The sequence below is a fragment of the Mytilus edulis genome, chromosome 9 (genome assembly GCF_963676685.1).
Source record: "Mytilus edulis chromosome 9, xbMytEdul2.2, whole genome shotgun sequence".
Lineage (NCBI taxonomy): Eukaryota > Metazoa > Mollusca > Bivalvia > Mytilida > Mytilidae > Mytilus > Mytilus edulis.
Genome location: NC_092352.1, coordinates 26,191,528 through 26,711,080, shown reverse-complemented (window position 1 = coordinate 26,711,080; position 519,553 = coordinate 26,191,528). Strand labels below are relative to the sequence as shown.

Genomic DNA, 519,553 nt, shown 5'->3' with positions numbered 1-519,553 from the left:
ATAAACCTTAAGATATGTTTAGGACGTCCTTACATAAGATGCGTCTGAGATACTAGCTTCGAGATACAACTTAAGAGTGTCCTAAGTCTATCCTAAGTCTATCCTAAAATTGGTCCTAGGATGTGACATAGGACGAACCTTAGGATACTTTCGAGAACACCACCCCTGGTTCTGACACTAAAAGGATTGTTGTAATGGTCTACCGCATTCAACAGTATATGTATTTCCCTGGTTCTGACACGAAAAGGATTGTTGTTATTGTCTACCGCATTCAACAGTATATATATCCCTTGTCACTTGGTGTGTCCTGTAGATGAACAAATTTCCATCTTTGAAAATTTGAAATATTAATTAATGCGTTTAGTAATATATGGGAAACAATACTACATTTACATGAATTTTCCATAAATCCAGGTTACTTTTTGTTTAAAATTAAAAGAATCGCGACAGGTTTATGATATCTTTGCTAAGATCAACCTACGACAGTTTGGAGAGGAGGTCTGGTATATTCCTAAGAGGATCATAAGACATGTCATAAGATATTCTAGTAACCGTCCAAAGTTTTATTTGACAAAAATTTTATCTCCACAATATATTAAATATTTAATATTTAACTTTTTTCACACAAGCTAATTTAATTATTGAAAATGTTAGATTCACAAAAAGAGCATGAAATGCAAGATTATGCATTTCAAGTAACCATGGCGATAATGATTATTAATTTCATTTATTTTAAAATTTCCAAACAAATTGTATATTCAAAGGCATTTTATACAAATGCATCTGTTTTTAAATTTGTTCAGTAATTGTCAACAAAGAATGTAAAGAAATTGTCTAATTTATGAAAATATTTAAAATACGTCACAGATATGAAATTTATATGACAATCATTTGAATGACTTATACTTTGTAGTCTTGTCTCCAATTATATTAAAAATGTTATGTTATAATAACAAGTATATCGCGAAAACGCGAAATCGATAAAAGGCGAAAACACGAAAACGCGAAATCGGAAAGAAAAAATATTTCGCGTTGTCGACTTCGCGTTTCGCGTTTCGCGTTTTCGACTTCGCGTTTTCGCAATATATGAAGAGCGAAAACGCGAAATGGCCTTAACCGGCCACCATAGTAAAAACTGATTAACTACTTTTGTAGCGTTACAGCAAACGACGTTCACAAAATTTTGGGTTGAAAGAAATGCACTCTTAAATTTATAAAAAAGATTTTCATTACAGCGGAATCCATTGAGCGTGTAGCGAAAGCCCGAAAGGTAATATCTTGTGTTAGCTTGCTTGTTTGCTGAACCGTGAAGTCATTATTATTTCAGGTTTACTACCCTCCTTTCGAAGTAGCATAGTCCAACAGACAGATAGCCTTGATTTTCTGTCGAACTAGTCTATTCTTAAAGAAGAATAGTTTACCTGGGAGGGTTCCGTTTGCGCCAAAAATGCGTCTTTTTGCGCCACAACTTTTTGTCTCCGATGCTACGTTTGCGCCACATGTTTTAAAATTACATGGTATCATTTTCGCCAAAAATAAAACATACGATTGGGCCAATTAGAAGAAAAAATACTTCCCTACCTTTGTTCGGACTTGGAACCGGTAGTTTCCACGGCAAATGTTTCCTTTTCTGAAACATATCTTCTTCTTACTACTGCTGCACGGGCACTTCGCAATTTAATGCAATTTAAAAGCTTGTAACTTCACTTTATTGTCGAAAAAAACACAAACATTGAAGGATGAAATGCATAAAACAGTTCATAATAATTCCTAATAATAATAAAGCCCATACGCATGGTGGGAACAAAGCACTGTGTCGTCAACATAAACTAGTATGTGGCTAAACATAATCAGCAAAAGCTTCTAGTTTCTTCTCTATTGGAATATCTTTATTAACTATTCAGCAAAGCAATAAGTTTTATTCTCTCTCTTTACATTGACGGTCTAATGCATTATAAGCCATTTCTTTTCAGATGCTCATCTTCATGGTGATATATCTCCGAACATATGATATTCATCATTAAAACATCATTGTATTTAATTCACCAGCGCCAGGTCTCGAAAGAAAAGTCTCCGAGATGAGTGACACGCCAGCAGAAGGTATTACATAGACCTGAAATGAGTGAGCTAGTTTTCCCCATATCACCCAGAGAAGATATTTCCACAGGCCTTTAGATTTCTCGAGAGAAGGTAGAATCCTCAAAAACATGAAAACGATAATTGTCCTCAAGCGAAAGATGACTGTCCCCCGAAATTTCAAGGTATGAACATTTTTTAGGGAAAGGGGAGACAACTCGATAGAGCAGCGATCTCTTCTCTCTTTTCCTGCATTAATACAGAAGGCAAAAAAAACATACTATGGATTATGACGTGAACAGTCGTTTATACAAAAAAAAATGAACCACCAAAACCTAAATGTAGTATATTTGATTAACAATTTCAAACCAAATGTCCATTATTATTATTATTATTATTATTATTTATTATTATTATTATTATTTTATTATTATTATTATTATTATTATTATTATTTACAGTATTTATATAGCGCATTATCTAATTAAAATTACCCTAAGCGCTTAACATAAAACAATCAATGCAGTTAAAAAATAAAAGGTGTTTAACATTAAAACAATCAATGCAATAAGAATAAAATAAAATTTTGAAACACATATAATAAAAAAAAAACCAAAAGGAACAGAAAAGTTAAAAAATAAAAAATCATAATTAAAAGACATATTATATTGCAACGAAAAGAACAAAGTTAAAAAGCCATTGTGAATATAAAAAGTTACATGTAATCACCGAAAGCGAGTCTAAAATAATGGGTTTTCAAATTTTTCTTAAAAAGTTCGATTGAGTGTTCAAATCTTAGATGGCTAGGAAGACTGTTCCAGAGACTCGCAGTAGCTTTGTCGAAACGTCTTTCTCCATAGATGTTGGTGCGTACACGAGGTTGTATGACTTACTTAATGTAAACCTTACTGTGCTTTGTTGGCTGAGGCAAATGTTGGGGTTTTTTTCCGAGTGCTGGAAGAAGTACTTGTTCCCTGCAGTCGACCATTTTACTATACAGATACAAAAGTATACTCATAAGTATCCTTTATCTTGTTTCTATTAGAAGCTAAGGATAAATTGAAATCATTGTTTATGTTGCAGTTTACTTTGCGGTCCCCGTTACAATATTGTCGATTTTATTTAAAATTAAAGTCGGTAAAATAAAGGTACATGTTTTCATGCGTACATCATGAAAATTGTCCGCTAAAACATTATTTTGTACATTGTAGGAAAATACAACCTGTACTCGCTGCGAAGAAGGAGAAATCTCGAATAACATTGCATTTCTCTCTCATTTAGATTAATTATTTAATAAATGAATGTTACACAATGAACGAATTTTGTATTTGTAATTTACGATGACGACTTTAAGGGGAGATGTTCACATAAGGGATAGACTACATGTGAACTGCAAGCTACGCTAAGTATCAAAAAATTTGACACGCCCGAATTTAAAACAACAATCATACACAGGATATATAGATTTTTGTCGCAGCTAAATTACCATTTTAACAATTTCACACGGTCGGTCTTTTAAATTCTCGAGTTTAAATTCAGAAACAATCACTTAAGTCTACCGACACATTATAAAGCCTATATGTTATAATAAATAGTATACTAGCTTTTGCAAAAAAGACTATTTATAAACATCCGTGTTCTTTAACGTTTTAAAAGCCCTTTAACGTTATCCTTTTGGTCCATCGCACTTAAGAGCCAGTCTGCCATAAAACCATGCAAAATCTCAAATTTCGTCCAAATTGGTAGTTATAACTTTGCAACATTAGATATATTTCCAAAATCTTTGGGTATTTAGGAGTTAAGATAAAAAAAAAATTTTGGTTAATTCACACTATTTTCCATTTAACAGCCTTATTTGCATATTTGTGAATTATAAAAAAATAATGCAAAAAAATCACCAAAATTTAGGTACTTTTTAAAGGTCTGAATAATTGATATATCTCTTAAATATAGCATTATCTTGTTATATTTTGCAAAGAATATTATAAAAAAAAAAGAAAAAATGCATTTTGACATACTTTTTACCTTTTGGCAGGTTGCCAGAAAAATTCGTGCAACAGATGTATTAGATAACTTGCATGTAGTACATGTACTCAGTAGGTGTTTTCTCTCAAGATCATATTTATTTTTTTAAACTTTTAGGTTTTTTTAAAGGTGCATATCTGTTCTAAGACAAGTAAAAAATTTTAGCCTGGCAAATAATGGGAAGTTAGTAAAAAATGCCCCCAAATATCTATAAAATGCACTATTGTAATAGTTTTCGCCCTTAATTTTTAACTAAAACTGATCAAAGTAGACTTATATTTCGGACAATAACTTTAGTTTAAGTGTATAGATCTTTATGATTTTTTTTCAGAAGGTTCAATACCACAAAAGGAAGCTTTGGAACGATTTTGGGGATGATGGTCCCTACCGTTTAGGAATTAAGGGCCCAAAAGGGGCCCAAAACAAGCATTTTATAGTTTAAGGATAATAACTTGTGTATAAGTGTTTCAATTGCTCTGATATTGTATCATAAGGTTTAAAACCACTAGTCGAAGGTTTGGATTCCTTTAAATGGGTCATGGAATCAAAGTTAGGAATAAAGGGTCAAAAAGGGGCCCAAAACAAGCATTTTTCTTATTTCAAGACGATAACTTGTGTGTAATTGTATGGATCTCTTTCAAACTGTACCACAATACTCCATATAACAAAGGGGAGGCTGGGATTTAGTTTTGGATTAATTGCCCAAAATATGTAGGAATAAGGGGCCAAAAAAGGGCCGAAAAGAAGCACATTTCTAGTTCCCAAACAATAACTTGGGTTTAAGTACATGTATATTCATAATGGATCTCTCTGTAATTGTACTACAAGGTTCTATACTAAAAAGGAAAGAATGGGATTGTTTTTAAAGGTTATTGCTGAAAGGGGGTTTCAATAAGTTTGGGGGGGGGGATTTGTTAAAAAAAATTAAGGGATTTCTTTTTTTTTTTTTTTTTTTCAAATTTCAAATTTTGAAAATTTTCAAGAAGAAATCTTCAATTGCACAGTATTGTTCAATAGATTTGTTGATCTTTGGCCACATTTATTTTGTAACAAAAACCTTTTTTTTTGTAAAAATTCAATCACAAACCAAATTCAGACAGCATCAAGCTTGAACATTGTGACCATATTTAATTTGCCCCAACTGTTCAGAGTCCAACCACTGCGGTTGTATAAAGCTGCACCCTGCGGAGCACCTGGTTTTCACATACTTTCAATTGATGACAGTCTTTTAAAAAGCTTGTTATATGAAACAGAGTAGTGAACATACTTGTACTTCAAAAAATCTTCCTCTTTGAAACTTTTGATTGGAATGCAACCAATTATAGGGCCAATCACTCTTTGAGTGTCTTGATTAGAAAGTTGTGTCTATTAGAGCGTATGTAAAAAAAAATGTGGCCATTTTTTTTTATCTACGAACACAGATTATGTTTGCATATATAATGTGCCATATAAAAGTTTTTGATTTATATCTCAGATTAAATCAAGATAAAAGAAATACATTTGAGGTAACCCTACTTCTTCAAAAATCGAAAGCTTTTCCAATAATATCTTGAATGTTCCCTCTCCAAAGAGCATCTCTTTTGTGTTTGTTGATACTTTGAGATTTTGATTTTTAGTCCCCTAACGGCTATCGTCTAAGTGGACTTAGGTTTGCACTGCGTGTCAGTCATTCTGTCTATCTGACAGTTCGGTAAATTAGACTTTTTTGTGCTTGTAGATTTTGATTTAATTTATCATGACAAGTTACAGGTCAAATTCATTATTCACGCTTTAAGCTTTTCTCTTTGTTCAGTTGAAGCCCTTTCTCTAGAATTAAATTTTTGATGAAATACTTATTCATTAGAAGACTTCTGTTCAAACGGGAATAACTCATTTTTTTAAAGACAAAATGACATTTTGAATGTTTTTTCTTTTCTTTGGTATTTAGTGATTCAATTTTGTTCCAGTCTGATAACTGTGTGCAGAGTTGTTGTCTTTGGACATAGAAAATTCACTGAGATAGTCAGAATTCAGCAAGTTTTTACATTTTGCTGGAAGATTTTGTCTCGATATTTTTATGTAGTTTACATTATGACAAATTATAGATCAAATTTTTGTTCCATTACAATGAATTTGTAACGGGTTGGGGACTATGTATTGCCATGTATTACTCGCAGAATGCTTGTTTTGACCAAAAAATGTTCAACTCTGATGTTGCAAAATTGTTTAATATTTAGTTGAAATAGACATTGATGACTTTATTATGTGAAACTTTTTTTAGATCTACCATACTTTTACTCTTTTTTGCTAATACCTTCATCATGTTCATTCATGACTAAAAACTTGTATTTAGACCATTTTGCACGTTTTTCTTTACGGTAGACCACAATAATATTACATGTATATGAACAGTAAAATTTTACCATTTTAATGACAATATAAAAAAGATGATGTGGTATGATTGCCAATGAGATAACTGTCTACAATTAAGAGACCAAAATGACATAGACATTAACAACTATAGGTTACTGTACGGCCTTCAACAATGAGGAAAGCCCATACCGCATAGTCAGCTATAAAAGGCCCCGATAAGACAATGTAAAACAATTCAAATGAGAAAACTAACGGCCTTAAGTATATAAAAAATGAACGAAAAACAAATATGTTACACATAAACAAACGACTTCCACTGAATTACAGGCTCCTGACTTGGGACAGACACATACATAAATAATGTGGCGGGGTTAAACATGTAAGCGGTATCCAAACTCTCCCCCTAACCAGGGACAGTGGTATAACAGTAAATCATAAGAACGAACTATAAAAATCAGTTGAAAATGGCTTAACTCATTCGATGGACAAAAATGCAAGTGGACGTGGTAGGGTAATTGTATGTCTGCTCAACAGTTTAACCATTTATCTGTGTATATTTGTTTTTATACAACCGCAAAAATTGAAAAAATTTGGTCCTATATTGGTATGACGTTGTCGTTGTCATCATCGTCGTCATCCAAAGACATTTGGTTTTCGCACTATAACTTTAGTATAAGTATATAGAAATCTATGAAATTTAAATACAAGGTTTATGACCATAAAAGAAAGGTTGGGATTGATTTTGGGAGTTTTGGTCCCAACAGTTTAGGAATTAGGGGCCAAAAAGGGTCCAAAATTAAACTGTTTGCTTTCATAAAAAAATGAATTATTGGGGTTCTTTGATATGCCAAATTTAACAGTGAATTTAGATATTAATTTTTGGTCCTGTTTTCAAATTGGTTTACATCAAGGTCCAAAGGGTCCAAAATTAAACTTAGTTTGATTTTTACAAAAATTTAATTCTTGGGGTTCTTTGATATGCTGAATCTAAAAATGTACTAAGATTTTTTATTATGGGCCCAGTTTTCAAGTTGGTCCAAATCGGGGTCCAAAATTAAATTTTGTTTGATTTCAACAAAATTGAATATATGGGGTTCTTCAATATGCTGAATCTAACCATGTATTTAGTTTTTTAATATTTGGGACCAAAAATCTGGTAATTCTAACTCTTTTATGTAGTTAGAATTCACCAATAAGTAGTTTGTATGTATTAAACTTGCTGGAAAAGATATTTTTAAAATTTTACTTTGACAAGGAATTTTGACCCCCCTGCGGTATATTGAACCCCCTATTCTAGGCCTTTAATTTCAGAAATTCTGGCAATTTAAACTTTTTTATGTTGTTAGAATACACCAATAAGTAGTTTGTATGTATTAAACTTGTTGGAAAAGATATTTTGAAAATTTTACTTTGCCAAGGTATTTGGACCCCCCTGCGGTATATTGAACCCCCTACTCTAGGCCTTTAATTTCTGAAATTCTGGCAATTTGAACTCTTTTATGTAGTAAGAATACACCAATAAGTAGTTTGTATGTATTAAACTTGTTGGAAAAGATATTTTGAAAATTTTACTTTGCCATGGTATTTTGACCCCCTGCAGTATATTGAACCCCCAACTCTAGGCCTTTAATTTCAGAAATTCTGGCAATTTGAACTTTTTTATGTAGTTAGAACACACCAATAAGTAGTTTGTATGTATTAAACTTGCTGGAAAAGATATTTTTAAAATTTTACTTTGCCATGGTATTTTGACCCCCCTGCTGTATATTGAACCCCCTACTCTAGGCCTTTAATTTCAGAAATTCTGGCAATTTGAACTCTTTTATGTAGTAAGAATACAACAACAAGTAGTTTGTATGTATTAAACTTGCTGGAAAAGATATTTTGAAAATTTTACTTTGCCATGGTATTTTGACCCCCCTGCGGTATATTGAACCCCCTACTATAGACCTTGAATTTCAAAAATTCAAGCTATTCTAAATCCTTAACATAGTTATATTACTCCAATAAGTAGTTTGTATGTATTTAACCTGCTGGAAAAGATATTTTTAAAATTTTACTTAGCCATGGTATTTTGACCCCCCTGCGGTATATTGAACCCCCTACTATAGACCTTGAATTTCAAAAATTCAAGCTATTCTAACTCCTTAACATAGTTTTAATACTCCAATAAGTGGTTTGTATGTGTTAAACATGCTGGAAAAGATATTTTGAAAATTTTGCTTAGCCATGGTATTTTGACCCCCCTGCGGTATATTGAACCCCCTACTCTAGGTCTTTAATTTCAGAAATTCTGGCAATTTGAACTCTTTTATGTAGTTAGAACACACCAATGAATAGTTTGTATGTATTAAACTTGCTGGAAAAGATATCTTTAAAATTTTACTTTGCCATGGTATTTTGACCCCCCCTGGGGTATATTGAACCCCCTATTCTAGGCCTTTAATTTCAGAAATTCTGGCAATTCGAACTCTTTTATGTAGTTAGAATACACAAATAAGTAGTTTATATGTATTAAACTTGCTGGAAAAGATATTTTGAAAATTTTACTTTGCCATGGTATTTTGACCCCCCTGCGGTATACTGAACCCCATAATCTAGGCCTTTAATTTCCAAAAATCTGGTAATTCTAACTCTTTTATGTAGTTAGAATTCACCAATAAGTAGTTTGTATGTATTTAACTTGCTGGAAAAGATATTTTTAAAATTTTACTTTGACATGGAATTTTGACCCCCCTGCGGTATATTGAACCCCCTATTCTAGGCCTTTTATTTCAGAAATTCTGGCAATTTAAACTTTTTTATGTAGTTAGAATACACCAATAAGTAGTTTGTATGTATTAAACTTGTTGGAAAAGATATTTTGAAAATTTTACTTTGCCAAGGTATTTGGACCCCCCTGCGGTATATTGAACCCCCTACTCTAGGTCTTTAATTTCTGAAATTCTGGCAATTTGAACTCTTTTATGTAGTAAGAATACACCAATAAGTAGTTTGTATGTATTAAACTTGCTGGAAAAGATATTTTGAAAATTTTACTTTGCCATGGTATTTTGACCCCCTGCAGTATATTGAACCCCCAACTCTAGGCCTTTAATTTCAGAAATTCTGGCAATTTGAACTTTTTTATGTAGTTAGAACACACCAATAAGTAGTTTGTATGTATTAAACTTGCTGGAAAAGATATTTTTAAAATTTTACTTTGCCATGGTATTTTGACCCCCCTGCTGTATATTGAACCCCCTACTCTAGGCCTTTAATTTCAGAAATTCTGGCAATTTGAACTTTTTTATGTAGTTAGAATACACAAATAAGTAGTTTGTATGTAATAAACTTGCTGGAAAAGATATTTTGAAAATTTTACTTTGCCATGGTATTTTGACCCCCCTGCGGTATATTGAACCCCCTACTATAGACCTTGAATTTCAAAAATTCAAGCTATTCTAAATCCTTAACATAGTTATATTACTCCAATAAGTAGTTTGTATGTATTTAACCTGCTGGAAAAGATATTTTTAAAATTTTACTTAGCCATGGTATTTTGACCCCCCTGTGGTATATTGAACCCCCTACTATAGACCTTGAATTTCAAAAATTCAAGCTATTCTAACTCCTTAACATAGTTTTAATACTCCAATAAGTGGTTTGTATGTGTTAAACATGCTGGAAAAGATATTTTGAAAATTTTGCTTAGCCATGGTATTTTGACCCCCCTGCGGTATATTGAACCCCCTACTCTAGGCCTTTAATTTCAGAAATTCTGGCAATTTGAACTCTTTTATGTAGTAAGAATACAACAACAAGTAGTTTGTATGTATTAAACTTGCTGGAAAAGATATTTTGAAAATTTTACTTTGCCATGGTATTTTGACCCCCCTGCGGTATATTGAACCCCTTACTCTAGACCTTTAATTCAAAATATTCTGGCAATTCTAACTTTTTTATATAGTTAAAATACACAAATAAGCAGTTTGTATGTATTAAACTTGCTGGAAAAGTTATTTTGAAAATTTTGCTTTGCCATGGTATTTTGACCCCCCCCCTGCAGTATATTGAACCCCTACTCTAGGCCTTTAATTTTAGAAATTCTGGCAATTCGAACTTTTTTATGTAGTTAGAATACACAAATAAGTAGTTTGTATGTATTAAACTTGCTGGAAAAGATATTTTGAAAATTTTACTTTGCCATAGTATTTTGACCCCCTCCCCCTTTTTTTACCATGGAAAATCAAAACTACCCTTATTTATATATATACATATGTTATAACTACAAATAATTAAAACATTCAAGCTACATATGGTCTAGTTATAATGTGTCAATAAGTATTTTGAATGACATTTTGTTGGTAAAGACTTCAGAGCACTTATACCAAGCAAAGATATTTCTTTTAATTAAGCATGGAAAATGTACCTCCCCTTCTTGTATGAATGATTTTTTAATCTATGATAAGCTTTAGAATAATGTAAAATGTTCTAATATTCATCTAGGATGAAAAAAACGGGGGTTCAATTTACCATGGGGGTTCAATTTTCCATACAGGGGGGGTTCAATTTACCATAGCGGTATTTTGACCCCGGGGTCAATTTACCATGGGGTTCAAAATACCATATGACACCGGTTATCAAATTGGTCCAAATTGAGGTCTTAAGGGTCTAAAATAGAAAATTATTTGATTTCATTAAAAAATTGAATTCTTGGGGTTCTATGATATGCTGAATATAACCATGCATTTAGATTTTGGATATTGGACCATAATAGGTAAATGTTTAATTAAATTTTTTAAATTTTTTAAGTTTAAGTTCTTAGACCACACTCTTGTTGTCAACTGTTTAATTCCAAACCAAATTCAGAGCTATATCAAGCTTAAATGTTCTGTCCATACTTGCCCCAAATGTTCAGGGTTCAATCTCTGTGGTCGTATAAAGCTGCGCCCTGCGGAGTATCTGGTTATTACATGTGGTTATGAAATAAATTTTATTGCATTTGAAATATTTGTGTTTGTCTCAGCTGGTAGTAATAGGCCAGCTATATTTTACATGTCTTATTCCCAAGCCTCAAATTGCTAGAGATTACATTCTAGGAGGAAACTTGACATTACTGTTATATCAACTGTTCTCCCAAAATTGACATAGGGATAACTAACTGGTTCATGTCAGCGTCACAAACTTTCAGTTGCAGTTTTATCAGGAACTTTTAGGAGTAGTCTCTTTATAATGTTATATTTGGCATAAAGCTGTATCATAATATAGAAAATATAGCACTTTTCTAGGTAAGAGGCACAATTCTATGAAATTCACAAAACTATTAAACCTTCCTCTTTTCTGGAAATAAATTACATGAATGTACAAGGCTTTCACATTTATGATTCATTATCAAATACAACATGTTTTAAAAATTTAAGACTGAACTCAATTGTGGCCACTTTGAATTTAGACAAAAAGCCTCTAAAAACTAGACTATTATAAAATGCTAAATTTGTGAAGAACTCATGGTGATATTACCTGATGAGTGTGCATAGTATTGTAAATAAAACAGCCCATTTATAAGCTACTAAAGTTATTTTCTTTTGAATAGGTTAATATTTTAAACATATTGTAAAAATGCTCAGTTTAGGGGCAAAAAATGCAAAAAAGCGGTCTCCCCAGGTTTACTCCTTTAGTAAATTTTTAATTTAAACTTAGTTGAACTTGGTTTATTCAATTAATATAACCAGTTAACATTAGTTCAGTCATTATTTTTTTTATATTTTGACTATCACATACTTTTGAAAAGTTTCTATTGAAACAGATCAAAAAAAAAAAAATCGGCAAAATGGCCATCACGCCTATCTTTAATTATTATTTTATCGTAAAAAGGTATCATTTGCCGAGCACCATTTTCTAGCATTTTGTAGATGAATATATAAGCTTCATGAAATATTACATTTTATTGAAAATAAAACATGATCTTACAAGATTCAAGCCTTTAAAAATATACAAATTTTGCTGAATCGGCACTTTTTCAAAACCATGCAATTTCAACCTGTCAGTAGGGGTATTTAGAAATCTCACAACTTTTTGAATTATCATAATTTCCTTTCATTTCAAGTTGTTTGTTAAGATATATGTCATCATTAAGCTAAATTTTTTCTGTAAAACAAAAAAAAATCAGGTCAAAATACCCTTAAATAGGCTTAAAATGGCCATTTGTCAGTACAGAAATGGACAATTTTCGAATGTTCGGCATACACAAATAATAGCTGAATATTTTTTCTAAATATTTTGCACAAATAGTTATTACATATAAGGTATCTTTCTGTACTAAAAATCTGTAGTACTGGAAATCTGCTTTTAATATTCAATACTATTTTGTTACTTTAAAATTATTGTAATATTTTGGTACCTGTATTTTACCGTACTTAATTTATACTTGAAATTTAGTTACTACAGATTTTAGGTTACTACCGTTACATTTTCAGCAGTTTGAACGTTTTTCCATTTCAAATCTCTTTAAATCATAATTTTCAAACATGGAATATTGTATTATTTCTGTACCAAAATATTTAGTACAAATCAAGTACTGTAAGTACCTAAATATTACAATAATTTTAAAGTAAAGAAATAGTACTGAATATTAAAAAGTAAATTTCCAGTAATATATATTTTTAGAAATAGTACCTATCCAAAAGTAGCTGTGTAGACAACCGCACTTTGGCGTGACCATCGCACTTTAGTGTGACCATCGCACTTTATTGTCCTACATATATACAGGATTTTTTCTCTCTCTCTCCATTGGACAGCAAAGCGCTACATATAGCTTTACCTGCGTTATAAACATATATAGTGGGTTTTTTCTGCTGAAAACAAAAGCAAAGACTTAAAAAAAAACGTCTTTACATAACTCTCTAAGAAAAGGAGAACAAGGTTATTTATGAGTAAACTTATAAATAGGATTGCTTATAATCTATAGATTTACTAATGACTACACTACTAAGTCGCTGAACAATGTATGCTATTGGAATGAATCATTAAGTGGCTAAAACTATAATTGCAAAAGCTTGTACATAGCGCATTGTCTATTGATGTACTTTAAATTGCCGCAGCGAAATTTGTACATTTGTAGTAGATATAAATTGCATTGGTAGCCGGATCATCCTGATTTTTTTAAACGACTTGTTCGTTATTTTGTCTCTTTCAAATGTCTTTCAATCCGCAATTCCTAGTGCTGCTTACTATTTTTTTTATAATAAGTCATTTTAGCCGCGTCGGACGATGTCCAAAAAAAGCCTTATAACCATGTAGTCCGGGTATGTCGAAAGAATTGGCTGGCGATGAGGAGGGGAACAGTGTGTACTTATTTTGTGTTATCAACTCTTCCAACAGTTTTCAACCAAAAGCCTGACACTTCACGGAAACCTTGTATTCATGCTGAAATAGTGCATCTGGTATTATATAAAGATTTGAGGATTTTTCCCCCCTTATTCCAGAATTTGGAACTAAGCAACTTTTTCCAGAAAAATGTACAAACGACGATTTTGTGTGATTAATTCTTACTATAGGTTGCATTTCTGTAAATATTGACAATGCAATTTCCCATAGGAACTCCTTTTGCTGCTAAAACTGTACCACTTTTACTATGAAGTTTTGAAAAAAATCTTATCCTAGAATTAAAAGTTCATATGCACTACAATTTTTTCAAATGTCAAAATATAGGCATATTTTCAACATTTTTATGATCTGAACTTTTCAGTGTTTAAACTAACACTAATTTTCTTAACTACCCCTACCTCGAATGAAGAGTTACCACAAATTTCAATGTAAACAATATGCACATGTATATGCACTGGTAACATTCCCAAGTTATGTCTCTATTAGATGGAACATAGAGAGCATAACTGGGAACCAGTATGTAAACAAAATTAATTTTCTATGAATATTCTTAATTTCCCCAAAAGAGGCTATCGTTTGAGAAACAGCTGTGTTTACAAAGTGAGACCTATCACAGTGTGGGAACGGAACTGTACGGTTTTCTAGTATTTTGGTCATTCGGGAGACTGTCAAGCGGGGCTCCGACATTCGAAAAATAACAAGTCGCTTGATGGAAACTTTGACGAACTCTAATGTTACTTTATAACGTTTCTGCTGCAAGTTGTGGTAATCAAAACTTTCTATATGTAAATATAAACCAATACAACAATAAAAACGACATATGCATCCAAACGTTTTCTTTAGAATAGTGGGGCTCCGAGTAAATCGATCAAAACTGTCACGGAGCAGCGATCAAAAATGTTAAATAAACATCGAAAAACCCATCGTTACTACCAGAATTTTTACATGTACCTTTTCTGATTTATAGTCTTACCTGTCTGAAAGTTTAAAAGTCATTGTTCCAGTCGAAACCAAAATATATTCATTCTCTCAATGTCGTATATTTTAATTGACTGTACAATCGCTTGCAAGCTTACTGTACAATCGCTCGGAGCTGTCCTGTACAATCACTTGGAGCTTTTCTAAGCCCAATTCATTAAATACATTACATATGCGTTTAATTGGTTGTTCCTTGTCTGTTCTATTGTATTTGAAATGAAAATAACACGGATTCAGTCATTTTGCCGATTAATAAAGATAGTTAACAATCTATCCCGGACACATTTCTGAAGGTGTCTATATCAGAGAGAAAATCAACATTCGAATAATTAGCATACAAGACAAATTAAAAGGACAGTACAAATGTCAAGAAATCACTAAAAAAAATAGTGCTCGTAAAAAATCAATAATCAAAAAGATGACTAGGTGCTCCGTAAGGGTAATAATATTTTGAAGTTTACTTAATTTATTTATCCCAACAGTTTAAATATATATATATATATATATATATATATATATATATATATATATATATATATATATATATATATATATATATATATATATATATATATATATATATATATAATAATACAACAAAGGATGTTTCAGCAGAGCTTTCCTGATCAACTTAAATACAAAATTTTGGTCAACAAAAACTGAAAGGAAGTAGAAATATCTTAATTGGCTTGATTTGTTTGACGTGAAATAAATTATTAAAAATATTCTATATAAAAACTTGCTTAGCACTGATTTTTTTCGGATGCAGTTTAAATTAATGACACAAATGTCATTAAAATTATTTTGTATCATCATATTTTCGTTATATATAGCTTGTAATTAAAACATATTGTATTTGAAATATATGTAACAGAAATTACGATTGCAGTAATACACAAAGGGATTCAGAATAATGTTGTTGTCATATCAATCTCATTTGTTAAAAGAGAAAAAGAAATGACTGTTTTTAAATGGTTAAACCATGTCATTATGATATGTGTTCCAGTTGTGTTCCAAATCGGAGATAAAGATGCATTATTGGCCAAAAAGCGAATTGATATTTTAATGGAACATAAAAATTTCTAGTTTGGTTTTAACACGAGTCCCGGTTTTTCGGAGGACTGAGCGCTCACAAACATATTTAACCCCGCCACTATTTTTATGTGTCTTTCCCAAGTCAGGAGCCTGTTGTTCAGTAGTTGCCGTTTATGTTCATATCTGTCATATATGTTTTTCCGCAAGTATTTTGTTATGAATAAGGCCGTCAGTTTTTGAAATTTAATTGTTTTTTTTATTAAATATGTTTAATGTCGGTACCTTTTATACCCGACAATAACTGCTTACATCCACTTCATTTAAACTTTGTGGATAGTTGTCTCATTGGTAATTATACCACATCTCCTTATTTTCATATTGAAATAGAAATATTTTTATTTTTATCCATCTGATAAGATAAGCCTTTTTCAACTGATTTGCCTATAGTTCGTTCTTATATTGTACTGATACACCACTGTCCCAGGTTAAGGGGGGGGGGGGGATCCCGCTAACATGTTTAAACCAGCCACATTATGTATGTATGTGCTTGTCCGAAGTCAGGAGCCTATAATTCAGTGGTTGTCGTTTGTTTATGTGTTACATATTTGTTTTTCTTTCATTTTTGTACATAAAATTAGGTAGTTAGTTTTCTCGTTTGAATTGTTTTACATTGTCATTTCGGGGCCTTGTGTAGCTGAATGTGCGGTATGGACTTTCCTCGTTGTTGAAGGCCGTACGGTGACCTTAAGTTGTTAATGTCTGTGTCATTTGGTCTCTTGTGGACAGTTGTATCATTGGCCACCATACCACATCTTCTTTTTTTATATTTGATAAAATGTTTTTCGAACTCAAATTAACTGTGTGATACTTCTTTTTATTATGAAGAAATTCATAAAATATAAGGATTATGTGTTTTCTTTGTCATTTAAATAAAAACTCACACCCTTATCATTGATACATCATGTGGAGCAGGATCTGCTAGCCTAACCCTTCCGGAGCACCTGAGATCACCCCTAGTTTTTGGTGGGGTTCGTGTTGTTTAATTGTTCTTTAGTTTTCTATGTTGTGTCATGTGTACTATATTGTGTGTCTGTTTGTCCTTTTCACTTTTAGCAATGGCGTTGTCAGTTTATTTTCGATTTACGAGTTTGACTGTCCCTCTGGTATTTTTCGTCCCTCTTTTATCATTAAGAGAGCTTTGTACCTCCAGTAGAAAAGCTAGGTTTAATTCACTTTTTTCTACATAGGAGAATTCCTGTATCAAGTCAGGACCATGACAGGTGTTGTCAGGCAATTATACCACATCTTCTTATTCTTATATCATGTTTATTGACTTATACGTGTACACTTATTATTCCTTTATCGAGTTAGAATATCCCGATCCTCTGCTGAAACATTCTTTGTTGCATTGTTAATAAAAAATTATACGTATTTATTATTTTTTTAAACTGTTGGGATACATAAATTAAGAAAACTTCAAAATATTATTACCCTTCCGGAGCACCTAGTCATCTTTTTGATTATTCATTTTTCTACGAGCACTCTTTTTTTAAGTGATTTTATAACATTTGTTTTGTCCTTTTATTTTGTCTTGTATGCTTATTATTCGAATGTTGATTATTTCTCTGATATACCCACCTTCAGAAATGTGTCCGGGATAGATTGTTAACCAGCTTTATTAATCGGCAAAATGACTGAATCCGTGTTATTTTCATTTCAAATACAATAGAACAGACAAGGAACAACAAATGAAACGCATATGTAATGTATTTAATGAATTAGGCTAAGGAAGGGCTCCAAGTGATTGTACAGGACAGCTCCGAGCGATTGTACTGTAAACTTGCAAGCGATTGTACAGTCAATTAAAATATACGACATTGAGAGAATGAATATATTTTGGTTTCGACTGGGACAATGACTTTTAAACTTTCAGACAAGTGAGACTATTAATCAGAAAAGGTACATGGGAAAATTCTGGTAGTAACGATGGGTTTTTCGATGTTTATTTAACATTTTTGATCGCTGCTCCGTAACAGTTTTGATCGATTTACTCGGAGCCCCACTATTCTAAAGAAAACGTTTGGATGCATATGTCGTTTTTATTGTTGTATTGGTTTATATTTACATATAGAAAGTTTTGATTACCACAACTTGCAGCAGAAACGTTATAAAGTAACATTAGAGTTCGTCAAAGTTTCCATCAAGCGACTTGTTATTTTTCGAATGTCGGAGCCCCGCTTGACAGTCTCCCGAATGACCAAAATACTAGAAAACCGTACAGTTCCGTTCCCACACTGTGCCTATAGTATTTACTATTAAACCTAGATCGTTAAAAATTGACTGAGTGATTGTGTAACGGTTTATTTCTTTCTCTGTGATATTTTATCATCTGAGGGTAATTTTTCACGGTAATTTTTTTCCAAGCATGGTATTTCACAGGTAGATTTTTTCCAGAGGACTGAAAATCTATCTGTGTTATGCGGATAGTTTGTACAGTCGGTAATTATGAGCAATTTATATTTAAAAGATATTAAAATATAATACATTTCTGAATTTATTTCATAGTGAAATTTTTCCTTGAATCTTATTTTTTATATATTCATTTATATAAAAAGATGACTTACAACTTGATTTGATAAGACAGATAATATTTCACAGGTAAATACTATCCAGCTGTTAAACATGCTTTGGTTCCAATATATTGTTATGCTATGATTAATCTGATTTCCATATAATCAACAACTACATCTCTGTCCCCAGACAAAATTATTTATATAGTTAAAAATATCATCATAATCAAATTCTTTTATTACTGTTAACAGTAGTAATGCAACTATATTTCTACCTTACTTTTTAATTTATATTTGTACTGATATCTGAAAACAACTCACTTTTACATTATTTAATCATGATATTATTTTCACAATTACGATCCTTTATAATTACTTCTGGTTTACTTCCCTATATTTCATAATAATTTTCTTTTTAAAAGGATGATATTGACTTGAATATTTCATGTGATAATTTGTGAAATTATTTCCCATTATAATACATTTTTTTTAACAATTCCGCTTTAATTCAAATACACTATTATTATTTCATAGTATTTTTAAAGGATAAGTTTTTTCTAACAAGAGTGCACACGCTGAAATGTCTCGCCTTCTATACTAATCATTGATATTATATTGATAGTCCTAAGTATAAAGCTAAGCTTTATTACAACTGTCACATAAACTTAACATTAACCAAGATAACTAAACAAAGACCAATGAACCTTGAAAAAGAGGTCCAGGTCAGATGAACCACGCCAGGCAGACAGGTACAGCTAACAATGCTTCTATACAACATATATAGTTGACACATTACTTATAGTTTAAGAAAAATAGACCAAAACACAAAAACTTAACACTGTGCAAAGGAAAAAATAACCCAGGGAAATGTTTTCCTCCGGATAAAAAAATAACAACAACTACTGTGACATTTTTTCCTCCGAATCAAACTTCACCCGGATATAATTTTGCTTTACAATTGTACATATATTAAAGTTGTGCCGCTGTTATGGATTGTTTGTGGAGTTTTTGTGCCATCATTCCAGACTTTTGAAGTTAGTTATTTATTTAGTAAATTTTCAAAAGATGATTCTTGTTTTTCTACAAGTTCTATGACCGTAAATTTGAAGATTTTGGACACGTAAATATAAAGTAAGAAGATGTAGTATGATTGCCAATTAGAAAACTCTCCTCAAGACCAAATGACGTTGAAGTTATAACAATTACAGGTTGTTTTTCGTCGATTGTAAGTGGTATATTTACAAATATACATCTTTTTTCAAGTAGTCCATTCAATTATATTTCAGAGATGAAAAAAAAGATATATATTAATTTTGTGACATAACCTATTTATTTTGTAACTTGATCTCAGTGAAGCTTGTTATAGTAACCGCGAGCTTTCTTTAATACGTTATACAAAGTATATACTATATATGTTATTTATTTGTTACTTATGATATCGTTATTTTAGAGCAAACTGGTGTTCTTTTACTGGTTGTTTTTGTTTGTTCTTTTATGTACGTTTTGTTAATTAATGATCGAGGTTTTAAAAAGTGGGAGGTTTGAGATATAAAAAAAATAGTTGAACTAAGTCACGTTTCCATGTGCCTGTTTTATGTCAAACACCTTGTCAATAGCTATCGTATGTTATATCTATTAAAAAGGATATTCACTATTTGTAGAAATGTGTTTAAATGCCAAATCTCTGGTTGACTCTGTTAAATTTACTCACAATTTTTAGAGATTCGGGACGATATTGGAGCATAACATTAATGTTTTGAAAAGACGAGAGTTTTTTTTTTGGTTGAAAACATGTACGTTTCCTTAATTGCTGTTTTGACTATTATATTGTCGTCGGATTGCTGTCTCATTGGCGTATATCCAACATCTCCTTTTATTCATAACACAATACTAAACAAAACTTTATAAATCACTTGAAAAATGAGTAAGCAAGTAAAGCGGAATAACTCTAGCTAAATATGATAAAAAAAAATCAGCTTACCGGTGTACTCGAAATTTCGGAAAATCAGTCCTGATAAATCTTACATAAATGAACTGTTTGCGGTTATCGTTTTCTGTTTGATGGTTTGACTTTATGTGTGCTATTTTGGTTAATAAAACTGGAAACTCAGACTATTTGTTTTGTTTTTGTTTGGTATTCAGAGTTGACATTTTACATAAATTAAGGTCAGGATTTTTGTATACGAGTTTCGTATGTTTAACCGTGAATATCCTGGAAGGATTTGATGAGACAGAAATAAAAGAACTGAGTTCTAATTTACTCTACGTTGCAAATAGTTTATCTATGAAAGTCAAGGATTTGTATAGTAAGACTTACTATACAAATCCTTTTCAAAGTGCAAGGGCAAAAACTATTTAAAACACTTGTTTTTCGTTCTAATATCTTGTATAAATAATGGCTTTACAGCAAATGCAATGTGATTTTTATTCAAATTGATATTTACAAGGGACATAACTCTGAAAATATTTTTTCAGAACTTATTTTCAAAACTGTTAAAGAAGAACCGACCGTGCGAGCGCTTTATAACATCCAAGGTCGCATAAAAACATAAGTAAATCATTTCTGATATAAACCATTGATATAAGTTTCATAAAATTTATGAGAGCGCTAACAATTTTCCGTATGATCAATATTTCCAAGGACCATACCTCTTTTATATGTAATTGATCGGCACTGATTTTCAAACTCGGAAAGGCATTGATGATATAAACCCATAAAATAAATTTCATAAAAAATCTGGCCACACTTGTACATTTTAATATTTCAAAGATGCAAAACTCTTAAAAATAACTGATCGGTACCGATTTGCGACTCCGTCCAATACATTGCTGAAATTAACCTATGATATAAGTTTCTTAAGAATCTGGCCAGAATTAAACAAAAGAGCGCTAACAAAACCGTTTTCCATATTATTAATGTTTCTAAGGGGCATAACTCTTGTAACACAATTGATTAGGACTGATTTCCGACCTCGTCATACTCAATATAGACATTGCTAATATAATCCTATGATAAAAAAAATTATAAAAACTGGCAAGAATTGAACAAATGAGAGCGCTAACAAGACAGGACGGTCGGGTGGACCAACGGACATACAGACGGTACGACACCCAGTATTTCAATGTCACCCGCAACGCGGCGCAGGTGATATTTAACACAAATTCGAGGCATCATCCGGCATTCTGTTTCTGTGTTGTGGGGCATGCTATCTTAATAATTTGGTTAATTTTGGAACACCGTTCGTTTTTAAGAAAACTAGTAAAAGAAAAATAATTACATCGAAAAAAACTTGTTTCTGTATATATGCCTTTATAAACAAAGATTGTTTCGATTAATGTTTATCCCATAATAATAAAAAAAAAAACAACAAACATTCCCATAGAAAAGATAAACGATTGGTTCCCATGTAATGGTTTCTATCTTGATATGTTTTTAGTATTTGTCTATTTTTTAAGTCGTAGCTAGTGTACCATGTCCACATTGTAAATCTGGTGCAAATTCGAATACCGCTATTTTCTGCTTCTTTCTGCTTCTCGACGAGCAGAGGAATCATGAGTTATCGCGCTTTGTCTGACTTAAATACGAACGTGTTTTGTAAATTACTATTTCTAAATGCACTGTGACTTCTATTCTGAATCTTGTGTAATTTTAAGCGCACCCCGTCCCCCCCCCCCCCCTTAGGAAAAGTTCTGGATCCGCCACTGTGTGCATATATGTTTTGATGCACAAATCAAGCAAAAACCAAGCAATCATAAACCCGCTGCATTATTTTGCAACTGTCTTTTGCAGTGCAGTCAGAAACCTTGTTCAGTGGTTGTTGTTTGTTGATGTGGTTCATTAATGAATGGTTCATTAATGAATGTTTCTCTTTTCTCGTTTTTTTTTTAATGTAGATTAGACCATTTGTTTTCCTGTTTGAATTGTATTTCAAAATAGTCATTTTGGGATCCTTTATTGCTTGCTTTTCGGTATGAGCAAAGGCTCTATGTTGAAAGAGGTACTTTGACCTTAAATAGTTTAAAGTTGTAATCAACAATATCATTTAATTATACCCCCGCTTTGAAAAAAAGGGGGATATACTGTTTTACCTCTGTCTGTCCTTCCGTCAGTCCGTCAGTCCATCAGTCCGTCAGTCCGTCAGTCTGTCAGTCAGTCAGTCCGTCCGTCCCATGTCCCTGTTTACCGAACGCTTGTATCATTTTTACACCTGATAGCCACACATTTGGACGGGGGTATCATCAGTGAGCAAAAGCTCACAATTTCACTTGTTTTCTATATATTTCATTTCTAAGTTGTTTTATTTCTTTATTTCTTTAATTACATATGTGATTGCATTTTGTAATTTACCTCTTGTTTCACATGTCAATGTGAAGGAGTGTTTTAAAATAAAGCATATTGTATTGTATTGTACTATTTAGAAAATAATCAGATTGCATAAAAAAAAACAATTGCCCATAATAATAGCCGCTTGAAACAAAACAAAAATTGCGAGAAGTCTAAAATACTTTTAAAAATGACATGTTAGTTTATACCGCAACCTAGGTACCGAACATTTATATTTTGTGGAGGCATGGGGTTTTATTTACGTGACTTTTGGTGACTTCACTTGCTATGTGTTCTAGGTCTTTTACCGATTTCTTTATGCACGGGATAATGTTGATCTGAAAAGTCAAAATAGTCATATGTATGTGTTTGTCACTATTCAAATCATATACCCCAGTATGGGTCATGAGGAATAAAAACTTGGGGGAAACTTGGACTTTGGTTCTAGTTCGTTGTATATCATATTTGTCTTTCGTTTGTTTGTCTGCACATATTCCGGATCATTCGTTTTTTCATTTGAATTGTTTTGTATTTCTCATGTCTGGGATTTTTTATAGCCACATATCGGTATGGTTTTTGCTCGTTGTTGAAGCCGTACGGTGACTTAAATTAACTTACTTCTCTGATGGTTAGTTGGGCCACTGGATGTTAATCAACCATCCAACCAACCAAATAATCCAACAATCAAACAACCAATTAAATGAATTTATAACTAATCAAATTATCAATGCTCCCTGATTTGTTTATTTTTTTTTTATGGATCTAACACAATTCCAACTTCCAACTGCCATTATCATTTGTCTATTTATTTGTCAATTCACTCAGTCCTGCATCTAACTTCAACCTTATAAGCAAGCTGTTTTGCATCCAACTTCAACTTTATAAGCACATTGTTTTGCATCTAACTTCAACTTTATAAGCACGATGTTTTCACCGGCTTGTGTCTAGTGAAACCGAAAGACATTTCGATTACCTTATATATGTACTTTAAAATTAAAACAGGTGCTTGCAAAAAAGGTTATTTCAGAGTAAGTAACTATGTACTTAGTGAAAATAAATAAAAGGTTTAACTTTCAAATTTTCAATATTGCAGTTTAATGATTTTTATTTCTTTTGCTTTACCGTGAGAAAGAGAGAAGATTTTAAAGTATAATCCTTTGTAAATTATCTTTTGACATATAACATATAATCTGAATTTCAATTGAGGCAATTTTGAACGGGAATTAATTCAAGTCTGTTCAATTGCAGGGTAAGTGTTTCTTTTACTTAGCATAGCTGGGAAAACTTTTTTTATATCTTTTCAACCGTTCTTTCTCCGCATCTGAAATCAACTTTTTTCTTTGTGTGCTTTGTCATATAGCATTGAAGGGTCCAGCATTAGAAGGAGGGGATGGATTTGTCCAAAATGGTGAAAATACCACTGAGAGAAGCAGGCGATATTTTGTTGTTGATTTTTTTAGATGGTCTTCTGCTATATGCTGCGTGCATGAAGCAGCAAATATAAAAAGATAAGTCTGGTTTGACCGACCCTGTGATTGAACACAATTATCCCCACACTCGACAAGAGATGATTAACCAGTCAAGAAGAAAAAAAACGTATATACAAATAAATATACATCCATAAATACTTGATAGATTTTGGTGCCATTTTAACACCATTATTGTTCACTTATTTCATCTGGAAACCAAACTTTGTATCTATCTGATGAGTTGAGCCCTTTTGAACTGAACAATATGATATGAAAAAGAAGATGTAGTATGATTTATAATGAGACAACACTTCATTATTACCAAATTACACAGAAATAAACAGCTATAGGTCATTGTACGGTCTTCAACAACGAGCAAAGCCCATACCGCATAGTCAGCTATAAAAGGCCCCGAAATCATAATTGTAAAACAATATACCGACCGTGCAAGGGCTGTATAGCCAGTCAAGGTCAAAGCTTCCATTTGTGTTACAATTCAAACGAGATAACAACGTTAATGTACAAAAAATGAACGAAAAACAAATATGTAACTACATACAGAATGTGGTGGCATAAACAAGTTAGCGGGATCACAAATTAACCTCCCCCTAATATTGGACAGTGGTGTAACTTTGTTGTGCTGTAACACCACTGTCCAAGGTTAGGGGATAGGGGATGACGCTATCAAACGCGCCACATTATTTATGTGTCCAAGTCAGGAGCCTGTTTAGTTCAGTGGTTGTCGTTGGTTTATGTCTATTACATTTGATTTTTCAATAATTGTTTTGTTATAAGTTACGCAGTTAGTTTTATCAATTACCAATAAATTATTTCTTTTTTTTTTATGTCGGGGCCTTTTATAGCCGACTATACAGTATTTTTTCCATTGTTGAAGACCGTTCAATTGGCTCTAATTGCTTACATCCACTTCTTTTGAACTGTGTTGGGTAGTTGTCTCATTGGCAATCATCTCACATCTCCTTTAGTCTCCTTATGTGTATGCCTCGTTCACACGTAACTTTAATTCGAATGCGAATCGAATTCGCTAATCGCGTTCACACACTTTTTTTTTCTTTAATTCGAATTAATTCAAATTGGCTAATTCGAATAAACTAATTCGCATTAGAAATACGTTTTTGTTAATCCGAATTAAAAGTTAACAGTAAAGCGAATTTGACGCGCATTCCAATTCGAATTAGGAGATAACTGTATTGTATTTTAAGCTCCGACGGCATCAATTGGGGATTTGATGGTCGCAAATTCAGTTTACTGGCGACGCGTTAGCGGAGACAGTAAACGGGTATTTGCGACCACCAAATCCACAATTGATGCCGTCGGAGCTTAAAATACAATATTGTTATCTCCATTCTAATGAAACTGTCAGAAAACAACATTAAAACATGTATTTAAAATCTGTCATATGCCGTCTGCGCTTGCGCGTACCTCCGATAGCATCAATTGTCAATTGATGCCATGTAAATAAGTGACGTTATCCAATCAAAATGAACGTTGCAAATATTGTTGCATTAGAATTAGAATTGACGTTAGGACGTTAAACGTTTCGAATGCGAATTAAACTAATTCGAATTAGTTAATGCGAATCGAATTCGAATTACGTGTGAACTCAGCATTATATTAGTATTAATATTATAGTTTATTTGGAGATAATAATGACGTATGGCATATATATTACTGAATACCAAATGTCTCCTCTAAAACCCTGATTTCTCAATTTTAAAAGGATTTTCTGAAATATATTTTCATGTGCTTTAGACCATCAATAACCTACCATCAAATGAACGCAAAACAAATAACAAACAGAACCTTGGCCTTTTCAATCTTCAGCGTTTTTGTTTATAGTATAGGTATACAAAATGTAGTTATGTTACTAAACGTGTTCCTATAAAAACTGGATTACATCGGCTTAGGAAATGTTATTACAGTATTTTACAAGGGAATAAAAATAGCTGGGAGTTACATTCAGCATAAATCGTGTTCTTATTTTATGGGATTCATAAATTTTAAAAACTGGGAAATGAAAAATATGGGTTCTTTTTTGTATGTGTGGGATGTAGCTTATGTGTTAGCGGCAATACTCATTAATTTAGGCATTATAAAGCTTAAAAATCCTCGGCTAATAACGCTTTTGTCGAAGATCATTTCAGTCAATAAGTTAACGCTGAGAACAAAATTACTAGTGATTGTAATTAATGCAAAATGGGAGATAGAAGAAACTTATTCGAAGAAAAATCACACTCGATTGGTGGAGCTGGTTTTAGCAAGTCAAAATAGACAAATGATAAATACCCCAGGCCATATTGGTTTTTATTCTTACTTTTGAATCTTGATTGAAAACAAGGTGCATATATATATATATATCATAATTATATCTTTATTTTCAATAAACTATAAAAATAATATTTTGACAAGAATAAAACTTAAAGAATCCTAATACTTACTATTAGTAAACTAAAGTAAAGAAGAATGGTGAGGTAAATTTCAAAATTTATGTTTTCATAGAGGAACTGTATGGTATTTTGAAAAATGCACATACATAAATAGGTCGTGGCACCAGAAACCGTATGATTGAACAACTCAATAATCAAATTTTGGCATACGCGAACAATGCATTCCCGCTTTCTCGTTCGGAACTGTATTTTTTAGAGCTAAACTGTTTGGCAAAATTAGATCTACAATTGTTATGGACTCTTTATAGTAGTTATTGCCCTTCCAATGGATGAAGTTAACAATCCTTAATCTCCTATATAGCTACCCGTAGATCACAATTTTAGCTGATTTCATTTTGCCTTTTATATAGAACTATACTATGGGTGGACAAAAACTCAGTCCAACAAAAAACTACCAGCAAGACATGATTTTGGCACTCCAAGTTTCCATTCATCCAAAAAATATCTTGATGTATGAATATAGTGTTAAATGTTATGCAAAAATGTCAGCTGGGTGTCACTGAGCATTACAATCTTCTCGGAGCCTCTGGTTTTTATATTGGCCAGTCAGTTCATAAAAGGGATAAGAGAAAATATTTTTATTTAGAATTACAAAATAAATGTAATTTTGTTTTAGGTTCAATGACAAAATTATACGACATTAAAATAAATATTAACTTTTATCGTCATCTTTTACAAAATCAATTAACATCTATAACGAGTTCATGTTTTGTTTCTGTTGTTTTACAAAAAAATAATTCTTATACACGATTTTGATATTATTTGAATCTTCATATACTCCGTATATATACATTTGATTACAAACATTTTACAATTTTTTTACTAACATATTTTGTATCTCTTCAGTACCATCCGTGTTAAGTGACAATGGTTTTCCAATATAACAGTAATGTACATACAATCAAAACATCAAATGGCAGCAACATTCATGGCGCGACAACGTTCCTTACCCAGCACATACAATCGAACTGGTTTTCTTTGATTGGGTGGTTGCTGCACATCATTGTGTTTCAATCTTATCCTCGGAAGACTAAGAATATTACCTTTATTCTTCGTTTTAGGTTCAATAACAATGTTGTTTTCAAATCCGTTTCCATTAACTTCAAGATCGGCTTCAAAAACTCTTGGCATCGAGCAATTATTGAAAAATGTTTTAGCATTGCCTGAAACATTTTCGAATAGACTTGTTTTTGAGAAAGAGTGTCTCATACAACACTCACAGTTTTGGACTCTTGGATGGATTATTAATGATGAAGATCTGGGTTTCAGATATTTATCGGCAGATCCACATGTCCGACAAATAGAGTTAGAATTGTTTCTTCCGTGAGATTTATCTTTTCCTTTATGACTTGCCTTAGACCGCCGACCAAGTGTGTCGTCTCTTTCAGCTAACGTGATCCTTTCTGTAAAGCATAGAAATTTACTTTCAGGTGGCTTAGCTTCCTGTTCTCCATCAGTATCCTCTCTAGAATTGTCCCCATTCACATCATAGTTACCCGTTCTAAATCTCATAGAATGTCTCTGAAGCCATCGCATGGTTTCAACCTGTGTTAAATCCCTCTTTGCATTATTCGATCGTTTCTTTTTGCTATGTCGGAAAACATTAACATCTGATTCTGTGTTTGCATGTTCCAGGGTCACGTACAACGGCGGAAACAGCTTGGTTTTGCAATAAACTTTATCGTTTGGTACATGGCGCACAGTTTTAGTTTTTGAGTTCTTCATTTTCTGTCACGCCAACAATCCTAAAACTATTGTTACTAACGTATAAAATGCCGACGTCATAATAGCATCCAGTGCCATATTTCTCACGTCTCTACTTCTACAAGTAACTGTTTAGTCATTTGAGTTTTCGTGTATTAAATAAGTTTATTTAAAAGTTTATTCTTTACAATAAGAGACGAGCTTTATTCTTCTCATATCTGTAAAACATCTAACACATCATTGTCAGTCATTACTTTAAACTTGTACATAATCAACAACAAAACAACATTGGGTTTTTAAAGTAACTATTTTGAAATCGCCATCCTCTAAAACGTTTGAATTGTACACAGCTATCTTCATATAAAATCTGGGTGACATGTTGTCAATACTTATGTTTTTGTCTGTATTTAGTTCACGAACATTTTATTTCATTATTGTGTGTGTGTCGGAAGGGGTTTGTTATAATAACTGTTTAAATGGCTATATAAAAGTTAGGAGGTCGTGTACAACTATCAACGATAGGTTCATTTACCAACGACAAAAGTGAGACAATTCAGAAGAGTAAAATAACGGTAGATAGTTGTACATGTCTCATTGGTAGTCATCATTTTCTGTGCATTACTTATTAAACAAAAATATCGGAGTTATTTCCCTTTATGAAGCATAGTTTGAAAATGTCGTTCCAATCAAACATTTTGCTTTATAGTTTGAATTTTTATTTTAGAATAAGATAAAACACATTTCTTGAATTTTCTTCATATAAATGAAAGTTCTCACCATTTCCTTTCTATGTCAAAATTTGCGATCCTAGATGGCGAATTCAAAAGCTTACAGCATATAACGTAAAGAGCAAATGACAGACAGCAACCAAAAACAACCGCCAGGACAACGTAAACGAAATTGGAAGGAGATAAGAACAATGTTTCAGTGAATTAAAATATTGGAATTGTTCATCAAAATCTAGGTTTTTTAATTCCTTCATTATAGGTATGGCCACTGAGGTGTATGTTAAACTATGGTTAATTACAAAAGCCATTCCCATCAAAAGTAAAATGTAAAATGCATATTGACATACTCCACATTTTAGGTGGGCTGTAAAATAAAAGGCCCGACAGTCTGAGCGGGCAAATTTAAGAAAACAACAATTAGAAAAGAACAAGAATGTGTCCATAGTACACGGATGCCCCACTCGCAGTATCATTTTCCATGTTCAGTGGACCGTGAAATTGGGGTCAAAATTTTAATTTAGCATTTAAATTAGAAAGATCATATTATAGGGAACATGTGTACTCAGTTTCAAGTTGATTGCACTTCAACTTCATCAAAAACTACCTTGACCAAAAACTTTAACATGAACTTCACACCATCATTTTCTATGTTCAGTGGACCGTGAAATTTGGGTGAAAATTTTAATTTGGCACTAACATTAGAAAGATCATATCATGGGGAACATGTGTACTAACTTTAAAGTTGATTGGACTTCAACTTCATCAAAAACTACCTTGACCAAAAACTTTAACCTGAATCCGGACGAACGGACGTACAGACGGACGAACGGATGTACAGACCAGAAAACATAATGCCTCTCTACTATCGAAGGTTATCGTAGGTGGTGCATACAAACTCATTGAAGAAGAAATCTGAACGGAATAACCGCTAACTACGCATTCATATATATAGCTTAAAAGTCCAAGCAGAGCGAACATGAGATATGAACTTTTCGCTTTGAAAATTGACGAAGATGTTGCAAACTTGATGAGAATGAAGACACCATCAAGTACACGTAGGAGGCTTTGGCATTGAAATGACTGGCTGTATCAGACAAAACAAGATACCATGATAATGTTTAACGTTCCTTTCGTACATCTGTCCACAGTTCAACATACATGCAGAATTCATGTTTTGGTCACAATTAAGAATTGAGGAATTTTGAAACCACCTTCTGTTGAAGTTTCATACATCCTTTATCATAATCTTAGATTCACTTATCATGTATAAATGCATTATTTTATGTATTTGATATTGAATATTCACTAAGATAAATGATTTTTTTTTTTAAGTATTCATTTAAAATAAAACTATATGTGCATTTAAAACACGTACACCTCATACAGTTTGTTCCTCTTTATCCTCCTTTCTCAGATATGGCAATTTAAGACAAAATAACATGATAAAAAGGAACCGTTATTCTTAGTCAACGGAAGTCCAAGAAAGACAAATACTTTTAAGCTCACCTGGCCTTTTATATCATCATGCTTTGGTTTGGTGATGGGTTTTTTTGCTTGCCTCTATATGTATAATCTTGTGATTGCAATAATATTGGTCTCCGTCTGAGGTTATGAATAAAAGGAGTTGTATTATAATTGTATAGAAACTTGATGGTTGTGTGGGGTTTCTTGTCTTTTCAGTCGAAACAAGAAAGAAAAATGCCTATTTGAAAAAAATATACTTTATAAAAATTGTCTATAACGTGTCGAATTATGTATATTCATTTTTTCAAAATCCAATGGAGTTTAATCTATAAAATTTGGAACACAGTTTACGAAAGGCGATTACAATCTGCAACCAGGAATTGGAGAATTCGACTTAAGAAAAAATGAAGACTTTTTGTATTACAAAATTCCCAAAATTCGCTCAGGCTTTTATAAATATTAAAAAATTACAATCTGATTTCATGAAATAAAAAGAATCAGTAAAAAGAATTAATTTTTGTTAGAGATAAGAGAATCGTTGAAATAAAAATGAGGATTGCAATCCGTTCAAGATTTTATTTGAACACTCAGACACATTACTGTAACAGTTACACGAAGTCATCATTAATAGTATTACATGAAAAACCGTAGTTGAAAATTATAGATAATTCGTATTAATATTCAGTGTTTGTTTCTGTTATATTCGTGATAACCAAGTCTACTACTAGTATGACACTTAAACTCTAAGACATATAGGTTTAAGTTTATAGACATATAGGTTTAAGTTTATAGACATATAGGTTTAAGTTTATAGACATATAAGTTTAAGTTTATAGACATATAAGTTTAAGTTTATAGACATATAGGTTTAAGTTTATAGACATATAAGTTTAAGTTTATAGACATATAGGTTTAAGTTTATAGACATATAAGTTTAAGTTTATAGACATATAAGTTTAAGTTTATAGACATATAGGTTTAAGTTTATAGACATATAAGTTTAAGTTTATAGACATATAGGTTTAAGTTTATAGACATATAGGTTTAAGTTTATAGACATATAGGTTTAAGTTTATAGACATATAGGTTTAAGTTTATAGACATATAGGTTTAAGTTTATAGACATATAGGTTTAAGTTTATAGACATATAGGTTTAAGTTTATAGACATATAGGTTTAAGTTTATAGACATATAGGTTTAGGTTTATAGACATATAGGTTTAAGTTTATAGACATATAGGTTTAAGTTTATAGACATATAGGTTTAAGTTTATAGACATATAGGTTTAAGTTTATAGACATATAGGTTTAAGTTTATAGACTCTTTTTGACAGATGCCGAAAAAAAGGGTTTTCGTGTGTAGCCCTGTAATATGAACGCAATTTTAAAATAAAGCAGTATCTGCAAATATGAATAGAAAAACAATCATTCAAGACATTCAACATTAACTGTGTTTGAGTTATGAGATCTAATGCATACCATATTTAAGATTATTTTTAATAATGTAGATGATGTGTATGGTGTCCCGACTGGGGCTACATATTTCCATAACTTCCTCAAATATTTCTTCTTGTTTGCAATGTATTAAAATGTCTGGAAGGTAAATAAATATCTATATTTCTTTGGAGTTTTTTTTCACCTATTTGAGGTAAAACCTGTAAAAGCAAATCTGATCTTAATCTGTTGTTATTATATATAGCCTTAGGTTTTGGAATATTTTGATCGGTAATATTAAAGGTGTTTATTTTGAAAAAAGATGAAATTCCTGTTTTAAATTTATGAAAAACAGCATGAAACTGGACAGTGCACTTTTTAAGCTTTTGTAAGGTTATGTTTTATTAATTAATATTTTGGTGGAACGTTTTACTATTATAGTAAAAATAGTGACGCTTTACTTCTTACCTGGCACTTCTTTCATTGTTATGCAAATTATAATTGATGTCGTAGACAGGTATTCCTCCGCCGTCTATTGACATACACAAATAACATGGCGACTATGAAAGTACCGCTAAGTTTTGTCCTCGTGGAATATTACCTGGATTAATTCGTAAAATATTAAGAAATTGGACTAGAAAAATTTAAATTATATTCTCTGAACGAAGATCAAGAATTTTACGGGTATGTACATTTTTATTTTATCGTAAAAACTGAATGTTTATCATGCACATGACAGGATGGCATCACCGTTCAGGTAATTATCGATTTTCCAGGTGAGTCATGTCGATCCTATAGACGCCACCAAATAAAACCTAGCTTGTTAAATAGCGATTTAAGATCAAAACTTGCTTTAATACATACATATATGCAATTTATTTTTACATCCAAATGAAAACTGATCATTGAAAACTTTTCTAAAAAAAAATCCAGCTATTTGTTTATTTTGGAAATATATTTGGACGGAGATTATATTAGGACGCGGAATAACTGTTGAACCTATCTGTTCATTATAACTTTGACCATTAGAAAATATAATTGTTTTTTTTCTTTTCCTTTATTTCGGTTTTAAGTTACATTTTATCTTTAAAAAACCAATTTCTTTCATACGGTGTTTGACGCCAATGTATTAACTGGACAGATCTATAGGTAAATGACAATTTATTGTCGGTCTCTTTGATGGTTAATTACAATTACGTAACAGCCAAACATTCTTAGCACTAATTGGATTGTTGCTTTGATTGTTTGTTTGTATTTTAACTAATTGCAGGTAAAAGATAAAAGAAAACATAATTAAGAAAATAAATATTTAATGAAATATCATGCTTGGCTAAATTCTCTACCTTAAGATATTCAGGAAATCTGTTTTTTATGACACTTAGTATGAAAAAGAACAGGTGTAAAATAAGCTTCCAGAAACAGATTAATTTTCAGATTTGGTCAGTTTTTATCAGTGGTAAGAGCAATATGACCTGATGGATTTTATCACAACTCAAAGTGTCATTTTATTTACATAGAATGTAGGTAATATATAGATATTATAAGAAACAATAAGTCCTTATCACAGGTCTGTCATATAGTGTATTGTAAAAGTGTGAAATGTCACCACTTATGGTCATTGTATATCTGATGTTTATTTGTATATCAATTTAGTTGTTTAATTTATACCTGCCATATACAGATAATTGTATTATCTCCAAGTATGTCTTAATTACTCAAAATGTCACCTGTTAATGTCTAGTTAATTCTGATTTTAAAAAGATAACAATTATTGTCTAATCCTCAAAATTTGACAAAAAAAAATAATTTGTGAGTAATACACTTAACCTTCTTTCATAATATTACCAGACATATAAATTGTCTTATATGTGTCTGATAATGAGTAGACTCACAGAAAAATTCCACAAGAGAAATATTTTCAAAGTGACTAAATTGGGCATTAATATTAGTTAAATATTAAACTACAAAAAGTTTATCAGTTTTAAAAGTGGATTTAAAAAAATACAACAGTCATATTCAAATGCCAACAATTCTTATCAATGTTTGAAAGTTTTAAAGAAGATCTTATGCTTTTTAAAACTTTTGGTAAATCAAGGCCACACTATGTCAGAAAATTCAAACTTTTAGTGCAATGTTGACTCTTATGTTCTTTGCATGGGGGATCTGTCCAATGAAAAGATTTTATTTTGTAGATAAATGATCACATAAGATATTTCTATCATATTAAATACAGAGACACTGACCTGTCAGGTTTATACGTAGAGATGGTAGATTACCTACATAAATATTACTACAAGTTCTATACTATAATTGAATTAAATGACTTTACGTCTTCATAATAATTCATATTTGATATAGATTTTAAACCATTTATTTATCATCTTTTGGAACTCATTACTTTACGTTTTGTTAAAGTGCCTCTAAACTATACAAAAACCCAAATGTAAGCTGTTGACAATTAGGGTCAGGTAAATTTGGAATATTGCCAGATTTGTAAAAATTGTTTACACCTGGGCTCATCTGCCATGTTTACTTACCTACATAGGTAGTAAAAATTACAAGGTCATCAAACCTTATATGGCAAGATTATGCAAATAAACATGGAGTACACTACATTAAGGCGTAATAAAATCTAAAGTTTCCATGAAGAGTTAAAATTATGATGATAGATGTTTCACTTTATAAATACATTTGTTTTACCTTGTACCAACACTAAAACCAACAAGAGAAATGCATTGGTACAAAGTTAACATAAATTATCACAAAAGATACTTAATCTACCTTATCTTGAGCCTGTCAAAGCTGAGATTTTGAGTACAGTTTGCTCCTGGCAAGGTGTGCTTGACTCTAACCTCAAGACTATGATTGACTAAGGTGTTTGTATGACTCCAACCTCAAAAGACTATGATTGACTTTAAGGTGCGTGTTTGACTCCAACATCCAAATATTATGTTTGACTAAGGTGTGTATGACTCAAACCTCAAAAGACTTTGATTGACTAAGGTGTCTGTGACTCCAACCTCAAAAGGCTCTGATTGACTAGAATGTGTTGTTTCTCTACAGTATCTCAACTTTTTTCTAGGGAGAATAATTCTTTCCAACCATATAGCCAATTCTGAAAGGAGACCTTTTAAACTATGTTTTAAATGTAGAATTCCGTCTGACTCAATCAGACCTCTATCAATTGATTTTATAATTGTTTTGCTTAATTTTCATAAATTACAGCCGCTATTGACAAATAAGTTTCTTTTAAGCTGTAACATCTTGTTTTCTAGAACTAGAGCTATTAAGAGCATTGACATACCAAAAATAGGTTGACATGTCACATTTCTTAAGATGTTATTATAAGTTTAATCTTCTAAACAACTTCTCATTTTTCAATTTGAACACTTTCCAGGGGCGGATGCAGGAATTTTCGAAAGGGGGGGTGCTAACCCAGGGCACCCAGGGCAAAGGGGGGGTGCAAAACATATGTCCCGATACAAATGCATTGATCGGCAAAAATAAAGGGGGGGTGTGCACCCCCGGAACCCCCCCCCCCCCTGGATCCGCCACTGCTTTCTATTGTCATTTATTACAGATATATGATTTACAAATAAATCAAAAACAAATCCATTTTGGTTTAATGTCCCATAAATTTCCCTATGAAAATATGGCTTAAATATTGGCCATTTATTATAAATTGTGACTGTCTTCCTTTCTATACATCACTGTTCTAAGTATAATCAGTATTTAATTGATTGTGGGGAGTGAAGGGTGAGCTAGGAAGTGAGTCACTGCATTCATTGTGGCTTATTCTGCATTTACTCCACAGGTAAAAATAAAGGTGGAAGATTAAAAATACTTTGAACCAAATAACCCATTCTTGTTGTTTAACACCTGAGTTTATTTACATTATATGTATTGAATTAAATCGTTATCGATTTAGGTAGATAGATATGTTTTTGGAAAATTGTTCATCTATAGGTGGGTAGAAGATTAAGTTAAATTGCTTATATAGGAATAATTACTTCTGTATTCAATATCCTGGTTCCTTGTTCAAAACTGCTTTCTCTTTTGTATAAATGTGATACCCGGAAAAATATTTAGTTTAACTTTTATGTTTTTATCGTATTTAAAAAAATAATTTTGATAGTGATAGTGAAATCCAATGAGAATTTGTTAATGTTTACTTCATAAAAACATTTGAAAACTAAACTTATAGCTACATGCAAAGACATTTTGGATTAATCTGTGTTAAAAATCTTTTCTTTATTTGCACTCACTAAGGTCAGAAACTTATATCTTGATATCTCATTTGTCGAATGGACTTTTCTGATAAGTTTTAATTTCAATTTGACAACTTCATACAGTTACCAATGATAAATATTATAAAAGTATTAAAATAGAGGTCAGGTACATGGTAAGTAAATTGTCCAAACTTAGATACTAAACAATGTCCTATCAGTACTTCTCGCCTTCAGTGGGATGACCTGCCTCGTTTCACTAAGCATGGGAGGTTTTAGTAAGATAGCATAGTTGGTGTTGCCATGCGTCTTTTCTTTATACAAAATCTTACTAAATCCATGTTAAGTAGGAAGAAATGAGTTGTAAATCATTTTTAATTCAATTAAAAGTTTGATTAAGATAAAATGATGAAATTATCAGATATGATTATCTTTCAGTTAAAATATTACACGAAGTTAAAAGGGGAGATAACTCATATTTCCTAAATTTTTATCTTCAGGATTTATGGATATTTATACTAATAGTCTATAGGTCTTGAAGAGACATATTTAAAAAAAAAAAAGGTGAAAAAGATTGATTGATTGTGAGGTCAAGAAAATGAAGAAGAAATCATTTTATTGACTAATTAATGTCTCAAACATTGAAGTGGATGTTGTGAATTACAATTCTGCATGTAAATAAATAAGAACATGTTACCAGATACTTTTTTTTAAATGTTTAAAACAATTCAATGGACTGTCTGATCGGGTGCTTACTTCAGGTGTGATGGCTCCTTGGTTCTGTTTCCGGCTTGGTATATGTTGCTCTTCTGTCAGGCACCACCATTTATATTTAAGAGGCTTTTCAGCTTGGACTCAAGGTTACAAATGACATGTCTTCCTGCTGACTATCACTTGTTGAGATAGCAAGTTAAGATTCCAATTCATGTATTGAACTAGTAAAAGTAGCAATCAATTTATAATCAGTTGAATGCACTAGTTATTCTCAATATTAGATTAAAATTCTTACGCATATACTAGAATGAGGAACATTTTGCCTTTCTAATTTTATTTTAAGAAGTGAATCTTAATTCAGGTCATGATCACAAATTCCATAAAGGTTAGAAGATCATTGAAGCAGAGTAAACTTATGAATAATTTATCAAGCATCGTCCAACGTCCAATATAGGAATTTTATTGTGCAACCAATCTGTTAAAAACATGAATAAATTTAACTTATTTTTATAAAAAGGTTAATTTAAACAACTTAGGTTCCTTTTATATGATTTATTGTGTTATTATAAGCTTGATTTTTACCAAAGATACATTTTTATGTTAAAATTAAAATGTACAATTTTTCTTCATTTCAGATTTTTAAAGACTTCATGCATCATAAAAAAACTTGGACATTTTGTATAAAGTTTATAATAAACCAATATGGATAATATGGAAGGCCCCCTTCCTCCTGGAAAGCAGGGCGGTCCAAATTGGTATGACACCCTAGACCGGCATCAGAGTGTACAGTTCTCAGCAAAAGGTTTAAGAAATGCACCAGGAGAAAATAACTGCTTCTTGAATAGTGCAGTGCAGGTAAGTCCTTATATTTACAGTTACTTGGTATAATGTTTTGCTGTTACAATACTGGACAAAATAAAGAGGGAGGCTTGAGCATTCAAAAACTTGTTCAATGGTTAAAATCCTTCATATAATTGATGAATATACATTTGAGTTAGAAAAATTTGATTTTACTGATACATATACATTTTCCGATTCTTTAAAGAAAACGAAAGCCATGTGTAAGGGTATGTCACTTTCTAGGTATTGTATATACAAAACATTGGTTAAATAATTGATCCTTCCATGCACTTATGTATCAGTTTATGTATTTTTTCTGAATTTTAGAGTAAAAAGTTGAAATATATCAATCTTATTATATATGTAATAGGCCAGAGAGTGTGACTCAGAATAAAACTTATATCTCAAAATATTTTCTAAATCACCAATCATATTTATGTCCTGTTTTCCTTCTCAAAAACTCATCTACATCCTGCTGAGCTTAAAATATATTATATCTTAAAATTATCTCCCTTGTTAGAAAAGATAAATATTTTGTATATTTTACCCCCTAGATTTGTTTTAAAAGGATAACCTTGTTCTTAATCTTTTACACCAATATTGGTAATGTTTACTACACATTGGTCAAGAAGTACAAGAATGATTGACACATTAAGTCAGTATTATAGCTTATTATGAACTTGTGATGGACATTAGATTACGGTTTTTTTATGAACTTATGATGGACATTAGATTACCATTTTCTTTAATAGTTTATTTTTTATGGCATATGTTAAGTGGAGCATTTAATAAATGGTCAATTCATCTGAAAATTTCGATAGTTGATTTTGAATAGAAATAATCCTTTGACTTGGTCAATGTAGTCAGTTATTTTGTCACTTCTAACCTGTTGCTGTGTATGGAGGCAGATGTCCAAATTACATTGCCGTTAAAATGTCTGTACCTCAGACATCTAAACAAGGTCAACATGGATCGGTGCTCTTTCATATTAAAGACACGAGCAAAGGGGTGTTTTTAAAGTTCTTTTAGAGATCTTTGTCATATAAGTGTATAATTATTTCAGTTTTCAGCTGAGTTGCTGAGAACAAATGAAATGAAGTCATTGTCATATGAAAAAGTGATACCCACAGATTTGACAATAGATCCATTAACAATAACTGTTTAGCTAATTTTTTTTTGCCATGCATAAAAACAGCTTTATATTTAAAAGGGGAGAAAATGGACATCAGTTGCAAGACTTAAAAAAAGCCGGGAAAATTTTGTACTTGATGAACAAATGTTGATCAGACACCATCTTTTGTCGCTAAATTGAGACACTTTAACAAGTTTTTGCTGATACTATCTTAAAAAGTATGACAAAAGAACAAACAATGCAGTCGTTACTTTGCATAAAACATTCATGAAGCAATGGAATTCAATACAATACCTCAATTTTCATATTTTTATTGTTTATACAATTGTTTATCATTTACTTACATCAGTCCTATTGTAATAATGGGTGTATTTAAAATTCTGGAAACAAATAACGAACAAAAGATAGAATACTTCATATTTTGTAAATTAGTTTTGTTAAGAAATTCTAAATAAGTAATATAGGGTAGTAAGTATACCGGTCTTATTGACAATACAAGTATAGAATATCATACATTTTTGAAAATGGACAATTTGAGAGTTCCGACATGGCTATTTCCTTGTATATTTTATTGTTATGGATGGTTGTAAATCATAATTGGTCATAATTTGGACTAGTTAATAGGTCTTGAAACCTTGTTAACAAGACGGAAACAACAGGAAGACTCTTGTTCTGGTTATAAGGTTACCTTAATGATTTAATGAGAGGTATTATAAACGTACAGGTCTAATCACAATTATAGGATGACCCGTACTTGATAATTACCGATTTGTATGATTTGACAGAAATGACACCAACCAGAAAAATTTGTCATCCATGTTTGGTCATACCCAAATTATTTCATCAATCTGATTTTTACAATTCATTGATGTAATTTTTGAATAGGTTCTTCATTTTTGACATCTTGTTAGGATTTGATAAATTAGGGTTTAGTCATAGGTTAGTGAACTTAAAATGACAGTTGTGAAAAATCGTTTATTGATGTCCTGCCTAAAAAGGTAAAAATCGTTTTAGCCAAATAAACTAAAATTATATTTAGCCACTTCCTGAGAAATCACCTTAAAAGTAAAACTGAAAAAGGAAATGAGTTAATTATAATTTATTATATTCCGTAAACTAGGTTTTCTTCGATTTATTTGGTAGTATTTAAATATCATTTATTTTACAGTTAGGAAAATCCTATTTTCTATTTAAAGTGTCACAAAATGGACATGAGCCAACATGAAAATTGGCTACTTGTTAAAATCCAATTAGACCCAAACAAAAGTATACCTATTTGTTACCTAGAGGGTGACAGTTTTACTACAATAGGAGAATTTACACTCTATTGTTATGACTGGCTGGACCTCAAGTGCTAAGTGCTCTGTGGTTTACAAAAACTGTTACCTAAGTTGTAAAAAGGACCCAGTTAGACTCCTGGTACTTATGTGTCTAGTAATTTTAAGATGGATTGTACTTGTTTGTCTTGTACATCTACAGATAATTCTGACATGGAGAAGGAAACAAATAGATTGGAAAAAGATAGAACTATCTTAAAAACTACCTTGTTCCTGTTTTATTTTTACTTCAAAAGTGACATAGCATTTCTAAAATGATAAAAACAAACCACTTAAGCATTATAGATTCGAGGTTGTTATATCTTTGAAGATTTAAAAACCTATCTATAACAATTTTTACATAGATAAAGGAAGGTCTTTACACTAAAGATTTAGATACCAACTAACTTCATGTTCTTAATGCATGTTAAAAAATCTTACAAACTTATCATAAGACAATTTAAAGAACAGATGACTAATTAAAGTGATGCAGGAAAATGCATTTAGCCTAATTTGTTTTTTTTTACTGGTATCCCAATATTAAATCTACCAACGCTAATTTTTGTGAAGAAAGGAACATAATAAAACAATTCAATGGAATATAATCAGGCAACTTTGTTCCTGCATAATCTCTGTTAGATACTTTGTGTTTATGTTTTAATTTATTGTTTTAATAAGAAACTTTGATTTTTGCAATGGCTTTAATGTCTTTCCACCATAAAGCCAATGCTTCAAACTATTAATGTTATCATAAGGAAAGAGAATAAAGTATCCTGACACTACAAAATACCAGGGAAGGTAGTCTATAAGCATAGCTAAGGAGATGTGAATACATTTTGTACTATTAATGCATCAAATAATAAAATGCCCCCTTTGTTTTCTTTAAGATCAAAAAGTTGAATAAGTAAACCTAAAAATTTAGAAGTTTAATAAAAAGTGTAGTAAATAAAGGTTGTCTTTTGTATAAATCCTTTGCTAACCAAGAATACAAGCCCTAATTAATAATTGACAGATGACATTTAATAAAATGATATAACAATACAGGTGTCCAGACTTGTGTGTCCCAGGATATAATCCTTGTATTGTGTAGAGTCCAGCAAATCCTTCCACAAATATTATTGTGTATTGTCAATATTGAGATTATAAATTTCTAATTTTCAAAACCTTGCTAAATGTTGGAGACTGACAACTGAAAAAGGAATTCTATAAAGAGCTTTGTTTTAAGACTTTATAAAATTATTGATAAACTCTTACTGCTATGAAAGGAGAAAATCAATTGCTGGCTTTAAATCAATGTCCCAGATAAAAAGTCAATGGACTCTTTTTAACAGAAAAGTCTCTGCCACCTGCTGTCTCTTGAGGTATACAACAGCTTGCCTCCAACCAACATCTCTACAATCTAGGCATTTGTTAACCCAGTTTACTACATTATATCAAAACTGGTATATATTGAATTAGATTTTTTCCAGATTAAATGCATATTTATTTCTCCTGAGAGCTAATTTTCTAATGCTTGTAGAGTAAAACTTTGGTTGGCCTGCTTGCTTTCTTTCATCTACTCAAGCCGACATCTACAAACAATATCTATAGGCATTATAAAAACCTGTGTATGTTATATTTTAATTTGATTGGCCGTCATCCCAATTACAATTGAACAATATACAAACAAAGCAAGCAAGCCAACCAAAGTCTTGCTCTACATATAGTAGGAAATTATCTCTTAGACTTCTCTGTATTGTGTTTTTATTCTTTCCTAGAAATATTTCTGAAACAAAATTTCCAAACTTGAGGAAGGTAACATACTCATAAAATAGAACTTTATTGAATTAGGTCAGATTTTGACAAACATTAGCATGTTTCATGTCTATCTGCAGGCAATACATTACATCACTGTTCCATCAAATTTGCACCTTATGAATAAGTTTTGCTTGGAGGCAAATTATAGGTTTTGTAAAAGTCTAAAGTGAAAATCAAGGAAACAGTTTTTGTCTTAATTTATTGATACATTGTATGATTGGCCAGACAGTTAAATTATAGTCTAGTGTCCATCATTGGGTTGACATCAAGTCATTTTATGGTCATACAGATTGGGATTGTCATTGAGGAAAGAAGTTTCTTGTATTACAAGATTAAAATAAATATTGGTGTCTGGTAATGATTACTAAATGGTATATTCATTTTATGGATACAAAATGTAGAGTTTTCTTTGACACTTGGTTAATAAAAATAAAAGTGGCGTCTCTTTTCAATTTGGTACTTGTATTCTAAATTGCTTTTGAGAAATCTTATTGAAAAGATGTTGACACAAGCCTTACAGGTACAAATGAGATTTTAGATTTTTAACCATGTTTACTTTAAGTTTAGAACCAAGCTAATCCCTTGTAGGTATTGTAGATGTAAATAAAGATTATAAACATGGAATGAGTTATCCATATTATCAATGTAATTATCTCCCTTTAATGTTTTAACATTTCAAAGCATTTTCCATTTAAGAACTGAAGTGGTCTCTATGAGGTTTTACAAATATTTTCTAATTGTTCATAATATACAAACAAATAACAAAAACATGTCAACAATCAAGATTGTGAGAAAGAAAACAAACATTTATCATCAGTTTAATGAAATATTTAATTGTTGACATGCTTAAAAATTCAACATACTACAAGTGTGTGTTATGTTTGTATGACGTAATGTGACAGGTCTGTAACAGATCCCCTGACTTAAGTTATATAAATGTTTTATTTAGGCTTGAAACCACTGTGTAAGTGGTATATTTACTTTTCAAATGACACATTTGAAGAACATTTTGGTGACAATTCATAGAAAAACATTCCATTAGTCATAGACATACAGCTTGCAGGGTGTCTTTAAAAGGCAGGTGATATATTCTATCATTTAGACCTACCATTCCTGCAAACACTAGATTAGACTCACTTACAAAAATTGAACAGAAAGCAGAACAGACAATATTTATAGGTTAATTGTGTGCATTATTATTTTTTATCATTGGAATGTCATTTTGGGGAAGATAAAATTCTGAACTCTTGCTCTCTGTATTGTATTACACAATTTTCTGATAAAAAACTTATTCCAATTAGATAAAATTATCTTAACAATGTCCTTGAGAAACTCTTGTTTCTGACACAAGAACCCATAATAATATGATATCTACTTTGTTGTCTGTTTTTTTGTTCATTATATGAACTAGTAAACTTTTAACATTTGCCCATAATATATTTTATAGCCCAGTCCCTGACTTAGGTAGGGGTCTTTATAGTGATACCCTTATTTATCTATACATCGAGTGTATTCTGTTTTTTCAAGATTATATACTTCCAATGATGGACTTTCACATGCAGGTGCATTGCTTTGCATTCTATAGTGTTGATTTAATGTTTTCCCCCTTCTACAGTCTTCTCTGTATGTTGTTCTATTTAGCATCATTTACATCAATTTTATCTATTTTTCATGCCAGAGTGACTTTTAAATTTTGCATTTACATCCATAAATAGGCAGGATGTGTTGTAAAAAAATACTCATCAATAAAACATCAAATAAGATCACACCTTTTTCTTCACCTCTAATTCCATTTAATTCTTGCAAACCCATGCAATTCATTTGTTCGCTTTCTGTAAAAATCATCATTTTATATCTATTTAAAAAGTAAATCTGTTTTTTTAATTCCATCTTCAAATGACATAATTTTTATGAAAAGATTTTGCATTATGTTGTGTCAGCTGTTTCCTGCTAAAAGTACCTTTGAAGTGCTCTGATGACCCAAACACTACTTTTTATAATAAATGAGAACATTACAAACCGGAAACTATATAACCTTGATTAAACAATACGATCATCTAAAATTATACCTGATAAAACAGGTAAAAATCAAAGTATTTCCTTTAAGGTAATCCTCTTTATACCTTGAGAGAAAATCAGTCAAGGTTGTCCATTAGGCCCTTTCATTTTCTCTCATTTATAACTGTCCATGACACCTATTTATAAACCCTTCACTGCACTCAATGATAAAAGAACTCTCCAGAAGGCAGATTTTTTTAAGACCTTTTTTTTTTTTAAAGTTGTAATCTTTCAAGCTGGGTAATAATAGCTTTGGATAAAATTACTTTATCATTGTTCCTTCATTGAGATGATCGATTGCTTCTAGTTCAGTTAAGAACTAAAGCTCAAAGTCTTCAAATTAACTTTTGTCAATGATTCCGACCTAATTGACAAATTTTAATAAATACATTATAAGTGGTTGTATAATATTGACTATATCCAATAGGAGTGGGAGGGCGGAAATAGACAGTGTATCTGTTAAAAACTGGTGAAAACAGGTGCTCTTCAGATAACAGTAACAAAATAGGTCACCTGTAGCCTAATATCAACAAATGATTTCCGGAGAGGTGTTATTTCAATCTTTTTAACAAGTTTTATGAATATTAAGTCCACAGAAATCTTAAATTACCTGTTTTAGTACTTTTATAAAACCATGTGACACAGTTTCCTAACAGAAAATGCATAAAGATTTTATACCAGTTTCATAAATCTTTGCTGTGAGGTAAGCTTGCTTTTTTGTGTTTTTTTCTGATTTGAAGGACTAGGTTTATTTATTTTTTAAAACCTCAAATGCTAATTTTAGCATGATCTTAATGTCACTGTTAGGAAATAACTATAGGTCATTACTTTTTTCAAACATAAATATACTGAAAGAAACAGTTAATGTATATTTCATGATTAGAAGTTCTCTTTATAAGTGCAGCAGCGTGTCTTGTATCTTAAGTTCAATTCTATTTTGAAAAATCACTATGGAGATCAATGTTTATTGACAAAATATTTTGCCCTCAAAGTAATTTGTAAAAACAAAGCATGATTTTGCTGAGATTTTATCCATTATAAAAACATGATAAGTATCGACTTAACGAAACATAAGAACCTGATGAGACACAGGTAGTGATCGGCTCTTCCGTGATTTTTAATTGTCTTTATAAAGTCTGACAGCATTGATTCTTCTACCTGGTCTAAATTAATTCTCACCTGTAATTAAGATAGAATACGATTGTATAAATGATCATTGACGTAATGTAGAAGCGAAATCCGATGTTCGTTCCTAGACATTATTTTAGTATAATTAATTCTAGCTATTTTCAGTTATCAGATCTATTAGAAATATAGTTATTGTCGAACTATTTCCCCAATAGATTTCAACATTGGTTGTTATAACTTATGAATATCCACAGGTCATTATACAAACACAGATGTTGATGCTGAATTGATCAATATTCAATTTTTCTACGTAAACGTAAACGCAGGTATATATTGCAAATTTCCTGACTGAGTAATACATGTAGGAGTCAGAGACAATATTCAATTTATGTCAGTGAATCAGTTGTGTGAAATAGTCCATGAATTAGGTTATGGAATTAATTTATCCTGTGTTTGATATTTTATGAATGAAATGACAGACATGTCAGACAAAACTTGCACAGAGGCTGTTATTTTCAAGGTAAAAAAACTTAACAAAGTTCTGATCTTCAGGATCTTGCATGTGTTTGTTTGTTTGTCAGGTCAAATCAAACATGATATTGACAGAATGTGCATGAAGTTTTAGTAATAATTTAAGCATGTGTATTTTTTATTTACAGGTTTTCTGGCATTTGGATGTATTCCGTCGCAGCTATCGTCGCCTAACAGGGCATTTATGCATGGGGAACTCTTGTATATTCTGTGCTTTAAAGGTAAGTTCATATATAACTTGTATTAAATGGTCATTATAAATAATTGTAGATTTTTCACAAGTATTTTTCTGTCAAATTGGTTGTGGCAGACAAAAATATTGTTGATTAATTTATACAAGCAATTGAATTGTAAAAATTGTCCTTAAAAGACTGCTGTTTCTTTTGGCACACGTCACTTCAATATAAGCTCCAGTGAGTAACTCCAAACAAAGTCAGACTGTCTAAAACTAATTTTAATCTTCCTAAATCTGCCCAATATATACCTGAGTGGGAATGACAGATAAATAAAAACCCTTTATCTGATTTAATAGTGAGTCATTTAAGTCTTTATCAAATGTCTGCCCATTTTCTACACTAATTACCTCCCTTTAAAGTACAAGCAACAAACCCGTTATTGTACTTCAAATGGAAAACTGAGAAATAAAGGAGCTTTGAGCTATACCGAATGGTCATTAGTTTGCAGTTCACTCTTATTAAAGTCTTTTTGACATAAAATAGTCCTGACTTTTTTTGTGCTTTGTCTATGACATCAAATAGATGTCAGTCGGCTATCAAAACAGATTGTGTTATTGATAATGCTGTATCTACATTTAATTATAAGTTTTTTATTTGTCAAATTTCATGTCTAAACAAAGTCATTGATCCAAATCAAATAGTACTTTTGAAACCCAAACAATTAATTTCTAGTTTAAATGTGCAAAAATTGATTCTGTTTTGATAAGTATATGTCAGAACGTGACAGATTTGTTTGATTTTTTTTCTCAAATTTATTTGATGTGTATGTTAAAAAAAATATGTTTTAACAGGTTTCTCACTAATATTGAATTTATAGCTGCATTTATTATTGGATTTAATAACAAGGCTTCTTTATAATATGAATCAATCTGCTTAACTTATTCAAGCATATTTATAAAAGGAAACGCCAGTAAGCTGAATTAAAAAGAAATTAATGCACTAAACTTGAGATATTAAATAGAAAACAGTAAAAGCATATCAACCTGGTCCACTTCCATTGCTTTGATAAGATGCCGACTAGGTGCATGTAATTTATCTTTGATATTTTGGAGACATGGGAAAATATATCTAATGTAAAATGTCTTCATTGGTCCATAAATGTCCCTTGGTAGTCTTTTTGACACCAAACTCTATAATAGAAATATAAAAATTTTAAGATATAATTAAACAAGAAAATTGTCAGGAAAGTGCCAAAAAATACAATTACCTGTCAGCACTTAAATGACCAGTTTTGGTAGTCAAAAGAAAATAGTTTACTTATCGTAATTTATGCTCTTTGATCTGTTTTATAGTCTATATAACAGTTAATTTAGAGATATTGCCTGATTTTATGAAGTGTTATGTAGGTACAGAAATTGGAAAATTAAACCTTGGTAGTTTCTCTCACTGAAAATTAACTATCGTAGCTATTGAAGTCACGATTTAATACTTAGATATGTAATAAAACCCTCCAAAGTAGCATAACCATGAAATGAGATCCATGACTGTGTATTGAAATGAATGTCTTTTTATCTGGTCATTTTAAACCTTTAATGGTCAGCTGTACATTTAAAAGGTGTAGCAGCCTGTTGATCCAGGTGTCAGACTTTTCATCCAGGGGGATGTCATTTGAATGGTCAAGTATCACTTCATACGAAAATCTGAAATTCAATCACTTTTAATTGTGATAGCACTCCTGGTGGTGACCGACCGAACATTTAAGAAATAATCATTCTGTTGTCGCAAGTCTCCTGTGAAAATCAACAAAAAAGTGTGAATGTGTTTGACCAGCATTAATAATAGAACATTTCTTCATTTGAATATGTCATATTAAACTCAATTCAGCTATTTAAATGAGACAAATCTGGCAGTTTTTCCTATAACATTATACATTGGATTCATTAATTTTTTGGGATACCAATTTTCCCCAGAAATATTAACTGTATTTTTGTGGATATTCAATGATTTATGGTTTTGAAAAGTGTGCATACAAGCGTATTAAAAATTTGTACTTCATTGAGTGTTTGAATTCGTGGTTTATATCCATCCACGAAATCCACTAAAATTGGTATCCCACGAATAATAATGAATCCACAGTATTTGTGCTTGTCTTTATTACCGCAATTCAAATCCCATTAAACCTATATATTTTTGTCATTACCCATAAAAAAATGTCTCTTGTATTGTAGGTTATTTTTACGCAGTACCAGTATAGTGACCAGTCATCACTACCGCCAGATGCATTGCGTAAAGCACTGGCTGAAACATTCATGAACAAACAACGATTTCAGCTTGGTCATATGGATGATGCAGCCGAATGCTTTGTAAGTTATGACAAAACATTTTAGTTTTAAAATTGAATCATTGCAATTGAAGACCATGCTGTGTCTGTAATATTCAATAGTTTTAATAGTCATATTGTTAGCAATTGAAACAGAAGGCCATGTGTTATTTGCTTGTCAATATTTGACTTTAGTATTTTCTAATATTCAGAATGAATACAATTCAATAAAATCATTTAGCTCTATTGAAAAACAGTTCTCAAGTTTCTAAGCTTTAGTATCTCACAGGAAAAGAACAGATCATTAATACTGTATTAATATAGGTACATTTCATCGATTCATATGCTGTTTATATAATATTAATGAAAAATTAAAAAATTGCTTTATTCATAGTATTTTATAAAAATGACTTTTGATCGTCTTTCAGGAGAACATTTTACGAAGAATCCATTTCCACGTTGCTAATGCCTATCATGAGGATTCATGTTCAGCCCCTCATTGTTTACCACACCAGAAGTTTGCCATGACTGTATTTGATCAGGTAATTCATTTCCTTTCCATAATTAAAATCTAGGTTTGGTCACACCTGACTCAGGTAAACATTATTGATTATGGTCAGACAATTATTGAAACAGGTCATTAGTGCTAACTGAAATCAATGGACTAAAATGCAAATGGTCTGACTTAATAGAAAAAGAATTGGAATATTATTCCATTGTATCAAGTTAATTGCTATAATATCAAACAATTTGTTTGCCAATTGTGATAAGAAGTTTTTGCACAAGGCCTTCAGATTCTGAATCAATTACGAATTGAATCCAAGCATAAAATTACTCATTTTACCTGCATAGCAAAATTAATTTCAACATCCTTGAATTTTTAACACATAAATAAATTCTAAATTAAATTTATTAGACTTTGTGTTGCTTTTAATCTGAGTTATAATATTTAATTAATTCTTTGACAGCTTGTTTGTATCTGCGGAGCCAGTTCTGATCCTTTGACCTTCCATGAACTTGTCCATTACATCTCAACGACCTCACTTTTGTAAGTATAACATGGAGAACTTTATCCTTAACATCAAAAAGAGTGAAATAAATGGAAAACTTAAAAAGGTGCCAAAAATAGAAAGAACTATAAGTTTTATTAAAACTACAAAGGGGACTAAAGTAAAGTTATACAATTGTATGCATACAGTTGTGTGGTAGTATATTCTTAATCTTTTATGTACAATTATTCGAATGTAATAAAATATTGTATTATCCGCATGTAAGAACTTGTGAGAATAGATCTACTTTACATGAATGCAGTTTGCATTTTGCATGATGAAAATTCTTAATATATTCTGATATTTTGTTTTCTATAAGCTTAATGCAAAAAGAAGGTGGGAGACTTTGTTTATATACATATATATGTATATGTACTTGAGTATTACAAAATTCATTCCAACAAAAAAAAAGTTTTGATAAGCAAGTAGCTTGTTTGACAAGATAGTTGAATTTGACATCCCTTTTATCAATAAGTTCCAAATAATGTTGCCATATTTAACTGTAGACAGAAAATAAGTCACATTTAGACAAATACAGTTTGACATGATCAGTATGACATGATAAAGTCGAGAGTGATTTTAACTTTCCCCGTGACAATAATCAGTGATGGATAGTTTTAATTTCATGAACAGAAAGGCTAACAAAAGATAAATAATTCTCTATGGACTTATAAGTAGATGAGTTGACTTTACTAATGATACCGTTACAGTACAAATCGGTACTTGTCTGCAGGATAGCTCAAGGTACCAATACATTATCTGACGATCACAGTTCTTATGATGATATATTGTGACTCATCTTATTTCAGACTTTTTATAAAACTTTAATTTGAGCGGCAAGGTCTTTGAATCTTTTTTAGCCATTATCAGACATTAATCTTTTTTATCAGGGCCTTTGTTAATTTCTCCTTTTTTTGTTATTGATTGAGGTTTACCGACTTTCCTATTGATAAGCCACTGTTGTTGTCCTCCTCACCGGAAATAGATTTCCACTTTGTCACTTGCATAATATTTATAAGTGTCTTTACCTGAAATCTGCAGGTATGAACTAATAAGGCACCATAGGGAGATTTTACCTGAAATTTGCAGGTATAAACTATTTAAGGCACCTTTGGGATCTTTACCTGAAGCAAGCAAGTATAAACTAATAAGGCACCATATGGAGATTTTACCTGAAAACTTCAGGTATAAACAAATAAGGCACCTTAGGGAGATTTTACCTGAAATCAGCAGGTATAAACTTGAAGCATCCACAAGGAGATTTATTGTCAAAATAATTACATATATCTATTACACAAACTATAAATATAAATAAGTTTGCATTGTTAATAGAATATGCAGTGTTGTTATAATTCATTGTTTATTTTTGAACTTCCACCTATTTAAACATTTATCATTTCAGAACCCATTGTCGTTCAATGCAAGAGACAGGAGATGTACTTCATCCAGATCGGTTTGGATTATTGTTACGAAATGCTGGCACAGCGGGAGATATTAGAGATTGCCCTGTAAGCAAATAAACATCTTAAACTATTGCCTTCATACTATGGACTTCTTGATTAAGATATTAAGAATTTTTAAAAATGTATTTAATTTTGATTTTAATGAAGATAATGGTGCATTGAACCACACCTAAAAGATTTAGAAAGTATGATTTCATTTATCAAACAGAACATTGTAATTTATTGTTTATTAAAATTATTTCCAATTTACAGGGGAACTGTGGTAAAAGAGTACAAATAAGGAGAACTTTATTGAACACTCCAGATGTTGTCAGTATTGGTCTTGTTTGGGATTCAGACAGACCTGATGAGAAACTTATCCGTGAAGTAGCTAAAAGCATTGGTACAACTATTTTGCTTCAGGATGTATGTATTCTAGTATTTTTATTTTGCTTTTTAATTATTTATTTTTTTAAAACCTCGATAGGCATATTTAACAAATTAAATATTAGAAAATATCTTTTACATGTAGATAAATAATTTTAAACTGGAAATTTGAAGACAGTTATTAACTTTCACTTTATTTTGAATTTTACACTTGGATGTCAGATTTCTATCTTTCAAAACAAAATATCAAGACTTAATTATTTTCTTTCAGATGTTCCATTCTGTTGTATGTAAAGATGCTACCAAACTTCCTAAACTGCAGTTGTCTGCCTTAGTTTGTTACTATGGTAAACATTACTCCACAATTGTATACCATACCAAGTTAAATGTGTGGATTTATTTTGATGATGCCACTGTAACTGAGGTAAATTTACTAATTGAATACCTATATTGCTTTTTTGTAAGAATCTTGTTTATAAATTCCCACCATTGTGATTGAAAATATGATTGCCAAAAATAAAACTTGATAATAAACATATGTTAACATTAGTTGGTTCTATTAGATACAACAATTATTATATTATGCAGAGTATGTACTATTTATATATGTGGTATATTTTGCTTTAAATACATAGGGGACATTTGTAATTGGGCTGTTATGTAGCTTAGATTATTAAACATTTACTTTAGCAGTTTTCATGAATATTTATACTTATCACAACTTGTTCCCATAAGCCTTTTTTCCAGTTTTAATTTCAAAATGTGAGAGTATTTTATTAATGAATTCCAAAACTTGTCAGATTTCCAAAGTTTTTGTATGACATCGGGCAAGCACTGGACACTGTCCTGTAGTGGCCATATAATCTGAATTTAATCCATTTACACTCTAAACAATATTTTCATGACTTTGACTACTTAAACGCGTGACTTAAAAGAATGAATTGTGTATATAACATGGACATTGTCCTGAAGTGACTATATAATCTAGATAAACATCTCTCAGTTGATTTCAACATATTTTTATTTTTCGTTCATTTTCATTCACCAGTGGTTAAATTGAATGAAAAGTTTTTAAGTGATTTTAATGTACAAAATTGATATGATAATTGCTTGTGGCTACAAGTAATAATTTAAATACATTTTTATAGTAATTCAATTATAACCAAAATCATATTTTAATGACTGTCTTTTTAAAAGTTTATATACATATCTGTAATCAATCCATGCATGATCCACTCCTACATAAGTAAAAAGGTCACATACTTGTGGTGTTATGTTTACATTGTTTGTCATGGTGACTGATTTTATTGTTTTATTGGAAATTTCAGATTGGTCCAAGATGGGAAAATGTGGTTGACAAATGTTCTAAAGGAAGATTTCAACCCTTATTGTTACTCTATTCCAATCACAACGCTAGTCCAATAGCTACAGAAACAGCTCCAAAGAAAAGAGTTATGGCCCCTGGTTATGCTACAACGCCTTCAAAAGGTCAGTTACGTCTTATTTGCAACTTAACAAGAAGTAACAGATATTATCTTGTCTATCGGACTGGGTAGAATTTCATAAGTTCGTAGCGTGTCAGTAAATTCTTAAGCATAATTTTGAAGCATAACTCATAACTGTCATGTAAAGCTGAAATGATACTATTGTCTAACAATATTTAAAAAATATTTTGTCTTTTGTTTAAAAGTGATCATTATCATATTTAGATTGCCTATTGTAATACAGTGTTTACAATGTACTCCTGGACTTGACCTCCGCATGTTGAGGCTAATAATCATGACTATTGAATACTTGTATATGTCTTTTCTAGAAAGGAAATTGTACAATGGGTTTCCATAATATATTTTTGGCACAGAACAATCAAATTATGTGGGCATATTTTCAAAATTTATAATTGGCTTAACTGGTAAAAACACATAATTCCTTCATTCATAATTGGATTATAGAATTAACACTTTAAGATTTGTCATGAAGTTAAAATTAACATTAGGTCATCAGTTCCTGGGTTTGCAGTATGCACTAAAGTAACACTGAATGCAAATTTAAATTGATTAGACTTTAAACTTCACAATTCTGTACCCCATATGTTTTCTCTACATCATCAAACACCTATTGGAGTTCTTTACTTTATTTTGTCACTACTTTGATGTCCTATGGGACAGATGTTGCTTCTTAAAAACTCATGTAAAAATAGTGTTCTGTTCCAGAACTTGATATGACTGTCAAAATTGACACTGGAAGATCATAAACAACAGAGGATGTCAAGAAAAAAAGATTTTGGTTAAAATTGTAGTTTTGTAGGTTCAAAGTTGTAATTCGATAAGGTTTTTGAGATAACTAGAGGTATCAGATTTCATGTACTGAACAAAGACAAATTTGTGATGACACACCATAGAAATTCGTGACAAGATTAGTACATGCTTCAGGGACCTTGATACATTTCTCAAAATTTTGACATTTATTTTGATAAATTTTTCATGATTGAATTATATTTACTTTTATGGTCTTTTTTGTTCACTTAAGCTTTTAAAGCAACTGAAAAATAAAACTAGAAGTGTCATTTGTAGGTCATATAAAATGCATGGTAAATAAAAGTTTTTAATTTGTACTTTTGGTATCCAAAACTTTTTGTATAGATATGACCATGAGGAAAACAATTAGTCATAGCTAAAGCAAAAGTTGATGACTATACATTAGGTATTAGTAGGTACATTTTTACGTTAAAACAATAAAGGTATTATTCATGCAAACAAAAAGGTGAAAAAGGTATTGATTACCTGATCTTAGTCAGGTGTTAAAAATCATCAGTCAATACAAAACAAAACAAACAACAATAAATCATGATTTTATGTCTTTATGACAAATCTGTTACTCGATAGGAAACATTGTTTCCCTAATATAACAAGTAAGATGGTCTCTTATGTGGCTTTTCAATAGCCTATTCATGCTTTTAAGTATCCATACAATATACATGCATGTGGTTTGAGGGATGGCTACATGAGATAAAAAGCTTTATGTTGTCATTGTCTTTTATAAATAGGTGTCCAAGAAAAGAAAAGACAAGAAAATGATGGACATAAACCATCCAGAAGATCTTTGACTCCTAATCCTGATAAAATTGAAATCAGCCAATCAAACGGAAGGAGAGCAATAACTCCAGGTCCAGATGAATTATCACCTGGTCTTAATGGACCCCAAAAAATGAACATTGATCACCATCGTCAGTCAAGCTTTTTAATAGCTGTCACTGGCAAGACAGATAAAAGCAGGCAGTACTCTTCAGAGTATGCTGTACCTAAAGGAATCAATCCAATCAAACAATCTGTCCCAGGGGGAGGACAATCTGACATGTCACAAAGGCAGGGGATGCTTAAACATTGTTTTTATGAACCTTCCAATGCTGAAAAGCAACAATTCCAACAGAAATCTAATCAAGATGCTGTAGATGGCTACGATTACACCTTATCATCTGGTGACCAGTATAGACGGCCAGCAATCACAGCACCCAAACCAAACAATCTTCCAATACAAGTTAACTTTGCTCGAGTAAATGACTGTCAGAGAAAAGAAAGCTTCAAGAAAGGAAAAGATAAAGTGAGAGCTGATGTCATTAGAAGTTTGGATCCTTCACGAAGGGAATCTCAGTCTTCCGATTCTGATTCACCCCAAACTCCACCACTTCTTCCACCACAGCTTCCTCCTAAAATCAGTAGAAGTCAGTCTTGTCACAACTATGATCTTGAATCAAGTCCAGCTAATGTGTCTGCAGATAATATTGACATACGACAGCATGTGGTCATGAAACCTAGACCAAGCAATTCACATGCGTATGAAAACCTAGAAAATTCTTCACATACACCTGTGCAATCAGGACTTGCTACACTTCCACGAAACAAAAAATCTAATTCTTCTGTGCAATCTCAAAATCAGCATTCTCGTCAAAATTCATTGAAGAGTAATGATGGCTATCCTCCACACAATCGTCCAACATCAGGACAAGACATGAACAATATGTATCATACAGTTGGGTATTCACAGCAGGTATCACATAGTAGGGAAAGTTCTAGTAATACTATTGTGCCTGATGATGTACACTCCAGACAAAATTCATTAGCCAGTCAGATTTCCGATAATTCACAACATTCATTGTCATCATGGCAACAGGGCAGCAATAACCAATCAGTGTCTCAATATAGAAATCAACCATCTGTTTCATCCAATCAGAGGCTTCCTGAGGATAAACCACCAAAACCTGCAAAACCAGAGAAAAAAATTAATACTGTTGCAGCACAGAAAAAGAAGAGTATGAATAGTAAAGGACAACAGCCTCCCCCATTACCTGAGAAAAAGGGTAGTCAACTGTGCAATGTTTCCCCAAATCATGATCAGGGTTATATCAACCGAAAAACGGTTGAGAATATTTTATCTTATCAGAAATTATCAAGTTTATCGCGACAAGGATCAACCAATAGTAACATGAGCTGTGCAAGCATATCAAGTAATGCAAGTACAACTAGCAATACTAGTTTTGAATCAGATAATTGTAGCTTAAGTTCAAAAGAAGGAAACATTCCTTTCGACAGATTGTCTTTGGATTCACGGCAAGATTCAGGGTATAGTGGCAGTGACAGAAATAGTTCCAGTTCAACAGGCAGCACTACATTAGATCCTTACACGCAATACTTCCTCAGTAAAAGTATGATTCCTCCTAAAACATTCAATCAGCAAGCTGTGGCAGAAAATATAAAGAAATTTATCGATCCTGGCTTTTGTGAGAACCAACGCTTTGATCAGAAGTACACTGTTGGGTACCAAACAAACAGTTTCCATGGAAACCAGCAACAGCAGAATCAGCATTATCAGAGAGGATATGAACAGTCTGGTGACAGAAAACAGTTGTATGATCCTGCCATTGTAAAGTCACATCAGTCAAAAGGTTAGAGTTTATATTATTTAGCTTGGTTAGAGGTTATATTATTCAGCTTGGTTAGAGGTTATTTTATTCAGCTTATGAATTGAAATTTGCTTCTATTGAGTCTCATAATTTTAACTATAGGTACTCAATTTCTGAAAATATAAACGACACATTTTAAAATAAATAACTACTGAGGGTACTCTGAAATTTGAGTGAAAATTTGATAGAAATCAAAACAATTTCTTCTTTATGAACATGCTTTTAAAATTAACCTATAATAGAAACACACCCTATAATTTTATTTAAAATCCTGACTGTAATTAGCCATGTTATGGAAATAAATCTATCATAACCAATAATTTACATGTATAGAATTATAATTTATGATGATAATTATTAAAAAACCAGCTGGCGTTGGCATTGTGCCATTGACAGACCACAAATTAATTGATCAAAATGATCTACATTTATTGTATGTATTTTAACTGTCATTTGATAAGTGGTGTATACCTTATAAATTATAGAACGGTATAATTTAAATACTATTAAATAGAAACAAACCAGGTCTTTTAATTGCGTCTAAAGCTTCCTTGGTCATCGATAGTATAATACGTCTTAAGCCTTTCGTATTATGTGTAGGTTGTATATTTCCAAAGGTGTCTTTGTCAAAAAGTGTTCATTGAAAAAAGTTGTTTGGTTATAAAAAGATTAGTCAATAAGAAGATTATATGAAGGAGTGTATAGGGCAACACATGTACCGTAATAAAAACTTTTAATCAAAGACTATTATAGTAAGAGAGCTATATTAAGATGATCATAACTGATAAAGTAGTACATTTTTATTGACAATATTAAATATTTATTGATCATGATATATATATTAGGTCAATGGAACTGTTTCAATCTTTCTCCTTAATTTTGATAAAGGGAAATAACCTTCTTTTTTTAGATACCATGGGATATCCTATGCACCAAAATTTGGATCCTAATAACCAAGAACGTAATCCAAAAAACTGTGATAACCAGATGTTCATACAGAGCGGACCACCTGGTTATGATGAAGGTAATATAAAACACTATTTTGATATACGACCCAGTCATCTTGTGATGAAGAACAGCAATAAAAGTGCTGTTTTTTTTATTTTGTGCATGAAGTGATTTTGTTTCCTGAAATTACACACTTATATGATTTGTTTCCATTAACAAAATTACATGTTTGATTAATACACTGGATGCTAACTAAAACTTTGATATCAAACAATACTATTGTACCTGCAAGCTTTTTCATTATTCATAAATGATTTTAAACATTAAATATATATACATTACTCATTTAAAAACAATGTTGCATCTGAAGTAAACTTTTCATCTTCTCGTTTCAGTGGTTTCTTTTAACATTGAAGAATTTGCATCTCTGTGCCACAAGTCTGAGGACCTCATGGATCAATGTATGTTGTATGAGACTGATAGTAATTGTCACCAGGCCATACAATTATGTAACTCGGCCATTGATTGTCTGAAACAAGCCATGAAGATGACCAATATTACCCACCAGTCCTTTCAATTTGCACAAATGAAACACAATTCTTGTATTCTGAAGCTACGCAGCCTGCAGAAGAAAAATATGTTTCGACAAGAATCCAATTCATCGACGAACAGCTCTGACAGCGCTAGATCTTCCCCATGTGGTTTACCCAACAGGTAAGGAGAGACAAATAGAATAATTAATTAATTTAAAAACTAAAAACATTCAAAGGTTTCTTGTCAAAAACCTGTTATGAAAATTACATCAATTGCATATAAATGTCACACTTGTCAATGAAAATACCTACTTAACAAAAACAAGGCACGGAAACAGAAAAAAAAACATTAGAGTGACATGGAGGCTATTAAAATTCATGTACATATAATTATTTTAATTGGTTTTAAAACTGCTTTACACAAAAATTTCTTATATTTCAGTTCATCAAACATTCAATACCCTCCACAACAAAGTTCACAAAATGTTGTTCACTCAAGATCAAGTTCTAGAGATTCAATTGACAGTGTGATTGAAAATAAAAACTATCGAAAAGACAAAGTCATCAATGAAATTGATGGTCAAAAGATGATACATTCTAATTCTAGTCATAGTTTAAATGAAAGGACTTGTAGTAGTAATGTCGATACTAGCAATGTTGATATGTATGCTACATTACCCAGAAAGGGTAGACAACTCGCCATGAAGAATCAAAATAGTCAGAACACCGAACTGTTCAAAAACTGTTTAAATCGACAACAAAGAACTAATTCTCCAAGTCTTCATCAACCCTCATCAAGGTCAAGTACACCATCATCGGAATGTCGTGATTCAGACTCCAGTAGTCAAGCATCAGATCAGTATCGTATGCAGATTCCATCTCATCAACAAGTTAAAATGAACAAAGCAGAAATCAGGCAATTACCACATAACAGCATGGTTCAGCGCCAAGGAAACCAGCAGTCTAACGGAGGAATGGTATCCCAGAATCAACAACACGGGAAACCGTTACCTGAGGTTTGTAGAACTAGGATAACACCAGCGTTATCTGCCAAGTCACAACCAATTGTGCCGCCCAAACCAGGAATAGTTGTTGAGCCTTCGTCTGGAGGTCAACCAACCAACCAAGGGCAAGGCATGATGGGAAAAGTGGAAAACACATCATCACCATCTGCTGTTACATGTAATAAAATTAAAAAGTCCTGCAGCGTGATGAGACATGCCAGTTTTGCTGGTCTAAGTAGTAGTGGCAATAGTGGTGTGAATGCTGCTGCCACGCTAGATCGTTATGCTTGTCAACAAAACCAGACAATAGCTAGCTCATATATACAGTCTAATATATCAGGTACTAATCTGCCCCCTTCTTCAGTACAAACAGTTGGTCTGCAAAAAAATATTTTTATACTCATTTTGTTTGTAATCAGAAGATCATCTGGGTAATGGTAACTAACTTTTTTATCAGATAAAAATTTCACAGGGCTACTAAAATTTGTTACCTTAAGAAATGAAATTTAGAATTTTAAATTGGGTTTGTAACCAACTGTTGGTATCTATTTTATTTTTAATTCCTTTTCAATACCTTCAATTGGTTAAGTTATAGTTAAGACATGTCAGATATGATATTTTTTTTAATCAGATAAATATAATTATACTTTTCATCATTTCTTCCGTATTCATTAATGCTAGAGCTTTTGTGCTTGCTACTTAAAAAGATACTTCACACATAAACACCTACTAATTTGTCATTGCTACTTCAGAATGAGGATATTTCTTAATCATTTTTATAACAACCTCTAACAAATAAGTAAGGGTTAAAATGAAGGCGAAAAAAGATAACGTTTTGAATTAATAATTATCTTTTTCTGTAAAAATCAATGTTCAAATAATACTTTGATTTCAAAATTGAGATTAGGTAAAGTTCTTTTTAGGCCAGAGTTTTTGTTCTATAGTTATCTGTTTTTTAATTTCAAAAGGCTTTCCATAAAGTGTGCACAAACTTGTTAGAACTGTTCAATTTAGCTAGCTTCCTAATCGGTTTTACCATAATTCTTTATCCAAAGCACTCAATACAAATCTTTTGTTGCAGTATAATTTTGAAGGTCATTAAATCATGTCGACATTATGTATTTTGGACCTAGTAAATTATTTAATTTTCTAATCAACAGAGTGTAGTATGACTTAGCATGTTGGAAATTTCTTAAGAAAATAATTTAGTGGGGGTAAATCTCTACTTCTTTTTCATTTTAGATTTAAATGTTCTAATCACTTTTGATCGTAGTTTAAAATAAATATTTTTGCAATGGATGATAACCCATCATTTTAATAACATCGTGTATATATACTGTCCTGGGGACGGTTTTAAAAGATCTTTACAGATGAGTAACTTCACTGTACAAACAAACGACAATGTATTCATCTCATGACCTCATTTCCACATAGAAAAAATATTTACCTTTAAGTCGGCAAACTTTATACTTACCTGTATATAATATTCTTTTTTGTATTTATCCCTCACTAAAAAAAATTATTTATAAATTTACATATTTACATAAATTCAAGTTCTTATATGTAAAAAGGGGAATCAAAAATAGATCATGTAGGAATAAAACTAATAAATACGAAAATTTGAATGTTTTTTTTTAAGCAGTAAAAGTCAATACCATAAGGAAATTTTTTTCATGAAAATAATTTAAGCAGTAAATGTGATTTCCCCTTCCAATTTTTTTTTTAATAAAAATAATTTAACCAGTAAAAGTGATTACCCTTCAGAATTTTGTTTTAATAAAATTATTTTAAAAGTAAAAGTGAATACCTTAATATATAATCTAATTTGGTTTTGCTTTATGTAACTATGATATGTCTAGTTATATTTCCTAACATTGTTTTTATTTTCTCCCTAACCAAGATAACTCTAGAGGATGTACTAACACACTTGTAAGTATCCAGTTTATGAGTTACTTCCCCTTTTTTACAATTTTTGGTCCAGCTTTGTCCACTACTTGATGTTGTGATTTTTTAGGGTTTGGGATTTGTGTTGCTTTCGGGAATGACAGGCTGGTGAAGGGGAAATAAATATTTGAAGTCACATTTAAGTTTTAGCACTTTTGTACAATTTTTTAAAATATGTAAATTCATGCAGTAGCTGAAAGTTCAACACGCAAATTGAATAATGTCAGAAAAGGTAAACATGTTTGTGAAATAAGCAAAAATGTTTCAAATATGATTTGCTAAATGACGTGATAAATTTTTGAAAGATTTGTATACCTTTTGATAAGTAATAAAATATCCATTAGATCTAAGAGGGAAACGACCCACAGGTGTTCGACCTTGATCATCGTCCCTTTGAACTTATGGTAAAAACGTAAAATAGCAGAACCTTCAAAATTAAAGGGTTATAAAATATAAAAGAGAAAATTATTTCCGAAGATATAAATAATATTTATATGATAAATAATTAATCTACTATTGTATGTGCAGTAATGAAGTTGGACTGGGAACTAAAATTTGATTTCTTTTAAATAATTGGATAATTATATAATAAAGATATAAACTTTTCTTTTTGAATCTTGTAAATCTAGAGTTAAATAACCAGATATTTTCTTTATTGATTCCTAACTCTAACCACAAACAAACGGGTTTTTTTTCTCCAATGTTACAGTATACTTTTCTTTTGACAAAGTAAAATCTCTTTTTCTTGTAAATAAACTTTTTTAATGTGTAAAATGAAACTACAAACTTGTAGTAGGAAAACAAACTTCTTTTTACCGTGACTTATAACCTCTTGTTAATTTTAAAACTGGCTGACGCCATAAAACATATAAACGTTTTTGTTCTCACAATAGATCGATTGTCTGACGTAATACTGCATCTGTAATTTGAGACTTTATCAATAGTCTGGGATGTCGCACCATTTTGCAAATAAATAAACACATAAATCTATTCTTCTTTGGTTCAAATGCATATGTATTAAATATAGTATTGCGAATGGCAGGTAATGCTTCAGTTCCTGCAATTGGTTAAAAAGCATTAAAAAGATTAATTACAAAATTGTAATTTGCAGTCTCAAAATAAGTAAATCTGAAACCATTTACCATGACCTATAGATGCTTTTGAAATTAAAAGGACATATTTAGTTTACTCAGGTAATAGTTGGTTAGGTTTTTCAAAATTGCATTGTCATCATCATATTACTTAATCTCTTAGTGTGTTACTAGTAAATAAATAATTTAAATAAATAAATATAAATATTAGAATTAAGACGGAGAGCGAAAGCTGCTTCGTCATCCAGTAAGATTTAGTGGTAGCTGCTGATGGCTGACAATTAAACAGAACTTGTTAGGTATAAAATGATCATTACATCAGTGTCTCTGTTGAAAGAAATTTTAATGACAAAAAAAAAATAAAATAATGCAAAGTCATTTCTATTTTAATTGTAGATTTCTTTGTCTTAAGGCTGCATTCACATAGATTGCTACTCCCAATGATTTAAATCAGTCATGCATTGATTAAGATCAAAGAATTAAAAAAAAGAAAGGACTTTTTTATTATCAATTAAAATAAAAGTAACAGTTGACTTATTTGGTCTGATGAAAAATCTATAATATGAACATTTTGATGTATCATCAAACCTTTAATGATACATTATGCTACATGCAATTTTCTTAGAGTGATTTTTCTGCTTCAGTTATGTAAGAAAGATTTCCAACTCTTAAGGTTTTGAAATAATACTTCAGATAAGATAAATGAGTGGATATTTTGTGTGGATGTGAAATCATATTCAATAAAATTCTGTTGTTTGTAAAACATTATGGTTCTAAACTTAACCATTATATATTAAAACAATATTTTGTGTATTCCTTGAAATTTTGTAAAAAATGTATTTTTCCTCAGAAATAAAAGCAATAAATGTGAACTTTTCAGATTCATTGCACAAGGTCAATACATATCTATGTACAAATAATATACATCAACTACTAAAACCATACCATTCCATATAATGTAATCATCATCTCACATCATTTTACTGCATTCTGGTTTTAGGACCTACTGTATACATGTATATATGAGCACAGCATATTGTTTGTATGTTGGCAAGGGGTTATCTCCCTTCACATTTGTCACAGCAGAGGGTGATGGTATCAGTGTTTGGCAGTAGTGCCTAGAGCTTCAATCTTTTTTGTCTTTATATGTTTCATAACAATTATTTAATATAATTAACATTTTCTATTTTGATATTTCTTAGATGTCATTTTATTTTCTACCTTATCATTTGTTAATAAACAATGATTTAGTCATTCACTAATGTTCAAGATTTTATATGGACTAATTTCCCACTTTGCTAACAGTAACTTGTGATTTAAGAAATTAAAAATCATTAATTTGTACATTCTTCTGTTCATTTTCAATTTATTTTGAATAACTGCAATTTGTTCAAATTATCATAAGTTAATGGAAAATAATCCTTATTTCAGAAATCGATGGAATTACCATTACAGCAGTTTAACCAACGTGTTCAAAACTTGCCAGAACAAAAGTCAGACAATGAGGATGTTCGTCCAAGTGTAAAGGCACTGGCGTCACGCTTTGATAGATCTGGTCGGGGAAAGGCAAAAGCCAATAAACAACTGCCACCGATGAACTCAAATCTGGACAATAGACACAGAAGTAAATCAGAATCAGACTTTCTAAGAATGGATTCAAAACCAAAATCGGTTTTATCGAAAAGAAAGAAATGTAAAGCAAGTCGGCCAAGGAAATCTGTGACATTTTCAGAAAATATTGCCATGGTTTCTGCCGCAGATTTATATGCAACAGACACTGATATGTGTTCAGGGTATGTGAGTGATTCAGATGAAAAATATAAATATCAGCGCGGTGCTTATTCAGACAATGAATTGGAGGATGATGACTCGAACTCAACCGAGTCTCCGGCAGATATACATCCTGGTCAGAGCTGTTGTTGTCTCTGTAATAAACATGGTTGTGCAGAAGGATCTCAATTTTGTGCAAAATGTCAGTTATATATGAGTCGGTTTCAACCAAGTGAATGCTGACATGACAATGTTGGTGTCATCAAATCAGCATTCTTTTAACTATGAAATATTTAATGAGTGACTAGAAATAAAATAGACATTTATTTTTGTTATTGGATATTGTAAATAAAAGTAATTTTATTTATTAATTCTACAAATGTGAAAGTAGAATTTTCAAGTAATATTTTGTTTCTTGAAGGCAGCTTTGCTCATAGTGCTAATTTCACCTTCTATGTACATTGAATTCAAGCAATAGATGTTTTATCTACTGTTTTTGGTAGAATTTTTCCTTTTTTTACTGCTGATAAATGTTTTTCTCTTCTTTTTGTTTTAGATATATTATTTTAGAGAGATTTTAAACAAAATTATTTTATTTTATTATATTTTATCTATGAAAAAATCAAGAAACACAGTTCAGCACTTAATGTGAACATGTTTCTAATTTATTTATGTTTCTGTGATAAATCAAGGTTTTTTTTCGGCATTAGAAGTTTGAAACAAATTATTTTTTAATTATAAATTTTTATAAATTATCATTGTAGTTTAGAATATTTTTTGTAACAGTTCTTTTTAATTCAATAATGATATAATTTCATTCGCCATTTCGGTTATCATTATCCAAGCTAAATACTGCCAGATAAGTACCATTTTTGTTGTTGTTTATTGTTTTGGATAATGTCAAATTTTTATGAGATGAAAATATTTTCATAGATTTTTATTGGCTGTCTCAATTTGTGTTGAATATTAAAGGGAGATAATCCCCATAAACTTACATAACATTTAGATCTAGTCAAACATTTCCTTATTTGTATATTTTAGGTATATTGCTGTAAAAAGGTAAATTTGGTATATAGATAATGGGATAAAGATTCCCATCCAAACAATGTTGTCTTTTTCACTTTCGTTTCGAATTTCCTCTTTAGTATTTCGGTTTCTTGGAAAGACAACTTATGAATTTAATAAAAAAGAATATGCAAATTAACTTAAGAAATATTTACTTAACACTTGTTTTGTAGTTTTAGGATGGATTCCGTCCATTTTGGGAAAAAAATAGTGGTATAGAGAATATTCAATGTTTTTTCAAATGTAAAAAATAAATATTTGAATTTCCTTTGGATTAAAATAAAGGTCATTGAAGGTCATTTTCATGGAAACATTCCAAGAATAATTTTGGACACAACTTTCAAAAATGTACATTTTATATGTGTAACTCTACTTTTTAGGAATTTTTAATAAGACGTTGATAGAATTTTTATTTTTTCATGCATTTAATGTTGTTAAAAATCATGCATTTTTTTATAAAGTTGTTTTAAATTGTTAAGGTTGTGAATTTGTTAACATGTTTTATGAAACTGCCAGTTTTTCATTTGTTACCCAATTGTGATCTCATTTTAAAAGAAATTTAAAACAAGAAATGTAAATGTTATTGATTTGTATATATAGATAGTAGACCTAGATAATCATGGTTATAAAAAACATATTCTATGTTAACATTGTTCCATTGAATACAGAGTTAAACTCTTAATCATAAATAAAATACATATCATTTGTATCAAAAATAAACAAATAATGAAATTTTCTTGTCCTATTTCATCTTTAACACAAAAAATAGAGTAAAATGTTTCAACATATGCATAGCAAACAGAAAAAGACCCAAGGGAAAATTCATCCTAGAAGATTTGAATAATTACACATATCCAAAGTCATGAGCCTGTAGTTGTCATTGGTTAAAGTCTGCCTCATTTGTTTTTTGTTTGTTAAATTAGTATAAATCAGACTGTTGGGTTTCTCTTTTGAATTATTTAAAGTTTTGTCAAGTCTGAGCTATATATGGTGATGGGCCTTTTTCTCATAGTTAAAAGCTGGTACAGTGCCCTATGGTTGTAAACAGCCAAAAAAAAGAGATATGGGATAAATGTCAATGAGACAGCAACCTAACACCACAAAACAAAAAAAGTCACCCAGGGTAACTCTAACCTTTAATCAGACACCTTAACTGCTCCTTGTACTTTCATTTTAAAAGCAAAGACTTACTTTACAATTGGAATTCCTCAAAAACTATCTCTAGAAGTCAAAAAAATGTTAAAAAAAACATAACTGCTCTGAAATACAAAATAAAATTAAGTTGTTGCTCTGAACTCGCCTTTAAGAGAGCCACTTATGCTCCTTCCTCAAGACATTGCAAGTAATATGTCAAAGAAAAAGAGACTAATGAATCTGAATGACTTATACAATAATCATGTGTCATTGAAAGAAAAGTTGAGATTCTGTTGATTCCAGTACATGATTCCGACATTGAATGTTCAACTAAAGGGAATCAAAACAGAAGTCTATGTCAGGATTCATGCTTGGTCTATGAATTCTATAGGATAACAACATAATGTGTTCAGGTTTCATGATTGGTCAATGAATGCTTCAAGATTACAACATAATGGTTGTGTTCAGGTGTAATGCTGGTCAGTGAATGAGGCAGGATTACAACATAATGGATATGTTCAGGTTTTTAGTTGGTCTATGAACGCTGTAGGATAAAAACACAATGGTTGTGTTCAGGTTTTTGCTTGGTCTTTGAATGGTTTATGTTAACAACATAATGGTTGTACTATGTACCACGATTGGTAAACGAATGCTGCAGGATAACAACATAATGGTTGCGTTCAGATTACATGATTGGTTAACGAACTCTGCAGGAAAACAACATACTGGGGGTTGTGTTCAGATTTAGTGCTTGGTATATAAATACTGCAGGATAACAACGTAATGGTTGTGGTCAGATTACAAGATTGTTTAATGAATTCTGCAGGATTACAACATAATGGCTGTATTCAGGTTTTATGATTGGGCTATGAATGCTGCAGGATAATAACTTAATGGTAGTATTCAGGTTTTTAGTTGGTCTATGAACGCTGAAGGATAAAAACATAATGGTTGTTGTCAGGCTTCATGATTTATCCTGCAGCATAACAACGTAATGGTTGTGTTCAGATACCATGATTGGTCTATGAATGCTGCTGGATAACAACGTAATGGTTGTGTTCATGTTACATGATTGGTCTATAAATGCTACAGGATAACAACATAATGGTTGTGTTCTTGATACATGATTGGTCTATGAATGCTGCAGGTTAACAACATAATGGTTGTGTTCTTGTTACATGATTGGTCTATAAATGCTGCTGGATAACAACGTAATGGTTGTGTTCTTGTTACATGATTGGTCTATGAATGCTGCTGGATAACAACGTAATGGTTGTGTTCATGTTACATGATTGGTCTATAAATGCTACAGGATAACAACGTAATGGTTGTGTTCTTGTTACATGATTGGTCTATGAATGCTGCTGGATAACAACGTAATGGTTGTGTTCATGTTACATGATTGGTCTATAAATGCTACAGGATAACAACGTAATGGTTGTGTTCTTGTTACATGATTGGTCTATGAATGCTGCTGGATAACAACGTAATGGTTGTGTTCATGTTACATGATTGGTCTATAAATGCTACAGGATCACAACGTAATGGTTGTGTTCATGTTACATGATTGGTCTATAAATGCTACAGGATAACAACATAATGGTTGTGTTCTTGTTACATGATTGGTCTATGAATGCTGCTGGATAACAACGTAATGGTTGTGTTCATGTTACATGATTGGTCTATAAATGCTACAGGATAACAACGTAATGGTAGTGTTCATGTTACATGATTGGTCTATAAATGCTACAGGATAACAACGTAATGGTTGTGTTCTTGTTACATGATTGGTCTATGAATGCTGCAAGATAACAACGTAATAGTTGTGTTCATGTTACATGATTGGTCTGTAAATGCTGCAGGTTAACAACATAATGGTTGTGTTCTTGTTACATGATTGGTCTGTAAATGCTGCAGGTTAACAACATAATGGTTGTGTTCTTGTTACATGATTGGTCTCTAAATGCTGCAGGTTAACAACATAATGGTTGTGTTAAGATACCATGATTGGTCTATGAATGCTGCAAGATAACAACGTAATGGTTGTGTTCATGTTACATGATTGGTCTCTAAGTGCTGCAGGATAACAACATAATGGTTGCGTTCAGGTAACACGATTGGTCTATAAATGCTGCAAGATAACAAGACAATGGTTGTGCTCAGGTTTTATGGTTGGTCTATGAATGCTGCAGGATAACATGATAATGGTTGCAGTCAGGTTTTATTCTTGGTCCATGAATATTGCAGGATAACAGCATAATGGTTGTGGTCAAGTTTTATGGTTGGTCTTTAAATGCTGCAGTATAACAACATAATGGTTGTGTTCCGGTTTTATGCTTGGTCTATTAATGTAACAGGATAACAACATATTGATTGTGTTTAGATATCATGCTTGAACTAAAAAACACTGAAGGATAAAACATAGTATTGGTGTTTAGGTTTTATGATTGGTCTATTAATGCTGCGGGAGAACAATATAACGGTTGTATTCATGTTTTATGATTGACATATGAATGTTACGAGATAATAATATAATGGTTATGGTCTGTTTTCATGATTGGTCTAACGAATTCTGCAGGATAACAACATAATGGTTGTGGTCAGCTTTCATGATTGGCCTATGAATGCTGAAGGGTAACAACATAATGGTTGTGGTCAGGTTCGTGATTGCCTTTGAATGCTGAAAGATATTAACATAATGGTTGTGGTCAGGTTCGTGATTGCCTATGAATGCTGAAAGATATTAACATAATGGTTGTGGTCAGGTTCGTGATTGCCTATGAATGCTGAAAGATATTAACATAATGGTTGTGTCTAGGTTTAATGATTAGTCTAACGAATGCTGCAGGATAACAACATAATGTATGTAATTAGATTTCATCATTGGTTTATGAATACTGCATGATAACAAAATCATGGTTGTGGTCAGGTTCATGATTGGTCTATAAACGCTGCACGATAACAACAAAATGGTTGTTTTTAGATTACATGATAGGTCTATGAATACTGCAGGAAAACAACGTAATGGTTGAGTTCAGGTTTCATGATTGGTTTATGAATATTGCAGGATAACAGCATTATGTGTTCAGGTTTCAGCATTGGTCAATGAATTCTACAGGATAACAACATAATGGTTGTGTTCATGATTTATGATTTGTCTTTAAATATTGCAGGATAACAACATTATAGTTGTGTTCAGGCTTCATTCTTGGTTTATGAATGCTGCAGGATAACAACATGATGGATGTGTTTAGGTTTTGTGGTTGATCTATGAATTCTGTAGGATAAAAGCATAACAGAAGTTGTCAGGTTTCATTTTTGCTTTTCGAATGCTTAATAAAAACCCAATATTTTTCTGATGTTTCAATACATCACCAATTCGAATTCGTGAGGTGCTGGAACCCCACTTCCCCTGAAGATTTTGAAGTATATCATAAAATCGAAAATCGAAGGACATGAGATAACTTTACAAGGATTTCCATGAAAATTTGAATAGAAATATGAACATACTTTTTAATAGGAATTTTATTTTATTAATCTGATCAAGAACCCATAAAAGGCATCATTTTACAACACAATATGATTGGAAAAAACAAAACAGAAAACTAATACCATACTATAACGTTATGGACAGGATCAGAGCCTAACACAACGTGTGTCTTATATAACTATTGTATTAAATTTTATAACAATAAAATATTATTCATATATTTTGTTTACATCTGGATCTTATTTCTAAACCTTTAATAATGTAATTTCCTAGGCACATGAGAGTTGGTAAATGCTCATTTGTGAACAGCCAGAAATATTTCTTATCATTAGGTAGTTCTTTAAAATCAGTACAAAAAGTGTTAACTTAATCAAATAATAATTTCCTGCATTCATTATATATATGAGACAATTTACTGTAAAATGGGATCATCTTCTATAGAATTTGGTCCATGTGATAAACAGTGATGACAAAGACGTTGAGTTCTCTCTATGTATTTTTTACTATATCTATCTTTCTCAATTCTAAGATCATGAGCACTTATTCTCATTTTACATATAGCTCTTCTTATACTAAAATCTTTAATTGATAAATAAGCCTCCTTTACAAAGTCAGTCTTGAGGTTGAAATAATTTTCTAATTTACAACTATCCTTGTGATAAGGTTTTAGAACTTTTGACCAACCAATATGTTTTAAAACTGTTACAAAGTAATTTAATGTTCAAAGGGAGATAATGCTTGTGCAAATTTGAACATCATTTGTTTAATATTCGCGATCTTCTTGCAACTTTTTAATGATTTAGGATTTTAGTAACATTTGATCATGAAAAATCTATTTCTTTGGTTAAGAACTTCGACTTTACGTATAACTGATCATAAGTCCCGAGTCGACGTTGATCACTTTTCGAATACTAGTATTTCAAGAAATGTGAGATTTCTATTTTATCTGGCTGTGCATGTTCATAATTTTCCATGGTGCAAAACTAGTACACTAGTTTATGTAGAACTGTTTAAAGTCTCAAGACAAAATGTCGACTTGGAAAAAACGCGTTACAAGCCGGAAGAACAAAAGTCATTGTTAATCTTTAATTGTATTCTCTAGTTTCATTCCTAACAGTTTTTAACTGAAATAAAAGTGTTCTCCGCCATTTTAAAGCAATAGTATATATAATTACGTTTCAGAGCTAATGCAGATGATAAAATAACTTTGGTATTATAATATGACTAACTGTTTATGTGATACTGACATTATTCTATAACTAAAATATGATAGATATTTTCGTGACAGGAAATTGAAAGTTTCTCATATTTAAGCAAATTGCTTTTAGTAATATGTTTCGTGACATATAGTCCGACCTGGGACATAATAGGTAGACTTAAAAACAAATGTAAGTGTTACTATTTATTTTCCTTAATTCTTTTAAAAATCAATGTAAAAATGTAATGCTGTAATACATTTTTTCTGTCTAGGGTTTTTGAGGGTGTTTTTTTTTTTGTTATTTGGGGATTTTTTTTTTTTTGCGTCATATTTAAAAGATGTCTTGGAAATCCCTATAGTACCATGTGTATTTTATTTATACCGGTACACGGCAACACACTGATGGATATATCGAGCGGTCTATGGTCCAATCCAGCAACAATACCAATGAAGGTAATTTAAAAAGCCTGCCTCCACTTAAAAAATCGTCATAAGCTAGAACAATTACTTTTTTGGTCACTGAACTGTGGTGTGGATAACTCTGTAGAGTAAAATAGAATAAAATAAAATGGAATATTTCATTTTCCAAATTACAGGGCATGATTGAATCAAGTACAATGATTGAAGTAATTTAGTTAACATTAAATATATATACAATATAAAATAAAGAAGCCGTTTTTAGCTCGTGCATGTGTCTACACTTTTTACATGGTAACCCCGATTTGAAAACCACTTATAAATTCCATGCAGTCGGTAATCTATCTCCCTCCCTACACAGCTACTTTTGCTTAGGTACTATTTCTGTAATAAAAAATATGTAGTCCTGGAAATTTACTTTTAATATTTAGTACTATTTCTTTACTTTAAAATTATTGTAATATTTAGGTACTTGTATTTTACTTTACTTGATTTGTACTAAATATTTTGGTACAGAAATAATACAATATTCCATGTTTGAAAATCATAATTTTAAGAGATTTGAAATAGAAAACTTTCAAAATGCTGAAAATGTGACGGTAGTAACCAAAAATCTGTAGTACCTAAATTTCAAGTACAAATTAAGTACTGTAAAATACAGGTACCTAAATATTACAATTATTTTACAACTGTGTTAACAAAATAGTACTGAATATTAAAAGTAATTTTCCAGTACTTACAGATTTTTAGTACAGAAATAGTACCTATGCAAAAGTAGCTGTGTATAAATAAATTGGCTTGAACAAGATTCATTCTAGGCTTAGAGGTATATAAAACAGAATTATAAGTACTTAAAACAATGATGTTTGTGAAAACATCTTTACAGTATGTGTGGTTAAACTGCGGATGTTGTTGTGCGTCAGCACGGCATCTGGAAATAAACTTCAAATTAACGCACTTCCCCACTTGATTTAGTATGATGAGAGTTGTGATAGCTGCTGTATTTTATTTCAGTAACAAGTGTATATAATTTATCTATCTCAGGGCTATAACACAATTGTAATCCTTTTTTACAGCCCTCTGTACAAACAATCTATAACTCATATTCACAATCACGTTTCAAAATTCATAAATATTCATCCTTCATGGGAAATTGATATTTAATATCATGTTATACCATTTAGATATGTAAGAGCAATTCTTTATAAAAGTTTCATTATAGAAGAGTTTCTGAACACATGAACATTAATATTTTTTCTGAGCTGCGGGCAATGTGTGAAATGATACAGGTCAACATAAATCGGAGGGATAATATTTTACAACATTGTCTTAAAGGGATATTATGTCTCTGAAGTACACAATAAAATATGAACTAATAAAATGATAAAATGAAACATGTTAGTATAAATTCAGCTTGAGAAAACAGTTTGGTAAGTATTAAGCATGCTAGCTAAAATTCACTTTTCCAATTTTAAAACCACAAGTGTGACTAGGGAACAGAAATATATAGCCGCTCTTGGTCATCTTCCGACCGGCATTAAAATTCTTGCCAAAGTAGGGCATCCATTTAGATGTGCGAGATGTTTAGCAAGATGTACAAGTATATGCAGTTACGTCCGATGATAATTTAGTCGTTAAATCAAGACCGTTAAATCAAATGTCTCGTGTAGAGAATGTGCCGTGGCATGCTCTCTGCACGTTCAGAATTAAAATCTTTAAGCGGAGCGTAGGTTGCCTGTTGCAAAGCCAAACTTCTATCAATATCAAATATACCCTCATTTTTTCCAGTGGCAGTCCAAATTTCGTCGACCTTCATTCCGGACGGTCTATATATCAAGGACTTTACTATTGTATTTATGGTGAATTTGTCCTCGTCTCAAACATGCATAAAATACTTGCCACTGGACTATAAGCAACCAATAATCAATCGATCAATCAAATTTTTAGTGTTTTTGGATGAATTTCATAAAATAATATAGTTACACAGGTAATGGTATAAATGGATATAGCATTGTCCGTTTACATCTGTCTGATCTTTCACCAAACAGCAAGCTATTAATGGCAAAAAAAAACCTAGTACTATAAGTAGTATAAACCATTCAAACCCATTATACATTATGCACACCTGCATGAATGATGTTATTTGGTAGATTTAAAATACCGAATGTAAGGGGTATAAAAATGACATGTTTGCATGTCCGCCTGTACACAAGCGCCTGTAGTTTCAATAAAAACACGAACAGATGATGTGCTGTCATTTCAACCGATGATTGATGTTTTTCATGCGCGGATCCAGCCATTTTCAAATCCGTAAGAGGTCCCAACACACACAACTTATATACATTGGGGAATCCAACCATGTTTCACCATACAAAAGCATTAATTGTCAAACAAAAAGGGTGGTTCCAACCCCCGGAACACACCCCCTGATCTAGGCTACGATCTTCTAGACGGCGTGCACTTAGTTTACGACAACTGTAAAATATGCTTTTAAAAGTAGTTTTATACAACCGTGTTAAACATATATTTTAAATAAGGAGTTTTTTTATGATAAAATGATGAAAGCTAGACATTACAATCCTCATTATAAAGAGGTTATCAAAATTAAATCCTTAAAGTATGAAACGAACATGGAGAAAACGGTATATGTGAAACTTGTAACATTGAATAAGCATAAAATAGAGTTCTTGACCTGAAATTTGTTCAAATTCAACGTATTTTCCTGCATTTCCATACAATACATTTGTTTTTATTCGGACTAGGACGTCATACTAACTTCACATAAAAAAAAATCAAAATTGGTCATTGTGGATGAGTTTGCAATGTTGTTCGTTACAGTGGCTGATCCAGGGGGGGGGGGGGGTGTTCCGGGGGTTTGAACCCCCCTTTTTTTGGGCCGATCAATGCATTTGAATGGGAGCATATAGTTGGAACCCCCCCTTTTACTCTGGGTTGGGACCCCCCCCCCCTTTTAAAATGGCTGGATCCGCCACTGCGTTACATGTAAGAAGTAGTAATATGGAAGGATTAATATTAGAAAATAGAAGAATCGGTAAAAAAAGTGAACTTCCAAATGTGCATAATAAGAGGTTTAAAAAAAAATGCAAAATATGATTTATTTGATAGTTCAGGCTGAACACCTGATTTTTTTTTAATTTCCAGTTATTATCTTAATATAAAGAAATGACGTTTCAACGCTATGTTCTAAATAGGGTCCAAGACATAGTCGCTTATTATTTCAATTACACTGCTCTTTATAGCATATATTTGTTTAGATTTCCTGTATGTGCATTTGCTGTGCTTTGTTGTTCGAAAAAAAGAAATATGTTGAACGTTTATTTTTTAAAGTTATGTGATAAACTAGTTGTCCATTGTTTTTGGTACGCTTTTGTTTTCTGTGGGGAAAATATGCCGACGTCGTAATTAAAGTAATTGAACGACGTGACGTTTATGGACTCAGATTTGTGCTCGCCGCCCTTTTAATTAATTTTAACCCAACCGTCACTATCGTAACTTATGACTCGACTTATGATCATCGCGACAATTTGTTTTTAAATTAGAAAAACGTGATTAGAATTTATATTTTGTTATATTACTTATATAAATATTCAAAAAAATCTGTTTAAAATCTTTTCAGGTAGTATAATTTTGAAGGTTACGCCCGTAACAGGGACCAATCAACATTGTGTAACTGTGTACGGTGTGCTCGAATTGTTCACTGTGAAATTTGATTGCATTGTGATCTCGAATTATGGAAGGGGAGATAATACTGGCTTTTTGACACGCATGTCCACAAAGCAGGTCTTTCAGAATGTAAACAGTTGGAATATTAATAGATAATCTTATATTACATGTGTAAGACACTTTGCTACGTATGAGTTTTAAGTGTGACTTTCTATATTGAATACTAAATGTAAATACATTGAGTAATACTGTACACGACGGTAAGGAATGGTGTGTAGCTCTCGTTAATATGATACTGGGTCTGTCCTGCAGGTCTGTTGATTTAGCGTTATTCTACTACGATAAAGTTATTTGTTTATTTGATAGTATTTCTGTCAATATTTTGAACGGACTAATCGGACAAACTAAATTCCCTGTTTGTGAAATTATGGGGATGATGCAAAATATTTCCAGACACCTCATGAATGGACAGCTGATTGTCTACCATGTCTACAGGTCACATATATATATATATATATATAGAGAGAGAGAGAGAGAGAGAGAGAGACAATAGCAGTGCATTGACTTGACATATCAACAATATATGGATGCAGCTTAGAAACGGAGATATGTGAGGCTTTTCTGAGCTCCCCCCCTCCGATTCAGGCCGAATCCTAATATTGTTGATAATGATATGTCAAGTCAATTCACTATTATTGTCTTTATCTACATCTACATCATACGACGATCCATCAGCACATTGATGACTATACGTCGGCGCATCGCAAACAGACACTTAATAAAATATAATAACCAATGAGTGCAATAATTCAAAAATAATTGTGTGCAAAAACAAAACAAAAATTAACACATTTACATATTTACAAACAGGTTGGGTATCTAAATATACTGACTCTGGATCAGTATTTTAAACTGATCCAGGGAGTTGAACACTGATGACGTTTTGTGGAAGTGAATTCCACAGTACAACTGTGAATGGAAAGAAGCTGTACTTGAAGTAATCTGTTCTTGTGCTAAATGTTTGGTATTGTAATGAATTAGTGAATCTGGTGTTTTTGACTGACTGTGGTAAAAGGTAAAGGTTTGGGTCTACTGCAATGAGATGGTGTGAGATTTTGTACAGCATAGTTACTCGATTGATGTTTCTGCGAGTTTCAAGTGACTTCCAATGAAGATGGTCAATCATGGAAGTGACACTACTGGTGTTGTGGTACCTGTTGGTGACGTACAATGTAGCGTGCTGCCCTTCTTTGTACTTTTTCAATGTTGTTTTTAGCTCACCTGACCTGAAAGGTCAAGTGAGCTTTTCTCATCACTTGGCGTCCGTCGTCCTGCGTCCGTCGTCCGTCGTCTGTAAACTTTTACAAAAATCTTCTCCTCTGAAACTACTGGGCCAAATTCTACCAAACTTGGCCACAATCATCCTTGGGGTATCTAGTTTAAAAAATGTGTGGCGTGACCCATCAAACCAACCAAGATGGCCGCCATGGCTAAAAATAGAACATAGGGGTAAAATGCAGTTTTTGGCTTATAACTCAAAAACCAAAGCATTTAGAGCAAATCTGACATGGGGTAAAATGGTTGATCAGGTGAAGATCTATCTGCCCTGAAATTTTCAGACGAATAGGACAACCTGTTGTTGGGTTGCTGCCTGTGAAATGGTTATTTTAAGGAAATTTTGCAGTTTTTGGTTATTATCTTGAATACTATTATAGATAGAGATAAACTGTAAACAGCAATAATGTTCAGCAAAGTAAGACCTACAAATAAGTCAACATGACCAAAATTGTCAGTTGACCCCTTAAGGAGTTATTGCCCTTTATAGTCAATTTTTAACAACTTTTTGTCATTTTTTGTAACTTTTCTAAAAATCTTCTTCTCCAAAACTACTTTGCCAAATTTAACCAAACTTGGCCACAATTATCATTGTGGTTTATAGTTGTAAAAAATGTGTCCGATGACCCAGCCTACCAAACAAAATGGCCGACATGGCTAAAATTAGAACATAGTGGTAAAATGCAGTTATTGCTTTATATCTTTGAAACTAAGACATTTAGGGCAAATCTTTCAAGATTTAAATGTCCATCAGAATAAGATATATCCCCTCACAAATTTTGAGTTGAATCGGACAACCTGTTGTTTGGTTGCTGCCCTAAAATTGGTGATTTTAAGGAAATTTTGCAGTTTTTGGTTATTATCTTGAATACTATTATAGATAGAGATAAACTGTAAACAGCAATAATGTTCAGCAAAGTAAGATCTACAAATAAGTCAGCATGATCAAAATTGTTAGAGGACCCCTTAAGGAGTTATTGCCCTTTATAGTCAATATTGAACAACTTTTCGTCATTTTTGTAACTTGTATAAAAATCTTTTCTAAAACGACTTGGCCAAATTTAACCAAACTTGGCTACAATCATAATACTAGGGTATCTATTTAAAAAAAAAGTGTCTAATGACCCCACCTACCAACGAAGATGGCCGACATCAGTAAACACATTAACAGGTGAGCGACACAGGCTCTTGAGAGCCTCTAGTTTTGTTTTTTGGGTGTGAGGTGACCAAACTGAAGAGCAGTATTCTAAATTCGAACGTACCATGGATTTGTATGCTAAACTTTTTGTTTCTTCCTGGTTTATTTTTAAGTTTCTTTTAAGAAAGCCTAAGATTTTATTTGCTTTTGCAGTAATGTTGTTGATATGTGTGTCCCAAGACATGTTGTGAGAAAGGGTGATACCGAGATATTTTGCAGTGCTGACGGATTCTAAAATGTGGCCTTTTAATACGTAGTCATGTTTGAATGGTGACTGTGATCTTGTCACAGTGAGAGAGTTGCATTTTTCTGGATGGAATTGCATACCCCAAGTTTGTTCCCATTTGGCTAGGCAGTTTAGGTCATTTTGTAGTATGGTACAATCTTGGTGGTTTGTAATGTTTCTGTATAAGATACTATCATCTACAAACAAGCGTGTTTTTGATGTTACTGCTGCAGGTAGGTCATTAATGAAGATGAGAAAAATTAGAGGACCCAAGACTGAGCCTTGGGGCACCCCACTTACCACAGGCATTTGACTAGATACCTCTCCGTCAAGGGCAACCTGTTGCTTTCTGTTATTAAGGAAGGCTGATACCCAATTCCAGGTATTTCCCCTTATGCCATAGTTATCCATCTTCCTTAATAATTTTTTGTGAGGTACCTTGTCAAATGCCTTGGAATAGTCTAAAATAATAAGATCCGTTTGTACGCCATGATGGAGGTTACTAAGTAGTTCATGACTTAAAGTTAGTAGCTGTGTTTCACAGCTGCGTTTAGATCTGAAGCCATGCTGATTATCCACAAGAATGTTATGTGTGTCCAGATGTTTCAGTATGTTACTTACAACAATGTGTTCAAGCAGTTTGCAGCAAATGCAGGTTAGGGAGACAGGTCTGTAGTTACTGGCTAGGTAGTTTTAGCCTTTTTAAAAAATAGGGATCACGTTTGCCTGTCTCAAGTCTGTTGGTACATCTCCTTTCAAGAAAGATGTATTGAAAATGAAAGCGAGATGTGGTGCAAATTCAGGTGCAAATTGTTTAAGAATGCGTGCTGGTATTTCGTCTGGCCCTGTAGCTTTTGATCGATCAAGATTTTTCAAAAGTTTTCTATGCCATTTGGTGTAACATGTATTTCGGCCATAGATGGAAAGTTGTCTGATAGAGTTGGTATTTGTTCTTTATCATTTTCAGGTGTAAAAACAGAGTGGTATTGTTTATTGAGAATTTCAGCTTTTTGTTTTGTGTCGTCTATCAGCATACCCTCAGATCTTAATGGTGCAACTCCCGAACTGTCTTTTTTGGTGGACCTAATATAATTCCAAAATTTTTTCTGTTTTTGCGAGATTTGTAAGCATTCGTCGTAACAAATGATGTTTTCCAGATATGTCCAATAAGCTTTTCTTGTCTCTTTCTAAAGCAGTTTTTTTGTTTCCCTGTACTGTTTATTAATTTTACTTTGCGAGTCTGTTTTCATTTTTTTGAATAATTTGTTCCTTTTTCTAATCAGTGACTTTATTTCTTTATTGATCCATGGTAGTTTTTGTTTGGTGTTATTTATCATTTTAGTTGGGATTGACCCTCCATGGTTAACGTTTTTAATACGTTTGTTTTGAAATTATCTTAAAGTTCGTCCATTGTAAGATTTTCTAGGTTTGTAATATCATTAAGATGTATGTTATTTAGTTTTTCTTTAATTTGTTCAGTATTTGCTTTTTTGTATAGGAAAACTTTTCTAGGTGTTCTTTTTGCTCTTCTAGGTTTTAAGTTTGATTCAATATAAACAATTTCGTGATCAGAAATTCCGGGAATGACTTCAGTTTTATTTACTAGAGAGCTGTTATTAGTAAAAAAGAGATCAAGTGTGGACTGTGATGTTTCTGTGTAATGTGTTGGTTTTGTTACGACTTGTTCCAAATAGTTGTCTTGGCATATGTCTATAAGTTGTTGACATTGTTTTGAGTTGTATGCCTTCTGTTTTATAGAGTAGTTGTTCCAATCAATTCCTCCAAGTCTTTATACTGCAATCTAGAAGAAGAAAAATATTTTCAGTTGTTGTTCAATGTGTTAATGTTGTTTAGTTGATTAATTTGGGGAAAAAAATCCCTCTTTAAAAAGTCCACCTTCAGGCGGAGAATTATACAACACAATGAAATGTACATCGACTGTTGAAACGGACACAATCGATTGTGAACAAATTTGTTTGAATGGACCAAAATATCAACGCTAAGAATAGAATAGAATAGAATATTTTTTTATTTCCCAAATTCTAAAAACTAAAACATCACATACATAACATAATCTTTAAAAAAAATAATTCAGATAGCATAACACCTTGTCACATTCAAGAAATATAGCATCACATTACCATGAATGCTTAAAGGTCTGGGTGAGAACACTGAAAATGATATACAAATGGATGAAAATTATATATATGTCTGTTAGTTACTACATTTTGAAAAAGAAAGAGTAAGGATTCGTTAATAATATGTTCAAAATTTTAACTTATATGTAGCTTGTATTTTCAAATTAAAGATTTATTTCTTCATATTCATTGAGATGGTTTTATATTTTTTTCAGTGGATAATACATGTACATGTAGTTCCTGAGATTCATGCATAGAGAAATGATTCGTTAGAGACAGTGCTTGAACAGATTGATTAATAGAGGCAGTGTTGGAGCAAGTTAATTGATAGAGGCAGTGGTTGAACAAGTGATAAGATTTAAAGAATTCTTTCATCCATAATGACCAAGCTGTTTCTACAAATATGGAAGAATTCATGACCATACTGTTTTCTAAAACAGTCTTTTGTAGCATATGGTTTCATATAATTCAGCTAGAAGTAACATAAAAAATAACCAAGATGATGTTTAAAAGATTTTGGGAGCGACTGAAGACAAATTATCTAAGAGGGTCACCACTTCATCGTGTGGGACGAACTAAAACTTTAGTTTCAGCAATTGTTTGTTTAAGTTTTCTGCTGTTTATTGCTTTTACATATCATTTTCTTAATTCAAGTCCAGTGCACCGAATCGCTAACCCACCAGAACCTGCCATAACATGCCGAATGAACAACCTTCAGAAATCTATGTTCACACCGAAGGATCACACTTCAAAAGAAAGACTTCATATAGGTGCTAGAGTTTTAGTTTTTGTGGAATCTCAATATTCTAAAGCAGCCAAACAAATAACCAGTTCTCTGCAGTATGCTCGTATTGATTATAAATTAGAAAACACAGGTCACAATTTACCTACTCTTACCCATTCCGATAAAGGACGATTTGCTGTAATTATTTTTGAAAGTCTTGAAGCTTATGTCAACATGGATAATTGGAACCGACAGTTGTTAGATAAATATTGTCAAGATTATAAAGTTGGAATGATAATTTTTGTACACTCTGCTGATGAGTACGGTATTGAAAAAGAAAAAGTACCAGGTTTGCCATTGATATTAAGATATAATGTTGCCGTTAAAGATTATCGATTAAATGCATTTACAGATATATGGCGAATAACAAAACCAGGAGAAACAGTTTTAGATAATATTGAAGAAGATGATTGGGTTGTGTTTGAGTATAATCATTCGACCTATGAACCTTTGTCTTACGCAAAACTAGCACCACCGCCATACTTAAATTCTCGTTACATACCTGACAATTCTACAGTTGTATGCGCTTTGCTAGATCGTGGAACATTAGATGGTATACAGAGAATATTTTTTGGTAATGATTTAAGTTTCTGGGTACATCAGATGATATTTATTGATGGTATATCATATTTATCACATGGCAAGCTGAGTTTTGATTTAGAACGATACATTCTAGTGGATGTTGATGACATATTTGTTGGAATAACAGGAACGAGAATGACAGCAGAAGATGTAGAGGTAAAAAAGTTTTATTTTTTAGGATGAAAACTATTAGAAATATAAAAAAAAGCTCAGCATTCATGACCATTATACTAAAGTTTATATTTTAAAATTTTGTATAAACTTTTGGGGTGCTGTATCAATGACATTTTACTCACCTTGCTTTTTCTTTTTCTTCATTTATATTTATTTTGCTTATAGAGTTCCAAGCTAAATTTAAGATTTTTGATTAGTACTGGTTAAAACTAGTGTGTTTTATTGGCTAAATACTGTGAAAGTACTTTAATTTGTGGGTATCAATTTTCGTGGTTTGAGCAATATTTACATGTTCGTGGGTTTTTAAATTCGTGGATTTAAGTTTTCTATGAAAAAAAAATTGGAAAAATTGAAGCCATTAGAAACGAAGGTTACAAATTGTCTGTCTTGAAGGAAATGCAAAGTAAACATTGACCTGTCTAAATCGTTGTGACCACACTAATTAACCTATAGATAGAGTGATAAACATATTAAACATAAACAAATGCTATATATGTATCAGAAGTCAAACCTACATGGGGATATTTCCTTGTCTTAATTTTGACAATGGTCATTTTATTTCGTTGGACACTTAAATTCGTGGATAAAGTCATCCACGAAAACCACGAAAATTGGTTCCCCACGAACAAAAGTACTTTCACAGTATATATTGTATGTATAAATAAGTGGGTGAAAATTCAGATTTGTTAGATCTCCTCGGACATTTCAGAGTCATTTTTCATTGTATTGATTTTCAAAGATTAGATTTACATCTGCACACATTTCTATCACCAACATGAAGATGAAAAATAATTAAGAATTTCTTTTTAGGCTATGGCAAAGACTCAGGAAAGACTACAAAAGGAAGTCAGTAACTTCCATTTTAATCTAGGGTTTTCTGGTTGGTTTTATCAACATGGAACTTCTTTAGAAAATGCAGGCGATCAAAAGATACTAGGTAGGTTAAACCAATGCATGGAACCAACATGGAACTCAGTATACCTTAGACTAGTGATCTCAATCAAAATATGAGGTTCTACTCATCCATCTAAATTATCATGCATTTGTATTATGTTTTATAAGAAGAAGCTCTTATTAAGACAGTACATTGCCTTTACATTTCAATAACAGGGGATGCCAATCATTATCATGATTAAGTTAATTTTACTTATACAAACACATCCCATTTGAAATCCTAAAGTCTAAATCAAGCCCTGTTCTAAATCTCTCCTGTAGATATATTAATTCAATTTATATTTTAACTTTTGTCTTAAGAGCTACCTAAAACTCTCTGGTATTTGTAATAAAGATGGTGTATGTGAAAATAAGAAAACAGGAATTTTAAGGTAGCTGTACACTGCAGAAAATAATTGATGCTTACATTCCTTGTGGTGGAGTAATGCATCTACATCTCCAGCGAGTCTTGAAAATATGACCATGTTTTTGTGTTTAAAACAATCTTTCAATTGTATTTTTGTGTTTCAGAGTACAGAAATAAGTTCTGGTGGTTTGGTCATATGTGGCGACATGAACAAGGACACAAGTTTGACCAAGCTAAATTAGAAACTTCTATGATTAAAAATTACCAATTTGCAAAAGTGAGTAACATATGTTTATTAACAAACTGCTTTTTCATTCAAAATAAAGAACAACTGTTTACTTTGATTACTCTATTTTCTAAAATTTTCTTTTGATCTTTATATATGATAAATTTATAGACTATCAACATTCTTTCAAAAACTATGATGTAGTTTGGAGAACAATCAATAATTAATAAGAAATGGTAAAGAACTGAGATGTTTATGTAAGAAAGATTATCAAAAAGACTATCAACAAAAACTATTTAGGGTTCAAACTTTAAACCATCAGTTTGTTAATGGCAAACCATTATTAATGAGTAAACAATTGAGTTTTTTTATTTTCAGGAACACGATATACCAGTGATGCATCAGTATGCTGTGGCTCCCCATCATTCTGGTGTGTACCCTGTACATGAACCACTCTACCAGGCATGGAAAAATGTGTGGGATATACGAGTAACCAGTACAGAGGAATATCCTCGACTTTATCCTTCATGGAAGAGGCGTGGATTCATTCATAAAAGGGTTATGGTTAGTAAAATGCTAAGAAAAGAATTGATATCATTAAACATGCTCCATATGAACTATTCATTGCATTTTATGGTCATGTTGATATAATATAGCTGCATTCTTCTACAAATGTTCTACAAATAGAAACACTTTATTAAACCAATCATAATCCTATTAATAGCATGTTGCTTATAGATTATTGTTTGTCATCTCAATGAGATTACTTTATTGGCTTGAGCCCGTATGGTTTGAATATTCATATTCCTTCTAAGTTTGAGGAACCTGATCTACACATTATTGCATTCAACACATTACTTCAGTCTGGATTATAAGAAATATGAAATGTAATTAATTTGATGAAAGTAAGGTAAACATCTGTGACTATTAGTATTTAATGTTTTTTTTTATGATTTTGATGTGATATAGTTTTTCTTGATTATGAATTTTACTTATATTCTATTATACTTTTCAGGTGCTACCTCGTCAAACATGTGGTCTGTTTACTAAAACATTATACATTGATACTTATCCTGGTGGTAGGAAAAAGTTAGATGACAGTATACAAGGGGGAGAACTCTTCAAAACATTCCTATACAATCCTGTAAGTAACATACAGTATACAAGGGGGAGAACTCTTCAAAACATTCCTAACAAACCTGTAAGTAACATACAGTATACAAGGGGGAGAACTCTTCCAAACATTCCTATACAATCCTGTAAGTAACATACAGTATACAAGGGGGAGAACTCTTCAAAACATTCCTAACAAACCTGTAAGTAACATACAGTATACAAGGGGGAGAACTCTTCAAAACATTCCTATACAATCCTGTAAGTAACACAGTATACAAGGGGGAGAACTCTTCAAAACATTCCTATACAATCCTGTAAGTAGCATACAGTATACAAGGGGGAGAACTCTTCTAAACATTCCTGTACAAACCTGTAAGTAACACAGTCTACAAGGGGGAGAACTCTTCAAAACATTCCTATACAATCCCGTAAGTAACACAGTCTACAAGGGGGAGAACTCTTCAAAACATTCCTAACAAACCTGTAAGTAACATACAGTATACAAGGGGGAGAACTCTTCAAAACATTCCTATACAATCCTGTAAGTAGCATACAGTATACAAGGGGGAGAACTCTTCTAAACATTCCTATACAAACCTGTAAGTAACACAGTCTACAAGGGGGAGAACTCTTCAAAACATTCCTATACAATCCTGTAAGTAACACAGTCTACAAGGGGGAGAACTCTTCAAAACATTCCTAACAAACCTGTAAGTAACATACAGTATACAAGGGGGAGAACTCTTCAAAACATTCCTATACAATCCTGTAAGTAACATACAGTCTACAAAGGGGAGAACTCTTCAAAACATTCCTATACAATCCTGTAAGTAACATACAGTATACAAGGGGGAGAACTCTTCTAAACACTCCTAACAAACCTGTAAGTAACACAGTATACAAGGGGGAGAACTCTTCAAAACATTCCTAACAAACCTGTAAGTAACACAGTATACAAGGGGGAGAACTCTTCCAAACATTCCTATACAATCCTGTAAGTAACATACAGTATAGAAGGGGGAGAACTCTTCTAAACATTCCTATACAATCCTGTAAGTAACATTCAGTATACAAGGGGGAGAACTCTTCAAAACATTCCTACACAATCCTGTAAGTAACATACAGTATACAAGGGGGAGAACTCTTCTAAACACTCCTAACAAACCTGTAAGTAACACAGTATACAAGGGGGAGAACTCTTCAAAACATTCCTAACAAACCTGTAAGTAACACAGTATACAAGGGGGAGAACTCTTCCAAACATTCCTAACAATCCTGTAAGTAACATACAGTATACAAGGGGGAGAACTCTTCTAAACACTCCTAACAAACCTGTAAGTAACATACAGTATACAAGGGGGAGAACTCTTCCAAACATTCCTAACAAACCTGTAAGTAACATACAGTATACAAGGGGGAGAACTCTTCTAAACACTCCTATACAATCCTGTAAGTAACATACAGTATACAAGGGGGAGAACTCTTCTAAACACTCCTAACAAACCTGTAAGTAACATACAGTATACAAGGGGGAGAACTCTTCAAAACATTCCTATACAATCCTGTAAGTAACATACAGTATACAAGGGGGAGAACTCTTCTAAACACTCCTAACAAACCTGTAAGTAACACAGTATACAAGGGGGAGAACTCTTCAAAACATTCCTATACAATCCTGTAAGTAACATACAGTATACAAGGGGGAGAACTCTTCCAAACATTCCTAACAAACCTGTAAGTAACACAGTATACAAGGGGGAGAACTCTTCAAAACATTCCTATACAATCCTGTAAGCTACATTATTTTTAGATACATCAGAATTTAAGAGACTCACAGAATGTCATCATAGTTCACCTGTTACTGAACTATCATTATGCCCCAAAAATATTTTTCGTTTAAGGTTTCTAATTCAACCCTTACACTTATATATAAATTTCTTCTCCATAAACTTTTGTATCAACACATCAGTTGTTGTAACTGGTAACTTATTTTATTGTGGTATGTGACAGATTTTATCAAAAATTCTGTTATTGTCAGATAAAAAATGGCAAAAATATGCAATATTTGAAACAGATTTAGTGAAGACATGATTTTCGAGGCATGAGACAAAAAAAAGTTAATGTCGTGGAAATATTTTTAAAGTATTAATATCTGTGACAATCATGAATATACCAGTGCATATTTGCATTATATTAAATACATCAAGTCCTAAATAAACAGTTATTTCTTACTTTTTTTAAATTAAATTATATGACTTTAGATTACTTTTTATTGTAGATAAACATTTACATGACTCATATGGGTAATTATGCAAATGACAGACTAGCATTGTATACATTTGAAAGTGTAATCAAATTTGTTAAATGTTGGACAAATCTGAAGCTAAAACAGGTTACACCATTAGAAATGGGCATTAAATATTTTGAGATGTATCCTGAAGACAAAGAACCAGTTTGGCAGGTAAGAACTGTGGAAATTGTGTATAACCTTGACTGGAGTCAGTGCTAGAATTAAATGATGTTGTTGCAGGTATCTAGATAAGAGTCATTGACCCTAGAGAATATTATATGGTTTTAATGCCACTGTGATTTTTTAAAGAAAAATTTGCATATGATCTGTTTTTCACCTTGTTAATTCAAATATGTAATATGAAATACTTTTTAAAGATAAATGCTTTTGCAATTTCAGACCTTTACTAAAAATTTGATTTCTTGGACATTTCTATTCATTCACCTATTTGTTTCAAAAGATAAACTCAAGCAGATGTTTGTAAAACCATTTGGAAAGTATTCTTTACATAAGGATTCTCTAAATTTGTGTTACAGTTCCTCAGAAATAAATTATTTCTATTCAATTTTCATGATTTAAGAAAGTGATGAAAAGGGTGTGGGTTTTATACATAAATGCATAATATACATTGACAGTTATGGTAAACTTCTCCAATATGTATTAAAAATAATTGAATGAACTTCACAGTTTCAGTTTTCTTCAAAGTCAGATTGGTTTTTAAGTCTGAAAGGCCTTAAAGATATATTATGATTTATAGAATTGGATACTTTTAAAAAGCATTCAATTATGTTCAGTCAATATTCTTTTATCTGTGTCATTCCTTTACATCTCTTTCCAGGATCCATGTGTATATAAAAGACATTTACAGATCTGGTCTGCTAACAAAAGCTGTGATAGACTGCCAAAATTCCTGGTTGTTGGTCCTCAGAAAACAGGTACTATTACTCATACACTTGTAATAGATGTGGTATTAGACTTTTCAGTATCAATGATCATATTCATGCAGATTTTTATGCCCCTGCTGTAGAAGAGGGGGCCTTAAGTTATACCCTTGTTGGTCTACGTCCCAAAGTTGGTTTCTGTTCTCTAACTTCAGTTTGACTCAACTAAATATTTTGAAACTGATATACAATGCTCATTATCACTAAATACGGATAAAGTTTGAATTTTGGGGCGTCACTTTAACTGTTCTAGAGTAATGCCCCTTTACAAATGAAAAAATGCTGAATTGTTTAGTTTCCGTTCTCCAACTTTAATTTCCTCAACCAAATGCTATAAAACTTATACACAATGCTCATTATCACTACAGATAAAGTTTGAATTTTGGGGCGTCACTTTAACTGTTCTAGAGTAATGCCCCTTTACAAATGAAAAAATGCTGAATTGTTTAGTTTCTGTTCTCTAACTTTAGTTTGTCTCCACTAAATGCAATGAAACTTATACACAATGCTTACAAACACAAAATACAGATCAAGTTTGAATTTTGGAAACGTCACTTAAACCTTTTTTGAGAAATGCCCCTTCACAAATAGAAACATTGCTGAATTTTTGTTTCCTTTTTCTAACTTAAGTTTGCTTTAACTAAATGCCACGCAACTTGTACACAATGCTTATTACCACAAAATACAGATCATGTTTAAATTTTGGGGTTGTCACTAAATTTTCTAGAGTTATGCCACTTTATAAATGAAAAAAAATGCTGAATATTTTGTTTCCGTTCTCTAAATTAAGTTTGCATCAACCAAAATTTATGAAACTTATACACAATACTTGCTACCACAAAACTTACATCAATTACGAATTTGGGTAGGGTCACTTTTACTGTTCTTCAGTTATGTCCCTTTATATGATATGCAATGTCCCATGGACACATTCCCCATTTATTTTTTTAGATGTTCCTGATTGTGACTTTATAGTATATTTTATGCTCAAATGTTATTCATACCCCCAACAAATGAATTTTTAGGTGGTTGTAATATATTTATGTGAAATTCACAATTGTATCCCAAAAGGTTGATAGCATTTGATATTAGAACAAATAATTTAACAAGATGAATAAATTGAAATATGCAACTTTGAACAAAACCGTTTTCAGGTCAGTTGTGCATTGAACTATACAGTTCATGCATCCACCATTCTCTGTAAATTTACGATTCTTCCATTTCTGTGGTGATAATATTGGTTAGAGAATCTTCTTTTCTGTCTTACAGTACAGCAATCTTATACACATATTTAAATCAGTTTAGTGAAGCTTTTTACATACAAAGTTAAGAATATGATGTTATACATGAACCATTATAAAAGTTACATTATATTTTGCTCGAACTCAAATTACTTCATAGATTGATGATTATTTAACTTTATCTTCTGTATTGATATTTCAATCTCCAGGTACAACAGCTTTATACAAATTCCTGCAGATACACCCAGCAATATTAGCAAACTACAACAGTCCTGATACATTTGAAGAAGTACAGTTTTTTAATGGTAATAATTACCACAAAGGCATTGATTGGTAAGTACTCTATGACATGTAAAAAGTAAAATCACAAAAAATACTGAACTTCGAGGAAAATTCAAAACGGAAAGTCCCTAATCAAATGTCAAAATCAGAAGCTCAAACACATCAAACAACTGTCATATTCCTGACTTGGTACAGGCATTTTCTTATGTAGAAAATGGTGGCTTGAGCCTGGTTTTATAGCTAGCTAAACCTCTCAATCACATCAAATTATAAATTATAAATAAATGTACTTTCTGCACACTGTAGTTTTTAATGTCACTTTTCATTATCTGATTTGGATTATTTGGAGAATATTATAAAAAGATTTTCAAATGATCTTTCTGTTGTACATATCAGTTTTATGTTAATACTTCTACTCCCCATTTAAATCCATGGTCAGTTAAACTCTAACAAATTTATAACAGAAAACTTATCTTTTTAGCATGTCTGTTCTCAATTTACTGAATAAATCTTGCTTGAAAAATAAAACCAATATTTCTTTTTCAGGTATATGGAGTTTTTCCCTGTACCTGGCAACGCTACCTCTGATTTCTTGTTTGAGAAAAGTGCTAATTATTTTGATGGGGAATTAGTTCCATATAGAGTTCATTCATTACTGCCAAAAATAAAAATTATTTGTATACTCATAGATCCTGCCAAAAGGGCATATTCATGGTATCAGGTAAGTTATGTTTAGATGTGATATTGATAAATGACTTTCTTTTTAAGACGTTAAAAGTGCAAAATGGGATTAATATTAAGCAATAGCTTACATTACATTTTTGGAAAATGACGCAGTCATTGTTCCATTACTGCCGACCTGAACTTCATTACATTTCTCTGCCTACCGCGCTTGGTTTCGTATTTACTATTTTCCATACAAACTGGAATCTGCTTGTGTTATCATTATGCATGATCATTGTGTAGTTATCAGCCAGGAACCAGTTTACACTCGGTTTCATATTTACTAACTGGTTTCTGCTTGTATTCCATTACACTCGAACAAAGTGTTGTAGTTTGACGGGAACCAGTTTAGAATTTGTAAACTACAAAACGTAATCAGTTATTGTTCATTCCGTTTTGGTGTTTCATACCGACTTAAATGGTTTGAATAAGCTTAAGACCCTTCAAACATTAATGTGATAGGTATATTAAAGACTGTTTTACAAAAGGATGGAACTGTTTTACTTTCAAAGTCGTACTATAGTGTTATCTGTCATGTACGGATTTCCACTCTCACCGGTTATTTTCTTCTTTTACACGTGCTTTTGAAACTTCCTGTTTAAACATCGCAAGTTTCAAAATTGTTATTTGAGTGAATTAAACTTATTTTTACAATCATGAAGTGTTCCAGAATCATTTTCAAGCAGTTTCTTCTTCTCTTTGATGATGGAAAATAGGTTTTCTCAAGAAAATACCGCAAACGATCGCAGAGGAATTGAAACGTACAAGTCAAGTCGGCACCTGGTTAAATTGGCATATAGGCAAATCGGCACCTATTTGACGTCAATTCGGCATCCAATAATATTTGTTATAATATTTTCTATTCAATTAATTAATAACTGTTACCAAGTACATAGTGAATATGTTGTTGTGTATTTAGGTAAACAAGGAAACCAAACTGAATATGTTGTTGTGTATAAAGGTAAACAACGAAGCCCTTACCCAACTGTTGTTTTAACAATTAGACAATTATTAAAATAAAATGGAAAACTATGAGTCCCTTTCAATAAATCAAACTTTCATGCCAAATAATTAGCAAATTTAAGGTGGTTTTTTTTCCAGTAAAGTTTAAACAGCATTAAACCAACAATCCTGTAAAATGCTCAACTGGTTAAAATAATGCATAAAAATATCCAATATCTCATGTATTAGTCCAAATAATTATGACGTCTGGCAAGGATATTTTATTTTTTTTCTGGGACGCCTTCCTACTACGTTCGTAGGAAGGCGTCTCAGAAAATAATTAACATAGCCTTGCGGTCATAGGAAGGTGTCCCAGAATAAAATTAAAAAAGCCTTGCCAGACGTAATAATTATTTGGACTACTCATATATATATCATTAAAAATACACCAAAAAAGTCATTTAGTTGAGAAAAATAAATATATACAAAATGTACATGAACACCCAAAAATGTGAAAGTTAGTATTTAACTCTTTTTGCTTAAATACTGAAAAAAATTCTGGCAACCCCTTTCTTATTTTTACTCTTTTTGCTTAAAATACTGTTAAAAACATATTTAACATGGGTGATGAATTGACTATATCAGGTGTCGATTTAACCAGGTGTGCTGATTTGTCCAGGTGCCAATTTAACCAGGTGCCGGTTTGACTAGAATTCTTTGACAAATGTTTGAAATTACCTGAGTTTCATTAGACTTTTGATAACATTAACAAAAAGATTATTTACTTAATATTTTGTGGGAGTAAGGGGTTCAGACTGTGGTATCAGGTCTGTTCGCGCCCAATACACTTTCGCACCCTACACGTTCGCACCCAAGGTCCGTTCGCACTCTACTCATTCGCGCCCAATTTTAATTCAAATTCAACTTGAATAATTGGAAAATCATGATTGTTGTTTTAAATTGCTTTGGTATAAATACTGAATGTATTTATAGCTTGGTATGAGTAAAACATTGAAGATTTTAAAGAAAAAACACAAAATATAATTGTTTTTAACAGCTTGGTCTTTTTGATCTGAAACAACATAGCAATAAAATATAGGAACCAAAATATAGCAATCCACTATTATAACCAAAACATGATAAATTTATTCAACACACAGAAAAAAACATAGTCAGAATCTCACTTCATTTTGTAACAAGCCAATGAAACAAAGTTATAGCAATACACTAACCAAAACATGATTAAGAGTTATTCAACACAAAATAATACGTTGACAAAATACCACTTTATTTAGAAAGGATTATTATTATTTTTAACAATACCCTATCCAAAACATGATTAAGATTTATTCAACACTTTATTTTGAGACAATGACAACAATTATACTTATAAGAAAACACTTGCTTACAGAATTATTAAACACAAAACCAATTAAGATTGGGTGCGAACATGTAGGGTGTGAAAGTGAAAGGGGGCGAACATGAGTAGGCGCAAACATGAATGGGCGCGAACGGACCCGGATTCAGACTATGTACCAGTGAGAAATATACAAGCCTTTCTACGGTATTTATTTGTACAATTCAGGTAGTCTTGACCTATTCATTTGTCTTTAAAAAAACAGCCAGTTGTCACCTTCACTTCACACACACACATATACAAATATCAATTATATGCTTAGGAGACATGTTGCATTGTTAAACTAATTAAGGTATGTGAAAATCAAGACTTGCATTAAAACTATCCCAATATAAGAGACAGTGGCGTCATTTTTCCTCAGAGCTTTCAGCTCTTTGATTTTAGTACAGATTTAAGTAGTGATTCTTTTGCAATATTTTTGGTTTTTAATTTTCAGTACGCCAGAAAATCACAAAATCAGTATCAAAGGTTAATACTAATACTTTCACAAAGAAACATCATCGACTTTGGTCAACTTGTGTCTAAATATTTTTTTCTAAATATATGTTTTCCATAACATGATGGGTGCCTCTCAACTCTTTACATTCAATACTGAGTGGTCAGTCCCAATTGTTCTGTTATAATTCATTTTGCAAGAATAAGCATGTTGTTTTTTACATCTTGATTACACTGTTGTGACACTTTATCTTCATATTATTTTAAAGTGAAAACAATCAACTTTGGTAAAATCCTTTCTCAGAATTTTATATTTCTTAGATAATTTAAAATCTATCATTATGTTTCTTATAACAGGAATGCAACTGTTTTAGATTTTCCCATCAAAATTGATTAAAAGAATTTATATGTACTGCATCTAGTAAATGTTTCAATTGTGAATTTTCCTTTTCTTACAGCATATGCAAGCTCATGGTGATCACATAGCAGGCAACTATACATTTCATGAGATCATCACTGCTCCAGACAGTGCTCCTAGGAAAGTGAGAGAATTACGCAATAGGTCACTCATACCAGGAATATACGTTCAGCATTTACAAAAATGGTTAGAATTTTTCCCCTCCAGACAGGTTAGTGAAATTATTTAGTTAAAGATGCAAACAATCACCATATGGTAAAAACTGACTGTAAGGATATTGATTAATTGTTATGATTTAGCAGCACTTTCCTGACATATTATTATGGTATTATTATCATGTTAATGGGTTTTACCTGAATGTATTGAGAAATATGTCCTTCAGCAGGTAAAAAAACAATCACTCACAGCAAAACTTTACTCAACCTAACCATTTTTGTATTGTTTGTGACAAAAGACATTGACAGATGACATGTATATGTACTCTCTCATAACCATGAATTTATATATTTTTATCTACTAAATGTTTTTGCCAAATATTCAATAATTGATATAAAGGGATACTTAGATGAAGTTGCAGATTGAATAAATTTTTAACAGTAAAATGGCAATGAAATTGATTGATTTAGTTTGTAAAAAAAAGAGGAATTTATTAATCAGTACGATGTATATGGTTAGATTGTAGATAAGAGTACTAATCCATGTCAATTATTTTTTTAGATTTTTATAATTGATGGAGGTCGCTTAAAAAGTAATCCAGTAGCTGTAATGCACAATGTCCAAAGATTTTTACATATAGAACCGCATTATGATTATAATGACTATTTAAGGTAGGTAGAGCAGAAGAAAATGGTTATATCCAAATGTTTTCTATTCCTGTCACAGTTTTAAAACAACTGACAAGTATGAGCTGCTAGGATAAAACTTAATTTGATTTTGGATTCTTCATGAAAAATTTATATTCAAAGATACCTTTTGAAATCATTACAGAAATGACTGTAGTTTGGTATAAGGGGAAATAATTAAATATTGCCAAATGAAACCAAATTTATTTAATTTTTTTAACAGGTTTGATTCAAAGAAAGGATTTTTCTGCCAAGTTTCATCAACCAACAAAAGTGATTGCTTGGGTCGCAGCAAAGGTCGGCATTACCCTCCAATGAACGAAACATCAGTGGAATTCTTAAAACAGTTTTACAGAAAAAATAATGTAGCATTATCCAAACTTCTAAGTAAACACAAGTATAGGATACCAGACTGGTTAGAAACAGAATTAAGTGATTGAAATATGACAAGTTTTATTGATACCATAGACCCTATGTGATTAATTTTCTGAATCTCACTGATGCATGTTGGGAAATCTGTTGTTTTCCTGTCATGAAAAATGGGAACAAATCTGTTGATAGAATTTTGTTTCATTGAAACTATCATGGCAAGGAAATACCTTAAATATTCCTTATGTTTTTGTATAGATTAATGAATTTAAAGAAATCTTATGACTAATACTTATGATCATATTAGAAAATTCTTATTGTAAATTGGAATAATTTGGTGCTGACATATTTTAGCAGTTTCATTAAGGAGGTAGTGGTGGAGTTATCAGCACTTGTTTCAAGAGTGTTTATTTATAGTAACTCCAGAAACATTCAATAGATTCTTAAATATGTTGTTGATTAATAAAGGGTCACATTCAAAAGCTGGCAAAAAGACAAACTACAATTCATAGTCATACATATACTTCATAAAGTAATTTTGTTGCTATATGAATCTTTTCAAATTTCAAGTTTGTTAGACTTGAACTATTCCCATACCAAACATAATGTTTTATGAGGTGTAAAAAATATTGTACAATTAAAATGTATGCATTTTAATTTATTTATTTTTTGTGTGTAAATGTTTTTTATGAGTGTGTTTCATTTTTTCACTTTAAAACAGGACACAAAATCAACTAAAATATGATCACATTCAAAGACCCCATTTTATGGTAGAACAAATAACGACTGTCTTCCCAAACCCTGTTTTTTTTTTTTAGAATTCAGCATTGGAGTTCCAGTTAATTTTGTATAGCCTAAGATTAATTATATTTTAGCAAGTATGCAGTTTATTCTTAACTTTTTTTGAAATGAAGATATTATTTTTGACAATTTTTTTAATACACTTATATGTATTAGCTTCTTATGGTGTTTTACACATTAAAACAAGCATTTAATGTAATTTGACAAATTTTAATTTTAGTGTTTCTTAGTTTTCATATATACTAGTATATTAAGTAGAAAAATGTGTGAACTCAATGTAGTTTTTAGATTTTTTTTTTTTTTAAATCTCATGGAATTGTTCATATTGAACCATTGCTGTGGTGCTTTTATTCCTATTATAAATTTTGCTGTGTATCTGAAAATGTATGATTGTGACTTGTATATATATATATGACAAATTTCTCTTTAGAATGATTATATTTTTCTGTGCATCATACAATTGAATATGGTGAATGCAATTTATGGATTTGTTAACAAAGAATATTGATGTCAAATACTCGATGTAAAGAATAAAGCTTTAAAAAGAATAAAATTGATATGTGATATTTAACAATGTATTTGCTTTACTTTTAAGTTTTCATTTTTTCTGGTTTGGAATTAAGAAAAAGACCTTTTTGACAAGGATAAGTTTGACATGTTTTAACTTTTAATGAACAATGGAACAGTTGAATTTTGAAGTTAATACAGGTGTGTACATTTTAACCATTACTTTTCTTTATTTTTTCCAATTTTTTACCGGTGTAGGATTTGATTTGAAATGCAATATTACGAACAAATGATTAAAAAATGTAAACCATTGAAAGGCAGCATGTTGAAAAAAATACACAATTAAGAAAATTGTATGTCATATCGTGTGTGTGTCTTTGTTTTTTGTTTATGATTACAAAATTGTTGAGCTAGAATATTGACACATCATATTGATGTGTTTAATAATTCCCTCATACAATTCAATATGCCCCCAAGTTTATTTTTTAAATATTGTTGCTTTAATATAAATCTAAATTGGTTATCATTTCTGTCTATAATTGTTTAAGAATATGGTCGACATTCTAGATATGTCGAGAAAAAAAATGCCCTTTATATATTCTATAACATACTAATGAAAAATAAAATTTATTTTAAATATTGCATTTTATAATTCCCACCTAAAAATATAGCTGACAGGAGTAATATTTTAATTGTAATTACAGTGTTATGTAGCAATGACAAGTTTTGTAAATGTTTTTTGTGAAGTAGAGACAAATTTGTAACTTGCATATAGCAATTTATTTTTCAATGCATAAGTTTAATGCACATTATTTAATTTTATATTCAAAACACTTTTTATGCCCCACCTACAATAGTTGAGGGGCATTATGTTTTCTGGTCTGTGGGTCCGATTGTTCGTTCGTTCGTCAGTCTGTTCGTTCGTTTGTTCGTCTGTCTGTTCGTCCATCCATTTGTCCCGCTTCAAGTTAAAGTTTTTGGTCAAGTTAGTTTTTGATGAAGTTGAAGTCCAATCAACTTGAAACTTAGTACACATATGATTTTTCTAATTTTAATGCCAAATTAGAGTTTTTACCTCAATTTAATGGTCCACTGAACAAAGAAAATGATAGTGCGAGTAGGGCATCAGTGTACTTGGGACACATTCTTGTTAATTTATGTATTGAAATTGTAGTATACCCTTTAGCAAAATATTCAGATCTGATCCTTTATATTCCAATTTTGTATCAAATTAAATTTTGTGAACTGATTTTTTTTGCTTTTATAATATAAATGTTAGTCTTATTTGACATAGAAATTTGTACTTATTTTTAATTTTCATTGATAAATGGAAAGAGAAATACATTAATAATTATTCTGTCTTATCTTAGGTTCACTGAAGTTAAGGAATAGAAAAGCTGGATGAAAATCTATTTTTAGAAAGATTACTGTGTAATTATTGCTTTAAAGGTGACATCACTGGACATGGTGACCACCTATTTTAGACTGATATTCAGGGTTTTTATTTATATTATTTTATTATTAAGGACTTTTCTTTTTTTTAGAACTATGCAGTTTAATAATTTTTTTACTTACAAATAAGTCAACTTTATTTTACCAATTGTTGGGGGCGAAAAAATCATTCTAGACCCTTTTAACTTCTGACTGAAGTCATTTTCACAAAAAATATAAAAAATGTAGAAATTTAAAAATATTTTATGGTTGATATAATCTACATTTTATTGTATGTGTGACATTTTAAGTGAATTATATCTCATTTTTACATGCTGAGCGTGCTGAGCGTGCTTAAAGCAAAAAATTCCAACTTTTTAAGATTTCAGTATGACTGGCTGGGATAACACACTTAGGCATTTATAAAACCATGAGACCACCAATTCAAGCATTATTTATGGTAAGATGGTATTTGTAACAAAACATTTACCTATAGTAAGGTTTCATTGGTTGTTAAGACTTTAAAAGAGTTTAGTTTAAAAAAGGATTGAAATTATAACAATTTGAAATGTGATTAACATTTTTAGATAAGTGTTGCAACCTACAGGCATTATTTATAGTACATTTTTATGATAAGTTTTGTAACTTCTAATTTACAGTGCGTTTATAATAGTTTTGTAACTTCTAAATTTCACTTGTATAGTTGATATTTTTAATGGAATGAATAGAATGATGTACATAACTGTATTTTTATACTAAAATTATCCCAGGTTGTGATATTTATACAAGTTGTTGTTATACTACAATCACGTCTCAAAATAGAGTAGAATATAAATACTAATACAATCAGTGAATAGTGATTAGGTTTAAAAACTTTAATTCTAAAATTTCAGATCCAGCTTTAAGTTTAAAAAATCAAATAGGTTTGTTTGCTTCCAATATAACATTTTTTTGTTGAAAACCTTGGTAACATTTTATATATTGACTATGGTATTGGAGAAAAAGCTAACAGAACGCATGAAAACAAATTAGCTTTGAAAAAAGTGGACAATCAGATTACATTATAAGAAAAAAAATTTAAGTCTTTATGTATGGGCTTAATTTGAAACAAAAAGAATAGAAAAGAAATTTACAGTAATTAAATGTGAAACAACAGTTACTAAAACAATGATGTCTTATTGAAATGTGTTCTTTTTATAAAACAGTTCATTTTGTCTGTCTTTTGTCTGTTCATCAATATATATCGTCTCAATAGGGCTTTGTTAGACATTCCTGTGATTTCATGTAGAGGATTGACTTATTACAATGTGATTGACTTATTACAATGTTCTCTCTCAATCTTAATCTCATAATGGTAAAGTGCCAAAAAAGGAATACTAATTGTATAGTATTTTGCTTATTTCATTCTTCAATCACATCAACTCAACATTTCTGTTTTGGTTTAAATATTATATTGATGACATCATGCTGGCTCAGTTTATGTGCTGATGTATACGGTGATGTATTTATGATAACGAAATAATCGACGTGTTTAATACGGATAATTACTGTTAACATATTCAGAACATACAATTGTTTAGACGCTGTAAAAATAGTTACATAATAAAAGCAATCAAAATACATGTTGTTATGTTTGTTGATCGCCGAATTTTAACAAGTCCCCTGCAGAGTTTGAATTTGTGTAAAATTTAATCCCTCTTGAGACACTAGCTACTACATGTATATAGCAAAATGCAGATAGATTTAGATTGACACAATTGAGCAAGTGTTACTTCCCTTTTGTGGTCATGCTGGAGAGTGTGCAAATCACTTTGTAAATCATCCAAATCCAACTAGTTATATTGATACCGATCACTAAACTCTAGAAAAAGAGTTTTTATGCCCTACCTAGGGGCATTATGTTTTGTGGTTGTGCATCTGTCTGTTTGTCTGTTCCTCTGTCTTTTCCATTACAGGTTAAAGTTTTTGGTCAAGGTAGTTTTTGATGAAATTGAAGTCTAATCAGCTTAAAACTTAGTACACATATTCACTATGATATGAACTTTCCAATCTGATTAAAGTAAATCTCATCACTCAATCATTTTTTATACGACTGCAAAAATTATTTTGGGATCATATAATGGTATGATGTCGTGTATATTTAAGACTGTCAACAACACTGTGTCTAAACCACACCGGCAAAATTTGCTCGGACTCGATGCTATCTAACATCCGGCACAATGACGGAACACCAGTAGACAAAAGAAAGGTAGGTTTCTCCTTATTGTTTTATTCTTTTTATGATATCGAAGAATATATATACATATACAACTATTTTCTATTGTGAGATGCAATATTTTCTACAACCGTTCTCTATTAACGGAGAATTAAGTCAAAATGCATGTCAAAATGACGAATTGAGTGAACCTTGCCTCGAAATTGTTTAATTTCTCGTTAAATTGTTCACATTGTACGGAAAGAAAGGTACGGGAAGATAGATATTGACACGGAGATTGCAAATTTAGTTATTATGAGCATCTCAATAATTGTAACTCTGTGTGTGGAACGAAAGAAATGGGTCATGTCAAAATCGAACTGGCCGGTTTCGTCAATGTATACAACCCGGTTTCGTCATAGATTTCAAAATGCATAACCCGGTTTGGTCAAATAAAAAAAATCATAATCGCATTACATTAGAATTGATTATTTAACTTCAGCGTCCAGAAGGAGTTTTGTGGGTCGTTCGAAAACAATTTCGCTCACCGAACAGCGGCTTATTATTTATATGAGTCTCAGATTCAAATAAATAATAAGCAAATTCATACTCTTATAGCCGACACATATATTTTAGTTTTACTTTGCATTCCGAAATTTTTTAACAGCATATTGAGATTAAAGCTCTCTAAATATGTCTTTTCTATATGAGTTATGGGAAAATATGTTGAACAATTTTAAACTTGAAATTAAAGTTTACGGTCTAAAAAATCGAAACACAATTGATATGTGATTTTCTCGCACAAAAGAATGGACACCTTTATAAGTAATCTAATCATTCCATGTATGTAATCTTTTCTACCATCGTTAAAAATAAATCTTCTTAAGGATAAACGTTGATAATAAGACAAATGTATATGCATGCATAATCGGCATAGAAAATGAATGTAGGGTTACAACTACCATGCATTAAAATAAAATGTATTTATCACTATACTGCTATGTACAAATTAGTATAATAGTCTCAGGTCATCGATACAATTCAATAATAATTATTTTGTTAACATTATTAAAAAAAAACCGAGTCTGCACTGTCGCCATTGTGTTATGATGATCGTACACTGATGTTGATCAATATATTTTGACAATATATACGGACAGACGAATTCAGTTTATTTCAAAGTGGGCGTATTTCGAACAACTTTTACATACCGCCGAGCGTAGCGAGTCGAACAATATTTTTATTATTTTTGCTTTACAAAATCTTTAAATACAGGAATCAATAAAGTTTTGGCAACCAAAGGTGGGATCGGGGCGTGCAACATATACGTCATCTAGATTCGCCACTTATCTTATAAAGTGTATACCGAATTAAAATATTGTAAGAAATGAGAAAACAGGGACACCTGGGAAATCGGATTATGTCAGTTGGATTATGTTTCTCATAATAAATGCCGAATATCAAGTTCTTTTTATCGATTTCTATACATTTTTTTTCAAATATATATAAAAGTTATATAGGAAAATGATAAGGCAGACAAATAAACAAATAAATCGACTTGGCCGATATCCTAATAAAAATTATTGACCTTTAATTACGATTTTTTTCTCCATTTCTTCGCGTTTTTACACGCCCGTCCCAATTTTGACAGGCCGTATTATTGTATACATCCGTCTAACTGTCCGTCCTTCCATCCGTCCGTTCCTCCATCTATCAGTCATTCTGTCCGTCCGTCCGTCCGTCTATCTTTCCGTCTGTCCACCATAAACATGTCGCACCGTAACTTCAGGACAGCTTATCTTATTTTCTTAAAATTTAACATGATCTGTAAACCTTTTAGTGAAAATCAAATTAAATCTTTTTGAGTTACAGAACATGTAAGTGAAACAGGAATGTGTTTTTTTTAACATGTCGCGCCACATCTCAAAAACGAAGAATTATAACTGCATCAAACTTTATACACTTCTTAGTTATATAAATACTATAAACTTCTGTTTACTTTTTGGTGATGTTTAAAATTTTGGTTTAGAGGGATTGAATTTTTTTTTGTGAAACAAAAACAAAAATAGGGGGGGGGGCATTTAAACATGAAAAATTCATACAAATTCCAAGCGACAACAACCCGACCATAGAGCAGAAAACAGCCGAAGGCCACAATGGGTCTTCAATGAAGCGAGAAACTCCCGCATCTGGTGGTGTCCTTTAGCTGGCCCCTTAATAAATATGTATACTAGTTCAGTGATAGTGGATTTCATAGTAAACTGCGAATACATGTATATTTATCATATTTAATGGATAATTTGAACTATGATACAAGTTTTGGCACAAATCGCGAATTTACTATAAAGGCTCTGTCATAGGACGAGTTAAGGTTTATTCATCATTTTTTATTATTTGTACTTTTGTTGTACTGTTTGTGTCAGCGACAACACTTTGACTCAGTCCATTTCCCGAGTCACAGGCTTGTAATTCTATGGTTGTCTTTGGTTGATTTATACCATATGTGTTTTGAACATAAAATAGGCAGGTAGTTTTTTTGTTTGAATTGTTTTACATTTATAATTTAGGGCCCTGTTATAGCTTGCTTTCATGCGGTTTGTGTGTTTTTCTCATTGTTTAAGGCATACGGTGACCTAAACTTGATTAATTCAACATCATTTTTGTGTCTAAAAGAAAGTTGTCTCATTGTCAATGTGTATGGGATAAGTGGTTACCGTCACTTCTTCTAAATAAGACCTTACCGTCACTTCTTCTAAATCAACATCTTAAGAAGCACAGTCATCCTATTAAATATTTAACAGTTCAACCTTTAGAAGTAGTAAATAAGCAGCCTGGTGAATCTCATTCCAAGTTTGTACGATCACGAAAAATAAATGAATTAAATTGGATTAAAAAATTACAGACAGTCTACCCTCTCGGTCTTAATGATAATATCATGGGAATTGGCAATATATCAAGAACCGATTCTGTTAACATTTTGGATATAGTTTCTAAAACTGTTCGTAAAAATCGTTCTCATGGACGCAGAAAAAATCGCAATCAAAGAAAATTTCGGACCAACCATACAAATATTTCGGACCTAATTTCCATTTCAAAAAACAACGGCAGACATTATCTGTTAACCAAGCTTTGTTCTTTACCTATAAATAAATTAAATAAAATTTTAGAGGATTGCAACACAATTTCATATTACAGTCCTAAGTATGAAATTGTCCAAATTATAATGGCATATTGTTATTCTAAACTGTTTCCAAAAATTGATCGCCCTGAAGATCATAAAAAACATTTTATTAAAATAAAGTATGTCAATAAAGGTTTTGATTTTGTAAATATTGCCGGTATTTTTAACGACCATTCCGTTAAAGACAAAATTCCTGGATATTTTGATAATACTGAACTCCCTCTCATTTGTTATATTTACAAGAAATCTACCCGAAAATATGTGTTTAATTATAGCCAATTGTGTAAAGATGTAAATATCACTGAAAATACACCTATGTCGTGTAATTGCAGTAATTCAGAATACACCTATGGACCAATTTCCCATGTTATAACAGGAGACCTTAACATCGTTCGCGACCGAGAGTTAAAATCATTCCTCAGTAAAGGACCTAAATATCGTCCCCCGTCAACTGTTAACTGGAATGAGTGTCGTAATATCATCAACGACTCACTCCGCGCCTACTGTTTGAAATGGGTAAAACGGGAAAAAGCTGACAAAAAATCTTTGGACTCTTTTTTTAATTCAGTAATGAAGATAGTTGATATTCGAATACAACATTTTACAGAACATTTTACCCTCAACAAAAACTATAAAAACCCTATTTCGCGTATCAAAAATAAACTAACAGAACTAGCCAAGGAATTTGTTTTTGTCCCGGCTGATAAAGCTGCTAATAATATCATTATTGTTTGACGTAAATTTTATATAGAGGTTCTGCAAAAGGAAATCACGAATTCACCAACATTCCAACTGACTTCATTTTCAGAAAACGACATCTGTAACAAACATAAACTTTTAGCTACTTCTTTACAAGCAGAACCAAACACAATGAAAGTCCCAACTATGTACTGGCTTCCGAAGCTGCACAAAAAACCTTACAAATATAGATTTATTTCATCTTCCAGCCATTGTTCAACTACTAAATTGTCTGTTTTACTTACTAGTACACTTGGTACAATAAAAAACCTGATAATAAATTGTTCAAATAAGGCCTTTGAAAATAGTGGAATTAATTACTTTTGGAGTGTCAAAAACTCGTTGGAAGTACTTGATAAATTGCATGCATATATTGGTGATTTTGAATCTGTTCAAAGTTTTGATTTTTCTACCCTATATACCACTTTGCCTCATATTCTTATTAAGAAAAAATTCACATCCCTAATTAACTGGGCATTTAAAAAGTCGGAATGCGAGTACATATGTTCAAACTCTTTTAGATCATTTTTTAGTAGCAATAAACAAAAGAACTATGTCAATTGGACATGCTTTGATACTATTTATGCACTTGAATTTTTACTTGATAACATTTTTGTTCGCTTTGGAGATTCCGTATATCGTCAAGTTATTGGAATTCCAATGGGGACTAACTGTGCACCACTTATTGCGGACCTGTTTTTGTATTGTTATGAGTTACAATTTATGACTAAAATTAGCAAAGACCCATCAAAACAACATTTGATACAAAAATTTAACAATACTTTTAGATATTTGGATGATATATTGGCTCTAAATAATGACGACTTCAGTATGTATACTAAAGAAATTTATCCTGTAGAACTTACTTTAAATAAAGCTAATGATAACAATGACCACTGCCCTTTCCTCGATCTTGATATCTATATCATAAACGGGAAGCTTAATACAAAAATTTATGATAAAAGAGATGATTTTTCATTTCCTATTGTTAATTATCCATTTTTAGATGGTGACGTTCCCTTGTCACCATCTTATGGTGTTTATATATCTCAACTTGTACGATTCGCTCGTGTATGTAACAATGTATTAGATTTTAGCGAGAGAAATTTATGTATTACTGAAAAATTATTACACCAGGGTTTTCGATATCACAAACTGGTCAAAACATTTACTAAATTTTATCACCGGTATAAGGAAATAATTCGTAAATATAACTCAACATGCAGACATCTTATACGTTCAGGTATTTCACATCCAAAATTTTATGGAAATATTCTTTATAAAGCACAAAAATGTCAGTATTCTCCTCAGAAACTAACAAAACCTTTAAATAGACTTATTAAAAGGGGATATAGTTACGATACTGTTGTCAGGTCATTAAAGATTGCATATTTTGGCTTTAACATTGATTCACTGATAGGGTCTTTGCATCGGAACTAAACACATTTATTTCTAAAAAAACAGTTGTTGGCATGACACTGGTTATGTTCTTCTCATATATTTTATGATAGTATGATACTAAACCCCTAACGGGAGGGATTGTACCTGATATTCATATGATGAAGACATAATCTTTCAATCAGTTTAATTGAGGTCTGGAGCTGGCATGTCAGTTAACTGCTAGTAGTCTGTTGTTATTTATGTATTATTGTCATTTTATTTATTTTCTTTTGTTACATCTTTTGACATCAGACTCGGACTTCTCTTGAACTGAATTTTAATGTGCGTATTGTTATTGTTTTACTTTTCTACATTGGCTAGAGGTATAGGGGGAGGGTTGAGATCTCATAAACATGTTTAACCCCGCCGCAATTTTGCGCCTGTCCCAAGTCAGGAGCCTCTGGCCTTTGTTAGTCTTGTATGATTTTAAATTTTAGTTTCTTGTGTATAATTCGGAGTTTAGTATGACGTCCATTATCACTGTACTATTATGCATATTTAAGGGGCCAGCTGAAGGACACCTACGGGTGCGGGAATTCTCGCTACATTGAAGACCCATTGGTTGCCTTCGGCTGTTGTTTGCTCTATGGTCGGGTGGTTGTCGCTTTGACATATTCACCATTTCCTTTCTCAATTTTATTTTTTACTAGATATAAATGACGGTCATGTTTTGCAAACCAACACTTTTATTCACAGTGAAAATACAATACTGTCAGATATTGTTTTCGAAAGTTATCTTGAAGTTTCAATTGAATTCGAACTGTAAAAAAGATGAATTTGAAATGTAAAAAAAAATCAATTTGAACTGTAAAAATAATGTGAAAAGCATGCCTATAGGAAAATAAATGTGCCTACCAGAAACGGGGAGAAAGTTACAAATCTCATTGCTATGTTATGGATGCTTAAGTGTGAAAACTTGCTTTAGTGCGCAAGGAACACAGTATATATAGTACCAGAAAATCTGGCAGGACTGCATGCATGATAAACTTGTGCAGAACAGTATAGACTATAGTCGGTTTGGGACTGTTCGTCAATGATTGAATGCATAGTGTATATAATTTAGTATAGTAAATTAAAATTATGGCACAATCAAAACACATACTTTTATTTTTCATCTTTACACACTTCTATTATAAACAAAATACAAAGAAAATATAATAATGTTACAAAAGTATTAGATACCAGTGCTATTGAGTATTTATATTCCATTTAAAATTAGTTTGAAGTTAAGTGAAATAAGGGATACGCCTTTCATTAGGAAAATGTGTATTATCATAATTAACTATGTCCAAAAGTGCCTGTTTAAAATAGATTTTAACACGCCAAGTTTACCTTACAATAATTACATTTGATGTATGTTTCATTATAATACTTTAGTTTGATTGGCTAACTGCACATCACGTGTTATTCCGTAAGCAATTGCATCAGTCAATAAAACTTTTCATTCATGATAACACGTGGTCCCACAATAAAGTGCACTGGTAAATAAAATACAAAAATTATAAAATTCGTATTTTCGTGATCATAGGAAAAAAAATGTAATTATAAGTATTGAATGCTTCTTTTTGTAACTTTATAGGGTTGTAAAAGCGTTGACCGTGCGCACATTTTTAGTATGAAGCGCTTCCGCGCATCATACAAAATGTACTTCGGTCAACGCTTTTACACCCCAATAAATTTACAAAAAGAAGCATTCAATTCTTAAATAAATATATATTTAAATTCTCGAAATACAATGTTCAGATCCGTGCAAAAGTTGCTTTTTATAAATTGTTTGTTAAAAAAAAAAAACCAAACCGGGTGATATATATAGACGAAACCGGGTGATTGTGTAGTAACAACATTGACGAAACCGGTTTATTTTAATTTGACATGACCCTTTTCTTTCGTTCCATACACAGAGATACAATTAATGAGATGCTCATAATAACTAAATTTGCAATCTCCGTGTCAATATCTATCTTCCCGTACCTTTCTTTCCGTACAATGTGAACAATTTAACGAGAAATTAAACAATTTCGAGGCAAGGTTCACTCAATTCGTCATTTTGACATGCATTTTGACTTAATTCTCCGTTAATAGAGAACGGTTGTAGAAAATATTGCATCTCACAATAGAAAATAGTTGTATATGTATATATATTCTTCGATATCATAAAAAGAATAAAACAATAAGGAGAAACCTACCTTTCTTTTGTCTATTGGTGTTCCGTCATTGTGCCGGATGTTAGATAGCATCGAGTCCGAGCAAATTTTGCCGGTGTGGTTTAGACACAGTGAACAATGATCAGTAAAGAAGGCGAGACATTTCAGCATGTGCACTCTTGTTCTAGTTTTAAGATAATAATTTGGGTAGAAGTATTTCGATTGCTCTGAAATTGTACCACAATGTTAAATGCCACAAGTAGAAGGTTGGGATTCTTTAAAGGGGTTATGGGGCTAACAGTTTAGGAATTAAGTGCCAAAAACAAGCATTTTTCAAGTTTCCAGATAATAACTTGTGTGTAAGTGTATGGATCTGTCTGAAATTGCCACAGACCTTTGATAGGAAAACTGACAATCCTAGTCAATTAAGATTGGAGTCCAGTACACCCGCAGGAGCGGGGTTCGAACTCACAACCTCAGTGTTGACTGGCTAGTGATTACAGTAGTTACTACTTTAATAGACCACTCAGCCACGGAGGCCCCTATAACAAAGGAAAGGGTGGGATTTTGAGTTTAGGGTTAATTGCTCCAGACATGTAGTAATTAGGGGCCAAAAAGAAGCATTTTTCTAGTTTCCAGACAATAACTTGTGTTTAAGTGTATGGATCTATCTGAAATTGTACTACAGTAGATTCGGGTTATTTGCAAAGCCTATTTGCCAGACAAAATTATGCAATAAAGTGGAGTATGCTTATATCCGAAATGCCAAATGACAGAGTCAAATAACATCGATAGAACAGATCAGTAAAAGAATAATTTTCTATGCAATAAACCGAAAGGCCACTTGTAGAGCTATGCATATAACCGGACAATTTAAAATTAGATGAATGGGAAATGGTTTTGTGCAGGAGAAAACTATGCAATTAACCGAATTATGCTATTAAGCAGTATGCAATTAAGTGGAATCGACTGTACAAGGTTTTCAAATTTCAAAATTTTTGAAAAGTTTCAAGAAGAAATCTTCAATTGTACAGCATTGCACAATAGATTTGTATGATCTTTGACCACATTTTTGTTGTGTCAGAGACCTATATTTATATGTCAAAAAGTTTTATCACAATCCAAATTGAGACAGTATTCAGCTTGACTATTGTGTCCAAATTTGTTTAGGGTTGGACATTTGTAGTCGTACCAGGCTGGGCACGGCGAAGCATTTTATTTTATGTGTGCTCCCACGCAGCAACCAAGCATTAAAAATGAGTGAGTGCAGAGATTTAATTTTAACTAGATTGTGAACTTTCTTATGTTTATGCCAAATAAGAGTTTTGACCCCACTTTCACGATCCACTGAACATAGAAAATGATAGTGTAATCCATGTACTATGGACACATTCTTTTTCTGAACTTTTTTCGTTTTCTTTCAGCATTGCATTATTCATCACTTTGATTCAGTTAGAATCCCTTATATCATACCTGTGCATGTTTCAATATGGCTACTTAAGTGTAATAAGAAATTCAACATATAGCAGCCAAGAAAATCAACTTGTTCCCTTCAAAATAGCAGCCAAGAAAATCAACTGTTGTTCCCTTCAAAATAGCAGCCAAGAAAATCAACATTTTATCCCTTCAAAATAACAGCCAAGGGAAATAACTCAAAACTAAAATTTTGTCATTCAAAACCTTTTAATTATGATCAGTTTATCATGAAAAGAAATTAGAGATAGCCATATGGTATGTATGGTTGCTTTTTGAGGCCAGTTTTTGTCAAGCCTGCAAGTCACAGAAAGCAAGACATAGGGATAGTGATCTGGCAGTGGTGTTTGCCAACTGCTTAACAGCTAATATTTCAGCAGTAAGAAGACCTGAATGCTTTATACATTTTGGCATTAAAATAAGAAAGATCATATTATAGGGAACATGTGTACCAAGTTTAAAGTTGATTGGACTTCAACTTCATCAAGAACTACCATGACCAAAAAATTTTAACCAAAACTTTTAACCTTAAGTGGGACAGACGGCCAGACAAACAAAAGAACAGACCCATGAACGGACGCACAGACCTGAAAACATAATGCCCATAAATGGGGCATAATAAAAAACAGACTAAAACACAAAAACTTAACTTAAACCTGAAGCAGTAAAGATGGATGGACAAACAACTGAAGAGACGGACAGACCAAAAAACATAATGCCCTTAGGTGGGGCATAAAAGCACCAACAAATCAGCTGATTTGAGGTATGTGCTTGGTTTTTTTTTACTTACCCTTTTCATCATATTTTCCCAATTAAGTCATATTGCCATATGAGAATGCAGCCATTCAGATTTTTTGTGGTATTTGTACCATTGTTAAAATAATCGGTTGTTCAGTAGTTGTCGTTTGTTGATGTGGTTCATAAGCTTTTCATGTTTCTTGTTTTTATATAGATTTTTTCGTTGGTTTCCAGTTTGAATGATTTAAACTAGTAATTTTTAGGGCCATTTATAGCTTGCTGTTCAGCAGGACCCAAAGCTCCATGTTGAAACCTTACTTTGACATAATGGTTTACTTTTATAAATTTTGACATGGATGGAGAGATGTCTCATTGGCACTCATACCACATCTTCTTATATCTATATCATGTGAATCTGTAAAATCTATACCATGTTCTTGTTACATTCCTGTAAGCAGAATAATGTGTTGTGTACTTAGTGTTGAAGCTGGTGTATATATCTGATATATGTGATTCACATCAGAATTATGGTATTATTTGGATATTTGAATTTTACATGATACATTGAACTCCTAAGTCTCTACATATACCAACACCTTTCACTGTAAATATTTATTGAAACACTTAAGTTTTTGTAAAGAAATAACAATTAACAAATTGAATTTTAATGAAAACCAAAACAAACATGTTTAAGCATTTTACAAAAACAAATGCCAGGGATTTTCTAGATACCAACCAAAACATAATGATGCAATAATAAGTTATAGCACTTTTAAGATTTTATACTAAAATTTGTAACATCACAACAATCGATGTCTCCATTTAATGAATAGTTAAATTAATAAAAATAATAAAAATAACAAGAAATATACATTAATTTATGTCCCTTACCCACTTAGAGAAAATTTTCTTCCAAGCTCCCTAGGAAAAACTCCATTGTAGAGCAAACTTCTCAGATTAGTATTGTATATAGAACAAAACAGAGTATTTCTTACAATGACGCTTATCACAACGAATATCAAGGATTTTTTGGTCTCCAATAATTTAACAGACCCTTTTAAAAACATTATGTTAGTTTATAAATGTTCACATTGCCATTTTACAAAATGTATTACAATGATTGGAAACTATCTGTGTAATCTACTTTTTCATGAATTATTCTTCACATTGTCACTCAGATTTATAGTGTTCACAAGATGTTAGAATTCCAAAACATAACATGCATTTTAAAACAGAATTTTTACCTCTCATCTGAATTTCTTCATAACAGTCAAAGTTGTATGGACACCAAACATTTAATTTGTATGTTGTTTTAATTTAGGAGAAAAAAGCAGACCAAGTAATGTGTTGAATTATCTTTTCAACAGATAATAGCAGAAACCGGAGAATATATAAAATGCCTTTGAAACAAAAATAATATTTTAAGGGTAAAAAAATGAATCAAAACTAGTTTTAAATACAAAATTAAATTTTACAATAATTAGCTTATTTATTAAAATGTGCATGTTTTTATGATTATATATAGATGCCAATGTTTAGAATTGTGTACATATGAAATGACCAATTTATGCTAATAAAACATTTTAGATGATGTTACAACCTCGATTTTTCGTTGCACAGAACATAGTTGTATAAGTCAATATTAAACTAGAAATCCATCCAATTTTTTCCCCCTCATTTTCTTTAAAATGATATCTTCCTGGGCTATCACATTTAAATATCATATAAACCAATAAGATTTTTCTTTCAGACACCACTACATATAATATACTCTCCAATTATAACCCATTTGCAAACTATCACCATATTTCATTCAAAGAACAGAATTTCTATTCAAGTGATCACATACTAAACACAGCAAACATTATATGTTCCTATAGTAATAGCTAAAGCTGCTACAATTGTATCAATACTTGAAAATACAGGTTTTAACTATACAGATAATGAGTTAAGCAAATTTTCCATAAATTCCCATTCTGGTATAGCAAACTTTCTTGAATATTTCACCATATACATATGTTTAAAAAAAACAAAACATTCACAAACACATATATTACATTTCTGAGACAATTCTTATGCAAGCATCTGAATGCATTATAATACCATGCTCATAATAATATTTTTCGAATGCCTTTTTTTATTGAAAGGCAAACTGAAGTAAAGTACAACAGTGTCCCAAAAATGCTTCAAATGAACCATATCAGGTAATGTGAACGTTTTAAGACAACAAAATTCTAAAAATTGTTGTTGGCTGTTTGATCTAACAAAGATTCTATCAAGTACACCAAAATGTATGTAGCATCAATGTTTTTTTTAATTTATTTCTTTTAACACATTAATGAGATAAATATGAAGGTAACAGTGATTCTGTAGTAAGACACTGGTATAATATGAATATTAATGAACTACTGATATGTAAAAATTAAATATATTAAATTCTGAAGCAAGTGAAAATTGTTAAAAAATATAAATAATGTTTAGCTAAGTTTTGTGAAAATGTCAATAATTATTATTTATTATGGATGTAGAAACTGTTTTGATTTTATTCATGCCAGTATTGTCTTAAAGAAATTGTACACTAGAGACTTATATACCATAATGGAATACATGCACTTGTGCAAATCTTAACACAGAAATATTTTATTTATCTGTTTGTAAACCACATGTGAACACAATCTTACACGTGACACAAAGAGATTATTGCAATTTTGTATACATTTCATCAATCTGAGGTTGGAAAACCTTTTTCAAGTCCTGTCTTTTGGCTTTAAATGTTGGTGTTAATAGTCCGTTCTCCACAGAAAATAATTCTGGATGAACATAAATATCTCTCACCTGAAAAAAAAAGATATTGACAAAATTAATTTATTTGGAAAGAGAAGAAACAAGAACACAAATGCCCTATCTGCACTATCATTTTCTATGTTCAGTAGACTGTGAAAATGGGGTAAAAACTCTAATTTGGCATTAAAATTAAAAAGATCATATCATACATATCATAGGAAGCATGTGTACTAAGTTTCAAGTTGATTGGACTTCATCTTCATCAAATACTACCTCCACCAAAAATGTAAACCTGAAGCGGGACAGACGGATGGACGAACGAACAAAGAGACGAACGGAAACACAGACCAGAAAACATAATGCCCATGAATGGGGCATTATAAATGGGTCATAGAAATTTACTATCCTGTGAACTAAGACTTCAAGTACTGCATAAAATTAATTTTTAACCAATACCTACTAGACACAGTGTAAATACCTACATTTTGCAATGTTTTTATTATTGCTAATAATTGACTAGTAAATCTTGCTACTCTACTTCTCTTTATAATTCTATATTCATATTTTGTAAAAAGATAGACACAAGAGATAATGGCTGATTCTTTTTCTCATTGAAGATGCATATATTATGATCTCACTTCCTATAAGTGAATAAATGACAGGGTTATCTTTGTAAAGAAAATACTTTGTGTCAAATGTAAGAACTTATAAAAAGATAAGTAAACAAACCTGTTCAAATGAATGTAATCCACCACTCTTTCCTAGTTTTGTCAGATCTGCTAATATGGCCTTCTTTATTTCCTAAAAAGATAAAAATCAATGTTTTATATAAATATTTTGTAATTAGTATATGTTTAGAGGTTATTTAACTTTTTCCTAATAATTATTAAAGAATAAACAAGAACATTTGGCCACAGCACACCATGCTAAGGGTGCTCACACTATCCCATTGCCATATGCCATATTTAGTAAGCTGCAAAATCAGAGCCATAAACCCTAATTTGGTAAATATTGTAATGTAGACGAGGCATAAAAATAGGACAGAATTCTATATTTTGTTGAAGGTGCTGTCATCCCTTTGTCTACACATTCTTGAGACTTCAAGATGGTTGGTTTATTAGTTAAAGTTATTAAATCAAATATGAGATGTAAACCATTCCGATATGCCATCAACAAGTTATATTTAAATTCTTAAAAGATCCAATGTACCATGTCACTTTTATGCAAATAATGAGCCAGGAATGAATCAACTCCTACTACAATAGAAATTGCTGACATAATTTCCAAGGACACAGTTTACCCATCAATAAAAAAGAGTCTACCACCTAGCCCAATCCTCTAATAAAATTTAGGTTGACATCTGAAAAGTCTATTGATTTTCTTCAATATCTTATATTACTAGATATACATACTGGATTTTTGACTAATTCTTCCATTGATCCTGTTATATTAAAGTTTGACTTTGCATAACTTGGTAACACTTCAGGATCTGGTACACAAACTGCTACTAAACTTGCCTGAAGAAAAGATAAAAACATAAAATGTTTTGATAATCTATTTCAAAATAAAACTTTTACCCATTTTTTTTGTTTTATTAAAAATGTGTATTTAATACACTGTAAAAGAAAGTTTTTTTGTGGCAATTATTTCATGAATTTTCAGGACATTAAGAATATTGTAGGTCAAACTGTATTGGAGAAATAAATCTCAGAAAATTTCACCAAATCAGTGACGCATGAAAAATACATCAGCATAAAAGTCTTATGACTATTATCACTTAGTATCTAACATCTGAAGTTTAACTTATGTCACTGAAACATGACTACCTGTATATGTCAGCATCATCTATCGTCTATGGAAGACTGTTATACTCCTAGACACATCAATCATCAAGAAGGTCATTAAGTATCTGATAATGGTCAGACATTCAACTGTGGTATATGTATCATGTTACCGTTATCTTATATCTCATGGTCAGTTTCTCAAGGGTGTATCTGCTTAAATAATTATATGTCTTTATATGTTTAGCATCAATGTTCTGACAAAACAGATACTTTAAAATATTGAACTTGCAGGTTCTCTGGAAGGTCATTTGGAGAGAAAAGTAAAGTCTAACATAGTATTTTTTAATTTGTAATGTGTTGTGAATGCCTTATCTACATACCTTCAAGCTATCACCATGCACAAATATTTGTGCTACCAATGTTGATCTAACGTAAATGTTTTCTATCTTCTCTGGTGCTATATATTCTCCCTATCAAATAAAGGAAACATTGAAAACACTTTATATTACATCTAATCATTAAGAATAAAAGCCCTGACAAAGTATTTCAGAAATCATTGTGAAGTTTTTATTCTGTAAACAAGGCCACTGGGTTAGGTGAGAATTGCAATAATAAGAACTCGTATTCTGATAACTGAAACATAGAACATTGTGCAGATATTTCAAAATCGCAAAAATTGCAATAATTAGTCACATTTTTTCTATTCTTGAATATCCAAAAAAATCGCACACAAAAAATTTACAGCATATCAAGGGTTATCAGAGACATATTAAAAAACTCTTGAATCTATGCTTTAGAACAGAAGAAAATTCCAAATATTTTGGTCATGAATATTACATACCTGTGCTAACTTAAATATATGTTTCTTTCTGTCAATAATTTTCAGGGTTCCATTCTGGAAAAAAGACAAGCTTATTGTCTGATACATGTAATAGTAGTTTTAGTGAATAATGAAAATACAGCACTTCAACTGTTATATAACCACATTTCAGTATAATGGTCAAAGAGACAAACTTTAATTTTCAACATTTCAGTATAATGGTCAAAGAGACAAACTTTAATTTTCAACATTTCAGTATAATGGTCAAAGAGACAAACTTTAATTTTCAGCAAAATGTAATCATTAAAGAATGTCAGTATATTTATGCTTAGAAAACAGGTTAAAAAAAAAAGAGAAAACAATAATTCATACATTTATATCTGCAACTGAACCATAAAGTTAATCTAAAGTTAAAATCTGCTTCCTACTGGACATTAAACAAACAATCTATACTGCATGAAGAATTCTATATCTATTCCTTTCAAAATCAAAATTATTTTTCAATTGATTGAAGTATTACTATACCACAATGATATATTATTAAATTAACAAACTTACCGGTAACCATTCTCCAATATCTCCTGTATGTAGCCAGCCATCCTTGTCTAAAACTTCTTTTGTTTTGACCTCATCATTAAGGTAACCAACAAAAACACTTGGACCCTGTAGGCATACCTGTTAAAGAAATTTTAAATCATCATAAATGAAAATGTCTGACAAATAATTCTTCCATTGGTGAAGCCATATAATATAAATCAATTAATTGGAACAATTTAACCATTAATGGTTCAAAATAAGATAAGACATTTGTAATGACTTTGTATATTTTGGATGTTGTTTGGAGATAGTTGGACAAAAGATTTTTCATTTATCACCACTTTCTAAAAATCCAGTCATAATTGATTGACTGATTGTTTAATGCCAATTTCAAAACTATTGTGCTATTATTTGGCAGACATTATTTTTGGGTGGAGAGAGTGGGACCTTGACCTTTGATAGGAAAACTAACAACCCTAGTCATTTAAGATTGGAGAAGAGCGCACCCGCCATGTGTGGGATAAGAACTCATGAACTCAGTGTTGACAGACTAGTAATACAATACTTAGAATAGTTAACCCATTCGACCATATAGGCCCCTCGGTCATAATGTGAGATAAATCAATGACAAACAAAGTATATTTAAATATAACAAAAACAAATTTATATCTAATTTTAAATAATTGTAATTGTCCTATTATATTGTATTACGAAATAAAAAAAATAATTTTTCCTTAAAGGGGCACTAGCAACGAGATATATAAAAAATCTAAAGTTTGACTTTTTTTGGTTCAATCAATAATGAAAGTGAAATAGTGAAATAACAATTCGCTTTTTGCAGCCAAAAGGTTCAATTTTGTCAATTTACGCTAAGAAACATTGATAATTAGTTATTCACTTGCAAGTGAATGAGTCGACCTCTTTAAATCCGTATTCATGTGAACTTCAATTTAACCCCTAGCTAGAGATTGACAACGCATGCATTGTACGTGTACTGGTTATTTAAAGAAAAAGAATGTCAACAATGAAAGTGAAACTACGGTAAATCATTTGATTACTAATTCGATGCACATACAATCATTCTTATACGGTTAAAAGCAATGAGAAAAATCTATTTTTAATCTATAAAATAAAATCAAACAGACCTATAAAAATCCAATTGCACCTATTCATATCTTTATTTATGTTAACATCGCTTATATGGTCATCTGAGATCAAATTGATAGTTAATTAGATGGCGTCTGGACTAAAATACACACGAATGAACCTATATATTATCTACCCCATGCTCTGTGAACTGTTTATTTTAGACTTTTGATAGTTTGGATAAATGTTTTACATTGTTATAAATCAAATATGAGAATTTGAGTCAAATCGGTGACTATGAATTTGACAGCTAGTGCCCCTTTAATTTTTTAATGAATTTGTAACATTTGCTACTGAAATATAACTGTTCTGATTGTCTTACCTCTCCTTTGTTCTGATCAGCAAAGTAGTTCATATCTGGTACATCATCTAGTTTGATAAGGTTACTGGGAATAGGTGGTCCAACGTTACCTAAAACAATAAAATTATAGTGGTACAATGTTACCAAACAGGTCATATATCATATCAAAATGAATACATTTAATAGTACGGAGTGTTCCAGATTTGATAAGACAATATAACTATTTTCTTTGCTAAAAATCAAAAAATGTTATTATGTAGATTTTTGTAGCATTCTGTGTGTTAAATCTATAATGTTTCATTGGTCTGGCAAGAGGGAAGGAGAGAGCATGATAAGATAAATATAAATCATTAAGCATCTATATATCTATATATCTTACAAATATTTACAATATAATAAAGCTAATTTCAAAACTGTCCAAAAGAAAATTCATTAATATACATAAAAAAATATTTATCCGATATATCCAATTTCATGGAATTGTACTGAAACTACTACTACATGCGACCTTTGAACCATCTTTCAATGCACAAGTCTTTTTGTGTTTTTAAACTGAAATATTGTATGTAATTGCACCTTTTTTTTTACAAAATGGCCAAAATAACAAAGATATTAAATTAACCTGATGATGCATCTCCTATGAACTGCATGGAACATAAAGCATGAGATTCTGTCTGTCCATAACCTTCAATTATCTGAAATAAACAACATTTAATAGTATGAGATTCTGTCTGTCCATAACCTTCAATTATCTGAAATAAACAACATTTAATAGTATGAGATTCTGTCTGTCCATAACCTTCAATTATCTAAAATAAACAACATTTGATAGTATGAGATTCTGTCTGTCCATAACCTTCAATTATCTGAAATAAACAACATTTGTCCATAACCTTCAATTATCTGAAATAAACAACATTTGATAGTAAATCTTTGTGCTTTCTTCAGAAAGCTGATAACATTAGCTTAGGTGAACCCTGTTAAACAGAATTGTATACATTGCAATGATTCTAAATGTAAGATATTGTTCTTTTAATTCACTTGTAATAACTGGAAAAAAAATCACAAGATTAAAGATAAAGATTTTTTTTTAGGAGTTGCCAAATCATATTAAAGTGATGTCAAGAACAGCTGACTAGATAGAAATAAAAACCATAAGGAATCTATATTCAAGATATGATGAATATGAAGCTGCCACGGTATAACCAAGGTTGCTGAAAGTAGCATAAAACACCAACAATTAAAGAAACCTTTAAAAACAAAATAAAAGAAGAAGCAATATAATGGACAATCAACACAAAACATAGAAATTCTATCCTAGTCCTACACTAAAAGGCACTTACCGGACAACCAACACAACATCTTAAGAATTCTAATACTGTTGCCGACAGAGGTGCTGAACCTGTAGTAATTAGCCGAACTTTTCCTCCTAAACCTTGTTGGATCTTCTTAAATACCAACTTGTCATAAATGCTGTCATTTCTTATTACATTTCTGGAAAAAATAAAGCATAAAGTTGCACAATAATATATTATAAATTTGTGTGTAAGTAGTTGTAATGTTAAAAATATTGGTTTTTTTTAAGAATAAATTCTGCATAAGACTTAAGTAAAACTTATCATAACTGTAATAGAAAAATTATTTGCTTTTTTTCTTAAAAATAAATTCAGTTTATGACGTTTTTTTCTAAAAATAAAACAACTTTCCAATCTCATCTGCAAATTTTGCAAGCAATGGAAACATGACATTGATGTATTTTAAAATGCAACCAGATGCTCCGCAGGGTGCAGCTTTATACGACCGCAGAGGTTGAACCCTGAACGGTTGGGGCAAGTATGGACACAACTTTCAAGCTGGATTCAGCTCTAAATTTGGACTGTGATTAAATAGTTGACACAGCATAGGTTTCTGACACAGAATGAATGTGGTCTAATGAACTTAAAATGTTTGTTTTGCCTTCGAGCAATTCACTATGCTGTTGAATATTAATCCTCTCAAAAAATTGAAGAAATAGCAATAACTACTCATTTAAATACATCATAAAATATTAAAATGTAAAAAAAGTGCTTGTTATCACTGAACGGTAAAGATTGTTTTAAAATGATCAGTTGGTAGTAAAAGTGAAAATATACATTGTATATTGTATAAAACAATGATTTAAGTTGATTCAACTACTATTCTGGACAAAGAAAGATAACTCCAATCAATTGAAAATTTCTTGCTATTGCACAATATTGTGCAATTAGATATTTCTTGCTATTGCGCAATACTGTGCAATTGAAAATATTTGCTATTGCACAATACTGTGCAATTGAAGATTTCTTGCTATTGCTCAATACTGTGTAATTGAAAATATCTTGCTATTGCACAATACTGTGCAATTGAAGATTTCTTGCTATTGCTGAATACTCTGCAATTGAAAATTTCTTGCTATTGCACAATACTTAATATAATAATTTTGGATCCTGATTTGGACCAACTTGAAAACTGGGCCCATAATAAAAAATCTAAGTACATGTTTAGATTCAGCATATCAAAGAAGCCCAAGAATTCAATTTTTGTTAAAATCAAGCTAAGTTTAATTTTGGACCCTTTGGACCTTTATGTTGACCAATTTGAAAACGAGACCAAAAATTAAGAATCTACATACACAGTTAGAATCGGCATATCAAAGAACACAATTATTCAATTTTTGATGAAATCAAACAAAGTTTAATTTTGGACCCCGATTTGGACCAACTTGAAAACTGGGCCAATAATCAAAAATCTAAGTACATTTTTAGATTCAGCATATCAAAGAACCCCAAGGATTCAATTTTTGTCAAAATCAAACAAAGTTTAATTATGGACCCTTTGGACCTTAATGTAGACCAATTTGTAAACAGGACCAAAAATTAAGAATCTACATACACAGTTAGATTCGGCATATCAAAGAACCCCAATTATTCAATTTTTGATGAAATCAGACAAAGTTTAATTTTGGACCCTTTGGGCCCCTTATTCCTAAACTGTTGGGACCAAAACTCCCAAAATCAATCCCAACCTTCCTTTTATGGTCATAAACCTTGTGTTTAAATTTCATAGATTTCTATTTACTTATACTAAAGTTATGGTGCAAAAACCAAAAAAAAGGCTTATTTGGGCCCCTTTTTGGCCCCTAATTCCTAAACTGTTCGGACCTCAACTCCCAAAATCAATCCCAACCTTCCTTTTGTGGTCATAAACCTTGTGTTTAAATTTCATTGATTTCTATTTACTAATACTAAAGTTATTGTGCGAAAACCAAGAATAATGCTTATTTGGGCCCTTTTTTGGCCCCTAATTCCTAAACTGTTGAAACCAAAACTCCCAAAATCAATCCCAACCTTCCTTTTGTGGTCATAAACCTTGTGTCAAAATTTCATAAATTTCCATTCACTTAAACTTAAGTTATAGTGCGAAAACCAAGAAAATGATTATTTGGGCCCTTTTTGGCCCCTAATTCCTAAAATGTTGGGATCAAAACTCCCAAAACCAATCCCAACCTTCCTTTTGTGGTCATAAACCTTGTGTTAAAATTTCATAGATTTCTATTCACTTTTACTAAAATTAGAGTGCGAAAACTAAAAGTATTCGGACGACGACGACGACGCCAACGTGATAGCAATATACGACGAAAAATTAAAATTTTTGCGGTCGTACAAAAATTATCAACTGGCTAATCTTATGTTACTGAATTGGAATTGAAGGAGATGAAGTAAAGTATGGACAGTCAGGGATTACATTAGTGCCTTTATTTTGCCCAACAGCATCATGGACATGACCTTTCATCCTAATTGTGATCAAATATTTTGTAAATTATTTAAGAATTATGTGTATTCAATTTTTGTAGTATATCAGATTCAAGATTAATGCAGTAAATAATAACTTACTTTTGAAGTTCTTTCTGTTTACTTTTCATTCCCATATCAAACATCATTTTTTTAACTGCACTTTCATTTACACCTGCTACAACCTTGAAATATAAAGACATTTTTAATTTTAAAATGTAGCAAAAACCTGTCAGTTGAAAGTTGTGATACATGTTCAAATAAGTTGCTCAAAGCAGTGTTTAAGTTTATCTTTATTACTGTTGCTGGTGTTATAATTAAATTCAGATATTTATTTTGACATTGTTAAATCAGTTATAACAAGTGAATCTGTGAGCTACAGCACACTAATGATACCCCAACCCTGCTAAAAGGTATCAGGTAAACAGGAAGTGGTTGAGTAATGAATCTGAAAAGGCATCACACGGTTAAGCTGAATCATAAAAACCCTGAAACCAAATTTCAGAAATCCTTGTTATGTAGTTCTTGAGAAAGATGCGACAAAAAATAAACATGTGACGAACGAACTGATAGATGGATGGATGGACAGTAAGAGGTAAACCGTTTGCTTCCTCTTTTTTTAAAGCAGGGGTATTAATGGACAGACATGACGGATAGACAGATGGACAAACAAAGGTAGACTTGGAACATGTCCCCTCCTAATATTATTTTTTAAAAATTTTGCCCCATTAACAATTTCACTGCTATAACTAAGAGATTACCATTATACTGACACCTGCAGAGGAAGTTCAATTAGTATACTGGCAGTTTTCAGTAAACATATAAATTAGTAAGAGAGAAATAAAAGAAAGGGAATTGTATCAAGTCTAAGATATAGGTAAAACAGTATCCACCCCCCACCCTCCCTTTTTTTTTTTTTTTTTTTTTTTTTTTAAAGTGGACGTATAATAAAGTGGTGGTGTAACAATAAACAAAATACAACAAGTGTTACCTTATCATAGAATCTATTGAGTAATCTGGGTACAGAAGGAAATAATGTTGGTGATAGTTCTTTAATATCTTCCATCAATAATTTAACATCCCCTTGGAAAAATCCTATTCTTCCACCAGACATTGTCACTGTTACCTAACAAAAGAAAAATAATCTCATATTAATGATGTGTTGCTTGCTTATTACATGTATTTCATTCTTTAATTAACCAGTATTATTAATTTGGAATAGAAACAAAATTTTCTTAGTCTAAAAAACATTCGAAATTAATATCTAGCTTTATCCTTTTACAAAAAAGATTTTCTTGCTGTACAATGAATGTGACTACTCTACAACTAATATGACTTAACTCTTTAAAGATAATGCTTTAACACTGAATATTCTACATTTCATTGAAGACCTACCTCTAACAACCTTTCATATGAATGGGCTAATGGTAGATATGATATTAAAACATCTTCTGGTCCAAGAGTAACACCACCATTTTCCTAAAATAAAAGAGCACAAATCGTTGTGTTGAGTCAAAAACACTGAAATATTAATGTTAAAATGATTATTATTTCAAGATGTACCTATTTGAAGAGAGCATGCTATTTCATTTCTTACTTTGTTTTAGAAATAGACAATAAGATAAGTCATCCAACTAACTTCTAGGTTAAAATAAGAAACCCTCAGTGTCTAATCAATTTAATCACTACAACAGATCCATCGATTGATTGATTCAACAATTTAGGTTGTATCAGCGCGGGATTTTTTAGTCCGAGGCAGCTGGTGTGACCAGAGAGAACCATCAAACATAGTTTGAAGGACCACATTGTTGCATGAGAACTCCTTTACAATAATTATCATTAAAGTTCCATTAAAAACAATAGATAACAAAGGTGCACTTATTTTCTCAAAGGTCCCCATCAAAGTCATGTTTCTTTATCAACTACACTGATGTCATAGATTCATTATGGCAGATAATATTCATGATAAAATACTCACAAGTGTGACAAATGCTGAACAAACTGTAGAAATGGTTCCTTTATGTGTTAACATTGCTCCTTTAGGTAAACCTAATAAAAATTAAAGTTATATTTCATAAAAGTCTATCAAATCAAATGAAAATTAAATTGTAAATCATTATGTAGTGCTGCATATTTAAACACTCAGTTTCTAGATCACCCATATACATTTTGAATGATCACATTGGAGAACCCAATAGTTTAACAATAATATTTACATGCTTATGCAAATGTATTCAAATATCAATAATAATTATTAGTCATAAATATTTGTTCTTACATAACCTAATTGAAAACTTCACCTTTGGCTTTGAGGACAATACTATAGATAGGTTTAATATAATGTAATTTTGAGTTTGAAAAATATGATGTTATTTTGAGTTTGAATTATTTCCCTTGGACACCATTTTGGAGGAATAAATGGATTAAATTTTCTATTTGACTAATCAAATTGAAATATGCACTAACAAGTCTGATAAAAATACTGTAAGATCAGATTGAGGAATCAAGAAAGGCCAAAAGAATTAAAAATTTTCCACAAAATAATTAAAGTTGATTTTGGCTGATTTATGAAGGTCTTCGGACACTTAAACATCCAACATGTAGACAAAGGGAAGTAACTGTTGCTTCAAAGAGTGACAATAGATATCCATTTATTGGCTCTATAAATGGCACTAAAAAAGTAACACCGTTGTCTCTCAAAAGGGGGTTGGTTCCTTCTGCCCATTCTTTTCTGGGTAGTGTTGTATTGGGTTTTTTCTCTTTTGACCAGGTTGTTGCTTGTTTTCTTTGAGTTATATTTTTCAATTGCCATCAAAATGTTTATCACAGGAAAGACAAAAACATACCACTCATCATGAGCAGAAAGTTTGTGGTAAAATGTCACTTTGAGTTGTTTACTTGAAACCTTATTAACCAGTGACATTGTTTCAATATGTTCATAAATCTAAGCATCTTTAACTTTTGTTACTGATTATCCATTCACTATTTATTTTATATATCTAAGTAAAAAAGTTTATTTACCCACCTGTAGTACCACTTGTATAACATACAACACATATATCATCGGGTTTAGCAGGCTGTAAAATAAACAAATGTTATATAATATATTTATTAGAAATTTTTATAACATGCATGTTATGGTTATGGGTGTGTCATTAGAATTTTGTATAAACACTTTGGTAATTTGAATGCACTCAAAATCATATAGGTGTCAATTTTACTAAACTAATTTTTCTTTTCGCAAAAAAAATTCTATCTTTCACATGTTCTGCTACTTACTAAAGTATAAAAAAAAGTGTCATCCTATTATAATGACAATCTATTCGAAATAAAAAGTCTACTGTGATGTTATATTAAGGTAGAGATTTTCCCGAGGAATTCAAACCAACATAACAGTTCAATTGATCTTTAATTTGGAAATAAATAAATTTAAAACGTCTATTATGACATATACAATTACCTTTGGTTCTTGCGGAGATTTTTCACCCTGTTCCTAAAAAAATAATTATTATATGATATAAAATAGTATTTACAGTATTGTTTTACAACATCCAGAGTTATTTGTTTTTTGTAATACTGTAAATTTTTCAGTTGGTAGTATAGCCTGATTTTAATGTATTGGCACATTTCTATATTTTGATTTTAGTTAAGAAAAAATAACTAAAAACTGACAAGTTCAAATGCACCATTTTAATATGGAAGTCCTTTAAAGAATTTGCTGTTCTTGGTATATCTTTGTTAGTCTCTTTTCAATTCATTCTGAACCACTCTCTTGGCAATTTAGAGTTGACATATGGTTCAAGACAATTGCCTATTTTAAAGACTGTATTATGACTTCTTGATGTCTATTTAGTTTTATTGCATCGATGGAATGCTGTCTTACTAATGTATCCATATTCTCTAAGCTTAAACATGGTTGTTTCCTACTCCTTATAAGATTATCATCAGATGGTTGCTAGTTCTAATTAACTACCAACTCTCCTGAATAACTTAATATTGCTGACAACCTCAATAATATTGTATAAAACATACTTTAAAAAACTTTCATTGATATCCAATTTTAAATCAAAAGTGTAACTAAATCTTGTCACATCTTTCAGTGTCATTTGCAATTTACTTCTATTTTCTACAAATGCTATATGAAGTAAATGGTTTTTTTTAATAAGCCTATCAATGTTGGAAACAAAGTAAGATAGTCTCTGTACATGATCAATTGAATAACATGTTAGAATTAAAATAGCTTTTGATTTTAATTGAACATCAGACCCTAAATCTCAAAATCATTTAATGCTATATGTGTAAAGCTTACCTCCAAATCACTAAATGATAAGAGTTTGATCCCTAATTGTTGTGCTTTAGTCTGCAAGTCAAGAGACATTTCTTCCATCATGACAATTGTTTTAAGGTTTGGTGTTTCCTCATATTTATCAAACATGGACTGAACTTTTTTACATGTATCACAGATAACTAGGCTTATGTTGGCTGAAATATAAAATAATATACTGAAATGACTGTTACATGTATGTTGACAATGGATGGCTGTTAAATGTCCAATAGCAAACTTGAAAATGTTTTTGTGGTATCAGTATAAACTCTGCTTTGTACTAGCCAGATTTAAAACATGCTAGTTCACAAGGAAGACATGTCACCCAACCTGGACACATAAATCTTTGATATGACTAAGCAGGTGATTGGTCCCACCACCTGCACTTGAAGCCACCAATTCAATTCTTTTATTATCATTATAAAGAATGCTGAATTTAAATTACTAAGAGATGCTATTTAAGACAGTCATTTTTAGTTTTATTCTGAGATCATGTTGCCATTTCATTGATGATAGTACTAGTATTTCTTTTCATTGATAACAAAGGGTACACACATAACTCTTAGTTTTTGTCCTTTAAGGAATTGGAATAGGTGGCTGACCTTTGATAGAAAATTAAAAAATATTACAACTTTTTTAGACCCTGAACAACATAGAGTTTGACATAATATAAAGACACTTGTGTGATGTAAAAGTCTGTAGTTTGACATCTAATTATTTTCTTATTTTTCATGCTGTTTCGTTTCTGTCTCTTTGGAATTATACTTAGCTGCTGAACCGTAGCTCTTAGGTCCTTATGTTATTTTTTGACTATTTGAAGACCATAGAGCTACAGCCTTTTCCTATTTCAAAACGTTCAGAATTGAGACCCAGGTTCAGGTCGCATTTATTTCCCAAAAATTTATTGTTTATAATCAATATAAAGCTTGTCAATATATAGAGTTCATTTCTTTAGATATTCTTCTAGGACATGACGTACCTATTTATGTTTGAATATTCATTTCCATCATTCTATTTTCTAATTATTTCCATTTGTATACATTCTCCGCCTAATTTGTTCGGCCATATTGAAACCTGGGTGGCAATTCTGAACGTTTTGAAATTGGAAAATTCTGTAGCTCTATGGTCCGCAAATAGTCAAAAAATAACATAAGGACCTAAGAGCTATGGATCCACTACTAGAATTATACCCTACATCTTTTTTTATCATAAGCTATTTCTGTTCCCGTTTGTAATTGTAAAAATATAGATGAATACATTTTTTTGTATGAAATAACTACTGACCTTGATTGACAATATATGTACATGCTTCTGGTCCTAATGTGTCATATAATGGAACCAATGCCATAGAATATGTATAACATGCTTGTTCAACAATACCATACTGAAAATAAGATAAAAAAACATACTAAGTAATTACATGCTTTTTCCACAATACCATGATTCTAAACAATCAATCACAATTTGCTTATTCTACATCCCATACTGGGATTTTAACATCTTGTTTGTGTGTAAATTTGATGTTTTCATGCAAATGTTGAAATCAAATAGGCAGTCAATGAACCATGACTGAAGGTGCAGGACAAATAAATCTCCAATGAACCATGACTGAAGGTGCAGGACAAAATAAATCTCCAATGAAAGGAGAATTGTCAATGCTAATACAATTAGATACTAAATATTAACAACTTTCTGTTTAAGGTTCATCTTAAAGTGACCTAATTATAAACTTCAACATGTGAACTATGCAAAAGTTTCAAAATGACTAGACTGAGGGCGTGTGCCAAATTATCTTGTTGAAATTAGATGTCCCATTGCTAATACAACAGCATACCAAATATCATTGACCTATCAAAAGAGAGGTTCTTGTTTTAAAAGTAGACCTACCGGTAATCACATTTGTACATTATTGATGCATGAGACTTCATTGACAGGAGACAACAAAAAAACATAAATTATCTAGTCAAATGAGAAAAGTCTTACCAATACTGCTTTCTAGTTAGTTTTATATTCACATCATTTCTTTGTAAGTGCTATATTGTAACTTGAATATTTCAGATTTACCTCAACTCTGTTTTGTGAATATAACCCTATTCTTGTAGAATTTATAGCTGCCTGGTCATTTGCAATTAATCCTGCACCAATACTTGCTGCCCTATTTAAAACCTGAAATGAATTTGATTTGTATACAGTTAGTGTGGATGTATTTTGAAATTACCGTATATATATTTGAGCATGTGGATTACTCTACATACATCTTTGAAAGAACTCAATTTATATCATTTGAGCAAAAGGTTGCCCGGCCGCCGTACATATCCAAATCAAAAACTGATTTTCTTTCGAAAATCTGGTGAAAAGTTATCACTTTTTTCAGTATTGTTACATATACTATAATTTAACCAAATTTCTAGCCAACTTATTTAATAATTCTCAGAGACAAACAAATTTCAAAAGGATTTGGTCTTTCTGAGGCTATAACCCGTATGAGGAGTTGATAATTTCAGCCATATTGACTGATTTTTAAATCTTATTATTGCTTTTACAGATTTTCTATCTAACATACTAAGTTTCCTAGAAAAACAAATAAGTTTAGGTTAATCTTATCATTTAAAGGAGGAGTAGATCAAAATTTGGGCTATGTTCACTTTTTTTTACCATTTTGTCCGGCTAATCATTTCATGAAGTAAGAAAAAACAAATTTTATATCATCTAAAAACATATATAACAATTTTTAAACAAACAACTGTAATAAATGAATAGAATTTCATTTCTTTATCTTGCAATCCATATCAATTTACTTTAATATTCCAAAATAAGTTACATCTTTCTTTTTTGTGCACCTGTTAAGCCTATAAATATACTTCTTATATTAGTTACAAAGAAATGCCAAAATGCCAAAGTCAAAAGAAAACTGATAATTCCACATCTTTCTCTCCACTGATATCATACTACAATAGTTGTTAATGACGCTGCATCAAAATAAGGACATGTTGAAAACAAAATAGTTTGATTTTTCTCCTCTATTTACATTAAAAGTCAATGTTATAAAAAGAATAACTTATCAACAAATTCAGAAATAGAAAAATATTTTCACTTTAGTTGTTTGGTCACCATGCTGACTTGTTTTCTACAGATGTAGTCTGTATGCTGAATTGTTTTGTTTAAATTTAAAAAAAAAATGCCATCATTATTAATTTGTCCTAAACTAAATGATAAACGCCCCGATTGGTCCAAAACTTGATATCCATATAGTTGAAGAACTATACTTTAATTTGTCTAAATGGTTGCTATGGTAACAAACATTTTTGCCTTTTTATTAGTATTTTTTGCATTAAAATGTATTTTACTGGCTAGTCTAGCCATATAATCATTTCTTATCCATCTAAATAAAATTTTAAAATGTAGTAAACTGAAAATTACTGAAAATAAAAATACTTATATCACAAAAATATGAAATTTTAATGTAAATAATATATGACTCACCTGTTTTAAGATGCTCTTATTGTTACAAGAAATTTATAAGATAACAAATTTTTGCTTTACTACAAACAGTCTCAACACTATAATAAACATGTAATAGATCATAAGAACTAATTCAGTTTAAGTATTCAAACAAATAAAAAGTGGTTGCTATGGTAACATCTTCGTTTCCTTAGTTTCAATTGCAGGGGAATATGCATTATTAGGACAAAAGTGCAACATAAATTTGACATTTGTAACCTAGAAAGCAGGATATTTTATTTTTGACACATTTGACAACTTAGTTTGTAATTCTTATTACCTCTGTTTCTGTCCAGGTTTGAATAATTTCAATTTATAACTAGTTTTGTGTTAGGCTATATGATTATATGATGTTTTGATAAGTTTAAGCAATTTTAAATTTTAATGTATTGTTTTCTCGTTTCAATTGTTTTACATTGTCATTTCGTGGCCTTTTATAGCTGACTATGTGGTATGGGCTTTGCTCATTGTTGAAGACCGTATGGTTACCTATAGTTGTTAATTTCTGTGTCATTTTGGTCTCTTGTGGAGAGTTGTCTCATTGGCAATCATACCACATCTTCTTTTTTATACACAAGTTTTATCTGTAGATGTACAAACTTAAACGTCTTAAACATATTTTTTCTGATAAAGGAATGGGATTTTTTGTTATGTTCCAATCAAATTCAGGTAATAAAAATACTCTTCCTTTATACAAACAACTATACTGACAACAAATTGTATATACCATGCCGCTGAATTTTAAGCAGACAAAACCCTACCAAATCATTGACTTTTGTAAGATCATTTGAATGTACACAACTGAAAAGATTGGTTGCCTCGTAATTAACATTTACTCCACATCTCCTTGTTTGTCTACTGACTAGTACTGTTCTTAATTAAAAATTATGAAAAGGTCATTTGATACTGTAATTGAAAACAATAATCCATAACTACAATTTTATAATAACTAAATTGATATTGATAACATATAAACATGCACAAAGAAACTATTCCTCATCAACTGGTTGGACAGAAGAATTCTTCCATCTCTTGTAAGCAACAACATATTCCTTTTGTGTATGCCATATCTTAAAGCATGGTTCAATGCACAAAGAAACATTACATTCTCTACATTCGTAACAAGTCTCATGACCTGGCCGTTTGCGTTTTTGTAGGTTGTTCATATTTACATTGTTCTTTTCAGCCTCATTGCAGACTTTGCATAAACGTGCAATGTTTTTTTTTTTGCCCACCCCTACAATTCTAGAAATGAAATGTCTTTCACTTAGGCGTTCTAATTTCGCATTTGAAGGCCTTCCTACTTTATCACTTTCTATTGGGTTATTAGATACAAGTTCAGTTATTAATTGTCTTCTGAACGCTTTATGTGTTATATTAGGGTGGTCAGCTTTATACAAAGTGTATGCATCTAGAACAGCAATAGCAAGAACATGGAAAATTACCTTTTTCCACCACTTAAATGATTTAACAACACTATTAATGTAAGTAATCATTTGATCAGACCGATCAACACCACCCATATATTTATTATAGTAGTTCACAACACTAGGTTTTCTTATATAATCATTTGTCTCACGGTCACGACGGCGTGTGTTGACCAAATTGGTTTTATGTATAGTCGAAAGCATAAAAACAGCCTTTCCATCAAGAAATTTGACACAATTTAAAGGACCATTACTCATTACAGAAAGATCTCCTTTATTTGTAAGTTTTTTGTCTTTCAAAAATTGTGGAATACCACGACGGTTAGACCTTACAGTGCCTGTCGCTCCTACACCTAGACCATAGAGATCCCAAAATAGTTGGGGTGATGTGTAGTAATTGTCACAATACAGATTATAACCTTTTTCATACATGCCTCGTAACATATCCATGACTAAGTCATACGTCGCGCCATTTGAGCTTGGACCGATACCCGACTTTCCTGTATACAATTTAAATTTTGAAACATAACCGTTACTGGAGTCACTGATCATGTAGGCTTTGATTCCATATTTAACTGGCTTGTCAGGACTGTAAACTCGAAATGATAGATTACCCCTCCAAGGAATCATTCCTTCATCTAATGAAATTGATTGACCAGGTGTGTAAACTGAGTGAAATCTGTTTACAATACGACCATAGAAAGTTCCAAGTTTAAAAAGTGGGTTGTAGTTTGGTTGACCTCTAGCAACATACTCATCATTGTTGGCAAGATGGAAGAAAGATGACATTAGGAGAAATCTGTCTCTTGGCATAGTTGACGGAAAGAATGGTGTTGAAGTGACAGGGTTTTTACTCCAGTAATCAGTCACGTCTGACTGTGACAGAATACCCATTGCAAAAACTACAGCAATGAAACGCTTCATTTCTGTGGCAGTAGTGTTTGTCCACTTTCTAAACCTTGAAAATCTGCTCAAGTTATTGTTTTTATCAAGATATTGCTTTGCGTATCTGTTTGTTTCCTCAGAAATGTTCTCAAAATCATTTTCATTGACATATAAATAGAAATAATCAGAAACGGACGCATTGTCTGGGAGGTCACACTTAATTCCTGGGGTTTGCGTAAAAGGTAGAAGTTCTGGATTTTTTTCACCCATAACCCAGTTATCAATATCAAACAAATCATCTCTTTCAGAAACATTGTCAATATTTAGGTCATCCTCAGCAAAGTCATTTTCAGTAAATCCTTCAAATTCTTCATTTTCACTATCAGTGTCAGCAAATAGTTCACATATATTTTCAGCAATAGATGTGCTGGCTTCTGCCATTATCAGAAAGTAAACACAGAAACGCCCCCTTTTTATTTTATTTTGCGAAAAAGAAAAGATAGAAAAAAATAGCTGCATATTTTGGATAATTCATTGGAAAAACAACAAAACTCATTCATATTTATCAATTTATTTTTCTTGAATATACCTGAAAAGCCCATAAATATGGGAAAATATCAGACGATAAATAGATTTGACAACGGATTCACATTTTGTTTCTTTGATTCACGTTTCTTTTATTTCGGAAAAGAATTCCAAGTTTTCAAAGATTTTCGAGGAATATAGGTATTAACAGCACCTAGAAAGATGGATTTGTGTTCAGGCATTATTAATTTTATGGGAAATGTGTATCCTCAAGCATGGACACTGATAGAGTTACTGAAAAAAACTATAAATTGTTGGTAACAAACTGTGCGGCAACTTTCATTTTCTCTTTCGGAACGTCTCTCAAGCGAGTAAACTTCCGGTTGATATTTCCATACAATTTATGTATTTTTACCACCAAACTTCTAAATTTGCAAAATATCAATCAAATAACAACGATAAATTAATATTCACCTTTAAGACAATATTTTATTCTTACGGTTTTAGACGAAATCTATTTATATAATACAGGAAAGGGCGGGGCATGTGCGCGGGAATTTCATATTTCACGTAAACTGTTTTATTTCATATTTTTACTTAAATAATTCCATTTTTTTCACAAAAGAACTTTTACACGTGTCAAAATATTCTTCTATTTACCCAGACATATAGTTTTGATAATCAAATGAACAAGAATTGAGCGAGGACGAAAAGGATTTCCCTAGATGTATTTTTAGATTTTTTACGTCATGCCAAAAACAATTTATTTTCCTGAAAGTAAAATTAAAGTGTATATTTGTTTATTATAAAGACTTAAAATGGTTCAAATTGAATAATGGATATAGATCTGATGGCTCATTCAAATTTAAACTCGGAGTTTTGTGATTATGCGAGGATTTGAAGGTTTTTTGAAAGGTCAGAAAATTGCCAGTGTAACCCGTCAAAAGACGGGTTCCGCACTGAGAACGACGACGTCAAACCCGTCATTTCTATTTTTGAATTCCTGTATTATGGTAGTCTATCATTCTATGACACCCTCTGAAGATCACCCACACTTTATACTTTTTTACAGTCTTATTATAAACACATCAAATTTTCACTTTGTAACCTCACACTGGTCAAAAATAGTGATTCTTACGAGGAAATTTGAGTAATCTGTATTGATTTTGACTGTTTTTGGCACACAATTGTTAACAATGAAAAGTATTTGATCAATTTTTTTTCATAAATTAAAGAATTCACAAACCAAAGAATGTTGTACGAATTATTAAAACTTAAGACTCCAAAGTCTGTATCTGTCATTTGGCAAATTGGCAATCATATTAATTTTTCACCTTTTTTCATATAAAATTTGATGGAATAATGACAGAAGGCTAGCTATAGCTTCAGATCAAGTGGCCTATTAGTGAGCTTAAATGTAGGAGAGCCATGTTGTAGTTGTTAGTGCATCTGACTACTAACACAAAGGTTCCTGGTTCGATCCTAGGTTTGGGAGAAAATTTCAGGGACTGAGTTTTCAGCTCTCCATTGACACCATTTGCGTGTATTGTCTTGAGAAACAATGATAGTCCGCCAGAAGGGGATGATAAGTGGCTGACCCGTGTTAAGAGAGAGACATATCTCTTGCACATAAAAGACACCCTTGTAGATTTTGATAAAGAGTAGGCTAATGTCGCTACAAGGCAGCACTCACACCTGCAAGGTGGAAAGGGATTTATATAAATTGCAATAACTTGTTTCCAAATTCACTATAAATAAATATGATTAAGCTAAAGCTTAAATGTACTCAACCAGTGCTGTAATTGACATATCAACTAGTATTACTTCATTGTTTTATCATGTCTTTTTTTCAATCTCTTAGAAAAGATTTTATCTTCACTCTAACATCATCAAAAACTAAGTTGTATAAATGTAATATGGGAGCCATATATACTAAAGTAGGAAAAAATTGGTTATAAGCATTCTATAAATTTCAAGGTGGGAGCCATGAAATAAGATAAATATTATGTTGGTTAATGCTATGCTACACTAAAGGTAAAAAAAATAAGTCAAGCCTCCCATAAACTTAAAATGCCCTAAATTATTCCTTAACAATATACATGTAGTTTACAACTGACTATTTTTCGAACATTCACTTATAAAAATTGAAAGATACCATAAATATATTGATTTTATATGGCATTTATTGGTTTATTACCAGACATCAAACTTATAAAAGTTTTATAAAAACAATTAATATATTTACATCATTGTATGATATCCATTTATACGGTTCTTTACTACTTGGCTTCCATCCATAGCAAGCACCATTACCTGAAAAATATAAACTTTCTCTTACTTAATTATAAACAATAATGTATATATATATTAATATATACATGTATTCCAGTAGCACCAGTAATTGTTGTTATATCATAGCATAAACATACCACCTGCTCTTAATTTATCACACAGGTGTTTTCCTTTTTTTAAATCTTAGATTAGGAAATTATCAATTTTAATTCTTCTGGCCTTGATATCTACTAGAACTCCTTATATCTCATGTTATATTTCTGATTGATTTATTGATTATTCGTTGCTTAACCACGTTAAGTGGCAAATATTTCATGCATACTCAGGACAGAAAAATTATCAATTAAAACAAAAGGCAGGTCCTTTAATAAAGGCTCTCCTGGCATTGCCTGGATGAAAGTAGTGGATATTTAAACTGCGACAGGAAAATGAGGTTATATTGAATAGAGATAGAAATTTTGTCTTGCAACAGGCCACCTACGAACCCCTTAAAGATTTGTTGCAAGGGTTCTAATTGAGCATAGAGTTTGGCACTCTCTTTAAACAAGGCATCAAATTAAGCATCACCTTGCTGACACGACATGGATTGAAAGTTGATGGCAATAGATGATACAAATATAATGATCTATCATAGCAATATTGTACCTACTTGATACTTGTGCTCCATTTCTGAATGCTTCATAAAGAGTCTGGACATTTTCATCCAGATATTCTAGAAGTTTACCATCTTTACATAATTTTGATATTCTGGCTTTGTCTTTACCCTGTAATTATAAACAAAAGCACATCTTTAATTAAGTGCAACATTTTTATAAAATCAGTTCTGATAAGATTATACTTACTGGTAATTGTTATCATTTACCAACTCAGTATTAGACATGGATAGTTAACAGTTTCTGCAACCATCAAATCATAGATTGATGCCAGGTAAAATACACCTGTTCGCTTATGTTAAGATAATACACTTTTTATAATTACTCCTAAAGAATATACAAAGTATATTGATGACACCACAAAAACTAAAAATTGTCCAAAAAAAAAACATGAAAAAAGGTCAGGGTCAGATGAAACCTGTCTGACAGACTTATAAACCTTAAAATCAGTGCATGCATCAATACAGTTGAGCAACTGCTTATAGTATCTAACATGTCTAAGAAACTGAACAAACAACAAAAATATAGCATCGACCAATGAACCATAAAAATGAATTCAAGGTCAGATCAATGTCTGCCATGTAACCCTTACACTAATTCCAAATTTCCAATCCCAAAATATTATCAGTTGCTGAAGTTCAGCTGAACCATAAGGATGCTGTTTATGGATGGACATATGACAGATGGATACTTTGTAACATAAAGCATCAGCATATATTGAATGATGTATACAGGTTTTCTACCTTCTGAAATATATATATATTTTTTGTTTACGTCATTGGAAGTGCTGCTGTCACTACTAGATAGTTAACACTGTGTCTAGCATTCACAGGCAAGACAAAAGCAGACCAAGATTGCACTGTTTAATTTCATATATTTTTAAACAGTGAAATGTCAATAAATGTTAATTCTATTTGTCATTCATTGCTTCATAAGGCCACAATTAAAAATATTTTGGTTTGCCCAAACCCTACCCAAAGGTTGAGACAGTGGGTAGGTAGGTAGGCATTTTCTTTTTTTTTTTCAAAAAGAGAAATTGAAGTATCGGGTGTTTATTAGTCTTCATGCCTATCTGATTAAAAAAAAAACTTCTTCAAATCAGGACAACAAAAGAATTTGAGTAGGCAGCTTTTTTCTGGGTAGGTAGCGTTTGGGCAAACAAACCTATTCTTTTTTATGGCCTAACAGATATTTTTTACTAAAAGTAATTATAAAAGAAATGACAGTAAAATCTGGTATTGACTTTAATCCTCCAGAACAAAGAAAATCTTCTTAACAGCAAGCCTCTTAAATCTAAAACAAATATTAAAATAACATAATTGCAACTGCATGAGTTGATTGTCTCTTTAACATCAACCAATATCAAATTATGAGAAAAATGCTCAACTGTCAACATATAAAAATATAGCGATAATATAACTTTTGCCAAGAGCTAAGAGGCATACAACACCACTTGTGTAAAGTAAAATTTAATTTTAACTATAAGAGTAACTACTTTCTATAAGAAAAACAAAAAACAAGGTCAGGGGCAAATGATATTTGATTGATGGACATACACCCTGGACAACAAAACTCCATATCAATTATTGTTTTACATGTATTCCCTAGTGAAGAACAGCTCAATCCCAAAAACCTTACACAAGTAAAAGAGCATGGACAAAATGTCACGGTCAGGTGAAAATTATTGACTAACAAGCAACCTTACACAAATTTCACCTAACTGGGGAGGAAGAAGGGATAAAGGTGATTTGAATTGTAAAGACAGAGTAACTGACAAATCTATTAAAATCCCTCCCCATTATGTCAATTTACAGATATGAAGAGTGTATTAATTATTCAGTATTTCTATTTCGAACCAGTTATTCTTGAGATGACAGTTGCTTTTAAGGGGGTTACAGGTATTTGTTATGAATTGATTACTTTTCTTTACAGTACATAACATCAATAGTAGTTAAATAGATATATACCAGATGAACTAATGTTACATTAATTCTAATATAGGTGTCTTCTTTCTATCTTTTATTCCCAAGTCAAAAGAATTTATTGATCCTCCATTTCTTTGTATCAGTATATAATAAACATATATTTTCACCATCATTCAGAAAAAAAATCTAATAAAATGTCCATGGTTACAAATTATTAGTAGCAGAAAAGTATTGTCATTATATTTTCAATTACTTTATTTTTTAAGTATATTTTCAGTTATTACATCTAAGTATAATAATGATACTTAATCCAATTTTTAACCCTTTCCTCCATGGATTTTTTTTTTAATATACTTGATTTGCATGGGATTTTTTTTCAGTTAAAAAAAAATCATCAGTTTTAAAGTGTTAATGCATTGTGAAAATCAATATTTCATGAATGAAATTCAAGTCAGATAATTCTCATGAATCTCCTTTTCATATTGGATACAATTTTTTTTTAAGTCTGATGCAGACATTTTGTAGTCAAAGCATTTCAACTGAGGTACTACACAGGTGTCAAAAGGCGTCATTATGGAGTAAAGGGGGTGGCGTCAAAAGGCGTCATTATGGAGGAAAGGGTTAAAGATGACATGAGGATTATTGCACACCTAGAAATAAGATACATGCAATACAGCTAATGGCATCCCTTTGAAACTGCTGCCATTGTCAAACTTTCTCAAAAATCTTTTTCCACAGAATCAAAACTTATTTTTAGAGTGCAATTACTTCTCAAATTACACTACTACCCTTTTACTATTTAAGACATATAAGTGCAAAAAAAATCTTTTATTTATTAATAAGTAGCAAATATACACATCTGTAATTCAGTGGTTGCCTTTTGTTGCTGTACATCATATTTGTTTTCCACATAATTTTGTACAAAAATTAGGCCATCAGTTTTCTCGTTTGAATTGTTTCATATTTGTCACTTCTTAAACTATAATAGCTGACTAGGTGGTATGGATTTTACTCAATGTAAAGGCTGTATGGTGACTTATAGTTGTTAATTTCTGTATCATTTGGTCTTTTATGGAGAGTTGTCTTATTGGCAATCATACCACATCCCTTTATTTTTAGATGTACATGTTCTATTAAATAAGCATTCCACCTTAACACACACACTTTTGGCTACCAATTGGGAAGGCCTGTTCATTTTAGTTTCAAGAGTCAATGAAGTATTTTGGGCTAAAAAGGGTGCATATGATATAATAATTGTTGCTATACCTGTTTTAAATAGATGTACTATAAAATAACTTTCTATAGGCTTTCTAAGGTACAGATTGAGTTTCTTAATGACTAAAGCTAACAGGTAAGCAGTACAAGCTCTTATAAACCTCTATTTAAAATCTAAATAAGATTATAAACCATCAAGCAAAGTAACAAATGAAGTCACAAAAGATAATCAACATATTCAACTAAAAAATTTTTTTTCTCTGTATTATTTACAGACGGAAGTGTATTAAACCTCCAATATTTAAATTTTAAGTAGTCGACAAACGATACTTTTAAAACAGAATCAATACGTATATAAAACAACTTACAAATACAATTTCCGACTGTGATTGGAATCGACTGTTACTTTTTGTAATAACTACTGAAGCTGAATGTCCCATATCCAACAATTCATTCACTAACGATGTTTAGTTCTTAATTGATTGATTAGTTTTCCAGGTAAACAGAGTATATTTGTCTACTTCATAACCATAAATAAAAAACTTCCATTTATTAGTATACTATAAAGTTTCCTTTTCCAGCCATTTATATTTTGCTTCCACAATTGACAATCATAGTATTAAATGCTAAGTTTCATTTTTTATGGTGATCGGTAGAAACAACAAAGACACAGGTAAATACAATGAAATATAAGAGAGCAGCAATCCAATAGCTATGTACCAATAGTGATATGAAACGAGTAATGTATCAATAATAGTACCAACACACTTCCAATCAATGTAAATGTTTATCACAACTTATACTTGAAGTGGGATGTATATCATGCCATTCTATTTTAGCCATTCAATACAAGTTACGTATATCTTACATCCCATGTGATAATTACAGCAACAATATTGACACTAGTTCTATTAATAAACTCAGAAATTCCACTAACATCTACATCTTTCTGTAAATAAAACATGAATCATCGCTTATGCTTCCGCCTAGTATAATCACTATTATAAGAAAAACTGGGAAGATATAGCTGCTCCCTCATTTATGCATAGTTACAACAAAGTCTAAAGTTATTAATTATTTAAAATAAACAGAACAGGCAAAGAAAATAAATAATGATGTGATTTTTTTTTTATGATTGTTTCATTTCCACAAAGATTGTGGTATTCTGAAATAGTTGCAGAATCAAGATGTCTTCCCCTTTTATAGGTATGACAAGGCCATGTTTTAACAAGGGAAATCTGAATCATCAATTGAATCAAAAAAGAAATAGGATTAGAAACTAAAGATTCAGTGAAAGTTTTCTTTAGACCTATTCTCCTGTCAACAGGGAGTTAAGGTTACAGAGTGTAACAGACAAGTAGACAAAACATTAATATAGGACTGAACAGAATTCATAATCCCTATACACAGTTGCTCCAATAAGCAAGGTGTATAATATCAGGAAAAGTGGAATTTAACTATAAAATATTTACTAAACATATGTTTTATAGAAGCATTTTGTCCATTCTTAAAACAAGAGTGCACACACTGAAATGTCTCGCCTTCTATACTAATCATTGATATTATGTTGATAGTCCTAAGTATAAAGCTAAGCTTTATTACAACTGTCACATAAACTTAACATTAACCAAGATAACTAAACAAAGACCAATGAACCTTGAAAATGAGATCAAGGTCAGATGAACCATGCCAGGCAGACATGTACAGCTAACAATGCTTCTATACAACATATATAGTTGACCTATTACTTATAGTTTAAGAAAAATAAACTAAAACACAAAAACTTAAAGTCATAAGAAACGAGTGACTGGTGAAAAATAATGTTCATCCAATTCTTGAACCAATGCATGTATGTATCATAAACTTAGTCCTCTGTGCACGATTTTATAATTTTTTACGCAAATATATCGTATAATCGTCATTTTTTTTTCTATCTGTCTGTTATGATTTAACAAATATGGCTACTCATTAAATGCCGTGTTTTGAAGCCGAAGTTTACCGATTGTCACCTTACAGTAAATAATCAAGAAAAAGCATGGGTATTTAGCACGTGTTTAACATATACAATCAGGTAATTGTTTATTTTAAAGACAGATTCATGCATATTGCTATCAATGGATTTTAACGAGGAGGGTCATGCTTAGGTCACTATGCATACGGAAAATATGTCGGCAAATTGCTTCCTGGCAGCAAGCAATTAAAAATAAGTAAACCTCTTCTAAATGTGGACAAATTAAAGAATTTTCCTCAGAAAAAAGTATATGTACATAAGTTGTATAATGAAAACTATCCATTTAGTTTTAAAAAAACATATGCATATTTTTTTTTTAATTTGAGGTTTCATATGACTTTAACACTGTGCAATGAACCGTGAAAATGAGGTCACAGTCAAATAAAACCTGCGCTACTGACATAAAGATCATAAAATATTTCCATACACCAAATATAGTTTACCTATGGTATATAGTATTAGATAAAAAGACCAAAACTCAAAAACTTAACTTTGACCACTGAACCATGAAAATGAGGTCAAGGTCACATAACATCTGCCCGCTAGATATGTACACCTTACAATCATTCCATACAACAAATATAGTAGACCTATTGCATATAGTATGAGAAAAACAGACCAAAACACAAAAATTTAACTATAACCACTGAACCATGAAAATGAGGTCAAAGTCAGATGACCACTGCCAGTTGGACATGTACACCTTACAGTCCTTCCATACACCGAATATACTAGCCCTCTTGCTTATAGTATCTGAGATATGGACTTGACCACCAAAACTTAAACCTTGTTCACTGATCCATGAAATGAGGTTGAGGTTAAGTGAAACCTGTCTGACAGACATGAGGACCTTTCAAGGTACGCACATATCAAATATAGTTATCCTATTACTTATAATAAGAGAGAATTCAACATTACAAAAAATTTGAACTTTTTTTTCAAGTGGTCACTGAACCATGAAAATGAGGTCAAGGACACTGGACATGTGACTGACGGAAACTTCGTAACATGAGGCATCTATATACAAAGTATGAAGCATCCAGGTCTTCCACCTTCTAAAATATAATGCTTTTAAGAAGTTAGCTAACGCCCCCGCCGTAGCCGCCGCCGCCGGATCACTATCCCTATGTCGAGCTTTCTGCAACAAAAGTTGCAGGCTCGACAAAAAACCCCAATAAATGCACACATAAAATTTCTGAATTTACAGTTTACGTAACAGAACCACTGCTTTAAAAATATAGATTATATTTGCATTAAACCATTGAACAAATGTATAAGGACATAATTTTATTCTCTTTTGACCCAAAGGGACATCCTAAGAGATATACATTATACATAATTCTAAAATAACTTTTTTACATGCAATATATAACAAGTAACCTCACTATAAGGTTAATCTTTCAAATTGATGAATTGATTTATTGATAAAAAAAAAGACTCATGCATTAAGAAAATCCCAGAATAAACCAGAGCCTAGCTGGTGGATGTAGCAACAAGGATTCCTACAAATTTATTCCAATTGTTCAATAGCTTCAAGAATTTACTTAGTGACTAAGAATGCACTAAACAATTTTAAACATGGATAACTGATAGTTATATCCCACACTTTAAGGCCCTACGGCTAGATAAGGTGAAACATATATGTAAACATCTTAGAATGTTATATCTTTTTATGCTCAAGGTTTTTAAATTGAAATATATGACAGTCGTAACTAAATTGAAAATGAAAACAACACTTGGAAAATTTTGTGCATCAGAAGTACTTTTCTTGGTTTACCTACGTAAGGATCACCTAAACCCCAAAATTTAAAAGCCAAGGCTGTATAAATACTTTAAAAAAATTTCAAAGTAGATAAAAGATGTAAAATGAACAATAGTCAATACAAATCTACTTACAGGAGCAATCTCAGACTGGGAACTGAACTTATCCTGGGAAATTTCTAAAGATTCTGACTGTCCCATTACTATCAACTTAAGTTGACTAATAAGGTAGATATCCTGGTATGAAATTTATGTGTAATATCAATCCTGTAATAAATCATGTGTGAACTGTGACCACTTATTTTCTTAACCCAGAAATACTGCTTTCAAGGTAAAGTAAACAACTCTTTTAAAAGTGACTACCAGTAGTAATTAAATGGTCAGTTTACCTGAGGACAAATTCACCACCAATACACATCAAGGTGATAACTAATCATACTTCACTATCTTTACTATGGGAAAAGAAGCAAGTTAAACTTTATATACAATAACATGTAGATCCCCTTATTGTAAGATACATGTATTCAGAGATTCAAAAGATATCATGGCAATCCCTGAACCATCTAATGGCTGTGACTAATGCATTTAGATTTAAAGAAGGTAATATAGTTTCTAAATGGTATGCATACCAATAGTCATGCTAGTTGCTTTTATTTGAAATGATAAAGCAGTACATGTAATAGCAATGTTGACCCAAGGATATTGAATATAATATTATATTATAACCAGAGAGAGAAATTTTTGCATATTTTTGAACATTTGAATTTTTTTATTTAAACATTTGTTACTGTTTTGCTCCACTGTTGCACAGAGGCCAGGGTTCATATTCTGATTGAAAATAAAACTAAAGGATGCAAAAACCAACAAATATTAATGGTCTAGTATTAGTGTTTCTACATAAAAATATTTATGAATCTGAGATGACTACAGCATTTGAAAATCAGAAAATTCTTTTCAATAAATATGACTTAAGGAGACAGAGCCTTACTGATGTGCATATTATATTGATTGATGATTGTTGGTTACTAAATATTATCAAGGCAATTATAACCAGATGCTCCGCAGGGTGCAGAGCTGCTTTATACGACCACAGAGGTTGAACCCTGAACAGTTGGGGCAAGTATGGACACAACATTCAAGCTGGATTCAGCTCTAAATTTGGATTGTGATGAAATACCGGTAGTTGACACAGCATAGGTTTCTGACACAGAATGAATGTGGTCTAATGAACTTAAAATACTTTTTTTGCCTTTGAGCAATTCACTATGCTGTTGAATATTAATCCTCTCAAAAAATGTTTGAAGAAATTTTCTTTTTATTTATGAAATCTGAAATGAGAAAAAATTTACCCCCCCCCCCCCCCTTTTTTTCACATCCCCTTTCTCTTTTTCCAAAACTGATCTCAATTCAAATTTCTAATGGAGTTTGCAACAATAACTACTCATTTAAATACATCATAAAATATTAAAATGTAACAGAAGGTGCTGTGCTTGTTATCACTGAATGGTAAAGATTGTTTTAATTTATCAGTTGGTAGTAAAAGTGAATATACATTGTATATTGTATAAAACAATGATTTAAGTTGATTCAACTACTACTCTGGACAAAGAAAGATAACTCCAATCAATTGAAAATTTCTTGCTATTGCACAATATTGTGCAATTAGATATTTCTTGCTATTGCACAATACTGTGCAATTGAAAATATTTGCTATTGCACAATACTGTGCAATTGAAGATTTCTTGCTATTGCGCAATACTGTGCAATTGAAAATTTCTTGCTTTTGCACAATACTGTGCAATTGAAGATTTCTTCCTATTGCTGAATACTGTGCAATTGAAACTTTCTTGCTATTGCACAATACTTAATATAATAATTTTGGATCCTCATTTGAACCAACTGGGCTCATAATCAAATTCTAAGTACTGTTTAGATTCAGCATATCAAAAAAGCCCAAAAAAAACAATTTTTATTAAAATCAAACTTAGTTTAATTTTGGACCCTTTGGACTTTAATGTAGACCAATTTGAAAACGGGACTAAAAATTAAGAATCTACATACAAAGTAAGATTTGGCATATCAAAAAACCCAAATTATTCAATTTTTGATAAAATCAAACAAAGTTAATTTGGACCCCAATTTGGACCAACTTGAAAACTGGGCCAATAATAAAAAATCTAAGTACATTTTTAGATTCAGCACATCAAAGAACCCCAAGGATTCAATTTTTGTTAAAATCAAACTAAGTTTAATTTTGGAACCTATGGACCTTAATGTAGACCAATTTGAAGACGGGACCAAAAATTAAGAATCTACATACACAGTTAGATTCAGCATATCAAAGAACCCCAATTATTCAATTTTTGAAGAAATCAAACAAAGTTCAATTTTGGACCCTTTGGGCCTCTTATTCCTAAACTGTTGGGACCAAAACTCCCAAAATCAAACCCAACCTTCCTTTAGTGGTCATAAACCTTGTGTTTAAATTTCATAGATTTCTCTTTACTTATACTACAGTTATGGTGCGAAAACCAAGAATAATGTTTATTTGGACCCCTTTTTGGCCCTCAATTCCTAAACTGTTCAGACCTCAACTCCCAAAATCAATCCAAACCTTCCTTTTGTGGTCATAAACCTTGTGTTTAAATTTCATTGATTTCTATTTACTTATACTACAATCATGGTGCGTAAACCAAGAATAATGTTTATTTGGACCCCTTTTTGGCCCCCAATTCCTAAACTGTTCAGACCTCAACTCCCAAAATCAATCCCAACCATCCTTTTTGTGGTCATAAACCTTGTGTTAAAATTTCATAGATTTCTATTCACTTTTACTAAAGTTAGAGTGCGAAAACTAAAAGTATTCGGACGCCGACGCCGCCGACGACAACAATGACGCCAACGTGATACCAATATAGGACCAAAATTTTTTTAATTTTTGCAGTCGTATAAAAATATATTGTTGAAAGGTTGGGACTTGAACCATTTTTGATATTTTAATGGTGCATAATCAGGGGATGGGGCATTATTTTTCAGAGGATTACCCTTCTTAAACAGTCAGCACGGTTAGCCACTAGTCCGATGCCCCAGACTAGTAAAATTTCATTCGGACTAGTAAGTTTTTGCAAAACTTTGTATGGCCCAATAAGAAAAATGTCAGAATATTGATCTTTGGACTAGTAGTTGAAAAAGTTTTTGGTGCAGACTGTTTTATGCAATGAAAAGGTCTTGCCTTGTCATGGCAAGCAAGAATATATATGGTTATGGGGTGGACATATCAAGGTCAAAGGTCAAAACCAGATATCGCCTTGTCATGGCAAGCAAGAATATATATGGTTATGTGGTGGACAATTCAAGGTCAAAGGTCAAAATCAGATGTCACCTTCCATGGCATGCCTTGTTTTGTCTTGATGTTTCGCACCCATGTGTCAAAGTCCAAAAGCCTGAGTCAAAGGATAAGAAGTTAAATTCTTGATAGGACAATGGAGAAAATTTAAGACTTCAAGGATATAGGCCAAGGTCACAGGAAGATAATAACAATATGCAAGATACCTCTTATGGTTATACACCTGTGTGTATAATACCAGACAGAAGTAAAATAATAAAAATAATGAACTGCAAGGAAAATTAAACATGGAAAGTCTGAAAGTCTGTAGTCAAATACTACCCTCCTTTAAGAGTAGACTAGTCCGACAGATGACCTATCTATCTGCCTTTAAGACTAGACTACCCCATAAAAAGGGTAGTTCACCTAACCTAATAATGATTTCATGGTTCAGCTAACAAGCAAGCTAACCAAAGATATTACCTTTACCTACACTCAATGGATTTTGTTGTAATGTGTTTGAGTTTTTGATTTTGCCATTGGTTCAGGGACTTCCTATTTCAATTTTCCTTGGAGTTTTGTATTTTTGTCATTTATACATGTACTTTTTGCATGTTATAAAAAATATTGAAATTAGCAAACTGCATGCTAAAAAGTTAGGAGCAAAAAGGATTTCCTTTATTGGTAAGTTAAAAGAATTTCATCTTAGAAAAAGATGATGACATTAAGACTATTCTAAGAGAGATAACTCTTGGTATATTTTCAAGTTGCAGTTTTATCATTGCAAAGTTTGACTACCAAGAGTTGGAAATTGGAATAAAGTATAAAGGTTAATTGGCCAAAAAGAGATTTACTGAGACTGATGTCTAGGGTAAACAGACAAATCTGTATATAAAGGTCATCCTCTCAGTCAAGGAAAATTGACCTTATCAGATGTGACCTTTGAAATGAGATTCAAAACGCATAGGCATTACTACAATGTGACAAGAGGGTGGCATGACAAGACAGGATTTAGTTTAATAGAGTTGACCTTGATAGCTGTTTTTATTTCAGTTCTGTTATTTCCACTTCTTTTTACTCAGTAGCATACTAGCATTATATTTTTCAAAAAGTTAAAGACTGCATTTTTAGTGAAATATTAGTACAATGTGAATCTGAAATTTAACCATCCCCATTAAATGCATGCCTAACTTCTAACTTAGGAGTTTCTGAGCATGTTAATCTTGGAAGACTGGTTGATGATTTCTAGATCTGTTTTAGGTTGTCTTGTGTTGTTTAGTTGCTTAATCATCAATGTTTACACCACTTTTATCAATTTCATACTACAGACACAACCAACCAAAGTACACCAAGATGCAAGCTCAGATAACCCTGCATCTAATGATACCTATGATGTAAAATTGAATTGACTTATTTATAAATTTTTGCTGATCTACTCTTAAGTAGCTATCTCCAATCTAGTCATATATCCTAAAGCACCTCATCAGTATACTATAAAATAGGTAACAAATATGGAATAGATTAGAGAATTGAGACAGAAAATGTGTCAAAGAAACAACTGGACCACAGAGCAGAAAACAGCCTAATGCCACCAATGGGTCTTCAAAGCAATAAGAAAATCCCACACCAGGAGGCAGCCTTCATCAAAATATAAAAGTTATATTTAAAAGCTTGGAATAGGTGAAATGACAGGATTTGCATTGCATTTCTATCCTTATTCAAGATGTCAGTGACTGTATTTAGCAAAAAAAATATAGCTTCAATGCATTTTGACTATGCAAGGCCACACTTAAAAATATTTTGGTTTGCACAAACCCTACCAAACATTGAGATAGTGGGTAGGTAGGTAGGCATTTTCTTTTTCTTTTTTTGGCAAAGAGAAATTTAAGTATCAGATGTCTATTAGTCTTCATGCTTATTTGAATAAAAAAATATATTTCAACATCAGGTTAATAAAAGATTTTGAGTAGGCAGCTATTTTCTGGGTAGGTAGCGTTTGGACAAACACACATATTCTTTTTTTATGGCCCAAATAGCACAGGTTCAGTATTAATTTTGATGTTAGCATTGATCAGTAAAGCTTGAAAATTCGACAAAAATGATAAGAGGACTAATGTTATTGATGACTGACATTTAGTAGCCACTGGCCTTTTACCAGACTTTCAGAATAATTTGATTTGTACCTTGATTATTATGGTTTGGTTGTTCAGGTCTACAGCTGACGGAACAGGATTTGGACTCTGTGTCAGATATAAATATGTTGCTGTGGAAACAGCACTCAGAGTTATGGCCCCTGCTCCAGCTAATTTTAGATAGTCCATGTCCCGTCCAGTTATCTTCTGAAATAAAAATAAAAAGACAAATGTCAAGGTAATATCCTTGTTCCAGTTATTTAGATGTAAAGTTGTACTTAATCTTATTACTACATCATGTCATGTTATAAGTAAATCGTCAAACTATAATCAGAATATATCCCAATAATACTGGATTATGTATGTAAATATTTATGTTAAATAATTAAAAACTTTATAACATTTAACAGATTTAAAGTATATATTATTTATAAATTGATTACCTGGTAAATAAATACTCATCTACATGTACATGTATATACATTTATATAAATCTTATTACCATAGATTCGTCTCCTTGTTAAGTTTAAATTTTATAATCCTAAATTGATGGTATTTACATGTTCATACCTTTTTAAATTTTAATAGTAGGTAGTTTAATAGTTACGCATACATATAGCTAATGTTTAAATGGACTGCAGTTTTCTTTTTTTACAAAAATTCATAATTGAATGTAAACAATAAAAATCTCTTAACTTATAAAAAATAATTATCAAAAGACTTGAAAATTTTCCCTATATGCTTTAACTATACAAACCATTGCCAAATTTCTTTAGAAAATTATTAACATCCCTATGTTGTTACGTATATGATCAAAATGTTACTATCAAAAGTACGCTGAAGCTTTATAAAGGTCACATGTACATGCAAGGCCAATAATCCTCAAGGTTACTAATACTACAATCATACCATTTTATGACCTTGATCTTGAACTTAAAATGATTCATGTTTTCTTTCACTTCACACCATACAATGTAAAGATAACTAAAACAAACAGCCACCTGTATAAGGTGAAACCTCTTCCATATATACATGTACTACACATAACCTTAACCTCACAGTATACAACAATAAGCAACCAGTCTAAAAACATTTATCAAACTGTAGAAACAAAAAATAATGGTTTGATAAATACAGAACTAAAATTAAATAACCTAGTGATAACAGAGAACTCAGTCCAAAGTTAACATTTAGATTTGTTTGCCTTTATGCTACAGTAAAAGGTGTCATACTACCAAATTATAGTACATCACATCCCGTTGTATACTGAAAAAGGGTAGAAATTTGTTCCCTTAAATTTGACAGTAGTAGGAAATTAATACATGAATAAATTTTATTGCAGTAAAACATTTATGAGTCATCAACATATATCTTTGGTGTTTCAAAGCACCATTCTTTTTTTTATTTGGTATTTCTCTAAAATATTTTGGAAAGTTGGTATTACATGGTTACTAAAGTTTATAAATGGGAAAGAAAGGGGTGAAAATTTGATTAGTTGGCTGCCAGTGCAATGAAATGTTATGTGAAATTTTGTATGTAGTATTGGACAGGATAAAATAGTGCTTATGCCAAGTTTTTTAAAAGTGAAAATTCAACCAAGACTAATAGCGAAAACCAATGGTGGTACAATGTATTACACCTAAAAAAGAATTATAGGGGCATAACATGTGAATGTCTTATCAACCAGACCTGAATTCAATAATCTGTATCAAGAAAAGGTTCATGACATTTTGAAAACAAATTCTGATCAATTTATTCATGATTTTTTTGCATCAAAATGCAAATAGAAATACATTTTTTTAGATAATAATCCTTTCATAACTACTGTAGCTGCTCCACTTAAAATTGATTAGTTTAATTTAGTTATTTCAAATCAGAACAGACCAAATTTTTGCTCCAGTATTACCAGTAAAAGGCATTCTACTCTCTATGAAGCTGGTTGGTGAATGTTATAAAAAAGGACAGAATAATATACAGAGGAGACATGTTGTCACTGAGATTCAGATCCTTTAAGAACTTTTATCAAATGTGTTCAATAATAGAATTGAATATTTATATCTGGCATTGTCACCTACCATCTAAATAGGGTCAAAATCAACAAGACTTTCATCCCCAACAGTATCACCTGACCCAATAAATACAAGTGTATGAATGGACTTTGTTAATGTTTTATCTACCATCAGAAATAGGTTATCATTAATTGACAGAACTTATATAACTAACAATTATATAGACTTTCACACAAAAAGAGAGATAGAAACAGTAAACATCATGCTATCCCCTTTAATATAAGGAGACTTTCAAAAGTTCTAGTGAATTTTTTTTACAATAATTGTCTAGAAATTATATAATTATGAGCTACAAAATTACATCATGTAGACAGAAATATTGCTGTAATACCCTCTAAATGTGTGGGACTAATTACAGTAAATGATTATATGTTGTGTATGTTACAATCCAGGACAGTTTAATTTGATGCATATATAACCTTTAAAACAGTCAAAGATTTTATCATATAATTAACTAGACAATAAATCTATAAATTTAGCCTTAAACGGCCTTCTGGTTGTTTATTGGTAAGTACTGATAAATTGAAAGGTTTTATCTAACCTAATTAATAGATACCCCTAATTCTCTACCTACAAATCAATAACACAGGTACAATGTACTTATAGATAGGATAGACAGGAAGTTAGCATGCATGTGAACTTTGGACCCAGACAAGTGAACCATGTAGCCGACCACAAATACACCACAGCAAAAAGCTGAAAACATTTATACTTAAAGGTAAATTAAGTATAACTTTTCAATACAATTTCCCCTTTATACTGGTCAAGGACCAATTAGGCAGTATATTACTTTATGCATTACTGACGTGTTGTGTAAATAATTCATACTGCTATTATCCTCAGATATCATACATTCATTTCTTAATAATTTGCTTTGTTTGATTCGATAAAAAAAAAGATATGCAGAGTTTTCTAAAAACATTTAAGGTGTTGGGGAAAGGAACAACACTTTGTTCCTAAATGACATCTTTGATTTTATAAATCATATTGTTTTTAGACATGGTGCATTTCAATATTAAAACATGAACACCTTTCAAAAGTATAAATAAAGTTTATAGGTTTTTTTTAAATTAAACTCTATACTCCTCTCAATACAGTGATATTTATTGTTCCGGTGACATAAAACTATGTATAAAATCAGGGAGGTAATAGGGTAAGCAAAGGAAGAAAAGCTTATGGGTGGATTCTGACTATTTGTTTGACTCTTTTGGCATGAGTTCTCTACTTACCACAAATTAACAAACTATGGTGTTAATGTTCAGATTGCCAGTAAGCAGAATTAATGAGACAAATAGCTGCTCATAATCTATAACAGTCAGATCAAGTTAGCCTTGACAGGTCTTCAGCTATGAGATCAATGGCTTAGAATTCATAACAGTCAGACCAAGTTGGCCTTAACAGGTCTTCAGCAATGAGACCAATGGCTCAGAATTTATAACATTCAGATCAAGTTTATAGCCTCGACAGGTCTTCAGCAATGAGACCAAAGGCTCAGAATTGATGACAGACAGACAGACAGACAGACAACAGACAGACAGACAGACAGACAGACAGACAGACAGACAGACAGACAGACAGACAGACAGACAGACAGACAGAAACTTGGATTATTAAATTTGTGCTTGAAACACCAAATCCAGTATTTTAATTGGTTATATTTTTGTTTAAAAGATATCTTTAGATGGAAATTTAGATTAAAAGCTAAAATCAACATATTAATATGACATAATAACAATTATAAATATTTTACAATAAGAAAGAGACAGGGGAAATAGTTATGCATCCTAAGATAAATTAAACGTTCAATGTATTTGGAATATTAATACAATATTTCTTATAAATATATTGTATAACAGTCATGATAGTATTATTAGACCAATTAATGTTCAAGGCATGCCAGTTGTGTGTTTGGAAAACTAGAAATGAAGAACATATGAAGAAGAAATCAGATTTGCATTGGTTTGACTTTAATTACAAGCTTAGAAGTGCATGTACTGCAATTATTAGTAACAGCAATCAGGGACATTCATTGCCAAACAAACTGTTTGAAAAATTTACATCTGACATTTTTAGGATATATATGATAAATCAGACAGAGAGTAAGAAATTAACATTGAGCCAGAATATGGCTTTAATTGATTGAGACAGAGAGTATCAAAATCTGAACCAGAATAATGGCAGACTCTTGTTTCCTAAAGACATGCTATAATTCCTTATCTTTTACAGTATATCTTTCTTACGAATTTACATATTTACTGTAAACTGTCAGAATACTGATTGCCATCTGCATGTAAAATTGAGAATTGAAATGGGGAATATTTAAAAGAGTCAACAACCCGACCAATGAGCAGATAATAGACAAAGGCCACCAATGGCTCTTCAACGCAGAGAGAAAATCCCACAACCAGAGGTGGTCCTCAGCTGGCCACTAAATAAAATTGTATATTAAATTTGCTTATTTCATTTCAAATTAAGACCAAACTTTGAATTTTGCTGTTATTTGATATCTCAAATGTCGAAAGATTCCTGTATTACGTGAACCAAACTTAAAAATGAATTTACAGTTTAAGCATAACATGGTGAAAATGGACGTCATACTAAACTCCAAAACATATAAATGAACTAAAATTAAAAAAGCCAGAGGCTCCTGACTTGAGACAGGTGCAAAAATGTGGCAGGGTTAAAAAAAAAAAAAGAAAAATTAAATTAAAAATCTAAGGAACTTCTTCTTCTTTTCTTCGTAAATTCCTCCGCAATGGAGCACCCGTGTCACACGGTAGTAAAATATAGTTCTTATTTTAAAAGAGGAGGAGGTGAAGGGATATATTTACAGGCCATTATTTATCTTTATTAGTAAACTTTAAAACACTAAAAAACAAAGCATTTGCTATGTTAAGAAAGTTTTTAAAAAGGATGTTGATAAAAATAAGTACGATTGGTGCTCAAGAATTTACAGTGATTATGTTTACATTAGTTTAAATAATTGCATTAATTACATGTATATGGTAACTCATAAAATTTAAAAGTGATTTATTTAAATTGGCTAAATCCTTAAAAATTGTTACAAATGGTTGAAAGAAAAAAAAGAAAAATAAAAGCTTCCACAGGTTTGTTCTTAATATATGTAACAGTGTCCTTAATCTGTGGTCCTTATCAGGCTTTAAATTATCTGATTTGTATAAAGTCTATTAGTTCCTCTTAAAATAGAACAAAAAAACCAAAAATGAAAGCATGAACGGTAAAAATTAAGAAAATTTCCATGTATCAGCAACTTTTATAAAACTATTTAACCTATGCTTATGCAAACTACAGCGTATGAAACAAGTCTCAGGAAAATGCATGTGACTTTTAAGGTGATTTTTTTATGCTGGATGCAAATATGTCAAAAGAATCAGGCTCCATTGGCCCTGATTCACATTCTGCCTAGTACCTTCACATTTTACAAGATTGTTTTTCATTGTAAGTGCGCCATAATGGTTTCTACGATGTCGGAGTTTTTGTTTAAAAGGTTGTTGATTCCACTAATTGAAATACATCATCTTGAGTGAACAGTAACTTTTCGACAAAAACATTGTGTCAATTTTACTTGACAGTGACTTTATCATATCACAATATCATGTCTATGCTCTACATGTATGTCTTTGGTCCATAGCTATGATGTACTAATTAAACCGTATAATACCATTTCAAATGAAAAAAGGAGATGTCCAATACGATCGATGCTATTTTGACATAATGTCATAAACCGTTAAACGTAAACTTTTAAAAAATACCGGACTTTTATAAGGGGTAAACGTCAACTGAAACAGCAACCTAATTTTGCTGGAGTCTATGGAATCGTTTATAAAATTGTCTACCAAATTCTACGCACCTTAGTGTTTCAATATTGACAGTTAAGATACAAGAATGGAAAGAACGTGTAGGAAAATTATTCGCCGGTTTCGTCAATGTCTGATGACTGGTAACCTTGAAATTTACGGAGCATAAACCGAAATTATTCAACAGGGATCCAGTTTAATTTGGACTTTGCCTTACTGTGATGTACAAGACGCAAAACTTTAGTTACTTATTAAAAAGAAAAAAAGAGATGTTTCATATTTTACAGTTGTAATAGTTGTGAATGAGGAAGACTTGAAGTGATGTTTCCGATTTTTTTATAAGTTGTTTGAAAATATTGTTTTTTTTTATTTCTTGCGCATGGTGCATTAATTTCCTCATACAGCCTCGAACTGGTCAAAATAAAACAAGGTGCGTGATTTTGCAAAGAAATATACATATTTTTCAGTAATGCGATGAGTTGCCATATTTCAAAATTATAAATAACTGAGGGTAACATAACTTTACACCATATGCAATACAATCGAACATAAAATCAACTGTGTTGTGCATTTACACAAAAAAAGGGGGAGGGTTGTGACGCCGGCGTTTCTAAATTATTCCAAGTTCCAGCAAATTATTGAATATCAGTGGTAATATTAAAAAATGCAAATATATTCATCAGCAGGACTGTTAGTAATGTTAGAAAGTCGATGTCCCAGAAAAAGTTGAAAAGATAATGTTTCTTATAAGTAAAATTATCTGATACTTAGTCCAAATAATTAAGACGTCTGGCAAGGCTATTTGAATTTTTTTCTGGGACGCCTTCCTACAATGTCATAACGCTGAAGCCATTTTTTACGTCTTGACTTATAGTATAGTAAAATACGGATCTGGATCGGACCGGAAACGATTTTTGTTCCGGAATTGAATAAAAACGTCTAGGGTCGGGGGCTTTGAGTCAGGGTCGGTCGGGAAACGGGAAACATACATATATTTTTTTTTGGCCTAAGGCAGGCACATGAAAATTTTGAAAAAAAACGTTTATCTATAAGTGCATACAGGTAGGGATTTCTGACAAGTACAGGGTTGAAACTTTTACGTACACAAGTCAACATAAAAGGTAAAATGGAAATGATTTTGTGTTTCCATTTTCTAGATGTTTGTCCGAGCAAGTATTCGATTAGTAAATCTTCTGACGTCAAGTTGACATCCCTAGTTACAGTGATGTCGTTAGAAGCCGGCAGCCGGCGATTTTCGCCGGTTATTGTCCTTTTCCCGCCGGCTATTTTTGCATGAGTAAAAAAAATTAATAAGATAAAAAAGATAATCAGGTTAATATTAAAAAATAATTGTTCAATGCATCAGCTTCCACGATTAAAGTCGCGATAAACAAGGATGTAAATCAGTGTTTACCTTTGACTAAATATAGTTCACGTAAATGCAGTCCGCTGATTGGTCGTCTATTTAAAGTCGGTAAGTATTGTAATGTTTGCAAGGATAAAAAGAGAGACGTTCCGATGGACATTATGACCCTGTTTGGTTTTTGCTTCAAGAGAAGGAATAAGCCAAAGATGACAATAGCATGTTATGGAAATTAATATATCAGTCAAATAAAAGAAAGTATAATATATATAATGTTGTCAAGAATCTGGAAAACAGCACCTTTTGAAGTTCACATTTCAAAGCCCACGACCACGTGGTGTCCAGAGAATGAAGGTCAATAACGAAAGTAGAATATTGTCGACCACAAATAATTTTTAAAAATATCTTTTATAGTTCAAAAGGATTTTAGTTTACTGATTACTGAACAGTTAACAAATAAGAGAAAATAAAACGACATAGCTTGACAACATGTTTGAAATACGTGTACAAGTCTTATATGAGAAAAAAGGGGGTCATTTGTCACTAAGTACGTACGCAAATAAATCGATCAAGATATTTAATAAATTCGATTATTTTTGAAATAAAATTATAATATTTCACCTATTATTTCACAGGCACTTGCCTGTGTATTATTTACATATATTCAAGAACAGACTTCCTTAGTTGTCTTACAAAAGACACCTTCCCAGAAAAAAATATAATATAGATTAGCCTTGCCAGGACTACGGATTCTCATTTAAAAAAAAAATCAATGTGATTGAAGTCAACAACAAAAATAAGAAAAAAATTAACATTTTCCCAAGCATCTAAATCACTCTCAGGTATGCTCAGAATGCAGGAATTTTAGTCTAAATTTTCAAATCTTTTTGGGGATAGCCAAGGACGTATATTATGTTAGTTATACGTCCTTGGGATAGCATACGATTTTATAAAATATAGCACCTCTGTAACAGTTTTAACTTTGAAATCGAAGCTCCAGCTGACTACTAGTCAGTGAATATTGTTTTTAATTTTGTAAAAACAAAACCAACACTTTTTTAATATAAAATTAAAACATAATGTTCTCAATGTCACAATTACAATTTTCATTTAAAACTAAATTATTCAAGTGATAATTCAAACCAGAGACAATATGTTTCTATTCAAACTAAGATTTTTGGATTCTTTCAGTTCAAAAATATTAACTAGCAGTCAACCTGCAGGAAAATGCACAAAAATGTATATTGGTCCATCAAGATGATCAATGGCGTGATCACATGTACAGAAAATTTACTCATCATGTTGCTAATTTTAGTTAATCATTTACATTATCTTCAGTAAAAAATGATGTTTTCAGAGGTCTGAATAAGGGTCTAGGACACCCCCAGAATGCAGGATTTTGCCCCATTTTAAAAAAAAATCCTGGGGCCCTTGAGCGGGCCCCAGACCCCCCGCCGTAGTAGCGCGAACGGCTTCGCCGTCCGCATGTACTTGCCGCCTATTTTAGAAATTCAGCCTGCTTCTTCAAAACTTAGTGACATCACTGCTAGTTATGACATTGTCTTGTGTTGATTTATCTAAATTGTTTTTCAGCGCAAAACTAAACTTTCAAAATGGCAGAAGAAATGGTAACTTTAGATTGGTCCAATGAAGAGGAACTTTTAAAAGAAGAGGAAGAAGAAGAAAAGAAAGCTGAAGAAGCAGCCAAGGAAGACGATAAAAAAGACATAAAGACAGAAGATGAAGTGAAGACAGAAGAAAAAAAAGATGAATCCATGGATACAAGTGAAAACAAAGATTCTGAAGAGAAAAAGGATGAATGGGTGAAAACACTGTTGACATATGGTAAATAATAATAATAATAATAAATTCTTAGTAAACACAGTTAGTTACAATTACTTATCTTCCCTGAGGCCCTCAAAAATGGTTTTAAATATCTGTCATAAATAACTTAACAACATGAGAAGCTTCAACAAGTATGAAAAATAGAATAATTATATAGGAATGAAGTGTATAATGTATGGTAATTATACCTCCCTCTTTTTCAGGTGTTGTTTACTTTTTAAAAGTTTTTGTAAGGTTCTCCTTAAGCATGAAATTTTTATGTTACATCATTGTTATTGTTATACTGCCTGACAATCAGTTCAATCACCATTAGTCATTTACTTTATTAGATTTAAAAAAATATGAATTTATTAATAAATCATCCTGTCAAAATTAAGTACATGTGTATTCTCAATTTGAAAGTTTACAAACTTCATATTGTGCTACAAAATGTAAATACATGTATTTTAATCTATTTCAGTATTGAGGGGACCTGTCAAGGTGACAAATTTACAGATCAAAGATTTGTCATCTAGGGAACTTCAGGGTGTGTTACACAAGTCATTCAATACACAAATAGATTTCCAAACAAAAAAAGGGTAAGTTGTTTTCCTTATTTCAAATAATTAATTTTTGTTTTGGCTCTGTTCTTGAAATTGATAATAACAAGAGAGAAACCTTAGAGAGCAAAAATCAACAGAAAAATAATATGGTCAAGTTTAAGATCAGCTAATTATAAAAATGAAGATGTGGTATGATTGCCAATGAGACAACTCTACACAAGAGAACAAATGATACAGAAATTAACAGTAAGAGGTAACCATATGGCCTTTAACTATGAAGAAAGCCCATACCACATAGACAGCTACAAAAAGCCCTGAAATGACAAATGTAAAAAAATATTCAAATAAGAAAACTTGTGACCTAATTAATGTACAAAAAAATGAATGAAAAACAAATAATTAACACAGCAACAAACGACAACCACTGAATTACTGGCTCATGACTTGAGACAGGCAGAATGTGTCGGGTTTAAACATGTTTGCAGCAGGGTTTCCCCTGGGTCAATTATTTTTTTCCCACCTCTTTCACCAAAACAATATATTTTTCGCCACTTTATTATTTTTTTCGCCAAGTAACATAAATATATTTTTAGTTTAAAATTTATCTTTTTTTTCTTTCTACCCCGTGAGACGTAAAACTATGCTTGAAACCGTGACGTGTGTCACTCAAACGACTTTAAAGTAGTCTCCCTAATCAATTACCTATATTAAGTAAATGAATAATTAAAGTTTTAAATCGGAGATTTTTCTTGGTTTTGAACATTTTTCGTCACAACAGCTTTCTTTTCTAATCTGTTTTCAAAAAGAGAGGAGACGTCAAAAATTTGCTTCAAACATGTGCGTCACAAAGTGGTAAATAAATTATGTGGAAGCCATTTAACCATATCATGTCAAACAATTCAATCAACACCTTTATTAATTAGTCCTTTGTTGTCGATAGCTAAAAAGTAAATAAACAAGATGGAGGAAAATAAATGTTATATATATTTCTTTCGCAAATGACGAATTTTTATCGCCACAATTATTATTTTTTCGCAAACTGCGAAAATGGCGTGCCAGCGGAAACCCTGTTGCAGGATCCCAACCCTCCCCTAACCAGGGACAGTGATGTAACTGTACAACATAAGAAGGAACTATATAAATCAAAAGCTGAAAACAGAATTAAATTATCAGATGGATACAAGTAGAATTACATCCAACAAAAGTGGAAGTAGTTGTGTACTTGTATGTCCCAAAAACAAAAGTTCACATTTATTATTATATAACTGAAATTGTCAAATAACTTTTTATAGGATTGATTGACTTAATTTATCCAATTAGAATATGAGATGTAGGAATGCTAATCTGACAGTGAGAGTGCTGAGTCTTTGGATAAAACAATTAAGGGAATATGGATAGTACATTTCTTGTAAATAGATGCCTTATACTACAAAGCATCTGTACTGCATTTGTCTTACTTTGACCTAATTTTCATGTTTAAACAGGAGACTGTATTTGGTTATATTATTATAACAACTAGAACACACCCGTGATATCGCGGGTCCGTCACTGAATTCAAGTATTTAACTATGCGCAAGCCTTATTTCAGTATTATTATTGTCATCTGATAAAGTTATGCTGATTATAAGATACACAGTTTTCTCTGCTTTCAAATCTTTCTGTTTGAACCCGTCGCACTGGAACTTATTAATTATTGGTTATATTAATTATTTGGAAAACAAAAGATCCTAAATTAGTTATAAATAAAGTTGAATTCTTTGATTCGCTGTTTTACGTCATGACGCTAACACATTGAAAACTGTACCTATACGCCTTATTTTAAGTCCAGATTTTTAGTATTCGTTTGTTATCTTGGAAAGTCTTACTGATTAAAATACTACAAGGCCAAAATAAAAAGATTGTATGTTTGCCCAAACGCGACCGACCCAAAATAAACCCGCCGACTCAAATTCTTTTTTGACGTTTTTTTGAAGAATTTTTTTTTTTCGGATTTTTTTGGGGTCCGCTCCGTCATCGTACAAAACTTAATGTTTGTCGTCTTTGCGTTTGAAAGTAACTGTGAATAAGATTAAAAGAAAGCGTATAAGAGACGCAGTTAATCGATATTCGATGTTCTAGCTCTGTTTTTATCTTCTGATTTAAAGAACGTAAAGAAGTAAAACGTGAAGTGGCACAGTTTTTTTACGCTGTAGTTGTCTGTACTACCAAACCCTTACCTATATGCTCAATGTTAATTTCATCGTGTTATCGAATATCTGATTAGAATATTCAGGTAGATTTGTTCAAAACCATGTGCAATCGAATATTTTCAATGTTATTCTGACAGGAAATGGATCCGGAAGTTGCGAATTTACAATCTTGCAAGAAGATTTTGTTTTTACTGAATAAAAAGGAATTATTTCTTGATAAATTGTTGTCTTTAACTATAATCTTCCTTTATCATGTAAATTAGATGCCCTTTTATTCAAATAGTTCAAATTTACAAGTCTCATTAGACAAGATCAGTACGTTGCTGTTTGGGAGAATTTGATAAAACTATAATTGCTCACAGAATCAGAAATATAATCTTAACTGAATGTAACTCCTTCTGAATAATTTATTGCAATATAAATATAAATCCTTTTTGACAAGAGAAATCTGACTTTTGTCAGAAATATTTTTTTCACATGTGCAAAAGTAAAAACATGTTATTGACGCCATATTGGATTTTTATACAAATTTGTGAGGAAGCCTCTAGAACCATGACCTAAAAATAAATAGTCTTCAGAAAACGTTAACTTTTTGTAATTATATTTTATCAACAATGATTATTTTCAAAAATTAAACTTGATTATTTAAAGAAATAAAATTATAACAAATACGTTTTTAGTTTGGAGATTCTACAGAACATGCTTTGATCTATTTATAGCCAAATTAGTTTACCTGTGTGATAATGTAAAATATTTTTTTTTTCAAAACATAAAAAAGACACTAAGGATGATAGATAAATAAATAAATATTTTAGGACATTTAATCTATTTTAATAGAAATAGGATTTAAAAACTGCAAACAAATTTAATCATTATATATTAAATCAGCTGATATTTTTTTTACACAAACATCGTGTTGATGGAACTGTTGAAATCACTTCATAAATCCACCAGCCCTTTCACACAGTTAGCAATTGTCAGGATTATAAACATCTCAGGATACAAATCATATTTAGACTAATTTTTTTATAGAGGTTTTAAATTCATGGCCTTTGGTTGTCTCTACAAAGGTTTGACGGGAAAATAAAGATATACTGTTATAATTTCTTTTGATATTTTCATGCAAATTCCGATAAAAAAAAAAAAAAAAAAAAAGAATTTGCCTACCTACCTACCCACACCCAGTCATCATGGGTCGGGTTTGGGCAAACTGAAATATTTTTAATTGTGGCCCAATGGGTAACAATTTGACAATGATTGATCGAATTTAGTAGTGTCAACCCTGTGATTAGTATTCGTATTGTTATCTTAGAAAGTCTTGCTGATTAAAATACTACAATGGGTAACAATTTGACAATGATTGTTCGAATTTAGTAGTGTCAACCATGTGATTATGACTCGTGTATATAGCATAATCCTAAATACACCGTTTGGTGGTGCGCCTGTCAGATGGCGAACGTACAGATAAGGTAATAGGTAACAGGTGAATATACTTTTGGTGTCGGTATCGGACTCGACATGGAACTTCTTAATTATTGACAACATTAATTACTCGGAAAACAAAAGGGCCTGGAGTGGTGTAATTTTTAATCTACACCTTTGTACTATATTAGTTATATATAAAGTTGAATTCTTTAATTCGTCGTTTTTACGTTATGACGGCTGACAAATTGGACCTCGTTATTTTAGTATTATTAGAACACACCCGCGAAATCGCGGGCATTCAGAGCGTAGTTTAAAGTACGTAAAGTGTTGTTGGAAGAATTTTGTAAAATACAGAATGACTGGAGAATTTCAGCAAAAGTATCATAAATCATAAGTTATTGGGGACAGGAAAATGTTTTTTTACCCTCCACCTTTATTTCCAAAGTTCCCAAGTTTTGTTTTTCTATCAATTTCAATATGAACATACATTTAGTATGTTATGAACATATACTACGTTCATTACTATATACATAAAGTGTATTTACTTTCAATTTTAAGTTTACTAATCGATCCATGGTGATCATTGATATAGTATACAGACCCTCTCTATTTAATAAACTCTGTGACCGCCGTGGATAGTAAACTTGAAAATGATAGCAGATAAAATTCTGAAAATACACTTTATTCGTAGTATATGTATGTTCAAAGTATACAGAAAAAACGCAAACCGCCGTGGATAGTAAACTTGAAAATGATAGCGGATAAAATTCTGAAAATACACTTTATTCGTAGTATGTGTATGTTCAAAGTATACAGAAAAAACACAAACCGGAAGACTAATCTGACTTAAAATTTCGTACAATGACGGGACAATATCCGGATGCCTTTTTTCTCGTTTTTCTCCTAAAATAACTCAATCTGAATAATCATATGAATGGATGACAAATACGACTATGCACTGCACCTATAGGACACAAAGGCGTGTTGATTAATTTATTCTGGAAAGAAGAGAAGCGACACCAAAAATGAGGTCTTCTCGTTTAATAGTATAGATAGATGTATTCATTTCTGTCAGTGTTCACCTGACCATGACCTCATTTCATGAAAAGATCTGTTTCTCGGGTACATTAACTTGAATAAGCAGTAGGTCAACTTTATTAGAAATGATTGTATTTAGATTTCATTTTCGTGCAGGTTTGATCTTGAACTATATTGAAACTATTTTAAAATAATACTTTTGTGATTTTCAGAACCATACATTTAAACTTTACACCAAATAAAGACAGATTTGCTATTGATGTGTTGAAGAGATTGGCGAGGTTTCAGCATGCCAACAAGGAAGTAAAAATACAATGTTCCCGATCTGTAGCAGCTTTACTTGGTAAGTTTTCAGTTACCATAAACAAGTTTGCAAATGGAAAAATATATTAAAAATTTAGACTTATCTATTTAAGGAATACTGATATATTATCATTTATTTTCTTCATGTAGATATAGTGTGGAAAGAAGCATTTATTAAACATGTGAAAATGAAGGGACATTTCATCAAACATGAACCATAAAAAAGAAAGCCAAAAAACTTTGAAATATAGAACAACTGAAAGTAGCAGAAAAGGCTATTATGACATTGTTTTCTTGGTTAGAAATAAAGTTGTGAAGGATTATCAATGTAAATATAAAATCAACAGAAACTGCACATTTTTGACAGCAATAATGTATAAAGTATTACATTTTAAATAATAATGTTACTGTAAATATTATTTTTCTACTATTTCCTTTGTTTCAGGATTTGAATTAAGAAGACTAGGTGTTGGCCCAGCACCACCAGGAAGTAAGTTATTCAGCTTTGAATTTTAACGGAGAAATTCAAATGACAACAAAAATTACATACAAAATTTATACTGTACCTAAAGCATACTTGATACTTGACACATTAACCAAATTATATTGGTGACATGTTTACAGTTTGTGTTTGTTTGAATGCTGGAAACTTCATTCTGGACGTACATTCTTTAAGAAAGGTGCCCACATCACTTACTTCAGCATGACAAAAATAGTGTAGGCTGGAATTACCTTTTATTTGTCATGGCTATTTATGCAATATAATCTAGTCTGATCAATACCCTTTAAAAGAATGAAAGAAAAAATCATTCTGTGTTTAAGTGAAGCCTAATGATGACCATTCATAATATGAGATCCAGGAAGTTATGCACACACAGTATGTCATGCATTTTATTATCACTCATGTACAGTACATGTGTGCCAGTTTTTTACTGCATTACATTCAACTGGATCCATGGTAAATTTTCAGTCAGAAAAATGTTAGATTATATATTAAATCATTTGTTTATACATATATGTATATAATTTTCATGAAATGACATTTCATCATTTCTATATCATCCTCTTTGTCTTTGAAATGTCTGTAAGATCAATTTACAGCTAGTGATTGGGAAGATTCATAAAGGATGTATAATTGAGATAGAACTTCTACGTGTCTTGAACATTTTATTTGAAAGTAGCCTGTCACCAGAGCAGTGGATTCTCTGATTTGAGAGATCTTAGCTATTCTTAGTTACAGTTTCTGACATAATTATCAAAGAAGTTCTGAACCTGTTTTAGTAAATTTCTGTTACATCAGTGTTTACAATTTCAATAGCCAAAACTCAGTTTCTACTCATTTGATGACTGGTTTTAGAATTGTTACCTGAAATCAAAGGACATACAATGTACATCATGATCAACATATGACTTCCCAATCACTCAGCAGTGCTAGGAACAGGTCCTAATTTTCATTGAGTTTTCAGTGAAAATATATTTGGAATGCATGTATATTACTAAAATATACATTATTCTGCTTAAATTACATGTAATATTATTAAAGGCTAGCCATTTTCTTCAAAATATTGAATGTACCCGACAGCTTAAATAAGCAGTAGATTTTGTGGGAAATGGCTAGCACTTACTAAAATTTGTTTATTTAGAGTTGGACTGACTATAAATGCTGTGGGCCAAATTACTATTGAACACCCAGCTTTGTCTCTATAAAGGAAGGTGATTGCAGAAATAAGTTCATTTGAACCCAATGAGTCATTTGATGAGATTTTTATTTTCAGCACTTCAATTTGATAAAGTATTATTTCTTTATGATATTCCACCTGAAACTACTGAAGAAGTTCTTAGAGCAATGTTTGATTGCCCAATTTGCATAATCCCTCTTGATGAAGAGGGCAATAACATGGGGTAAGTTGAAACCAGCTGCTTTTGATTTACCTGACCTTCGCTTCTTTTCAATCATGAAAAGATATTCCTCCAGAAACACATAACATTAATTTAATATGTGCTTTCTTGAGGATTAATTATGGCTTTAATGCAGAAAAGATTACTCAAAATGACTAACTTATACTGTTTCAAATTCTTTACATCAGAATTGTAGCTGACGTTTTCAGTCATTAGACTGACTTCACCCTAGAATTCTCTAATGTTCAGACCCAGCACTGGCCATCAAGTTAAGAATTCTTCAAATGCAGTTTAGATTTTGTTAACTGATATGAAGCTTGTATAATCTAGATATGACCATGAGTCCTTCATTACATCTTGTACTAAAGAAATACAAAGTACTGTTCAGACTGTTCCGTATCATCCGAGGGCAGTCTTCACACTGAACCAAAGGCCCAGCAGCCCAGGTTTGTAACATTGCTCTCGGCCTGTAAAAATCATATCTACCGGTTACATAATGTAACTAAATTTTCCAAAAATTGAGCTACAGTGCCTGTAGATTTTAAAGTTTTTTGATTCGACTGCAAGGGGTTTGAATCCTCTACAATATCAATTAACACTGAACAGTACAACAAATTTTTGATACAAGTTATTGTGGTGAATTGCATTGCAAGTGATTATTACCCTTTGCATTATGGATATTTTCACCCACACAGGACTTTAAAGTGTATTCAGATTTTATACAATAAGTTTTTCTTATTTACTTTGCTCTTGCCTAAAAGTATATCAAATTGGGTTTATATATGTTGGAAATAGGCGACAAAGTGTAGATTTATTGATTTGATATTTATCAAACATTCTAGTACTGGTAAGTATAAATTAAAGTATATTCATGAGATAAGAAAGAGGCGCAAGTAACTTTCCATACAGCCAATCACTCTAAAAATAGTAATGACCAACAGAAAAAAATAAAATATTGGTCAACCATTATGAGAAAAAAGATCTGCAAACATAATTTAACTTCAAGTATAACTGCCAGTAAAACATAAAAGATATAAGAAATAAGAAGAAACTAAGTGTGTGTGTGTTACACAAATATACCCATTAGCAACAAGAAAGAATGAGTCAAGAACTGTAATCATATGTAATAGTAAATTGGAAAAAAACACAAACTTTTGCTGTGATACATGTACATCATTATGCAACAGCAAAAAATAAGACTACTTTAATCTGCAGACACAACAATTGATTATAATTTATAGTTTGGGGGAAGGGGGTAAATCTGGAAAAGAAGAATATCGAAATTTTGATAAATATGAAATAATGAAAATTGTGCATGTGAAGAAACCAGAGAAGCTAATAATTTTTTTTGTTGTTGTGTCAAGACAACTTTAAAATTAGTATATTGATTACTTTATTTAATTTTGAATGATTTTTCTATACATGCAATGAATATTACCAGTGATAACAGTCATCATATAACACAATGAATTAGTTAAAGCAGAAGTAAATTTTTCTCTGATGATTTTAGGGCAGCATTTTTAGAATTTCGTTCAAAGAAGGCAGCTAAACAATGCCACACTGACAACACAGATATTGAGATTGGAGAAAAGAAATGCAAGTTGTATAATAGATACCTGGTTGGTGGAACAAAAGGTTGGTAGTTTTATTTTGTAAAATTGATTTATTTAAAGACAAGTAGTTTGCAATATAAAAGAGAAGAAGATATAGCCTTAATGTCAGTGAGACAGCTATTCAATGACAAACACAATAATCTAAAAGCCAGATAATATTAAGTGGGACAAATGATATAAAATGTGTGTCTTTAAATAATCAGGATTTAAAAATAACAAAGCTATGCCCATCTATATCTTTGAATGACCACAATAATTTTATGCTGACTTCCAAATTGAAGCTATTTTTGTAGGATATTTTTTTATCAAAGCTTTTTCATTGTACTTTTTGTTCAAAATTTCAGAAATCCCATTGGTGCACTTAGTAGCCATGTTGCAATCTTTATAGATTTGCAGAAGAATGTATGCAAAATTGAATTGCCTAGATTTTGTATTTTACATAGTACAGTGTAACCTGCCTAATCCAACATCCTGCTTTAACTGACACATTTTCATGGTTCCAAAATATGTCTATCTTTGCAGCAGGAAAACTGAGTATTCAAACATCCTACTTAATCTGACATTTTTTTCTGGTCCCCTAGTGTGTCTTAATTACACATGTTACAATGTTTATCAATTCCTCAGACTGAAAGGGACAGATTAGCCAAATGATAGTCTGAAACAATGATAAAACTCTTTAATTTTTGTAGACAACGAAACTTTTCTTAATTTTTGCAGATGAAGATGATGCATATGAAAAGGAAGAGAAAGAAAAGCAAAAGAAAGAACAGGATCGTAAAGCAATGGCAGGACAGAAAAAGGTTCAGAACCAACCAAGAGCTCGTGGTGGTACTGGAAAAGCTAACAACAAAAGACAGGCTATAAAACAAAAATTCAATCAAGCAAGACAAATGGGACAATTTGGAGGACGACAAGGAGGAGGAAATTATGGTGGCAGTGGAGGAAACTATGGCGGTGGTGGTGGCAACTATGGTGCCAGTGGTGGAAATTATGGTGGTGGTGGTGGTGGCATGGGCGGTGGACGTATGAGTAATATGAGCCAAGGAGACCAAGGAGTGAGTACAAGTAGCAGTTCAACTTTTATACAACAGCCAAAAAAATTTGGGTAGTAAATTCTATCCTATGTTGTCTTCGTCTGAAGATATTTGGTTTCTGGACAATAACTTTAGTTAAAGTGTATGGAAATCTATGAAATTTAAGCAGAAGGTTCAATATCTCAAAAGGGAGGTTGGGATTGTTTTTGAGGAAGATGGTCCCAGCTGTTTAGGAAAAAGGGTCCAATTTCAAGCATTTTTCTAGTTTCAGGACAATAACTTGTGAATAAGTATTTTGATTGCTCTGAAATTGTACCACAAGCTGCAATACCACAAGTGGTGGTAATTATCCAAACCATTCAGGATTTAGGGGTCAAAAAGGATCTAAAACAAGCATATTGCTATTGTTCATTGGATAGTTCAATTATTTGTTTTCTTTTGAAATGTTCTTTTCTAAATGTAAAAAAAAAAAACAGACAAAAAAATCGTCATTTTAATTGAAAGAACTACTGTTCAGCTGAAGTTTTAACTTGGGTCTGAGAAATATAAAAGTATTGCAACCAAAATTTATATTGATGCATTTTATTGTCCCCCACAGGAATGTCCTATAAAGGCCATCATTAAAAAAATTAAAAAAACACTATCTCACAGCTCATATCCTATTATAAACGATGCCATGTTTGACTTGTTTGTTATGTGTCCTAACATATTGAGAAGGAAGAGAGACAAAATATTTTTCTAATGCAAAAAAGAAAAAAAAGATAGCAATGGTCCTCTTTTGGCTCACTACCGTAGAATAAATAAACATGCCTCTTTTAATATGAATATTTGATTGCAGGTTAGTCCAAATTTGATGATGAATCAGATGATGGCTATGATGAGGATGAGTCAGGGTATGGGAGGTGAAGGTATGGGAGGAGGAGGTAGTGGTATGGGTCGAGGTATGTCACGGATGGGTAACCAGAGAGCAATGTCAGCTGGAGGAGGAGGAATGGGAGGTGGACGAATGGCATATGATGATTATGGTGATTACGGTGCATTTGACGATTATGAGAGTGGATATGGACAAGGCAGAAATATGGGTGGTATGGGAAACATGGGAGGAGGAGGAGGAGGAGGAGGAGGCATGGGTGGTAAGTATTTAATTTGTTAAACCTTGTTGTATTTTGTTTCCTCATTTATATTGCAAATAATCACTGAATACAAATTTAAAGGATAAGGCTAACTCTAATGTTTATAAGGTTAACATTTTCAGTCATTTCAAAATATGATAACGACGTTTTATGTAAAAAATACTGTGAAAATGATAGAAGTGCAGAATGTGTGTTTGGTTGGTTTTTTTGGGGGGGTTTTTTTGAAGAAAAAAAAATCTGTGGAAAGTAAAAGAATAAAGGGAGACAACTTGCATCTGGTAGGTTGTAGTAAATGGTTTTACATTATTTTCTTTGTTTATTGCCAACCTCATACTGAAAAATTTTGCATAGCAAACATTACTGTTGAAAATATGTAATTGGGTTTACATTTGTGCATAACAAAATAATAAGTTAGATACAAAATTAAAAAAAAAACAACAAAAAAAACAAAACAATTATAATCTTCAAAACACAATAATTATATCAGTCTTGTAAAACTTTCTTTTAAATATTAATCTGTTAATTAAACCAGCATTATTGTTCACACAAAAAAATTTAAAAAAAAAACATTATTTGTTTTTGAAATGGTTCAAATCAAAGGAACTGTAACATTAACTATTAATTAAGATACCAAAACAAAATATAATTAGAAAAATTAAGCCAAAAATTGTTTTTATTCTGGTATTTAATTATTTAAACTTTTGTAGGACGAAGACCACAGAGCTTAATGGTAAGTTTAATGTTAATTTTTGTTATCCCCTTCCCAATGTGACAGTGTCATGTAAATTAACTGAAAACTTAGTTAATTATAATATTACTACTACAGTTCTCTGACAGAGTACAATGTTGTAAGCAAACATTTTGCTTATCAAACAATACATTCACACTTGGGCGACTTTTGTTAAGTTTTTATTTAATATAAACGGTTATACAATGACGAAACAGCAACACAATAAAATAAGAATAAAAATTTCTCAATAATATGTCAACACTACGTCCTGAGCATACATTCATATACAAACTAAACACAATAAAATGGCTGAAGAAAAAAAACGAAAATTAAATAATAGTTTAATCTGTGTAAAGATGTTTTAGAATGTCTTGTTTATTACAGGGTAACAACAGAAGGGGATCATTTGGAAGGTATTAAAAGTGAAATATTGCCTGGTTTTACAGACATTTATCTGATATGGATGGATTATAAAGACTTTTAATAGATTATTGTCATCATGTTGTCAGCTGTGAAAATGTTATCACTTTTAATTATTTTTAAGAGTGTGGTTTATATGATAATATTTGTACATTATGCAGTTTCATTTTTTTAATAATCAATATATGAAATCATTGTTTTAAATTCAAAATTTCATGATTTATACTACACACTAAATTATTTAAATCTGAACAAATTTACATTGTTTAAGAAAATGGGTTTAACTTTTTTCAACATTTGTGTAAAATGTCTTTCATATTTCATTTCTTAAAATAATATTCATTGTTTCATCATTGTTGTGAAAGAAATTGTGTAATAAATTAATTATTATATCTATGTGTCATTTATTGGTAACAGTTGCTTGTTTTTTTTCTAGATACCTTTGTCCAGAACTGCAAGATTTGATAAAAAATATCAATAATTGATAGATTTAATGTCAAACAGCAATCAGTTTCATTGATGTTGGTTTATATAAACTACCAAATGAAACATGTTTTCCAAAAACATTTGAAGCCTACTTTATTTGTCATAGAATAAATGCCTTCTGGTATTAAGGTCAAAGAAACATTTCTTCAAATTCATTTCAACCACCAAGTAAACGTTTATTTTGCATTTCTGTGCAGTTTTAACTCATTGAAGAAGCAATCATTAACTAATTAATTGGTAAATCCACTTCTTCAAAAAAATATTTGAGGTCAATGGTTTAAAGGTAAAAAAAACATTGCCTCAATATTATTATTTTGATGAGATTGGGAAACTTCATCTCATCAGAATGATTAAATCCAATTTATTATCCTTTATTATCCTTTATTCAAATTGGAGATAAATGTTTTCTGTCATAAAACAAAACACATGACTACTCTGTTCTGTTTTACCAAATTGTTTTTTCAAAGAAGCAATATCAAATTCATAAAACAGAACTCATGACTTGCCTGTGTGTTGAATTACTAAATTATTTTCACAGAAGCATTAACAATTTCATACAACTAAATATATGACTTGCATGTGTCATGTATTGCCCCAGTGTAGCAATATATATATGAAGTTAAATAGGAATGCTATGAATGTGAAATAATTAGGATTTATGTTATCTGATAAACAACTTGTCCAGGAGGATAATGTAAAAAATACATTGTTGGCAATGAATAGTTGATGTAGATTTATTTGCAGAACATAAAAACATATTTATGATTATAACCTGGCAATGCAAATTTAAAAAAGTAATATCTATTTGCTATTTTCTTGAATTCAGCTGATAATTCATTTGAAATGCATCAATGGCTTTTAGGTTATTTCTTCAATGTGTGTGGAATATAAAAAACAACCATTGCAATAGTTCATTCATGGGTCTAAGAAGACAACCTATTGCATGGCAAAACTTGTGTCACATTGACATAAAGCAGTTCAAACTTCCTGAATATGAATGAATTATTTGTGAAGGGATATTGGGCAATTACCATTTTATCCCTTAATGTTGTAACTTTAATGCTAATCCTCATTTAAAGATATACATGCAGTAGTCTCTCTCCCAATCATAAGTATATGGCACACATACTATCTTGATGAAGATCTTAACATATCTTAAATCAAGATTTTTGTATGTTTGTTTGCCAGCTTTATACATATGTGCAGACTACAACTTAATATATTGGACGCATTAAAAACCTTCAGGATATAACTTTTACAATGTTATTGTTTTATAGCCTTTCCATTACATGGGTCTTACATTTTGTAAAAAGCAGCAACTGTTACCATATTCAACATCTAATTAACCATCTGATGAATTGTCCCTGTAAGCATGATTTTCCTATTTTTACAGTGGACCAAACGACCAGAAAGATTCAGTTGTGGACTTGTTTGAGTCAGCCCTTGATGCAGTTGATAATCAAATGTAAATACCTTAACTTAAGATTCCTCAAGAAAACAATTTGAACAGTTCTACAAGGGTTATTTTGGATTTAAATGCAAAAACTGGTCTGATACATGGTACTCAGTTGTTTCAAACTTCTTAACCCAATAATTATTGGATGAGCCATATATTACTGATAATGATGTGAAATATCACATTTATGTCTTATAGCTGATGGAAAGTACATAAAAGCTACCACTTCCAACAGCATGAACTATGAAATACTTTGATTCATGTCAAATTCTTCATTTACATGCAGGCTGAAATTTATCTGTCAATTTACTCTTAAAAGTAGATGACACAAATTGTACATTTATGTATGTCAAACATTCATCAGAAATGGCCTCAAAATTGTAATTTGGCAAGAACAGTTATAGTAGGTTCTTATTCTGATAATCATTTCAGCAAACAAAAATGCATGGGAAATTGACACTGACGGTATATATAGAAAAGGTCCTGTTTCATTACATTTGATGCTGTTTTTAAATGGGATGAATATGGCAACATATTTATCTATAAAACTACATTATACAACAGATAGTTTATTCCATGAGTTGACATTTAATTTAATTGTTTTTAATTTCTGTAAAAGAAGGTTCTGTTCACTTCTATCTACAAAGATTATTAAGGAATATATTGTCTTAGAATAATCAGGGCCTCGGTGGCCAAGTGGTCTAAGTAGTTCTACTGTAGTCACTAGCCAGTCAACACTGAAGTGGTGCATTCTACTCCAATCAAAATGGACTAGGATAGTCAGTTTTCCCACCAAAGGTTGCTGGTTTTGTATGGGCACTCAAGCATCCCCAACCAATAAAAACTGACCACTACGAAATAGCACAATAGTGTTGAAAGTAGCATTTAAACTCAATTCATCTTAGAATAATCTGACCTTTATAGGCACCAATGGATTCAACAGAGATGAATGTTCAATGATCATGACTTTTGGGAGAGAAAAAAATAATCTCTATTTCATTTTTCTCCTGCAATAATTTTGAATAGTCACTGCCCATTATATTTATAAGTTCCTCTCCATATGGAATATACAGGGCATTTTATTATAAACCGATTAGTATCATGTCAGAATAAGACTGGTTCTGAAACATATTTCATTTTATTTGTGAGATAAATAAACCAATGCCTGTATCATTTTGAATTGAAACCCTATGCAGAAATACTCAGTTATAAGGCGCAGCTATGTATGCAGAGAGAAGTTGTGATGAGGAAAATTATACACACATTTATTAATGATCAAATGAAGGAAAGATACACATGGAAAAAGGTTTATCTGACATGAAAGGGTGCATTTTTTTTTTTTTTTTAACTTTTGATTTTTTTATTTCCAACAATTACAACATATACATGATATACATACAATATAATACATATAAGATAAATACAATGTCATTTTTATAAATAAATCTTAATTGGAAATATTTTACATTTTCTATAGAAAAGATAAAGAAATAAAAAAATAAAAAAATAAAATAAAATAAAATAAAGAAATAAAGAAATAAAGAAGGAAAAATAAAAAACAAAAAACAAAAAAACAAAAACAAAACTCAAAAGGATTATCCAGTTACATCCCTATCTTTATTTTTAATATCACATAATTACATGTATGTTGAAAAAATTTTTTTTTATATTTACGAGACATATTTCTTTCGTAACAGCCATCAACACTGATCAAGTACATAACATGGCAATAATATTTTCTTTAATAAAGATTATAATTAAGTAGTCCTAAGTAATTGTAACAACAACAAAAAAGACATTAGTCAGTATACAATAATAGTTTTTCAAAAACATTCCATACATTGTCAAATTCAGTTATCTTTTTATTTTTTACAGCTATCATACTCTCTAATTTATACATATCTTTCAGTTTTATTATAACTGCTTGCAATGAGAGATTCTTTTTAAAGCATCTAGAATTATACATATATTGTTTAATATAAAGAAAAATCATGTTATATGGGTTGTTGGGAAATATCTTGGATAAGTCTCCAAAAAGAAAGTTTAATTTATTCATTGGGAGACTTATTCCACCGGAAAGGAACCAGTTATCAACATCCTGTAGAAAATCTTGTACAGTATTGCAATTCCAAAATAGGTGTTCTATAGACTCATTATCTGATTTACAAAATGTACACAAAGGATCATCAGTCAATTTTATTTTAACTAAATACTGATTTGTGGCAATAATGCAATGATTAATCCTATATTGCAGCCACTGTAATTTACTATTTTTAGTAACAGCAAAAGGCAGTCTGAAAATCTTTTTCCAGTTCAGGTTCTGTTCACCTAAAATTTTAACCCACTTAAGCTGTCCAGTAGGAATAACATTATTTCTTGTCAGTACAGAATACATATCTTTTGATCCTTTACAATGTTTTAAAAATATTTGTAGACATGATGGTATAAAAGGACAAACTAATTTGTAAGATCCTTTAGGGAAAGATTTTGATGCCTCTTTCACTGCCGAAATAACACTGTTAAATTTAAGAAAATCTGTGTTAATGTTATATTTTTGATTAAATTGGTCAAATGAAATATACAATCCATTTTGGTCAACTATATCATTTACAAATCTAATACCACTTTTGAACCAATCTTGATAAATTACTGATTTATGACCAATCTTAATATTATTGTTTAGCCATAGTGGATTTGATAAAAATGAATCATAAGTAAAATTTCTTTCTTTTTGAATAATCATTTCCCAGGATCTTAGTACATCTTTCCAAAAATGGTTGTTAACTGTCATATACAGTTGTCTAATATAATCAACACCACAACTAAACAACTTTCTTTTATCTATGTTTGACATGAAAATATTTTGCCATTTACTATCTCTCTGCAAAATCCTCCTAATCCATGTGGATTTAAGTGCTATAATGAACATATTCAAATCAAGCATTTTCAAACCACCCTCCAAGTAATCTTTGATTAGAATATCCTTCTTAACTCTATGTATAGGTGAGTTCCATATGTATGAATAAATAAGTTCATTTATTCTCTTAATAATATCATCTGAAGGATTTGGCAGAGAGATAATGAGATGGTTTACAATAGGCAAGACTAGAGTTTTAATCACAGTTATTCTCCCTATAACAGTTAGATTCCTTTTAGACCACTGATTTAAAGTATTTTTAATCTGTACAATTCTTTCAGAATAATTTATCTTAACAATTTTTTCAAGATCTACATCAAAATTAATTCCTAGTAATTTAAAAGAAGTTTCACCCCAGGACAGATTTCTGTTAGGACATAAAGTATCTGTACTATATTTTTTGCTCCCAAACCAAATAACTTGTGTTTTTGTGAAGTTAATATTCAGTCCAGATATTTTTGCAAACCAATCTAATTCTAATAATGATTCTTGTAAAGATTTTTCACTCCCATCCAAAATCAAAGAGGTGTCATCAGCAAATTGTGACAATTTATGCTCAACCCGTGTGACCTCTATGCCACTAATGTCGCTATTTCCCCTTATTTTCAATGCCAGAATCTCAACACATAAAATAAAAAGATATGGAGACAAGGGGTCCCCTTGTCTACAACCTCTTCCAATAGTAAAAAAATCTGAAAGGTTCCCCCCCTGGATGACAGCAGAGTTGATATTATTGTAAAAAACTTTAACCCAATTGATGATAGATTCGCCAAAATTGAAAAATTTCAAAACATTTATCAAAAAATCCCATGATATTGAATCGAAAGCTTTTTCGAAATCAATCAAAAGTAATAACCCTGGTATTTCATGTTCCTCTGTGTACTGTAATATATCATAAATGAGTCTTATATTTTCCCCAATATACCTTCCACTAATAAAACCAGTCTGATCAAAATTTATCAATTTATCAAGGACACTCTTAAATCTGTTTGCAATAGCTGCTGATCCAATTTTATACACAGTATTTAGTAAAGATATAGGGCGCCAGTTTTTTAAAAAGTGGCGGGGTTTATTCCCTTTTGGCAAACAAGTAATAATTCCTTGTTTTTGTGTAACAGATAGTTCCCCTGTTTTTTCACCATAATTTAAAGAATTTACAATAAAAATTTGAAGATCCTTCCAAAAAAATTTATAGAACTCTGCTGAAAAACCATCCGTTCCAGGAGTTTTGTTGTTTTTCATTTTTTTTAATGCTTCTCCAGCTTCTTTAACAGTAATTGTACCTTCCAAGTTTTCTTTTTCCAGAGACGAAAGTATAGGAACATTTAAATTTTTCAAGTCTTTTTTAAGATCACTTAAAGTACTTTTAGTATCCCTTTTTTTATAAAGATTGTCATAAAAATATTTAACTTCATTCAAAATATCTTTTTGTTTTGTTATAATTTCCCCATTTTCTTTCTCTACTTTGGGAATAATTTTACTCATAAAATTTCGTGATTCTAATCCACAGAAATAATTAGTAGGTTTTTCCCCTTCCTGTATCCATTGGACACGGGATCTTACTAATTTCCCTTTCAATTTTTGTGTTCGTAAACTTTCAAGCTCATGTTTTTTTGCTTCTAATGCATTAATGGAATGTTCATCAACTCTTTCCTCTAATTGAGTTATTTCATTTCGAAGATTTATTTCCCTTTTTTCATCTTGCTTTTTTTTATAACTTGAATATGAAATTGTCTTCCCCCTAATTTCCATAAGAAGAGTCTCAAGCAAAAGCTGACAGTTAATTCTAAAATGAATGTCTGTATTATCTATTTTGTCAATATTTTCCATATTATAAACTAAAGCACAATATTGTTTTTTCACTTCCTGAATTTTTTGCTTAATAGTATTTATATAGTCTATATCATATAATAAAGAGTTGTTAAACTTCCACAAACCTTTTCCCCTAATGAAAGGGTTAAATTCTAAATCTAGCAAAATCATAGAGTGATCTGACCGATAGCTTGGAAGTACATTACAATTTTTTAGACTGTTTAAAAAGTTTTCAGTGAGAAGAAAAAAGTCTAATCTAGCCTGTTTAAAAGGATTTCTTTTCCTCCAAGTGTATCGCTGTACATCTGGAAAAAGTTCTCTATACGGGTCTATCAAATTTCTTTCTTCAATAAATTCCAATACTTTTTCCCTAGCTTTGGGATTGTTAATATTCACATAGTTGCAATAATCTATACATGGGTTTTGGACAAGATTGAAATCACCACAAATAACAAAGTATTCATTTTCAAAATCATCAATAACAGACATAATATTAGAAAAAAAATCAGGATTGTCTGTATTTGGTCCGTATAGACATACAAGAGTTATCTTTCTATTTTCTACAAGAATATCTAAAATTAAATAGTTTCCATTTATATCTTTTTTTTCTTTCAACACTTTGCATTCAAAATTATTATTGAACAAAATAGCTACACCTCTAGAGTTTGAGCTAACAGATGAAAAATAACACTCATAACCCCACATAGATCTCACTATGTTTTCTATATCATTTGTAAAATGAGTATCCTGAATACAATATATATTACAGTTCTTTGACTTCAGCATATCAAATACGTCTCTTCTTTTTAATGTGTTACGAAGGCCTTGACAATTAACAGACAAAACCTTTAATGAACTCATTGATAGAAAAAAGTTTGCATCCAAATTACATCAAGTAGTTGAATGAAAGAAATAAATATAATTTTCCAATAATGATGTAAACATAGAAAAGTAATCAGAATGGGGATGTCAAACAGGATAATTTTCAAAGGAGTGTTTAAAAATAAACGAAAAAAAATAGAACAATAAATGAGAAAAAGTTTTAAAAAATATTCAATGGATTGAATATGACAATTGCGATAAAGCATTTTCATAATTATGAACAATGTTTCACAATTTTTTAGTTTTTACAGAATAATATCTTTACATTAACATTTGCCATAAGTGTCACTTATAATTGTAATTGTGAGAAGTATATATTTACATGTTCAATTATAAGAATAATAGAAATAAGTGACTCAAGGGAGATAACAAAAAATACAAGTTAAGTCACATGAAACATTATAAATGTCATGATTGTATATGCTTAGGTTTTAAGTATACTAATTTTACCATAAAGTTTCTATATAATATAAATTATCATCAATATTTCTTATTATTATAAAATAGTAATGTATAAACATAATCTACAGCAGAAATACTTGGACATATTGATTCAAGGGAGATAATACAAAATTAAAAAAAAACCAAACAAAATACAACAACATTGAGTCACATTCAAAATAGGTAGTTAAACTATTTCTTATTTCTAGATATAAATTTTTATAATTTTACAGTTACTATTTAAGGTGTCAAAATGAGTACTTGAAAAAACATTTTCTATTAATTTTAGTTAAAACCAAGAATTTCAATACATTTTGTCTATTTTCTGTTTTGTAACCTTGTCCTTATATTATCAAATAAGTTAAACTTCAGTTGTAAACCATCTTCCATTCTACCATATACTCCAGAGTTGTAAAACCATACAGATTCAAAACAGTTCATGTCTCTCAGTTTACTAATCAGCTGCATGTTTCTCCAGGTAACGTCGTCACTAATGCGTACTTTGTTATTCAAGTTTTTTCTCTCTACCATCACTTTTCTTTTCACATCGCTATTGAAAAGTCTAACTATCATTGGTTTTGGTCCAGGTTTGTCTGATGGTAAGCGGTGGATTGCAACAACATCCCTCTCTTCAAGGTGAACATTCAGATCCCTTCTCACAGTTTCTATAAAGTCTGATCTCAAATTCTGATCCTCATGTCTAGGAAAGTTCATGACTTTGATGTTGTTTTTCCTAGAATATTGTTCATTATAGTTTGCACTAGTTAATGCCTCTTGGTTCATTCTGGTTGAATCCTCTAAGCCTTTTTTGTTTTTAATAACTACATCTCTGGTTTGGTCAATTTGTTTTCTAAGTTCTTCATTTTCTATTGATAAGGCTTCAAACTTGTTTTGCATCTCTTGCATTTCTTTCTGTACTGTTGTTAATTTAGTGTTAAGTTTCTTATCCATCGTTGATTCAAATCTTTGAAATAGTTTGGTCACAATAGAGGTAACAATTATTTCTAAATCATGTGTTCTTACAAGATCTTTTGTTAGTATGTCAAGATCATCTTTTTTGGTTATCCCCTGAAGGTTTGTTTTGATTTCATCAAGGTCCTTTTGTAGACTATTTAATCCACTAGTGTCCATGCTATTGTCTGACTCACTAGACAACTCTGAATGAGTTCTTTTAGGTAATTTAGGTTGTGTTCTAGCTTTTGTTTTATCTAAATCCTTTCTGGCTGACAATAGTGTTTGAACAGTATTAGTGTTAGTAGATTTCTTTTCCTTAGGATTTTGTCCAGTTTTATTACTTGGTAAAGAATTGCCTCCAGGCATAATGTTGTTTGTCAATTTAACTGCTCACAATAGAAAATCAATAATTCAACTCTAAAGATCCAAAAGAAAAATCTTTAGAAGCTCATAGGTAGGTAATTCCACATCAAATTTCTTCAAAACAAATATATTAAGAATCCAAATTCACTTCTTCATCCTTTGGTATTGTTTTTAATTACTGGCACTTTGAAAAAATAACTATATTCTGCAAAAACTGAGGAGCTGATTTTTATGGTGTTAACAGCTCGGCGGCCATATTTCTTCATGAAATTTTTTAATTACATGTACATACACTAAAATATTAACATAGCTTCTTTCAAATCTGATAATAAGAGATTGGAAGGTTAAACCATTTCAAATGAAAAATGACAATTGTAAAGCTGAACAAGGAAAAAACTAGATGGGACAAAACAGAAATATTTTGACATGGATGAAACCAATATAACCTCAAATTGTGTTAGCAATCTTAAACAAATAATTGAGTCTTACTGGTAGTTCACCATGAATTAGTAAGGTAGTGATTATTGGATTGCAAAATAGCAATTTTAGTGTTCTGAACAATTTTGCATCAGGTCATTCCTTTAAGCAGCAAAACTTAACACTAATGCTATAGGCTTCAAGGTTAATCATACAGTGAATGGTACGTGCTATGAGGAATAAATTGTCTATAGGCTTGTATGCAGACTTTGGCAAACCCTTGTAAACAAATATCCATGAAAATAATATTTTCCTTCAATCAATAGAATTTGGTACACAAGAGAATGAATAGATTATATGGGCTCTGTACATCGATATTGGCTTGGAACTAGCTTTCAGTAACTGTGTACTGTTGGGTATTTTGTAACTTTAATGTTTTTGCTAGTTGTTTTTTGACTGATTTACTTAGTTTGTTCTTAATTCTCCTGGTTGAGTACCCTTAAACACTTCTTAATTCCCCAGGTTCAGTTCCCTTAAACACTTCTTAATTCTCCAGGTTGAGTTCCCTTAAACACTTCTTAATTCTCCAGGTTGAGTGCCCTAAACACTTCTTAATTCCCCAGGTTGAGTTCCCTTAAACACTTCTTAATTCTCCAGGTTGAGTGCCCTTAAACTGTTCTTAATTCTCCAGGTTGAGTTCCCTTAAACACTTCTTAATTCCCCAGGTTGAGTTCCCTTAAACACTTCTTAATTCCCCAGGTTGAGTGCCCTTAAACTGTTCTTAATTCTCCAGGTTGAGTTCCCTTAAACACTTCTTAATTCCCCAGGTTGAGTTCCCTTAAACACTTCTTAATTCCCCAGGTTGAGTTCCCTTAAACTGTTCTTAATTCCCCAGGTTGAGTTCCCTTAAACACTTCTTAATTCCCCAGGTTGAGTGCCCTTAAACACTTCTTAATTCTCCAGGTTGAGTGCCCTTAAACACTTCTTAATTCTCCAGGTTGAGTTCCCTTAAACACTTCTTAATTCCCCAGGTTGAGTTCCCTTAAACACTTCTTAATTCTCCAGGTTGAGTGCCCTAAACACTTCTTAATTCCCCAGGTTGAGTTCCCTTAAACTGTTCTTAATTCCCCAGGTTGAGTTCCCTTAAACACTTCTTAATTCTCCAGGTTGAGTGCCCTTAAACACTTCTTAATTCTCCAGGTTGAGTTCCCTTAAACACTTCTTAATTCCCCAGGTTGAGTTCCCTTAAACACTTCTTAATTCTCTAGGTTGAGTGCCCTTAAACACTTCTTAATTCTCCAGGTTGAGTTCCCTTAAACTGTTCTTAATTCTCCAGGTTGAGTTTCCTTAAACTGTTCTTTATTCTCCAGGTTGAGTGCCCCTAAACACTTATTAATTCTCCAGGTTGAGTTCCCTTAAACTGTTCTTAATTCTCTAGGTTGAGTTCCCTTAAACACTTCTTAATTCTCTAGGTTGAGTACCCTTAAACACTTCTTAATTCTCCAGGTTGAGTTCCCTTAAACTGTTCTTAATTCTCCAGGTTGAGTTCCCTTAAACTGTTCTTAATTCTCTAGGTTGAGTGCCCTTAAACACTTCTTAATTCTCCAGGTTGAGTTCCCTTAAACACGTCTTAATTCTCCAGGTTGAGTGCCCCTAAACACTTATTAATTCTCCAGATTGAGTTCTCTTAAACTGTTCTTAATTCTCCAGGTTGTACTTAATACCTATAATACAGGCACATGGTTTCCTCATTTGAATTGTTTTACATTTTACTCTATTAAGAGGTTTTGTATTTTGCTATGTGGCATGGATTTTGCTCATTGTTTAAAGTTGAATGGAGATTTTTTTGGAGAACTATAGTTGCTAACATCTATGTTCTATATCTCTAGTGGATAGATGGCAATCATATCACAGCTGATTTTTAAGAAATTTGACAGCACAAGTTATTTGCACCCTATAACAGTCAAGTATGATTCAACTGCAGAAAAGTAAGGTGTTGATGTAAAAAAAAATAATTGAAAGTTATTGTTTCTTTGAAAAACACAATGGTAAATGGGTAACTGCAATTTTGCATGTCCAGACAGTTCCTAGGATAACAGTGTTTGATTTTTTCGAAAAAAATATTGTAATTTTTATTTAATTTAAAACAGAGGAGGTAGAGGTAACCCAAGAAATCTATCAGGAGGAAGAAACGGCAGAAATCAGGGAAATGCAGCAGCATTAGGAAAGATAACCAGTCTGATGGATAATGAAATGGGAATGAGGGGTAATTCTCAAAGTCACAGAGGGAAGTTTGATACTCCTGCTAATCAAAGGCTTGCTAAACTTGCTGGGAATTATAACGAGGATGATTTACACATGGAGGGTGGTGGCGATTTTGGTGCAGGGCCTAATATTCATATTGGATATGGTGATGAGACATATAATGATGGAGGAAGCAATAGGTTAACACAGAGAGGAGGCAATGATTTTGGTGGTTCAGGTAGTAGAGATCAGTTTGCTGATAGACTAGGTCAAGGTTATGAAGGCATGGCAGGTGATAGGGTGGATAATTATAATCAAGGTTCTAAAAGAAGTATGGATGCTGGATATAGACAAAAAATGGACATTGGTATGGGTGGTGGTCAATATGACGATTATGTGAGAGATACTGGAGATGATTATAGTGGAGTGGATGATTTTAGCCCAAGGCGTAGGGATAACGTGCATCATGATATGGTCGACACTTTCCAGCAGAGAAGAACAAATGTAGGTTCAGGTTACAACGATAAATCAGACATGTTGAGTGTTGATAGAAATCAGCCTATTAGTTATCCAGATATATACAGCAGTAAGGGATCATCTGGTATGAGTGAGATGTTTTCACCTAAGAAACGTAAATTTACAGAAGAACCAATGAAAAGAACATATAATGATTATTTGATGGACACAACTTTGCAAGGTAAGGTAATATGTAAATGGCGTAAGTAGCTTTTACTCATAGTTAGTCAATATACAGGAAGACACATGAGATATAACCAGTAGCTTACATATGAAACTTTATATAATAGTCTGTAGTTTAGGAATTGTAGATACAAGATTTCCCTCATTGTGAAGATATGGCTAACCTCAAGTTTTAATATGGGTAACCAAAAATCAGTTTGAATGGAATATTTGATAGATGTGGAATTGCAAGTGGGGAGTTTAAGATACAACATATGTATCATGTTGATGGACTAATAAGGGATAAATTTGCAGAATGCCAAATGTAGGGATACTAAGCAGCAGGCATACCATAAATTTTTCTCTATAAAGCTTTATATTTTAGACCCTCATCGTTTGTATATAGATTCTTTATGTTACAAAGTTTTGTACTGTTTGTCATTTATCTGTTGTCCATGATCTCAATTTTCTGGTGCAGTGACTGCTTAAAAAACAGTATAGTTTTTGTCATGTGAATTATTCAATTGCAGAAAAGCAGGTGAGACATGCGCACTCTTATTAACACATACAAACTTGATTATCTATAGAATACACAATAAGTTAACATAGCTTACATATACATATTGGAATTATTCATCAACACAATTAGTTCTATTCATGATAAATACAAAATATTGTTTGTCCACCATAGATATAAAACAAAATACATGTTAGAATTATTAACCAAATAAATAACAGCATTTAAGTTGCATTAAGCACACATGCAAGGCACAATATTTATTTTCCAAAAATAGGAGGTTAAGTATGATATATATACAATATTATACAACTTTTTTATTTTGATGAGGTTGATGTTGCCTTTGAATGTCTATATTTAGAAACACTAAAGATTTTCCAAATCTTATATTAACATCTCATTTTTTTTTACGCAGTGAATATGTTTTATCAAAGAGGATTTCCTATGCTTTTAGCCAAAGAGAAAACAGAAAATTTATAGTCATATAATAAATGTGTGAATTGTTTGTGTAGATTGTGAATTTCACTAAAATGTTACTTTGTAGATTCCATACGGGATGATTCAGTATTCAAGAAACCAAATATGTCACTAATGGTGGGTAGAAATCAAAATCAGAGAACAAGAGGAGGACAAAATAACCAGAGAGGGAGAGGAGGACAAAATAAACAGAGAAGTGGAGGAAGAGGTGGTCCAATGCCATTGATGGGGAAATTTTCTGGAAGGAAGACATATTGAAGGTATTATTTTAGTATATAGTGAAATGGATAGGGATATTATCCTTTTGTAAATTGAATTTCTGTCACTCTGAGTACATATTTCGTAATGGCATATAACATTATAAATCAGTAGATAATACATTATACAACCAAATTATTTGTTTCTCTTAAAAAGGCCTATACAATCAAAAGATAAACAATTAGCAGTGAAGCATACATGTAAAATTGAAATTGATCTGAATAAGACATGACATAACTCTTAGTTCAAGATCATAGCTTTGGATGACTTTGACCATTAAAATATAAGCTCACATACAACATTGGAGTTATACATGAAAATTTGCTACAGCTAGTCCGAATATATTAACTGAGGGCATTTCAGTCTTGAATTTTATGTAAATATGTTTTTATTTTTTACTTTCAGGGTTTTCATTCCAAACTTCAAAGACTATTGAGTAATTTGTGAAAGATAAAACACTGTGAACTGTATGAATATGTGATAATCATGGACGATGAATTCAACTAGTTTTTATACAGATTCATTTACTAACATATAACAGCTGCAGTTAATTGTTAAGTTAACAATTTGTTTACCCATTTGTATGACTTTTATATTTTAATATTGAAAAGAAATTCCAGTTCTGTAAGGTTCAATCTATATACAAAAAATAAAACCAACACACAAAATAGACATATTTGATTTTAGAACATGATAACAAAAAATGAAAGGGTTTTTCTACAGAAATTTTTCATTATATCTTATCATTGCGAACATTTCAGTGTTGTTATATTTATTCATTTAAACACATCATTATACCATTATATTGCAAAACATAGGCAGGATTCTTTACGAAGTAATAATTACATTTTAGAAAAATTTGGTATCAAAACATTTACTGTAATAGTACCCTTTTATTGTTTAACATGACTTAATCATTGAAAGATATTGTGTAGAATAAGGCAAACTCTGTAAGCATAGCCTTCCTATGTTTTCTGTTGTTTATGTTTTTATACATAAATTATATCAATCATTAGACTTTTTTTTAGTATCAATTCACATTATTACATTTGCACTTTACTGTTGTAAAGAAACTTAAAGATGAACATTACTTATGTTTATTACCTGCATATTACCATAATGTGTATTATGATACTTATGATGTTTTATATAATAAAGAAAATTAATTGATGTGTGGCTATATAGTATAACATTATACCACAGTACCGATTTTAAAATACGACCTCAAATTTTTATGGTGCTGTAATGGTCTCATTAGAAGACATTTGCAGACCATCAATTGAGTAAAAGTATATTGATCTCTATGAAATTGTAAAACAAAATTCCATTCTATACTAGAGAAAAGTGATGCCCCACACTCTGAAGTAACTGTAGGACTTTCATTGAGATATTATTGTTTTCATTGAGATATTATTGTGTCTGGGTGACACAATTAATGCCCTGCAGATGCAAAGGGTCATTTTAAAGTACACAAAGTTGAGCATGGGTGCACGCTCCTCTTATGTATGTAAATACTTAAAAAAAAATGACAGTTTAACTATCTGCCAAAAGAGCAAATATTAATAAAAATCAAAACCCTGACCACGTGCACACGTTCAGTATGTTTCCAAACAAACAGCAAAGTGAAAACTTCCTAGTATTCAAACTGTAGGAGGAGTTATGCAGAATAATGATATACCCATAATGGGGGGGGGACAGATGGAATAACAGGATTATCTGTTTTTAAACTTTTTAATCATAAAATAGAATGGCTAACATTGATACAAGTATTTTATAGAGAGATAAAATGTGCCAAAAAAATAATTACTCTAATTCCCCAAAATATATTCTGAAACTGGCATTTTCAAGATGCTTCATTTGATTGACAAAATATTTGTTACTTTAAAGGACATGATTTTCCACAAAGCATTCAGCTTTCCCATGTGAATCAATTGCGCTCCTCTTCTTGCTTACTTGTTCAAAAGTCATATATCGATTGAGAAAAAAACAAATCTGGGTTACAAACTTAAACTGAGGGAAACACTTTACAGCTGATTTCCTAATGCTTGCAAAGTAAAACTTTGTTTGGCTTGCTTGCTTTGTTTGTATAATTGTTAATACAAGCTTTGTAAATAAGATTGACATCTTTAAACAGTATATTTTAATTGTTTAACCTGAATATATATTATATTTGAATTTAATTGGGTGTTATCCTATGGATTGTACAATATAAAAACCAAGCAAGCAAGCTAACCAAAGTTTTGTTCTACATGCATTAGGAAATTAGCTGTAATATAACAGGAAAACAACGAAATGAAACAACAGAACTACTTTAGTGCAACAAAAAACCAAGAAGACAATGCAACATACACAGAAACGAACTATAAGATAACAGTTGCCATTTTCCTGATTTGGTACAGGACATTTTAAAAATAGTGGGTTGAACCTGCTTTTGTGGCTGGCCAAACCTCCCACTTTTATGGCAATGTTAAATATAACACTCCAATAACACCATTACATGACAGGACTACAATAGAAATAAATGGAAGGACAGAGACATATAAATAAACAATACAATAGAACATTACATGATGATAGTTATTAGCTTATAATTTAATACGTCAGACGCGTGTTTTCTCTTTACAAGACTTATCAGTAACGATCAGGTCAAAATAGTAAAGAAAGCCAAACAAAGATCATGAGCATGATGACCAAAAATTCCCCAAAAAGTTGTTTCAAATATGGCTAAGGTTATCTGCCGTGGATAAGAAAATCCGTAGTGTTTAGAATAGTTCATACTTTTGTATGACTTATATCTTGACTTCCATCTAGAAATTGACAAGACGGTCGATTGAAAACAAAACTTAACGACTAAAGAAATGATTTCACTTTCCCAATTATGAAATTTCAATTTCTGTGTAGCAACAATACTGCCGCGTATGCATACAGAATATCTCCTAGTTGACACATTATTCCACAGCTCGTATTTCTTATAAGGATATTTTGAAAGAGGGTTACTGCTCACAAGGAAGCTAGGCAAATCAGAGTTTAATTGGTGAGGTTGAAAGCGTCTTTTTGTTACTTTTGCCTGTGCCATCATGAGTTGATTCACCGTTGTGGAATATCTGTTTCACAGATGACGACTTCTCTGTCCCAATTGTTGGAACTATAGTCCAGTATTCTTTTCTCCAGATGTGACATACAAAGTTTCTCTTATAAACGGGTTTGTTATTACAATAGCAACACATTGGGTGCTTCATGTTGTGTAAGATCTGCCTACCCTTCTGGAGCATCCGAGACCACCCCTGATTTTGGTTGGTTCATGTTGCTCAGTTTTTTTGTTTTCTATGTTGTGATTTCATTTTGTGTACTTTTGTAATTTTGTTGGTATTTCCGTTTTTAACCATGGCGTTGACAGTATATTTTCGACTTTTGAGTTTGAATATCCTTTTGGTATTTCGCTTTTCTTCTAACGGATATAAATTAAATGGAATAAGCTCTCTTTTAGAAATACACTACCAATAACATTCATCAGTTTTAACTTAATTTTCCCAGGGACTAGATGAAAATCCCACTATCATAGATATAACATTAGTATTCGGTGTTAATATATTTACATTAGAGCATACATTGTGTTTTTTAGTAAGTCTAATGTTATAAACAACCTGTCAAGTTTAGCTATACTAGAACACACCCGTGATATCGGGTCCGTGACTGAATTAAAGTATATAACTATGTGTAAGCCTTATTTTAGTTTTGGTATTAATTGTCATCTGATAAAGTCATGCCGATTATAAGATACACAGTTTTCTCTACTTTCAAATCTTTCTGTTTGAACACGTCGATCTGGAACTTATCAATTATTGGTGATATTACTTATTTGGAAAACAAAAGGTCCTAGAATGAGGTATTTTTTAATCAACAGCATTGTCCTATATTAGTTATAAATAAAGTTGAATTCTTTGATTTAACAAATTGAAAACTGTACCTATATTTTTAGTATTCGTATTGTTATCTTAGAAAGTCTTACTGATTGAAATACTACAATAGGGAACAATTTAACAATGATTGAATTTAGTAGTGTCAACCCTGTGATTATGACCCCGTGTATAGATCTGTATACATATAGCAAAATCATAAATACACCCGTTTGGTGGTGCGCCTGTCAGACGCGGAAGGTACATACATATAAGGTAATAGGTAACAGGTGAATATACTATTGGTATTGGTATCGGATTCGACCCAGAACTTGTTAATTATTGGCAATATTAATTATGTGGAAAACAAAAGGGTCTTGAGTGGTGTGATTTTTAATCTACACCATTGTCCTATATTAGCTATATATAAAGTTCAATTCTTTGATTTGTAGTTTTTACCCCATGACGGCTGACAAATTGGACCTCGTTATTTTAGTATTATAGATAGTTTGCCTTTCTGTATTTCCCTCTGTAGACGTTGTTCTTATAAACAACATATTAAATAGGCTCGTAATAGCAAATCCCATGGATTCTGAACTATACCTTTGTCTTTAGTGCTGGTAAATGTAATCAGATGACCAAATAAGTTCAAGAGGTTAAAAGAACTGCTATCGTTATCTACCACAATGACATTGTCAGAAGGTGTTGTTATTATATTAAATGGTGTAAAAGGTTTTGCTTACGAGTTGATGACTAAAACTACAATCCTTCCCTTCACCTTCATAATTCATTGCATTTGCTAGTTCCAGAATTTCTAGTTGGGAAGGCAATACCTTTTATCTTGTCTTCAACATATTTTTTCTGGTGGTATTCCCATGGTCCATTACTACCACCATACATTTGTCTTCTATACCATCCATGCTCCTACTATAAATTTATTTTTTCTGGTGATATTCCCCATGGTCCATTACTATTACCGTACATGTGTCTTCTATACCATCCATGCTCCTACTATAAATTTATTTTTTCTGGTGATATTCCCCATGGTCCATTACTATTACCGTACATGTGTCTTCTATACCATCCATGCTCCTACTATAAATTTATTTTTTCTGGTGATATTCCCCATGGTCCATTACTATTACCGTACATGTGTCTTCTATACCATCCATGCTCCTACTATAAATTTATTTTTTCTGGTGATATTCCCCATGGTCCATTACTACCAACATACATTTGTCTTCTATACCATGCATGCTCTTACTATAAACATATATTTTCTCGTGATATTTCCAATGGTCCATTACTACCACCATACATTTGCCTTCTATACCATCCATGCTTCTTCTATAACATATTTTTCTGGTAACATAAATAGTTACTGGCTGATATGGATCCAAGTTGAAAAAAGTGTCTATAACTTTAATTGTTCCGCTTTTTATCTGTTTGAGTTTTGGTCCTTTAGTAGCTATAACTAAGTCATTACCATGAATAGTTGCTATGTCATAAATATCAATGTTAAAACTATATTTCACCTTCAGCTTATTGCCTTCATATTTCACTTTCGGCAATCCTGAATGGGAAGTGAATAATCTTATTCCACTTTGATTGCCGCATCTATCACCAAGCCACAATGAATCATCTAACTAAGGATGTTGCCATTTGAGAAACATCTTTAATGTTTTGGTATTCTTCAACAACAGTTATATCAACATTAGAACCAGGTGCTCCGCAGGGCGCAGCTTTATACGACCGCAGATGTCGAACCCTGAACAGTTGGGGCAAGTATGGACAAAACATTCAAGCGTGATACAGCTCTGAATTTGGATTGTGATCAAATTTTTGACATTATATGGGTTTTTTTTACACAAAACAAATGTCAAGATTTTACAAATCAATTAAAGATTTCTTCAAACTTTTTAAATCTAAAATTAAATAGTTGACACAGCATAGGTTTCTGACACAGAATGAATGTGGTCTAATGAACTTAAAAGTTTTTTTTTGCCTTTGAGCAATTCACTATGCTGTTGAATATTAATCCTCTCAAAAAAATGTTTGAAGAAATTTTCTTTTTATTTATGAAATCTGAAATGAGAAAAATTTAAACCCCCCCCCCTTTTTTTCACATCCCCGTTTCCCTTTTTCCAAAACTGATATCAATTCAAATTTCTAATGGAGTTTGCAACAATAACTACTCTTTTAAATACATCATAAGATATTAAAATGTAAAATAAAGTGCTTATTATCACTGAATGGTAAAGATTGGTTGGTAGTAAAAGTGAATATACATTATTTATTGTATAAAACAATAAAAAAAACTTCATCAGAAACATTTTATATTGGCAAATTTCCAATGAAGTTATTTACATAAAGTTATTGGCAAATAAAAATAGAAAATGACATCATAGTCATGTCTGGCAAATGTCCAACATACATTATCTAAAAACATTTTAGATAAGATAAGGAAAAAAAGCTTCATCAGCAACATTTTATATTGGCAAATTTCCAATGAAGTTATTTACATAAAGTTATTGGCAAATAAAAATAGAAAATGACATCATAGTCATGTCTGGTAAATTTCCAACATATATTATCAACTACTATTCTATACAAAGAAAGATAACTCCAATTGAAAATTAATTGATATTGCACAATATTGTGCAATTAGATATTTCTTGCTATTGTGCAATACTGTGCAATTGAAAATTTCTTGCTATTGCACAATACTTGATATGGAATCCTGATTTGGACCAACTTGAAAACTGGGCCCATAATCAAAAATGAAAGTACATATTTAGATAAAGCATATCAAATAAGCCCAAGAATTTAATTTTTGTTAAAATCAAACTTAGTTTAATTTGGACCCTTTGGACGTTAATGTAAACCAATTTGAAAACGGAAAAAGAATCTACATACACAGTTAGATTTGGCATATCAAAGAACCCCAATTATTCAATTTTTGATGAAATCAAACAAAGTTTAATTTTGGACCCCGATTTGGACCAACTTGAAAACTGGGCCAATAATAAAAAATCTAAGTACATTTTTAGATTCAGCATATCAAAGAACCCCAAGGATTCAATTTTTGTTAAAATCAAACTAAGTTTAATTTTGGACCCTTTGGACCTTAATGTAGACCAATTTGAAAACGGGACCAAAAATTAAGAATCTACATACACAGTTAGATTCGGCATATCAAAGAACCCCAATTATTCAATTTTTGATAAAATCAAACAAAGTTTAAATCTGGACCCTTTGGGCCCTTTTTTCCTAAACTGTTGGGACCAAAACTCCCAAAATCAATACCAACCTTCCTTTTATGGTCATAAACCTTGTGTTTAAATTTCATAGATTTCTATTTACTTATACTAAAGTTATGGTGCGAAAACCAAAAAAAAATGCTTATTTGGGTTCCTTTTTGGCCCCTAATTCCTAAACTGTTGGGACCTAAACTCCCAAAATCAATACCAACCTTCCTTTTGTGGTCATAAACATTGTGTTTAAATTTCATTGATTTCTATTTACTTGAACTAAAGTTATTGTGCGAAAACCAAGAATAATGCTTATTTGGGCCCTTTTTTGGCCCCTAATTCCTGAACTATTGGAACCAAAACTCCCAAAATCAATCCCAACCTTTCTTTTGTGGTCATAAATCTTATGTCAAAATTTCATAGATTTCTATTTACTTAAACTAAAGTTATAGTGCGAAAACCAAGAAAATGCTTATTTGGGCCCTTTTTGGCCCCTAATTCCTAAAATGTTGGGACTAAAACTCCCAAAATCAATCCCAACCTCCCTTTTGTGGTCATAAACCTTGTGTTTAAATTTCATAGATTTCTATTCACTTTTACTAAAGTTAGAGTGCGAAAACTAAAAGTATTCGGACGCCGCCGCCGACGACGACGACGACGCCAATGTGATAGCAATATACGACGAAAATTTTTTCAAATTTTGCGGTCGTATAAAAATGCTAACTGGGACCTGAGGTTCTACCAATATCCTTGATAACGGGTGATATACTACATACAGCCTTACCTCAGACTGATTTTACTACCTACATCCTTGCTAGCAGCTGGTGCTTTCCCAATATCCTTTATAGGTATTATCCTATGTTCCCCAACAGTTTTGATTTTAGGATGAATGTTATTCTTACAAGTTACACACATCAGTAAGTCACACTTTAAACATTTCTAGGAAATTTTAGGATCCAGTTCACATAACTGACACTGAATTGGATATTGTAAGCCGAAGTGGGGTTTGGATAAGACCATTTTGTAAAATCTAAAATACTTGGTTTGTAAGTCTTTAATCACTGATGTTGTGGATTTCGGAGAGATTCCAAATATTTTTATCGCCCCTAGATATAGCTCAATGTATTTTGATAATTATTGCAAAATGTAATTTACATTTTTTAAAGTTGTTGTTCCCATAAATAAAGGCAACAGTAGTATACCGCTGTTCAAACTCATAAATCCATGGACAAAAATCAAAATCGGGGAAACAAACTAAAACTGACGGAAACGCATAAATATAAGAGGAGAACAACGACACAACACTACAATGCAACTAACACACACAGAAACGGACCAAGCATCAGACAAAATCCCACGAGAATAACAAATATAACATCAAAACCAAATACATGAATTTGGGATAGACAAGTACCGTGACACGTCTTATCGCAATGTCAATTTACACTCAAAAATAAGAGAAAACAAACGTCGCAACGTTAAATTGTAACACACACAGAAACGAACTATAATATAACAATGGCCATATTCCTGACTTGGTACAGGACATTTTTAAAGGAAAAAATGGTGGGTTGAACCTGTTTTTGTGGCATGCCAAACCTCGCACTTTAATGGCAATGTTAAATATAACATAGAAATGACAACATAATATTACAGGACTACAATACAAATAAATAGGAAAACGTATTAGACAAAGAAACACATGATTAATGAATAACAAAAAGCATCGATCAGGTTTAAAATTTAATACGCCAAAAACGCGCCTCGTCCACACAAGACTCACCAGTGACGCCCAGATATAAAAGATCGAAAGCGAAAAAAAGTACAAAGTTGTACAGCACTGAAGATCAAAAGTTGAAAAAGGTTGTGTCAAATACGGTTTATGCTTGGGATAAGAACATCCTAATTATTTAGAACAATTAATGCTATTGCAAACAGTAAATTTTATCAAATGAATATAACAGATATACATAATGAAACTGAAGTATTAACTCATTACATAAAACAAACACGAATACATAATGAATGACCAACACAGAATAGACACACCCGACTCAGTCCAGGCCTCAACGCAGTAAATTATGAAAATGACGTCACATACGACGTTGAAAAGGCATTAAAATTACGTCACATACGATGGTGAAAAGGCATTAAAAATTTGAACCTATGAAATATCTGAAACAGCAGAAAAATCACGTCACACATGAAAAACCATATCTCAAAAGTAAGACAGAACTAGGATTGATTAAAGACTAAAATAGAACCAAACACTGATATTGCACTCAAACACAATGTATATTGCAACACTTATTAATAGCAATCAACTATAATACACATATGTGCAGTCTGTTATGAATCCAACTTCAAACTTAAATTATCGTACAGATTATGTTGACCAAAATTAAATCTAATAAATGACGGCGGTGATTAATTTTTAAATATAAATATATAAATGATCATAAATGAGTAAAATTTTGTAATAACGTTTTGAACACGTCATGTCATGAAAACTTTTCACTTATTATGAACAATAAGATAAATATATTTTGCATTTTGTTTCCTTTCAATGTGAATGTGTCCGCCAGACAGGGATCGCTTAATGATAGAAATTATTATAAATTAAGGAATGTATCTCCCTCATGCAAAGCCCTGATTCCTTTCACGGATCTGGCTATACTTTTTGGACCTTTTGGATTATAGCTCTTTATCTTTTATATACGCTTTGGATTTCAAATATTTTGGCCACGAGCATCACTGCATGAAGAGACATGTATTGTCGAAATGCGCATCTGGTGCAAGAAAATTGGTACCGTTAATTTTATTAAACTGACCACATTTCATGGATCAGTTATCAAGGTTGAAGTTAATAAATTAGGTCCATCTCACAGATATTGTAAGCAGCGGGTCAACTATATTCGGTATATAGAAATATTCTAAGCCTGGCTGGTATCATCTACCTTGATCTCAATGTCATGGTTCATTGGACAGTTTTATGTTTTTGTAATTCTTTTCTATTACAATAAGCAATAGGTCAACTATACTGGTGTGTGGAATAATTGTAAGGTGTATATGTCTGTCTGATAGGATTTATTTGACCTGTTCCTCATTGTAATGGATATTCAAAAACGTCAAGTTTATGTGAAACTTGTAGTATACCATTTTTCTTTAAGTCAGTAAAGCAGGCAAGACATTTCAGCGTGTGCACTCTTGTTTGTAGTTGACATGCTTGTGCATTGACTTCAAATTTAAAAGGTCTTTAATCCTTCAAAACGTTGATGAGTCTGATAAATTCAAAAGTCAGAAACGGGAAACCACTTTTTGATGAAAATTGTAAATACATCAATAACTATAACATTTTTTTTTCATTTCTAATTAGTCACATTTCAAATTTATTGAACATATTCATTGAATTTCATCAAGAGCATTTGTTTCATAATTGGGCTTATAAAGTTATTCTATATTAATTTTAAAAAATGAGAAGGGAAATGGGGAATGTGACAAAGTGACAACAACCCATCCAAGACACAGGGTCAACAATGGGCCTTCGACACAGCGAAAAAAAAACGAAAATCATTAATAAATTTGCCCTGTAATGATGATATCCAGTTGACGTAACTCTGTAGTTATACACACGACATTGTGAAAATGTTCTATGATATTTTTTGTATTCTTGTCTTTCATTTTTGCTTATGTGCTTTGTCTATATCCCTTTTTATGTTTTTTTATACATACGACGTGGCTCTGTACTTATAAATCCCGTAATTGTGATATTTTTGTATTCTCGTCTTTCATTTTTGATATTGTGCTCAGTCTATATACCCTTTTGTACTTTTTTGTTATATATTTGTTTTTTTTGTAGTGATTAAGATTATTACTTTGATTATCCTACTTTTTAAGGATCACTCTGATTCAAACAAAAAATTCTCTGAAACTGATATTATCAAGATGCTTGATTTCTTGATTGACAACATATTTGTTACGTTCGGAGGACGTGTTTTTCAACAGACTGTCGGAATTCCAATGGGGACAAACTGTGCCCCTCTACTTGCCGACTTGTTTCTTTATCATTATGAGGCTGACTTCATGCAGGAACTTCTTAGGAAGAAAGATAAAAAGTTAGCAATATCCTTATACTCTACTTTCCACTATATATATGTTGTTCTTTCACTAAATAATTCAAAATTTGGTGACTATGTGGAACGCATCTATCCCATCGAGCTAGAGATAAAGGATACTACAGATACAGTTAAGTCGGCCTCATATCTTGACTAACATCTACAAATTGACAATGAGGGTCGGTTGAAAACAAAACTTTACGACAAAAGAGATGATTTCAGCTTTCTTATTGTGAACTTTCCATTTCTAAGTAGCAACATTCCAGCAGCACCTGCATACGGGGTATATATCTCTCAATTGATACGATATTCCCGTGCTTGCATTTCCTATCATGATTTTCTTGATAGAGGGTTGCTGCTCACAAGGAAGCTATTAAACCAAGAGTTCCAAATGGTGAAGTTGAAATCATCCCTTCGTAAATTTTACGGACCTCATCACGAGTTGGTTGACCGTTATGGAATAACCGTTTCACAAATGATATCGGATATGTTCCTTACGTCGTAACTACAACCCCTTTCCCTTTCATGAATGTGACCTACCGAATTAGACTATTTACCGGATTTGTTATCACATAAGCAACACGACGGGTGCCACATGTGAAGCAGGATCTGCTTACCCTTCTGGAGCACCTGAGACCATCCCTAGTTTTTTGGTGGGTTTCGTGTTGTTTAGTCTTTAGTTTTCTATGTTGTGACATGTGTGCTGTTGTTTGTTTGTCCTTTTCATTTTTAGCCATGGCGTTGTCAGTTTGTTTTAGATTTATGAGTTTGACTGTCCCTTTGGTATCTTTCGTCCCTCTTTTATCTCAAATCTTTGAACCTGTAATTCAGTGGTGGTGTTCATTTGTATCTGTGTATTTTATTTTGTTTTTCGTTTATTGCGAACCCTATGGTAGTTTTCCATAGATTCACCTGCAAGTTACCTGTCCATTTAAACTTTTGGCAGTTCTATTGTCCCATCTAACAAATACAACAGGTATTGTTCTCTGTGTAGTTTATTCACTCAGACCTTTAAATTTCTTCTAGGAGAAATATATCACTCATTGATTAATCTACCTGAGTAAAAAATTGAACTGTCAATGAAGAAAAAAAACTTATACCAATACTAAGTAAGGACTCACAAAACTGCATGTGGTGTTGTATTTATTCGATACCTGGAGTAACTCGTTTTTAATGTGTTCAATATTACATTTGTAATACTAATTCAAAAATTAAAAGTTGATTTCTGATCAAATATTCAATATTTTTGTGTGTTTGATAAATAAAAAATTGAATATTATTATTTTTAAATTAAGGTCTTCATAAACATAAGTCTATAAATGAACAACGACAAAAACATGTAAATTCATTGGAAAATACTAAAAAATGTGTCTGAAATAAACTTTTTAGTATTAAACCAGATTTTATATTGAACAGATTGAAAATATATTAATGATAATATTGAATAAATACAATATTGCATACAGTTTATGTGAGTTATTAGAAGTATTTCAATAAAAAAGAAGATAATTTTTTGGTCAGGTAAATTAATCAATGAGTGATATATTTCTCCTAGAAGAAATTTAAAGGTCCCAGTGAATAAACTACACAGAGAACAATACCTGTTGTATTTGTTAGATGGGACAATAGGACTTACAAAAGTTTAAATGGACAGGTAACTTGCAGGTGAATCTATGGAAAACTAAGATAGGGTTCGCAATAATAGTTTGTAAAATTACTCATTCGATTAGTTTTATCGTTTGAATTGATTTACGTTTGTCATTTCGGGATCTTTTACAGCTGACTTTGCGGTATGTGCTACTCCTATAATTGAAGGCCGTACGATGACCTATCGATTAATTTCTGTGTTATTTGGTTTTCTTATTGAGAGTTTCAATCATACCAAATCTTTTTTTTTTATTATAATAATTGGATGTTAAAAATACAACAAACTAAGAGAGTAAGCAGGTTTCACAGTTATGGCATATAAACACATATTTATTGTTTGATAAATCTAAAAATGAAAAGAGGTGAAAAGCAAGTCTTATTGTGTAAAAAGACAATTGCAACCTCAAAAAGTAAAACATTGAATTAATTTGACACCTTATCCCCAGTCCAACATAATTACCAGAGATAAAGCTAGACTAGAGATTAAATGGGAATGACATTAACGAAAACCTCTCGTTTACGGAATATATGAGGAGTTTATTTAAATTAAGTGTTTTACACAATTTTAATGTTAAGCATATTTTACCAATAAAAACATTTGTCTAAACTATTTTTAATTAACATCCTATTAAGTGCAATTTATATAGTTTGCTTTTTTCATTACTATCAGTTTTAGTAATTGTGCCCATAAACAATATACAGACATTTTCCTCCATTGCAAGGCATATTGAAAATGGATTCTGCACAATCCCTTTTTCTGTAGTGCTAATGTATGTAATCAGGTTCCCTGGGGAATTTAGAATATGGAGACTACTGGTATACATGTCGACAACAATAACATTGTTAGCAGGGGTTGCTGTCAGATCGCTTGGGATAAACGGTCTATCTTCAGTGTTGATGGTGGATTGTCCAGAGTACGTATTGATAATGTTATCCTGTCCCAGCACCACCACTCTTCCTCTGTGTTCTTCATGCATCATATCAATCACAAAAATATTATCATTGTTAGTTACAGTTAATCGTAAAGGTGAAGTAAATGAAATACCATGAATCATGTCTTCATCATACACTTTTTTGTTATTTCCCTCTTGGTCCATCACTATAACAATTCTATCTTTTCTTCCTTCAATTCCAGCTCCTACTATGACATTATTGTCTTTGGTAACATGAATGCACAAAGGTTGATATGGGTCCAAATCATAAACTGAATCTTTAATTTTATTTTTTCCACTGATCTGTTTCAGTATTGGACCCTCAGTAGCTATAAGTAAATCATTACCAGGAGTAATGGCCATGTCATAAATATGAAAGTTATAACTATATATCACTTTTAACATATTTCCGTCAGGCTTTATTTTCTGCAATGCTGTATGCGAGTTAAACAATTTCAATTCCTTATTATGGTCACCATCACCAATCCAAAATGAATAATCTACAGTATTTACAGCCAACTGAAAAACACCTTTCAATGTGGTTTGATATTCTTCAACAACACTTACATCAACACTGGCAGGACCGTCGCGGATGTCTGATGTTGTTCTGCCTCTGTCGTCCCGAATCTCAATTTGTTTAATATCTGAATTCTTTTGTTTCCAAGCAGTTTCATTTTCAGGATGAATGTTATTCTTACATGCAACACACATAAATATGTTGAAACATTTCCTGGAGATTTTAGGATCAGACTCACATAATTCAAACTGAGTTATTGATTGTGGTCCTGACTGGGATTTTGATAAATCCATTTTGTTAGACTACTAGTATTTGTTTTTACATACGGTACTAGTATAACATATGTTTTAAAAATTTAAATGGTAATTAATTAGGACAGTTCGATTTTTCATATGACTGAATTATCATAAAATCAAAATAACGTATACATTGGATTTGAATACAATGAAGATGATTATCTGATTCGTATATACAATTTGATTTTGTAGTATGTATTGAGAAATAACATAGCAGTTATTTTAGCCAAATTGTCAGTTAAAAATATTTATGATGAGGATCATTGCTTAAATATGGAGTAAATTACGGGAAAATATTTATTATTGCTTAAAAGGAGTTCGGATGGTGTTTCAACCTTTCATATTACTTCTCATTTTTTGTGTTGAGACTTACGTGTGGTAGAGTCTTAAATTGATCAAAGACATATGGCTGAGTAAGCCAATGATTAGTCTCAATATGCTATACGAATATACGATTAGAAACCTACCGGTCACAATTTAAAAAAAAAACAAACTAAAAGGACCGACTCATTGGAATATAGTTTATATCTGTAATTGTTTCATTAGAAATATCTTCTTCTGTATCAACTTATTAACCATGCTTAATGTTAGAAAAATTGTAGTCTTTTATGTGCCATATTTGGTGTTATATAGTGCCTTGTGTTATAAAATTTTAAAATATGTTTGGGTTACCATATTATTGATTCAATACCTCTTTTTTTATGTAAGTTATGTTGAGTAGACCACATACCAGATCGTCACCTAGTTAGATTGTTTAAAAGGAACATTCGCTTCGAGATATAAAACAGTTAGAATATATTATGTTTTTGCTCAATCATTAAGAATAGTGAAATAGAGAAATAATAATTCGTTTTAGCAGCCAATTTGGTTTAACTTTGTCAAAATAAACAATGCAACATTCCTGATGAATAATTATTCACTTGCAGGTGAATAATTCGACATCATTGAATCCGTATTCATGTGACCTTCAATTTAATCAATAAGCTAGAGATTGGTAACGCATGTAGTAGTCGTGTTCAGCAACACTAAGGAACAGAATGGCAAAAGTTATCAAAGGTACCAGGATTATCATTTAGTACGCCAGACGCGCGTTTCGTCTACATTAGACCCATCAGTGACGCTCATATCAAAATATTTTATAAGCCAAACAAGTACAAAGTTGAAGAGCATTGAGGATCCAACATCTGGAAAGTTGTTCCAAAGACGGCTAATTAAGGTAATCTATGCCTAGGATAAGAAAATCCTTAGATTTTCGAAAAATTTAAAGTTTTGTAAACAGGAAATTTATACAAATTACCACATTATTGATATTCATGTCAACACCAGAGTGTTGACTACTGGGCTAGTGATACCCTCGGGGACGAAACGTCCACCATCAGTGGCATCGACCCAGTAGTGTAAAAGTTATAAACGGTACCAGGATTATAATTTAGTACGCCAAACGCGCGTGAACATTGAAAGTGAAACAAAAATGGACCATTTCGTTGACTGATTCAGTCCACAAAAAAACTTCTTATAAAGGCAAAAACGATGATTACCTATAAATTGACAACAAACAGAGCCTGAAAAGTCCAATTGCACAAGGTCACTATCTATTTATATAAATGTTTATGTTTAAATCGGGTTATGTGACCGTCGGCAGTCTTCGGGGTGATCCCTATGATGAATTAGATCACGTCTAGACTAAAATACAGACGAAATGCTAATATGCATTATCGATTTTAATTATTTGAATTGTTAAGTGTTTATTTCAGACTTATTGTAATTTGGACAAACGTTTTATTATATTGTAAATCAAATATGACAATTTGAGTCAAAATATGAATGTGATTCTGAATTTGACACCCAACTCATGCTCATTTAATGTAATGTACAGAACATTAATTGAACTTTCTTATGCTCAGTATCATAGATAAAAGGATTCAAAAGTAAAATCACAAAAATACTGAACTTAGAGGAAAATCAATTCGGAAAGTCCATAATCACATGGCAAAATCAAATAACAAAACGCATCAAAAACGAATGGACAAGAACTGTCATATTCCTGACTTGGTACAGGCATTTTCAAATGTAGAAAATGGTTGATTAAACCTGGTTTTATAGCGCTACCCCTTTCATTTTGATGACAGTCTCATCAAATTCCGTTATATTTACATTGATGTGTTAACTATTAAACTGACACAATAAATGAAATAGTCAAAATATGGGTACATCAGTCATCATCGTATAACAATTTTAAAAGGAACAATTTAACAGAACACAAAAACATCTATCTACAAACACATTCATTCATTTGTGTGCCTGACGTCAGCAAATTTACACGTCACATAGATTTGTCATTCAATGTGCATACAAACAATTTTTAAATTTACATAGGCAATGTTAGCATCTAGGGTTAAAAAATCAAAAGTATGTAAGAATAAATTTCAGAAATAGACCGAGATTGAAAATAGTCCAAAAGTTATATATAGAATTTATAAGAATCCACAAATAGTTAATTCCACTACGCGATTGAATGATTTTGACGTTTATGGTTCAACGTATTTTGTAATTCATAATAGAAATATATCATAATGACATAAAATAGAACAATATCATATTGACGGGATCTTTTAAAGTACAGAGTCACGTTATAAGAACCAAAGAAATACAAAAAGTCGCATATATACAAAACACGCCACCAAAAAATGAAAGACAATACAAACACATTGACGAGATGTATAAGTATCGAGCCACGTAAACAGTAAAAGTAATATTAAGAATAGAACAAATAAGACAAATGAAAGAACTATAAAGCACGTTGTTAAGATGATAAACAACATCAGTACGCAGAATCTATACATCAAGACCATCGTGTTTTATTTGTGAAGTTGATACGGAATATTTATCAACAAGGTCTTGGTACCTTCCGATGAACTTTTTTAGAAAAAGGACGAGACGTTCTTTGACATACCCCTGGTTCATCAACTTTCTACTCAGACACTGATGACGTTTTACAAAGTCTGAGTAGGAGCTGCAAGCTCTTGAATATCGAATCAGTTGGGAAATATATATCCCATATGCAGGTGAAGTTGGTATTTTGATACTAAGGTGGGGGAAATTTATAATTTCAAAAGTAAAATCATCTCGTTTGTCATAGATTCTGGTACTGAGATGACTGTGTAAGTTAAATTCGAGATATAAGTCTAAAAATGAGGCGGAGGAAGCTGTGTCTGTTGTTTCTTTAATCTCTAGTTTTTGGGGGATATATTAATGGAACCGAATCAGAAAAGTTCGGATTGTTTATGGAAAGAACATCATCAATATATCTGAAAGTGAAATTAAATAATCTGGCTTCTTTAATCCTCTTGTTTTTGACAAGTGTCGGGGGGGGGGGGGGGGGAACTCCGATTCATAAGAAAATAAGAAGAGGTCGGCAAGAAGAAGCGCATAGTTTGTTCCCATGGGAATGCCGACAATTTGTTGGAAAAGTCTAACGTAAGGGTACCCAAATGGCACCGAGTACCCAAATTGCACCTATTTAGAAAAAATAGCAACGGAAATCTTACAAGATTTCCTAGAGACTAAACAATTTGTATTTTTATGATTTGATACTATGCACGTCTTTCAACATAGGTAAACATATTTAGATATACACAAAACGTTCACTGTATTTATCAACAGATGAACTGTTTACTGAAAAAGCAAAATGTACGAAAACGTCACCATGCGACGTCATCAAAACGTCATCTTTTTAAAATTAGCAAATACAATATATTATAAGTATCCATTTCGTAAAATATGAAGAGTAAGCATGGACTAATATCCAATTGTTCAAAATATTTGAAGAAATTAAACAAAAGCTCGGTTATTAGACTTTTGACGATGTGAATTTAAGCATGGATGCAATTTGGGTACTCCTCATTATAGAATCATGGATAGTTTGGAGGTTGATTCAAACCCATTTTTTTATGACTCAATATGGATTCAAAATTATATTGGTGTACCTATACAATAAAGAAGGATAGGGCTACAAAATAAACACAGTATGGACATTTTTTTCTTGATCATAAAAAAACGTAGGTGAAAAAACTGTCAAAATAGGTGCAATTCGGGTACCGTCACGTTAGCTCCAAACTCAACAAATATGTTGTCGATAAGAAACTCCAGCACACTGACCACTTGTTCTTCTATGTAGCATGTTTTAACTTTTTGTTGGTCACTATTAACGAAATATGCCTTATGAAATCCCCAATTAATAAATTTATAGCGTATGCTACCATTTTTATGTTGAAAGGCATTGTGGATTATTTCTTTAAGGCGATTTTTCAATTTCACATGTGAAATGATGGTATACAAGACCCTCTTTCAATGCGGACAGAGTTTTAGTCAATCTAATGGACAATTCTTTAGTGGAACATGAAGATGAGCAAGCAATAAACCGTTGTGTGTACGGAATTTTATGAAGCTTTGCAAGGTAAGTCCTCTGATTTGGTGTTCAATGTAATGTTAATTGAAGCCATGAAGGACTTATGATTTGCTAAAAACTCATCCTTGTCAAATGATATGTCTTTGTATGTGGGATTACCTGATTGCTCCTTTATACCCAATTCTTTTACAAGACATTCGTAGTAATACGATTTACATACAAAGACAATATTATTTGAAGCTTTGTCCGCAGGAACAACAACATACTTATTATGAAGAGATGATAGACATTTCATGGCCTCTTTGTCTCTGAAAACAGACTTTGGTCGATCGGTCACACAGTTTTTCAACTTGTGAATGCGCCGTTTTATCAGAGACCCTATAGTTTAACCCATTCCGACAAAGTGCCCAGTTCAACTTCTTCTCGCTTAGCCCATGCTCTGGCGTAGTCCTCAATGGAATCCACAATTACTTTGAAGTTATGGTTCCAATTGATGTGTTGGGGTTCTCTAAACTTAGGACCATGAGAAATCACCTTTTTCGGAGATTTTCAAGTTGAATTATGTTTAAATCCCCAGTTATAACATGGCCAGAGGGGCTGTAATTATAAGGCGAGTGGGAACAGTCACATGTTGGAGGTTTTTTTTATGTTTTGTTCTAAGTCAAGGTCCTGCAATGCTTGTTTATAGTTAAATAGTTTAGGTGCAATGGTTTTGGTGTAACTGTAACTAGGATACAATAGGAACAGACTGATTTTGAAAATAATTAGGAATTTTAGATATTACCTCCTTGTGATGTAGAACGTTGCAGATATTGATTGCATCAATTCCTCTATTGACAAAATCAACAGGAAGGAATTTCCCTTTTTCCTCATGTAAAGGTTCCGATCTTACTGGTTTGAAAAGACGGAAAAGAGCTACATCACAAACAATACTGACTAGTCTGTATATTGCAGAAAATGTATTGGTGCCTCCTTTGTCAAGTGCATAATCTCTCAAACGTTTTAGAAAAATAACTGGCAGTGAAAAGAGAATAGTTCTTATGTAATGTAACCCTAGTGGATGATGAAGATGTGAAAGAAGATCATCAAAGCTCCCAGAGGGTCAACTAGATTTGGAAGACTTTTTTACATTAGGCCGATAGTAATGTTTTTGCCCATGACTACTTTGTTGTCGTAAGGTAGTATTAAATAAACTCATTACATTAACATCACTGCAGACAGGACTTGACAAATTTCCTAATCCTTTAATATTATCATTGCAACCATATGGCATTGCAGTCCCTTACTCCCTTATCCAGAAATTTTCTCTATCTTTGCGGAAAGGAGTAGTTAGTACAGGGCTATTTGTGTGGTGATAAATTTTCTCAATGATGCGCACTTTCATAGATAAAGAAGGATCATGGTCAGGTTGATTAAAATGGTTATTAAGAACCCTTAATTGAGGATCTTTTTATCAGACCGGTGTTGATTCATTCTTTTACGCAAAAGTTGACGAGTTTCACCAACATAAAGTAGTCCACACAAAGTACATTCGATTCCGTACACGACATTGTCCGTGGAACAGTCCAGAGGCTCGAAAGATTTAGTATAATATGTTTTAGATGTTAAATTACTAGTAAAATCAGGAGTCGTGATGAACATATCAAGTTTCAAGTTTCTGGTATATCATTTTCAACATTGGTGTATTATTAAAAGTCCCAGTCATTTATGTTAGCTATCGATATGATGGCATTTAGTAAAAAAAAATATGTCACCTCGCAACATTGACAGAAAGGAAATAAGAAGAACTTGCTTATGATGGATATAAGAGATCAAGGTATTAAGGTCATTTATCTGGATTGACTTTTGTGTCAGGTCAAAAAGAAATCTAATAGTATTTCTTTAATCAGTTTAAAAAAAACTTAAAATGTGTCTTTGCTGGTAGATGTCCACATAAAAAGCAAATACTTCGATGCATGAATCACCCTTCAATGAGTAACACGAAGAGTATGAAATGAGGAGCAGGATTCGATTACCCTTCCAGCGCGTCTGAGATCACCCCTATTTTAAGTTGCTCAGTCTCAAGTTTTCTATGTTGTGATTTGTTTACTGCTGTTAGTCTTCATGTCGTTTTTTTTTAATGATTTAGTCATGTCATTGTCGTCAGTCTGATTAAGCGATATTTTAAACATTAAAATAAAGCGGGAGGTTTGGCTAACCACCAAACAAGGTTCAACTCATCATTTACTCTTAAAATTTTCTGTACCAAGTAAGGAATGGCAGTTGTTATCAAATATATCGTTTCTATGTATATTGGCGTTTGTTTTTTTGTTGCATCAGTGTTTCTGTTGTTCCTTTTTTTTCCTCTTATAGTTGATGTGCTTCCCCCGGTTTTAGCTTGTAGCCCAGATTTGTTTTCTCTCAATCGATTTATGTATTTTGAACACCGATATACTACTAGTGCCTTTATTTAGAATTATGCGTTTGGATATCCCCTTGTTATCTTTTACTTTTCTTTTTCAAATAATTCCTATTATTTCCAGTACAAGTAGTATGGGAGAGAGTCAGGAACATTAAAAATCCAAGTTTAATGTTTGATAACTCACCCGGATGCTCACTCACCCAGATCTTTGACAAACAGATTTTAAATATTATGTTAAGAAACTACAACACTGTAACCATCATGAAACTTATGATGACAGCTGTAAAATTCTTAGTGATGATTTCATTGTTTCTCCTCATAACTTTGGTGGGGTTGTTCTTACTTATATCAGATCAACATCTTCCTCATGTTATAGTTAAAGATTAACCCTCTCCACTATTTACATTATGTTTCTTTTCATGCATCTTTCAGTACTGAAAATTCCTTGTATCTGGGAGATGCCTTATTTTCCCAGGTGACCATGGCAATTAATGCTTATTGTTGCCAGTGATGTCTGAAGCCAATAATTCAAAACGCATGAACCAATAATATTGCCACGAACATTCAAAGGCATATTCATAAAAAATATTAATGTTTTCATTTTTTGTACACTTACAAGAATATTGGAACTATTTTTTTTATTAAATCATGTGCAGAATTTAACCTAGTAGAATGATTAACAGACATATATTCACACTAAAGAAATATTTGTCAAAAAGAAATATACAATTTAAAAAAACAACTGTAAATAAGAGCTTCATTTTGATTCCAGTACACAGCAAGGAACACTTATCAGCTTTTACTAGATGAAATCAGAGACTAAATAAAGGCAACAGTAGTATACCGCTGTTCAAAACTCATAAATCAATGGACAATAAACAAATTCGGGGTAACAAACTAAAACTGAGGGAACGCATTAAATATAAATGGCGATGTCAGGAAAATCTGCATAGAGATATGACATATCATATGTGTATCCAGTATAAAAATGCGAATTCTCATTATTGCGAACCTCTCCCAGTCGCATTATTCGCATTAATGAAAACCTCGCAATAAATTCTGAATTTACAGTAGTTTGCCTTCGTCTCTACTTTCCTCTTCATCAGTTGTTCCTATATACAACAAACAAATTTCCTGCCATTGCAAGTCTTATGAAATAGGGATTCTGCAGTATCCCTTTGTCATATGTGATGATATATGTGACCAGGTCGCCTAGGAATTTAAGATATGGAGACTACTGCTGTACATGCATGTCAACAAGTTGAAGTCAACAATAAAATTGTTTCGGGGGTTTATGTTAAATTAATTGGTGTAAAGGTTTTGAAGGTTGAATGTCCAGAATAGGTATTAGTTATTTCAAATTCTACCCGAGTTTCCACAATATTTTGATTTTGATCAGCAATTAATGAATCACAAAAATATGATCATTGTTAGTTGCAGTTGTTTTCTATGGGCCTGGAAATAAAAAACCTTTGGTCTGGTCTTCACCATACACTTTTTTGATAATTTCTCCCATAGTTCATAAGTATAACTATTACTTTACCCTTGTTTTAGATAGCATGTCTAGCTCCAACTAGCACCTCATTTTTTCTCAGAACATTAATACATATTGGCCGATATGGATTCAAATTATAAGAGTGTCTAAAACTTTCAAAATTAGTCACCAAGTAGCTAACGGAGTTATAGCTAAGCTTGAAATCTGAATGTTGAAACCGGATATCACCTTTAATGTATAGCTTTCATTTTGTTTTCAGCAATCCATCACCAATAAACAATGAATCATCTAAGGATATTGCCAGTTAATTAACCCCTCCGAATTCAGTTTGATATTCTTAAACCATATTTATATTAACATTGGTGTAATATTTGGTAGAGTCTAGTGTACTACGAATATCTTTGATGGACGGTGATTTTTTTCTCTATATCCTTGATATCAAAAATCTTATGTTCTCCGGCAGTTTTGATTTTTTATGATGTGTATTATCCTTGCAAACACTACACATCAGCAAGTCACATTCCAAACATTTCCAGGAGATTGTAGGATTATGTTCACTTAACTGGCACTGTATTGGAGATTGTATGCCTAACATGGGTTTGGATAATTTCATTTCATATTAGATAATTTGTTGTGATGTAACCTTTTGGGGTCAGAGCGATAGTAAATGTCTTAATATCCACTAGTTGTAGTACACAGTCCAGATGTCACATAGTACCTAATAACACTTTGAGCAGATGTTTTTCGGCATTGGTCATACCACAATGACTTTATTGCATTTGGTGCATTGCTCAAAGTTAAGATTGTGTGGTTTGATTTGTTTCACAGGTACAATAATTGAAATGGCCACTATCGCTGGTATATGGAATAATTGAAAGGTGTGCATATATTATCTGGCATGATAGCTTACTTTGTCTTATTTTTATGGATCATTGATAATGTTAATTTTATGTGATACTTGTAGTTATCCCTTCATTATAGATTATTTGGACCCTCATGTGGATCAGTTTGTGTAAGAAAAAAAAATACTTTCAAATTGTTTGATTTCAACAAAAAATAAATAGTCGGGGTTTTTGTTATGCTAATTTGCTTATATTTGATAAATTCAATTTTCTAATTTCTAAATTACACGAAGTGTAACCTTCTTTACTAGTAATCATTTCTTATCTTTTAGGGGATATTAAATAGGCAAAAAGATGCATCACCCAAATTATCAAAAGTTCTATTCAAAGAGAAATAACTCAAAACATATCCGATATCTTCTGTGAAACGGTTATTCCATAACGGTCAACCAACTCGTGATGGCGTCTGTAAAATAATGAAGGGATGATTTCAACCTCACCGTTTGGAACTATTGGTTTAATAGTTTTCTTGTGAGCATCAACCTTCTATCGATGAAATTATGATAGGAAATAAAGGCCATGGAATATCGTATCTGTATACAGGCGCTGCTGGAATGTTGCTACGTAGAAATAGAAAGTTCATAATTGAGAAGCTGAAATCATCTCTTTTGTCGTAAAGTTTTGTTTTCAACCGAGCCTCATTGTCAATTTCTAGATGTAAATCAAGATATGTGGCAGACTTAACTGTATATAGTATATCCTATATCTCTAGTTCGATGGGATAGATGCGTTCAACTTTGTCACCGAATTTTGAATTATCATCTTTATAGCGGAAAGTAAAGTTCAATGATATTGTTAACTTCTTATCTTTCTTCCTAAGAAATTCCTGTATGAAACCAGCCTTATGATAATAAAGAAACAAGTCGGCAAGAAGAGGGGCACAATTGGTTCCCATTGGAATTCCGACAGTGTGTTGAAAAGGTTATTAATTAATTATATAAAAGTGCTCCTACCAAAAAAACATCTCAAACTGAATTCCTTTATTAAGCATTTTAAAAGGGAACTAGCTGTCAAAATCATGTTCACCGATATGACTCAAATTCTTATATTTGCCTGTTTATAACATACTAAAACACAGACCCAAGTTACAAAAAGTTTGAAGTAAACAGTTTCTAATGTATATACTAGATAAGATATAGATATATCAGAATTTCATGTGTATTTTAGTCAAGACGCTATTTATAAATTAACTATAGAGATGACCTCTGAAAACTAAGATAACACGATATAAAAATAAACATAAATATAAATTGATAGCGACCTCGTGTAATTGGATTTGTTGTGGTCTGTTTGGTTTCGTGTTATAGGTTAAACAAATAAGTTAAATATAATTAGATGAACTGGGGATGTGGAATAAATAATCAAGTTTCGGATACTAAGACAATGGTTTTCTTATACACGAATTACTAATCCAGGATTTGTTATTTTCTGAACCCATTATGACAGACTCTTACAAAGGTTGATATCATATACTATTTTTATCTGATTTTTTTTTAAATACCGCAAATATTTAAACATGTTATGAGGAAAAACATACATAATGATTGAATAACTTCTTTGTTCACACATCGTTGTCAATGTAATGAAATTGTAAGTGTACATCAAATAAATTTAGGCTCAAGCTAGTTCCTTGTCTTGCACCATTAATATGAAAAAAGACTTGAAAAACTCTGTTAAAAAAAAAACATATTGACACACAATTTTTTAATTGTTTTTATACACTTACTTCAGTCTACTATAGTAGTCTCAGCTTTAGTATATCATAAAATTTTGAATAGAAACCAGCCTTTACAAGTCTTTACAAGCTAATAAAAAGTCCAAATTGAAAACAACGTTCAAACATATGATTGCGTTGGATCAATTTTTTTTTATACGTGTGCATGTTACAAATTTCGTTGTAGAAGGGTCTAAATACATATATATATATAAACGAGTCTAAATTGAAAACTACGTTCAAACCTATGTTTGCGTTGGATAAAAGCCGCAATTTTTATACGTGTGCATGTAAAACAAATTTCGTTGTAGAAGGGTCTAAAACAGCACAAACAACATTTTCGAAAAGACCAAAAAAGTGAAAAAGTATATTTAAACAAAACGCATTTGACTAACAGGTCGAACAACTGATGTTCTTTAACCCTGCTGACTGCCATTGGCGATTGCCAAATAAAATTGTTCACAAGATGTAACAAAATGGATCTTAATATAAATTTAATACTAAACAGAAAAAAAATAACTTGTGGCCACGATGTTATACCACAAATTAACTTGTGGCCACGATGTTATGCCACAATATATATATAGAAATATAAAAAAAAAAAAATGCTTTATGGGGGGGGGGGGTTAAAGCATTGGTCACTTAGCTAGAAATAGATAATCATTATGTATGAATTGTGGGTCTGTATATTTATTCAAAGGAAAGGAATGTCACATTCAACATTGAAAGTGAAACAAAGGTAAGTCATTTGATAGACTAATATTCGATTCACAAATAAATCTTCTTTTACAGTTAAAATCGATGATTAACATATATTTTTAATCTAAAATAAAAATTATACAGGCCTAGAAAAATCCAATTGCACGAGTTCGCTTTATCTATTTATCTATTTATTTAAGTTATATGACGTATATGGTCGTCGGAGGTATTCGGAGGTCACTCAATAAAATTGAGAATGGAAATGGGGAATGTGTCAAAGAGACAACAACCCGACCAAATAAAAAACAACAGCAGAGGGTCACCAACAGGTCTTCAATGTAGCGAGAAATTCCCGCACCCGGAGGCGTCCCTCAGCTGGCCCCTAAACAATTTACTAGTCAATAGTTAATTAGATGAGATGGTGTCTATAGATACTGAAATACACACGAAACGAAGCTACATATCACATATTCTCAAGGACTATACAAATTCTTCATAGTCTCGATATGCATGCCTTAAAGCCTCTTTTAATTCGTAGAAGTGTTTTACAATCCTGTTATAAATCAATTATAAGACTTTAGAAGAAAAAAACCAGAGACGTATTATGATCTACTATATGTCTCTGATAAAACGTAGTACACGAAAGCTGTTACTTCTGTTCATGCACGTTGGCCTCTTGTTAATCACAGATCACAGTCATTAATCATGATTAGACACTTTCAACATTCGGGATGTTTCGAGTCTGATCGACATTGACCTTTGTTGCACGTAAACCGAATATACCGAAAGTACGTAAACAACTTGGAGGACAGAAACCACATGCTTTACTCGGCTGTTTTTTATTGGTTACAACAAAACTGTAAATAGAACTGAAACTTGGGAAATACAAACATTACTTCAGTGTATTTGGATTGTTGCTGTCAATTGTATACCCACGTTGTAAAGGAATAAAGGCATTGTTTTATGTCGGTCCTGATGATGGTAGGCCATGCTATATATATTTCTTTTCGCATTAACAGTTCCATGCATGCGTGACAACTTTCCACAGCTCATGTATTACTTATCCTATACTTCCCTATATTTAGTGTGATGAAACTTCTTTTAATAGAAATTCCTATTTGGAAATGGTGGGGTTAATTCCATGAATTAATATCATTTTAGCCTTTTAGGGTTTTCTATGACCTGGATATGAACCTTCATTTGTCTACACATGTACCACTTCTATGGTTCATACTAGGAGGACATTTAGAAAAATAAGAATAAACCTTATACCAATATGTATAAATAAAGAATTATGTCATATATATGTGACAAAGGTGTACTGTCATTGTTCGGTAAGGTACACAAATTGCACCTATTTTGACAGTATTTTTTTACCTATGTTTATTTATGATCCAGATAAAAGTTTCTTTTGTAGATGTATCCATATTTACTACAAAGTTCTACCAATTTAACTTTTAATCCATACAGAATCATAGAAAATTGAAACCAACAATTGAACATCCAAACGATCCATGATTCTGTAATTAATGAGAAGTATCAAAATTGCATCCATGCTTAAATTCACATGGGTAATAATCGAATAATTGATGTTTTGTTTTATTTCTTTAAATATTTAAAACAAATTGATAATAGTCCATGCTTTCTATTCATTTTTTAAGAAATGGATGCCTGTAACATATTTTGATGACTCATTTTAAAAAGATGACTTTTTGTGGATGCATGGTGCCGTTTCTGTTGATTTTTACTTTTTCGAGTGAAAACTATATTTATTGACATCTACTATGAGCTTTTTGTTTATATTTATATAAGTTAAGCTACATTGAAAGACATGCATAATGCATATGTCAAGTCAGGAGTAAACAAATTGTTTAGTCTAAGAAAACAGTAAGATTTCCTTTGCTATTTTTGCTACATTTTAATTTGGTACGTGCAATTTGGGTTTTATTTAAATTTATTATTGTGTGTCCATGTACATGATGTATAATCATTCTTTTGTTCAGTGACATGACTGATATTGCTGTTCAATGTCATCTCCTTATGCTCATTCAATAATAATTATCAAAGGTACCAGGATTATAATTTAGTATGCCAGACACGCGTTTCGTCTACAAAACAGGGGCGGATGCAGGAATTTTCGAAAGGGGGGGTGCTAACCCAGGGCACCCAGGGCAAAGGGGGGGTGCAAAACATATGTCCCGATACAAATGCATTGATCGGCAAAAATAAAGGGGGGGTGCGCCACTGCAAAATATAGCTGGACCGCACAGTTTTCTTTTGTAATTAAGTTCAAATTAAAAGGAGTTATTTATTGTATGTGATTCAAATGAAGTAGGATACATTTTGTTTTCATTTGTTAATGTTTTAAACATTTCTATGCATAGTCATAGCAAGGATTTTATATCATACTGTCGTAATCCTTCAATAAAGTTTATCTTCGAGAGCACATGCAGTCATGGATGTTGTGTTTTATTGGGTAATATATATAAAAAAAAGTATATGGTGCTTAGTTGGTCTTGGAACTACTTTTGTACAATGATCATTGAAGAGGGGGGGGAGGATGTCGGACCTTTATCAGGACTCGAGGATCTGAATTTTTTTAGCTCAGGATTGATCTTTTCAGGATCCAGGAATTCTTTTTTCGAATTTTGGATGTCAGGATTTAAATTTCTTTAAATACTGGACCTCTGGATTCATGTTTTAAGCCCGGGATTTCTGAATCAGGACCCTCCCCTCATCATTGTGCAAGCTCCCGATACATATATATAGAAAAGTTGGTAAGCAACAGAATGCTTACAATTTTTATGATAATTAAAGCAAATTTATTATTTATAACAGAAAATGTAAGAAATGATTTCTATTATGACATATTTGTTTGAATATTTTTATTCTGTGATGTAATATAACAGATCTACAATGTATTGTAAGCTTTCCTTGTCTGTCGATTGTCTTAAAGTCCATATTTTTTAAATGGATAATTAATATAAAATTATATCACAATTACATGTACATGTTAATCAATTCAGGCAAGACAAGTCACTCTACAACTTGATTTTTATTTTCAGCAAAATGGGTTGCAGTTAATTATGAAACAGAATACAAGAAAGAACCAATTGCTGGATGGTATTCCAAACGATAGGAATTTTAGTCTCTTTAAATTAATTTTTCATTTGTAAAAATGTCTGTTTCATCGTCCGCCAGTAGTGATGGGGAGATTATGCTTTTCCCTATATCATTGTTTGATGATGATGATTATGGTCGAGGAGGTGACGCATCTGATGAAAGGGAATCTGAAAGTGAGAATGAAGAAAAGCCAAAGGCTTTCATGACACTTCGTCAAAGACGATTATCAAGAGCGCTTTTAACTGCACCAAGAATTACACTTGATATTAACAAGAACTTGAATGCTAGTAGAGCAAAAATCAATTGGTTAAAAGCAATTCGTGGGGCAAGAGGTCAGTATGAAAATGATCCATGGTCGAAATTCCGCATTGAACAAATTCAAACAGAAATGTGTATTAGACATAGATATAATCCTCACAAGAAAATATGGAGTACAGATGAAGTCCAAGTCAAAATGCAAACAAAGGTAAATATTTGGGATTCATTTATATTGAAACCATTTTAAGTAATTTTTCAGGTAAATAAAATAGTTTAATTTTGAATAGGGTTTGTATATAATGCTTTTGAATTAGATACAGGTACTTTTAAATTTTGAAGTCCAGAAGCTTAGAATATTATTTTAATTTTATGTTATAGGCATTTACAAGAGGAGCAATGAGACAGTGCTACAGAACGTAAGTTTCTATTCTGAGACATTGCAATATGGACAGATCATATGTTTTTCATACGTCATAAAAATTCGTACTATGCTTTTTTAATGGAAATTGTGACTTCACAATGCATCCTTGATAACACAAAACCCATAAGACGAAGATACATATTCCCCCATAAGAGTTTTTGTTTTTAAGACTGTAAAAATGTTGGAGTTGTAATTTTGTCCAATTCAAAATTACAATAAATTCAGATAGAACTGGTCACATTTGATCTAGCTTATGATCTCGGGTATATGTCAGAGTTCAAGTTGAAGATTTGAGAAATCTGCCCAATTGAAAAAACATTTTTCTTGATGTGATTTTCATGAATTTTGAAAAAGTTTTTGTGCATCAAGAAATAAATCTTACAAATAACTTGAAAATGACATCTTTTAAAAACTAAACCAGTAAACCCTGCATTCCAGTCTGTGTCTTTCCTGCTTTGAAAGTAGTAGTTGAGAAAGTTTTACTTTTCTGGAAATTGCAGCATTCACAACTTGCAATTATTATTATCTGATCATTTTCATGCTCAAGTTTTTAGGTTAGATTAAGTTTCAGGATGAGGTCTGTTTCTTTGAATACTTTAAAATTATTCATCAGAAGTCAACAATATTTGGTTTATGGATTGACTGCAATAAATGTATGACTCAATGTATCCAATTTATTTCAGGTTGGCGGTTATAGTAACATATCAATTTTTTAGTCCATATAAATTTTTGGCCCATTAGGACTTCATTTCATGTTTGTGTGATCAGGTTCATTTTTTCGGAAAATTCTTCTTGTTAATGGATTGAAAGATATATGAGTATTTTTTTTAGACAAACCTTGTTTGATATATGAGATGCAGAGATTAAATATGATTTTTAACAACTTTATTTGTTCACCTTAAAGATGTAAATTTTTATTTTTATAGACATGCTGTCGTAAGCACAATTTTTTGTGAACTCTATAAAAACATCCATCAATCATTTCCTACAGGTAGATGTACATGGTAAATGTACAGCATGGTAATATATTCAAGATTAAATAGTCAAATGAACAGGTCAAACATATTAACACATAGATCAGCATGTAGAGTACTTGTTCTTCTTCATGTACTTACTTACTGATAAGTAAACATGTTGTTTTAATGGTGGTTACTTAGTACTTTAATAGGGTTCAGGTTGGCTGAAGTTTAATGAACAAACAAGTCCACAGGTTATTTACCTTTCTGCAGTGTTTGGTCTACATATTGTTATCTTTTAAAATGCAGTTATATGTAAATTTATATACTTACTGTCCATTATTCTGATTAGGACTTTTGAATAAAATTGAGTTAGGTTTCTATTTATAAAGTTACAATTTTGCTAGGTTAGCATAAAATAAGACAGTGAAAACAGGTGATAAAAGGTTAAAAAATATATAAGCATATAAAAGAAATTAGGCATATACAGGTATTTTCTATTTCCTTAAAATATTGAAATATTTTTATTATATCTATATGACCTTACAATCAGGTCATGTTCACAATCAGCATGATAGATTCACCTATAAAACTTGTTGGCAAAGATACGTCTCAGAAAGTGACAATTGTCTCTTTTCTTTCTCTCAGTGCATATGTTCTAATGCTAAATAAACATCCTGCCTGTGTGCAAGCTTGATTTGTTAATTGCAAAGCATAATAGTGTATACTTACAAATGGACCATTGTAACCTTATTATATACCTGTATAACCTGGAGGAGTGAAAACTGAAAATCTAAGCTCAATGTTAATACAGAAGCAACCCATGATGTTTGTTGATTTGGAGTTATAACATGACATTTGAGACAAACCAAGTTTGCAGTTTGATAGTATTGTATAAATTTATGGGCATATACCGGTATCCACTGCTAAAGAAATTAACCGTTTCTAAATTTCTGTTGACTATAAGTGGGAATTTTTGTCGTTTAATTTACTAGTTTTGCAATGAAGATAAAATTGCAAAGTAACCCTTGAATAAATTTTCTCTCTAAGAAAGATCCAAAATCAATTAAATAAAGACGAGATTGAACAAAATATTAAAAGCTAATACCTTGTTGACAAGTTTGACTCTAAAAAAAGAGAAATTTCAAATAAATTCTGTAAATTTACACTAGTTGATAGTTTTAAAGACTCTTGTTTTATATATGTTTTGTTGTGTTGTTAGATTGCCCCCTCATTGATCATGATGTATATCCCACATCTCCCGTTTTCCATTCAATCTTAGATTCTGTAAAGCCAATTCTTATATTGCATGATAAAGTAACATTAGTTAAATTGAAGTGACAGGCAATCAGTCTTTATAATTCAGGTATAAACAACTTTGTCCATTGCTTGTTAGCTCTAGGGAATCTAGAATGATTGATCCTGTATCACCTTCAATATATTATTGATTTGAGATCTTATAAAATGTTGGTTAAAGTTGATGTAAATAATATGCTTAGAAATCAAGGTGTTTTTATTGGCAAATTTTGAATTTTTCCTAGGTGATTGGTTCCCTTTGCTAGGAATTGCTTTTATCATGAACTATTTCAAATCTGTATTTTTGAAGAAACCATAGAGACATAAATGAACAAATATGATTTTTTGGTTGATTGGTTGATTGATTAATGTTTGCTTTGCATTGCCTAAGTTTAAAACAGCTTTAGTGCAGTAAATTGCCACCAAAGGGTCCATAAAATTGACAATGGAAATGTGGAATGTGTCAAAGAGACAACAACCCCGATCATAGAACAAAACAACAGCAGAAGGTCCCCAATAGGTCTTCAATGCAGCGAGAAATTCCCTCACCTGGAGGCGTCCTTCAGCTGGCCCCTAAATAAATATATATACTTGTTCAGTGATAATGAACGCCATACTAAACTCCAAATTATCCATATCAACCAACAGACGAGACTGCTATTTCTATAAAAAGAGTGCAACAAGTTTAAGGTGATGGTCTCAATATAACTGCTTTGATGTGAGCCTCATGCTTATGATTCCATACTTCAGAGTTATAACTGTTGCCTTATCATCTGTGTAGGCAGGTGTGGTTGGCTACTACAAATAGAACATTTCTTAAAGCAATATATTGCACACCAATTTTAAAAAATCTATTCTGAAATCATTATGCAAAAAAAGTTTCAGTGAATTTTCATAAGGATCTTGAAAAATAATAACCTAACAAGGTGTTTGATGGGACAAATCTAGATACATGTATTATGGAGAGTTGTCTCATTGGCACTCATACCACATCTTCTTATACCTATTAATAAAAAAATATATGCATTACTGCACTTTTTGAAGAAACTTTATATTATGTGTAATGTAAACATTGAAACGCAGACTTCGTCACCAGATGTCATTTCTTTTCCATAGAGGGTATTGATGACTGGTAAGTTTTTTCCATTGACCTGAAATAGTAGTCAACATCTATAGCAATCTATTTTTATCCTGTATTGATTAACTGATGTCATGCATTGTTGTAGGTATTAAGAAGTCAATTACAATCCAAGGCCACTTAATAAACAATATAAGACATCACAACATTGTCTTATTTATCAAGTACAATCAGAGATATTTAATGAGAACTAATGAGATTTATTTATTGAATTAAACTGATAATGAAATCATTACCCAGTTACAATACCTTATGTCTATTTTAGTTATAATCGATCATCAGCTTGATATGAATTTCCTATTAGCTATGTAAAACTAGATTGAAAATTGATTTCTCTATAATACTACATCTAATCATGGAAAGCAATTGGATTTGACAGTTGTTAAATATTTTATTAAATTGATCAGTCTATAAAGGCAATATCAGGGGCAGATCCAGTCATTTATAGAAGGGTGGTTCCCAACCCAGGCAAAAGGGGGGATCAAACCAAATGATCCCATTGAAATGCATTTATCATCCAAAAAAGGGGCAGTTCCAACCCTAAGGACCCCCCCCCCCCAACCCCCTTTTCCTTTCCCTTGGATCCTCCACTGAATCAGTTATTTTTTTTATTGTGTTTAAAGAGCCTATACTGCAGAAAGAACATGCTACAATCAAGTGTGATGTAAAATATAATGGCCTTGAAAAATCATTGTAGAAATCAGGGATGTTAATAAAGAGAGACATATAAATTCAGGATAGGTACTTGGGCAAGGGTACTGTTAAGGCTGTGTTGATAATTGGGCACACAGCTTATAATCAGCTTGTATGTGCATATGTCCATGACAATTATTCCTGCTCAAACTTTCAAAGACATTGGAGTTGTGTAACTATACTTGACATGATTATTAAACACTACAAGTATGAAACTGTTCAGTGAAAGTCATGGTTAAAAAATAGCTTTAACTTAGTCACCCCTGTGCATATGTATATACAGGAAGATATCTATTTTTTTGACTCTCTAACTTTTAATTTCCTTGGAGGTGGGTTATGAAACTTGGCATGGTTATTAGTTGCTACTAGAAGGTGTGTCTCAAACAAGGAAGAAAACTGTACAGTTAAAGTCTTAGTTTAACTACTTAAAAATAGTCTGCAATTTGGATATTGATAAAAATCGCTTCAGTTTTATATAAAAAAAACACCTTTTGAGTTTTAGGATGATTTGGTGGTGTCTTAAAGAAAATTTCTGCATCCCTTGGATTTAAAAAGACTAGATATTGACAGTATGACATTTATAGTCTCCAAAATAAAGGACCTCAGTTTTTTTAGCAGTAGTTTTTTTTTACCGAGAATAAATTTATTCAGATTATTTGTATAACAGATATATAGTCTTTCTCTTATCAGAGACATAGGTCATATATATATATATATATATATTGATATAGGTCATGTTGGTTAATACATTTATTGATATATACACATGTCAATATACCTGTGATGGTAAACATGTTGATCAGCATGTTTACTGAGGTCAGAAACCGAGTAAGCCTAGGATAATGTGTTTGTTTACCTGCAGATATTTACATATTTTTTCCTAGCAGGCACATCTGCAGTAATGTATTTGTTTACCTTCAGATATTTACATATAACCAGAATTTTCCCTAGCAGGCACATCTCCAGTAATGTATTTGTTTACCTGCAGAAACTTATATAATTTTACATAGCAGGCACATCTTCAATAGACAATCACTAATGAAAAGTGTGATATGATTGCTTTTTGCATTATTCGTCAAGAAAGTTCACCGACTAATGTTATTTTGATGTCATGAATGAGATTATTAGAACGTGTAATATTAAAATTACTTCAGCATAAAAAATCTTTTACCCTTTTGAATGTCATATTGAGGACTGCATTTTAAATGGTTTTCATTTTAAATGTGATTATATAAACTTAGTATTATTGATAAAGAATGCTTTTGTGATGGTTAAATCTTCATTAAGTTTGGTTAATACTTAGTCTCATCCTTTTTTTCTGCTCATAACTTATCTGGTTGCTTAATTGATTGACAATAGTCCAAGGACGTTGTAAATATCTTATAGATTGTTTTTCTGCCATAATGAGTATGCAGGCAAATTATTTTATATTTGATGCAGCGAAAAACTCTTCAAAGAAACCAGACTTATAATTTTGTATGCCAGACATGCATTTCGTCTACAAAAGACTCATTAGCAACGCTTGATTAAAAAAATTTGAAGAACAAATAAAGTATAAAGTTGTAGAGCAATGAAAACTTAAATGACAATAGAAGGTAGCTAGGTTTTATTTGAAATTTTACTTGCTTACCAATTGCATGTTTAATATAAATCTGTTGAAATTGAACAATCAATAACCTTCGAAATGCATATAAATATGAATCCTTTACAAATTGAACCTCAATGAAGTAAAATGTTGTGATAATTATCATACATTGAATGTGAAACAGATTTTTTCATACTTTTACACAGCTATGAATCAATGAATGTTTTAAATGAACTAAGTTTAAGAAGATTATGTTTTAACATATTTATATTGTTTATGATTTAATTTAAACCCTATAAGGAGCTTTCTATAATAGAGTTAAAATTTTCTGTGTCAGGTTTATTTTTAGTTAGAAAATGTGTTAAACACACTCATATATATATAAAATGACAGGAAGAGACTGAACATTTGAACTCAGAAGATGGGGCCAAGAAATTGGTTGACAATTGTCCTTTCTATTTAAATAAATTAAAATAGTTTGAGTGGTATTCTGATCATAAGTGATTATGTAATTATTTCAAGAGACACATGTTATCAACAAAGCAAACTTCAAGACTAGGGCTACATCCGGAGAATTAAAAACTCTTTTATGCCCCATAGTAACAATATGTTTTGAGGTCTGATCAGGTCTATGCATTCTTTAGTTCGGTCCTGTATCCGGTTAAAATTTTATGTATAAGATAGTTTTCCATAATGTTGTGGTCACATCAACTTGAAAGTTAGTACAAAACGATTGTGCTGATGTGCATGTCTTCGTCAGCTCAGTCATGTAATAATTAAGGTAATATAATTGAAAGTTCTGATGCATGCTTGTTATTCTTGGGTTGTTACATAATGTGATGTATTATCCATACTACACAGTACGTTAGATGTAACATCTTGTTACTAAGTCATTTCTATTTAAGCTTAAAATGTGTACTTTGTTTAGAGGCTGAACAAGATTAAAAATTGGTATTTCAATTGACTGAATTATTTTATAGGTGACTCATTACTATTTAATTCAACGAGCAGCTTGTGTCGGAATACAGGTCCAGACTTTTCTATTTTCTGAAGAAAATGAAATTGGGTCTCTAAGGGACGACATAAAAATATCAGTGAAGGATAAAAAACTTAATGCAAATAGTTTGGGGTGCAGGGTCAACATTGCTGCAAGTTTTGTTTATTTGACATCGATTTTATATAAATCCTTATTGATCAATCAATTTTTCCAAAAGTTTTTTACCCTACATTGAACTTTTGATGTAGTCCCTAACTGGGTTTATAATTCACCAAACATTACATAGACAGAATAGGCGGATCCAACCATTTATAAAGAGGGGGGGGGGGGGGGGGGGTTCAAACTTTATGTCAACATTCAAAAGCATTTATCGACAAAAAAAAAGGGAAGTTCCAACCCCAAGAATCTTCCTCCTGAATCCATTACTGGTGTCAAATTTTATTTAAAGTATTTACAAATAGACCTATTTTAATCAATACAAATAATGACAATACCATTCAGTATAAACAAACATAGGATGGATATAATAACAAGGAGATGTGGTATGATTGCAATGAAACAAATATCCAGCAAAGTTCAAATGAAGACAGTGGTGTAGCTACCATTAACCTAACAACGCACTTGCATGCACAAAAGAAATTACCAAAAAAAATATTATTAAAATATCATAACAGTCAAAAAAAAAAGAAAGAGTGAGATTAACTGTTACTATATAAATAGAATTCAAGAACTACTGGTCATCAACGTAATCGGGCGAATCCCACTGTTGTTGGTATCCATGCAGAAGTATTTGTGTCACACTATGATTGTCTTGTCAATTTGGAAGAACGTTTTCGTGTCATGATGCTTCTTCGAAACAATCTGAAAAGTTTGAATCGTGGCCATCAAATTCACATATTTTGCACCTACGCCTGATGATCTTCAATCAAAAGATCAGTTTCTTCTTAAAATTAAATGGTGATTGCGAGATGGACTATTTATCTATCTAAGAAACCTACAGACCAAATCTGTGCACCATTAGAGATGAAACCGAAAGAACTTTTATTACCCAAATATATTCTGTATTCTGCAAATTCTTCTCACCATGCCACCCTCAACCGCTACTGCTGACTGCTCTTTCAGCGCTCTGAAATGCGTAAAAATGTATCTAAGATCGACCATGGGACAAGTTAAACTTTCTTTACTTGCACTGCTGCACGTTCATACTCATTTTGACGTTTACTCTAAAGAAGTTGATGACACGTTTAAAAATGTTACTCTCCTAAAGGACTTCGGTTGATAACTTCATATATCACAAAACTAAAAATTGATGGTTTGGATTGCTTTGTTTTTGTATGTTAACTTATATATGTCATGAGATGATCCAGTTCGCTAGCCCTTTCTTTCTCTAAAGGTTAATAAATTCGGGAGCTTTGCAAAGTTTTTAGATTTTTTTAGTCAGTTATAGGTCTTTGATTAGATTTATAGCAAAACACTCAACTGTGCATACCTCAATTACTTAAAAAATAACCATCCCAGATCGGAAAAAGATACATTTTCTGCAAAAAAGGGGCCAAAAACATTTTTGACTCGCTCTGCTCGGCGAACATTTTTTGCCTTACGGTCAGCATCTTCTGAGTGCACATCATTAAAGAGGGCCCTCATGGGGTTTTTGATTATGTGATTACTTGTCCGTTTTTTTAATGATTATTTGATTATTAAGCCAAATATTTCATGATTATTTGATTACCTAGGACTGTATTTTTAGTTTATGATTATTTGATTACTAAAGATAAGCAAATATTTAATGATTATGTGATTATATTGGCAAAAAAATGGTGATTATGTGATTACTAGGACCCCCCCATGAGGGGCCTCATTAAAAGTGTAGCTACGCCACTAGAAGAGGATGTAAGCCATTATACATTGTTATAGGCAACTATACAGCCTTCGACAATGAGAAAAACCATACAGTATTACTATAATTGACTATTTACATGCATAAAATAGTACCATGTAAAGGATGATTCAAAATAAGGCTTGGGATAGCTTGAAAAACCTAGCATGATAGATTGTGATAAAAAAGTTATAACCTTACCATGCATAGGTTTTTCTAAAATTGATGACTTAGCAACTCAAACAACTTCAGATGGAACAAGGTTACATATAGTCTTAAATGTCAGGCTAATACTTAGATAGTGAAGAGAGGATATGTGGCTCTTAACATCAAATAAAATTACTTGTTGCAATTTCTTTTATGTTATGAAATTATTTTGATAAAGCTTTTTTGATCATTATGATTGATCACTTTATTAAACTTTGATTTTCTGGAATTAAAAACCAACATTGTGATTAATATTTTTTTTCTGTCTGCAGGAAGAAGTTGTCAAAGTTTTCTTCTGCTCATTCTCAAGACTGGAACCATGCCTTGAATTATGTATCCAAACGTTACATAGAGGAGGTTGATAGAGATGTGTATTTCCAAGATGTCAAGTTACAGATGGATGCTAAAATCTGGGCAGAGGAATTTAATAGACATAATCCACCTAAAAAGGTTAGCGAAATAAAACAAAGACTGAACAAGTAATTCCATCAACAAATCAATTTTTGTTCATTTTTCCACTGTTTTTTAAGCAAATTAGAATTTTGAACACAAACTAATGGTATTTACCGATCCAAGTATTAGCATGTTACTACTGACCTGAAATACTTTATGGAAGTCATCATTGTACATCAAAAATCTTCTTTGTTGTGCTCAAAAATAGATTTATCTAAATTTTGATATAATACATTTGATAAAGGTAAAAAAATTTGACTGAACAGAGATGCAACCTACAGTATAAATTTCTTGAAAAATAATGTTTTAGATATAAAAAAAATATATAGAATAAAATTGAGAATGGAAATAAAGAATGTGTCATAGAGATAACAACCAAATCAAATGCAGAAAACATCTAAAGGTGACCAATGGGTCTTCAACACAGAGAGAAATATTTTTGTTTCATTTCAATTGTTGATTTAGTTTGATTTTCTGAAGAATCTTAAGATTTAAAATGGAAAGGATTTCAACTTTTATACGTTGAGCAGTACTAAGTTCTAGAAAAATGTAAAATAAAACAACTGTATAACTATTTCAGGTTGATATGATGCAAATGTATATCTTGGAGTTCAAGAATAGGAAAGGATCACCACTATACCACCTGGAACATTATATTGAAGGCAATTATGTCAAGTATAATTCCAACTCAGGATTTGTAGAAGATTCATTACGATATACTCCTCAGGTAATTATATATAAAGTATTACCTTGTATAAATTATTACCTTGCTAATGATTTCGCAGCAACTTCTTATGGATAAAGAAATTCCTGAATATTAGAATGTTTATTTCCATATCAGGACAACATGATGGAAATTCAGGTCAATATAATTAAAAACATTCAAGATGTGTGAGCCAAGGCTCAGTGTTGAAGACCGTAATTTGACATATAATAGTTTACTTTTACCAATTTGGGACTTAGAATGAAAGTTTCATTGGTTCTCATATACCACATCTTCTTATGTCTAACTAATAACTGAAAAGAAGAAAAAATCAGAAAATTTTTGACAGTTTTCAAAGTATTTTTAATATCTTATGTATTTTCATAACAAGTGTTTATACCCAGAGCATATGTTGCGAAATGAGTACATATGTTCTTTATTGATTTATCATAAGTCTAATATAAACTTTATATTACATATATTAATGTATATTATATATTAAAAATAAAAACAAAACCAATGTCATTGATCTGTATGATTCAAAGCAGCACTTGATAACGTGATCTAACAATCTGTTGCAGGCCTTGAGTCATTTTACATTTGAAAGATCTGACCACCAGCTTATTGTTGTTGATATCCAGGGAGTTGGTGACCTATATACTGACCCCCAGATTCATACTATTGATGGTACAGAGTATAACGAGGGTAACTTGGGAGCTAAAGGCATTGCTCTATTTTTCCATTCACATGTCTGTAATGAGATCTGCCACAGCTTGAGCCTTACTGAGTTTGATTTGTCACCAAAAGAATTACAGAATCATCAAGATTTTCTTAGAAAACAGGTTAATAGCATTACTATTACATAGTCCCATGATGATGTCTATATGAAAATATCAAAACAAAAACTAACATGACTAACACACAGAAATGATTATAATCTGCTTTGATGTAGTGTACTCAAGAACATTTCACATACATTTAAGTTTGAGTTCAATTCTCCTTGTCTTGCCTTTCTCATTGTTGCTCATCTCTTTCTTGATAGTTTGTAAGTATTTCAGTTTTACAAGGCACATGGTATGTGCTCTCAAAGACAATTCCATTCGATTAAAAACCTGAAATAAAAAATGAAAACTTAAGGCAGACTGATTTATATCAGTTCTTCTTGTTAGGAATCCATGCAATTTTATTGTATAATTGTAATTTGTACACTTTTGAAAAATAAGATATTGTTTAAACTTAAATATTACAATATGAAGAAGTTATTTGGGCTATGTGCTTTTATACCATTAAATGAGTATGCAAGTAACAGTAAAAGTTGATAATCAGGCCAAAATAAAAAGATTGTATGTTTGCCCAAACGCGACCGACCCAAAATAAACCCGCCGACTCAAATTCTTTTTTGACGTTTTTTTGAAGAATTTTTTTTTTTCGGATTTTTTTGGGGTCCGCTCCGTCATCGTACAAAACTTAATGTTTGTCGTCTTTGCGTTTGAAAGTAACTGTGAATAAGATTAAAAGAAAGCGTATAAGAGACGCAGTTAATCGATATTCGATGTTCTAGCTCTGTTTTTATCTTCTGATTTAAAGAACGTAAAGAAGTAAAACGTGAAGTGGCACAGTTTTTTTACGCTGTAGTTGTCTGTACTACCAAACCCTTACCTATATGCTCAATGTTAATTTCATCGTGTTATCGAATATCTGATTAGAATATTCAGGTAGATTTGTTCAAAACCATGTGCAATCGAATATTTTCAATGTTATTCTGACAGGAAATGAATCCGGAAGTTGCGAATTTACAATCTTGCAAGAAGATTTTGTTTTTACTGAATAAAAAGGAATTATTTCTTGATAAATTGTTGTCTTTAACTATAATCTTCCTTTATCATGTAAATTAGATGCCCTTTTATTCAAATAGTTCAAATTTACAAGTCTCATTAGACAAGATCAGTACGTTGCTGTTTGGGAGAATTTGATAAAACTATAATTGCTCACAGAATCAGAAATATAATCTTAACTGAATGTAACTCCTTCTGAATAATTTATTGCAATATAAATATAAATCCTTTTTGACAAGAGAAATCTGACTTTTGTCAGAAATATTTTTTTCACATGTGCAAAAGTAAAAACATGTTATTGACGCCATATTGGATTTTTATACAAATTTGTGAGGAAGCCTCTAGAACCATGACCTAAAAATAAATAGTCTTCAGAAAACGTTAACTTTTTGTAATTATATTTTATCAACAATGATTATTTTCAAAAATTAAACTTGATTATTTAAAGAAATAAAATTATAACAAATACGTTTTTAGTTTGGAGATTCTACAGAACATGCTTTGATCTATTTATAGCCAAATTAGTTTACCTGTGTGATAATGTAAAATATTTTTTTTTTCAAAACATAAAAAAGACACTAAGGATGATAGATAAATAAATAAATATTTTAGGACATTTAATCTATTTTAATAGAAATAGGATTTAAAAACTGCAAACAAATTTAATCATTATATATTAAATCAGCTGATATTTTTTTTACACAAACATCGTGTTGATGGAACTGTTGAAATCACTTCATAAATCCACCAGCCCTTTCACACAGTTAGCAATTGTCAGGATTATAAACATCTCAGGATACAAATCATATTTAGACTAATTTTTTTATAGAGGTTTTAAATTCATGGCCTTTGGTTGTCTCTACAAAGGTTTGACGGGAAAATAAAGATATACTGTTATAATTTCTTTTGATATTTTCATGCAAATTCCGATAAAAAAAAAAAAAAAAAAAAAGAATTTGCCTACCTACCTACCCACACCCAGTCATCATGGGTCGGGTTTGGGCAAACTGAAATATTTTTAATTGTGGCCTCATCATCATAATTTTTCACCAAAATGCCTATGGACTGACCCATCAAAAATAACTAACAAATTGTTTCCCTGTGTAATTAAGTTGCACAAGATGATAGAAATACAACATCCTTTATCATTTTTTGTCCCTACAAATGTCTAGCAAGGGACATAAAAATACTGTTAAGGGGGCTCGCAAGTCTAAATCAACTTTTTTTTCTAATATAGGATTTTGCAATTTTTTTCTATGATTAAACTTGATCTTATACCTAATAGAAATATAAAATAAAAATATGGGGTCACCGTTCATTTATGCTAACAATCTGCCTCCGAAAGAAGCATACATTTTTGTTAATGTCCTTTTTTTCTGTTGAACTAATAGGAGAAATATTGGTAATATCGAAATAAAAAAAGAACTAAATTACAGAAATCACTTAAATTTTAAAATTATTTAGTTTATGTACAGCACTCTCATAACGATGTGTACAGTTCTTGCCAGATTTTTATAATTTTTTTTATAAAAGGTTTATATCATTAATGCCTTGGACAAATTAAAAATCAGCAACAATCAATTATTTTTAGAAGAGTAACGTCCCTTTGATATCTCATATGTACATTTCTTGCCAGATTTTTTTGAAACTTTTATCAGAGGATATCTTTGTCACTTTCGAAAAATTAGTGCTCATCAAATATATTTAGAGTAATGCCCTAATGAAAATCTAATTACAATGAAAATAATATTACATTTGATCAGAAGCCTTAAGTTCTCTAAGATATTTATCAGTTGATTTAAAGTAGAAAAAAAGAGTGTTTTATCTAGTTATTTCCTTTGTACATTGAATAGATAAAATATGTGCAATGCAGTTGACATTGCAACTCTGTTCTTTTATCTTTTAAGCAATATAATTTGAAATGTTTGCATAAAAGTTGTAATTTAACCTTTTTTTTCAGCTTATGATGTCATAGTTCTCAAAAACTTGATTTTTCCACAATAATTAATGTTTTTTCTTCTCTTGAAAATCTATTATGTAAATAATTTTCTTATGCTTTTCAAGTATATTGCTCGGGTAAGTTAATGAGCAGCTTGTCGCATAGTTAAATAGTGGCAAACATGGCTTACTCAAACAGGGAACCCCACTTGTTGTTGGGATACATGGATATCATATTTGTTTAATTTTCTTTCTGTTTGTGTCATCTTTGTATGTTTGCTATATTGTTGATAGCTATCTTGTTTATGTTAAACTTGATTTACAATTTCTTGTATATTTTCCTACATTTTTCGTGATAGGAAATTAGCCACTTTTATTACCAACAATGTGTATGAGTAATCAATATTCATTTGCTATGCATTTCCAGCAATCCTGAACTAGCTGATACGCTATGACGAAGGGATTTTGGTGCTTTTATGCCAACAGTTTTATTAAATTTTATATAAGCTTATGTGCTTCATAATGATGCTTATTTTCTGTACATTTATATATACATCTGTCAATGTTTCCTCTAACCTCTGATCTTGGAGGATTTTTTCAATAGGAAAAGATTTATAGATCTCCTGCATATTTGTTACAGCACAACAGCAGGATTTATTACACATGCTGTGATTGCCAAAGTGTGCCTTGCAAAATATTTAAGTCCTTTCTCCATTTAAAAGATATTTCCATTGTTTTTGGCAAACACATAGTTAAAACATTATTGTAGTACCTGTCAAATTTTTGTTTGCAATTTGAATTTTTTACAGAGTTTTACTAAAGTTCTTTCACATGGTTCTTGTCAGATGTCTTCTTTAAGTTTTCATCAATATGATGTTACAATCTCTCTATTGTAATGGAATCATCATTGCATGATTTTTTACGCCATAACCTGGTCATAACAATGGGTTGCAATAAGTGTGACAGCAAAACAGAACATGATAAAAGCACAAACTATATAAAGACTAAAGGCATTTCAAAGAGCACTTGCACCTATGAATCAAAAACTGTCAGAAGTGCAATCATTATATTCTTGACTGGGTACAGGCATTCTGAAGTAAAAAAAGGATAGGTTAAATCAGGTTTTAAAATGCATCAAACCTCCTTACATATGAAAATTATGGGGAAAATACACAGAAAAAAATATTTACAATGGCTAAAGCATCAACAGTGTTTATAAAAGAACAAGAACACTATGAACAGAAAAGGGCTTCTAGTCGTTACTTAGCAAAACCTTCATTTATAATTTTTTATTTTTACTTTTATTTTCTGTAATGATACCTTACATGTTGTCATATGCTTTTACAATTCCTTGCATCCACTGAAACTGCTAACTGGTCATCACCTGTTTGTCTAAATATTGTAAATTATTTTAGAAATAATTGATGATTTTATGCCTCACTAAGGGGCATTAAGTTTTTCGGTCTGTTCATTTATTTGTTCCTTCATCCATTTATCTGTTCATCCGTTTGTTTGTCAGCTGTGCAGCTTCAGGTTAACGGTTTTGGTCAAAGTAGTTTTTAATGAAGTTGAAGTCCAATCAACTTGAAACTAAATACATATGTTCCCTATGATATGATATTTCTATTTTTATGCCAAAATTAGAGTCTTGACCCAAATTTCATGGTCCACTGAACATAGAAAATGATAGTGTGAGTGGGGCATCCATGTAGTATAGACACATTCTTATTCTTGTTTTAAAAGATATTGTCATAATTGGGTAATTAAAAATATGAATGCCTGTCTCCCTTTTTAAGCCAAAGAGGTTTGCAGGTACATATTGATCAAAGGTGTCTTACTTTTTATTTAATATTATTATGGACTGACCATTCAATTTAAAAGGGGGCCATGTTTGTTTTTTTTTGTTTTTTTTATAGTAAGAAATATTTTGTCATGCATAAAAACCATCATAAACGGACAGCCTTGAATATTTTTCTTAATAACAACATTCAAAACACTGATTATTCTAATATAATTAAACTTTAATATATTTGTTAAGGTTATTTTGAAGGAATTTGGTGAACTCAGGTGATTTACTCATTAACTAAATAAAGTCCAGTATTTAATATATATGAATTTATGATTAATTTTCTTATAATTTTGTAGAGAAAATCCTTCATGATGACAAGAGTTAGAGGAACAGAGGAGCATTGTCATTCATTGTCAAGGTCACCAGGGGACATGAGTGTGGACATCACAGAGTTCCTGAGACAGCGATCGTCATCGTCTCACATCAGTGATTCTGCTGTTGATAGTCCTAGTCCAGGATTTGATGATGACCCAATGTCAATAGATAGTCCAGTGAACAATTCCAATCCTGGCAATGTTAGATTTAGATGCATGAGTGAATCGGATAGTCAGTCATCCATAACAGCTGATGTAAGCTATTCAATTTTTAAATACACCCAATTTGTTCTTTTTTTTTAATTTTTGAATTACAGACATTTCCTTTTTTTATTTTTTGCTTTTAACCTTATTGTTGTCCTATTAAGTTTTGATATTACTCTATTCTACTTTCCTGAAAAATTTACATGATTTTTTGTATAAACTTTTGTTTGCGTACTGCTACAAGTTACAGCTGGATTATTATAGTCAGAACAAACAGCACCACAAAGATTGTATCAGGGAGAAAATCATATACTACTACTATTTAACGTTTGATCATGAAGTAACTCCCAGCTGCAATCTTTATAAGAGCTGCATCCGATTGAAGGTGACTTTATGCAATTGAATATCAATACATCGGTTAACCTATTTCTGCTTATAAAAATCTCTTTGGAAAGTCTTTGACTGTTTAAAATTAAGTTGTTATATGAACTCTACAAAACAGACCCAAATTCTTCTTTTATTTCATATGTACATCTATACAATTTATACATGTATTTGCATATGGTCAAGATCTATCTGACACAGCTCTACACACTAGTGCACATGTACTTAGAACATTTGTTTTGACTTCAAGGTTGCTAAAAACATATATCTGGGTCTTACCAATATATATCTGGATGTTTTAAAGGAGAATTCAGTATCTAAGCAACAGGATTTACACAAACAAAAGGTAATAGAGAACGAATAACTATTTGCATCTGTATCAATTCTGTGTACAACTGAACTTTGACAATGAAAGGCATTTGTTAAATTTTCTTTGAATTTTTGAAATATGCAAATTTAGATGCATGAATTAAAGTTTTAAACTGTAATGGGTAACAATTTTGCACTAGATATTGGTAATTGCTGTGATTTTGTATTTTATATTTGGCATTGGCAAAGATCATCATAGATTATTTCATTTTATTTGGTACAAATGCCCAATATTGTATCAAAGTTCAGGTGAAGTCTTTTTCCTTTTCAAACAATAACTACACTAAAAGAATTTCTCTGGATTTCCTGACTGCTTGCATTATTCACATCATATCTTTATGTATAAATCCTAATTTAAAAATCATGGTTTAGTATTTTTTAGATAAAGATATTTCCATACATGTATTGCACAAACCAACATAGATTGATATGTTTTTGTTATGGTAACTTCATTTTCACATTTTACAGGTTTATCAATTTTCTCTCACCACTGTTTTCTTACTAATTTGCTTTTGGTCCTGAAAATCAGTGCTCTTACTGATAGAGTTGGAAAATCTAAAAATGTCCCTTGTTTAAGCATTCAGTAACTTAGATTTAGGTACAAAATGGCAAAGGTGTTATTATCAACTGTTTTAATATCCCAAAAAGTTAATTTACTACAAAAAAAAAATTCCAAGATGAAATTGTGATAAAAATGGTAAAATTAAAGGCCCTATTTGATTCTCTCTAAAAATATGTATATGATGGCATCTTTTTACAAAAAAATCAAATGCATTGTACATCATTGTGTTTTACATATTTAGTAATGTCTCTGTTGTATTTCAAAATAAAACTTTTGCACCGAATTATTAGCTATAAAGATCATGCTCGTCTGTTTTTTTTTTTAATTAGGAAGTATTAGTGAACTATTTTGTCATATGTGGGAGTAATGAAGATTTGTTGATCCTTTCATTAGTACATTTCCGTACATTATAAAAAAAAACCTACTCATATGTCAAACTGAAAAAGTGAAACTTAATCTTTCCCTTCCTTGACAAAAAAGTTGTAGTAAATGTATATTTGACATAATATTTTTATCCTAAAAATCTTTAAATAATTGCATAACATGTATAAAGTGTCCTGTTACAGATAGCTAGATATACTGGGTATTAGATTTGTCTGGTTTTGTGTTACCCTGTAAATGTTGGTTGGAAGTTTTCCTGTACCATTCAACAGCCAATCTCAATGCTAAAATCTAACATATAATTATATCTCTATATTAGCTGCGGAACCGTAGCTCTTAGGTCCTTATGTTATTTTGTTTACTATTTGTGGACCATAGATCGTCCGCAAATAGTCAAAAAATAACATAAGGACCTAAGAGCTACGGTTCCGCAGCTATCTCTATATATGTTAGGATTATTCTAATATGACTACCTATATATTGTCAACCAGTATAATTACAGTATATCTATTTTTAGCACAAAATCAAAATACAAAATTGGCTGTTCTGCATTGCCCATAACTCAAACATACAACCAGGGAAGTGGGAAGTTAAAACCCACTTTTATTTAAGCCAAGCTTCAAATACAATATTACTGTCTCTGCTTTAATGCAGAATAATCAGTCTGTTTAAGTTATTATTTTAGTGTAAAAAGAATATTCTGCATAGAGATATTGTGGTCTAGTCTTTGGCAACTAAACAAGGAGACGTCATACATATTTTTTTATATCAAATCTTAATACCTGTTTTTTGGGGGCATCTTGTATGCCTCAGAAAGTAATGAAATTAGATGCAAATTCATTATTGACAAATAATATTATAATTAAAATTAAATGACGATAAAACAGAACAGCCAAAAACAGTATTATGTGTATACGGCTTTCACGGAATTCCTGTAAATGTCATATTAAAAACGAAATAATTATATCCTTATAAAAAAAAAAAATAAGTATGGCTTATATAATTCATTCTTTAGGTTGGTTTGTTGGATGGTGAGGTGCATGACTGAATTGTTGGTTGTAGAAATTGGGCATAGACCTTTGTTGTAGAATGTAAATTACTGTCATATCCAATTAAATGTGAAATGATAACTTTATTCGTCTTTTGTAAGAGTTGTGACTTAAAAGAGTTTTCAATAGTAACATGTAAAAATTTTACACTTTTTATGTCCAAAAATTTTAAACATTGAATACTCAGTTGTTTTTAGTTTTTGATAAACTTTACAGGAAAAGGTCTATGCCAATGCATTCAGAACATTAGTTGTGTAATTTGGTAAATATTTGAATGATGTGAATTTGTTACATGGAAAAGTTGATGATTTAACTATTTTGCACTACCTATTTTTGAAGCTGAAATCACAACATGAAGCCTGAAAAGATGCTTGATAAATTATTTACAAACTAGGCCTAAAACTGCTTAAATTTTTACCTAAACAGAAGAATAATAAGTCAATATTGTTTGGAACTCTAGATGAAGTTAATTTTTGAAAATTCTACCATACTGAGAGGGAAATAGTGTCTTATTTGTTTACATTTCAGTTTAATTTATATCTTTTATTTATTGATTTTTTAAATTCAAAACATAAATTTGCCTCACTTTTGATATGATATATTATTTTTAGAAGAGGAAATTTGGATTCTGCTTTGAATTTTTTTGCCAATTTTTCTTTTCATAGCTTATCCATGTATGGACTATTTTGTATTTATAATTGCAGGAAGAGAGATTTATTTTCCAAAGAATGGCAGCACAACGAGCGAGACCATCATGTGTAGCTTTAGAGAAAGATCTTAGAAAATTAAACAATCTTAGAATTGGTGATTCTATCCTTGGAAAGGTACATACTCTACAAAATATTGTTAAAATCTCAGAAGGTAGAAGTCGCCCATAAAATGGGTAACATAATATAAAGGAGATGTCATATGCATTGAAACTAAGATTAAGTTACTGTAGATTCAGTAATTTTTGCATGCATTTTTAGGTGAATGATTTACAACTGACAAAAATGTGAGATACTTTATCAAATTGAGAATGGAAATGGGGTATGTGTCTACGAGTTAACAGCCCAACCATAACCATTTCAGGAAATGCTGTATAAAAAAAAGTGTTGTTAAAATTTTTAATGTAAGTTTTTATTATGCTCCAACTAGGGGCATTATGTTTTCTGGTCTGTGCATCCATTCATCCATCTGTCCCACTTCAGGTTAAGATTTTGGTCATGGTAATTTTTAATGAAGTCCAGTTAATTTGAAACTTAGTACATATATGTGTCCTATGATATGATCTTTCTAATTTTAATGCCAAAATTTGAACCTGAATTTCACAATCCACTGAACATAGAAAATGAAAGTGTGAGTGTCGCATTCATGTACTATGGACACATTCTTGTTTTTTCAATATCTAACTGCAGCACATTTTTTTGAAGTTTGCCAAAATTTCTGAAATCTTCTATTAAATGAGATTTTGAAATTTTTTGTAAATTATGATTAAGTTGTCTTCCATTTTATTTTTAGGTTCATCATGAGATGGCTAAGTACCATGAAGTAGGAAGATTTGTTATAGGTGAAGATTTGACTGGAGAAAATATTGATTGGGAGTCGGCCATCTTTCATGAAGAACATGCTGCTGAACTTGGGGAATTAGAGGCTATTCTTACAATGGCTAAACTGTATCTGGATTTGGAAAGAGATGTACTTGCCAATTGTACTGTTGAGGTACAGTAAATAGTTTTATTGGATCCATATTATATTTTACATAATGCATTATTCATTTACAATTTACTGTAAAAAGAAAGAAAAAAAAAACCCGATTTACCATCATTTTTTGCTTTTAAAAACATTCAAACTATAAGGTCTGTTATAAGTTAAGTTATTAATCCATTAACTACATGTACATAATTATATTTGATACAAGTTTCTGACTTTCAATTTACCTTTACATGAAAAGCTTTTCATTGCTATTCTTTCTCATTAAAAGACAGACACCTTCCTTGTGAAAGAAATGAAAAAAACAACAAATTCAAGTAAAAATAATTTTTTTTATGAAAGAATAGTGAAATTAATCTATATTATTATCTCTATATTTAGCAAACAGAAGAGAATAAAGAACAAGGCCTACAGTACATGATACAGGCTGCTGAAGCTGGAGATAGAGGAGCTATGTTGTACATGGCTAAAGCCTTTGAAACTGGAGAAGGACTAAATGCCAGCAGGTAATATACCAGTAGGCCTATTTGAGAATGAGCATTTTGACTCTTTATGCACATGCACTATTGTAATGGTACACTGATAATTTGAATATTTACTATTTTAACATTGAAATTTCGCTGTAAGACAACAAAATACTTACTATTGACCTTCTTGGATTGCCTGCTATGAATCAGAAATAAGTTTATTAAATTTTTGTGTAGATAATTTTCAGTAATATAGAAAACGAGGAATCAAAATATAACAAAAGTTTGCAATTGAATGTAATCTCTTAAACTTTTGAATTATTTTATATTGAGGTATATTAGAGATTTTTACAGAGACAAGTGCCTGTGATTAAGAATTATTTTTGAAAAAGCAATTTCATTTGATGGAAATATACTTAAGTAATTTACAATAAGATACTTTTCTCAATACTGGTACTCTGGATAATGAGTTCCTTGCAAAAACTAACTTGGTTAAGACTTGAAAGAAATGTTTTGAATAAGATTAGAACCTCTAGGGACTAATGGTAAACTCTAAAGGGTCTTTCAAAGGCTGAAGTTTAATATATATAAAAAATGAATCCTGTATCTCAAGAGGGTGAGCTTTGTAGGTGCAGTGAGGAGAACATTCTTCTGATCCTCTCCAAACAATTTATCAATTATCTATACCAAGATATTCACTCAATGCAGTTAATGTGTTTTACCATACTTCCAGAGAAACATGTTTAATTAAAAATTAAATAGTTGAACATAGTAGCAGTGCATGGTGCATGAATGCATCTATTTAGCCATCCTATAATATGGACAAAGGGAGATAACTCAATTACAATATTGCATTGTTAAATTTCCCAATGGATATAATGATGGCAACTATTACCCTATTATAAGTTATCTACGTTCATATCCGTAGATATGGATATTTTAACACCCTGAAGTACCCCAGTACACCATGAGGCGTAGCCGAAGGGTGTACAGGGTACTGAAGGGTGTTAAAATATCCATATCTACGGATATGAACGTAGATAACGAATTTATCCCCGGTCTTAGTCCGAATCGGGCGAGTTTTATGGAAATTCGGATACAAAGTGTAACGCGAAAACAACGTTTTTTTCATTATCTAAAAAAGTTTTATTGAAATTTGGAAATTTTACATATTTTTTACGGGGTGTAAGGTACTACCTTTGGTAGAACCCTACAGGTAGTCAAATATAAGACGTTTTTAATACGGAGACAGAGAAACTGGATTGAGTCAAATTTGGCGCTCAATGTTGTGAGCGTAACGCCATAGATGGTGTGACGTTAACGTGGGTAATTTGCATAGCTAGGTCAGTAGTCCCATTCCTTGAAAATGTGGCAGTCAAGTGATGCATTAAATGAAATGAGTGTAAATGATCGGCATAATAGGACAAAATCGTTAATGAATTAAATATTTAATTACAAACATCATGGATAATCTACAGAATTCAATATTTCACAAGGAGCAAACATGGAAATAAGGAAAACTTGCGTGAAGTTCCCCGGGATAATGGTTAGCAACGTCCGGGGGTATGGGTTAGCAACACCCAGGGGCTATGGGTTTTGTAACGACGTGCGTTAACCAATCAAAATCCTAGATATATACTAAGCCGGGGATAAGTGGTTATAACCAGTTTAAATGGAACAATTTCCAAGATAAAAGATTAAATAGTTAGATATTATTATTATTTCATTTAATTGCAGGAGCATATCTTGGGAGGATGCCATCCATTATTATGACTTGGCAGTGAAAACTGATAACCATGATGAAGGTGGAGAGTATGATAGTACCATTAATGATCCTCTGTATCAGATACAAGCTAAACAGGCAGAGCTGTACAGATATGGAGGTCATGGTCTAAAGAAAGACCCTAGTACTGCTGGTAAGTCACAGAGATATTTGCACAATACAAAAATTTTTAGTATCCTTGCAGACTGTGTCAGTGTGCGCCCTTTTTGAGCAATAATTTTTTAAAGCAATTGCTTTTATGCTATCGCGTATGGCCATCTTTGTGACCCAGATCAGAGACCCCGCCCATATCAAGCCATAGTATTTTGTTAAACAGGCTCCTGGTCTGTCATTCTTTAACACCTATGTATGTTTTCTAATGCAATACATAGCTTGAAACTTTAAAAAAACGTTAGTGGATTTAAGAAGTTTCAGAATATGTTCTTGTAGATGTATTTTTGTATTTAAAGGGTCAACCGTTTGACTATCAAATAACATAGAAGTCCGAGTGAAAAAAAGTACATTTTTATAACTGCGATTCCGTTTTCCGCCGTTCGTACGATGTTTCAACAAAATATGGATTCATTCAGTTGTTGATTTAGTATTGAAAATTTAACTGAATGATCTCCTATTAAATACGGTTTTATATGTTTAATTTGTGTTTCTTTAAGAGGTCAGGTGCTCTTGTTCATTCATAAAATTATCGTTCATTCATACATTTATCGTAAAATCAAAATCACTACACAGGTTAATGCGTAGTGTCAAATGATTACCTGTAATCTAAAAATAGAAAAAACTTTGTTTGCGCAAATAATTTAGCGGAACGAAACCCTTGTTGAAAACACATAACAATAAGTTCGTTTTCCTTTTCTGTCAAACTCCGTAATATTTATCGATCACCTTACTAATGAAATGGACCCGTCCAAACGTAGTAGATGCCAAGTCGGTCCAGATGAAGAGATATTTCAATTTGGAATTTTCTAGTTACATAGATTGAAAAAAAGTACGTCTTTTTAAATATCATGATCAAAACTGGGAATGCATAACAAATGTCAGATGAAACCATTATCCTCGTCTTTTCAGTGAACAAATCTACTACGTTTGTTGACACTCGACGGTCCACCGTGTTAGCAATTTTATTTCACATGTTTTCGAAATATTGAAGATCATTTTTCGCAATGTTTCCTGAAAATTGATAAATGTCAAAGCAATGTAGAGCTGTTTGTTCTTGTTCGTATAATAAAATTGAGAATGGAAATGGGGAATGTGTCAAAGAGACAACAACCCGACGATAGAAAAACAGATACAACAGCAGAAGGTCACCAACAGGTCTTCAATGCAGCGAAAAATTCCCGCACCCGGAGGCGTCCTTCAACTGGCCCTAAACAATACATCAGTGATAACGATTTAATGTCATGTTTGTCTGTGATGACCCCCCCCCCCCCTTTCGGGATTGCATGAGAATTATAGTTATCTCGTACCAACATGCACTTGTTTCTATCCATAGGAAGGTCGGCTATCCATATAAAACTATTTTGGATAGAAACAAGTGCCTGTGCACGTACCGCATCAGAAGGACATACATGTATATCAACTGAGCAATAATGTTTGGAACTTAATTTAAAAATGATGACAAAGTACCATTATGAAAATATTTTAATAAGCTGAAATATATATTTATTCTTTACATGTTTATGTCTTGTAAGATATTTTATTTCTTTCCCGTTTTTTAACATTTGCGTCTGGAAAGTTGAAATGTTTTAACTTAATCATTGGTGTTAATGGTTAAATATAAATTAATAATGAAAATTGTTAAAATTAAATCAATAAAGGAAATTATTGCCTAGTTACAAACACTACCAGGGGATAATCCATGATGATTTCTTTTTGAGTTATATGTTTCAGCACATGTATATTTGACCCCAACTTTAGCCTGGTAAACGTGTTGTCTCCTTGTGAAATATAAAACATATTAAAAATGACTTTCTGCTAAAGTCTTTTATTTATATAAAGTTAAAACCTTCTTACTTCTAACTAGACAACACTCATGTCAGGTTTAATTATTATATATATGTGGATGAAAAATAAAAGTCCCCAAACATTAACATGACAGCAATTGCTTTTACAGCCTTTAAGGCTTTGATTCATGTCACTCTATTGAGCTGAGAAAAGAAATTATCAGTCAGTAAATCAAAAGAAAATTTTGCAAAAAAGCAATAATTATAGATTATCGTTGATCATCTCAACGAGATTGATTTTCTCGCTTGAGCTGGTACAGCGAAAGTGAGAAAAGCAATCGAGTTGAGATGACCAATGATAATCTGTTTATCGCTATTTTACCTATGACGACGTTGTCAATTTCATGTCAATTTCGTTAGCAACGCCGCATGTCCTTAGTTTCTAGCGATAATTTTTCCATCTCAAGCGAGAAGCATGATATGAAAATTATCACAAAAAAAGATCAAAAGAAAAATGCACAAAATAGCGATAATGAGTAGTATACCTTAGAAGAATGGGTATTATTATATTGCTTTGAATGTTTCTTCTATCCGTTAGCTTAGATGCTCCACTGTTAATTAAAAACTGTGACAGTTAAATCCATTATTGATGTGTTCGAAACTTAAGTTGCACTACCATGCTAATAAAGGAGACATTTTATTATAGTTGAGGGATATTACCAATTCTTTGCATTGGGTGTAATACAAAAGCATTTTGTATCAATATTTAAAAGTATAAAATTTCATGCATCTTTCTTTTTTTACAGGTGATTTATATAATGAAGCAGCTGAGGCAGCCATGGCTTCAATGAAGGGGAGACTAGCCAATAAATACTTTGCTTTAGCAGAAGAATGCTATGCTGAGATTGAGGAAGAGGAAGAAGAATCTGAACAGTAAAGACCCTAACATATGAAATGGACTTTCCCGTTTCATTGATGTTGGTTTAGTCCAATGCTATTTTGAGTAAAATTCTTGGATTATTTGAAAACAGTGATATTTTTGTATTTAAAACTTTTGCTTGTTGCATTTCAAAATGCTTTGACAATTTGCTAATGAATGATTGATTTGTAACAAGTTAAACCATATTTTTTCATTGTTGTGCATTTTACAATAATTCCAGTTTTAAGTGTCATTAATGTAGTGAATTATGTTGTAACTTTTTATAAATATTATGCAATATACTCATATTCACAAAATAGTGCTAAAAAAAGTTTATCTCTTTTTATATAGCGATTTAAATAAATAACATAAAATGTTTGGACTCTCTGTACAGCTGCTATTTATATGATGCTGTAGATGGTTGTATATTTTCTAATAAGTGCTGATTTTTTATTTTCTTAAAAAGTGCTGATTTTCAAGTTTTTTTTAAGAAAGTCTATTCAAAAAGTGTATTTTTAAAATACTTTTAAATTGAAAGATTCAGGGATCGATATTTTGATTTTATAAATCTTTAATTTAGGACCTGTATAAGAAAAAGGAAATAATCAGTTTGGTTTTACAAATTTTTTCTTTCCTCTGCTGTAGATGCTTTAAAGAGACAAATTGCCACATTCTGACTAGCAATTAAGAATTTGATTTTGTTTTCTAAATACTTAAGTATTAATGAATTCTGTGTTTGACTTTTCTTTGAAAACAATGCATTCAGGTAAAATTTTAAAACCACTCATAGTTTTTCTATGAAGCTGCTCAAACCTTTTTAAGTTTGTATTTAGTTGTTGTTGTTTAAATGTTAAGTGAGTTTTAATCGCTGTATTCCATATTTATGCAACATTACATACTTATGATAGAATAAGTGATCTCAGCATGGTATTTCATGTCATTGTTGTTATATGTATAAAGTTCTACTATTTTATAATTGATTGTAGTAAAGTCCTATTATAGACAATATTATTGTTTATGTTATCAGAATAGGTTATGATGTGTATCAAATGGCAATGTATTCATTTTTCAGTATTCAATGTTTTGAAATAATCATCTAGTAATTAGAGATGAATAAGTATAATTCTTCATGCGATTTTGATGTACTCATACCAGTTGGACAACAGTAAGGCAATAAGACCAGGATGTAATTGTCTCCAGACTAAAAAGTACTATATTCAAATCATCAAGCAATACTCATAATCTAGATATTTAGATCATTTATTCTGTATGTCTAACATACAATGCGTTTTACATTATCATTAGATTTTTCTATTCATTTATAATATGTTCTGTCTTTGTTATTCCAAGTTTTACGGAGTGAAAAAAATTAGAAATGAACCATGTTCTCCTCAGTTTTTTGCTGAATTTGGAAAACAATATCATTTTTTTAAGTCAACAATTTATAAAATGAGGATGTATTAGTTGAACATCAATGAGTTGTAACATTTAAATTCTTGTTAAAGATCATGCTAGATAACCATAATTTTCATTGCTTATTATAACAGATGTTTATTTTTTTTTATATTCAAGTGTTTTTTATTTTTCCAAGATACTTGGATTCATGTTATGTGTATTTTATATATGTTGTTATAATTTTCTTTTGTTATTTTTTGTGCTATTGACTATAACTATATGTTTCAAATAGAGCATACTGTCATTTCGGCTACTAGTCCATATAACTCGATATGATTATTTTTTATGAGTGAACGAAATCTATGATAAAACCTGTTCTAAGAGAACACCCTTCGTCAGAAAATATGTTCCGAGAGACCAAAGGGTCTAATTGATTTCTTTTCCATTGCTATGGTTGTGTTCTCTCAAAGACCGATACTAATATATTTATCTTCTGTTGATTTCCCCTGTGATATTTGTAGAGAGAAGAACTGCATAAAAATTAACAAGGTAAATGACATATGACATGAAAACAAAAATCATAAAATTCAAGACAACAAATTTTCCCAACATAGGATATATCATTGAAAAAAAACCAAATACTGTGTACCTGTATGCTTAATTTACTATTGGAAATTTTATATTGAAGTGTTTGGTATGTTTGATTTGTGTTACATATATATGTTAAATATACTAGGATGGAAAAGTGGGCATTGTTAGATGTTTTTAATTGTAAATGAACAATTGAGATAATTCTTTCATTTTCAATTACTTAAAAGTTTTTTTGATTTGAAAACTGAATGTTATTGATAGAATTAGAATAGCCTTAGTGTAGAGCTGACATGGCAAATATTCTGATGTGTGAAGTCCCTTGTTTTTATTGTGCCAATATAAGATATGTCTCTTAGTAGTTGTTTTTTTGCTGGTTTTTCATGGGGGAATTGCCACTCTGCACAATACTTTAGTGCTAAAAAAAGTTGACATTTACATTATATGAAAAAATCTGTACTTAAAGGGGCACTAGCTGTCAAATTCATTGTAACCGATTTGACTCAAATTCTCATATTTGGTTTATAACAATGTAAAACATTTATCCAAACTATCAAAAGTCTAAAATAAACAGTTTACAGAGCATGGGGTAGATAATATATAGGTTCGTTTCGTGTGTATTTTAGTCCAGACGCCATCTAATTAACTATCGATTTGACCTCAGATGACCATATAAGCGATGTAAACAAAAATAAAGGTACGAATAGATTAAACCAACACGTGCAATTGCATTTTTATAGGTCTGTTTGATTTTATTTTATAGATTGAAAATAGATGTTTCTCATTGTTTTTAACCATATAAGAATGATTTTATGTGCATCGAATTAGTAATCAAATGATTTACCGTAGTTTCACTTTCATTGTTGACATTCTTTTTCTTTAAATAACCAGTACACGTACAATGCATGCGTTGTCAATCTCTAGCTAGGGGTTAACTTGAAGTTCACATGAATACCGGTTAGAATGATGATGACGTTTTCACTTGCAAGTGAATCAGTCAAAAATTATGTTTAATCGCTTATTTCAACAAAATTAAAGGAAATTGATTCCTAAAAGCAAATTATTATTTCATTATTCCAATTTGATTAATGATTGATCTAAAAAAAATCATACTTTATTTTTTTATATATATCGTAGCTAGTGCCCCTTTAAAATCGCTGTTTTACACTAATGATATTAATGAGACAGGTTATTAAATTTTGTAGCAATTTACTCATATTCTTGACAAATTTGTAAATTTCATTTTCATTTCTACATAATTTAATTTTGGATGTAACGCATCTTCTGATTGGCTGACGTTATTTTGTTATCAGCCTATAGACATAATTTAGTCCTGTGACTGTGTCGTCATTATACATGTATTCAGAATATTACAGTACTTTTCTCAACCTCCACATACCAAAATAATTACGGAATGACTAATATTTTTTCTGTCTATTTGAAATAACATAAAAAATGTGGTGCACACTGTTAAATAACCCGCTAAGCTCGTTATTTAGTGTGCACCAAATTTTTTATGTTATTCATAGACAGAAAAAATATTAGTCATTCCGTAATTATTTTGGTATGTGGAGGTAGGGAAAAGTAGTGTAATATTCTGAATACTTGTATAACAAAGTCCATGTAGATGTAAATGTTTTGTTCCATATCTTTACACTTAAAACTTTGGCTACAGAAATATATTGCCAGGTAAACACTTCACAATTTTTAAGGTTTTTTTATAGGTTTAAATATATTAGCATGATTTGAATAGAATACACTTATAATTGTATATGTATGTAGTGTGTAGATAGTATAGGATGGTTATTATAATTGGTTGTTAGTTTACTTATTATTCATGAGAATTAGGTGTAGGCATAGTGTGTTGGTGGTGGTGTAGTATATATTGTGTGTTTTCTAGTTTGTTGTTCATCACTTTTGTCATCGATGTATATTTGTTTTTATGGTCCAAGTATTCTGATATAAGCAACTTATATTTGCACAAAAAATTAACTTGACAGAAATTGCATTTGCACAGAATTACCTGTTTTCATGTGTTTATTTAAACCTGACAAAACTTGAGTTGTTCATATATGATAACTGTATTTAGATAATATCAGTGCGACAAAATTTCATCTATAATTCCAGTAAAAAACGCTCAAAAAATTAATTATATCTATGCAAACCTAAAAAAGATAACTTGGATATTTCTTAGTTATAGAGAATATCAGAATTGACAAGTGTAGAAATAGCTTATAGCTTCTCTGACAAATTCTTGTTAAAAAAAACAAAGGAAAAATAAATATGCATTGTGTGAAAATGAGATGACAACAAAAATTTAGAGTCTTGAAAATTGTGAAGTGTTTATCCTTAGACATACAGCAATAAATAAATGTTAGCATTCATACAAAACATATTTTGATATAACTTTGCTTAAATTAATGTCTGTATTGAATGAGGTCTAATGTCTTGTAACATGTAAGTGATATGTGTACAGCAGTAATTAATCATATCAAGTAATGCTATCAATTACGAAATATACAATTATATTTTACCACAAAACACATTGCACGTTTGAGAGAAATTGATTTGTTTATTGGTTAATGTTTTAACTTTTAAATGTAAGTTTTTGTTTTACTTTGTACATGTTGAAATTGATTTTTACAATTAGATTGTAATCATGGGTTGAAAAGGATTGAACCTGGGAGAAGGCGATGCTTTAACATAAGAATCTGTACATTTGATAGTTTCTAAGGCTGGTTAAACTTTTAGAAAAACTCACGTATAGATTTTTTTCTGTGAGATTTTGACCATGACATTATTCCTCCTGAAATATTCATACCTTCTGTTGATCCTTCTAACTTTTCTGAGATTTTAAATATGAATTTTGTTTATTAATTAGTGTTGAATTATTTTGTTCCCCTATTATATTTTAAATAATTACTAGTTTAAAACTCAATATTTTAATTGAAAGGAATAAACACATTATACACAAAATTATATTAAAGAATAATTCTGATGAATGGCTTTTCAAACAAAATAATATTTTTGTTGAAAATTATCGATATTAAATCATGTCTAAAACCAAATGTATTAACCAGTACATTGACTATGTCCAGATGTTAATGTTCAAGGTTTGTTTAATATTAACAATTACTGCTTGTCTATTAAATGATGTAAATATTTTTAGTATTTTCTTACATTACAGTGTGTTTTGAATGCATTGTTAACAACACTGTATTTATTTTTCAATAAAGTTAATATTCAATATATTTGTCTTTGTTACATGATTATATAAACAAAATTAGATTTGGCCAAATGTTATGTGATGTTTTTTGAAGTTTTTGATATTATTGGTTTTCATTAAAGGTTTGAAAATTGTTGACTGGATTTGACATTGAAATTTATGCTCTTGTAATGTTGATAAGGGATTCATATTACAAAAACCTGTAGTGGCATGAACAGCTGACAATACTTCCATACAACAAACATTATTGACCTATTGCTAATAGTATAAGAAAAACAGACCAAAAACACAAACCATAACACTGAGCAATGAACCATGAAAATGAGGTCAATGTCAAATACAACCTGAAAGACTGACATATATCATAAAATATTTCAATGCAACAAATATAGTTGACATATTGCATATAATATTAGGGGGGAAAAAAATCAAAAATCAAAAACTTAACTTTGACTACTGAACCATAAAAAGAACAGATGACACCTGCCAAGTAGACATGTACACCTTACAATCAGTCCATACACGAAATATAGTAGACCTATCACATACAGTATAAGAAACACAGACCAAAACACAAAAACTGAACTATAACTACTGAACCATGAAAATTAGGTCAAGGTAAGATGACACCTGCCAGTTGGACATAAACATCTTAAAATCCTTCCATACACCGAATATACAAGACCTATTGCTTATAGTATCTGAGATATGGACTTGTTCACCAAAACTTAATATTGTTCCCCGATCCATGAAATGAGGTTGAGGTCAAGTGAAGAATGTCTGACGGGCATGAGACCTTGCAAGGTACGCACATACCTAATAAAAGTCAAGGTCAAGGACAATGGACATGTGACAGACTGGAACTTGTAACACAAGGCATCTATATACAAAGTATGAAGCATCCAGGTCTTCTACCTTCTAAAATATAAAGCTTTTAAGAATTTAGCTAATGTCGCCGCCGCCTCTTTAACTATTCCTATGTCGAGCTTTCTGCGACAAAAATCACAGGTTCAACAAAAATGAGGTCATGGACATGAACAATGCGGAAAAAACACAAAAGCCTTATCATTCAATACATCTAATTCAATATGAGTAAAATATGAATCCTGTGTCCATTCTGTACTCTACTAGAAGTTCAAGGACACCAGCAAGTGAAATATTTGCCTTGAAAGATTTGAAGGTGTGAATCATAAGGACACAAGATTGCACACACCGAAATGTCACATCAGCTTTTTCTCACCATGATTGATTTTATGTTGAATGTTGTTAATCAACAGTTTTACTAAAAGAATCCTTTAAACTTATCATTACAAGTAATTGATACAATAAGGTCAAGGTCAAATAAACCCTGCCAGACAGACATGTACATATTACAAATCATTTCATTCACCAAGTTGACCTTTTGGTTATAGCATCTGAGAAAAAGATTAAACTATGAAAAACAACACATTTACCAATGAACCATGAAAATGAGGTCAAGGTCAGAAGAACCTACCAAGCAGTTGTGTCATTGGCAGTAATACCACATCTTCTCATACCAACTCCCTAAGGAAAATTTGATCTTAGCACAATTTGGTTTTTCTTTTAAGTCCCTTCCGGTTAGATAGCTCCTATCATTTGTTTGTTTTTCTTTAATTTTTAGCTTTTTAACCTTTATCTATCCTGTTAATGTGTGTTTGATTGATCTCAGTTTTTAAATGGTAAAAAAAATCGATAATGAGATGACAATTTTTACTTGGTTTCCCCTGAAATTTCATGTGTGATCTCATGGAATAAGGCAACCATGCCTCCCCATAGAAAGAGCCCTTTTTCAGATCATTGGAAATGAAGGATTAAATATATTTTCATATCATCTAAATATCATCCATTCCACCACAAAATATCTTCCAATACCATAAGTATCCATTCTCTACAGTAAACTTTTATATGTGTTAAAAAAAATGCTCTTATAGCCTGTTTTTTTTAATTTGAAAAGTATAGTCTCCAAGGAAGAAATCTGATTAATTCACAGTGGTTTCAGTGATAGAACCTTTATTTATAAATCGATTGGTTTTAATGTTTCAAACGAGCATTCCAGATGAAGGTTAATTCCACACTTATTAGGATGCACAAAGTTTATAAAAAGTTTTTTTCATTTACTAGTTATAAAATGGAACTAAGAAGCTTGGTTACACTTTCATTACCGTACATCTCATAACCGTTCTTTTAACCTTGAAAATATTAAGGACATAAAATCTCCAAATCTTGTATTAATATTATGTTTGAAGACATAACAAAACTGACATACAGTTTCAAGTTTTAATAGATTAACTAATGTGTAGTTCATAAACTATCTTATCTTAAAACAGTGGTATAAAATCTATCTGTGTTTCATGGTCTACACTGGCCACTGAACTACAATTTAATATTAAAATACAAACAAATTATATAAATGAGTTTCCTGGTAGTAAATCATGCTTCCTAATTTGGGATTTTTCAACAAATAAACACCCTGTAAGTCCCAAATACATGCCTATCAATTGGGACAAAAAATGCAAAGGAAAATTATGTTTTGTGGTCAAAAATAGTGTTTTAAACAGCCTATATATATTTATTAAAAGTTTATTATTCAAACAACTTTACTCTTCTTTCATTTTTTGTACTTTTAATATGTACTTATTACATGCCTTTTACTATATGCCTGTGTCACGGTGCCCTAATATCGAAAAATAACAGATTTAACGGTGAGATTTTTCCAGAATTATAGAATGAGCAAATGCCCCAAACACAAAGAAACTAGTTAAAGAAAGTGATTAAAATTTTGAAAACTTAAACCACAGAGTGTTTGTATTGATAACTGGCAGAAAAACTAAGTTCATAAATAAGTAAAATACAGATAAACAGGATTTTTTTTCCCCTTAAAATTTACTTCTGGATACTATCTTATGATAATGAATAAGCTTCTATTCAAGTTTGGTAGAAATCAAGGATGGTTTAAGAAAGTTATTAAAATTTCAAACCAGATGCTCTGCAGGGCGTAGCTTTATACGACCGCAGAGGTTGAACCCTGAACAGTTGGGGCAAGTATGGACACAACATTCAAGCTGGATTCAGCTCTAAATTTGGATTGTGATTAAATAGTCACAGCATAGGTTTCTGACACAGAATCAATGTGGTCTAATGAACTTAAAATATTTTTTTTGCCTTTGATCAATTCACTATGCTGTTGAATATTAATCCTCTCAAAAAAATGTTTGAAGAAATTTTCTTTTTATTTATGAAATCTGAAATGAGAAAAATTTACCCCCCCCCCTTTTTTTTCACATCTCCCTTTCCCTTTTTCCAAAACTGATCTCAATTCAAATTTCTAATGGAGTTTGCAACAAAGGTAAAATAAAGTGCTTGTTATCACTGAATGGTAAAGATTGTTTTAATTTATCAGTTGGTAGTAAAAGTGAATATACATTGTATATTGTATAAAACAATGATTTTAGTTGATTCAACTACTATTCTGGACAAAGAAAGATAACTCCAATTGAAAATTTCTTGCTATTGCACAATATTGTGCAATTAGATATTTCTTGCTATTGCGCAATACTGTGCAATTGAAAATATTTGCTATTGCACAATACTGTGCAATTGAAGATTTCTTGCTATTGTGCAAAACTGTGCAATTGAAAATTACTTGCTTTTGCTGAATACTGTGCAATTGAAAATTTCTTGCTATTGCACAATACTTAATATAATAATTTTGGATCCTGATTTGAACCAACTTGAATACTGGGCCCATAATCAAAAAATCTAAGTACATGTTTAGATTCAGCATATCAAAAAAGCCCAAGAACTCAATTTTTGTTAAAATCAAACTTTTAGTTGAATTTTGGACCTTTTGGACTTTAATGTAGACCAATTTGAAAACGAGACCAAAAATTAAGAATCTACATACACAGTTAGATTTGGCATATCAAAGAACCCCAATTATTCAATTTTTGATGAAATCAAACAAAGTTTAATTTTGGACCCTGATTTGGACCAACTTGAAAACTGGGCCAATAATAAACAAGAGTGCACACGCTGAAATGTCTCGCCTTCTATACTAATCATTGATATTATGGTGATAGTCCTAAGCATAAAGCTAAGCTTTATTACAACTGTCACATAAACTTAACATTAACCAAGATAACTAAACAAAGACCAATGAACCTTGAAAAAGAGGTCCAGGTCAGATGAACCATGCCAGGCAGACAGGTACAGCTAACAATGCTTCTATACAACATATATAGTTGACACATTACTTATAGTTTAAGAAAAATAGACCAAAACACAAAAACTTAACACTGTGCAATGAACCATGAAAATGAGGTCACGGTTAAATAAAACCTGCTCGACTGACATAAAGATCATAAAATATTTCCATACACCAAATATAGTTGACCTATGGCATATAGCATTAGATAAAAAGACCAAAACTCAAAAACTTAACTTTGACCACTGAACCATGAAAATGAGGTCAAGGTCACATGACATCTGCCCGCTAGACATGTAAACTTAACAATCATTCCATACAACAAATATAGTAGACCTATTGCATATGGTATGAGAAAAACAGACCAAAACACAAAAATTTAACTATAACCACTGAACCATGAAAATGAGGTCAAGGTCAGATGACACCTGCCAGTTGGACATGTACACCTTACAGTCCTTCCATACACCGAATATACTAGCCCTATTGCTTATAGTATCTGAGATATGGACTTGACCACCAAAACTTAACCTTGTTCACTGATCCATGAAATGAGGTCGAGGTCAAGTGAAAACTGTCTGACAGACACGAGTACCTTGCAAGGTACGCACATATCAAATATAGTTATCCTATTACTTATAATAAGAGAGAATTCAACATTACAAAAAATTTGATCTTTTTTTTCAAGTGGTCACTGAACCATGAAAATGAGGTCAAGGACATTGGACATGTGACTGACAGAAACTTCGTAACATGAAGCATCTATATACAAAGTATGAAGCATTCAGGTCTTCCACCTTCTAAAATATAAAGCTTTTAAGAAGTGAGCTAACGCCGCCGCCGTAGCCGCCGCCGGATCACTATCCCTATGTCGAGCTTTCTGCAACAAAAGTTGCAGGCTCGACAAAAAATCAAGTACTTTTTTAGATTCAGCATATCAAAGAACCCCAAGGATTCAATTTTTGTGAAAATCAAACTAAGTTTAATTTTGGACCCTTTGGACCTTAATGTAGACCAATTTGAAAACGGGACCAAAAATTAAGAATCTACATACACAGTAAGATTCAGCATATCAAAGAACCCCAATTATTCAAAAATCAAACAAAGTTCAATTTTGGACCCTTTGGGCCCCTTATTCCTAAACTGTTGGGACCAAAACTCCCAAAAACAAACCCAACCTTCCTTTTATGGTCATAAACCATGTGTTTAAATTTCATAGATTTCTATTTACTTATACTAAAGTTATGGTGCGAAAACCAAGAATAATGCTTATTTGGGCCCCTTTTGGCCCCTAATTCCTAAACTGTTGGGACCTTAACTCCCAAAATCAATCCCAACCTTCCTGTTGTGGTCATAAACCTTGTGTTTAAATTTCATTGATTTCTATTTACTTATACTAAAGTTATTGTGCAAAAAAACCAAGAATAATGCTTATTTGGGCCCTTTTTTGGTCCCTAATTCCTAAACTGTTGGAACCAAAACTCCCAAAATCAATCACAACCTTCCTTTTGTGGTCATAAACCAATTTGAAAACGGGACCAAAAATTAAGAATCTACATACACAGTAAGATTCAGCATATCAAAGAACCCCAATTATTCAAAAATCAAACAAAGTTCAATTTTGGACCCTTTGGGCCCCTTATTCCTAAACTGTTGGGACCAAAACTCCCAAAAACAAACACAACCTTCCTTTTGTGGTCATAAACCTTGTGTCAAAATTTCATAGACATCTATTTACTTAAACAAAAGTTATAGTGCGAAAACCAAGAAAATGCTTATTTGGGCCCTTTTTGGCCCCTAATTCCTAAAATGTTGGGACCAAAACTCCCAAAATCAATCCCAACCTTCATTTTGTGGTCATAAACCTTGTGTTAAAATTTCATAGATTTCTATTCACTTTTACTAAAGTTAGATGACAATAATAAAAGTATTCGGATGACGACAACCACACAGACGACGACGCCAACATGATATCAATATACGACCAAAAAATTTTCAATTTTTGCAGTCGTATAAAAATTTAACCATAGAGTAAATATTTGTGGACGCCACCACAAACGATGATGACACAAAAGAGGGACGAAAGATACCAAAGGGACAGTGTAGGATCACTATGTCTAGCTTTTGCGACAAAAGTCACTGGCTCTACAAAAATGAACAAAGAATTGATAAATTGGATGATTCCATTACTAAAATTGAGAATGGAAATGTTTACTTTGCTTATCTCCTATATAAAACCTTGAAGAAAATCAAAATATAGGGTAAGTCTTGATGATGCAATAAAATGATGTCACTAGATCTACTACAAATGGAAATTTATCAAATTGAGTTATTGTCCTTTTTCAGGACCATTTTGGCTAAATTGATTAGAGCACAAGCATTATCAAGATTTGAATAGTGTCTGCAAGTAGACAGACCCAACAACACTTTCTGTTGAATATCTTTTCAGGTTTGTACTCTACATTATTTCTGTGATTGAAGCAACCAAATATATTGGCAAAGTCAGCAATTCTCTGTCTTTTATTTAACTCAAATAAATCATTGTGAGTCTTCTAACCATCATAGTCCTTATTGACTTTTTTCCCAGAAACGGTGTGAAAATACTGTTTTAGAGGAAAAGATCGTGGATACTTTATCATCAGTTAGAAGCAAGAATATTCTTTGGTCTTTACTATCTTTTGGTGTATTAGAAACACATGGATGCTTTACACACATCCAATTTTGGGCCCTTGAAACTGGATTTTTTTTTACCCTATGTATGATATGCACATACATGAATGGAGAATAAAATCCCTTTTTTTTAAATTCAGTCTAACATTCATTGAAACAGGATTTTTAGTTTTGCATAAATATAAGTCTAGAAAGGGTTGATACCAGGTTGAAACAGACACTTTTAAATATTTATTTCTTTAAATTTACAATCTTGAATTCCAATGTGAATACACCTTTGTGTGCAGCAACTATGCATCATTAATACTCTAAATAAAAGTGACGCTACCCAAATTAGAACATAATCAGACTTTTGTTGTAATAATTATTGTTTATAAATTTCATAACATTTGGTTGAAGCAAACTTAAGTTAGAGAACAGAAACAAAATAAATTCTTTGCTGAGTGCAGCCTGATACGACCGCAGAGGTTGAACCTTGAACAGTTGTGGCAAATTTGGACACAATATTCAAGCTTGATTCTGTCTGAATTTGGATTGTGATCAAATTTTTGACATCGTATAGGTTTCTGACACAAAATAAATGTCATGATCTTACAAATCTACTGCACAATACTGTGCAATTAAAGATTCTTTTTAAAAAATTAAAAAAAATTTGAACCCCCAAACTTTTTGAATCCCCCTTCGAGCAATTACCCCCACACTCCAACCCAGCCTTTCCTTTGTAGTATGGAACCTTGGAGTATGATTTCAGAGAGATCCATACTCTTAAACATGAGTTATTGTCTGGAAACTAGAAAAATGTATTTTTGGCCTCTAATTCCTGCATGAATTGGGCAATTACCCCCAAACTCAACCCCAGTCTTCCTTTTGTGATATGGAATCTTGTGGTACGATATAAGAGAGATCCATACACTTACACACAAGTAATTGTACAGAAACTACAAAAATGCTAGTTTTTTGCCCCTTAATACCTAATCTGTTTGCACCATAACCCCCAAAATGATTCCAAATCTTCTACTTGTGTTATTAGACATTGTGGTACAATTTCAGAGCAATTGCAATACTTATACACATGTTAATATCCTGAAAGTAGAAAATGCTTGTTTTGGGCCACTAATTCCTAAACAGTTGGGACCATCATCCCCAACCTTCCTTTTGTGGTATTGAACCTTCTAATTAAATTTCATAGAGATCCATTCACTTAAGGTAGCACAATACAAAGATTTTTTTACTTCCAATCACTAACCTTTGAAAGGCTGTAACTTTCTTATGAATGCATAGAAAATAATAAAAGAGGTATATATAGATAGATAAAAAATTAATCTTTTAAATGAATGCAATATTTCTATTATGCAATCATTATGTAATCAATTATTATTGAATTAGTGGCAAAATCTGGGTAAGTTCACTTGAATGAATTTAGCTCTATCATCTCTTTAACTATACAGAAAATTTTAACGAAAACTTAATCAACACATCATGGGCTTCAAAAGGGTGTCTCAGATTGTCTCTATGGTATTCTATTCTCTCATAAATCTCTAATTAGTGTAAACATCCTGACCACATAAAAGAAGATAATGTCTATACACTCTATCTGAAATCTGAGACACCCTTTTGTAGATAATGGCCATAGGAACAACATATAATAAATTCAACCCTCTAGGGATACCTATGCAGAAGCTAATTTCATTTGAAAGTTGAAATTTGGCGAAAAATATTTTAGACACAGTTAACATTATAATTGGTTACATAATTGTTGCATAATACTAACATTGCATTAATTTGAAAGAGTAATCTGTTAGCTATCCAAAACTACCACTATTATAAATTTTCAAGCATTATTAAGAAAGTTACAGCATTTTAAAACTTGGGAGTTGGAGTTATAAAATCTTTGTATTGTGCTACCTTAAACTAAAGAAATGGGGGACACAAAATGTGTCTTCGACGAGGCAGACGATGACGACATCATACCATTATACGATCCCAAAAATGTTTTTGCAGTCGTATAAAAAATCAGCCTTTTTTCCATTTGTAAAGGGGCATAACTCTAGAACAGTAGAAGTGATACCACCAACAGTCTATCTTGATCTGTGTTTTGTGGTAATAAGCATTGTGTATAAGTTTCATAACATTTGGTTGAGTCAAACTAAAGTTAGAGAATTAAGTAATTTTTCCAATTGAAAAGGGGCACAACTCCAGTACGTTTAAGTGACCCCACCAAAATTCAAAATTGATCTGGTTTTTTTTTGTTAAAATCAGCATTGTGTATCAGTTTCATAACATTTGGTTGAAGCAAACTTCAGTTAGAAAACGGAAACCAACTTTGGGACATACGGACAGACAAAGGTAAAACTTAATGACCTTTCCACTACAGCAGGGGCATAAAAAGACAACCTTTTAAAGTACAGTCAAACCATTTCATTTATACACTTCCTTTAGTAATTAAAATCAAACACACCCCTAATGTAGTGGTCAGGGATCAGGTCTGTTTAGTATTGATTCAAATGCCTCATGTGTAACCCTGACATCTGTGGTAAGGGATATTCAATTATAAATCATAAATACAGGTTTTCTCATTTATTCTATACATCATTCTATAAATTGCAGTTGACAACTTATACACAGTGTGTGCAGCATACACACACACTTACATACACACTAATACATGTTACATACATTCCTCTTGTCCAAAATAAATATTTTAGACATTTTAAATACTTTTTTCTACTTTATACAATTTTTGTTGATATTGAAATGGTTTCTCTGAGGCACTCATATAATTCGCTTTAATCATGATCATTCTACTTATAACAATAGACTTTAACCATATCATAAGCATTTTCTGAGACACTTTTACTCCTGGGAAGAATTTTACATTATATTCTACCTTGATCAAATCTATAAATAATAAGTGTGAAAATAAATTAAATTGTCTTATAAACAGGTAATGTAAGTACTGAAAGGGGGAAAAAAATCTTCAGAATAAAAAGATAGGAAGGAATAAGAGAAAGTTGACAGTTCATAGACTATTGTTTTTTCCTATACATATTGTAAGATCATCAATTTTGGAGTCTTTATAAATTCAAGGGATGAATTTCTATCTACTTTATAAATAATATCTTCTTTATGTTAATCAGGATATGAATAACATGCACAAACATATGTACCAGACAGTCTACTATAAATTCTTATACAAAATTCAAAAAACTATAATACATTCATACATTTTAATGATTATAATATATGGACAATATAAATATGCCACCCATCTCATACAACAGAAACACAATTTGCCAAGAGGTCATGATATAGTCTCTTATCTACCAAGTGTCACTAATCATAACCATATTTTAGTACATCTTAAAACCTGACATAACAAGAAGGGCATCACTTGTGAAAACATGAATTAAAACAGACGACTATTTAAGTATGTCAAAATATAAAATGAAATGTTTGCAAAGATATGTTGTTGGATAAAATTGCCAGCTTTGCCTTCAGTTAATATAAAACTCAAATTCCTGGTTTCTTTAGTTAGGAATTTAATTAGATCTAAAAATAAAATTTTCTGGTATAATTCGCTCATGTGATGGATGCTTCATGACTAAGTCGTGTATCTTTTCAGTCTTAGTTATATTCTAGGAGTAAAACTTACTTTCTTCTGAAAATCTAAATTAAGTGTGTTAATGAACAAATTATATTTGCAAAACATTTCAATTTATATCATATGTTTTATGTACATCTATTCATGCTGTTAACAATTATGGAAAATGTACATTCAGTTTATAAATAATACAATTTGCCCTAAAAACCGAATTCTCAACATTATAAAGTGTAACAAAAATATTTTGTTGAAAATTTCTGATACAAAGAAAGTGTGAAATTTCATTCTAATTCAAGAAATAATGTAATGGAATATGCCCTTTCATTCCAAAACATGATTAACTTATCCTCTGAAACTATAAGGCAGTGAATGGAGCAGTGAAGGCTTATAAAGAATGTCATGAGACAAAGCAGACTGCAAATTTATAACAGGACTAGAAAGATTGGTACTGACCACATTAAAATCCAAAGTTAAATTGTATTCTAAATGTCAAATGTAATAGTAAATTAGCCAACTTATCATCTTCTTTTAAGTTTTGCATAACACCTATAGGTTTTTATGACAATGACTAGTGGCAGGCTTTATTGTAGACATTCAATTATTTTTGCACCAGCCTACATGGTTAAAAAGTTTTTTCTAAGAAACATAATTTTTTGGGTTTTATATATAAAAACTATTTTGATTAGCAATCGAGGAAACATGTTTGGAAAACAAAGAGTAAATTGTACATTGCTTTTAACTTTCTCTCGCCCCCTAATGAATTCAAAGTTGTTGTTTCTTCACCATGACTTTTACACTGAAGGTTGATTTAAAAAAAGGAACTTTCAACAATTAAGATAACAGCGAGAACAAAATAACGAAACATGAATAATAATTATCCTCTATATCATGCCTACAACATTTATAAATGTAAAGGATGTGTATCAAATCAAAAGGAGTATGCCTCAGATATTATACAACTAATACATTTTAATCATATGTTCAAAATCATTACTTTCAGTTTGGTGTAGTTACTGGAAACTGAAAAAATTATATACTAAAACTTTACTATAGAGACAGATATAATTCTACAAACACCAAAAATGTTTTAACAACTGATAAATTGTATTCCTGTATATATAAAATTCATTTTGACATAAATATCAATTTCATTAGAAAGACTAGTAATATACCAGTTAAAATAATGAACACATTCTGATAAAGATCTGTAAAACATTTTTTTATGAACAGATTGATACATTGAGCAACAAGCTTTTCACACAGTCACAAATGATACTTTTTACAAAATGAAAAACAACATCAGCATTTCATCACAGCTGGCAAAATACGGTAGAAAACATTTCTATACTTAATGAATATTCAATAACAAAACTTATTAAAATAATGGATGCATGTTTGTCCTGTTTACATTGAAATATTGTTAACAAATTGAAAATAAATAAACATGAAATATTCATCATCATGAAAACAACCACTGAACATTAGTAATTTTCTTTGTATCCGTAAATGTATTTTGAATAAGTGGAAATTGTACCCTATAAAACTCTCCCACGTTTCATGGTGACTGTAAAAAAGCCAAGAATCTAACATTCAAAGGTTGTCTTTGTGTTTTACCTCATATGTGATTGTTTCAGTGTTTTATTGTTAGTTATCAATAGTCTGTCATATAAAATGTCCGGACTTCTTGGTTATTTTTCTAGAATATTTGATGTTGACAACAGAGGTAGAAAATTAATACCTTTTAATGTCAACACCTGGCTTGCCATGCCAAATAAATAAGTAGCACAGTAATAGTATAGAGTTTTGAGACAAACATGCAGTTTCCAAATTGGAATATATTGTTGGTATTTTTGTGAAAATATGTAATATGATTAAAACAATATTGCTCTCTACTGATTTATGAAAATGTAAATTTTCAATACACAAACTTCTTTAATTTTAATGTATACTTATACTTGAAATACAGCCAATCTTAAAATAAAATCAAAATAGGATATCTTTACCTCTGAGTTATAGAAACAGTATTTTCATTTTTTTTAAATTTCTGTGAAAACAACAGAATTCAAACCAAAAAATGTTTCAAGTCCAATGTAACTTCTGTTGTAAATATTTTTATTTTGTTTTGACAGTCACAATTTAGCATTCTCTATGCACATATATATGCATATCAACAAATACAATTCATCAAATGTCTTTAAAACTTTCTACTTTTCTTTCGTGATGGAGACTCCATTTTTACATGATCTGGTGAAGAGGTTCTTTTCCTTGAATCATAGTTTCTTGCAAATTCATCCAAAATAAATTTATTAAGTTCTTCTAAGCTATTATTTCTACCCGCAATTGGTTGAGAATTGGATGGTCCGTTATGTCCTTTGTAACCAACACTGATGTTTGACATAGCACCATTCAAACCTGAAATTATACACAACAAATGTTAAAGGCTATGTATACATTTGAAAGAATTATAAATAGATATGTATATTTACAGCAAAATAAGAAAGTATCAAATATCATTGTTCATGGCGGATAAATTAAAATCTTAAATCTATCATATTAGCTAGAGGCATTAGTCTCATAATACTGGTTACCAGTTTGCAATTATGAGTAAATAAGATGTAGTCAGGTCAATGCATCTCATCATTTTCATATAAACATGATAAAGCCATAATGATTACCAGGATTAAAGAAAACCTAAATTATAAATCTGTGAGTTTGAAATTACTGATTGATTGATTGTTGGTATTTAACTTTTGTGGCAGGTAATGTTTACTGGTAATGTTTACTGGTGATCAAAGCCGGAGAGCCTGGAAAGCCCTGAGAGACCTACAGCTTTCAACAGGAAAACTGGGAATATTAGTCAATTTAGATTGGATCAAACGTATCTGCTTAAGTGCAGAGTTTAAAACTTACGACCTCATTTTTACAGGCAACAGAAACAGTAGTTTAATTAACTACATTTTGTACATGAAGTCTTTTCAATAATGAAATATTTAAAATGAACATAGACATTGAATGCTTTCTATCATATTTGTTTTTTTATTACTGATTTATAGAACAAATACAATGCCATAGGTTATTTTGTTTGAATTGTTCTACATTTTTTGTTATTTCTCAGCCTTTTATAGTTTTCTATACAGTATGAATATTGGCCTTGTTGAAGACCAGATAATGACCTGTAGTTGCTACAATCTACATCATTTGGTGTCTGACTCTGGTGGATAGTTGTCTCACAAAACACATTCCTAAGTTACAATCATACCACATCTTACTTTTGTATGGAAGAAAAAGAATGGTGTAGCTAAAGTTAACAATATATTTGATTTCCTCAATCAGAACAGATAATAAACTTCTATTTTACTTACACTGTGCTTTCACTTTTTTTAAATTCTTTCTTAATTTAGATAAGGAGTTGATATTTCAGTATTTCAAGGTTATTCCACTCTTGTTTTTTTTGAGAAAATAAGAGAAACATTAGAAATTGAAGTATTAATAATGTTCCTGTATTATAATGAACTACTAGTTGTTAAAAAAACAAAGATTTTTTTCTTATAAAACTTGTTAATCTACCCATAATTATCATATTGTTATATCTATAAAGATGAATGAATATTTTACCTTGAAGAGAAATAGCTTCTCTAAATGCTTGCAGGTCTGGTTCAGATGTTTGCTGGATTGATTCCCCATTATTTACTCTTGGTGAATGTGATCGTTCTAATGTTCTGTTATGATTATGTTTAGTACGATGGCGATTTGGTGGATTCTTCCCACAAAGGAATGCTATAAGGTCTTCCCTGCGAATATGTCGCCTTCTTTTTTTCACCCATGAGATAATGTCTTTAGTTCTGTGCTGTTTCCCCCGTTGTACTCCAACATCTACGCATGTTTCTAATGAATCAACACTATCTGTTAAACAATAAAAAAAAAAACACATGTAAATCAGGTATGCAATAAAATAGTCAAAAAAGAAAGGGAATGGTTTAACCTTGAGAAAAATATCTTACTTTCTTTTTTACAAATTTATGTAGTTTATTATGTTAGTGAATAAGTATTTGATGTCCAATGTAGGGCTGAATTTAATGTATTTTGTATAATTAATTTTCTGTTACTATTGCATCAAGGAGTATTCCAAGTGTAAAATACCAAAGAACTTTAAATACATGCAGCTGATTAAGAACTTTAAGTGTGTCACAGACTCACTAAATATTGTCCTTTGTTTTGGGGTAAACATTAATGCCCCCTTCATCTTACAAAAGAGGTTTTGCTAAGACAGTAAGTGTATGTTAATTTTCTTATAAAAAAAATCCTTTTTATTATTAAAATCTTCATGAATTTACTGCTATTGCATTACTGTCTTCCCGTACAGTATTTTGTTGTTATTTTCCAGTATGCAATGACCTTAACTACATGTAAGAGACCTCTAATTAGAAATTTGGCAACCGGGCTGTGAATGTGCAACGGGAAAACTCTGATGACAGGATGTAAACACATGCACTGGAAGGTGAATAGTAATAACTGATTCTTAAAGAACAAATTTATACAACAAATCATTCAACAACTGTTAAGGAAACGTTAAATTAACAAATGGGAACACATTGAAATCATATAACATGTGCTCCATGTTGTTTGTTTATCAATGTCACAATCCAGATAACTTCAGCAGCAAACTCTGAATGGAATATTATTTGTTGATATGTTATAAATTTTGTAATCGATATAAAAAACATGCATACAAAACTTAATTAAGAATGTATGCAAGCATTGGGTCAATAATTTCAACAACATTAAAATTACAAGTAACTTGTTCATATAACTTTCAGTCCACAGTTTAGTGACAGTTAGTTAAAGACAATAAAATACAAACCTTTGTACAAATGAGTAACTGAAGAAGCAGCATTCTGAAATGGAATCCATACAGAATGATCTTGAATTCGATCTGTGAATAGAAATGAACATATCAATTAAATATTGTGATGGAAATATACAATGTATATTCAATAATCTTATTAAAGACGAATCATGTGTTCCAAGATGTCAAAATGATGATTTCTTTATTGCTGTCTTAACAGTTTCTTTCAAAAAGTAAATGTTTAGTTTTAAATCATTAAATTGTAGACTAAAAGATAGGTTTAAGAGAATAATCAGACAACAATGGGGCAAACTAATTTTTGATTGGGGAGGGGAGCGCGACAATTCATATTGCTGTGTTGGGAATGGTTTAATTTCTCACAGGACAACCATTTCTTTACAAATGGCAAATAAAATAATTTCTTTTAAAGATTACATTCATCTATTTTTTTCTGTACGCAACTTTTGATAAGTCTTAGACAGTTTATTTAGTTCAATTATCTTCTCGGCCGACGTTTTATAAGTAGTTATATCCATTAATATCCATTAATTATACAGGATTCTTTGAGGGATAATTGGCATACTTTTTTTATAACCAAGCTTATCTTTAGAACAGTCAAAACTTAGTTTGAATTCAGAAACAAAAGCTAGGTGTGAGATGATTGAACCACACTACAGGACAATCAATCATATACATGTACATGTAACATGTTAGCCATTGGTTTTCCACACTAGTAAATTGATTCCCCCACCAAGGACCCTCTAAAGATAGAAAGGTTAACATTTCAACTGTTTGCAGATTGGGGATCTACAAATGAAAGCAATCCTCTTTTCCATTACAGTACAGAGAATATTCAAGGTTTCAACATGTACACAAGAAGATGATGTGAAATATCCGGAAAATTTTAAACATTTTTAACATTTTACTATATTTTTCAATTTATATTTGTTAAATAGATATATATTTGTATATATAGTGTCTCATAAGCCTTTCTAGGCTGGGTATTTGTCTTATTTCATTATTGTGCAATGTTTTTTATATAATCTGTATAAAAATCTGTAGACAAGTATGTAATCAAATAAATTATTATTATTTAAAGTCATCACAGTACTTTCATTAAAAAACACAGACTTAATTGGACCAATATAATTAAATTAAATCCTTTAATTGCTCCCATTCATATCAGAACAGGTGCAATTATAGGATTTAATTTGAATATGATTGTAATTAGACCTGTTGCAACACATCTATCTTACTTAAAGGCAACACATTGGTTTTTTTTATAGCTTCCCTTTTAATATTCATTTTAAGGCGAAGTGTACGTAATTGCACGCCTCTAGCGGAATACGGGATTAAAAACGTTCGTCGTTAGTTACGCAAGTTATCTCCCTTACTCCAAGAAAGGACACACGAAAGAGAAACTACTTTCTTCGGTCTATAATGAATCCAACAAGCACGCCTGTGCTGTCTTTAACCTCATAGAAATTATCTAAATAACTCCAATTAGAAATCACAGCATTCTGTACGTTGTTCTGTGTGCAGCCTGACTTAAAAACATTGTTTTAGACGCGTAGGAGAAGGCATTTCGTGTTTATGATATCAACAGAAAGAAAAAACGCCTCACAACAAAATTATAAACAAATAAACAAATAAACATGTAACAATTTTTCTTCTATTGATATCAAATTAATTAAAATGAAACCTGAATTGACCCAACAATATCGTTTTAAAAAGCCGTAGTCTTGAACGAAAAACACAGTACTCAACGTAAAGTTTTATAATAGGTTACACATAATTAATGAAAGACGTGTGAATTTAATTGTTTAATTAAAAAGACGTTGAAATGTTCGTATTTTGTGCAATTGAAAATTTAAGGACAGGATTTATATTCATATAAGAAATCAGACGATACCAAGAGAATAATTTGACCACTTGTGCAAAACTTACCAGTCGGAAGAACAAAGACGGAAAACAAACAAAAAATAAACAAATTATGCCCCAAAAATTACTCATTAACTTAAAAATTTTCTTACTCTAACATTTATCTTAAAATAAGTAAAAATTATGTCATTCAACTCCCAGTTTTCAACTTTTCTACATGTGCAGAAAATAAACAGGTGTCTTCTATTCCGTCCGCAATTTATGGGAAAACTAAATCTAAATTTAGAACCATATTGAAATTGAAAGTACACATGTAAGATAAAATATAACATGTCATTTCTTCTTTCACAAATTCCAATTTCGAAGAGATATATAGCGAAATCTGTTTTCTTTTATTGTGCCTGTGTGCATCATTCAAAATTAGAGAAAGTAATTTTGAAGTATCAAGTCTCAATCCAAGATTATGAATGAATGAAATATAGAATTACGGTGGAAAGGGGGGGGGGGGGTATGACCTTTATCGGAACTCCGGGATCGGATGTTTTTAAGCTCGGGATTTCGGAATTGACCCTTTCGGGATCCGGGAATTCTATTTCCGAATTTCGGGTAGTTGGGATTTAAATTTTTTTTTAATTCGGGACCTCGCCGGATTTCGTGTTTTTAAGGCCGGGATTTCGGGATCTGGATCCTTCCTTCCCTCCTCCCTCTATTATGGTTAAAGAAAAAAGGTCGGGGAAGTTTTGTGATACTTGTAACTGCAATTTAATATTTAGTGGAATGAGAGGTGAAATGTGTTCAGACTATTACATTTCGATTTTTTTTTAAAATTTAACCAAAGTTTACTGCAAGGGGTGTTTAACGACCTCGATGATTATCCATGAGGATCTCGCACTCGGTCAGCTCTAGGTTTTCACCTAGTTCATGATCATACAAGAATTGAGAAGCCTGTGGTTTACTAGTCTTATAATATGAGACTTTGGAGTTCATATAATTTACATTCAACGTTTTTATCGAATATTTCAAGGCTTTTTTACTATCAATGTTGATCCCCTCTTCCAATTGATTGGATAAAATGAATGGATTACCGCCCCTATTTCAAACTGAAGACCTATAAACTGACTGGTATTCCAATTTGTTAAAAGAAATAATTGGTATCTCTATTGATTCAATACCGTAATGCCGAAAAACAATCATTTGTTTCCACGAATTCCGAACAGCTAGAATTATATTCCCGAGTTTCAATTTGAGTAACTCGAATAATTCAAGCCCTTTCCATGTCCGATTTTCTCCCACACGAGAAATGTAGCATTCGTACATCAGCTGAATAAAACGACTGAATTATTCAGGTTACAATTTGTGTAGATCCCGAATGCACATAAAAGTAAAGGTCCAGTCCGACTTTCGGAATGGACTGTTGTAGATTTCAGGTTGATTTCTAGAAATAAAAATCATACAAAAATGTTTCACGCAAATATTCGTCTTCAGACGTGTAAAGTTATACAACGGTTACTAGCCGGTTTGGATTGTGATAAAAAGAAGCGCATGCAATGCATAAAATATATAATGTCGTGGCTCAGGGATGTGTTGAATTATAGAAATGCTTGTGCGGCACAAAGATTAGATTAATTTACCCAAATGTACTAAGAATTACCACACAACTTAAATTTACTTAAATATTGATTTGTTGTCCTGTGCCAGAGAGATGGCTGATATTCTGAGAAGAGACCTTGATGAAATGAAGTTTTATGGGAACAAAGATTTTGAAAACACGTTGCAGTGTTTAGATTTTAACAAAAAATAAGGCACCAAAGTCGAAAATAGTTCTAGTTCATAATGAAGAAAATGTCAACCGTTTTCTAGCTTGGCGATCTCCGCACGCACCCGAATATAATAGACAAATACAATACAATAGTACACAAAACGTAGCATAAAGAACTAAAGACCAAGCAACACGAACTCCAACAAAACAGTATATATTTCATACAAGTATAGGACTATATGAAGCGTCGTAACTGTTGCGGCGACGTCAATAACGTTGTCGTTGTTTTTTGTTTTTTTACACTCAAGATTCAACTTTAACAGGGTATAGCTTGAAAAGTAGCACGGTTGCTAAGGACTTTCTTTGCACCAATCGATTCCTCAGACATTTTAGAATCGTCTCATAAATTTTAAAAAAAATCGATTGTCTAATATAATAGAAAATCTTGGAAATGTAACAATTCCTGCCGAATTTCACGATTTTCCCTATATATCCTTTGTAATTTTGGTGTATGATGCTGGTAACTTCAACAGCTCGTATCTCAAAAACGAAAACGGTTACCCCCTTTTTTTATTTTATTTTCCGATTTATTTTTACAAGCAGAATCTACATGTAAAATTTAAAAAGAATCCATTGTGTAGTTTTATTACGTTCACTTCGCCTTAAGTCAGTAAGTCTTCATGACAATATTTTTTTGAAAATCTGTCTCCTCATATCAGCAAATGTTTGTTTATTATGTGGTTGATAGCATTTAGACCAAGAATTTATATAGTTATAAGAACCTACTATATCATTTCTTAATTGTCTGAGTTGGTTTTTAAAGGACTATTTAAAGGACGTTAATCACTTATTCAAGTTATTGACAGTCAGACTATACTTCAGACACATTCAAAAATGTTCTTTAAGCAGTTTTTCAAATAATCATTTTAAAGTGATAATAAAAATCTCCTTTTCATAACTTTTCTGAGTTGGTAAAGAGTTAAGACCAGGTTGACTTGACTCATAGACTGTCTTTGCATCCCTAGATTTATGTCTGACCAGTGGATTACACATGAATCAAGAGATATGAATAAAGTATAATCCATCAATAATATATTATTGCTGACTTGCTAGCATTATGTCTGTGTTACTTTGTTTGACACTGTTAGATTACATTCTACTTTTGTTTATTATGTTTTACTACCAACTTAGAATCAACAGTAAGCATTGGGACATTGCTTTGAAGTTAACTGTTTATTGTTGCACAATGTAATTATCAATTTAGACCTAATGCTTCTGTTCCTATAATGCATATCTATATACTTGCTATTTATTAATTTTGCCATTTTCTAAAAAAAAAAATTGTGCAATATAAAGACAGCAAGCAGTTTCCATTCAAAACAGGAGATTCAAGTTCAATTTGTTATAAAAAGCAAATGTACATGTAAATTAGTAAATATATGTATTATAGGGACAGAAGAATTTCAGTAAATTATAAATTATGTCAATCAATTGTAACTGATTTGATGCTCTTTATTGGGCCATATAATTTTGGAAATAAAATATTCTATTCTGCAGTTTGAGGCATCTTTGATTTATATTTAATAATTATGATTAACAATAGCATACACCTTATCGCTATTTGTCCGCCATTGCTGGAAATCACACAGGTTCCCGTAAAATTTTGACGTCATAAAACAAAATGTCTGACGCCACAATGGAAAAGTGATTGTTGTTGACGTCAAAAGTTCAAGCGGACGGGTCAGCCGGGAATAGCGATAAGGTGTATTATTGTATTGCAATCCATTCATATTCAAAATGTTTAATATAAAATTATCCTCGTTTAATATCAAAAGTTTGAAAACTATAAATAGCACAGGATTGTAAACTGATGTAACCCTCTTAAAATAAAGTATTTATTATTATTATTATTATTTATGGGTTCATAATATTTTTTGCTGACTTTGAACTATTTTTAGAATTTAATTACGTAATCGGGTAGAATTATTTATCTTTGAAAGCATTTCATATTTCCCGTTCGCTAACCTTTATAAAGCTGTGCCACTGAAGTCGCAGAATTTTGAAATTGTAACCAAAGTTTTTGTTGTGCGAATTCTCGTTGAGTTCGCAGACAATCCTCCATATTGGGTTCAGAATCAAGTTCCTCTAAACATTCCTCTTCAAAACTATTCATCCAGTGGTCTGGTGACAAACTACCGTCATCTTTATCTTCGTTTGCCATAGTAACAACGTTTAAAAACCCAAATGTCGATAGAAAATTGAAAATTTATAACATTCTTTCTTTCTCAGCTGGCAGTCAACTTTTTAATCGTACCGGAAATAGGAACGAGTATGCGCAAATGCCATAAAAACAATTATGACGAAAATAACCGAATAGTCACGAATCCACGCGCCGGAAATACTGTCGAAGACAAATCACCCGCCTTTATCTTATTATGTTGTGATGCATAAAAATAGTTATCACTGAAGACAGAAAATGACCGCAAAAGTCAGCAGTAACAATGGTAACAACTATGTTCAAGCAAAATTGAAAATTACAAATAGCTATCCCATGTTGCCCCACTTTATACCGCCATCTTGTTTATTTTCATTCGCAATATCGGCATATCATTCATGATTTTACTGAAAGAATATGCCTGTTGTGATTCCCCTTCAATGGGGATAATTTTGCAGACATAGGGCGGGTTATAAGCAAGCAGAAGGTGACCGTTCCGCCAAAAAGTCCGTCAACTCCAGGGCGAGATCGCAACAAAACGGTCACTTCAAATCACACCGCAATGAACCATGTGAAAGACGGAAAAACACTTACAAATGAAAATGTTGAACATGATGTTGAGATGGAAAACCATCTTAAAACTGGTGTGTACTTGGAATAAGTATTTATTGATTTAAACTATTGCCACACCTTGTTGATAAGGCAATACTACTTTAATATTTGCTTTGTAATCTGGGGCCTGGGTATAAAAATACACCTTATTGCAATTTGCTATTTGGATATCTGTTCTGCTTGACCTGAGAATCTGTACTGAACTTTTGACGTAATACAACAATTACAGTCCATTGTGGTGTTGCCGTTGGATATTTTCTATTGTGACTTCCAAATTTTAGGGAACTTTTTCAATGTCCAGTTATTGCGGACAAATAGCGATATTAAAAGTGAATGAAGACACCTTATGATTTTGCTTTTTTTATGCAATTCAAAGGTTCATGTAAAATTTTGAATTCCCAATAAAAAAATGTCCGACTCCATAGAAAAAGTTGTTGTTTCTATCTGTTGTAACCAGAAAGCATGATTTTCTTTTCCCTGTACATTGCATAATTAGCTTGGACTATTGTTAAATGTAAACAAATATTGAGAACTAAACAGCTTGTCAGCATCAAAGATTGTTTACTGGTCTACAAAATTTGGTAAAATCTATATAATTTGTTATTAATTATATCATTTTCCTTTCTTAATTTACAGAGGAGGACCAGGAGAGGGGAGAGGATGCCAACATGATTCCTGTAAATGGAGACACAGACAATGAAAAGGGAGCTAATAACCAGGAGGAAGATATGGAAGGAGGTAACCAGAATCCGGTCTAAATTAATATATTGTTTGTTTCCCCAATCCCGACCCTGCCAAGCCAGGTGGGTAGGTAGGTAGGGAAATAATGTTATTTTTTTCCAAAAGCTGGATCGATATCCGTCGTTCTGGCAAGCCTGCAAATCAGAAATGAATAAAATAATATTTAACTTAGTTTTGACAATAAAATTTTATGAGACTGTTTTTGCAGGGTTGGTCGGGATTGGGGAAACAAACAATATTTTATTTTAGGCCTAGAAGTCAGATAACAGTCAAAGTTCTGTGTTGTTTGATATTTGTATAGTCACTCACAATACAGTATTTCTGCCAACACAGATAATTAGAAAATTCAGTGTTGTCATTATCAAAATTCTGTCTCGGACAATATTAAAATGGATACATTCAAATGATTGAATACAAATTTTTCATGCACATCACCTATAATAACAACTGCTATATGTGGTACTCATGGAAGATAATTTTTTGTAACTATGTTTATCCTAATGATGTTGTCAAGAGCAGTTGAATTTTAATCCCTATCATATGAAAATGTAATCCTGTATATTTTCAGATGAAAGTAGAGCTGAAACAACATTTACCTATACAATTGAAAATATAAGCAAACTGAAAGATAGCATTTTGAGTCCATCATGTATGGTTAGAAATCTTCCTTGGTAAGAATTCTTATATTTGTATTTATTTTGCACATCAAACTTCACACTTAATATAAAAAAAAAGAACTATTCAATTGTTTTTACACATGAACATGTTTAATTGGAAAAAAGCTTAGGAAAATGAATACTAGTAATAGGGAAAAAAATGGTTTTTGTTATGAATTTGAAATTATATCAATTGATATTTATGAATTTAATCAACTATTTATATGTTTTTCCCCCCATTTTTTGCTACAAAAAATACGTTTGATTATTGGCAACAGTTTATCAACAGTTACAAAAAGCTGCAAGATTATAAGTTTTTACATTACACTTTATTTTTGTAGGAAAGTTCTTGCAATGCCTCGGTGGAGCCAGAACCCTGAGAGACACAACCAAAAGACCCTGGGTTTGTTTCTGCAATGCAATGGGGATTCTGATTCAACGTAAGAATCATTTGTTCATTTAACAGTGGAATGAATGTGTCCTATTTAGAATTATGATTTTCATTTATATTTTTACTTTGTTTTCAGGTCTTTCTTGTCTCAGTCTACATTGTATCTGTATAAAATTAGAATTTTAGATAAATGTAGTTTACCATGAAGTTGTGTTCATATGGTTCAAGAAGGGCATAGTGTCTAATGTTCAAGTTTAGATAATGTTTAACGTAAATCAATTACTTCTGCAGCAAAGACAGTGTATAAAACTCAAATTTGAAGTCTTAATATTTTTCTGTGAATATAAAACAGTTGATATTCTAGTTTCTACAAATCACATTTGATTTATTATTATATATATAAAAATATTTATTTTAGGTCATGGTCATGTAATGCAACAGCAGCAATTAAAATTATAACACACAATGATGCAGAACCTTTTACAAGGAGTAAGTTGATAGTTGTTAAATAATCAGGCCACTTTGAAAATATACTTGTTTTCCCTTTCCCAGTACAATGTATGTAAGCAGGCAAACATGTATTTCTTGACAAAAAAAACCATACTAATGAGCTAAGAAAATAAAGTTAGAAATAATCAAATTTCTTGTAGAATATACTTTATTTTATTATTATGAAAAAATGCTCTGTAATTGATCACACTTTAAATTTGTTTTGTGTAATTGTAAATAGATTTGATCTCATCTTATAATAGTTGAACTTTGACGAGATGAAATTATGGAGACATGTTTTTAGTGTAAACAAACTTAATATTTGTTGTTGTAGAAATCCAGCATTTGTTCTATAGTAAAGAAAATGATTGGGGATACAGTCATTTTGTTTCATGGAATGTAAGTAATGACATAAACTACTATTTAGCCACAGTGACTCAAATTATTTCCTTAAAAAAACCACAATGGGTCCAGGGAAGGCAACTTCAATTTGCCACTATTTTTAGTCGTTAAATATCATGTTCTAAAAGTTTGCCAAAATTGCCTGTAGTATGTTGCTAAAAATGAGAATGCTTTTGCAAATTTCATGCATCTGAAGTGCTTTTCCTGGGTCCCAGTTATGTTTTAATTGAACAGCCATTATTTCAAACAAGATATTTATTTTCTAAATAAGTGAGAGTTCTTAGACATGAAAAAATGAAGGTTAAGCATTGAGTTTTAGATGATACAGAATTTACATACATGTACACTTAATTCAAATTAAGTTATGAACATGCCATACACAATTTTTGCATGACTTCTGTATCCAAATAACATTTAGCACTAGCAGTTCACAATTTTCATCTTATAAATTCTGCACAGGAATTAATGGATCCAGCTAAAGGTTTTGTGAAGGATGACAAAATTACAATAGAAGTACATGTGAAAGCTGATGCACCTCATGGAGTCAGGTAAATTATATTTTAACACATACAGTGTATTTATAGTACATACACTGGTCATATGACCCTGATTCATCACTCAAAGGTAATTTTGATATATATATCCTGAAATTAAAAAAAAAGAAGTTGATGTAGGAATTATTGAAAGAAAAAAAATCTTTATTTATTAAAATTTCCCCCCAGAATAACTAATTAAGAATTTCATGAGTATGAAGGATATTTAATAAAATTTCGTTGAATTTGTGTTTATCTTTATATTCCAGTTGGGACTCAAAGAAGCATACTGGTTTTGTTGGATTGAAGAATCAAGGAGCAACATGCTACATGAATTCTCTGTTGCAGACCCTTTATTTTACTAACAAGTTAAGAAAGGTAACTTCCATCTGTTGATTATGGAAACATAATTCAACTACAAAAAATACTATTATACTTAGAGTTCTTTTTACATATTTTAATTTTCCATTACTAGGTGTTGGAAAAAGGTAGATGACTTTTATAAAGTTGTAAGTGTTTTGTCAGATAACAGTGTTATCATTTTATTTGTGTATAAAATCTGTCACTATTATTAGAATATCCTAATCTTTACATCTGACCATTTTACATTTAAATGCATGTTGTTCACCAGTTAAATATCATCATACATGTATTATAGGACTAGGCAAAATGATTTACACAAATATTTTTATTTTAGGCCACCTATTTGATGCCAACAGAGAGTGATGACCCAGAGAAGAGTGTTCCATTGTCCTTACAGAGAGTATTCTATGAGCTACAGTTTGGTGATAAACCTGTTGGAACAAAGAAACTCACTAAGTCATTTGGGTATGCTTGTTTTATATTGAACAGTTATGAATTCAGAAGAAAATAAACAACACTTTTTGGAAAGCTAAGATCAGTCATCGATTATAAAGAAATTTAAAGTAGCCTAGCCTTACATGTGATCTATTGTTATCAATGATACTAGAACACACCTGCGAAATCGGGGGGAAATTGATAGTAAATAGTAATATATATACATCAGTGAACGCCGTGAATAGTAAAGAGCCCCCTCCCCCCAGTAAACCATCGGAATTAATAATAAATTATAACAAATACAATTTATTCATAGTAAATGTATGTTTTAAAGTATACAGAAATATATCCGGAGATAGAAAACTATTGGAATTGATAGTAAATAGCAAATATTATTTATTTTCGTTTTCCTCCCAAAATAATCCAATCTGAAACACTTTAAGCAAGGATGATAAATGCTAGAACTCAAAATGATAGCAGAAAGCAAATGTATACACTTTATTCATAGACTTTGTATGTTCAAAGTACAGAAAAACACAAACCGGAAGTTTAATCTGACTTAAAGTTTTGTCCAATGACGGGAAAATATCCGGACGCAATTTTTTTTGTTTTTCTCCCAAAATAACCCAAACTGAATGATCATAAGAATGGATGACAAATGCGACTATACATGTTACCTATAGGACACAGAGGAATGATAATTAATTTATTGTGGAAGGAGGAGAAGCGACACACAAAATGAGGTCTTCTCGTTTAATAGTATAGATATTGTAGTCCTCTGGATTTTTTTATCCGAACATGAAATATGTATGCATGCGTTTGTCATTTCATCAGAGTTCGCGAAAACTTCGTTTGACCCGTCGGTCATGGGACCGACAAAGCAAGATTATTTGTCAGTCCTACAAAATTTTAGCCAGTCCTAAAAAATCTGTCAATTTGATCCTAAAATAAAAAATAATAACATATTTTATTCAAAAATATCTTTTATTATTATTAGTTTTATTTTTCACAGCCACGGACAAATTAATAATGAAGTACGAGTTCTGATCTTCTGATTGTTCTTAATTAAAGTCATTTCTCTATCTTTTTCATCAACTGAATCATTTTCTCAGTATTTGTTATCTCCATCTAAGATTTCAATCGCCGATTGTTTGCCAAGAACAAATTTAGCAGGCCACGTGTAGATCGGCACTTTGGTGTCCATAGGTTTCAGTTTGTTTATAACAAGGAAACCAGTACCGGAAATTAGCAGCAGGTACATCTGAAGACCGATGTAAACACATATTGGAATTGGTTGCGGTACAACTAATTACCGATAAAAAAAGGAACTACAACGGCCGTTTTTACATCGGTCATCAGGACCGGCACTAGCTTTCAAAATACTGGTCCGACAATAGGTTAAAATTAGTTTCTCTCATATCATGTGTATAATTTTAATTATTACATTGGTTGCAATGAATTACATTAATTTCCCAGTTAAATAAAAACTGATAATTTCGCATGTGAAATAAACGTGGTTATTTCACTCTCTGACGTCATACAACAATAGGCGTTGTCAAGACGTCGATAACGGCGGATCAAAACAAATTGTGAATGAGTAAAAAAAAAGATATAGTTCCTTACATGTTTTACATTATTTTCTTAAAAAAAAATCCATTTGCCAATGTAATAAAAAGAATAACTAATTAAAGAATTCAAATATAGAAAAATATTCAACTCGTGACCGAACAACACTGATAATTCACTCATGCCCTATGTGCATTCTTGAATTAATGTATTGTTGGGTCACTCGTTGAATATTTTTCTCTATTTGAATTCTTCGATTAGTTATTCTATAAATATTTACAAGACAGAAAATCAGTTTAATAATTGAGTTGGCAATGGCTATAGAATAATTTTAATCAACTCTTCAGTTGTCTTGATGGTCATGTCTATACATGTGTGTTTTAGGTGGGAAACTTTTGACACCTTTATGCAGCATGATGTACAAGAGTTGTGTAGAGTGGTAAGTATAGCATTTGACTAAGAATTTAATCCTAAAGAACTGTTATTCCTACTGTTACAGCCTTCTGTATGTTTTCGTGATATATTTATTAATATTCTGTGTGTAGGCAATACAACAGCATGGGAGTATTAAAAAGTAGAATTGTGAACAAAGTAATAAAGAGGTCTTAACTTTTCTTTTAGGAAGAAATAACATGCAGAAATAAATAATTTTGATTGGAATTTGAGACAAAATGAGTTTTCACATGCTTTTTTAGAACTTTTTACAAAAATTATTTAATCTCCTAGGAAATTACCTCCTCTTAATTCACAAGTGTGCAGCCGTTTTTGAATAAAAAAAATGTGTTAATTTATCTTCCAGTTATTGGAAAATATGGAGAGTAAAATGAAGGATACAGTGGTGGATGGAACAATACCACGGCTTTTTGAGGGCAAAATGTTGGTAAGTATACTACTATAGCGTGTATAGTGTTGATGATGCGTTCATATGCTTTTATGAAAAAAGCTGATTAAAAATCAACAAAGGCAAAATGAAAGATATAACAATGCTCAAATTGACTGAAAATGATTTCAATGCAAATAATATTTACAATAGAATAAGTTTTTAGTGATCATAGGACGTTATAATTCTCATTTAATTCTGTTCTTAATGTTGCATTTGTAGTTTCTTTTTCCTGGTACAATACATGAAAATAGATACAGATTTTTAAGATTTATAAATGATTGTATTTTGTTTTAGTCTTACATCAGATGTAAGCATGTTGAATATTGCTCTCAGAAGGAAGAGGCATTTTATGATATTCAGCTAAATGTCAAAGGAAAAAAGAATGGTAAGGAAAGCATAAATAAGAAATTATATTTTAATATTTAAATATTCAAATAGAATGAATTGCAAAATTTTATGATTTATTAGATATCTCAAAATGATTGAATTACTAAATACTGATATAATTTAAAAATTCTAACATTTCATAATCTTTCAAAATAGCAAACATCAATAACATAAGATAAAGTTAATGGAAAATAGAAAATGTGTCTGACACTTATGAAACTGGACTCTCGCCTGATCGTGAGTACCACAAATTTATAAGTTAAATAACCATTTAATGTCAGAGGAAAGTTGAATGTTCTTATTTATAGACAATTCTGGGTATTCCTGATCTCTACATTTCCTTTAAGCTGTTGAGACAAGTATATAAAGCAATCAGATGAAAGTTCATAAGAGGCTTAATAATACATGTCCAGGTCAGACGTACAATAGAACTAAATATGGAAATTCCTGTTTAGTACATGTCTTTAAAACTGAAGGGATAAAAGTATCAGAAGAACTGCAAGCGGCTTAAACGAAATGGATGACATGTGTGTAACTCTTATGAATTATCCTCTTTTTGAAAAACATCAATTTTATGTGTTTGAACCAAAAGAGGCAAGCTCATGATAATCTTTAATAAAATGTTTCATTCTCAATTTCAGTTTATGAATCATTTGATGATTATGTGAAACAAGAATCTCTTGAAGGCGATAACAAATATGATGCTGGGGATTATGGCCTTCAGGTAAGATGGTTTACCCTTTAAGGCTGGTTTAAACTGCATTACAATAGGCATGTTAAAAGGTCTGTCGGTAAACTGCAAACAAACCATAGTTTAATTTAAGCCTTAGGTGTTAACTTAAATAACCTCAATTCATTGATTGATAAGGAACTGTTGAATGTTCATACATTGTAACATCTAGTCTTTTCCAATTATGCCTATAGCTCTCATCTTTTAAATAATTTAAGTTCTAAATGAAACATGGACTCTTCTTTAACCAATTTGACCTGTATTTATTGTTTCTTTTGTAGGAAGCTGAGAAAGGTGTTGTCTTTGTAAGCTTTCCACCTATTCTTCATCTTCATCTCCTCAGATTTATGTATGATCCAATGGCTGATGCTTATGTCAAAATTAATGAAAAGTAAGGTTGTTGTTACTGTACAAAAAAACTTAATTTGAGTGATAATGTATTGGAAGGTATCAATGTCAAGATGTGAATATTAAATATTTTGTGTGAAATGGAAACATTTTTCATCTCTACATTATTTTGTGTTAAAATATTCAGTGATTGAAAACAGTTTCTATCATTATTGTCATGATGGTAGAAAAACAAAAGATATGGGGTATCAATCTATTAAGCAAAATTAATACATGCACAGTAAAAAAAAAACACACAAAAAGCAAAGGAACAGTACAGGTGTTCTTTTCATTTATCTATGTAGCTTGATGCAGGCATTCTTCCATTTGTTTAATAGTTAGTTAGCTTCTTTACTTAAAATGTGTAGATCATGATTTAAGTTAATTTGATTCAACATAAAAATTAAAGTGCCTTTTTATATTACCGCAAAAAAAAAGTTGCGTCTTATAATGCTATCATGTCGTCGTCTGTGTCGTCGTCCAAAGACGCATTCAGTGTCCAGACAATAACTTGAGTTTAAGCAAATGGATCTCTATAATTTTTTACCGGAAGGTTCAATACTACTAAAGGAAGGTTGGGATTGATTTTTGGGGTTATGGTCCCAACAGCTTAGGAATAAGGGGGCATAAAAGGGGCTCAAATAAGCATTTTTATAGTTTCTAGACAATAACTTGTGTTTAAGTGTATGAATCTCCTTGAAATTCGCAACAGCATAGTGTATTGCACAATAGAAAAAAAAGGGGAGTTTAACTTTTTTTGGGGGGAGGGGGGGGGGGGGGGTCAATTCACAACAGCCTTGTGAATTGCTAAAAAAGCAAAAAATATATAAATTCAAATCATATAACCAATTCTAAGTTCTTTGACTAAAGTCATTCTGTGTCAGAAACCTATTATGTGTCAAATATTTAATTACAATCCAATTTCAGACCTGTATCAAGTGTAAATATTGTGTCCATTTTTGTCCCAACTGTTCAGGATTGGACCTCTGCAGTCGTATCCAGCTGCGCTCGGCGAAGCAATTTATTTTGGTTATGTTATCAGAAACTTAACAATAAAGAATCTTTTTGCAGGGAATTGTGGAGAAATAAAAATTGAATTCAAATTCTACAGTTCATGCTATGCCAGCTTCTATCAGTTCCTTGCAAAAGTTTTAAAGTATTTGGCAATTTAAGAATAAGGATTTTGGATTTCAGTAAGTTAAGCGTTTAGATTTAGGTATTCTATTATCTAACTGTAAAAAGTATGATATGTGAGTCTGCATTGAAGTTTTCAGTCACTGAATGAATAAATTTAAATGGCAAAGGAGTTACAAGCAATAGCAAGTATTATTTCACATGCTAATGGGCAGAGAACAACAATCTAAACAACTAATTAAATGTGAATTACACATTTTCCCAAATATTGATTTACATTTTGTTAATACATGTATACAAATGCCTAAATTTTGTCTTGTTTTGTCATAACAAGGGTATTTTATTTTGTTCAAATGCAGCCTTACTAATCTATATGCAGGACACACTAAACTGACTAAAGTAGAATGGCACTCATCTTAAGCATATTGCAGCAATTACGTATCTTTCTTTGGATATAATTGATATTTATTGTATATTTTCAGATTTGAATTTCCAGAGAGACTTTGTTTAGATAAATACCAAAATAAGAAAGATAAAACACCTGCCAATTATGTATTACATGCAGTGCTTGTACATAGTGGGGACAACCATGGGGGGCATTATGTTGTATATATAAATCCTAAAGGAGATGGCAAGGTATGTGATCAATATGAAGCAAGTACAACAACATTTCTCAAACTTTCTTAAATGTGCATAAATGATTATTCTATAAATTAAATTTTCAAATAGTCTAAACAAATCTTTTATTAGGTGATTATGGAAAATAACACACTCAACTTTATAGAACTTATGCTTTATAAATTTTCAATTGTGATTACCTTATATTTACCACAATGATATAATAAACTGCTGTTGTCAGAATATTTAGAATTTTATTCTTTTTTCAGTGGTGTAAGTTTGATGATGATGTAGTTTCACGGTGCACAAAGTCTGAAGGAATAGATAACAATTTTGGTGGTCAGGATGAAGAGATGAATGTAAAACATTGTACAAATGCATATATGTTGGTGTATATAAGAGAATCCGTTAAGGGTAAGTAAACAGTCAGCGGGCACTGATGTAATATTACTGTGTAGTTAAATGATTAGGGCTAAACAATGCTAATGTACATAATGCATAAAAATGGAGAGGTATGATTGAACTTCTCTACCATTATCATAGCTTAGCTGTGTCAGATAGAAATAGACCTTATGCAAATGCATGTATTATACATGTACATGTATAAGACTTTGAATCTTTTTGGTACATTTAAAAAATAATTACAAAATAAAAGATGAAGTTTGGTATGTTTTGTAAGGTTTTTAAAAGAGCTCAATTTTCAAACAATTAGACTTTCCATAGAGCTTTTAGAGCGGTTAGAGATGTATTGATCTTCATTTGCATAATGTCGACTTCTATCCAACGCAGCTCAGGTGTTGTTCAAGCTATAAGTTAGATTTTTTGTAAGATCTTTCATGAAATTTTTAAAATAGCTTTCAATTAAAAAAAATAAGAAACAGAAGGTAGACCAGGCAGACCGGAAGGCCGGCCTTACTTTGGACACACATTTTGTAATGTTTTTCCTTCTAATGGTAAACTGATATTTTCCAGATGATTTACTTGTAAGTGTGAGTGAAAAAGACATTCCTGACTGTTTGATTGAAAGATTGGCTGAAGAAAGGTATGTTAACATTCTTTTTGATGTGAGAACACCTGATATCAGTTACCTCTCTTTAAATGATTGGTTAACCTATGTACAGGTGTGATATTAACGTTACGTAAAAGTAGTATTTATTTCTGTTTCATTAAATGATTGAAGCAGCAAATCTACCTTCAGACATACCTTCTGTATATAAATATTTTTATACGACCGCATTTTTGGTCGTATATATATCACGTTGGCGTTGTCGTCTGTGTCGTTGTCCGAATACTTTTAGTTTTCGCACTCTAACTTTAGTAAAAGTGAATAGAAATTTATGAAATTTTAACACAAGGTTTATGACCACAAAAGAAAGGTTGGGAATGATTTTGGGAGTTTTGGTCCCAACATTTTAGGAATTAGGGGCCAAAAAGGGGCCCCAAGTTAGCATTATTCTTGGTTTTCGCACCATAACTTTAGTATAAGTAAATAGAAATCTATGAAATTTAAACACAAGGTTTATGACCACTAAAGGAAGATTGGGTTTGATTTTGGGAGATTTGGTCCCAACAGTTTAGGAACAAGGGGCCCAAAGGGTCCAAAATTGAACTTTGTTTGATTTCATCAAAAAATGAATAATTGGGTTTCTTTGATATGCCGAATGTAACTATGTATGTAGATTCTTAATTTTTGGTCCCGTTTTCGAATTGGTTTACATATTAAGGCCCAAAGGGTCCAAAATTAAACTTAGTTTGATTTTAACAAAAATTGAATCCTTGGGGTTCTTTGATATGCTGAATCTAAAAATGTACTTAGATTTTTGATTATTGGCCCAGTTTTCAAGTTGGTCCAAATCGGGGTCCAAAATTAAACTTTTTTTGATTTCATCAAAAATTGAATAATTGGGGTTCTTTGATATGCCAAATCTAACTGTGTATGTAGATTCTTAATTTTTAGTCCCCTTTTCAAATTGGTCTACATTAAAGTCCAAAGGGTCCAAAATAAAACTAAGTTTGAATTCTTGGGCTTTTTTGATATGCTGAATCTAAACATGTACTTAGATTTTTGATGGGCCCAGTTTTCAAGTTGGTTCAAATCAGGATCCAAAATTATTATATTAAGTATTGTGCAATAGCAAGAAATTTTCAATTGCACAGTATTCAGCAATAGCAAGAAATCTTCAATTGCACACAATAGCAAGAAATTTTCAATTGCACAGTATTGCGCAATAGCAAGAAATCTTCAATTGCACAGTATTGTGCAATAGCAAATATTGTCAATTGCACAATATTGCGCAATAGCAAGAAATATCTAATTGCACAATATTGTGCAATAGCAAGAAATTTTCAATTGATTGGAGTTATCTTTCTTTGTCCAGAATAGTAGTTAAATCAACTTAAATCATTGTTTTATACAATATACAATGTATATTCACTTTTACTACCAACTGATAAATTAAAACAATCTTTACCATTCAGTGATAACAAGCACCTTTTGTTACATTTTAATATTTTATGATGTATTTAAATGAGTAGTTATTTAGTTATTGTTGCAAACTCCATTAGAAATTTGAATTGAGATCAGTTTTAGAAAAAGGGAAAGGGGGATGTGAAAAAAATGGGGGGGGGGGGGGGGGTAAATTTTTCTCATTTCAGATTTCATAAATAAAAAGAAAATTTCTTCAAACATTTTTTTGAGAGGATTAATATTCAACAGCATAGTGAATTGCTCAAAAGCAAAAAAAATATTTTAAGTTCATTAGACCACATTCATTCTGTGTCAGAAACACCTATGCTGTGTCAACTATTTAATCACAATCCAAATTTAGAGCTGAATCCAGCTTGAATGTTGTGTCCATACTTGCCCCAACCATTTAGGGTTCAAACTCTGCGGTCGTATAAAGCTGCGCCCTGCGGAGCATCTGGTTTCTTAATAGCAGTATTTTAGTTTTTTCACAATGGACACTTGTTGCTAAACCCTCATGATGTTAAGTTATTGAATGTTAGAGATAGTAGAGTCTTGCCTGCATTGTATTTAAAACATTTGATAATAAATATAATTAAAATAAGCTAGAGAGCATATTTGAACATATGAGATACAAAACTCCACGGGCTTGGCAGATGCTATGTGCAGTCAAAAATCAGTGGTTTACAAGAAAACTGAAATTATTGCTTTTGTCATAGATCCAAATTTTCTTGTGTTCATTGTCATCAACTTCAAGAAACAAATCCAGATATGAATCACTCTTGTCTTTTTATTGTCCTTTAAATTTTTTTCATTGTCGTAAAATTAATATTTACAGCAAAAAATTATAATTATCGGAAAGGATATCATTATATTTTAAAGAAAGATTTAAATATTGTATGTGCCCCCTCTTATATGATATGCAACTGGGGGCATCATCTGTCTCATGGACACATTCCCCATTTATTTATTTATTTTATTAAATGGTGCTTTATATGAGTACAAAATTCAGTTACCTTGCAGGGGTATTAAACAAATATTGTAACTTTAATCAACCTTGACACTTTGATGGCAGCAAGATTTTATTGGTTAAGGAAGCTTTCAGAGTAAAAAGAGGGAACATTGCAGGCCTATTGCCAATCTTCTTCAAAAAAGTTTGAAATTGTACACATGAACAGGCTTTGAACTAGTAGTCTAGAATTTACAGGCTTATGCTCACTGTAATAAAATTACCTTTGTTATTTAACATTTCATTTTAAGAATTTCTGAGTCTGATTCATTGATGCACCATAACAAACTTATCTAATTGTGTTGTTCCATCCATCAGTTTAGTTTTTAGAAGTGTGCTTATTTTTCTTGTGCCATATCTACATGATATTTTAATTCATTTGAATGTTAATTTGTAGGAGACTAGAAGCACAGAAGAGAAAAGAGCGAACAGAAGCACATTTATATATGAACATTCAGGTTGTGACTGATGATAATTTTAATGGACATCAGGGAAATGATCTCTTTGATGGTGATAAAATTAATTTTAGGTAAGTTTGCTTTAGAAATTTTTTAAATTGTTATATTTGGTAAAAGTTACATTTGAAGAAGGTGAATATTTAGAAAAAATATAATTTGTTCAAGCTGGCATTAAGTTAGCAAACACTTCATGATGAAATAATTAAATATTGTTATTTGGATTGGAATCTGTATTAGTTTTGCAATCCTTTAATTTTTTGTATAGCAAAGTGCTAAAAAAGAAGAATCCAAAATGTTCTGTACATATTTATTAAGTATGAGTGTTTGATCTATTTCAGAAACTTTAAAGTTAAAAAATCATCCACAGTTTTAGAATTTATGCACATGTTAGCAGATAATATGGTAAGTTTTAAGGTATATCATTGTGTTGTATCAGAATTGCAAACAAGGGATAACTTGCAATAATCAACATCCTATGATTCAGCAATAAGACTTGTGTATTAGAATAAATTAAGGCTTGTATAAAATCTTCACCAGCATTTCATAGTGTGAAAATTATTATATTCTGTGGTGTTAAGCCTTTTGGGGAAGGGGAAACATTGTTTTATTCTATTTTTTTGTTGTTCTATACTACTTTGTGTGCCAGAATATTTTCAGCTTCTTTATTTGACATTGTGCTATGAACTTTCATGACCTACATTAGACATATATTGTAAGAACAAAGTTATCTTCAGGATTTAATATTGGTATTGTTATTATTTACAGAAATACCCGGTTACACAGATACGGCCTTGGCCTTTCCAATTTCGTCAGAATCAAACTTACCGACCTACGTTACTGGATTTAGAAGCTAATCTTAATAAAACTGTAAGTGAAATTCTAGCAATGCTTATATGTTGTGTATATAATATTTGCAAATAGTACTTGTGCATTTTTTTTTTAAAAAGATGGAAAAGAATGAAAGTTTTGCAATCAGAAAATCAAAATTTCCACATTTTAATTGTCCGATTTATATAATAAGAGTTATTGATTTATATGGAAGTATTGCTTTGTACTAAAAGATCTTTGAATATTGTTAGATTAACATTGATAACAACTATAGTGTTTCTCATTACTGATAAATAACATAAAATGTACTTATGTGTGTATGTTTTTATTATAGGTTCTTGATGTTGCTGATAATGAAAATCCATGGACAGTATTTGTAGAAACATTAAACCCTGAGAGTGGTTTAAAAGAACTGCCACAGTTTGATAAAGATAGTATGTATAGCCAAAGTTGCTATAGGAAATGTTAAATCAATGAAAAATTAAAAAAAATATGCTTGTAGCACAATATTTAATTTGATAGCTTATGAAGGTTATCTATACAAATGCATACCTTTTGTAATATGCATATTAAACATATTTTATGATTCATGCTGAATAAAGCATATATAACATATCTAATGGATCATGTTGTATAAATGATTTAGGCTTTTTAAACATATCTAATGAATAGTGAGTTAAGCATAGAAAACACATCTAATGGATAGTGTTGTATACATGTAAATGAATTATGCATATAAAACATATCTAATGAATCATGTTGTATAAATAAATTATGTATATAAAACATATTTAATGGATAGTGTTGTATAAACAAATTAGGCATATAAAACATTTAATGGATCATGTTGTATAAAAGAATCAGGCATATAAAACGTATCAAATAGATAGTGTTGTGTAAATGAATTATGCATATAAAACACTTCAAATGAATAGTGTTGTAGAAATAAATTATGCATATAAAACACAGCAAGTGGATAGTGTTGTATAAATGAATTATGCATATAAAACACATCAAATGGATCCTGTTGTATAAATGGATTATGCATATGAATCTTTTCAAATGGATTATGCATATAAAACACCTATCTGATGGATAGTGTATAAATGAAACGAAAAGCAAGAATAATGAATCGATATTTGAATGCCAGTTTGAAATATGATTAAGTTGCATTCAGGGACTTAGACTTTTAAATGATTGTCAGTGCATACAACATCATTTTATGATTTATATTCTAGAAATATGATGCACAAACTCTTTGTTAATTTAGATTATCTTTTAATCTACAGGTGATGTTCTGATATTTCTTAAACTTTATGATCCAAAGAGGAAAACAATATCCTTTTGTGGACATACGTATGTTCCAATAACAGCTAAAACAGGTATTTTACAAATAGTGTTGATAATTTTATACAATAAGATATATATTGCTTAGAATCTTCTCTTTTTTATGTGATATTTTACTGTATCTGTAATTTATAAACCTAGTTGATTTTTTATCTGTTATATAACAGACAACAAACATGTTTTCTGAATTTAAATTTCAAGAAAGAATTGATAAATGATGAGAGTAAAAGGTATTTGGGTTGCATTTAAATGAAATGTTTTCAATATATGTAAAAGATTACATTTCAACTAATTTTGTTTATTACAGCGGAGTTGTTACCTGATTTATGTAGGAGAGCAGGCTTTCCTGTTGGTACACCACTGTTGCTGTTTGAGGTAACTTGTCTGATTCATACTAAATATTAACACCTAATTGATTCTCTTACAACAATAAATATATTATATACTACTGTTATTTATATTCATTAGAACGTCATTCAACATATTTCATGGATGTTTTGATTTGAACTTCTTCTAGTGTATTATAAATGAAAACAAAAACAAATACAAACATTGAAAAAAAAATCATGTTTTTGACTTCAACAAGTTTGTTTTTAGAAACACAGCATTTTAATGTATGATTGTGCATTCAGCTTCTTTTACTGTTTTTCATAGTATTTCAAACTTAAAGCATAAGATTTAAATTAATTCATTTTAAGTTAGTTAACAGTGGTTTTGGACCCTTTAATGGCCAGTCTGACCTATAAATTCTGTTATTCTTATTCAACAATATAAAAGTTTATTGAAATTTAATACTGAAATTTCTAAAAGTTTATATACTCCCCATAAGCTGGATTTCTGTGGTCACATGTTAAGATGAATGTGTATAAAATTGGTCATATTTAAAAGTAGTTGAAAAATTAATATTTTGATTGAGCTGGTATTTAAATATAGTTCTTTTACAGGAAGTAAAACCAAATATGGTAGAGAGGATAGAAAGTCATGATTTACCTATAGAAAAATCTTTAGAAGAGCTTATGGATGGTGATATTATTGTCTTTCAAAAAGATGGATTAGACATCCATCAGTATGACCTTCCTACTGCTAGGGATTATTTCAAGTATGTATTGTACAATTGTTGTTAATAGAAATGTTCCAAGACATTGCTACAAGAACCTGCAAAGTTGAGCTGTTGCCAAATTTGATACATCTTATATATTGAAACACACTGTGCAACTTGATGTATATGTTTATCATTACTGCAAAATTTTTAAAACTTGCAAATGATCTTTAAAGAAATAACTGACTGCAATTCATTGTCACATTCCATCTTGAGTGGAATAGCATAATTGTTAGCACATGTTTATACCCAAGGCCGAGGAAGGGGTTGGGCTTATTCTACTTTACCACTATCTGTTCTACTATGAATTTCTTTTTGATAAATTGCATTATTCTAGGAACTGTGAAAAGAGCTTGTGGCACATTTAAACATTCATGGCTCATCAACTCCCTTTGCAACAAATACTTAGTAGTGATATCATAAGTGAGCAGTAACTCACACAGTACATCTTTTTTTATATATTTTGAAAGTGTAATGCGATGTATTGTTTGTCATAAGTATTTTGATATTTAAACTTTTTCACCATTAATTCATATTATTGGTACATTTTCTATTTTTCAGAGACTTGTACTATAGAGTAGAAGTGATATTCTGTGATAAAGCAATCCCAAATGACCCAGGATTCTCGTTAGATCTGTCTCTTAGAATGAACTATGAACAGATGGCAAATGCTGTAGCAACTTATTTACAAACTGATCCTTATTTACTACAGTTTTTCAAACCTCAGAGGTAAAGTTGAAGATTCTTTATATTGGGAAATACTGTTCAAATACATCAACTAGGCCTTTTTTGTTGGTTTAGAATTTGCATACAACTAGAAAATGTTGGATTGCATCTGAATATCAGATACAGTAGACTCCACCTAATCGGATATCGGTTAATCGAATATATCGGCTATTGTAATATTATTTCAAAACACTGAACCATTCCCTATACATTTCAGTCAAAATACATCGGATAATCGAATATCGGTTATTAGAATATATCGGCTAATTGGATAGGAATATTCGTGGAAAATGTGTGAAAACCATGTACAATCGAATATTTTGAAATAATTTCATATTTTTTTTAACAGGAAATGAAGCCGGAAGTTACGCCATTACGAAGTTTAAGAAAACTTCAGTACAGAAATATTTCATTTTATTAATAAAAACGATCTTTCATAGTCAAATAAAACATATTTTTCTTATTGTCTTGTTTATTTTATGAATTTGATATTATATTCTGCCCAAGATGTGTTTGTTATGTGTTTATCCAAATGTGATCGTTATCATTTACTTCACAAACAATGACACGACAGAAATGATAAACTGTGCGTGATGTTCATCAATGTTTATTAAATATGAATGAAATGTACCTCTTTCTCAACAATTTAATAAAATATATATAGAAGTCCCGTGTAAAAACAAGGAATCGTGTGTCAAAAGCATGTCCCAGGTGAAATAGAATTATGTAACTTGTACACACGTACGCCATTTTCCTAATTTACATAATATTCAGCCTTTTATTTTGAACCACGACAGATAAGATAAAAAAGCAAAATTAATTTTACTCATCTTGATGCTCAATTTTATAATCATAAACATAGTTGTATTACTTGAAAATGGAAATGGGTTCATAAATAAAAAACTAGAAAATTACAGTTAGAAGTTTACAGTGGGCATGAATTCGTAGCTATTAATAGAATTTACCTGTGGCCTACTTCCGAGAATTCATAGCTATTTTTAGCTTTTACCTGTTTTAACACACAAATGAAACAAGTCACGCAAAAACAACAAGTCACATTATTTAAATGGTACATATTTTATTCAGATAATCAACACATAATTAATAATTAATAATCAATTGACTGACAGATAAACAAAATACATTATTATCAACTGATCGATCTGTTACTCAATCAACCGAATTATCCGAACTTGTACCTGAAAAAACAATGAGATTAGTTACAAATTTCCATTAATAAAGCAGCTGTAATAGCTATAGGTATCTTAGGGTTGTGTCTGTCAATTTTGAAAAAAAACTTGGAGGAATATACGTTCATCGGCTAATTGAATATATCGGACAATCGGATATTTTTAGCTGACATTTTGGGTATCCGATTGGCCGGAGTCTACTGTAATGACACAACATTCATGATTTCTTTTTTACCTCCAGATGTAAAAAGAATTATTTAGTTAGCTAACATTGTGAAAAAATCAAGTTTAAATTTTGCTCTTTTCATAATTGTGAAGATGTTGTACATTAAAACCTTATATTTAATGTTTTTCATACCACACACTTGATGAATTTATTGAGAAAGAATCATAAATGTCTTGTTACTGTCATATTGTGTATGGATAAAACAGATAATTCGGCTGAAATGACAATCAGTTCATGCTTCCAAAAATTGCAAAACAAAGTGTTAGCCCCAGGCCATTTTTGTGCTGTATTATTCACCGCCATCACATTTATACACTGCTATTGGACAGAGAGAAGCACTATTTATTATAATGTGCTTACCTATTCAATTTTGATCATGTGATTACTTGGTTCAATTGTCTGAGATTTGTTAGCTTTTAAGGAAATTTTTCCCAATGATAGTTGCAAATGTAATAAAAACTTTACTTGATATTTATTGCAATTCTGACTGAGCAATTTGATATTTACATCCATTAGCATTTTCAACAATTTAACTAGAATTGACTCCTTACAACACAATTTATTTAACTGATGATTTCTGTTGTAAAATAGATGGTTTAAGACACATGTATTTTTATATTTACAGTTATCGGGAAGGACCTGGTAATCCTATTAGATGTACATATGAAGGAAACCTTAAAGATCTGTTATTATATGCTAAACCACGGCAACCTAGAAAATTATATTATCAGCAAGTAAGTATGCAAAATAAAAGATTTCATTTTGTAGATAGTGGGTCTTTGATGAATATGTAAATTATGGCCTGTTTTATTTTGTGAAATGCTTTTATACTATTTTATTGAACTGAAGTTTGTGATGGACAAATTGTTTATGGGAAATATTTCTATGATAGATCTAAGCGAGACTGGACAGGCCTTTGACCTATCTTGGCTGATACTACCAGTATCATTATCATATTGTTAGCAAAGGATGCATCAGTTAATAGCATTACATCATTTATTTTCTTTCTTTGCAGTTAAATATAAAAATAAATGAATTAGAGAACAAGAAACAGTTTAAATGTACATGGGTTACCAGCAAGTTAAAAGAAGAGGTAAGATTTATGCCATACTAATATTATAAGAAGAGAAAATGAAGATATATTTAAAATTTCATTTTAATTGTAACAGAATAAGGTTAAACTAAGAGCTGCATAAAGATCTAGAAAAAAAAAGTATAACAAGTAATATGAATTATGCGTTGAAATAATTACATGATATGTTCAAAGTGTAAATTTTTAGGCAATTGCAATGAAAAAAATATTTAATATAGAAATTTTTATAGCCAATAAAAACGTGGTTCAGTTAAATAATATTACCTATACTTGACTACCAACGTTTTTTATTTTGAACAGTTGATTAATTATGGGTACTTTATATTTTAGAAAGAGTTAGTTTTATATCCTAGTAAGAATGGTAAAGTAACAGACCTTTTTGATGAAGCAAAGAAACAAGTAGAATTAGAACCAGATGGCTCTGACAAACTGAGGTATTTAACTATTGTAAACAGAGATCTAAAACCTTTCAGATAAGGAAACTTAATAGTTTAAAATATCCTGACTTGTGCTGAAAGAATCAATTGCATATTAGAGCGTACTGGTTCCCCGAAGTTTGATAGTACAAAAACAGGAACTTCTGATCTGAACAACAGGCCAAATGTGTCCTCCTATTAAAATTTCATATACATGTACTTCTTTGATATTCAAGTAAAACTTTTAACAAGGGTTCTGCAGTGATTCCAAGTGCCCAAGCTTTCATTTGATACAAAAACTACCAAAATATTCCCAGTATTGACAAAGATACAGTTATGCGTAGGCACTGTTTTGTTTAAAATATGTACTACTTTCTTGTATGTTCTTTCCGACCGGGCCTGAATTAGTGGTTCTATATCTTAACAGAAATATATACCACAAATTTATATATAGACAATTTGGCCAACATCTTTGTGGTCTACCATACAAATCTACCTCTTTGTTGGCAGTTTAAATGGATTTACATGATAAAATGAGATGTTAGATCTGAATTCTACCACACAACCCTGTCGATTAATATAGTTTTTCTCTGTAGACATATGATTAATAGCATAGTCGAAGGAACAAAGTGGTGAAATAAGTTTTCATATTAATATGGAAAACACATATTGCACTGTCTAAAATGGAAATTTCAGGAACTCGCATGATAGAAAGCGTGGTTTATCAAATTATATCATACTAGTCAGAACTAGTTTATATACAGGATTTTAAGAAATGTTTATATTAGGTTTCACTTATGATGGTAAACATTTATAACTAGTTAAAACTATTTTGCATTCATATACACAGATTAAAGGAATGTTTATATCGGGTTTCATTTATAGTAGTAAATGACTAATTGAACTTGCTCGAATATTTGTTATTAAGATGTAACATTATTCATTTTAATAGGTTGTTAGAAGTTATCAGTAATAAAATTTACTCCATACAAAAAGAAGAAACATTATTAGATGCCATAAATATGAGTGGCTCCACAAAGACATATCGTATAGAAGAGATTCCAAAAGAGGAAGTAACTCTGAAAGACAATGAAACTCTCATTCCAGTAGCACATTTTCATAAGGTATGGGTTTGTGTATGTTTTATTACTGAAACACTTCAAGTAAAGTACAGGATTAATATTTTGGGTTCATCTTTTTATGTCCCACCTACAATAGTAGAGGGGCATTATGTTTTCTGGTCTGTGCTTCCGTTTGTTCCTTTGTCCGTCCGTCTGTCCATCTATCCCACTTCAGGTTAAAGTTTTTGGTCAAGGTAGTTTTTGATGAAGCTGAAGTCCAATCAACTTGAAACTTAGTACTCAGAATCCTTATGATATGATCTTTCTAATTTTAAAGCCAAATTAGACTTTCGACCCTAATTTCACTGTCCACTGAACATAGAAAATGAAAGTGCCAGTGGGGCATCCGTGTACTTTGGACACATTCTTGTTTTTCATCTATTTGCATCCATTATGAACAAATTAGTGAATGGATTTCTATGAAATTCTCACTAAATCTCAACTTGGGATGATTTTTCAATCAAATTTTTTTTTTTTTTTTTTTTTTTACAGTGGGCAGTATACTGCAACGACCTTGTCTGTTGTTTTTTTTCATCTATCAGTAGGCACCTTTATCAACCAATTCCTCAAAATTAGTGATTTCCAGGAGACGTAAGAGAATATACCATAAACAATGCTGTTGCATATTTCCATGTTTTTACGGATTTTTAATAGATTTTTTCATTGGGTGCTTTGTAAAATGCATATTGGAAAAAGAAACAGAATTAATATATTTTATATTTAATGTCAGTACCTCTAGTTTGGAACTTAATGTTGAAAAAGCAATTATATCTATTGTTTAATACCATTGCATATGTTGCTAAAATCTATGCATAATGTAATAACCCTTGTCAGATATATTAAAACAAATGAAAGGTAGGTAATGCCAAAACACAGAGTTAATAGCGCCTGGTGATGATTCATATCCTGACAGCTTTCAGTAGGTTTGGAACTTAACTTCTTCAGAGGCAGAATGATGAATGAGCAGTGGCACACAATTTATTTTATAAATATCCATTATTCATCACTGGATAATTAGAAAATATGAGTTGTTTGTCCGGTCAGTTCGATATTTGGTATAATTTTCACCACTTACAGTAAACTTAAATCAACTGGTTTTCACAAATTGTAAGGATATCTGAGTATAACAAAACAGCATATTCTCTGCTTTTATTGTGATATAAATTATATTTTTTTTAAATTTTTTTAGGAAGTTTATTCTACATTTGGTGTACCATTTCTGTTAAAAATCAAACAGGTATGTTATTTTATGTGCACATAAAGGATAAAAAAGTATAAAAAATAATGCTATGTTACAAATGATTAAAAACATCCAAGTAAATATGTATTTTTAAAATGCCATCATAACACATATAACAACAAAGTTCCATTCAAAAATTTTAATTCTATAAATTTTAAGTCAATTTTGCTTGAAATATATCTTCCTTATCAGCTTAAAGCTTATTTAGCTTTTCAAATTTTGATTTTAACAAATATACTAACATTTATTTTCTTTTATGAAGGGTGAAAAGTTTTCAACAGTTAAAGAAAGAATACAAAAGAAATTAGAAATAACAGAAAAAGATTTTGAAAAGGTAAGTTTAACTTTTGTAGAAATAATATATAGAAATGACCAATTTTAAGTAAAGGCTATTCAATTACAATGAATGTGGGAGGGTAGGAAGGGACTTTCAAAATATCCCTAAAACCAAGAACCAATTTTTTAAGATAATTTTGCAATATGGTAATAGAAGCATACTGAAAAAAGACCCATGACCCACATTCAATAATTAATCTTCCCTTCCTACCCTCCCACACACATTTTAATGGAATAGCCCTAACCAAAATGTTCTACATAATTAGGTAAAATCCTATTACCCTTTCAGTGGAAAGACAAAATAGTTCTTGCTAATAAAGGAGGAAGTGGGCAAAGGGTCTAATTTAGCATTACAAAAATTGCATTAAAGATAATTGAGGGGTCAATATGAAGTTTAAACACATGTAAGGGGAACAAAATTCATATTTATTTATAGCTTTTAATTTTAATGATACTGGTTATTGTGAGCTTGTTACTTGATAATCCTGATAATAAGCAGTCTGGTGTGTTTGTCAAATTAAGTAAACAAATCTTGTCGTAGCTGGTTACAAACTAGAGAGGTTAATAAATTTCTTGTCAGTCCATACCTGATTTCATTATAAATTGGCTGCTTTCTATAGATAAAAATCATGGCAAAATAGAACTAATATGATATGACATAGATGCAGAGAATAATAAAATTACCAGAGTTATTGAATTGTATATGGAAAATGAACATGAGATAAGGAGCTAGGTTTCTTTATTTTATGAAAATATATATATAACCTAGGAATTATTTCATTTTTTTTAGTACAAGTTTGCCATTGTTGTAATGGGAAAAGTTGAATATATTTCTGATGAAGAAAATGATGTCCAAGTAGATCTCTCGCTATTTAAACCTCATCCAATGCAAGGTAAGTCTTGGAACAGCAAAAGAAAAAAAACCTTTAAATCAAACTGGAGTGCAAACAGTTATGCAAAGCAAAATGATCATGCAGTCAGTGATTTAAAAAAAAAAAACTTGGTGCTAGGCCAGTTAACCACTGGAAGTAAAACTTGACTAAACATGACCAATTAGAATAACTGCTATAGCAATATCAAAGTTACCCTTGCTGCCCAAAATGACCAGTAATTGGATGTTATCCTGTCTTTGAGAGAAATGTTAATTGTTTGATAGTAAAAGATGCACCTGATTTATTTGAAGAAGCTTTAAATATCTTGCAGTAAACCTGAATTTCTTCTTAACTAACTTAATTCATCTTAATATTGTAATTTAAATGACGGAAATAGATGATTTTTTTTTTTTATAAATACTAAAATGACAGTAGCCTAGGCAGAATCAAAATTTTGCATTCAACTGACATATTTTTTCTGTCTTTTGCAGGAGCAAGTATGCAAGCTAGACCATGGTTAGGTCTAGATCATGTGAACAAAACACCTAAACGTTCTAAGGTTCCTTATTCAGAGAAAGCCATCAAGATACACAACTGACCCACACAGAACATTAGTCCATTATTTTAATTCTCATGTGTTCATTGAACTTTTATACGCTGTTATGCCTGTGCTTAACCACACTAAGTGATATTCTTCTGGAGTTGCAGCACTGTTCCTATGTGTACTAGGAGGATACTTAACATTGTTGACAGACCTGTCTTTATAATATTAATGAAAGACAACTTTATTATAATTCTCAAATTATTATGATAGAACATACAGATGTAAGAAAACAAATACTACTCATTATAATGAAAAATGGAAATGAGAAAATTTAATTCCCTTTGTAGTAGGCTATATGAAATGAAATTAGATTCTTTTATTCTGAATTTGAAGGTTCTTGTTTTCATCAATGTAGTAATCTTTCAACTGTAAAAGGGAAAAAATAAGAAACGATATTGAAACTGATTAAAATATATCGAACTTGTGAATACATATCTTTTTGTGATTTATGACTTATAAACAGTTAATATTATGATAACCTGAAAAGGAAACAAGTGATCTGTGTCTCAGTAGATATCGTATTTTAAATTCCTTTTTTATGCCTGTTATGTCATTTTACTTAAGGATGTGACTATCGGCTAATAGATTATATAACCAGTCTATCCTTTTATCCATCTTAAGTAAAGAATAGAATGCTGTATTCATAAGACAACATGGTGATAATGATTATTTCATATATTTATTTCAATTAAGATTGAGTCTTCACTATTTTCAGTAGAATTCTGTTCCGGAAATATAACAATTGGGACATATCACTAAACCTGTTCACAATTTAGTCTGATACCTTTTAAATAGGAGTGATTAGAATTTAGTCAATAACTAATGCTTTAAATGATTCATAAAATGACTTATAAAATGATATACTCTTATAGGAAATTATATATTAGAACATATTGGCAGCAGTTGTTCACAAGTTCTTTATTTTAAACATGAATGTTGTATTTGAAGTCTGTAAAGTCTATGGTTTTGGTACAAGTTAAAGAGGTTTTAAAGTATCTGACAAGTGTCCAGAGAGAAATGTGAAGCACAGTGTGAAATACGTTAATCAGTACATCTAAGGATGCATGTTAATTTATTTGTTACAGACTCATTAGTGCTGGTGTAAACAATGCATATGTTAGTATGTGGCTTTGTGATTGAGAATGTGTGAGAATCTTGTATGTATGATGATCTGCTGTTTTATAATTCTGATGAAGTTTTTGTGAATGTATTTATGATGATGTTTGACCATGCCTGTCATTCCCCTCTATTTTATCTGTACATAAAGTATTGTAAATATACAAATACTTTTATGATAAGCTATAACATAAACAGAATAAGTGCTACTTCAGGGGGTTTAAATACAGGTATTTACAAGAAATTTTACAAGAATTTTTTGTTTTAAAAAAGTAACAGTACCAAAGTTATTTTTATATGACTTCTGGATAGTTTATATTCTGGCATGCATAGTTGTTATGCATTGTAGACAGTTTATATTCTGGCATGCATAGTTGTTATGCATTGTAGACAGTTTATATTCTGGCATGCATAGTTGTTATGCATTGTAGACAGTTTATATTCTGGCATGCACTTGATTTCTTTTTTTTTTTTACAATGTTCTAGACAATGAAATTAATGAACAGTTAAAATTTTTGAAGTGCTTTTAGCCTTCTTAATTTCATCCATCAATTGTCTACACTCAAGGCCATTTAGAACTTCACACATATAACTATTTTTGATAATGTTAGCTTTCTTTAAGATGTCTTAAAGTTTCATTTTGTTGTAGTGCTACTCTCTTATTGATGCACATCCAACATCTTTTTTTATTCATTTGAAACAGTTCTTAGAAAAGACCAAAAATGAAAACTTATATTTAGTTTATTCAGAAATAGAAATGTGATATTATTTGATAGTTATAAACCATGTTTAACCATTAAGATGCATGTTTTTATCAAATTGAATATATGTGGCTTGGTATATTGATTTATTTACATTATTTTACTAATAAATATTGATTTAGGTTATTCAACATATCTAAATATCTCCTTTATGTCTGCTTTTTACCAGAGATTGCATAAAATTTAATTAATATTTTCCTACAACAGTAAAAAGAAAATTTTCTTTAAAGACGAAATTTAAACAGACTAAAACTATTCATTCTCTTAGACTTCAGGACTAACCATAGAAATACTTTTTATAGACTCTTCCATTTATTCATATTTATGAACTTTCAGATATCAAACTATTATTGTAATTTACTTCTTACACAAGTATCAGTAAAAGTGTATTTTTGCTGTGGAAAAATGAAATGTCAATATTCTGTAGCTTTAGAGACTTGAATGATTACAAGTTGTTCTTTTGATGATTATACATTTGGTTGATTTTGATCGATGAAAGTTTGTTAGATTTGTACATGAATATTTTACTTGAACTTTATCCTCTTTAAGTTGATACTTCCATATGAATGAATTGAAATGTCAGAGTGAATTTTATAGTTATCTGTAAATTTATTAATGTAATAAAATGTTTTAAAGAAATATTTAATTTTCATTTTATTTGTCTCACAAAAATAATAAGTAGTTTTGTATTTTGAGTTTGCTATCAAACATTACCACACCTTGTGTAAGAATGTTCATTGACATTTAAAATTCTTCATTTTGGCATATATAGTTTAGAAAGAAAATCTGGAAAAGCACACTGTTGCCTGGTAGTGAGAGCAGCTTTTATTTAACTACTTAATAGTCTGTTCATGCTAAGTAGATGGAGCTTAGTACAATAATTGTCTGAATCCACAAAGCACTTTATGTAAGGGCAACTATACTCCGTATATAGAACCAATTGCAAGACTTTTTATGTCTGTCAGATTGGTTTACTTGTTTTACCAGACTCTGACTTAGTTTGTCTCAACTAAATGTTTTTATTTCATATCGGTTAAAAATAAGCTCATCTTATTGGACAAAAAGGGGACATATGACATTCTTTATTCTTCAGTAATAAATTCCATCGGTCATTAACAGAACAAAAAGGCCCGGAAAACCAGACGTTAACAGACTTTTACATAATAATGACTGGTGGGGCGTGGTTTCTCTGTTTGAGTGACGTTTTGTAATAAAACGCAATCCTGATTCAGACATGTTTACAGTTAACAGTTAGGAAAAATGGAAGACACATACTTTAATGGCCGCTTTGCTACTTATAAAATTAAAGTAAACTGTATTTTGTATTTCGTATACTGAAACATTGCACAACTGAATGGCAGACTTATAGTTATTTAAAACTATGACCGGTCATCTCTCTTTCCTATAGAAGTCGTACATTATCTTGAGGTTACTTTCAACAATTTGAATTTATGAATTCTTATTAAAACATGGTTTCTCAATGAAATAAACATAATAGTTATTGAAAAACTGGTCATTAGCTTGATATATGGAACAGGACAGTCCATTGGCACGGTCATTATCACTGTCTAAGTCAATACCACTGTCCTGTGGGCAGTCCATATATCACGATAATAACCAGTTTTTCAATAACTGGGACAAGATCCCTAATGCGCCTTGAAATGAGGAACTCAAAAGTCACGTGTAAACAAAAATTCTCTGTGTAGTGATATTTGACACTTTTCTATGATAAACAAGTGACTGAGCTTAACCATTTGAGTTAATTTAGAAAGTAGGGGAACACAGAATAAATGTGTAAAATCTATGGAGCTATTAAATGTGTTCAAAGTATTAAATTTTCAAAGAACTTTTTGTGTTAAAAATGGGATTATTTACCATGAGGAGCCGCATCACAAAAAGTAATCTCACTTCGTACCCCGAAAATTTAACCACATATGTCAAAATGTCTCAGCTTCGAAACGAGCCATCACACATATCCAAGTTAACGATATGGACTGAGCAACAGAAGAAAACGTTACCATTACGGCCTATGGAAAAACTAATGCGCATCTGTACCCAACTGTTATGTAATTAATGACCATAGATCAGGTTTGAATTCTGGTGGCATCACTTTTACCTTTCTAGAGTTATACCCCTTTTCATGTGGAAAAAGTTGCTGAATTTTGAGTTTCTGTTCTCTTCTCTGAATAAACTTGTTTTACCTTTCTAGAGTTATACCCCTTTTCATGTGGAAAAAGTTGCTGAATTTTGAGTTTCTGTTCTCTTTCTGAATAAAAATGAAAATGGAAATGGGCAAAGTGTCAAAAAGACAACATCCGAAGACCACCATTTGGTCTTCAACGCAGCCAGAAAAGGCTGAAGTTTGCCTCCACAAAATATGATGAAATTTGTATACAATGCTGATTTCCCCAAAACTCAGATCAAGTACAAATTTGGGTAGCTTCATTTTGACCATAATTGAGTTATGTTCCTAAATAACGTTATATGCAATCACGGACATCATCTGTGTCCAATGGACATACTTCCAATTTATTTTTGATACTAAATAAGTAATAGATTAACTATATTTGGTCTAGATGCTGATTGTAAGGCATTCATGTCTACCTGAAAGAGTTCTCGGACAACTCAGTTTTGTGATACATTTTGTATATTGGTCTTCCAGATACTATCAGAAATACTAGGTCAACACTATTTTGTATAGACTGATGGAAAGGTGTACTGTACATTGCTGATAAGCAGTTAAAAAACACAGTAAACAATAATTTTTTTGTCTATAGTTTTGTTAACTTCTTTGCCCGCAGCAAACACTAACACTGAAAAGTGAGTAACAAAATGGTAAATCAAAGCTTAATCTTTTAAATGCACAGAATTGTTTCAGCTCTTTATGATAGGGAATCACATGGCAATAATGTGTAGCTTGTCCACAATTTAACAGTAGTTACAAATTCCTTCCATTGATAAGTGCAGCTATGTGTTTAATAGAAAAGTAAGCAACTATAAATGTATCATCAAATCAACCATGTTTTTATGTTGTACTGTTACACCACTGTCTCAGGTTAGGGGAAGAGTTGAGATCCCGCTAACATGTTAAACCCTGCCCCATGTTACATTTATGTTTTTCGATAATTTATTATGTACATAAATAAGGCCGTTCATTTTCTTGTTTTACATGTCATTTTCGTGCCTTTTATAGCTGACTATGCGGTATGAGTACGGTGACCAAAAGTTGTTAATTTCTGTGTCATTTGGTTTCTTGTGGAGAGTTGTCTCATTGGCAACCATACCACATCTTCTTTTTTATATTCATGCAAGAACCTGACAATATTTGTGATGACAGGACATCTTGATTTAAGTTTTGATAGTCTGTTAGTGAAGTTTTGTCATCTCATCAGTCCATTATTTATGACTGAATGTTGACCTGAGACTACATGTTTTTTGGGGTTTGTTTGGTTGTAGTCTCTCTAAAGTATACCTCAGTCTCTTGTTTTATGTTTTGTGTGTGAAAGCAATGACTTGTATAAATGTCAGGCTTTTTTTGTGTGTGTGAAAGCAATGAGTTGTATACATGTCAGGCTTATTTTATTTTTTGTGGGTGAAAGCAATGACTTGTAGTCATGTACGGCTTCTTTATTTTTGTGTGTGTGAAAGCAATGACTTGTATGATAAGGCAATTAAAGAAAGAAAACAAACATTAAAAATAGAATACCATTTAATAGACTCATAATCCTCCAATAAAAATCAAATAGGTCATAATCTGATGTGCTCTTCTATGATGTGTTTCAGCAGTTATCACTAATATTATAAAGTAAATGACCAAACTAGCAATCAAATCAAGTACAATTACTCAATGTTCATCAGATATTTCTCTGCCAAACACCAAGTGAACACTGGTACCATGATTATTCAATTCAAAATTTAATTTAATTTTAATTGATTTTGCTGTCAAAACTAAATGTTAGATTTTACATATCTTTTTCGCACCACAATTTTTGACAGAAATTGCAATACTGTATATCTTGAGCATAATAATTTATAACTAATATTGCACTTCTTTAAGCAAGATTAATATAAAATATGAAAATTAAAGAGGTCAACCATACAAACTTTTGATTTCTGCCTGTTTGGACATTTACTTTATATCTAATTGTAGCACCTAATTTTATAAGGTAAAGGGTGAACAATCTATGTGGTATTCCGAGGAAAATGGTATTTCCCATCATATATAAATATAGATATCTTGCATAATTTTAAAAATAAAATATTTAACAGATAGTTTTAAAATAAATTTATACAAAGGGTTTAAGAGAGGTAAAGAACAAACGATATGTGTATCACATTAAAACAAAAATAGCTTTGACACATTTAAATAGCATTTACATAACTTTCTTTATACATATGTTTACATACAAACAAAGATATATTATATATTAACTTTTAATGGTTTGTTTAAAAATTAACATATAAATCTTAACTCATACACTGGAATTCTTATCAATGAAAACAAGCAAATCCTTTCCCTTCAATTAAGAAAAATCTATCTTAGTAAGGGGAGATAAATCAAAATTATTTGACAAAAGACCCGACTTTGGTTAGAATCATTAAATAGATTTTAAAAAAATCCAGCTTTTCATAAACAAAACAAAGAAAATTCATGATTCCTTCAACAAAACAATGAAAAATTATATATTTAAAAACAAACCAAACAAATAACAGTCAAGTATAGGTGAATTAACCCAATGAAAGTATTGTGGATTCATTGATATTCATGGAATACATCTTAAAGATTTTTTGTCTTTTAATACTAGTTTCATAAGATAACTCAAATTTCCCTCAATTTTCTCTTTTTCAATTACTCAATTTTGTGTAAACAAATCACAGAACTATGTGACGAAACAACAAAATGATGTATCAGTGAAACAGTTACTTTTTCATATTTTACATACAGTATTTACGAAAATGAATAGATACATATTGACCGACATAATGACATATTTCCTTCATCCCAACATAACAAAATACTATCCAGAGCATGGTAAGACAGTTTTTTCCTGTTCTTCAATCTTCATGAATTTATGTAGTTTGTGTCTGGTAACAGACTAAATACATAAAATGCACATCAAGGTGGAATTAAATAATTAATGTGGTGGCTACACAACTTATACTATTGAAGACACTGATCTGTAATTCTGTATGTTGATTGTTCTGAAAAAAAAGAAAAGAGATTAAGAGATGAGCATTTTGAAAAAGACGTAATGTTAACATCCAAAAGTATTTATGTCAGATCCTACAAATTTTCAATTTGAAGATAACAAGAATGTTTTTCATCAATTAAGGAGCTTGTTGAGTAAGCTATAGAAAGATAACTTAGTATGTGATTTTATTGTTGTGTCCATGAGACAACTACCCTGTAAAAACAAACAAGGGAAAACAGATACCACACAATTTTTTTCAAAAACTTGGAAAACTTTGTTATTTGGGCATTTTCAGACTATTTATGGTAATAAGTATTTTTGAAAGAATATATTGCACTGAGCATTGAAAAGCTTAAAAGTCTTCATTTAAAAACATTAATAACTTATTATTCATTTACAAAACAATGAAGTTATTTACTACTGTGCAACGTTCTTGAAGATGAAAATAATTGGTTGAAAATAAGAACTGAATAAAATTTGTTGTCCATGCAAGAAAAGTTATATACATGTATAGTTTTGTTTACTTACCTCATAACATTTTGATCCACTATAGAGACAGAAGGTGTAGTTTTTGGACCTTGTGATGGGACAAATATTTTTCCACTCTTGTTGACAACATTGACTGGACGATGTATTTTCATCTTATAAGGATCAGCTGAGTGTGATGGGTAAGGATCAAATGTTCCAGCTTTACATCCAGCAGGCTACAAAAACATGTATATATTTAGAAAAAAATAAACTCATGTAAAAGAAGATATTGTTTAAGTGCATGAAAAAAAATACCTTTACATCCCACTTGACTATCAAATATGTAGTGGTCTCAACCCATTTGTGGTCAGACAACTTTATAATTTTTTTTCAAGATGAATAAAAATTAAGTGTTTATTTTAATACAAACATATTTTTATTTCAACATGTCTTCTGGTTATTGGTCAAAATTAAATCATAACATTAAATATCTTGCCTTTTTACCATTAAAAAACTATTAATGATATAATGCTGCATCTGTACAAAATTGATATACAATATACTTTCTAATCTTTTAGGCAGAAAAAACCTGAACATTAAATTCTAACTAGGTATACAAATTCTTGAATAAACCAAATAGATTTTTTAAACTAGAATTTTGCAGTTTGAGGCAGACAATAAATTGTTCTTCTATACAAAAATATGTTTTATATGGGTTTAATGAAAACCAATTACTCCACTTAGATGTTGTTTATTGTTAGTGTACACATTTAATGTGAAAACTTTGAAATAACCAATATTGTTTATTATTAGTGTACAGTTTAAAGGTGGTACCCAACACTTTCACTAAAATTAATTTGGCTCGTTTAATTTTCATAAAATTTTTTCAAAATGTTTACTTTGACCCTTTAAAAAAAAAAAAAAAATTAAATTTTTGAACCAACCGTTTTGTCAGAAAAATTACACTGGTTATATAGCAATTTGACAAACATCAATTTTGATCATTGAGAAGCTTAATATTCCTTTTACAACACAACGTAATTAAAATGTTAAGCTGACTTTACAGAGTTATCTCCCTGTAGTGTTAGGTACCACCTTAATGTGAAAACTTTCAAATAACCCCTTTGGGTGCTATAAACAGTTTCGTACTAAAAACTAGGGGTATTTCCCCAGTGAGATTTACATACTGATGGAATTCCCTGCTATTTATATACCACTAAATGAAAAAGTTGATTGTTTTTTATGTTCAATGTGAAAAACATATATTGAAGTTCAATTAAAATGCCACTTTTGTCAAGATTTAAAAAAAAAAAATGTTTTTGTGACTTCCTACTATATGGGAGGCAACTCCATAAACAGCTGATTTTCACCTGTTGCAAAAAGCACTTTGATTTGTCAGGTAAGATAGCTCCTTTCGGAGCAGGCGAACGTAGGCTGAAACTACATTTTCTTAAATCAGCCGGATAAGCTCTTCGAAATGCATATTATAAGAAATCTCAAATATATGCACAGGTTACTGATCCGTGTGTCCAAAGGTGGTCTGTTTTTAAGGTTTTTTTAGGGGGAAAATGCCTAATTTCCAGCTGATAACTTGTACCAATTTGCATGTTTAAACAAGAGATGTTGGATTTTTTTTTATTTATTCAGAAAGTTCATAGAATTATCTTTCCATTGATGTATAGATATCTATATAACTATGAATATCTGACTTCTGCATGATGGGTCCACTATTACATGCCCTGTTACAGAATGACGTCACGTAAAAAACTGTTGATTGCACCCTTTACTTACTCTCTTTCCAGGATTACTTGGTTTGAATTTTGGACCATCCAATTTCTTTGTAATAGATGCTGATCCTTTTCTGGACATTGGTTTGTCTGTGTGATATGGATTGGAATCAAAGTAAGATTTAGGATGCATATTCAGTTTAAATGAATCTCCTTTCAATGCAGCTTTATGTGCAGCAAGTTCTTTCTGTAAAAATGTAAAGCACAAAAAAAATGTTAATCAATCAAAAACACTTTAGAAAACTATGCATATCTCTAATACTTTGGATTCATTATTATTCGTTGGATTTCGTGTGTATATTAATATTAAATATCCACGCACATGCAAGTTTTCCTTAACACACATGAAAATAAATGAATCCACAGTATCATTCAAGTTCAATCTATCATTTAAACTTTTTTATATGTAAAAATAAGAACATAGTTTCAATGTCTTCTGTCATCTTTCATCAATATCTTTAATTGTGAAGTGCACAACTTTATTTTTTAATCAAAGATTCTGTAAAATTTCATTGAAATCCCAATGATATGCTTATCTCCTTTTATAGACAGGAAATGTTGGAAACCTCATAAATAATTTGTATTTTATCAAAAATAAAAGGTGGACATCAGAAGTATTCAAGAAATAACCAATAACAGTTTCAATGAAATCCACTTTACTTAAATCTGTATTTATATATATGATCCATATTAAAATAAGGGTAATTTATGTACACCCCAAAACAATTCAAAGAGCAATTATGAAAATCTTTTCACAAATTCTACAAATAGATTACAATAAAAAACAAGAATGCACATATTATTGTGCTAAGCATATTAGACCTGTAATTAAAAGTATCAGAAAAAGGAATAAGGTATTTAAAAGATCCAAAAAGCACTCACACTTAGCATACATGTAGGAGGATGAGGTTGAAAAGGTTTAAAAGCAAAACAGTTTAGGGCACATGTTGTATTTTCAGATCAATTACAAATTTATAAAATAAGGATATGCAGTATGATTGTGAATGAGACAGATACCCCAAGTTGAAATGAAGTGGATACAAGCAACTTTGTAGACTTCTATACAGCCTTCAACAATGAGAAAACCCATACTGAATTGTTGGCTATATAAGCCCTTGGCGTAAAAATCGGAAACAATTCAATTGGGCAAACTAACAACATATTATTTCATAAAAACAAAAACAAACGAAATTATGGTGTTTTTTTTTCTCTCTCACAAAACTAAGGCAATACACCAGAAGTAAATTGTGATTGAAATTTTTGTTTACTAAAATATTAATATTGAACCTCTTGTTTAGAACAAGAGAAAAAGTTATTTTGTCTGAGCTCATTAAGGGAACTATATTAATCAAACTATCTGATATACCAGTACTAAAATTAATTTGCATAATGTGAATTATGAAACAATAGGTTTGTAATTAATTACTTAAATATAATAGATTTTCCCTACTTAGTTATTATATTCAATTATTCATAATCTCAAAAACAATAAAAATACATTTAACACGTATATACATGTACATAAGCTCAGGGTAGAATCAATGCATGCATGATCACAGTACAGTCTCGATAATTTTTTTTCAGGTTTAAAAAGTTAAGAAATTACAAATGTTCAGTACATCCTTCAGAGAATAACATGAACAAATATTACCTTAGTTATTTCCCTTGCTCTGCTATAGGAATCACCTTGGTACTTAGGATAATCTCCAAGAGTTATGCCAACATAGCTAGAAAACACACACAGTATCAACAGCAAAAGCAAAAGCAGTTAAAAGAATTATTGTTAAATAAAAAGTGATAATAGAAATATCATGTTTTCAGCCACATAAGATCGTAGTACTTTATTCATAGACATTTTATCTTTATTCTACTGTTGAATTTATCAGCTGCAAGTTTAAAAACAAAATTATATTATGTTTTCCAAAAAGAAAAGGAAAAGGAGAACAAGAAATAGGCTGAAACATGACATTTCTATTAATTACAGGCATCATTATATGTTTTAGTCAAAGACACACAAGATGTGACAATAAATTAGAGTGATTTTGCACCAAACAAATGATCAAATTTGAAATTCAACTTTAGATTATATGAATGAAATTTATTCAAAAAAAAAAGCATTTGTTTGGTATATATTTTCTCACAACAAAAGACATATATGTCACACAAGGAAAGCACATGGGTAAGATGACAATCAACACAACATGTAGGATTGTTAGCAAGTAAGTGTTACAATGTGATTGTAACAAACCTTTGTAATATCCTTATGTACTTCATAAGGCTCATTTTGATATTTTGGATATTGCCCAAGTGTTACACCAAGATACCTGAAATTTTATCAAACATGCCAATTGTATTTCATTGATTTCAGAATAATTACAACAAGTTAAAATTATCCATGATTTTTTTTGCCTATTGAATTTGTTGTACACCCTATGTTGACTTCTTCATATCTATGTTTTTTTGTGTTAATACGCTCCTGTCACCTTATTGTTTACCCCATATTTTCTTTTATTCTTCTCATCATGTTGTATGTCACAAATATTCATAAGATATGAAAATCATTTTAAAGCACCATTAATTAATAATACACTATGTCAACATGTAAATATAATTGAATAAAATTATTATTTATCCTTCACCTTAATAATTCTTGTAAGTATGATTGATTAATGCTTCATTTACTTGAATCACCTTTTTTCGCACTTGGATAAACTATTTGGATAATAGCTATTTCAATGTCCAGATAAAGTAATTAGATTATAGCTACCTTGTACATGTATTTCAATGTCCAGTGGGAAATATTACATGCATTATTATTTAAAAAAATGATTAATGGCAAATGTAATAATGTTCTGATACAGGTTTCACTTGGCAAGAAAGTTATAAAATGTAAATAAATGAGAACTCAATAAACATTGGTGCACACATTTCTATTTTTTATTAACAACAAAGTCATCAAATAATTTCTTACCCAAATCCTGTTCCCCTCTTTCCTGGATTTGTCATAAAGTTCTTTCCTGAAGTTTTATGTGGTTTTCCTGGTTTAGCCTGCGGACTCAGTGCACCAATTGGACCACTTAATGTACCATAATGACTTCCTAATCCAGACCTAAAATTATAACCAAACATTTAATTATTACTTGGATTAAAAGCATATAAAATGCAATATGGAATATGTAAATAATTTGTTTTAATTGTCTAAATCGCCTCTATATGGCTTTTCTGCTATTTAGTGACAATCCCTTTGAAACAGAACCATAAGGATTTGAATTACGTGTAGATGAAATAGGTTCGTTACATTACAATTGCTTTATATGCAGCTGACAAATTTTCCCCACTATATTTATAACCTTTTACCTAATCACAGTTATAGGAATTTTGCTAAAATCCTAGACTGTTAAATAATGTTTTTAAAAATGAAGGATATAAAATTGATCAATCAAATAGCTATACCTCGTGACCAGTGTAGCATATTTATTCAAACATATTCAGGACAATCACATACATGTATTATGAAATGAATTTAAACTGTATCTGAGTCAGCAATTTACGAATTTGAAACTGTCTCAGTGAATCATATATGAGACACATGTTGTATTGTTGTGAGGAATCAAATGTGTGTCACAGATTAAAAGACATCATAGTACTGTCCATTTATTGAATATTTGAATTATTTTTCCAAGGCAACTAAAACTATTTTTACTTCTAAAATCCCTTGTATAATTAGGTTTTGAAATTAAAGTACATACATTTTCTTTTCACCACTACTTGGTAAAAATGCACTTTTAACTATATTTTTCTGAGCTTCTCTAAGTCTGTGCTGCCGTCGTAGTTTGATTGGATCCGAATATCCTTCTGATTCAAAAACTCTACCAAATTTATCTGTAAAATATCCTGCTTGTAATGCTGATCTATCCTTACTCCCTCCAGGCAACATCTGTTTGCCTTTTTGTGAAGCGTCATTGAATGCCACTACAAACAAAAGATGAAAAAGGTAAAATATGTAAGAAAGGAAGATTATTTTTAATACAGATTATATAGAACTACTGATTTTTTAATTTTATATTTAAGTTCACTTTTCAGAATTTAATATACATGTACAAACAAATCTTTTTTTGACGTTATTAACTACAGTTGTTTTTCTTATTGTAATTCAAATGTCCATTAGGCCACAAAAAGATGATTTCAAATTGTTCAGAACTATCATATGAAAAAGATGTATTGATGGATTGGTGTTTAATGTTTGGTTCAGTACATACATTGTAATGTGTTATTTCATGGCTGTCAGTTTTTATTGGAGAAGCCAAAGTGCTGGCCCCAGAGAAAAATACTTTCGGTAGAAATACATGCTATCCAAGTCAATTAAGATTGAAGTCAAGCACACCTGCCACTTTAAGAAGATATATTATAAATCTTTATAGCCTCCCTTAGGAGAAATAGTGACAATAAGAAGCTGTTGCAAATGACAGCTATTTAAACATGTTTACAGCCAATTTTCTTTTGCATGTAAAACTTTGGTTTGCTTGCTTGCTTTATTTGTAAATTGTACAATAGTAATTGGTATAACGTCCAATCAAATTTAAATATAATATATACAAATTACAAGTTAAAATATGCCTATATATATATTGTTTGAAGATGTCAATTTTAATTACAATAGATATAAGAAGATGTGATATGAGTGCCAATCAGACAACTCTCTCCATCCAAGTCACAATTTATAAAAGTGAACCCTTATAGGTCAAAGTACGGTCTTCAACATGGAGCCGTGGATATAAAGGGCCCCAAAAATTACTAGTGTGAAACCATTCAAACAGGAAAGCTTGAATTAATGTTTATACAAACAGAGCAAGCAAGCCTACCAAAGTTTAACTCTACAAGCATTAGGAAGTAATTTAAGCTGTAAACACATCAATCATTTTCAGTGTTACTTTACTAAACATCTAACAGGGGGATATCAACACAAACTAGACAGACGACAAACGCATATTTAGACCAGACTGTTGCAAAGACATAGAATAGAAGATCAGAAGACTCATGTTAAAATGAGCATGGCTGTTATTGACTAGAAAAGAACTTAGAGCCTAGACATCACAAAGGTTCTTGTAAAATTTTGATGTCAATATAAAAACATCTGACACTACAAAGGAATTTAAGTGATTGATGTATAATATCAATAGTTCAGGTATTGGCAAGTGTTGCAGATTCCCAAATAGCGGTCAATGAGGGTATAAATGCCCTTTACTGTCAGGCGTCAACAGTGATTTTTATCTATAGTTAGCTTTAATTGGTTAGAATTTTACCTTGATTTATTAAAATATCCATATAGTATTAGATTCAACACATTATCCATACCTTGACTTGTCAGGGATGTCAAATTATTATTGTTACTGTTATTGTCCGGAAAACAAATAACCTGATTCATCAAAATTAAGGTACAATGTACTCCCATTATGTCATGACCTTTGTCTATTAGTGCCAATGAGACAACTCTCCATCCAAGTAACAATTGATAAAAGTAAACCATTATACATGTAGATCAAGGTACAGCCTTCAACATGGAGCCTTGGCTCACACTGAACAGCAAGCTAAAAAGGGCCCCAAAAATTTGTAGTGTAAAACTATTCAAAAGGAAAACCAACGGTCTAATCAGTAATTTATATTAAAACGAGAAATACCCAGATTAAGGGAACTTTTTTGTTTAATTTTATTATATAGTTTTCAACAACAAAAAATGTGAGTAAGGTACCAGTGAGAAGAAAATGTGCTTTTATGTGGGACTTCAACCTTTAATCTTTGTCGTGATGACAGAGTAATCTCTCTTGTAAAATTATTAATCACAAATGTAGTTACTCCTTTGTACTTTTATATTGAAGGTGGCGCTTTAAAAATATTAAAGAATCAATGTACGAAGTGAAAAAAATAAAAAAATTGTTAATTAGGTAATTGAAATGACATGAAAAATTTAAATATAATAATATTTTAAAGAAATTTGTATCAAATTATCCACTAAAACGGTTTGTTTCCTCTATGTACTCCGCTAATAGTTGAGTGATATTTTCTGCATTTGGCAAATTGATTGTTAATAAATTGTCTAAATCTGTTGGAATTTGTTCTGTTATAAAGTAGATTTGATGAAATAATTTGTCTCTGGCATCTGAATACAGATCACATTCAAAAAGGTAGTGTTGTACATTTTCTTTTTGTTTGCAGTGATCACTGGTTTCCGAGTTGATGTGCTGGTTTATTATAAATTGGTATGCATTTAATTTAGAATAACCTGTTCGTAAACTGTTGATTATGTTGTACATTTTTTTTGACACAAGTCTTTTTTTTACTTTATTTTTAACTTCAGGATGAAATCTGAAATAATGACGTCCAGCATTACTGTTTTCCCATCTGCGTTGCCATTTTTTTGTAACTGAATTTCTAGCTGCTTTTTTTACATCTTATAACTTAAGACAAATAAATTTATGAAGAAGAAGTGTCAAGAGGGACGATAGCTGTGGAACCGTAGACCTAGGGACACCTGCAGATAAGAACAGTACTTGTAACAATATCATACCTTGACCGGCTGATTTGTATTTGTCTCCAATTGTGACATATCCCATTTCCTGGAACAGACCAATTCTGTCCATATCATTCTTCTTATCTCCCATCTTGATTCTGTGTGTATATGTCTAAACTAAAAAAAAAAGTCTCTCGCACTGCACTTCACGAAGCTTTCCTCTATTGTTATCCTGTGGTTTCAATAGAATTGACTTTGATAGCAGCCAAATGTTAGCTGAAAGTATTTTACAATCGTGCAATCTTATTCAGAAGCGATTCTGATAATTTTTGTGCATCAATACTGCTTGTTTAATGCACGATAATTCCAATTTTTCCCTAAACAGGAGAATTATCTTCCATTGTGTGAACAATTGCTATGGAGATTTCCGCTAGGGACTGCGGCGGATATCCGGTTGATTAAAGGGAGATCATTCCCGCCATTATTTATTGTAGCAACTTTGTGTACTTTCGTTTTGCCTTTTTTAGTATCATAGATGATTAAACTGTAGAAAGATATCCGTAATTCTATGTAAGCTCTAAGGTATAGTTTTCATTACCCACTCACCAATTAAAATGGACTGTTATTTCATATGGGATATCTGATCATGACAGATCATAACAATTTTATTAACATGCTGAAATAGTCATTTTATAGTCTTTTGACAGTTTTGTCATGTTTGTCAGTACTATACATTTGTACAGTGTAATTCAAACAAATACCATGTGTCAGAACATAATTTAGTTTATTGTAATAACTATTTTTTCATTCTATTATTATAACATACATGTTGCTGTATACCCCACAAGGACTCTGAACAGCAAATAACTTATTTGATACTTTCAAAATAGTCATTCTAATTAGCTAAAATAGACTACTTTCGTTTTCCATGCATTTCCGTAAAAAAACTCTGGTTTTAGTGAACATCATTCGTGTGTTCTAGGGCATCATCACTTCCGTTCAAACGATGAGTGAGTGGTAGGAAAACCATAATGCTATATTCATGATACTGCAAGAATTATTCGTCAAATTAAATTCTCATAATTGACAATCAGCACTGCTGTCATTATGGAATTGTGATTAAGTACTTACAAAACAAACATTATTTCTAGTTTATCCTGCTCAACTAGACGCTTGATGAACGTCAATAGTGCAGGGATACAGGCTATCCCCTCGATCTGGTAAATGATGTCATAAAGGCGTGCATAATTGATGATTTTTTTCCGGTGAAGGATGAACTCGAAAGTGGTCTATTCCAGTGTAGTCCAGCAGCATATTTTTTTAGGTCTTATGATATCAAGGGTCCGGAAATGGTCATATATGCCAGACATGACCGATTTGGAAACTAAAAAGTCCTAAGTCATTTATTGGGATTTAGGTCAAATTTTATTTTTCAACAGAAATAATTTCGGTCATTTCGTTGAGATTGAGTTTTAAATCGCCATTTTAAACATATTTATGATTTGTTATCGATTTTATGTAATTAAACTGACACTCCAGTAAAGTGTTATAATCCTGAGGGCCCTCCTAATAGCTATATTAATGCCTCGGGGAGCTATTGGCTAATGATCGCTAATCTCTTTACCTGTATTTTTAATTCACACCTGGCTATTAATCACAAGCTCCGAACTAATATTATAAAGAAATTAAAATTCAATCAATATTATTCATTATTTAATTACTTTTCAGCTAAGACAATTGTCAATTATGATTTAAAATTAAATTAAAACTTGATTTAATTTATGTAGAAAAAAGATTTTTTTTCACTACTAAACACACGTGCTTTGTTTACTATGATACGCATGCCTAAAATTCTCTTCCGCAGATTTGACACCAAGTCGTAAATTTAAAATGATTTCTTGCTAAATAAAGCAAGTGCAACTATTTTCATTAATATTCTTACACTATTAAAGGTAAAATGTAAAAAAAACGATGTTTTCCTGTGAATTTGATAAACAAAACTAATCCTGGGAATAAGTCCGGAATTGTTCGTTTTAGTATTGTCGCATTACATCTGGTTTGAATTTCGACTTCAGAATCGAAAGAAACATAAGCGATGACTGAGAAAATTACGATTTTGAGTCATTAAAATCATTTTATTCTTAACCTGTTGCCTTCCCTTAATTGCTCTTGATCGATTTTAGGAAAATGGTAGGATAAATCATGAAGTAAATGCGATGCAACAAGTTCGTTGATGCTATGAGTAGGAGCATACTAATGCGGTAATGAGATTTTGACAATCTGTTTTTAAAAAGGGGCACCAACTTTTAAGTTATATGAAAATGACCAAAATTAGGTGAAAAAATTTCCGGATCCTTGGTCTTATCTCAATTTTGATACTTTAAGACTTGTTTACTAATGAGAAGCAAACCGCTGAAATTTAAGAAAATAGCTTATAATAGGTCGATCAATGTCCCGTTTGAAATAGATTAGTCACAACAGGTAAATTTTATTTGTCAGAGAACTAATTAACCTTGATTGTTATGAGAAGGTATATAAAGTACAGTTTGGTTTGATAGTATTATTTGGCATTTCGCTAATATATGACTGGAAATGTGTGACTGTTTAAGGTAAAGAGTCAGGTCAAAAAGATATCTTAAACTTCAAAGTTTTTTTCTGAACTATGTTTAAAGTTACAGTCTTGGCACCAGTCATTTACATAATTATCAGCGATTCTGGACAATGCAACAGTTTTTGAAGCCCTGCCAAAGTCAGCATTTTTTATAAGTACATGTGTATGTTACAGAATTATTGTAGAGGCCTGTAGCTAGAGTTCGAGAAAACGTTCATGACAAAGCAAGATTATTTGTCAGTCCTACAAAATTTTAGCCAGTCCTAAAAAAACTGTCAATTTTATACTGAAATAAAAATAATAACATACATGACATATTTTGTTGAAAAATAACTTTATTAATTTATTAGTTTTATTTTTCACAGCCACGGACAAATTAACAATAAAGGACCAGTAATGTTCTTCTGAGTGCTCTTATTCAAAGTCATCTTCACTATCCATTCTATCATCTGAATCACTCTTCACTATCCATTCTATCATCTGAATCACTCTTCACTATTCATTCTATCATCTGAATCACTTTTCACTATCCATTCTATCATCTGAATCACTCTTCACTATTCATTCTATCATCTGAATCACTCTTCACTATTCATTCTATCATCTGAATCACTCTTCACTATTCATTCTATCATCTGAATCACTTTTCACTATATCCATTCTATCATCTGAATCACTTTTCACTATCCATTCTATCATCTGAATCACTTTTCACTATCCATTCTATCATCTGAATCACTCTTCACTATTCATTCTATCATCTGAATCACTTTTCACTATCCATTCTATCATCTGAATCACTTTTCACTATCCATTCTATCATCTGAATCACTCTTCACTATTCATTCTATCATCTGAATCACTTTTCACTATCCATTCTATCATCTGAATCACTTTTCACTATCCATTCTATCATCTGAATCACTTTTCACTATAGCCATTCTATCATCTGAATCACTTTTCACTATCCATTCTATCATCTGAATCACTCTTCACTATTCATTCTATCATCTGAATCACTTTTCACTATCCATTCTATCATCTGAATCACTCTTCACTATTCATTCTATCATCTGAATCACTTTTCACTATATCCATTCTATCATCTGAATCCCTTTTCACTATCCATTCTATCATCTGAATCACTTCACTATCCATTCTATCATCTGAATCACTTTTCACTATCCATTCTATATCTGAATCACTTTTCACTATCCATTCTATCATCTGAATCACTTTTCACTATCCATTCTATCATCTAAATCACTTTTCACTATCCATTCTATCATCTGAATCACTTTTCACTATCCATTCTACACAGGTAAAATAGCTACGGACGTATTACGGACGTGGTAATATACGTCCATAAAACATCCGTTAAACGGATATATTACGTATGATACGGTTACGTCCGTAAAACGTCCGTTAAAATACATCCGTAGAACGTACGTGTAAAAACTGACGTAAAACGGATTGTACGTTTCACGGACGTTTCCTAAACATACGTATTACGGATGTTTCTGAAACGTCCGTATTACGGCTGTATCAAATTCAAAGATGTATTTTATAAGAAAAACATAAGAAAAAATGGATTTCATTATAACAAAAAATCTTTTCAAGCAGTGTACAGAATTATATATATTCCTTAAATATGATATGATCATGCTGTTGTCTGTTCTATGGTCCGGTTGTTGTCTCTTTGACTCATTCCCCATTTCCATTCTCAATTTTATTACATACTTTTTTTGTTGTTGAGTTGCTGTTTCAAGATGATTGACAAAATTCCCTCTAATATGATTACATATAATAAGCTTGTCAAAAGCATATTAATTAGATCCTTTCAAGCTGTTTACAGATTATTTCTCTGTTGAAAAAAACATAACACATGGTGGTATTAAACTTTTATACTGATAAAATCTTTGAAGCAATATTGATACATGGTAAACATCAGATAAATACAATAATTAAATATTGTCCTCAGATATAAGTTTTAATTTTAAAATGAAAATTTGTCTTATTAAAAAAATGATATTTTTGACAGCAATTATGAAATATTTGTGTTTAATTAATATACTGCAGTTTCTAGTTTTATGTAATTTTCTTGTGATTCATGAAAAATATTTGCTTTTATTATAATGAACATATTATTTGATATATTCTTAAAATCGTGATAGGCAACACTTTTTAAAAAATATTAAAAATCATAGCAAAATGAAGTTTATAAAAGTTTAACACCAATTTTACAGTACAGTACTTTTTGTAGCTAAAATTTTAACCTTGGAGTAGATTTCTTTTGGTTTTAGAACTAAAACGTACAGTGTATATAACATCAACAAAGAAGATATTTTGATTTTTAGCTATTTTTATAATAAATATAATATGTTAGTGAAACATTTAATTTGTCCAACCCTGAACTCTTATGTTTTCTAAATTTAGTTGTAATGCAACTGATTCTGTCAAATTTCACCAAACTCACTTGTTATAATTTTGATGTGTAAATGTACACCTTTTATAATAAAATCTCAATAAAAAAATTTATCACTTCTCTTCAGCCATATTCATTATCTTGAAGCAAATTTTGTCTTGAAAAAATGATATTAATATTTGGTGTTAAACATATATTAAAAATTGACACTTATGAAACATACTTCTTTGCAACTTATCAAACATAACCTACTGTACATTTACATTATTGACTAAATTAAACTATATTTATTTAGAACATACACAGTGTGATTTTTCTTGTGTTTCAGATGATTTGTTTTTCTTGTAATGTTTTCTTGTTCAATTCTTTCTTCATGCAATGACTTAGAAATATTGCATGATCCCCCTTTGCAGTCATGAAAAAAATTAACCCTTTTCTGTACATTTATAGAACTTAAAATATGAAAAACATTTTGAACATTGTACATGTCACAGTTACAATCCTTGGTGTTGACCTTCTCAGCTTTCTGCAATTTGACTATCAGTCTGGTGCTTCCTCGTTTTGGTGTCAAAATATACCCCTCTTGAAATATACCATAGCATTCCTGCAACAAAAAATATATAATTATCCTAGTTGTCCTTGTTATTTTGTTGTTTGATTGCTGTCTTATTGAAATATGAAAAGGACAAGTTCTTTTATTGGTAAAGTCCCATTTTTTAATTGTTCTATTGGACATTTTAGTGTTTGTACATTTATTTTATTAATTATATTAATTATACTCATTGAACTTGTTTAAATTTGTAGGCAATTAATACACAAAATATGTACTATCAAATATTTGTATGATAATATTTAATTTATTTGTATAACCATAATACAATAAAAAAGGTGAGGAGCCAGGGATATTCTAACGTACTAAATACCATTTCCTAATCACAAGTGGTTCTTCTTCAATTTATATTAGGTTTGCATGTTAATTAAACACAAAGTTACATGATATTATTCCTATTTTATCATTTCATCTTGAAAATATGTCAAGATAAAATTTGAATCTCCATTGTATCTTGCATATACACAGAATGTTTATCTTAAGTATAACTTATATGAAGCCTGCTACATAATCATGCATCCAACAGTTGACATGTTTTTGTCTGTCCAAAATGAGGATCTTGTAATTCAATGGTTGTTGTTGTTACGTGCTGCATATTTGTTTTTTAATCCTTTTTTTACATCAATAATGCCTAAGTTTTCTCGCTTGAATTATATTACATTGTCATTTCTGGACCTGTCATAGCTGACTATGATGTATGGGCTTTGCTCATTGTTGAAGGTGGTACAGTGACCCATTGTTGTTATTTTTTGTGTTATTTTGGTCTCTTGTGGCATTTATACCACATCATCTTTTTATATATATTTATGTCTGTACACAGTTAGGACTTTCTTTAAGGTTGTAATTTATGATATGTAAATAAATATTATATAAAAATAAGAGATGTGGTATGATTACTTGCAAAAAAAAAAAACCCAATTTACTCAGAAAAATAAATTGTTTGTTTTTTTGTTTTTTTGTGTTTTTTTTTTTTTTTTAAAGTATTACAATTCATTAACAGAAGTTGTTTAACTGAATCTTTATTAATGTCATTATGATCATATGGTATTATGCTTGCACCTACGTTTTCATTTTCATTTAAGTATTGCACCCAATCACCACTTTGAGCAAGCTCATTTTCTTGGGTGGTCACAGCACTTCCTCTCTTCAATGTATATTCGCTGATGTTTACATCAATGTTTAAAGAGAGGGTGGCACTCAATATGATATCTTCATTTTGTGACTCCTCCAGAACATGTCCATGTTTTCCTCTTTTCAATAGAGATATTCTCCCGGCAATCCGTTGAGTCTGGTGACCCAACCCAAAATACTTTCTTACTTCTGGGGAGGATGATACCAATTTAATTACATATGGTGAAGCAGTTTTCCTATGAATGAAAATCCATAAAATGACATGCTGAATAGTAAAAAATCTTCAATTACAGGTATAAAACGATTCATTTATATTTTAAAATTATTGATGAGTTATTAAAGGAATAAAAACCTTTTTGAAGGAATATATTAAAACATCAATAACCTTTAGAAAAAATGTGTTTAATCCTTGTAATTCTTAAGCCAAATATTCAAATTTTAAATTAATACTTGTTGGTGTAATGACTGCTATAATTACCAACAGTACTGTAGTTGAAGAGTTTTCCATTAGTTGTAGGACATGCAGAGAATTATATGATGTAATAAGCCCAAGTCAAGAACCTTGCCTAAGAAAACATTGATAAACATATTACCCATGGTGTTTCAAATTCAAGACTGTTTCTTCAAATTGCCTGTTTGTACCAAACTGTTTCAGTCTAAGTTTGTATGACAAACCCTTTTCCCTCTGCATGTTTCTGTGTGACCGTATGAATTTAATCTGACATGTTGTCAGTCTGACACAGTTTGGGAATAAATGCAGGAGTGACTGCATATTATGCTTGTTACCATTTTACAGATTCAATTTGGATTTTATTTTAAATAAGGAGTTCTGCTTTCCTCTTCAAAAAGTTTTATTACTCACCATGTCTCATGGTCTTCAAAGAATCCACCAGTCATTACATGCTTAGCCACATAGTGCTTTGCAAATTTAATGCTGGTGTCTCTTGACCTTGCCTTCTGGTTCTGCAAAAATATCATGCTCCTAATTGTACCATGATTTTTTTCAAAGGCGTCCTCTTGAAAGGATTGTGGTGGACCATGGCGCTGTATATCCTCAACCTAAAATCAAATCAGATCTTAAAAACAGATGTAGATTCCTTAAAAAAGTTCTGAAGCCACCATCCAATTGCTCTTTCTTTACAAATCATTTTTCTATCAGACTAGGAGAAAACTTTTCTTATTGCACTATAAAAAAATTAAAAGCCTGGGCTGGTCGGCATGTAGGGAAACTTGAAGACTGAACATGAATTCAAAATTTTCACTGGCTACTTCAGGTATGAGAAATAAGTTGTACTGTTGTAACTACATTTCTTAGCCTTACATGTATCCAATATTAGTATGCCACTGTTTAAAACTTTGGAAATATGTCAACTTTTTTGTAAAATTTAATTAATATATATGTCATATATATCAGGCCAGTTTTAAATTTGACTACAAAAGACTTTTCAATGACACTAGATTTTATTTATAATAAAATTATGAAGCATTGAATACCAAACATTCAAACCTAGAAAACCCTTAGTATTGACACATTATATATATTTTTTTTAATTCAGATTTCTTTCTTTTCCATATTTGAAACCTACCACATGCAACAGAAGATGTGTTTTGGCCTTCTTCTTCAGTTCCGGTGCATGTTCATGAACAAGCTGGTGGTATGCCCTGATATCTTCTCTCAGAACTTGGATATCTGTCCTGGTAAACATGGCCTGGTTTAAGGTTTTCTGTATCTAAAAGACCATTATTTAAAGTATCATGTATATGACTTGTTATCTCTGTGTGAAAATCACAAAAGACATAAATTTAGACTCTTACAGACAGTTCTTTAAAAAGTTCGTACAAATGCCATTAATACCTCAAACTACTGACAGGTGATAATCCAAAATGCATAAACTTATAGATTTTTATTGTCTTGCTTTAATCGAGTTGAGGTGACCAATGATAATCTACTTATCCCTATTTTACCTATGACAACTAAGTTTCTTTCATTGCTGAGCATGTGTGCTCTAAGTTTCTAGCGATAATTTTTCATCTCACTCTACTGTGCTGAGTAACAAACTAAACAGTCAGTAAGTTCAAAGTAAAATTTCGTAAATTAGCATAAATTCATATTACATGTATTTTTTAAGGTAAAATATAAAACCAACCCTTACTCAGAAATTCTATATTTTTAGCTGAAAAGGATAGACCATAACCAATTTCAAAATCATTTGTTTATAGAAGTGCCATACAGAAAGCATATAAATGTTAATGTTTTTTTTTTAAATAATTTCCTTCATACCTTTGCAAGGCAGGACACCATGCGTATATACTTCTGTGCTACTCCTGCATAACTCATGTTGAGAGGTGCAAGTTGTAACTGAATAAAAAATAATTCATTAAGCCTGAAATTTATTACTGCGTAATTTTACAGTTATGGTACATATTTTTGTTGTTGACCGATAAGGTTTAAACAAAACTATGTTTTTTATGTTTGTTTTTTTCAAAGTCAAGAGCCAGTAGTTTAGCTGTTGTATTTTTGTCTTTCATGTTCTAAGTAAATGATTGAATTATAAATAAGACCATCATTTTTCTTATTTGAATTACTTAACTTTCTCATATTAGGGCTTTTACGGCAAATCATACAATATAGGTTTTCTTATTGTTGAAGGCTGTACTATATATAACTTCTTCTTCTTTTTAACTCTTTCAGATATTTGTTTCATTTAGCAACTAACTAACACATCTCCTCATCTTTACACTTTTCAAAGTTTTTAATTTCCAGCCCCATAAAATATAAAATGCAATGAATATAATGTTCCACATCTTTTTCTACCAGTTTTAGGTATATTTTAACTGCTAAAATGACATTTGTTATCAAAATAAAACTAACTTACATATTCTTTAAAGTGCTTTCCTTGCTTACTATCAATGTAATGAAAGAACTTTTGGAATTTGCTGCCTGGAACCATAGACAGCAAATGCAACTGAAGTTTTAGTTTTGTTAAACTGTCTAAACCCTTCAGAATTAACTTCACCAAGTGTTTTGCTAGCCCTAGAGGTATAAGATGGAGTAATCCAACAGGTATGTCTCTGTTAAAAAGAAAGATAAAATTCATAATACAACACTATAACAGGTAATAATTTTTTTTTTTTTTTCCATAATCTCTTTCTTTATATTTTGGGTGTTCAAACCAGTTTTCGGTTTTAAAATAAATTCAACAATGTAAAACACTAAATACATTGGATAATCAAGGCAATATTTCAAATAATATCAATCTAGAGACAACATATTTTCTTATATCACCACTAAATTATAAGATATGATTTTAATCATCCCCCCCATGGTCCTTCACATTTTTTTTAAAAATTTGGCAATTTTTACTTAGATGGTCCAAAAAAATATGCTATAATTCGGAGATATCTGTATTGTATACTTAAAGCACTAAGCTTACTAATTAAAACATGTTTTATAGACTCACACACAGAATTACCTAAGTACCTACAGTACAGTTATAAAATTCTAATGTACAATTAACAATTAACACCAACCAGCACCATACGGTCCATACCTGACAGTGTTCTCGTCATTAGAACCTTACTTTTATTGCTTTACCTCATTTCCAGTATTTAAGTTTAGTCATAATATCTAGATTTCAAACCTCAAAATCCCCTTCGGTTTAATTTTAAAGTGTACAAAACCACCCAAAACCTTACAAAAAATCAATCATACTAAACCCATTTATAAGGCCTTCAGTTTTCTTGTTTGAATTGTTTAACATTGCTTACTATTTGGTATGGGCTTTGCTTATTGTTGAAAACAGTATAGTGACCTATAGTTATTAATTTCTGTGTCATTTTTGTCTCTTGTTGAGAGTTTTCTCATTGGCAATTATCGTACCACATCTTCTTTTTTATATCCATACTGTATTTAAATTTATTCTAATGTAATCATAAACAAACCTATGAGGATCTATTAAATCCCAAAACACATTTTCATGCTCTTTCACTCCTTTCTGCTTTCTTAATGCTTTCTTGTCATTCTCACTAGATCTCATATTAATTCTATTTATAGTCCTCCTTGTTTCTTCTGGTGTTCTTGGTGCTCCTAATGAACTGAAATGTTCAGAATCAACCTGTAAAATAATTTAGGACCTTTTAAAATAAAAAGTATCAGGTGCATTTCATAATACAATGGTTTTATAACACATTTTAAAAAAGAATAAAAATATTTCTGAATTTATTATTCAAATACAGACTTTTGCAAATCTTCTTAATAAGTGTATATTAATCATGAATATTCATTAGATCACCCAGACTTATAATGTCAGTGTTTCCATTAGTTAATATGAGGGAGACAAATTCCACTATCCCATAGCTGTGTTAGAGATGATTTAATGGACAATGAATTGAATTTACCTCAAATAATTAAAAACAATTTTATTACTTGACTGATAAAATAAACACATACAACATCTTGCTTCAATTCTGTTGAATTTTTTAATACCTCTAATGTTGATATGTATGTGGCATCAGTGATTAAATAAAAATCATCTGTGGTAAAACATGCAATACATAAATAAAATAACACATAGCCAAGAAGGTGATCGAGGAATTGTTACCCTTCACTGCAGTGGACAATGTTTCCTCGGGGTAACAATCTGCTCTATCACCTAATCAGCTATATGTTATACTTATATAATGTCTTTCAGCTCTTAAAAAGTTACAATTGAGTATATGTAAATGAAACCCATTGCCTATTGAAACTGTTACTGCTATGATTGCTGTTACAAGATATACATATTCAATGCATTACTTGTAATCAAAGGTGCAGTTGTGTACAATAAAATACTATAGTCATGGTGATCATAGCTTCTTACATGGCATCTTGGGCAGTATTTATTAGCTGTTGCTCCTAAATGGTTGCAACAAAAAGACAACATACTGAAGTCTGCAATAATAGAGTTGAGACTTGACTTGATGAAACATTTTTTCCTCTCAGTGGCATCAAAACCTTCCACTCCATCACTAAAAATAAAAGGATGTGTTTATTGCATTGACCATATATAACGTTGACAATGCGTTTCTGTAGAGTTTTATTTATGATGTCAATAAACATACAGGTTCACAGAAATTTTACATCTTACACTGGTACCTTATAATGAAGTACTGTCTAGTATTTTGTCAGCATTAACCTTGGTTAAACAAAAAGGTTTAACAACCAAAAGGACAATATATGCTTAATTAATTCTGTTCAATTTGTGATTCTTTACCTTGACATGTTGAACATTTTAATAAACTGTCAACTAATGAATTACAAAATTGGAGGCTGTAATTTGATAAAAATAAGAAAACATCTTAAGAGTGGTTTGTTATACTCTGAAGATGGCTAAAATATCTGGAATAAATACATTCTTTAGAAATTCTAAATTTTTACTGATGGTTTTGCCCTTTTTCATAGTTATCTCCCATTGGTTTTAGTCTAAGGGCTCAAGTTATATTTAGTGGGACTGTTTTTCTATGTGTACTTGGGTTATAATGTTAAAGATTCAAACTTAAAAATCTTCTGCTGCAATTACTTTAACGTTCAGGTCTTTATGCTAGATTGACTAGACCAAAAACCTCAATGTACAATTTGAATTATCATGAAATTAATAATTAGTCACCTTTGAAGATCTTTCATATCATTTACAATTACTTTTGCCACATCCATTATTTCTACTTTTTCAGATGCACCTAGAAATTGTAGGGCACCTTCTTTTTGCCTTTCCTTGGTTGGTAACCCTGGAAATATATCATTTATAACTCATGAAATACACAACATTTTTGAAGTTAAAAAAAATAAACCACTTGTGTTAATGTAGAGGGGTACATTGACAATTTTGGTCATATAAATATTTTTTGTAGATCTTACATGCTAAACAGTCATGCTGTTTACAGTTTACCCTTCATCTTCAATAATATTCCAGATAAAAACCAAAAATTGCAAATTTTCCTCAAAATAACCATTTTAGTGACAGGAACCCAACAATGGGGTGTTTGCTTTATCTGAAAAATTTTGCAATATAAGGCAAAACACTGCGTTTGACCCCTATGTTCTATTTTCAGCCATGACAGCCATGTTTGTCGTTGATCAAAAATTTAGACATATTTTATAAATGTATTTTCCCACCTTTCGGAGTATAGCCAGAAAATGTTGTCTAGAGTGGGGTGCTCTTTTTTGCCATATATTTCCATGTTTTCTACAATTTATGTTCAGGTCTATATGTTTTTGAAGTGTACTGATATTTCAATATGAAGATAACTTCAAATGCTAAACATTCCTCAGCTTGAAAACATGTTTGTTTGAAAATAATCATCTGTAAAGTTAGATTAAAGAGTGTTTGAAATTTTCTTAAGTTTCGTCAATTGGGGGAAACATATTCATGTTTTCATTCAGGAAATTGACCAAAAATCGTTGTCCATATTTCAATCTTTTGCAGTTGGTGCAGTAATTTTGTTTAAGTTTAAAAAAATAATCATATTTGTTGTGAATTATAATTTATCGTTATTTCTTCCTTTGAAGTGTTTACACCTCAAAATCATTTGCACTTGCTTTGAACACAGGTTTCCATATCAATTTTCTTTAGTAAAGTTTTTTGATGGTTTTTCATGGGTGGAGGAGAGGTTACGTTAAAGACGGATATATATACATTCATACATACAAACATACAAAGAGATATGGGCTCTTATTTGATTCAAAGTAAACTTCGTTTCAGATGTTTATTCCTTTTGTGTACCTGATTTGGAATGTATTTGTATTTCATATATGTCATGATTTATAATTATAGATTATCGTTGATTATCTGAACGAGATTGATTTTCTCGCTTGAGCTGGTACAGCAAAAGTGTGAAAAGCAATCAAGTTGAGATGACCAATGATAATCTAATTATCGCTATTTTACCTATGACGACGTTGTTAATTTCATGTCAATTTTGTTAGTAATGCCACGTGGCCTGCTTAGTTTCTAGTGTTAATTTTTCCATCTCAAGCAAGAAGAATAATATGAAAATTATCACAAAAAAAGATCAAAAGAAAAATGCACAAAATAGCGATAATATAAAATATACATTATTTTTAACGCCGGCTTTGTTGGTCTGCACGGCTAAATGCATTGCTTTGTGATTGTTATTATTGTAGTGTGGGACACTAGATATCCTAAAAATTAGTAACATTTAGTTGAAGTCTGAAGGAATTTTTATAGTTTTTGAGTTTTTTTTTATGAATTATCCTACCAGCTATTTGCATTTGAATACAATGCAGTGCCATCCACTGTCTGCTTTTGTGCGTTGCAGTGTCGTCCAAAAAAAGATTAATGGGAATGTGAACAACAGGTAAATCATTTACTCTATCGTCATTGAAGTTGATATCAGTTTTCCACTTTGCTGCTTGAGCCGGATGTCCTATAACTTCACAATTATCAAGTGGCTTTCTGTAATTCATTAATATACAAATATCAAAATATGTTAATTTACAACATCCAAAAATTTATTTCACCACCCTTCTTTCATTTCTACCCAAAAAAATCTAAGAAATTAGTGAGGAAGTGAAAGAATTTTTTTTATAAAAAATACACTCTAATTAAAAGGAAATGTATTGGGGAACAATGAAAAGCAGAGTCATTATAAATTGTGTTCTTGGGCCAATACATGTACTAATAGATGAAAATGATAGTGACAATTGAACAATAATTTTTCCAACTCAAAATATAAATGGTATTACTCATTCAAAAATGTTGTTTCAAATGAACTGTTTTTGAATTAATAAGTTTCCTGTATGACCTTATTGTACACATACTGTCATATCAATTACCTTATGATAGATTTCGAAGTATCTGGGTGTGAAATCATCATCCTCAAAATTGCAGATGGTTTTAGAGTCCACAATGGAATGTTATCTGAGTTCTGTCCCTTTCAGAATTATAATAGTAGTTATTTATTATATCTCAGTATGTTTTTTCTACATAAAAAAAAAATGAAATGGTTGTGCTATTTCATTCCACAGACTATTTGCCAGCCTATAGTTTCATATTTAGACTTATACTCTGGTTAATAGTTTTATTGTCGAGCCTGCAACTTTTGTTGCAGAAAGCTCGACATAGGGATAGTTATTAACCGGCGGCGGCGGCGGCGTTAGCTAACTTCTTAAAAGCTTTATATTTTAGAAGGTGGAAGACCTGGATGCTTCATACTTTGTATATAGATGCCTCATGTTACAAAGTTTCCGTCAGTCACATGTCCAATGTCCTTGACCTCATTTTCATGGTTCAGTGACCACTTAAAAAAAAGTTCAAATTTTTTGTAATGTTGAATTCTCTCTTATTATAAGTAATGGGATAACTATATTTGATATGTGCGTACCTTGCAAGGTCCTCATGTCTGTCAGACAGTTTTCACTTGATCTCGACCTCATTTCATGGATCAGTGAACAAGGTTAAGTTTTGGTGGTCAAGTCCATATCTCAGATACTATAAGCAATAGGGCTAGTATATTCGGTGTATGGAAGGACTGTAAGGTGTACATGTTCAACTGGCAGGTGTCATCTGACCTTGACCTCATTTTCATGGTTCAGTGGTTATAGTTAAATTTTTGTGTTTTGGTCTGTTGTTCTCATACTTTATGCAATAGGTCTACTATATTTGTTGTATGGAATGATTGTAAGGTGTACATGTCTAGCGGGCAGATGTCATGTGACCTTGACCTCATTTTCATGGTTCAGTGGTCAAAGTTAAGTTTTTGAGTTTTGGTCTTTTTATCTAATACTATATGCCATAGGTCAACTATATTTGGTGTATGGAAATATTTTATGATCTTTATGTCAGTCGCGCAGGTTTTATTGACCGTGACCTCATTTTCACAGTTCATTGCACAGTGGTAAGTTTTTGTGTTTTGGTCTATTTTTCTTAAACTATAAGTAATTATAGGTCAACTATATATGTTGTATAGAAGCATTGTTAGCTGTACATGTCTGCCTGGCATGGTTCATCTGACCTTGACCTCATTTTCAAGGTTCATTGGTCTTTGTTAAGTTATCTTGGTTACTGTTAAGTTTTTGGTACAGTTGTTATAAAGCCTAGCTTTTTACTTAGGACTATCAACATAATATCAATGATGAGTATAGAAGGCGAGACATTTCAGCGTGTCCACTCTTGTTATCATATTTCCTGTACTTTTTCATACTTATTTTTCATTGGACAATGATGGCTTCATAAACTACTGCTTGGATTTTGTGTGCTTGGGAACGTGAAACTCTTATATCGCAAACAGTGATAACATGTTTGTGTCTATCGAAATTTCACTTACAAGATGCAATTATTAAATAGAAAGAGAATCTATTCGACAAATGGTATATAAATTCTATAAATGAGATAAACATTTTGAAATCTTTACTGAAAATGGTTCCTGATATAATTATTACTTACCTTTGTAATTAGTTCTTCCCATGAAAAACTGCCAAACTTCTTTTCTTTCATTTTGTTAAATGATGGAATATCAGGAACATGTAATTCTTTCATCATGTAAAGCACAAATTTAACAACTTCATCACTCTGAAACAAGATATAGCAATCATATTTCCCATGAACAATTAGGAGATAAATGTATTGTATTTTAAGCTCACACAACATTAATTGGTGATTTAATGGTTGCAAATTAAGTTTATTGCCTATGCGTTAGCAGAGACAGTAAACAGGTACATGTATTTGCACCAAATCATACAAAACTAACAAAGGCCAGAGTCTCCTGACTTGGGACAGGCACAAAATTGTGGCGGTGTTTAACATATTTATGAGATCGTAACCATACCTCTAGCCAATGTAGAAAGTAAACGCATAACAATATGCACATTAAAAATCAGTTCAAGAGAAATCGTAGTCCAATGTCAGAAGACGTAACAAAAGAACATTTTATTTATTATAAAATGACAAAATACATACACTCAAACAGCTTTGCATTTCAATCAATTTTTATATCATGTCAACAGTGTAAAAAGGCAACTCGAACTAATTCTTGGAACTCAAACATGTCAAATGATTGAATTTAAACAACATATTATACATGTACTTACGATAGGATGAGTTGTGGAATTCATGAAAATGTATACCAATAATTCTGCCTTTGACTGGAAAGGATACCAATCAAAGTCTTTTGACTGTTCATCATTTGAAGCTAAAACAAAAATATAAAAATGTTCAAAAATTTTGAACCAACTGTTTTGTCAGAAAGATTACACTGGTCATATAGCAATTTGATAAACACAAATTTTGATCATTGAGGAGCTTAATATTCCTTTTACAACAAAATGTCATTATAAAGTTTAGCTGACTTTACAGAGTTTATTTATATGTCCCTGTAGTGTTTGGTACCACCTTAAATATATTGAAATGGAGCTCAATGACATTGATCAATCCAATTTAAACTGATGTTGATACTTAACTTTACTAAGACCCCGTTCACACTAGCATTTTTTCTTATCGATCTAATCTGAATCGATCTAAATAAAACCAGTTAGCGTTCACACTATCTTTAATCATAACGATCTCTATCGGTCTAATCTGAACCACTGCATTCAAACTACAATTAAAAACGCAATCGATCTAACCTTTTAGCCCGTAAAACTGTAAACACTGTGTATAAATAGAAATGATTTATCAAATTCATGTCTTGATACACTGATACACACATTTGGGGAAAAAAATGGATAAAGTTATTGTTTCTCTTGAATCACAAGTTAAAATTTTGATACTGGTGTTATTACAGTTTTCCGTTTCATATTGAAAAAAAATAACTGTAGCAAAGAAGTTACAACACGACTCTGGAAATACTGCGGTTCCTATAAAGAAGAAAAAAAACAACAGAAGAAAAGAAGACCCAGATTTCGCAAATCTATGCTACGGCGAAGACAACATGTTTTCAGTTTGTTTTAAAGGTCTTTTAACAGAGAAATATGGGTTAAATAACGAATATCTGAGATAGTTTTGCCGCTACACATGCCCATACGTTATTTTATTTCAATCATACTAGTTTAAACCGATCTATGCGTTCACAACTTAAGTAAGATTGGTTTACTTTAGATCGATTCAAACTAAACTACCTCTTTTGGTGTTTTAGTTTAGACCGATTGAAGATCGATTCAATGCGTTCACATTAGCCCTTAAACCGATCTAAAGAGTCTAGTTTAAATTGATAAAAATATCCTAGTGTGAACGGGGTCTTATTGTCCTCTGACTTATAGTAAAATTTTCAATTCGAGATTTTTTTTAATTTCACTGTAGTATTATGATCCTTTAGGTTAATTAGTTTATGTACATTGTATCATGTACAAATGTATATATACATGTATTATACAAAAGTTTTTTTATTGTAAAATATTAGTTTTGTAAGATTCATAGACTATAGTACTATATATTGTCAATACAGATACATGCAACTTAGATTAACCATCATTGCCAAGAGTATCAGGACATAGTTGGGTGAAACACATACCGAAGTAGGTGTAAGCTTAAAACCCAGTCCCCAGTCATGTTCTGGAATCATAATACATGCATTTCTGTAAATAGTTAGTACTAAGTATGAAGATCATACAGTAATGACATAAATTGCTTTATCAAATTTATCGGAATATAGTCAATAATTCAAGAACAATTTCAACGAATATAAACACTTTTCCCCCAAATTAAGTCCAAATAAAAGGCATATTATGATTGATGTGATATTTCAAGATATTTCTCTTATATATATATATATTTAAGCAATTGGCAACAGATTATTTGTGACTTTTTGTCCTTTGACTGAGTCGTTGTCCTGTGACTTTCTGTCCATTTGGCATTTCCCAACATGTAATTATATCAAATAAGCATGTACTCTAAATATATTCACACTAACCAGAACATTGTCATCCATCATTGATAATTTTTACAAATTAAAAGTCCATATAGTTTATTCCTATCATTTTATTATGGGGCCGGATCGACTCGGGTCGGATCAACTTGGAGCCAGATTGACTGAGAGCCCATTAACGACCTGATACAGAAATGATTGACCACTGAATTTTTTTTAAAAGGCCTTAAATGTTTTAGAGGATGTTCAAATAATATAACAATAGAGGTATACAGTTATTTTGTTTATTACCATGCCTTGGCTCTGTATTATCTTCTGTTTCACTGCCTTCTCCTTCTGAATGGCTCTGCTCGTCTCCCTCATCTGACAATGAGTTGCTGGTGCTTTCATTTTCCAACATAGTGTGGACCATCACGTCAGCAACATGAGCATCGGTTGACGGATCATTGATTTCACAAGAAATAGGGTTTTCATCAGTGCTATCGCTAGCATCAACATCGCTATCCGAATCATCAAAAAATAAAGCTGCAGCATGGTGTTTACTTTCTAAATGTCTCTGTAGATGCTGCTCTCTGTTAGTTTTATAATTACAAGGTTTGCAGTTGTATAGCTTAGGCATTGTGTATGTTGAATAAAAAAATGTTATAAAATACTAGGAGCGGAATAAAATGTACAATTTGGCAAAGGAAACTTGGAGTGTTTGTAAACATTACCAGACGACATTCTCCGAATGGTATAAACAATGTTCCGAATGTACTAATTTTTACCGAATCGACCCTGTCGTCTATTTCGCCACAAGCAATAATTCATTCTTATTATAATGTTATATGTATCTAACTATGTTAGTAAACTGTATTTCGTTTAATATAATTTGGTTTAGCTTAAATCAACCAATAAATATTCATGAGCTCTAAATAAATAACGCGCATTTCTTTGGGACGAATTAACCCTCGCGGCAGGTGCGCAATGACGTCATCTGACAGACGACACAGCTGATTTTGACAGATCTTGGAAGAAGCAAAGAATATGAGTGCGTATGAAGTAAGTACTTGTGTTAACAAAACTGAACAAGAAAAATTCACATACACAATGCAAAACAAAGAGGAAAACATGTTATTTACAGACCTTCTGATGTGATTATTATAATTCTGATGTGAGCTATAAACATTATAAAACGATCTGCAAATGACGTTACATACGGTTATGACTTATGTATTTTCCAGTAATATCAAATTTTGTATTGGTCTTAATTGCTGAATTTTATGTTTCTGTTCACTAACTTCAGTTTGCTTTATAGCTATACTGAATGCGCATTACCGTTCAGATCAAGTTTGAATTTTAATGGTTTTTACAGTTTATAAAAGTCATTGTAACATGTGTAATAAATTACTTTGCTCTTCGTGGGCCTTTAGAAACGGAAATTTAACATTTTTCGTTTCCAGCCATTGGCAGATAGAGCCATTTTAAAAGGGGGTTCCAACTACATGTCCCCATGCATTGATCATAAAAAAGGGGGGAGGGTCTAACCCGATCCCCTAAATCTGCAACTAGTTTCTGTTCTCTAACTTAAGCTTGCTTTAGCCAAACATGTTGAAGTGTCTTAACAACGCTGATTACCCCCAAAACTCAGATCTAGTACAAATTTTGATAGCATCACTGTAACATTTCTAGAAATATGTCTATTGCCATGATAACAATTTACATGCAAGCCGTGTATAATCTCAATTTATTTTCTTTATCAATCCACAATGGTTATTAACTTATAGGTCGGTTTTTCTTATACTGTGTGCAAAATTTGGTGTATGGAATGTTTGTAAGGCCAAACAAAAAAGCATGTGTGTTTAAATACTGTCATATGCTGAAAAAAACAGGGTAAAGGTAGGGATTTTTTTTTACTTTTATTTTTTTAACACATTGTGACTTTAACAGTGCTGAATAAAAAATGGCCAAAAATACTTTAGGGAGCTACCTTTTGATTTTTATGGGGGTTGGGGGCTAGGATGAACATTGAAAAAAAAAGACAGGACAGGAGTTTTAAGTATAAAAAAGGCAGGATGAGACACTTGCAAAAAAAAAGTTAGGATAAACTAAAAAAAAAAAAGCAGGAATGAACAGAGTGAAAAATAAAAAGGCAGGACAGACTTTACAGCTAAAAAAAAATGCCGGACAAAATTTTCATCCTAGCCCCCCCCTCCCCCCCCAAAAAAAAATCAAATGGTAGCTCCCTTAGTGTACTTGATAAAGATAATGGTAGATAGGGGTACAGTAATCACCTATACTTTCTTTTGGCCCTAAGGTAAACATGTCTAACTGGAAGGTATCATCTTGTCTTGACATCAAGTTCATGGTTTAGTGGTCAAAGTAAAGTTTAAGTTTAGGTCTGTTTTTCTCCTACAATATGCTATAGGTCAACTCTGTTGATATCTTTATTTTTTTTTATAATTTTCAGGTCAGTCTCACCGGTTTCATTTGACTGTGACCACTTTTTCACAGTGCATTGCCTAGTAATATTTTGTGTTTTTTTTTTTTCTCACCCTAAAAGCAAATACGTCAACTTTTGTTGTATTAAATGCTTTACATGTCTGTCTGGGATGTTTCAATTTATTTAAACCTCATTCTCATGATTCATGGTTCATTAATATAGTTCAAAGGGCCAAGTGAGCTTTTCCCATCACTTGGCGTCCAGCGTCCATCGTAGTCCGTCGTTAGCTTTTACAAAAATCTTCTCCACTGAAACTGCTGGGCAAAATTAAACCAAACTTGGCCACAATCATCATTAGGGTATCTTGTTTAAAACATGTGTCCTGTGACCCCGCCAACCAACCAAGATGGCCGCCATGGCTAAAAAAATTTCAGATGAATCTGACAACTGGTTGTTGGGTTGCTGTCCCTAAATTGGTAATTTTAATGAAATTTTGCTGTTTTGGGTTATTATTTTGAATATTTATTTATTATAGATAGAGATAAACTGTATACAGCAATAATGTTCAGCAAAGTAAGATTTACAAATAAGTCAGCATGACCTAAATGGTCAGTTGGCCCCTTTAGGAGTTATTGCCCTTTATACTCAATTTTTAACCATTTTCATAAACTTTGTAAATTTTTACTAACATTTTCCATTGAAACTACTGGGCCAAGTTCATTGTAGATAGAGATAATTGTAGGCAGCAATGATGTTCAATACAACACACATCACCATCACCAAAACACAATTTTGTCATGTTTTAAAAACTGACAAGTTCAAGGACGTTGGACCCCAAATTTTAATTAGTTCATTCTGTATGAAATCTTTCTATTATATGCTGCAGCACAGAAGAACAATATTCTTAAATAGACGAAAGGACAAAAAAATAGTTCAACATTTATATACATAATGAACACTGTTTGGAAAAGTCAACTTTGTTTAAAGAAACTTTCTAAATTATGTTTGAAACTTTTAAAAAATGTATTTATTTAATTATTTTTTTTAATTTTTTTTTATTGTTATTATTTAACACAATATACGTTCCAGTATTCATTAATAATTGTCTTGTACACTACTGTAAATTTTTGTTTTTCACTGAAAACATAGCATTGAGGTGTATTTTCCGGAATTTACATTAATTTAATGCTGTTATCATACAGTAAAAATCATATGTTATTTAGTTTAAGTATATGATAAATATATATATCTATATGTTTTTTGTATAACAAAATGGATAGTTGTCATTATTAGACTTGTGTACATGTACTTTTTTCTGAAGAAAATTCTAATATGTCCACATTTAGAAGAAGTTTACTTTTTTTTAATTGCTTGCCCCCAGGAAGCAATTTGCCATCATACTTTTCGTATTTAAAGGTGAAAAAAAAAATCCAATAATTGCAAAAGTCGCATTGATCTGACACTGAAATAAACTATTATCTGACTATACAAGTTATGCAAGTGCTCAATATCCATGCTTGTTTGTTGATTGTTTACTATTAGGTGACAATTGGTAGACTACATCTTCAAAACACGACAATTAATGAGCTCACCGGTTCCTTTGAATCAATACAATACCTTTTGTTATCTGTGTAGTTTATCCACTGGGACCTTTAAATTTTTCCTTGGATAAATCTACCACCCATTGGTAAATGAGTGATAGATTTCTCTTGGAAGAAATTTGAAGGTCCCATATTGAATAAACTACACAGAGAACAATCTACCTATTGTAATAAAGAAACTTACAAAAGTTTAAAACAAAAGGTAACTTGCATGTGAATCTTAATGGAAAAGTAGCATTTGTTTTACAATAAGTGTCAACACATATGACATGCATGAATAGTGTTTATTTTTTGTCAGGATTCTCAAGAAGATAGACCATCTCAGTCTCAGTCTCAGGACTTGTTTCCAGAGGAGGCGCAAAGTTCTGCATCACTGCATGCAGATGAAAACATTGGCAAGCAGATATGTAAGCATTTATATTAGCAGTTAATAACATGTTAATTGGGAAATTCTATCATGATAAATATTTACTATAACTAGATGGATAACTTTTTAATTAGCGATTCAATTTAAAAAATTTATTAAAAGTTTATTACAAGCAGTTTCAGTTTAGGCTTTCTATAATATTATTTGAATAATTATTAATAGCTGTTTTTAAGAGAGAAGCAAATAATTACATAACACATTATTTAGGAGATAACTGTATTGTATTTTAAGCTCGGACTGCATCAATTTGGGATTTGATGGTCGCAAATTAAGTTTACTAGCAACATGTTAACGGAAACATTAAACGGGTATTTACTTATTATAAACGGCAAGCGCAAAATTAATTATAAATATATCTTCCTTAGTACTGGAGTTGAAGAGTTTGCAAAGCAGAATTAGTAAAATGGAAGATGGAATGAATGAGATGCAGAGGAAAATACTGAATGCAGAAAAAAAAGCTGCATTCAGTATTGATACCTGTACATTTAAGGTAATATATATACAAAATATCATCTCAAAACAAGTATTTCAAATTGCTTTCGATGAATTAATTGGAGCTTTAGATAAAATGGTCTTTAAATTTTTTTTTTTTTTTTTAATTTAATTGAAGAAACAACAGCAAAAACATTTAAAAAGTGCAAGTTTAATAACAAAAATTTGTTACTGTGTGTCTATTTTAATGAACATGTCTTTTATTATAATATAATTGATCACTCACCTTGCTTAAAAGATGTAAATTCAAATTTAATATTACAAAGGGTATAATCTTAAACTTAACTAAACTTTTTTTTCTAAATAATTATTCTCCTATTACTGTTTCCTGACTTAAAAGTGTCATTTTTGGGATTTTTTGTGGACTACACATGTATGTATAAACTTCAATTGTTCACTCAACATGATCCAATTCTAATTTTCATAGTACATTGTTTTTCTGTGCACTAACTAGCTACGCATAAATGACCACAGGGGTAAGATTCCATTGTATCATAAGGGAGCTACCATTTGATTTTTATGGGGGGGGCTAGGATGAAAAATTTTGTCCTGCATTTTTTTTTTAGCTGTAATTTCTGTCCTGCCTTTTTATTTTTCAATCTGTTCGGTCCTGCCTTTTTTTTTTAAAGTTTATCCTGACTTTTTTTACCTAAATTGTCGTCCTGACTTTTTTTTTTTGCAAGTGTCTCATCCTGCCTTTTTTTTTACTCAAAACTCCTGTCCTGCCTATTTTTTTCAAATTTCATCCTAGCCCCCCCATAAAAATCAAATGGTAGCTCCCTAATCAAGATATAAGAACAAAAATTGCTACTGGCTATTTTGAAATAAATTCTGTATTCAATAGTTTGGAACTAGTTTTCAAACAGATTTTTAACTTCCTACTAATCAATCTTTCAATCAATTTTTTTTTTTGGCAATTAAAAGTTTGTTTTTTTTATTAAAATAAAGAGTAACAATTATGGTTCTTTATACCTTGATTAAAGTACAACTCCATTTAGCACCTACTTACAACTTCTTGTCCAATCAAATTACTTAAACTTGCCTTCTAATTTTCATAGTATTTTTTTTTCGTGTACTAAGTAACTACGAATGAATGACCACAAGGGTAAGATTTCATCATGTATGGTATAAATCAAGATATTAAAACAAAAATTGCTACTTCAGTACTTGCTTTTTTTAAATAAATTCTGTGTCCCAAATTTAATTAAATAGTTGGCAAATAGTTTTCAAACATATTTTAACATCCTACTAATAAATCTTTTGACATAAATTTATTTTTTACAATAAGGTTTAGAGTAACAATTATAGTTCTTTATACCTTGATTAAAGTACATCTCCATCTTAAGTTTGTAATCCTTATATCTTTCATGAAATTACTTTATAGTAGACACAAACAGAGTCATTAGAATTATTTGATATATTTCGTCATAAATTGGTTGATGATTGGTTCATTGGTTGCCTAATATCCAGTGACAAATATTTCATGCATGTAAACTATTTTATTATCCATGCAATAACTTAAAGAAATGAAATCATATATAATATCTTATATATTAAAGGATTTAGATATATTATACTAGAACGCACCCGTTGACAAATTGAACCTCGTTACTTTAGTAATATAGATAAGATATCTTATATATATTATATGAGATATCTTGAAATTTGAATAAGTAGTAAAACGGCTAGCCATACCCACGTCGCTCTAAGTTTCATATTACATGTATATACCTTAAATTTCTATACACTAACCGACACCAGGTAAGGAACATATCTCATAAAACTGGAACTTATTCCCTTAGTTAATGAACAATTCTTACCATCCAGAACTAAGTATTTAATCAGGTAAAGTGTAAACCTTATTTTATAGAGATGGCAAAAATTATGCAAAAATTGTCTGTAAACAAGTTCTCATAGACAATATTTCCTGTGGCATTATAGTTCCACTGGAACTTTTTTTGCATGAATAAATTTTGGCTTACATGAGAACCTTCTTTTATTGTAACCTAAGAGGTTGAGTTGAAATATCTCATCAATATGTATATATGTACTATTTTAATATGGAAATTTAAACTTGTGATTATGTCATTGTTTAACCCAACAAAAAGATTCAAAAGTTCCAATGTTTAATATTATCATCTAAAATCAATTGATTTATTAATTATTTTGTAGAAGAAATTTTGCAGCTACCTAAAGGACAAATTCACATGCAATCCATGGCTAGAACCAGGTTCGGATGTAGAATTTAAGGTTAGTAGTCTTATATTTATTGTTAAAGGACAAAAAAGAGGCAGTTAATTATTTGTATTACTAAATTGTTTTTTAAACAAATATTAACAAGGAACTGTTATATGTAAAGTTTGTGAGTACTAAAGATAATCAGTTTACACACATCCTTGCAGACTCGATATTTTTACTTTAAATTTGCTGATAAATCCTAGATCTGATGCATGAACAGATCAATCTGTAAAATATGAAATTAGTTTAGGCAACATGGTTTACCAAAGTGTAATTATAAGCAAAGCAAAAACTGTGAACCGACCAATATTCTAATTTAATGATTAATAGATATGTATATCATATATAAATATCTGCCTTGCTTATTCTACCTATTTCTAAACCTTGTACAAATAACATTGATATTTGGAGACAATGTATGGTTATTCTATATATAGCCATCTTGATATCATGTGACAATGTTGAGAAAATATGATTTAAATTGTACACATTATAGCCATCATTTTCAATCAGATTCCTTTTTTGCAGTTTAAAATACTTAAGATTCACATGGAAAATAAATTAATTGAGCCTTTTCAATGTCAGTGGCAGATCCAGAATTTTTCATAAGTGAGTGCCCACTGACTGACCTAAGAGGGGCCTGCTCAAGTCATGCTTCAGTGATTCCCTATATAAGCAACCAAACCCCCCCCCCCCCACTAAATCCGCCTCTGAATGTAATTTTATTGTTTACTGATCTTATGTAAACCAGTCTTATACAGTTTAAAATTTCTTTTTTAACAGAATGAAGTAAAGAAATATTTGAGAGCTGATGGGTTGGCAAAGGACACTTCTGCTTATAAACAAGTAGTGTCCTTTGCCAGCTCAAAGTATGCTGATCTAAGAAATCAGCTACGTAGAAAGGTAAATCAAATTAATTATTCTCTTTAAATTATTAAAAGAAATTAAAATTATTAACCAACATGCCACAGAAGTCTATTATAAATCAACATTTAACTAATTGGGCAATGTATAATGTAAAAATAAAGCAATGTGGTATATACAAGGACTATATACTCATCGTCAATGAGACAACTTTCAAAACAAATTTCTAACTCATGACCTAGAAAAAAACATTTAAACTCACCCTACCATAACTCGTGTCAGTAATTTTACATATATAAACAAAACATAAAAATAAGTTATAAAAGGGCTTATCATCATACTTATCAGGGTGGTACTAAGCAGAAAAACATGAAACATAAAAATGAATGGATGTGGCAGGGAGTTTATACATGCATCAACAAAATATAAGGCACACAGCTGCAGTTCAGTTAGTTACCATAATACTTGCAGTAACTTACAGCTAGTACAAATAAAGCCATTAAGAAAATATTATAAATAAATTATGTATTAAATGTATAATTACAAGATATGTGGTAGTAATCTGTTGTTAATGAGTCAATTCTCTATAGGAGACCAAAATGACAACAAATTTAGGTCAGCCTTTGACAATGAGCAAAAGACTGATTTATCAGTAAATTTTAGTGATAAATTATAAACAAACTTTAGATAAAAAAAAGTATATAATAAAAATCTGAAATCATTTAACTCTGTTAACTTCAGGTACTGTATATATCTGCTATGGATGACAGTCTGTACAGGTAATTGGAGGAAAATCAATTTTTAAGAATTAAAAGATTTGTTTGCATTGTTTAAATCATTATTAAGTCTTTTATTCAAATACGTGTTAAATCTTTTGTTCTTTAAACAATTTAATTTATATATATGTGCATTTTAGATTTTCCAAGAGTTGACAGAGGGGAAGAATGACCTCCAAAGCCTGCAGATAGATGACTTTGCCAAAGTCATTCTTAGCAGTTTCTGCAGTGCTTTGGAGAGTTATGATTCCCAAGAGAGAATCCAACTCTGTTTGATAATTGTAAGTATTTTTTTAATGTATTTTGAATTTACTTAGTATACCAATATAATTTACACGTCGCCAGTAAAACCACATTTGACTATGAAATCGATAATTAACAGTGGCAACTCTTCAACTACAGCACTGTTGATCGTAAATTTTGCTTATTACATATGTCACTGTAATTAAAAAATGACAATCAGCAATCAATTCTGTAAAGTGAACATCATGTGACTGGTTTGAGAATTATTTTTATGCCCCACCTACAATGGTAGAGGGGCATTATGTTTTCTGGTCTGTGCCTCCTTTCGTTCGTCCGTCTGTCCTGCTTCAGGTTAAAGTTTTTGGTCAAGGTAGTTTTTGATGAAGTGGAAGTTCAATCGACTTCAAACTTTGTACACATGTTCCCTTTGATTTGATATTTTAGATTTTAATGCAAAATGAGTTTTTACCCAAATTTCATGGTCCCCTGAACATAGAAAATGATAGCGCGAGTGGGGCATTCGTGTTCTTGTTTTTAAATTCATTAAATCATTGTTATTTGGATAAGCTTTGATTATATGACTGATTTTGAAAAAAAATGTTTAATATAAAGTAACTTTATATTTAGAGATCATTCTTGCATAGGAGGGGCCTCTTTGCCACCAAGCAGAGCATTCCAGACTTTTGGAACAAGCTGCAGATATTCTACAATGAAACCACCAAGGGGGCTGGTGATGAGAAGTGGGAGATATTGGCGGGGATTGATTCTCGTCGGATAATAAAAAGATTGGAAGTTTTGGGTAAGAATAGCTAACTTATAAAAATAATTATGAAGGAGTATATGTTCGTACAGTAACTATATATGTTATTCATACCTAAATTGTGGTGTTAAATGAATATTTTAAGAACTTTTTCAACTACTACACTGCTAAACATGCTAAAGCATCAAGTTATTTCATGAAATTTTAAATTAATAAGGAGTTGTGGTTTGATTGCGTATCGGACAATTGTCAAAGAGTGTCTATGTAAAGTAGATTTTGCAATAAAAGGTCCCTTTACAACCTTTACAACCTTTAACAATGAGCATAACTTATAATGTATAGTAAGCCATAAAATGTTATAAAAGGCTTGGACATGTGAACATTTGTAGCAAATTTAAATGTATACATCAATGGTCTAGTTATGAATAGAAATGTAAATGATAAACAGATTTTGCAACTATAACCGAAAAAAGAATATACTCATAAATAGTCAGTTCACCATTGATACCAATAAAATAGTCCATTTTGAATCTCAATTAATACGCACTTGCAACACATGTTATTTCCCTTTGGAAATTGAAGACTGACAGGTTTTTCCTGGATAAAAAGATTATAAGTGATTATACACTGGTACTATTTCTGTACTTAACATCTGTAGTACTGGAAATTTACTTTTGATATTTAGTACTTTTCTTTACTTTCAAGTTATTGTAATGTTTATGTACCTGTGTTTTATAGTACTTGATTTGTACAGAAATAGTACATATGCATAAGTAGCTGTGATATCTGGTAACAGGAATGTTAAAGAATTTTTTAGAAAAAATAATTATTTGTATACATCAATGAAAAGATTTTGAAAAACTTTGTTTTCCAAGACTATAATGTATCAATCCATCCATCCATATTCAACAGAGTGCGAATACTTCATAAACCATAACAGAAAAGCATGTTAAATCTTCGTACAATAACAAAAAATCATGATGATTAAAATTAGGATATGATTTCCCCTTTTTTTATAAGAAATATACAAGCAATTTGAAGCAAACCCATAAAAGCAACAAAGAGAAAACTTGACTAAGCTGATGAAGACAGCTAAAACAAATTGTTCAGTTAGAGTGATCATGAGCAAAACTTTCCTGAAAATGTGATTTCCTGTTGTACCATCACTTATTTTAAATCTTTCATTTATTTTAAAAACTTAAAGTTTTTCTTTTTTATTCCAGGAAATTAAAGGATAACAACCACCTGCAGCTGGATTTTAGACTCATATAAACTGTTTCATCTTTTTATTTATTCATAATTTATTTATAATTCATATTAATGTTACAATCATTTATTTATATATTTCTATATCATTTGTATTAATCATGTTTATGAAATTTCAACTAAAGAAATTAAATTATATATATTATAAAATTTCAGACTTTCTTTTCTTTTCAGTTACCTGATGCATGTAATTTTAAGTCTTACAAAACATACATTTTCTGGATAATTATCTGTACAAAGGAAAATTCAATTTCATTTTAACTAGTTAGTGAACTATTTATACTTCATGCAAGTATTTTTGTTACAAACTGAAAGATTGAACTAATTCTCTTTTTTTAGTTTTGAGAACAGTCAGGTTTTATTGGAATTGCCACTGGCAATAATGGAAATGCAATTTTGAGATACACAGACAATTGATAAAATTGAGAATGGAAATGGGGAATGTGTCAAAGAGACAACAACCTGACACAAGAGAAGACAACAGCAGGTCACCAACAGGTCTTCAATGCAGCGAGAAATTTCCGCACCCTACAGCTGGCCCCCAAATTGTACACAAGAAACTAAAATTAAAAATAATACAAGACTAAAAAAGGCCAGAGGCTCCTGACTTGGGACAAGCGCAAACATGCAGTGGGGTTAAACATGTTTATGAGATCTCAACCCTGAGACTTTTTGGAGTTAACTTTTGATATAAAAAGTGCTACTAACATGTATTGCTGTATGCTTTGATATATTTTAGTATATGGTATGTTGCAAAATTCATCAAAGCAGATATATTCCTGGTATGTGTTTGGTATGAATGTACCTTAATGAGATGATGTTTGGATAAAATAACACATTAATAACTTAAACAGCTATTACTTAAAAAAACCACACATATTCATTTTTTATACAGGCTAAATTGTGAAAAAAAAAAAAAAAATTATTGTTCCTTCAGCACAATAGGAGTACAAGCAATGCATAATAATAAAAGACGTTATACGTCCGTGGTACAAAACATCCGTATTACAGACGTGGTACTAAACGTCCGTATTACGGACGTGGTACTAAAAATCCGTATAACGGACGTTTTACGGATGAAAAGCTTCGGACGTTTTACGTCCGTGGTACTATTCGTCCGTAGACGTGCCGTATAATACGGACGTATTACGGATTTTTTACGGACGTAAAACATCCGTAGCTATTTTACCTGTGTATCATCTGAATCACTTTCTCAGTATTTGTTATCTCCATCGAAGAGTTCAATCACCGATTGCTTGCCTGGAATGGCTACATGAAAAAATTTAGCAGGCCACATGTAGATCGCCACTCCGGCACTAGCTTTCAAAATACTGGTCTGAGCCTCATTTTGACCGACAGGACCGACTATTTTCGTGAACTCTGACTAGCCAAGACCGTACTTTGACCTATAATAGTTTACTTTTACAAATTGTGATTTGGATGTAGAGTTGTCCCATTGGCACTCATACCACATCTTATATCTATAGACAAGAATAAAAGTCATTCTTTTACGCTGAATTCATTTATATAAGATTATGCTGGAGTTAATCAACTAAATTCATGTAATTTTGTTATTTTAGATTAAGATTTTGAATAGTAGTACTGAATAATGCCTGGTGACGATGTTGATGACACATTCAAAATTTTAATTGCAACAGACATCCATTTAGGGTATGGTGAAAAAGATGCTATTCGTGGAAATGATTCATTGGTTGCATTTGAAGAAATATTAGACAATGGAAAGAAACATGATGTGGATTTCATACTTTTAGGTGGTGATTTGTTTCATGAAAACAAACCTTCAAGGAAAATATTACATGGTTGTTTAGCGCTGCTTAGAAGATATTGTATGGGAGATAAACCTATTCAATATGAATTCTTAAGTGATCAATCTGTGGATTTTAGTCACTGTCAGTTTCCAATTCTGAATCATGAAGATCAAAATCTAAATGTGGCAACACCAGTACTTTCCATTCATGGTAATCATGATGATCCAACTGGTCAAGGTAATCTATGTGCATTAGATTTATTGCATACAGCTGGATTTGTCAATTATTTTGGAAAGACAACTTCGTTAGAGAAAATAGAAATAAGTCCTTTGCTGCTACAGAAAGGCAACACTAAGATGGCATTGTATGGTCTAGGTTCAATACGAGATGAGCGACTTCACAGAATGTTTTTACATAAAAATGTGTCTATGCTGAGACCTAAAGAAGATAAAGACGATTGGTTCAATATGTTTGTAATTCACCAAAACAGGGCAAAACATGGGGCAACAAATTACATCCCCGAACAATTTCTAGATGACTTTCTTGACCTTGTCATTTGGGGTCACGAACATGAATGTAGAATAGACCCAGAATGGAATGGTATTCAGAATTTTTATGTCAGCCAGCCAGGTAGTAGCATAGCAACATCACTTAGTGAAGGTGAAACTGCAAAGAAACATATCGGATTGCTTCAAGTGAAGGGGAAGGATTTTAAAATGACAAAGATTCCTTTGGAAACAGTAAGACAGTTTTATATGGAGGATATAATGTTATCAGACACAAGTCTAAACCCTGAAGATCACAATGTTAACAAACAAGTAGAGGCTTACTGCACAGAGAAAGTCGAATCATTGATTGAAAAAGCAGGTATGTTGAAGATAATACCAAATAATATGCAGTGATTACAACCTTTAAAATCATCACTGTCAAGAATACACATAAAACAGTTCATTGTGGTTAGGGAGTAGTTTATAACTCTTTTATAACTTTGTGTTTAGATTTTTGAAAGTTTCCAATAACAACAAGAACTTATGATTATTACAAAAGGAAGTTGTGATATGATTGTCAATGAGAGAGCTTTTACCCTTTAATTAAAGAAAAAAAATGAATAGGTTCAGTTAAATTTTTTAACTTCACAGTAACTAAATCAGCAACTACTAAGCATTCTTTACTAAACAATAGTGTATTTAATGAATTGTTTCTATAAATTTATTAAAAATTCATTCATTTTAAATTTATATTCATACATATGCATGCATAATAAAATGAACCTTTTAAAATTCATGCTTGATCATGTTGAAGTATATTTTTCATATTTATTTATTTAGAAATGGAACACACAGGGAACAGAAAACAACCAGAGAAACCACTTATACGACTCAGAATTGATTACAGTGGAGGGTTTGAAATGTTTAATAGTAATAGGTAAAATAGTTGGTATAACTTTGAAAATCACATGGAATAATTTTATGTCCTTTCCATTTGTCAGACTTGGTTTGGTACATCTATTTTGGTCAATACATGTATCATAATTCATTTCAGATAGGCTGTTACACTAACAGTATCATATTATTGTCCTCCTTTGTCTATTTTAAACTTTTGTGAATATATATCATGGCTCTAATGGTTTAAGTTTATATTGAAAGTATTAAAAATTCATAGAATTGTTTCATACCATGTGTGAATTGTGCAAAACAAAATTTTTATTGAAAAAAATGTCCCTATAAATCTCCTATTTGTTGATATTCAAAACGCATGAGACATGCAGACGCAAACAAAAAGTATAAATACAACTTCATGTAGTGTTTATGTTTAATATCAGGAGTTTATATTTGATACCACATTGATTAAATGTGAAAGACGATGTAACAGTTTCACAAACATTCTTTTATGGCATTTTAAAAAACCAAAATATTTACTGACATGGAGAATAGACATGGGGAATGTGTCAATTAGACAACAACACAACCAAAGAGTAAAAAAAACAGCTGATTGAATTATTTTGATATGTGACATTAGAATGGAGATCTTAAACTGTTGTATTTTAGTATCTATTTACAGAGTTTCGCTAGCTGTTGTTGAGTAAACTCAATTTGTGACATTGAAATCTACGTTTTGCAAGGTTGCATGAAAAATTGTTTGATTCTGATATATATATTGTAAACCATTAAAGTAATACAATTACAGCACTTAAGTTGGATCACCTCAAACATGTCAAGTTTTTATGAATCAAAACTCGGTATATGTAGATAGTCAACAATGAATTTCTTCTAATGTAGTACATGGTATTGTGGATTTCCAGCTTTCTTCTATTGATTAATTTCTCCTCAGAGACATTATTAAGAATTGAACAATGGACAGTCAGTACCTGAATGGTTCTTACTACCTGATTGGAAGATATTACGGGATGTGAATAATCAAAGTTTGTTGATTGGTTAGGACAATCCAAACCTAGTAAATGTCTTTCAATCCCGTAGAGTATCGGATTTGTCCTCTCTATTTTAGCAATTAGATTTTGCCTGGTCATTAATCATGCATATTCATGATATTGGTACACTGGTAACTTTTATCCAGAAATAGCCGAATCGTCTGGAGTTTTGTAAACACACACAACGTTAAACAGTTCGGGAACACTACCTTATATGGAAATGCATAAATTAGCATATTTATGTCCTCGCACATGTAATTATTTATTTTCGTGTGACGCAAATTATTTTTACCTGGGTTTTTGACCAATCCACTAAATGAGTAACAATGCATGATGGACTACAACGTGTTTACAATCAACAAACAACGCGTGTTATTTACTGAAATACATCACATTTTTTCGTGCAGTGAGCGATTATCAATTTCGCTTAGTTTTTAATTTTGTGTATCCATATTTATAGTTCGTGATATCAAGTATTCGTTCCATGCTTAGATTAACGAAGAGTTGTTTCTATACGAAGAAACAAGTTTTTGAAAGACCCGATACATAACCATTAATATGTTTCATGAAGACACAGAGATTTCAATATTCGTCCACCAGACAGCAGCGACACACAGTGAAAAACACAATTACCCATCAGACAAACTTACTAATGTAAAGTTATTCATCGATAATAGCCAGTGCTAATATTTATGAGGGCAGCACCTTTGGAATAGATAGTTAAGGAAAAATATATGATCCTTGAATTTTGTGTTCGTAAAAAAGCAAAGACTTGGAGTTTGTCAAATATCTAATGTAGTCACTTAATTTTCTAGGTTTTCACAAAAAATATTTTATGATATTGTACCTTCTCTTATGATTAAAAAGTAATTTAAATCGAGGAAAAGAATGTGTTTATTCATTTTTCTATAAGAAACAACAACGAAGGCATCAATCGGGGCCATTTATAGCCGATTATACGGTATGGGTGTTTCTCATTGTTGAAGGCATTACAGATGCCTATCACTACTTCTATCCACTTCATTACAGCATAAATAGATGGTTGTCCCAATAGCAATCTTACTAAATCTCCGTATTTTTGTATACAGATATCTTTCTGAAAGTTCGGTTTTTCATTATGAAATATTTACTGACGTCTGTAGAACACTAAGTAATGTAAGGTACAATACAGAACATGCAAAAAGCCTATATCATATATAATATTTCATCAAAACTGCAGTTTTAAACTTTTGTCTGACAGGGTAAACAAAATCTATAGGTATAATTGATTTTTGACATATTTCAGTATTTGGGACTTTTAAACTGTTCTGAAGGTAGTATAGCAGCAATTTCATTTTTTTTTTTTTTGTCTTTGCAAAGTTTGATTTTTTTCTATTGGAGATATTGGATTTTTTTAAAGGCCCCTGACATTTACAAACCTTATTAAAACCATTAATGATATTATCCATTTTCTGTGCGACAAGGTAGAAACCTTTGATATGTTTTGTGAAAATTGCAGCGTTGGATCTAAACCTATTATATTTCTTTTATTTATTGGATAAGTTTCTTCTCCTTTAGAATATGAAATTAGCTGTGTTGTTTTTTTTTTTGTTTTTTTTTTTTTGGGGGGGGGGGGGATTGTTTTACACAAGTAATATTTGGTCCCTTTATAGCTTACTTTTCCGCATTGAACCTATGATTGATTACTTTACTAGATTGTGTCTTGGATGGGAAGATGTCCCATTTGGCACTCATACCTAATCTTCTTATTTCTATAATATATATTGGAGACATTGCACTTACGTCAATAGGACAGCAGCCGAACGATAAGAATATCTCTGAGGTATAATTTGGGATAAAATGAGTAACATACGGACTTTATCGATGAATGACACTATACAGAGTTTGTTTAGCTATTTACCGTCCCCTCGTCAACAACACTTATTTTTAGCATACTGAATATCATGATGCTCTTGCTTTTAGTTCAGGTCCTGATTAAAAAAAGTTCAAGTATCCATTACAGATAAAAGTGTTTCAGTGCCAGTTTTCATGTTTTTTTGAGGCAGAAAGGTTTTTGGAATGACATTATAAAATAAAATTGAGAATGGAAATGGGGGATGTGTCAAAGAGATAACAACCCGACCATAGAGCAGACAACAGCCGAAGGCCACCAATATTTTTTCTTCTCATACAGGCTGAAAAGAGCTCAGGGCTATTCCAGAAAAAAAATGTATGGGGGTTGGAAGGCACATTATATTAATAATACATGGGTGATGGGTATCAGAGTAACTTTTCACACTATAATGCACTATAATTCTCAATTACAATTGTCTGGGTGGTGGGTGCTGACAAAAACTGCCTTCCAACCCCCCCCTCCCCTCATACATTTTTTTCTGGAATAGCATTCAACGATTTTTCAGACTATACGGTGGTCAATTCATTTAACATTTAGCTGTTTCACGCCGTGAAATTATTGTTCAGGTACAATGCATAACAATGGAAAAAACCTGTTCAACTACTTTTACAAGGCAAAAAAAGAAAGTCGATTGGTGAAGCCCGTAAACAATACTTTTTTATCTGAGCATGCGAATTGAAGATTATGTTATATATTTTACAATAAACATATTCAGAAAAGAAAATTTATTTTGAGGGTCTCAGACATTATATTAGTTGACAGTTTTTCAGCTAATTCCACATGTTTTCAAGTGTTAGTAAACTCGTAGTAGCCCACAATGCATTGTAGTTCATTGAGTCGATTGGTCAGTTTTTCAAGGCCGTATTTGCCTTGTGTTTTGGAAATTGCTATGCAAATATATTCTGACAGCAGGAAATCTAGAGTTCTCGACCTGTTAAACGATATACTACTTTATAACGTGTGTGGTAAAATTTGTTGATTGATATAATGCAAGGCTATTCTGAATGAATTAATCTATAAAGCGAGAACACTTTCCATTTTCTTCAGCTAAGAGAAAAAGCTGAAAAGCTATTACTTGTTATGGTATTAACATCAACAATAGACCATGAAGTTTTTCCATGTTTTCCATAAAACTTTGTTGTAAAATTGTTTAGAGGATTGTTCTTATGTTTTTGGTATGTTTTACAAACTTTTTATACTAACTCATCTGAATTAATCTTTGTAACACAACTAGGATTGAGTCAAGATTTGGAATGGATTTCATTGAAACTGTAATCATTGTAAACTAATGTGTACAATATTTATTAAATGTATTTTTATAATATTTTCAGGTTTGGTCAAAAATTTGTAGACAAAGTGGCAAACCCTAAAGATATACTGCATTTTACTAGGAAAAAAATTATAATGAAGAAAGAAGATAAAAATGGTAAAGTTGCATCTGACTGTTTTGTCACAGTGATTTAAGCTCTTAAATACATCCTAAAAAATAAATATTTTTAACAATTGCTACTTAGGGTGTCAAAATACTTTGATTTCATAACTAATATTCTCTATCGTGAAAGTCAAGGGGATAAACTTAGCTTAATTCCACAAACCCTACAGTACTAAAGAAATAAGAGGTGGTATGATTGTCAATGAGAACTTTTAACTCATGTCATTGATAAGTGATCAGTTATTAAAATTTAGATATTTCTGGTCAGCCAATCCCCTGAGACATTTCTGCACGTCCAATCTTGTTATTGACAGTTTCCCTATCCAATTTCTACATTTTTTGGCCCTTTCACAATGGTCTTTAAAAAAACAAACCAGTAGCATTATTCAGTATTATGCTGTGAGCAATGCAGGCTTGCAGTTAAATGACATATTTTATGTTTTTATTTCAAGATGAGGCTCTACAGTATGCTATAAGAAAGGAAAACCTAGAGAAATCAAGAGTAGAAGATGTTGTGAAAGATATATTTTCACAAGCAGACACAGTATGTTGAAATTTTAAAGTTATTAATAGTCATGATAGTTAGTTGATCGTTTAAAAAAATGTAAATTACACCACTATATTTATTTACTTCACTGCCAATACGATTGAGATCCCAGTGAAATAACCAGCATGTAATACTTATTAGATATAGTACTCTATGACTATGTTCAAAGTAACATTCATTCCACAGTAAAGCATGTAATACTTATTAGATATAGTACTCTATGACTATGTTCAAAGTAACATTCATTTCACAGTAAAGCTAATATTGATTGTGGGTCCTGCTGAATGCTGAGGATGTATTAATTCACAGCCATGTCCAATTAAAAATTGTATGGCCTGTGTATGACTATTGTAAGGCTAATAGTTTGACAAATGTAAAACAATTGCAACGAGAAAACTAATTAAAGAAAAACAAATTAGTAACACATCAACAAACGACAACCACTGAATTACAGGCTCCTAACTTTGGACACTGCAAATACCTACAGAATGGGTTGGGGTTAAACATGTCTGTTCTATAGTAACACATCAACAAACGACAACCACTGAATTACAGGCTCCTAACTTTGGACACTGCAAATACCTACAGAATAGGTTGGGGTTAAACATGTCTGTTCAAGCATAATGAAAAGAATCACCTTACCTTAACCTTATTTTAGGGTTCACTGATAAACATTTAGTAATACCTTCAGCTCAAAAACTGTCACCATAATATTTAGTTATGATCAGTTAAGCAGACAAGATACTTTAGCATATGTGCCCCTTTTGAAGAAGAAAATATGGGGAAAATAAATAAAGCATAATGAAAACTCTAAATTGAGTTCCTGGTGGTAAAATTCTATTTCAGTAAGCAATGATGTGTCAGTTTATCTTGCATAGTTTTGTTTTTTTATAAAGAATCAAAGTAGCAAATTTGAAATTTAAATTCTGAATTTACTGATTTCTTTTTAGCACATGCAATTAAAGTTACTCACAGAAAAAGGTATGGGTGACGCTGTTGCAGAGTATGTGGAAAAAGAAGAAAAGGAGGCCATTTCAGAACTTGTCAAATATCAGCTGGAGAAAACACAGGTCTGTTAATTTAGTTATCACATCTAATTAATTCTGAGATTGAAAAAAATGAACTTTGGCATACCCGTAGCCAGGGGGTTTGGACCCCCCCCCCCCTTGAAAACAATTGAGCACTGTTAAAGTCAACGTTTTGTTCGAATTGTGACTGTTAAAGTCGAGTTTGTGAGTCCAAATGACCCCCCCTTTGGAAAGTCCTGGCTACGGGCCTGTTTGGACATGAGTTGGCAAGTTATTTATCATACACCCTGTCTTTTTGTCAGGCTTAAAATGTTGTGGAAGCAAGACATGGCAATCCTACATTCGGTTGTCAACCTTAGTGAACATTTAATTACATTGTATTATAATTTCAGGGTTATCTCAAAACAAGAAATGCAGAAACTGATGCTATTGATGATGAAGTGATAAGGTACAGGGATGAGAGAAAGAAGAAGAAAGAAGATGTTCAGGAAGCCCAGGAAGCTATTCAGCGGGCAAGAGCAAAACGTCCAGCCGATGATACTGGATTTGATGAAGACAGCAAATCAGAGAATTCAAACGAAGAAGATGAAATGGATACAAGTACAAGAGGACGAGGTAGGGGAAGAGGGCGTGGACGTGGTGCAAGAGGATCAAGAGGAAGTAGAGGAGGTGGAGAAACTAGTACTAGAGGAACAAGAGGGGGAAGGGGAAGAGGATCTAAGAAAGCACCTGTTGTAGCTGAGAGTCAAAGTAGTATTAAAAATGCCTTTGCATCTCAGAGTTCTAGATCATCCAGGAATAAGACTATGAGGTATGTTTATAACTTACAGACAATTAAGAAACAAATGTCATTAAATTTCAAAGAAAACAAAACATCTATAGGTTTGAATTAGTACATATTTACAAGTGAGGTCATCTGTGTCCCATGGTCACATTCTTGTTTTCTTTTCTTTTTTATTTCAAAATTTTGATTTTCACCACAGCCTTTAGAGGCTATTTAAAGTTTGAGGCCAATTAGGTCAATATCTTTAATTGTTTTTACATAGGTGGTAATGGTAACGTTTTTTCCTATAGCTCAGTCCATATCGTAAACTTGGATATGTATGATAGCTCGTTTTCAAGCTGTGACATTTTCACATATGTGGTTAAATTTTCGGGGTACGAAGTGAGATTATTTTTCCGTAAATTAGCATACCCCGAACATCCTTTCGTGATGCGGCTCCTCGTGGTAAAAAATCCCTTTTTTAACACAATAAGTTCTTTGAGAATTTAATACTTTGAACACATTTAATAGCTCCATAGTTTGTACACATTTATTCTATGTTCCTCTACTTTCCTAATAACCACAAATGGTTAAGCTCAGTCATTTGTAAAACATAGAAACATGTCCAATATCACTACACAGAGATTTTTTGTTTATACAAAACTTTTGAGTTTCTCATTTCGAGGTGCATTAGGGATATTGTAACAAACCTAGGGTTGCTATAAACTGTTTAACCATCATTCAGGAGGGGTGGAATCAACAGCATTGTGGAGAAACAGATTTGTAATAAACATATTAACAATGATATTTATTATGCCCCACCTACGATAGTAGAGGGGCATTATATTTTCTGGTCTGTGCGTCCGTCCGTCCGTCCATCTGTTCGTCCGTCCGTCTGTCCCGCTTCAGGTTAAAGTTTTTGGTCAAGGTAGTTTTTGATGAAGTTTAAGTCCAATCGACTTCAAACTTAGTACACATGTCCCCTATGATATGATCTTTCTAATTTTAATGCCAAATTAGAGTTTTTACCCCAATTTCACGGTCCACTGAACATGGAAAATGATAGTGCGAGTGGGGCATTCGTGTACTGAGGACACATTCTTGTTTTATTTGTATTTTGACTTCTTCTTTCAATATAATAAACACCAAATACACATTCATCATTCAACAGATAAAACAATAAATTGGGTGGTGAATATAAAAAGGTAGTTGAAGGTTCAAAGGATTCATTCAAAATTCCATGTTTATCTACAGGCTCCTATTTATGTATTTTGGCACTAACTATTATGTAAAAGTAAACATCAAATCATCCAATTAAAAGCAGCGTTTCTTACGTCTTTTGGCTAGAAACGTTTATAAAGACAAACAGAATTCGTTATTCTTAAATAAAGAAACATTCAGTTGTCCTAAATTTGTCCTTCTTGTCCGAATTATGTTTAAAAGCAAATAAGAATAAAGACATTTCTATATAATGCTATTTTTAAACGGACAGTAAATTCCTTTCTCGATACGGTGTTTGAACTTGGGTGTAATTTACATAACCTTACACATTAGATATAATGCTTAAATGAGAGCAATGAAAACCCTGCTCTATCATAAATATAGACATTGTTAATGAAAAGGGAGGCACAAACATAATAAATACATAATGATCTGCATTGATAAAGTGTTAACTTAAACAAATAATAATATGGGATCGCAAAGTGAAAGTACAGAACGGTGTCATGGCAGATGTAAACAAGTTGAATCTCACGACAAGATATGTCAAAATAAATCACTATATGACAGGATAATCAAAGTATTTCGTAGTTAATCATTACCCAGATATACATATAAAACTGGCCTTTCTCGCTTGCAAAGTATAAATGGTTTAAATCATGAGTATGAAAATCAATGCATTTATAAGTGTTTGTGCACACCTAAGAAGTTGACCACCCACCAATATTCAAATAAATATATGTTTAAATACAATTAATAACACATTAAATAATAAAAATTATCAGTCCACAATTGTCACAATATTGTCCCAATTCCTGAAATGAAATAGGAGAAAAATACACCTATCCTTATTACTGGGTCATGCAGATAAAAAAAATAGTATCAACAATCCTTAAAAATAATTTATTAAACATATTTTAAAGTATGCATGATTTTGATTTTTTTGTATCGAAAAACATATGAAACATTCACTTGTGGTTTCAGTTATGCAGACTCAGAGAATGATGATGTGATGGAATTATCAGATGATGACCCATTCAATGCTTCCTCCTCCTCCAGAAAACCAGCACCAACCAAAAAATCAGCTCCAAAATCAAGGGGAATAACTTTTGATACTGACTCAGATGAAGATATTATGCCAGCTAAAAAGAAGAAACGATGATATTAGACACAATAAGACACATACTGTTTATTATTTGAAAGTTTGTTACAGAGTAGATTGTTACTGGTTATTTGTTTTATTATGAAATATGTCAATAATGTCAATCATGCAAGCTGTAATTAAAATTGTATAAATGTCTTTCTTGATTTGGGAATGGTTCAATGAAGGTAGAATATTCTGTTTGATTATTCAATTTTTATTTCACTCGGCCCATAGGGCTTTAAACATTCTACAGTGCAGTTACAAACAGGATGACCTCTAAATTTAAAAGGAACATAAAGGACAACTCATTGTTCATAAAGGAGTGTAAAATATTATTTCTATTACAGGAAGCTAATTTAGTTAGTCTTAGCTGTTGATTCAAGATGTTAATGCTGTAGAAAACTATCAAAAACAACACTCCTAAAATGTTTCATGATCCTTTCATGATATCTTATCATAAAAATAATATATCCACAATCCACTTCACTAGAAAATAAATAATAAACTTATCACAGGGATATGTCTTGCTTTTTGGTAATTTCGATACTGCAAATGTTGAAATCGAAATAGCAACATGTAAAATTTGCATATATTCAAAGTCTATGAACCATGACTGAAGGTACATGGCTCAACAATCTCCATGAAAATGAGATGTGCCAATGCTAATACAACACAAACCCAATACCATTTACTTATTATAGGCAGTTCCCATTAAACAAACCTAAACACAAACTAATACATGAAAACTAAGCAAAAGTTTCAAAGTCAATAGACCTTGACTGAGGGGGCGGGGCCAAATAATCTCCATGGAAATGAGATATGCCAATGCTTTTACAACTGCATACCAATTATCATTAACATACTACTTGAGGTTCACCATAAAATAGACCTAATCACAAAATAATACATGAAAACTAAACAAAAGTTTCAAAGTCAACAGACCATAACTGAGGGGGTGGGGCCAAATAATCTCCATGGTAATGAGATGTGCCAATACTGATACAACAGCATACCAAATATCTTTGACTTACCACTAGTGGTTCACCATAAACTAGACCTAATCACAAAATAATACATGAAAACTAAACAAAAGTTTCAAAGTCAATAGACCATAACTGAGGGTATTGGGGCGCCAAATAATCTCCATGTTAATGAGATGTGCCAATACTGATACAACTGTATACCAAATATCTTTGACTTACCACTAGTAGTTCACCATAAACTAGTCCTAATCACAAACTTACACATGAAAACTAAGCAAGTTTCAAAGTTAACAGACCATAACTGAGGGGCCAGGCCAAATAATATCTATGGTAATGAGATGTGCCAATACTGATACAACTGTATACCAAATATCTTTGACTTACCACTAGTGGTTTACAATAAACTAGACCTAATCACAAAATAATACATGAAAACTAAACAAAAATTTCAAAGTCAACACCATAACTGAGGGGGTGGTGCCAAATAATCTCCATGGTAATGAGATGTGCCAATACTGATACAACTGCATACCAAATATCTTTGACATACCACTAGTGGTTCACCATAAAATAGACCTAATCGCAAACTAATACAAATGTTGACGTGGTCATCGTCAACGCCGGAAACAGCATACCTCTGTCTCGCTCTTTGACTCGGTCAAGCGAGACAAAAAATCATGTCATGCCTGTCAGGCATGGTCATCTTTGGGTCATATCATGGGAAACCAAACATGTGTAAGTTTCAAATTAATTGGACTTCAACTTCATCAAAAACTACCTTAACTGAAAACTTTAACCTGAATCAGGTCAGACAGACAAACGAACAGACCAGAAATCATAAGGCCCCTAAAAATCTACTGCATCATAAGTTCAGCAAACCTTGGCAGGGTTTATGATTACCAGTTTGGGCTAATTTATGAGCTACATCTGATAGAAAATGATGTTATGCAAATGAATATCATTACATCTGATTACCTATTATGGGTTGAAAATTTTAATGGAAAGTTTAGCTGTTTGAAAATTGAATTATTATACAAATATGACAAAGCAGACCTTTCTGACTGAAATGTATCTTTTATTTCCTATTTGATTGTTCTAAAATCAATCAGTCTTGTAGATGTACATGCATATGTGGACTTGCATAATGTTAAATTTTAGCCAATGGAGCTCATATGTAGGTCAATAATTCAATCACGACCCAGAAGTCATTTATTACAGTTCACTACTATAATATTGGATGAATTCAGTTGAAGAAAATAGAATCTAATTCAATCAAACAATCATATGGTTCTTTACAAGTAAGATTTTATTTTTTATTTTTGGTGTTTTTAACGCCACTTTTAAGCATTTAGGCTATTTCGTGGTGGCCAGTTTTTATCGGTGGAGGAAGCTGGAGTGCTGGAGAAAACCATCAACCTTCGATAGGAAAACTGACAATCCTAGTCAATTAAGATTTGAGTCGAGTGCACCCACACGATTGGGGTTCGAAATTCACAACCTCGGTGTTGACTGGCTAGTGATTACAGTAGTAACTTCTTAGACCACTCGGCCACCAAGGCCCCTCTTTACAAGTAAGATCAAAGTGCAGATGTTAAGCAAATTACATAGTTATTAAAAAAAGTTTGGCATCCAATAGTTCCATTTCTACCTTATTGTTTATACATGCCTCAGATTAATTCTCAGAATGTACAGTGAAGTAGTACCATTAAAGGTCTTTAAGTAACAAACACTAGCTAAAATTCATTAACATTTTATTAAGTGTATAATTTTATACAACCAATGTAACATAAAAATATTTCTTTAAACATTTGAATCTCTAAATAATATGACAAAGTATCATGCACAAACACACACACACAGACACAAACAAGGGCCTTTCATGAAATTAAATAACTTCATACTTTTGTACAATGGTTGTATTTATGCAGATGAAGGTTTAATTAACTAACATATTTTATATGTCTGAAGAATGACGAGTAGACTAAATGGAAAAAAAACCAACACAAAATGTGATCAATTTATTTTGACAAACCTTTGAAAAAGCACTTTCAAAATAACATGTAATTTTTACAGCTGAGGAAAAAAAGACACTGAACATTGTTACATATACACTATTATCTACCTAAGAATTGCTCTGCTACATTTTGAAATTTTTTGCATTTGAGCAGAAACGAAAAAAATATCACAGATTTTGTAGAAAAATATAGATTATAAATATCTAAATAACATAGTACTTCACAAGTTTAGAAATAAATAAACTTATTGTTGGTTCAAAAACATTAAAGCAGGAACATAAAACATTTATACTTAACTATACACTACCAATAAATAAAAGACTTCACTCAGTTTCATTTTTTGAATTATCATTTATACATCAGCTTAAAAAGATTTTTTTATATTAGTTTATCTCTAGAATGGTCTGTCCAGCAGTAGAATTATCCCACTTTAAGCTAACAAAAGGCTCCATCACTCAGTATATATAAAGCAGTGCTATGGTTCTACATAATTTGCCACTAGACATTAAGCAAACAACAATTAATAAATAATTTAACTACTTGACAGAACCTTCTCCATTTCAGCCCTTCGAGTTGTGGAATTTAACATTGGTAATAGATTGGCTGGTTTGAAGAATTGATGTCATTTAAAAGACATAAAAAGAGGCATAATATGTGATGTTTTGGTTTTACACAGCAGAGATAGAACCTCTTAAATAAAATCATGTATATTATCATATCGTGGATTCATTTATTTTCATGGGTACCATTTTTAGAGGATTAAGGAAAACTTTCATGCTCATTGATATATCAATTGGTGGTTTTGCACAAATCTGCATACAAGCCTATATAAAATATGTTATTTGGTGAACATTTAATTTCCTGGTTCACTTGTACCCACGAAATCCAGGAAAATTGGTATCCAACTAATAGTAATGAATCCACAATATGTACCAACATCCCTAACCCCTTTTTCCCTTGATAAAAAGAGCTATCCTTTTTAATGTACTGGTTTTACAAAGCAAAAAAAAAAATCAATCATGTATATTCAATAACTTCATAGCTATCTCCAAAATCACATTTTTCTGTTCATAAGTAAAATATTTAACAAAAAAGATGAACTCTATCTATGCCCTTTTAACTAAAGAGTACCATTTACACCTAAAAGCAGAATATTATTGCACTCACTCTTACTATTATATTTGCTTAACAAGTGCAAAGTGTGGTATGACATGGAAGCTCTCTAAATGAAATTCTTGCTCTATCCCTCAAAAAGCATATTATTTTGGATATGTTTACCATACACTCTTTATCATTTAATGCAAACCCTGTTTAACTACTCTCAGACATACATTAATGTGTCCATAAATAAGGAATTACTGTTGCTTTATTCAATAAAGTTGAAATAACCTTCAACTGATCATTATAAAAAACACACAAACAAATCATATCTGCAGGCAAGATAAAAAAAAATAGTTTCAGCTTGTATTTTTAAAGAAGGCAAGGACAGACATGTGTTAATATATTTCTATCTATCTCTTTGACTTTATCTTGGGCCTTTAATATGGTTGGAATATGGATAATAATTGTTAAGCTTCATTTTTATTTCAAATTAAATGTAAGATAGATATAAATTGGTGCATATTCATATTCTGTTATGATGCTTATTCTAATTAGTTAAGAATCGTGTTTCATAAAAAAATAAAGATTGCAGATAAAGATTTTAATTATTAGACCAATATGCAATGCATCTGTGAATATCTCAAATTTCAATATCATTAGTTTTATCTACATTATATAAAGTATTAAGATATTTAATATCTGTCTTAAAATTATACTGAATATTGTTATATAATTTGAAAGATTTGAAATTCTGAATAAAAAATTATCAAATGAGAAAGTAGACTACATACCTTAAATGTAATTAGCAATTACAAAAAAAAATCTTCAAAATTGCACCAAAATAAACCCCAGAATATGATATGCACTTCTACAATTTGCAGGACACTAAATAGTTTGTTTTAAAATAACTATTTGCCCTTCAGATATTAAACTTTGGTAACAATCAATCAAGTACATTTCATTGAATATTTTTTATTTGCCAAGTTCACAAGTATCCATCATAGATATCTTTTACAATTCTAGCTGCACACTCTCTTGGCCCCATACTCTTACTGGTTACACAGTAATTAGATTGCTAGTCTTTTCAATGTCTATCATGATTCTTCATCTTCATCATCTAAATCATCTCCTAGATCATCGTCATCATCATCATCATCCACCTAAAATTAAGGAAGAAACACAAATGTATTTACTTAAAATGCAGTTGAAATATATCTTAATTAACATTTAAAATATAATTTGCACCACCAGAAACTCTTTTGATAAGATACACAAATGATAAAAACAAATCCTGATAATGTACTGCATTCAACATATATTTGAAGGCATCTGTTATAATCTGTTAAAGAATAATAATCACTGGTTTCATAAACAATGAAATGATACCAGTAGTACACCTGCTTAATATCATATGAATAAAATTACTGTTGAGAACATAGGGGACACATTTAATTTGATTAAAATTTTGAATTTCTTCATGAAACTTATTTGGTCTTACCTGTTCACCTAATTCCTTCAATTTTGTTTTATATTTATCTATTTTGGTATCTTGATCTGCTAAGAGAACTAGTAAATCTTCTTGTTCTTTCTTCAATGTGTCCAACTCATCTTCTACTCCTAGCCTATCATTTTCTATTGATTTCTTCTCTTCTTCTAGTTTCTAAATCAAAACGCAGAAAAAAATGAAAATATGAAAATAAAGTACATCAAAAGAGTCATCATATGAATCCTAAAACTCTCATAAAAAAATATTTAAAAAGACATCTTATCAACACGATTTCAGAAGTTACAATACTGTTGTGTGAAAAACTATTCCTAGGTTTGGTAACTACATTATTAACAAATGCATGTAACTTGTAAGTAAAGTGACATTAATGGACTCCCTTATTTGGTTCAATACACCTCAAACATTATAATCAATGTATTCCCCTGGTTACCACAATAAAAGGTAAAAACAATTTGAACTTTCAACTTTGAAAAAGAGACAATTTAAGAGAGTTATAATTTTTCAATATGTAGACATATTTAAATATACTCACATTATATTTATCTATTGCTTTGAGATTTTCTTCGTTAGATTTCTTTATTCTTTCCATCAGTTGCGATTTTTCCTCCTTTAACTTATTAATTTCCTTTTCTAAACTACTTGTATCCACTTCTGAATGACTATTAACTACAGCTGTTTGTTTCTGAAGTATAGAAAAAGAATTTGAAAAAAGAATGCTGAAAGAAAAGTTAGTGTCCAATAATAGTTATTTCTTTTCTAAAAAAATGCTGATGATCTTTTAACTGATTGAAAAAAAATCCACACTGCAGAATTACTTCATATAGACCTGATGGTTTTCATACCTGCAGGCAAAAATGACTTAGATTGATTTGGCTATTTTTTAAAGGTCCTTTTCAGTCATGAAACTTATTATTAAACAGTTATTTTGTTATTTCAATTTGAAAATTAAAACTTTTATAAAATGACAAGAGACTTGAAATCAAATTACAAACAATGAAAATGTAGAATTATTGAGCAAAAGATGAAAAAATAAGTATGCAAGCTAAAATAAACTTAATGTATGCATTGAAAAGATGTCTTTATTTGACAGTAAAATGGAGAAAAAGAAGAAAATTCAACATGTTTTATTTATTTCAAAAAGGTATGTTCCTAGCTTCAAATAGATATAAAAATATCTAAAACAAAGTTGGCAATTCAATTTCTTGAGCTTAATTTATGTTTCATTCCAGTGACAGAAGTACTACATAAAAGTAAAACCAGCAAGCTTATTAACTTACCAAAGTTTCCACTTCTCTATTAGCTTCATTATATTGCACTTGTAATCTACTAATTTCTGAGTCTTTATTTGTTATAATTTGTCTACATTCTTGTAAATCTATATTTAGTCTATTAACAGTAGCACTTAAAACTGCTATTTCACTAGGATTATTTTCTTTATTTTCTTCTGTGTCATTCTGAGTAATGATCTGGGCTTCAGCTCTTGTCAAATCATCTTTCTGTAAGAGAAATTTTCAAAATGTAAGATTGCATCTTTTTGTTGTTTATTTTGAAATTAACAATTGATTTCCTAAATACATGTATAAAATTAAAGTTCTGCCTATTCTTGTTGATTTCAATGTAACAAATGTTTTTTTTGTAAAAGTTAAAATTGAAATCAGTGAATGTCCACCTTTGTGTGGAAGACTAATTTCTCGACTACATTTCATTGTATTCATATCAATATAAATCATTTGGTGAAATTAAATGTTACATTATACTCACTAATCTCCCTAGAGCTGAGTCTTTTTCTGTTAAATTAAGTCTAAGATTTTCCATTTCTTGTTGCAAAGAACGTAATTCTTCGTCTTTTTTACCATCTTCAACAGCAGGACTTGGTGCTACAATGAAGATTAATACTAAATTTGCAAAAGTACATGGGAAAATTTGTAAAGTGGGTGAGTATATTATAAATAGGAAGAAAAAAGTGTATCAGATCATTTAGATGTATGCTTTTTATAATTCAACTTATAATAGTGCATAAAATGTGAAGATAAACTGACAAAAAAAGAACAAATTTAATAAAATCCATACTAAGCCAATGTAACATGAGCAATTTCACTTTACTAGACAGCCAATGTCCTCAAATTTGTGTGAAAAAATGTCAAAAAGTACTAACTATTCCAGATAAACTGAGTTTATCATTAGTTGAGGTCACTCAATTTTAGTTTTTCTATGTATTTTTTGGGGGGAAGGGGAGGGGAGTTGTTATTGTTTGTCAGTTTGTCCCTTTTCTCTTGGCAATGGTGTTGATTGGTTTTCTTTAACTTTTGTTTTTTAGTCTCATATCAGATTGCAAGTTTTGTTTTTTGTCAAAGGTAGTTTACAATAAAGAGGTGTATTTTTTGTCATATCAGTGTTCCCTCATAAGCCTATTACATGGTACAGGTTTTTCTCATTGCTGAAGGCAATACTGTAACATAATATTGTTACTTCAATCTACATAATTTGGTACCTGGTGGATAGTTGTGATATTCACAATCATACCACATCTTCTTTTAAACTGTGGTCACATCCACTTGAATTTTAATACATGTTCATTTTGATGTAGTTATTTTAAAATATATACCAAATTACAGTTTTGACCCAAATTTCAAAGTTAGCTCATCATAGAAATATATCTGGTTAAAGTTTCCGATTACTATATTTAGTCATAAAGTTGTGGTCTGAACTTCTTGAAACTTATGCCCAAGTTCATTATGATGTTGATGTTCTTTCAAATTGCAAAAAAAAATGGAATATTACCAGAAAAAGAATGTCCCCTTCTAGTACAGGTGGTGCTTATATCTTAGGTGAGACATAAAACAGAAAAGGTTGCTGATAAATTCTTTCTATGTAAGTTCATACCTTTTTGAGCCTTTAAAAGTGCATTTTTATCTTTAAGTTGTTGTATTAAATCTTTCATTTCTCCAATTTCTTTTTCTTGATTGGTGTATTTTTGTTGAATGATTTGATAAAGCTGTTTTGTCTCATTTAATTCTTGATCCTGAAAAAAGAAGGATTTTAATATTGAAAACAGAAATGACCTCAATTTTTGACACAAGATAAATTTAAATAGCCATAAGTTATTTTCTTTTGCTTTTTACATCATAAAAATCAGAGTTTGGACAAGTACTTGAAGATATGATTATAACAAGAATAACTTTTTTTGTTTCTTTGTCCTCATCAGGTTGATTTATAAAATGTTTTGCAAATTAAGTGAACATAGCTTACACAGAAAATAGCATCCGATTTATTATTTGGGGTTTTTCGTACATGACTTGGTTGTTGTACATACATTGATTAATTTCCTTGTAACGAGATAGTTGGCCTTGTTAAAGGTTTTCCAAGTACATTACCTGTTCCTGAATTAAACCTTTATATTGATTAACCACTTTTTCATGTTCCTGCATGCTTGCCATTTTCTTTTTACTCTCTTCCATGAAAGCTGCTGATGACACTGCTTTCAACACATCAGCTGTAAAGAAATATATCACAATTTAATAATGACAACATCATCAATAAGGTTTGAGTTAAACTTTAAATAGGTAAATGTGGACATTTTAACCTCAAAATTAATTGAAGTTGAGACAAACATGTGCAACAGGAAAAGCTTTAAAGCATGCAAGGACTTAAATAGAAATAAGTTCTATGCATTTTGTGATTAAGAAAGTTACAAACTTTCCTTGATTTTGATGTGCACTTTTTCATCATTACATTGTTTTTCTAAGGTAGTGATTGTATGGTACTATAGATGTGGACAATAGAGGTATTAAAATTATTGAAGTGGTCAACATAGGCACAACAATTATGTTTACAACGATAGGCGATTTAAACATGTTGCAAAGTTAACTTTTAATGGATTTTGCAATTCAATTTAAGTCTTTTTTGGTCGTATAGCTCAGGTACTGTAGATTTATTTATTTTCGTGGGTACCAATTTTCGTGGATTGAGGAAAACTTGCAAATTCATGGATATTCGATGTCGTGGTTTTGTCAAAGTCAGCATACATTCCTTTAGACAATTTGTAATTCGTTGAACATTTGAATTATTTGTTCCTCTGAACCCACTAAATTCACGAAAATTATTAATCCAGAAAAACTTTAATCACACCAGATTTGAAGTCTAGTATTTATACATCTTTGGTTTTTCATTTTTTTTTATTAGACATTAATACTTAAGGTTAATCCTAAAAAGCACTTTGGGAGACGCCCCAAATTTACCAAGTGTTATTTCTTTCTTTAAACAATGTAAATAAGTGGAACAAAAAATTTGAATTGTTTGTTCATCTGCAAACGCAATATAGCCTAGTTTAAGAAGAACAAAGGTACTTACATTCCAAGGATTTAAATATACTGGTAAATTCATAATCAAATATAATATCGCTGGCTTGTTTACTATTAAGGTGTGGTTTCTTAGCTGCTTTTGTGTAGCTTTCAAATTTTGGTATTTGTGTTAATTTGTCTGTGAATGTTTCTAATCCTATTCTTCTTTCTATAATCTGTCGTAAAGAGGCTCTGAAATATATAAAGAAAATGAAGAATGGTTATATGCATGAAGACATATTTACAAATGTCTTTTTTGAAAATTGCATTTTTACAATGAGTATGGATACATTTTTTTAAATTTGTTTTAGATTATCAGTTTGTCCATCAATTAACGTAATGCTGTAAAATTATACCAATGTATAACAAGTGAAGAATGTAATTCTTTAAGCAATATATCTTCTGGTTGTAAAAATTGGCAGCATGAGTGCTGAAATCCTTTTTCTTTTATTGGTTTTCTTATATTTAAGAGATAACTGTATTGTATTTGAAGCTTTAAGGACGTCCATCGGTAGTTTTACTGTTGCAAATTTAGTGTACCTGGCTACGTGTAGTGGAGATAGGTAAACGGGTATTTGTGACAGTAAAACTAACGATAAATGTCCACAAGGCTTCAAATACAATACAGTTATCTTTAATCTAATGCAAAACAAGTTCATAATTAAATTTCAATCATTATTTCAGTGTAAAATCTTCATTAAACAAAATTCCACGAAAAGATGTTATCTTCTTTGGTCCCTACACTAGGTGACGTCATAGGTATGCTTCCGGCATCAAACATAAACACCAGGCGTTTCCGGCTTCTGTGCCGCTTCAAAATGTGATAAAATTTGATAAAAAGAAGATTTTTAGGTGCAACATATGAGTTTTTTGGCTTATTATTGTAGAAATTACATGTCAATACATTCAGCAATTCAAAATGTTGAGTTCCTTAGTAACAGACAAGGAGATAGAGAATTTTACGCTAACTGTCATCCAATCAAAACCATTGATACAAAATAATTGCATTAGAATCTTTTATGCTCATTTGTTATATTGTTAGAATGATAAACTTAAAGCATGTTAGTGCATATATATACATTATCATTTTATTTAATATAACACCCTTGCAAAGGTTGAACATCCATAATGAATGACAACTGATTAAAGGTGTAGTCTTATAATTTAAAATTTCCAAATAAAAATTAATTGGCTTGATATATATTCAGTCTACATGACATGCATTGTAAAATTTATACTGAAACAATATTTTTCATTGATTTTCTTTTCAAAATGATTTTTTAGTTCAGGTTAAAATATAAATACAATGGCTAATCTGTAGCTATCTTAGCTAAATTCCTGAAGTAGCACGCATTTTCATCATATGACCATGAAGCAGGGCTTCCAAAATGGTCATATATTCCGGTCATTTGTATAATGTCCGGTAAAAGTCTGGCTGGGCAAAGCATGAAATGGTCATATACTTTTTAGTTTTCAAGGCTTTTTCGATCATTTTTACATAATTCACGATCTTTTTGACCCACCCTTTTGCCTTTAACATCAACACATTTCCGGTCATAAATGTGACATGATGATTAATTACTATCAAATCAACACCTAATCCAATCCTTTCTAATTTTAATCAAGGCTAATTAGTAGTTGGACAGCTGAAATCTACCTGTTCAGGTGACAGGTGATCTATATTCAGTACCGGACATCGTATAATTGATCGGTCTATTCACAATTTTTTTCTTACTTTTCAGCAGTTTGTTTCTAATTGATTCAGTCCAAAAGATTAAAATTATTAGAAATTAGTTTATCAACATGATTTGATGAAAACTTTAAAAAGGTTTTAAATGAAAAATCGTCAGACTACGTCGTATGAACTAGAACACGTGTGCGCATGTGCACAGGTGGGAAATTTAATTATACATCGTACATTTCTTCAAAAATGCTAAAATTATCATTGATACCTGTATCTAACATTCATTTCAAGTATTTTGTTGAAGAAATAACATGGAAAGAGCTTCTTCACTCAGTCGTGCTTTTTAAACATACACAAATTTTACGTATCTGTTTATGGTCCATGTTTTACCATTGTCAAGTCAACATCCGGTTAGAACAAGGTGAAAACTAAACTAAAGTTTTTGTACAAATAAAAAGTCTAAGGCAGATATGAGCACGCTGATGTGCACACTTTGAATGATGCACTGCCAATTTAACAGTTACATCCGAACATCAAATTCATATCATATCAAAGTAAAGTTTAAAATTGGTTTTTTTTAATGTAATGTCAATCATTGGAATGGCCATCTGATTACCATAATTGCCTTTTGTGACTAAGTCTTAAGGAATTAAAATCGGGATCAGATATGAAATGTCCGGCTGGCTCAAATATTTTTTGGAAGCCCTGCCATGAAGCTGAATTCAAGTTCACACAGTTGCACCCAAAATGTATGACAAATTTACTCACCTACTAAAGGTTTCATTTTGATCATCATTATAAAGACAACATATACCCAGCAGGAATGCACATAAACCTTGGACTAACAATTCATGTTCATCACTGTCAGAGGCGGATACTTGGGTTATGAGCTAAAATCAGCAGTTAAGGTTTAAAATTATATTCATGAAAATTTAACAAATTTAGATAGCTTAATGCCATTTCAATAACGGCATTTCAATCAGGTATAATTGATTATTCTCATGCTACAATTCCAATTACTAATCATTTTGATGTTTTTACTACACACTAATATGCCTGTCTCAAGTCAGGAACCTTCTAATTGTTTATCATTGTTTCTTTTTTTTTCTTCAGTAAGAAATTTGAGTTGATGACAGATCCTGATAAACTCTTGGATTTTTTTTTTGGCAACTAGGCTAAAGACAATTCAGACCTTTTCTATGAGTTAAAAGGATACAAATGGTACATTAGCTGTACTGGCAAGGAAATGTGCTACTGTTACTGTACTATCTGCTAACCAGGCACTTAATAACATCAGTAATCCTACACGAGTCTGCATCTTACCTCCCTGAAAAGAAAACAAGTCCCATAATAACATTAATAATCACAACTCAACATTTGTTATACATGTACATGTATATATCCACTCTATAATTTTGCATTTTCTTGGTCTCTGAAGTTCAAAAGATATAGTAAAAAAAGTTGTCCATGTGGGAGATTTGAAGTCATAAAATATGTTTTTACACACAAATTTTATTTGAAAAAGTGTTTGTAATAAGTCAGGAAATAATCAGACTTTGCCTTGTTTAGCATATTCCACTTGTAATTCAAAGTTTCAAAAATCGGCTGCAAGTGCCAGCTCTAAATGGCACTTACACAGAACAAATCATCATTGATGATGTTGTACATCTGATATGGAGTCCTTTTGCTCAATTGTACTGAAGAAATATTTGACAAAATCATTGAGATTCTAATATCTGTTTTACTGGTACAGTTCTATGGCACCAGTAAAACTGCATTTGTGACCATCACATCACCTATTGTGAAAGTTTCATTGTTAGAAAGATAAACTTAACGCACATTTGTGCATAAAATGTGCATTCATGTATCTATATATCATTCTATTTGGTATAACACCCGTGCAAAGGTTGAACATCCACAATGAATGACAACTGATTAAAGGTGTAATCTTACATGTTAATATTAATAATTTTAAAGCATTAGATAATTCAACATACTACTGTAAATTCAGAAACTATTGCAAGGTTAACGCAAATAATGTGACTATACTGAGTATCGCAAAAATAGTAACTCACATTCTAATATATGATACATATATCTGTATGCATATTTTCCTGAAATCGCAATAATTGAACTCACAGTTTTGTCCATTCTTCAATTATAAATGCAATAAATAATTTCTGAATTTACAGTATTTAATTTGAAGTAATAGCAAACATCGCAAAGTTGTCTGACAGATGCAATGTGCTTCCATGAAAAAACTCACTACTGCCAAGCAGTTGACCAATCAAGCAAAGTAACTCCAGGAATCATATGGGGACTTTTTGTTTCAATCAAAACAAAAATTATATCCTCCTGTAAGTATTTTTGCGAGCAAAAATTGTTGCACGACATTCAAACACATTTGTTGGAAATGTCCATGATCCGTTAACCATTATGAATAATGTATTAAAAAACAAGTTGAGTTTGATTTATAATTGTTTGCAGTATAATACATGATAAAGGCACTTCTAAGCCATACCACACCTGTTTACTACATGTTTAATATAGGTCTTTAGTGTGTTTATCTTCTGCTGGTGACATCTACTGGAACAAAGATCTACAACAATGTAGTCTTAACACACCAATGACCACACCTGACTTTATACTATAGTATAAGAAGAAAAAAAACAAAACTATTTCTGATCAAATAAGAGCCAACAAGAATGATTGATTGTTGGTTGCCTAATGTCCCGTGGCAAATATTTATGCATGTTCAGGTCACACTTAGAAATAGCTGTGATAAGCAAACCCCCAGTAGTGAATAACAGTATCTAAACACAGAATGGAGATGTCTTACAAAAGTCAGAAAATCACTCATTACAACTTATTCCTGTCCAACTGCAAATTCAATATAAATTCTTTCTCCACAGCAGTACTTTCTAGAGAAATGTGTGACGAAAAAAAAAAACTTAATTCAGCAGATTGAAAATTCTAATATCGGAAAACAAGAAGTGCCAGAAAAATCAGATAAATGCTCACATCACAAATCATCACTGTCAAACAGCTCAGAAAATATGAAGTAATTCTGTTTAGAAGTACCTGAAAACAGTAGAATAAAAGATCATAAAAGTTTGATCTATAAATGTTTGCAGTATAATACATGATAAAGGCACTTCTAAGCCATACCACACCTGTTTACTACATGTTTAATATAGGTCTTTAGTGTGTTTATCTTCTGCTGGTGACATCTACTGGAACAAAGATCTACAACAATGTAGTCTTGAAACACACTGAAGACCACAGCTAACAATATAGTACATGAAGAAAAATTAATAGGTATTGATGAAAAAGAAAACTAAGCCATATTATTTGTATGTGAAATTACCTGTGCCAAAATATTACAACACTGTTGTAACAATGATATTGGTGGATTCCCTATACTGGTTGCTAACTGAACTCGTAATAACTGTTCCTTTTGAGATGGATTATCTTCTATAGCATGGAGTAAAGCTACAGCTGCAAACCAATTAGACAGGGAATCTGCACTAAACAATCCTCCACACAATAGTTGACCAGCAGTTATTGTGTTTACTGAAATAAAAAAATATTACCATAGCTGAAATAATTGCTATAGGTAAACATTCTAAGGTTAGGACATTGTGCAACAGATGCTCTCTTTTAAGTTAGTTTTTTTTTTGTAAGGTTAAAGACTAGAGGCTCTAAAGAGCCTGTGTCGCTCACCTTGGTCTATGTGCATATTAAACAAAAAACACTGATGGATTCATGACTTAATTGTGTTTTGGTGATGTGTTTGTAGATCTTACTTTACTGAACATTCTTGCTGCTTACAATTTTCTCTATCTATATAGACTTGGCCTTTTAGATATAGAGGAAAAAATTTTGTAAAAATTTACAAAAATTTATCAAATTAATGAAAATTGTTAAAAATTGACTATAAAAGGCAATAACTCCTTAAGGGGTTAACTGACCATTTTGGTCATGTTGACTTATTTGTAGATCTTACTTTGCTGAACATTATTGCTGTTTACAGTTTATTTCTATCTATAATAGTATTCACAATAATAACCAACTAGAGGCTCTAAAGAGCCTGTGTCGCTCACCTTGGTCTTTGTGCATATTAAACAAAGGACACATGACAAAATTGTGTTTTGGTGTTGGTGATGTGTTTGTAGATCTTACTTCACTGGACATTCTTGCTGCTTACAGTTATCTCTATCTATAACTAATTTGGCCCAGAAGTGACAGTTGAAAATAATTTGTAAAAATTTGTAAACACAAAAATTTACAAAACTTACAAAAATTGTTAAAAATTGACTATAAAGGGCAATAACTCCTTAAGGGGTCTATTAACCATTTTGGTCCTGTTGACTTATTTGTAGATCTTACTTTACTGAACATTATTGCTGTTTACAGTTTATCTCTATCTATAATAATATTCAAGATACTAACCAAAAACAGTAAAATTTCCTTAAAATTACCAATTCAGGGGCAGCAACCCAACAACCGGTTGTCTGATTCATCTGAAAATTTCAGAGCGATAGAGCTTGACTTGCTTAACAATTTTACCCCGAGTCAGATTTGCTCTAAATGCTTTGGCTTCAGAGTTATAAGCCAACATCTACATTTTACCCCATTGTTGTATTTTTAGCCATGGCGGCCATCTTGGTCAGTTGGTCGGGTCACCGGACACATTTTTAAAACTAGATACCCCAATGATGATTGTGGCCAAGTAGTTTCAGAGGAGAAGATTTTTGTAAAAGTTAACGATGACGACGGATGCCAAGTGATGAGAAAAGCTCATGTGGCCAAAGGGGCCAGGTGAGCTAAAAAATGAAAAATTTGAAGGATACCGAAGTATACCAAAAGTACAATGTAAAAAGAACTGTAAAACAATCAGTAAAGAGTTTTAAAAATCAATAAAATCTTTGTAAAACTTAACATCATTTTGAAACACGTACATTTATATGTGTAAACATATGATAATATAAATCATGTCAATAATAAAACTACAAACCATCAGATGATGTAGGAAGTAGTGTCTGTATTATCTGTGATTGGCCCACTTCATTCTTATACAAGAAAGACTGGAAACAATATAAAACAGAACATCTCAACGTAAATGGTTGTTTCTCATTAACCATGGACATCAGTAAAACTACTATAGCTGGTCTGAAATTTAAAAAAATAGTATCATAGCATCAAACTTCATCTTTAAATATCTATTAGAGATATGAATGTTGAACAAATAAGTTATAACCATAGTTATTTTCCATTGAGCTTTTTCAAAATTCTGACATTTGACAATTTCAAATTAAGGCAAAACACTGATTCCTTGCCCTGGTTTCTCTTCCTTTTTTTGTAATGTTTGGTTTATCAGCTCTTTATTTTTATTTTTAAGTTTTGGATTTTTCATATATTTTGGTCTCAAGTTGAAGAGACATTTATTGTTGAAATGTGCATTTGGCATATAGTAAAATTGGTATTTTAAGTTACTGCTGAATACTTTTTTTTATCTAGGTATGATTATTCTTACCTTGGTGGTGTTGAAGGTGCTAAAACTGAAGCAAAATATTCCTGGTTCTGTAAATTCCCTCTTATTACTTCTGACACAGTATTTATTGTCTAAATTAAAAATAGTAAAACATGGAGTAAATATCAATAATCATGAGATATATTCATACATTATCAGTAGTAAATATAAATATCTGTCTGCTAAGATTTCTTTGTTCACCGAATATTTGTGTGTGTTGTCAATACTTACTCCAAGGTTTACAATTTGGTAAGTAATGCTAACTCTAAATTCTTTGCATAAAATTTCAGTCTAATATCACACTAATATATTTTTTTAGGAATGATGTAAATGTCAATGACATTAGTTCATTTTTTTAGTTGTATAATTTTATCAGCATCATGTTAAATTTGCACCAATTGGTCAAAAGCTCAATGACACACACAAAAAAAGTTATGAAATAAAGAAAGTCTATCCATAATCTTGTTCTCTAAATGATTGAAACAGTCTACAGACATGTAGCAATGTTACCTCTGTAAGTACATCTGCTGGAACTCCACTTGCCATAAGAATTGTGCATAATTTCATCAATAAACCTAAAATACAGAAAAAAAAACATGTTGAACCTAATAAACCCAAAATACAGAAAAAAAACATGTTGAACCTATCTGCAGTACACTAATTTTGCAAGTATGCTTTTCATTCAATATCACAGTTGATTTTTTTTCATTTGTAAGAAAATTTGAAATCAGGCTTTTGAGTCAGTAAAATACAATAGAGAATGGAAATGGGGAATGTGTCAAAGAGACAACAACCCAACCAAGGAGTAAAAAAACAAGTATTGAAACCTTAATGTTTGTTTTTTTTTTTTTTTTTGAATGGCTTTCAATCTAAATATCTCAAGTACTGTAAATTCAGAAATTATTGCGTGCATTTATTATTGCGATTTTGTCATTTTACACTTGAATGCGATTTTAATTTTTACGATTTTGAGAAAAAGTCAGGCTTAATTCAGTGAAAATATTACAAAATGCGAGTTTTAATTATTGCGCTTACAACTCAGTCGCATTATTCGCAATAATAAAAACCTCGCAATAATTTCTGAATTTTCAGTATTTAATTTTAATAATTTAAAAAACTTAAAGTTCTGTTGTATAGAAATGTTATTTGCGTTATATAAACTATTTACCACACTGAAACATAGTTCTCTGACAGGCTGCTGTTTGCTGCTGGGGATTATTTGGTGATACTAAGTTTCTGACTAGCTGTAAAATAGGTAAATCCTAACCATTAGTCTGAGATTTCAATAATATTAACCAGCAAAGAAACATGATTTATTCCTAAATTTTAAATTGAGAATGAGCATGATGAGTGACAAAGGATAAAACAAAGACTTTTAAACAAATTGATTTAAGAGGTTTCTGTAAAAAAAATCTAGGAAATCAAGTTTGTTACTTACATCTTTTTAAAGTTGACTTAAGATTTTATTTGTGCTGATAGCAGATCTTTGAAATCTTCTGTTCAATTTATTTACAACTTTATTTTCAAACACTCAAAACATTTAGAGCTTGACAAAATCTACAGAGACCTGTCTTATGTTTAAGACCATGTAAGTTGACCTCTAGGTGTCTAAGTTATTTTTGGTGTTGTGTTGACAAAATAGCATAATTTTCAAATCCCTATTTTGCATATTCTTCAGATACACATAAGCTAAAAAAAATAAATAATTCACTACTAGACATATAAAACATTATGAACTTACCCCTAGCATAAGATGTATATTGGTAACTTTCTGTGCTGACCATCCTGCTTGAGATCTCTGAGCCTCAGAATCCATATCAAAGAATGGCGTTAATCTCTGTATAAAACTACTCTCCCGGAAGAAATTCTGATTAGATATGTTACCCTTAAGTAAGTTCGTCAACAATAACAAACAATCCTCTACAATTATACCTGAAATAAACAATTAATACATTCTGAGAAATGTTTTAAACTTTTTATGTCACATTAAAGTTTGTCTATATTTCTAGTGTTCTTAAGTTCAGATGGTGAAAATAAAAAGAAATGTATTTTTTCAGTAGGCTTAACAGGTGCTTGTCAAAGAAAAATCCTTCCATGACAATTATCATGAGCGTAATCTGAAGTATATTTTTGTATTGAAGAACATATTGTAATTATGCATGCATTTATTATTTGATTTTTTTTTAAGAAAGGACAAAAATGGGAGATTAACTATTGTGATCTCTGGGAGATATGCATTTTTACAAAGATACATTGTACGTATGATCACATGACAAAGATACATTGTACGTATGATCACATGACACATGAAGAATAAATGACTTTACCTCCATCACTGTTTCCTTCTTCATCAACAATACTAAACAATCTTTCGAAAGCATTCTCAAAAGCTACAATCTTCTGTATATTCCCATTGTTCCTGGTTAACTGGATTAGTAGTAATAAGGCCTGTAGAATAAAGAATGTCATATTCATCTATCATTATATAGTGATGTGTTCATGTCTGTAAGAGTGTATATTTTTTTGTTATTTTAACATATATTTAGGATGACTGGACAAGACAACCATTATTGCCTTACAAAAACTGAAAATAAGTCTGTGATTTAGTAATTAGGTAAGCTGTCAATGATGACAAAATGATATGCATCTATGTAACTCTTCAATAAATATTGTCAAATCCACTTACAATTAAATTGGGACAAAAAAAAAGTCGTCATAAAATATGTCTGTCTAAATGATATACATATACACGGCTGGTAATCTACACACACAGAACATTTGGTTCTGCAATAAAAACCGTGAGAGGATTTTCCGGTTGTGCTTGAGTGGAGTAATTGTCACCGCTTCAAAAGGTATGTACATTTCTAAATCTCAATTTTCTTATTCAACTGATCAAAATATTGAAAATCGGAGAATGCTATGCTGTGGTGAATACTTTAAAGAAGAGATAAATGTATCATTTACTGTTGTACGTAGAGTTGAACTCCTACAAAATCAGTTGTCCCACAAGAAATTGCCTAAAAAAGTGACATTTCAATTTTGAATTGGTTCTATTTACAGACGGTGAGACCTACAAGTTCAAACTTAGTTTTTTTAGGGCAATGGGTATGAATGTTGTTTTTGGCGGCGTGTTTGCTGTCCTGTGTTGATAGACGTCTTAATAATTCCAAAAACAACATTTTTCCGTGAAGTCATGCGTGAGGGGATCGGTTCTGATTGAGGACATCCTGAATGCGTGAGGGGAAGTACAAACATTTTTTTTAAATCTTTGGCTTTGTGACTTTTGTTGACTCAATAAATGTGATCAATGCTGATTAAAAGCACAGATTTATCCTTATACTTTAATAGACGTAAACTGATCACTGATTCAATGAAATCAAACTATTAATTGTTTGTTCAATTTCAGAAAATGCCATTGTTCAAAGGAAAAAGGAAAAGAGGACTGAAATTGACTCTCTACAAAAAGCAATGGAGATACAAGTTATCCCCGCCCACGAAGCGAACTAAACCCTCTGGGAGTAGTCCTGTCGTCAAATATACGTCACAGAGATCACCACACATATCTAAGAAAATGATATCGCCGATGAAAACTTATTATTTGTTTAAATAAGTCTGGACATTGAGGCTCAAGCACGAGAAAACCGATCCCCGCGAAAAAGTGACCGGACGAACAAGTTATATATAATACATAAAAATAGTAAAATGCGAATTTACGATGACCCATAACGTTACAGTACAACATAAGAACGAACTATAAAAATCAGTTGAAAAAAGCTTAATTAAGATTCATGTTATACACATTTACGAAAGGGGTTATCTCCCCTTTCTAAAAACACAAAATTTGATATTTGTTTAAAGATTTTGATTTATACAATAAATCACCAAATATTCTTTATGTGAATAAAGTCTAACTATTGAATTGCAAATCTGTCTCCAAATTTGCAGATGTGGGCAAATAATCGGTCTAGTTTTTACTTGTACCAAGAAAACAAAATCGTTGACAACATTTTTTGTCTTTATTCTTCGTGAAACATATTATTAAACCTAGGTTCCTACAATTATTTCAAAATCCAATCTCGTTAACTTTTTTAAGCACACTCACAATGTGTTTTTTCATGAACAATGTAGCCAAATTAAGGTAAGTTTCAACGACTGATAGCTTGAATATAAAGATAAGATTTGTACCTCCCCTCACGCATTCACGATGTCCTCAATCAGAACCGATTCCCTCACGCATGACTTCATGAAAAAATGTAGTTTTTGGAATTATTAAGATGTCTATCAACGGCGGACAGCGCACACGCCACCAAAAACAACATTCATACCCATTGCCCTAAAAAAAACTAAATTTGAACTTGTAGGTCTGTAAAAAGAACCATTTCAAAATTAAAATGTCACTTTTTTAGGCAATTTCTTGTGGGACAACTGATTTTGTAGGAGCTCAACTCTACGTACAACAGTAAATGATACATGTATCTCTTCGTTAAAGTATTCGCCACAGCATGACATTCTCCGATTTTCAATATTTTGATCAGTTGAATAAGAAAATTTAGATTTAGAAATGTACATACCTTTTGAAGCGGTGACAATTACTCCACTCAAGCACAACCGGAAAATCCTCTCACGGTTTTTATTGCAGAACCAAATGTTCTGCGTGTGTAGATTACCAGCCGTGTATAACAAAATTTATCTTTATTCTCTATTGTCAGTAGTGAAACTTAACATTTAAGAAAATATACTTAGTTTTCACATTTGAAATGTTTTACATTTGTCATTTCTGGGCCTTTTATAACTGACTATGCGATATGGCCTTTGCTCATTGTTGCAGGCCATATGATGACCTATAGTTGTTAATTTCTGTGTCATTTGGGTTCTTGTGGAGAGTTGTCTCATTGGCAATTATAACAAATTTTCTTTTTTATATTAATAATTGTAGTTATTGTACACAATTACAGTATTTTACTGTATCCCTATAACTTACATCATTTCTAATAATTTCTCTACTATCTGACAGAAGATCCATCAATTTAGATACACCCATAGGACTAACTAGGATACATTCTTGTAGCTCTTTACATCTATTTGTTAGTAATGTTGTAAGTAGTTTTACAGTTGGCCATCTCACATGGAAATCATATTCCTGGAAATAAAATATAATGACTTTCTACAGCAAAGAAGATTTTAGTTCAAATTACAAAATTACAGAACTACGGTTTTATCTTGAACACTAAATTAAAGCCATTGTTTTACTCTATTATATTTAAGTAGATTCTATATTTATCTGCAGTTTCAAACAATTAGATATATATGTAAGGTAGCAATAATATAAAAGTGACCTTTTAGATCTAGTGTTTTATGATGGGGCAAAAAATTGTTTTGTAAACAAAATGTGGATGCATACATAATCAAATTTCTTACCTCTAGCATAGATAATAGGAGAGATATATTACTGGGAGTCTTTGTAAATATTTCTGTAAACTGAAGTCCAAGATCAGTTTGTACTTGAATTGGCGTCTCATCATCTGGACAATAAAAAATACAAACAATTAAATGAGCAGTGTTAAAATTGCATTTATCCCACCAACAGAAAATACAACAGATAAGAGGAAATCACTAGTGCAATAGTATATCACAGTAGCATGGGTTCGAATCCCGGCGAGGGAAGAACAAAAAATTTGCGAAAGCAAATTTACAGATCTAACATTGTTGGGTTGATGTTTAGACGAGTTGTATATATATATATATATTTTATAAGTATGTCTGAGTCCGTGACAACTCTACAACAGATGTATATATATATACGACTCTACGAGTCTAAATTGAAAACTACGTTCAAACCTATGATTGAGTTGTAGAAGGGTCTAAAAACAGCACAAACAACATTTTCCAAAAGACCAAAAAAGTGAATATATATATATATCAAAATTAAATTAAAGGGGGATAGTGGTAGGATAAATAAATATTCTCATATTTCAAATTTAAAAACTGCAAAATTACATAACATACAGATCACAGACATCAACATTTTTTTTTTAAATATTTTACAATTTAAAAAAAATATCACATACAAATGGATATAAAACAAACAGCAAATCTAAGACTGCATTTTTATATCTGAACTAGAGTTCGACTGGTTCAAATATTTTTAGGAAGCCCTGATATAGATGCAAATTAACTATTGACCAACTAAATTAGATTTTTTATAAATGCATCAACCTGTTGCACCAATTCCTTTCATATTCAATAAAACAAACATTTATCCAAAAATATTTTGACAAAACATGGATTACCTTCTTCTGACGGTTCATTGGACATGATGTTACATAAGGCATCTAAGGCATAACCTGTAATCTCTGCATCACTCCTACAATTACAAACAGTATATTATATTTTAGAACAGATTCTAAAGTATCGTTCTTCTTAAGCTTTGGGTACAAAGCCATGTTCTAATTCAAATAGAACATTGGCTGCACATGATTGAAGTCACAATTGAAATTGCAACGTCAGATGAATTTTGAACAACGCCAGAGATCCAAATGGACATTTATGTTAATGTTGCTCACTAGGCAATTAAATGTAAACATTCTAAAAGTAAGTTTAAATGTTTCTGTTCTTTTTTATTGATAAACTGCTGATTTTCTATAACGTTTTTGGTTCATGAAATCAAAATGGAGACATTCTGAGCGTCTACTATAGGTCAGCTTCGAAGTGAAAAAGTTCAAATATTCCTATTAGAATCGAAATAATTCTATCCTACCATGCTCTATGCTCATTTTAACATGGGTAGGCATTATATTTGAAAACATTTAATACCTAGATAACCCTGGGTATTAAGATATTAACAAATATAATGCCTACCCATGTTAAAATGAGCATAGAGCATGGCAGGATAAAATTATTTCTTAAATAAAGAATAGTCATTATTCCAAATAAGGGTCATCATGGTCATTAATGGCCAATATAGTTTTCTTAACAAAATTGCAAGCAAATTGTTATACTAGAGCCATAAACATGTCAAAGTTTTCAAAGATACCAGGATTTAATTTAATACGCCAGACGCGCGTTTCGTCTACATAAGACTCATCAGTGATGCTCAGATCAAAATAGTTATAAAGCCAAACAAGTACAAAGTTAAATGTTGTCTTTTTTTAAGTTTCAATATAAATGATCAATGATGTCTCATGAATTTTGTATCATATACTATAGTCATACCAACCTGTCAGTTTCCAATGTTTTTATGAGTATTTCCATTGCTTGTGTCCCAACCTCCAGTCGAAATTTCTATAAAAAATGTAAATTTTGTTTCAAGTAAATAAATATTGCACTTTGTTCCTAGAAAATAAAATTCTTGTACATTTGTTAAATGTCATTTTCTTTTTCCCACTTTTTCCTGTTAAAGGAATTTTTCAAATCTTTTTAAAATCATTATCTTAATTTTAAAATCACAATGATTCAGATCAGTATCTCTTAAATCCAACAAATAATAATTATGACCTAATAGATATATTTTTCTGAAAGATAAAAAAATTTAAGACACCAGACTTAATTGGAAGAAATTTATAGCTAGAATTGTTTGTTTTGATTTTGATACCAAAAATAAATAAATCGTTTGCCACTCTTATTACATTGTACCTTAGACATTGCTTTAAGTGCTCGGACGGCATCTCGTCTATCATCCAGTAATGTTGAAGATTGAACTCTGTCCACTAATCTTTCAACCTAAAAACAATATATTTTTGATTCATTAGTAAGTGTATTTAGAAATATAGTTTTGTGTTTAAAGTGGGTACTAATGGCTTTGTACATTTGTAGTTTAAATCTATATATACAGGGGCGCATTGCATTTGCGCCAATTTTTTAAAAATCCAATCTTTCATTTGCGCCAAACATTAAATACTTCATTTGCGCCATTTTACAGGTAGTAAAGGAAACGAACATTCGTCGCTCTATCGTGAATTGATTAAGATTTGTTTTTACAGTATTACTGAGAGTCACTTAGGTTTGAATTTATATAGTGTTCACATTTTAGATGTGTCAAGATGGACATTGTCAATTCAGAGACAAACCAAGGAAATAAGTCTTATCATATACATGTATGATCTGAAAAATTAAGACAAGTCATTAAGGTGTCCCAAAAAACTTGCAAAGGTTGAATAACTTGTAAAGACAGAATACCAACTGACAACTAAACAATTATCAAAACTTTGAACGAACGCAACCATGGGGTACACCAGCAGAAAGTATAATATCAAAAACGCATTGAAAGGTTTATTTATGGTTTTATGATGACTGATTTCTGAGGAATATGTTTTGACTAACAAGAACTTTATCAACAGGGTTTTTGAAAGATTTTTTTTTTATCAATATCTGTATTAACCTGTATCATGCGTATTTACCTGAAATATTGGCGCAAATGAAAGTTCAATTTTTGGCGCAAATGAAAGATTATTTTGGCGCAAAAGCAAAGCACCGATATACAGCCTTCACAGACTAAGGATGCATTAGTACTTAAAATATTGTATAAGACACCTGTCTATTGATGAACTAGAGGCTCTAAAGAGCCTGTGTCGTTCACCTTGGTCTATGTGCATATTAAACAAAGGACACAGATGGATTCATGAAAAAATTGTGTTTTGGTGATGGTGATGTGTTTGTAGATCTTACTTTACTAAACATTCTTGCTGCTTACAATTATCTCTATCTATAATGAACTTGGCCCAGTAGTTTCAGTGGAAAATGTTAGTGAAAATATACAAATTATATGAAAATTGTTAAAAATTGACTATGAAGGGCAATAACTCCTTAGGAGGTCAATTGACCATTTTGGTCATGTTGACTTATTTTTAGGTCTTACTTTGCTGTACATTATTGCTGTTTACAGTTTATCTCTATCTATAATAATATTCAAGATAATAACCAAAAACAGCAAAATTTCCTTAGGGCAGACAGATCTATCCTCATAATTAATTTTACCCCATATCAGATTTGCTCTAAATGCTTTGGTTTTTGAGTTATAAGCCAAAAACTGCATTTTACCGACGACAAGTTTGCCTTTGATGATTTTTCCCTGCTTAGCTCAATTTTTTTTAATAGTGTTCAATGTTTCATCTCATTAATTCAACAAAGAAACTGATTGCGCAAAGATCTAAGTATTTGGGCAAGGCCTTCAAAAATTGCTCATAACAGACAAATGGGATTTTCATTGTCCATGAAATTACACTTACATTCCGACTTTCAATAGACGACCAATCAGTGACCTGAATTTACATGAACTATATTTAGTCACAGGTAAACACTGATTTGACATCCTTGTTTATCGCGACCGCGACTTTGATGCAATACATTTTAAAAAGATTTTTCTTTTTGAATTTAAATTTTTGTCTGTGAAGTAGCCAGTACTTGGAGTCACGGTAAATTGCTGATTTTTGGTCAGTCAAGAACTTGCTTTCAATTCGCCACCTGGGCTACCACAACTGAGTAAAAAGATCGCCCAGGTCAATTTCTGGTCGCCATTGGCGACTGGACGACCGTTAATTTTTTTCCCTGGGCAGACAATTTAAAATTCTATTAGAGCAAAGAAATCCTAAGAACTTAAGAAAAGAAGAAAGGATAACTTTTGTACCTATATATAGGTAATTAATCGGAATGTCTAAGGGACATAACTAAGCCATATTTTTTTTTACCTATACAAGTAAATAAAATTCACTTGTATAAGTATATTAATATTACTTCTATAAGTAAATAAAAATAACTTGTACAAGTAGTACCCCTGACTGAAAAATATGACGTCATAACAGAAAATAACGTCAAAATGGAAAAGTTATGATTGTTGTAATGACTGTCAGTGTCAGGAATATGTAAATTAAGGAAGAAAACGTTACATGCTATAATAATACACCTTATCGCTATTTGTCTGCCATTACTGAATATCACACGGGTTCCCGTAAAATTTTGACGTCACAAAACAAAATATCTGACGCTACAATGGAAAAGTGATTCAAGCGGCCGGGTCAGCCAGGATTAGCGATAAGGTGTATGTTATCGATCTGTTTTAAGCCCATGTATAAACATGACCCGTCACAAAGTTACACTACAATATAAGAAACAAGTGACATTCCAGCGTTGTGTTCACGCCATATTTAGCATCACAGATTTCCAAAATGAAATAGCGATAAGGGTAAGGTAAGGTGTATGGTACACTCCCCCCCTTTTTCCTCCCTGTGTCAGGGTTGAACCCGAAACCTTCAGTGCAAACTCTAACAGTCCTAACCACTAAGCCATACACTCACGTATATAATTGATACTTAAATATGATATAACAACATATTTTTTTCACAAAATTATTTAGGGGGTTGAGCCGGTAACAGCCGTTTGCAAACAGTTGAAGTACAGGGTGATAGCGTTATTAGACTTTTTCTAAATTTGCTTAAGATATATGTTATTCATTTTCTACTAACAGTATCTGCTCCTGTGGGTTGTACGCCACCCTGTGAAGGACCTAAATATTTTCGAAAATAATCCATTTTGTGATTCGTGGCTTCCGGAGTGTGCGCATGCGTATTAAAACGTGGCAATCTCGCAGTAAATAAATATAATAGTATGTTTTGTTTATAAAGGATTTAATAAACCACTGAACGAATGTTTGTATCGAAAGATACTCTAAAGTGTCTTTGAAATATCTGAAAAAGAATTAATTCGAACTGAATTATCTACTTTCACTTTCTACTATAGAGTGCTGATTTTACTGTTGACAAATTTAGAAATCAACACTATACAGAATAATGATGCATGAAAGATTTACATCCTGTTTTTGAAAGCCGGCTATAATATTTGTGTGACGGTATTATTGAGGTAATATATATATAATCAGTCTTACAGAGAAAGTATATCTGTCTATTAATGGCATTATAAATTTAGAGGCTGCATAGCCATAAAACTACTGAATTTCCAATTTTACTAATTGTGCTAGGGAGGTCAGCTAAATTATGAAGTATAGGGAAATTCATTGGTGCCAAAAATTTTGGAAATAGTCAACTGGTTTTAAAGTTCGGACCATTTTGATTTCCAAAATTGTCGTTTTTGTGAAACCTGTGACTTTTGTCGCAGAAAGCTAGACATGGATAGTGATCCGTCAGCGGCTACTACGGCATTAGCTTACTTCTCAAAAGCTTTATATTTTAGAAGGTGAAAGACCTAGATGCTTCATACTTTGTATATAGATGCCTCAGAATACGAAGTTTCTGTCTGTCACATGTCTATTGTCCTTGACCTCATTTTCATGATTCAGTGACTACTTGAAAAAATGTTTTTGTAATGTTAAGTTTTCTCTTATTATGAGTAATAGGATAACTATATTTGGTATGTATGTACCTTGCAAGGTTGTCAGTCCATACAGACAGTTTTCACTTGACCTCAAACCTCATTTCATGGATCAAGGTTAAGTTTTGGTGGTCAAGTCCATATCATATAGGTGTAGTATATTCAGTGTATCTGACCTTGACCTCATTTTCATGGTTCAGTGGTTATAGTTAAGTTTTTGTGTCTTGGTCTGTTTTTCTTGTACTGTGTCCTGTATGCAATAGATCTAATACATTTGGTGTATGGAATGATTATACATGTTAAGTGAACATGTCTAGCTGGCAGGTGTCATCTGACCTTCATGACCTTGAACTCATTTCCATGGTTCAGTTGTCAAAGTTCAGTTTTTGAGTTTTTTTATACTGTATGCTATACATAGGTCAACTATATTTGGTGTATTTCTTGTGGATCTGATATCAAGAAAATTCCTTTCATTCAGTAACAGTTGATAATAACTTTATTTTTCAGTATTTTTTAATGTTTTGAAAACTTATTACTTGATCACATTGTAAACTATGTTACTTTTCAGCACTAAACTTCCAAAGCTAGTGTTTAAATATTCTTCTTGTATTAAAATCTAGCAATTATACTCTCATTGTTCATCCCCATCTTTAGTTATCATTATTAATATAATAGTATATATCACTAGTAAGTTATTTCACTCTTAACCACAGTTATTCAGCATATCTCCATATATATATATATATAGCAAATAATAACCTATACAATTGGTAGTATGGAGAGTTGTCTTCAGCAGGACTGGTAGCAGCTTTAACATTCATACAGGCATCAGCAGCAGCAACATTACTCATTATTTACAGCTTAAAATATATAATGTATGTCTGATAGCATTTTCTTTCATTAGAAATACACAACAGGTGAGACATTTGTGTGTGTCCACTTTTATTTGCAAAGGCTCAAATATCATATTTTTGGCAATTTTTTAGACCAAATAATACTATTGGGTTAGGAACAGCAAGATATCTATCTGCTTTATTGCAAGAACACTCTGTTATGCTTTGATTTAAGCCACTCCAGTCCTAAGTAACATCAATATCTACAACATCTCAAACTTAAAAAAAAAAAATTCAAAGAAGCGATTGAAAATTTGGAAGGAATTAGTTTTTCATACAATTACTATTGGCAATATTTTTCTTTCAAAAACTGTGAAAAAAAATTAATAAGATTTTCAAATATGACTCTTAAAACTATTTGTTATTAAATTATGAATAGAAATGTTGGTCATATTTGGCAAAAATGTTGATAGACACTAGATGGATAAAACCAGAGAATCCAGAATATATAGAAGTAGATACATTTGAACCTAGTCATTTGAACTGTGACGCCTTGCTCAGTTAATTTACAATAGCAGGTTATTGTTTTATTGATCAGGTTAAAGGCAACTTTCCCATCATTGGCTTTAAGTTTCATGGTTTTGTGTTGCACAGACAACATGTAGATAATAGCCAATTAAACAATTATAGGTCAAAGTATGGCCTTCAAGACGGAGCCTTGGCACACACAGAACAGCAAGCTATAAAGGCCCCAAAAATGACTGGTACAAAACCATTCAAACCGTAAAACCATTCTATATAGAAACAAGAAACACTGACTAATGAACCACATCAACAAACGAAAACCACCGAACATCAGATTATGTTGTTCTATAATGATTTGTGGATATTGCAACATAAGGTGTTTATTTTCACTTACTTGTTCATTTTTTGAAACTGACAACAGTCAACAAATTTGAAATAAAATACTTGCTTTCAGAAATAAGCTGATTAATTTATCATGTTTATCATGTTTATGCTTATAAATTGTCTCGATTGATGGAAATTGCAAAAATAAAGTAAACATTTGAACTGTTGCACAGTGTAATCATGGTAATCAGAAGTGATTACACTAATTACCCTGAAATCAAGTGATCAACAGACTAAAGACCATCAATGGGGTTAATTTGGCCTTAGGAATGACACTCTAAGAAAACTGTGCATAAACAAATGCTATAGACATGTATAGAAGTACATGTACCTTGAATTGTAAAATTAATTCTGATCAAAAGCAAGCCCATGCAATATAATATTAAAATTTTCTGTATGAGAATTATGAGGATATAAATGATCATATTCATCATAGCATATATTCACTGGAAATCTGACTGTTATTGTTCAAAATATTTAAAAAAAAATTAAATTAAAAGATTAAAATTCGTTCAGTTTAGGTTTTTAAAGGGGAAGTCTAGCTACAAGATTTATTAAAAATCTAATATATTATTTTAAGCAGCCAGTATGGTTCAATTTTGTCAAAATAAGCTAAAAAACATTGATTATGGGTTATTCACTTGCAAGTGAATAATTCGACCTCATTGAATACGTATTCATGTGAACTTCAATATAACCCCTTTGCTTGAGATGGATAACACGTGAATTGTATGTGTAAAGTTCTTTAAAGAAGAAGAATGTCAACATATAAAGTGAAACAAAGGTAAATCATTTGATTGGATGATTCGATCCACAAAAAATCATTCTTATACAGGTAAAAACGATGATTGAAACATTTATTTTTCATTTTTATTATGAAATTAAATAGACCTAGAAAAATCCAAGTTTACTCAATCTATTTATATCTATATTTATGTTTAAATTGCTTATATGGTCATCGGATGACTTCAGAGGTCAACTCAATAGTTAATTAGGTGGTGTCTAGACCAAAATACACACAAAGCGAAGCTACATATTTTCATGCCTGTGCCCTGCTTATTGTTTATTTTACACTTTTAATAGTTTGGATAAATCTTTTACATTGTTATAAATCAAATATGATAATTTGATTAAGATCTGTGAACATGAATTTGACAGCTAGTGCCCCTTTAAAGCTTAAATGGGTACAATCCTGCATGCAGTTGTCGATCATAGTGCATTTGCTGATATTTGAAGTCTTCTTTAGATTATATGGCATGACTATATCTATGTTGTAAAACCTACATGTATGGGTATCTTTTCATGTCTTGATTTGGACAACAGTTGTGTTGCTATATTTCCTTGGACACTTGTTGATCCACGAAAACAATGAAAAAAAAGATTTATGCAAAAATAAAACAAATTGTTGGTGCTTGTTTAAAAGTTTATTTTCCATTGAGAGTTTGTTTAAGCCCAGGTACCATCCATATATTTAGTGTTTACAACTACCTTTATCTATTGTTAGACATCTGATCACTGTTTTATTGATGTACTGAATTTGATCAAAATTTAAACATTATGGTAATTAGTGTTATCTTCTTTAGGTCTTTAATAGACAGTAGGCCTTAGGGTTAATAACCTGCTTCAAAGAATTTTGTATACATGTTTGTATTTTATGGGTTAAATATATATGCAAAAAGAAGAAAGATTTCATCTTATCTCTTTTCTACCATAATCATTGTCAAGTACAGTGGAATTAGGAAGAAAAGACAGATATTTATTTTTTAAAAGGTAAATAAAGTACATGACATACTTGTGGAAAATCGTCGTCCGAAGACATTTGGTTTTCACCCTATAACTTTAGTAAAAGTAAATAGAAATCCATGAAATTTAAACACAAGGTTTATGACCATAAAAGGAAGGTTGGGATTTATTTTGGGAGTTTTGGTCCCAACAGTTTAGGAATAAGGGGCCAAAAAGGGCCCAAATAAGCATTTTTTTTGGTTTTCGCACCTTGGTGAATAACTTTAGTATTAGTAAACAGAAATCTATGAAATTTTAATAAAAGGTTTATGAATACAAAAGGAAGGTTGGGATTGATTTTGGGAGTTTTGGTCCCGACAGTTTAGGAATTAGGGCCAAAAAAGGGACCCAAATAAGCATTTTCTTGGTTTTTGCACTCTAACTTTAGTATAAGTAAATAGAAATCTATGAAATTTTAACACAAGGTTTATGACCACAAAAGGAAGGTTGGGATTGATTTTGATAGTTTTGGTCCCAACAGTTTAGGAATAAGGGTCCAAAATTAAACTTAGTTTGATTTTAACAAAAATTGAATGGTGAATCTTAACACTTAGATTTTTGATTATGGGCCCAGTTTTCAAGTTGGTCCAAACCGGGGTTCAAAATTAAACTTTGTTTAATTTCAACAAAAATTGAATATATGGGGTTCTGCAATATGGTGAATCTAACCATGTATTTAGATTTTTAATATTTGGGCTCTGTTATCAAATTGGTCCACATTGAGGTCTAAAGGGTCTAAATTTGAACATTATTCGATTTCATCAAAAATTGAATTCTTGGGGTTCTATGATATGCTGAATCTAATGTATTTAGATTTTGGATATTGGACCATAATAGTTAAATGTCCAATTTAAAATTTTTAAGTTTTTAAGTTTAAGTTCTTAGACCACATTCATTCTGTGTCAGAAACCTATGTTGTGTCAACTATTTATTCACAATCCAAATTCAGAGCTGTATCAAGCTTAAATGTTGTGTCCATACTTGCCCCAACTGTTCAGGGTTCGACCTGTGGGGTCGTATAAAGCTGCGCCCTTCGTAGCATCTGGTTTATTTAAACATTAAAATGATATGAAGATGTATTGATTTTAGTTAAATACAATGTTCAGCAAAAAAATGTTCAGTGATTAACCGTTTTAACATTTTTCAGCTTCACTTGGCAAATATATCCAGTTGTAAAATGTTACCAGTATACACCGTATACATGTTATAGTATATATAAGCTCTCACAGGCTCAGGTAAGTTGATGCTAGTGTGTATGATAGAAATAAATGAATTTAAGCATCACATAAAAATTTAACAAAAACAATAATGTTAACAATTGAAGTTCTTAACTTCTAGGTTCTAATAAATTTGTTTTCCTATAGATAAAAAAAATATTGGTTAATCAAAGTTTACAGATTTATTGATATATTTTTTAATGTTTTGCTGGTAAATTTGAACGTAAAAACTTAACTTTCATGATTTTTTTAAAGCAAAATGAATGAGTCTGACACAATTACTATGAGGAGAGAGCAATACCATGTGCAAACATTTATCAGTAAAAATACTTTTTGAGAAATAGAGTATTAAAAATACATTTCAGACTTAAACTAGGATTTCAAATCTACTTTAGCGACTGGATGATAACTGTTTAAAAGGATATATTATAAGAAAGGTTTTCTGATTTATTTTCTTCTTAATTAAATGGCTGTAGTAGACATAATGGTCAAAAGCATTCATTAACTTATGGTTGTATTGTAGATTTCACAGAACAGCACAAATTTAGATGTAAACATTTAGTTGAAAAATCATCCAAAAAACACATTGCAGATAACTCCTAGTCCACAATACTTTAAAGACCTTGTTGTACTATTCTGATGTTACAGGTATAGGTACATGTATAGTTACATGTATATTGGTGTATAGCATTGATTGATAATGTACTGGAAACTAAATCTTAGTGTTAACTAGAAATTATATGGTACAACTTTTTAACCAAATAATAGGGTGTGAGTTGTGAACATTTGATTATAAAACATATCCAATTACTACACGTATTGATCTTGACACAGCAGGTGCTACAATACTTTTTTTTATATTTGCAGGAATAGGCAGCATATTTTTGAACTAATCCAACAAACATTTTGACATACATTCTCAGGTAAGGAATTGTAGAGAAATTAATCAGGTGTAACTAAACATTATACTTTAATGATCCCTGTTGTAACATCACATCCTTGGTTACTTTCTTTTACGCTTTCTTGCAAAAGTTTTATGACAAAAGTTTCACTGTTACATGTTGTCTTTGTGGATGCCTAGAAGATCTTTAATGTAAATATGTTATTCCAATTTTTTAGTCGAAAATTTTGTCTTGATCTCACGAGCTCAAGATATATTCTTAATTTTTCAGAAATCATACCATTGACAAGACATTTGTGAGACCTCTTTTGTTCTCATTTTTAACCTTCTGTTTTTTCTTTCACCTTTGACCTTTAAGTTTTCTTGCTGCCTCATCAGTACTGATGAACATTAGATGGTTCAAAGTTGAACTTAAAACTTAACTGTCTCTCATACAACATGTACATCAACTTGCCCAAATGTTTTGGTTTTTATGTGACTCTCCGATAGCAGCTTTAGATAAATATGGTATTTGAAATATTGAACTAAATGAGACAGAAAGGATTTCTTTTGAACCTTGTGCATTTGTTTTTCATGTAGTTATACCAAAATCTAACAAAAACTTGAGAAAAAAACAGGATATCTGAAACATGTACTATGCTCAGCTTCAATGAAGAGTGCACATTTCATTGTCCTGATTAACAGGTTATTGAATTGTAAACCCTTACACTGTGTTGCTGATTTATTTTAGATTTTTCAGTCTTAAAGCTGAACTTATAATTGTAAATGTTATAAAATTTCAATTCCCCATTTAATGATAGATTTTGATGTAATAACATCTAGAGTTGATTGTAATTCTCACACCATTCTGAATGAATTGGGAACAAATAAACTGATGATTTGATATTCATCTATTTGTGATTCAATGGATGAGGCCCCTCACAGGGGTTTCCAAGTAATCACATGATCACAAAAATTTTTGCCAAAATATTCACATAATCAATCATTTTTTTGTAAACAAGATAATCAAGTAATCATGAAATATTTGGTCTAATAATCAAATATTCTCTATAAAAACAACCAAGTAATCACATAATCAAAAACGCCATGAGGAGGCTCATAGATATAAATATTTCCCAGACTGAGCAACATTTAAAGTTTGAGAAGTCTCATTTGTTGTTACCTGTCAAATTAAAGGTAATGGAGAGGTGCAAGTTTTTAATTTATTACTTGAGAAATTTTTACCATGTTTTTATAATTGTGAAAATTGTGACAGGATAGGATTTTACAAAAATTAAAAAACTACCCTTTAATTTTTTATGAAAGTACTATAAATTGTGGGGTTCCAATTTACATGATTTTCGTGGATGCCTTCATCCACAAATTTTAAGTATCCAAGGAAATATAATAACTCTTGTCCAAATCAGGATATGGAAAGATCTCCATTACCTTATGTTTGACTACATCGAATATCAGGAAACGCATTATGAACAAAAGATGCAACTACAGGCAGGATTCTGTCTATTTAATCTTTCATAAAAACTAAACTGTACGTCTTTTAATCTCTTAATTCTCACAAAGAAATTAGTTTTGATCGATAAAAATCAGACTTTCAGTAATGATATTCAAGGATTAATCCAAATAAATTTCATTTGAAAAATAAATAATTTGATTGAGGGCTTGCAATTTTTATTGATTCTACAATTCAAAGTACACTTGTAGCTTTTATTTTTATTTTAACCGACATTTTTATGGACCAATTTACACATTTGATTTTATTATAAAACAACATATGATTTTTTTCATGAGTTTTTCGTTTCAGATAGCTGCACTTTCTTCACCAATTATTTTCTTTTGAAAAACTACAATCCACAAATTTTCGAACCAACAAACATGCAACTTTTGCTCAAACCATGAAAATTGAAACCAAAGAATAAAATTAACTTTTACAGTATATATCATTATCGGTCGTCCCACTGTCTATATCAATCGGCTTAACTCTTATTAAAATTCCATATCACGTCTTTGTGACTACAAATACATTGACCCGGCCTTAATAACTTTGACCCAGATATATCAGTGACATGATGGTCACAATGTTTGAACCGACGTTAATAAGGTTGACCCGAACTTATCAAGTCAAGGTTGTTGGTGAAACTTAGAAAAAACTTCCCAAAGACGCAAATACAGCCCGATAAATCGATTATCAGGTTATCAGCATATTGATTTGCTAAATATCAGCTGCTGGATATATTATGATGGCTTTTTGATCTTGTTCGCTGTGGTCATTTGACAAAAAGCTTCATATTATGTCTCACAGCTGACATTTTACTATATCAATATGCAGTACTTATTTGGAAGTAACATTACCTGATAATGGGTACTTATTTGGAAGTAACATTACCTGATAATGGGTACTTATTTGGAAGTAACATTACCTGATAATGGGTACTTATTTGGAAGTAACATTACCTGATAATGGGTACTTATTTGGAAGTAACATTACCTGATAATCGGTACTTATTTGGAAGTAACATTACCTGAAATCCCAATAAGTAATCTCACAATTTGAGTTCTTCATCTTTCAGCAATCACAAAGATAAATAACTCATTACTTAAGATCCAATAAATATGTTCTCATCTGATAAATTCTTTATATTAGTATTTCACAGCATTGTATGTCTTTTAAGTTGATATTACAGGATTAGAATAACAATCAATACATAAACACAGATTTTCATTGTGTAGAAAAAACTTTTTTAATTAACCAAAATTTTTCATTTCCAAATGTTTACCCTGAGAAACCTATATAAGAAGAAGTTTGAAGTATTAAAACACAATGCATACAAGAGAAATAAAAAAAGAACCTGTCTGAATTTTATCCTATATTAGCTGCTTCAATTTTTATCATGTAACTCTTCCCAAGGAAAGGTATTTAGGCAAACAGATATTAAACACCATGGCAAAATCATTACAAGCCAAGGAAAAAATTTGGGAATATTTTGTCATATATCTAAGAACAATAAATTCTGTTGACTTTCCACTGAAAAAAAGATGCAGCACTTGCTGTGTATTTTTTTTTTTTGATAATTAAGGGTCGACATCAAAAGATTGATGTAGGATAAAAGGGGTTCAGTGAAAAAGCTATTCGAATAAGGTTAATATCCTACATTGAACTTTTGATGTCATCCCTAAATAGCTATAGAAAATAGTTCATATCATCAAATAATATTTTTTCTTGCATATTGATACAAATAAAGCAATTCACATACTTTCATTATAGATGTCTGCAACTATATAACACAATATTATTCTTTTGTTTTTCTATTCCAGAGATGGCATTAACTGTTACAGGTGTCCAGAAATTCCTTGATGTCACAGTCTCACTACCGTCTTTCCCACTATTCTGTATATATCTCGTTATGATTATGTTATCTCCAGTATGGCAAAGAGTTACCTCCCCTATGCAAATCCGACCTGTAAGTTATTACAATATCAAAGATAATTTTTATCATACATTTTAAAACAGACATGTTTATACAATATGTCAGGCTCTAAACCATTTATCTTAAAGTCATAAGAAACCTCAAATTAAAAAAAAATAATGCATATGTTTTTTATAACTCAATGGATAGTTTTCATTATAAAACTTATGTACATATACTTTTTTCTGAAGAAAATTCTTTAATTTGTTCATATTTAGAAGAAGTTTACTTTATTTTAATTGCTTCCTTCCAGGAGAAGCAATTCCTGACATATTTTCCGTATGCAAAGTGACCTCAGTGTGACCCATCTCGTAAAAATCCAGTGATCGCAATATGCATGGATGTCCTTATTAAGGCTTAAAATAAACTATTATCTGATTGTACATGTTAAACACATGCTCAATATCCATGCTTTTTATACGATCGCAAATTTTGAAAAATTTTTCGTCGTATATTGCTATCACGTTGGCGTCGGCGTCGTCGTTGTCGTCGTCGTCCGGCGTCCGAATACTTTTAGTTTTCGCACTCTAACTTTAGTAAAAGTGAATGGAAATCTATGAAATTTTAACACAAGGTTTATGACCACAAAAGGAAGGTTGGTATTGATTTTGGGAGTTTTGGTCCCAACATTTTAGGAATTAGGGGCCAAAAAGGGCCCAAATAAGCATTTTCTTGGTTTTCGCACTATAACTTTAGTTTAAGTTAATAGAAATCTATGAAATTTTGACACAAGGTTTATGACCACAAAAGAACGGTTGGGATTGATTTTGGGAGTTTTGGTCTCAACAGTTTAGGAATTAGGGGCCAAAAAAGGGCCCAAATAAGCATTATTCTTGGTTTTCGCACAATAACATTAGTTTAAGTAAATAGAAATCAATGAAATTTAAACACAATGTTAATGACTACAAAAGGAAGGTTGGTATTGATTTTGGGAGTTTAGGTCCCAACAGTTTAGGAATTAGGGGCCAAAAAGGGACCCAAATAAGCATTTTTCTTGGTTTTCGCACCATAACGTTAGTATAAGAAAATAGAAATCTATGAAATTTAAACACAAGGTTTATGACCATAAAAGAAAGGTTGGGTTTGATTTTGGGAGTTTTGGTCCCAACATAATAAGGGGCCCAAAGGGTCCAAAATTAAACTTTTGTTTGATTTCATCAAAATTGAATAATTGGGGTTCTTTGATATGCTGAATCTAACTGTCATGACTGTGTATGTAGATTCTTAACTTTTGGTCCCGTTTTCAAATTGGTCTACATTAAGGTCCAAAGGGTCCAAAATTAAACTTAGTTTGATTTTGACAAAAAATGAATCAGGTAGGTTCTTTGATATGCTGAATCTAAAAATGTACTTAGATTCTTGATTATTGGCCCAGTTTTCAAGTTGGTCCAAATCGGGGTCCAAAATTAAACTTTGTTTGATTTCATCAAAAATTGAATAAATGGGGTTCTTTGATATATACCAAATCTAACTGTGTATGTAGATTCTTCATTTTTGGTCCTGTTTTCAAATTGGTCTACACTAAAGTCCAAAGGGTCCAAAATTAAACTTAGTCTGATTTTAACAAAAATTGAAATCTTGAAGTTCTTTGATATGCTGAATCCAAAAATGTACTAAGATTTTTTATTATGGGCCCAGTTTTCAAGTTGGTCCAAATCAGGATCTAAAATTATTATATTAAGTATTGTGCAATAGCAAGTCTTTTCAATTGCACAGTATTGCGCAATGGCAAGAAATATCTAATTGCACAATATTGTGAAATATCAAATTTTTTTTTAATTAGAGTTATCTTTCTTTGTCCAGAATAGTAAGCAAGAAATATCTAATTGCAAAATATTGTGCAATAGCAAGATTTTTTTTTAATTGGAGTTATCTTTCTTTGTCCAGAATCAACTTAAATCTTTGTTATATACAATATACAATGTATATTCACTTTTTACTACCAACTGATAAATTAAAATAATCTTTACCATTCAGTGATAACAAGCAGTTTTTTACATCTTAATATTTTATGATGTATTTAAATGAGTAGTTATTGGTCCGAGTACACAGTTATCGTCCTTTGATTTTCGTTGTCCACGAATATAGTCCTTAGTGTGGACAGTGTGTTACTTGCCAATTTTTGTTATACCCCTTCCAAATTTATTTCTCCATGTTTTATGCCTCATATAGCAAGTTGGGGGGTGAAATGACACTGTAAAAAAAGTTGGGTCATAAATATTAATGCAAAGTAGTGATTAGGTCCAGCTGAAAAAGGTCAAAAATTAGCACTTCGGAAGCTGTCAAAAGATTTCAAGACCCCCTTAACATAAGATTGTTCATATTTTGAGTTAGAGCTGATGAAGTTTTCTATAATTTTGATATAATTTGTCCCAAAAGTAGTACAACACACTGTAAAAATATTATTGAGAAAGCGCAGGTGGGATTTTTTTAATTTTCATTTATTGTCTAAAAGAAATGCACTACGAAATAACTGTGTACTCGGACCTAAGAGGTGAAATCAGGAAATATAGAATCTGTACTTTGGCAACTTCCCTGAATGATTTGATGGTGCCAATTTGTCAAATAGCATAAAACTAAAGGATTTAAACTTTTATTTGATAGAATTTCTGCAAAAATGACCAATTTTGGCATTATATGGTCAAAATAAGCATTTCATAGCTTTTTCAATTTTGATGCATAAGTGGCATTCTGACTTTCTATCTGACATGTTTTCATGTGTCAATTTTTGTGTTTCTATGCTTTAATCCAGTTTTATTACTCATTTGTGAACTCTGAATCTACAGAAAAGAAGATTATCTCAGAAAATATGAGCAAAATGTGTTGTATAAATGACCCTCGTCTAACGCCCTGTTTGGATCAAGTTAAATGTGAGGAGCATGGCACATAAAAGTTGAAGTCCATAATAAATATCTCACTAAATTTGTATAAAAAGCACTTAACTATGTCTTTTGTACCTGTTTCATTTCACATAATATCTTTCTTTACTTCTGTAGGATAGCATGTGGTTCAAATATAAGCCTGTTGAGACTAAAATTGCATGCAAGTTTTTCACTAAAAAGTGAAAAATCTTTGTATAAGACCATACTGTCTGCTAAAAAAGTTGAATGTAAGAGCCTTTTTGTGCTCAGATTTATTGTATCATGTCACCTGAGTATAGAAATGATAGAAAAGACACAAATTTTTATTTCCTATAGCTTCAATATGCATTTTTAAATGTAAATATGTGCTATGGCCTAAATTGACCCTAAATTATTTTTAGTCTTACTTGGCCTAAGACCCTTTTAAACTAATATGATATGTTATTTGTAAGTTTTCTTTCCATTTAAAGTACATTAAATACATATGTAAGGATTATTTATAATCAAAAAGCTTCACAAATTTAAAATTGCTGGAAAATATTACATCTTCATGTAAGGCCCCCTTCATTGGAAAACCTCCATTTTTAGGCACAGGCTCATATAAATTTGACTTTTGAAAAATTATGCTAAGTCTGATATAACAAATGAGTACTCTATTGCTTTAAATACATGATATATTATATATTAAGGCATTTTAAAAGTATTTTTTTGCAATATTTAAATTTTAAAAGCCCCAAATGTTGATAGTTGAAATTTCTCAATTTTAACGTCTAAATTTAACACGCAGAGTTGAATATAGAATTAATCATATTGTCTATAATATATATCCTATTGCTATGAAACTTTGTAAGCAGTCTTGTAATATATTAAGCTTTAGTCATACCAAGTTTTATTAAGATTGGTCAACTTTTTCTATCCTATTAGGTCCGAGTACACAGTTATCGTCCTTTGATTTTCGTTGTCCACGAATATAGTCCTTAGTGTGGACAGTGTGTTACTTGCCAATTTTTGTTATACCCCTTCCAAATTTATTTCTCCATGTTTTATGCCTCATATAGCAAGTTGGGGGGTGAAATGACACTGTAAAAAAAGTTGGGTCATAAATATTAATGCAAAGTAGTGATTAGGTCCAGCTGAAAAAGGTCAAAAATTAGCACTTCGGAAGCTGTCAAAAGATTTCAAGACCCCCTTAACATAAGATTGTTCATATTTTGAGTTAGAGCTGATGAAGTTTTCTATAATTTTGATATAATTTGTCCCAAAAGTAGTACAACACACTGTAAAAATATTATTGAGAAAGCGCAGGTGGGATTTTTTTAATTTTCATTTATTGTCTAAAAGAAATGCACTACGAAATAACTGTGTACTCGGACCTATTGTTGCAAACTCCATTAGAAATTTTAATTGAGATTAGTTTTGGAATAAGGGAAAGGGGGATGTGATTAAAAAAATTGGGTTCAATTTTTCTCATTTGAAATTTCATAAATAAAAAAGAAAATTTCTTCAAACATTTTTTTGAGAGGATTAATATTCAACAGCATAGTGAATTGCTCTAAGAGAAACAAAAATTTTAAGTTCATTAGAACACATTCATTCTGTGTCAGAAACCTATGCTGTGTCAACTATTTAATCACAATCCAAATTTAGAGCTGAATCCAGCTTGAATGTTGTGTCCATACTTGCCCTAACCGTTCAGGGTTCAACCTCTGCGGTCGTATAAAGCTACGCCCTGCGGAGCATCTGGTTTGTTGTTTGTTGACAAACAGGTGACAATCGTTAAACTTCGGCTTCAAAAGATGAACTTTAATTACCTGCCATATTTTCATTGAACTACCACTTAATTTAGATATTGTCTTATTTGGGATATTAGAAAAAACAGAAAAAAACTACATAAGAAATCTCTTAATACTATTAACTAAATACTATATATACAAAACAAAAATGCAATGTGTACAAGTAAATAGCATAGCCTTAAAAAATTATCTTAAAGAAAATTTGTTTATTGAAAAAATAATATTTTATAAAAATAAACCACTGCAAAGAGCGTACACCTGCTGGAACCCCTGGCTCCAACTAGTAGAATGATTTTATAAGTTAACTTTCACGTAATAAAAATATCTACCCAATCCATGCTACCTCAGATTAAGATTTTCTATTCTTTTTCAAATTATTATTAATAATATTATATGTTTATAGAAGGATTCAAAATATCAACTTTATGTACTTGTCTCGATTTTGCTGATGTACTATGAACTTATTTACTATTGTTAATATACATTTAGTTCTTTGCCAATAAACACATTACAAAAAAAAAAAAAAAAAAAAAAATATTTTCACAACAACACTGCCCAATTGAAAAAAAAATTGACGATTATACGAAATTTATGCAAAATAAAATTATAAAATCGTGCACAGAAGACTAATTTATGATGTTTGTATGCATTGGTTCAAGAATTGGAATAATATTATTTTTCACCGGTCACTCGTTTATTATGACTTTAAATATCTATGAACCCAGAGACGACCAATGACGTAAAATTCTCCAAATAATAAAAACATGAAATTGTGTGAAAAAACAACCATTGCCAAGGTTTTTAAATTAGGACAGACACATAAACATGTGACAGGGTAAACTGTTTATTTTTAAATAAAACCCTTTTAAAATGCTTCTAGGTATTAATTATTGGAAAATTTTCAGGAAAGGCTTTTATTGTTGTATAAACTTGACAAAGTCACTCAAAAACATATCATAAAAGTCTGAAATTGTTTGTGAGTGAATTGGTCAAGTTTATACACTAATAAATTTCTTTTAAAAGATGTGTAATCCTATAATATATATTTACTAAAGTAAGTTTTTATCACTATATCTTAAAAGGAATTAAGTTAGGTTGTTTACATCCCTGTGATTTGAACAAATAGGCCATTTAATTTTGAAAATTTATTCTCTATTAAGTTGAAAATTATTTATGAATTAAACTTGACTATCCTCGCTAAGAGCATTTGGAAGTAAATAAGGATTATTTTATACAAAACTAAATTTGCTTTCAATTCATTGCTAAAACACCTGCAAAAATTATTTGAAAATCTGATGGAAATTCAATCGTGGGAACAGATTTCCTTCCGATTTACATAGGAGATGTCGTTCAGTTGGATGGAACATCAGATGTATCATGTAAATGCACCTTAACAATCATCAGAAAGGTGATATTATATAACAAAATATAAAAAATCGTGTATACTTTTAAAAATGTGTTGTACTTTAGCTTAATTGTCTTCCTGTTTCACAAAAGTGTTCTAGTTTTCAGATGTATAATGTCACAGAAATGAAGTATTTTACTGTTTGTGTGGAATTATACAGTGATTATCTTCTATTATATAAGAAAAAAATAGTGTTCTAATGTTTTTGTCATATGACAGTTTTTATTGTCGAGCCTGCGACTTTTGTCGCAGAAAGCTTGACATAGGAATAGTGATCCGGCGGCGGCTGAGGCTTCTTTAAAGCTTTATATTTTAGAAGGTGGAAGACCTGGATACTTCATACTTTGTATATGGATACCTCATGTTACGAAGTTTCCGTCAGTCACATGTCCAATGTCCTTACTCTCATTTTCATGGTTCAGTGACTACTTGAAAAAAGAGTTAAGATTTTTTGTAATGTTAAATTCTCTCTTATTATTAGTAACAGTATAATGTGCATACTTTGCAAGGTCCTCATACCCATCTGACAGTTTTCACTTGACCTCGACCTGTTTTTTGGTCTGTTTTTCTTATAATGTATGCAATAGGTCTACTATATTTGGTGTATGGAATGATTGTAAGGTGTACATGTCTAGCTGGCAGGTGTCATCTGACCTTGACCTCATTTTCATTGTTCAGTGGTCAAAGTTCAGTTTTTGAGGTGTTTTTTTCTAGTACTATATGCAATAGGTCAACTATATTTGGTGTTTGGAAATATTTTATGATCTATATGTCAGTCGCACAGGTTTTATTTGACCTTGAACTCACTTTCATGGTTCATGGTTCATGGTTCATTGCTCAGTGTTTAGTTTTTGTGTTTTGGTCTGTTCTTAAACTATAAGCAATAGGTCAACTATATATGTTGTATGGAAGAATTGTTAGCTGTACATGCCTGCCTTGCATTGTTCATCTGACCTTGACCTCATTTTCATGGATCATTGGTCAATGTTTAGTTTTCTTGGTTAATGTTAAGTTTATGTGACAGTTGTAATAATATACACATATTGACTGGGTGTGAGGGTAATAGCAAGTTTGTTGTTCCTGAGATAAGCCAAGAGCAATAGTTGATATAAAAAGGGACAACAAACTTGCTATTACCTGCACAACCAGTCATTAGGTGTTTTATTATACTAAACAACACAGTCATTAAGTGTTTTTATATACCAAATTAACTAATTTTCTAAAAGTGTACATACATCATCTGATAGAAAAGAAAAAAATGTCACATAACTTGACATGCACAAGATGAACTATACGGTATTTTTCTTCTTGTATTTGTAAATATTTCATTAATTGCAATCAAGACTAGAAATACTTGTGTTAAATTTTCCATGCATGTAACAAATTTAAGCTAAGTTAAAGTACACCAAACGCATATTCACTTGTAGAATTACTCAATACGATGACCAAACCAATATTATGAATAAGGTACTATATTTTAAATCTGTAAAAAATGCATGCGAAGATTTTCTCTCTTTTATAATTGCTTCTTGTAAGTGAAATTACAATTGACACAAACAGATTATACCGTTTACAATATTAGAGTTTGACATTGCCAAGCAAAATAGTCAATGACATCATTATTGTCCAATGAAAAATAAGCATGAAAAAGTACGGAAAAGATGATTATGAAACTATTAACCGGGGTAATAGTCTTTGAAACTATTGACTGGCAAATAGTCTGTGGAATGAAATAGCACAACTATTTCATTATTTTTTATACAGAAAAACATACTGAGGTATAATAAAGCTTTATATTTAGGACTATCAACATAATATCAATGATTAGTAAAGAAGGCGAGACATAAATTTCAGCGTGTGCACTCTTATTGGTCTAAGCTGGGAACAGTATATCTAACAGTTAATATATATGTTCCTGGTCTAAGTTTTTGAAAATCTTGTGAAAAACATAAATAGAGAGGTGTTTTATTTATCAGAATTTACAGCCTTTGTCAGGTTATTTCAGACAGAAAAACTTGTTATGGATCTGGAAAAAAAATAGCTCAATTTAATTACTGAGCTTCTAGCAAAAAAACCTAATCACAAAAGACTTTGCAAAAAGATTAAGCATACCAACAAATGCACTTTATCAAATAAAAAGCATTGATTTTTAGCATGAATTATAATAAGTATAGTTGTATGTTTTATTCTGATCTGTTCAAGACAGGTCCTTCTAGCATAACATGGGTTGATCTCCTGAATGGTCTGTCTTTACAGATTTCTTTGTATTTACATTACTAAGAGATTACCTTAATTTGCAATGCAGACAACATTTTCACCATATTGCAGATAAATGAAAGTTTAGGAATATGTTCTTACACTATAGAAATAACATTACATAAAAAGCACCAAACTGCAATCTACAATTCTGTGAAATTTTCTTGTCATTAAACACTGTGATAGAGCCTATAGAATTTTGTTTTCTATTTCAGTTAATGATAATCCATAACTTTGCCTGCTGTTTTATATCCATATACTGTATGCTGGGATTCCTATACAGTATAATGTTGAGTGAATCAACATTCCAGCTTGGGCCACAACCATATTTACTGCCATATTACAAGATGTACTGGATTACAAAAGTCATTGAATTACTCGACACAGTTTTCATGATACTACGTCACAGAAGACGACAGATTAGCTTCCTACATGTTTACCATCATAGTTCCATGCTACTACTTGCCGATTCTTGTTACCGCCTATATCCATGGCCAGCTATGTCTGTATACTTTGCAGTCAATTCATTTATACATGTTATATTGTATCTGTATTATGGTCTAACTGCTTTATTCCCAGACAAATCAATTCCATGGAAAAAAAATATTACGCAGTTACAAATTTTGCAATTTTTAACTTTGTTTGTACATGCAACTTTTGGATATTTGTACCATAAATATTGTGTTTATGGTTTGTTGTATGGAATAACTATGACAACATTATTTTCAAATTTTTACTATGCTGCCTATGTAAAATCAAAGCCAGGAAAATCACGTAAATGTGAATAATTTCATGTTTTTCATTTAGTTTTGTTTTAATCAAATAGGTTTATGGATACGATCGCTTGTATGTTAATTTTGAAAATAATAGCAAGACATATTTCATTTGAATTATAGTTATCACATTTCACAAACCATATAAAGAAATCCAGTAAAAGGATTACACTTATTGTGTTAATTTTTTTATCTTTGTGGTTTACATTGTTCATGTTGATAATGTGAAGGGATCCTTTATATATATGTATATCTGTTTATATAGATTTTTATTCTTTTATGTTATAACTCAGGTTGAAATGAAATTGATCCATCTTTATACATATATACTGAAATGTTTGTAGTCTGAATTTAAGATATAAAAATGCTATTTCATGAGGTAAAAGACCTAGATACTTCATATCTTGCAAACAGATACCATACTATTATAAGTTATATGGTTCACTTCTGGACCCCTACGGATCCAAAGAGGGTTAGTTAAATTCAGAGGGGGTGAGACCGGAGGCCAAATCTCCTATGGATTTTATTCACCCTCTATCAATCCTTAGGGGGTCAGTAGTTAACCGTATAACAAATTTATCGCACGCAGGACTTTTTCTGTTGCATTTTGTTCAAAAATAAACACTAAAACACAACAACATTTATAGATGACGTCACCATTAACGCATCATGAACCCCCTATGAAATTTACTAACCCCCTACGGTCTCATAGGGGGTCACCTCGTGACGGCATTAAACCAATCACAATGTCATTATTTACCCGCGGTGCGATAATTGTTTTTAATTTCCTTCTTGCCTATTTGTATTGTCCTTGGCATCATTTTCAAGGTTCAACCATTGATGAAAAAACAGTAATGTTTTTTACCTGTATAGCCAAAAGCTAGATTTTTAAAATGCCTTGATGCCGCTTCCTGTTTGTCAATAGGTTCAAATTTTGCAACAAACAAGGTTTTTGTTCAACTTTTCTTGGCTTTTTTCCAAGGGAATCATTTTATATTGGTATGTAGCTTGATAACATTGAGTTGTAGCATGGAAGTATAATTTTTTTACATCTGCAATGCATTTATGTTCTGTTTGCTGATAGTTTGAAATATTAGGGTTTTTTTTACTTTTAAACAATATTTTTGTTGTATATTACAGATACTCATGTAGCAATTTACTCATGATAACCAATATTTATATTGAATTGATGGGATTATGACTATAGCTTTCAAGCTTCAAAAATTCAAGAAGAATTTCATGTGCCTTGATTATTCCTTATTTTACAAAGTTATTTCTGTCATACAATCAGTAATTTATTTTGCAATATTATAAATTCTCTGTATGTTAAAATCATCTGTTATTGAAAAACTTAAATTTAAATTTTAACTTGTTTTACTCATTGAATATACAACATTGTTATCTTATGAAAACCGTTTTTTTTTAAATGTGCATATGATTAAGGCTATTACAACCCTATCAAATTATAAAAAGATATTTTCTATTCTTATAATTACATTTTTAAGCTACAACCATGAAATTAAGAGTTATATCAAGCTTTTCGTCTGCTTTTCAATGCATCAATTTAAAATTGTCTTGGATGGCACATGCAATCAAAGCTGTTGTAAATTATATAGTATAAAATATGATATTGGAGTGCCTGATGATTGTTGTCAGCCAATGTTCTAATTATCTCTGGTGTGGTACTTAACATTCCTCATTTTGAATATTATTTGTCTATTTCTGTTGATAGAATCTGCAAAGGATCCTCTGATTAACTCATCAGAAAAATTTAGGACATTTTAGCTTATTGTTTTTTTCCAAAAATTGTCTCCAAAACTCTTCAGTTTTTATACATTGAAAAAAAAAATTGTTGCTTTGAGTTCCATCTTTAATAAATCCTTGAATTTAAAAGTAATCTGAGATTCAACTTCTATTGAGTTAAGCAATTATCAGGTCAAAATGTGGAACCTTTATTAAAGACTTTTATCTTCTAACATTGGAAAAACTTTCGGGCTGAAATTGCTTTTTGTTTCAGATGATTTATTGCATGTTTACATGTATTTATTTGGTTATAGTGTTTTATTTGTGCTCAATAGTTTATAGTTATTTATGAATGTAGTGCCTGTATAAAATTCTATGTTGTGTCCTTTTTTAAGACATGTTCCTCCCACCTATATTTATGTCTAAGTATTTTGAAATCTTTACAGAACTTTTATTTGATCAGAAAATCACATTTGGATATCATGTTATTGTATTCTATAATTGATAAAACAAAATCATTTATACAAAATCTATGTATAGGAAATAAGTTTTTTTAGAAATTAAATATCTATTGAAAGATTACATTATAATACATATTATGACTTTTTTAAAGAACAGATTATTAATTAAAGTAATATGAAACCTCAAATTAAAAAAAATGATGCATATGATATTTTTCATTTTTAAACTTTGTACATATACTTTTTTCTGAAGAAAATTCTTTAATTTGTCCACATTTAGAAGAAGTTTACTTTTATTTGATTGCTTGCTTCCAGGAAGCAATTCGCCGACATATTATCTGTATGTAAAGTTACCTTAGCGTGACCCTCTTGTACAAATCCAGTGATCGCAATACGCATGGATGTGTCACTGAAATAAACTTTTACCTGATTGTTCATGTTAAACATGTGCTCAATATACATGCTTCTTTGTTGATTGTTTACTATAAGGTGACAATCTGTAAACTTCGGCTTCAAACACATCAAGTAATGAGCAGCCATATTTTCACATCATAACAAACAGAGAGAAAAAAAAATTGACGATTATACAATACATTTGCGCAATAAATGATTAAATCGTGTGCAGAAGACTAAGTTAATGATATATACATGCATTTGTTCAAAAATTGGATAAACGTTATTTTTCAACAGTCACTCATTTCATATGACTTTGATATTTCATATAGTTCGTAATTAGATGGGAGACAACTCTGTAATGTTATCAGCAATATCTGAACATTAGTGATAACTTAGCTACATGTCAGTTTCACTTATTGATCTTTATTCATATCAAGTACTGTTTTTAAAATATTTGTAAAATGAAACATAATTCAAGAACAGATCAAAATCTTTTTTTATAAAGTACAATTGACTAAACATTGAATGTACCATTACAATCAGCAAAGATGTTTAACTTTTACAAGATGAGTAAAACTAATGGATGTTAAATATTAGTTCAATAGTATCAAGTCAGGAATATGACAGTTGTTAGCCATTAGTTCAATGTGTTTGAGCTTTTGATTTTGACATTGGATTAGGGACTTTCTGTGTTGAATTTCCCTTGGAGTTCAGTGTTTTTGTGATTTTACTTTTTTCAGTAAAGTTTTATAGTTATTTAAGATACACTAGATATTATCATATTCATAATAATTTTGAGAAAAAAGCATTTTTACAATTTTTTGAGACACTATAAAAAAAAATGTATTAAATTTACTCTGATTTTGAATTTTATTATTTTGTTTTAAATTTTTAATCATTCTAATCACTGCCATGTTTTATGCATTATTTTTTTGGGAGAATCTCTATACATAATGGCTCATCTAAAAAAGCCATGGGAATATATGAAAATACCTTTTGCAATATTGTAAGCATTTAGAGCAGCAATATTTGTGAAAGATTAAGTTGAATTTATTTATTACACACCAAGGAATTTTTTTTTATTTATTTTTTTTGGTTTTGGCACACTGGCCAGTTATACATTAGTTATTGGAGTTAAAGTAATATCTCAATAATTTTGCTGTAAACACACTGATAATTATTTTTTATGGCCCATCTTTCAGGCATTATGTTGGTCTGTGCGTCCGTTTGTCTGCCCCCTTCAGGTTAAAGTTTTTTGGTCAAGGTAGTTTTTGATGAAGTTAAAGTTCAATCAACTTGAATCCTAGTACACATGTTCCCCCTGATATGATATTCTAATTTAAATGCTAAAAAATTAGAGTTTTTACCCCAATTTCATGGTTCACTCTACATAGAAAATGATAGTGTGAGAGGGGCATCCGTGTACTATGGACACATTCTTGTTTTATAAGTTTTTATATCTGATTTTTAAGTATAATAAATTAACAGAAATTGTATAAAAATAGGACATAATTAAGCAAATATTATCACATAAAATCTGGGGTTTTTTTGTGTTTATTTATCACACAATTTGTAATCCTAAGGTGTAGGTTATCATTTTTTGATTGACTTTATTTTAAATACAATAATTTTAAATCTTTTAAAATTACACTTTTTCTTAATACAAACACTTATATCCAGTGTATATCCATGGTTCTATTAAATCCATTAATTTTTACAGTGATATTCTCCTAAATCTTCAAATCAATTAGAGTCAGGCTTGACCCTCATCATTTGCAAGATGCTTATTTATAAAATTATATTAATTGTTCCAGAAAAAGCAACATTGCTGCCATTTTTTTTAATAAAAAGCAACATTGTTGCCTCTTTTTTTTTTTATATAGTGGGGAAAAAAGATTTAAAAAGACTAGTAAAAAGTTTATAGCTGTCAAATAAAGGCAAAAGATACATCATTTCATATAGATGAAAGATTAGTGTTGGAATCATACCATTAAACAGGTGTATGATTGTAAATGGAATATGTAGTTGAAGAAATGTTCAATGTATTTACTCATTTAAATATATATTTGCTTGCAGTTTTGCATGATATTCTGCAAATCTCTAATTCCGATTTTGTTTGGTATGGTATAATTTTAAAGGTGTGATATATTTGATATAAAAAAAAATCCTTGATATTATCATTACAATCGAGGCCTTTTGGAAAGGTGAGCTTTTGCCATCACTTGGCGTCCGTCGTCGTCTGTCGTAAACTATTTCAAAGATCTTCTCTGAAACTACTGAACCAATTCAAACCCAACTTCATCTGATTGATTCCTAGGGTATCTAGAATAAAGTTTGTGTTTTAATTCCCATTTCATCAAAAAACATGGCCGCCATGGCTAAAAATAGAACATAGGGGTAAAATGCAGTTTTTAGCTTATAACTCAAAAACCAAAGCATTTAGAGCAAATCTGATGGGGTGTAAAATTGTTTATCAGGTCAAGATCTATCTGCCCTGAAATTTTCAGATGAATCGGACAACCCGTTGTTAGGTTGCTGCCCCTGAATTGGTAATTTTAAGGAAATTTTGCTGTTTTGGGATATTATCATGAATATTATTATAGATAGAGATAAACTGTAAACAGCAAAAATGTTCAGCAAAGTAAGATTTACAAATAAGTCAGCCATGACCGAAATGGTCAGTTGACCCCTTTAGGAGTTATGGCCCTATATAGTCAATTTTTAACCATTTTCCGTAAATCTTAGTTATCTTTTACAAAAATCTTCTCCTCTGAAACTACTGGGCCAAATTAAACCAAACTTGGCAACAATCATCATTGGGGTAACTAGTTTAAAAATTGTGTCCGGTGACCCGGCCAACCTACCAAGATGGCCACCATGGCTAAAAATAGAACATAGGGGTAAAATAAGTTTTTGGCTTATAACTCAAAAACCAAAGCATTTAGAGCAATCTGACATGAGGTTAAATGGTTTATCAGGTCAAGATCTATCTGCCCTGAAATTTTCAGATGAATCAGACAACTGATTGTTAGGTTGCTGCCTCTGAATTGGTTATTTTAAGGAAATTTTGCTGTTTTTGGTTATTATCATGAATATTATTATAGATGTAGATAAACTGTAAACAGCAATAATGTAATGCTTGGGGTATACAATGTTTTTTATACTTTCATCATAAATTATATTATGAACACGAGACAAACGAGACATTTCAGTGTGTCCACTCTTGTTTTTGCTTTTGAAGAAGATATGACAGAACCGAAGAACTGTTTATATAAATTGAAAACCCAAAATAATCATTAATGGAAGATTTAAGCAAAAAATTTAAGGTGAGCGATTCAGGCTCTTGAGAGCCTCTTGTTTGTTTTTGTTGTTCAATTTATTCTGTTTCTAGATTTCTTTTTTATTCAGAAATATTTTACATTTTTGTGAGTTTAAATATGAATGTTTTACATGGATTAAGACTGTGCTGGTATGTACATACATATCATTGTAGCATTCACCAGTATTTGTTATTGGTCTTTTTGTACATTATATTTTCAATAAATTCATATTTTACAATCACTTTTATTTATTATGTATGCCATTTGGAAGACTGAAATTTATTATAATTTGTACCTGAACCCAAGGGTGCCATCTGTGTTGACTGCTGTAATATGACCTTGGACCTAATACTATTTCTTTCATTAAAGATGTCATTATTATCAAGTATTTGAATATAATAATAAGAAATAGCTTAAATCAATTTGAGGATGAAACAGTTGAAATTTAGGTGACTCATATTTATGATTTGAAGACTCTTTTGCCTATACCTGCATATACAACTGAACTTTATAAAGATTGAACAAATACCACTAAATTGTAAGATGTTTTTTCTACAATATTATGATTATATATTTTTTGTATGGTTCCAGAGTTTTCATATTTATAGGAGTGAAATTTATTCACCTGAACTTATTTTTACTGAACCCAACATTAAATACTGACTAATGTCCCTTTATTAAGAACTTTGAAAAATTTCCAATGATATTCTTCATACTCGAATTTTGATGAATGGACAGACTTTTGCTTTCATATTGTTAGTTTTCTTTTTCTTGTTGATGGTGTTCCATTTGCTTTTTCCTATGGAATGAACAGTGGTATTTTAAATCCAACTTATAATGCTCTCTAGATAAGGTACTGTCCTTTAAATCTTTCTTGTTGGCTTAAAAATGTTTAATAGTTAAACTGTTCTCAGGAGGGCTACTTTAATACTTAATTGATAGGGGGTGCTACTGGAGTTCTGTTGCCCCACCCTTTTCATATAATTTAGATTTTAAAAATGTAGACATTTTCATATATTGCATAGGTAAAAAGGTTACCTTTTCCAATATTAATGTGGTTTCATGTGGTGTGTAATAGTCTGTAAAGTAAGAGTGTAATACCAAAGTGTCAAAATGAGAAAAATTGGTTGATAAAAACAGTCGGGAACACCTAGAAAGATGACAGACAAACAAGTTACTGTAGATTCATTTATTTTCGTGGGTACCAATTTTTGTGGTTTAAGGAAAACTTGTGTGTTCGTGGATATTTAATTTTGTGGTTTTGCCGAAGTCTGCATACAAGCATATAGAAAATTTGTTATTCGTTGAACTTTAAATTTCGTGGTTAAACTGTACCCATGAAAGCCTAGAAAATTGGTATCCAATGATAATAATGGTTCCACAGTATGAGAACTTTATTGACCTATCCATATATTTCTGATAGTTTTTCCAACCTATTCACATATTTTCAAGCATGAAAAGATGACCTATTCAAATGACACATCCTATCACCTTGTATATAGGAAGTGGACCCCCTGAGAAACTGTAGCAAGGAATTTTGGGTTCAATTTTCTTTTCTGAAATTCTGTACAAATAGCACAATGCCATGTCATCCTGTCCCTCTGCATAAGGAAAATTAAAAATAATGTTTGGAAATGAGATAGGACCAGCAATTCACCAACTTGTGAAATCAAAGTTTTCTTTTCTTTAGAAATATTATGAGTCTGCTTTTTGATTCAAAAAATTACGAGAAGCAATTTGAATTCTTTCATCAAACTGATCAACTAGTGATCATTTTTAGACTGTTTGACCTGCAATTTGTATAAGGTCCTATGTGAATGAATACAACACAGTAGAGATTCTACAATGTGAAGTGATCGAGTACCGTATAGCGGGTTATTTTCACAATTTTCATTGAATAAGGTATACGAAAAAAAGATTGCAGATTCATAACTTTTATCAATACCTTTGTATGTGCCCTTTTAAATTGCTGGAATTTATTTTGCTATTTTGTTCTAACCGTGAAAATTTACACCCCGCGAAAATAACCGGCTATACAGTATTTGTAAGGCATTTTTCTAGTTATTTACCACTGAACATCCAGTCAACAAGAAATGGTTCAATCACTTTCTAGTTGCATCATATGACCTCAGAAAATCTTAACACCAACATAAGTTTTTATGCTGAAATTATAAGCATAGACCAAAGTCATTGAAAGAAGAAAAGTGGATCAAAATGAAAAAAAAATTTCAATGATAATATGGAGGTACATGTATTAAATTCTAATGTGCTACAGTAGTCAACTGTTCTACAGTGACTTGTACCCGAATTTACTTTGGTGTCCATTCATGTAATGTTAATATTGTATACCAGGAATATCTTTTAAATGACCATGTGACAAATACATGTAGTACCTGATCTTTAAAGTAAAAGCGAACCTTATTTCCTGAAGCTTATAAAATCTTTAAATTCTTCATTCATGAAGTATTAGTAATGTTTTGATACAGAATACAGGTTGATCGTATTACCACATGCAAACCAAGATCATCCTCACTTGTATTGGGGTTGTGGTAGATGTAGATAGGCATGCACAAAGAAGTCAAAAGAATTGACTACAACAAATTCATGGCAGATTAGGAATTACCTTCCCTTCCAGATCAAAGCAGTTAACCCCTAGTAACTGTCGCTTTAGTTCTACCTGTTGTATTTGTTCTTTTATTGCTTTTATTAGTAACAGCCTTGTCTATACTTTTTTCAAGACAAACTTTTTTAATATTTCATATTGGCTCATGTATTCCAGTTTGAGAATTCACTTATAAAAATAACTTATAGATTTGATACAGTCTAGATGAGACATTTATGAATCGCTCAGATAAACCAAAATAGACAAAGGTTAACAGTTTTCTCATTTTAATGTTTTTACACTTGTCATTTCGGGCCATTTATAGCCAACTATGTGTGGTATGGAATTTACTCATTATTGAAGGATGTACAGTGAACCAATCATTGTTAATTTCTGTGTCATATGGTCAATCATACCACATCTTTTTATTTTTATATGTACACCTTACAATCATTCCAATTTTTTATATCAAATAAATTTGACCTCTTAAAGTATACAAGTAACAGACCAAACCAATACTTGATAAAATTAGTTCAATGTCAGACGAAGCATAGCAGACAGGCATCGTCAATGCATCAAATATAGTTGACCTATTGCTTATGGCATCTTAGACCTAACATCAGAAACTAAAACATTGACCATAAACTGAAAAAGAAGTCCAAGACAAATGATACCTGCCAGACAAACATGCACAACTCACAACCATTTATATACACCAAAAAAAAGTTTACTTTCTGCTTACAGAATCAGAAATGGACCTAATCATGTAACTTTAACCTGTTCATTGATCCATGAAATGGGGATACTATCAGGTGAATCATGTGTGTTAGCCATGTAGACCTAGGCCTCATACTTCACATGACAAAAACTTTTTTTTTAAAAGCCGTCACTGAACTGTGTATATTAGGTCAACGACAATGGACATAGAACAGACGGAAACTTCATAACTTAAAGCATCATGATCTGTAAAATAGGTAAGAAGCCTCCAGGTCATCTACCCTCTGAAATATAAAATTAGGTCAAGGTCTAATGACACCTGCCACTCTTGACATTTAGACATTACAATAATTCCATACACCAAAGATAGTTGACCTACTACTTTTAATATCTGGGAAAGGGACCTCATAACAAATCCATGAAAAGAGGTCAAGATCATGGGAGCATGTACCCTTGCAAGGATCTTATTTACCCAAATATAATTATCCTATTACTCAATTGGTGTGAGCAATTCCATTCACAAAAAAAAATTTACATTTTTTCTGCAGTTGTTGAACCATGAAAACAGGTAAAACAATAGACAATTAATTGACTGAAACTTCATAATAAAGAGCAACTGAATACAAGGTATGAATCATCAAGGTCATATACATGTTTTTTTTTTAATATAAACTTAACAATTATACAAATGCTGCCAGATTGGAATTCTGTTACATTTGTAACTCTTGTAATGGTAAAAATTTAAAACACTACAAAGCTCACCATATACTGTTGATTTATTATTATTTGTTGGATACCATTTTTGCGGGTTTCGTAGGTACAGGTAAACCACAAATTTAGATGATCAATGAAATACAAATTACTATAAAGTTGTATCAAAACTTTGGCAGAACCACGAAATCACATATCCATGAAAATGAAATGAAACAATTAAGGTATTGCAAATTGATACTTTTATTTCAATTTCCCAAACACAAAAATTTACCTCAATGTAAGAAGTTATATTCCAATTAAGGATGGATAGAAATTTTCCACAGGAAAAACAAACCAAACAAGATATGGAAAATAATGACAAACATTCTTTAATTCTCATGAATTTTCCATTGTGTCATACATGTATAAGTTAACATGATAGTTCTTATCAAATGTTTAAAATTAATGCTATGCCAGAAAGCCTAACACTTTAATGGTGATATAATAATGGTAAATTATGACTACAGTCAATGTATTGGTCAATAGTCTATTCACCAATTCCTGTAATTCACTCTGTAGGTAGAGATCCATTTTAAGTTGTCTCACTTAGTAGAAACATACATTTGCATTTACAATGGAGAGTTAGCAGGAATAAGCAAATTTAACTGTAACCTTAAAGTTTGTCAAATCTTTCAATTACATTTAATTTTTACTCAGTTGAAAACTTTTGATACCAGTAGTTATTTTTCACATAAAAAAATAAAATAAAATGTTGATATGTCACTTCCAATTTTATATCATACTTTGAGAGAGCAAAAGTTAATTTTGTCTGGCATAGAACAAGTTTACAATTGACAAAAGGAAGTACTAAGTGTGTAATAACAGAATCAAATATAGAATCAGCAAATGGAGTATTAAACATGATTTTTATTTAATGATAAAACAACATACTTACAAATAAATAAAAATAAAATGCATTAAGTTTTTTTTCTATCTGATGTTTCTAATAGACTTTTATACAACTTTTGTTCGCTAACACTGATAATACAAATTTATAGCACACGATTGTTTGTTTTTATTGATGGCTTAGTACGTTAAACAACATATTTTTAAGATTGATGAATCAATCAAAATATAACCAGGTCTCTCTCAGCAAATGCAGTTGCAATATACCGGTAGCAGTGCAAATGAATCTGCAGACTATCCCAGACTAGATGCAGTGGTAATTACTGACTAGTTGGACACTTCACTCAAATCACTGACTTCAGTAAAACATTTCACTCTATGTGCTGATGCTCCTGCCATAATATTTTAACTTTGTTAATGTAAAGCTGTCCGTATGAAGATCTTACAAATACAACTGATACAAAGATTACAACAAATAACCATGATATCCACAATAAATAATCTGTTTCATCAGCTGGTACACTTGGTAATGGTCTGGTATAGTCATCCTCTGTAATGTTGACAGATATGTCTGGCTCCATCCCTAAAACATTAATAGTGATATAATTAAGATATGAATGTTGAACTTTTTAAAAATTATTTTGAAACTGAAATAATCACTTCATCAAGGAACAAAAACTTTATTGAAGTGCTTGTAAGCACCAAAGGGTTAAAATTGCTTTAATTTATCATTGGGAATAAAAATTGAACATTGTATTGTATAAAGCATTGGTTGCAGTTGATTCAACTACATATTTGGACAAAGGAAGATAACTAAAATTATAAAGATTACTTTTAACAATGACATCATTCGTAGGATGTTTAGAATAGTACATGTATGATCAATGCCGTGTGAATGCACTATATTTTAAAATATAAAATCTCAAAAGTTGTGATAAACTTTGGAAAATTTAGATATCAAGTCAGTACCCAAAAATGTGCATACATGTATTTTCAAATGTGAATATCAGTTTTCCTTAGTTTCCAAAGAATTAGAGAATCTATAACATAATCATTACCTGTATGATTTTTAACAAAGGAAACCAGGTTATCAAACTTTTTCTCTGTTTGGTTGAATCTCACAACAGCTCTGGATTGATGAAATAGAAGTATATTTGGTACAGAAACAGTTCCAAATCTGGCATTCAAGCTAGAATACAAATGAAAAAATTAGGTTAAACAGAAAAAATCACTGTCACAGCAATGGGTGATATAATTTTAATGTACTTTGATTGTTAAAGTTAATTTTTACAAGTACCAAGCCTTTACTTACACTTAAAATAAATTGTAAAAAAAATTAATTGTTCATGACATTATACATGTTAGCCATTAGATTTTCTCACAGGGGTTTTCTTGCCTGCATACATTTGTAGTACTTTGCAAAACCTGATTGCAAGTACGCTTAGAATTTTATTTTGTTTCTTTAGGCAGATGATTCAATCCCTTTGCAACAGATTTTTATAGTTTTTCTAATATTCTGCAGTTAAACAACTGTTCTAGATCTACATGCTGGTTGGTTGTCGTTATTTATACTTTTTTTTTCTCATGTTTTCTCATGTCTCATTGGCAACTTTACCACATCTCCTTATTTTCACATTATAATGTTGTAATGATCATTGGACAGGTACTTTGTTTTAATATTTGTAGTTAGTATTATATTACACATGTTACACAAGGTGCTTTTCACATAATAAAATATCAACAAATACCAGAAAATCTTCATCTTTCAAAATTTTAACATAAAAAAAACCCAGTCAAAACATAAGGATTTGCAAATGTATTATGAAGTGGAAAAGGCACATGCATAACATGCCTCTAAACTCAAATCACAAAAAAAATTGATGTTATTTTTTTTTGTTTTCATTAAGTTTAATAAGCAGGAAACATTTTTTGGCAACACACTAATTCCAATTACCCATATATATTTATTTAAAATCATAAATTACAACTTGAAAGGCAATCTACCTACTTGCTAAAATGAGCTGCATCAACTGCCACAACATCTAGCTCAGGAAAGGCTCTAGCTAGAGCATTATAACTAGGTGCTACTTTGGAACAGAATCTACACCAGGGTGCATAAAACATAACCAAAACACAGTCTGACAATGTGTCATTCTGTTCAAAATTTAAAATCTGTAAAAGTCTTGTGTTATTTATAATTTGAACTTCTGATGTGATATTTTCAAGTGTCATATTTCTACTGATGCATTTAAATTTTGTCTTTTTCTCAGTTCGATTCAAGTCTCGGTCTATCAATGGGATTTCTAAAATGCCAATACTTGTTTCATTTTGAACAACGCTTTCATTTTTAACGGCTGTCACATTTTCTTTCTCTGGCTCCTCGTTATGTTTTTTTTCAGATTCTTCAAATATTGGATCCACAAAACTTTTCAATATACTCCCAAATGAAAAAGAACTTCCAGATTCCTTTTCCTTTATTTCTTCGCTGGTATCTTCATTTTTCTGTGTAATATCCTCATTTTGAGAAAGATCGGGATTACCTCCTTCTGTAACTATGTCCATCTTATCAACCCCCTGTCCAACATCAACTGTTAATATGTTTCCACTTTCCTCATTATTTTGGAGAATTTCTGGTTTAACATCTGTTCGGTCATTTTGTAAATTTTCTGAATAGACTGTCTGTATCAACATCAACATATAAATAATACCTATAAAGAGAATGATATGAGGATAAATTATTTTGCAACATAATTTCATTGTGTTTTCTGTGTTGCTCTTCAAAAACTTCACAAGTTTAAAATATATTTATGGAATGTCAGCATTTGGTTTTGAGCACCACAATTCGGACAGCTGTTGTATTTTAGAGCACATTATTCTTTCTGACTGACTCTGAGCCAACCCGTCTTTGCTCTCACTCCTTAATACCTTGTGCTTAGGAGAGAAGCAGCAAACACTAATTTTAAAGTGTTGAGTTTGACATGCTCAGGGTTTGAACACACTCAACGTCCCATACTTGAAAGTGTATAATTGTTAAATAAAAATTATTAAAAAATTGTATGAATCTATAGTATGAGGAATATGATCCAGAAATATGTCCTTAATTAACAAAATAATCAAACTAGTCCAGTAAAACATAACGCTACTTATAGAAGAATAGTTTGAAACCCCTTCTTAGTTTTCACTTTTTATAAATTATATGAATGTGTCAAAGTATACAGTGACACAGATGAAATTCTGATTAACATCAAAGAAGCATTTGTTCTAATTTCAGTATGATTTATATGATATATGGTTTAAAAAATAAAAAAAAACCAATAATGAGCTTTTCTTATTGTTTAAATATCAATGATAACACAAAAAAATAGAAACAAGAGGCTTTCAAGAGCCTGCATCCTTCACTTTGTAAAAAATTTAGAATTATTCTTTTTCCTTTATTTCAATAAGTCATGTTTCCTTTTTTGTTGATCATCATTTGTGGCATTTCTATAGGTTTTTTACTGATGTTTTTTTCTGATTCCAAATTTGATATAAAAAAAAATATTGTGGTCAAGTAGTTGACAATAAAAATATTCTGAATCCAAATTTTCCTGATAACTTTTTGTGAATTTTTTTTTGATTGATATTCTTGGAAAAACTCAAAAATAATTCTTATATTTTATACATTTATACATTATATATAGGTCATACCTGGGAACAGTGAGTATATCTAATGGTAAAATGAATCTGATTGGATTTTCAATACAAAATTAATAAAATCTCAGACTTTACAAGACATCGCCAAATTTTAGATTTTGGTAGCATCTGACTGAAAAAAACTATCAGAACTGCTCAATAAATTAACCAAATAGTTCTAATAGTAATTAATTAAAGTTTTATCATAAAGAAGATATATTTTGTCATGCAATATGACCAAATTAAGTGTGGTTTATTTGAATTGAAGTGTTTGAAATTAATGTATAATCATAATAATGGTTGGTGAAATTGAGAATGCCATTGGCACCATTTAATTATTACCAGGTTTGCATACTGTACCATTTAGTGATGAAATGAATGCAATTATAACAATTTTGATTTAGGTTAGGGTTAGGTTTTAGGGTAAGGGCTTGTGTTGTGGTTAGAACACACCTTATTGCTATTTTGAATCTTTGCTGCTAATTCAGTAATTGACACGAGAGTCTGCTTCTCCTGTACTTTTGATATCATACAACAATCACTTTTCCATTGTGGCGTCAGATAATTTCATTAAATTGAACGGGAACCTTTGTGAAGTCCAGTTATGGTGGACAAATAGCAATAAGGTTATGGGTATGGTTTAGCATAGTCCAAATAATTGTGACGTCTGGCAAGGCTATTTTATTTATTTTCTGGGACGCCTAGAAGCGTCCCAGAAAAAATAAAATAGCCTTGCCAGATGTCATAATTTTTTGGACTAGGTTTAGCATATTTTAAGGGTATCGTCAAATCATAGGTTTTGGTACATCATATGAATTCGTACTATGCATGTTTTTTTCAATGGAATTGTGACATCATGCATTTTTGATAAAACGAAAACCCGGGGGTCAGACCTATAATCCGACAGTCCCATAATCCAACAGTCCTTTAATCCGACAGCCCGATAGTCCAACTCACGGTCACTTGTCTCTGAAAAGTATGCCTATAAAGACATGGAACGTTTGTAAATTGGTATATTTTTTCACACAGAAAATTAACAAATCAGTCAGTATGACATCTTGTACAGGACCGCAACAATCCCATACGAATCGGAAATGAACGGAAGCCGGGTCCGTTCACCTTAAAACATGATCGCTCTCAATCAAATTCGCCCCTTTCACTTTCACGCCCTACACGTTCTTACCAAAAGTCCGTTTGCATCCTATACGTTTGCTTTTGTTTATTATGAAAACAATGATAAACATAATTATAGCAATACTATTACTGCCCAATTAATATACTAACCAAAATTCGATTTTTTTTTCATTATTTCATAATAAATTGACATTCTAAAAACATTTGTTTGTGTTGATGGTTTGGTTAGAGACTTGCAATGACTATATATTTTTTTCATTGTTTCAAAATAAAGAGGCATTCTGGCAACGGTTTTGTGTTGAATAAATCTAAATCATGTTTTGGTTAGTGTATTTGTATTGCTATAAAAAAAAAATCATTGTTTCTTAATAAAGTGCCTTTCTTATTTCGTGCTGTGAGTTTTAAAACTTCAGCACTGCAGTCATAGGTCTTAACCGCTATATATATATATATATCTGCTTTTTCTGCGTACTTTCTTCATGTCATTGCCCATCTTAATTTCATTCCAATCTTTTTCACATAATTGGTGTCATGTCGTGATGATTCTATGACTAGGGATGCTCAGGTCCCTATAATAATTTACATATAAGTGTTATCCTTTATCAGCAAAGAGTTCAGGTTTTGGCAATCAGTAAACCAAAAAAATACTAGATAGTACAGCGGTTTGTATTGCCATACAAGCTAGAGCAATGATAAGGTATGATAAATAGACGCAATTTAAGTTAAGATTTCACTCCAAATCATTAACTATGAAACCGTTCTGAAAGTGGTTTTGCATCTTGACTGAAATTTGAGATAATGACACTATTCCTAGTTTATCAAAACTAATTGCTCGTTTTAGAAAACAAAAGAAAATGGGTTTTTTTTCTGTACAAACTTTTTTTCGCCTTTGGCGAAAACCAATCTATTTTTTTGGCAACAAGTCGAAAACAATTTTTTCTTTCAATTTTATCATTACATATAGTGGCAGCTGAGGGTGAAACAAACAATTTTTTTTTTTCAGGGTCAAAAACAAATTATTTTTTTCTCCAAAAAATGGAAACAAACTTTTTTTCCAAAAAAAAACCATAGCCCCCCCCAGAAAATCAAAAGGTTGCTGCTTAATACTTGTGACATATCACATTCAACCAGTTTATACGTTACATCTTGGAACAGTATATTTAACAATATATGTGCTCCTGGTTACATGTACAATGTATGCACTTGCGCATGTACAAAATGTATGTCATATCCAGAAATCAACGCCACTTTGCTCATTTAAATATTATACTAATAAAATCGGATACAGGTTACAGAAATTATATTGAAATGATAGGGATTTTTGAAAAAATGTCTATTTCAACTTTAATTTAAGTGATAGACAGGTTGCTGGGACAGAAAATAAATGTACACAACAATATACACCATTTAAACGAAACATAATGACTGTCCTTGCAAAAATCAAGGTTCCTGAGCTATTTTGAAAATCGAAGCGAGAGGCTTTTAACATTGCAGTATAAAATACAGGCTAAAATGGCTGAAACGTCAAATTTGCAAACTTCGTGTTGAAAATTGGCTAACAAGGTCATTAGAAAAACAAGTTGCTGGGGTGAAACTTGAAACTTGGATGTCCAAAGAATAAGCAAGTCCAAACCCTGTATGTGTAGTCGTTGAACTCTAGGTTCCCACGTAAAATAAAAATACCAATATTTTAAGAAGAATAAACTCACGAGAACACGAAAAATTCACATAATTCGTACATTGTTTTGATTTTGACCGCCTGGCAACTTTACGGAAATATCAGAATGATTATAAACAAGGACTCTGTGACGGGCAACTGAAAATATCTGTGTTTTAAAGATTTTAACGATATCAAGCCAGTTTAGTTCAAACTATAATCACGTGGTACAATTCTCATTTACATATTATGAATATTAATTAGCAAAAGCACTACTAATTTCTGGCTATGTAAACAGACATTCTCGTTATCAACATTGACATGATGATGTAAGGAATCTTATATTAATTTTTCAAACAAGAAGGGGGTCAAGAAGGGATTTGATTTACAAACGATATCCCATTTCGATGCATTCCACTTTTAAAATTATTAACACTGCTCGGCTAATACGCTTTCAAAAAGACAATCATCCTTTGCAGCAGCACGGCTTCGTGTCGGACCATCGGATTGTCTGATTAACGGACTATCGGACTACTGGACTGTCGGAATTTCGGGGTGTCGGATTATAGCTACGCTCCCAAAACTCGAGAGGAGAATAAATTATTTTGGCTACAGGTTAGTTTAGTATTGATCTCTATTGGTCGTTGGGACCCTTAAATTAAAAGAAAGCAATAAAAACGGCCCATAATGTTTGCAGCCATGTTGAATAGGGGGCAGATTTTCATAATTGAGGTAAAAATGGTTCAAAACCACCCCCTTTTTTCAATAAGGTCAAAATATAGGACGATATTCAATGACCTCATTTCAGGACAAAGTTTTACCCCAAATAAAACCGTCTTTTGATTTCATATCTGCAATATATTTTTAGAAAATTTAAACTGTACTGTAATATCTGTATTTTTTCCTTGCAAAATATACGTTGTCCATGATAATCAATACCGATACATAGATCCAATGTGTAGGACAAGGTTTTATGTTAAATTACATCTGATTGGACAATGTAAGATCAGTCGTTCTTAGTGTCCAATCAAGTTTTTCCTATTCTGTCACGGCAATAACCTCGTGTACACAAACCAACACCCACCACACATACATGCCGGAGACTGGGTTGTAGGGAAATTGAAAGATTAAAGATGGGTGCACATAATTATTCGTATGTATTTGATTTTGAGGAACAATTTAATGAAAATGAATTTAATCGATATATGAGAGAACATTGGTCGGACAGCTTTATTTATTCAGCAGTCTATCTGATAATTATTTTTGGAGGAAAGCATGTTATGTCAAACCGCCGGCGATTTGACCTTAGACCCTACCTGGCGACATGGAGTGGAGGACTGGCTATTTTCAGTATTTTTGGAGCCATTAGGACAGTTCCTGAAATTATATCTGCCATTAAAAATCATAGTCTTGAATATTCCATTTGTGTGCCGTCTTATTTCGAAGGAGTTACTAGCTTTTGGTGTTTTCTATTCACCGTATCTAAGGTGTTGGAACTAGGTGACACTTTGTTTATAGTGCTAAGAAAACAGCCATTGATCTTCCTCCACTGGTTTCATCACATCACTGTGCTAATATATGTTTGGTACACCTATCCACAGAAAATGGCTTCTGGAAGATGGTTCATGACCATGAACTATACAGTCCATTCCCTAATGTATTCTTACTATGCATTAAGAGCCATGAGAGTCAATATTCCAAAATGGGTCAATATGGGAATAACTTTCCTTCAACTACTGCAAATGATTATGGGCTTACTTATTAACATATTAGCATACAGGGTATTGGACCAAGGATCCTATTGCGCACACAGTTACACTAATATACGATATAGTGTATTAATGTACTGCAGTTACTTTGTTCTCTTTGCTCATTTCTTCTATACAACATATGTTGTACAAAAGCCAAAACAGCACGTAAAGGACCAGTGATGATGTTGACATTAGATATTGTGCTGAAGTGTCAATATAATGTGAACTTGAAAACAAACATCATATTACTCTTTATGTTTAAGGTTTAACAACTTCTACAAATTCTCACATTGAATGACATAAATATTGAATCGAAGAGATCATGAAATCCTTCTTTATTGGCATTATTTAAATGAAATAACAATAACTCTTGTTTGTATTTATAAACATGACAAATGTGTTATATTCATCTACACAAATGTTGAACTTGCAAGATTGATTAGTGCTTTTTTTCTGTTGTGATTTTTTTTGGGGAAAGGAATAATGTTTTAAGCTTACAAATGTATGTACATTGTACATCAATGTAATAGCAAATTGATGCAAAAAAAGTTCTACATTGCATATTTAATTGAACTTACTAAATACTTGATTTCCAATTTGAAATTCGTTTTTCTTCAATTGTAACACATGTTAGCATAACAAATTACAGAATTTTATTCGTGTTTAAGATACATGTAGCATTTTTTCAGGGAACTTATTACATGCACATACATGTACATTTTGTACATGGAATATATTAGATCTCTATCAGTATTAATTAATCATTCATTATAATGCAAGCCATATCTAGTTTTATTATTGTGATATTCATACAATGTTACATAATTGATTCAATGGGGAATTATTTCCAAAGTTAGCCAACCAAAGGATATTTTCCTTTCTAACATGTATTTTGTTCACTTCAACATTTTATTAACATGCAATTAACTTATCTGTCAGGATAATTTATTTTGAAATGAGAATGGAAAAAAAAGACAAAATTCCTGTCGAAAGCAGCAGCTATAAGCTTAATCCCCCAAAACATTTTGCATTTTGTACTTTTAAAAGGGAAAAAATCATGCTTTTTTATAAAGAGTTGATTTTTTTTTATCTTTTTCTGCACATCAATTGTATGATTTTTTAGGTAATGTAGAAATTAACTTTAAAACTATTTTTTTGCACATTGAAATTTTCTAATTTAGGCTTGTTAGACATGTTAGAGGGATATATGTGTCGTTGCTTGCTTTAGAAACATTTCTGATTTGGAGAGGTTGTGTCCTATGGAGCATAAGTGTACAACACATGGTTCTTCATTTTTTTCCCTTTAACACTTCTGCTATCCCGGGTAACCCTGGGGCCCCAGTATGATTAAATGTTATTTAAGTTGACATGTACCAAAAATTGTACAATGCACATGCATTTCTCTCTTCTGAATACAGTAAGGTGAAGCAAGAAAATTTGACTTATTTGAGAGAAATACATGTATTGGATTAAGGGGCACCATGAAGGATGATACAAACTTGTTAATGAGAACTCACTTGCCCAGTCCAACCTGAATAAACATGATAAACTAGAATACATATTGTTTTCAAATTATTTATTTGTTTTGATTGGAAGTGTTGTTGATTTATTTGAAAGCTTTAATAATTGTGTACATTTAACACTACACACTTATCATTGTTAATTTCTAATTAATTGATTTGTTTATTAGTTATTTCCTGTTTTTTTAATCATTTACATGTACATTTGTAAGTCTACATTTCATAATTTCTCTATATGCACTTGGTACGTGTATTTTTTGTCTACAAAATCCTTTGCTTTAATTTCCTTCCCTTTTATTGACATGTAATAGATTAGCCTTAACTTCATTATTTGTCATGATTTATGATAGTACAAATGTATCTTCATTTTCTGGACTGAGATTGATACTGTGTACATGTACATGTTTCTGTTCAGTCAAGGTAGACATCTGAAAACTGCTGCCTTCAATGTAAATTAATGCACTTATTTTTTAATTAAAAGAAAACAAAAACAAAAACACCAAATATGTACAGTAGTGTTCTGCAAATACATTACAGAGACAGGGGTGTGCAGAAAGAAAGATACAATCTATAGTAATCAATTTATCCATATATACAATGATATATATATACATACCAAGTGCATGTTGTCAGACACATGTTTTTTCTCAAAAGGCTAACACAAAACAGGGTTCCCCTAGCCTGGACTGCCCTGAAATTTCTGGTATTCAACTGTACATTTTGTGGATAAGTAAATTTATATACTAGTCATGCTACGAATGTAGTTTGGTCCTTTATTTGGAGTGTGTCATGACAGTCCAAGAATGGAACTTTCAGAACCACATACAAATTGTAAATGTATCAATTGCACTTAAATTGTATAGTGACATTTTAGATTTCTGTATGGAAGTATTATTTGCATACATTTTTAACATTATTATATGACGTACATGGTCATGACGGTCGTGTGTAACTTGAACCATTTGTACAATTTGATGCATGTTTAATTACACTGAGTAAATACATATGTATTTTGATCATGTAATCATTTCTGATTGGGAACAACTTTTTTTATACATTAGCATGTCAGATTAGTATACTTGTAAGCCATTTATCATAACACATGTTTAAGCTGGTTTTTAAGGTTACAATCTATAATTATTAAATTCCTGTACATGTGAAATCCTTACATTAGTAATTTATATTTGGTATGTTTTATGTAGTAACCAAAACAAATTACATGTGTTGTATCTGATTAAGTTTAGAAATCTTGTGAGTTGAGGGCATAAGACACAGAAGCAAGTGTAGATACTATTGTATCAAATATAACGCATTGTTTTTGCTAAGTTGCTTTTATTAGAAGTATTAAAGGACAAGGTACGATAAGACATGTTTTTGGCCCCCCTATTTTCTCATTTTTCAAATTCTGTTTTGGAAAGCTACATATCAAGTTAAAATATTCCCTTAGGTTTGAAGTTTGTTTGGACAAACTTCAAAACCATTAATTTCAGAATAAGGAAAACATGATTTTTGGTCATTGTTTCTTAAAATTTAATAGGGTGTGTACGTGACCCGGAGAAAAATTACGGCGATTTAGACAGCAAAAACAGTGTTAATGACATTGGAATAAAAAAAATCCTTGGTCACGTTAGTGCAGGCACTTAAACACTAAAAATTTGTTGTACAAAAACACCTGCAAAGTGAATAATAATTACAATATTTGAATAATAACAGAAAGTGTTCCCCCTTACCTCATCCAGTTGCTAAAATTAGTGGTTTTAAAGTTCATCCAAACAAAGTTCAAGCATCAGGGAATATTTTAACATATAAAGTAGCTTTCCAAAACAGAATTTGAAAAATTGTGAAAATAGGGCCTTTTCGTACCTTGTCCTTTGTGAAAAACTTAACTCAAGTCATTAAATTTTTTATTTGACCTTGAAAGCATTTGCAAAGGAAAATATCCATAATGTTTCTTTTTTTTTATAGATTACACTGTCATGACTGTCACATACATTGTAAGTAAGAGCCCAAAAAGTGAAAAGTTGGGATTTCAGATTTAGCTAATAAAATTATAGCATATGGAACTAAACATTTTCTTTTGCAATTAAATGTGTACAAACTGCCTTAAGAATGTAAAATTTAAAGAAAAAATCAAATATATCTTGTATTCTTTTTGGTTTTTGAAAAAAAAGGGTTAAAATTTCATGAATTTGGGTGCATTGTAAATTTGAATTTTTCCATGAAATCTTAAAAAAATCGAACTGGAATATCTTAAAAAGTAAGTTGTATGGTATATTTTTCTTCGCATATTTTCGGACATGTACACTACATGTCAAAATACAAGATGAACATCAATCAAGTATCTTATGCCCTTAACAGGCATTCTAGAGGAAAAGGATTTAAATTTGTAAGGAATTGGCAACAAAAATAAAAAGGCCGATATTTTAATCCAAAATTGCTGGTTTTTTTGAGTGAAGAACAAGAAATAGAACATCTTTGATGTATTAATAGATTGTTCTTAAACTTTTTATAGGAAATTTTAGGGAAATAATGTATTATAGTTATTAGTTAATTGTTGTGAAGAAAAAAAGTTGATAAACAAACATGTACATGTATCTTTTCTAATTGTTATTGAAAACAAGACCTAATTAATATAAACATAAGTAGTGTTGGATGTGATAAGATTTTAATGAAGTTATTTATTTTCTTTGCATATATATGTCTTTAAACAATTGAAAAAGACTGATTTAGAACTTAAAATGGCATTTCATATAGTGATATAAAATAATATGTAACATTTCACAGTATTATATTTTCTTTCATTCTTTAATTTTGTATCATGGTGAAGATAATAGAAAGTAGAATGTATACACATCCTTTGCAATTCACTCTTACTCCATCTATCTGGAATCTACTTCACGGTTAAAATGTTTTTGAATATATGGAATTTTCTTAATCTTAATTATTTACCCATACATTTTGAATAAAAACAATCAATTTAAAGAAAATGTAAGGAAAAGTTTTATGAGACTATTGGTCAGATTTTTTGTCTTCAAATGCTCTCAATAACAGGAGTAAAAGATGGATTTTTGCACAAAAAGTTTACCAGTACTTACAATTTAAGACTTGTTTAAAAAAGAGCCTTTTTTTAGTTTTAAGAAGTATCATTTTGCTTTATTTCAAATATCTAGTACATACTTATTAATCTGATTGATATTAACATAATTAACGAATTTTATTCTTACTTTATTTTTGCTTCAGCTAGTACATTTCCAAAAACTGCCATAATTGCCTAGTGTTTTTGGGGTGTTGTTTTTGTTTGCATGTTTTTGTTAATTTTTAGATATTCATGTATTCAATTCTTACCCAAAACACATTTGACTACCGGTACACAATGTATTTTTACAAGACTACAAATGTGATAAATGCATGTCTTTTTAGCATGCTGTGTTTGCATTAAAGCTGATGGCTGTAATTTGTAAATGGCCTATAACTTGAATCCAAAGAATTCATTTATATTTATATTCATTGAATATAACTGAACTGTTAAGACTCTTGCAATGGATTCTTGAGTGGTAATATTACCTTAAAAATGTTCATACAGACAAGGGACAAGTTTCAAATTTGTGTGCAGTTTCCTTAAAATATTCACGCATTTCCTGTACATTTTTGATGTACAATCCTTGTGTTTTTAGGTCACAGTAAGAGTAGATTGTCCAGTGATATCAAAAACACTGATTGAATCTGCCTGGGTTAATTGATGTTACATGTATGTGTTTTCCATATGAAATACACAGCACAATTCTATCGACACTTTTTATTATCATTGAGTGAAAGTTGGAACCTTCTATTTAAAACAAGGGATATAAAATGCTTACTTTACTCCTTCTGTGTCATGAACTGAATGTTAATGACCAAGGGATGAACAATATTACTATACAAGTTATTATCATATTCTGGAGATTTGCATACCATTTGAAAACATATTTGCTCTAACTGCATGCTTGTAGCCTTGTAACTTATCATTTTAGGTACATTGTATGGTACCAATTAAAGTATAATATATCTTTTAAATCTTACAATGACATTTATCACTAGGACCAATAGCCAACATTATATACATGCAAAAATACATGGATTTAAAAATCTGGTAAAAGAGCATTCCACCTTCAGATATTTTTTCATTTTTTAAATTAAAATCTTTGTAAGTTGATCTGTATCAATTCACCATAACATGTTACTATCATGCATTTTACATTGACTTTAAAAGATTACTGCAGTAGTAAGATCTGTTGAAAATAAGGACATATTATACTTTTAATAAATGGCCTAGTAACCCGACTGTCAAGGTGTACTTTGTAGTTGTGAACTTTAATTTTATCACATATCTGTTTATTTTATGATAATATACTCATCGATGATTGAGTTTTGTTCAAGGTCGTTTGGTGTATAAGTATTCATAGTACTCTGAACCTCAGGAATGTAGAATTTGTTATCTGTATAAAATATTCAACACTTAAATCATTATATTATTTTAGTTTGCACTAGTTAAAACATTATTTTAGAATTTTATTACTTTTAATATTGCTTGTTTGATATTCACAATAATGTAACAGTAAAGCATGATCACAAGGATTAAACATGGGATTACCTTGACAACCAGCTCTAGCTATACCAAGATAGATAAACAATTTTATGATTGTACATGTACATATGTATATGCTCCATAATCATGATAATTTATTTTCATAATTTAATTGGACAAATTAGTTTTATATATATTTTGTATTCAAAACTTTCCAGTATATAGTAATGCCAGGGTAAATTATTTTGTTGAATGCGATAGTTAGTGTAAAAGCTCTCATGCTTAAGTATAAATGTATTGTAAACATTGTTGTGCAAATTGTAAATTTTTCATGCCCTATAATACCTATATTAACATATATGAGAAAGTGGATATTCAGAGAGTAATCTCACAGAAAGATATGGAAAAATGGAAGAACATTTATATTTTGTACTATCTCTTGTTAGCTGCACACATTGTTTACTGCTTTCTTTAGTTAGTAAGTGCTATGTTCATTTTTGAAATGTTCCTTTCATATTCATTTAGGACATTCACAAAGTTCTTGTACCAAAAATTCTATATATTGCTTTAAATGTGCTTTAGATATTTCTGTTGAATTTAATGCTTTTAATCACTCATTATTTTCATTATTTTTATAAAGGAATATCTTTTTATACTTTTTATTCAACAATGTCTTTAACTGTTGTTCATTTTATCTGTGCAAATGTTATATTACCACAATGAAGTGCTAGTTTACAATCTTTAAACAGTCATATGATGTTAATTGGCCATAAAATGTGTTCCATACAATCTTTATTTATTGTCACTTACTTTGCCAATTAATATTAAAGGTACAGTATTAGTATTGAGTTGTTTTAGTGAATGTCAGTTTGTCAATCCTCTGACAATTCCTCTCAGTGGAAGTTCGCATCATCCAGAAAATATACCCAGAATTTCCTAAATGTTTCTTTTCCTGGTAGTACTTGAAGAATATCTGCTGGTCCTCCATGTTATTTCCATTACAAATTGGTGGTCAAAACCCACTTTTCAAGAACTGTGGTATAATAGTAAAGTGTTATTTTAGTAATGTGTATTACATTGGTTATCAGTATTGTAATGATCCTCCTTATTCCTTTTGTAAAAGTCCAGAAAATACATCGATACCAAGAATTCTCAAAATAGTTTTTTTCACTGGTGGTCTTTGAAGAAAATCTGCTGGTCCTTGCATAATTTTATTACCAAATACCAAAATTATGCTTTGGTGGTCAAATTAATCTTTCAGAACTCTGTATACCACAGAACTATGAATCCATGCTCATTATATAGACATAACTTAAAATTTATGTTGTTCCGTAAAGTCTTTTTAGTGATTGTTGGTTGCTTACCTTCCAGTGGCAAATATTTCATGCACATACAGGAACATTCTAACATTCTACAATTACTACACTCACTGAGATGTCTTGCCTTCTTTACTGACTATGATTTAATGTTGACAGTCCTCAATATAAAGCTTTACCCTGTACTACAACTATCACACAAACTTAATGTGATCAAAGAAAGTCAAGGTCAGATAAACCAACTGGAAATACATAAAATTGAAAATGGAAATAGGGAATATGTCAAAGAGACAACCAGACCAAAGAGCAGAATGATAACAGCTGAAGGCCACCAATGGGTCTTTAACACAGCGAGAAAATCTCGCCCCCAGAAGTGATATCAACTGGCCCTTATATAAAAATGTGTACAAGTTCAGTGAAAACGGACTCCCATCGCATATAAATGAACAGCAGATTATAAACACACAAGACTAACAAACGCCGGCTCCCGACTTTGGACAGGTGCAAAAAATGTTGGGCGTGGGGTAAACATGCTTTGCATGACTTCCTTATGTATACCTCTAGCCAATGTTGAAAAAAGAAACTGACAGCAATACGCACAGTTAAACTCAGTTTAAAAGAGGTTTAACAATGGACCACTAGCAGTGACTGACATGCCAGCTCCACAGCTCAATTAAACTGATTGAAAGATTGTCTTCATCATGTAAAAATCAAGCACAATCCTGTCCGTTAGGTGTGATAGTAGCATACGATTATACTGAAATATATAAGAAGAACATAACCCATTTCATGTCAACAACTGGTTTCAGAATAAATGTGTTAATTTCCGATGCATACTTTTCTGATGTACATCTAACAATCATTATATGCTTTAAATAAAGGTGATTTTGCATATAGTATCTAAGAAACAAAATCAACAAGGTAAACTCGATTGACCAATGATTCAGGAAAATGAGGTCATGGTCAGTTGATAACTGCCAGACAGACTTATACAACTTACAATCATTCAATACACCAAATACTGTTGATGTATTTCTCGTAGTTTTAGTTAACAGATCAAAGAACAAAAACTTGACATTGAGCATATAATGATTGTAAGATGAGCAATGAACCGTAAAAAATGAGGTCAAGGGCAAATAAAACATGCCACACTGACATGTACATCTTAAAATATTTGCATACACCAGATACAGTTGACCTATTGCATAAAGTATTAGAAAAACAGACAAAGTCACATGACACCTGCAAGATGGACAATTCATGTTTACCTTCAGTCATTCCATACATCAAATACAGTAGACCTATTGCTTAAAGTAACTAACTAAGTAATGGACTTGATCACGAAAACGTGACCTTGTTCGCCGATTCATAAAATGAGGTCGAGGTCAAGTAAAAACTCTGATGTAATACGTTATTTGCAAGGTACGCATATACCAAATATAGTTATCCTATTACTCATAATTAGAGAGAAATTAAGAATACTAAAAATCTTTACCGAACTATGGAAATAAGGTCATGGTCAATGGACATGTGACCGAGACGCAAACGCATCTACAAAGTATGAAGGATCCAGGACTTCTACCTTCCAAACTATGAAGCTTTTAAGAAGTTTTATTGGCGCTGTCGCCAGATCACTATTCCTCTGTCGAGTTTCTGCGATAGAAGTCGCATGCTAGACAAAAACTGGAGGATATGCATGGCATCTACATGAAACCAGAGACATATAATACAATTCTCTGACGAAACTATACTTACCTAATCCTCTGAACCTGAATTCTATTTACAACTTGTGTATTTTTAAATCCTTGTAACTAATCCTTTAAGCTTACCTTGTCCAAAGGGCCAAATCACCCGTTAGTTATCGCCTATTAACTTTTTCAAAAATATCCTCTGAAACTACTGGGCCATATTTAACCAAACTTGACAACAATCATCATACGGGTATCTAGTTTAAAAATGTGTATGATGACAGGTCTGCTAATCAAGATGGCATATATGGCTAAAATTATATCATAGGGGTAAAATAAGTTTTGTCTATTATTTGGAAAACTGTGAAAATAGAGAAGTTTGAGCTTTACCAACAGTCTGTATACGTCAAAACGGTCAGACAACTTCTTATCGGAGTCATTGCCCTTCGATAACCAATTTTACATATTTCTAAATGTTTGTCTATCATCTAAAAAACTGTAAGACCTATAATAGAGAGAAACGTTAATATTTTTAGTGATCTAGCATCTTTGATTGGGAACTCCACCTCATATGAATATAAGAAAAGGTCAGCCAGACGAGGCGCACAGTTGGTTTCCATGAAATCATGGCCTTAAACATTCCTCCAAATTCAATAAATATGATATATACTCCCGAAGTCTTTTAGATTATTATGTCTCTTTGTATGTAAAACGTTTTCTCAAAGAGACATAATAATCTAAAAGAGTATTTAACTAATTCAAAGACGAAAAAAATATATAAACACGAAATCAACAAAGAAAAAAATATAAAGAACAATAAACTAACTGCAGAGCTTATTGATAAAAAAAGAGGAAACAATACCAAAAAAATAGAAAGAAAAAAGATAAAAAAAAAACGAATGTATAAACAGGTGTCGTATCCCTATCAGAGAAATCAAATTGGAACTATTCTACATATTACAAAGAAGGAAACATATAGGCTAGGGATACCTGATGAGGATAAGCCTAGGTCAACATGACCGTAACCGAAACACCCTTGTTTTAATATACACACAATGATTAAACTGCAAACATGCAATTGTGTGAATTTCTAGAAAATATGGAAATAAATGCAGAAAAATATATTCCATAACCGGAAATATTTATCATACACTGAGTTTACCAGCTCTTAATTACTCTAAATGTATTGTATGCACATAGGAAATTGATTTAAAAACGAAGGATTATGATAAGATATACTGGATTGGTCCAGTCCCCGACCCGATTGATTTCAACATCAAATCAATGGTCAGTGAATTAAGCTGTTTGCAGATTAAACTTTTCAGCGTGTGTACTCTTGTTCAAAATAATCTTAACACAAATACACATTTCAGACATCGTAAACGTTTCTGTTTATTTTATATTCTAAGTACATATTATGATTAAAGTATTCTCTTCTCAGACTCTGTTCATTGGTCTGTATAACGAATACTAGTAATTATCTCATTGATAATCATACCAAGTCTTCTATTGGAAACAATATATGAAAAAGACCAAACTTTAAATGATATTTTAGCCAGTGTTAATTAAAATTGGGCAATATAACCTGTTCTGAATAACCATATGGTCACTGTTGAATATATAGTTGTCTCGGAATCGGATCTTACCACATCTTCTTATTCTTATAGTACATGACATATATACGTCTTCCAACGACTTTTAATATACTGATGAGGAAAGGTAGCACTAAGCCATCAAAGCTGAAACGTATGTTCAGTCTAGGTTGCCGAGTGGTCTAAAGCGCTGAACACAGTGCAGGTGATGTCACGATGAGTTCAAATCCCGACGAGAGATGAACAAAATTAATTTTCAGTTTTTACATTGTTGTGCTGATATGTAGAGTAATTTTTTTTAACATGGATCTGTCGTACAGCTGTCAATTGCTATTTATAATAAAAAAATGTATCAGTGGCGGATCCAGAAATTTACATAAGTGGGGGCCCACTGACTGCCTAAGAGGGGACCCGCTCCGGTCATGCTTCAGTGATTCCCTGATATAATCAACCAAATTTTTCCAGAAAAGGGAGGTGGCGGGTCCCCTGTCCCTCCTAAATCTGCCTCTGTATATAAAAAAAATAGTGAACTAAGTATGAATGAACCTATATGGAATGTAGATGGATGCATATAAACGAAAGCAATGTTAATTGGGATCGATTGTATTGTTATATAATAATGATATATATGTCCTGGGATCACGATATATATGAATCGATCATCTCATGTCTTGTTGATAATCGAAATAATAATAAATAATCAATGAATTCCTGTCTCAGTGATGATATTCAAACAAATATAAGCCGTATCTTTCTTAGGCATTAGAGTCATTTATCAAATTGAATGTCTAAAAAGCTAAAAACACAGAATCCTTTCAACTGAATGAGACTTAATTAGGACCCGACTTTTAGTTGATTAATTCTTTATCATTTAGAGCATGCATACAGTTGTCCACAACACGAAACAATAAGATATCAGATTGAGAACGTCACTCAGTCAATAAGTTGTCACATATAATTTATAGACGTATATAATTAAAATAATATTTCATGTGATTGCATGGTAAGTAAAAATATCCCTTTCGTCAAGGAATTGTATATTTAATTGGTTTCGTTGACACAAAACAACAGCGAAATATATCATCTAAGAGACAACTATAACCCATTTGTTATGGTTATATTAGTCTCAGACCATCGTCATGCCATAATGCATTATAGTGCATATTTCATAACTATAAAATTATTGTGCCTAATTTGTGAGACGAAAGGTATACACGAGGATGATAGTGCAACTTGTATAGGGAAGTCTGGAACACGAGCAGTTGTGACCTTACTCCCACCAACTGAATGTTTAGTCCAGCAACTTACTTTGGTATTGAAATCCTATTACTTCACATTCAATGATAAACACTATATTCAGGATATAATGGAACAGAAAAGGGAACCGTCCTATTCTAATATTTTTATGGGCAAACTAGAAAAGCAAATTCACAATATCTCTCTTTATCGACCGCTCTCCTTGTTCGGATTCATTAATGACATTGACATGCAGATGGATAATACTGAACAGGAACATATATGTCAAAAATACTGTTCCCAGTACTGAACAATAAATTAATGTGTCCATTCAACATTCCAACGACGCACATCCCTAAATAAAATCCACTTATGAAACATCTGCCTCACATTTCTTATGTTACACAAGTGAAGGATAGAATCATAATATAAATCCGCATTGCAAGCCTTTACACAAGCATCAATATCTTTCTACCTGAAGTTGTCATCGAAAAAAAATGCATCAATAGAACTGCTCTTCAGACATGCCATCACAATAAAGCGGATTTGCTCCACTGGAACATTGCAAAAACAAAAACTTTGTATTCACCTATCTGTACTAACTTTCCATAGGTCCCAACAGCCTTGAAGACTAGTTAGTGAGAGGTGATTTATCCTCTTAACCAGGCACCTTGTCAGCGGACTCTAGCGAGGGTTGTGGATGCCTGACTTGCAAGATAACTATGAATTCCCAGATTTTTACCCCACTGTAACGAAATACGCCAAAATTTGCAATGTTACGGATACTAAGTATCTTCTACAGACTAACAGTGTAAATTTGGCAATCAGTATGTTAGTGAGTCCAAATAGCATTTTACAAACGTTTGAACGACCATAGAAGTGGCTATGATTCTAAGCCAGAAATTCCCTACATTCAAGGTGTCCTCTCTAATAGAAAAAAAAGATAAACCCATATGAGATGCATATTACAATGAAAGGATATGTTTTTATCAAGAAAATATGGCACACCAGTGCTGAAGCTTATGGTCACAAGTGACTCACAACAGATTTTAATCGCCACTAATTTTAGAGTAAAAGAGAAAAAATTTTGTCAGAAAACACTGTCCAACATCCTAACGAACTATCCACATGGATCTGTGTCCACACTTGTTTTAAGAACTAAACTAGAGGCTCTTAAGAGCCTGTGTCGCTCACCTTGGTCTATGTGCATATTAAACAAAGGACACAGATGGATTAATGACAAAATTGTAATTTGGTGATGTTGATATGTTTGTAGATCTTACTTTACTGAACATTCTTGCTTCCTACAATTATCTCTATTTATAATGAACTTGGCCCATGATTAAAAATTGACTATAAAGGGCAATAACTCCTTAAGGGGTCAACTGACCATTTTGGTCATGTTGACTTATTTGTGGATCTTACTTTGCTGAACATTATTGCTGTTTACAGTTTATCTCTATATATAATAATATTCAAGATAATAACCAAAAACAGCAAAATTTCCTTAAAATGACCAATTCAGGGGGAGCAACCCAACAACCGGTTGTCCGATTCATCTGAAAATTTCAGTGCAGATAGATCTTGACTTGCAAAACAATTTAAACCCATGTCTTAATGCTTTGGCTTCAGAGTTATAAGCCAAAACCTACATTTTTAACCCTATGTTCTATTTTTAGCCATGGTGGCCATCTTGGTTGGTTGGCTGGGTCACGCCACACATTTTATTAAACTAGATACCCCAATGATGATTGTGGCCAAGTAGTTTCAGACGAGAAGAGTTTTGTAAAAGTTAACAATGATGGACGACGACTGACGCCAAGTGATGAGAAAAGCTCACTCGGCCCTTTGGGCCAGGTGAGCTAAAAACGCAAAAAGGGAGAACAATCTTTATGTTTTAAAGGACAAATAATTTCCAATTCTCAAGTTATTTGTTGACCCTATATGGCTGATCTTTCTCAGCTATGTAACAAATAACGGTTGGCAGCTTAAGGATAACGACCATTTGTTGCATCTGGGAAACAATTTATAGTACCTTATCATTGAAATGCATCGAACTGACAAGTTGTCACAGCATGCTGTCAGTAGGGGAAACTTAGAACAAATCCTCATGGCTATAGGCAAAAACAAACAAAAATCATATTTAAGAGACTTTCAGATTATAAAGATCTTGTTATGAGGACCATTTTTCAGGAAAGTTATGACTCGAACACCTATATCTTTATAAAAAAAAAACTTTAATTTTTCACTATAGCAGCCAAAAAATGCATGAACAAAAATCAATATATGAGAGCCAATATTTAAAAAAACCCAAAAGGAATACAGATTTTTCTCTATTTTATAGAAAAGGTGCATCTTGTTGTGTTGATCCTTTTTACAATTTACTCTTTTAACCACTATAGTTTTCACTAGAACCGTCAATAACTGCTGGAAAAAGGGGGAAATCTATATTTCGGAGACAACTGTTACTCGAAAACTGGAAACTAGATTTATCTGAAATTTTTAGGTTGATTCACCATGTCAGGCTGATCATTTTAGCAATTATATCTTTAACCAAACTCCTTAAACCAAATAGTTTAAAATCAACATTTCAAGGGCAATAACTCCCAAACAAAGAAGATGTGGTATACTGCCAATGAGACTCTACACAACACACCAATTGACACAGAAATTAACTACTATAGGTTACCAATCAGAGTCAAACCATATTGGAACAAAAGTGTAAATGATCTGTCATCTGGCAATGTTAAAATTTTTTACCCACAAAAAATAAGAAACTTGCATTTTCAATTTATTTACAATTTAAATAATCTAATATACTGGTAAATATATAAAGAAGATGTGGTATGATTGCCAATGGACAACTCTCAACAAGAGATACAACAATAACAAAGGCAAAGGAAATTTCATATTTTTATAAATTAGAATAAAAAAAGTTTTATCATGTACAATAAAATAAAATAATGTTTACAATCTTAAATCGGGTGAATGTATCATGACAAATGCAGTAAAATAACAACTACATGAAATGTGTATTTCTGGCAACTTTTATCACAGCTTGAAAATAACAAAGAACTATTGTATGAAATATAATTTAACCTAAAAGACCAGATCAATTTTAAACTGCTTCACCATCTATATTCAGGTAGACTGAAATCATCACAATTACTTTTAAATGGTACAACCACAAAATAAATAACCCAGTGTGGCATGACATATCAACACTGATATTGCCTATTTTCTGATTGATAATGATGGAATGTGGTTTTAAACGTTGATAACAAACATATAATATCACAGCTGATATCACACATCCAGTTCTCTCATTCTTTATATAGTTATTTACAATTCTGTACTAAAGGTCAATTTCTACGAACATTTCCATATTATGATGGCCATATTTCCACCAAAAAACATGTATAATAAGTTTTTAACTTCATGTGTGATTTCAAAACCAAATCCTTCACCCACTACTGCATGCCATGAAGCACCAAACTTTTTGTCCATTGTTTCTTTGATCATTCTTGCTGCAGTCTGTAAAACAAAAGAAACATGTGTCAACAGAATCATTTTTCATTTTATGTTTGAAGAAAAGACAAAACATTTTCTTAGTGTGCCATATATGTGTTTTATGCAAAGCCAGTATAGTCAGTATCAGATAAACAAAAAATTAACAGATTTGTTTATAAGATTTCACCATTTCTTTTTGAGTTAACATTGACCTCAGGAATGTTACAAGTAAATTTATAAATGTAGCTAAATAGTAGACACCCTAATATTTGTACATTAATACATAAATATTAAAATACATAACAGACTGTGTGAAATTCAATGCTAACTTGTCTGCACATCAAACAAAAAGAATAGTGTTTATAGGAGACAGAAATGCTGATGAAGTTCTCAAATATAGACCAGAAACAAATAGAGATTTGGAGTGAGACTTGGCTCTTAACATTCCATCCTGAAAAATCTAAGCATATAAATATACCAATTGACACATATATGGAAGCATAAAATACATATCTGATCACATACACATGTATGTATTAAAGAAGATATAAATGTGGTCATACATTGTATCCATGAAAAGGTGTTTAGGCTAACTCAATATTTGCTGAAAGGGAACAGGGAACTAAAAAAGAAATTTTTTGAAAGCATTTTGTGCATTTATATTAATGTTGACAAAATTGAAAATGATCCAATGCACTCAACTAGAGACTTTCAGAAAACATTTTTTCAACCTGCCTTGACCAGACTGGTTGAAGATTTTCTCAAATTGAAATTGTTGATACATTTGTTAATTTTCAATGTGGTTCACTTATAGAACCACTTGAACTTAATGAACCAATTCTTGGAAATCATTCAATTTATACAGACTACAGTGCCAGTGGACTTGTTATGGAAAAGAAGGTAACGGGATACTTACTTTTATGCCCTTTTAACTTTTTTAATGTACAAAAATATTATATATTCCCACCACTTTCAAATGTAATAATTAGATCACTTAATTACCTCGTTATTATTGGAGAATTTTTCACATGCAGTAACACACAATTCCATAGCTTCAGTCTTCATTTCATCATTCATGTCTGAATGCTACAAAAAATAAAAGTAATGATAAAAAGTTCACCATTTAACATGTTTACAAAATTTCCATATATATATATCTATTTATTTGCTGGCTGTTAAAAAGTTACTTGTTTACTGGATACTTGTTATATACATTTGTAGCTGTTATAAAGTAGTGCTTACTTAAAAATGTCAAAAGTAGTAAATGAAAATAAAGGAAATAACAATTTATTTATGTCTGTTCCTAAACACCATAACAAATTATCATATAGAGTGAACAGTCTCAGGTACATGTATAGCTGACTTGAATTCCAAGCATTCTCAATAGGCCTGATAGGGATCCTGACTCTCCTTTATCAACGCAATACACTTTATCGCTATTTGTCTGCCATTACTAGACATCACACAGGTTCCCATAAAATTTTGACGTAATAATACAAAAGATTTGACGCCAAAATGGAAAAGTGATTGTTATATGACGTCAATAGTTCAAGCGAGAATGATCTTGGGTCAGCCAGAAATAGCGATAAGGTGTATGTCACCAATGTGTTACACGCCTACCTAGTAATAGTCACAAAAATCATTCGTAGTAGGCCACCCCAAGTATGTCTACCGTAATTATGACCAACATTAGGCAACAATCAATTGTAACTCAACTGTTAATTTTAGCATCATTTTTGAATACACATTCAAAGGAGTAGGTTCAGTAAGACCCCTTTTTGGCCCCAAAATAAAGCAGTTTTACAAAATTGTGAAAAGGTAATCTTTGAGATATTTACTGGAAAGTAGAATGATTCCTCTCCATAAATATGGGCTGTTTTTGACAATACAATGCATATATATCGGGTACTAGCATCATAAAGTCATGCTAAGTTGCTAAAATCTTCACAATTTAAGCATTTTAGTTAAATTTTAGTCGGTTTCCGTCTTAAATGAAAGTGGCCGCATTCGTGTTCATCCATAATATTGAAATGTAAGTTGTATTTTATGATTATACATAACATATATAAAGGTTGAGGATGAACACGGATGAGGCCACTTTCATTTTTGACAAAAACCATCATAAAAGTGACGTTTTTTGGCATATTTGATATATTTTTCATATTTAAGCTTGAATCGGAGCGTTTTTAATAACTAAATCAGTTAAAATCTTTCACATAAACTAATTGAATCAATTGAAATAGACACTTAAGTGTTTAAAAAGTGTCCAAAATCTTTCGTTAGATGAACTTGAAATTTGAGGCCAATATCGGCCCTTACCGGACCTACTCCTTTAGACAAATGACATGAAAATCTAAATTAAACAAAACAATATATCAATTAACATACTCTGATCAATGGATATGTATGGATACGCTTTGACTCTGACGTATCAACTTTCTTTTCTTCGGTTGTTTCAGCCATTTCTAATGCAGAATGTTGATCCTTTTCAGGAAAAAAACGTTGACAATGAAGCTCACAACAGACTGAGCGGTAACTATGTCAAGAACGCAAGCGCAAATGAATTTATTTGACTTCCTGTCATTTTTAATGAAGTGCTAATTTTAGTTGCTTGATTTTAATTGTAACTGTTTTTGTAAGTTTTTGTTCTTTAATTTTCCATGGATGAGTTTCATGAAAAGATATTATTGAAAGCTAATATTTTCTGTCTTTACGACACTAAAAGTTTGAAATGCAACGTTAAATAATATTTTGCGGTAAATGAACACTACACACCACCTCCACGTGTAGAAAAATGTAAACAAATACACTAAAGGGGAGAAAGAGGAAACATCTATCAAAAATATCCAATATGCATGCATCAAACGAAGTCCGTGTATTTGTTAAACAGTTTGATAATACAATTCGAAACACCAACGATATTGCTAATTTAAAAAGTATATGTGAAGACATTAAAAGACTTATAAAATATGAAAATGAAACAGAACTAAAAAGTTTTTCATTTTCAAATTATTCAGAATCAAGAGCATGTTTTATAAGAGATTTTTATATGTCAGTTCTGAAAAGTGCTTTGAATAACATTTTAACAGACACAACGAAACAATTATCAGCCCATGCACTGAATGATTTTTTACAGTTCCTATTTTTGAATGGAAACTACAAGGATTCTCTCTTAACATTAGCATGGGGAATAAATGAATTCAGGTAATAACATTAATAATAAAGAAAACCAAAGAGGGCTATACATGGTCAATTTAGGTAGCACACCAGAGTTATGTGTGTAGTGTGGATTTTTCTGTATGAGAGCTAAAAAATGTAGTGTGCATTAAAACTTATTACTGGATAGTTGAAGATTATTATAGCCTTCATAGTGAGTTTAAAAGGAACATCAAGATTATGTCATGTATGTAATATGGACTGTTTTCTTTATGACAGTCCGTATTTTCATATCCATACCAATCATTGGTCAGGCAATTCTTGTAATGTTTTTTCCGACATTTTTGTCCCACAAACTGAGGGATTCCATCTTATCAAAAAATGAGGCAAAAGACACCCATTTTCATTTGGTAGATTAATGTCAACAGTTTTTGGAAAAGGTTTCACTTGGAGGTATTGAAATTCTAATTTAAACCAAATTTTGGGGAAAATGTAACATTTTCATCCCCTTTTATGCAATATTTACTGGTAAATTAATATTTCACCATTTTAACTTTTGAAAATCAAATGTATCGTGTCTATAGAAGATACTGATTAAATATATATACACATGTATGAAACAAACAGTAAATATGCTTAATGTATTAGATAGCCAGGAATAGAAGATGATTAAACATTTTGTTTCAATTCTATTTTTATTTTTTAACAGTGAAGTGGCATAATAATTTATAGGCATAATTTCAAAATCTTGTATAAAGAGTGGGACGAATAAAATCATTTGCAATTTTAAATATATATATACATGTATTATATGATAAGAGTTCAGGCTGTATCATCTTGTGACCTTTCTTACAGACTAATTTCTAGCTTCATCTGAAGTTCTTGATTTGAGGGTAAGATTACCAAATAGGTCAATGAAGAGAGCGATAATAAATCCAGTGCTATATGTATTTCTTAAAACTGTTAATTTGGGCTAATTTTAAAATCTTTTATATAACTAAAGGGAAGTGATGAAAATAATAATTTGCAATCAGACATGTCAGATATACAGAGTTAATGCTGTATCATTTTGTAACCTCTCAGTACCTCTTAGTTTTAAGTAAAGTTATATGCTTAATAGGATTTAAGCAGGAGTTTAATCAGGTGGGCCTTTATAATGGCTCCTCAAAGTTTGCCTGATTCAGTTGCATATAAAAAAAATAATAAAAACTTAATTAAATGTAAGTATAATGAGGCATGTTGTTAAATATCAAAGAATAAAAAAAGTGAGTATGCATGAATACACAATATTTTACTAACAAACTAAATGTAGTCAAGAGAAATGGCAAACTGCAAATTCACTTTGCAGTTGGCCTTGGGTATAAATACAATTTGCTTAGTGCTGGGATACTGGATAAGGCAGATCTTAGTAAACAGAGACATGAGGTATTTATATATATGTCAATAAAATTTCAACCCAAATGACGCTCATAAGACATTGAGGGGTCAAATATAGGTTTTCAAAATAAAAAGGTGTCTACATGACATATTAAGCTTTAAATCTGAAGTTTAAACAAGTTATGGATCAGAGACTTTCAATTATCTGCCATCTATTCCAAATTCATTGAATGACAAAAAAAACCAAAAAGATATTTTAACTTCAGAAAGACATTTATAACAAGTTGGGACTTCCCTTTAAGCACCAACTCTTGGTTTTTTCTGCATATAGGTCATATTAAGTATCCTTTATTAAATAAACTTGTTATTTGCAGTATACCTCATAGTCAAATGTGCAAGTGCTTAATTTTTTTTTCCATATTGAGATTTCTCCGCACAAACTACTTGTTTGTCTTTTTCAAAGTGAAAATACACTTACCGGGTGCACTTGAGTTAATTTCAACATTGTATTCATTGAATAATAATTCACTGCTACTGTTTTGTTGAGTGTTTTTTCTCTAGTATATTATATTATTTTATTTTATTTTGATACACATGTTACATATCTATTGTTTGTGTATTGTATATTTTATTGTTTATTATAATATTTTTTGTATGCTTTATGCCCTCCTGGGGCCCTAATTTGGTCAATAAAAATATTCTATAACATTCTTATGAGATATTTATTGGTTTCTGTCTGAGACACATAAGAAAGTTGTAGTTTTAAATTAGTTTTTTATACATCTGTTTTAAAAAGTTTGGCTGCTAATTTTATATCCTTCTTTTTGGTGCTATCATATAAACTCTTAACAATTTTTGAAAGCTTCTTTCTACATGTTCTATAAATCAATAAGAAAGTTGCCCATTAATAAGTCTCTATAGTAAATGTCTATTTCATAATCCATTGCTTGCAAGGAAAATAGTTTTTTATAAGCATTATATCTATTCCAAGGTCACTAATAATACAACTAAATAAAAATGATATACAGATAATAGACCAAGATGAAAAACTCATTTGAAATTGAAATACATTATACATGTAAGATATTGTGAACAAAAATGTACTACCAGCTGTCACCAAGAGTCATAGAAAAATCATGAATTCTATTATCTGTTATTTGCCTTGTGAACAATTTTTTTATATTAGACTTAATAGACATCTATAATTAGATTATATTTGTACTTGAGCATAACTTTTGGAAATTTATTGTCAGTGTATTTATTTGACAAAAGGAATTGTCAAAAGAAACCAGTATACAATGTAATAAATAAGAATTATTTTATTTTTCATTTTGACTCAAACTGACTACAGTAAATAGCTTAATGTTAAATCATATTTAAAGATACATTTTGTGTATACAATGTGTATGTTGTGCACAATTTATCATTTTGTATAAATTATACTGTGTACAAAAATTTTAAAAGAATTGTACACATTTATATTTAGACTTTGTACAAATTGTAATTTGTTCATAAAGATCAAAATTTGACAAATAAAACCAATTTATATAGGTATGCATTTTGTAACATAAAAAGTGGGAACATGTCCAGGGGACACTGATGATGCCTCACTTGCATATAATGTTATAAAGGGAAATAACCCAAACGGTAAAAGTGACCCTACCAAAATTTGCACATGATCTGAGTTTTGTGATAATAAGCATTGTGTAAATTTATTACAACATTTGGTAGGGGCAAACTTAGTAAGAGAATCCAATTTAAAAATTTGGCAATGTTTACTTTTGTAATGGGGCATTCCTCTAGAACAGTAAAAGTGACACTACCAAAATTCAAACTTTAACTCTGAGTCTGTTTTCAACTAACATTCAGCTTGACCCTAAACAAAAATATATACTAGTTCAGTGATAATGGACGTCATACTAAACTCTGAAATGTAGACAAGAAACTAAAATTAAAAATCAAACAAGACTAACTATATGTTTATTTGCCAAGACAAAGTCCAAGACATTTCTTTTAGTCCACTTTTAAAACCTTTTTATAAGGCCTTAAATTTAAATGATTAAAACTTTCATGTATATTTCAGGCCATCATATAGACTTAATAAATGTGTATCTCTGTTGGAGGAGTTCCTCAGTTCTCATGTTCTGTGTAAGATACTCAAGCAGCAGTGTTCGATTACCAGTCAAGTAGAACAGACTTATGTTTGGGATGAGTTAATTAATGCTCTTACAAGTTTGCCTGATAAAACAGCTAATAAACTGCAATCACAAAATAGGTAGGCTTGTCATTGTGTAGTATAAGTCATATATGCTTTTAATATCAGATCTTTTTCTACCAATTGATACTATGTATGGAGAAGACAATGCTTGTTTATGTATTAATATAGAACCTATACTCTTTTAACAATTGACCATGATTTATTCTAAATACAAACAGTTTTGCAGAAAACTTACCAAATCAAGTAAACAGTATCACAGTAAAAAGTAAAATAAAAAAATACTGAACTCTAAGGAAAAGTGTATGATTAAATAAGACAGCAATTTCTAAAGAAACAGATGAATAAACAAGAATGTGTCCTCAGTACACGAATGCCCCACTCGCACTATCATTTTCTATGTTCAGTGGACCGTGAAATTGGGGTAAAATCTCTAATTTGGCATTAAAATTAGAAAGATCATATCATAGGGAACATGTGTACCAAGTTTGAAGTCGATTGGACTTCAACTTCATCAAAAACTACCTCGACCAAAAACTTTAACCTGAAGCGGGACAGACGGACGAACGAACGAACAGACGAACGAACGAACGGACGGACGGACGAACGAACGGACGCCCAGACCAGAAAACATAATGCCCCTCTACTATCGTAGGTGGGGCATAAAAACAAAGCGAAAATGAATAAAAGGAGATATGGGTATAATTTAAATTGAAAGCAACCCCTAAGGAAACAGAAAAAGTAAAGTGAATGTGAATAAAAGGAGATATCGGGAACATGTCATTGAAACAGGAACCTTAAAACAAATACAAAATACTGAAACAAAACAGAAAAAACATAATATCGGGAATATGTCATTGAGACAGGAACCTTTAAGGAAACAAAACAAATACAAAATACTGAAACAAAACAGAAAAAACATAATATCGGGAACATGTCATTGAGACAGGAACCTTTAAGGAAACAAAACAAATACAAAATACTGAAACAAAACAGAAAAAACATAATATCGGGAACATGTCATTGAGACAGGAACCTTTAAGGAAACAAAACAAATACATTGTACAAAATACTGAAACAAAACAGAAAAAACATAATATCGGGAACATGTCATTGAGACAGGAACCTTTAAGGAAACAAAACAAATACAAAATACTGAAACAAAACAGAAAAAACATAATAGTAGGAATAAAATGAGATGTGGAATACATGTTTATGAGACAGCAACATCTAAGGCAAAAAAACTGCCAAAAATACAAGGTAGAAATGAATAAATGAGATATGGGGTACATGTCAATGAGGTAGACATACACATACAATCTTCAACACTAGACAATGTGCTTATAAAGTAGCACTGTGTGTCAAACTCTGGGGCATCTTTTGTTTTTATTTGTTTAAAAATATAACTTTATTCATCAAATTATATGTGTATTTTAGTTTTTTTTCGGAAATATATTTTTGTATTTCAGTGAATTATTTTACCCTAAATGTTACATAACACTGGTGACTAAAGATATAATAACAGTACTGGATGATATGGTTATCTCTGTCAAAGCTGATAAAGACGTCCACCTAGAATTTATAAGTCGACTTATTGGGAAACTTTGTATAACAGGTTATGCTGGTTTGTACATTTTTGAAAAATATATTTTGAGCTAGTTCTAATACATTTTATGCAATTATATATCTTCATATATTATTAATTCGTATAATTTAACAAATTTGATTCGTTTAGGGATAGTCGCATGTTAAACTGTATTTTCGAAGGTAGAGTGAAAACGCTGGATAGCAAAAAGCATATTGCACAGCAGAAAGATAATGCACAGTTATTTTTTAGAATATCTAAAAACTGATATACTTTGTGACGTCATGTAATGAATTTCAGGATATTGCTAAACATTTTGCAACGAATGATATCTGTGATTTTTTTATTTGACGAAAAATCTTCAAATACAGTATTCTGTCATAAGATGTCAATCAAACAAAAAAAAGTAAATTAAATAAACAACTGATATTTTGTTATTGTCAAGGAGACAATATGATATCTATAAAATCCCAACAAAATCAAATGTGGTTGGAAATTAATAATATAACAAATATAGCCTTTGTATGAGGTCAATACATGATATATCGACCCAAAGAAGTATTTCGACCTCAGACTTTGTCCTCAGTCCATATACTTCTTTCAGGTCAATATATCCTTGTATCGACCTCATACAATGGCTATATTTGTATAATATATTATATATATATATATATATATATACTGTATATTTCTAAGTATTCATGCAAGAGATAGTTATCTTTTAAAAAGAGTTCTTTGTGGAATAAAATTTAATGGTTTTATTAAAAAAAAAAGGAGTTTACGAAGTGAATTAAATGCATGGATTTGTGATAAACTGTCCAGTGACAAATATTACATGTATATCAGGAGAATAACATGTTGATGTTATATGAATATAGATATGAAGAGATTATGATCGCAGATTACAGTGTAAGTAACATTTTGAATGTGCTAGATACATGTATATAGTTAACAGTATGCAGGAGAACATGTCGCACTTTATGAAACATTATTCTTCTGTTGAGCCAACAGTTCTTTACTCTTTTAGATAGAACCATTACACTAGGATACCTCACTGCAGCTTCAAGGTGTTCCCAAGTACAAAGTGCAAACTACATTTATAATATATTATTTCAAACAAAAGAAAGTACTAATAACATTATTTTGTAGATATTTTGATGGAAATTATGGTTGGTTCTCTTGCTCCTTTATTAAAAGAAGATTTTATCTGGTGTAGAATCTGTGAGAGGATCATCACAGGGGTACCAGATAGATGTCTTGAAAGTGTTTTATTATCAATGATTGACAAGTTACCATGGTAAGTATCTGGCTTAAACTTTTTCTTACCTTACTTAAAGGAGCCTTCAAGGCCAACATACTAATATTTTACAGTACTTTTGTAGATAAAGAATGAAATGAACACTAACGTTTGTAAAGTCTTTTCTTCCAAAAATATGAGTGTCATAAGAAATGTTATAATATTTTAAATGAATTTGTCAGTTGTAAACTTCGCTTCATATGGCCTGAACACTAAAGCCTATCTTTTTCCATGCAAAAGCAGTTTAGCTAATAATTCATAATATTTTATCATTGACAGTCTTCGTTCAACAATTTTAAAGGACTGCTTTGTCTAAAATTATTATTTTATTTAGAATCTTTAACTTTCATTTCAGGTATGGTTTAATGGACAAATTTCTAGGTGATAGCATTTTAAAGAAACAAAAAATTCAGTACTTGTTGTGTACTAAAATACTACTCTTTAGACACTCTGAAAAGGTTTGTACCTACATTGCAGGTGATACTAGGCAATTAGTTTCTTAGGTACACACTTTGTCTCTACTTTTGAAAGTTAAAAAGCTGGGAAATATATAAAACTTATTTTCAGTCCGTCAGTATTCTTAATTTATCAGTTCATCAAGATTCATTTAAAAGCTTGTTAAGGGATGTTTCCTACATTGGTGGCAGTGTTATCAATCTACTAGCTTGTTTATTAAGTCAGTTTAAAGGGGATCACTATTGGTAAGTTAATTATATTTAGTTGGTATTTTCTTTGGCATTTCTCATTTCCAAGGAGATTATTTGGCTCTGCACTTTCAGTGATTGTTCATTGACTTTTAATTTTTTGCATAGTTAGCATGTTAAATTATTGCTGTTTTAATTTTCAATATTTGCTTTTTACTGTAAAATTTACATACAGACCAGACAAACCTCTGTTTCACAGGTCTATCAGACATTTTCATTTTTTACTGCAGATTCACATCTTACAAAATGTACTGGGATATTTAGGAACATCACATACAAGAAGACATCTACTAATTAAGGTATTGAATAATATTTTACTCGTTACCCATGTTCGTCCATACATCTTGTTACCAGTTTCTATCCACTAACTTAAGTTTGCATCAACCATACACTATGATACTTAAACATAACCCTAATTACCAATAAAAATAGATCAAATTTGAATTTAGGTTGCAACACTTTTAAAGTTCGTGATTTTAATGTATTATGCAAGTGGGGGCATCATCTGTGTCCCATGGACACATTCTCCATTTATTTCAGTTTGTTTCAAAATCACAGATAGACTAATTTACCACAATATAATTATTTTTATGAGTTAACAGTTTTATGGTCCTTTCTTCTGTACAATCTTGTGTTTCCAATATTAAACATACTGGGGTACATCCTAATAAATTGGGAACAGCTTCAGTTATGCACCAACAATATATTTGTTAAATCTGCTCACATTATAATGTGTTACTAGATATAAGAAGATGTTGTATGAGTGCCAATGAAATAACTCTCCATCTAAGTCACAATCTGTAAAAGTAAACCATTATAGGTCAAAGTACGGTCTTCAACATGGAGCCTTGGCTTGAGTTCTTATTCAGCAACTGTTTACTGAGACGATAAGATGTATTTTTATTTTCCAGTCCTTTAAGGAATTACTGAGTGTATGGGGAGACAATAGTGCCATAAGACACACCTCACCAGAACAACATATGTACCTTACAAGAGCTTTGTTCATAAGTTTGGGCTTCCTTACAGATAAAGACAAAGAAACTCATAAAGATGGTAGGCTCTTAATTACCAAAAGAATAACTTTTCATGATTCAAACTATGAATACATTGTAATGACAATTTTGAGATATATTGAAATATGAATTTTTTGAGTAAAGATTGAAATGCAATCAAAACCCTATGTTACTGACTTGATATCTAAATTTTTCAAGACTTATTTTTGATACACAAAATATAGTGCATTGATCATAACATTCTATAGATCTTATCCATGAACATTTCCAGAAATTTATCTATGTATTATATGCTCAGATATTCATGTCACAAAATCATGTTACACCTGTCAATATAGTTACATAACGTTTGCAAGGTGCAAGAATCTTATATTTGTTCTAAAAATATAAATGATGTCATTGTTAACATTGTTTTAAAAAGTCCTCTTTTAAAATTAGAATTATCTCCCATTGTCAAGAATCGACTACAAACAATGCTTTATTGACAATGCAATATTTTTTAATTTTACTTCCCACTAATAGATTTCAGTAATCTTTAACCTTCAGTGCTAACAATTACTTTGATTAAATGAATACCAATTAAAATGATGAAATATATGAAGATTATGTGGTCTGTATACTGATAATTTTAATTGTGTCTTAAATATTATTATACAAGTATTGACAAAGTATAATATCTTTTTTTTTATGTCGTGAATAGCTTTAATGATAACATATACTATCAGATTTGCATGGGTCATAGTTTCAATAAAACTGGATTTAGACACAATAAATATTCAGTTTTGTACTTTTTAAAATCAATTAATGATTTAAGTGCTTATTAAAAAATTATTTCATGTAAATCAAATAATTTTAAGTGGTTAATTTAGTGGTATATTTAAATGTGTTTTATTGAATAAATTGTACTTTTTTTTAAGAATTAATAAGACTTATTATGCCTGGTGTACAAGCTCACATTGGGAACTCAGATCACAAGATCAGAACACAAGGAATGGTTTTAGCAGAAACATTAGCTACAGTTATTGATCCTAATGGTCCTAAACTGAAGTTTGAGGTAAATATTGGTCATATGTAGATATAAGAAGATGTGGTATGAGTGCAAATGAGACAACTCCATCCATGTTACGATTCATGTTACGATTTGTAAAAGAAAAAATACATTATAGGTCAAGGTACGGTCTTCAACATGGAGCCTTGGCTAACACCACACAGTAAGCTATAAAGAGCCCCAACGAGTGTACACCAACAGAGTCTTTTTCATGCTACACCAAGATTAAGATTATGTAAAGAAAGCATCTAATAAGACTGATTTGTATCTGGTCTTTTAAATGTAATGTTAATTTTTTTATTAGAAGATAGAAAAGTTTTGCACAACAACATGTAGCCTTCATTGGTCTGAAATTCACTGTTTCAAGAAAAGTCTTTAGTGAATTTAAAAGCAAAATTTGTACTGGTATTTTGTAGGTCAATAAATTCAATTTGTTTACTTATTTTTTCAGTATGAGAAAGATAAAGAGACTGCATCATTATTGGAGCTAATGATACCCCCTTCTGATCCTGGTCTAGAACAGTTACAAAAGTTAATAATTGTCTTTTATTTTACATTGTTTCATACTTTTGTTTCACAACTTGATTCTTATAAAAATGTTATTTGATAAGCACTTCATGATGCCTTTCTGAATGATTTGTTATAATAAGGCAATGTGGTATGTTTGCTTATGATATAGTTATCGATCAAATGCAAAAAGACAAGACACTGAATATCTTCAAATCAATATTTGCTTTAATAAATTTACTAGTTTTAGATAATGCTTTTCATTTATACTGTTGGTACAGAAAGAGTTGGCATATTTCAAGCTGATCTAATAAATATAAAAGTGAAAAATATATCAAAAGTATAAATTGATTTAAAAATTTAAAACAAACATTGTTTTAACTGAAAACTTGATTGTTTATATTTACTTATTTGTACATATACAAATTTTTTTTTTCTCAAGAAAATTTGAAGCAATACAGTTAGAGCAGAAAGTAGACACTAAGATGGTGGACACAGACATAAAAACAGATGAAACGATGGAAACTAGAACAGATGTAGATTCTGATTTAGATAGGTAGAAATATGCTTGGTTAATTTCATGGAAATTTTAGCAGCGATTTTATTTTTGTTATATTTCGGGTTAGAGTTCATAAGCCAAAATAAAACTAAGGCATATGATTCATCGGAGTTTGATTCATAGGACTTAGACTGTGTGTATGAGTAAATAACATAAAAACAAAATCGTTAATTCAAAGTGGTGCAAATTTAAATTCAGTGGAATTTTGTAGTACATTTTTGTATTTTGACTAAAAGATGGAGTGAAAAATTCCCAGTTTACAGTAAATAGAAGACGTGTATAAAAATTAATAATAGTTGAGGAAATTGCAATTGAAGGTTCCTGAAATTTATTATCTCTATTTCTACTACATAAGGGTTTATAGGTTCAGTAAATTTTTATGTTTCCTTGGAGTTAATAAATTTTTAGTTACAACTACATAAATGTTAGATTATTCATAGGAGATGTGGAACACAAAAAAAAACAAAAATCATCTACAGGTCAACATTCGGTCTTCAACAATAGACATGTGGATATACAAAATGTTTAACTCTAGATGGATCTTACTGTAGAAAATTGTATTCATTAATAAATTATTAGGTATGCAAGAATTTCACAATGATTTTCATTCTTTTAAGAGAAATAAAGTATTCATAACATTACACAGTTTGTAACAATATCTGAACTCCTTTACAAATGAGCAAACCGTTGTATATAGAATGAATGCGATGCTGTTTACTTAGTAATAGTATTTATTCTTGATTTTCAAGGTTATTTTAATAGACACTTTAATAACTTTTATGTCATAAAAGTTACTTTATAATAAATTAACTATTTGTAGCGATGATGATTTGGTGCCATATGATATGTCAAATGACGTTAGAGTCACACAGTTCAAAGAACCTAAATATATTAGAGATTGTATGGAAGGTATGAAAAACATTTTATTACACTACTCCAGTAAAGTAAAAAAATATGTTTATAAGAATAATTTATCAATGTCAGTCTAACTAAACCTCCTCTTTTGTCAATGACAATATCAGTTTAAGAATTGAGACAAAGGAAAGCTTATCAGGAAGTGCCAGTAAGGGCATAATTATTTGTTTAAAGCTTTAAATTTAAAAAGATAGACGACCTTGGTGCTTCATTATTTGTATCAGATTTCTTATGTTATAAAGTTTACATTTGTCAATTGTCCGTTGTCCTTGACCTTATTTTCATGGTGCAGCCACTGCATTAAACAGAATAAAGTATGTCTCACATATGAATTTGTCACTTATTATGAGCAAAAGGCAGAACACATTTGGTGTAAGGGAGCCTTATATGGTTCTCATGTCTGCCAGACAGGGTGCATCTAAACTCTACCTCATTTCATTGATCAGTGATTAAGGATAAGATAGCATTATTGGGCCTGTTTCTCAGATACAATAAGCATAATACAGTACTGCCATAAGATAATGATAACGGTTCCCTCACCCAACATGGAAAGACTTACAATAAGTGTATATCCATGTGTGCATAATACATGCACTTTTGTGATAGTCAACAGAATGTATGAACCATAAACACTTTTAACTGGTCTTTGGAAAAAAAGTTCTTGTTTCCATTTTTTAAGCCCCATTTATGGGCATTATGTTTTCTGGTCTGTGCATCCAATCAACTTGAATCTTAGTACACATGTTCCCTGTGAAATGATCTTTCTAATTTTAATGCCAAATTAGAGATTTTCCCCCATTTTTACGGTCCACTGAACATAGAAAATGATATTGTGGATTGGGCATCCATGTACTGCAAATATGATAAACAGAAGTTTCCATTTTATAAACAAGTAGATCTATTCTATCATTTTATTGATGTTACAAATTTTAAATATTTATATTTAACTTTGTTGACGGCAATAGCAGGAAAACATATTGTGAAGGAGTATACATTATGTAGGATAAAGATAACCATTTATAGGTGGTTGTTCATGATACAAATATCTCCTATATGATATATCAAAATAAACATATATGGTAAAAGAATGTCACCATCATTACTGTTCTTTGTCTCAATGTGAATATATCAAAAACTGTAGATTTTTTTTCAATGAATAAAAATTTAAACTGTAAATTTGTTTACCAACATAATGTGTGTTTTTAAGGGCTTATATCTAATGATGAACCAGAGAGAACAGAAATATGCCTCAAATGTTCCGAGAGGTTGATCAGGAAAAATCACGATGGTTTAGAAGAGGTAAAATATATAAAAATTTAACTAAAGTACCGATATATAAGTTTTGAACTTTTTCAAACGAAAAACAAGTAAGATAATAGTTTCATTGAAAAGTAACCCAATATTTCCCACTGAACAGTAACAACTTCCTCTTACCCGTCCAAATATTTCTGGTTGTCAGTAAGTTAATAAAATTGTTGTATGTTTGTAGTAAAATGTGTGTTTAGAATATTATGTAGCTGTTAATTTGCTCGAATGGAAATAGAAAAATTATATAAACAAGCATAAAATACTGACATTCTGTTATTGTGTCAATCTTGACATTCTGTTATCATGGTTTAATTTAGATATCAAATATATATTTTACAGATAGCTACTGAATTTACAAAAGTTCTCTTACACTTGGGAGATAAGTCTTCAACGCCTGGATATACACAACTGAGATTTAAAGCTTTGGTTTCACTTACAGTCTGTGTTCCAATTCAGGTAACATTGTACCCCATGAATTGACCCCCTTGTTTCACATCTGACAGGATATACCCAACAGATATTTATAGTTTATAGTGTAAACATGCATACATAAAATAGAGTTGTGTTCTACTCCTGTCGTCTTTAGGATCAGAGATTTAAACTTTTGGTCTGTGTTCCCTTTCAAGAAAAAAATAGGGTTCCATAAAAAAAAAATAACCCTCTCCCTCTAAAATACATTGTAGTCACACCAGGACATAAGGTTAAAGTAGAGTTTATCTATATTTTTGGGGTACAGATTGCATTTATACAATCCAAACCCTTATAGGATGGGCTTAATAGTTTCTAGACTTTGACCTACTTGAATTATTGGCAATGGGAGATAATTCATAGTATTACCTTACAATGCTCAATACAAAGAAATGTTTAAATTTTAGTTAACAATGCAAAATGATTGCAATCTTTACCCTTCCCACAATCTATTAGTAAAAACACTTTCTTATAAAAACAATCCAATGACAATATTATCTTGTATTATATGCAAATTGCAAAATTTTGAATTAACTTTATTTGAAATTCTAAAATACATGTTTAGTTATACATAGCTTAAATAATATAAACAGGAATTGTGTTGTCTTGTACACTGACTCAGTGCATATTTAAAGCTCACATTCCATACTTTACATCACTAAATAAAACAGTCAGAGAATTTGCAAAAATATGGGAAAAAGCAAACACCAGAATGATCTTGTTATTGGTATTATAATGTCTATATATAGAAAGGCAAATTTTATTATTAATAATTTTTTTTTAACCGTTAACTTCTTTACTATCTCATATAACCATGATTCATTTTAAATGAAAGTTTACCTAAAAGTAATGCCTAAAATGAAGGGTTATCCTTGATTTTTTGTATTTCGTTTTCAGGTTGCTGACTATTTGACAGCAGAGTTCTATGACAGAAACTATAATCTTAGACAGAGAATGGATATATTAGAGGTAAAGTTTCTATCTATTATCTTAGCTATCATTATTATACCTCAGTTATTATTTTCTACATAAGATAAGTACACATTATTTTGACTATTTTTCATATTACAAGCGTTGAACTATTGGACAGGTCAATAGTTTCCAACTATTGGATCTACCTCGATGAAACTATTTGACTGCAAGCATCATTATATTTCGCAGAATTTCTAATACATCTACAGAATTGGAGGATTTTGAAAATACCGCAGGAGTAACGATGTCGTGTATTACCTATTGTATCTAGAGTTGACATCAGTGCATTTCAGAATATCAATGAAGTAAACCTTATGGTTGGGTTTCTGCTTTTTATATTACGCCTCAGGACAGTAGCTGCACCTTGGGAACAATAAACTTACTATTCCACTCATACCCAGTCAATATGATATACATTATGTCATTCCTGTGCAGTCATTTATCATTCATATCGTTGACACCCAAACTCCAACTCTCAAATTGAGAAATCATAGCTCTGATAGATATATGTATGATTCATTTAGGTACAAAATATGTTTTAATTTTCAGCTTATCTAATCAAAAAGTCCAATGTGAGCTATTCCTTCAATTGTCTTGTCACATGTTTGCCATCTATTGTTCTTCCACTGTCTGTTCAATTAAGAAAGAAAAAAATCTTCCTGTCTGAAGCGATGCCAACTGGAACAAAAATAATTAAAAAATATTTTCTTGTGCACATAGTTTCAAAATGTTTTTTGATACTTTAGATTAAAGAAGTTGTTTTTGATGGCTATTTCTGTAAAATTAAACTAACAAAAATACAGATTTTAGTCTTCATAGCAGGAGAACTGAAGAACTTTAACATTTCTTATAGTTGAAAGTCTACATATTTTTATGTTATATTTTTATGCAGATATCTACTGCTGCCTAACATGAATTTTGAACATTCATTTGATTAATACATCAAACAAAAAGGTACTGGATCATAGACAATTTAGGTTTGATTGTTAAGAATCAGTGCTTGGTTTTCTGCTATCTAGAATATTTCAATTTTTGATAACTGATGTGTTAAAAAATCAAGAAAATTACATTGTGTCTTTTCAAAAATTAGTCCTTGATTAATACATATACTATGTGCATGCATTTTAGGGATAATTCTTTTGCATTCCTTATGTCAGTCTTGTAATGAAGACTGGAAATTGACATATAATAAGTTTTGAAAATACAAATATTTTCCTATAATATTCTTATTATCATAACCATTGCAGATACATAAGTACAGAGAGAGTGCTAAATATGTTCACGAATATGCATCTATTTACAAAATGTATATATACAATACAGGGGTTTCAAAATAATATAAACTTCAGCCCCCTTACCCATATATTTATTTATACACTATTAACTTGCATAATCTTTTTAGCTCTGACTTTTTGTTTGATTTCCTCATCAATTTTCTAAATTTTAGTGTACTAGCACTAGCCAAATAGTACTTATCAAGGTATTATTTTCTGCTGTCATTAAAAATGGACATTCTAGCAGATAATGAAATTCATCTCCAATGCTACCAATATTACAAAGAAGGCATCTTCTATCATTTCTATTAACATTATCCACTTTCTCTATTGGGAGTCTGTGGTTTGTGCAGATTCAAGACAGTTCAATTGATCTTGTAATCGCAATTTTAGTGCATTTTTAAACCATATATCATTACCAAAACATTGAGAAATCCAAATTTTTGAAAATCCACATTCATCCAATATTTTTTTAACCTTACCTTACAAAAAAAATGTACATATATTATTAACAGTCAATAGTGTTTCCAAAAATGTATATGTGAAAGAAGTCTCTTTAACAGATAATTAAATCATTATAATACAGTTAATGATGTTTGACACCTTCTAAAATAGTGGAAATGAATAAATCACTGAAATATATATCAATTTTAACAAATACAATTAAAAAACTTGTTTGTTAATTAATCATCTACTTACATCACACTTATGTTCTGAAATAAGAATTATTACAACTTTCCTATATCCAATTAACACTAAACAGAATTGTTAATTAACATAAAATTTAATCTCATTCAGCCTTGAGGTATAATAACAAGTACTTTATTCATTCATTAAATTAAGTACTTGTTAATTTAACCTAAAGATATGCAATTAACAAGTACTTTATGACTGCATTAAGTACTAATTAATTTGTAATGTGTAATAATTACTTTTAAGTAATTTTCACACAGTTGTATAGCCTAGGTATATATGTTATCTGAAATCTACATTTGTCATCAATTGCAATTTCATCTCTTTATCTAATAATCTACAAGTTTTACACATTTACTCCTTACAATTAAAAATATTTGAGAAGATTTCATCATGAAGAACTTGAATGATGTTAATGGTAAGTTTAATATAAAATTTAGGATCTTTTAAGTTCTAGTTTAAATTTAACTGTTGAAAAAAGAGATGATTATCTTCAAAATTTGAAAATATTCAGGAATGAGTAATTATTTCCTATTTATAAAAGTTCAGAAAATATACCATATTTAATAATGGGTTGATTTTATGAATTTAATTTGAATGAAAACAAGAAATTGTTATTATATTTTATTTGTTCTATTTTTTAGATTGGACTTTGAGAGATGCAGATGTGCAGAATGACTTCCAAAATGAAAACTTTCAAATGTTAGAAGCAAATATGGTAAGTTATTTAATGTTTTTTTTACATAATTATTATTTCTTAATATTTCATAGATAATTTCCTTGTGATACTAGAAAAACAAAATATAGCCAAACAATTTTTTTGTCAACAATGAAATTTGATATTTCTGTGTTTATAATACAATTAGATTTTTTTCTGTGTTAACAATTAGTTAGATATTTTATGTGTTAAAAATAACAGTGTTAACAGTAAAATTAGATAAGTAGCCATATAAATTTTGTAATTCAATTGTCTTATGATATTTTTTATTCTTATTCAGCTCGCTATCAAAAGACAAGAACAAGAATTCTTAGCAGATTTTGAGGAGTTACAACAACAATTCAAAGATGTCTTATCCACTGCTGGGATAAACCAATCACAGTTTCCTGTTACACCAAATAAAAATCTTGTACCAGTTGACCCCATGACCCCCACTTTTATGCTTACACCTAATGGATTAACAGATTTAGACATTCAGAAATGCCTGCTTATCAACTCTTTAAATGACTCCACATCTTACAGAGACCAGCTTCAATCTGATGGATGCAGTGACGCAGAACACTCTCCAATGTCTACCGATACTGAGCTATCTGATGATGATGAGGAAGAAACTGTATTTTTTGAGAGGGAGGTTGAAGGATGTGAAGATGAGGATATTTATAATCTAGAAGATTCATTTCAATTTTCTACTTCGTTTATTGCTGGGAATTTCATTAATGGAAACCAAGAGAAGAAACAATCATTTGGATCATCAAAAGGTCAAGGTTCAAATCCGATGGCCTCTTCCACCATGATTGAAGAACCAGTAGTTCAAAAGAGATGTAAAACGGTTTGCAGGGGCGTATCAGTTCCAAAAGCTTCATCAACATTGCTGTATAAACCACGTCCTGGCAGAAAAGTGCAACAGTCTTTTTCACCTGTAATCAAGATTAAAGACCTTCAGATGAAGCCTATATCATCAAATGTATCTAACAAAAGGGAAGCAACTGTATCTAATGAAAGGGAAGTAACTGTAACAAACACCAATACTGAAAGTGTGTTTACATGGTCTCTTCAACATTCCTCAACAGATGTGCCTTTAGAGGAATCTTATTTGAGAACTGTAAAGAAAAGGTCAAACAGGCCGTCCCATTCATCCAGACAGATGTCAAAGGTCACGGTCAGATCTCACAAGATGGCTTCAAAACTGAATCTACTTCCAAATGAGACTATTAATGGAATGTCTTTGATAAAAGGGAAATCTACAAACAAGAATGAAATATTGTCTGACAGTTTGAGCATAGTAAACCCACTTTACAATTCATCCAGAACAATTCCTGGTAGTAGTACAAGAGCCAATATGCAGAACTGTAGAGCCAAAGACAGTGCAGATGATAAAGTATTTAAGAAACCTGTTGTTACTTCCAATGATGAACAAGTTCGTGTTGAAAGGAAAAATTCTGTTGTCAAAAAACTTTTAAGATTCAGAGAAAGTTTTAAAAAGAAGAATGGCACAACTGATTTACATACCCTTGCAATGTTATAAAGACTTAGAAGGACAAATTATAGATTTATATGAACTTAGAACTAATATAGTGCTATTTACTGTGATAATTATTGTAGAAACCTTTTACTTTTTATGAATTGTTATTGATGCTAATAAAAAGGTTGAAAAATTGAATTTGTATTGTAATTCATTTGTTTATCTTAATGAAGAATATTAATGTTTAAGTTAGTCAAGTTCTCTCATATGATATAAGTTGGTCAAGATCACTCATATGATATAAGTTGGTCAAGGTCACTCATATGATATAAGTTGGTCAAGGTCACTCATATGATATAAGTTGGTCAAGGTCACTTATATGATATTCGTTGGTCAAGGTCAATCATATGATATATGTTGGTCAAGGTCATTCATATGATATAAGTTGGTCAAGGTCACTCATATGATATAAGTTGGTCAAGGTCACTTATATGATATTCGTTGGTCAAGGTCAATCATATGATATATGTTGGTCAAGGTCATTCATATGATATAAGTTGGTCAAGGTCACTCATATGATATAAGTTGGTCAAGGTCACTCATATTATATAAGTTGGTAAAGTTCTCTCATATGATATAAGTTGGTCAAGTTCTCTCATATGATTAAGTTGGTCAAGGTCACTCTCATGATATATGTTGGTCAAGGTCACTCATATGATATAAGTTAGTCAAGGTCACTCATATGATATAAGTTGGTCAAGTTCTCTCATATGATATAAGTTGGTCAAGTTCTCTCATATGATTTAGTTGGTCAAGGTCACTCTCATGATATATGTTGGTCAAGGTCACTCATATGATATAAGTTGGTCAAGGTCACTCATATGATTTAAGCTGTCTAATGCTTGGTAAGATTTGTTGTTTATTTACGTCTTTAGTAAGATACAGTTTGCATTAGTGAAAGGAGATGTTGGATTTAAATAATTAGACAGTAACCATACAAAAACTAAACAAAAAGAAATCTAGAAGTAAACATGCAGTATCTAACTATTAACAAGTGTCAATTCTTAATGAGAAAGATTCTAGAAAAACTGTGAATAAATTTACCCTGCAATTATGATTTCACAGACTATGATATTTGGTAAAGGTTTAAAAAGCATTAGAATATAACAAAAGTAAATCATCAGATTCCTTATTTGCGTCAGATTTGTAAACTATTTGGAGGTTAGGCTTGTTTTCCACTGACTTTGTAATGGAAGTCCATGCCATCACAATGATCACATGGTGTTTGTTGTTATCCATCTTGATAAACAATTGACCAAATTGGCCACAAAAATTGTTAAAAGTCAACTTACACATTCCCACCACATTCTGTATGTGCCTTTCCCAATATTTTGTGTACAGAATGATTGTCAGGTGTACATGTCCGACTGACAGGTTTCATCTGACCTTGATCTCAACTTCATTTATATATTACTGAAAAATTATTGCACCAGGGTTTTCGATATCACAAACTGGTCAAAACATTTACTGAATTTTATCACCGGTATAAGGAAATAATTCGTAAATATAACTCAACATGCAGACATCTTATACGTTCAGGTATTTCACATCCAACTTTTTATGGTAATATAGTTTACAAAGCACAAAAATGTCAGTATTCACCTCGAAAGCTTACAAAACCTTTAAACAGACTTATTAAGAAGGGATATAGTTACGATACTGTTGTCAGGTCATGAAAGATTGCATATTTTGGCTTTAATATTGATTCACTTATAGGGTCTTTGCATCGGAACTAAACACATTTATTTTTTAAAAAACAGTTATTGGCATGACACGGGTTATGTTCTTCTCATATATCTTATGATAGTATGATACAAAACCCCTAACAGGAGGGATTGTGAACTTGAACTGAATTTTAATGAGCGTATTGTTATGCATTTACTTTTCTACATTGGCTAAAGGTATAGGGGAAGGTGTCTAGATCTCATAAACATGTTTAATTCCCCCGCCACAATTTTTCGCCTGTCCCAAGTCAGGAGCATCTGGCCTTTTTTCGTCTTGTATGATTTTTGATTTTAGTTTCTTGTGTATAATTCAGAGTTTAGTATGACGTCCATTATCACTGTACTAGTATACATATTTTTAGGGGCCAGCTGAAGGACACTTACGGGTGCGGGAATTCTCCCTACATTGAAGACCAATTGGTTGGCCTTCGGCTGTTGTCTGCTCTATGGTAGGGTTGTTGTTGCTTTGACACATTCCTCATTTCCTTTCTCAATTTTATTCATTGTTCATGTGACAGTGTTTAGACTTTATGGTTTATCTTTTACTTGGTTACTATAAGAAATAAGGTCACTATAATTGTTGTGTGGAATGATTGTAAAGTGTACATGTTTGGTGTGAGCCAAAGCTCTGTGTTGAGGACTGTACTTTGACCTTTCATTTTTACTTCCTTTTACTTTTATAAATTGTGACTTGGATTGAGAGTTGTCTCATTGGCACTCATACCACATCTTCTTATATCTATGTCAGTCTGGCAAGTTTCATCTAAACTCAACCTCATTTTCATGGTTGAATGATCAATGATAAGGTTATTTTAATTTTGTCAGTTTATCAGTAACTATAAGCAATAGGTCAACTATATTTGGTGTATGGAATGATTGTTAGGTGTATATATCTATTTATAAGGTTCATATGACCTTGACCTAATTTTCATTGGTCCTTGGTCAATGTTAAACTTTTTTTGGTTTTATTGTTTTTCAAGTTCTTTTAGCTATATGACTACCATAATTTGGTGTACTGAATGATTGTAAGGTGTAAATTTCTGTCTGGCATGGTTTATTAGACATAGTTACACCTTATATAAGAATGTCTGATTTTGATTGGTTGTTAGCCAATGTATTTTTTGGCATATTTTAACATTTTTTCCTTATTTCAAACGAATTTGCCTGTTTTTCACTGCTGCTGACCAATTTGCCTCAAACTCCCCTCTATGCCATGGCATTTGTCATTTTGGATATTCTTTTATACCCTTGCGAGCCTTTTCCCATCAAAATTATTTGGAACTTTCTCACTTTATCCTGATTATTAAGACAACATGGTTTAAGCACTCTCAATCCTCCTATTGATTGACTAAGTTAAACCGAAAACTGTCAGAGATATACATGTGTAAGGAAAAAAAACCTCATCTATACAAATGAACGATTTGATGATGGAATAACAATGAAATTTACACATATAGATTCCATGATGTTACAAAAAAAGACAGCACTAACGCGTATAAGTACATGTATAATTCCCGCTATACTTTGATTTGCCTTCACATGTACAGACAGTTTCAATAAAAATCTATTTGGTGTAATTATAGAATAACTAATCGAAGAATTCAAATAGAGAAAAATATTCAACAAGTGACCGAACAACACATTAATTCACAATTGCGCATAGTGCATGAGTTAATTATCAGTGTTGTTCAGTCACGAGTGTTTGTAGTTGGTTCAATGTCTGTCATATTTGCTTTTCCTAACTTAGAGTCATAAATTATGCCTTAAATTTCTCAATTGAATAGTTCCTTATTTTTCATGTCAGGGTCTTCATAGCCAACTATACAGAATGTTTTTTTTTCATTGTTGAAGAATGCACGATTGCCTACAATTGCTAACATCCACTTCATTTAAACTTTGCTCTCATTGACAATCACACCACATCTCCTTATTATTATATATCTATATCCTTTTTATAATGTGTAATGATATTTTGGTATTGCACTAAGTCAGGTTTCTCAGACTGTATATGATATTTTAAACTAAATCCTTTGGATATGTTCTAATTGATATGTTCTTCTGGGAGAGCATGTTTTATTTATATGTTGTAATTGTCTTTGGGCTAGGTTTCAGTTACTGTTAGTACTCTTATTTTGATGCTTTGTATCTTTTATTTTGATATTTTAAGCCTATTGCAACTGATTTTTCAGAGTTTTCGCATGTCATGCTGTTACACCACTGTCCCAGGTTAGACGAAGATTGAGGGCTCACTAACATGTTTAACCCAGTACATTCTGTATGTGCCTGTTCCAAGTCGTTGAGGGCTCACTAACATGTTTTACCAAGCTACATTCTTTATGTGCCTGTTCCAAGTCATTGGTTCTTCTCTATCATAATTCATTTTGTTAATTGTTTAGTTATAAAATAGGCCATAAGTATTCTCTGTTGAATTGTTTTACATTTTTCATGTTTTTCATGCCAATTTGGATTTGAAAATATGTTGTTCTACAAGAACTTTTTGTTTTAATTTGCTTATGACGAGGGTTGCTTTAAATTAAACTTAATTTTGCAATTTTAAACATTTATTTAAAATGACCAACAAAGATTTTAAACATTTTTATAAAATTGAAATTGCCTTGTATTGCTAGTAATGAAATCAAAATATGACCCATGCATATGTTATTAATCATTTAGAAAAATACAAATTAAAAGCACTTTTGTTAATTAATCACATCCTACTCATTTTCTGACTTAAAAAATGTGTCAATTTTCTTACAATTAATTAACACTAGCAGAATTGTTAATTAACACAAAATTTAATCTCATTTGACCTAAAGGTACAAATAACATGTACTTGATTCATTAAATTAAGTACTTGTTAATTTAACCTAAAGATACATAATTAACAAGTACTTGGTGACTGCATTAAGTACTAATTAATTTGTAATGTGTAATAATTACTTGTAAGTAATTTTCACACAGTTGTATAGACTGGGTATATATGTTATCTGAAATCTACATTTGTCATCAATTGCAATTTCATCTCTTTATCTAATAATCTACAAGTTTTACATATTTACTACTTACAATAAACAATATTTGAGAAGATTTCATCATGAAGAACTTGAATAATTTAAATGGTAAGTTTTATTTCTTAGAATTTATAAAGGATGTTTTTAGTTCTACTTTTAAATTCAATTGCTGATAAAAAAAGAAAATTTATGTTTTTAATTTATTGAGTAATATGTAAATATTTACAAGTTTTACTGTTCAGAAAACAGTCCATGGTAAACATGGTAAACAAGTAATTGTTTCAATGAATTCAATTTTCATGAAACATTTTTTTTATTATAATATTTTATTTAAATTTAAATTTTTTATTTTTTTAGACTGGACTTTGAAAGATGCAGATATGCAGAATGGCTTCCAAAATGAAAACTATCAAATGTTAGAAGCAAATATGGTAAGTTATCTAATGTATTTGTTTTCGTAATTATCCTTTTCAAATATTTCTTAGAAGGTTTCCATGTGATACTAGAAAAACAAAATGTAGCCAACAACTTTCTGTTCCAACAATCGAATAAGATATTTTTTGTATAAACAATGAATTAGATTTTTGTCTGATAACATTTCTGTGTTAACAATGAAATTTTTCAGTGCTAACATTAAAGCTAAACATGTTCTAATAACGATTATAACGATAGTGTTAATAACAAAATTAGATACAAATTCTGTAATTTAACTGTTTTAAAATCTAGTTTTTTCTTATTCAGCTTGCTATCAAAAGACAAGAACAAGAATTCTTAGCAGATTTTGAGGAGTTACGACAACAATTCAAAGATGTCTTGTCCACTGCTGGGATAAACCAATCCCAGTTTCCTGTTACTCCAAACAAAAATCTTGTACCAGTTGACCCCATGACCCCCACCTTTATGCTTACACCTAAAGGATTAACAGATTTGGATATTCAGAAATGCCTTCTTATCAACACTTTAAATGACTCCTCATCTTACAGAGACCAGCTTCAATCTGATGGATGCAGTGATGCAGAACACTCTCCAATGTCTACCGATACTGAGTTCTCTGATGAGGAGGATGAAACCGTATTTTTTGAGAGGGAGGTTGAAGGCTGTGAAGATGAGGCTGTTTATAATCTAGAAAATTCATTTCAATTTTCTACCTCGTTTATTGCTGGGAATTTTGTTAATGGAAACCCAAAGAAAAAACAATCATTTGGATCATCAAAGGGTCAAGGTTCAAATCCTCTGGCTTCTTCCACCATGGTTGAAGAACCAGTAGTTCAAAAGAGATGTAAACCAGTTTGCAGGGGAGTATCTGTTCCAAAAGCTTCATCAACATTGCTGTATGAACCACGTCCTGAGAGAAAAGTGCACAAGTCTTTTTCACCTGTAATCAAGATCAAAGACCTTCAGATGAAGCCTATATCATCAAGTGTATCTAACAAAAGGGAAGCAACTGTTGAAAGGGATGTAACTGTTACAAACACAAATACTGAAAGTGTGTTTACATGGTCTCTTCAACATTCCTCAACAGATGTGCCTCTAGAGGAATCTTATTTGAGAACTGTAAAGAAAAGGTCAAACAGGCCGACCCATTCATCCAGACAGATGTCAAAGGTCACGGTCAGATCTCACAAGATGGCTTCAAAACTAAATCTACTTCCAAATGAGACTATTAATGGAATGTCTTTGATAAAAGGGAAATCTACAAACAAGAATGAAATATTGTCTGACAGTTTGAGCATAGTAAACCCACTTTACAATTCATCCAGAACAATTCCTCGTAGTAGTACGAGAGCCAATATACAGAACTGTAGAGCCAAAGACAGTGCAGATGATAAAGTATTTAAGAAACCTGTTGTTACTTCCAATGATGAACAAGTTCGTGTTGAAAGGAAAAATTCTGTTGTGAAAAAACTTTTAAGATTCAGAGAAAGTTTTAAAAAGAAGAATGGTACAACTGATTTATGTACCCTTGCAATGTTATAAAGACTTAGAATGACAATTTATAGATTCAAATGAACTTTGAACTGGTATAGTGCTATTTATTGTGATAATTATTGTAGAAATTCTTTACTTTTTATGAATTGTTATTGATGCTAATAAAAAGGTTGAAAAATTGAATTTGTATTGTAATTCATTTGTTTATCTTAATGAAGAATATTAATGTTTAAGTTAGTCAAGTTCTCTCATATAATATAAGTTGGTCAAGGTCACTCATATGGTATAAGTTGGTCAAGGTCACTCATATGATATAAGTTGGTCAAGGTCACTCATATGATATAAGTTGGTCAAGGTCACTCATATGATATAAGTTGGTCAAGGTCACTTATATGATATTTGTTTGTCAAGGTCACTCATATGATATACATTGGTCAAGGTCATTCATATGATATAAGTTGGTCAAGGTCACTCCTATTATATAAATTGGTCAAGTTCTCTCATATTATATAAGTTGGTCAATGTCACTCTTATGATATAAGTTGGTCAATGTCACTCATATGATATACGTTAGTCAAGGTTACTCATTTGATATAGGTTAGTCAAGGTCACTCATATGATATAAGTTGGTCAAGTTCTCTCATATGATATAAGTTGGTCAAGTTCTCTCATATGATAAAAGTTGGTCAAGGTCACTCTCATGATATTTGTTGGTCAAGGTCACTCATATGATATAAGTTGGTCAAGGTCACTCATATGAAATAAGCTGTCTAATGCTTGGTAAGATTTGTTGTTTATTTACATCTTTAGTAACATACAGTTTGCATTAGTGAAAGGAGATGTTGGATATAAATAATTAGACAGTGACCATACAAAAAGAAAACAAAAAGAAATCTAGAAGTAAACATGCAGTATCTAACAATTAACAAGTGTCAATTCTTAATGAGAAAGATTCTAGAAAAACTGTGAATAAATTTACCCGGCAATTTTGATTTCACAGACTATGATATTCACTGTGCTTAAACGGCTGTGGGTAACTTAAGTTACCCACAGCCCAAGATGGAGCCGCCTTGCGTCGGTTAGATACTTTTCTTCTATAGAATAACAATACCACGAATGCATCAATTAAACAACTGAATTTAAAAGTTGTATTAATCGTGTAGGGAAACCCCTAAACTGGAAAGGTGATTAAATTCTACAAAATAAACGATCACAGCACGATTTTAAAAAACACTTAGGCTGTCCGTAACTTCAAAACAACTTGTCCGTAACTTTCTTCATCATACCAATAGAGATGTCCGTAACTTTCAAAGAATCGACATACGCGGATGTAATGTTTAAACTGATGATAGAGATTGCATCGAATACATATTCACAAAACGAAGTAGATGTCTAGTATGATATAATTCATTGTATCGATGGAAGACAAAATTGGGAAAAATATGAAAAAAAACACGATAAATCCGCAAAACTCGGGTCTCATTTTGTATAACGTCGGGGTACCCGAATCGCCTAGTTCGGAGGGTTGTTTCCGATCATAGCAGATAAACTGTTGAAACATCATTGTTCGTTTTTATTTTTGAACAAGTAGACTACACAAGTATTTTTTACACATACATGTAGCGTGTATACAGTTACTGATTTTCTGCCAGCAACGACAAGGGTAGCGTGAATCCAGGATTTTGGAGGGGAACCCAAATTGCCCAGGCATGCAGTGGATAGACTATACGAGACTTAAGTGCACAAACTTTTTCCGTCTTTTTGAAAAATCCAAAAACACGTTTCTCTCATCCCCACAAAAACAAATCCCATCAGCATTGACAGTAAAATAAAAGGGGTGTCAATCTGGACGTTGCGCACGGTGATATTGCGGGACCCTGGCCAAGATTTACAGTAAATGGGAAAACTTTAAAAAAAGGACATTTTGTATAAATGAATAAACCTAGTTTTACAGCTAGCTGCATATTTCATTTGTATGCAAGTTGCATTAAATCTCATTAAACTGAATAAAACTAAAAGACACAATAGGTAAAAGTCAGTGACAATAAAAGGAAAAGAGCAGTCAACATAGTGTAACAATTCGACTTGTATATAAAAATATAAATAACTATGTAGGACAACAGGGTAATTTAATAGTCTAACAACCCCTGATAACATACAAAGAGAGAAAAAAAACATACTAGGAAACATATTCAAAAAATCATAACACTATAACTAACTGGTGGGATGTATAAATACCGAGCCGCGTCAAAGAGTATTCATCAAAATAAAGAAACAGAGGTGAAAGTAAACCGCAAACATATAATTAAACTCAAAACATTAAAGAGTATGGAAAAGCCTTGGTCTGACAAGCGAAAAACGTCGATAAGACGCACATCAGTAAATAAAAGTTCAAACCATAACCAGGATGGAGTACCACAAACCCCACATAAAACTTCTGTGGTGTAAGTATGATGCGTTAATAAAATCACATTTGGTGGTGAATGAGTAGTATAAACGGCCGCGAAGGTTACAAATATGATGTTAATTGTCTTCTAATTGTTGAAATTATAATTCTTAAAATTTTAAATGAAAAGTTACCCACATCTAAAAATAAAGTTACGGACAGTCTGCTTAGTTTCGATCAGAAAGTTACGGACATGTTATGCATTTTTTAAAGTTGACCTTGCGCTTTAGTGAACTCTATATTAACAAATTTATGGTAATTGTTAGTCATTTCTTTATTCAGTAATCCTATAAATATTTACATGCTGCATGAAAAACGTCGCAAAAGGTACATTTTGTATGAATTAAATATCAACGAGTTTAGAGTCCGCCATCTTGGGCTGTGGGTAACTTAAGTTACCCACAGCCGTTTAAGCACAGTGATATTTGGTAAAGGTTTAAAAAGCATTAGAATATAACAAAAATAAATCACCAGATTCTTTATTTGCGTCAGATTTTAAACTATTTGGAGGTTAGGCTTGTTTTCCACTGACTTTGTAATGGAAGTCCATGCCATCACAATGATCACATGGTGTTTGTTGTTATCCATCTTGATAAACAATTGATCTGAAAAATCAATAAGCCAATCTTGACCAAATTAGCCACAAAAATTGTTAAAAGTCAACTTACACATTCCCACCACATTCTGTATGTGCCTTTCCCAATATTTTGTGTACAGAATGATTGTCAGGTGTACATGTCTGACTGACAGGTTTCATCTGACCTTGATCTCAACTTCATTGTTCGTGTGACAGTGTTTAGACTTTATGGTTTTGTCTTTTACTTGGTTACTATAAGAAATAAAGCCACTATAATTGGTGTGTGGAATGATTGTAAAGTGTACATGTTTGGTGTGAGCCAAGGCTCTGTGTTGACCTTTCATTTTACTTCCTTTTACTTTTATAAATTGTGACTTGGATTGCGAGTTGTCTCAAAGGCAAGCATACCACATCTTCTTATATCTATGACAGTCTGACAAGTTTTACTGAACTGAACCTCATTTTCATGGTTTAATGGTCAATGATAAGTTTTTGTAATTTTGTCAGTTTATCAGATGCTATAAGCAATAGGTGAACAATATTTGGTGTATGGAATGATTGTAAGATGTCTGTCTGGCACTTGGTCAATGTTTAACCTTTTGGTTTTATTGTTTCTCAAGTGTTTTTAGCTGTACAGTACTGAATTATTTTAAGATGTAAATGTCTGTCTGGCATGATTTATTTGACATAATTACACTTTATATAAGAATGCCGGATTTTGATTGGTTGTAAGCCAGTGTATTTTTTGCATATTCTAACTTTTTTTCCTCATTTCAAATGAATTAGCCTGTTTTTCATCGTTGCCGATGAATTTGCCTCAAATTCCCCTCTCTGCCTTGGTATTTGCCATTTTGGATATTCCATGAATTCAATGATAAGTAAAACAGGCCAGACATTTCAGCCTGTGCACTCTTGTTATAGTTTGCTGTATGTTTTACTATTACACCACTGTCCCAGGTTAGGAGAAGGATTGGCACATGTTAAACCCTGCCACATTTAAATGTGCCTGTCCCAAGTCAGGAACCTGAAGTTCAGTGTTTGTAGTTGGTTCAATGTCTGTCATATTTGCTTTTCGAAACTTAGAGTAATAAATAGGCCTTAGTTTTCACAATTGAATAGTTCCATATTGTTCATGTCAGGGTCTTCATAGACAACTATACAGAATGGGTTTTTCTCATTGTTGAAGAATGTATGATTGCCTATAATTGCTAACATCCACTTGATTTAAACTTTGGTCCTATTGACCATCATAACACATCTCCTTATTATTATATATGTTCAAGACCATATGAGTATTTGGACCGTATACATATACTCTTAAAGTCCGACCATACCTGTACGGTCGGACTGTATGAGTATACATGTATGGTCCAGTACGAGCTGACCATACATGCTATTAGATAATATGGGTTAAATTTAAACAAATTAACATTAATCACAATCTTTATTTTTAGTTTTACTAATTAATATTATTACAATTACACTGATAACATGAACAAATGAACAATTGAAATTAAATATTTGTTTAATATTATATCTTTATCCTAATTTTGGTACTCTCAACCAATGTTACACTTGCTACCACAAGTAACGTACTAATATTTTTCACATTTACATTTTTGCAGTTCAAGTATGTTCCTTAGCATTTGCATTTTTTTGTAAAGTTGCTAAATATTCTAAAACAATTGTCCTCCCACATTATATTTACTTCTGATATTTTCAATTTTAGTGATCATTATTCAATTATTTTACTGAGTGATCGACATACTAGATACAAGAGATTAACAGATTTAATTAGTGTGATTTTTTTAAATCATTAAAAGATTTTTTTTTCAATTACAATTAAACTTTTTTATAACAATTTGATAGTTAATTTATATTAATCTGTTATATGCATCTAATTAACTTTGACAACTTCTTACTATTAATCAGACCATACATTACGGTCCGACCGTATGAGTATTTTGAAAAAGTATTCATACGGTCCAGACTGTATGCGTACGGTCCAAATACTCATATGGTCTGGAACATATATCTACATCCTTTTTAACCGGATTTTTGTGACAAAAATGTCGGTTATTGATTTAGGGATGTACGGCGGGCGGTCGGACCAAAACCAAAGCTTTTAAAATTTTAATATGTTGTTACTGACAACTAAATGAAGGTCAAGTTAAATAATGGCGATTTTGACTTTTTCCATTCAGGAGTTATGGTTCTTGAAAGATTGAAAAATGGAGTTTCCAGTCGTTTCCGTGCATTTACGCATGAACTGTTCTACCAAAGCTTCCCAAATTTTAATATGTTGTTACTGATGACAAAATGGAGGTCAAGTATAATAATGATGATTTTAACTTTTACCGTTCAGGAGTTATGGTTCTTGAAAGATTGAAAAATGGTGTTTGCAGTTGTGTCTGTGCATTTTCTCATGAACCATTCAACCAAAGCTTTTGAAATTTGTATATATTGTTACTGATGACAAAATAGAGGTCAAGTTCAATAATGGCGATTTTGACTTTTACCATTAAGGAGTTATGGTTCTTGAAAGATTGAAAAATGGAGTTTCCAGTCGTGTCCGTGCATTTATGCATGAACTGTTCTACCAAAGCTTCCCAAATTTTAATATGTTGTTACTGATGACAAAATGGAGGTCAAGTTCAATAATGATGATTTTGACTTTTACCGTTCAGGAGTTATGGTTCTTGAAAGATTGAAAAATGGTGTTTCCAGTTGTGTCTGTGCATTTTCTCATAAACCATTCAACCAAAGCTTTTGAAATTTTTATATGTTGTTACTGATGACAAAATAGAGGTCAAGTTCAATAATGACGATTTTGACTTTTACTGTTCAGGAGTTATGGTTCTTGAAAGATCGTAAAATGGTGTTTCCATTCACGTTGTAGCATTTACTCATGAACCATTCAATCTAAGCTTTTCAAATTTTAATATGTTGATACTGATGACAAAATGGAGGTCAAATTTGATATTGACGATTTTCACTTTTACCATTCATCACTAATTGTTCTTGTGATATTGCCAGGACACAAATAAATGTTAATAAATCTGGTTTGCTGTCGTTGTGACAGCCTCTTGTTATAATGTGTAACGATATTTTGGTATTGCACTAGGTCAGGTTTCTTAGACTGTTTATGATATTTTACACTAAATCTGTTGGATATGTTAAAATTGATACATTCTTCTGGGAGAGCATGTTTTATTGTTATGTTGTTATTGTCTTTGGGCTAGGTTTCAGTTACTGCGAGTACTCTTATTTTGTGCTTTGTACTTATATTTTGATATTCTAAGACTATTGCAACTGATTTTTCTGAGTTTTCACATGTCATGCTGTTACACTACTGTCCCAGGTTAGACGAAGATTGAGGGCTCACTAATATGTTTAACCCAGCTACATTCTTTATTTGCCTGTTCCAAGTCGTTGCTTCTTCTCTATCATAATTGATTTTGTTAATTGTTTAGTTATAAAATAGGCCATTAGTATTCTCAGTTGAATTGTTTTCACATTTTTCATGTTTTTCATGCCAATTTGGATTTGAAATATGTTGTTTTACAAGAACTTTTTGTTTTAATTTGCTTATGACAAGGGTTGCTCTAAATTAAATTTAATTTTGCAATTTCAAACATTTATTTAAAATGACCAACAAAGATTTTAAACATTTTTATAAAATTGAAATTGCCTTGTATTGCTAGTAATGATAGCAAAATATGACCCATGCATATGTTATTAATCATTTAGAAAAATACAAATTAAAAGCACTTTTGTTAATTAATCATGTAATTACATCCTACTCTTTTTCTGACTTAAAAAATGTGTCAACTTTCCTACAATTAATTAACACTAGCAGAATTGTTAATTAACACAAAATTTAATCTCATTTGACCTAAAGGTACAAATAACATGTACTTGATTCATTAATTTAAGTACTTGTTAATTTAACCTAAAGATACACAATTAATAAGTACTTGATGACTGCATTAAGTACTAATTAATTTGTAATGTGTAATAATTACTTGTAAGTAATTTTCACACAGTTGTATAGCCTAGGTATATATGTTATCTGAAATCTACATTTGTCATCAATTGCAATTTCATCTCTTTATCAAAAATCTACAAGTTTTACATAATTACTACTTACAATAAACAATATTTGGGAAGATTTCAACATGAAGAACTTGAATAATTTAAATGGTAAGTTTTATTTCTTAGAATTTATAAAGGATGTTTTTAGTTCTACTTTTAAATTTAATTGTTGATAAAAAAAAGAAAATTTATGTTTTTTAATTTATTGAGTAATATGTAAATATTTACAAGTTTTATTGTTCAGAAAACAGTCCATAGTAAACATGGTAAAGAAGTAATTGTAACATTTTTTTTATTATAAGATTTTATGTTAATTTATTTATTTTTTATTTTTTTAGACTGGACTTTGAAAGATGCAGATATGCAGAATGACTTCCAAAATGAAAACTATCAAATGTTAGAAGCAAATATGGTAAGTTATCTAAATGTATTTGTTTTTGTAATTATCCTTTTCGAATATTTCTTAGAAGGTTTCCATGTGATACTAGAAAAACAAAATGTAGCCAACAACTTTCTGTTCCAACAATCGAATTAGATATTTTTTGTATAAACAATGAATTATACTTTTGTCTGTAAACATTTCTGTGTTAACAATGAAATTTTTCTGTGCTAACATTAAAGCTAAACAGTTCTAATATGATTATAACGATAGTGTTAATAACGAAATTAGATACAAATTCTGTAATTTAACTGTTTTAAAATCTAGTTTTTTCTTATTCAGCTTGCTATCAAAAGACAAGAACAAGAATTCTTATCAGATTTTGAGGAGTTACGACAACAATTCAAAGACGTCTTGTCCACTGCTGGGATAAACCAATCACAGTTTCCTGTTACTCCAAACAAAAATCTTGTACCAGTTGACCCCATGACCCCCACCTTTATGCTTACACCTAAAGGATTAACAGATTTGGATATTCAGAAATGCCTTCTTATCAACACTTTAAATGACTCTTCATCTTACAGAGAACAGCTTCAATCTGATGGATGTAGTGATGCAGAACACTCTCCAATGTCTACTGATACTGAGATATCTGATGACGAGGAAGAAACTGTATTTTTTGAGAGGGAGATTGAAGGATGTGAAGATGAAGATGTTTATAATCTAGAAGATTCATTTCAATTTTCTACTTCATTTATTGCTGGGAATTTTGTTAATGGAAACCAAAAGAAGAAACAATCATTTGGATCATCAAAAGGTCAAGGTTCAAATCCTCTGGCCTCTTCCACTATGATTGAAGAACCAGTAGTTCAAAAGAGATGTAAACCAGTTTGCAGGGGAGTATCTGTTCCAAAAGCTTCATCAACAATGCTGTATAAACCACGTTCTGGGAGAAAAGTGCACAAGTCTTTTTCACCTGTAATCAAGATTAAAGATCTTCAGATGAAGCCTATATCATCAAGTGTATCTAACAAAAGGGAAGCAACTGTTGAAAGGGATGTAACTGTTACAAACACAAATACTGAAAGTGTGTTTACATGGTCTCTTCAACATTCCTCGACTGATGTGCCTCTAGAGGAAGCTTACTTGAGATCAGTAAAGAAAAGGTCAAACAGGCCATCCCATTCATCCAGACAGATGTCAAAGGTCACGGTCAGATCTCACAAGATGGATTCAAAACTGAATCTTCTTCCAAATGAGACTATTAATGGAATGTCTTTGATAACAAGGAAATCTACACACAAGAATGAAATATTTTCTGACAGTTTGAGCATAGAAAACCCACTTTACAATTCATCCAGAACAATTCCTCGTAGTAGTACAAGAGCCAATATGCAGAACTGTAGAGCCAAAGACTGTGCAGATGATAAAATATTCAAGAAACCTGCTGTTACTTCCAATGATGAACAAGTTCATGTTGAAAGGAAAAATTCTGTGGTAAAAAAACTTTTAAAATTCAGAGAAAGTTTTAAAAAGAAGAATGGCACAACTGATTTACGTACCCTTGCAATGTTATGAAAATAAGAATGAATATTTATAGATCTAAATGAACTTTGAACTGTTATAGTGCTATTAACTGTGATAATAATTGTAAATAACTTGTTACTTTTTTATGAATTGTTATTGATGATAATAAAACGATTGAAAATTATAATTATAGTTTATTTGATTGTCTAAATGAAGATTAATAATTTTTAAGTTGACTCACACATATGATAAAAGCCATCTTATACTTGATAGATATTTTGTTCCTGGAAGCAATGCCATGATAAGTTTCATTCATTTGTGTGAACAAAAGTCGTTGAGTATGCATGAGACAGTTCCCCAACAAAAACAATGCATAAATGAGACAGTTACCCAACAAAAACAATGCATGAATGAGACAGTTACCCAACAAAAACAATGGATAGCTATAGACAAACATGGACCCTTTTACAATAGAAAAATCTGAGTGTAGATTTTAAAAAATGGTGCATCACATGCTGTTTCAACTTGTTAGATCAATTTCAAAGAGAGCTTCAAAAAGTGTGAGGGTTGATATTGCTGGTTACTTTAGAATAGGAAACTGGGTAATATACAGTTTACCCTATATATATATTGTTCTTTTTATCATTTATTTCAAAGGATAATTCTAGAGGTATTCAGAACATGGTGTAACAGAAAGTGTTTTTACATTATAAAGTATGCGATTTATTGTTGCATCTAAATCAGATATTCAAATTAGCACTGTTAACAGCTAAGTATATGATAAAGTTAATCATGCATGTATCTGACTGACTACCATGTACTTGTGTACTAGTATTTGATTATAATTTCTCTAAATTTTAGCTGATTTATTTTATAATCAACCTGTGTGTTTTTTAATCTCAGTTCTTCACAGTTAAATATTCAAGTATGACCTCAAATTTTCTTGCTTAACTCTGATTTTGATATTGTGACATCATGAAAAGAGTGACAATTAATGTGAAAGTGTAAAATTGTAGGATAAAAAAAAAAAAACATACGTTGTTGAGTAAAAATTCATTTGTACTTATATTGAAACATCAGGAAGAAAAGCAAGGCTTGTTGATTTTTTCTCCTGCTTTGTAGCCAGTGCAAATCATTTTTTATTTTCCTGCAATGTACATATACACATATATTGTATCTATATCTGCATACTTTGTCATCTTCCTCAGGCAAAGTTGGCTCTTGATGAATTTGGCTATTTATTTTAGGTATTTTTGACATATGGCTCTTCAACGGTTTCTGTACTTATATATCTTCGGATTTCAAATGTTTGGCTTTGAACGTTCCTGATGAAGGTAAATCCAGAAAAGCAAGAAATTATTAAACGTGTTGTTTCCAATTTTTTTCCAGGTTTTAGCATCAGCAGCACAAGAGCTATCACAGCCTGCAGAACAACCAGTGATAAATCCCTCTGATAAAAAGATTGTAGAGGTGGAGGAAGATACCTGGCAGAGTATTGTACAGAAGAGGATAGAAACTAAAACTAGGAGATTCAGTAAAGGGAAAAGTAAGCCAGAACTACAAAAAACGATGAATAGATTTGCTCCAGTAGCTGGTCATTTTTTCTATCCACTAATGACAAGATTTGACAGGTACAGAGTTTTTTCTTTTTAAGGATATTCTATGTAAAATACTGATGCATTGATTTTTTCCTTGATTCAACCAAGGACGTATAACTAATATACGTGCTTGATTCAACTCAAAACAAGGAATTATTTAAATTTGGAATAATTTTGAATTCTGGAAAATTGATCAGAAATTTTTTATGAAAACTAACCCAACTAAATAGGGTTAGCCATGCGCCCATGGCTAAGGGGGGTTAGTTAGTTCATACTGAAATGATAGTGAAAGAAAAATTAACCTTAGTCATGCATGCATGGCTAACCCTATTTAGTTGGGTTAGTTTTCAGCAATAATTTCTAATCAATTTTCCAGAATTCAAAATTATTCCAGATTCAAATAATTCCTTGTTTCAAGTCTATATTCTCTTAAAGCTAACTGTTTCTTAATGCCACCGTAGCATTTTGAAAAAGCTATAATGAGATGAGAACAGGTTGGTTTCTGTTATGAGTCATGAAATTTTAGTAGAACAAACATACACAATGTTTAATATCATGAAAAGAGGATCACTTTAGTTTTGACATTTTTATGCCCCACCTAAGATAGTAGAGGGGCATTATGTTTTCTGGTCTGTGCCTCCGTTCGTCCGTCCGTCTGTTCGTCCGTCCGTCTGTGCTTCCGTTCGTCCGTCCGTCTGTGCGTCCGTTCGCTTCAGGTTAAAGTTTTTGGTCAAGGTAGTTTTTGAAGAAGTTGAAGTCTAATCAACTTGAAACTTAGTACACATGTTCCCTATGATATGATCTTTCTAATTTGATTCCAAATTAAAGTTTTGACCCTAATTTCACGGTCCACTGAACATAGAAAATGATAGTGCGAGTGGGGCATCCGTGTACTTGGGACACATTCTTGTTCAGGTTTGTCTTTCAAGATTTTCTTAAAACTAACAGACAAAATATCAACAATTCTAAGCACCTAATGATAACTCAATACATGTATATGAATAAGGAGATGGGGTATGATTGGAATTGAAATTCTCTGGTTTTTTGTTTCGCTTCAGAAGAATATTTATGGGACAGGTATTGTTTAAAATAATTATAATGAAAACTAAAATGTTGCAAATAATTTATTCAAATTTGTATTTTGTAGAAAGGAGAACACATTTGATATGTTAGGAGAAGATAGCCTTGTACTAGGCAGACTCATCTACACATTAGGAGTAGTCATGTATTCTGCTATTAACTCACCTGTGAGTATATATTCTGTTTCATAACTATTTTCTAGCCATTTCCTTGTTGCTAGGGCTTTGATATGATGCAGTACTTAAAAATAAAGACAAATCCACGAAAAAATTATTGCCTCAACTAAAACCATGTCTTCAATACAACACAGTCTCACATAGCTGAAAAATTGTTATCATTTTGCAAAGGAGATTTTGAAATTCTGTTTATAATCACCAGATTTGAATATAGCAACTTCAAATATAAAAATAATGATCTTCTATAAGTACTCAGTATTGGTAGTTTTCACTACATGTGCAGGGAAAATTTCTATGAAGAAAATTAAGACTAAATTCTTGTTCTCTCAATCTGGTGAATTACTATGTGATATGACATCCCTTCTTATCATTTTGACGGTATCCAAAACTTAACATGGCACTGGATAAATGGTTAATCAGACAAATGTGGTTCAATCAAGCCAAACCACTATATGCTCAACAGGTAGATAATTCAAAAGTGTAGAAAACTAGTGTCAAGACTTCAAATTTTTAAAAAGGATAAGCTGTTGGGTCAAGATGCACAATTCATTTCAGATAGGATGTAATGGTAGCCTTTTCTCAATTCCTCTGCCCATATCACAAACTTGAATATGAATGATAGCTTGTATTGAAGCCTAGACATTTTTACATATATATTTAGATTTGCTGGGTCTGTCCCACTTTGTATCCAGTACATAACTTTTGTATTATCAACATTTTGGTTCACTAAACTTAGTATGCAGTTGCATCATGGGCTGAGGTATGTCATTTACCTAAGTCAGGTCACTCTGATCTTAAATTTGACCTATGACCCCTTTGACAATAAAACATTGTTTGATTTGTAATTGATGCACACATTTTTTACCCTAGCACTAAGTTTGAATAATTTTGCATGCTGAAGTATCATACTGACCTTGACCTTAAATTTATGAATTCATAGAAAAAGAACCTGTTACTATTTCTGGGTAAGTATAATTCTTTCAGATTGGCCTATTAGTAACCATGTGTCAATCTAACAATGAGGCAAGGATTATATAAAATGAATAGATGAATCCCAAAACTCAAATGTCAATGTCTCAATACTGAATTTTCACAGTAGCAACAAAAATACTTGCAAAAGGAGGGGGTGGGTTTGGGCGGGGTGTTAGGGTGGATATGCAGACAGCTCTAGTTTCATATGAAATGAAGTTTTCTTTTGTGTGAATGCCACATAAGTAGTTACATGTGACATTTCATTGCAAGTCTTTGACATTTTTTAACCAACCAAAAGCTCAGGACTATGTCATAATCTTTCAGTTAAACCTGAACCATTAATAGACATCTCTGCTTTTTCAACCAAGAGATTGATGAAAGCTGAATTTTTTTTTGCCATACTTTTCTAATGTTTTATAATGTACGTTTTTTCCCTACAGACAGTCAAACAGATGGCAACTGTTTTGTTGGAATTCCTCTGGGTTTTACGTTTTCATCAGGATCAGTAAGTATTTATTAAATACATAAATTAATTTTGGATGTAACTTGTCTTCTAATTGGCTGATGTTGTTTTGTTTATCAGCTCATAGACATAATTTTGTCATTTGACCGTGACGTCATCAACGTTTTTTTCATGGTTTACTCTGGTTTAATATCGAAATTTAGAATTAAATTATAAAAAATAACTGTAATATTTGATCTGTCTGCACACTTTTAAATAACGTGCTACTCTAGTTATTTAGTGTACACCACATTTTTGATGTTATTTCTTCATAGACAGAAAAAATATTACAGTCATTCCTTAAAAAACATCTAACTTTAATTTTCAAGTATATACATGTAGATAACTGGTAACAAAAAATTGCTACTCCTCTAAATATATCTCTATAACAGTGGCATGCTTTCAGCAGAAATGTTCTGCAAAATACTTTATCATGTAATCAAAACAATATACAATTAAAAGTTTATTTTTTCCTTTGTAATTAAAAAAATATCTAGAGAACTAGAGAACAGATCAATTGTAATTTAGAAATTTTGTATAAAAGAAGTTTATATCATGGTTGTGTAAAGTGCTAACCTACCAATCTCAGTTTGTTTTAACTTTCTGTATATGTTAGGCTGCAATCCAATACTCTTCAAATTTGAATCTAGATTATTGAAGTACCAATATAAAGTACAAAATAAAAAGATCTACTTAGAATTATTATATTCACTCAGAAAGATTATTATTATATATAAAAAGAAGATGTGGTATGATTGCCAATAAGACAACTAACAATAATGACATGGATTCAAACAAGTATAAGTCACAGTACAGCCTTCAACAACAGAGAATAACGTTGCTGCTGATCAGTAAAGAAATTTAAAAAAAAGTATCCAAAGTAAAACATGATGTATTTGCATGCTTATTTGAAAGAAAGAAAGTTTAAACTGCCTGTCCACTTGAGTGAAACAACAGCTGTCCTTAGATATATTTAGCTGTAGAAAAAGACTGATGCATTTTGACTCATTAAGATATGTTTATTCCACCCAATAGCCAGTGTTCTGATATTTTCAATGTTTATTTTGTCTAATTATCCAGTTCATAAAGTTGAGGTGAGAGTGACTGAGATAGTTCTGTTTATGATTTAATTTTGATAGATACATGTAAATTCTGAAGTTTTTTCATATTTTAGCATTTCTTAGGGGGTGTCATTAGGGGGATTATCCCTGATTCTGCTTATTGTTTAATGACTATGAGAGAATCCTGTATCCCGCTTCTATTTGTCATAATGGTGCATGTAATTTCCTGTGTCCTGCCAGACATTGTTTCCTGTTTTCACACTTAATTATTCGACTTTCACGTGTCAAGCTTTAAAAGAATTGGTCAATCCCACCTCACACTTACCCCCAAGGAGACCAACTTCTTATGTATTATAATATATTTTATTTTAGAAGTGTGAGACATTCCATCTTGTTTTGTTTGTCAATGGTGATGCTGTCAGTACCAGGCCATGTTTTACTGTCTCAACTTCAGTCAGAAATAATGGAAGCAAAACAGTGGCTAGAAGGTAATATAGTTTTGTGAGGCCTCTTTTTAACAAAGATCGAAGGTCTCCAACTAAGCAATCAATATACAATTACTTTATCTTTTTTTGTTACCATATTTGGGCTTGTATAGTTCGCACTGGTACATAGTCTGCATCCCTTTCTCACCACAAAATTTTTGGTAAAAAAGTTTTTGTAACTGTTAGAAATAGTCTTATGAAACTCGTGTAATTTCAAATCGTATGTGGTCATATGTGGTATTTTCTTGGAAAACCTATTTGCCATCATCAAACAAAAGTGAAACTGCTTGTTAATTAATGATAGAATTAAAATACATATGATCTCTAGATGGTGTTTTTTAAGTTCAATTCTGTTGTTTGGTTGCTGTCTTATTGATGCATACCAAACACCATCTTTCATTCCTGTTGATTACTGTTCACATTGTAAACTTTATATTATTATTTTCAGATGTAGTTCAGAAAGATCCTGACACAGAATCTAAAAGGCTTGCTCTTCAGTGTCTTGTTTTATTAGAAAATACCATTAAACAGGTATTATTTAACACACTAAATAGTCACTGCAAAACATATTCTTGGATTATATCTTTTTTCTGATCTAATTTTGATTTTGTAATTTTCTTTGACTGTTGGAAAGTTTGATTACAGATTATTGTAAAAAAGGAAATAATTTTGTGAGTGAGTAATTATTGCTTGAATTTACATTTTTACAACACCCTTTATTAGGTCGAAAATCACTCTCTCTATAGTCAGTGTAATTGTGAATTATTTGTACAATTTCAAGAAAATGAATAAAAGAATGATTAAAGAAAACCACATAAAAAACTGTAAGTCTGATCCTTACTTTTCATTACTAAGACTTCTAAATAACTAGATATGATGGAACAACATGAATAGCCCTACACCCAAATTAGCTTGAGGCCATCATCAGGAATAGAAATTTAAAAATGAAAATCTATTTAACTTATTTTCTCAATATTTCCAAGGTCCAAAGCCCATAATTTTGGAAAAAATCAGTAAAGCTGAACCAAACATAATCTTGATCTGCAAGTCATTATAGAAGACTCACATAATCAAAACCAGCTCAACATAGGAACTTGTTTGCCAAAAAGAAGTCTGTATAACTGTTCATAGTGGAATGACTAGAATGACGGATAAGGGTAACACTTAATGCCCTGACCACATGTGGTGAGGCCATAAAAAGGCAACATGCATAAAATATGTGGAACATTTTAAAACAACATAACATTACTTAATATCATATTCAACTGCAAAAGGTAATATTGACCAGCTGTTACAAATGTCTTTTTACCGTATAAATACTTTATGAATTATTTTTATAGTTATGTGTTAATATGGATATAAGCAGTATTGGTGCAATGTTGATTTGGATTATGTTTACCTTCATGAAAAGAGAAAAATGGAATGCATTATTTGTAAAGATGTGTAATATTTTTAACTCATTCGAAATGCTGTTATTTTCCAGTAAAAATATAGGCATGTGATGTTACACTATTGTTTCAGATAATGGTGAAGGTTTGGTACCATTAAAATTGTTAAACTTACTGCAATTGTTTGCACCTGTCCTCGGTCAGAAATCTGATGTTTAGTAGTTGTGGTTTGTTGATGTGGTTCATAAGTGTTTCTTGTTTCTTGTTTTTTTATATCGATTAAACCGTTGGTTTTTCCATTTGAATGGTTTTACACTAATAATTTTTGGGGACCTTTATATCTTGCGGATCGGTGTGAGCTGATGCTCCATGTTGAAGACCGTACTTTGACCTATAATGGTTTACTTTAATAAATTTCTACTTGAATTGAGAGTTGTCTAATTGGCACTCATACCATATCTTCTTATATCTATAAAAAAATCTACACGAGGCGAAAAAATTTTGGGACCCTATTATGCAGAAATTTTTTTTTTTTTTGGTTTTCGGTCATAGGACGGTTTTAAAAGAGGAGCTATATGTAGATAAAAATTTATGAATGTAAAACTATTAATAAATCTTCTGAATATAGTAATACATAAACACAACACATATTTGTGATACAGAATTTACTCAAAATTGTCCAAAATCTGCTCTTCGGGTCTGGTCAGAAACAAACTTCTCTATTATTTTGTCAACATTCACACTGAAATCCCGATGAATATGCATTAATGCTATGTAACTTTCGTTGTTTAGGAGATAACTGTATTGTATTTTAAGCTCCGACGTCATCAATTGGGGATTTGATGGTCGCAAATTAAGTTTACTGGCGACGGGTTAGTGGAGACAGTAAACTGGTATTTGCGACCATCAAATCCCAAATTGATACCGTCGGAGCTTAAAATACAATATTGTTATCTCCATTCTAATGAAACTGACAGAAAACAACGTTAAAACATGTATTTAAAATCTGTCATATGCCGTCTGCGCTTGCACGTACGTCCCATAGCATCAATTGTCAATTGATGCCATGTAAGAAAGTGACGTTATCCAATCAAAATGAACGTTACAAACGTTGTTGCATTAGAATCATTGTTGATCGTACATTTGTTTTCAATTACATACGTAGTACCGTGACTGATATATCTTAGGGCCATCATGGCATGGTAGCACTCGCGAGATGTTATAAACCAGCGTACGTGTTCGGCATCGAGCGACCTCCCAATTGAATTTGTCAAAATTACATGCTAGGTCAGTTTCGTATGTTTCAGACAATATTGAGATTTGTTCGTTTGTGATATTTCCTACAACACGATGAAGCAGATACAGCACAAAGAAGCGATTTTCTGATAACTTGACGCGACTCCACTCTCCAGTTGCCTTATCATATGGTCTATAAATGCAAAAAATAATGAGACTTTCCAATACTGTTTTGGCGTAGTTGCAGGGTGATTGGCTCCGGTAGTCTGTCAACCACATCGCCTCGACATATTTTCTACGATATCGAAGGGATCTGATAATTCTAATGCCGATTGGTACATCTCATTCCAAACTGATGAACTGTACACTGTAAAATGTGCTCCAAAACTACACATCTTAGACTGAATATTACAAATTCAAAAGTAAAAATCTTGTAAAAGATACAAGTAACCTTCCGATTTTGTCATAATCTCCAAAAAAAAAATTATTTTGAAACCAAATGTCGTTATTTAATGATATTTCATCAATTAAAAAAAGTGACAACATAGGTGTTTCCTTTAACATCCAATTTATAAATTTTTGTTTTGCCATTTCTTTTTTTGCATGCCGAATCAATGTGCATGCAACTTCGGAGCTACCTTCTTTTTCTGAATGAATAGCTTCATCAACACTTGTAACTAGGTTGTCAAACTAATATCCGGGATAGACGGAAAAGACACCAACAGTCTCCGATTTCGATTGACCAACTCATCTCTCTCTCTTCTGCTTTTTTTTTTTTTTTTGTTGTGAAAACGACGTGGATGCACGTGCTGTCGTGCCTCCGGGTAGCTACGCCCCTGATAAGTGTATTATAGATATTTTTATAACATGTATTATTATATTGTTTCATTCAACAAATGTTATGATTTCATTTTGTAGGAGTTTGCAGGTGAAGAACCTGCCTGATGTATGAAGAAAAAAATTAATAGATACCAAGACTGCAAACAACTTGTAAAAGTTTGATGGAAAATATTGTTTATGAATGTTATGAGGGACAATAAACTGGACAAGTACAATCCTGAATATGTAGCTTGTAGGATAAAAGAAATGGATGGATTTTGTTTCTTCCTAACATTATTTGCCATTTCAGAATTATCTGACTATGGATTATTCATACCATTGTTTATTTCAAGAAATGAAAGTGTCATGCTATTGGTTGAATTCCAATATTTTCAACTTATCACAACATTTTAGTATACCAGGTTTTTTCCTGGCGTGCAACAAAAGTTGTGTAAGCTCAGACTTTACAGCATCCAGATTAAACAACATCAACAATTGTTAAAATTGATAAGTTAACACTGGCAAGATGTATATATGTGTCTTAACAGTTAATGAAAATTTTACCTAGAATGCTGAAGATTCTGAAGTTTGGAATGATGTGCAAGTACTGATATTTGATTTTAAATCTAACTGTTGTTTTATTATTAAAATGGAATTGAAGAATATTGTTAAGTTTCAAAAAGAAAGTTTTGTAATAAAATGTTTCTGCTTACTGTACATTAGTTTATAGGTTTATTCTCACATCCCAACTTCACTTAAATGGTGGAAGCTTATCTCTGTTCATCTGTCTGTTAAACTGTTGTTTACAATTGAGAATTAAAATGGGGAATGTGTCATGAAGACAACAACCCGACCAAAGGGCAGAAAACAGCTGAAGGCCACCAATGGGTCTTCAACAAAGCGAGAAAATCCCTTCCCTGGAGTCGGGCCTCACCTGGCCCCTAAACAAAATGTTTACTAGTTCAGTGAAAATGGATGTCAGACTAAAAGTCATATGTTTATGTGTTACATATTTGTTTTTGGTTCATTTTTATAATAGGCTGTTCGTTTTCTTGTTTGAATTGTTTTACCTTGTCATTTCGGGGCCTTTTATAGCTGACTATGCTGTATGGGCTTTGCTCAATGTTGAAGGCCGTACCATGACCTATAGTTGTTAATTTCTGTGTCATTTGGTCTCTTGTGGAGAGTTGTTTCATTGGCAATCATACCACATCTTCTTTTTTTATATCCATTACATATAAATGAACTAGAATTTTAAAAAAACATACAAGAATAACAGTTCAGACTGTAACAAAAAGTAGGCTGCACTCTTCATGTACATCTATTTGTAATCAGGGGCCTTTTATGGATGAGTGGTTTTTGTTGTTCATCTACTGTATCACTAGACTATTAACACTGACTGAAGTTATGAGTTTGAACCCTAATTATCATGTGGGTTTTTTTTTAACTCAAGTCTAAATTGATTAAGATTGTAAGTTTTCCTGTTGAAGGTGTCTTTCTTATTTCTCCAGCTTCCACCACCAATATAAAACTAATTGCCATGATATAGCCAATAGTTAATAGTACTGAAAGTGACATTTAACAACAACAATCTTTTAAGGATGTTCCCTCCTATTGTTTTTGATTTTTTTTCCCAGATAATAGGAGTCCTCAGGTTTTATCTATGTTGTGCCTTTAAACCATTTTGCCCACAAACCCCTATGTTTCTTTTCATACTTTTATTACATATAGTTTGAAAAGCCATATATTACAAACTTATAAAATTCTTGTTAGTTTCTCATGATTTTTTTGAGTAAAAAGACCTATATGTTAAATGTATGACAAATCTAGAGAGAATCATGTCCGGCCAAATTTTCAAAGGCTTATTTCTAGAAAACTAGCACACAAACATTTACTTTTTACTGCTTTTTAGCTCACCTGGCCCAAAGGGCCAAGTGAGCTTTTCTCATCACTTGGCGTCCATCGTCCGTCGTCCGTCGTCGTTAACTTTTACAAAAACCTTCTCCTCTGAAACTACTGGGCCAAATTTAACCATACTTGGCCACAATCATCATTGGGGTATCTAGTTTAAAAAATATGTCCGGTGACCCGCCAAACCAACCAATATGGCCGCCATAGCTAAAAATAGAACATAGGGTTAAAATGTATATTTTGGCTTATAACTCTGAAACCAAAGCATTTAGAGCAAATCTGACAGGCATAAAATTGTTTATCAAGTCAACATCTATCTGACCTGATATTTTCAGATGAATCGGACAACCGGTTGTTGGGTTGCTGCCCCTGAATTGGTAATTTTAAGGAAATTTTGCCATTTTCGGTTATTATCTTGAATATTATAATAGATAGAGATAAATTGTAAACAGCAATAATGTTCAGCAAAGTAAGATCTACAAATAAGTCAACATGACCAAAATGGTCAGTTGACCCGTTAAGGAGTTATTGCCCTTTGTAGTCAATTTTTAACAATTTTCATAAATTAGGTAATTTCGTTTAAAATCGTTTAAGAGAAAATCTGTTAGAATTATTGGCTAAGCAAAATTTGTAAGTTTTTACAAAATATTTTCCTCTGTAACTTAAGGGCCAAGTTCATTACAGATTGAGAAAATTGTAAGTAGCAAGAATGTTCAGTAAAGTAAGATATACAAACACATCACCATCACCAAAACACAATTTTGTCATGAATCCATCTGTGTCCTTTGTTTAATATGCACATAGACCAAGGTGAATCACAAAAATACTGAACTCAGAGGAAAATTTAATCGGAAAGTCCATAATCACATGACAAAATCAACTGACAAAACACATGAAAAACCAATGGACAAGAACTGTCATATTCCTGACTTGGTACAGGCATTTTCAAATGTAGAAAATGGTGGATTAAACCTGGTTTTATAGCGTTAAACCTCTCCCTTTGATGACAGTCTTATCACATTCCGTTAAATTTACAATGATGCGTGAACTAAACGGGCATAATAAATAAAATAGTCAAAATATGGGTACATCAGTCATCATCGTGTAACAATTTTAAAAGGAATAATTTAACAGAACACAAAAACATCTATCTAAAAACACATTCATTGATTCGCGTGTCTGACGTCAGAATTTATAAGAATCCACAAATAGTTCATTCCACTACGCGATTGAATAATTTTGACGTTTGTGGTTCAACGTATTTTCTAATTCATAATAGAAATATATCATAATGACATGCTCTTTTAAAGTACAGAGTCAAGTTACATCCATTTTATCAGCAATCAAAGACGGGCTTCAAAGTTATTGTGAAACTGCCTATTCTAGAGGTGGCGTGAATCAGATGTGGATACTTAAAAATTCCAAAGATCTTTTAGAGTACATACAATCTAACTCTCTTTCATCTTGTAACAGTATTAAAACATTTGACTTTTCTACTCTTTACACAAGTATTCCACATTCCAAACTAAAAGACAAATTAAAAGAGTTGGTATTACTTTGCTTCATAAAAAAGAATGGCCAACGTAGATACAAGTATCTTGTCTTAGGGAGGGATAAATCATACTTTGTAAAGAACCATTCTGATTCAAACAAAAAATTCTCTGAAACCGATATTATCAAGATGCTTGATTTCTTGATTGACAACATATTTGTTACGTTCGGAGGACGTGTTTTTCAACAGACTGTCGGCATCCCAATGGGAACAAACTGTGCCCCTCTACTTGCTGACTTGTTTCTTTATTATTATGAGGCTGACTTCATGCAGGAACTTCTTAGGAAGAAAGATAAGAAGTTAGCAATATCCTTTAACTCTACTTTCCGCTATATAGATGACGTTCTTTCACTAAACAATTCAAAATTTGGTGACTATGTGGATCGCATCTATCCCATCGAATTGGAGATAAAGGATACTACAGATACAGTTAAGTCGGCTTCATATCTTGACTTACATCTAGAAATTGACAATGAGGGTCGGTTGAAGACAAAACTTTACGACAAAAGAGATGATTTCAGCTTTCCAATTGTGAACTTTCCATTTCTAAGTAGCAACATTCCAGCAGCACCTGCATACGGGGTATATATCTCCCAATTGATACGATATTCCCGTGCTTGCATTTCCTATCATGATTTTCTTGATAGAGGGTTACTGCTCACAAGGAAGCTATTAAACCAAGAGTTCCAAATGGTGAAGTTGAAATCATCCCTTCGTAAATTTTACGGACGCCATCACGAGTTGGTTGACCGTTATGGAATAACCGTTTCACAAATGACATCGGATATGTTCCTTACGTCGTAACTACAATCCCCTTCCCTTTCATGAATTTGACCTACCGAATTAGACTATTTACCGGATTTGTAATCACATAAGCAACACGACGGGTGCCGCATGTGGAGCAGGATCTGCTTACCCTTCCGGAGCACCTGAGATCACCCCTAGTTTTTGGTGGGGTTCGTGTTGTTTATTCTTTAGTTTTCTATGTTGTGTCATGTGTACTATTGTTTTTCTGTTTGTCTTTTTCATTTTTAGCCATGGCGTTGTCAGTTTGTTTTGGATTTGCGAGTTTGACTGTCCCTTTGGTGTCTTTCGTCCCTCTTTTATAAGAACCAAAGAAACACAAAAAGACGCATATACAAAACACACCAGCAAAAAATGAAAGATAATACAAACACATTGACGGGATGTTTAATTGTACCGAGCCACGTTAAATGGATATCACATAAAACAATCCAACAGTAAAAGTAATATTAATAATAGAACAAAGACAAATGAAAGAACAATATAACACGTTGTTAAGATGATAAACAACATCAGTACGCAGAATCTATACATCAAGACCATCATGTATTATTTGTGAAGTTGATACGGAATATTTATCAACAAGGTCTTGGTACCTTCCTTGGAACTTTTTTAGAAAAAGGACGAGACATTCTTTGACATACCCCTGGTTCATCAACTTTCTACTCAGACACTGATGACGTTTTACAAAGTCTGAGTAGGAGCTGCGAGCTCTTGAATATCGAATAAGTTGGGAAATATATATCCTATATGGAGGTGAAGTTGGTATATTGCTACTAAGGTGGGGGAAATTTATAATTTCAAAATTAAAATCGTCTCGTTTGTCAGATTCTGGTACTGAGATGACTGTGTAAGTCAAATTCGAGATATAAGTCTAAAAATGAGACGGAGGAAGCCGTGTCTGTTGTTTATTTAATTTCTAGTTCTGGGGGATATATTAATGGAACCCAATCAGAAAAGTTCGGATTGTTTATGGAAAGAACATCATCAATATATCTGAAAGTGAAATTAAATAATCTGGCTTCTTTGATCCTCTTGATTTTGACAAGTGTCTGCAGGAACTCCGATTCATATGAAATACGAAGAGGTCGGCAAGAAGAGGCGCACAGTTTGTTCCCATAGGAATGCCGACAATTTGTTGGAAAAGTCTACCTCCAAACTCAACGAACATGTTGTCGATAAGAAACTCCAGCATACTGACCACTTGTTCTTCAGTGTAGCATGTTTTACCTTTTTGTTTTACCTTTTTGTTTTGTTTGTGTGTGAGCGACACAGGCTCTTAAGAGCCTCTAGTTTTTTGTTCCTTTATTAAGATAGTTTGATTTTACCACAGTCTTTTAACAACCTTGTTAATTTGAAACAGAGAAGCAATCATCAATGATCAGTCAGTTATATTCATGCAATTAGATGTATATTTATATGCATTGAAACAGACGTTCATTGGATTTACATCTTACTAAATGTAACATTGAATTAGAATTAAAACAGATTTGAAGATTGAACTAAGACATTATACATCAAAACAGAAAAATTAGATTTACTTCATGTAAAGGACCGAGTTGCAAGTTTTTGGTCATGCAACTCAAGTTTTTTAACTCACAAATCGACTTTCATAACTCCCAAATCATCTTTTTGAACTCCCAACTTGGCTTATGTAACTTGTAATTCGACTTTCTTATCTTGTAGCTCATCACTCAACAATTAGAAATCATCGAAAACTGCTCAGACAAAAAAAAAAAAGGGCAAACATATTTTCATGTAAGATAATTTGAAAAGCAAATATACACACTCACTCCCTGCTGTAAATAATTATAAAAAAGAAGATGTGGTATGATTGCTAATGAGACAACTCTCCACAAGAGTCCAAAATGACACAGAAATTAACAACTATAGGTCATCTTAGATACCAGGATTAAATTTTGTATTTACACCAGATGTGCGTTTTGTCTACAAAAGACTCATCAGTGACGCTCGAATCCCAAAAAGTTAAAAAAAAAAAAAAAAAAAAAAAAAAGACCAAATAAAGTACGAAGTTGAAGAACATTGAGGACCAAATTTCCTAAAAGTTTTGCCAAATACAGCTCAAGTAATCTATTCCTGAGGTAGAAAAGCCTTAGTATTTCAAAAATAGTTAATTTATAAATGTGACAATATCAATGATAATTCATGTCAGCACAGCAGTGCTGACTACTGGGCTGGTGGTACCCTCGGGAAATTAAAACTCTACCAGCAGTGGCATCGTGGTTGTAAATAATCTCATCATAGATACCAGGATTACATTTTGTATTTACGACAGACGCGAAAAGCAAAAAAAGTAAAATCACAAAAATACTGAACTCCGAGGAAAATTCAAAACGGAAATGGAAATCTAATGGCAAAATCGAGTGCTTTTTTTCTGTTATTATAAGAAAGGACAACTATATTTGGTTCCTAAGAGATACACTGTTTAAATATTTAACATTGTCTCGAGTTGACTATGTTGAAGGGTTTCTAGAAGCCTGTTACTGCTATCATAATCGTTTAATTTGAATTTGCCGATAACCCTTCTTGAAATCTGTATTGTAAAACGAAAAACCACAACAATACTGAACTCCGAGGAAAATTAAAAATGGAAAGTTTCTAATCAAAAGCTCAAACACATCAAACAAATGGATAACAATATAAGGACCAAACACTCGTGTCTTCTTTGTATTCATTTTTTATTTAAAAAACTTGCCGTTCCTTTTGTTTCACAATCTTCGCTCTTTTAATACTTATAATGTTTTTCGGTCTGTGCGTTCATTCGTTCGGTCGTCCGTCTGCCCCGCCTCAGTTTAAAGATTTTCGTCTCGGTAGTTTTTGATAAAGTTAAAGTTCAATCAACTTGAAACTTGAACACATGTTCACAATGATATTATCTATCTATTTTTCAATGCCAAGATAGAGTTTATGGCTCCCAATTTCATGGTCCACGGAACATAGAAAATGATAGTGCGGGGGGGGGGGGGGGCATTTGTGTACTTTTGACACATTCTTGGTGTATATATGGGTTCCTTGTAATGCCAACATGTCTGTCAGAGAGGGTTCACATGACCTCGACCTCATTTCATGGATCGGTGACCAAGGTTTAAGTTAGGTGATAAGGTACCCCTCTCAGATACTATAAGAAGTAGGTCAACTATATGGATTGTATGGAATGATTGTAAGAGGTACATGGCAGTTTCGTAGGTTTGATCTGATCTTGACCTCATTTTTCATGATTCATTGGTCAATGTAAAGTTTTGGGTTTTGGTCTATTTTTCAATAACCGTAAGCTATCACCAAAAGCAAAAAAAAAAAAAGAGCTATTTTCATGTACTGAGTAACTGTAAGGTATACATATCTGTCTGACAGGGTTTATCTGACCTTGTCCTCATTGTCATGAATCTTTAAAACAAAAAGTTAAGTTGATGAGATACATGTAGTGAAACATTATTATCCATACACTACGAACATATCTGAGTGTATATTTAATATTTACGCTCCTAACAATGATTTTGTTCAGAAAATGATAGTTTGAACAAATATAGTTTTGGTTAATTGAAGTGAAAAATTTGAAAATCTTGGCATTTTTCTCCATGGCAACGAAATTTATGTTTCAACTTAATTTCTTCATTTTAAATAAATTGATGATACTTGATGGGGAAAAAAACAGAAATAAAATGCACGATTAAATATTTTATAATTATAAAGCATACATTTACTAAAATGTGAAATTTCGACGAGGTAATATTTTGAAAAATTATGTCATTGTTTAAAACATTTAAATGTGTCCTGCTATTCTATAGTATGGCAGCAACGATATTCGGAAATATGCAATGGGAAAAGTGAAGAGTTCCTTTAATTTTAACAATTTTAGGTCATCCTTTGATAGAATCGTGTCAATGGTGTTACCAATTTAAAGCATACATTTAGGTACTAAATATTATTGTTTAACATCAATCAACTGTTCCAATTTGTTGTTTAGGTTTAAATTACAACTTATTGACATTATTCATATAGCTGTGCATTCTATTCAAACATAAATTACAGAATACATTGTCGTAAAAAAGTTGGCTGTCCTAATTATGGCCGTTGTAAATACTAGAAAATACACTTAAACTGAATATATGTGAATTGTATACGATTAAATGATAATAATATACCTAATCCTTCGTACACGACCTAAAACACTTTCATTTATGAATAAAAATAAAAAAATGTCGCAGTTTTATATAGTAAAACCATTGACCCTTCAGTAACTCCAATGACACAAAAGTATCACCATTGACATCAAATTTTACCTTTATTAAGTACTGAACACATAGCCAAGAACACCGAGCAAAAAATAAAATGAAAAAATAATTCTTAGGCTAAAATATCTCAAATTATATAACATAACATCAATAACTAAAAGTGTCAATAGTGTTACTAAATAGTGTCATTGGTGTTACCAGCATACATCAGTTTGAGAAAACTTTGTATATGTGATACATGATATTGTTAAAACATTGCATTGTTAAATAAGTATTGATTTTCATAAATTATATGATGTTTCGCTTGTTAAGCATAAAAGAAACACAAAACAATGCTGATTGTCATGATATATTCAGTGGTGTTACTAAACTGGCCAATGGTGTTATTTTATCAAAATGGTCTCACCATTGACAGTAACACCAATGATTTAAGGTGTATTTTAAGATTTAGTTACGAAATAAGTGCCCCATTCGTCTATTATATATGTTGTTACTGGTGCATGTTTCTATAATCAATATATTTCATAATAGTTCAGGAAATATTTTCAAAAAAATATTTTATAAGGGTACACCATGGACACTATTTTCAATTATGATATAGCTTTTACTTACTTGTAAGATTTTTTCACTAAATTTTCAACATAAATGTTTGTTTTCTTTTGCATAACATGCTTACAGGTAACATTGGTCAGGGAGAAACTATTGCAACTGCTGAAATCTTGAGAAAGATAACTCTTACCCTACCAATTTGTCTTTTGGTTACACCATTGACTTTAAAAATTAGACTTTTCCTTTAGGTGAATTATTTTATTATAAAACCAACATACACCTCCCAAAAATGTTTGTATGTATCAAAATGCAATAAAAAGTGATAAATCCTAATAACAAATGGTATAAATAATAGTCCTATTTCAGGTCTGAAAGGATTTATAGTAAAAAATAACAGTTGATTCTGGCTATATTCAAGGGCTTAAGAAATATCAAGGATGTTTTTATAACATTTTATACTGTAAACTGTGTATAGTGTATCACAAAACATTCATATCTAACACATGCAAGTGTTATTTTGATATCCTTTGATATATTTTCATGTCTTTTGACCTAAACATACCAAATAACATAGTTTTGCATGTTTTTTTTTTTTTTATAATGAACCATCTATGAAAATTGGTAGTTTAATTTAAGGATAAAGATAAACAATTAATTGTTTTCTTTACTTTGTTATACTGTTTAGGTATAATAAAGTTAAAAGATATAATCAAATGAATTATGCTACAAATACATAAAAATATTTTTGATTACTGGAGAAAAAAAAAATTACAGTAAAAAAAAATGACACAAAATAAGGAGGCTACACACGATTATTTTTTATATGCTTTCGGTAAAGGTCGTTTGAACAAATGCAAACAAACAGGTTATTCATGGGACCCTGTTCTTGGAAGAAAATTGAATTGGAATAACGGTATTTTCCTCCTTTTAAGAAAATGCAAAACTGCAACAATTGGTTGCCATGGAAACAAGGGTTGCCATAGTTGCAACTTATGGTGATCAACTTAAATTTTTATAACAAATGTGTAACTATGATAATTAGTATTTGCTATATCGAAATGACTTAGCATTTTATAAAAAAAAATCTATGATGATAAACGGATTTATTTTGGTTTTTGGGACTTAAATTAGAGGGTTGATATGGTGCCATTGTAACCATAGCAACCAAACATACAGCACATAAGTTTCTGTATTTTATTTTAGTTTTCAATTAAAATAGAACATAAGAAGCTCAATAAGCCAATTTAACAACTATCCATGTATCATCCTCTGCATGATTCTGAGGTGGAGCCATATTTAAATAAATTAATGTGGTATGATGTTGTTTATTTTATTTTATGAAGACATTTTAAAACTTTTTCAACCATCTGGAAATAAACTCACCAAAGATACAGGGTTTCGTACACCAGACCAACGTTTTGTCTAAAAAAACTCAACAGTGACGCTAGAATAAAAATAGTCAAAATAAGATACGAAGTCGAAGAGCATTGCAGACTTAAAATTTTGAAAGGGTTTCCGGAACAGCTATGGTTGACTATTCCTTTGGTAAAAATTCGTAGTTATTTGCATAATACAAAACTTAATGTACTATTTTTAACATATCAATGACAATGACAGATCATGCCAACACTGTAACAGCAACTTTACAATATTTGTAGGTAGAAGTATATAGACCTAAACTATGGCAAGCCGTTCTCGTCAAAACTATGTTTAAACCCTTTTTTCGAAAAAAATACACACTGAGATTTAAAAACCTAAAATAACACACTGAGAAATCGAAATTACACACTCAGATTTAAAAAAATAAAAAACACACACTGAGAATTCAAAATTACACACTGACATTTTAAAAAGACACACTGAGATGAAATAAATTGAAAAACACACACTGAGAATTGTTAATTACACACTGAGATTTCAAAAATACACACTGAGATTTCAAAAATACACACTGAGATTAATATGCAAATTACTAATGAATATTCATGAGATGAATAATTCAACAGATTAATATCTTGATCTCAAGAACTCTTGTCATTATAATGAAAAGCTATACCTTCAACCAACATTCGTAATAAATTTCAAGACTTAACATCGCTCATATTCATAAGTTTGTTGCCTATAATTCAAATCATTACTACCAGTGTATCGGGATGATTTTTTTTTACTTAAAACCGTTGGTCCCTTTTCAAAAGTCTTCCAACTGTTTCCCTGGTTTCGCTAGTTAATCTTATATATTTTTGTTACGTTTATATGCTATAATAGACACCTGGGTAAAAATTTCACTGCATTCTTTTGCAGATTGTTCCAATGTTTTCTTATAATTTTAATAAAGGTTTTCACCATTTGGTTATAATTTGTAATACGAGTAAGTGGGTATTTTTCTTGTTCTTGTATTTCTAAAGTTTTTTTATTAATAATTTGGAACCAAATCGAAGGACTAACGAGTTCTGTCCCCTTGTTGTTTTAAGCTTGTAATAGATTCAGATTAAGTATGCTAATTAGATATGTGCGCATAAAAAGTGCGTGAAATGATCTGTAAGGCGATGGCGTATTATTACAAGGATATTTTATGTATTGTATTGTAGATGTCTTTGTTTATAAAGACGCAAACCATGCTGGATTTCTGATACTTTAATCAAGGTAGATAACTGTGTTAAACATTGTACATAGTAACATACGGAATGAAATGACGGACATATATTCCGGATCAATATTAAAGTTAGGATATTACATCCCTCCTCAACTTAGATAAAGAAATAATTTTCATTTAAAGTAATTGAAATATTAAACATTAAACATTTTCGTTGTCGTTGAAATTATCTATCAAAAGAATGAAATGAAGTCTATGATTGTCATAAAAATGGATTTCAAATTTTCTATCGTATAAAGTTCAAATGTTCTGACTAGAGTTTCTTGACTAGAATCCACAGATTGATTGCTAACAAACTAATGTCTAGTTCACTACTATACTATTCTAAATGATACTAAATATAATCAACAAAACATATTTTATGAAACTTTGAGCCTTTTTTACTCTTTCACTAATCTAGGGGATTATTATGCCCCATTCACTGACTTCACTGATATAATTATAGGGGATTATTATGCCCCATGCACACGCAATAAATTTCAATGGTTTGATTAGAATTAACGCACATAGTCTTCCAAATATTTAGGAACATGTTTTTGTCGCACTGGTCTTTCACTTTGTTGCGGAATAGTTGACTGTTGTTCCGTTCCTGAGGAAGGTGGTTGATCTTGAATATTTGACGGTATTATATTTTCAAATTGTTCTTCAATTTCATCATCATTGTGGATCGGTGGACGGTTCACTTTCTTGAATTTTGATGAGTTTCGAGTAACTACTTTCTCGCCATTTGTAGCGGTGATCATACTTCCTTTCTTGTTCATAACATTATACGGATTCGGTTCGTAAGCTGGTGTAAGTTTGTTTTCTTTACGATCGGTCTTCCTCAACACGTAATTTCCTATTTCAATATTACTTGGCTTTGCATGATTTCTCTCATCAAATTGTTTTTTCATTTTGCATTTTTCACTTTCATCATTCTGTCTTGCATTTTCATCCATTTGTTTGTTGGTACTGTTTGGTTTGTTCACTTGTGGAAGTTTAGTAACTGGTTCCCGGTTGAATAATAACTGAAACGGCGGGTAACCTGTGCTTGTGTGTGGCGTTGCTCTAAATTGTCGGAGAAATTTAAATAGTTCTTGTTTCCAGCTTTTTCTCTCTACATGAGCTGCTTTAAAGGAGATGTGACATGATTTTTTTTTAATTTTTTTTTTGAAAATAAATATTTATTTATACATAATTACCCCCAATAAAACTTCGAAAAATATATAATTATCGTTTAAATGGGTAAATTATGAATTCAAATGTATCGATCTGTCGACCTACTAATTATGCATATTTCAATCCCGGAAGTCACTCAGAACGAGGCTGTGACGTCAGTGGTTACATCAATCATATTTGACTGACGGGTGTATACATAATTAGCGCTATTTCATTTCCGAATATCTTAAAGAAAAATACATGACAGTGATTAAAAATGGTTCTGTGTGCTGCCAGTGGGTGCAACAATAGACATAAGAAGGACAACTTAATTAGTTTTTTTCGTTTTCCAATTAACCCGCAAACCAGGAAGGCGTGGACACATTATTGTAAGAGATGGGACTTCCTACCAGGCGCTAGTCATAGACTTTGTTCCGCCCATTTTACAAATTCATGTTACGATCGTGACCCAGAAGTAATGAAGAACCTTGAGGGATGTCCTACCATGAAGCCAAAACTCCGTCCAAATGCTGTACCTGACATTCAATTGACACAACCAACAACAGCTGAGCCAAAGCCATCTATACCTAAGCGTGGAGCTTATGAGAAGCGGAGAAAAGCTGAGGTAAATATATATTTTTTTATCTTCGCAAATATTTTATTGCATCCCCTTTTAATAATATAATTTTTTTTTAATAATTTCAATATCCAAATAAATATAGCTAAGTGTTGAAAATTTAGTATCGTGTACCTCCTTAGTGTACCTCACTACCTGTTCACGTGTGCAGGTGTGTACATCGAACCATAAAGTTACATCGATCAGAAGTTACAGGTATGCGGCACACTTTATCCCCAATACTTGGTTACCTTTTGAAGTTGAAAGCTACAGGTGTCATGCCTTAGGGTGGTGATAGGTAAGACATAGGTAATACGCAATATTGCGTAACATGGGGCGAATCTGTGTACATCAATGATCACCTGCGGGGTGCACAGGTGAGGTTGGAAAATAGACTCTAGAAAATGTTACAGACACATTACGCAATGCATATCTGTTTTACCTGTAGGAATTATCATTACCCGACTGTCGGTTAATCAACGGGGTTTTACAGAATAGAGAAAAAAGGACTGATAGTGCGGCTTAAAAAAAAGGGGGGGATAGGAAATAATGGGTTGCTGAATTTTACTTTGTAATGAATGGAGTGTAATAAGCAAATTAATTAGACAATAAAGAATTATTTTTTTATAAAGTAAAAATTAAAACGCCTGTCAGTCCCCATAACTAAAACATAACCTGCAGTACATAGATTCTAATAAAAATTAGGCAGGTGTAAAAAGTGTATTGTAATTCATTTTCTATTATTTACCCTAATTATTTGATTTATTTATCATATGGAATTTCATTTTATTTCTTAATAAAAAAAAAATGTGAAGAGGTGCTATGATAGAAAGTTGATGCAAGGTTATTGAGGTGAAATATGCTAAAGGTGACTTGAATGAGAAACAAATATTTTGGCTAGTGTATGTATTCAAGTCTTTATATTGCACAAGACATGAAGCTGAATAATATAGTTTTAATAATGCAAATAAATCCAATTGTAGATACAGACCTGGGAGTAGTAGATAAAGTATAAGTATAGACTGAAGATTTACATATTATAACAATATCAGCAAAAAACAAAAATCAGTACTCATTGAAAAAGGGACAAAGACATGAATTTATTTTATTGTATTAAAATTTCTTTAAATATTACTTTTAATATTTCCCCTGTTATATGTCATACTTATTACACATTTATTGTGAGCTGCTTCAGTAATTCAAATTTCACATCAACATACTTGGTTAGGTGATAGGTAATTTATTACCTGTCTTTTTCTCTTATATAATGCAATTTAAATACCTGTTCAACTCCAACATTTTTAAGAAATATATTTTGATAATAGATATATATATATATATATATGGTAAAGTAATTGATATAAAAGTACTGATATTTCTACACAGATCTTTATATATACATTGTATATACATTCTAAATTTTAAAATGTGCGTTTAATTTCATATTGTGTTAAAACTGTACATGTATAAGGGGGGTCTGTTGTTCTGTAAACATTTTCACCCCTTTTTTCTCTAATCTTAAAAAAAATTAACACCTTTTTTCTCTAAATTTTTTTTTTTTGCCCTTTATTCTCTAATCTTCATTTTTTAGAGGCATTATTCTATAATCATTTAACACCATCCAAACTCTCATGTATGTATGTAGTGTGACTATAATAAACTTTAAACTTGAACTCTACACTAAAAATTCAAATTATTAAATTAATATATAAGAACCAAATAATTGGTGGTAAACTTGCAGGGACATATCCAGCCATTTTAGAAAAAAAGGGGGGGCAACTATATGTCCCCATTCAAATATATTGATCGTCCCAGAAAAGGGGGGATGTTCAACCCCTGAACCCTCCCCCTGGATCCGCCACTGAAATTTTGATTGCTAATCAGACAACTATCCATGAAAGCTAAAATTAAAGGGATTTAAGAAGTTATGTATATTTCTTTATGTTTTTGATTTCATTATAATTGTAATTTTAGACCATTTGATTATTCAGAAATGCAATTGACCATCATAGGCTGATCAAGGGGGGGGGGGGGCCTTTTGTGAGAAAAATTTGGTTAATTATATAGGGAATCACTGAAGCATTTGTGACTGGACTGGAGCAAGTGCACCCCCCCCCCCCCCCCTTTTTTTTTAGGTCAGTCAGTGGGCCCCCTTAGGAAAAGTTCTGGATCCGCCACTGACCATGATTGACCATTGTGGGACCAAAGACGTTCACTTGTTTTTATATCTTTTTCATAGTAAAATTGTGTAAAACTAAATAAACAACAAACATTTATTCTTTGCAGATCCTACAGCTTGCATATGACAACTATGAACGAGAGACCGAATGTGTACAACTCCAAGTACCAGACAGTACCACAACACCAGAACCAGAACCAGAGCTGCCAACCTCCATTGTTACAGAGAACAATACATCCAAAGTTACCATGGTTACACAGACTACTCCACCACCATCACCAAAAGTAGTAAAACACAAGAAAAGCCAATCCTACCTCCGTCCACAGCAACGTACCAGGAAACATCAAACAGATCTTAAGATTACACAACCTTCAGCAACATACAGTACAATTGCTACACAGACTGATGATGACATTACAAAATGTACATGTGCCAGTACTCTAACTACAACAACTCACACCACTTCAGCCCAAAACTCTGATGACGATGAGGTTTCCAGCCATGCAGATAGTGATGAGGACTACCAACCCTCAGATGATGATCAGAGGTATGTAGTACTATATGTATAATTATTTTTTGGAAATAGAATATATATAAATTGATCAACCTGTTTAAAAAACAGACTCTCTAATCCGCTTCCAGTCTCTTTGAAACATTTGTCAATTCCATTCTCAATTTTTAAAACTTTATATACTTATATTAATTCAATATGTATATATAAAAGAAGATTAGGTATGATTGCCCATGAGACAACTCCCCACAAAAGACCAAAATGACCTCAAAATTAACAACTATCTATAGATCACATATGGCCTTCAACAATAAGCAAAGCCTCTAACGCACAGTCAGCTACAAAAGGCCTAGAAATGGCAATGTAAAACAATTCAAATGAGAAAACTAACACATGCTTTTAAAAACTAAATCTTGAAAACAAAATATAAATAAAAATCGCTGAAAAAAAGATGCTATACTGAGGACAAGAAATAGTAAATTTTGATTCATTTTGTATGTAGGTTGAAATTTAACATGTAAAATGAACATAGATAAAAGAAGAAGTGGTGTGAGTGCCAATGAGACAACTCTCCATCCAAATAACAATTTATAAAAGTAAACCATTATAGGTCAATGTACGGACTTCAACATCGAGCCTTGCCTCACACTGAACAACAAACTTTTAATGTATGTGCATTTGTCATTTCATACCTTATTGAAACAATTCATTTCTTTTACCAACAAAATGTAATTAATTTTCATCCAAAAATAAGGTCTGAGAACCATCCAGTGTGCAAGTATTTGATGGAATTCATTTAAGTATCACATGCAATGTAAAACTATATTTTTTTTTTTAGTTCTGATGCTAACGACGATGACATGAATGATGAACCCAAAAACTACCGTCTTAACGCAAAAGCAACCCCTGAAGAACAGAAGCAGTTCCTTGTAAGCGAGTCAGCCCTAGCAGAGTTATTGTCCGTGTGCAGATATTGCAGCAGTGAAGCTGTTCCAGTGATTACAGTATCCAAGGGTACCCTGATTGAGACAAACTCTATCTGTGTAAATGGACATTTGTCCATCTGGAAAAGCCAGTCCAGCCACAACAGCCTGCCATGGAGCAACTTAATGACAGCTACAGCAATTATGTTAAGTGGATGCAACGCAACATCAGTTCTTAGAATGTTTGACCACCTAAATGTCCAGATGTTTTCTATGAGGACTTATAACAGACTACAGTCTTTTTATGTTTCACCAGCAGCTACCATGGCCTGGGATTCCGAACAGTCCAGTTTGCTACAGCAATTGAGAGGGTCTGATGTTATATTGGGAGGTGATGCAAGGTGTGATTCCCCGGGTTATTCTGCCAAGTATGGGTCGTACACCCTAATGGACCTACAGACAAAGAAAATCCTTGACTTCCAATTGATACAGGTAAAAATAGGCTTTTATCTTTAAAATGTGTACATAATTAAAAATTAACAGTAATCTTGTAAAAACAGGATGATGTGGATTAATTGCCAATGAGACAACTCTAAACCAGAGGAAAAAAAACATGGAGTTAATTATAAGTCAATGTACAGTGAGTCTTCAATAATGAGCAATACCCACACTGCTTAGTCAACAATGAGGGGGAAATACTATGAAAAAAACTAAATGAAATAAGTTTATATTTCTCTTTTGATTTTATAAATTTTTCGAGATGTTCTTATATACACGACGATGTATATTTAATTAGCTAGATAATTAGAAATTTATGTCTATTTGAGATAATATATATTTTATTTTGTTTTGTAGAGCAACGAGGTGAAAGGTTCAACGCACATGGAACTAGAGGGCTTGAAGCGTGCTCTGGGATTTCTTAAAGACTATGTAAATATTAAAGAAGTTGTGACAGACAGACACTCATCCATCAAGAAGTATATGAGGATCAGCGAGGGCGACAAAAAACATCTTTTTGATGTATGGCATGTAGCTAAAGGTAATTAAAATGTATATCTAAAAATCATTCCAAACTGAGGTTTTATCCATCAGATAGAAAAGACATATAAAGCTAATGCTAGATATAATATACCAAATGCATTGAAAATAAATGATGACAGATTGACCCATATTATAAAGTAATTCCAATTTCTTTGTTCATAAAAAGATTATGACTTTTAAATGTGGTATTGTCTTATATAAATAAGAAAAAATAACATATGTTCTATTTATATGAAAATTTCACTAAAGCATGCATAATTAAAAAAGAAGATGTGGTATTATTGCAAGGACACAACTCTCCTCAAGAGACTAACAGGCTAATAAATAAACAACAGTTCACAGTTAAGATAGCCTTCAGCAATAAGCAAATCACATACATGTAATGTCAGTTTCAACACAGGGTCCATAGTTATCAAAAGGATATGTGATGAATACAAAGTCTTGTTTTGTCACAAAAAAATAATTCATTTATGATTGTGAGCTGTTTACCCTAATTGTTAATGTTTATATTTTCATTTTGGACATAGTTTTTTATATTTTCTTTCTTATTTCCAATTACAGGCGTTTCAAAGAAGTTAGAAGCGGCAGCAAAAAAGAGTGGAGGCAAAGACATCCGTCCATGGATCAAATCCATTGTTAACCATATCTACTGGATTTCCTCTTCTTGTGGAATGGATGGGGATTTGAAGACAGCCAAGTGGTTGTCCATCATGAACCACATGTGCAACAAGCATGAAGGGCATTCTAGCATATATCCAAAGTGCGACCATGGTGAATTATCACAAGACCGTCAATGGCTTGAAGAAGGTATTTATATTAAATTAAATGTACCTGGTATATATAGTATTTGTTTAGAAAGAAAGACATGTAAATGATGAATTTTAAGCAGACAAGCACAGTATCCATGTCAGTTTATTGGACTAAATATTTTATACATAATCAACACTTGAAACCTTAATGACAGATAATGAAAACACTAAAACAGTGTACTTATACCTTTATTTCCAGAAGCAAAGTTAGTAAGACACAGGTGCCTTTGTTACAAGGAGACTAGTAACAGAGTTATTTCCCTTATCATTTCTAACAAGATTTGTCTCTCTTGTTCCATTGATAATTCTGCAATTATTTTCGAGCTTAATATACATTTTTTTAAGGGTTATCTAAAATTGTTATTTCAGGTTCTGTGCCGTATAAGAGAATGAAAGCTGTTGTAGAGAGCAAATACCTTCTGACAGATGTACCAAAGTTATCTCCAGTGTACCAGACCTATGCCTTGGAGGTTTTCCATTCTGTGGTTAACAACTTTGCACCAAAGAGCACCCACTTTTTCTACTCATCTATGCTTGCAAGGTAAATATTGAATTTTATTTGCTGTGTGTGATTATGTCCCACCTACAATAGTAGAGGGGCATTATGTTTTATGGTCTGTCTGTCCGTCATGCTTCAGGTTAAAATTTTTTGTCAAGGCAGTTTTTGATGAAGCTGAAGTCCAATCAACTTGATGTTCCTTATGATATGATCCTTCTAATTTTAGAGCCAAATTAGATTTTGACCCCAATTTCACAAGCACTGATTTAAAAAATTAAAGTGAGAGTTTCATGTGAAAATTTTTAGTCAAGGTAGTTTCTGTGAAGAGGTAGTCCAATTAACTTGAAACTTAGTACACCTTATCCGTATCGTATGATATTTCTATTTTAAATGCCAAATTACATTTTTACAGTCAATTGAACATGGGAAATGAAAGTGCGAGAGGGGCATCCATGTACTTTGGACACATTCTTGTTTATAATTTACTAATTTTACACTTAACAAAACTTTTATTTTTTCAACATATTGACTAATAAATGTTGTAAATCCCTTTCAGATTGTGTGTTGCAGCATTGCACTACAACGAGAACTGCAACAGAGATAGAGCTTTCACTAAAGATGGTCTGCAATGCTTCAGCATGGTTTATCCCAAAGCAAAGAAAGGCAAAGAAGCTGTTGTTAAATCCAGACCTTCACCAGCTACTTATGGTATGTATTAAAATCCAAGTTGTGGTTATAAAAAAAGATAAGAAGTTGTTTGATTGCAAAAGAAACTATCCATGAAAACTAATATGAAGTGTATGTTATCACTACAGATAACCTTACGGTCTTCAACAATGAGGAAAACTATACTGTATGATAAGCTTAAAAAAGGCACTGACATCTAAATATGAATCAATTAAATTGAGTAACTAACGGCCTAATTTTAAACAACATCATTCATATAAAACAATTTAACAGACATTTGTATGGTATGCAACAAAGAGCTAACATAGTTTTTAACCAAGTGATCACAGCTTGTACATTCTTTGCTATAGGATGTCAGTTAAACACTTCATGCATCAAAGTAAAAATTAAGAATAACATTGTAATACTTGCAGTGCACAAAATTTGAAAATAATATTGACTATTTTTTTGTAGATTATGTTCTGCTGATCAAGCAAGCTGTTGTTTCCAGAAGGGAACATGACTGCTCGTCCTATTCGAATGCTGCAGGGGATGTAAAGATACTTCAAAACCATTTTCCGGTCAGTTTGACACAGACATTCGAGCCATTCCAAAAGGCAGACCTCATTGCAAGACACAGGTCCCGCTTTCAGAGATAGAGGAAAATTATTGAGAACAGTTTAATGTTTGTACGATATGCAGTGGATGATCATTGTAAACTTTTACATGTGAATAATATTCATGAGTTTTGAACAATGCAGGCTTTGTTCATGTTATTTATTGTGAAGAAATATCAACCTTGATTTTTTATTTAGCAATAAAAAAAATGGTATAAGGTACACTTTTATTATTTAAATTATTCTTAAAAACTGTTGATCTACTGTGCAAGGACAAAGTCAATGTTTTTATTAATACAAGTGTTTCATTTAAAATGAATAGTTACAAAAAGTCATCAGTCCAAACTTAATTCACAACTGCATATTTGAAGCCACAGTATTCTTCAGACGGGAAACTGTCTCTAATTTTTTTCACAACACATGCAGGCAAGATCTTTCTGTTGTGACGTCCAAGACGATGCCATATCCATTGAACAAATCTCCTATATGCCATAAACCTATATTTCCTACAAAGCAAAACATCAATTATATTCATATACAACTTTCAGTACCATACTTTTAACTGATGTCAATATATTTACAAACATACAATGAAAGTTATAATGAAAGATTTCTTATTGACCTTTTTTTTCTTTTCGAAAGACCAAAACATTTTAAATCTGTTGTACCTGTCATTTTGTGTTGTATTTAGGTTAAAAAGAAATATTTAGGATTGATAAATATTACCTAAGGTGTACTGCCATGTATATATTTGCTACCTATGTACATGATGTATATTATTATGACACGAAAGAACTTGGGCCTTTCTACATGTTCAATATGCTTTGAAATATATTATGTATAAACAAATTGCATCTGTGATATTTGAATTATAAATTTATCTGTGATATTTGAATTATGAATTTATCTGTGATATTAAATTATTATTTAATTCATCTGTTAGTTTCTTTATTGAATTGTCAATGATTGTACTAACTCTGTACGATTAAAAATATTGAAGTCACTCAAGTATTGTCTCGAAAACAGTGAATGAACATGGATGTAATAAAACAATAATTTATTTGAAATTGATCCAACATGAACATGAACCTAGCCTACTACTATTTCAAAACTTACTCATTGATGGGTTCATTGTCGTCAAATGGACCAACATGCTCCATGTATGCATACATGCTGACTTGCAACACATGACGGTTTAAGCAGTTGGCAATAAAGACCTCATGTTCTGTGATGCAGTTTAAGTCATCTGGTTGCATTAAATAGCTTACAGCTGATATGTCTGAACAGCATACACATTCATCTGCTGTTGTCATGGAATTGCAGTTTCCACAATCACACCTATAACATGAAAAAAAACTTATTTATGTGAAACCAGCAGTACAAAATACACAATATAGAAAATATAACACAAGAGTAGGTTTCACAAATAAACTTTTGGCCACGGTTGATCATAAGCAAGTGCAGATCCTAACCATGGGTAAAGATGGGAGGGGGCAACTATGTGTCCCCATTCAAAATTATGAATTGATTGTGGAGGTATATTTATATATCTTGAATTAAACTCTATAAAAAAATATCATAAATGTGGTGATGTCTTGTTCATATATACTATGCTCATCAAATATATATGGACATTTTTTTTCTTCCCATTGCCAAAAGTTTATTACTGTCTCTAGTGACTGGTTTACTCCAATACTTCTTCAGGTGGTCTGTTTATAAATACAATATAACATGATGGACAATTTTTTCTTCCCCCCCCCTTGTCCATTTATTATATTTGACAGTTCGTAATTCTTTATATAAGTGGAGCAAAAACTGTATACGACGTTGTAGGAAGGCGTCCCAGAAAGAAAAAATAGCCTTGCCAAACGTCGTAATTATTTGGATTAGGGCAGAGGGAAACAAACTATTTTCGGTGGATAAATTAATCGTAAAAAAAACCAGAAATTTACATTTTTAACTGTTATACATGCATCTTCCATTAATTGAATTCTGAAAGTGTTTGGTTACAAGTATATTTATCATACGAACCAGTTTGTGTTTACAAGGCGATCGACATTGCTTGAAAGATCGTCAATGTCGGACTCTTCGGATGACGAATTTATATCTTCTTCTTGATTATTTTCAACAAGTAACGGCTCAAACTGATACGGTCGAATATCTAAACTTTGAGAATTGCCTTGTAAACTGCTGTCAACACCGTCCATTGTTTAATTACGCAAAAATGCGATGTACTTCGTCCATATTGAGACATTTTCTCAGCTTGTATCCACTGACGTCATCACGATCACGTGACCGGTATCTCATTAAAAATCAAAGATGACGACAAGCGCTGGATTCTTTGACCACAAAAAGTCATTTTAATGAGGTTTTGACAAGAAAAATTAATTATAATATACTTTTTTTACCAATTTGAATTGATTAATTAAAAAAAAAAAAAAAAAAAAAAAAATTGTGTCACGTCTCCTTTAATTGTCTTCATCATAGGTTTGTTGAATGCTTCGGCCTGAGCATTGGCACGCGGCCATAATGGTGTTACACGACGGTGTTCAAATCCAGTATTCTCAGCATATTGTCTGAATGCATGAGAGTTAAACGGAGGACCATTATCTGTTTTGATTACTTTAGGAATTCCAAAAGTAGATATAACTTTGTCCAAAACAGGAATAACAGTTGAAGCAGAGTCTGATTTTATTACTTCAACTACTGGATAACGTGAATATTCATCTGTAATAACGAATAAGAGGTCTCCGCTAGGTAATGGACCACAAAAATCAGCACTCAAATTTGTCCATGGCTTTTCTGGCAATTCAGACATTCTTAACGGTTCAATTCTTTTGGTGTGTGTAACAGATTGACATGCTGAACAGTCTTTAATTGCATTATCAACTCTGTCGTTAAGTCCTGGAAACCATATCTTGGAACGTAAGAATGCTTTAGTTTTGGTGATACCCTGATGGCCTTCATGCGCAATGTTAACAGCTCGCACACGGAGTTCAGATGGGAGTACAATACGATTGTCTCTCAGTAAAATAGTGTCACCATAGGTTACAAGTTCACCGCTGATGCTCCTTAATGCTTGTAGTTCCTCAATGTCAATTTCCAGATCTGTTATGTTTTTGATTTTAAACCATTGTCCAGTTCTTACGAATTCTATTGCCTTTTGAATAGTTTTGTCCTTTGAAGAAGCCATTTTAACTTCATTAAGTGTCATTGCACGAGGGACTGCTTCAGACATAACAAATCTCACATACTGTTCTGCTATAGATTGTTCTCGGGATTTGACAGGGTTGTCTGATGGGTGTCTTGACATAAAATCTGCAGGATTTTCACTTCCTGGTCGATACGTTATCTTTAGTTTGTAAGGTTGTAATCTCAAACCCCAACGTTCAATTCTCAGTGGTGGCTTTGGTTTCTGCCAAATACGCTCTAGTGGTTTGTGATCGGTTATAATGTTCACGTTTGGTGCACCTCTTATATACATATCAAAGTGTTCACATGCCCAAACAATAGCCAGAGCTTCTCGTTCGGTTTGGCTGTACCTTGTTTCCGTGTCAGTAAGACTCCTGCTTGCATAAGCTACAGTTTTTCCTTCTTGTGACATTATTGCCCCAAGCCCAACAGGACTGGCATCTACTAAAATATCAATCTCATGTTTTGGATTATAATATGTTATGACAGTGTCACTAGATAGTTCACATTTCAATTTTTCGAAAGCTGCTTCTTGTTCAGAGTCCCAGTTCCAGTTTGTATCTTGGCGTGTTAGTCTTCTTAACGGCTCACATAATGTTGCATAATTCTGTATGAATCTAGATGAGTATGTAGTCATACCTAGAAAGCTACGTAGTTCTGGTACATTTTTCGGTGGAGACATGTCTTTGATTGCGCTAACCTTCTTTGGATCTGGCGAAATGCCTTCTTTCGAAAATGTGACTCCAAAGAACACTACTTGATCTTTATTGAACTCACACTTTTCAAGATTTAAAGTTAGTCCGTTTTCAAGTAATCTCTTGAATGTGGCATCTAACGCTTTATCATGTTCTGCTTGTGATCTGCCATATATGATTATGTCGTCTGAAATGTTTTTAACTCCAGGTATACCACTTATAACGTTGCGTATTACTTCTTGGAAAATTTCGGACGCTGACGATATGCCAAAATTGAGACGTTTGTAGCGAAATAAACCTGCATGTGTACTAAATGTTGTTATGTAACGAGACGAAGGATGGAGTTCCAGCTGGTGATATCCTGACCGTAGGTCCAGCTTTGTGAAGAGTTTCGCTCCAGTTAAGTCATGTATAAGTTCATCTATAGTTGGTAAAAGATGACGTTCACGAGATATGGCCTTATTTGGCTGACGCATATCAACACACAGTCTAATTTCATCTGGGTTTTTCTTGGGTGGGGTCACTATCGGTGATACCCAAGGTGTAGGTGTATCTTCTATTTTCTCAATGATATCTTGCTCTTGTAATTTTTTCAGTTCTTTTTCAACCTTATCACGAAGGTGAAATGGTGTCCTGCGGTGTCTCTGCGCTACTGGTTTCACATCTTCATTGATGTGCAATTTGATTGGTTTTCCCTTGTATTTGCCTATGCCTTGAAATAATTTTGGATATTTTTCTTTAGGATCTGTAATTTGGTTTATTATCTTTACAAGCCCTAGCTTGCTTGCAAATGGATATCCTAATAAAGCTCCATGATTTCCTTCAACTACGAAGAAAGTGTCACAGTCAATTGTACTTTTTGTCTCGACACTCAGCTGACATTGACCCATGACCTTTAATGGATCACTTCCTCCATACGGTAATAAATTTGGATTATTGCCCTTTTTCATCTTAGGTGCTCCTATCTTGTGATATGTTTTCTGGTCAAGAAGGTTAACTGTTGCACCAGTGTCTAGAAGAAAGTTACAATGTTTGTCATTTATGCGAATGTTTACTCTTGGTGTTTTTGAACCAACTACACTTACATGTTCTTGTGATGGGGTAATCATGCTGATATGATATGCATATTCTTCATCACTACTTGATTCATAGTTATTATTGTTCGTGTTATCTTGAACCTCTCTAACTTTTTCTTGTCTTGGATTGTGCCTCTGTCTACATACTTTGCTGAAATGATTAAGTTTACTGCAATGGTTGCATTTTTTTCCTTTAGCTGGGCATTCATTTGTATGCGGGTACTGTCCACCACAGTTACGGCATGTTTGTTTGTGTTGTTTAGAATAATCATTACGGTATTGTGGCTTTGTGTTACTTCTTTGGTTGTTTTGCTTTTGTGGTTGTCTTTGGGCGGTACGGTGTGTAGATTGTACTTTATTTATGGTTTCGCGTTCCATAGTTAGAGCTTGTGAATCTGCCATCTCAAGCGCCCTTCCAGTTGCCAATATGTCATCAAGTGTTTTGTCAGGTTCCCTCAGAGCTCTTCGTCTGAGCCTGTTTGATTTGCAGTTTTGAATGACTTGTGTGAGAATTTCACTGTCTATGTTGGCAAATTTGCAATTTTTGGATAACTTCCGTAATTCGGTGACAAATTCGTCTAACGATTGACCATCTAATTGTTTATAGCAACGGAATTTATATATTTCCATTTGTATGTTCTTCTTGGGGTCAAAATAGTCTTTCAGTACTTTCTTTGTTGCATCGTACGTGGCTAATGTTTGCTTTTTCTCGGCATCGTATATATCATAGACCCTTTCCCCAGCATAATGCAATAATAAGGCACGTTTTCTATCTTCATCGTCGATATCCAGACCAATGAAGAGGTTTTCCAGGCGTTCAACCCATTTTTCCCAACGAGGACCTGCGCTTGATTTGTCTGTTTCAATATCAAAGGAAGGAAATGCGGGTAAATTAAAAGCTGCCATTTTCTCGTCGCCAATGAAATGATCTGTAAGGCGATGGCGTATTATTACAAGGATATTTTATGTATTGTATTGTAGATGTCTTTGTTTATAAAGACGCAAACCATGCTGGATTTCTGATACTTTAATCAAGGTAGATAACTGTGTTAAACATTGTACATAGTAACATACGGAATGAAATGACGGACATATATTCCGGATCAATATTAAAGTTAGGATATTACAGTGCGCACAAATCTCAGTGTGTAATTTTAAATTCTCAGTGTGTAATTTCAAATTCTCAGTGTGTGTTTTCAGTTTATTTATTCTCAGTGTGTCTTTTTGAAATCTCAGTGTGTAATTTTCAATTCGCAGTGTGTAATTTTCAATTCTTAGTGTGCGTTTTTCATTTTTGTAATCTCAGTGTGTAATTTTTAATTCTCAGTGTGTAATTTTCAATTCTCAGTGTGTTATTTTCAATTCTCAGTGTGCGTTTTGAAGTTTTAAAACCTCAGTGTGCTTTGTTGTAATTCTCAGTGTGTAATTTTTTCGAAAAATGGTTAAAACATAGTTTTGACGAGAACGGCTTGCCATACTAAACCTCAGCTTTCTATAATCTCGGATAGTCTTGTAACGATCATGTTTTAATCGACGGTCCTCGTTTGTGTTTATACATCTTATAAATAGTTAATTAATAAAAATACCGAACTCCATGGAAAATTCAAACCCGAAAGTCCTTTATCAAATGGCAAAATCAAAAGCTCACACATAAAGTTCACCTCTATTTATGGATAATTCATGTTGGCATTCCGATTGCGATGGTATAAACTCTATTGTAGTTTCCCAAGATTATGAAAGTAATAAACCATTAAGTTCTCGATATTCTCTTCGGGTCTTCTGTACATTCGATGATTTCTTTTTTAGAACTTCTAGAGAACAATACTAAAATTTTCAAAACATAGTTTTTTCATCATTAACTATTGTTAATCTGGAGTTGATCTTACAACATATTTTATTTACAAGGGAAAAAAGACAACTCCTGTTTATACAAAGCTTTTATCTGATCCTTATAATGAAACGTGTTTAAAACTGTTGTCACATGTAGAAATAGTAAACTTTGTCGCCATCATTTCTTCTTAACGTAGGGAGTTGACCTTACAATATAATGTTTTTTAACAATATTAAAATGTTACTCCTTTATCTAAATAGCTTCTATCTGAACACTATCATTTACAAGGACAAGAAGGTTACTGATGTTCATCTTAATCCAAAGAAGAAGATTAACAAACCAAGGTACAGTAAAGTTAAACATGCACCAGATTGCATGTATATTTCCTTATGTTTTTTTCTTAATATAATTAAAAATTTTGTATGAACAGAATCTTTAATTTTGTGTCATTATGTCTAATTGCGTACATAATTATTTTTTCTTTCTGTTATTGTATTTTTGTTATATGATAAGCTTTTACCATTTAATGATGTAATATTTCAGTTATAATATGTGATTTTACCTTTTTTATGATATGAACACATCAATTGTATCAGCTATCAGAAACAGGCTTCAAAATTATTGTCAAACTACCTATTCTAGAGGTGGCGTGAATAAGATCTGGATACTAAAAAAATCAAAAGATCTTTTAGAGTACATACACTGTTAGACTCTTTTATCTTGCAATAGCATTTAATCATTTGACTTTTCTACACTTACCTAAGTATTCCACATTCCAAATCAATAGACGAAAGAAGTGTTTATGAAAAAAAAACCAATCGGCATTCCCATGGAAATCAACCGTGCTACTCTTCTAGCCGACTATTCCCCTTGATTCATATGAGTCTGACTTCATACAGACACTTCTTAGGAAATTAGAAAAGTTAACAGTATCTTTTAATTAACTTTTTGCTATATAGATGATGTGTCTCACTTAATTATTCAAAATGTGGTACCTATGTTGGACGCATCTCTCCCATTGAACACGGGATAAAGGATACAACAGATTACGTTATTAAATGATTTACATATAGAAATTGACTATGAGGGTCGGTTGAAAACAAAACTATATGACAAAAGCGGTTATTTCAGCTTCCCAATTGTGAACGTTCTATTTCTATCTAGCAACATTATAGCTGCGTCTGCATACGGAGTATACATCTCCAAATTGATACGATGTTTTAGGGCTTGTTTTTCATATCCTGACTTCCTTGATGTAGGTTTGTTTTTCAAATGGAAGCTATTAAGCTAAGAGTCCTAATTGGTTGAAATTATCCCTTTGCCTTTGTAAATTCTACGGACGCAATCACTAGTATGATGAACGTTTTGGAATATCTGTTACACCGATGACGACGGACTTTTTCTTATTGTTGTTATTACAATCTCGTTCCATTCCCCAAATGTGATCTACCGAATAAGACATATCACCGGGTTTGTATTCACATGAAGTAGCACTCCACAGTTAGAAAATAAAATAAAAATTGAGCTACGAACTTCTATTCCTGGCTTTCTAATAAATTAAGCCAAATGTTTGTGTCATACATGTGGACATGTATATCACCAGTATCTTCCATAGATATGATGTTGAAATACAATTAATTGTTTTGTGTATCCCTGGTAACATTCTGCATTTATTTATGAAATATTGCAAAAAGCTTAATGAAAATGTCACATATTCCCCAAAAATGAGGTTCAAACTAGAATTTCAATGCCTTTGAGTGATAACTTTTCGGAAACTGTTGATATCAATCTAGCAAATTATCAAATAAAAAATGGATGTCTTTCGCCTTTTGTTTTCGTAAACTTTAAACTTGAAGTTCGGGCGGATAAATTTTGGAAAAAAACATTCCAATAATTGCCGAATCAATGTTTGGTATGTAAATGAAAATACGGACTGTCATACAGAAAACAGTCCATATATAATACATACATTACACAATCATGATGTTGATACAAACCCACTATGAAGGCTATCTTAATGTTCATCTATCCAAAAAAGCAGACAAGCTCTCATATTTGAAAAATCGACAGGGTCCAAAATGCGAAACCGGAGCACCTGAAATCACACCCATTTTTATTTTGGGGTTCGTGTTGTCCAGTCTTTGGTTTTGTATGTTGTTTTATATACTGTTGTTTGTCTGTTTGTCTTACTTTCATTTTTAACAATGGCGTTATCCGTTTTTTTTCTACCAATGAGTTTGAATGTCCCTTTGGTGTCCTTCATCCCTCTTTTACTATGATGTCCAATTGACATTATATGATGTACAAAATATATGATATCAAAAATACCAAATAAAAAGGATCCCATCAAACCGGACAAAACCAAACGCTTAACCATAGTAATGAACGGATCTGGAAAAGTCATGTTCCTATCTTTTATAGCCATTCCGAAGAACATTGTGAGTTAGACCTGGTTTTAAAGCTAGAAAATATCTCCCTGTGATTGACAGTTGTTGATAATAAGGTCCGTAATATTGACAAATTTGCGTGCGCAACCCAGACATACATGTATAAAATGGTAAAACAAAGTAACAATATTTGGGATCCAGCGATCAAAATTGTGTAAACATACATCATAGATTAAACAACAGAACTAGATTAAACAATCCAAACAAATAAACAATTAAATCTAACAAAGATGACAACAAAAGACAATTTTGTAGTTTAGAAAGTAAAATGATTGAGTAGCCCAACATGTTCTAAATTCCCAGATACAGTACAAAGTAAGTAAATTATAAATGTGAGAGTATACAACATGTTGAAAATACACTTTAAAATTATCATGCGTCCAAAGTTCCCCTCTCGACCGACCCTCATCAGGAACACCAAAACAAAACTGAACCCGAAAATCAGAAGCAGAAATACCTGTCGGCATTTTTTTGATTTTCAATGTACGGGGAACAGTCCATTGTCACACAAAACGGGTTTCAATCTTAAAATTTGATATCAGATCAAGTTCCAGAAATGCCAAAAATTACTACGTGTACACGTGGAACATGATCCGTCTACACTTCTGGATCACCCGGGAACACCCAAGATTTGTGGTATGGTTCATGTTGATTAGTCTAGTCTTTAGTTTTGAAGATATGTCTTGTATACTGTAGTTTTCTTTGGTCGTTTTGTATTTATTTTGCCATAAAATTGTCAGTTTGGATATCTCGATGGTAAGTTTCGCCTATTTTTTACAACTACTGGGTCGATGTGCCAGCTGGTGGACAGTTTGTCCACAAGGACATTATCCACACAGTGGCATACAATGCATGAAATCACAAAGATCTTACCGAATATAGGCTCGAACGTCGCCCAGTATAAAAAAGGCCCGACACAAATGTCCTCGTGGACACGGTGTCCTCTGATATGGCAGATGTCCTTTAATCAACAGATGTGACAAATACCTCGATTACAACACATTCGGGACATCTAACTAGTGACAAAAACCACATATTCTTGCACCCTACCGTGTACAATTCTACATTTACACATTTTGGGCATTATGGGTCAATACTATGCCATTTCGAAATCTAAAACCAAAAACTTCAAATCTGTATTGTGTTATCAAAGGTACCAGGATTATCATTACGTACGCCAGACGCGCGTTTAGTCTACATAAGACTCATCATTGACGCTCATATCAAAATATTTATAAAGCCAAACAAGTACAAAGTTGAAGAGCATTGAGTATCCAAAATTCCAAAAAGTGGTGCCAAATACGGCTAGGGTAATTTAAACCTGGGATAAGAAAATCCTTAGTTTTTCGAAAATTTCAGTTTTGTAAACAGGAAATTTAATAAAATTACCACATTATTAATATTTATGTCAACACCGAAGTGTTGACTACTGGGTTGGTGATACCCTTAGGGACGAAACGTCCACCAGCAGTGGCATCGACCCAGTGGTGTAAATAGTTATCAAAGGTACCAGGATTATAATTTAGTACGCCAGACGTGCGTTTCGTCTACATAAGACTCATCAGTGACGCTCATATCAAAATGTTTATAAAGCCAAACAAGTACAAAGTTGAAGAGCATTGAGTATCCAAAATTCCAAAAAGTGGTGCCAAATACGGTTGAGGTAATCTATACCTGGGATAAAAAAATCCTTAGTTTTTCGAAAATTTCAGTTTTGTAAACAGGAAATTTAATAAAATGACCATATTATTAATATTCATGTCAACACCGAAGTGTTGACTACTGGGCTGGTGATACCCTCGGGGACGAAACGTCCACCAGCAGTGGCATCGACCCAGTGGTGTAAATAGTTATCAAAGGTACCAGGATTATAATTTAGTACGCCAGACGTGCGTTTCGTCTACATAAGACTCAACAGTTACGCTCATATCAAGATATTCATAAAGCCAAACAAGTACAAAGTTGAAGAGCATTGAGTATCCAAAATTCCAAAAAGTGGTGCCAAATACGGCTAGGGTAATCTAAACCTGGGATAAGAAAATCCTTAGTTTTTCGAAAATTTCAGTTTTGTAAACAGGAAATTTAATAAAATGACCACATTATTAATATTCATGTCAACACCGAAGTGTTGACTACTGGGTTGGTGATACCCTTGGGGACGAAACGTCCACCAGCAGTGGCATCGACCTAGTGGTGTAGATAGTTATCAAAGGTACCAGGATTATAATTTAGTACGCCAGACGTGCGTTTCGTCTACATAAGACTCACCAGTGACGCTCATATCAAAATGTTTATAAAGCCAAACAAGTACAAAGTTGAAGAGCATTGAGTATCCAAAATTCCAAAAAGTGGTGCCAAATACGGCTAAGGTAATCTATACCTGGGATAAGAAAATCATTAGTTTTTTTGGAAATTTCAGTTTTGTAAACAGGAAATTTAATAAAATGACCACATTATTAATATTTATGTCAACACCGAAGTGTTGACTACTGGGCTGGTGATACCCTCGGGGACGAAACGTCCACCAGCAGTGGCATCGACCAAGTGGTGTAAATAGTTATCAAAGGTACCAGGAGTATAACAGCTGTTAAAAAAACTAGCATCTTTACTTAAAAAATCTTACTATACCAGGAGCTACGATTATTTGAATTGTAAAAATTGTATATCAACAAATTCCATTTACGTACTAGTATTAGAATTCATCCTTTGTTGATTAGTGGTGTCGGTGAATTGAAAGGAATGCAATAACGTATGTGTGGCCATAGATCGATAGAACAGACATTCGAGACATTGACATTGATGTATATGATATTGTTTATTTTCAGCACCCAGGTGTTATGGTCTTGAAAGGTTAAACAATTGTATTCAAATCGTGTCCGTACTTTAAGTAATAAACCGTTCAACCAAAGTTTTCAAATTTCAATATGTTATTACTGCTGACAAAATCGAGGTCAATCTTTGACCGTTCTGGAGTTATGGTCCTTGTGATATTAAAATTGTAATGACATAAATAAATGTTAGAAAATCCGGTTTGCTGTCATTCTGACAGGCTCTTGTATGAAGATAAAAGGAAAAACCACACAAATACTGAACTCCGAGGAAAATTAAAAACGGAAAGTCTGTAATAAAATGGCAAAATTAAAAGTTAAAGCACATCAAACGAATGGCCAACAACTGTCAAATTCTTGACTTGGTACAGACATTTTCTTTTGTAGAAAATGGTGAATTGAACCGGATTTTATATCGCTAATCCTCTCACTTGTATGACAGTCGCATCAAATTCCATTATATTGATAACTATGCGTGAACAAAACAGAAATAAATGGTAAAATTGTGAAAAAAGGGGTACAGCAGTCCTCACCGTGTAACAATCTTCATCAGAACAAAAACAATCAAATTTTTAATAAAGAAGCCCAAAAAAGCATATATCAAATTAAACAACCACGTTCACTGCTCACTTATTTTTGTATTTTATTTATGTATGGAAAATCAACCCATAAAGCATTAAAATATTTAAAGTCTTGTGACCGAATGACTAGAGAAACATCAACTCTGGTACTGAATCTCTCGTTTGACGTAAGAATGTAAACGTCACACATGTAGAGATATAAAATAATTTTTTCGATCAAAGTATGCAAAAATTATAATAGAACAATAACATAATGGCGGGATGTTAAAAGTACAGAGCCTCGTCATATGCATCAAAGAAACACAAAAAGTCAAACTGAAAAGTTGACGGGATGCCGGGTTCCCGCGAAGCACGTCAAATGGACATCACCAAAAACAGACCAAACAGTAACCGTGATATTAAATTAAGACAAATAGAACAACAATATCACACGTCATTAAGATGATCAACAACGTCAGTACGCAGAATATATACACAAAGAACTTCATATATATTTGTGATGTTGGTAACATGGTAAGAGTATGGATAATCATGATTGGTCGATGTGTGCGGCCGATATTTTTATTATTGCGAGACATTTGGTGAATTCTGCATTATATAATCGGCAAAATGATACCACAACGGAACTGAGAAGTAATGCTTATGCTGTGAAGAGGAACATTTGAGAAAGGTACAAATTTCAGTAAGAAAAGCATCGGAAACCTCTATTTTTAGGAGTAAAAAATATTGTCCTGACGAGTTTTCTTCATTTCTAGAAAAAAATTTGTTCTAAGAATCAACTTTCTAAAGTCTGTATCTCGAAAAAGGCTAATATTGTCGCCTATGGGAAAATTAATTGTTTTTTGCAATATAAAAATAAAAGACTTATTTCGTAAAAAATAATTTAGAGCTAATTTTCTAACCTATTCACTACGTCATTATATTTTGTTTTGACGACAGGTATAAAGACAAATGCTATGGCTATGTATTCACCAGTTAATCTAATAAGACACCAGGTTTAAAATTAAAAGGTAAGAAAAAGTTAAGAAAATAATTAAAAAATACATGCATCATTTTAATTCATTAATAATCAAATGAGAAAACTCATGAATAACCTTAAAATTTAAAATCTATTAGAAAGTTTGAAACGAGGAAATAGCTTCTTTTTTATCATTTCAAATGTTTAAACCACGGTAGTTTTCATTAGTTACGTTTTTGAGATGATTCGGCTTTATAGATTAAGTAAAAATCCAAGCGACGTATGAAATGTGCTTTTTCACACTCTGCATTATTTTTTAATTAAATTTATAATAAGTACTGCCCGCTTAAGCTTAATTCATAATCGATACTTCACAAACACTTCCAGTTTAAAAGCTATTTCTCCCCAAAATTACAGATGAATTTAACGTTTTTGAAAATGAATTAAGGGATACAGTGTGTAGTACGTTGGGTAATTCAAAAGTTGTTCTTCCCCCAAAAGACTCAAACATTTTTTTTAAAATACAGCGGAAGGAGAGCTCTAATATGTATACCATGTTATTTTATTGTGCATAAAATAAAATTTTAACAATGCTAATTGCTCATTCGAAAAAAATATTTTCAAAACGAACATGTCAAAAGTCACTAGTCAAAAATTTAACAGAAACTGTATCATATTGTATTACACACTTTAAAACTGCTTATTACAAAACAACATTCATTATTCTGAATATTGTTTGTTCTGCTCGTTTGAGTTCTTTATAAAGTATGTAATCTATATCCCCAAAATGTCTGAATTAGGAAGTCAATTACCAAATGATCCTAGTAGTTCAAAAAGGCAGAAAAAGTGTTTTAATTTTTAAAAGTATATTATTTGCCAGAGAAGCAGTATTAAATAAAATAATGGCTGCAGAGACAATAAATAGAGTCCATGGGGCACTTACTCGTTCACAATCCTTTCTTACCGATTGGAACGACTGCATTATTTTATAACTACAAAAGTTAAAAGACAGAAAAAAGTAAAATCACAAAAAAACTGAACTCAGACGAAAATCTAATCGGAAAGACCATGGCAAAATCAAATGACAAAACACATCAAAAACGAATGCACAAGAACTGTCATATTCCTGACTTGGTATAGGCAAAATCAAATGTTGAGAAAGATTGATAACCTGGTTTTATAGCGCTAAACCTTTCACTTTGATGACAGTCTCATGAAATTCCGTTTTATTTACAATAATGCGTGAACTAAACAGACACAATAAATAAAATAGTCAAAATATGGGTACAGCAGTCATCGTGTAACAATTTTAAAAGGAACAATTTAACAGAACACAAAAACATCTATCTACAAACAGATTCATTGATTCGCGTGTCAGACGTCAGAAAATTATATACGTCACATATACTTATCGTTCAATGTATATACAAACAATTTTAAAATTTCACATAGGCAATGTTAGCATACAGGGTTAAAGGGACTCATTAAAATTGAGTCAGATGACAGAGTAGGTCGTTTGCTGAAGGCAGCTCATCACTACTCCTGATTTCCATTTGAATGGTAAAATCAGTCAGATAAATTTTAAAGATAAAGCATTATACCACAGCCAGTGTATTGCTTAATATTTAATTGGGATACAAGAGGTTGACGAAGAATCATGTTCAGAAAACAATTCGCACTACCAAACTGCCTTTTATTTTTTTGAAAATTAGAAATGATTTGACCGAGAATACGAAAGTTTTTCTTTTATCCTCATTGTTGGAAACATTCTTCTCGCACTTTCTTGAAGATGTTGGTAAAAGTTTTTTACAACTTGACGACTGCAACTCTAGGTGTAAAATCATAACGGAATTTCTGTTGTCATACAAACACAATTTCAGGGTATGTCAAACATTATGTTAAAGCGCTGTTAATTTCAAAGTTGAATTAAAATTGTCACAAGAACAAATTTATTTTAGTCAACACGAGCAGCTAACAGAAAATCAGCTTATTAATTTCGTAATGAAAATTATGGGAATTAAATTTCCGATTGAACAATATCCTACTTCAATTGAGGCATCTCTAGGCCATCCTTACGGGTCAATGATGTATTCATTAGTTAAGCTTCTCTATTAGTGTCGAAAAGACCGCGGGACCGGCAACGTCTCGGAAGAAACATTGCAACCAAGGTCGACGTCACAACGGCGACGTCACCTTATCTTTTTCTTAGTAACTAGTAAACGTCAAACTACAAAGCTTTGTGTATTTTATCAGAGTTATATTATAAGATATCGTCCCCACATTTATGGTGCCGTGACTAATGGAACTACAAAAGCTTAAATCAAGAAGAACGGGCAATCGTAGTGCCGTTACCCGACGCAAAAGAAAGTTCTGAATTCGACAGAGAGGAGCTGTTAGCCACATACGAAAATCTACAACAGAAGAAAAAGTTACTCGACACACCGAATGAAAAAATTGAGAAGGCATCGGAAACAGAGGATATAGAGACGGAAATCGTAGACACAGATGAGTATACTACAAATTGTGTTACTAAACTGATAAGATATTCATAAATAAAACATCACAACCTATTTCCAATCAACCATCACATTCATCTTATCAAGTTTTAAATGTAGACAGTCCACCGTTCATCCCTACTAGTTCACCCGAAATTGCACAGACAAGTTATGCAGCCCCGTCATTGCCACAGTCAAATGATGCCGCTCGAATTTTAACAGATACAAGCCAAATTGCCACATCAATTCCAACGTCAAGCTAGACTGTCCCGTCCGCTATATCCAGCAATCACCGTTTGCCAAAATTAACTTTACCTACATTTAATGGCAATATATTAGAATGGCCGAGCTTTTGGGATTCTTACGAATCGGCAGTTCATTACAACCCAACATTGACAGATGTTCAAAAGTTTAATTATTTGAAGGCCCAATTAGAAAACGAAGCCGCTCAGACAATTGCCGGATTTTCTCTAACTAACGCTAACTATGCCGAAGCCGTAAATGTTCTGATAGAGAGATTTGGACAAACTCATAAAATAACACAAGCACACCTACAAGCACTGCTTGATATTACGCCACCCCGGAATGACCTCATAAGCCTGAGAATGTTTTATGACAAAATGGAGAGTTTAGTTAGAGGACTTGAATCGCTTGGAAAGACACAGGACTCATATGGTAATTTATTAGTCCCGATTATAATCAACAAACTGCCAGGAGAAATTAGAAAGCATCTCGCGCGGGAGCATGGTACGACAAGTTGGATATTACGAGATCTTAGAAGAAGTATACACAAAGAGATACAAATCATGGAAGCCGGACAAGTTACACAGACAGAAAGTGATATTTCGTATTCTATCCTTTTCGCCGGTGCTAACTCACAAAGAAAACACAACGCAAGTACTAGAAATGTTAATCAGCATTTAACAGAAAAGCCGTGCATTTTCTGCAAAGATATTCATTCGCCTGCCAACTGCCAGAAAGTACGCGATTTAGATGAACGCATCGCTATTGTTAAACGTAACAATTTATGCTTCAACTGCCTCGGTACACATCGCATAAAAGAATGCAAATCGAAAAGCTCATGTCGTAACTGTGGTAAATAAAGGCAACAGTAGTATACCGCTGTTCAAACTCATAAATCCATGGACAAAAAACAAAATCGGGGTAACAAACTAAAACTGACGGAAACGAATAAATATAAGAGGAGAACAACGACACAACACTACAATGTAACTAACACACACAGAAATGGACCAAGCATCAGACAAAATCCCACGACACCACACTAGTTTATGTAATGAAGTTGAACACACCGCAAACCCCGACCAGAGAAGTGAAAATCGTTTCACAGACACGAATGATTCTAATTACAGTTGAAAGAACGAAAGTACGACATCTACACCGACTGTAGTAAATCTCGTGAAGGATACCGAGATACAAGAAGACTCAACAATATTACACTCGTCAGCACAATTTCACTCAAATGTATTGTTGAAAACTGCCTTGGCCCCCGTTTGGTCAGTTCATAATTGCACAGATACGAATATTTTGTTTGATGAAGGCGCTCAAAGGTCTTTTGTAACGGAGAGTCTTGCGCGAGAATTAAATCTGCAGAGAAAAGGAGCCGAAAAGATTCAACTCTCATCATTTGGAGAAACCAACACTAATGCTAGGCGACTCGATATAAAGCCACAGTTTATGTTGAAACTGAAACTGGACATAAAATCCCAATACATGCATTAATCGTTCCAATGATAGCTACGCCGTTACAGAACCACATTCGTTACATTGACAGGAACAATAACTATTTGAAAGGACTTAAGCTCGCACATCCAGTTACGCAACAGGATACATTCGAAATTTCACTATTAATTGGAGCCGATTTTTATTGGGAAATAGTTGAAGATAAAGTTGTACGCGGAAACGGACCCACCGCAGTCAAATCGAAATTAGGGTACTTACTTTCTGGACCGTTAAATTCAGAAAAATCACAGCTATCAACAGTGTCAAGTATTTCCAATGTACTTATTTCACATCAAACAGAGGAACACAACTTAGAAGCGTTTAGGAAGATTGAAGCTCGAGAAGTAGAATTTCAACAAGTACACGACGACAAAGAGAACTAGATAAGAACTTCAATTGAGTTTCGCGACAACCAAGATTATGCAAAGTTACCATGGAAACACGACAACGATTAAAGAGAACATTAAACTTGTTTTATGGACTTTTGAAATAAAGTGATCAAGCATATTTATTTAAAAATGTGTTAAGCGATGAATATGGACTGTAATGCGAATTTGTTTTATGAACTACGTTAGTTCAACTGTGAAAGAACTGTGATTTTTTTATTTTCAAAGACTTTAATCTTAATTTAATGTTATTTATATATTGTATTTCAATTTTCTTTTCTACGTAAAGTAATTTTTTTGAGGCCCCAAAAATGTCGAGAAGACCGCGGGACCGGCAACGTCTCGGAAGAAACATTGTAACCAAGGTCGACGTCACAACGGCGACGTCACCTTATCTTTTTCTTAGTAACTAGTAAACGTCAAACTACAAAGCTGTTGTGTATTTTATCAGAGTTATATTATAAGATATCGTCCCCACAATTAGCTTGTTGATAAAAAGCGTTTACGAATGGGAATAAATACACCTTTTCATGTTCGATTAGCCGTACAAGTACAAATAAATACAAGTTTGGTTCGTAGCGTCTTGTTACAATTATCAACGCCCTTGGATTTTGTGCCACTTACACATACTTGCACAGATATCCTAAATGTGTTGCAAACCATGAGATAAGTCAAATCAATGGCGAATGCTACAATCCAGTGAGGCATTAGTTTTTTTGCTAGGAGGTCGTCTGATTTCAGGAGGGCTCAGACAACTTTAAAATGACATACGAACCGAAACTGTAGACACTTTTCAAATTTTAGCTAGAGCCTTGTTTCAAACAAAGTCCTATTATGACCCTGTAGAAAATTTTAGAGACATCCAACGCGATCAAGACAGATATATTTCTATGGATAAAACTACAGCCTCTCTGACAAATACAAAAATTTAATAATACTTTTAGATATTTTGATGATATAATAGCCCTCCATTATGACGACTTCAGTATTTACACTACAGAGATTTATCCTATTGAACCATCTTTGAATAATTCTAATACTAACAATGAACACTGCCCTTTCCTAAACCTTGACAGCTATATCATAAACAAGAAGCATAATATCAAAATTTATGATAAGAGATGATTTTTTCATTTTATATTGTTAATTATTCATTTTTATATGGTGACGTTCCCTTGCCCCTTGCAAATATAAATCAACTTGCTGACATCTTATAATCTTTTACGAAAAAAGACATGATTTCAACTTCAAAATTGTGAACTTTTCATTTCTATTTAGCAACATTCCAGCAGCGCCTGCATTCGGAATATATATATATCCCAATCGATACGATATTCCTGGGCTTGTATTTCCTATCATGATTTCCTTGATAGAGAAATGCTGCTCACAAGGATGCTATTAAACCAAGAGTTCCAAATGTAAAAGTTGAAGTCATCCCTTTATTATTTTACGGACGCAATCACGAGTTGGTCGACCGTTATGGAATAACCATTTCACAGATGATATCGGATATGTTACTTGTAACTCAATACCCCTTCCCTTTTCACGAATGTGACTACCGAATTAGACTATTTAACAAATTTGTAATAACATAAACACCATGATGGGTTCCACATGTGGAGCAGGATCTGCTAACCCTTCCGGAGCATCTGAGATATCCCCAGTTTTTGGTGGGGTTCGTGTTGCTTAGTCTTTAGTTTTCTATGTTGTGTCTTGAGTACTTTTATTTGTCTGTTTGTCTTTTTATTTTTTAGCCATTGCGTTGTCAGTTTATTTCAATCTATGAGTTTGACTGTCCCTCTGGTATCTTTCGCCCCTCTTTTATACCTTCAGGCATTTTACATCGAATGATTTATGGTAATATACTTTACAAAACACAAAAATGTCTGCATTCACGCCAACAGTTAACAAAACCTTTAAATAGTAAAATTGAGAATGAAAATTGGGAATATGTCAAAGGCTTATTTAGAAGGGATAAAGTTACGGTACTGTTGTCATGTCATTAAGAACGGCATATGTTGGCTTTAATATTGATTAACTTATAGAGTCTTTGCATCGGAAATAAACACATTTATTCTAAAACATTTATTGGCATGATACTGGTTATGTTTTCTCATATATTTTATGTTGGTATAATTCTAAACCCCTAACAGAGGGATAGTGCTTGATATTCATATGATGTACACATAATCTACAAATCAGTTTAATTGAGGTGTGGAGCTGGCATGTCAGTTACTGCTAGTAGTCCTTTGTTAGTTTATGTATAATTGTTCTTTTGTTTAGTTTCTTTTGTTATCTATTCTGACATGGACTCTTTTCAACTGAGTTTTACTGTGCGTATTTCTGTGGGTTTGTTTATTCTACATTGGCTAGAGGTATAACCAGAGGATTGATATTACACAAAATATGTTTAGCCCCGCTGCTTTCTTGCACCGGTCCGAAGTTTTGAGCATGTGGCCTTTGTTAGTCTTGTATGATTTTTTAATTTTAGGTCGTTTATATATTTCGGAGTTATGGATCTTAATTATTAATTCAATCCCAATCAGAAAACAATATACTTGAGAAAAAGAAAGTATACCGCAAACAAAATGTGCAAAATTAGGTACACAATATCCGGATTTCGACAATTAATGTCTCTACAGTGAACATCGGTATACTACTATTGCCTTTAATTAGGAATCGAAATGGTATTTTGAAGTCCATATAATCAACCTCAATTCAGGATAGACTCTTGAATGTTAAAGAGTGGAAATAGGATGAACGGATCACATAAACCCGATGGCAAATATAATACAAGCCCAAACTAAAATATGTAAACAAGTCTAAATTATAAAACAACGTTCAAACCTATGATTGCGTTGTATAAAAACCGCAATTTTTATACATGTGCATGCAATTTCTTGGTAGAGGGACATACATACAGCACACACATCATTTCTCAAAAGACCAAACATTGAAAAGATATATTTTAACAAAACGCATTTGACGAACAGGTCGAATGACGATTAACCCTGCTGACTGCTATTGACGATTGTCAAATAAACAGATCACCAGATGTAATAAAATGGATCTTAATTATTAAATTAATACCAAAAAGAAAACAATAAATTTGCGGGAATAATGGTATACCGCAAACAAAAGGTATAAAAATCGGTACACCATATTCGGATTTCGACAATTAATATCTCTTAAGTGATGTTAGGAATCGAAATGGTATTTTGAAGTCCATATAATCAGCCTCAATTCAGGATAGACTCTTGAATGTTAAAGAGTGCAAATAGGATGAACGGGTCATATAAACCCGAAGGCAAATATAATACAAGCCCAAACTAAAAAATGTAAACAAGTCTAAATTAAAAACAATGTTCAAACCTATGATTGCGTTGTATAAAAACCGCAATTTTTATACATGTGCATGTAATTTCTTGGTAGAGGGGCATACATACAGCACACACATCATTTCCCAAAAGACCAAACATTGAAAAGATATATTTTAACAAAACGCATTTGACGATTAACCCTGCTGACTGCCATTGACGATTGTCAAATAAACAGATCACCAGATGTAATAAAATGGATCTTGATTATTAAATTAATACCAAACAGAAAACAATAAACTTGCGAAAAAGATGGTATACCAGAAACAAAAGGTGTAAAAAATCGGTATACCATATCCAGTGATGTTAGGCATCGAAACGGTATTTTGAAAGCCGGATCATTTACCTAATTTTAGGATAGACTCTTGATTTTTATCAAGTTGGGATTCGCATCGTATAGAATAATAACGGATATTTCTAATTTTTTCCTTTCAATTTTTTCAAATTTCCCAACCAATTGTGAAAAAATTACTCCCATTACAAATGAAGTTTCGGAACTAGGTAACGATTAGTCAAACTTTCTTGACTTCCTCTGAATTTAATTTTGTGACGTCACGAAAAAAAAATGACCATACCTGATAACGTTACATATAAAGAACACAACTTTCTGCAAATCTTTAAAAATAAAGGTTAAAAATCATTTCAGACAAAGATTCCACCACTATAACTTGTATATTAAGATTTTTCTCCATTTTTTTATTCATACATACCTGTGAATAGCTTATATTAATCATATAAATAAATATTAAAACTGGTAATGTCCAAACCAGGAAGAGATATCAATACAATAATAGTAAATCGCTAACGGCAAGTGTGAACTATTTCCGGAAACTTTTTCCTTCCAAACAAGCTAGATAATACATCTATACTATTAAACGAGAAGACCTAATTTTTGGTGTCGCTTCTCTTCTTTCCACAATAAATTAATCAACACGCCTCTGTGTATAGTGCATAGTCGCATTTATCATCCATTCATATGATTATTCAGATTGTGTTATTTTGGGAGAAAAACGAGAAAAAAGGCATCCGGATATTGTCCCGTCATTGGACGAAATTTTAAGTCTGATTAGACTTCCGGTTTGCGTTTTTCTGTATACTGTATTTTAAGAATTCTATCTGCTATCATTTTCAAGTTTACTATCCACGGCGGTCACATAGTTTATTAAATAGAGAGGGTCTGTATACTATATCAATGACCACCATGGATCGATTAGTAAACTTAAAATTGAAAGTAAATACACTATATTTATATAGTAATGAATGTTCATAATATACAGATTTATATAAGCGCTAAAATTATTCATGTGAACTTTTGATACCTTTTCTGAAATTCTCCAGTTATTAAATCTTTTACAAAATTCATTGATTACAAAAAAAGAAGATGTGGCATGATAGCCATGTTGAGACAACTCTCCACAAGAGACCAAAATGATACAGCCGAAATTAACAACTATAGTTCACCGTACGACCTTCAACAATGAGCAAAGCCCATACCGTATAATCAACTTTAAAAGGCCCTGAACTGACAAGGTAACACAATCCAAACCAGAAAACTAGCGGCCTTATTGATGTACAAAAAATGAACGAAATACAAATATGTAACACATAAACAAACGACAACCACTGAATTACAGGCTCCTTTCTTAAATGTTCATAACATACTCAATGTATTATGTTCATATTGAAATTGATAGAAAACCAAAAATTGGGAATTTTGGAAATAAAGGAGGAGGGATATAAAAAAACATTTTCCTGTCCCCAATAACCTATGACTTATGATACTTTTGCTGAAATTCCCCAATAAATGTATTATGTTCATATTGAAATTGATAGAAAACCAAAATTGGGAATTTTGGAAATAAAGGAGGAGGGATAAAAAAAAAACACATTTTCCTGTCCCAAATAACCTTTGACTTATGATACTTTTGCTGAAATTCTCCAGTCATTCAATATTTTACATAATTCTTCCAACAACCCTTTACATACTATAAACTACGCTCTGAATGCCCGAGATTTCGCGGGTGTGTTCTAGTATATATTAATAACAAATAATAATTTCATTTGTACTTATTTATTTACTAGTGAAAATGAAATATTTATAAAATAGTTTAGATAAATTGTAATGTATTATTGTTAAACAGAGAGAAATCTTGAATTTCTTGTAAAAATAAAGAGACTTTTCACTAGAAAGCTGGCCTAGTGAAGAAAAAGAAATATATTTTTGAATAAATAAAAAAAAAAATAAAAAAAAAGTTAAATGGCATTCATCGCCTCGCTCTTTGAATATTTAAACATTAAACTGTCTCGGATGGAAAAAAATATCGTAACACACTTGTTGCATTGGTTGAATCTATATATCTATAAAAAGGATACAACACATGCAAATGTAGATTTAACTCCTCTCAGTCCGTTAAGAAAGCCCTTAAATTACACTGATGTTATAACTTTCACTCATAAGACAAAATTCACGGAACTTTATCAAAACAATAAAAGTTTTGATAAAAAGAAACTCACAATACCTCATCTTTTAATTATAATAAAAATTATAACGGTCAACATGAACACTATAATCACCGATCATGCCAGGTTATAATTATTTGAACAGATTGGACACACATATGCACGATGTTTTTAAACAAGAAAAGTGTTTATCAGGTGGCATGGTAGTATTTACATTTCGGAATTTAGGTTGCTATTTTGTGTACCATACTTAAATCAATGTATCTGAACGGTGTGATTGGATAAAAAATAATGTATCTAATGAACATACCTTCCCAAACTGAGATTTAAATCCGGTGTAGAAAAATAGAACACATTTTTTTAAGAATGTTTGAGAATTGTATATTCAATGCATTTTAAAAGACATAAAACCCTTATATTCGTCCAAAGTGTATTAATTTACATTTTTGATTGAGTTAAGTCTGCCATTTGATATTTTATCGTGTGTTTTTCTATGTTGTGATACTATGCTATTTTTTTCAGAAAAAGGGAGAAGATTTGGTACCATTAAAACGTTTAATCCCGCTGCAAATGTTTGCACCTGTCCTAAGTCAGGAATCTGATGTACAGTAGTTGTCGTTTGTTTGTGTAATTTATACGTGTTTCTCGTTTCTCGTTTTTTTTTATATAGATTAGACCGTTGGTTTTCCCGTTTGAATAGTTTTACACTAGTAATTTTGGGGCCCTTTATAGCTTGTTGTTCGGTGTGAGCCAAGGCTCCGTGTTGAAGGCCGTACATTGACCTATAATGGTTTACTTTTTTAAATTGTTATTTGAATGGAGAGTTGTCTCATTGGCACTCACACCACATCTTCCTATATCTATATGATTATAAAGATAGCCAAATATGTTACGATAATCATACATATTCAAATTCATTTTTGATTACTAAAACAAAAATATTTCAGTTAACTGTGTATGTAGAAACATGGGTAGTGCCAGAGTGTGGTGAAAACCTCTACGGGGCAGGAATTCGGAAATACTACCGTGTCACCTTAACAGGTATACATATGATGTACACTAAATTATTCATTATTTTATCAATAAAAAGTTGATAATGTCCCAGGAGGGTTTATGTGAATATAAAGATGTTTATATGTAATTTTCTATTTAACCGTCCGTATTTTCACATCCACACCACCCATAGGTCCAGATATTATTGTAGTTTTTTTTTCAACACAGATTTTACACTCGGTCTTTTCAATTCAGTTTTTCAAAAAAGATATTTTATTTCAACTATAAACTTAATCCCAATTCTATATTGAATTTTTAGAAATATACCCGTGACTTCACTTTTTGCAAAAGTGATACATTAGTGTGACGCACAGTTCATTGGTCTATTGTGCTGTATTTGTGATTTGTCTTATATTAATTTTAAGGTATTCATTGTTATTCTGTGGTTTACATATTGAAATATACTATTATTATTTTTTTTAATTATGTATTTCTCTGTCTTTTATGTTCTTGCATTTATTTAAACTGTATTTCTGTCACGTAACGGTATTTTAAACATAGCCATAAGCGGGAGGTTTGGCTGGCCATAAAATCATGTTCAACACACCATTTTTCTGAAAATGTCCTG

At 31.4% G+C, this 519,553-nt stretch overlaps 24 protein-coding genes across 47 annotated transcripts in view; 14 read left to right on the top strand and 10 right to left on the bottom strand.

Annotated features, from left to right (window-relative positions):
* The first annotated feature begins 32,468 nt into the window (after positions 1–32,468).
* Positions 32,469–65,155, top strand: LOC139487947 (uncharacterized protein DDB_G0283357-like). Of its 3 annotated transcripts, XM_071273203.1 has the most exons (16): positions 32,469–32,679; positions 37,571–37,790; positions 45,866–45,958; positions 48,142–48,276; positions 48,662–48,775; positions 49,202–49,281; positions 50,685–50,790; positions 50,998–51,150; positions 51,383–51,535; positions 52,440–52,599; positions 54,155–56,050; positions 56,979–57,092; positions 57,412–57,730; positions 57,992–58,893; positions 60,454–60,482; positions 63,020–65,155. In XM_071273203.1, the coding sequence occupies exons 2-16, from the start codon at positions 37,638–37,640 to the stop codon at positions 63,599–63,601; spliced, it is 4,989 nt and encodes a 1,662-aa protein (XP_071129304.1). In that variant the 5' UTR covers positions 32,469–32,679; positions 37,571–37,637; the 3' UTR covers positions 63,602–65,155. The 3 variants fall into 3 exon arrangements, with proteins under 3 accessions (XP_071129304.1, XP_071129305.1, XP_071129306.1); XM_071273204.1 differs by lacking the exon at positions 60,454–60,482 and having other exon boundaries at positions 57,992–58,565; XM_071273205.1 differs by lacking the exon at positions 60,454–60,482.
* A 4,996-nt stretch (positions 65,156–70,151) lies between these two features.
* On the top strand, positions 70,152–95,882 carry LOC139487946 (bifunctional heparan sulfate N-deacetylase/N-sulfotransferase-like). Of its 4 annotated transcripts, none has more exons than XM_071273199.1 (13): positions 70,152–70,435; positions 79,459–80,765; positions 81,594–81,720; positions 82,248–82,360; positions 82,688–82,873; positions 83,325–83,453; positions 85,704–85,886; positions 86,554–86,650; positions 88,107–88,230; positions 88,726–88,900; positions 92,155–92,325; positions 92,832–92,941; positions 93,180–95,882. In XM_071273199.1, the coding sequence occupies exons 2-13, from the start codon at positions 79,743–79,745 to the stop codon at positions 93,394–93,396; spliced, it is 2,655 nt and encodes an 884-aa protein (XP_071129300.1). In that variant the 5' UTR covers positions 70,152–70,435; positions 79,459–79,742; the 3' UTR covers positions 93,397–95,882. The 4 variants fall into 4 exon arrangements, with proteins under 4 accessions (XP_071129300.1, XP_071129302.1, XP_071129301.1 ...); XM_071273201.1 differs by having other exon boundaries at positions 70,292–70,435; positions 79,324–80,765; positions 93,180–94,272; XM_071273200.1 differs by lacking the exon at positions 70,152–70,435 and adding an exon at positions 74,428–74,517 and having other exon boundaries at positions 93,180–94,694.
* A 12,739-nt stretch (positions 95,883–108,621) lies between these two features.
* Positions 108,622–151,226, bottom strand: LOC139487944 (long-chain-fatty-acid--CoA ligase 1-like). 4 transcript variants are annotated; one of them, XM_071273194.1, is made up of 22 exons: positions 151,070–151,226; positions 145,181–145,336; positions 132,757–132,871; positions 132,061–132,128; positions 125,542–125,643; positions 124,762–124,861; positions 123,463–123,635; positions 122,614–122,646; positions 122,179–122,230; positions 121,132–121,202; positions 120,549–120,632; positions 120,145–120,279; positions 119,256–119,338; positions 116,688–116,838; positions 115,967–116,039; positions 115,366–115,454; positions 113,919–114,035; positions 113,382–113,435; positions 112,921–113,010; positions 112,169–112,273; positions 111,486–111,557; positions 108,622–110,807 (listed from the first exon to the last, which is right to left on the bottom strand). In XM_071273194.1, the coding sequence occupies exons 2-22, from the start codon at positions 145,316–145,318 to the stop codon at positions 110,670–110,672; spliced, it is 2,043 nt and encodes a 680-aa protein (XP_071129295.1). In that variant the 5' UTR covers positions 145,319–145,336; positions 151,070–151,226; the 3' UTR covers positions 108,622–110,669. The 4 variants fall into 4 exon arrangements, with proteins under 4 accessions (XP_071129295.1, XP_071129293.1, XP_071129297.1 ...); XM_071273192.1 differs by lacking the exon at positions 151,070–151,226 and adding an exon at positions 145,887–146,019; XM_071273196.1 differs by lacking the exons at positions 145,181–145,336; positions 151,070–151,226 and adding an exon at positions 139,808–139,975.
* On the bottom strand, positions 126,593–130,109 carry LOC139487945 (piggyBac transposable element-derived protein 4-like). Its single transcript, XM_071273197.1, has one exon. It carries the CDS (start codon positions 129,807–129,809, stop codon positions 127,968–127,970), a length of 1,842 nt encoding a protein of 613 aa, XP_071129298.1. The 5' UTR covers positions 129,810–130,109; the 3' UTR covers positions 126,593–127,967.
* Positions 147,794–181,622, top strand: LOC139487943 (uncharacterized). Of its 3 annotated transcripts, none has more exons than XM_071273190.1 (15): positions 147,794–147,916; positions 153,973–154,224; positions 154,685–154,802; positions 159,631–159,761; positions 160,167–160,211; positions 161,497–161,623; positions 163,131–163,255; positions 163,951–164,288; positions 165,106–165,400; positions 166,108–166,130; positions 166,515–166,543; positions 168,430–168,501; positions 178,429–179,219; positions 180,262–180,454; positions 180,858–181,087. In XM_071273190.1, exons 2-14 carry the CDS (start codon positions 153,993–153,995, stop codon positions 180,450–180,452), a joined length of 2,517 nt encoding a protein of 838 aa, XP_071129291.1. In that variant the 5' UTR covers positions 147,794–147,916; positions 153,973–153,992; the 3' UTR covers positions 180,453–180,454; positions 180,858–181,087. The 3 variants fall into 3 exon arrangements, with proteins under 3 accessions (XP_071129291.1, XP_071129290.1, XP_071129292.1); XM_071273189.1 differs by lacking the exon at positions 147,794–147,916 and adding an exon at positions 151,341–151,446 and having other exon boundaries at positions 180,858–181,622; XM_071273191.1 differs by lacking the exon at positions 147,794–147,916 and adding an exon at positions 151,504–151,527.
* Positions 181,623–193,978: 12,356 nt separating this feature from the next.
* Positions 193,979–195,103, bottom strand: LOC139489889 (uncharacterized). The gene has a single exon (XM_071276734.1). It carries the CDS (start codon positions 195,101–195,103, stop codon positions 193,979–193,981), a length of 1,125 nt encoding a protein of 374 aa, XP_071132835.1.
* A 12,383-nt stretch (positions 195,104–207,486) lies between these two features.
* LOC139487941 (eukaryotic elongation factor 2 kinase-like) lies at positions 207,487–236,711 on the top strand. 3 transcript variants are annotated; one of them, XM_071273187.1, is made up of 13 exons: positions 207,567–207,706; positions 209,791–210,314; positions 210,485–210,522; positions 219,548–219,725; positions 220,309–220,455; positions 221,013–221,273; positions 226,350–226,622; positions 227,260–227,301; positions 230,021–230,140; positions 230,817–231,017; positions 231,390–231,514; positions 233,213–233,391; positions 236,002–236,711. In XM_071273187.1, exons 2-13 carry the CDS (start codon positions 209,904–209,906, stop codon positions 236,130–236,132), a joined length of 2,106 nt encoding a protein of 701 aa, XP_071129288.1. In that variant the 5' UTR covers positions 207,567–207,706; positions 209,791–209,903; the 3' UTR covers positions 236,133–236,711. The 3 variants fall into 3 exon arrangements, with proteins under 3 accessions (XP_071129289.1, XP_071129288.1, XP_071129287.1); XM_071273186.1 differs by having other exon boundaries at positions 227,206–227,301; XM_071273188.1 differs by lacking the exon at positions 227,260–227,301 and having other exon boundaries at positions 207,487–207,706.
* A 14,069-nt stretch (positions 236,712–250,780) lies between these two features.
* LOC139487940 (HUWE1-associated protein modifying stress responses-like) lies at positions 250,781–262,649 on the bottom strand. Its single transcript, XM_071273185.1, has 4 exons — positions 262,331–262,649; positions 256,681–256,752; positions 255,435–255,722; positions 250,781–254,231 (listed from the first exon to the last, which is right to left on the bottom strand). The coding sequence occupies exons 1-4, from the start codon at positions 262,524–262,526 to the stop codon at positions 254,014–254,016; spliced, it is 774 nt and encodes a 257-aa protein (XP_071129286.1). The 5' UTR covers positions 262,527–262,649; the 3' UTR covers positions 250,781–254,013.
* LOC139487939 (ubiquitin carboxyl-terminal hydrolase 7-like) lies at positions 262,647–290,392 on the top strand. 2 transcript variants are annotated; one of them, XM_071273184.1, is made up of 33 exons: positions 262,647–262,809; positions 263,769–263,870; positions 264,442–264,544; positions 264,871–264,969; positions 265,339–265,409; positions 265,744–265,808; positions 266,271–266,359; positions 266,614–266,722; positions 267,042–267,172; positions 269,093–269,147; positions 269,508–269,588; positions 269,886–269,976; positions 270,620–270,702; positions 270,990–271,099; positions 272,712–272,865; positions 273,117–273,261; positions 273,820–273,889; positions 276,718–276,849; positions 277,117–277,180; positions 277,544–277,645; positions 277,941–278,040; positions 278,896–278,988; positions 279,261–279,328; positions 279,898–280,052; positions 280,614–280,781; positions 282,820–282,928; positions 283,210–283,287; positions 283,618–283,721; positions 284,656–284,827; positions 286,014–286,061; positions 286,327–286,398; positions 287,191–287,293; positions 287,764–290,392. In XM_071273184.1, the coding sequence occupies exons 1-33, from the start codon at positions 262,782–262,784 to the stop codon at positions 287,868–287,870; spliced, it is 3,261 nt and encodes a 1,086-aa protein (XP_071129285.1). In that variant the 5' UTR covers positions 262,647–262,781; the 3' UTR covers positions 287,871–290,392. The 2 variants fall into 2 exon arrangements, with proteins under 2 accessions (XP_071129285.1, XP_071129284.1); XM_071273183.1 differs by having other exon boundaries at positions 262,664–263,164.
* A 3,052-nt stretch (positions 290,393–293,444) lies between these two features.
* LOC139487937 (cilia-and flagella-associated protein 96-like) lies at positions 293,445–304,172 on the bottom strand. 2 transcript variants are annotated; one of them, XM_071273179.1, is made up of 7 exons: positions 303,766–304,172; positions 300,950–301,172; positions 300,172–300,309; positions 298,852–298,927; positions 297,205–297,387; positions 295,474–295,649; positions 293,445–294,955 (listed from the first exon to the last, which is right to left on the bottom strand). In XM_071273179.1, exons 1-7 carry the CDS (start codon positions 303,857–303,859, stop codon positions 294,910–294,912), a joined length of 936 nt encoding a protein of 311 aa, XP_071129280.1. In that variant the 5' UTR covers positions 303,860–304,172; the 3' UTR covers positions 293,445–294,909. The 2 variants fall into 2 exon arrangements, with proteins under 2 accessions (XP_071129280.1, XP_071129282.1); XM_071273181.1 differs by lacking the exon at positions 298,852–298,927 and adding an exon at positions 299,449–299,524 and having other exon boundaries at positions 303,766–304,156.
* Positions 304,172–345,809, top strand: LOC139487936 (double-strand break repair protein MRE11-like). 2 transcript variants are annotated; one of them, XM_071273177.1, is made up of 8 exons: positions 304,172–304,278; positions 335,011–336,066; positions 336,528–336,624; positions 340,853–340,947; positions 341,406–341,497; positions 342,451–342,570; positions 342,921–343,339; positions 345,494–345,809. In XM_071273177.1, the coding sequence occupies exons 2-8, from the start codon at positions 335,040–335,042 to the stop codon at positions 345,669–345,671; spliced, it is 2,028 nt and encodes a 675-aa protein (XP_071129278.1). In that variant the 5' UTR covers positions 304,172–304,278; positions 335,011–335,039; the 3' UTR covers positions 345,672–345,809. The 2 variants fall into 2 exon arrangements, with proteins under 2 accessions (XP_071129278.1, XP_071129279.1); XM_071273178.1 differs by having other exon boundaries at positions 304,172–304,290.
* LOC139487935 (uncharacterized) lies at positions 308,209–323,090 on the bottom strand. Its single transcript, XM_071273176.1, has 14 exons — positions 322,633–323,090; positions 320,570–320,670; positions 319,926–320,051; positions 318,317–318,414; positions 317,740–317,936; positions 316,131–316,248; positions 315,345–315,492; positions 314,428–314,600; positions 313,362–313,557; positions 312,767–312,844; positions 312,072–312,215; positions 311,348–311,544; positions 310,418–310,721; positions 308,209–309,348 (listed from the first exon to the last, which is right to left on the bottom strand). Exons 1-14 carry the CDS (start codon positions 322,958–322,960, stop codon positions 309,016–309,018), a joined length of 2,541 nt encoding a protein of 846 aa, XP_071129277.1. The 5' UTR covers positions 322,961–323,090; the 3' UTR covers positions 308,209–309,015.
* On the top strand, positions 323,280–333,580 carry LOC139487938 (uncharacterized). Its single transcript, XM_071273182.1, has 8 exons — positions 323,280–323,382; positions 326,663–326,771; positions 327,157–327,281; positions 329,456–329,533; positions 330,305–330,424; positions 331,302–331,442; positions 332,032–332,203; positions 333,388–333,580. Exons 1-8 carry the CDS (start codon positions 323,368–323,370, stop codon positions 333,393–333,395), a joined length of 768 nt encoding a protein of 255 aa, XP_071129283.1. The 5' UTR covers positions 323,280–323,367; the 3' UTR covers positions 333,396–333,580.
* A 2,561-nt stretch (positions 345,810–348,370) lies between the features above and the next one.
* On the bottom strand, positions 348,371–373,540 carry LOC139487925 (general vesicular transport factor p115-like). Its single transcript, XM_071273163.1, has 23 exons — positions 373,274–373,540; positions 370,449–370,535; positions 370,033–370,097; positions 369,107–369,180; positions 368,235–368,338; positions 367,798–367,956; positions 365,144–365,264; positions 364,558–364,748; positions 363,985–364,060; positions 363,327–363,391; positions 362,820–362,908; positions 362,301–362,455; positions 360,651–360,856; positions 358,500–358,610; positions 358,052–358,173; positions 355,610–355,791; positions 354,634–354,752; positions 354,143–354,281; positions 353,021–353,136; positions 352,537–352,755; positions 351,792–351,941; positions 351,251–351,412; positions 348,371–350,912 (listed from the first exon to the last, which is right to left on the bottom strand). Exons 1-23 carry the CDS (start codon positions 373,337–373,339, stop codon positions 350,847–350,849), a joined length of 2,844 nt encoding a protein of 947 aa, XP_071129264.1. The 5' UTR covers positions 373,340–373,540; the 3' UTR covers positions 348,371–350,846.
* A 52-nt stretch (positions 373,541–373,592) lies between these two features.
* LOC139487927 (very long chain fatty acid elongase 1-like) lies at positions 373,593–392,449 on the top strand. Its single transcript, XM_071273164.1, has 5 exons — positions 373,593–373,667; positions 378,807–378,894; positions 379,744–379,799; positions 383,090–383,235; positions 391,772–392,449. Exons 4-5 carry the CDS (start codon positions 383,092–383,094, stop codon positions 392,342–392,344), a joined length of 717 nt encoding a protein of 238 aa, XP_071129265.1. The 5' UTR covers positions 373,593–373,667; positions 378,807–378,894; positions 379,744–379,799; positions 383,090–383,091; the 3' UTR covers positions 392,345–392,449.
* Positions 392,450–402,504: 10,055 nt separating this feature from the next.
* LOC139487923 (thioredoxin domain-containing protein 15-like) lies at positions 402,505–410,648 on the bottom strand. Of its 4 annotated transcripts, none has more exons than XM_071273158.1 (4): positions 410,452–410,648; positions 405,176–405,875; positions 404,226–404,356; positions 402,505–403,750 (listed from the first exon to the last, which is right to left on the bottom strand). In XM_071273158.1, the coding sequence occupies exons 1-4, from the start codon at positions 410,477–410,479 to the stop codon at positions 403,539–403,541; spliced, it is 1,071 nt and encodes a 356-aa protein (XP_071129259.1). In that variant the 5' UTR covers positions 410,480–410,648; the 3' UTR covers positions 402,505–403,538. The 4 variants fall into 4 exon arrangements, with proteins under 4 accessions (XP_071129259.1, XP_071129258.1, XP_071129261.1 ...); XM_071273157.1 differs by having other exon boundaries at positions 410,515–410,629; XM_071273160.1 differs by having other exon boundaries at positions 410,429–410,585.
* A 30-nt stretch (positions 410,649–410,678) lies between these two features.
* On the top strand, positions 410,679–416,751 carry LOC139487924 (very long chain fatty acid elongase 6-like). Its single transcript, XM_071273162.1, has one exon. The coding sequence runs from the start codon at positions 410,764–410,766 to the stop codon at positions 411,559–411,561; it is 798 nt and encodes a 265-aa protein (XP_071129263.1). The 5' UTR covers positions 410,679–410,763; the 3' UTR covers positions 411,562–416,751.
* A 9,446-nt stretch (positions 416,752–426,197) lies between these two features.
* Positions 426,198–429,371, bottom strand: LOC139487922 (dynein axonemal light chain 4-like). Its single transcript, XM_071273156.1, has 3 exons — positions 429,196–429,371; positions 427,810–427,893; positions 426,198–426,831 (listed from the first exon to the last, which is right to left on the bottom strand). The coding sequence occupies exons 1-3, from the start codon at positions 429,268–429,270 to the stop codon at positions 426,667–426,669; spliced, it is 324 nt and encodes a 107-aa protein (XP_071129257.1). The 5' UTR covers positions 429,271–429,371; the 3' UTR covers positions 426,198–426,666.
* A 191-nt stretch (positions 429,372–429,562) lies between these two features.
* On the top strand, positions 429,563–473,860 carry LOC139487918 (telomere length regulation protein TEL2 homolog). The gene is made up of 20 exons (XM_071273153.1): positions 429,563–430,011; positions 433,424–433,615; positions 435,025–435,179; positions 436,290–436,437; positions 436,793–436,895; positions 437,372–437,440; positions 438,053–438,194; positions 439,072–439,208; positions 439,654–439,733; positions 440,152–440,265; positions 441,089–441,177; positions 442,391–442,482; positions 442,831–442,947; positions 443,857–443,928; positions 465,216–465,457; positions 466,572–466,671; positions 468,093–468,157; positions 469,588–469,703; positions 470,149–470,231; positions 473,243–473,860. The coding sequence occupies exons 1-20, from the start codon at positions 429,659–429,661 to the stop codon at positions 473,267–473,269; spliced, it is 2,496 nt and encodes an 831-aa protein (XP_071129254.1). The 5' UTR covers positions 429,563–429,658; the 3' UTR covers positions 473,270–473,860.
* On the top strand, positions 452,402–454,926 carry LOC139487919 (uncharacterized). Its single transcript, XM_071273154.1, has 2 exons — positions 452,402–453,304; positions 453,615–454,926. Exons 1-2 carry the CDS (start codon positions 453,158–453,160, stop codon positions 454,848–454,850), a joined length of 1,383 nt encoding a protein of 460 aa, XP_071129255.1. The 5' UTR covers positions 452,402–453,157; the 3' UTR covers positions 454,851–454,926.
* Positions 462,264–463,914, top strand: LOC139487921 (uncharacterized). The gene is made up of 2 exons (XM_071273155.1): positions 462,264–462,332; positions 462,642–463,914. Exons 1-2 carry the CDS (start codon positions 462,282–462,284, stop codon positions 463,875–463,877), a joined length of 1,287 nt encoding a protein of 428 aa, XP_071129256.1. The 5' UTR covers positions 462,264–462,281; the 3' UTR covers positions 463,878–463,914.
* Positions 473,861–485,974: 12,114 nt separating the features above from the next.
* LOC139487916 (uncharacterized) lies at positions 485,975–494,798 on the top strand. Of its 4 annotated transcripts, none has more exons than XM_071273148.1 (8): positions 485,975–486,627; positions 488,905–489,344; positions 490,147–490,723; positions 491,087–491,270; positions 491,834–492,079; positions 492,451–492,622; positions 493,137–493,288; positions 493,721–494,798. In XM_071273148.1, exons 1-8 carry the CDS (start codon positions 486,280–486,282, stop codon positions 493,903–493,905), a joined length of 2,304 nt encoding a protein of 767 aa, XP_071129249.1. In that variant the 5' UTR covers positions 485,975–486,279; the 3' UTR covers positions 493,906–494,798. The 4 variants fall into 4 exon arrangements, with proteins under 4 accessions (XP_071129249.1, XP_071129250.1, XP_071129251.1 ...); XM_071273149.1 differs by having other exon boundaries at positions 486,167–486,627; positions 488,914–489,344; XM_071273150.1 differs by lacking the exon at positions 485,975–486,627 and adding an exon at positions 486,777–486,916.
* On the bottom strand, positions 494,079–496,170 carry LOC139487917 (uncharacterized). The gene is made up of 3 exons (XM_071273152.1): positions 495,895–496,170; positions 494,980–495,201; positions 494,079–494,369 (listed from the first exon to the last, which is right to left on the bottom strand). Exons 1-3 carry the CDS (start codon positions 496,068–496,070, stop codon positions 494,210–494,212), a joined length of 558 nt encoding a protein of 185 aa, XP_071129253.1. The 5' UTR covers positions 496,071–496,170; the 3' UTR covers positions 494,079–494,209.
* An 11,251-nt stretch (positions 496,171–507,421) lies between these two features.
* Positions 507,422–519,553, top strand: part of LOC139487915 (sodium/calcium exchanger 2-like) — a 91,732-nt gene continuing 79,600 nt past the window's right edge. Inside the window, exons 1-2 of one of the 3 annotated variants that reach the window (XM_071273146.1) lie at positions 507,445–507,523; positions 518,880–518,973. The gene's annotated coding sequence lies outside the window, so the exon portion shown is untranslated. Of the gene's footprint in view, positions 507,524–518,879; positions 518,974–519,553 lie in introns of all 3 variants that reach the window. The other 2 variants (XR_011655902.1, XM_071273145.1) reach the window with 2 other exon arrangements.

Coding starts and splice junctions, on each gene's coding strand:
- LOC139487947 (XM_071273203.1), top strand. CDS start 37,638: ATGGATAATATGGAAGGCCCCCTTCCTCCTGGAAAGCAGGGCGGTCCA. Junction 51,151..51,382: donor CAACTATTTTGCTTCAGGAT/GTATGTATTCTA, acceptor ATTTTCTTTCAG/ATGTTCCATTCTGTTGTATG. Junction 58,894..60,453: donor TATACAGTCTAATATATCAG/GTACTAATCTGC, acceptor TCCCTAACCAAG/ATAACTCTAGAGGATGTACT.
- LOC139487946 (XM_071273199.1), top strand. CDS start 79,743: ATGATGTTTAAAAGATTTTGGGAGCGACTGAAGACAAATTATCTAAGA. Junction 82,361..82,687: donor AAAATTACCAATTTGCAAAA/GTGAGTAACATA, acceptor TTTTATTTTCAG/GAACACGATATACCAGTGAT. Junction 92,326..92,831: donor AATTTTTCCCCTCCAGACAG/GTTAGTGAAATT, acceptor TTATTTTTTTAG/ATTTTTATAATTGATGGAGG.
- LOC139487945 (XM_071273197.1), bottom strand. CDS start 129,809: ATGCAGCTATTTTTTTCTATCTTTTCTTTTTCGCAAAATAAAATAAAA.
- LOC139487944 (XM_071273192.1), bottom strand. Junction 132,872..145,180: donor ACCAAACCATAATAATCAAG/GTACAAATCAAA, acceptor TTATAATTACAG/GGTAAAGACAAAGCCAGAAT. Junction 114,036..115,365: donor CTGATCAGAACAAAGGAGAG/GTAAGACAATCA, acceptor TTTCTTTAACAG/GTATGCCTACAGGGTCCAAG.
- LOC139487943 (XM_071273189.1), top strand. CDS start 153,993: ATGGCAGAAGAAATGGTAACTTTAGATTGGTCCAATGAAGAGGAACTT. Junction 154,225..154,684: donor GAAAACACTGTTGACATATG/GTAAATAATAAT, acceptor AATCTATTTCAG/TATTGAGGGGACCTGTCAAG. Junction 159,762..160,166: donor ATCTGTAGCAGCTTTACTTG/GTAAGTTTTCAG, acceptor CCTTTGTTTCAG/GATTTGAATTAAGAAGACTA.
- LOC139489889 (XM_071276734.1), bottom strand. CDS start 195,103: ATGGATTTATCAAAATCCCAGTCAGGACCACAATCAATAACTCAGTTT.
- LOC139487941 (XM_071273186.1), top strand. CDS start 209,904: ATGTCTGTTTCATCGTCCGCCAGTAGTGATGGGGAGATTATGCTTTTC. Junction 231,018..231,389: donor TTGCCAATTGTACTGTTGAG/GTACAGTAAATA, acceptor CTCTATATTTAG/CAAACAGAAGAGAATAAAGA. Junction 231,515..233,212: donor GAAGGACTAAATGCCAGCAG/GTAATATACCAG, acceptor ATTTAATTGCAG/GAGCATATCTTGGGAGGATG.
- LOC139487940 (XM_071273185.1), bottom strand. CDS start 262,526: ATGGCAAACGAAGATAAAGATGACGGTAGTTTGTCACCAGACCACTGG. Junction 255,723..256,680: donor AGTTACTCATTTGTACAAAG/GTTTGTATTTTA, acceptor ATTGTTTAACAG/ATAGTGTTGATTCATTAGAA. Junction 254,232..255,434: donor AGAAGCTATTTCTCTTCAAG/GTAAAATATTCA, acceptor GTATAATTTCAG/GTTTGAATGGTGCTATGTCA.
- LOC139487939 (XM_071273183.1), top strand. CDS start 263,083: ATGAACCATGTGAAAGACGGAAAAACACTTACAAATGAAAATGTTGAA. Junction 264,970..265,338: donor AATGGGGATTCTGATTCAAC/GTAAGAATCATT, acceptor TATTTATTTTAG/GTCATGGTCATGTAATGCAA. Junction 273,262..273,819: donor TATAAGAGAATCCGTTAAGG/GTAAGTAAACAG, acceptor GATATTTTCCAG/ATGATTTACTTGTAAGTGTG.
- LOC139487937 (XM_071273179.1), bottom strand. CDS start 303,859: ATGGGAGATAAGAAGAATGATATGGACAGAATTGGTCTGTTCCAGGAA. Junction 298,928..300,171: donor AAGAGGGGAACAGGATTTGG/GTAAGAAATTAT, acceptor TGTGTTTTCTAG/CTATGTTGGCATAACTCTTG. Junction 295,650..297,204: donor CAAGTAATCCTGGAAAGAGA/GTAAGTAAAGGG, acceptor ATGTTTTTGTAG/CCTGCTGGATGTAAAGCTGG.
- LOC139487935 (XM_071273176.1), bottom strand. CDS start 322,960: ATGCCTAAGCTATACAACTGCAAACCTTGTAATTATAAAACTAACAGA. Junction 315,493..316,130: donor GATATGAAAGATCTTCAAAG/GTGACTAATTAT, acceptor TTTTATTTTTAG/TGATGGAGTGGAAGGTTTTG. Junction 312,845..313,361: donor GAAAGCACTTTAAAGAATAT/GTAAGTTAGTTT, acceptor TTTTTTATTCAG/TTACAACTTGCACCTCTCAA.
- LOC139487938 (XM_071273182.1), top strand. Junction 326,772..327,156: donor AAACATTGGCAAGCAGATAT/GTAAGCATTTAT, acceptor TATCTTCCTTAG/TACTGGAGTTGAAGAGTTTG. Junction 327,282..329,455: donor TTGATACCTGTACATTTAAG/GTAATATATATA, acceptor ATTATTTTGTAG/AAGAAATTTTGCAGCTACCT.
- LOC139487936 (XM_071273177.1), top strand. CDS start 335,040: ATGCCTGGTGACGATGTTGATGACACATTCAAAATTTTAATTGCAACA. Junction 341,498..342,450: donor TATTTTCACAAGCAGACACA/GTATGTTGAAAT, acceptor ATTTCTTTTTAG/CACATGCAATTAAAGTTACT. Junction 342,571..342,920: donor ATCAGCTGGAGAAAACACAG/GTCTGTTAATTT, acceptor TTATAATTTCAG/GGTTATCTCAAAACAAGAAA.
- LOC139487925 (XM_071273163.1), bottom strand. CDS start 373,339: ATGGATTATTTTCGAAAATATTTAGGTCCTTCACAGGGTGGCGTACAA. Junction 365,265..367,797: donor GAGAAATTATTAGAAATGAT/GTAAGTTATAGG, acceptor TTTATTCTACAG/GCCTTATTACTACTAATCCA. Junction 354,282..354,633: donor AAGGTTTAATTCAGGAACAG/GTAATGTACTTG, acceptor TTCTTTTTTCAG/GATCAAGAATTAAATGAGAC.
- LOC139487927 (XM_071273164.1), top strand. CDS start 383,092: ATGGCATTAACTGTTACAGGTGTCCAGAAATTCCTTGATGTCACAGTC. Junction 383,236..391,771: donor CCCCTATGCAAATCCGACCT/GTAAGTTATTAC, acceptor TTTCTATTTCAG/TTAATGATAATCCATAACTT.
- LOC139487923 (XM_071273157.1), bottom strand. CDS start 410,557: ATGGACAACGTATATTTTGCAAGGAAAAAATACAGATATTACA. Junction 405,876..410,514: donor GAAAAAATACAGATATTACA/GTACAGTTTAAA, acceptor TTCTCTTTATAG/GTATTATTTATATGTTGATG. Junction 404,357..405,175: donor GATGCAGCTCATTTTAGCAA/GTAGGTAGATTG, acceptor TTTGTATTCTAG/CTTGAATGCCAGATTTGGAA.
- LOC139487924 (XM_071273162.1), top strand. CDS start 410,764: ATGGGTGCACATAATTATTCGTATGTATTTGATTTTGAGGAACAATTT.
- LOC139487922 (XM_071273156.1), bottom strand. CDS start 429,270: ATGGCTGAAACAACCGAAGAAAAGAAAGTTGATACGTCAGAGTCAAAG. Junction 427,894..429,195: donor ATACATATCCATTGATCAGA/GTATGTTAATTG, acceptor TATTTTTTGTAG/CATTCAGACATGAATGATGA. Junction 426,832..427,809: donor AATTCTCCAATAATAACGAG/GTAATTAAGTGA, acceptor TTTGTTTTACAG/ACTGCAGCAAGAATGATCAA.
- LOC139487918 (XM_071273153.1), top strand. CDS start 429,659: ATGCATGCATCAAACGAAGTCCGTGTATTTGTTAAACAGTTTGATAAT. Junction 440,266..441,088: donor GTAGATTCTGATTTAGATAG/GTAGAAATATGC, acceptor AACTATTTGTAG/CGATGATGATTTGGTGCCAT. Junction 442,948..443,856: donor CAGTCTGTGTTCCAATTCAG/GTAACATTGTAC, acceptor TTTCGTTTTCAG/GTTGCTGACTATTTGACAGC.
- LOC139487919 (XM_071273154.1), top strand. CDS start 453,158: ATGAATTCAATTTTCATGAAACATTTTTTTTATTATAATATTTTATTT. Junction 453,305..453,614: donor AAATGTTAGAAGCAAATATG/GTAAGTTATCTA, acceptor TTTCTTATTCAG/CTTGCTATCAAAAGACAAGA.
- LOC139487921 (XM_071273155.1), top strand. CDS start 462,282: ATGCAGAATGACTTCCAAAATGAAAACTATCAAATGTTAGAAGCAAAT. Junction 462,333..462,641: donor AAATGTTAGAAGCAAATATG/GTAAGTTATCTA, acceptor TTTCTTATTCAG/CTTGCTATCAAAAGACAAGA.
- LOC139487916 (XM_071273148.1), top strand. CDS start 486,280: ATGGTTCTGTGTGCTGCCAGTGGGTGCAACAATAGACATAAGAAGGAC. Junction 486,628..488,904: donor AGAAGCGGAGAAAAGCTGAG/GTAAATATATAT, acceptor TATTCTTTGCAG/ATCCTACAGCTTGCATATGA. Junction 492,623..493,136: donor TACTCATCTATGCTTGCAAG/GTAAATATTGAA, acceptor AATCCCTTTCAG/ATTGTGTGTTGCAGCATTGC.
- LOC139487917 (XM_071273152.1), bottom strand. CDS start 496,070: ATGGACGGTGTTGACAGCAGTTTACAAGGCAATTCTCAAAGTTTAGAT. Junction 495,202..495,894: donor CGCCTTGTAAACACAAACTG/GTTCGTATGATA, acceptor TTCATGTTATAG/GTGTGATTGTGGAAACTGCA. Junction 494,370..494,979: donor GACAATGAACCCATCAATGA/GTAAGTTTTGAA, acceptor TTTGCTTTGTAG/GAAATATAGGTTTATGGCAT.